Genomic DNA, 565,983 nt, shown 5'->3' with positions numbered 1-565,983 from the left:
TTTCCTTATTACAAAAGATTTACAGTTATTTATTAACGCACTAGAAATAGCACTAACAATCTCATATATAAAGCATTTCAGTAAATGTTATAATAACTTTTTTTAAAAATTCATGGAGTTTATATAGGTAATATAGCGAATATAATAAAAATCAAACGTTAATTTGAATATAAATAAAACAAAGAAATTTGCGGATTTGATTTCTTAAAAATTATGTCATCTACTCTAACTACGCCTCATTATTTCGCAAATGACATTTTCTTTAAACGCTGAGATTATCACTGGGTTCGATTCATACACTTCAGATACTCCCAAAAACATACACAGCTGGGACTGGACATCTGTCGAGTGACTATTGATTATTAAAATAAGATGTTCCTGTGTTTTATGCTACAAAGCAATAAAGTTACCTATGTTTACAAACAAAAGAAATTTTACACGGAACGCTCGGTACTTCGGTTTTTTTTAACACTAATAAAATTAATAAGCATAAGCTTTCGTGTCACGTGACAGACTAGCAATACAAAACCAGATTTTTATTAAAAATTGCTTCATGGTTATGACACTAGTGTGCCAATAATGAAATCTCATGTAAAGATGCATTAGTTCTCCTGCGGAAGATTTGGTATCACAAAAATCTGTAAAGTAAACTGATATACAGATTGTATCACTTTCTGCAATGTATGTGTGATGACTTGTTAGCCACTAAGTATCAAAATTTTTTTGTTGTTCAACAATGACAATACTAATTCATTTTAAATATGCTAACGCTCTTAATCTGCTGTTCTTTTAATCGGTCTTATCTTAAACAGAACGGAAAAAAACGGGGCCATTGTCTGAAACATGGACTTAGATGTTTTATCGCAAAAGTAAACCCGTGCGCCTCTGATAGTGTGTCGTTCAACCTCTTAAAAATTCTGACAGCTTCCGTCGCTTCGTGTCGCAACAAAAATGTTTCTTGTGAAATTACGAATAAAGTTGCGATTTCTCCCAGACTTAACACACTCACAATTAACTTTTCTCATGAGCACCTCGTTTTTATCTGTTTATTTATATATTTTTTTATTTACACTTTATTCTATACAATAGATAATAACCAAAAAAAACAATTTATGAAGAGGTCCAAGAGGCATTCTCTACCAGACAACCTTTGGATGAAGATGAGAGACATGAAGGAGAAGGCGGTTTAGGGGGTGCTTACATACAAATACATACACAAAAAGCTACTACATAAACACGAATAAATAACAAATTCTACACAAAATGCTATTTTAGAGACCAGGGAAGTGCCTATGGATAGCTACAATAGTGAAAGATTTCTCTAGCACTATAGTAGAATGAACAGGTATAGTGAGTTTCAAGTTCTCCGATGATCTAATCAACTTATCATATAATTCACATAAGAAAAGAATTCTAGATTTAAGGTAAGAGAAAGTAAGAGAGTTAAACAAAATACTATAGATAAGGGAAAGGATGCGGGCATTCCGGCGACATCGAATCTGCAACAAGCAACTCTATTACGGAATTCCAAAACATGGTTACATTTGCACAGACCTGATATGAACACAAAACAAAAATTCTGGAAGCGCAAGAGCCTATTAAGTTGTTCTTCAGTAATATTGTCATAGCAGTGAAATCTTGGTAACCATGGGTATGTATCTGTTATTGAATAATTATAAGCAAAATCTATTAAATCACCGCACTGTGTATCACTTGATTCAAAGCGATCTTACGTTACTAATATTAACACGAAAGCAGAGACTTGAATGGGAAATTCATGTCTCTTTCTCTGAATAAAATATAATGGCATATTAAGAAAATATTTTTTACTCTTTTCAGCCGATAGACGCCCACTGCGAGACGTAAGCCTCCTCCCAATATTGTCACGATAACAGGTCTTGATGTGCCTGCATCCAGCTACTTCTTAACTAAGTCGTCGGTCCATCAAGTGGGGGCCAACCAACCTGCGCTGCCGGTCCATTCAAGAATCCGGTTACTCGAGCAATGTACCCAAATTCGCCCACTGCCACTTTAGACGGGCAATTCTTGGAGCTACGTCAGTTATTTTGTTTTTTTTTTGTGGATCTCCTCGTTTTTGGTGACATATAGACAAGACGAAGTTGATGTGTAATATCCATGTCGTACCTACATAAGAAGTTGTGGGAGATGCTACAATCAAAAGTGTAGACGATCATTTATACCAGAGGCAAACCGTTCCACCGTCACGTTCCACAGTCCAAATACGAGAGAGATTATTTTCGCCGAATCCAACTCGGATGGGCAGCTATCGGTATACTCGGTAAGCTTACTAATCCACCTTCTCACCAAAAAAACCTCAATGTATGAAGGCGAATGTCTTTGACCATTGCGGATTGCCAGTGATGTCATACGGATTCAAGAAGTGGTTACTTACGATAGTCCTTTTAAAAAGGCGCAAGTTCACCCAGATAGCAATGTAGAGGGCTGTACTCTGAGTTTCGCTATGCGATCACTTTTGGGGGAAGAACCGCAGAGTACAAAACTTTTGTAAAGATCAGCTCAAGAATATTAAACAGATCATATTATTTGCTGTAATAATTAATAATATAAGCTATTTAATTATAGTGCTACTGCAAACCGCAGTACCGCCCTAAGAAATGCGCGGGGCGAGACGGGGGGTAATATCGGCCGCTCTTTTCCTAAGTCGCGGTACAGCGGTTTCGGTAACACTATGACCACAAATATGTAACAGACGTCATTGATTGGTAGATTTAGTACCTGTCCTAATGGTTACCATTATTTTTGGATTGAGAGGTATTCGTTACATGTTTTCAAAGCTCTATCACCCAGAAGCTGGTAAAATAAACTTTTAGAGTAATGCGGATGATTTCGTATAATTTTCGCAAAAGAATGCTACCCAAAATTGCTGGAATCAGTAACATGAGAACTAAAGACTTGGAGTAAAATTTTTTAAAATAAAAATCATGATAATAAACGATTATATATGTAATAGCAATAACTATAAGAAATAGCTGTGTATATAATATTAGGAGTAAAAATAAAGCAAGATTATCTCCGGAGAGGGCAGCGTAGTACGTCCACCATTATAAAATACAATCTAATGAAACAAACAAGAATTTAGAATAGCTTTTCTTAAATAATAGATAGCGCTGTTTCAACTTTGAGAAAGAGGTTAATCGACAAACCCAACTCGAAACTACGAAACATCTTTTCGTTGAATATGAGAGATGTTACAAATGACGACTTATAGCAGTGAAACGTTACCTCTCACTTCGGAACTCATGTGTAAACGAATAGTCGCACAACGACTCAATGCAATGTTCGGGATTTCTCTATTAAATCGATTCTGAAATTAGAAGATCCGTAGAGCAATGATATTAAGCGTTGTAGCTCAGAGGATTTCACAAATTCGAATGCCAGGGCAGAGGGTTATCCATAGCAAGTCTATTTAAGCGTGACTTTCGGTTTAACAGCGGTTCATTGGTATGTTACTCTGTTATTCTTCGCAGTGCACTAAATATTTTTAATACCTTGTAATATAAGATAATCGGAATCCACGCGCGCTTCGAAAGGTTATCGCTCCAACGGGGCAACTTAACGCAATACTTGTAGGACCTTGATTTTAGTAGTCCAATGTACTCAATATATAAAACTATGTGACTATGTTATGTTACTCTTATATTTATAATCACAGATTATCATTGTCATTGTGGCGATGTTTTGGGAGGGCCTATATCTAGCATTTGGCGTCTATAGGCTTATCATGATTCACAAATCATATTGCTGCCAAGATTTTAAGGTTCTGAAGTGAAGACCATGGATTCTAAAACGCACAAGGTAGGCAGACGACATCAACAATGTCGTCAGAAGGCGTTAGAAGCAGGCAGTTTCCAATCGGTTTTATTGTAAATCTATGGGGAGGCCTATATCCAGTAGTGAATGTCTTAAGAATAAAAAATGATGATGATGAATCAGACCAATCTGAAATACCTAAACATCACTTTATAATACTCACCTTCTTTAGTCAGAAAAACATCTGCAAAATAGAAATACGTATTGTACATTTCGAGCCACAGACGTTTGTAGTATTATATATACTCTTCTATAATAAGCAAATTAGACCAAGAGCCGTTATGACCTTTTAAACAATGCGAACATATTTCGTCAGTCACTTTCAAACTGCACGACATAAAGTATGAATAAAATGTTCTAAGATACCGATCAAACCATTTCAGAATTTACAGTCATTTGTCTGTTATAGCATAGAACACTTACGAAAGATTTAAACTTAATCTTAGAATTCAGTTTTTGAAGAGTTTAATTGTCTTCACAGAATTTCATTAACCATTACTAGAATCTCAGTTTAATGTAATTATTAATTATGTACGTACATACGGTCGACTAGTTCTGCGTTATAGGAAAACGCATTGTAGGGATATTCACATAACGTGCTCAAATGTTCCTTGAAAACGCATTACATACAGCTGACTATGTGTAGTCCGCTTGCACACATACCGTGGGTATACAAAACCACGCGTAAACGGGCACTATTCCGTTTGAAACAATTAGGGGATATTAATTAAAAAAATACCTTTAAAAATAGTGTGTATATTATAAGTGTAGTTTGTCTTTTATTAATTAAATAATAGTAACTGTACTGTGTGCATAAACATTCAAAATATTATTATTTACGTTTACTTCACTCTTTTAGAAATATTTAAATCGAATATATTTCATTTTATAAGGATACTATTGATAAAATGTGTACACGTACGCAAAATTAATTAAAAAAAAAACATTACAAGTCTAGAGTAGTATTAAGATACAAAGTAGGAAATCCTCGCGTTACTTGAAGAGCATTCAAATAATTATTATTCTCACTGTACAGAAAAATAAAGTGGGAAATACTCTAAAAAATAAAAGTAATGACTAATAGAGATATCACTGTATTAATAGAATGAGATTATGCTTGATTATAAGGTTTTAAAAGCGCTATTCCGAACCAATAATTAAGAAGCAAAAACAATAAAACACATATTAAGTATTTTACACTTCTATGTTATTACAAATGGAATTTAAACTGAATCGTTGTATAATCATATGTAATTAAAAAAAAATCGTAATAGCTTCTTCATAACCGAGAATGACATTTAGATCAAATTTAAATATTCTGCAATTTGGTTACCACTGACTTTGTGTAAAGAAATATCTATATATCTAGGCCGAAGTGGCTTACGCGGAAGTTTTTAAATGCTGACTTAATTCAACTTTCAACACAATGTTACCGTGACGTAATATTACATTCATGGCAGAGCTAGAATGGACACGAATTTAGTCTTTCGTCTAATAAATGTGACTGTTTAATTATAATAACTAATAAAAATAATAATAATAATAAGATTCAATCAATATCTTCGATTGAATTGAACAGTCAAAATTTCCTATCTTTGAATGCGTTATTGTAACATGTTACATACTTTTAATAATTTATAACAAATAAAATTAGGATAGACGTATAACCTATTTTAATAGCAATTTTCTGTGATCCTACGATTTCACCTATTTATATTTATTCATGTTTTTATCTAAATAAAATAATTTGCAGTTACCATATGAAAAGAGGAAAGAGCCCAATTTAATAGAAACTAGAACCAGGTTGAGCTATAATGAAAAAATACAACTTATTACAATGAGGGCTCCAAACGCGCCCTGATCTATGAAGAACTCACAAGTTCAATCGGTGTTTTTTTTACTACTTCCACAGTATCCTATATTAAAAATAAATTCCCAGGCTTTATTATAACTTAAAATGCTTCACACTATTAAAGTATTACTTATAAGTATTTGTTGAATAAATGTTTTAAATTAATTACGTGATAATTCTTTGATATTACATTGAAGTATATTGTAAATCCATACACAGTTGCTGGAAGGCGCTAGATATAGGCAGAGTAAGATCGGCAATCGATTTTTGAGTGAGGCCTATGCCATGCAGTGGGCGTCGATCAGCACACATGTTAATACACAGTTGTTCACAAAAAAGCTAAAAATTTAATTCAAACGAATGAAATACATATGTTTAACGACCAGCATATTTCTTTACGATTATTGTCGGTTTTTTATGACAAATGCCAAAAGACAGTTAAATCTTTCACCGTCAGCATAAACAAAACCGAACGCTAAACGTTGTAGTTACCAGCGTGCGCGACTAAACTAATCTCTCAGGTCAAGTTCATTTTGTGTTTACTCCGTGTTAACATTAGCAAAATGTGAAAAAAGCCAGTTGATATGCCGCCTTCGTGCGGCGAGCTTTATTAAAACATGAATAATTAGTTCGATATGTCTTTTCGGGTGTGCGTTTTGATTTTCCTGTGCAGTGGGTTGTGTCAGAGCGAAGAGACTGACTTGGGATACGGCTTGAACATCGGTAACGCTATCGATGTATTCGCTAAGTGAGTAAAAACCTTTTTATATTTGAAACAATTGCCACACGTACTATATTATTATTTATTATTGCCTTGATTCCGTGTTTGTAATAACAAAAATAACTAATAACCGGATAAAATAATTATTTTATTTACATTAAGTTATTGTAAATGAAAACTTGGGTATTGTATCATAAAATTACTTTTATTTTAAATTTTTAATTTAAAATATCTTCGCTTTTTAGTGTCACGAAATGAATTAAATCGACGATAACCTTAACAGTCTAAACGATATAATATTAGTGTGGGTTTAAATCCCAGTGATGTTTTAAGTACAAATTATTATTAATACAGATAGAGTCGACGAACAGATTTCTAGTGAATGCTTTGTTTTATAAAAACGACTTCATTTATCTTGGTGTAGTCTATGTATTGTGACTTTTGGCTTGACCTAAATTTTTTACGTTTATACAGTATATATAAAAATCAGAATTTGTATTACCTCAAAAGGGTTTTTACAGATGACAGGAATCGCTTCATTCATTGCCAAAATCCTACAAAAGTAGGTTACCACTTAAATTTAAATATCATTTTGGGATAAAGCGTAGCGGTTTTGAAAAAAAAAACTGCAATTTATGAATTAAAAAATTTATCGAACACAATATTGAACTGATAATAAGTGCTCCAGTCTATCTATGGCAATGTTATGTTTTCAAAAATATGAAATCACTAAAACATACTAAATAGTTTAAAAAAATAAGTTATCTCTTTGGAACGGACTCTCACTGCTTCCCAGATTCTGCGGGTTTGAGACGACGTGTCTGCCAAAAAGAGGCTTGGCGCCGTCGCGCCAAACCTAAGGAAGCGAGAATCAAATGCTCCCGAAATAGGTTCGATTAGAGCCGCTACATACTACCGCTACATTTACATTTACCGGGTTGGAAGACCACTAAGCTGTTAAATCGCTTCAGCTGACGATCCAAGCTAAATGTCGCTCATGGAAATAAAATAAGTTATCACCTCTTAGAAGCTCACTGTTTGATGTGCCACTATTAAATATAACGATCAAATTCGAATAGCTTATCTCTCGGCTTTTACAGTTTTAATTTAGAAAAATATGCTTTAACAAGGAAAAGTGTTCACAATGAAAACCAACTAAAGTGACGGACTCGGTTACTCTCATATTAAAATGCATTTGGAGGCGGCATATCTATATTTTATATTGAGAAACGTAACACTAATTTCTATAACATTGACCCATTCTTTTGGTATACCTCTCTAGATGTACAAAACACTAATATATATATGTGTATATAAGTATACATATATATATATATATATATATATATATATTTGTATCAATGTGTAAAGGAACAAAAATTGAAATAACCACTTTTTTTCCTATAACCAGACGGACCATTAATCCATTTATTATCGTACCCGAACGAAGCATTATTTCGCCTGTATCAGTTTTAGCATCGAAATGTTACATTCTCTCCTAAAATCCGTTAAAGATCTCTAACCCTTTCATTGAAGATCTGTATATACCTTCTAGCATTACCATAAGTTACTACATTACTAAAAAAAAATCGGCTATATGGCCTTGTTATGTGAACGTGTTAGGTTCGTTAAAAAATCCCTTAATTTAAATAAGTGTGTCTGTTTTATGAACACCTATAAGACAGTTGGAGCAACGCTATGCAAGTATGATCGCTATTCTATGTACGCTCTTTTCACCAAATGTATGACATATTGTCGAGATACATATATCAATAAGATCGAAACTGGAGTATGGCGATTCGTTGACGATCGAAGGTAACTTGGCAATTGGCGCGCTGGGGCCTTTAAATTCTTCGTAATTACAGCGTAGAACGTCCCCATCTCAAGGTGGGCTGACGACTTTGGTGAGACCATCAGAAAACTACAAGATTTTCATGCAGGCTGTTATTAGTCGGTCTAATAGGAAATCTTTGAGAGAGGCTATTTCCAACAGTGGACTACGTACCTGAAATAATGATAATGATAATGTGGATCAACTGGAGGCAATTAAAAAAATGATTCGATCTGTCAAATATGATCTCCAATGCTCTTGGTCTTCATATCATAACCTAGATAAATTCTCTTTGACTAATTAGACTTTTATCATTTCCTAAGGGTTTTTTAAACGGTTTCAATAGAACTTTAATCAGCACAATTGCTTAAACCGACTTTAAAAAAATAATTTATGGACATTGTACTAAAATATAAAATAAGAGTAATACCAATAATGTTTTAACAGAGAATTGAAATAAAAAGAATAGTAGCTAAAATTTCTTTTGCAGCTATGGAGATCTATCTCAAGTCACACAAGTGGTGTCTGCCGATTACGATGATGACATTCCCATGCACATCGAGCCTTTCCGGGAGAAGAATATCCGACTGTTTCTGAACGTTAGCAGCAGACAAATCAGTGGAGATACCATGATCGACATAAACATCCTGCTCTGCGAGACTTTCGATGATTTATTGGCGACGTACTTCGAGAATTTTAGAATAGAAGGGTAAGTAATGCTTTTTATGTTATTAACGGCCGTCTATGACAAGAGCAAGAAATAGTAAATTAATATACTATAAGGTACTAAAACATCGTTATGTACAATAACTGTGCCTTTAACCGAAGTTCTACAATCAATGTGGGCAAATTCTGATGATTTGTACAGAAACGTCGTCTCTCACTTTCATGTAAGCTTAGAGTCACTCAACGCCATGGATGTTTGGGTGATGAGATGTTTGGGGTTTCTCTACGAAATCGAATCAGGAATGATAGGATCCGTAGATGAACAAATGTAATCCACATAACCATGTGGATTGGCAAGTTTAAATAGCAGTGAACAGGTCATATAGCGAGCAGAAATAATGGCTGCATGAGCCTTATGATTGTGGAATAGATTTCATGGATCATCAAGCGCAGCATAACAGGTCCATCCACAATGTGGACGAGACCCGCAACGAGACGATGTTACAATGGTGATAATGATGAAAGTATTTAGACCTTTAAAATATCTTTGAACAAAATTTTTTACAGTTAAGAAACGTTTAAATTAATAAATAAATAAATGAATATTATAACGTGTTTGTCATATGTTTTAATGATAATTTGCTATACTAAGCGACAGGTTTTCCGAAAAAAGTTTTTACATAAGTCACGCAAGTTAGTTAAAATTTATTTTGAAATTAGTTAAAATACATTAGTGCGAAATTTACATCTCCCTTTATATAGATTCTAGTGAAGAGTTTTTTTACTAGGTTTAATATTATAAATACAACGCGTAATAAAGTAAAGAAAAATGTAGTTTTTATCTTTATTTTTTAAGTTTTCATAAAAAATTGTTTAAAACCTTACACAATAAATAACTTGCGTGCTGGAATTGATTGAAATACGGTTATATAATGAACTATCCGATTATTATTTCCAGAACAGACAAACCTTGGAAGGCGTTCTTAGGTGATTGGATACCAGACGAAATAATGCGCGCATTTGGCATCGAGTACGATCCAAAACCGGATAACTGTTGCTACGTACTTGTAAAGTTAAAGAAGGTGCATAGGTCGGTGCAGCTGGATAGTTTAAAAAACGCCTCCGTCAGAAATTACGTGAAGCGTGCGGTCGACAAGCTAAACATTAGCGACACAAGCGAAGTGAGAAAGTTCATGAAAAGCTACGGAACACATTACATCGACTCGTACGTTACGGGCAACTTTATTTACCAAGTGAGTTACATTTTATTTAAATGTTACGCAGTAATTACACGAACAAAAGTATTTGTTATATCTAAAACATAGTTATAACATCATCATCTTCGTATTAGCCGATGAAAGATCACTGCAAACCATGGGTCCCTCCTAAAAATCGCCACGATGACCGGTCTTACATTGCCTCATTCAGCGACTTGCCGCAACTACGGCTATGCCTTCGGTCTTTTATTGTAATAATTTTTGTTCACTTAACAAATACAGAAACTAAAATATTAGAAATTAACATGTATAGACTATTAAATTCCAACTTCATTGACAAGTTCACAAGTCACGAGGAGGGCGATGCTCGGTATTTTCAAGTTCGAGTCTGAAATCTGGAGATCCGTAGACAAACGGAAATAGCTGACTTAGCCTAGCAGATATGAAGGTGAAGTAGCAGCAAGTCACACAGCTGACAGAAATGAAAGCCGCTGGGTCCTACGGTGGATAGACAACTTTGTTAAGATTGTCGCCAGATGCTGCACGCAGGCTGCTTCCAAACGGTCCTTTTGGAAATCTATAGGGGAGGTCCGTGTGCAGTAGTGGACATCCTACCATTGAAACATCAGACAATTTGAAAATAGACTAGTTACTTTGACCATGTCGCGAATAACCATTCTTAAACGCGTCTAAACCCTTGATAAAGCAGTAAGTAGCGGCACGAGCCGAAGCTCTTCACGCAGCTCTCGGTAATAAAATAAGGTTTAAGCTCGAAGGCCTTATATTTTCAATCTCGCGGATTCTGTAAAAGCAAACAGTGACCATTCGTCACCAAAAAGTATACACCTCTAATTTATTACAAACTTTAATAACACGGTAAAACCGCCATAAAATGTTCACTCTGCTACCAGCTTCCATATATACTTTACGAAAGTTCATAGCCCTTTTTTAATTGTTAGACAAACAACGCCACCTAGAGCCAAATAAAATAACTACCTCTGGTACGTATTTTTGGATCTACAGACGTCCCTTAAAGTTTACTAATTTGTCGCTAATTCGTTTTAAAATATTGAAAAGACGTAACTAGATAAAGGACCTTACTACTATATAAGGATACTAGATAGGAGTTTCGCTGATTGAAACAGAAATTGTTATCTAAAGTGGCAGTAGGCGGGGCAGGTTGCTCTTTTAACCGATGGCCGTTGGGGCCGAAAGGTTTCCGAAATTACAGATGGCGACCACGTGCCGGTAGACGCGTGAAGTCGATGGCGGCGCTAGACCGGTCATCGTCAGGGCCTTACAGTGCCCGTCTATCGGCTGGTACAATAGTGATGGTGATGATCTTTAAATAAATTATTAATTTTGTGCTATCTGTTGTACACCACAATTGCTAAGCCATTCTTAATGCAGGTAATTTTTATGGTATTCACAATGTAACGATACACGTTAATACAATAAAAATAAGTTGTTAATATTGTATTTAACAGGTCTTCAAATACAAAAGAACCGGCTACAACATACTACGGGCTTACATACGACACCGTGACACTCGGCACGCGAGCTCCGACAACTTACGCTTCTACTTCTCGTCATATTTCCTTAAACAAGTTGGAGAAATTCGGGTCAGTTTTTAACAAATTATAATAATCTAATTACGTATCTTCTACTAGATTCTCTTTGCTCGATAATATAAAAGAAATTATAACAATGTAATGAAGGATCGTAATTATTCAAGAGGCATTTTTGTCAAAACTACTTTTCCAACTAATGAATATTAAAAAGAAATATCACTCATCATTTGTAAAAAGGTTTAGACTAAGTGCCTTCAGCGTTCTACCACACCATACCCGGTGCAGTAAATATCAACGGACAAACAATCTTAACGTATTATCGACGTGTGACAGTCCAAGCCGAGGTGTCCTCGAGGAAACCATTCAGCTTGCGCAATAAGTAGAAATAGGTAGTTAAATAAGTAAAAGTCTCTAAAGCTCTGATAAGAAAGCATTTTATATCTATGATAAATTTGGAATGAAATTAAATTTAAAGATATTTACAAGTAAAAGAAATAAAATAGGAAAAAAGAGACACGAGTAGTCAATCAAAAACTAAGTATGTACCTGTACTGTATATATATACATATATTTATATATATACAAATATATATATATATACATATATTTATATATATGTATATATATATATATATAATATATAGGATTAAACATTAAAAACAACATTAAAAAGCTAAAAGCTGAAAGTCCCTATCCCTATCCCGCATGTAGGGGAGAACGAGAGGCCCCAATAAAAGGACCATGTATACAAAAATTCCTTTAGCCTAGTCACTCCATGAATCATCTGCCGAAGGGAACTAATAGCTCGGCAGTCTCCCAACTCGGTAATGTATAAATAGTTGCATGCAGCGAACCGAGTCGAGTCTCAAACAGCTCTTGATATGCGCTACCTTAAAGAAAGTCTTTGGTCTCGAAAGAACATCGAACCCGAGGTATCTGAAAACATCACTACAGCACTGGAATTCTGGTATTAATAAAAAACATCCGCATGAAAAATATATCTTTTAGGAGTACCCTCCTAAAATACCTCGTAGAAGATCCCTAGTTAGTCTACTGCAGTTTTAACCAGAGTTTATTACTTTTTTAAATTTAAATTACAGATAGCCAGCGGTAACAAAACAGTCGAGACTTGGGCCAAGTTGAACCTCAGAGATAGCCAATACTTGTACTCAAGACCAAGTTTATTGCGACTCCACTACAACCCCATACTGGCATTTAAGCTTAACGACCTACTGGACAACGGCGCTTTATTGGGTCTCGGTTTAAAAACCCTGAGGCCATTGTTCGAAGACCCTGACAAGGCAGAGACGTTTGCGGAAATCGTCGACAACGATCTAAAATTATGGGAAGTAAATGCCTAAAATTGAGATATATTGTTTTTGTGGCAAAAAATTAAATACGGGTACCAAAACTATGACTATTTTAAAGCGTTTAGATGTAAAAATAAACAGAATTATATTGGTAATATTCGGTAGGGTAGTTTAAAAATACTGTAAAGGAGAAAAATTAAAAGTGTCAACTGTTTAAAAGTAATTATTTGAAGGAATAATAAATCACGTAAGAGCTTATGCCTTTTCTCAGAAAGTTAATATACTTTTATTCATGTATAATGTCAAAAATATTTGACTGTCAGATACTTAATCAAAATGATATTTTGGTGATGGACGAACTGGCAATTGATATGTAATAATTAATTGCATTATCAAATATTGAAATACGTAGCATGCTGTATTCGTGGAAGAAACGTAATTTATTATTTATAAAAATCTCCCTTCGATCGCGTGTCTGTTTACCCAATGACCGTTGACATAATGATAATGCTATGAAGATACGTGCGTTTAAAGTTAAAGAAAAATTATTTAAAGTAATATAGATGTATTGATGTGACTCTAAGCGTTACCTAAAATTTATCTACGAGCAATCTATAGATTTGGATTCAATATATTAGGGGGACTGGGAAGTAATGTCGTGAATGAAATTTTTTTATACTAGATGGCAAAAGTTTGTTGATAACGAAGGTTTAAGGAATATATTGTTGATTAGAAATAAAATTTATTAAAAATCAAGTCGTGTGAATTTAACTTAAGAAAGCGACATTACTTTTCGGTCCCCCTAGTATTTAATAAATTAAAATAATTATTGTCTTGATATTATAATAAGCTAATGTAACCGTCATTTTCTACAGACCAATTGTAATATGTCCCATACAATATTAGATGTTTTTCGTCAGTATTTTATAAATAAATAGTTAAACTGGTGTGTTTATTTATTATATCAAAATAACAAACATTATCAAATGAGATACAATTAAAACTATAAAAATACAGATTTCTTTACATCCTTATCATCACCATCATTATAGGCGTAGAATATCCACAGTTGGACATAAGTCTCCCTTAGAGATTTCCAATAAGACCGGTATGAAGCGGCTTCCAGCGTTTTTTCACGTTATACGCTGTGCTTCTCGACCCGTGATCTTAAGACACCATCGGCAGTCTGTTTTACTCGCTTTGTGACCTACTGCCATTTTCAACTTCATTTCTATATTCCAAACAAAACTTTAAACATATCAAAAAAAATATGTGTATATAAAGTTCACAGACACAGGATTATTGTGTGGTAAAACTACGAATCACCTAATAGTCTGAAGTATATGAGCGGTAATACTGGTAAGGCACACACGATATATGAACAGAGTGCTTAACGATTCTCTACGTCTCTAGTCCTCTCGCTCACACACCAAGAGGTGACAAGAACTTACCAACAGACACGCTGCAGAGTCGATCCTTAATTATAGTCACAAGTTTAATTACTTATAATACTGAAACTAAGTTTTTATCAAATGTTTAATTTTTTTATTTAAAATGTCGGCCTACACTGACACATTCCTATAGTTTATTCGGCCATTCATCGATCACTAGATGCACCATATTCATTTCTATATCGATCACTGCTTTACTCTAGGGTGACTTCTGGCTCTAGATTTTTATGACGTCTAGCACACGCTTAAGCCATCAATCAAAACCTATCATTCTTTGTAATCCAAAGGATTAATATTTGGACTGAAAGAGGACCAGTCTTCATGGTAAACAAAGCCTAGCCGGTGCAGTCGTCTAAGAATACCCACGGCCGCTCTCGAAAGAGGTAGTGAGACAAGCCTTTCGCAATACCTTTCAAAATCGTCTTTGATAAGCGTTGGCAAGGATTTTTTTTACTCTTCTTACGTGTTAAGCAGTGAGCAGTGGTATCCCAATGTAATAACTGAGACTTGCGATTACAGGCCACGGGATTCCGGGGACACAGTCTTGTATAATTCAAACAAATCACCAGAAGATGGATAATGGAGTCCTCTGCGTACTATAATACCACACCGCGATCGCCAACCCGCCTACCAAGCGTGGCGATAATGGTATATCCCCCCATAGATATCCTTGCAGAGAGCTTCTATGGGATTTCATCATCGACGACATGTGAAGCAATTGCTGCTACTGTACTGTCCTCTTTAAATGTCCACTCCATGGTAGAGAAAATTTTAAAATCAAATTTTAAGTTCTAAAAATAATTCCAAATAATTTTTATATTGTTTATGCCAGTGGCAATATTTACAGATCAACTAGATATATATTAGCTTATTTAGATATTAAGGAGCGTCTGCCTAAACAATCTAAGACCTCGACAGTATCTCAACTAAAACTAGTTTAAAATTCATAAAAAATTTTTAAATTAATCGCGTCAGACAATAAAACAATTTTTTTTAGTATTTTTAAATTTATTTTAATACATTAATTGGTATAGAAAGAGAGATTACTAACTATCAAATCATTACCTAAATATATTCAGGTTAACATGTTTTACAATTAATATACTTAAATACGATCTTGTTATATAAATTAGTTCAAGAGACAGTATAGTTAATATCAAACTGTATTTAATAATACTTGAAGTTTTATTCCATACGGTATTACTAAAGATACTCGTTGACCTCAAGAAGTCAAATTATGTCTGAAAAATATTGTTTTACGTAACATTGAGATACATTAAATCTTTAATTTCAAATATTTGCAATACCACAATGGCACAAGAGTCTTAAAATTACGTAATATTGTGACTTAGACGGCACCCACAAGTAACAATTTTCGTGACTAAGCAGGTCGAATATCATTAACGAAAATATTATTAACCTTTACATAATCAGATTTTTTAATTTATACGAGGTTTCAATATTAGAAAAAAAAAAACAATGTTTATGAAATGCCGTAAAAATTCGATCTAGTCAAAATATCCCCAAAATTATCCCTTTCACAAAACTGCGAAATTGTATACACGTGAAGTATTAAATTACAATTAATGTTTTAAAAAAATACTAAAATCTGTGATTACAAATAAAAACTATTATAACATCTTTCATTGACTTCTTTTGGAACCGATTGCGCACCGTAAACAAATATTAGTTATCTCAAAACTATAACATTTACGGAGAAATCCTTCATTACACATATACGACATTTTAATTTTAAAAGTTTTCCTTTGGAATTACTTAATTAATCATCAGAGATCTGATATTTGGATGCATAATTTAGTGTTGGCTTATTATGGAAAACACTTATGAAACGGAAAATCCCGAGTGCCTTCAGTGGGACTTTTTTCTGACGTCACGCAAGAAGGATTGCGAAAATATTGGAAATTTGCTATAAAATGATAAAAGTGATTGAAAATTATATTTTCCCAAGGCATATTTTTACAAAAAAAAATGGATTTTTTCTTCAAAACAAAGTGGTGGGAATAGGATAAAAAAATTGACTTTACTTTCGAGGAGACTAACTTGCATCCAAAAAAAAAGAGATGGTTAAAAAAACCTGCAGGTAACTACACCTGTTTGTGCAAGCGAGACAACAATTTACACCTAGTCGTAAGAAGGTATCTAATCAGTAACTTATTGAAGCCATAATTTCTAATCAAATAATAACTTTGTAGGTTGATAGCTCCAATAGCTAGTTTATAATTCTAAGATATATGTATATATTAATATAACTACACTAATACAATACAATAATCATTACTAACAATTAATATAATAGAGATCATATCAATAAGCAAAATATGTGCCTTCACTATGTTACTAGGCCAATCGCATTCAGTCATTCATTTTATAGTTTATTTAACCATAATATTCTAATGGTTAAAAAACTACCCTGTCACCGTTATGCCACAAATACATATATTCTTTCATTTATTCATATTATCATCAATATGGGATCATATAGCAACCACATGAGAACACCAGAGGAGCCTAATTTAATAATCTAGAATCAAATTAGGCTCCCCTATGCATATCTAAAACTACGAGGGTTCCAAACACACCCCGATCTGAGAAGAACCCACAACAAACTCAGACGGGTTTTTTTCATCACTTTCATAATATCATAAATACAGTAGTCGAGCAATTTATTACCAAGCTTATCACTTAAAAAATCCTTCATACTATTACAGGATTTTTTAAAATTTAAATTTATTATTTTAGGTAGGAGAAAGTATTGAGAAACAGATCAATCCAAAGAAGTACCAAAATTGAAACCATATTTCTGTATCTGTGCAAAACCTGCAAACTAATATCTTTTACAAGACAAAAGATAGACTTGTTCTCGACGTAGTCAATAATACTACGACTATTCATTTATGAGGAAGCGAGTCATTAGTATAATGTAACTCGATACTCAGTTAACCAAAAAACTTACTAATTATATAAAGCCAAAAAAATGTTTCTCTAAAATATCACACTGTATAGAAATTTAACATGTTTTAATTATAATTAATCAAAAGTTAGAAATCCATTCTTACAAAAGTTTCAATATCAACATTCAGAAAGTGTATTAAAGATTTAAAGTACTGAATAGTTGAAATATTCTTACAACACTAACATTTATTACAACAAATCGTATATTCGGATGTAAATTAACCAAAAAATGAATATTCGGCTAATAATAGAAAGAATTTTTGTGTAAATAAAATTCTGCAATTTCTAATTCCTAATTTCGAAATTAAAATTAATCTAATTACATAAATGAAAGCATGTTTAATTACGTTACAGTTCACTCTAGATCCCTTGCTTCTAAGTATATATTAGGTTAGGCCCCTTTAGTGAGATGTTCATGTTTCAGGCGGCCGAGCTGAATCGGCAGAAGAGGATTCACTCGGAGACGACATCATCAGCAGACGGACGCGCCTCGTGACTGCCTTTAATAGTGTCCCCCACCAGAAACGAAGCTTTTGGAGTCGCGGGATTTTGTGTGGGAGCCCTAAACTCTCACTAGCTTCAAGAACTCTGAGGCGGACGGATCGACGAAGACTCGAACCATCGTGAGAGCACCACAAGGGTTTCAGGGGTAGCGTGAACAACTCATACTCCGGGACAAGCGATCCACCAGCGCCGCGCTAGGAACTGTGGGAATAATAACTCTCACAATGAGCAGAGGGAGACCATCTTCTAGTGGGTAGGAATCCCACATAGCCCCTGTCCTCCTCCCCTGAAGTAGAAAAAAGTTTCTTCTAATCATATATATAGGTACCTAACCAATTGCAAACAGGATCAAATTTTATATCCTGATATATTAATTAAACATATATCTTTGTGACGGAATAATAATACTCAAAATAGCTACAATCAGGGCCGGTTTAAGAATTTTGATCGTTCCAGGCGAAATAAAATTTGGCGCCCTTTCATATAAGGATATACAAATTAACTACAAATAAAACAAAATGTAAAATCATATAAAAATTTTAAATTACGCAATAACTGTGTAAAAAAATATTTATGTAAAAATTAATATATCAGTTATTATAGTTAAACAAAAAATAACGAGCGGAATTAGACTTTGAAAAGTAAACCATACTAATACTGTTGCATATATGTAATATATAACATTTAAATGACAATATTAATTAAAACGTAAAATAAAATATTTTTATATCGGCACCCTTAAAAATTTGTCACCCTGGAATGTCGCCCTGCTTATCGGCTTTTTATTCGGCGTTTATATTCGTGAGAGATAGGATATGTCTTTATGCTACGCTTCTTCTACATATTTGGATCACATTTATCAATATCTGTATCTCAGAAAACGAACTGCCCCAAGTATTACTCTGCTCAGAATCACTTAAAATGGTCTGGCTTTACAGCTATCATAAAAAAAATTAAAAATAACCTAATGGAACAAAACAATCTACATTTAACAAACAAACCCTATTCCAATATGGCGTCTAGTTATTCGACAAAATATAAAAACAGTTATCGACCCGAATTTATCTGGATTCTATCGTGTTACTTAATTTTGCCACATAATATGTACCGTTTGATTTTCCTAAAACTTTGTGATAATAGGCAATTTAAATTGTTTTTTTTAAGTACCTAAACTTAAGTTAAAAAATATGATTAATAACTAAGATACTATCCTTCATATTATACTTCATAGTCACGGTTGGTATTTTATAAATAAATATTATCGATAGTTTTTAAAGTGTTTTCAAACTTTTTATATGCCTGTAAATGTCTACATGTCTTTCTCTATTTCTATACTTCTGAAAAAAAAACTGCATTCAGTGATAAGACTTCTCGATGTCTGCAACACAGAGTATCAAATAAAATCTTATGCATTTCTTAAATATCAAGATTAAAAAGCCGACTCCACATTTTTAGATTAATTTACATCCGATTACCCGTTCACGGCTTTTTATTGACAAAACACTAAACTAGTAATTTTACTAAAAAATACAACGAACACAATAACTTATGCATTTGAAGTAATATTTAATAAAAATAAATACAAATACAATTAACTGTATAGAGTACAGAATTTTTAATGCAGAATGTGCGCTAATTTTTGGTTAAAAATATAATAATAATCACAATATGTTAACCAAATAATTATATATTTTTTTAAAAAAGCTAGGAGTGCGGTAAACAGCTGACAATATTTGGATCTGGTTCCAAGAATTAAACAAACAGACCAGAAAATATTTACGAAATTGTTAAAATCTTTAAGAAAATTATTAATTTTATTTATGGTTAAAATATCATGAAACTTCATTATATTAACAAATAACTAAAAATTACAAATTATATTCAGTCCTCATCAAACATTTTTATATCTCTAGTATAAAAACTTTGATAAAAGCAAACAAGCGAAACAACACCAATAACATAAATTATTATGGTTAATGCCATATTTACATGCTCGATATTTCTAAAGCAACAATTTGAAACCACAACTTAAGAATAACACAATCGTTATATCTAATATTCAGATGCATATTCCAAAATTTAACCATTGGCTTATTATGGAAAGTACTTTTGTATTAAAGAAATTCATACCGCTGCTTGTGTAAGTAAGACAAATTACATCAGATAAAGGCCTCGAAAATAATAGCTCTGTCTGCTTGTATTACCACGTATAATTCACTGAAGCCGTCTCCGTATTGTATTAGCCATCGCTAATTTTAGGTTAATATTCATCTGAGTACCCGATATGTAATTAAAAAATACCAAGTTATTATATAATAATGATAATTATAGTTTAAAAATTAGTTGTCTTAGGCTGCGATTTAAAGCAAAATTGATTTAAAAACAAGCCCCAATAATTGAATTATGAAAATTGTTTTGTCATCAAAACAAATGTTATCACATCATTGTCTTTCAAATTGAGGGCACTACTTAATGTAGCAGTAAATCCCTCAATATATACGCTAGTCAGTGTATCTCGTATGTGCTGGTCACACAGGTGCAGGCGACTTGGTTTCTGCCAACCCTTTTTCCATTTACCAGCAACACCATAGGGTTGTTCAACCTCACGGATTTGAAGTCATAAGTCTGAAATTAAAAAAAAAATAATTAAAACAGGAATAAGGATTTCCTATAGAAATGAGAAATATTTTTTTTCTTTAAATTTAAACCTTTTTTCCTTTTTAATTAAAAGTATTAACAGTCTGGTATTCGCGTCGAAAATTAAAAATAAAACACTAATGAAATTATTTAAAAAAATACATTAAATTTAGTCTTTTATAAAAATATAACATAATCTATTTTCAGAAAACTTGCTTAAAGTTGGATATAGATATAGTAATAATTTTTAAATATTGTTTAAAAATTAATGTTTTTTTTTTCAACTTTAGACTACTATAATATTAACTATTGTCTGTCCAATAAATAAGGTTAACTTACAGTACTACCAAGTAAAAAAAATGAAAAGGAAAGATTTATGGTAATAAATAGAACATTACGGATTGCTTAAAATTATTTATATTTTCGAATGGCAAAATTTAAGAACACTTCAAAATATAAATAACAAATTTATTGTAACACAATTTTTTTAAATATTTAAATTTATTGCGTCTTTGTCAAAGCTAATTAGAAAGTAATAAAATACTATTTCATGTATTACAATAATAACTTTTTACACTAAAATATCTTAATGAGACTTTTGATGTTTAAGACAAATTTATCTAAAACAAACGAGAAGTTTTCCTACCATGATGAACTTACTTGATGAAAAAGTTTTCACTTCAAAAACTATTAACTGTAATGATTTAAGAGTTTGACCCTTTTTCTTGGTAGATAACTTGGTGTTAAAAATGTATTCGTTCATTCGTAAAAATTTATTTATTCGTCTGAAGTGGCAGTGGGTGAGAAATGAGGAGATCCGCAAAAGAACCAAGATCACTGACGTAGCACAAAAAAGTGCTCGTCTGAAGTGGCAGTGGGTGAGAAACGAGGAGATCTGCAAAAGAACCAAGATCACTGACGTAGCACAAAAAAGAGCTCGTCCGAAGTGGCAGTGGGTGGGAAATGAGGAGATCTGCAAAAGAACCAAGATCACTGACGTAGCACAAAAAAGAGCTCGTCCGAAGTGGCAGTGGGTGAGAAATGAGGAGATCCGCAAAAGAACTAAGATCACTGACGTAGCACAAAAAAGAGCTCGTCTGAAGTGGCAGTGGGTGAGAAATGAGGAGATCCGCAAAAGAACCAAGATCACTGACGTAGCACAAAAAAGAGCTCGTCCGAAGTGGCAGTGGGTGGGAAATGAGGAGATCTGCAAAAGAACCAAGATCACTGACGTAGCACAAAAAAGAGCTCGTCCGAAGTGGCAGTGGGTGAGAAATGAGGAGATCCGCAAAAGAACTAAGATCACTGACGTAGCACAAAAAAGAGCTCGTCTGAAGTGGCAGTGGGTGAGAAATGAGGAGATCCGCAAAAGAACTAAGATCACTGACGTAGCACAAAAAAGTGCTCGTCTGAAGTGGCAGTGGGTGAGAAACGAGGAGATCTGCAAAAGAACCAAGATCACTGACGTAGCACAAAAAAGAGCTCGTCCGAAGTGGCAGTGGGTGGGAAATGAGGAGATCCGCAAAAGAACCAAGATCACTGACGTAGCACAAAAAAGAGCTCGTCCGAAGTGTCAGTGGGTGGGAAATGAGGAGATCTGCAAAAGAACCAAGATCTCTGACGTAGCACAAAAAAGAGCTCGTCCGAAGTGGCAGTGGGTGGGAAATGAGGAGATCTGCAAAAGAACCAAGATCTCTGACGTAGCACAAAAAAGAGCTCGTCCGAAGTGGCAGTGGGTGAGAAATGAGGAGATCCGCAAAAGAACTAAGATCACTGACGTAGCACAAAAAAGTGCTCGTCTGAAGTGGCAGTGGGTGAGAAACGAGGAGATCCGCAAAAGAACCAAGATCACTGACGTAGCACAAAAAAGAGCTCGTCCGAAGTGTCAGTGGGTGGGAAATGAGGAGATCTGCAAAAGAACCAAGATCTCTGACGTAGCACAAAAAAGAGCTCGTCCGAAGTGGCAGTGGGTGAGAAATGAGGAGATCCGCAAAAGAACTAAGATCACTGACGTAGCACAAAAAAGTGCTCGTCTGAAGTGGCAGTGGGTGAGAAATGAGGAGATCTGCAAAAGAACCAAGATCACTGACGTAGCACAAAAAAGAGCTCGTCCGAAGTGGCAGTGGGTGGGAAATGAGGAGATCTGCAAAAGAACCAAGATCACTGACGTAGCACAAAAAAGAGCTCGTCCGAAGTGGCAGTGGGTGAGAAATGAGGAGATCCGCAAAAGAACTAAGATCACTGACGTAGCACAAAAAAGTGCTCGTCTGAAGTGGCAGTGGGTGAGAAACGAGGAGATCTGCAAAAGAACCAAGATCACTGACGTAGCACAAAAAAGCGCTCGTCTGAAGTGGCAGTGGGTGGGAAATGAGGAGATCTGCAAAAGAACCAAGATCACTGACGTAGCACAAAAAAGAGCTCGTCCGAAGTGGCAGTGGGTGGGAAATGAGGAGATCCGCAAAAGAACCAAGATCACTGACGTAGCACAAAAAAGAGCTCGTCCGAAGTGTCAGTGGGTGGGAAATGAGGAGATCTGCAAAAGAACCAAGATCACTGACGTAGCACAAAAAAGAGCTCGTCCGAAGTGGCAGTGGGTGAGAAATGAGGAGATCCGCAAAAGAACTAAGATCACTGACGTAGCACAAAAAAGTGCTCGTCTGAAGTGGCAGTGGGTGAGAAACGAGGAGATCTGCAAAAGAACCAAGATCACTGACGTAGCACAAAAAAGCGCTCGTCTGAAGTGGCAGTGGGTGGGAAATGAGGAGATCTGCAAAAGAACCAAGATCACTGACGTAGCACAAAAAAGAGCTCGTCCGAAGTGGCAGTGGGTGGGCAATGAGGAGATCTGCAAAAGAACCAAGGTCACTGACGTAGCACAAAAAGTGCTCGTGTAAAATGGCAGTGGGTGGGAAGCAAAGCTCGTGCAACTGATAGCTGTTAGGTCTGTTTCTAAATGTTCTCGTGTGGCGACCACGAGCCGGTAGACACGGCGTAGGTAAATCTAGTTGGACCGACTACATAATTAAGTCGCAGGAAGTCGCTGAAAGCGGGCACCGCGGGAACGGTGGTCATCTTGGCCGTGTTTTAGGGAAGCCTATGCCTAAAAGTGGGCGTCTATCGGCTGAAAAAATAGAAAGTAATAAAATAGAATCAAAGAAATTTTCAATTTTAGTTATAGTAGTAAACAAAACCTCCGTAATGCGTCTTAAGAATGCGCGTGACGAGACGAAGAGGGTGGAGTATCGACCGCTCCGTTCCAGTCCTACTACAGGAAATTTATTATTAAATTAGTTCTTTTTGATAAAGGAAAAGTTTAACATACAGCCAATTTGGATTCCAACTTGAGTGTCTTCAAGTGTGGCTCTGGTATTGCGACGCAGTCACCAATGATAGCACCTCGCCCGTCCGCCCAGTTGTACACGGTCACACTAATGCACATCATACTCTCATCTACTATGGCAAATGTACTGGAAAAAAAAAAACATTTTAAAAATTTAGTTTGATGTTACATTACTTATTATTAAAGGTCATATGCACTTGTATGCAATTGTAGCACAATTAGTAGCAATGGTTCAAAAACCTATATGTTATATATCTAATGCTGTTCCATAAACAGGGCGATTGGTTTATATCGACTTTATTAGCTATCAATTAATGATACACCCTATCCAAAAATCAACGATTTCGGATATAATAAATAAAAGAAGAAAATGAGTTTTCAAAAATAGGGTAAGTACTCAATGAAATGAATTGTTGTCAATAAAGGCTTTGTATTGCCAGAACTTATTCGCCTTTCACATTTCAATGGAGTTTCAGAGTAATTACTTCGTACAGGGTAATTATAAGAAAGAAAATGTACTAACAAAGGTACAGCATTCTCATTATGTATGGAGCCAACAACCCTGCCCAGCACGACTTTGCCTTCATTAACGCCTTCCACTAATTCATCCAGCCGACAAAGCTCCAATGTAACATCTCGACGAGCTCCGACATTGTGAAATGTGCCCGGGGTGTACACGCCCAGCATTTTCTTATCTATAGTCTGGAAATTATTTGTAATAAAGATACAAAGGACAAGTGATATTATTAAACATTTACATTTAAAACATATGTTTTTGATGTAGTATAATGTAGACAAAATATGTGTGAATGTATAGCTCTTCATCTTCTTTTCTAAAGATCGCACGATGCCCATGTCTTGCGCTGCCCGCATCCAGCGACGCCGCAGCCTTAAATAAGTCATAGACCAACCTCGTGGTCGCCACTTGAGAACCTTTCGGTTCAATGCCAGTTCAGACGAGCAACTCTTGGACCTACGTCGGTGACCTTGTTTCTTTTGAGGATACCCTCATTTGATTATATCCCCCAGCAAAACTCCGAACATAGCTCTCTCCATTACTCTCTGGGTGATGTAGTACCTTCTTAACTGTAGGTGACTGCGTTTATGATCCGTTAGTTATCACCAGCAACACACACTAGTCAAGCCATTTAAAGATTTTACTACTCACTTCCAATCATCCTGTATACACGCAATATAGCTTTGTTGAATAGTCTACCCACGATTATAGAATGCAGACTATTAAACAATCTCCACCGTGAATTGAATTTGACTTGTGTGATACTAATGTTTCTCACCTAAAGATTTTTTTTCTTCTAGTCGGACGCTAATTATTAGATATGACTATGGTTTAATTTATAAATAGATTAAAAACTTTTACGTATAAACTACATTTATTTTATTATTCGAAAATCTGTTTTCTCTTTTTTTCTATTGAAGAAAACTTATATCAAGTCTCACTGACTTGATATAAGTTTTGACAGATAGATAGAATTGTATAATAATGTAACGATGTCAGGATTAATGTTAGTTAAACTCTAAGGATCTTTTAAAGTCATATACACTTACGAGCCTAATAAAAAAATTAACTAAATACTTTTAAATCAATTTTAAAATCCGAATATCTGCTTATTCATTGACTGTTAGACGAAATGAATTCTTTGGGTCAGCCAATTGTTAATATAAGTACCTGCACAAGTTGTGTTAGACGTTTCGTTTTCAATTTTCCGCGTGTGCGCACTAAATCATTGGTTGTTTTTAGATATTGCACAAGCTTTGCTCGTTCAGTGTGAGGCGTCTGCCATGTGGGATCAAGACGGCACGAAAAATCAAAGCTTTCCAAAGCCTCTTCATAGTTCTCTTCATATTTGAATGCCTGGAATTTAAAATAGCTTTAATCTTAAAAAATATGAAAAGTATACAAAAGAGCATAAATGCCGTAAACAAATTATTATTTATCTTTAGATATATAAGAAAATTTCTCGCTACTATGTAGGTGTATGCTTCAAATGAAAAATATTGAGTTGTTCTGAAAATAGAGAACCGACATTTTAAGTTATTATTTAAATTGTTTATTCCTTTTAAAAGTTTATTATGCAATATTATAAATTATCACTTTAACATCTCAAATAGCAACTGCTTTACCGACCGAAATGGACGCCATTACAATCAGCGCCATCTCTGAAGTGTCAAGGTTAAACAGCCACTGCTTTACCGACATTAAATTTTTAGAGTCCAGTTTAAGATAATAAGAGATTTCTACCTATGTAATGACTCATTACAAAATCTCTTCAATCACAATGCTTTAAGACATGAAATTTGGAAGGAATATTCCTTTCGTCAAGTAGAGGTTATCTAATAATGTAATTTACGACATTCAACCATTCAATTCCAAAGAAGGAATTGAGGCGTTAATTTAAAAGAAATACATTTTCAAACTTTATTTTCAAACTCCTGTAGGAATAGAATTTGGCCTAAATATTTTTGGGCATGTTAAAAATGACCAAAAATAGAATTTATGAAATTGCAACCAAAAAAGATTTTTTGGGGGATTCTTCCTAGCGCCGGAAGGTCGTGAGGCAGTAACATTAGAGCATTTATACCGACATAAATAATTTTTTTTTTCAATGGAATTCCCCTTTTCGGTGCGCCGCTGACGATGGCGTAAAATAATGCTTGCCTTATCATCTATGATATACACAGTAACTGTCATATCTGGCTGTCTGAATGACGGTGTTTTCTGAGTATTAACATGGTTTTGTATTGAAACATATATTTTTAACTAAAATAAAAATATGCAAACATTCATAGCAATTTAACAAAGTACCACAATTGCTTTATTGATCAATTTTAATTTTATATACACACATAAATGGTCTCTTTATTTTCTAAAATAAAGTAATGTGTCATAGTTAACTACTTCTGCTAAAAATAATCATTATCATCATCATCATCATGCCGGCCTATTGGCGCCCACAGCAAAACATAGGCCTTCCCCAAAGATGGCTACTTTGACCGGTTTTGGGCCGTCTGCATCCAGCGGCTCGTGATCAACACTCCCCAACCCAACTCCGTAACCAACACTCGGTTGTACGACCGATATCCCCCACCAACCTCCTAATTTTAATTATACAAATATTTTATTTTTATACTCACAATTCCTATATTATAATATAAATCTGGCTGTCCTTTAGCTTTCGGATCCAACCATGCTTGCTTATAAGCAGACATGCATGATTTTAACGTAGCCGGATCTTGGGCTACAGAAAAAAATTGGCACAGATATGCATTGCCCAAGACTGACCAGGAAACTCCATCTTTAATATCCTGTGCAACAGCTTCCTTTGCCAATTCTACACTTTTTAGTATAAGAGAAACTGCTTCTTTTCGCTTTTTGCCGCTGCTTTCTTGCCGTAAGATAATTGAGAGGCAACGGAGAGAAACACGATTGCGCTCCTGGTACATTAAAATTAATTTTAATCATTTTTATTAACAAATATCATTAAAAATCCCTTATTAGTTATTATAACTACATTTTCTTTAGACCAAAATAATAAAGACTGCAATGCTTCACTGATGATAAATAATTTATCTCACAAAATTCTATAGTACATTGTTTTGTCTATTAAAAATATAAAAACCGTACAACATTGAATTGTAATGTCATAGAACAATCAATAAATGATTTTTTTTAAGTATGTTTTTAATTTTAAACGTAAAAATTTCATCATCATCATGTCAGGCAATAGGCGCCATTTGCAAAACATAGGCCTCCCCTAAAGATCGACACAATAACCGGACTCTTCCGGACTCATGGAACTTTGACCATATCATTGATTTTAATGGAGGGCCATCCCACCCTGCGTCAACTGTCTCGTAAATATTTATTAATCATTAATTATAAGGTTTGTGAAAGTCACAGCTAAACATTAATATTAATTTAAAGCCAAATCACTGAGGTTGTAAAGATTTGTAACTTACATGCTTCAAAGCACCTTCAAAGCTAGCTTTTGCATCTTTAACATTCATGTTTTTCCAATAGCACTCTCCCAATTCATTCCAAGCTGCTACAAGGTGAGGATTTAATTTTACTGCTTTACTAAGATATTGTGATGCTCTTGAATCATAAGTTGGAATAATATTATAACATCTGCCTTTCAAGTAGAGAAACTGAGCACGAAGAGAGAATGGAACTTGTGTGTCAACTAAAACAAATTTTTTTATGTAATGACAAATAAATATAATTATGATAATTGTACTACCATATTCTGAAACATATTATCAGTGCAACTTCATTTTAACATTGAGTGATACAAAAATTTTATATTTTTACTTTATATTTGTTTAGTACAACAGTATTTACAAATAATATGCAATCAAATTTTAACAATATGTGATGTTAACTTATCCTTTAAATTATTCTACATAGTACACACTTCTGTAGACGCAAATAAAAAAACATAATACAGAACAAAGAAGTCTAATAAATATAGTTAAATGTTTAAACACAACTACAATACATAGAAAATAAGAGTGTATGGAATACCTTTGTAATAAATATATTCAATCACACTCATATTTAATCTAAATAAGTTTTTCGATCATGACCAACTGTACCAAAAAATTGAAAGGATGACAATCAAATGCAGTTATCTAATTTGATCATATGGAAATAATATGAGTTTTTTTATCATAATTTCACAGGATTTTTATCTTTAAAACATATCAAAATCAATTTGTTAAAATATGGAAATAAAAAACTGGAATTTTTTTACTAGAAATCCACACCAGATATAAATAAAATTTTTACACTTGTATACATTTTGCAGAAAAGTTCAATTGCCACCCAAGCATATATCTGAACCTTCTTAAGTGTGCATTCATCTGTTAACATGAAAATCGGAGGTGACTCTACCACACATGCATATATTGTTCCTTGAAATCAACCCAAATGCCATTGCAGCAGCCACATTGCTAACAAAATGTCTAAATTCAAAGTAGTGTTCAAATTTTAACTTGAATGCATGAGAATGAAAAGTATTGTGGCTGTAATGGTCAGCAATACAGAGTGTTCTTGTGTGATCATTACACACCTATAAATAATCAATCAATAAGTGTTTTTTTTATGTTGTTATTGTGACTTTTCACTATATTTTTGTAAATAAATCATTTACATATGAATCTTAGGTTGCATTTACATATGTCTTTTTAACAGATATGCCATTAAACTATTCAACATAGATAATTGAAAAAAAATTATCATCAACATCTGATTCACTGTCAGCTTCTAGGTTTTTAAATTAATAACAAAAGTTTTCAGTCATTGCTTCCAGATTATGGTCAATAGCATTCATTTTAAGTTCAAAATTTTTTAGAGCTGAAGAAATTTTTATATCTCACTCAAGTGTTACAATAAATTAAAAATGCAGTACAGTTCTCACAAAAGATTTATTTTCCAAAAAGAAGTCACCTCAGACTACTACAGCCAAATTACTATTTTATCATTCATTCATTCATGTCAGCCAATAGATGCTTACTGCAAAGCATAGACCTCCCCCAAAGATCACAACAATAATTAGTCTTCCACTCGAAACCGTTGCTGGTTTCGAGTGGCATTATTTATACAAAAGATGCTATTTTCTTAAAATAAAATAATGGTAGAAACTAAAATATTTATCACATTTTGTAAAATATCTTGAAAATTTCATATAAGACAATATAATAATTAAAGAGAGTTGATTTTTGGAACTTGTCAGCTCCCAAAAACAATCATTGATAGTTAACCATTTAGGAAATGCCTGTAAAATGATTACTTTTTTATTATTTTCTCTCTGGTGCAGATTACTTATTACCTAAAAAGAATTGGTGAACCTTTTCCCACAAAGCATTTTTGCAAAACATGTTGGTAGAGGTACAGTCATAGATAGAATTACATTTTTGGGTGAAGAAACAATAGTAGTTTTATTTTTTCCACAGCATATATGAACCAATATATTGCCTCCAACATACGATACATTTTCTAATTGTTAATTCTTTCAGGTAAAAACAGCTTTCTTATATGTTAGCTATATTTATAAATTAATATACATCAGGAATGAAAGTGAAAGTACATTATCCTATATACTTTCAGGTAAGTAGCGTTTTGTTTGATTGCTTAATAGGATAATAAATAAAACAAAACTTACCATCAATGGATTCAAATTTTTCAATGAGTAAATTCTTTTTCTCTTCAACACATCTGTTTTTATCTGTAGCTCGCTCCAGAGGATGGTTTTCAAAAAATAAATCTCTAAATGAATACAATTCCTCAAGTTCTTTCTGCACCAAAGAAAAAAAAAGAAATAATATTTTAAGTATTTAAAGAGATAATAAAAATAGAATTAATTAATACTTTGAAATTAACAATTAGAATCGTCAGTTTTTATATTATTTTCACTATATCACAGAAACTTACTGAAAGCCCATCCATAACATCTGTAATATTATCCAATATTTCAACTTTCTCCTCCGAGTCGATAGACATGGTTACTACATAAATTTAATTTTAGAATTTTAAAGAATAATAGTTATTTTATTTCATCAATAATAAATATTGTGCACCAATCACAATAGCAATTAAAACTCCACTTCAATTTTACAAAGCCACAGATAACTATAGCGAATGAATGAAAGAATCAATAATTGCGTAAAGAACTTGATAAGGTCAAAGGGTATATGTTAAATCTTTGTCCCGGTTTATGAAACATATGCTAGAAATATATATTACAAATATTTGTAATTTATACTAATAATTATGTGGTTTTAATAAATAATGTATTTAATTATATTAATTTATTTCTATGAATACTTTAAAATGTAGTGAAAAAAATATTAAACACCCGGAACAAATTCAAGGAAATTTTTTTATAAACAGTGACGTCATTGCAATTGAATCAAGTTTTTGAGACACATCAGTTAATTAAAATTACGTGAGGTATGAAATCTAAAAGCTTAGATTATTATTTACAGAAGGTACTGAATTTTAGTCAGTTTAATGAATTTTCTATTTTTAATTTATATTATTCCTTAACGCGATATTGATAATTTTTATTATGCTTATAAAGACTTGTATATGAAAATGGAATTTACGCAAGACTAATGTTACTATCATAGATATTATAACAACAATTCCATAGCTCCGAAAAGCCTGTAATTTTAGGCAATTATTTGAGAACTATCGACACAAGTGTTTTACTGAGAATAGATGCTACATCGTGTCTACAAGTATTGTCTTTGGATAAAAGATAGCTTGGAGACATCAAAAGAAAAATCTGGGCCGACGACTATTTTTTGATACTAAAGAAAAAAAATTGGAAAACTAAAGACAAAATTGGCACGTGGGCTTTCTTAAACGACACCCTTAATGTCTATCCGGAAATTATTACACTAGACTTACAGTTAAACAACAATGCCCGGCGATGATCTGAAAGATTCTTTTGAAACACAAGCTATATATTTAGAAAAAAAAGTAACGGAGATATTTTCTACGACAATTTTTAACTAAGACAAAATAAATATTGTAAAAGTTTGCTTTTTATCAGAAATAGTATTATTAGCTAAAGGTTATTCTGCATATAAGGTGAAAGACTCTGATAAAGAAGGATTTACTGTCTCATTTATGTATAGTGATAAATATAGATAAAGAATAAATATAGATAAAGATAATTAACCCATATCGGCTAGCAAAAAGTAGTAAAAAAGTGTTAAAATTTATATTAATATTTGAGATATATTTCAATTGTCAGTTCAGTCGCTCTTTAAAGGCTTCCCAATTAGGCTCAGAGGGACCACGCTTTGGTGCCACAAATCATCACTGGTAATACAAATTGATCGTAGACCAGTATTAAGCCACTAAGAGGTATTTGACTTATAATTAAATACAAGCAAAAAACCCTCAGTGCCTTATATATTAATATATTATAATAACGAAATTAAGTTATATGTTATACTATGCATAAATATATCAATAACTGAAAAATTGTTCAATATAATTATTTACGTCTATTTTTTGTCTCGTAATTAGTTGCTTCATACTGTTCCATAATTACAGTCATAATGTCCGAGTTAAATTTAATAATACTTTCTACTAAAACTCCCTTTATAGCCATTGTTAGTAGATATTAGGTAAACAATTACATGGAAAAAAAAATTACTGTCCTTTTTTAATCAATTTAACATATAAAACTCCTGTTAAACAAGTGTAAAATATGCTTCTCACATTCACATATTACCTTTCTTACCAATTAATTTTGTTGATACCTTACTGTTAACGTAAGTTTTTTTTATTTTACCTTTTATACAAAAAAAAATTACTTATCTAGACAAATATTCATTGATATGTAGTAAGAAAAATTACTATATAATTACAGTAGCATTAGAGGTGTCAAGTTAAATACACATTATATATACATAAAAATAATCCATCAATGGTTACGTATTTAAAAAATTGTTCCGAGATGTAATTAATAAATGTTCAAGCTTTTGAAAAAAATATTATTATTAAATAATAACTAGTTTCTATTCTCTCTGCTGCGAAAATAACAAGTTTAGAGTAATATGTCAAATTAAAACTACTTTGTATACAATGCTGCACAACACAATTGAATGGTATTATAAAATATTTCAATTTGACTAAAAAGTCTGTTTTTATAAAAATTCAAATATCATGGAATATCATGAAGATATTGTTTACGGCCCAAATGGTGAGACGAAATGCATATTATGTAATAACAATGTACATAATAGTAATAATTTTATCAGTTCACATATAAATGAAAAAAATCACAAAAATCTTTATGAGAAAAGATTAATGATACAAAACAATATTGTTAGTGATGGGAATCGAAAACGTTGTGATATTTGTAAAGAATTTCTTTTAAATTTAGAGGATCATATAAAAAGCTTGAATCATCAAAATGCATTGAAAAAAATCAAGATTTTAATAGAGAAAGACGGAAATTTCCTAGAATTACCCGAAAACATTGACAGTGGACCACATATTTATTGTATTATTTGTAATAAGTATTCAACCTTTACCTCTTTTGAAATTAAAGACCATTTGAACACTTCCCAACATAAAAGAGCCCGTTCAATAATATTACAATATTATAATGGAATTTTTACAGTCGAAGGTGTCAATGACGTTTTATGGTGTAAGATTTGCCAAATTTATTTAGAAAATTACATGGAAGTGATTTTTAAACATGTGGAAGATGACCTACAACATATTAAGTGCCTCAAGAAGATAAGGGGATTGATTGAAGGACATGATATAGATATTGAGAGGTTTTTAACTTTTGCTACAGAAGATAAAGCTTATTGTAATAAATGTCAAACTGGAGTTTCCTGCAATGTGGACAATCTTGAAAGGCATATTAAAGGAAAAATACACTCACCAAAGAAAAGATAATGGTTAGCAATTTTGTGCTGACAAATTATACCTAGTTATTTTTATTCCATCAGAATAACAAACAGTTGTAAGAGCAAGTAAAGTATTTTGTAAATGTAGATGAAGATACAACTTTGATAATGTTAAACTAACTAAAAATAACCTGATTGAACCCAATGTAAAATGACTGCAGTACTTCTTAGTTGCAGAAACATTTGCTGCAACAGGGCGGTATAACATTCTGGAACCAAAGTACAGATAAGCTGAATTTGGTAATCCAAAACAGGCTTTTACTTGTTAATATGGACTTATTGGAGGCACAATTTTTCTGCATTTGATATCAAATCTGAAGACTGTTTTGGAACTGACACACTATTTTCTGAAAGGCATTTTTTACACATCTCTGAGATGGGAATGTCTTAAAAGTTTTCTGTTAAGATGTTTTCTTTTAGATCATGACAGTCACATACTCAAATTACTGTCCTTCATGCTCATGACCTGCCAAGTATCATTGTGATGTCTGCAGGTGGCAGAGGAATCTGGTTTTATTATATAATCAGAATCTACGACTATGGACAGCATCTTAGGCTACCTGCTGATATACACCAATGCAACCATATCCTGCGATTATCTTTGACAGTCTGTAGGTGAAGTCAAGTGCAAGTTTGAAATAATGTAATCTATATTCTATTAAGTTGTTAGGAAAAACTTGTCCTACTTGTCTAACATCACAAAAAAACACTGATTCTTCGTGACCATATGTTATGAAGAATGGGTGATTTCTTTAATTTGTTCTTATTTTTGGAGACCTTTTGTTCTCCAATACCATGGCAAGTGAAAAATAAAGCAGGGTCTATTTATATCATTAATAATTTTTCACTGAATATTATTATTGACATGACTATCTTATGCTTCTTAATACCTCACATTCATTCATCCTTTTTTCCTTCACAATAACTTGCATTACTTTTATTACCTTTCCTTTCAAACATTACCTGAACAATGTAGGATCTTAAGGTTACATTTTATTTTTGATTTTTGCATTTATTTAAATAATATTATCATCATTTTATTTACCTATTATTTATGTGCAGTTTATTTTTAGAATACTTTAAAATTATAACAGTTTATTATCACTTTTATTTCCTATTTTGATTTATTTAAATATTTTATCTGTCCCTTTATCTGTTGGCTCTTATCATAGGTCTCTTGACCTTCTTACAGAAGTCTAGGAGAGTTTGGCGACTTTCCTTATGAGCAATAAGGAAAATCGCCAACTAGTGGTGCGATGGTCCCTTCTTCGGCCCTTTCTTGCAGATGAAACTGGTCATCGCTCTTTCCGTGCAACGTACCGGACAGCCAGTGATAAGGTGCACTCCCGGGTCATAGATGCATGAGGAACATAAAACTATGAAGATACTCGGGGAAACACTCGTCTCATGAACATCTGGTCAAAAACCATGTCCAGCTCAACCTGACGAAGCACGCAGTAGGACAAGACGGCGTGTGGTAACTTCCGTGTTACAGAAGCCGTCGCCGCTTCCATATCTCTTATATTCCATTCGCCAAGCGTATCCAGACCAAGCTTCCACTTGATAAAATGGATTATTGCTTATACTCTGGTCTTCATTTACTCTTCACGCGCGTACTCTTCGCGTGTTTGGTCAAAAGCTTAATTGGACAGATCTGTGATAATGTCAGTATTAACTCTTATGGTTTCAAAGGTTAGAACTCCAATTGAAAATGGAAGTTATTGGAAATCTTACATGAAACTAATTTACAATTACAACGCCTAAACTATACAGTTAAGTCTGCGTAATTTCACAATGTTACGCAATACTTGCACCACACTTGAAGGCGACAAAAGAGACTAGAGAGCATGATAGATTTATAGTAAGATGAAAACCTCTTATTGATTCTTTCATGATATAAAAGTTTACATGATACTCGCCACGCGTAGAAGAGTTAGAATATGTATTATTTACAGACAACTTATAGATATAAAGATAACTTGTATGTTAACGTACATGTAATGTAGGTGAATATATAATTTATCTATGGGGCACTACTATTGTGGGCCTTGGAGCCTATGGAAGCGGTTACGAGTTCAATGGGTCTTCAATGACATGCTTCATTTTCGGGAAAAACATTCTATTTACCTAAAATGTACGTATGTAATGTGAATACGGTAGTCTACATAAAGGTTAAAAATCTATCGATTACAATAATATTCAATATATTATGTTAATTCATTTTTTCAACTCCTTACAATTGAGCTAGCTGCTTTTATTAATATAGTTGTTAATACTACTATTGTAAGTAAATTTATTTCATATAAATTGGGATTTCCCTAAAAATGGCTATGAACAAATAAATACAAGTGATGTAATTTTTATTTGTTTTGTGTAATAGACATGGAAATTACTATCATATGTATATACATTACTATTATATGTTTTTTTAAATTATTAAATGGTGTATCATTAGTGACGTTGTACAAATAACTTTTTTGAAAATAAATGTTTATAATACGGTTAAAGCTTCAGTTTTATTTTAGTGAACAGGTTTTAATTTATTATCAAATTTAAGTACTTTACGTAACTTTTTCAAATTCTTCTCGTTGTTGCCATACTTGAAAAATGTGTATGCTATATACAATTCTAAGAAAAATTTGAGCATTAATTATTAATAGTATAGACATGAAATTTGGGTAAATTTGAAAAAAAAAACAAAGTAAAAACGAGTATATCGTTCGTAACTAAAATCTTATTTTTTATTAATGAAAAAAAATTGTGTTGGATTGCTGCGGTTTTTAACTTTTCTATTTCATTATTGTTAATAATATACACAAAGAAATATCATAATTGAGAAGTAAAATGCAATAATAAATTATTTTTACTCAATTTACAGAATGTATTATAACTATAGTGTAATGACCAAAAAATGAACAATTTGTCATTGATTAGTAATAAGGTGACAAGAATGCATCTTGATGAATCTTTTGTTTGTTGTAGAATATTATTTTTTAAGTTAATCGACTTATTAGATTAGTGTTCCGGGATTAATTTCTATTTAACATGTTGATCGAAGGCCATAGGGGTCAAAACATTGCCATGGACAACAATATGGAAACTATGACTAAAATTTAATTATTAATTTAAGTCAAATAACTGTCTGCAGATATATTTTTTTATAAATTGTTACTTGATTATAACGTAAGAATTGTTTGTGTAAAGAAGCAAAAGTAAATTTGATATAATTCATGATTAATAAAATTTGGGAAAAATTTCGAATACTGAAAAACTAAATATATTAGGTTTGTTTACATCAGCTTTAGACATAATATACATAATAATAGCAATAAGAGAAATATGTATATGATAGCTATAACGGAGAGTATTGATTTTTGTATTCTTAATGTCATCTGTTGCACTAAAGTGACACTTAATTCGTCCAACTTCAAACAGAAATGTATTTGCTAGATAATACGAAATTTCAAGTAGGTACTTCGATAATTTAACGACTGTGACGCAACATTATTATAACGGAAAACTTCTCGCTTAGTTGCAAAAATGAAAACAAGTCTGCTATTTGGGATAATCGCAAACTCAAAAACGCGGGTTCGTTGTGTATTTTGTGGGGTGTATATACCGAAGGCAAATAAATGTATCGAACAGCATTTAAATGGTTCAAAGCATAAGGACAACATTGAGTTAATGACCGAGAATGGAATATCATTTAACTCTGATATCTTGTACTGTAAACCTTGTGAAGCGTACTTGCCTGATACAGAATCTGTCACGAAACACATCGAGACCGATTGTCATGCTAATTGGGTAGCGGCTATGGATGATTTGGTAGACGGTGAATTTATTCGCCTAAACTCGTATTTATCGTCGGAGAGCGACAATGTATTTTGTGAGGTGTGTCAAACTAACTTACATTGCACACTTCAAAACATCGAAGAACATGTGAATGGCCTAAGTCACCGTGGCAATATAGCAGAAAGGCTCAAACCGCTAAATGGAATATTCAATGTCGACAACAATGATGAGCTTTGGTGTAAAGTATGTGATGGATATATTGATAATAATGTGCCTGACATCCTAGAGCATATTGATGAGGATACAGAGCATATGGAATGGTTTATAGAGATTGAAGACCTAATAGAAGAGCAAGAAATATCAATAGTTAATTATTTAGCCAATGAATTTGAAAAGTTTGCTTATTGTAACAAGTGTAATGTTGAAGTACTTTGCAACGCTCAGAGCATTGAACAGCATGTTAATAGCGAGGCACACTTAAACCAGTTTAGTTAAACACTTGGTCATTTAAAAATTTTTGCCTGTAATTTATTCACATATATTAGGTTATTAAATGTTTATAATTCCAATATTTGATATATCTTACAGATCTACTATGTAATATAATAGGAAAATTATTCATAAAAAGCTTTATTGGACTTATTTTTTTTCGTGTTCTTAATATCAACATTTGCCATTTGAGAAAAAACATTTGGAATAGTAATTCTTTGTGTTAGTTAACATTCCTCTTATACCCAATTTTGCCAGTTTGTGTTCAGTAAATTTATTATTATGATTTATTGCTAGCTTTAAAATTTCTACTAGCTTGAGATAAGCAATTGATACGTTCAAAAACTTCATTTAAATTTAAAATAGAAGTTTACATACCCTTGATATTAAAGATATGAGAAATAACTTTTATGCAAACATTAAATCAATTGGCTTAATGCCCCATGCATAGGAATTGTAATCACCAATACTGCTATAACTTGAATTTATTGCTACACTATTTAAGTTAAGATTTTTTTAATTGTAATATTAAAGTTATTTGAAGATTCTAGAGGTATTCTTTTTTTTTTAATTGTTAAATCTTATTTTATGGTAACTAAATAAATCTGAAAAAAGACATCATTTATTAAATATTGCATTATTTTTGTTTTCACCTAAAATCTTTGCTTAGTTTCTTTAATACAGTCTTTATAATCAAAATACAGATGATAAAGCACTATTTTAGCCATGGATATAATAAAGGAAAATAAAATTAAAATGAGTTACAAACCTTTTAAAAACAAATTTAATGAAAAAAATTTTGTCTACAGATTCTTTATTTGTAGTAAATTATAATAGCTAATTTACAAATGACTATAGTAAAAAATTAATTTAAATCACCAGTAAGTTTCAGTTCTACATTTACTATCAGTAAACCTTAGTTTTAATGATATATTATGATCTTATTAGAAGATGTAGGTCTATTTTATAAGGTTTCACGTAATCAATACACTCATAAATGAATAAAGCCTTTATTTTTATCTTTCTGTTTGGGTAATATAATGACAGATTGGAGGAATTATAGAAAATTTTCATCTTCTTCTTTAATAACCTCCAAAGGTAAGTCCACAATGTGCGGTGATTCATGGATGGGGGATTGTTGGGAGTTGTTTCTTGTAATATTTCCTGCTACTTCGTCTCCAGTCCGTGCTTGCAGTCTCTGTCTATCTAATTGTACTACTTTCATTATATCTTCGGCGCAACAATCTATTTGGGTTATAGCATCACATAGACTGTTCTGTAAAGATCTACAATATTATTCGGATTTAAAAATGTAAAAAGGATTTATGTAGCAACTAGCTCGTGAATTTGCACATCGAGGAGAAGAATAACGACAAATATCGGCTGGGTTGGGTTTTATTTTGGTTTTTGTGGCTTAACATTTCGACATCGTTATTGTGAGGGTTGTCCAATCAAATGTCAGACGCTAAATCTTTTAAGATCGAAGTGCAATAACTTTTATCTTATTTTAACGACTTGTTTGCATTTAAAACTTCAATGGGTTTAAGGTGGCAAGGCGTAGAGTCTGTCTCCTGTCTGTCTCCTGGTCTTTTAGTCTGAACCTCTTATCTAAGTTGGTGGGTTCGTTGGGGTGAATCATCACGGGCTGTTAACGGAAAAGAAAGTCACCAAGCTGCTGTGTTATATTATATATTAACCATCTTCGTTGAACACGTTACATCAGCAAAAACTTTGAGTACGTAAACAACATGAAAAATACAATGATGCATCAAATGGAGTAATATTTTACAGAAAACCCTAGGATAGAAACAGTAGAACAAGGGTAGTCGACTTGTATATTGTACAAGATAGTTTCATTGTAAAGACGTCCACCTACAAGATGGACAGGCGACTTTATTAAGGTCGTTGAAAGATCCTGGATACAGGTAACTTCTTTAAGATTAGAGAACATTGGGAGAGGGCTTCACTATTCTAATTGAAATAAAACACTTGGGTCAAGTGTACCTCCCATGGCTGTTCCATATGGAATGCTTTTACGGATTGTCTGTATTGACAAAATAACATTGCTATTTTTAAATATTAGAGAAAAATAACATGAAGGGTTTCGTTAAACATAGAAAGATGGTTCGTGGCGACGTTTGTCTACGCGTGGGACGGTTTGACGGGAGCTACCCGAAGTACGTCGTCTGCCGACAAGACTATTATTTTTTCTTCGCCCAAGAGTGTCGTCGGACAGGTCTAGTAGGATAGCGATAGCTCAATTGCTATCCTACGTATATGTTAGCAGTTTTTTTTATCCTATATAAGCGAAGCATTTGACCTTTGTCTCGCCTGATCGTAAGCAAAACCTGGTTAGGTTAACAATGATAAATGCTTAGAAGAAACCTATTCATTCTTGTTTTGAGTACTTCCTAAGTTATAATTGTCTGAAAACAATAACGCCGGTAGATTGTTCCACTCTGGCTGTTCGCACTATAAAATTAAAAAAAAAAGTTTAGTACGGGTGGAAGGAATTTCATCGGTGTACGGATGTCGAGAAACTGTACGTCTTGTTCTCCGATGGAAGAAAGGAGATGGGGGAATTATTTGGAGTAATTCCGCCGGACACTCTCTAAAACGCTGTATGTAGAATACCGTTAAACTGGCAACTTATTACCGTAATTTCAAAACGGTATTATTGGATTTTTATTGAGAGAGCCTATATGCAGCAGTGAAAGTTCTACGGCTGAAATTTTGATGAATTAAAATGTTTAATACTTACGTAATCCTGTCTAAATTATTCCTTAAGTTATTGGTAAACTTTCTTAGTTTCCCTAGCTCCATGCGCAGCTGGTAGCTCACTAGATCAGCGGTATGCTCTTTGTGTGGACGTAGAGTTCTATCAGCTAATCTACTTTCAACAATTCTCTGTCTCTCCATAGTATCAAGTACACTTTTTTCAGTCGCAATTTGCTCATTGTCTAATGATTTTAAATCACGGATAGCCTGTTTACGAGAGCAAAACATTAATATTTAGTTAAGTTTAATGATCACATGCCATACGATAAACGTTTAAATATAACACACCTCTTCCCTTTGCCAATCAAGATCTTGTAATTTGATGACATTCGTGTGCAAACGTCTTCTCAATACTGCATCAACTCTGGAACCATACGCCTGTGCGGCAATTGAAAGCTGTACTCTAGCCTCCCTGGTCTGATTCAATAAGAAAGTGTAGGTAAAAATGTCTATAACAATGTATAACTATTCAGTCAAAATACAAAATAGCACATCTGTAAATGTGGTGATCTCTATTAATATTGGTCAGTTCGGTTAACTAGTAATCAGGGGTTTCTCTACAGTCACTTTATAGAAAGTCCGTCGAAGCAAAAGATCATAGCATCGTATCTATCCAAATGTATATATAGATTTCCACTTATGTACTAACACATCACGATATCTCTGAAATCATAAAACTTAGACACAAAATTTGATAGTAATAAAGATAGTAACATGAACGAATTTCAAAAAATTACACAGGATTAATAAAAAAACACATTTATAGGTATAAAATTTGGCCAGAATATAGAGAAAGTTAGTATGCACGCTGATTTGAAATAGGTGAAAAAGCTTTATTTTATATAAATAGGAGGAAAAGCTTTATATTAACTAATTTGCTGTTAATTAATGCACCCGATCGAGCAGTGTTATTAGTGCATACTCAAAACATACCTTAAAAAATGAATTGTATACATAAGCATTTCAGGAAAACTTGCATACTGTTGTTTTAATAAAATAAAAAGAAAAAACGCATATCTTAAAGAATCTAATAAGTGACTAATAATTTTTTTAAGTAAGAAAAGGACCAATATTTAGCCACTTCCGCACATGCAGTGGTAGTCGTGCAACAAAATGCACCGCCCGCCCGCCCGCTGATAAATGCGCATGCGGCAAACAATGCGAATTACACAACTACCACCGCTAAATCACTCAACACGTGTTTCAACCCTGCACGGGGCATCTTCAGGAGTTATGTTACACCGATTAGTGCCAAACACAGAGGAATATAGGAATAATGTGCGGAGGTGGCTAAATATTGGTCCTTTTCTTACTTAGGATGGACTTCCGCAAAATAACGCCCGATTTCATTAAATAATAATTGTTTTTGATAAACCTTTTGTCGTGTCATGATCGCTTGTCTCAATGCATTAATTCCAGTATCCTTCAAAGTAGAACATCGCTTCTCCCATCGTGTTAATGACAAACACCTGGATTAGATATTAAAAAAATAAATATAAAACCTTATTCGCGACTACACATAATTTTTTAATCTACCCAAAAAAGCTTGTCGAGCTAATGGCGATTATCGATGGACCGAAATTTAAATTATAAATACATACCATCTTTTATAAATTAACATTTTTATCTACGCTACCTTTTCTTTTTTCTTATTCCTTTTTCAAAGTTAACAACAGAGTTATTTTCACAGCATGCTTCGTCAACGGACATCGCTTGACATTTTTTAATTGTGTCATTCTCTATTCTTTTTTTAATTTTTTCTAATTCAATTCTTTGCCTCTCTATTTGAGGAATTATACTTTGAAACTTTTTCTTTTCTTCTTGGAGGAACACCAACTCCTTATGGAAATATAAATTCACATATTTGTAAATATAAACTTTAATAATTAAATTTAAATTCAAATTAAAATTATTTTTATTCACGTAGGCATTTGAGGAAGAGATTCAACCCGGAGATTTCTGAGGGCCTAGTGTCTCGAGGTAAATAAGTTTAGTTAAGCTGATTTGAAATAAGGGAGTTGGCTACCAGTTACAATAATGAGAATTTAATCATAAATTTCGCCACCATTAATTAAAGCATCATCAGAGAAAGAATCATTAAGTTGAGTTGATGTTAAACACGTTAGTTTAAATGAGCCATTCCTTTAATTACAACCAATATAGGAACCAGAAGACTGCCCCATGAAAGTGTCATTAGATTAATATGTTCTCAAATATCTCGCGTGCGTCTTGTCAATTGCGTACTCCCCCGTCTCACTATTCACATAATTCAGACGGTGACCAGCACTTCCGAGATCAAACTAACAGATCGCCCAGACACCCAAGAAGTTTATTTGGTGTTACTCGTAGTTAATAGCTATATTAATCTGCCATTGAAACATAATTCTGTGCGCTTCAGGCACCATTGAATATGCAATTGGTTTATGGAATTGCGTACACTATGGTGATGGCCTGTATAAGTTATATTATGATTAATGAAACTTTAAATTAATTTTATAATCATAATTATCCTAACCGAAGTACGTAGGCCTCCCCTATAGGTTTTCAATAAGATCGAATTGAGGCAGACACAGACGTACATCAGCAACGCAGTGCTTGCTGGTCTGTGGTTTACACTCGAAAACCTTAAGGCCGGCTATTTATTCTGACGCTATGTGACCTGTCTACTCCCACTTAAACTTTATTCACTTTAGCCTAATGCAGTTTATCGATTGAATTTTTCAGCATCTTCATTACAATTCCAATAAATGCAAAGAAAGGTACCTGCATTATTGCCACTTCAACTAAATCAACCATTGGACACAAAGCTCCAGGTCTTGTGCATGCATTGGCAGCTCTAATTTCGTCATCTATTCTTTGGACTACGACGTTCAGAGCTTTATACTCGTGATCCAGGGCTTCAATAGATTCATCAATTCGTTTTTCTAGATCATTAAGAATCCAACGCCAGGAGGCAACGTCGGAGATTCTGTTTCGAAAATTTTAACAAGTCTGTATTAATTTTTTTTTTCTCTAGACTTATCATTTATCTTAATAAGATTAAGGACTTAAAATGCTATTTTTAATAAATATTTAGAAACGGTTAGTCGAAACCTTGACACGAACCGGTAATGATATATTGGCCATAAAAAATTTAAGCTTCATTATACGGGAGAATAGTTATCAGAGTAAAAACTGTAAAGGCGTGAATATATATAATATTTACTGTCAATTAAATCCTATTCAAAAATCACTAGTTTAAGTAATGAAATCGAAGATCAGAGTTCAAGTAGTGAGATATAGTAAGAAAAAACGTTTTCAAAATACTGACTACCAGATATTAAAATTAATTCCTATTTACTATCTGCCATGATAAGGGTGTAAAAGTTTTAAAGCTTTTTGCTGATCTGTAAGCAATCTCTGCGTATATAAGCAGAAGAAATAACCTCCGAGGTTTTTTATTTTATAAGACAGTGATGTGAGCTTGTCGACTTTTATATAATTATGACCATTAATACAATTTTATTGATTACAATATTTCTTGTAACATTACTGCCAAGAAAAGATAGATTTGGAAATCTTTCATTTGACGTACCTAACAACAACTTACAAATATTCGTCTTACGTTCAACAATTAATTTTTAACAATCAAGTGATTTTACAATGGCACACGCCGACGTATTAATAATAATACACAATATTGAAGCCTTAAATTATTAAGGTTGTAATAATGTATAATAAAGGATGTATTAATGATTTCTTTTACCTCTCTTGCAAGCATTTCTTTAGAAGATATTCATTGGATTCTTTCATAAAATTGTTAATCATTACCAGCTCCTGGGTCTCATTTACTTGTGCTACTACTTTAGCGTTTAACTTATCACTTAAATTCCTAACTTTGTTCAATGCCTCCGTAGGGCCGTACAAGGCGTCTTGGCAAAACATTTCAAACTATGAATAAAAATAAATAAAGAGTAAAACTGTAATAGAATAAAATAAAACAGCAATAATGTCAGGTTGTAAATTTTGACATTCTTGTGCCAATGACATTTTTTAAAAATGTTTGCTAGTAAAATAGGTTTCTTATTAAGTGAGAGAGAGAGATTATCTTATAATTTGAGCAGTAAAGCGTCGAAAAGGGTCCCAAAAGTTAAGAAAGAAATAAAAAGATTTTAAAATATTGACTTATGCTTCTCAATACGTGTATGAAAATGTATTTTATACACACAAAAGCATCAACTTTCCCAAGATGTGTGATATACGTAATATAAATATCAAAAGAACAAATTTTGTTGACATAAGATTTGTCTTCAACAAATCGATATATCTATAATGGACAATGTATACATTTCTACAATAGGATTCCAGGTAATGTTCAGAAAGCTTGCATTGCTAGATTAGAAAAAGTCAAACAACGCGTGTGTGCAACACTGTTAATAACTTCATAGATGGTTGCTTGGGAATGGTTTGTTAGACAGAATATTTACTGTTATTAAATACGTAATTTTATATTCTTTTAAAAATATTGGCCTGCTTAGTTCCTCACTTGTTCATATTGAAATTCTGAGACATTTATAAACCGGAAAGGTGGTAGAATCGTCATGACGTCAATAAGACATGAACAAAGTTTAGTTACTGAACCTACCATCAAATATTATGATATTAGTGAGTTGATCTTCTCTTTTCTTTCTTCTTCTTTTTAGCCGATGGACGCTCTCTGCAAGGCGTAGGCCTCCCCCATAATATTAACACGATGACAGGTTTTGCGCTGCCTCCATCGAGCGACTTCACGCGACCATAACTATGTCATCGATCTACTTCGTAAGGGGACTACTCCCATCGCGTCTACCCTCTCGTAGTCGTTACTAGATAACCTTACGGTCCCAACGGCCATCGGTTGCAAGAGCGATGTGCCCCACCCAATGCCACTTCGAACGAGCAATTCTTTGAACTTCGTCGGTGATCTTGATTCTTTTGTGGATTTCCTCATTAATGATTCGATCTTGCAGCGATTAATTACAATGTTATTTATCCTTAACAATATTTAATCAATAATTTTATGCGAGTGATTATTGATCGTGCTTATTGACTTTAAAAAGGTTAATTGCTTTGATGCTCTGCTAAGTTTGTTATAACAGTGCTTCAAGGTTGCTTATCCCATGCAAGTGGAAATGACGGCAACTTGATTTAATGACAAATAATAATAATAATATCATAGATGATCACTTTATTTATTTCATAAACTTCTAGAGAAAGCGAAATTATATAAAGCAAATTATTCTACAGATTTAAAGGTTTTTTTAAAAGCTAAGTGAACTGGCTTCATAAGCACAAAGTAGATGAGTTCAGCTACGCTGATTATACTGAATCCGAGGAAAAGGCTCAGAAGCCCTCCGATTGCACCTGAAAAAATAATACGTCTGTTTATCGTCGACTGTTATTTGTTTGTTTCTTATAAGTAAATACAGCTTTGGATTTTTCCTCATCATCATCATCTTCATGACAGCCGGTAGATGCCCACTGTAAGACAAAGCCTCTTTCAAAGTTCGCCACGACAACCTGTCGTACTCTGCCAGAATGCAGCGACTTCCTGCGACCTTCACAATGTCATCGTTCATCGAGTGGGGCCATTGGCTAACATTTAGAATCATTTTTTAAGATAGTTAAATCTTTTCTTTGTGCAGAATTATCTTGACATATCTACCCTCTCGGAGAAACGACGGGTTATATTAGATACAACGGAGGGCCGGGAACGCTTCGTCAGAAACGGCCCCTAGCACAGCATCTAATTCTTTCATCTCTTTGGATAAAGTTCAGAAGAAGACGGCTTGATGAGCCTACTCAAAGTGTACTCGAATCAACCCTCTATGTTGCGTGGCCATATAGATTTCTCATGGTTTCGATCAGAGAAAGTCTCACATGAGGGTACTTAAAGCCCTGGGACATTCTCTCGTGCTTTATATACCAGCTTTTTACGCTAAATTATGCCGAAGGCTTTGCCTATAAGAAGATAGCTTTGGCGTGAGTTCTATGGATTTAACATTGACAAATGTCATACCTGCAAAGTAATAGTCGTCGTATTGCGTATGTCGGTGCTGACCCAAGAAAATGTCGTCATAAAAGTGCACGTTTATACGCGTAACTTCCCCACTGCAACGAAACAAATGATATAAAAAAAACGTAATATTATGTAATGTATTGGTGGTTTTAGATCCGAGATGTCCAAAAATCACCGTTGCAGTAGGTCTATGCATACAGAGTGATTGGTAGCAGGTGTAAAAGCTTTAAAGTAGTGAACATGTAGCTCATTAGTCAACAATTTTTTTTAAATCTTTTTCACCTGCTTCCTATAACCCTATATGAAGATTGATCAATCTGAAACTTTATTGGAAAGAGATAGGTCAGTAACTTCTGACAGGAAAGTCTACAAGAACAGACAGTAAACCATAATTAATTTTAATAGCTAGCGATTTGGATTTTGATAACGCTTTTTTTAATTACATTATTTCTAAAACTTACAATATGATTTAACAGCAAATAAATTGCATAAAACTACGTATACATGATTTTTGTTATTTTTTAGGTGATACTTTGTCCATAACGTTTAAAACTAAATATTATTCTATAGGAATTGCTTATTTTTCTTTTTTTTTTTGATAGTTATTGCTTATGGTGTACAAAAAAAATAAGATATCAAAGAATAAAAATGTTACGTTTTAATTCCCCAATCCTGAATTTTCCGTTCGGGTATGCTGACAAGATCCGAGTAGAAAACTTGACTGGAATACAATAAATCGTTGCAGGCTGGATGACATGACGTGGTTTCCTGGTTCGGCTTCCTTTCTTCCTGACTATCCTCATAGTACGCGTATGTCATTTGTTTTTCTAGTTTCGCTGAAATAACAGAAAATGTTATTAATTACAACAATTTAATTACAACTTTTGAATGATACACGTCTTCGTTCAAGTTCGATTCATTTGTCAAAGTAATGGATCTATAAAGAAAAACAAACAACCTTTATGCGAACAGTAATTAATTTTGACCTATGCCTAATACTTGATATCTATCTGTTGATGATAATAATAGCGTAAATTAGAATTTAATCTTACCTCGCACATCTACGATGCAACGGAAATCTGACTTGGTTGAACATATCGACTCCCAAATATAAAGACCTGTAAATAATTTTATTATCATTATAAAACGTTAATACGTATATAATAACGATATATGTGAATATAGTATCGTTTTTTTTTATGATAGGTATTGTATGTAATAGTTTAGGAAGGGCATACGGAAGAATCAACTACGATTAATATGTTTTACGCTCTTAATATGTGCAGATTATTTTTATGGATAATTATGGGATAGTATACACTGCCGGTATCAATGAGGTATAAATACTTTATTCACTTAGTTATTACTTAATGAACTTTATTTTCTATGTCGAAAAGAATCTTCTTAATTAAATATTACAAATGCCTATTATTATGTTGGTGAGTGTTTTTGCTATTGAATAGTAATTTGTTAGTATTCTGTGTCTAAGATTGAATTCAATGTATCTACACAACAGGGCTAACATGATATAATACGTAATGGAAAATGAATGTCATGCAGATGCTGTTCTATTTATTTTTTTCTTTTATATTTATAATAGAATAAGGACCTTTTTTGTGTGTCGATATCTTATAAAGGAAACCTATCCGTTGTGGGTACAATGGAAGAATCATGGCGTATTCCTAATAGTTAGCAGTCAAAACTGTAAAATCAGGCCATTTTTGACGTCTTTTGATATAAATACGGAAACGTCTTCGAGTGCTAGTGTAGTTTCAACGGTAGTAACCTAGTGTCTCTACGTTTTAGGCTGCAGACCTTCGTCGGTTATGATAAAGATGCGAGCAGAGTGCATTCAGCGCGCTCCACCACGGGTCCACGGGATATACGTGAGGTGCAGTACTCTGAATCTGTCGCTAAGACTTTGGTGTGGAGATAAGAGGTCTTCGGCTACGGATGAAGAGCTCTGGTGAGCACTGTTAAGACCTGACCTGATCACTTACTAATTGATATTATACGTATTGTCACTTTATTGTCAATAAATTGCAAAAACATTGGTACGTGTTTTATTTTATTAGTATTTAGAGAGCCCTTAAGGTCATTTATCTAGTTTATTAATTTATAAGTGTTTAAATATAGAATAGAATGGTTCTGGTCAGAACGGTGTATGGCTATTATAGTCAAACAAATTTAAATTTGCCCAATGTTATGTAAAACTAATGTAAACTTACATATATAATGTTTTGCTGTTAACATGAATATTTAAAATAAATAACAATGTTTTTAATTTTACTTATAACAAAAGAATATTAAATCATGAAAATAAGTTTTAAAATTATTCGGACGCAGAAATCGACCATAATGGTCGGAATAAAATAAAACTGTAAATTACATTTGTTCATCCGTAATCTGTTTTAATAAAAAATACTTACGTGGCCAATTATAAACGACACAGTTACATTGCTTTCTTACTTCGCGCATCCACAGGTCATGTTTGCAATTGCTGTCGGAATAGAATTCAAAGTAATCTAGTTTCCTTTCATCTTGGAAGAAACATTGTCGTTGGTACGGGGGTAGCGCTCTAAGAACCGTGTCTGTTTTGTATGTAATTGGTGACACTTCGATAGTGGTCATCTTGTTCATTGGTAAGCGTAGTACTGTGCTGGTGTATACGTGGTCAGTAGGCGAACTAATAAGGACCTAAAAAAGAACTGTAGTTATATGTGATGTACAATATGTGAATTACTATGTTATGAATGGAGCAGTGGTAACCCAGCGGTCGAGAATAGGGACTTGCGGTCGTACGTCGTGGGTTCCATTCCCTGAATATTATATAACCGGAATCTTTGTGCATTAATTATATGGGATTGCCACTGGTCACAAAAAAGTTTTCAGAGGATGGGCAGCAACGTCCTTTGCGTTTCATAACAATACAGTGAGATCACCAATCCGCCCGAAAAGCGTGGCGATTGAGGTATATTCCTCCCTAGATATCTCTGGGGCAGGCTTATGCCCTGCAGTGGGCATCTATGGGCTGAAACGACGAATAATATCAAATATATTATAATGTTATATTTTATGTCTTACGACTTCTCTTATTTGACTATATAAATAAATAATGTTTCAGTTGACAAAATAAAACATTGTGCGATAGGATTTTAATTGAATTCAAGTAAAATGTTATAATACATTTATAATGTTTTTTGTTATTACAATTACGGAATCGTAGATGTTTTGTAAAAAATTAAAAGTATTGTTCACAGAACAGATTGTCTTTTTTCACCAGAAGACAATTAGTAAAGATTAACAGGACATATATGCGATTGTAAGTGGTTTTATCTAGTGATATCAATACGATTTGGAGGAAACAGTGATGAACTCTTTTTGTGTCCTTTTGAACTCTGTTTTCCTCAGGGGAGTACAGGGGAGTACAGAGTACAGGGAGTCCAGTTACTGACTTGACCAGATCAGAGGGTAAGTAATCGTCCACGTGGTCTTTTACAGTCTACTTTCCCTACAACGAGTAGTTTGTAGCAGTTATTTGTTTATCTGTGGCCGATGTGACAAAAATATTTTGTTAAATAATAATAATATCAAAATATTAATTTAATTATTGTATTTCATTAAATTACATATTTAGCGAGGTCCAAAAACGTAAAACTTACGTTAAATCCCACGTTATTTCCATCGCATGAGAATTGATGCTCGCTATTGTTCAGGTATAATTCAATACCCAAACCGTGTACTTCACCCGACGCCATAACTCGCAGTGGTATCATGGTAGGATCTGGTGGAAAAACCTTTGGGTAACCATTGTCCAAACTCCATTCCATTGGTAATTGTGTGGCGTTTTTATTAAAGGTTCTTTGCCAATACACTGTTTCGTTAGTCCTAAAATTAAAATTAATTGTTACTGATTGTTTACTACACTATATAATACGTGAAGAGTGATAAAACAAAACATGATAATTTTTTCCAATACAAAAAGCGTTTTGTAAAAAAAGTTAGCAATACCATTCCACACAATACCATAAAATTACGTCGACCGCAATGTTCGTGTGTTTTAAATTTTGCTTATTCCTGTAGTAAATAACCTCTGAAGTTGAAAGCTTGATACAGCTATGATACATTTCATCCATTTCTGGTACACAGAATGATATTTAATTCAAAATTGACACTATATTTCCAAACAGTTTGCGACAACTCCTTCTTGTTGTTCTTTTCAACCGACAGACGTCTCCTCCAAAGATCCACTTGAAGACTGGTCTGGCGCTGCTCGCAACCAGCGAATTCTTGCGACCCTATCTACATCTTCGGTTCACCTAGTGGAAGGACTACAAAAGTTCTTTACGTCATAGTGTTAATTTTGTACTATATTTGAGTTAAAGGATTATATAAATTTATTGGAAAGTGTTCACGATAGCCTGATGCAATATTTGTTTTACCGAACCAACAGAAAGGTATACATAACAAGCTTACTTTTATTTCTAATGTAAACCTTGTATTATCAGCAATTTGTTACACATATATAAACATGAACAAAGTTTTATATACATATGTATATGAACTCATTTGGACTATATAAGTATAGAAAACAAAAGAAGCTTCCATTATCACTTAATATTGAATAAGATCAATCAAAGCTGGTGTATCATGATGACGAAATTATAGCAGAAGTTGTTGTAGAGCAAATAATGAGAAAGGTAAAGTTGTTTGTTGTGATTCAACAAGAATGTTATGAAATCTAGTCTAATTAAGGGGCACACCTAGTGTGAAATTTTCAAAAAATCGATTTTTTTTTATTTTCATATTTCGATAGGTTATACCTTTAAAAATAACATACTAAAATTTTGAATCGATATCTTAAATAGTTTTTGAGTTACAGCCATTTAAAAGAGTAGCCGCTCGGCAGTTAGGTAGTTGCATTGGCTACGGGAAATGCCTGAGCTACTGTTCGGAGTCTACCGTCTTTTCCAACCTTTGCAAATAGGATTCAGGTTTCTATTGTGAGCCTCCAGGTATCAGCAATTTAGTGATGTGCAAAACTTGTCACAAGGAAATTACTTTTAATCAAGCAAGTCCAAGAGGCCTGGGGTTTAAAATTGCTATCATTTGTGAATGTGGTAATTCGTACATTAATTCTGGACCAAAGGTCGATAATGCATTTGAAATAAATAGACGTCTTGTTGCTGTGATGCGTCTTTTGGACGTCGGAATAAATGGGATCAATCTTTTTTGCGGACTAATGGATCTAGCAAGCAAATTTTACCATCAAACTTTTGATGGATGTTTTAAAAATTTGTGGACAGCTTCTTTAGCTCAACAAGCCCTTTTTGAGGAAGAGGAAGGTGAAACATATGGACCTGGAATAGCAGATTAGCTGTAAGTATGACTTTAATCCATTTATAACAGTGAAAACGATCATTTTATCTTAAAACGCGTTTTTCTCGAAACAGCATTTTTCGAATTTGCTGGAGTGATTACTCGGAGACAAATTATCCGATCGCTATCAAATTTTTTTCACATCTTCTCTATATAGTTCTCCATACGATGACCCTCCAGTTTTTTGATCTGATCAAAAATCGGATTTTGGTAGGCCAAAAACCACCAAAATTTTGGGTAAAATTTAACTTTTTTTTTCAACATGCCGCCATTTTGTCAATTTTTGATTTTTTGATTCGTCCGAGGGTCATCGTACAGACAATATGTTTTTGTTTAACGAAGATCCGCCGGAGATCGCGTGTTATTTCAAAAATATTTAATATATTGTTCCAAAAATTATACTGTGTATTCTCAAAACATGTATAAATATACTCTCAAAATTTTAAAACGATTGATCCACTAGTTTTTTTTTATTAATTCCTAAAAATCGCCTTTTTTTCTGGCTGTCACACTAGGTGTGCCCCTTAAATATATCTAGCTAAATACATGTATACACTTACATCCCATTCAATGGTAGACTGTTAAATGCATAACAAAGTCCGTAGTCAGTAAAAATAGGCTTGAACATCTTTTCGCAACACTCTTTATCGAACCACTCCGAATCTTTGGTCGGACGCCAGTAGCAAGATTTCACCACATCTGTACATTTCGGTGAGCCCTGTTCATGAAAAACATTTAAGATAGAAAAATAATTGCAGATTCCGACGGTCCCATTAATCAAAGTCAAGGCTACCTAATAAACAAAATAAAGAATACTTAAATAAAAATTCAAATAAATAAAATAATTAATTATTAAAACGATAAGTAAATAATATAATAAACAAATGCAATAAATAATTTTATTAAAATATGTAAATTAAACGAATTCACGAATAAAATGAACTAAAATAATTTAATGAATTAATAGAATAAGATTAATTAAACTAATTAAATTAATAAAATTAATTAAATTGACTATAATAAATTATGTGAACGAAAATTACGAAATGAATTAAACGAATAAATTAATCAATAAACGAACCTAATAAAACAATTTAATTAAATAAAAAAAAATACTAGCTATCTCGTGGTGACATTTGCTTTCCTGGTAAATTTTTTTAAGCTTTGACTAAGGAATAATTTTAAGTACATTCGAATTCAATATGTTTAAATTTCTAAAGTCTTTTAAAATTATGTCAACGCAATTTACATTTAAAGAGTTAGTGTTACATGAAAGTAAAAAAAATGTAAAGTAAACATTTTAAGACCAAAAAATTTCAAGATGCGTAAATTTAATATACTTTTTAAAATGTGAATGACTACTAAAATACGTGGTAACTTTTTTAAAATATTTGGGTTAATCAATTAAATTATCATTATACGATTTACGTGACACCTGTGACTACATATGACATATAATATATTTTAAAATTTGTCGCGCAGGTAAGTTTAAGTTATATAAATAACACAGACCGAATCTGAGAGTCGTTATTAAACAATGAATATTTTTACCTTAATAATAAATTCTTGCATCAATATATTTTCTTCGGGATTTAAGCGGTGTGGTAGAGCACGTTTTTCTCGATTAATTTGTGGGCATACGAGAGATGCGAAGAACTGATCCAGCCTAGAATAGCAATTTAAAATCAAAACATCAAAATAAACTTAAAAAAGCGCATTTAAAGTACATCAAAATAGTTTTATCGGAGAATATTTAGTATTTTCTTTAATATAGTTGCAATTATAAAGACGATCAATAGCATACCAGTTTCTATCGAACTGGATTCTTCTTTGCTGAGGTGTTCTTTTGAACTACAGAAATGAACACTATAATTTAAATATTATTATATGGAGCAAATTATGTTTAACTCTTTGTGCACTTAAACACAGGCATTAACAAACTTCAAACTTACACAAAAGTACATTAATGAATAAGGAAATATGGGTTGCGTATGTGATAATGCAATTTTTAAGTACAGTTTAATATTTTTGTTGTTTATGTAATACATTCGTTTGTATCATTTAATCTTTTCGCAATTTAAAGTGAAGAACCTTAACGACTGTAACACATTTTCTAACTAGTACAACTGCTAACAACGTATTAGAATTATACATCGTCATATTAAATAAATAACATTTATTAGCCTATAAAGGTATTTAAAGTATAAATTAAAATTAATAAATCAATTAATATATTTTAGGTTTTAATTACGTAAGAAAGGAAGCTTAAATTAAATTAATTTTTTAAAAGAAATTATTACGTGAAAGTAACCCAGCGGTAAGCACAGAGATTTTCGGGATAAATTCCTTTTTGTTATACAAATTTGTGCATTTATTATACAGGATTGCTCACTGCTCACAAATAAGTTTCCAGAGGATTGGCAGCAGCGTCCTCTGCCTACCATAATAATACGTATCGCCAATTTATCAAGCTTGGCGATTATGGTATTTCCCGCCCATAGATATTATTAGGGGAGAATTGAAATTACAAAGACAAAGACGACGCAGTGAAGTTAAAATAATATTATAACATACTAACTCATTAAGCTCAGAGACATTCGCGTAAGATAGTTGCACGTGTAAATGAGGACAGACGACAACAGTGGGGAACGGTACAGCCCAAATGGGCGTGGGCAAAGAGTCAATAACGTTCACAAACGGAGTGGAGTGCCATTTGCCGAAGAGCTGGATAATATGCACGGCACATAACGCAATGCTGATGACCACGATGATGATCCAGATAACTCTTTCTTTGTAGCTTAGGGTTGGCTCGAAGATGTACCTACAAATTGAATAAAAGGGTATATAGTAGACAGACATTCATACTATTCGGTACGATGACATAGTCAGGTACACGCACAGTTGTTGAATGCGTGTAGTAATAGTAATAGTGATATAAGGGTAGGATTATGTCCTGTAGCGGATGTCTATCGGCTGATATGATGATGATGTTGACAGTATTGTGCAGTATTGTGACAAACAGAAGATTTACAACAAGAAAAAAATGTAAAATTACTGTTAAAGGAGTAACTATCGAGTTTTATTATTAGGTTCTTCTGGATGGAATCGACATCAAGCAGTGGAATGTGGCGAAAATTGGGACCAATAACGCTATATGTAAAGACGCAATTTAAAATAAATTATTTCAAAGTATTGACATTTGAAAAAAAAAATAGCAAAGATAAACAATAGATTCGAAATAATAAATATAAGTTTTAATGTTTTTCCATTAAGGTTTGCAACAGTATTTTCATTTGCTTCTTTCTTGGCACCCGTCTAAGCGATCACAGATATCGGTTACATTCCGTTCTAATAATATTGCATGAGATGCTATGCACGAGCCGGTTCAAATGCTCCCTACGGATTCATCCCTAGGGAACATTTGAAATAAGTTACGTAAACGAGGTTTAGGCTAAGCGCTTAATGCACTTTGCTCTCTCATACCCACGGAATCTGTAGATGCCAATAAACAGTGGAAATCCAGACAGAAAAAAAGAAACTTTCATACTGACCTTCTTTAAGAGAACATTAAAATCTCTTTGATGTTATATTGGATTGGATACATTGGATTAAATTGACGTTATTATATAGTTAATTTTACGCATATAACTTTGATTTTTTACTATTAAATCCAATAAGTATATTATGCTTGTTTTATTAAAATTAGTTAATATAGTTTATGACTTAAATTAAAAAAATATCCGTAATATACTTTAGGTGGTTATTAACGACGTATTTCGTGAAGATCTTACTCCAGAAATCTTTAAAAATCGCTGAAATATTTGTTATTAAATAACTACTATTTAGTTAATTTAGATTAACTGTGTGTGATGTCATTTGTTGTATGCACAGAATGGTTACAAGTGTAGTATTGCATTTTGTATTTGCAAGCATTTGATTCCAAAAGTTTAAAGATTATACACCTATTTCCTTTCACTCTGTTATTAATATTCCTATTTTGTCGGAACACGACAGCCCACTAACTTTTGGCAGTACAAAGTCTGCAGGGATAAATCGTAAACAGTAATTAATTAAAACATTAGAATCTGAACTAAGAAAATACGCTATCTTACTATGTTACAATAATTTTCTTTTGAAAACATTAATTGTTGATAAAGTGTATCATATAATAACAGATAGAAAATGAGCTATATAATTACCTCTCTAAAACATTTACGTCTATAATATTTCACGACGTATAGATAATTTTGTCAATCATAACTTTTCTTTGTAATTTAAGAATAGAAGCTGTGTGGAATCTATTGAAAAATTTCCTTGACAATAATATAACGTACATAAGTTTCTAAAAAGTTATTTGTTAGAAACTTTCGGTATCCCGAAACTAGACTCACTTAACTCCGTGTAGGGATCCCTCGTACAGAAATTGTTTCAATCCCTTCATCACCTCCTTCAGCCACAGCCGCGCGAATAATCTGCAACTTCCCACCTTGTTCCCTTCCATCGAAGCGACAATATTGTTCGTGTCCTTGCCCCGTTGTAAAACTTTTGGACTCAAATATTCGTAATCTTTCACGTAATAATTTCCCATATATTCAAAACTTGACAACGATTCGATGTCGCTTTGACTCGCAGAATTCGCTCGACTTGTTCCAATATTGGGTAGGGTTCTCTGCATTGTTATTTTTTTATTCTTTGGGTATCGGAGAGTAGAGAAGTTAGCTTGAAAGTGACAAGGCGTAACAGCGCATGATGTTAGGTGAACACAATTCCGATAATTGTTTGATGTAATCAACTTTATTAATTAATATTGTTCGAAAGTACATCTGTTCATAATTTGTGAAAAACTGAAAGGTTTAATAAGGATTATGCCTTGAAGATTTTGAAATATATTGTGACTTTACTGTTCAAAATAAATTACATTTTTTTTTCTAGTTTAGACTTTAAAAACGTAGTATATAAAATGTGTTTGTAAAAATATTTAAACCCGGTTGTTGAATTAGGTTTAGAATATCATACATCAAGAATATAAAATACATTGTTAAGGATAGTTTCAATGATTTGACTGACTAAATATATCTAACCCTTTCGCGAGCATCGCCAGGCTCAAACATTAGTTAATTAAAAGGTTAAGCTAACGACATGTCGGTCGGCCGAATGCACTTAAGCTTATTACTGTTATTTAATGATAACGTCAGTTTAAGTTTAAATAAACTTTATTTTTACATGGAAAATATATTTTTTTAAATGAATTTTTCTTCTAATTTTGTAAACTAAAACAAGCAAAAGCTCGATTCTTTTATTACTTATTTAATACTATCTATTGTACACGTCAGAAGAGATACTTAAGAGCAAATAAAATAGTATAATGGGCGGTCTTATGGCTAAAGTCAATTTCTTACAGACGGCTAAAGTATGGACATACAAGGACGAGGGGGGATAGTCAACGTGTATATACATTTATTTATCGATATTATAATTATAAATACTTCATAATACATAATTATACATACTTTTATTTACCTGAGGTCAAATTCTTGTAAAATATTTTCATAAAACATAATCATCGAAAGAGTATTTTTTTTATTTCTTTCAATCGAAGAACAAATCAAACAATTTTCGAAGAAACATATCGCTCCTGGCTGGGTGTTGCTATCAAAGTTTATAATAACTAAAATAGAGAAAGGTCGATGTATATTGTCGATAGACTATGATTCAACTTATTTCTTTTCATTACTTTATGAATAAGACAACAGTAAATAGTGTAATTGTGATATAAGAAAAAAAGCATTTTTTCAGATTGTGAAATATATACACAAAATAGAGAAAAAACCAAGACATCACTTTTTAATCAGAAGTAAAATATTTAGAAACATCTTAGAATTATTAAAAGACAAAAATACAAAAAAAAATTTTTTTAACAAAAAATCAATACCATGTTAAAGTATGGAGATATGTAACCCCTTGATAAATCAACTTTGAACGTGTTAGATGTCTTGTGAAGGATATTCCTAAATTCGGCGAAGACGTTAGAAAAAGCTAAGACTCATGTCGGTACTGCGCCATTGAAACATACGTTATTCAATATACTATATGGTGACGAATATTTAGAGGATAAACAATCCAAGGTTAAGAAATATAATCTGTAAAAAACATTTATAGTAAAAACCAATTGATTGCAAGTCTTTGTCTAGCATTGGATGTCCCACGGCTGAAATAATGATGCTGATCAGTCGAGACTACAATAAAATGAAGACCTTTTTTCCGTATAAAAAAAAAAGCAAATATCGACGTTCTAATAAAGTATCAAAGTATCCGGGCGTTCTAAATCCTGAAACCATATAAATTAAAAGGAGCAAATAACTGGTTTAAAGGATTGTACGCACACGTTGCTTTGTAGTTTCTATTTGTTATATAACATTTTACGTATTTTTATCTTTATCGAAATTCTCTGCTTCGAGTACGTGATACCGATTATCTCCGCATAAACGAAATGTTATTTGTTCATGTTTATATATTAAGAATTATTATTCTTAATAAACAAATATGAACGAATCTTTATTAGAAGTGAATATTATAAGAAACAGTCATGTTGATAACCATACGAGGTGATTTGAAATAAGTCTAAAAGTTTAAAAGGTGTGAATGTATAGTTCATTTACTGTTAATTAATATATGGTACATTAAATCCATTGACCAGTAACCCAGCGGTAGAGGATTGAGGCGATAGGTAGCGGATTTGATTCTCGGAATACAATCTTACATTGTCTTATATTTTGTCCATTAATTATATAGGATTGCCACTGCTCACATACAAGTCTTAAGAGGATAGACGGCAGCATCCTTTGCGTGCCATATCACTACAATGCGATGACCAACCCGCCAGCCAAGCGTGGCGATTATGATATATCCTCCTATAGATATTTTCGAGAAAGGCCTATGTATTGCAGTGGGCTTCAAAATATTTTCCTACATTTATTCAGAAAGTGAATGAGATATATTTCAATGTAAATACTAACAATAAACGCTACATTTTTATAAATGTTAGAAAAAAGAGACTGCCTAAAATTTGATACCAGAGACAATCGTATGATGTCACACTACTTGCCATTGATTGTTCGAATCTCATGTAAAATAACTTGCTTCATACTCGCTACACTATGGTCTTATCGGAACACAATAATTTACGTCTTGTAAACTTACAATTAGGGAATCAAAGGCGGGACACTAAGGGTCAATGTGTATTGATAAACAATTTGTATATAAATTTTAACGCATTTAGATACTTTTGTTAATAATTATAAAATTTTGAATACAATATTAGAGTGAATATTATTATATATAATAAAAGTTTTTCGATTGGAAAATGTCTTTCATGATCGAAGGAGGTCACATCGCTAAATATATATGAATAAATACATATTGGGAACATAGTTGGTGTTGTTAATAGCCATAAAATCAAGCGGTGGTAGCCTAGTGGTAGAAGGCTGAGACTTGAGATCGTAGGTCGCAGGTTCGATCCTCTAGATACAATGTTATGTAATTTACGCTTTGTGCATTATTTATATAAAATTGCCATTGTTCACCTGCTAAGCGTGGCGATTACGGTATGTCTTCGGGAGAGACCTATGCTTTGCAGTGAGCATCTGAAACGACGACAACGATGTTAATAGTAGCTTAACGGTTTCTTTAGTTTTTAATTTAGATTAATTGTATTTTTAAGATTTAACTAAATATGTAAAGTTAGTTGAATTAATAAAACACTCAGCGCGCTTAGAAAAAGTCCATTCTACGTCGCGTTTGCTGTGTGGTCTCCACTTTAGAAACTAAAGGTCCCCCTGACCATCTGTTTTGCGTGCTTTGTGACCTCAATGCTATTTGAACTTGCTCACCCGCTAGTCTATTTCGGTTACTAGCGTTCGTCTATAGATATTATACACAAATTAACAATTCTCCATTAAATACTTTATCGTCACAATAAAACAATAAATTGTTGGACGGATTTAGTGTCGATCGAGAACACTTTATTATTTATAACCCTCTCCGTAATTAAATAGAAAAACAAGTCTCTGATATCAACATAGTTGAGTGGAGTTTAAATTGAGTTAGTGCTTTCAGGATCACAGGTTCGTTTATAAATATATTACGGTGCAATCGTTTTAATTAGTAAAAGAGCAAAACACTGTGTTTTTTTCTATTTAATTGATTACTGAAGTCAATGTTACGAATAAAAGTTACAGTTTAAATCACCATTGATTATTACCTAATCGTATTCAAACGGTGGTATTTTTTGTTTGTCAGAATCAAACAATATTTCTTAGCTGGGTTAATATGGATTATTGTTAGAAGGTAGTAAGTAAAGCTATTAAAGACAAAAGAACTAGAAACTATACACTTAGCTAAAACAATAAAAATAAGAAATTCGAATGTAACGAAATGACAAATCAATAAGTGAATACATAAATTGAAAACTGTTACATAGCAATCCAGGAGGAACGGTTAAGGATAAGAAATAAGCAGTGAAAGATAAAGGAATGGAAGATATTGTGACGAATAAACGAAGATTGTGTAGGAGAAACTAATAAGGATATAAAAAGAGTGAGATAATAAAAAATGAACGTGAATAAATGATTAAGTAAAAACTGACCATGTGAGTTCAAGACAGGGGCTGTAAGAATAAAAAAAACATGTTAACATAATTAAATGTATTCTGATAAAAATCCTTTAAGTAAGCAAAAACGTTTAGGCGTAATGTTAAAACCAAATATACAAGCTGTTTGAAGTAAATGTTTATATACCATGATCAGTGCTTTTTGAATGTTCAAATGTAACAAAGACATTAAAAGATTTTTAATGACAAGTGGATTATAATAATAAGTAACGGTAATTATATTATTGAAATATAAGAATAATTGAGTACGGCTTTTCACTAATAAAATATATATAGCTATAAACCTATCTACATGATGATTGGCTTAAAACGTAGAAGCCAAAGAGGTTAAAATAGACCAACCATAAGTAACTAAAAAGTTTTAACGCTGTTATGCCTTTAAAACAACCTGTATAAAGTAATCATTCTGAAACTCTATAGGAATTTTGACAAGCCAATAACTTCGAACGAACTGTGCATAATAATTAATAATTAAATTTAATACATTTAATCTTTTAAGCTTTTATACCTTTAATCCATCAACCTGTATAGCGCTATTTAGTGTAAAAATGCCAAATTTATTTCCGAAATATCTATTATAACATTTTTATTACTTTTTAAGTATCAAGATCTCGCAAACACTGTATACAACTTAGCTACTCATCTTTTGCCAGCGGCAGTTATCGCGTTATTCTAGTTAAGTCGCTTTAGTTACTACTCTTTACCACAGACGAACGTACGGATGTTACAACGTATTACAAGTTATCTTTTTGTTCTTGAGTGAGTGAATTTGAGTAAATAATTACGTTATGTAGATAAATTCATTTTAAAAATGTTTTAATTGTATAAGTTTACCAAATCCTCAATACCATATTCATATTAAGATATTCCATGCTCAGTAATAGAGGTCTGCTGCACGAAATAAAGACGAAGTTAATTATTAATAAACAATAAGCTCTAATAAGTATTATTTCTGTTTATCGAACTAAATATTTGTTAATGAGTATATTTGCTCTTGTCTTCAATCTTAAGGTGCGATAGGTAAAGATGTAACCATGGTAAATGGTTTTAAAGATAACCTATGTATTTTTATTATGAAGACAATTACGTATACAGATAGAGTAATTGGTTAGAAGTGTAAAAGCTATAAGGGGTGACGTATACCTGATTTGTTATTGATTAATATAAGGTACATCCTGTGCAAAAATCAATGGTTTCAGAAGTTATAAGTAACGTAGTGATAATATAGTAATAAAGGGTATTCAAAATTCAGATACTGCATATTAGTATTATTTAACATTTTACTGTGTTCCTTCATACTTTATATTTGCTGGAATTTATTGACCAATACTTTATGCTAGGTGTTTGTAAATAGGTGTAAAAGGTTTGAAGATTTTTGTTGACAAATAAGCTATATATTCACTCCTTTATAGATTTTACTCCTATTACTAATGTTTTTATATGTTAAAACGGAAACACCGGCACCGGAAAACGTTATTTAAATCTTTTGTCAAATAGGACAAGGCGTATACACCAGACCTCTTTTTATTTTTTTATATAAAACAGTGTGATATTAAAAGAATTTATATGAGGCCAAAGAATAAACGTATTGTTTAATTTACCGTACTTTTGATTTTGTTTAATAAATGTTAACGTAAAAGATGATATTTAATGATATGATGTCTGGTCCATTCTTTATATTAAGCTGTAAAATGAGCGGTTTATCCTCTTTTAGTAAAATTTCTATATGTACCAATAATTTAATATAGTTTTCATACTGCAAATATATAAACCATTTCTTTTTATTACAGCAATGACGCGATACATGTATTTGGGTTTCTTGTTTGTTCTATTCCTGACGTTTGTAACACAAGGTAAGTGTAGTCTTTTCAGTTAGATAATACTGTCAAATCTTGTTAACAATATCATCATTATTTCAGCAATAAGACGTCTACTGCTAGACAGAGACATTCATTTTAGATTTTCAATAGAACCGGGACGAAGCGGCCTAAACCCAACGTCTTCCAACGACCTTAAAAAATTGACACCTTGCGGACACGACCATTTTATCTTTTTTTAACCAGTATCCTTAATTAAAATGTTATTAATACATATGATTTTCCATATGCATATTACATACACTGTTAGTGTGAGGTCGTCGAATTATGGTCTAAAGTGTCATATTGTGGTGGTTACTATGATTTTAAAATACAAATAGTATCTTTAACTACGGCGCCTTTCAAACAGGAACACAGCAACACTTACGGTATTTTATCTAGAAACTTCGATCGTTATTGACGAATTACGCAGAGAGAGCAGATACAGACTGGATTTTAACTAAATTTTACATGCAACGATTACATACAACCGCGACAGAGCTAACCGCAAATTAAAATTGTCCTTTTAAATACAAACTCTTATTTATTAGTATACGTGTTTATAACCAGCTTATACGAAAGCTGTGCTTCTACACACAATCGTAACTAAACATATTTAAGATAACAAATGTTTGTTAAGGATATTATCACGAAACTTGTCAAATTTTGAAGTAACTCGGTGCGGCTAGTACGTATACGTAGAGTTCTAGTTAAAATACTTCAAGTGAGTCTTGAGGAGTCAGCGTGAACCAGCGTACCTTGGCGGCCATCTACCAGTGCTGTCAGCAAATTAAGTCTGTTCAAATATAACCGTAAGTCTCTAATTATATATTTATATGTTCAATAAAACATTTCAGCTTGGGGCATTCGTTGTTATTACTGCAATAGTGAAAACAATACAGCATGCCTCGACGTGAACGCGTACAGTGAAGATATCCGCTCTCGGATCGTTCCGATAGTCGAATGCGAGTCTGCCATACCCAACCCTGGCGGGTACAACTTCTTCTGCAGGAAGATCTCACAGACTAGTAAGAATATTTCACTATCTTTGCTTTAAAATATTACAAATTTTAGTAGAAATATTAAGTTATCTGCATTTATTAAGTACTTTTGTTAACAACTGTCCCGATCCATATCCGAAATGTAAGAAAGTTTCTTGATGGATCTGGATGTCTACCTTGATGCTATCAACAAATTACTATTATATTTGCTTATAAGCAATGGTAGTCCACCAGGACTGGGACATGCGATCATGGTTTGCGTCATTTATTTTTGGCAACAAAGTAGTCAAACGTTTTAAATTTAGTATAAAGATGATTTTTTTGTGTTAGTTTTGGGCTTGTAAGATAAAAGAGAGATATTTATTTACAAAAAAACATGGGTCTTCGTTAATTAGATAGATAACTTATCTATAGTTAATAATATTGAAATGATGTTTCAATAATAGTAAAATGACTATTTAAATTATTACTAACACAAAACTTATGTTCTCAATTTTCAATTATACACAAAAACAGTGTAGTGCGAATACTACACAAATTTTCTAATATAAAATCCGGTGTAACTCCACCCCTGCACTCGTTTTTTTCACTTTTTAGAGTACGATTCAGTAGCCCAGTAAATGCGTTAACGATGGTGGGTAATTTAGTGCAACTGAAACTGATATACCGCGCCTTAAATATGCGCGCGGTGAGACGGAAGGAAGTGCGAATGCACCCACCTCGCCACGCTTTTCTCGGAAGCATTACAGCGGTTTTTGTAGTATTATAATTACCATTTCGAATCGGGACATTAACAAACTTAAGAGGTTGAAAGTTCGTCTTGAAACCAAATCTAAAATATTATGGGGACCGCAAAGTAATGTCGCTTTCTTAGGTTAAATTTACATGATTACATTTTTAACAAGTATTTATTTCTTATCAACAATATACGCAGGAGAACCTGCGTTATCAACAACCTTTTGCCATCTAAAATACAAATTTTCAATGCCGTAGCGGTAAAAATCTATCGATTTTCTGTAAAACATGTCGATCGAAACGACATTACTTTCCAGACCCTTTAATATTTATATCAGTTACAATTACTGTCTGTTTAAATGACATTATTTTTTTTTAGTTTTCCACTCGCATCGAGAGTCCGACATTCGTGTGACTCGTGGCTGTGGCTGGATACGACACCCGAAGCCGTGCTATCGCGATGACAATGCAGACCATCTCGGCATCTCGTGTCAATGCTTCGATGACTTCTGCAACTCATCCGACCGACCGGATTCTATGTCAATGGTCGGCTTGTTCTTTTTCTTCGCCGGTGTTTTATACTTTTGGCGTTAACAAATTGACTTAATGCAGTCATGCATGCATATCAGTTAATTATTTTACTAAAACTAATCAATAAACAAACGAAACTTGAACTTTAGTATCAAAGTATATATGTGGCAACGACAACCAAAGATTTATAATATACATATGTTTTATGTATTTACATATTATTTACTTGTGTATATTTATATATTATTTACAACTGTAAACAGTAGTTCATTTACATAAAATAATTTTATTTTTATTTAGTTATTGTCCTACCGAAACCGCTGTACCACAAAATAGGAAAGAATTATGATGGGGGGGTCGAGAAAAATGAGAACGGGCAGCGACTCCGTAAGCGTTAAAAGCTGCTGAACGGAAGCACTGATACTCCCTCTCGTCTTGCTGTGCGTTTATCTCAGGCGTGGTACAGTGGTTTCGGTAGCATCGTGAGCATTAAATTATATTCCTAGACAGAAAATTGTAAGAAGTTCTTCAATGAGAGCTTTTTACAACTCCTAATGAAACTAAAATTGTAATTAACATCATAAAAATATTGTATTAGTAAGAGTAAAGTTTGGAAATTAGGAAAAATAATTCAAAACATGTCTTTCACGAGCACGAATACCGACAAATCATTAATCAATTAACTATGAAATGCTATGTTAGTTATATTAATCAAGTGGTACACTAGATAAATTAAGTGTTTATCGAAAAACAATGTCATTAACTAAGAACTTTATATAAAAAAATCTGTACTTTAATGCACTAATCTACCTGTTTTAATAAATTTATGACTATACAAACGCAGAGGAGTAGAAAAACATAATAAGACCATGTTAAATGAATGAAGTGCATAAAGAAATAAACCTAAAAATATTCATCGTTAACGGTCACGTTCGAAAGGAAAAGAGAAATTAGAAAATGAACAATTGAAATATGAATTCTAAAATCAATATTATTGATCAGCTACTTATGCAAATAGAACGAACATTCACGGTAATCCTGGCGAGGACAGAGATAACAACGACAGGGCGGGCGGGGGCGAAGCTCCCGCGGTGTCCGACGCACACGGGCTGATGTTTGCTCGCTTATTTAATAAAGCTCGTGTTGGGCCATTAAAACACCATGTTAAACTTAAATAAATATTACATTTGTGATCATATTTATTTAATTTCGATTTCCGGAAGCTCATCAAACCAAAATAAATATATAACAGATATATTCCTTCTATTTTTTTCACTAACCGTTTTGATCTCGTACTTGTGACGAATCTTTAAGACTTCAATGAACACAAAACTTGTTATTTTCCTATCGCTGATAGACAATCCGTCTCTCCAAAAAAGAGTTAGGTTAATCAATCAACTACCAAATCAATCCACCCCGTTAATCCAGTGCAGATTTAGTTTTAAAACAAACTAGTTTTCGTACTATGATTTAATTTATTGCCTGCGCATTGAGCAATTAAAATTGACACAGTGTGCACTTGTCTATTTACTATCATCATCTTCGTTATTTCAACCCTTAGACGTCCACCACTGGACATAGGCCTCTACTAGGTTTTCAATGAAGCCAGGAAACGACCAGAGTCTTCAGACGACCACGACAAGGTCGTCTATCCTTTTTGTAGGATGAAGTGCTACGACGTAATTGTGTGTACCTGGTCTCTACTTTACAACCTGAAGGCCCCAGAGGTCATCTGTTCTGAGTGTTATGCGCCCTGTTCACTGCCACTTTAACCATCTATTATACGACTATAGCTACTTGTTATTATCTAGCCTGTAATCTGCAATTTAAATCCACAATCATTACTCTATCTGTTCATTACTCTAACAAACTTTACTGTATCCCATGCGTGTGTGCGCATGCTTGTGCGTGCGTGTGCAATGTATACTGAATTATTAGTATTATGTTTGCATTCAAAAAGACACTTATAAGAATTTTATTCAATAACATTTTTAAGTAAACTGTGTTGTCCCCGTTATGTATCTTAATATAAACTTTTGAATTTAAAATTATATACAAATTACTTATTGCTAACATTTATTTTATAATAGACACGAAGATTTAATAAATATTTTTATATGATTTTTTAATTTTAATTTTTAATTTAACTATTACACTGGGTATCAAACTTTAGTGTAAAATTAAATATTTCGTACATGGTCTACATTAATATTACATGAACAAACATCAAAAACAAAGTCTTCTTATAAATTCGGTCAAGAAATCAGTATGGATTTATGAATAATTACTGATAATGTAAATAAATACCGGAATAACAGGAAAAAGATTTGTGTATATTTTGGCGCATGTCGCTACGACCGACGACGGGCCAAATGCAAAAGCCTTTGCGGTGGCGTTCGTACACGTTTGTCACCCATTACTGTTCTATATTTTATGTCCTGGATTGCTTGCGCGACACGTGTATATTTTTGAGTCAATTTAAAGCCAATATCCATTCGTTTGCATGATAATAATTGCTTCTCTATGAGTCTTAAGTCGAGTCTTAACCATATATTTTGACATTATTTTTTTTTTCAAAATATTGTAGTTTTCATAAATAAAAGTCAACTCCTCATTAGCAACTAATTACAAAATGTGAACGTTATGTTCATTATATATCGTTCACGTCGGAGAAATTGAGTCTTATAAAGTAAGAAAGAAGAAAGAAAGAAACCAGACGTGATCTAATGTTGGTTAGAAGTGATATTTTTTATTGTTATTCTCTTAGGCTTAGAGTCATCATTTTCATTATCTGCCGCCACTTTTCTCTTATCGAAGTGTTTCTTTTTAACTATCTTCACATCTGTTTACCGATTGGCAAGTTAGAGTGGAAGAAGGCAGGCCTCCTAGCGCGCTGAACACTTGACTGATGGTTACTGGCACCTATTTATCTGCTGGGGTCTCTAGATTCTGGAGAAGAGACATCTGACCAACAAGCGTCCACTCGAGATGGATGAATGACTTTGTACAGAACGTTGAAATTCGCTGTGTTTAGATGACTTCTAATCTGTGTTATTGGAAATATTTGGGACAACAATATGAATATGTGTATTATTCGGAAAAGTGTGTCAAAAGCTTAAAGAAATATCTAATTTAAAAAAATCTGTTTTAAAATAAAAAAGAGTGGCATTTCTTTGATAGTTAAATCGTTATAAGGCTAATATATGAGCAGTGGTAGCCCAGCGGTAGATGACTGGCCATCGCAGGTCGCAGGCTCGATTTCCAACATACAATTTTAAATAGATGAAATTTCAGACAAAACGACAAAAATTCAGACTTTATGCATTAATTATATGGGACCCAACAAACAAACAAGTTTCAAAAGGTGGGCATCGATGTCTTCTGGGCACCAAAATACCACACTGCGATCGACAACCCGCCTGCTAAATGTGGCGATTATGGTATATCCCCCCATCGTTTTTAAGGTCGTTAGATGATGTGGGATGCAGGCCGTTTTTAACGGCCTAATTCGAAATCTATAGAGTAAGCATATATTTAACAGCGGTGGTAGTCCTACGGGTGAAATTATAAGGAATATACAGTTTAAAGAATTCCATGTCAGGGACCAAAAATTTACATTTCTTTAAGCAAGTAAGGAGTACGTTGTTATTTAATTTCTACTTTATTAAATTCATTAAATTTTATTATCAGCCAAGATCGGTTAATAATAGTTTAGTTTAATAGTATAAAAGTTTGTGCAGTAGAAGTACGTATCTGCGGGTTTGTTAATTTCCAAGAGGTAAAAATTTTGTTTCGCCCGTTACTTTGAATATGTAAAAATATAGAGCTACAATGTGGCACTTTGTATAATTTTATTAATAAATTGTAGAAGTTAGTTATTATACTCATTTTGAAAGACAAATCCTCACACAGATTATATCAATGTAAAATGTAAATGGAAACTTATCTAGAATATTCTTTAGGGATTTTAAAAATAATCAAGAAATGAATTTTATGAAATTACATCTACATGAGACAGTTCAGGCTACGGGAAGGTACATCTATTTATAACTAGGGCTTAATTAAAGAAATAAAACGTCTTATTTAATTAAAGTTGCATAACAATTTTTATTCAATAAATTGTGCACATTAAACGACGTAATACTAAATTTTATTTTATTTATTTTGCCAAAATCATTTCCTGAATAGTCATTATACTAATTCCCCCAGCCTTCGAAATTATTTTGGCAAAATGTTATCTACTGATCAATTTTTATTAGTTAGAAAATGGTGGCAAAGTTTTTTTCTTATCGCAGTACAAAACAGTTATTAGTTGATATAAAAATTGACAGCCTATTAGTTTATGAAGTCAAAATAGTTATTGGTTATTAGCAGGTTTTTCGATGCATCACAATACAAAGCAGTTTCTGTTTGACATGTTTACTAGTATAACACCGGTTTATTTTACGCATTATCATTAATTGTTTAAATATATGTTTAATTGTTACATTATTCATAGTTGTTAAAAGAATCAAGCTATTAAAATCTAGTACGAAAGACATGTCCTATAAGTTTAGAGTTTTGTTCAGTATGTAAATTTAAAATAGAATTACTTATTTTATGGTTTTGTTTTAAGCCAATGTGTTATTACAAAAAAATTAAACAACTCTCATGTAAGTAATACTGGAGTATAAGTATTGTAGCATTATGAAGAGAGGTAATTAAACATGTTTCGTTTGCCTCTTTTTCCTTTCGATGTGTTCTTCTTCTGTCACTTCGGGTTCACTGCGCTCGGTATCGTCATTCCAGCTGTTCATATCTGTAAAAAATATATTTTTAAGCTTTCTTACAACCTGTATTATTAATAATCTATAGGAAAGATCTATGTCTGGATGTCGAACAGCTGAATTCTGATGATGAAAAAGCAAGTCATCACGGTATATCGTAGTATGATGTTGGTAAGATCGCCAAATTTCCAGAATAAAAATAAAACGAGCCGTGGGTCGCCTGTTCTAGTTAGTAAAAGCGTGTCAAATGACAACCCAGGCCGAGGTCCGTCATCGAGGTTTTAGTGTATTTTTACACTCAAGAGCTTTCACCAAGTGACATACCACCGGGAAATAAACAACGTAAGAACTCAAGCCTAGGTTCCTGAGGTATCCGTAGAGGTTAGGTATTACAAAGAGATTAGCTTGAGGCTAAGTTAACGGTGCTAACACTTAGGCTCAGGCACATTAAAACCGGTTAAACTGAAAACCGTTAGTGGCCAGCAGTGAATTCATAATATAGTTCTTAGCTATTATCAATGAAATGGAATCGTGAAAATGGAGATTATAATTGTTTTTTGTTTTAAAATATGAAACGATATCACATTCTCTTCCATAAGTAAGGCTCGAAAACAAGGTCCTCATTTCGACTCACAGTCGCTCAATGAGTTATGTAGAAATCAACGCTCGGGATTTTTCTACGAAATGGATTTATATAACATGAGATCCGTGAACAATATAGCCCAGCTGATGGGCCTGTTGAAATTACAGTAGGCATGCTTCATACAGTACACAATTAGTAGCCACTGAGGCTTTAAACCTTTTAAGGTCGTCGGAGAGCATTGAATGCTGGCCGCTTACAGGTCTTATTATAAATCTGGGAGAGACGAATCTCCAGCTCTGGATATCCTACGGTTGCAATGATGATGACATTGAAACATTTTTAAACACGAGTAAGTTCTCATTTCTTTTTAAATAGAAATACATAAGTTTATACTTGTTAAAAATGGCCATGAGCAGTTCAATGACGTGCAGATTCACGTGAATATGCTAAAAAACTAAACCATGGTGTTTGTACCTCTACTTTTACTTACCATCATAACTAAACGATCTGCCAACGCGAGGTCCAAACCACATGCCAGTGTTCCCGATGTTGCTTTCTCTCTTCACATACTCGTGACTCCGTTGCTGTCCTAGAAGGATCTCGGCCAAGCGAAAATCGGCATGGCTCAAGTTAGGCTCCGCGTAGCCGAAGTTGCTACGACCTACGCGCGGGAAGGCGTACAGTTGACGTTTCGCTGCCAACTCTGAATCTGTGTATTTTTAAACTTGTATTGAATTTTTTTACAATCGACTAACTTCATACTGTCACAAAATTATAGTTATAAAATAGTTTTAAAGTGATTATTTTATTTAGGTTTATGGTTCTGGAGTACCACAGACCGACAACAGCAGTGTAGAAACTTAGAAATTAAATGCCGTCTGCTTCCAACCGGTCCTAATGGAAATCTATGAGTCGACCTATGCCTAGTAATGGACGTTCCACGGCTGGAATGATGGTGATGTTGATTTTATTTATTCGATTTAATGTCTCGACAATAACAAACTATTATATACAAATCAGTACTTTTTTATTGGATTTGATGTTAACACGCCTTTTTAGGCTATGAATGTTGTCAAATATTTGATACTCTGATTCTCTTTAAAAAAAACGCTTTTCGCGACTTAGCAAAGATGAAAGGAAGGTAAGGCAGAGTCGTTATCGAGTTTCACCCGCAGCAACACCCGAGGCGATTATTTTTTATTTATTTAGGTAAATATAGCAAAAATCCATAGAATATTGTTTACTGTATTCTATTGAGAAAACGATTTGCTTTTTGTATTAAGGCGAAGAAACCAAAATTGGTGAATGGTAAAAAAGAATTTGTGCAGTGGATTTATAACATTAATAATTAACATATTATAACAAGGATTCATAATTCGGTAAATATATTTTGTAATAAAAGTAATAATTTATTTCAAAAAATTGTTTCATTAAATGTTTAAGTTGAAAAGCAAAACTGTTTTAAAACGGCAGTAAGGAACACCAACAGATCTATTTCACAGATATTCATTGCGTAAGTGCTTTTCGATAAAACATAAAAAATTTCTACCCTTATAAAAAAATTTAAATAAAATTTTTGTGGAAAAAAAATATTTTAAGAATTAATAATTTTAAGTAGATGTATTTTTTATGAAATGCAATTTGAAGATTACAATTAAATAAGAAATATAAATTCAAACATGTTTATTGTAAACAATTTTTTTTTCGAACAACTGTTTTTGGCCTTTCGAACAATTGTTTTCCCCACATTTTTCATTTCCGTGTTACTGTTCAGAATGAAATTTTGTCGTATTGGTTAAGATGTTAGGGTAAGGAAATTGTTTGCAAATTTATATGGTCTAGTTCGGATATTGCGTCATTTCTGTTACATTTGTTTAAAGTTTATTTGCGAGATCGAAACGTTATTGTTGTTGGTGTTATTGCCCACACACAAAAATAAATATTCTTCATACATATACGCAAATTAATCAATGAAAGAAAAGATATCTATAACTTTTGTATGTGGTAAAAACTGCCAACGAACTAGAATTTTATATCGTAATTTTAAATAAATAAATTACCACCTTTTATTTGAGATTTGGAGGAGAAGAAACTGATTTTTAAACAGTAATTATTGAGAGTTATTGAGAGAGAATATAAGTAAGCGGTGATAGAAATGGACATACACTTTTGTTAGAGATATTTCTTTGGAGAAGGTGTATACCTTGATATCCTTCGTTAATTGGCACTTGCCAAGTGTTGTGAGCTCGTCCTACCCTCGGAAACGGGTACAGGTTCAAAACACCATCGCGACGAAGTTTCACGCTGCTGCCTGTAACATAGTATTATCGGCATAACAGTACTATCGATAATATACAATGTATAATCTTTTAAGTGGTGGATGCATTACTTACATACATTTGCTGTCAATTAATGTAATGTACAGAGTATACAAAAATCAAATGTTTCAGAAATAAAAAATAACGTAATTATATTGTAGCAAGGAAATATGTTTACGTAAATTAAGAATGCGCTTAAAATTTTATAATCCACAATGTTTATTTATACAAACTAATTATTTTTTTTACTTCATTGAGAACAAAAGAAATATAAAGTATAAAAATAAAACTGTACATTTTTAAAAATATCAGTAGGCTTATTTTTAAATTGTGATAAAGCGGTTGAGTTAAAATTAATCTGTAAAGAATCTTCTAAATGCCGTTTTCTTGTAGAAGAAATTTCTACACACAGTGCTTTAAACTGCGGGCGAAAAGCGCTTCATATAAATAATGGTAATCCCCAACCATTCATATCAATGAGACGCTAAGCGCGTACAATATGTTCGTTATTAGTATAACCTAAGTGTAATATATAAAATTGTAAAAATCTATATAATTTATGATGTTTTTGCATTGACAGTAGTTTTCAATTAACTCGGTATTTACGTATTGTAGCATCTGCGTAGCATAGCTACGATTTTAAGAGTTTTATTTTATTTAGAAAATAGACTAGCATTAACGTCTAAATGAAATTGAAACTAATGATAAAAATAACTTTTGTATCTAATGACAAAATGCCATACAGTGTGCATAGTCATGATCTTATGAATTTCAGTTCAATAATTTCAGCGACAACGTCGCTCTACAAAAGGAAATAGGATGTAAATAAAATGTGTTGACAGTCATTGTCGTCATCTTTTCAGCCCATAGACGTCCACTGTAAGGCATTGGCTTCCTCATAAGATATCTATGAGGGTTTAAACCATAATCGCCACGCATGGCAGACGAGTTTTCGATTGTAGTGTGGTATTACGGTACGCAGAGACCGCTGCTGCCTAACCCCTGAAAACTTGTTTGTGAATGGTGGCAATCATATATAATTAATGCAGAAAGTGTGAATTACAAAAGAATGTAACTCACAATTTTAATCACAGGGTAGCCGAGTTCTGTTAAAAGTATGTATTGTAAAAGTCAGATGTGACGTGCATTAAGAGTGTCTTATAACCAACGTCTAGTCGAAATTTGGTAACCGAACGTATTTTTAAAATATTTGCTATTTAAAAAGTAAATGAATATTATGCAACTTGTGATGTTTTATGTATTACTGTGACCACAAATCTTTATTTTTCTTATTTATTAACTTTCTTGTGACGGCTATATATAATCATCAACTCCCTCTCTTCTGTAAATGACAGACAAAAACTCTACTGTTGTAGGTTCCATTTTTAACGTTAACAACATTTTTCGTCAATCCGTGTTCTAAGTCACTCGTAACTACAATTACATTTAACCGAACGTGTTAAAAATTGTAACATGCAATATTGACAAATAATCTTAAAAGAGAGCGCGTAGTTTTTGCAAATACATTTTTTAAAATTTTATTAGATTGGCCACTACCGACTTTGTTACCAAGATTTCGGCTTGATATTGAATTACGGGAAAACCAGCACATCTCCGAAAACATATTTCGTATTATGTTTTAATAAAATTCCTATGATCATGAAATTTTATATATTCATATAATAAGGCAATACTATTTACAAAATCAATCGATTGAAAGCCTGTTATAATGAACAAACTTTTCGGAATAGGCGTTAAGACTTGGACCGTCATTTCACCGCAAATAGTTCGACTCCAATTCCCAACGCCATGTCTTGTGAACTTTATTCATTACATTAAAATATTCAAGCGTCATCGATCATAGATAAGTTAACTAATTACTATAAATTTCGGATAAATCATGCTTTTAACACAATTAAATCTAAAATTATTCACATTAATTTTAGAAAATTGAAGGGAGACGTATAATATTTATTTAATTGCAATTAATATTTAGAATTTACCAGTAACATACATTCCATACTTTTATAAGCAGTGGAGTTGGAGTTTAGAGGTAAAGGTGTTGGCTTATTTGTATTTGTATAGTAAAAAGCTTAAAACTGTTACTAAATCTTTACACGTATTATAAACAGCCTGTATAAAGTAACCTATCTGGAATCGAAATCATAAAATATTTTTCTTTTAAAATAACTTTATGACTGTAATAAGTCTACAGGGACAGATAGTAAACAATCAATAATTTTAAAATTTTTATGTATTTTAATTTTTTTTATTTTTATAATCGGATTATGAAAACGATTTTTTTAAATATTATCTTTACCTTAATTACTATTTATTAACAATGTTTACTTTGGATAGGATATACCATATATTAATGGACAATAAATGATCTAAACATCTAACTCTTTAAATTTTTAACACCTTTGATCAATCCCCAATAAATGAAGTAGATCTTTTTCAAGTGAATGTAAAATTCTGCATATAAGGCTCTTGATTATTTAGCTAAATTTTAACTGGCCTTCTTAATTTTCGCCCCGAGCCTGGGACTACGTGGCCCATTCCTAAATCCGGCCCTGCGGTAGGTTCGAGATCACTATTTTGATGCACGAAAAATACCGACTCATTAGCCCCATAACTGTCATTACTATACTATACTATGTCATTGCGTACAGCCGTTCTGGCGCCGCCGTGGTGCCTACGTAAAAACTTACAAAAGAGATCATTACGACCAGTCATCTTGTACCATTATTTGACTCGAATCAATTTTGTTATTGTAAACAATCAGCATGATATGTTTATATATCCAAATTCCAAAATTTGAATTTAAATAGATCATCGTAGAATTAAGTAAAAGATAATATTTTAATTTTTATGTAATAATAGAAGTTTTAAACGTACGTTCGTTTAAAGGTACGAACGTAATTTTCTTATTATATTATATTATATATAAAAAAGTAAGTATTTATTTTAAAAATTGGCTCGTTCATAAATCCATGCCCTATAAATAAATGCAAGGAAATGGTAGAATTTTTCAAACTATAATTTAAAAACTGTCATCAAAATAAAATGCCTGTATCTCTTGATACGATACTAGCCAATGTACTATTGTGAAATAAAAAGAATAAATACATAGAAAGTACTTACAAGAAACTGTTGCTAACGCTGAAATAAGGATGCAGACCGACACGGCGACTCTGGTGAACGACTGCATGGCGCCTGCTGAACAATACGTTTATAATTGAAAAAAAAAAGCCACACTAAGAAAGAAAAACATAGTTTTAACTAATTTAATTAAATTGTCGAAAAAAGGATGTACTGAAGAGATTGAATTAGATATGTTACCTGATTGAATAACCTTACACAAATATTAAACCTTAAATTTTGAAAAGTGAAAAGAACGTTTAAATGAGTCATCAAAAGTTACGTGAATATGTTTTGAGACATTACAATTAGAACCTTTTCATATGCCGTGATTTGCTGATTTTAAGGGTGATAGACATTTAGTAAGACTTATTTTGAGGCTACGACCTAAGCAGATTCCATTAATCAAATTTACTTTTTGAAGCAAAAATCAGACTGTTCTAATTGCAGTTTATAGTTTGGATGAAAATTTGCATCGTGTGTTAATGGAATGTGTCAAGAATCTAAGTAAGAAAATATTACTGGCGAGGGAATTGATGTTTATTCTGTGCGACACCGCCCTTTTTTTTGTCGGAACCTAAGTCGGTTAAACGATTTTGCAGATTGACGTCTATGTTATTATAATCAAGCTTTTTTAATAATAATTCAGTTTCCAAAAAATAATAATTATATCTATTTGAATTCTACAGATTCCGTTCAGATTAATGTTTTGATAAAACATCAATGTACATGTATTTTTCGTAAAATAATTTCAACCGCGATGTATTCCAGGCACGAAATTAAATTTTGAAAAACAGAAGAATTTTTTTTAAGTATCGTAATTAATTTAATAGCTTGGAGATTAATAATATTTTTGATTTTTTAAAAATGGTAGCAGTTCTATATGGATTTGCCGACGTAGTCCTTTTTAATATATTTAAAATCTATTTATATATCGACGTTAAATATCATCAGTACATCCATCGGTTGATATGTTCAATATTTTTGAGGATATTTAACGAGTTCAAACATTTACTTTGTGTTAAGCGATTTTGTTTCGATCTTTTGTTTATCGCAAAGGTTTAAGGTAATTTAAGTTCATATGGACTTTACGAACAACAACGATCAAGTATTAAGGAGTTTTGAGATTGAAATCTCCGTAAGTTACACAATTACGTATTTTCCGTTTGAGCTGTTATTAAAACACATATACACATACGGACAACACGAATAAGATCTACACTAGAGGCTGAACTTTAGTTTCGATAATTAATATAAATAATCAAGATAATTGCTTGAGTAATACAAACTGTTAGGCAATCTATACTTCCAAGTTTTGCAATAAACTAATTACTTCATTTAGTTGTTTTGTAAATTTCTGGTCAAGAGCCAATAAATCAATAAAAATTTCACATATACGAAATATGAATATATAATTTTTATAAATAAGTTTAAATAAAGAAACCACTTTTATTATAATCGCTATTAGTTTCTTTCCTTTTTCCTTGACTAAATCTTTCAGTTACGTTAGTCCTGCTTCACAACTTGTCAATGTAGTATTTTGTATTATATAATGTAACATCGTATTTTAACAGTTTATTTAATTTTTGAGTTTGTTATGGGTTCTTCTCGGATTAGGATATGGGGGATATAGCATATTTGCCACGCTTGGCAAGCGGGTTAGCGATTGTAGTGGTATTATGGTATACAAAGGATGTTGCTGTCCACTCTTTGGAAACTTGTTTGTCAGCAGTGGTGATCTTATGTAACTCAGCACATAGTGAAAATTATATAATATTGTATCCTGGGAATCAAACCCGCGACCCAGGATAGTAAGATTTTGATTTTTGACCAACGGCCCTTTTTTGGCGATTTTTTTTTTGATTTCCTATAAACATAAAAATAATTTCGAATAAATATGATGTACAGCGAGAGAACTCTAGGGCTGATTTTGATGGTAAATTTTCCTATCTTTAAAAGTTATCATAAAACATAATGTTTCTAGATAAGTTACGAACATTAAACGGATTATTGATCTTGTTGGTGTAACAAGAATTTTTATCGAAAAATCACTTAATTAGGGGAGCTTATCTACCTATCATGTTAAAAGCGATAAATCTGCTATGCCTACAGATAGAACTAAATTATACGTCACGGCTTGTGATTACATAAGATAAAGAAACATTTTTTGACAATGTATTAAAGCCGCTAGTATATAAAATTATATGACTAAATAAAAATACCTGGTAAATAGCTTCTCTACCGTTATACAAGATGATTGGTAAAAGGTTTAAAGCTTTAAAGGAATGAATGTATGTATATTATCATATAGTCATTTGTCGGAAAAAAAGGCTTTAAAAGGTTGTACACCTATTACTAAACATTCTGTACTTCTTACTCAGAAATATTTTACATTAATTTATTTTTTCTATTAAAATTCGGTAGAATAATAACTTTTGTCAGTAACGTCTGCAGAGATAAATAGTTAACAATAATTAATATTAATATTTAGTATTCACAATTTTGAAAACCCTTTTTCGAATCTTATTATTATTATGTTAGTTATTTCAGAAATTGTTGATTTTTGTATGGGGTATACCATATATTAATTGATAAGAAATGATAATGATACCTCTTTTAACCTTTTAGACCTTTTCCAATCACCTATATACAGTTATGTGTTATAGTTAGTTTAGGTTAGGTTCTCGTGAGGCGAAACAATAACCCTCCGCAGTTAATTTGGGATTACAAAAAAGATACGTGGAATGCATAAATTCCTTAGAAAACAGAAATAGTAATACCAGGATTAGCAGATGTTAAGAGACTGAAATTAAGCATCGAAGAAAATGAAGAGTACATTTATTGTCATAAAGGAAGAAGGACATAAGATGGACTGTAGAAACGATATGGAAAGGCCGGAGTAAACGAAAAAGTAATTTGTCGATGATACAGGTAGAGCGACTAAATAGTATAAAAAGAAGAAAAGGAATAGAGAAAAAAGGCGAATAATAGGAAAATTTGTAATCGACTAATATATAAAATATATATAAAACAAACTTTTATCATTTAGAGTTATGTTTATTAAAAATTAATAATATCCAGTTTTTACTGAAAACTTAGTTAGCTGCAAAATACACTATAATTATATTTCATATTAAGGCGATTGCGATTACTGTATTCATATTATGTATGTATACTTAGGTAAATCATGAATATACGTTTCATTTTAAACACTCAACATCTGGTGGGATAGCATTCGGCTGTTATCATAATTAAAAAGTACATCTGCAAAGTCTATTGGGAGTTTTAACAAAATTAGCCGTCGATTGTAAATGAATTAAAAATTAGAAAGACAGAAAAAGACTCTTTCGTTTCGATCGCTGCAGGCGTACTCGTCCCACCTGGGGAATCCCCATTGTTAAACAACATTAATTCGGGTTTCATTTCTGTAATTTGTGTTCTTCGTGTTTAACTACTAATGTAGCTTTTATTTAGTCATTATTTAATCGTGTATTTTTATTTTACACTAGTTTACTTTTAAATAGATACACTCTTTTGTTTCTGTTTGATGACGACACTGTTAGCTTTGTGGGTACAGATACAGCTTCTGATACAGAGCTCAGATTATAGGTCCGTGAACTAAATTATATATATAATTTTAGTATAGTTTACGTATTATGAAAATATTGCAACCAGATTCTAGTAAACATTGTTGTTTTGATGAATTTATTATTTGATAATTGTGCTCTTAAACACAGTCAGTAAAGGAGGCATAATTTAATAGGAATACAAAGACGAATTGCTATTTTTAAAAAGCCTAGGATAATACAACTTACTAATATTATTATTTACTGTTAATGAACAGTGACAATGTCATAAAATTTTCATAAGTATACGAACCTTTGAAAAATTGTAGCAAACCTGCACATTTTATGTTTATTAAATGATTTATTTATAGCCATTTTATAGTATAAAGGCGAACATATGCCGATGACATTCTCTACCAGTTAACCGTTAGGCGATGAAGAGATAAATTAATAAAGGTAGGTGAAAAAAGTTAAAACTATAAAAGACAAAAAATAAAATAAAACTTAGAGGGAAAATAATCACGTAAAACGCCTTATATATATATATACTAATGGCTACAACTTGTACTGTTTGCTAATTAATTAATAATTTGTTGTAGACGTAATATTACATAGATATTCACTTCATAATATACGTAACTAGCTGCTAATTTGCCTTAAGTAATATATGATTTTTAAAAATTATTTATTTTAAATAAGATTATTTTCAATAAAAAAACATTAAGTTTCCAGAAAGTTGAACTAAACCCTGAAAAAAGTCTAAAACATCTCGTATGGAAGAAATATAAAGGAAAAAAAAGTGCCACTTTTAAAGTATTTAATATTTTTATAGATATGTAGGCACATAAGTACTTTGTTAATAAAGCTTATTTGCAAAAGAAGAATTAATTCGCATAAGTTGTAAATAGACTTTATTAACATTACCAGTTTTTTTCTGTTTAAATCATATATGTATGACAAAATATTTAAAGGAAAATGCTTATTTAACGGATTGGTACAATCCCCAATTTATAGAGTTTTCTATCCCAAAGATGAAACAAATAAAAATGATATTACTTTTCAATAAATATAACTTAACTTTACGATTATTGTTATATCTAATTTTTGACAATAATTTTAATTTACGATATTGATTATTATTTTTAAATTGATAATTATTAAAAATCAATGCTCAGTGGAAAACAAATCTGATGAATAATTATGACAGTCGAAACAATGAAGTCAATAACTAAATATCCTATTCTAACTACGCAATATTTAAAAAAAATATTATAAAATGGCACCGTAAAATACGTTGTGCAATAATATGTGAAAATATTGGACTTACCTCCTCGTGTACCACCTGTTGCGTGGAGAATACTTACTCTCTGCCTGTAGTCCGGCTTATATAGCCGCAGCCGCCCGCGCGCCAGTGGATGTCAAACTTTCATAAATTATTTGAATCTTAATAAAGCATAGCTTAAGTTTGAATTGTGGACAATTTTCAAGTAAGAAGTTATTTTTTGCATTGAGATGTAACTTCTTACTATTGATTTTCTGTACAGCTACTGCGTCCATGGTTGTAAAAAAGAGGGGCCAGATACCGTGCTCGGATGCGTCTCATCCGACTAACTCACATAGCGTAGGTTTTAGAAGGTCTACTTGCAATGAATTGAGGTTCATCTCCACCGACCAGACTCTTTCGTTTCCTCCTTTACGTATCGTAATCCTTCTTGTTGAGGGCCGTCTCTGTCTACGAATGCTTCCATGAGAAGGGTCTTCTTAAGAAATTGATAAATGGTGGGTTCCCGCGTCCTGCCAATCCTCTCCTTGCATAATCAAATTTTAAATGAGCTAATTTTCGCTCTTGAGAAGTTTCAATCCTCCAGCAGATTATATAGAGATTTTGATGTTATACTTTTCGCTCTTACTCAACTGTTAACAAATTCACCGATAATTGAATTCTAGTTATTTCTTTGAGTAAGAAATACATACATATTATGTTTACCCTAGTCTCAAAGAGGTCCTATCCTCTGGGATTCTATAATATTTATCATACGAGTCCTCCATAAATGTTCGATTAGAAGTTGTTTTAAGATAGTTAAGTTCTTTGTTGTAGTTTTATTTTTGAGATCAGATTTTCACAAATTATTTGTAACTATTTACACGAATCTCGCATTGTTTGAAAAATTATTTAAATAATAAAAACCAATTACTTTATTTTGAATCATATAATTATCCAAAATTTTTATTATATTACATAGAAACTATTCTAGAGCAAAGTGTAATTGCTTTTCTCTTACATTTTTCAGTTTTTTTTTTAAGTTCTCAGATAAATTATACAGTTGATGTAATGATTGGAAAGTATTTGTTATTTATTTATATCATTTTATTTCAAATACTTCTTATACTATTTATGTATAGCAGCGACCTTAAATTCGAAGTAATTCTCTACCAGTTAACCGTTTAGGCGGTGAAAAGATAAATTAATGAAGTTAGGTGAAACAAGTATTTTATTCGCTACTACTTACTATAATTATATGTCAATATACTGTAACATACATATTTATGTATATAAATTTACTATTTGTATAAACATAATAAATAACGAAATCTAATTATAGTGATGATTTCGACAGCTTGTCAAGTAAGAACTTTCAAACTTTTTCTTTTAATGCACAAATTTTTCTGATCATCCTAATATCGAGAAGGAGCGCGTTCAAGAAAAAATATATTGTATTGTGAAGGAGGATATTACATAGTTTACACATGAATAAATACATTAAGAATATAATAAATGTTGTAGTATGTTTTGTTTTCCTTCTTATAACAATTTGTTTATTTTGGCAACACTTTGAGATACTGTGTTTCATTTGTAGTTCATAGTATTAGGGGCTTATGATTTCGGAATTTTTTAAAATTGACTGATGCTATAGTTCTTTTATAATGTTGTCACCGTAAAAGAAATTATCAATAGAAAAGCGGCATAACATACGTTTTAATCCAAAAGATATGCGGCGTTTTTAGTACCTTTTTGGAGGCAAAATTGTAGTAGACTGCCTTTTTTTTATATCAGAAAGTTATTGATATTAGACTGTCTTGGACGATGTTCAAAACTTTCAAAGTTTAACTTATTATACTTTTAAAGTATGTTTACTATATATGTTTAGCTATTTTTTCAATTTAATTTTGTCACAGCCTTTGTTTTTAATATTGTATTATAACTAAAGCATTTTTGAAAGTTATCATATATTTTAATAAATTTTAGTAAAATAACATTGTGAACAGTTTGAGTGACAGTGTAGGCACATGAAAGGCCGTCACGTCCGAAGCGCTTAAAGCTAATATGTTTACATTTCATTCATCTAACTATCCTGTAATACTAATTTTAAACTGACCACAAACAGGTGTCGTAGACCTTAGTTATTTAAACAATTCAAAGAACACGATAAGGGTAAAAAATATGCGATATTTTTATTAAGGGGTGAAAAATATATAATGAGAGTATTTTCGGGTGCCGCGACGGTGCTTACGGGCTTATTTTGTAAATATCGTGAAAACTGACAAAGGAGTTAAAAGTCGCGATATTGTAATACTTTTTGGAATCAATAGGTACACGTATTTTTAGAAGTTTTCTTAGAGACGGTTAAACATTTTACATCTGCATTCGGTAATTTTGAATTACGAAGACGCCAAGATACAAGCCAATTTCAAGCGGTCATTTTGGAAATCTATGGGCATATGTCCTGTGGCTAAGATGTATTTATTTTATTTTATGAAGACTAACTCCCTTTATATTTAATAGCTTTTTCTATAAACATTTAGATAGTAAGGCTAATAAAAGATATCCAGTGTATCTAGCGGGTGCGTCAGTATGTGCAAATATAGGAGTAAGTTGTGAGTATGTGTATGAAATGATTATTAATCAAAGCGTATTCTACAGGGTGATTGGTTATATATGTAAAACTTTTAAAAAGTATAGCACGTGTGTCAGCGAAAAACTTAAAGCCTACCTACGCCTCGTCTACCGGCTCGTGGTCGCCTCTAGAGAAACCTCTGCCTCCATTGGCCATCTGTTGAATGATATTACCATTTACCCAATTAAAGTTTTTACATCTATAACGAAACGCTGTATATGTTATAGTGTGTATATATACCTTAAAATATAAATCCATGGAAACGCACGCAAACCTAGTTACGCGATATTACCGTAGCTTTTAGTGAAGTTCAGGGCGCGGGGGACTAGAGGAACGGAGGACGGGAAAGCTCGCTCGCGGGGGCGCATTGTAATGACAGTCTTCCGGCGCTTTGTAGTCCTCTAATAATTAGCTTACATTAATTACCTGCGGTCCCATACAAACTTTATCTGTTTTTATATGGAAGCATTACTGTTCCTTTGATACTCGTAGATTTGAATTTCGAATAACAGGTTTGGGAAAATGTTCTATCACATTTTATATGAAAATTCAAGACATATTTTTTCAACTTTATTTATTTATAAACTATAGCGCATGCTATCTTGTTTGATGATATTTTGCCATCTTATATGTAGTGACATGATGCCGTTGCTGTAGAAAAAACGACAGGTAATTTAAGCAGTCCTCGCTTAACACCGTAACAAAAAGACTGAAGAAGAGACCGAAACAAATAGAAATCTGAAGAAGTCGGGTCGGGGCTATAAGGAGGATACATTATCGTCTCTCAGCCAAACTCTCTTCAATTTTTCGATTTGGCTAAAACGTTTTTTCTAACGTAACCATGATAGAAATTTACAACACTCAAAAAGATTTATATATAAGTTTATACATTATTTGCTAATAGACTTTTTCTCCGACGTAATGTTTTAGTTATTTTTCTAGCATGAATTTATGTAGCAAATAGACCATTCATATAATTTATTAACTGACTTTATTTTTAGGTACATTAATGACAATCCGTTGGTTATCTATTCTTATATTCGCTTATCAGTAAGGGTCTAGGCGCTGCCTGTTACGAATTGAACTTTATGCGCATCACATAGTAAGCATAAACGGTGATGAAAATTTTTAAGATAACAAATATTGGTACCAAAAATACAAAAGACAAATCACGCAAGGTCATGATAATAGACCGACAATGTTGGTAAAGATGTCGAATAAATATCAGATTTACGAACATAGTAACAAAGTCCGATTAGAGCACAAAAACGATGGATTTCCAATCCACTAAATTTGTGTCGGAAAATACGATTATTAAAAAAATAGTGGTTTTGTAATTGTGTTTGTCATTACTATTATTTCAACCGTTAGCTGCTTAAAACAGGCCACACCATAGCTTTCTAATAGGACCCGGAGGAAGGCCTCATCCTCATCCGATGTTAACAATGACTTCCATCTGTGTGGTGGACGTCATGCACGTGGACGCACGTGACGTGCTTCGCTTGCCATGATCCCCTCTCCAGAACACTATTTGTTAATTTCCTATAGCGCGGAATTAATCTACCATGTTATAGAAGATTACTGTATTTTCATTTTACAAAGTGAAAAAGACACGTGAATATGATAATTCCATGATGAATTTTGATAAATCATAAAAAATAATTGATCGTTGCGTTCTCTTTATTTGATAATGATGTGGGTGTAGTTTGATTATAAATTAATCATGATTTTGTTATAATACATCAACATGTTAGGTGTTTCTAAAATCAATGAAATATTTACATCGGTTAAAACACGTAGCATGCAAATTGAGAGTGAGTGCTGGATGCTCTACGTGATCATATTAAGATGCGACGGTGGATGGTACAAGTTACGAGATATTGCGAGAATCAAAAGTAAGGTATTTCTATGCTAGATTCCCCGAAAAAGTGAATACGGTGCTTTTTATACAGCAAGTTTGTAAGCTAGTGAAACATATAGATGATTGAGTTAGACATCAGAAAATTTAAATAAATTTGCATAGGGAAATGTCTCATGACCATTTTTCTGAAAGGTGCGCAAGTATAAAATATTTTATCAACATAATTTCAGTTGTAGGAGGCCTACTGGACATAGGCGTCTCTTGAAGATTTTCAATAATATTGATTGTAAGCTGTCTGTATCTTCTGTCGACCCATATGGTCTATTTCCTGAAGTTTAAGATCTCAGCGGCCATCGGTTCTGCGGCTTGTGCGGCTTGCTTGCTGCCAGTTTTGTTTCGTTTTCTTTTATTTTTTGAGGTCACTTTCACAATTTTCTTAATGCACTAATTAGAACAATTTATTCTCAAGACTTGTTGTCACCTAAAAACCTTTTACTCTGTTACAGGATTTTTACGTTTTTACTTATTAAACTTTTTCAATTTCGTTTTCGTCGTCATTTTAGCCCATAGAAGTTCACTTCAAAGCATAGGCCTTCACCAAAGATATGAGTGGATACAGTGTGATATTATGGTACACAGAACACTGCTACCCATTCTCCGGAAACTTGCTTGTGAGTAATGGCAATCCTTTTTAATAACTAACCTTAATAACTAACCTAACCACTAAGTATGAGTCACAAAAACTGTATCCCAGGAATTAAACCTGCAACCTATGACCGCAAGTCACAGTCGTTACCATTGGGCTACCACTGCTCTTGTTAAATTTATTACGTGATAATTCAGAGAAGTTTCATGATAGAGAGTAAAACTGTACATAGTTTCCTATCAAAGAGTTACTAATTTTACGTAATTAATTATTATTAACTTAGGAAAAGCAAAAAAAAGATTATTCTAGTAGCAAAAGATTACATCCACGTCGTGCGAACCACAAATGTAGAATGACATTGTGCCCATGCAAAAAGCAACCTTAGCTCACTATTACTACTCTACGAGGTAGATCTCTTTCATGGGGCATTTTAATTATAAAATGCAATTATTTTTGTGTAAGTATATGTCATAATCATTATTGTTGTGTTGCATTTTTAAAGCATAGTTCCTTGTGAAAGTATTGCATTGATATCATCAGATTTTAAATTTCCTGGCGACCATTTTATAGTACACAGGATTTTGTACTGAAAAACTTGAGAAAGCTATCGTTGTCTTGGATGCGCCATACCACGTATCATCAGGTCACTACTGTGTTAGATAGATACTGGTATTACAAAGAAATTAGAACTTATAGATACTAATTTTTAATTTTTCTTCTATTCTTTTTTCGTTACAATTGAAAAACACAAGAACAGTTTTCGAGTATAATCAAAGAAACAAATTTGTATTTATTAACAAAGTATTATTTTATTAATAAAGATACATAGTCGTAACCCATGGTATTTTGAGTTCTTATTGTTATCGATCGTCTTCCTTGTATAATTCCATAGATGCTCACTGCGAAGCCTACCCGAAAGATATCCATGGGGGGATATACCATAATCTTGGCTGGTGGGTTGGCGATCGCAGATTGGTATTATGGTAAGCAGAGGACGCTGCTGTCCATTCTCTGTAAACTTGTTCTTGCCCAGATGCAATCCTATATAATTAATATACATAGTGTGAATACATAAAATTGTATGTCACGAACTGAATTCGCGAACTACGGTCGCAAGACCTCTAACACTAGGCTACCGCTCCTCAATACTCAAATACTCAATCGCCAATTCTTACACAAACAGTGATCAAAAATAAATAATTATTACCATTAAAAAAAAATTGAAAAATTTACGAAATTGTCCTATAAATCAATAAATTGTGCATTGAAAAGAACGGTGAAAAATGTCCAGTCAATCTGACATGTTGATTTTCTTTGGCACATAGAGAAATATCTATACATTTTTTAAGTTACACAAATCCTTTACGATATGCATATAAAGCAGTTTTTTATTGAGTCAATTCTCATCCATAAGACGTAGCATGAGTTTATCAGTCGAAAAAGATAAATATATGATAAAGGACAAAAATAATACACGAAGCCTTTTTTTCATAATACAATCATATATAACGTTATTTAAAAACGTGTCGCCATCGCTTTTACAATAGTACTGATAATTTTTTTTTCATACCAGTTCCAAATACTGAAAGAAAGCCGCTTGGCATTTCATAAGTGATATAAATAACAAATCGCAGCAAGAGATAAATGCGGAATATCGTTGGCGGGTATTTAGTTTTGCGTAGTTCGAATAAAGAACGTGGGCTTATTCGTTAGCGCCGCTCACGAGCCGTAAGCTCAATTTATTATAATGTACAGCGCTTTGAACGTTGAATATAAAGTTCCCGAAGTGTAAATAATGTTACTTATGTCTTTGATATTTGAATTTTGTAACTTTTACTGATAATGTTAATGTGTGTTTCAATGTTAATACAATGTTACAAAAGTATATATAAACACATATATATATACAGTATATATATACAAACGCATATATACACACGCATACAGACATATACAGACATAAACAGATTAAAAAAAACATGTTAATATTTTACTCCGAAAGATGCAGTTTTGGATCTTATTAAATTAAAAATCTTTGGAGAGTTAACTTGCGAAGTAGTTCCTTTACATGGAAGATAGCTTTACTAATAATTTGAATGACGTCATATGTTTGGCATCTAATTAAAACATAGTTTATTTTTATTCTGTGGTGGCTGAAAAGAAGTTTTCTCTTTTTAATGTTTTGAATGCAATGTTTCCTTCTTTTCTATAAAAACCTTCCCCGCATGGCTTAACCTAAATATCAAAAATAATACGAATTGTTATTGTCGTTCCCGAGTCTTGAGCTTAGAAAAATATATAGAGATCCATTGTTGTATAAATATACAAGTTGGTTGACGATATTTGTAAAAGATTTATAGGGGTTGCTGACAATTAAAGTTTGATATAACCTATCCAAAAACAATGGTTTCAAAATTACTCGTATTAAATTACTTAAAGATAAAGTGTTTTTAAATTTTAGATTAATAAACCAAAATAATTATAGTGTCTATCACTGCAAACGCTATACTGCCAGAAGATATTGGCCTGTCGCATTTTAATAGAGTTTTAGAGTGATCTCTTTTATACAGGTTGATTAGAAATAGGTGTAAATAGTATGAGGCTTCAGAATAATGAGCTGTACTTCCACACTTTTAGGTAAATGTAGATAAAACCCTTATATGTAATTGAAGGTAAAATTATATACAATATAAGGATAAATCTGAACATACTCTCTTGTTGGAAAACAAAATATTTACTTACTAGATATCACGTAGAAAAACTAAAAAAAATTAGTTGAACTTTGATAATAATTAGAAATCAATTGCATGATTACGATCGATCTTTCTGTCAGACACATTTTACCCTTTTAAATTAAAAACTAAAAAATCTTTGATTTTTTATTAGCTTCACTTTGGTTTTTTCTTCATCACTAATGAACCGAATGTTAATATATTTTATACGAAAATCATTAATATTATTACATAAATAATTTTTATCTTAACCACTAGTCTTGAGTTACATAAATGTTAAATCTAATAAATGGCCACCTATTACAGTTTTTTTAACTATTATGACTTCATAATAATTATACATATGTATGCTATTGGTTTGACTAGAAATAAATAAAGAAAATATAATAAAATCATGAAAAGTTATGATTTGTTAATTACATTATTTTAATCTGTTTAATTTAATCTCTATACATTCAACAGTTATCAACATATTCGATTCTGTATATTAATTAATTAAATACGGATTTACAAATCTGCGTTCCAGGACAGTATTCTATCTAATAAATGGTACAAAATTGTTCTTTATTTAACATAAGCCGTTGGGACGTGGTGTATTCATGTAATTTGCATTTAACGACATTGAACTTGCATTCCGAGTCAATTTACTTAAAATAGCATTAATTAAGTATGCAAAATTGCACCATGTTTAAACCATTTTTTACGAAATTGCTGGCTGATAAATTTACCATAATCTCTGTTCAATATACAAAATATAAATCCATATGTTATTAAAAGAACTATATGTTTATCAAAAATTTATAAAATAAAGTTAATATATATAATAATTTATTTATTCACTTTATTTTTCATATTGGAGTTAGCACATATAACAGTACATTAGCCATGGTTTTCCACCGGTAGATGACTGAAATTTGCAATCATAGGTCGCGGGTTCGATTTCGGAAATACAATCTTATATAATTAACATTCAAAATGTTTTGGAAAGAGCTCTAACACACAGGTACATCAAGACACGCAGTTCAGTAAACTCCCAATTTGATAGAAACTTCCAGGAACTTATAATAAAGTTACGAAAGCTTTATAACTAGTTGAATCTTCAACAAATAGTTTTTAACCTTCTCTTTTAAGGCAGCGTATTTTTACTGTTCAGAATTATTTATTATAATACATAAAATAATGAACTTTGAATAACAGATGTGTGATTGTAAGTGATACGACCAGCCTCTTACAGTACTACCTAAACTTCTGATCCTAGAGTACCGATAGATAGAACCTTATGTTGACTTATAAAAACATAGGGCTACGTTGGAATGATGTTTTCCACAAAAAATCGTTGGACTATATTCCGATTGTTGTACTTGTTGTTAGCCTTGTGGGGCTCTTACAACTTCGTCGACCTCAGGGCAGGCAGAAAAATCGTTGGTATGACAGAATCGATGCCTATATTTTGATTATCACTTTATCGTATCAGCTTAAAAAACAGGTTATATTATTACAAGCTTTAGACTAAAAAAAGAAGAGATTTCAAGCTAAATGCTAACAACGCCTTGTCTGATAATTTTTATTACTGTAAATTCTTATGAGGTAACGAAGTTTTGTTCACTTAACTTTCTTTTAATTATTAATTATACCGCCATCTGTAAATAATAATGACAACAACATAACTTTTGTGCATCGAGCTATTATCCTGCCATCTATATTTAATACATGACACTATTTATGTGTTCAGCTCCATCTAGGGAGACATAAAGGAATGAAGTATAAAATATACGAGAAGAGATGGCTCTTAAAGTCAATTTAAAGCCAGTAATACTTTGCTCGGAGTCTCCGCAAATGATATAATTTTAACAGCCGTGAATTTCTCGCTTTAGACTTATCTTATATCTTTTGTCTAATATTTGCTACCAGCCTATTTTAATTAAAAAAACTTAAATCCAGGATCTATGATATCTTGAATTTTATAATGATTTCACACAGTAACGATTTAAATACTAATAATATTAATTATATGTATGAAAAGAATGCCAGCGTTAATGAATATTATTCTTCGTCCCTTCCTCATGACTGTCCGTCGTGATCAAACATTTTAGTCTCCGCTACCATTTTTTCTCTTGGCTGTTCTATTTTGTGAAAGCTTTAATGTGCCGTATACAGTTATTTGCACGCTTTTGTAACTGCGTCAGTCCAACGAGTGGGTGACTGTTGTAGCCCTTTTACTATATTGACGACAATTACTAGCTACTCCTGATTTTCCGATTATCTCCGTACAAGTAATTGAGCACTGTAGATAGACAGTTGATAGTCTGGTCATCATTGTGAGCTCTTTGAGAATACACGAATTAGTATATAGTGCTGTCCACGGGATTCTTTACATTCGGCACCAATAACAATAAAAATAACTATAACCATCGCGAATGCTTCCATCCTTTGCCTTATTTATACGAGACATAACCGACTAGCTTTCATACGCTAACATATATATGGAGAAGACGGAGGTGCGATTTAGTTTCATCTTAATGCTTCTGTGGATTGTTTTCTTTCTCCTGAAACCTGTGTAGCATTTCAACAGTTATAAATCGTTATTAATAAGTTGTCAGTATATATTTCCCACTGTATTCAACATTATGAAACATTAAGATAGACACGTAGATAACATTTACATCGGCTAGTACATTGTTTGTATTTAGAACAACGTGTTTTAATTATCGGATGGTTTCTAATTACGTAAAGAATTACTGAACTGAAAGTTGTTGCACCATTGTCAATTATAATCTTACACATTAAATTCAACTAAATATCTTATGAAGGCTTTTAACAAATTATTTAAAAATAAAAACTTGTGCGTTCATGTCAAAATTATAAATCGAAGAATAATATAATCAAAATTATAATCGAAACGTCATCGAAGACGAACAGAAACGTGTTCGGGTGGTAGCGCACATCATCACGCGTTTAAAGGGTTGAAAGTATAGCTGATCTACCAACAAAAACGTTAAAAATTTTACACCGATTTTCAATCAACCTGTATAAAATGATCACTTGGAATGTGTTACCTTAATTTATTATTTCTATTGAAATACGACAGACGAATATCTTCTATTAGTACAAAGTCTGTCCCTGGGACAGGTTACAAACAATATTTTATTTTTATATTGATCCGATTTTTGAAAACACTTTTTCATGGTATACTATCATATGAATATTTATTATTTCTGAAACAATTAATTTTTTGGCTAGGGTATACCATATATACCGCTATAAATCTTTCACACCTTATAACCAATCACCTGTATTAACATGCTTAATATATGCCGTCAAACTAATAATTCATGACGCATCTCTACGTCCTGAATGGCGCCATAGTGTAATTAATGTGTTAATGAGACGGTAGAAATCCTTAAGTTTTAAGAAGGAAAAAGAAAACCTTGCCATTATCTCATATTTAATAACTTTGGGATGTATAGAAAAAGTTTATCACACATTTTTCATTTAACGTTATTAAAAACGTAAAAGGATGTTGGAAATAAATGTTTTTTTTAACTATTTCCTTCATTAAATGTCAGTAATTTATATGTTTATAGAAGCAAGATAAGACATTACTTGAAATGTAAATCATGTATTCAATAAACAAGGATTCATTCTCCATTTCATTCACATTGAAACAATATTTTAATTCTAAATTAAAAAAAAACTTCGCTTAAATTCGTTACTTTTGTCACCAATAATGCTTCTCTTAGTAACTTAGATTAAAAAGATTTTACATTTTTTGTGGCTTTGTTTGTTGTCAAATTAAAAATATTAAACTGAGTAAGTTGACAGACTTTACGAAGGAAAAAGAAGTTCGACTTGCTTAACAATGCTCCCCTTTGTGTTAAATAACTGAAACAAGATCTACTCTTTTTAATGTGGTAATATATTGTTAATTTAAATTAGGTGTCGATCTATTTAAAGTTGGAATCATAAGCCTCTTTAAGATAAAATTTATCTAAATTTCAAAGTGAATATTAACGAAGGCAATATATTACGTTATTTTGTCATAATTTTTTATATTTCTTACGGAATAAATCGTATTATGCCAGAGCTCGTGAACCACCAAAGCAACTTATGTGACCGGGTTGCTATAATGTACCTTGTAAATTTATTATTTTTTAATTTTAAAGAAACCTTTTTTATAACTGACCATTAATAATTAAGACCGTTATTTCGACTATTTTTAACCACACTACAACGTTTCATTAATTTTTTTAAAATATAATGCATGTAAAAATATTACGTTTCTAAGTATATGTATACATATAAATATGCTACTACATATTCATATGTATACATTATTTGCATGCACATTAGGGTACATTGTAAAAAGGATACATAAAAGGTGTATAATAACTTTAATTCGCACGCACTGCAGTCGGTTAGTTTTGCGTCAATGTTTCCGCGAGGGCGCATCTGTTGCGACCCAAAAGGAAGTGCACCCAGCGATTGCATTAGCTGCACATTTTCCACGAGACATAGTGTGAGCACTGGCGCGATTCGCCATTGTTTTACAAGGCTATTTGCATTGGCTATGTCATAATTATCTTTGTAACGATCCTTTGCGATTTTATTTTAGATTTATGTTTAGGCATGGGCAAACGCTTTTTATATTCCGGCATTTATAGCTTTAATAGGTGGACTGTCTGATTGGAAAGAAGGTTGAAGAACGTTCTTCCCTTTTTTTATTAAAATTGGCGAAAACAAATCTAATCAACCAGTTTTTTTTTAAATTGTCACCTTTTGAACGTTGTCAAAATATGCCAAATACAAATGTTGAAGCCAAAGCTACTTTGTTGTTTCAGTGTATTCATTCTATTTTCCAAAAAAATCCTCAACTTAATATACTTAGTACTTTACTGTAAAGACATTTATATTACGTAATTACATCATCTCACACCGGGTGATGCTTTATTTACCTATGAGCTAACAGCATCAGTTAATGATAAAAAAGGTTATGTATATATATACTATATATACTGCTTTCCAGATTAATCATATTGCTATATATAATTTTATACACTAAAACCTTTTCAGTAATATTCAGTAATGGCAAAGGTTCAAATATGTCTTATCGAATACACCATTTCTTAGCGGATTTGTTTTACGTTGTAACGATTGCCTTTATATTTTGAGGTCATTCTAATATTCATGAAAGACTTGAGCTTACCTGTTAACACCCTCAATAGGTGGATGGCTTCGTTTTATTATTGATTATCGGGTCTAGTATGCAATAGTTTTAGATGAAATTTCAAAATTAAAACAAAAAGTTATTCGAACTTATCAAAGACGAATTTTTAGGTTCGAAATATAAGGTGTCGATCTAAAATAGAAAACAAGTAACAGTGCAGAGTTACACAGTAGAGTTAAATTTTTCGTACAAAATTTTGCGTCACATTATTACCTTTAAAATAAGGCAGGAAGTCTCATCAATAATATTTTTTTTATAATAAATTTTCTTGTTTCCTCAAATAAAATTACTATGACTCTTACTGATTTAAAAAAATATTGTAAGTACTTTCTTAACCCCCTCCCTCCACTCCTTTTATACAGAAAGGTAGTTAACATCTTGCGGTAATGTATAATATATTGATTATTGTTAGACGGAAAACTGTACCGGAAGGTGAAGATAGCTACCGAGAATTGTCAATATTCAGCGATGAATTATATTATTCACAAGGTAGTAAAATTAGTAAGAACGTATTATTAGCGATATATAAAGCAAAAAATAATATTTATTATAAAAAAATATAAGTAATAAGTAAAAAAACAATATATTTAAATTTCCATCCCTCTCTAATATGTTTTTAATAGTTTTGGGGTAATAATAGTAAGTATTGAAGTTAAATAAAAAAGCCAAACTTTGATTCGCGGATTTTTCTCAATGATTCGCTCATTGCAAGAAATGTCAACTGTCATTCTGAATAGGTAATCTTATGAATTTTACATATGTTCATCATAATCATCATCATCCATCTATTAGCCGCATTTTATTTCCAATCCTAGTTAACATCAAGCGTTTTCCAAAGTCTTTAACCAGATCATCTGTTTACCTGATGGGAGTACGTCCTACGCTGTTACTGTTTCTTGATCTCCACTCCAAACCGTTAACCCTAATGGAAATCTATTCTACGCGCTATGTGATCTGCCCACTGCTACTCGAACTTGATGATCCACTATATCTCATGAGTCATATCGATTTAAACATTATTTAACAGTTATAAATAAAAAGTTATTTAAAAACCTTGTATTTATTTTAACGTGTTTTGGTTCACAATAGCTAGTTATGTTTTTGCGTGCATTCATAAATAACTTTGATTGTTTTTCCAACACGGGCACAGGCGACATACAATTGGCCAAGTGTAAAGCATTAAGGTACAACATAAACGCCCTTGTGATTTATTTATCAACATTTCGCACACCGGATTTTGCTCTGTGGATGAACCTTCTGCAATATAAGAAGAATTATAAAATAAGGTAAATGTAATAGATAAAGTTTTGTTAAGTTATGGCGTAACTTAGAGAAAGTAATTTATATATATATATATATATATATATATATATACATATATATATATATATATGTATGTGTGTATATATATATGTATACGAGTATATAAAGTACGGTTAATTATCGGGATGATACAACTCATCGTATGACGCTTGTTGTAACCTGCCCACTAGCATTTTACTGCAGGGATTTAAGCCGTTTCTCTTGTAGAGAATTTACAAGTCTCATTCCACTTTTCAAGCCCTGTGAGGAGAAGTGGATGTCACATTTCTTTAAGATTCTTTATCCAAGAACACGCCGGTTTTCCATCGATGCTTTACTTCGCTTTCTGAGATTAGCGACGATGAAATAATTCACACAGAATGTTTACGCCTGCTAAGGATCGAATCTATGATCTAGGATCGTTAATCATGGTTCCCAACCACTATGCTACCGCTTTTACATAAATCTTATTAATAGTATTTTATTGTTATAACTGATGAACAAACGTCTTAGTTAAGATAGATCGGAAGGGTCGGAATATACGCCGCTTCCAACCGCTCCTATTGGAAACTTACGAGAGTGTGTCCAGTAGTGAACGTCTTACGGCTGAAATAATGTTGATAATAAATCGTTTCATACTGGCCTTATCTCTGTTAAAGTATATGTGATCAACTGCCTTTAGTTACAATTGGTTCTTATGACACTTCAGTTTTCTCTCGATACCTTGCTATACTGTTAATAATTCACCACTGTTAAAAATTGATCCCGCAACATACTAATGTAAATTACAGTGTATTATCACAAAACTGCCATATCTTTTTATAGTTCCTCCTTTTGTTGTTACGCGACGGTAAAATAAAAAGGTATCTTTAAGTTATAGTTTTGTTTCAGTGTAACCGCAAGCTCTGATTTAACAACAAAAACAAAATTACAGACATTAGTTTAACCATGTCAACAACTTCTACCATTTGAAGCTACGAATGAGAATACAAAAAAAGAAGTTAAAACGTAACGCGGACAATTAATGAAATGGAAGTGTGAAATTACATAGCACGATTAAATATAGGCAATACTAAAGCCTATGAACTAAATTAAATGAGGTAGACAAGGTAATATTGGTAAAGGTTGACTAGGATAGCTTTAATTTGGTTGTTATAATGTGACAGGGTAGGTATCGTTTAAGGGCGCCGTTTCTAGTGAAATTACTAGGAGATTACCACGTCATGTCTCAACATGATGACGTTAGATGCAGTGTTTCGTAAGTTTTATTAGATTGCATTTATTAGGTCGCCCGCTCTTCCTTATCTTATTTATGGGACAGGCCATTACAATCATATTTCTAATATATAATATTTTTAATTACTATACTTAGTTAATATCACATTTTATCACAATTAAACAACTTTGGCGTATATGACGTATATGTTTTAATTTTCTCCTATTCCTTTAATTTTTTACCTTATCTGTACTATTTTTAACCTTATTCTTATTAATATCCTCGTCAATTATCTCTCTGTAACATTTTAGGAACGCAGGCCTGTCTTCGTCAGTGAGTCAAGGCTGTCCTCGGTTATCTTCTTACCTGTAAGGAGTTTGGAATCGCATTGCAATCCTCCGAATGTTGGAAATTTGGCCACCAGGTGCACCATATTGGATTGTATTAAATTATTATTATTTTGTTGCCATATCTACCATATTGGATTGTATTATATTATTATTTATTTTGTTGGGAGACCATCAAGCACGTAATTCACATAGGCGGACGCTCCATGAAGTAACCTGGTGCTAGGTCTTCCAAGAGCCTAAGCATTCTGCTTCAAGGATGCCCGAAAGGGCCAAACCTAGACTTGATCGGTTGCCTCTGACGAATCACTGCTGATTGTTTAAATCAGTTCAGTAGTAAGAACTTAGAAATTTCTTTTACAATGGTAATTTAGTGATTTCTATAGTTTTGTCAAACATAGAGCTCGCGAATATCTTATTTATTTTCTCTTATCTCTTATATTGTGGTAGTATCTATTGTTAGTAGTTCACGTTTATGTCTATTACTACCAACTAAGATTTCAGGAATTCGTATTTTTTCTGTAAGAACCTGTTACAAGGTATTACTTACAAAATTAGAGATGAATCAAATCAAACTAAGAAAAATATCGTCGTTGATTCAGCTCATAGACTTCCACTACGAGGTATAGGACTCCAAAGATATTTATGGGAGATATACCATAATCGCCATGCTTGACAGGCGGTTTGGTGATTTCAGTGTGGTATGACAACCAGAGAACGCTGCTGCCGATCATTTGGAAAATTGTTCATGAGCAGTAACAATCCGTGTCCAAGTCCGAATTATATAAGATTGTATCCCGGTAATCGCATCTGCGACTTACGATCACAAGTCAGACCTCTACCACTGGACTAACACTGCTCATGACCAAGGGAAATAGTGACTATTTGTTATATAAATAGAAACTACAGTTTTAATCTTTCATTGTACGATAGTTTTACCTTCGTCTTTTTTCAAATTAGGTATAATTAGTATTATTCAAATTAAAATATCTTTATTCAAATAGGCATTTATTTGCGCTTGTGAATCGATCGATCGTTTTATCACTATAAGTAGTAAACTATCACCGGCTTAAAAGTCTGATCAGTTGAAAAGAGCCAGCCAGAAATTCAACAGTCCCTCTTTTAAATGAAATATAACAATTTTTTATTATGTGTAAATTATAATTTCATTTCCACAAGTCAACAAAATAAGCTCCACACATTTTGAATTACTAAAAAACCTTGAATGCTATAACACAATTTATATAGTAATATACTTTTAATTTTAAATTTAAAAATAAGACACGGAAGCTTTTAGATATCTTGTGGAACTTTATTATTTTTGCGTATACATTAATAAATATTGATTTTGACAATTTTGTTTTTATGATAAGTTTTGTAAAGGAGATTTTAGTAAGCAAGAACTATTAAATACGTTCTTATATTGAAGATCTATAACAATTCCTATTGTATGTCAACAAGCAAACAACATGAGATAACGACAAAGAAATTTTATGTTAAGGTAATTTATCCTTTCTTTTTTATGCATTTATATGATACGTTTGACACAAAATATTTTAATTAAACAGTACCTACAAATATATACAGGATGAGTTGCTATGGATGTAAAAGCTTATAAAAGGACAATGTATATTTTATTTCTCAACAATATGATTTTACACCTATTTCCAACAATCGTATAACTAGTGACCATTCTGAAATATGTTACGAGTATTTTAATTTATTTTTTATTGGAATGTGACAAGCCAAGAACTTCTGCGAGTACAAAGACTGCAGGGGTGAACATTAAACAAACAATAATTAAAACATGAAATTTTTTACAAAGATTTTTACGTATTACTTCATTTTGGTAAGTTCTGTTCAAAAACCAATGGAAGGCACTGTGTTAAATATTACAATATAGCATGCTATAATTGTTAGCAAATGAGCTATACATTCACTTTTGTGTTTTACCGATTGTTCTTTAAAATACTATTTAATTAAACCGCCCGTTTGGTTACTTTAAGTAATTATTAAAATTAGTTTGTTTTAATATTTCCGTATGATATTTCAAAGAAAGGCAACCTGTACTATTTGACTTATCTCACTATATTCCATCCACAAGTTTTCAGATAAATGTGTAAATTTAAAAATATATATAGAATAATACATCCGAGGCGTTAGCCCCATTTAAAGAATAAAAAGTCTGAGACAAAACCTCCGGTCGCATTATGGGAAGGAGCGTTGCATGTTCAAGCAAAAACAAAAGAGATTTCACATTCGAAATTATACGAAAATGAAGTACCGAATCTGAGTACTCGATTGGTTGAAAACGACCCGTGCGTACGTGCTATTGGTCAAAAATAATTTTTGTGCCAACTAACAGTTTTATGCGGGGGAGATAAACCAAAACTCGACCGCAAATGTTGACGGAACGTTTTTATCTAATCGCAGTGCAAACTATGTCTTATGTTTAAAGCTGTAAAGAATAAAATTGCTTAATAAATAAACCGAATAATATGCTGTGTTATTAGATGATATCATATTATTTATACGTGGCGAGGACGAAGCGGATAAAACAAAAATGGGCTACGTATTTAAATAAGCATTATAATAACGTTATAAATTTAAAAAATAAAATATTGAATTTAGTAATTATATTATTACTAAGTTCTAAAAATATTTTCCAGATATATTTTTTGAGATATAATATTTAAAAAGTATTATTGTAAAGTAAATAAATTTAAGCAGTGTAAATATATTTAACTAAGTTAAAATTTTATTTCTACTTCATTAATAGGTAAGAATTTGATAGCGTAAAACGCATATGTATTACATGTATTTAAATACATTTAAGGTAGGCCATATTTCAGCTTTACCACAAATAGTACCAAAATAATATCGCCGATTCACTTAAACAAATAGACACAAATGAAACGCATCATTATCAAAACCAACCCCTTATTTCGCAAAATAATTTTATTATAATAGATAATTTAAAACTGTCCAACTTCACCCCACCACTGAAGGATAAGAGAGAAGTGGGTGGAGTTTGAACCAAAAGAGAGATCCGGATGAAAATACATACGTCCCTCTTGCTCAAATAGGCTTGTTCCAAAGGCAGTAAAGAGCTTACAAGGGGAGGCTGAGGATTGGCAGTGATGCGGTCTCTTTCTTTCTCGGCGACAGCGAATGGAGCTATCGTAATAACAGCCCTTTGGAGTCGTAAATTCGCTGTAGAGTCATAGTTCCACGTGAGATTGTGTTTTGTAATCAGTGGAGTCGCGTCTTTATTCTGGAGCAGAGGTACAATGTTCGCGCGGTTGACAGTTTGACGTTTTGTTTGGCGGGAACGAAATTTACGTGGTTTTTATTCGAGTAAAAAAATCTGTAATTCCTATATATCAAACAAGAACATCCGAAACGTAAAAAAATGTTAAAGTGATGTTGTACAAGGGCTGTTAAGAAATTATTGCTATAAGTAAATTCCAGGATTTTTTTTAAATTAGTAACATAAGGTAAGTCATAGCTACATATCTCGTTTAATGACATTCTTTATAATAATTTGTAATTGATAATAAACAGTTAAAAAGTAACAAATAAAGAAAATAAAACTTACAAACACGAATATATTACTCACTGACTATGTATATATAAATATTCCATTGCAAAATTAAAAAAAAAACTTTTGATTTAATTATTCATTTATTTATTGCTTCCCATGAAAACTAGAGGCCTCTGAAATGAAAAATAAAAAAGTAAATTTAATATTTTAAACAGACGAACAAAAATCACCAAAATTTTTTACAAAAAAAAAGAACTCTAGTATCATATCTAAGTCAATGCAATTTGATTTTCAAATATTCTTTGTAATGAATCTAATAAGAAACAGACTGCAATATAAACACATCAAAAATAACGTTATTACAATTATACATGTTTACTTTTATGTTATTTTATTAAACATTATGTCCATCTGAATGTATCTTTACGGACATACAGCTATTCTGTTTGTGCCTAATATAGGGTTTTATTAGTATTAATGGAATTTTAAATTAATATTATTAGTATCATTTTACGTTATTCTTTCGCCCTTTACCTAGAAATAAAGGTATCGTCATCATCATTTCAGCCGAAGGTTGTCCACTGCGGAACATATGCCTCGAAGATATCCAATAAGATCTGTAAAAAACAAAGTGTATCCAGCTTATACCGTCGCCTATTCTAAATATTACTGTCTATTTTTTTCTGATTATTATTATCCAGTGAATTTTTAAAATATTACTGCAAATCATATTAATTATAAATTTTATTAGTTTTAACGGATAAAACGATTGAAAATAGAATAAGAGACTTAAGACAACTTACCCCCAATGTTCTTCTCGTTTTCCTAGTTGCTTCTGTGACAACTGTTGTTGTTGAAATTTCAGTACGCGCTTCTTCTATTTCTTCTACGACATTTTCTGTCGTAGATTGATGCGTTGTTATACTTTCTGTTCTTAACTCTAGAACACTTACATCTGCAGATGCTGATGTTTCAGGATTGTTTGTTCTTAAATTTTCTTTGTAAGTTACAGTGGATTCTGTAGCTTTTTCAACATAATTCTTACTTGATTCCGCCGTATTGACTACGCTTGCTTTTGAAATGTTTCTTATGATTTTAGAAGTAATAATGGATGAAATTATCGATGGGTTACTTGATGTAGATATTTTTGTTTGAGTTATAATATTTCGACTGGTTTTAGTATTTAATGTAGATAAATAGATAGGTTTTGAAGTTGACAAATGAAACAGTTTCGGAGTTAATTTTGTATATCTCGTAACCTGTTTAGATGTTGTACTTATTAGATTCTTCTTCAATACTAATTTTGTAGGTGCTCCCCTTACTTTTGGCGTACGGAGTATTAATTCTAATCGAGTTGATAATGCTTGTCTTTGCTTCAACACTCGATTCGTAAGGATTTCTTTAAACTCTTCCAGAGTAAGGTAGGCATTTGGAACCTTTGACTCCACGGGATTGTCAATGTAAATTAACGGATTCTTTTCATTTCTTGATTCTTCTTTTATCATTAAGTTATGATACTTTAGACCGTTTACCTCTTTTAACTTTTTAATGTGTATATTATAGTAACGGTTTTGTGAGAAAACCCGCCGCGTTGAGTCAACCGAATCTGTAAAATAAAATATTTATTTCTTTTACTAAGATGATTTGAAACTATTTTTTTTGTTTTATATAATAGATATTTCATATATATTGAAAGATAGTTTCACTGGATTGTTGAAATATTCACCAGTTTGTGTATTACAAACATCTCGTTCATACAATTTTTTTAAATAGCATTTTAATGCAATAACTAATACTCAATTCAGAATATTAACATATATCAGATGTATTTATTATTTGTAGATTATCCAGAATCTCTTAAGAAGTTGCGGGAAATCATATTCTACTACAGTCACTTGATATTTGTTTATGGTTTTATGATTGATAAACTAAAATATAAACAATAAAAATAATTATCATAAACCAACAGAAAAACTTTAATAAGTAATTTATTTATAATCACCAAAATTTATTTCAAATAGGACCGGTTATTGGCAGTATGTATCGAGCGTATCCGTATAACTTTAATAATATTATCTGTTCTTATATATTTACTAGCCTATCCCCTTTGTCTGCCCTTATTATTATCAAACATAACTAAACTTGTTACAGCATTATTAGTAAGCAAAAAACGAGTTATGATAAATACAATATTAGTCAGTTGGATTCGCAACCATTAATCACTACCTGATGCAGCTCAAAAAGACGCTGGAGCGATTAAACGTAAATTCATATGAGCTTTATTTAAATAAGTCAACACAAAATAACACCTACTAAAATATTTAACAGGTACGGTTTATTCTTCAGATACACATGTACCAGAACAATTGTTGTCAGGGTTGCCTTTGCACGGCCTTTTTTAAAGTCTCCGCCATCTTGAGATTGATTCCGTGACGGCTTTTCATTCACTGTTGTTGGAAAGTCTTTTGGATCTTTAGCAAGACAAGCTTGTTTTACAAGTCTCTATATACTATTGTCTCCCTTTCGTGTGACATAGAATTTAATTTTTTGAGATAGATACATTTTTGAAACTTAATCTCAAACTCCTGGAGATGTTCGTCCGTCGTAGAGAACATGCTATCCGGAACATTCTTCACCAAAACTTTATTTTCAATATCAATGACTTTCGTATTTTTCTCTCTTATCGTCGGAGTTTCTGCGATGTAAAGTCAGTCGGAAGCTTAAGATCTTTCAAGGCGATTCATTTTTGCTTTCGTAATATTATGATCTTTCCAGATTGAAAAAAATCTTCTATTGTAGGCTTAGTTACACCTCTGGCATCTTAGACTAGTGATCCCATCTGTGTATAACCCGACGTCATAGTATTTAACAGTTGTTGGAATATAGTTTTTAGAACCCACACCGACCATCTTGGTGTTCAATCTATCTTTTGGGTGGCGGTGTATACCCTATACATATACAAATTAATATGGCTCTAATATATTCTTATGACTCTAGCTCGTTTCAGGAGCTTATGTTATGGCTGTTACGTTATTTATTTCATTAAAGTGGGATGCCACAAAGACTTAACAAACTTTTACTTATACATGGAGTACCTGAGCACAAGGTACTTCAGCGTGTATAGTCACGTAATAGCTATTTTTCTAGCAAAAATAATCGCGGAATTAGTAAGATTTGTGTATTGCGCTAACTTACTGGATCATTGAGAATATTTTCGATTAGATCACAACCGCAAATACGGTGCTACGAAGGATTTTATATCCAAATTATCTCTATTGGAGATATAGATACATCGAGACTGTTTGTTATTTATACGGTATCTAGGTATTCTAAGGAATTTTGAACATGCTGAGATTTTTATGGAACCCGATATTCATTTGGCTTGAATTATTATTGTAAACCACACGTGACGTGCGTGGTTATAAAAATATCGAGTTGAAGAGACTTCTAAACTTATAATTTATTTTCTTAACTGCAACGAGTGATAATCCAACAAATAATTACTAACACGGCTGTAGTGGTCATTTTCGAAACTAAAGAATAATGTTTCCGTAAATATAAGTACAACAAAGAGATGTTATAACTTAATGTGACTAAGTCATGGTCGATCAGTTCTCGGCAGATGCAATTGTGTAATATCTACACTATGCGAATCGGCATATTATTAAACCTTGACTTTCACCAAAAGTTTGGGTGGTGATTAACAGCGCTTACCCACTTTTAGACAGAAGCCTAAGTTTCAAGACCGAGAACACCTCACTGATGATCAACTTAAATGTAAAAGATTACTCTCAGTGTATAAATTTATGAATCTCTTTAAATATGAACATTCTTATTTACTTGGTGTTTAGAACTACTAAAGTACATCTTTCGTAACATGACTAATGTTTGTAACATTATTTAGACTGTCTAGAGCTCACATCAGCCTATTTTTGAGACGGGCTTCAAAATAAGCATTAATAAAATCATTTAAAATCAGGTTAGGTAGAGAGAGGAGTGTCTTCTTCCTTCTGCTTCCTTAAACTGGCTACGCTGGTTGTCAGCCAAGAACACTCTTCAACGCATTGTACTCGGTACCCAAAGTTACGTAAAAAAATTGGAACTTTTAACAGGAATCTTATTGATCGTCAGCTTATTTTTTTAAAATCTATTTATTATTTATTTTAATTTATTCCGGAGAAGAAGCAGTGAGAAACTCCACAATAACACATTTATCTATTTAGAAAAATATGTCCAAGAAGAACGTGAGGTTGTAACAGTAAGAATTTTGTTAATCTATTTACCATCTTCCACGGCCTCCTTGTACTTTGAGTATAATTCGGACAATAGATCCTCAGGCACATTGGATATCACCGTTTGATAAGAAATACTCAAAATTCCGATAAGTACCGTTATTAGAAACAAAACTCGACACTGATGGTGGCGATAGAAATGACTCATTTTACAATTCTACATTTTCCACAAAACGACACCTAGCAACGGCTGCATCTGATTAAATAGCTTGCTTGAATGCGTGGTTGACTTTTAATTTTCAATAAATCATATTTACCATTGCATAATTACAATTTCACGTAACATATTTACTAACAATGATTATACTGTACTAAGTACACACTAACAATATATTTTTTCTCTCTTTCTGTATTAAATATATTTCTTTATAAATCCTTTATTTATGTTTTATTAACATTACTCACTAAGAATTAATCCAGTTGTATAAGTTGCACTTAATAAACTTCTTCGTAAAACCATTTTTTAAATCAATGAGTGCTAATTGCTTATCAACACTAATAAATTGACACAATATACGCGTTGACTAGCCGTGGAAAGCACTTTTGTATCGGAAAAAATGTTTGGATATTTTTTTATTCTGTGGTACTAACTGATAACAGGTTTTAATGTACTTCGTTTTAGTTAATCAAGTTTACGGTCATACAACACAAATACATTTTTGTATCAATCCGAATTTAACTGGGTATTTCTGAATCAGTATCTTTTTTTAATTTGCTTGATTGCAATAGAGAGATGCAATTTATTTTACGCTTGCGCGAGTGGGAGAACAGACTATTCATGACAATTTCTTAGCCTAATTATCGGATCACAGGTAATATGTCAATAAAACTCCGGAAATATATTAAAGCCTTTCGATAACTGACCAACACGTTTTTCGAAGAGAACAGAATATTCATTGTTATATCAATAACCAATCATTCCTATTTTTAATAGAGACTTTTTCCAGATAACGTGTACATGGTACTGTGTGCAACCTGTGTCATCACTTATTGATCCCAAGAGTTTTTTTTTATTTTATTGTTTTTTATTCCATCCGTACAAATAAGTTGAATTTATGCTTTGAAATCATAATCTTTATATTGAGATACTCTGAGGTTATAAAGACTTTTCTATTAAGAATTCAAATTAAAAAAAAAAACAAAATATAAATAATTAAATATGAAATATAAGCAGCTAAGAGCAAATGTTATCATTCTGCAGTTCTGGGAGTGCCTCAAACAATCGATTTGGAATTTTATCAAACTGGTACGCTTTCTGAAATACATAATTTTTTTGTTTTTGTATATTACATAAAAGATAAAAAAAAACTTTTTTTATAATTTTAGATAATAAATTTTAAATTTTTTTTTTATAATATAATTAATTTGGTAAAGCATGTGAAATATTTTATTACGAAACACGATATGTATTTTTAATAGTCTTGCAATTTTTTCCGGCTAAATACACTAACCATGATTTATGGTTTTAAAATATATAAAGTTTTCCTCAAAAAGTGCTCTTACCGTAGAGTTTCATCGAAAACGCCTCTCGTAGACTCTCCGTGTTTGACAAACACTAGAGAAAAGTGTTTAAAATCTCAATCAAGGCACAGTTCAAGTCGGCATATTTAAAAAATTTGGAAAAAATAAAACATTCCGGTTAAAATTAGTTTGCATGTCATTCTTTAAAAATATGACTTTTTATGATTAGAAATGATTTAACATTATTGAACATCGCATACGCAATTATAGAGAAAATAAATCCATATTTTCGATACCTACAATCAGTTTAATACAAAACGAAGAAAGATATATAAATAGAAAAATGTTCATGAACCTGTAACCTCTATAATTATTTTTAAAATAGGTATACTCGTCGTTTTAGCCAGTAGACGTTCACTGCAAGACACGGGCCTCCTCTAAACATATATTATAGTATAATCGAGGATATATTATATGATAGGAGGATATAGTACAGTATAATCACCACACTAGGTAGGCGGATTAGCGATCGTAGTGTGGTACGGTTCGCAAAGAACGTTGCTGCTAATCCTTTGGAAAATTATTTGTGAATTCCATATAATTAATGCACAAAGTGTGAATTGTGTAAGATTATATCGCCGGAATCAAATCCGCGACTGACGATCGCAAGTCTGTCATCTATCGCTGGACTAACACTGCTTATGACCAAGATTTAAAAAAACATATGTTACAAAACTAAACTTGTCCAATAAGACAGGCAAATGGTAACAGAAAAAAAGTCTTGGTTTTATTTAAGCTAATTTTTTTTCATTCATTATATACAAATTTTCTTACAAAGATTTTTGTTTGCCCATCTGTGATCATAAGGTATATGGTCCAACCAAAACCAGGCGCCGACGATCTAGACGCTGAATCTACCACCGCTAGAATACAAACCCTGATTAAGAGAATTTCATTATTCCATTTAACTTTTATGAAAGCTTAAAACGATTAGCGGGCGGAGATGAGTTATCGCATAAGCAGGTTGGCAGGGAGGATGATAAGAGAGATCGAAGAAGGTATACGCAATACAAAGATTATTTACATCTAACACGACCCTAACACATCGGCAGCGACCACACTACAGATGGCGTCCGAATTCAAATTGGCGTTCGAATTTGGATTCGCAAGAATGGTTTAAAAATAAGTATTGTAGCCGTACTGGCTAGCAATACTGTGCGGGAATACAGTAGTAATTATGAATATAATAATATATAGAAAAATGTATGAATGATTTTTTTTCTTTAATTAGACACAAATATTTAAAGCCAAATAAATATATGCATACGTGAAATTGAAATTAGAATCATTTTATTTTAGGAATACTTATCTATTAAAATAAATATAAATGAAGTTATACCGAGGTATAAAATTGCTTAGTTATTTCGAAAATATAACACTTTGATATACCTTAATATAAAGTTAAAAGTATTTTACAATAGTAAAATGTTGAATTAGTCAGCAAGTTACATATTGCATTAATAGTAAAGAGGATTCTTAAATTAAGTAAATAGGTAATAATAAATTAACCTAATATCTTTCATTTGTAATACAAGTCAATATAACATAAATTTATTAAGTTTATTATTATTAAGGAGTTAACAAATGTTATTTGAAATGTATTTTGTCATTGTACATAATATATTACAAGTTATTTGTACTTAAGTAGTTTACCTGATAACAAATAATATATCCTCCTTTTGATGTGGTAATAAATAAAAAAACCGACTAAGTACAGGATTTGCTATTTTCGCTTTTTGGCAGCTATATTAGTAATTTTAACATATTTTAATTTTTAATCTATACTTATGAAAAGTAAAATATTTTCGGTTTCGGTGGAATTTCTCTCTCTTACCGCCACTAAGCCGATGGTCACTGAAATCTTCCATTTTAGCGTTTATAAGCGATTTCTATAACTGAGATTGCGCCACCGTTCTTTTATAAGGATCTTAGGATTGTATATAATATATTTTGCAAAAGCCATTCAAGTTTCCACCTGTTTTGGTATCTTAAGAATTTTTTTAGATAAGTTTCAGGTTAATATCAATAGAAGAATGTCAAAAGTAATTGTCGCATTTATTTTCCTAAAATTTCGATAGCAAAAGAGACGTCAACAATGGCACCTCTATACTACAGTTAAATAACTTTGGAAAAATAGGTATCGAATTTTCATATAAATAGCAAGGGAACTTAAAATGCTGTTTATAGTGTTATTTCTCGTTGTCGTGATATTTTTTTTATTAAACTGAAATGCTTTCTAGTTTAGATGTGCTATTCAAAAAATTCTTTGCAAGATTAACGAGAAATCAAAATAAAAGACCATATAACAAGGTAAAGATTATAATATTAGTTTCTGCCGCGAGGATCAAAAAATATTTACGGATAACCGTGAATAAACTTGTCCACCACGTGTGAGACCGCGGACCGGAAGGATGTCCTTTTACAAGGTGGACAGTCGACCTTGTTTAAGTCGTTGGTAGACGTTAGATGCAGGCTGCTTTCAACTGTCCTTATTGAAGATCTATAGGAGAGGCACACGTTCAGCAGTTGACATCCTACGGATGAAAAGATAATGGTATCACCAGGACAGTTTAAATTTATTTGTTCAGCCATGAGATTAATTTAAGGGTGGTTTTCACTGACAGCTTACCAAAATAGAAGAATACGGGGTGTACACGATGCTGCCGGCGCAGCAGCTGACCCCCATCAGTCCTTGGCCTCCCGACGCCAACCTCCTTGACCGCATGGACGACCTGGCGCACAAAGGTAAAGGTAATGGTGACCACCATTTCTTCTACAATTTTCAAAATGCTTGGTGTGTTCAAAAGATTTACAACAACTATATACATATTTCTGTTCATATATACATATTTTATATTTCACTAGAGTAGATGTTGACGCTTATGTAACAAAATTTATAAGATATTCAATAATGACTTCAGTACTAATAAATGTTGGCATTGCATAGTTATTATCAAAAAGATAGCTAAACTATAATTTTAGCTTCACCCTCGTACGATTGATATTAACATATTAAATTTAAAATGAAATATAAATCAATTTAAACTTAATTCAAAGTGAAATCAATTATTTAAATTTTATGTTTAACCTCTAATCCTGAAACTTGTTCACTGATTGAATTTGTAAAGTTTTTACATAGCTATTCAATTTTGATGTATAATCTCAATCTTTTAAAGTAATTCTGACGAAGCCGTTTTTTTATTCTAATCATATCTTATATAGTCCTAGTGAAAGTCATCGCAAAAAAATAACTGTCTGATTTTTTTGTGAAGGACTTTGAAGGATGCTATCTATCTAATTGGAATTTTTGTCATTTTCATGGTGTACACAAGTGTTCATTGCTTGTTATGAATAATGAACACTCTATAACAACTCCTAATCAGAAGACTTAGCAGGCCAAGTCTAGTAACGATTTTTTTTTAAATATCACTTGCAATTCCGAATATTAAACTTCGTTCATCATTATTTTAGAAATTGCAATAAATTTCAGTCTTTTATGACATGTACACCCTCATATCATATTAACCCCTTTACCATGATTGATAATATTAGAATTGAGCGCCTTTCTTACCTTTCTATAAACTTTTCTCCACCAAAAGAGGTTAATTTTGATGTCATCCCTCCATAATATTCTATACAAATAATTTCTATATCCTTCTACCTTATATCTTTATTCTTTGATAATAACGATACCTTTCTTGATAAATAGAATAAAAAATTGGACTTTCTGTTATGTTAGTAGTTTTTATAATTCTTGTGGCTTTTATTTTAAAGGCCCTTTCTATTTTGTTCACTATATGTGGCGGTGACGTAATGATATTATATCTATTTAACCTAAAACGACTTGTTAACTCTATTGTTAATCGGTATTACTTCTAGTTAAGGGTATCTATCTGGTATGTAATAGTATCAACAATTTCAAAATATTTACCGAAAGGATTGATATTTCTACGTTTATTATATAAGTTAATATTTTCTTAAAATTATTTCATAAAAAAATATTAGTGGAAACTAGTTACACATTTCTTTAAATATTATTTATATGCAACACAATCATAACTGAAGATACTAAAATGTGTTGACAATCGACTATGTATACACATATTCATTTATAATTCTTTTGATGAATGATTTCAATTTTAGAAGTTAAAGATTACAATTTTATATTTTAATGTTTAAAACAGTTTTAAAACTTTGTAATACATCTGAACACACTATGCAATTTTAGTGTTAAGTGACACTATATTTGTTACATTTTAATATGATTTTACTAATAAATAGACTAACATTGGTTAAAACGAAATCAATATCATTATTACATATGTAATAAAAGACATTGAGTTCCTTTGTATATATTATTGATTGATTGAGACTGTTATGAGTTAATGTTTTTTTTATTCATGTTCCAAATTCGAATTTCGAAATTGAATTAGAAACATTAATTTAATACTAAAATCTAACACTATAAATGGTGAGACCTGTGAAACAAAACCTGTTGCATTTACAGTCCATTCAATGTGAACATATGAAACGCGTGATTAATTGGAGTAAGCAGGATTGTGGTGCGACAGGTCACAGCGGTGTTAACCAGCTCGGCGGGGTGTTTGTAGGGGGCCGACCGCTGCCGGATTCCACGAGGCAGAAGATAGTAGAGCTGGCGCACTCGGGCGCTCGACCCTGCGACATCAGCCGCATCCTGCAGGTCTCCAACGGCTGCGTCTCCAAGATACTTGGCAGGTTAGTGCACCTGTGAATTAATGTTCAAATTATAACATTATTATCACCATCATCATCACCATTTCAACCCCTACGGCTTATAAATAATTAATAATTGTAACAATTTTATAATAAATCACAACAAAGTATTTTTATAGCTTACGACAGTAATTATAAATACGTAATAAAAAAGATTAATATCGTTAAGACAAATTCCGAATGTAATAAATTATAATCATTATCATATCAGCCGCAGGATACCTACAGCTGTACACAGGCCTTTTTCATAAATTTTCAATAAGAATAGTTCGATGTGACCTGCGTCTACCATTTACCGACAACCTGAACAATGTCATTTGTCCATCTTGTAGTTGAACGTTCTATGCTAATAAAGAAATATCGAATATTTTTTTAAAAAAAGTTAATTCGCCTTTAACAAGATTACGTGTATGAAAAAATATTTTAAACGATTGTATAAAAGTACGTATTTTTTTGGGAGAAATTCTTATAACGTCTATTATTCGTCTAGCGCAGTTCCATTTAATTTATTACAGAGTAATAGATCACCGTGTACATATAGTGAAAAACCGTATTAAATAGATAAACGCCTATTAAAGATATGAAAGGATATTTTGGCAAAAAAATATTTTTTCATGATTTTTCATTATATTTATTCTACGAGCAATCACTTTGTACATCCGTATTATTAACCTTTGCGATACGGTACTCGTCGCATAATTACATAGACTACCGAATCACTGGTAAAATTTAATTAACACGTGGGGTTTCATCTTTATCATTATTACAGCCGCAGGTCGTTCACTGCAGAACATAGGCGTCTCCTATAGAATTCCAAAAAGACTAGATGAAAGCGGTCTGTCTTTTGCGTCGTATGTCCACCATATAAAAGGACAATCTATAATACGCGTTTAGTTCCGTGATCGCTGCTCCAGTACTATAAGGCCCCAGCAGGCTATCTGCGCACGATTTAGGACCAAGCGGACTCTATTGTTGTTATTGTTTTTTCTTAGATTGAAAAATTAAATTAATAATGTCAATTTACCAGTCATAAACTAATAAACTTGTTGTAATTTTTTTTCTCAATATTCTTTAATATTAACTATGTCATTAAAATATTTTGTTATATGCGCAAGGATATTAAATATCTATAACACTAATAACCTATAAATAACTCCCTTACTTGTCCCTCGGGTGTTAGTATTAGAGTGATTAATTGATTTCGATATTTCTAAAAATACCAACCGCAAAATAATTCCACCACTCGCTATCCTAGCAACATTATACTTTAAATATCTAAAAAATGCAGTTGGAATAGTACACCGGTCTCTAACTGGTTGTAACCGCAGAATCATAGTAACTGACCGCACGCTGTAGGAAAACACTACAGAACGCCCCTGCAACTGTCCAGCTTAGTCAGACCCCTTGGCACTGTCGTTAACCATGTTCACCAGGATCTATTTAATTTAGCAGACCTTGACTATGAAGGCTGGTTTTAGATGACAGGCATGATATTCGAGCTCGTCTATTTTCGTAGTGACGTATGGGTTGTCGATTGATTTTTGTTTGGTACGTCTGTGGTTTGAATGTATCACATTATTTGCTATTTTCGTAATTAGATACGTTTTAGAGTATTAAGTAGTTAAATCGTATTATATTTTAGAACGGGTGTCAATTTAACCAACTTTTTCGCGTGGATAAACTTTCATAACAATTAACAATAGGGAGGGGTTTTCTCTTCGTAAATAATACACATATTTGTTTTTAGAAAGTCCTGCAAAAATGAAGATGATGTACGATACCATGAGTCAATAATCTAGTAAACTATACATATATGTTATTATTAATAATTAAAAGTGCTTGTCATTTAGTACATGTTTTTTTAAACAAGAGCTACTGCGCAATCGAGCATGCCAATACTACAGGTACAGCTGTACTACTATCGTTCTTTTTTATGGCATACAACACTGTCTATTCTATAATTATTTATAAAATTTGCCACTTGCGTTTCTATTGCACAGGAGTGACCTAAGCTTAAAGATAGCTTTCCGAGCATAGAATAGAAGAAGAAGTTTAACAGAACATAATTGTTAAAATTATAGACAGCATTTTTTAATTACAATCACATCATATGCGAAAAAACGTTAGGGTAAACAACAACAGAAATATTAAAATTAATATACTAATACATTAATATAGTTTACTCGATCGCAATGTTTTATGAAAAGTGTATAATGAGTACTGTTAACGTATTTTAGATCCATATACGAATTAAGATCTCCTCTGTTCACTTTAGACTAATGATTATTTAATAATCTTAAATAGAGTTGAATGAAAATTCAATGATGAATTTATTTTTAAATTTCAAACACATTCTAATTTTACTTATAACAATTTCCGCAATGGATAACGTTAAAAATCGTTTCGGTGACAGCTGGCCGATAAAGCGAGTAACACACTCGGACCCGGTATCGAACTCGATACCTTGCGAGGCAACCCGACACCGGCACTCCGCTACCCCTTGCCCCGGCGTTACTTGTTGTACCTGCGCTAGTCCGATCAATTTCCATCCAATCGCACACATCACACACTCCTATATTAACAAATATTTTATATTTTTTTATCAAATCGTTCTCTACATGCTCACAACTGAAATGTATTCCTAAAATATATCATTTAAATAATTTTATTTCACCCAAAAATATTTTTCGGAAGTTTAAATACATTCACGTCAAACGAATAACTAATTCCCTCTTTAATCTAATTTCCTTTTAGACTCTTTTACCCTTAGATTAAAGTTATATTTAAAAGCCAGATTCCTTTTGTCCTTAAAAACATACGTGTTTAATTTTAGCTCGAGTATTTGTACACAAATATCAAACCATCATTTAACTAGGGAAAGAAGTGTAATAAATAATAATTATATTTTCAGTTTTACGATAAGACGAGTATAGTTCAGCTCTGCTTTTATGTTTTGTAAAGTTCTTATAGCCTCGTATTATTGCCTAGTTCTGAATAATGCGAATTTAACTAAATATGAACATAAAGCCAAATTAACTTACAATCACACTTATGCATCACGAGTAATACTTTGGAGTATTGAGCTAAGCTTATTGTTATAAACTTCTAGATTCGTCTAGATTTCTAATGTAGGAATTTTTGTTTTGAAGTTGTGCCTTAACGACCTAAAGTAGAGCTAGGGCTCCCCACTCGTTATCACATAAAGAGATTTAACTAGCATTCCTTTGCCTTGACTATTTAAACTGAATCACAAGATGATATGTGAACTTATATGATGTTCTCCAGATGCGAATTAGTAGGTCTGATGTAATTAAGCTGAATTATACCGAAACACTCGTTCTTTTATACCATTTACTCTACGTATACATGTGCAAAATTTTTAAGAATGAATTACACATAAATTTAATACTAATTATATATGCAATGTAATGTTTCGAATAAACCTGTGTTTGTTTTAAAAGGTACTATGAGACGGGATCCATCAGGCCGCGAGCAATAGGCGGCTCCAAGCCCCGGGTGGCGACGGCGGAGGTGGTGAGCAAGATTGCGCAGTACAAACGCGAGTGCCCCTCGATCTTCGCGTGGGAGATCAGGGATCGTCTACTCAGCGAAGGTGTCTGTACTTCAGACAATATACCCAGTGTAAGTAAAATTTTATTAGTATACGTCATATTCTTTAGTATTTTCTGTTATTGCATATTTTAATTATGTTCCGAGAAAAAAAAATATGCATATAGTTCAGATTGTCCTATATATATATATATATATATATATATATATATATAAGTATCGTCATCATATCTTCCTCACTCGGCATAAAAATGGTATCGATGTCAGCAGTATTACCCAAGTAACCCGTAAGAGAATGCTGTGAAAATAATTAAAATAGAATGGAAGGAATAGTACAATACATTCTACTCTTCAAATAATGATTATAAAAACTACTTAAATAATCGGTTTATATTATGTTACAAAAATTTTAAAAGGTCCTATGAACCAAAATGTTGAATTATTATAATGTTAAAGACAATTATTAAAAATTAAAAGTCTTTGCAAATAATTTATGTCTTTAAAAAAATATTTTAGTAGATATCTAAGAATTAATATTCGCAAATTGTTCGGTTAAAACAGTCCTTTCACTTTATTTTTTTATAATTTAAAGAGGCATTCCAGGGCAAGGTATATGATGCCAGTGAGACGTAAGGTTAAAGTGGTGAGTAAAATTATGAAATCTTATTTAACTCGTATTTCAGAGTAGTTATTTATGATTTTCATGATAAATATTTAAAGAAAAATTTTGAATTCCTAAAACCTACACTACGTTGAGGAAATCCGATAAAATATGTACCGACGTTTTACCAAGACGCCATTCTAAAGTATGAAAAATACGAAAGGGCGACTCATAAAGTACAATGGTGCAGGCGTACCTACAGTGCGGCTATATACAGGATGCTATAACGCCTTATCTTTCCCCGGCACTATACAGGACTCCCCTTTTTTGTTTCCCTCTCTCCACCTCCTTCGCTTCGTGGCAAAACAATATGACGTTATAACTTTTTTCTTCATCTTTTTCCCTTTTTGAATACGAAGCCGCTCCCTACTGGGATATCCTTTAGACGGATTCGATAACGTAGCGTAGAAGGATATAAAAGCTGATGCGATAATAGGAACGTCTGTACTTCTTATTGTTCTAAACGCTTTTCATGTGAATATACTTTGTAAATGAGATCATTTGTAGATTAATTCATTGTTCGTAAATTATAAATAATTCATGTTTTGCTATGGTTTACGACTCTCTTAACATTTACTAACTCTTTCCTGCTACGTATACAGGCTGTTAGCATAATGGCACGTAAAAAAACACTAAATATTAAGAAGTAAGTCGCACGTGTAACGCTCATTATGCGCCTCGAATCGCGAAAGAATTCTTGAACACCCTTTCGGATGTCGCCCCTCACGAAGTACTTAACATAAATTAATTAAGAAATTCGCGCAATCACCCTGTTGCTGACGGTTTGTCGAAAAAAAACGGCGTTAAGTACTCTCCACCAAGAATATCGAGAAAAACATAAAACCGAAATAGAGGGTAAAGAGCGGGACGGCGATATCTAATTTTATATAAGAGCGAAGGAGTTGAAAGGCTATCTCTTTTTCCAACGTCTGAAGGGTGGAGGGGAAAAGAGACGATTTTGACACGGTATGAATAAAGAAAATATGAACGCTTTTGTTGCCGTAAAAATTCCTTTACAGGGGATAAAGTCTTTAAGCTATCAGAGGGAGCCTTTAAGGGAGGTTTAAGGTAGGCGCATATAGGCAGGTGCTTATAGGGCGGTCGCGTCTCGTATTTATTGAGTATCGGTAAATATATAGAACGTTCTCGTACATGTGGATATTGTTTATGAGGGTTCTTAAGCGTTGAATATATTAACGTCGCTGTCGGTCGATTCATACCTCTCCAATGTCTGATTTCGTTAGGCTGGATGAGAGAATTAATATTTATGGAGATCGCGAACGCATGTGATTAATGTCTGGCTTATTTTTACGTGAAAATAGGACGTGACAAATGTGTCAAAATGTTTACTCTCATTAACATAATATTTGATTATAGCAAACATGTATTTTATCAGAACCTTTTATTTTATTAAATATGCTTCAATATTTTTATTTTGTCTTCTCTGCGCAAAATTATTGGTATAGGAACTTTTAGGGGGTGAATATATAGCTCATTTGCAGTCAATTAATCTATGGTAAACCCTAACTAACAATCAGTGTTTTCAGAAATAAAATATAGTAAGCAAAGACGTTTTTAAAATTCGTGTTACTTTGTATTAAAATTAAATATTTTAATATCTGTTATCGCAGAGTTTGTACGGCTATACATTATTGGTCTGTCTGAGTTTAGTGGAAAAAATAAATTTAAACACATTAAACACATTTCTGGGTAATATGATTTTTATATATATTACGTGGAAATATATATACATATCTCCGTTTTAAATGTTTTTACTAACAGTTTAGCTATACATTTGCCTCGTTAAAACTTTTACACCTATGACCAATAATCTTGTGTAGTCTATCATAAACTAGACATCAGTAAGTTACATACATACATTAGCAGGCGATTATAATAACTAGTATGATAGGTTAAAGTTTCGAATGCCTGAAAAAAGTTTAATAAATCTATTGAAATTAAATGTTGGTACGTAAAAATAAGTCAAACTGTTTAGCCACCGGTCGGTTATATTGACTATCAAATTCATAGTTCATAGTTGAATAATTTAAAAATTGTTAAGGCACGCGATGCTAGTAGATGCCTTGATGATTCTATCGTTTAGTAACATTAATACAAGATTACGGTATTATCATCAATATTATGGGCGTTATTTACTTCTTTACAATAAAATCTCAGACTATATTTCTTAGATTAAATAAAAAATCAAAGAACGTTTGTCTGCTAAGGGTTACTACACTGTAAATGACTTCATAGAAGATATTACTTGAAAATGATGTATTCGGCTCCAAGCTATTTCAATTAAATGCGTATTTTTAAATTCTTTTTCAAAATATATGGTTCCGCCAAGTTTTTTTATGCTTGTTTTTTTCACGTCTGAGACATTTACTATCCGAACAGGTGAACAGGTCTTTACGTCAATAAGAGATGATGACTATTCTAGTTTTAATAATGTATTGTTTCAATTTGTGGAAAGATAATTTTCGTTTAAATCGTAAAGTTCGGTCAGTAAATTTCGGTCCAGAAATATTATTTTTAATTCGATTTTATTAGCAAGAGAAGTTTATAAATAAATTAATTTCTTTTTGTTTCGTTACAAGTAGAGGCCTAATGAATAACAAGGACATCGAAAGCTGATAAGCTTTTACTGTAACAACCCTTGACTAAAGCGGCACTAACAAAGCTAAACCCCGTTAAGTCACCCTCAACGATTGCCTTTGTCGTTGAATTTTTGTCTTTATCTCATAAAAATACAGTTTAGTTTTAATTAACTTGAAAAATGTGAGGTAAGGGGGTCAATTGTCGGCAGATAGCAGGGTCATATCGGAGCGGAGCATGCGTTCCCGTAGCAAATCACTTCCGGGCCACTAAATCCAGGCCAAATTAATGCATTTAGCACGCTCCCTTCGGCACTTTAACTGGGGATGACAACTTTATTTTATTATATAGCGATATGTTCTCGTCATGACAGTTGTTGATTTTTTTGTGCGGAACGACTATCGCGGTGCGGAAATATTGAATTTAGCAATTTCTACCACAATTCAATTTACTATTCACTCATATTACAAACTGATTAGACTATTTTAAGCCAAAATAAGTTAATCCACCACGTCCATAAGGCAGATAGACGACTTTGTTAAGGGCTTCAAAAAAAGCTGGAGACATACCGCTTCCGAAGGATCTTATTGTAAATCTACCAAGGAAGCCTTTGTTCAGCAGTGGATTTCAACGGCTAGAATAATAATGATGATTGATTAAATCATCATTAAAACAATGCAGTTCTTCTAAATATTAATAATAACAGTGCTTAACATATTTTCATTTGCGGTCATTACTTTCTAAACATAATGATTACATTAACACAGAACTTGGCGGGACCCTTCAAACTAAATCACAATAATTTAGGCAATACAAGCAATATTAGTGATAGTATATAAGAGAACACTTTTGTTCTTTTGTAAAGAAACCAAACACAATTTTACTAAAAAATAATTAAACAAAGTTTAGCGCCTTCTGCATTCTGTACCCTTGAGCTCGAGGAATCTGTAAATGTCACTAAGATAGCAGTATAGATCCAGAGGTAAATCAGCTGAGACTTGCACTCAAAGGTCGCGGGTTTGATTCCCGGGATATAATGTTACATAATTCAAACTTTTTGCAAGAATTATATAGGATTGCCACTGTTCACAAATAGTTTTCCAGAAGATGAGCAGCACATCGCCAACCCACGTGCCAAGCGTGGTGATTATATAACCCCATAGATATCTTTGAGGTGGCCTATGTCTTGAAGTGGGTGATAATAGCCTGAAATGACGACGATAGATTCCGTCTGAAGATATGTATTTATTAACTGTAAATACGATATAGCTCGAGTAATTAAGTAAGGTTATAAATCCTATTATATTGTAATTCACTGATAAATCTTTCAGCTTGAGTATGAATTGCTCTACTACTGTAAACTGTTCTTAAAATGGAAAAATGACGACAAAAAGTCCTTCTTAGGTTGTTATGGGCTCTTTGCAGATCAGGGCGCGTTGCTACCCTCGTGGCTTCAACATTTTATGATTTGAATTTTTTTATTTATCATTAACAAGATTAACAATTTTGGTAAGATAGCACAAAAACCACCCGGGTTTGTATTTGTACTAACAAAGTTGATACTAAATAAAAAATATAATACACTTTGATTAAAAATTAAACTAAGCTATGGCAATGAGTGGCTAAGTGAATTTAGTCCCAAGTTCACTGTTAATGATTCTCAGAATATGATACAGTAATAGGAATAAATAAAAAATAAAATTGATACATAGTTTATTGTCCGTAGAAGTCTAGATATATGGGGCCAAAAATGTTGGCGAATGTGTGGTCTGTATAAACGGGTTAAATAGATAACAATGACGGTGGTAATTTAATTATAATTTGACTAAACTAGGTAACAGTAAAATAATACGTAACAATAAACTGACGGAACAAACGAACAGACAAAACTGCGAAGCGACATGAACTGTCAATATAAAAAGTATATAAACAAATAAAAATATAAAGAGGTTTTCAATAACGACTAACTGGTCGTCAACATTAGCTTGTAGTATAAAGTAGAAAAATTATTAATTTATTTCTTGTGTGTCATATGAAAGTTTACGAATGTGTGTGTAATTAAAGCTCGCGGAAAAGAAAACTGCGAACGAAATATCACAGTGAATAGGCTGTTCGTAGAACTGATTTAAAATATCATTAAGCATCATATCAGTATCGACGATCTCACGGGGCCCGGGATATATCGCAGCAACAAATTGTAACAAAGGAGTCAGGGAAAGAAGATTATCGGAGATGACGCGTGGCGAACACGTGGCGTGCATGTGGTCATATATAGTAACATTTACCCCAACTTACTACTTACACGCGAAATAGCATTTTATCACAAAGGCACAACGTTCACTTTCAATTGTTAAATATTTAAGTAAAATCTCTATATAATTGTTAATAAAAATGGACTTTATCTGATAGAAATACGGTACATTTTAGTATAAACAGATATTTTTAAAAGTTACTTAAAAAGTAAGAAGTGTTGGAGGGAAATGAATACCACAATTCGTTGGATTTAAGGCTTACATTGATGTTGAGTGCAATGGCGAGCAAATAAATAGATACAATTGTTACCGATTGTCTTGTCTGTCATTACTGTTTGTTTATGTCACTTGCAATGAAATACCTCGTGGGCGAATGGACAGAGAGTCGCGTGTTTGAAAAAAATTAACTTTTGCTTACATGACCAAAGTTAAAAATGCGTAACATAAGCAGATAACATATATATATATAGAGATACAACGGTATCTAGTTTCCTTTCTAACTACAAATTTAAGAGTGAGGATGTTTTCTTTTTTCTTTCGATGATCATTTTGATAAACATTTGATTTTCTTATTAAGACATTTATAACGTTTGTATCCTACAGTATATTTTTAATTAATTTATAAGAAATCTTCGCAAATGATGTATTCAATTATTCATAAAATTACATTACACTTAAAATTGTACATTATTTGAATTTCTCTTAACAGATTCTTATGTACTCTAAAGCACAAAGTAAATCAATAAATAATTTACATTATTTTCGAAATAATATTGGATACTTCAACTGTTAATATATATTAATTCAGTACCTCTATTAGTTTATAATTCAATAATTGTAGTGTCATAGTACTTTCCCATAACTGTGGGTCGTGGTTACCAATTTTTTCCAGACCTATCTGTTTTCAAAAAATTTTATTAACTGCGTCAGTCTACCGATTTGACTATCCTCTAGCGCATATACTTTTTACCTCCTCAGTTTTCTTAGCTCCTCCGTGCAATATGGCTGTGCTTGATTTTTTCTTGATTGACGGGACGGTGTGGATTCTTAACAAGCAAACTTTGGAAAGTCGGGTCGGAAAGACATTAAGTCTTCATAAATTAATTCGCAAATATTACATGTCGATTACGTCTATCCTTTGCCTTGTACAAGACTTTAATCGTTTAGGTTTCGCACACATTAATATGGAAAAGATGAGGGCACGCATTGATTTCACGTTGTTGTTTTTTTTGTTTTTGTTTATTATTTCTGTGGATCTGCCTGCTACTCCTCGCAATTCAAGTATAATGTATTTATTATTCATTTATTTTGACATAATAACTATTGTTTAAAAATTATAAAAAACAATATAAATAAAATTTGAGTATTTTATAATTATTCATAATAATGCAGTAAAAGTTAATAAAACAGACAAATCATAAAAATCTTCATAATACTAAACTGACGTTACATCTAAAGCGACTTAATTACAAGGTTCGAATCCAATAAACATCCCTCTCACCACTCGGCCCGTGTGCGGCACGCGAGCCCACAATACCCTAATGAAAGATTATCTTCAGCTTATATGTTGAGCAATATTGTGCTGAATATATTATTACATATTTCCCCATACGAAAAGTTTTAATATTTAAAAATTATATTAAAATTTTACTTAATAAATTACGTTAAGTTTTCTCATGTACTGTTTTAATGTAATTCATATTAAAACATCTTTTGGATTAATTTAGGTAACGCGATATCATGCTCGTGCATATTTGCAAGGTGTTATAATAAAATAATTTGAGGAAGTTGTCAAAAGACACTGGATGCAGGCTGCTTTCAAGCGGTACTATTGGAAATCTCTGAAAGAGGTCCATGTTCAGAAGTGGAAACCTTACGGCTGAAATGATGATGATTGACTATTGTTCTACTCGAAGAGTTAAATATTGTGATTCGACATTCGACAGTGTGTTTTGGTTATCAATCGTACACAATCAGACACTTTATAAATTTGTTTTCTTTGAAATACCATTTATATAAAGATAATAAAAATAAAAGAAAATTAGCGTACGAAAAGTCTGGTATATTCGTAAAAGATACAATCTATTTATCAAACCAACTTCGATTTTCTTTTTAAAATCCTGTATCAAATATATTTAGTGCGAAGTACAAGCGAAAATAAAGCGGGCGAAGCATCGGCAAGGGTGACAAGCGAAGCGAGATAAGCATCGCCGCGACACGTGCGTCCCCATTCGGGACATGCAATTTTTATATTATGCTGCTATTATTATTAATTTTGCTTTAAATATTTTACGCCGACGTCTATTGTACGCTAAATATTTTATCACATATATACAGCAAAGTTAAAAAAAATAACCAATATAGCACCACCGATTGTTAGTTAAAGAGGCAATGGTAGGTCACATTGCGAGCAAAACAGATGACTACCAGAGCCTTAAGGTTCTGGAGTGAAAACCACGGATCGGCAAGTGAAGCGTAGAACATCTGCCCATGAAATAGATAAAAGACTTTGTTAAGATCGTTAGTACATTAGTAACACTGTTCTAAAGTTTTATTAACACGAAAATCTAATTACAACTGCACGTATAAATATCATCGCCATCGTCATTGCAACCATAGGGCATCCACAGCTGGGCGTAGACCTTCTCTAAAAATTATCCAATAAGACTGGTTGAAAGTGGCCTGCGTTTAAATATAAGGTAAAAATATAGAGTAAACATACAAAATTATATCCTATCTATAACCTCACATATGTAATAAATACAGTATTTAAATAACCTCTAAATTCAAATATATAATTATGGTATTGATATTTCAATGAAATTTAAAATTATTTTTTAAAATTTTAAACACATGACTCTATGTGTTATTAGATATATAGAATTCTTAGAAACAAATTGCTTATATTAAGGCGAGATTTCGTTGCGTCCATCTATAAATGTTGAGCCGCTCTTCATGGTACAGTCAACAACATAGTATAAGCACTATGGTACAAAATCGAATCGAACAAATTATATTAAAACTGTTTACTTTTAACAGCCATAAGTTATTGGCAAATCTCATTCTAAAAAAAAAAATTAGTGTAACTTATTACAGAACGATGACTTTATACGATTGGAAACAGATGTAAAATCGTTAAAGATTTTTAATGACAAATTAGTTATATTATATTAATACATTTACCTCTTTAAACTTTTAACAGTATATAAATATATAAAATATATATCCTATAAATACCGCTAACTTTCCATCCAGACACAAGAGGTTGATCGTCTTTTAATATTGTCGTGTACATATTTGTTATGAATTTATTCTACTTAAATATAATTTTGAATAAAATGTTTGTCTCAATTGTCACTTCAAAGAAAATAATACTATCTGATTAATTAAAAATAATATAAAAAAATATAAATTTAAAAGAAATTCGGACATATTTAATGATATTATTTTTTTTTTTAGCCATAACTTTGTGTTGAACTTAATCTAAGGATTATGTTGTAACATTTGTTAACATTTGTTTTGGTCACTGTACTCGCATCCCTCCGATGCAAACCTATTCAACATCAACAGATACTTGATAAGATAAAACATCCGATTAGTATTTACTTATACTAACATATTGGGGTACTTTGGTGAATTTAACTTTCTAGTAGCTTGCATGGGGGTTACATTGTTGTTTAATTATAATAAGTATGCATATTTTTTACGAAAATCGTATTAAAGCATTTGCGTTGAACTCTTTTATATGTTAAACAAATAGCCTATGTTTAACAGCTTTTTTTACTCTCATATTAAACAATACCGATTAAAATAAAAAATAAAACTAATAATATGTGAACCCATTTGATCGTGCTTACGTTGTTTAATTATATCAACAAATATAATAAATTTTACACAAAATGATTGGTTATAGATATATAAGTTTTAAGGGGTGAATATATAGCTAATTTGCTGTAAGTAAACATTTACATTTACAATAATTCTTTATGTAATATAAAGTAAAATTTTATTTAAAAATGTAATACAAAATTAAACAAAAAATATTATAATTAAAGTGCAATATTTAAGTATATTGACGAAGTTTTACATACTTTCGAGATCAACGCAACACCACGGGAGCATTCTAGGGTACTTATTTGTTTATATTACGAGCATAAGACAGCTAAACCCGGGCTCCACAAGGCATTCTTAGGCCGTAACGGTTGGTTGCACATCAAACGGCCGAAACTCCTTGCACTATATAACATCATAATCAGCCGTTTAGACATTCTTTGATAAACAACATAAACGTCTTAGGGGGGAATTTAATTTGCCTGTCGCGTCGCTTTGTTTGCTTTATCCCTAAGCTTGATATTTCGATATAATTTGCATTCATTTTTACCACATTACAGTTTAATAATTTAAGAAATTCTATTACAATCTCTAATATCATTCAAGATGAGATTAAAGATTAAGTTTTGAATATATATATATATATATATATATATATATATATATATATATATATATATATATATATATATATATATATGTATTCATACGTACACAAAAGATCCACAAAGGAAACTACATAGTCTAAACTTTTTATCATATTTACTAAAATTATTTTAATATTTTTTAATAATTGTAAATAGTTTATTTTGTTTTCAATTACATTAACAGGACTGATAAAGGTAATAACAAATAATAATTATTATTATATATATTATTGTAGGCGGACTGATGACATACTATAGTCTATGTCGCAGGTAGTCGCTGGTTGCGGGCAACCCAAGACCGGTCATCGTGTCAGTGTTTGCAGGAGGCTTGTGCTTATAGTGATGATGATATATGTTATATTAGCTGTCCGCCGCCCGCTTCGCAAAATGAACGAACGCCATCTCAACCCAACTTGTGGGTAAAATTTTATAACATTCATTCTTGTCTGTCCTTTGCATGACAAATAAAAATATTGTAACTAAATTTCAAGTCTGTAAATCATATGCTTCTAAAGATATCGTGATGAGTAAGTACATATAGAGAAATCTCTTATACATGTCGATTATTCTGGTGATAGAACCATTAAAAGTAGTTTTTTTAACTGGCTTCTTTACTGTTAGATCTTTTCTGCTTTATAACATCTAGGTAGTAGATAGTAGATATCACCGCAGTGTTTATTTATGTGTTTTTCATTTCAACCTATAAACGATAATTGCAAAGCTGCCCTAAAGATATCTATGGTGTATATATAGATATATATCTATATACCAAAATAGCCACGCTCGGGAGGTGAATTGACGATCGCTGTTTGTTATTATGTTGCGTAGAAGACGCTGATACCCATCTAGACTCTTGTTAGGAAAATGTGACAATTATACATAATTAATGCATAAAGTTTGAATTATATAAGACTGTATCCTGCGACCCACGATCGCAAGCCACAGTCCTTTTTTATACTCGTGATATATTTAGTATTTGTAGAAAATATTCCATTTAAGAAGTGTATGATAGGAAATTTAGAGAATTAAAATTCACGAGCCCCTTATTTTAATTTTATTTGTTTTTAAACTGCTGCCTGGCAAAAACAGCGTTTGAATAAAATCACATTCAGGCAGTGGGGTGCGTCCCTCGGCGCGGCGCATTCAAAATATCGACATATGTTGTGCGTTTTACGCAGTTTTAATTTTAATCCACTCTCAGCACTTTACATATGAGATACGCTTGTTCATATTACGCTATCGATGTGATACACCGCTACTTTATATGAATATTGACATCTTTTCGTCATAAAAACTATATTAAATATTTGTAGGTGAAGAATTCTATGTCTAAAAAGGCAATAATGATAAAAAAAAATTTTTTACTTTGTGACTTTTTAGTTTGAGATTTTTTTAGTACGTAAAATTATGACGATCATGAATACACAGTATTTTGTCTTACAAATTTCTTTCTCACACAGTGCGAATTGTTGACTTCAGTCTGGGTTACTTTTGCTATTAAATATCACTTCCATTCGAGTGTTTTTCATAATTTACGATTTTTAAACAAACAAATTTTTATATATATTCGTGAGAAAATTAGTTGACAATGCAATGTTTTTATTTGCAAATTAAATAGATAAAAATTAAAAAAAATGTTAACAGTTTGTATTTTACTGGTGTACCTTTATTATTCTTTCTAGAGATGTTGTAGATAAGTAGACCGTGACGTCTACATATACTGACAAGAAACTGTATGGTGTGTTTTTTTTCTTATGGTGTGTCTATGTGTGCCTTTAAAGGCATTTCGGCGCTTACTATTTTAAGTTTCAAAATAACGAGTACAAACATCGTGCTACAATTATAGAATACAAACTTCTGTGTATCGTCGCACCTTTATATTATAGATAAGAAGTATAAATGATCTTTATTGAAAAACCAGTTTGTTTTTAATGTTTATTTACTTTCATATGCAAATATTTGAAATATATCTTATGAAAATCTGTTAGATGACGTTAATTAAACCACTATAACAGAGTTTTAGTGGAACGTGTTTGGATCTCTCTAATCTCATTTGACGGTACAAAGCGTTCACCAATATTGGCTTATTATGAGGCTGCGACTGATACGCGCTTCGGAACCATTTGCGGCACGCAGACGGACACACAAACGCCGTAATTCATTAGACAATTTGGATTAGCATTCCCCGTGCTCTGTGATTGCAGTTAACGTTTGTGTGGTTAAACCGATAAAGCTTTCTCATACATAACTTAATGTTTGAAAATTAAAAAGTAAAATTTGTTAGGATTTTTTTCATATGTTGCTAGTAAACAATTAAAAATTTCAGACTATTCTTATTACTTATCCCGTAGATTTGCTACGCCGTAGACATTTGCTACGCACAATAAAAAATGTATGTTTATTTTTTTAAACATATTTTTATCATTAATAAAAACACTTTGTTAACATCTAAGCATCTATGAAACATAGGCCTCTCTTGAAGTACACCGCGATGACCGTTCTTGCAATGCCCACATCCAGTGACTTCATACGATCTTGACTATGTTGTTGGTCCAGTATGTGAAGGGCCTACTCACACCGAGTCTATGGGTTTATAACTTCTAATATTCCATTATAATATTACAATGAAGTAACATATTCCACCAATATTATAATAGCGAATTATTTTAACTATACTTTATAAAATATTTATATGCATATAGGATATATAATATGAAGGAACTTTCATATTACAAATAACAAAAACTATTAAATAATCATAGTAAAATGTATGCGTAATGTATGTATAACAAACAATCCACGATAAGCGTTCGGTTCCAAATCTGAATTCGTAATTATTATCGGAGTACCCTCCTCGAGTTAACACATGAGTTATGACTTATTACTACCCCAAACAGTTCTCGACATGTAATAGCCCCTGCGCGAATCAAATGACATGTCAATGCATTGTCACCTATGCGATTTACGTCTGTGGTAACGCTGCACAGACTAAATAGGGATGACCTAGGGTGACCATACTTTATGAAAGAAATTTATACCAGCCAATTATTAATATTCGTGAGATACATTTGAATTTGTATTTTATTGAATTATATTACTTTTATTAAAAACATATAATTTACTTTTTAAAATAGGTATTAACTATGAAAAACACACAAAATTTACATAGCTTTAATTTTTTTTTTGGGGCGAAAATATTTTGATAATTATTTATTATTTGTTTAAGATATCCTACCCTCTGGACAGGGTTATGTTGGGTTTCTACTCACAAATGCTTATGCTATTTCAAATGGCCCATCCCAGTACTTATGTTATTCACGATACCCTTATAATAGTCGTTGTGTCATCATGATGGTTCAAAATGGTTCAATCCATCGTCCTCAGAGTCGCTTCAGCGAGTGGATTGAAGTTTAGGTTTCCCTATGCGTCCGCTACCGAATAGTGAATAAATTATTTCGTAATGATTTATATAAAAAAATCCCCAAAAAAATGAACATGTTGGTGACCCTAAAATGACCACTTCTCTCTTTCAGTCGCGCTAACCATAGCGAAGTGTCTCTCTTCAGATATTTATTATAATTTTATGCGGCGTCCACACTCTCTCGTCTCTTTTGTGTATTTAAACGATGTCCTTGTCGGGGTTTTGTTGTTAGAGGGTGAGTATAATATGTAATAACAGCACTATCGAGATCTCTTCGCTTTTGAATATTTATGGCTTTTTTTTGACGAATTGGATGCTAGATTTAATTCAACGATTATACAGTGTCAGTTGTCGGTAATTACATTAGTAATGGTGTCGTTATTGTGTTGATAAATTAATATCTTTATCGGAATGTTTAATCTAAAAATATATACGAAAAATGAAAATTCTAAAACAAATTAAGCATATATCATAACTAGTATGTCAATTGATGAACATAAGCCTTCGCCGCAGATTTCTAATAGGTGCGGTTGAAGGCATGCATCGAGCGTCTTTCAACAAACTTATAACAATAATCAGAGTTTTACGAAAACAAAGTACCAAAGCGGTCGAGTTAAAACTAACGAAAAACTTAAGTAAAAATTTAATTGAAGACAGAATTAATTTGTTTAATACAGATGAACTCTGAGCTACGTTCATGATATGAAAATACTTTATTTTTATATGTTTTTTTACAATAACTTTGTTAATTAATAATAATAATGTTTACAAATTTGTTATCTCGTGTACAACTTTATACGAAACAATGTAACGAAAATAGTTTTCCTGACTTAAATGACATTAAATACACAGTTATAGTTACACAGTTATAGGTGGCAGGACGCTTACGCTATGCTAAATTTACAATTCGCCATTCTGCATCGACATGATTAAATAAATATTTTTTCAATTAAATTTTCATCACATTTTTATATTATTAATAACTTATGACTTTATCTTTCTGTAACACTGAGCTATATTCCATCATGTATTACTTAAATTTAAACTCTTTAAATAAAGATATTATCAGATGAAATAATCACGTACCGTACACGAAAAAAAATATCTAATCTTTATTGCACATTTTCCAATCTCACCGTCGCACGAATAGGCTTGTTCTTGATATTGGATTCTTTTGCCGAATAAGGTTAGAAATTAATATAACAAACATGTTATTGTATTCTAACACATGTACTAATGAATACTGATATAATATATACATACTATGATCTTAAATAGGTACTAAAACCTTTAAATGGATATATATCATTTAGTCATAGCTCATTTACTGAATGTGTTATCGTTTTTATTCATTATTCCTGGAACCACTGTTTTTGGATAGGGTTTACCATCATTAATTCAAAGTAAATAAGCTATACATTCATTCACCCCTTTAAGACCTTTTTTCAATCACCAATAAAAAAAGATATTAAAGAAAACCTAAGCTACTGATTCCTCTGTGAAGATCCAATAGGCCTGATGTTGGAGAATATTTTAATCTTAAATAAGTGTATAATAAACAGTTATTAATTTTATAATAAGATGTACTAACTAAACCAAGGTTGCGGAAGACGCAAAATCAGTTCCGCTTGGTTGTGGAAACTCACTCGCAGTGACAAAAGACTAGGTCGCGTAAAGTTACTGAATGCGCAAAACTGGTCATTGGACCAATCTTTGGGAGAGACCTTATAGTGGGTATCTATCGGCTGACATGACGATGAAAAACTAACATATATAATAATTAATATGACTTAGTTCTTTCAGACATTTTCCTAAACGATCTCATAACATTGTTTTTCGAACGCACGCTTCTAATGTTCTCAAAAAAAAAAAACGTAAGAATTATAAAAAAATGTAACATAAAAACCGTTATAAAGTTGTCATTCTGATTCATTCGAGCGTTCATCCCCGTGCCGGATGCAATAATACACTATTATATTATTTTAAGTAATAATAATGGCAACGATTATTGTCATTAAAATAGAATTATTATTAATGTAGACCGAGAGAGCGGTTCACGTACTAAACACAATTGACTTTTGCCATTTGGTTGCCTCTCAAAGATGTTGGTATTTAATTGTATTGACCCTTCGCCTGTTTGCACCTCATTATTGTTGAATATTTTGTTAAAAATAGTTTCTATTGACTTTTATATTCCCATAGAAGTAAACCCATACAGCTTACCTTATCAATAATTTATCACTTTTGAATTAAACTAATACTATACATGACATATAAATTGTATTCGTTTAATCAGCACAGGGACAGCTAGTATAATACATATCATCATCGTCGTTGTCGTAATCATATTAGCTGATAGATGCCCACTGGAAGACATGGACATCCAGTCGCTGGGTGCATTCAGCGCAAGACTGGTATGTCATTGTAGAGATTTTTGGGGGACGCCTGAACCTTGCAGTGGTGAGGTTTTACAGGCTGACATGCACATAAGGTAAACTTCAATTTAACAGATTTTTGTGCGGATATAACTAAGGAAAGAATACACTATGAAAATTGTATAACAGACGATCGAAATCATTAAGTTTTTATAGCTCTAAATAACCATCTAATAACTTATCACTTCGGTCGGTATCGGTAACGTTTTACGTTTTAATTTGAGTGTTATATAACGTTCCTGGACTTTAGGGGATAGCTCTCTTTATAACTAATTAAAATTATTAATAAAACATTTGTAATTTAAATAGCTTTATTAACCTTCATCTGGTTTTGAAAATGTTTCATTTCATAATTTAGACATTAAAAATAAAATTATAATTATAAAGTTTTTTCCGTTATATTCAGAACAGATCAGAGGTTTTATTAAACAAAGAATTTGTTTTTTTTCTCATCTTTGTCTCGAAACAATTAGTAGTCGCTGTATTTTTAAAGCATTATAAGACATCTTAATAAAATTATATTTACGACATTTATCGAAAGGAAGTGATGCGGAGAGCCATCGAGTTTTCGCAATTTTATAACCGTGACAATTACTTCGTCGCACTTCAGGCCCTATTATCTGTCGCCAACGACGCGTACTACGCAGAAATCCATCCTCCTTCCCTAAAATATAACGTCGGATATAAAAATAAATCAATAATCAATTTTACGCCAGCCCGTTCGAAGTATTTTAGGATTTTTTACGGTGGCAACACTTCTAGCAAAAAATCAACCTATATAACATTTTAAATGCTATATTTTTTAATAAAAGTTAACAGTAAAATAAACATAAATACGCGTGTTTTTTATTATTAAGTATATATGCGGTGATTGAAATTTAATCTTCCAATTTGTGCCTCATTGGTAAGCTCTCGATCGCTGAATGAGCCAAGAAGAAAGTTATTCTCAGGATTACTCTACGAGATCAAATTAAGAATGAGGACATCTGTAGACGAACGGAAGTAGCTGACATAGCCCAGCGGTTTTGCAAGTTGAAGTGGTGGTAGGCGGGCCACATAACGTTCTAGAGTTGAGACTACGGACCGGCCAGCACAACGTAGGATGTCCACCTCCATATAGACAGACAACCTTGTTAAGGTCGTCGGGAGATTCTGGATACAGGCTGTTTCCAATTGGTCCTTTTGGAAATCTATAAGAGAGGCCTATGTCCCGCGGTCAAAAATAATATCTTAGAACAAATATAAATAAGTAGTTTTGAATGTATAAACTAAAGCTATGTGTGAGCACATATTTTAATACATATCTATTTGCAAGTAACCAGCGAAACAGCGTGTCGATCGCAAACTGAAATCTTGGCTGAGGAACATCAGAGAGTAGACAAGAATTACTAGTAACGTGCATGAATGTACTCGTATAAGAAAACGATATATTGATAGCTCTATACCCAGAGGGTCGAAAACTGTATCTTTAATGGAAATACCATTACATCGTCGACGGCTGTTATGGCCGAAAGATTCACTAGTGGCGACCACATGCCGGTGGAAGCGGTATAGGTGAGCCCCCGGCTAGATGAACCAACGACGAAGTTATGGTAAAGATAGGTCGCTGGGTGCAGGCAACGCAAAACCGGTCATCGTAGCGATCTTATGGGAAAGTTAATACCTTGCAGTAGGCGTCTCTCAGCTGATGATGATTGCCATAGTTTTGACTCTTTAACTTAACATAAAGATTTGCATATAAAAACGCAAAAAACTTATAAAAAAACTTAATAAAATCAAAAACTTATTTTTAATTTAACGTTTTTTTTTAAAACACTGAACGTCAATCCACGTGGCCCGCTGTTTTGAATACAAAATAAATTACATCGCGACTCGACTAGCATCGTACCTACCGTCAAACGGTACCGTAAAAAGTATGAAAGGTGCCCCCTAAATACCGTGTGAGGTGAAGCGGGAAAATTATCTTATATTTGCTCAGACGCCGTGAACGTAGGGCGAGAATACTTTTCAATAAGCTTAGAGAGCGTTTTTTTTTATTTTGCAAGACCCATCTTGTAGCGCAAAACATTTTGCAAAACGGAACGCGCAAATAAAGGGTCTTTATTGATCTATTCGATTTGCAAGGACTGCATTCATCTCAAATTTAATTACAAGAAATTAAACTGTAGACTTTAAAATTTCACAAATAAAGTCTCAATGTTTATATAAAATTATAAATCGAGGTCCGTGTATCTTGGAGTAAATCTAGTCTGGCCAAGCAATTCTAAATTTGTCACCGTCCTCACTGCATATACTTCAAATGATACTCTAAACACATAAGTCTGATTTGGGGTGATTTAAAGCTAAATTACTAGATTTAATTTCTTCCATATCGACTACAAGGAATTGTCTCTAAATAGACTCATAGACAAGTCAAGACTAAGTTCATTCGGTTAATTAATGATTAATTAAAAGTTTTTCCGTAAAAATCTTATGGTTATTTAGTTTGAACTTTAATTAAATAAAGGATTTTGTAATTACAAGAATATTAAAAATTGAAGCTTTTTAAAGTCAAAAGCCAAACTATCAAATACAACGCTCGCTTACTTCTTTCGTGATTTTAATGTGCACCGAATAAAAAAGCAGTGCATTACTCCAAGCATTGTTAGGTACAGAAGGGTCACGAACAAAAGGCAACCTGCTGGGTCTATTGTGCGCCAAGTCGGCACTTTGCGAGTCAATATTTTGGGTGACTTTTACTCTTCTCAGATGTTTTTCAAGCTTTTGCAACGTAAGCGAACAACTGCGCACCTTCCCTTATGCTGTGTTGCTGCATTTCATCAATTTCTCTATTGTTTTAGTTATGATTCAGATCGCGAAATTGGAGTGCATGATTGTTCCTTTGAACAGACCCTTTGTGTTTAAACTTTTGTGTATTGTTACTATATTAAAGTTCGAACAGTAAGTGGCTGTTGTAAAATTATCAAAGAAATAGATAGCGCATCTGTCATATAATTTTTTTTAAATTTATTTAAATAGTCTTCAAAACTTACATTTTCTTCATTTTTACTTTCGTCGTTGTTTCAGCGCTTAGACGTCCAGTGCAAGGCATATGCCTCCCCCAAATATGTATAGGTTATACTATAATCGCCACACTTGGCCGCCCGGGTGGCGATCACAATGTGGTATTAGGTGCACACAGTATACTGCTGCTTTAGAGACTTATTTGTGAGTAGTGGCAATCCTATATAATCAATTCACAAACTGTAAATTATATATGATTACACCTCGAGAATCGAACCTGCGACCTACGATCCCATGATTCGATCCTCTATTACTGGGCTACTGTTTCTTTACTTTACTATACTATAATCTTGCAAGTTTTAACTTAAAATACCAAATCATGTGGCCTATAAAAATTAATGTCGCGGGAAGTCGCTTGATACGGGCAGCGCAAAACGTGTCATCGAGGCGATCTTTCCTGACCTCTGCTTTGCAGTGGTTCTCTATGAGCTGGAAAGCAGAAGTAGAGAAAGAAGTGTATATAATGATTTTAATCGTACGTTTATTATTGTTTATTATTACGAGAAAAAGTAGAAAAATTAAAGTATTGTTCTTGTGTATTTTTTAATGTACCAAGAAACAATTACTTTCAATAGTTTTATATTTACTAGCTAAAAAAATTGCATTAATTACTCATTAATTACCGTTAAGTGGAACGATGAATAGAAAATATTTATATTTCACATAACTCTTTATTAATTAGCACTACTATTTTTTGTTTTCATTACAAAAGCCAAATTAAGAATGATCAGCAATAATTTAAAAAAAAAGTTGGATGAAAGTTAATTTCAAACAATTAAAACAAAGGCGACCGCAACGCCCTGTCCGGAAAGAAAGGCCGTATGGTATATCTTGACACACCCATCGTTTAAAAAAAAATAACCGCTCAAACGAAAGATGACAGCGCCAGCCTACTTACTTAATTCGCGCGATTCCCACGATGTGAATTTAAAATTTAATTGTTGATTCAAGTATTGTTGTGTGCAATCAAAGAAATGGGTCAATAGATTTATACAGAAATTCCATTGTTTGATTGAGACTTATAGGCAGTTTGTCAATAAATGTGTATTATTGTGAGGCGTCACAGGGGGCGTTCTGTTGGGGCACTGTAATACTCGAAAGTCTAAGGTGCTCGGCCCTACTCAATTGTGTATTCGGAATCATTTGAGAGTGAAATGATATGCGGCGATTTATTAGGTGCGTTCTCATGAATGAATCCACGGCGGGGTTTTCAATGGGACTAGTTTAATTTAATGAAGAACGGCCCGACTTCGACATCAATACTAACAGCAATGACACGAACGATTTAAAAAAATTAATATCGCTAAACATAATTCAACATGTTTTTTTTTCATAATATCAATTTCATTAAGATATATGGACATAAGATTAGACACCAGTATTTTGACATTTAATTCAAACATTTTATAGTAAAATTAAATTACCTTGAAATTATATAGCAGGAATAATCTTCGAACACAAGCCTCTCATCAGAGCCTACGGTGAATGCTTCTTACGGAACCTGCGTAAATTGCCCACTGCAAGACATAGACCTTTCCCAAAGATATCTGTGGGGGATATACCACAATCGCCATGCATGACAGGCAGGTTAGCGATCGCAGTGTGATATTATGAGGTAGAAGACACTGCTGCCTATCAGCTGAAAACTTGTTTCTAAACAGTGATAATTTTATATAATTAATGCAGTGTAAATTTACGATCACAAGCATCAGTCCTCTATCGCTGAGCTAACAAACATTATCATTTTACCCATAGGTCTTCTACTGCAGCACCTCGCTCATTGGTTTTTAAAAAAGACTGGTTAGAAACAACCTCGTATCCACCGTCTTCCGACGACCTTAACAATGTCACCTGTCCAACTAGTGGGCTTGTTTTACGTTGCGCTTGCCGGCCCGTGGTTCCCACTCCATAACTTTAAGCTTCAGTGGCTATTTGTTACTTATCGATCTAAGATGCGTTTCTGTCTCATTTTGAGCTAAAAGTATTTTATTTTATAATTTTCAACTATTCACAACATCTAAACGGTTGCAGTGTTTGGTATTGGTATAAACATTTGAATAAACCACAACGAAAAAGATTCAGTGGTTTCCATGCGTGATAAATAAACATATACTCTAATTATAAATCTACTGCTATCGTTTGCTACCTTATACGGTGAATAACTACTGAACGTATTATGATTTCTGTGATAGATTTCCCGTTTTATGTACGAATTAATTTGCATAACATTGTTTCTGATATGCAGAAAAAAAATAGAAACCTTTGTAATGACGTATATATAAAATAATCTAACATGGTGCTTAAACATATTTTATTAAATTTAAATTGTTACATAAAATGCGTATTTAGATACGACAAATATCCAAAAATAATATTATTTATGGGTATTTATTCTTATTCTAATATCATACAGAGATAAAGACTGCTTCCAACCGGTCCTATTGTAAATCTATTTGTGAGCCCATGTCCAGTGGAGAACGTCTTACAAAAGAAATGATGTCGATGGTGATGACATACATATTCCTTTTAACGCTGATAAACTTTAAGGGCATTGTAGTATTTCTCTCAAATTACATCCATGTATCCAAGATTGACCAATGGCATATTATATATGCTGTATAAAGATACGTGTGTATAAAGAGTGATTGTTTATAGGTGTAAAAAGCTTTAATTATATAGCTAATTTGTTGGTAAAAAGTTCTTAAGTTTATACGCCTATTTTCAATCATTATGTATATAGTGATAACTCTGAAATGTGGAACATGGATTTATTTTTTCTATTCGAATATGACTGACCAAAAACTTCTTGCTGTACAAAGTCACCCGGGATATCTAATATATAATATTTTCATGTCACAATGTTAGTTACCGTACTCCTCCGAAACGGCTTGACCGATTTTTACCAAATTTTATATGCGTATTCAGTAGGTCTGAGAATCGGCTACTATCTATTTTCCATACCCCCAAATTTTTTAAGAGTTGTTCACTCTTAAAAAATTTGTTTTTAATTTTTTGACAAAAATTTTTGTTTTTATTTTTTTTATGATACAGCATAAAAAAACACATACAACCCTAAATTTTCACCCCTCTACGATCAACCCTTATTTTTTATTTGTAAATTAAAAACATTATTTTTTATATATATAGATTTAAGACTCGTTAATTTTACTACGTAATAGTAATCGAAAACGATTATTTTTACTATTGTCAATACATACATATTACATACACAATATATGTTATTGCACAAATCATTTTTAATTAGGGTATACCATACATTAATTGTATGGTATACCCTAATTGATTGCAAATCAGTTACACATTTACCCCTTTAAAGCTTTATCACACATGTATATTGTACAATCACGATGTATAGGAAGAGGTCGAATGAACCGCCCAGCTAAGCTATCGTAATAAAAGTTAACATCTTTCAAATAAGTTTTTAAAAAATAAATACATTTTAATCTACGGAGGCAGTTATTAAAATAAAAGTCGAAAGCACTTGCCATTGAAATATATATTAAATAGCCAATTCCAACGGAATGTTACATTCTTGGTACAAGCATTTACAGTTAATTTGCGTAGCTTGATTATTCGTGGCATGACAGACCACCCAAACCCAGGAGGTAAAGGAAAACCAAAAATGTCCCAGCGATCTACCAACTGTCATACGGGCATGTTACAGCGCGCCAAACGGACGTAGCGCGTAACTTAGACGTAGGGCAGGAAGGCCGTAAGACGATAGACGGTAACACGAGACGCGGCCGCGGTGGTCCACTCCGCGCCGTGACAGGCGGCTGACGCGATGCCCGATGGACCGAGAAAGCGCGCCACGATCGAATGTGGATTTTAAAAAACGAACACTTTTTTTACTCTATGATCGCCTTGACAGTTGACAGTATCGATTAAACGGACTTTTATTTTATTTATATCATTAACAAAACTTCGTAAGATGCATATGAAATACTTTTGAATATCTTTACAACATGATTAGCTATTGGTATAAAAGTTTTAGAGGTGTTAATGTTCCTATTTAACAGCGAAAAACTCTAAAAATTCTACACCTATTTCCAATAACAAATAAATTCTTATCTATACGCTTTTATTTATTCGAAGCTTTTATGTCTATAGTCAATCATCCTGTATACAACAAATAAACATAGTATAAAGATATAGAAAAACCAAATTGATTTTATAACAAAAACATATTATTTACCGTTATCCATAGTTAAGTTACTTCAATTAGAAAGTTATAACAAGGTGTCATTTAAAGTCGACATCTTTGCTTTAAGCGTTCGACTAGAAGAGTAAATGTTTCTTTAAAAGGCTTATTATTTATTATGATTTCTTTAACAAAATGAAGCGGAAATTTTTAACAAGCTACTGGACGAATTAGCAAAGAGTTAAAGCCAATGAGTCGTGTTAATTAAATGTTGTGTTTGCTATTATTTTAGTCTGCTTAACAGACCATAAACAATCAATTTTGACGCGCAATTGTGTTATTATATTTACAAATTAATTTATGTTCAAAAGTGTTTATCAACAGTAAAATGCTAATGAGAAGTGTATAATTTCTTTTCTTATTATAATAATATAAAAACTGAACTTGGCACATAATCAGTACTGGCCACAGGTACTTTTTAAACATTGTTAGCGCACGAACTAACTTTCTTTATAATGTTCAGTTTTTCTACCTATATAATAACTAAAAAAATGTCAAGTCAATTGAAGGTCTGTCATCATCATTATGTAAATGGAAGACGCCCACTGCAAGGTATAGGCCGCCCATAAAGGTTGCTACGATGACCGCACGTGCGCTGCCCGTATTCAGCGAATTTGACTACGTTGTCAGTTCACCTAGCCTCCCAAGCTTACCTCCAACGCATCTACTGGTTCGTGGTCATCACTGGAAATCCTTTCGGCTCTAACCTCCGTCGGTTGTACTAACGGAGCCGCCCCCCACCCCCCATAGACACTAGATCTCCTCATTTGTGGATCGATCTCGCAGCGAAACTCTCAATTGTTCTCTCTTAGCAGTTATTATTAAATCGTTAATATTTACCTCACCTAACATATAGACAGGGTCTCCTAAAAGTTTTAGTAAATCGTTTATTATTCAAATTTAAAAAAAAAATCAGAAAAAAAAATTTAAATCGAGATAACATTTTTGTAAACAAAAATTAAACTTTTGTATGAAAATTATCAGTAAACATAAACAACGAACTCGGGCATAAATTTGGTCATGTGTGAATACATCTGTCGCCTGAACATTTAATAAAAAAAAGAACTAAAATCTCTTTGCAAGAAACGGACCTGTAAACAGTCCCTTTAATTCGAATTACACACATCCATTGACTGGTTTCCGCGATTGTGCTCGCTTAATGCACCAATTAGTAAATAACCCTTTTAAATAAAATTTTGTTTGTATATGTTTACAGGTAATAAATCCTATAGAGTTTTGCACATAGACAATGTAAATTCACAATGATCGCATTTCTCATTCCATTGGATTTAAATAAGTTTTTATGGTTTTTAGAATGTTCACGGCGCATTAAATTTAATAGCGGTTTTAATTCGATTTTAATACCGGTGGCTGACAGTTGCCAAGTGCCTTTGCCTGGTTTATCGCAACAAAAGGATTAGAATGGTTCTTCAAATAGTTATTTATAAAAAGAATACCGTGGGAATCGCTCGATACTGTTTTCAGTATTTCAATAAACAGAAATTCAAAGGACTAATTATATCAATTGTAGAACAATGCAATTAGTAAATACTAGGTTAAGCAATGGTTTAGGTACATAGTATCTTTTCAAGTAAAGTTTTCACAATGGAGACAATTCTAATGATATACTTATATTCCCGATAACTGATTTTTTTTTCAATGAAAATGCAATTTTCAACAAAGTTCGTTTTTATGCAACATAAATAAAATCTTGCTTTAACAAAAATTTTCTTTTGCTAGAAATAAATAGGTAAAATTTTTTTTTATACAAAAACGTTATTGTCAACAGGTATCCTCGATAAACCGCGTCCTTCGCAATCTTGCGGCGCAAAAAGAGAAATCTAGCAACCAGCAGACTGGCTCAGATTGCTCTACACCCGTATACGAGCGGCTGCGGCTTCTCGGGGCCCCGGCCTCCGCCCCTGCGTGGCCGCGAGCGCCTTGGCCTGCGCAGATCGACACTAGGACTCCGCCTTACCAACTGCATAGTCTCAGCCCCGGGCCTCAGGCCATTGGATGTAGTGCTGATATGCCAGTTATGAAGAAAGGTAAGTTTCAAACATTGTATATTTCCTAACAACACAAATTATAACAACACGTTTCTTCTTATCGTTATTCGTGAAATGTTAAAAATAATATAAAAAATATTTACTAGAATTAATATAATCTACATATGAATAACGATCATTTATTAAATTTTTGTATTATCTATATTTCCCCGTTAAAAGATAAAGACTTAAAACGCTAGTATAATTGGACGCTATTTGAACTTTGGTTGCAGTGAAAACCAAAGAGTTTATTTTTGAAACAGTCAACAGTGAATTTCTGAACGAAAATCAATAGCTTGAAGCACAACCGCATCTCCGCTGCTGTCAGACGAGAATAATTAAAAAAAAAAACACAGCAAACTGCCGCCAAAAAGGACAGAAAGCTCACAACAGCCGGTCGCACTGTCTGCGTGGAAACATAACTTTTTTCACCAGCATTTTGATAGTCGATTTGCGGCATCCTCCCCCACCGACGGAGGGAGGGAGGGATGGAATCCCGCCTCAGTACCGTCAAAAACATTACTCTGCCCATCCGCGTGGAAGATTTAATTTTCATTTTTATCTCAAACATCCCCCTTTGTAGTGGTCTGTACTCTGTATCCAATTAGGTGGCTTTGGGCATTTTTCTCGAAGTACTGTATAACTACACAGGAGTTATGGAATTTTTAATTTCGATCGCAACGGTCTCTAATAGATGATTATAATTATATCTTCCGGCAATTTCTGGGATTATTATACCAACATTATTTTAATAGTGACCTTTTATTTCAGAAGAAAATTACACAATAAATAAAATCTTAACGTTTTATAGTTTTGATATACATTCGTTTTCCTGTAAAGAAATACTATTTTAAAATTCGTATTTTTTATGATCGATAACTTTAAAGCCTGATATCATGGTCAACTTTTACACTTACGGTTATAGATTGATTTTTTTTTTATTTATTTTGAAGCAGATATGCTACAAAACTTAGCCTCAGTTGAATAGTTTACTTTCTAATAATATTACGAGTTAAATTATTTTTTTTATTAAAAAAACATACTTACTTTACGAATTAATATTCTCAAGGAGCATATACATATCCATTATGGCAAAAACTTCTATAATTTTCGGTATTATAGTTTTGTCCAAAAAGTCTTTGAATACATTTTCCCGGCTCTTTGTTTTAATTTTGTATACTAAAATAATTTACCAACAATATATACGGTTAAAAATTTTTCATTTTACAAGCAATCATGAAACTATGCATACTATTTTACTACAAATGTTTAAACATACGCAAACTATCTCGGGTATATTTTTGCAAGATATAACTTGAAAAAAAATTCTGTAAAGAAAGGTAATGTTTAGAGAATACTAATACACTATTGCTTTGTTAACCATATATCCAACAGCACAGCGTACGACCTTACTTTCTATCGAAAACGACATTTTAGGTATTATATAAGTAAATATAATCATGCTTGCGATCATAAATATCGCTCCGGAAAAATAAAAGGCATCGTTTGATATACGATTCAAGGATTTCTATTAATCATTTTTCCTATAAAGTTCTCGTCGATATAATATTTAAATTACTGTATCTATTCGTATAGTACTCGTGTTAGTGAAAATACAGTTCTTAGATTTATCACTAATTTTTAAGACGACTATCTCAGATGATATGTTGTAATTTTATTTTACAAAATCTAGATATTACCGCGTTCCTACGGTGTAGTAGTCACTTTAAGTGAAAAGAAAATTATAGCGATTAAAAATAACGTCGGAGAACAAAGCACAAAGTTGAGTTTTTATTATCTACAATGATATCGTTTTCCCGCCAAATTTTAAGTAGAAAAAACCTGTCATCACCAGCAGGTATCATCGCCGACGCGGGCAGGGCCGCGGAGCGTGAAAGTGCCGGCAAATCGGTAAGGCGATCGGTGCCACACGCTCCAATGACTATTTTACTCGTTTATTCGATAGACATACAATACGACTTCGTGCGTGACGTCGATGTTACAAATAATATATAAAAACAAATTCTAAAACTATAATTTAATTCCAAATACGAGTTATATTATGATAAATTTACAAATAGTTGTTTTAGACATACTTTATTTAAAAAAAAAATATTCTTGATGTCAATCCCATTTGAATTTAAGTTTCTAATTTAATTTTAAAAAAGAACTATAAATGACGTTATTAATAAAATTATTCGTAATTATTATAAACATCGTAATTACCATAAAGTACACAAACTAAATGAGACTTGTATCTTGAAAAACCAATTAGAGATATATTACCTAAAAAGTTTCTGTCCTGATAATTAATATGTAGAAAAACGCTATAGTAATTGATAACAAAAAAGTTAAGAAAATGTAATAAATAAATTAAATAAGACCTTATAAAATAACAAAATGTGAAATAAAGCATTTACTTAATAAATAAATGAATTGAAATTGTAGCAGTACCAATCCATAAGGAACGATGAAAGATAAAAGGAAACGGGTGAAAGGTAAAGAAGTGGATAGGAATGGAAAATAATGTGATGGTGATAAAAGAAAAAATAGTGAGAGATATTAAGAAGGAAGTAATAAGAGCGAGAAAATAAATGTTAATAAATGATTAAACAAAATGTCCCTGTCTAGCCAAGACAGAGATTGTAAGAGAGATTCCCAATAGCAGGGCCCATAAAAAATTAACATGCAGGAAAAAATTATAAATACAATAAAACATTTAGCACTATTATTTGTTGATAGAAGCGCTTATTATACTTCCATTGGCATCGTTGTCAATATACATTGCAACCAACTCGTCATCGTCGAGTTTCTTTGTGCAATCGAGACAACCTTATTTTTAAATTATTTCACAACCTTATTGAATATTGAACAATATGCATAATAATGAAATATTAATACAAAATTAGATTTATAAAACAAAATTATTAATCAGTTTAAGTATTGGTAGCTCAGGACTGAGACTTGTAGTCGCATTTTCGATTTACCCGGGATACATTCTTATATAACATATTTTTACTTGATGCACTAATTATATACGATTACCACTTTTCACAAACAAGTTTCTAGAGGATGGGCAACAGAGTCCTCTGCGTACTATAATACCACTTTGCAATCGCCAACCCGCCTGCAAAGCGTGGAGATTATAGTATATCCCTACATAGATATCTTCGGTGAAGACCTAAGTATTACAGGGGGCGTCTGTGTGCTGAAATAACTATTAAATCAATATAACAGAGTTGCGGTAAAACTAAATTAAAAACTAGCGTGTACAGTTGACCGCTAAAACTGTGAACTAAATATTATTTCATAACGTTAGATACAAGTTTATATTATTATTACATCAGGCTTTCTCTAGTATTAAAACTATACTTAACCTGTGTCTTAGATACCTGGGAATTTAAATGAAGGCAGTGTCTCTCACCATGTTTGTAGACAACTATTTTAAGTTAATAGTGCCTAGACTTAATTATAGATCAATTTATTGAAGAATAAACTTTATATACAACCAGCCCCCCTCCAACGGCTTCACGTAGAGAGGAATCCGTAAATGGAAACAAAATATTCTGGCTAAGTTTTAAACCTATATAGCTAAAAAATATGCATTTATTATGGTCGCCCCCTCAAGCTAGTGGATAAAATTTCATAAAACCCGCCCACAAACTGTTTTTCCTATTCTTAGCTAACCTCTACGGGTCGAAAGAATTATTTCTATCCAATTCCAAGTCCCTAAGTCATATAGTACCAGATATCGTCATGAATCACTCACTATATAAGTGGAATCTCTCATACATAATTATAAAAGCTTTAGAGGGGTGAATGTAAGATAATTTAACAAGGTAATCCGCTTTTATAAAGTGATCACTATGGAATAAGTCACAATAATTTATTTCTTTTCTATTGGAATGCGACAGGCCAATAACTTCTGGCAATACAAAAACGCTTTTCTTGTTGTATTATCATTACATTATTTATAATTTCAGAAACCAATGATTTTTGGATAGAGCGTACGATACATCGATAGCTATATGAGGAGGACCGGAAAGTAATGTCTTTTCTGTCGACATATTTTACGGAAAAACCGGTTGATTTTTACTGCATTGAGAATTTGTATACTAGACAGCAAAAGGTTGTTGATAACGAAGGTGAATATATGTTGATTAGAAAAAAAACTCGCTAAAAATGTAGTCGTGTGAATTTAACTTAAGAAAGTGACATTTAATTCCGGTCCCCCATAAAGACGGCATAAAATATACGTTCACCTTTTAAACTTTTACATCTATTTAACTATTTATTCAATAGCCCTGTATATAATATAAAGATAGATTGATGAACTGTTTAAAAATTGATTCTGTATATAAACATATATATAGTATTTCCTGCAGTTTCGTATGGTTAAATTATCTTTAATTTAAAAAATAAGTAAATCTATTATCTCGGCTGCGATTTCAGACTACATTTCGCAACACTATATTTTAGATAATTGACTCGCACCGCAAAACAAAGCAAGTGAATCTGACCAGTAATTGTTTGAATAACAAAGCGTACCCGCGGGCGTCCGTTCGTACCAAAGAGCAGGCTTTGTGGTACTTTGTTTCTGATAATGCTGGATACGGCTTACAAATTATTTCTGTATCCACAGACCTTTTAATTTACATAGCTTAAGCAAATTTATACATTATTAATTATTGTATGTTTTAAGTGTTTTAAATAGTCATCTGTGCACATAAATATGAAATACAGGGTGATTGCTTATAGGTGGAAAATTAAAAAGATATAAAAATTTAGCTCATGTACTTTCAATTAATGTATATACATAAACCTTATCCAAAAAGCAATGATTTCAGAGAGAATAAAAACGTAACGATAATAGAGTACAAAAAGCGTTTTCAAAATTTAAAATACCACATAATTAAATTAATTATTGTTAACCATTAGTTTATTATATTTCAATAGAAAAAATAAACTGGTAAAACATATTTCAGAATGATCACTTCACACGTGATGATTGGAAATATGCGCAAAAGCCTCAAAGTTTCTTGCTGAAGAATGAGCTATACATTGACATAATCAAAATCAACCACTCTTTCTACATATATAAATGAATTCTTATTTCCATTGGTCACGTAATAACCACCAGCCTTAGCTCACAAATAAGTTTCTTAAGCTGGGCAGCAGCTTTCTCTGTATACCATAATACCATACTAAAATCATAACCCGTCTGCCAAGTGTGGCGATTTTGGTACATATCTTTGTGGGAGGCCTATGCCCACGAAACATCGCGAAACAGTCATTGACAACATTAACCTCGAAAATCTATCGTCTGTTCGTGTGATGGAATATCAACATCAACATTATTTATTTAAGCACCATAAAATATAGTTCCCAATATTTTGTATCAGAAATCTTTAGAATAAACACTTTATTGTTGACATTAATTTTTTGATATTAATTATGGTTCGAATTGATTATTTATATCTATGATTGGACAAAGTCTGTTGGCATAGGTAGATAAATAATCACATATCTGTAACAGCTCTGTTCGCGTGTATGAAGGGTTACAGAACTGGTTTGTGGTCGTTATTCTGAAAAAGAATACTAGATAAAGGGGTTTTAGTACTGAGTGTTTAAGAAAAGGATCTAAGTATACCCTGTCCATCTTTCATTGTTCAACGGAGCATCAGGCACGCAATCGTTAAAAAGCGGAGCCTTTATCTTTCCAGGCTAGGATATTTATGAAAGACAGCAAGACGAGGCTATGTCGTAGCACGCATGGGTGTCAGTGTTTCAGCCTCTCCCTGGAACTTTCCAAGTTATATAAGAGGACAGTCGATGAAATAAGAGTCATTCTTTATGAGTGCTTAATATATATTTAGAACAGATATTTTTACCCAAAAAAAGTATCACAAATCCGAATGTGACAGCAATATACTAACTGACTAATTACGACGCTCTTAAAACTGTTTTTCACTAATATTTAAAATACAATACTGTTTTATTTTTATTGTACCCATAATTTTTTATTTATTATTATTGTTAGATAGATCCATCCAAAATTGAAAGCTCTTAAAGTTAAGTATGACCAAAATTTCTTGTGTTATCTACTGCCTTAAAAGTTGTAATTCTCTTCCGATTTCGTATTAAGTACATACATATAAAAAGTATATATTTCGCGTTGAATTGTTGTAAACGCAGTGTACTCCTCTCCATAATGATTTTCCCTGTTTAAGTTAAGTATCACTTTAACTAATCAACCATTTATGTTAAGCTATTTATTGTATTGAATTAGGCACATTAACCTCTAAACAAAAATTTACAAAGAAATTAATCCATGAAAGACTACAATGCTGTTACTCGATTGAATCTTATTCTAAGGTCAAATCCGTAAAGGCCTTAAAGGACTTAGCAACGGAAAGACGAACAGACAAGGTCAAAGCACGTAAGATAAATCCATTAAGGGGCGAAAACTAAATAAAACGCACTGAATAAAAGGAGGCGGAAAGTCGCGCCTTGATAGATGCCGGCGAAAAGAGACGGGTCAATGTAAAAATTCGTGTGTTGGAATGAAATAGATAAGTATACCGATAAGTGACCAAGATTTTGGGTTTAAATAGTGTTTCAATTTGGGAAAAATAATGGAAAATCTGATTATCGATACATTTTAGAGCTGATGTTTTGCTTTTACCTAAACTGTCATAGTCATAATACAATATTAAATAAAATACTACACATTTGTAAATAAAACCGTTAAACTACAATTTTCTTATAACTTTTAAAATAATTATAATAACTTCTAAAAAGCTTTAATAATTGAAGCATAAATTGCTTTATTTAATTAAATGGGATAATGAGAAAAATTGTAATGATAATATTATAATTAAATTCTGTTTGTTTCATGTTATTTATTGCATAATTAAACCAATACCAAAAATATATAATAGAAAATCATTGTGCAAAGGCATCGCCCATTCTTATATAAGACCTGTTGCCAAAAAATTAAAAATATATTAATGAATTCATAATTAATCGTAATATCCTTTATGTAAAGTATCCTTTATGTAAAAAAAAAATTGTAAATACTAGTTGGAAAGAAAAAAGTAGTAAAAACTTTTTATAATTTAAATTTATCAATTCTTTAAAAAATTGGCAGTATAGCCAAAAACGCAGACAGATTGACAGAAAGTCAATAAAAATATTCCTATAAAATCCACAAAGCGTGGTTTTCGCAGCGTCTGGTCTCTCTAGATAAGGCGAAGAAAAATGTCGCAGGATATTTTATTCGCAGGGTCCCGGGATAGATGGTTGTTATGGGGTCCTGTAGTGTTAAATTAGTGAGATGTATGGCGCGTTGTTGAATATTTATTTACTGGTCACGAGAGTTATCACCGCAAAGATCATTTCGTTGCGTCGAGGGTGGGACCACGTGATGAATTTTTGTCATCACGACTGTTTAGTGAAAGCATTAAGAATTGGTAATATTTTTCGCTCGTCTTACTAACTTTGTCCTAATAGTTCTAATAATCCACGCAATACTTACCATTTAGTTCGGTTGAATAAAAGAAAATTTTGTTATTGATATAATTAATTTAATTATTAAAAATATTGCACTCAATACACACAAAATACACATAATTGGGATATCATGCTCTCTTTGAAAAAGTATAACTAATCAATTAATGATAAATTCTACTTAGTTTGTATTACATTTGATCTTATAGTTTTATATATACAAATTGTATCTCTGAATCGTACCTTTGTAATATTAATACTAATTATTATTTTTTATCAGATAAGGCTGTGTGACAAACGGCCACATTGTTAAAGGGTGATTACTGCTATGTGATCAACACTTGGTCTCCGTAAACTCCTGACATTCTTTTGTATCTTTCGTCTAAGGACCTTGAACCTTAGTAAGGCCTTCTGCATATATTTCTACCAATCTTTCCTCTTTCTTCATTGTGTAGAATATTACGAAATTGTGTTTCGAATTCCTTCCGTCTTTAGCTAGTCCATCCAGTGGCGTCGAACATGGAACTTCTTTTCGTGACTTTGGCAGTAATCAAAAGCTTATCCATAGTATGTATTGATATTTGCATGCAATTTATAGCAGAAAAAATAAATAAAATATGTTATATTATTTTTAAAAGATAATATGTTTTAATGTAGAAACACACAATTTGACGCATTGTGACTTCGAATGCTGTTCTTTTAGCATCTTAAGTACGACTGACGTTTAGACACTGGTCAAAAAATTTAACAGCCACGCCACTACCTATCTTGTCCAGTTCACACGACGCGACACCGTACCGAGAGCGCCCGGGTGGTCCTTCGTATGTACATGACGTAACTAGAACAAATGACGTTTGACATCAAAACCGATAACAGGTTATTAAAATGCAATCCGATTCTTTTTTTCTTAAATTTTTCGATGATGACCGTTACAACATGCAGCCATTATATTTATGGTTTAGGTAATATAAAATTCTCAGAGCCAAAATTTGGTTTTAGTTATACCTTTTAATTTATTAGGTCATTTTTGGACGCAACCCTTATTTACAAACTGTACCAACTCAAAATCAAGACTAGGGTTACCACAATAAGTTACGACCGAGTCTTAAGTTATTTAACCACATTGCAGAAAAGTAGACAAGTATTCAAGTAGGTAAGTAGTCAAGTCAATAACGCGACTGTTAGTTAACATTGGCATTATAAGCACGAGATAAGATGTCATAGAAAGATTTGCACAAAAGCTGAAAAAGAAAGTAAAGTGAAAATAATTCAGGATCCACAGGTTAGTCCACCTATGTATGTGTTGTACGAGTCAAATAACTTAAGAAGGTTCTTGAAGAGATTAAATGGTAGGGGACTATGAGAATGGCCGTACATCGTATCCTTTTAATTACGAATGGAGTACATATCGAGAAACTAGCCTGCAACCTGTGATCATAAGTCGCAGTCGTTTACCACTGAGGTACGAGTACCTCCGAAGTTTTAATTAAAAAATAATCCGTGCTTGCAAAAACATTTCAATATTATACAAAGGTTAACACTAATGAGATTATAAACGAGCGGTTTAACTCTAATAAACAGTAAATATCTCATCACAGCGCTCGTTTGAGTACATGCTCACACGGTAGAGCTGATCTGTCTCCTAATATCCAAAGGAATAAAACACGAGTGAAACTCGCATATGAACATAATTTAAACGAAACAACCCCAAGACAGTCCACCGAAATAGAAGGGCTTTCAGCTTTAGGTTCAGATTATACCTAAAGCGTATGAGCGGCAGATCAAAGGGTTAGTGCCGCGCCCGTCGCCGCGCTTTGAAGGTGCCGCCGCACAGCGTGTGCGGGAAACGTATACATTATGTGCTCGACTTACATAGCCCGACTTTGTCTCCTTTGGTAATTATATAATTCAATACTAAATACAGGTTCCTCTGCTACAGGTGTAAAGCTGATCAAAATTATATATAACTCTGAAACATTATCATTAATATTTACAATAATGTCTGGCAATACATAGTCTGTAAGGACAGATTATAAACAATTATTAATTTTAATATGTATCGAATTTTAAAAACGCTTTTTCTTACTATATCATCATTATGTTACATATTATTTCCTAGGGTATACAATAAGTGACAACAAAAGCGCCTATAACAAATCAACCTGTATTTTCCATTTCGCTAATGTTGGATCAACATAAAACAGATTACATTAAGGAAAAATAAAAAACATTTTTATAGTATTACACTGAAAAAACAGCTATTTATTTATACATGTATAATGTCAATACACAGTAACAATAAAAAAGCACAATTTTTATGTTACTGTCGGAATTAATGGCTTGTAGACATTATGTTCTACAACTTATAATGGTGTAGAGATAACAGGTAAGCAAAGTAGTGAGTGCGAAAGAATAATAATATAAAAAATAAAATACTACGTTGTCCTTTATCCGCTTCGCGAGGCAATGGCTTTCAAAAAATCATTGTTGGTAATTTTTAATAAGCGAAAAAAATACAATAGGAAAGTTTATTGCTTATAAGTTATAAATTGAATCTAGGCATTATTTTTATGAAAGTCTGCTCAATCCCTTTGCGTCTACTTTACTGAAGGTGCCTACCAAATTTCAAATATCCTTAAACTTATAGTTTTACATATAGTGAAGTGTAAGTAAAAGATTTTTTAAGAGATTTTTTTATAAAGGATACAGATAATGAATGTTTATTGTATGTTGTTATCTCTTTTTTATTGTTAACATACTTATAGGTGTCTGGATCATTACTGAATCGTGTCAGTGATTGATTCTTGTTGGTTCATTTGTTATTTTCTTCTTCTTTGTTTGTTCTGCAGATTCTCTTAAAACAAGTAAAACATCCAAATTATACTTTACAAAACAGAAAAATAACTAATCGGCAAATTTTATGTACGAACAATGGTAGCCTAGCGGTAAAAAAGAAAAGACTTGTTTGTAGGTCGCGGGTTCGATTCTCGGAATAAAATCTTGTATAATTCATACTTTATATATTAATTATACAGGAATTTTACGGCTCATAAAGAAATTTCCAGAGGAAAGGCAGCAGTGTTCTCTGCGTACATTAATACGACATTGCAATTGCGAATTTGGCTGCCAAGCGTGGTGATTATGGTTTATCCCCCCACAGATTACTTAGGGGGAGACCTATCCCTTGCAGTAGGCACTATGAGCTGAAACTAATACCATTTTACCGTTTAATAAATTTTTCTCTCCGAATATTTAGCATCAGAGCAAACCAAAACCTTGTCTTTACATCTACCAATGTCTTATTTTGCTGCTTTTGGAAAAATGTTAAACAAATTCAAGGTATTTCTTTATTCTTTACTGCTATATGCCGAAACTATTGTTTTGCCTTTAATTTAGGGATTACAAAGTATCACATATATTACGGGAAACTGGTTCTAATTCTATTCCATGTTTAACGTATATTACTACGGTGGTCGTAATACGCTGGGCTTACGCCGCTTTCAACCAGTAATACAATTTGAAAATCTGACGGAAAGGCCTAAGTCAAGCTATAGACGTCCTAAAACTGAAATGATCATTATGAATTACATTCTGCATTAGTTTTCTTATACTAAGCATTGTTAACTTAGTTAATTTATTCTTTCTATAAATCTGCAATTAGTAGAAAATATTAAAGAATAGTCTGCCAAATAATTTATACTATATTTGCTATAACGATTACAAAGATAGGGCGGCGTGTGAATAGGCTCACCACTAGATGTACCAGCGTCATAGTCAAGGTTTCGGGCAAAACAAGCCTGATCGTGGTGAACTTTGGAAGAGACACATGTCTTGCAATGGGCTTCTATCGGCTGACATGTCGATGATTATTATTATTAGAACGATCGTTGCGATAAAAAGATTAATTACATCACTCTCCTTTCACCTGTGCCATATAATACGTTAATATGTACACCAGTGCTCATAAATAAGATCTAATTTCACAAATGAAATAAACATCGCAGCCTCACGGATCCGCCGCGGATGCTCCAAACCCCGGTGAAACGGGATAAAAGAGCCGGGACCCTCAGCGGGACGGAGGCATACACGCGCGCAAAATAGCAATTAAATGCGCCTTCATTACGTATCACCCTTTCAGAGGTATTCTATGTTCAACTGATAGGGGTGCACCCAACAAGGCTTGCTTAAGAAAATCACTATTATTTTGCTTTTAAATTTTCGCATTTTTTCCGAGTGTCTTTGGTAAATAGCTGTTGAAATTTTATCAGTTTCTACACAGTGTATAATTTTTCTTAAATATTGATTGCTTTTACTATAAAACTTATTTGCCACTTTTGAAACAACAAAAAGTCTTATCGAAAAAAATGATAAAAAAAGAAGCACGGGATGGATATACCAATATTCAAAATTAATTAAATGCACAAATAAATGTTAGGTTAGGACTTATTTCCAAACAATTAAACTATATTAAATTAACATATGTTTGTCGGGTTATCTGAAAGAGTTTACAATCGTCACCGCTAGTCCTAGTCCTTGACATTCTGTTGTAATTTCTTTTTTTTCTAAGAACTTTCTAGCGACTTTAAGAAAAAAATATTTTGACCATTTAGTTTTATTTATATAAAATTATCAAAACCATGAGTACTGGTCATATATGTAATACATAAATAAAAATAAAAGACCGAAAAATGTACGCAATCGAATGAAATTGAATGACATTTACAACGCGTACGTACGCTTCTCATTCATTCCGATTGCGGATCGGTCGCAGTTAACCAAAGACCGCAGCGTGTCCGGGCGAACGGGCCGCACAAAGGGTTTACCGAGGCCAATAACGCATGAAACAGGATTATAAAACATGAAAACGCTCGCTAAAGGGCGGTTTCGGTGCGTCCCCTTGCCGTTCGTACGTTTTACATGTAATTATAGCTGTTAATTTGCTTGCGGAACGACTACCTACTTGTATTTAATCTGCACTCGAATGGGAGCTTAACAGTCGTGGATTTCGCAACGTCCACTCTCGTGTTTATATAAATTATGTCTTGTCTATCCCTAATTTTTTAAAGAACTTCAAACACTTATTTTAATATTAAAATAATGCTTTTTTTTCTTAGAAATTATGTCAATAAATGAGTGAGTCTTATCAACATTTTTTTCCTTCTTTATTTTTTTCCTTTGAGAAATTTGTAACATAACTACATAGTTTAGTGTTAATACTGACTTGAAGTTATTAAGGACTAAAATAAAATTTTTCGTATGTTTATTTATAGCATTATAGAAAATTACTAAATTATAAATATGAAATTTTCTATATAGTAATAAAATAAAGTTGAAGTTAGTAATGGATGAAAGAGTTATGAATACAACCTTTTTTAATTTAATATAAAATTATACACTTCTTACGTTTTCTGGCAGAAATAGGCTATCACTATTGATTTTTGACGGTGCTGCTATTGTTTCTGAAGATTTTACCACTTCATCGGTACTAAAGTGCTGCTATGAACATCACTCGTCATGAACCACGTCCTGAACTATTTTAGCTATGTATATCTTTTCTATGTGGCCTTGTGTTATATACTATGTTATTATCTGTTGTCAGTCCATATTTCAAGAACGTATTCCAGGTGGAATTTAATTAAAGTATTGTATATAATAATATATACAATACTTTAAATTAAATACGATTCTATGGTTTTCATTATTTACAAACAAGTTGTTAATATGTAGAAATGTATAGTTACGAAAGGTTTTAACACTTATAAGTTGTAAACGCTTATAACGAGGCATAATGAAGATGTATTTTGTTTTTTAAATAACTTCTTGCATCGAAAGCTTCACATGCTCAATGAGCACTACTAAATGAGCACTACTCAATGATTTGGGTTCTGCAGAACGGGGCCACTTGTCACATATCAAATACCTAATTGTAGGTCTTACAAGAAATGTTCACAGGAAAAATTATTTCGAATATTACTGTTATGGAGTGACAACTACGAAGTATTGATTTATAGCCTTGTGACTTTTATTTACGGTGACATCTCAAGAGCAGACTTCTGTTACTTTCCAAAAACATTTGCTGAATTAAATTAAAATATTAGAGAAAAAATCAACGGTTTTTGTTTCAATAGGTAGTCGTATTTTTGAGATCCTTCAGTGTAGTTCGGAAAAATTTCTTGAAGGTCTGGAGGTCACATTAACGATATAATTATCAAAATATAAATTACATTTCTCCTTTGTATAATAAAAAGTTATCAAAGGGCAACATGTATTTAATATATTATGACCAAAAGTGGACTTTATTATGGCATATCCTAAACTGACTGACAGGTTTTAGGTGTAAAAACTTTAAAGAACCGAATGTAGAGCTAATTTCAGCAAAAATACATTTGGTATATTAAAAAAATTCTATTGGAATGCGACAGGCTCATTACTCCTGATAATTAAAATCTGCAATGACATATCTGTAATTTGTAAAAAATAAATAATTTTAAATCGTAATAATACGAACTGTTTATTAAATATATTATCATTATATTATTCATTATTTCTAAAAAACATTTAATTTGGATAGGGTGTACCATACATTAATTGACAGTAAATGAGTTACATATTCAACCTTTTAAAGCTTTTATACTTATAACTAATCACCTGTATAATGATAGAAGGCTTAGAGACAAAGCGTGTAAATGTTAATATTTTTATATAATTTAATAGTTACAATGTTTATCGTATTCTAAAACTTCTTATGTATAAACATATTTTTCGTTGACGCCACCCATTAGTTCTGCTATCGGCATAATTCGTACACGGCAAACAAGAGAAGTAAAAAAGACCGGGAGGAGCGTAGGCGGTCCCCTCCGTCGAGTTAGTGCCGCCCCACTGCACCGCCCGCGTGTAAACAACACACATATAATTACACTATGACATATGCGGATATTCCCGACGGCTATGTGCGCATCGCCCCATATACATACGCCTGTACGATCGTCGATCCGATACACGTTCAGACTACGTCGGCCCTATTCAATGACAATCCTATTGAACTCCACAACTAATATATTAAATCTTTTTTTTTATCTATGAATAAATAAATCTTTAGATATTCATAATGTTAATATACTTTAATATTGTAAAAATTATTTCACAAGCATAGACAGGGTGATTGATAATAGGTATAAAGGGTTGTTTACTAGCAAAAACCTTTAAAGTTTTTATTTCCTTTCGCCCTATATAAAGTGATCGTTCTCAAATATGTAACACTCATTTGTTTTTATATTCGAATCTGACAGGCCTACAACTATAGGCAGTACAAGGTCTACAAGGATATATAGTAAACAATGTTAGTACCAAGTATCACTACATTATTTATTATTCTTGAAAACATTAATTTTTGGATAAAGTATTCTATACAATAGTTGACAACAAATAAGTTATACGTTCAAACTGTTAAAGCTTATATACCTATAACCAATCATCCTGTAGATAGGTAGTAGTTCAGGTTATTTAATGACTATATTTTGGTTCCATTTTAAATATACGGAATTGACTTATCTCCAGCAGTGGACATCCTATGACGATAAGACAGTCTCTATTGGATTATAGCTACTGTATATTCGCCGGGCAGAGTTAATGTAACACCCAATCTACTGCATTTTTGTAATAAAATAAAAGGGATGGATTGCTGGAATATAGTTAAAATCAATTATAACGAAATTTAAAAAGGCGCAGACGTGGCTTATATATTTTAAAAGGTGAGTAATTGACATCTTTTCATGTAGTATAAAATTCGTTATTACCTGCTTTTTCTTATATTAATAATACAATTTTAAATAAGTTATGTTTTTTTTTGAGACAATATAACAAGATGCGTTCAATTTTTTTATTTGTAAACGTATTGTTGCCTTGACATTAACCTAACAACACCACCTTATGTTGTTAATAACCGAACCAATGAGATAAGTTACGTATTTTCTAGTGTTATCTCTCTCCGGCGAATATAGTAAAGTATCTCAAATGGCAATGCAACGTGCAAATGGTTTATCGTGAATTTTCCCTTAATTTTTTCTACATAAAACAGCTGTGTTATTAAGGTTGCCAAATTAGGTAATATAAGGTTGTTATTTAACAAACTCTTTATGCAATTTGCTAACTGTTATTTATACACGGCAAAGAATATATATTCTATTTTGATTTAAAAGTAACCAAGTCTCAAGAAATGTAGCTTATTACGTCTACAAAATATTACTATCCATGTCTTACAGGTACCACTATATGTTATGTAATATTAGATTAAAAACTTGAAAAACATGGCAGTTTAAGGAAGAAGTTCAAAGTAAGTTTAAAAAAATCTTTTCTCTATTTTAAATTAGTATGCAGGTCTGACTGCGCTCGTATCACTTACTAAATACCTGTACGCGTTCAAGCGTCGCTCCGGCCCTTTTCCCGCCGTTTTCAGACAAAATGGTCGACACGTGACACGAATCTGTATTAAATACAATTTATTTATATGTCTGTAAAACATTTATGATGTCTGTAAAATAATACAAATATATAAATGCATCAAAAAGTATTTATCTCTTTATTTTAGCAGCAATTGTTTTATATTGTATAATAATAATTCTATAAATTACCCAAAGAATGTCGTTGTTTAAAAAATATAAACTTTGGACATATGTTATTAGTGAACGATGAGTTTGACGTTTGGTATGTTCAAAAAGGCCGTGAAGGCCCACCACGTGGACCGTCGACACAGTCAAGGTTCTGGGAAGTCGCAGGTTGCGGGCAGCGTAAGGCTGTTAATCGGAGGAGGCCTATGCTTGTAGTGGACGTCTATCGGCTGACAATATAATGATGATGGTTTACAAAAAATAATAATTTAAAATTTAGACCAAAAAAAACAATAGTATTGGACTACCTTTTAGATGCTTAACTAACATGTCCCAGCAACGTCAATTTTCTGTAATCCTACAAATTAATTACGATATTATTTTATAATAAACTGAAGTTATTTTGAGTAATTTCTTAGCTGTAATAATCTCAATATACTTAAAACTGTGATTGACATTTTACTGATAAATATTTCGAATTTAAATTATCTTTATTCAAATAGGTATTAACACGCGCTTTTTAATCATCAATTATTTTAACATTTTAAGTAGTATGCTACCACCGGCTGAAAATGCTGATCTGCTGAGAAAATCCAACCAGAAACTTAACAGTTGCTCTTTTTAAATTGTATATGAAATCGGATTAACGCATATTTTTAAATTTTTGTTTGAAAGCGTAACCTATATAATCGCAGATAGCTCATTGACATTGTATTCTATTTTGTAAATACTTTTTTTTAAAGTACATAGTAAAAGATATTTTTCTGGGTTTAAACCAACGTTCACTCCCTTCGCGCGGGGAAAGCGCTAGGGAATCGCAGCGAATGAAATATACGTCATAGCGATGACATTTTTGCGATAAGGCAACACCGCAAGCCTTGTTTATGGTCGGTCCGCCATCTTTTCTTTTATACTGGGGAACGGAGACACTAATATTACGTACACTTCTTTATAAAATAATAAGCTTTTAATTATTAGTTTCGCTTATTTCTTAATTTTAAAAACCATTTACAAATTTCATTATTTATTACATCGATATTGCAAATAACTATATTATTTTTTATGAGAACTTTAAGATATACATGGCCCTTAGGCGTAAGTTTGTGATGCTTGTCATTGTATTTATTGTGACAATATGTGTATTAAGTTTGCCAGTATCAAACTTTATAATGAAAATTTAATTATTAAAAAATTTATTGTAATTTTACACATCATAAAACTTATAATCTGTTAGCATGTTTCTATAACATTACGGTTACAGTAGTTATATAATACTGTTCCATATAAACTTAAATCCGTTTAGACAACTTTGCAAGACAAGCAAAATTTTCAATAAATCACTTTTCTAAAGTTTTATTCAATAATTAAAAAAGGCAATACATCCTAGTACGACTAGATCAACATATTTTACTTTCATAATCCTTATACAGCTGTAAGACGTCCCGACTGCTCGACATAGGCCTTTCCCATAGATTTCGCAAGAACAGTTATTATGTCAGCCAGAAACTAATACCTAGCAATATGTGTCGATCGGATGACATAATGATGATGATAGATATCCAGTAAAACAGGTTGGAAAAAGCCCGCATCCAGCGTTGTCTGATGAACTTACCTTATAGGTGAACGTACTGCGTTCGCTTTCTAGTCCGTGGTTTCTAATCCAGAACCTAAAGGCCCCAATTGCCATTTCTTCTGTGCGCTATGTTGTCGCCTATTGCCACTTCAACTTGCCAATCCGCTTTGCCTGTCGCTTATTATCTTTCGTCTATTGACGCCTTTTAATAATTAATTAGCAAATTATCTTCTCGTCCCACTCTTTTCAGTTTTGCTACAATAGCGATTTATTTAAAAAAATTGTAAATCATGAACTGGTACTACATTTTATTTTTTTGCATCAGAACTTTCGGAGAGTAATTTTTTAAGCAAAATTTTGCCACATCCTACTTTTTTCAGCCACTTAAATTAATAATGAATACTAAATAATATTATCTGTACCTGTCTATCGGATAGCTATAAATATTTATTAACTATGCCCGATACGCGCGCCCCGCTACCGCACCCTATCCTGTATTTGAGTGACATTAAATAGAGACACGTCCATTATGTGATAGCGATCTCTATACACATTATTACGCTGCGAGCCTTCATGAAACATTAATGTTTTCGCGCTCCTCCACTGACAGATGGGCTCCGAATACATCGGATGACATCTAGCTGTCGACGTAACAAATTGCCAAGGGAATTCTTACCAACGCCTGGCTGCGAAGTGAATAAACTTATAAGTACATTAAACCGTCTTCTTGGATTTGATATAGCTTTTAATATTTACCGATTTCACGGAGAATTATGAGCGAAAATATATTTTAGATCTTGTATAATCATTATCATTTCAGCCATAGCACGTCCACAACTGGACAGACATTATATTATATTTTTATATATTATTATATTTAGTAATAGTCGTTAAAATATTTATATCAGTTTATTTAGTCTTACTTATTTTTTCTCCTTTTTCATTTTATTTCTCTTTTATGATAAATAGTTATTTAAATAAATGAAATCAGCTTACGTTATAAATTTATCTTAAATGGTTAATTGGCAAAAAATGTCTTAGTACAAATTGTAATTAATTCAGCAGTTTAGTTTAATTAATTTAGCAGAAGATTACATAATCACTTGAAGTGTTTCGTCGATTTCTATGTTTCAGTTCATTCAAAGCAATGCGGTGTTGTCCAAGCATTTTTATTCATTAAAAACGCATTTAAATACATAGGAAGATAAGGGGATTAGGTTTCCACAGCTTAATAACTTCAACAATTATACAGTAAGGTTTACGTACTTTTGTTTAACGGGGTAATATAACAACCTACCTACTTAATACGCATCCAGTTTCTTTTATGCACACTTACATTAACTGTGGGTTGGTTCATATTGTTAGAGGTAATATAGGAAGGGAATTACAGTTTGAGGTCGCGAATCTAGAGAAATGACTTCGCGGATAAACAGACATTCACAAGTTCGAAGAAACTTACAAGAGTTACGATGTTAGGAATATGTGTTTTTTATGTAAAACTTTTAGTACACTACGATCCGTTATCGAATTAAAATACCGTCATAGCCCAGTAGAATGGCAAATTAAAGTGGCAGCGAGCAGACCACATAGCTATGGCCTTAAGGTTTTGGAGTCGAAATTTCAGACCGGCAAGTACAGCGTAGAACGTCCAAGCAGCAAAGTGCACAGACGACCCTATTTATTCCAAAACTAACTGAGCTTTTATTTTCAAACACTTTTAGTTTATATCTAAAAGTTTACTTTTAAGAGTTACATAAAATAAAATCCGTGCTTAATTGTAATAATGTTACAATTATATTTCCCTTTCGTGGATTGTAAAAACACTAAAATGTTTATACTTACTTCCAAATATATATGAATTTAAAACTCATTACAAATAGCAAAATGAAGGAGATAATTTAAAATCCATAAAAATTTTCGATTTTTCGATTGATCTTCTTGCTTACTATCAGGTTTTCAAAAAGGTCTTAGTTAATTATTAAACTATTAAAAAGTATTCCATATTATTTACTTTAGACTAATTAAAAATATTATACCTATAAAAACTAGAATTATCCCTTAAAGAGATATATGTAATCAATTCAGTCACGAAAATTTAAATTAACCGCCCTTATCTGACGTACGTACAACACTCGAACGCCGGCTAAATTGCACCTTGTCAAAACGCGACACCATTATTGGCCATACATTTTTAAGCGCGCGATAACGCTATCGCACTCGGCAGGGTTACGTGGTAGGCCGGGCCGCGTTATCGTCAGTTTCTGCATGAACGCGCGCGTTACGGCTCCCCGCCACCCCTCCCCCCTCGCTTTCTGGAAGCCCCTGCCACCCCCGTAGCGTGGTGTCGCGAACGCCGTGCACTCTTGACACTTGAACTTAATTTATTCAGTTTAGTTTACGTAGGTATCGCATTATACGGAAAATGTAGACCGCGTAAACACTTGAACAAGATACTACTTTTAATGATTTACAACCTAAGTTCATGTAATTAATTTTACAAGTTATGGTTCTATTTTAAAATACACATCTTTGGCATACAAATCTGGAAATTATATCACATTAAAATTAATTAAATTAAAATATCAATTTGACTTTATTACGATAAATTTACTTGGCGTCCTTATGCTACATTACAGTAAGGCTATCTTGCAAATCTTATAATATTCTCGCTTTATTAGAAATCACTTTCTTTACAATCAATATTAATACAATCAATTAATTATAAGAAAGTTCTTCGTCATTATATAAAACATAGGACAGTTGATATAAATACTTAATAAACAAAGTTAACATTCAACAAAAAATATGTATAAAATTAACTATCATCATCATTTCAGCCGTAGGATATCCACTGCTAGACATAGGCCTCACCCTATAGATTTCTAATAGAACCCAGGCCCTGTATCTTCCAATGATTTTAAGAAATTGATTTGTCCACGGAAGAGGTGGAAGTCCGACGCTGTGTTTACCGATTCGTCTCAATTTCGATTTGGTCTCAAATCCAGAACTTTAACGCTCCAGCGAACATAAATTCTACCTACTGTCACTTAAAATATATATTTATTGTAGATATGTACCCTACAATGTATATATTTTTTGTAGATATGTACCCTATATTATACTTATTAGAAAACCTTATGTTGCATGTATACTGCCCTATGCATTTACTGTTAAGTGTAGTGCTCGTTTTACATTTAAATGGTATGTTGCAGTTTGTCATCATTACGCATTTTAAGGTTAAACAGTAAATAAATTGTACGCGTTTAAAAATAGAAATTATATGTATGCAAAAAATTAACAAATATCAAGTAAGGTAGCGCACGGTACGTGTCCCCTGACAGTGGGTGGCGCGAGACAGCACGGCCCGCGAATTCTCCTTAGCGGATTACTAAAGCGGACACGCCGCAGAATAACCTAGCTCTTAAAATCTCCTCCATTCATAACCTCGCGCTTGCGTTCTCAAAACGGTGAGGTTCCCTCTAAAAATATTATGCTATATTTTTAGTTGAAATCTGCATCGTTACTCGCGAATGACGTCACACCCGACCTTACGTTGAAATTTCCTTGAAATGTGTTTATATGTTAATGGTATTTAAAAAACATCATTTTAATAATTGTTCATAATTTTTAATTAATGTTTTACTCATTATATAAATGATTATTAAACACTGGAACGTATATAAACATACTATTGTTCTGAGTATTTGTACTAGTGTAATAAATAAGTTATTTTCTTAAGCGATCTTTTAGTTCTGTTTATTGCTGTATATGAACAAGAAATAAATTACACTATATAGTACAGTAGTGCCATGGTAATAACGTAATTCATATTTTTTTAAAGATGCTTGCCTGAATAGACATGAGTTTTACAATACACCGCCATCTTGTGACGAATAGCGTAAACGGAATGAAAATAATTAAGTTATCTTTTTTACATTTATATTTAACAAAAAAAGGTAATCACCATGTTATTATTACGTATTAATAAAATTTTCCAACGTATAAAATATCGTTTTTTAATATCACAATATTACGCAGGTACATTGGGCTCGAAATATTAATAAGCAATGATTATATTACAAATGGTACTATAATTTCCAAGCCTAAAACTTGCAGAATTACATAAAAGATAAAATCGAAACAAGTCGAATAAATCCTACCTCTATCGGCCGATTATTTTGAAAATTAATTATCTGCGGTACTTCCTACGCTTTAAGTTTCAGGGGGAAGTCCCACCACTGTCTACGTTCGCCAAACTCGGTATCTTGTTTAATGGAAATATTAATATATTAATTTATGACATTTAATTATCGTGTAATATGCAATCTCCTGGTATGTTAATGAGAGTAATAATTAAACAGTACCTTGTCTCTTTTTTCACTTATCGTTGTCATTTTTAACATTATTTACCACCTACTGTGTCAACTCCGAAAGCATAAATATAAACCAAGAGGTTTTGCTTTTCATATCTACTGTCCAATATACTTTTTCTAAATCACTTATAGGTCTTTTATGTATTAATCTCTCTAGTCACCATCAAATATATCATACAACATTATTTCTTAAGTAGTACTATTTCAAATTGGTAAATTGGTGATAAAATATATAAATATTTATATTTTTTATTTTCTTCTAGTTTTTTTATGATATTAATTTTAATCATTGATTTTTGTCATTAACAACAACTTCAATTTTAATTTGTACTATTTACGTCGCATGCTAATACGTGCAACTGGAAAACAGTGGAGATCAAAGTAAGATGCCTTTTTGAGAAAATTATAAAATTACCAAATCTGATTTCTAGGTACGGATTGTTAAATATTGGTGTGACTAGAGAAATTTTATTTTCATTAATCATGGAGTATTCAAAGATTTAGCCAAAAATGTCACTTCAATCTCTTCAGGACAAATAATATCTTCATGACCGTTAATTGCCCCATAATGTTGCTATTGGCACACAAACCTAAAGTGTATGAAACCGTTAATATCGTTGTCACGTGTTTGAGCCGTGGATTAATGATTGTCACATGTCTTTACGGTCTTTTATCTTACATGTTGATTTTCTCTGTCAGCGCTGTTACATTAATTACACAAATTACGCGCTTGTCAGAAATCAACAAATACAGCAATTCTATGACTAATAAAATTACAGCTCTGATAATTTCTTCATCACGCACACAAGCGGAAGTGAAGGATTCTACATTTTACGTAATTTTTATCAGATCAGAAGTTTACGATAATCGCGAAGTTGTAAATCAAGGGAGGCCATTCCGAAAGTTATTCGTTAAATAGTCAATAAATTATAAGTGGCCGACTCAACAAAGAACAGACACTCGAGTGTCTGCGGACAGGGGAGAGCGGGGGCCTGATAACACAGCGGTTTCCATCAAAGTGGCCGGCTAATAAATTTACCTAATTTAGCTTCACGCGATAGCCTTTTAACATTGTAAAACCTCTTGGATAAATCACAGTAAAATTTTCAAGAGCTGTCTTAACTGTATTAAATAATATACTTAATGGCTGTTAATAAAGTCACCGTTATATAAGTCTATTAGACCATGTAATTATTATGCAAGAGGCTTCTCTTCGTTGATCCCTCATTCTTTAGCCAAAGAGCATAATGTTGGTTCGTGCAGAGTAGCACTAATACTGTCTATTCTAAATTAGCAGACCGGTTTTTTTTTCTTTTCCATTTGTGTTAAATAACAAAAATAATAAAATCCATCTTTGGAAATGATCATTGTTTTGTTTTGTTAAGAAATCGTTGGCTTTCGCATGTGGATTTGCAAACACATTAAAACCACCTCGATGGTTGATCTCTGCGCTGCTGAGGTACTCAGGATCTCTGAGAGGAATGCAATAACGCATTCACTTATGTAATTTAGTTTAAAATATTTAAATAACCTTAAGGACTAATGTTTATTTAAATAATACTAATGTATATAAAGTACTCATATAAAAGCATCAACATTTCTCTCTGAGCTGTCCAATCTATGGTCTTATGCGAAAGCATTTCTATTTGAGAACAGACGTCAAAAGAACGTATGACTTCGACCAATCGCCTCCGCACTAGAATACTATACCATGTAGAATTTTAAAACGAGAAAGAAAAATCATTTTTAAAACTCTTGTTGGTTTTTATCTAGGCGAAGAGACACTTGAAGGGCTTGAAGGGCTGCATTCAGACGAGACGGGGTCCGGGGACAATTCGAATGCCGGCTCCAGCGGCGCGGACGACGACGCCGCACGACTGCGGTTGAAACGAAAACTGCAGCGCAACCGCACCAGCTTCACCAACGACCAGATCGATAGCTTAGAACGAGGTTAGCAAAGCTGTTTTATCATAGGCTTACATTTATCTATTATTGGACAAAAGGCTTTCAACCAAAACCTTCCTGTGGGAAAAGCCCTAAGTTAACCCTTTACGATCCTTGAAGATCATCACCAGTCACTCCCAATTCACAGCAAAGTTAGACTGTGGAACAACAAGCGCACCATAGAACAACTACATTCAAGATGGACTAACAACATTGTTAAGATCGTGTGATGAAACTAGATGGAGGCTTTTTTCAACCGATTGGGAGCTTTATGTCCAGCGATGAACGTCATACGGCTGAAATGACGACGATGATACAAAATAATTAAAAAACGAAATCGCATTACGCATTATTTAAGAAATATTTTGTTCAATATATTTAAAGTACTCGCTTTATCTAATTAACACAAGCGAATACTTTTTTATTTTTATTGCAAAAAGGCGCATAGCCTTTTTATAGTGAAGATCGAAGGATCTTTTCGTGACTCGGTTTGGGTGTTTATATTATTTATTTCACCTGTTTAGGAAGCCGTCGAGCGGTTTTAGTTCGCTTCGTCTGACGCTCTATAGATATCTCGGCACAAGCATCCTTAAGATCTTGGGCCAAGAATTGATATCTCGATTTGGTAATTGCCGACAAGCCCGAATTCTCTACATCTTTTTATATTTTGGCTTCTATTATCTCTGGATTTTATATGAAAATACTAAAGGAAGTTATCCTAAAATATTTATGTATAATTCACAAAAAAAACCTTGACTGTTTCTGTTAAGAGTAAAGGTCCCTTAGATGCCTTTTATAAAAACTGCATGCCCTTCTTTCATTCATGTCAGCAGAGCGACGCCCACTGCTAAGCATAGTCTTCTTCCAAAGATCGCTACAAAGGCCGGTCTTTATGCCAGTTTCCATCGCGCTAAAATATATAGCTAAGAATGTCCTCAAAATATTGTAATTTTTGGTAAACTTTTTTCAGAATTCGAACGAACGCACTACCCGGATGTATTCGCGCGGGAGCGGCTCGCCGCGAAGATTGGCTTACCCGAAGCCAGGATACAGGTGAGCTCAAATAATTTTTTTTTTAACATATTACTAATAACTGCCACAAATTTTACATGGTTATAATTCTTCAATTACCGATTTTTACTTTACACGATAGTATAAACAATTACCTACTACACAATCTTTTGACTAGCACGGAAGATAAATAATTTTATCGCTATACAATAATTTAAAGCAAATTTTATTTGTTTAAAAAAACATAAATAAACCTCTACGTATATCATGGATATATAACAGTCGGCTTTAAGCAACGAAGGGTTAAGCGACACAACTGCAGCTATTTAGCATTTAATATATCAATCGTATTGTATTACTGCAAAAATAAATTAATTTTAAACTGTAAAAAAAACTAAAAAACTAAACTAGTTTAATGTATTTATCGGTGATCGAAATTAATTAACTAAATTATGGAATATAATATAAAACTTACACATATGTGGAAGTTGTACAACAGTGGCTTTCGGAATTTTAAACAGGAATTCTGAAAGCTCGCAATTTCTAAAGTGACGATTTTTCTTACCTGTGTATCGCTATGAAATATGTAATAGAATTTTCAACTATTTTAAGTCTGTTTGAAAGGCTGCAAAATAAAAAAAAATCGTGACATATATGATTTCAAAACTCTCGGATGCCAATAATTATAATTATATAAATATAACACAGAAAATATTTAATTTAATTCAAAATTATGTTCATAAAAAAATCTTTTTCAGAATATCATTCGCAATATAATTAATATAAATAATAAAAAACGTATTAATTTTGGTACTTTAATACATGATGCTAGGGTCAAAGACGCTCTGTGTACCAACGGTTATCATTGAACAATGGAATCAATAAATTAATTATGAATACATATGGGTTTATAATTTTTAGAAATCATTTTTAAAAAATGTGTACGTACAAACTTGCCAAACTGTACTATTAGTTTGCGAAATAAACGCTTTTAATAATGCTCACTATTTAATAATATTATTTTCAAGCTAGGGTGCATTTATATTTAATTAACTAATAGCCGTGTAGATATATTAAAAATAAAAATATCTTCACATTTGTAGAGATTATTAACAGCCATATTTTGTACATATAAAGATGTCTTTCAAATCTGTTCTTCAGAGTTCTAATGTTCAGGTGTTTGGTCAAATTTCTAGTTCAAGTTTTAAATTTCAAAACTAATTATGGTTAAATACGAGAGCTGTTTGATAACTCCGTGACTATTACTATAAAAAATATCGGTAAATAAGCGTTTTATTTTTTACAGCGTCCAACGTTTTTCAATTTTTTTTTATTCCTCCCGAATAATAAGTTTTCCTGAAGCCCTCAGTGTATTAAGGCGTGGCGTTTGTTTCGATAATGATTTCTTCTACCCAAATCTTATATTATCCATCTATTTCTTTAGGTTTGGAATAATAAAATAGTCGCATGAGCCCAAATCTGTAGAAAACGCTGGATGGGGTAGAAATTAAATTTTTTAAATCCATATCATGTCTGTCATCACATAATCATCAAAAAACTGTAACCATAACCTTGTGGGCAACCAATCTCATATTGGTCTTTTGTGTTGCAATTTTAACTTGTAAAAATCCATTGTACCTTGTCTCGGGGGTATTGTAATGGGTCCATGTTTCATTTACTGTTATATCATTATATTTTGTTTACGCCATTGCGTAAAAACTCGCCCAGATTCCGGCTGAAAAACGCTGATTGTTCCTTCAAAGTGGTCACACAGTTGCGCTTATGATCGAGTGTGAGCAATCACGGCAGCCATCTCGAGAGAATCGAGTAATCAAATAGTTGAGTACTTAGAAAACAATACGCATAAAATAATGATTAAGCAACATAAACACATTTTTTTCCATTTTCGTTAAAATTCACGAGATTAATGGCTGAAAAATTCAAGCTAGATGACGCAGCTGAGTCAAAATTTATGAGTCTACTAAAAGACGGCGGTTGACGGCAGGAGTGTTACATTAAAAGCTACTGCGAGGGAAATTAAAAAAATCACGGAGTTATCAAACAGCCCTGGTATTCCTAGAGTCAAAATTTTCGAATAGTATCTTACGAATTCCTCAAAAAAGGTTCTATAATTTGACGAAATCAAAGTTATAACGTCGTATAAAAGTTTGAAGCTATGATTCAAATAAGATAATGTATAACTCCGTACCACCAAACTAGCGCGTAATCATCGCGCTTCTTGTTAACCTTCGCCGACCTCAAGGTGTGGTTCTCGAATCGGCGCGCGAAGTGGCGGCGCGAGGAGAAGATCCGGTCGCAGCGACGCAGCCCCGAGTGTGCGTTCGCTGCGCAGACGCACGCGCCGACGCATCCGACGCATCCCACGCACCCGACGCACCCAACGCACCCGACGCATCCAACGCACCCGTCTCATCCAACGCAACCGCCGCATCCGACCTACCAGCCTACGCTTAACGTTGACACCTACAGGTTGACTATATTCTTATACATCATTTTAGAATTAATTTTTATGTCAATTATCATTTCAGCCGATATACGCCCACAATAAGCCATAAGCCTTCCCCGAAGATAAGTACGATGACCAGTATTGCGCTGCCCGCATTCATCGACTTCCCGCGATCTTAACTATGTCAGCGGTCCAACTAGTCTACAACTCCGCGTCTACTGGCTCGTGGTCGCCACTCGAGAATCTTTAGGCCTCAACTGCCGTACTTCGTTCGACAACTGTTCCTTCAAACGAGCAATTCTTAGACCTACATCGGTAATCATGGTTCTTCTGCGGATCTGCTCATTTCTGATTACGTCTCGCAGCGAAACTCCAAGCATAGACCTCTCCGTTACCCTTTGTGTGATCTTAAACCTTCACATAAGGCCCATCGTAAGCGACGTCGTCTTTGGATTCATTGTTCATCTTATTCCTTTAACAAGTGCTATGACCGTCTCGTTACGACTCGATTTTATCGAGTTAGTAAATGTTTCTATGAGCAAGGTACTAAATATGCTTTAAAAAAAAGTCAAAGAACGTTTGTGTCCACTTATGTTACCACACTGTAAATTACTTCATAGACGATATCACACCTTGGGAATGATGTGTTCGCCTCTATTAAATTATGTATATATATATATATATATATATACACACATACATATATTTAACAAATACATAGTTCCGACAAGTTTCTTTCGCCTGTTCATCTAAGATATGAGGAATTTCATCCGAACAGGTGGTACACTCAACTTGACATCAATAAGAGACGCTATCCATCGTGTGTTAATTTCTGTATAATAAAATGTGTAAAATCCTTTAAAATTAATTTATCCGTATACGATCTTATCCTATTACGGAATTGATTGTTATATTTTTTATTCATTTATTAATATTAATATCTTCAAAAAAAAAGCCAGCCCAAAATTAACTCTTGATTCTCTACGTAACAGTGCACAATATATATATAAAAATAACTTGTAACTCATTGGTACTAACCAATGAGTTACAAGTTATTTTGACCATATTGCCGACAACCAGGTAACTTCGAAAAACTAATGGTAGTAACCAAAATAGGTAGGTAGTAGAGAGGTAGAGGTAAAAGACCACCATCATCTATCCGCTGGTCTGAACAAGTTAAATCAATAACTGGACTTCATAACTACTGCCTAAAGAAAACAGAACATATCATGGAAAAGGGCAGGTGTAATCGATTCCATCAAAGCGTTTCAAGACGACTAAGAAGAAAAGTATCATTTACAGTTACCAATTGTGAACATTATAAGAAGAATGCCAGAATAGCCCATTTTTAGAAAAATTAGAATCAGATTAAGCTTTTCTATAATGGCAATATTTAACTTAAAGCGACTAAGGTTTCAAACGTGCACTGATCTAAGGAGAGCTCACTACAAACTCAGACGGATTTTTTCTTACAACATTAGTAGAACAAATCATTCCCAAGCGTATCACTTAAAAATCCTTTCATCAAAGAAAGATTTGACATTAATTGTATGCCGTGACTTTAAGACGAATCTTGGACTTTATAAAACCGCTATTTTGTTATTTTTTTACAATATACGTTTTTAATTTTTAGTCCCCTTACTCCAATGGGATATGGCGGTGGAATATCAGAAGCGCCGCTCTGCGAAGGTGGGGAAGCGGAGTTGTGCAAGGGGGGGTTTGCAGGCTACCCGCGGTATGAGCTGGGCTACCGCGCGCCACACGCCTACGTCAACCACAACTACCAGCATGAGCCGGCCTCACCAGCCCCAGGTATTCTAAACTACATCAATGACGTAGCTTAATAGTAAAAATATATCACTTTATAACGTCATAGTTCTTAGCATCACCGAACGACATTATTATGATTTGTTTAAACGACTTTTATCAATATGTGTTACCGGTGACAGTAAGTCATCACTGATACGTGGCGTCCCACTCTAGGCCTCAGTCGCTCAACGAGCCATAGAGATGGCTAGGCTCGATATTTCTTTATGAGATCGTATTAGCTATGATGAGATCGGTTGATGAACGAAAATAACCTACATGGTCCAGCGAATTGGCAAGTTGTAGTAGCGGCAAGTAGGCCCAGTTTTATATGAATTAGTTACAGTTAAGAAGTGACCAAAGCGTCTCTTACTGACTGCATGTCCTGAGTCATCTTTTAAAATACGCAACATGGTTCTAGGTTCATCCCTCGAGATTTATTTTTTGCTCTCAGACAGAATTTCTTCGAATTCTTTGCCTTACTGCTCAGATCATATGGTTGTGCCGTTTTGGCTGTAGACGGTAGGTGAAAGAAAACAGCAACTCAGGAACAGAAGTAAAATGTATTTAAATCACAGGGGTAGTGGGCTGAAGGCATAGTCTGATTTTACACCGCAGCTCGATACTCCCTTGATGGTGGTGGTAGCCAGCCGTATGATCTCCCAAGATTGGTCAGGCGGTAGCAAATCGAGAGCAGAGAGTGCCGGAAGTTCACAAGATGTGTTCGTTCCGGTGCAAGGTGATATAAATTCAACCTCAGAGATTGTAGGTTAGTTTTAGTATAAAACTCGCACCTGTGAATAAATGTCAGTTATAATATACATACATAAATACATGTACAATTTGCTCTGCTGACAGTAAACAGATGGCTTGCGACGAAGGAAAGTAAGTAGCCGAAAGCAATTGATGTGATTGTTTACTGTCAGAACGGAGTTACAAAATGTAAAGCACGTAAAACAAAAATAGAAGAGATAAACAAATAAACAAATTGAAAATTAATAATGAATACATAATGATGGAACTATGGAGACAGATAAAATGTTGATCTCTAACTTATAGCTAAATGCTACTTAATATTAACTTCTTTGTAATATTTGTTCAACACTTACCCCTTTGGGTTGCGAGGCGATATAAAGGTTGTGGCGTGATTTTCAAAGTTGCTCCGAAATTCCCGGGCAATGAATGTTTATTACATATGTTTATTATATATTAGTATTAGTAAAATAATTATGTTATACGCTTAGGCGTATTGAAAATATTAACTACAACGATTTGGTTCTCTTTATTACCCCACCCCATTTGAACGATACAATTTCTTTACAATATATCGGCGCTTAAATAAGAAAACACATTGAACAATCATAAAAATGACAGAATCAAAATTTAAAGGTAATAGTTTGTTTGTTTTTTATATATTTTAATATTTCATTTCACTAACAAAATATCTCGTAATATTACTATTATAAGTTTCAGAAAAGTTCTCTTACAATATCTTCCATAAAATCCATCTACACTAGTGGTAATAATTATTGTCAAGGAATAGGAAACCTTAAATGCCTGAAATTGTATACCTCAGTGGAAGATGCAGATTTTAAGAAAAAAATATTTAATTTTATAACCTTTATTCCATTGATTATTTCACAGAATTGGGTGGACTACTTGGTGCGGGCGTATCCGTTCCACTGGCAGTACCCGGCCACGACGCCCAGTATTGGTCACGGCTGCAGTGACCTTGGTGGCATTAAGCGATGAACTTGCTTCCGACGCAACTCGCGAACCACTGAGTCAATCTCAAGTCACATCCAGAAATGTTATACCATTTGAGCTATCTATCTGGCTATGTCTTATCGCTAAACGTAATGTTATAAGCTTCATACTATTAGATAAATATTTATTATCACACAAATAAGAACAAGAAATTGAAGTTGACGTCTTTATTAACCAAAAAAACATGATATTCGATGTATATTTTACCAAAAAACAACATACAAATTTTGTTTGAAAATTTGCCTAAATAAGAACGAAATGTGTCATGTAAAAATTTGCACTTCCTAATGTATTCTAAATCTAATTTAATTACGCTGTTAAGTGTTAAGAAATAACATATCCACACAAATGTGTAACGGAGCACAAAGAACAGGCTCAAATTCTATTTAATGGAAATCAAATTATTTCTTTCAACAACCTCATTAGTTAATAACTTTCGACGATTATGTATACATAAATTAACGAGAAATTGAAATGAAGTAATTTGATCACTAGCCTAAGTGTTAATTTGAATTTATTGAAAATAAATAGCTATTAGAACTAGTGTAGTAACTATAAACTAAACAATTCACTCTGTAAATGTTGTTAATGTAAATAAAATAAGATTTAGATAAAACATGAGGTCTAAATTTAATTATTAATGTGTCTATAAACATTTAACATATTTTAATAGACACGTATTAACTAAACTGTAAAATATGCTACAAATAAGTGAAAAGTCACGTGCACCAAAAACCTTTTTATCTACCTATTTAAATTGACGAAATTTAAGAAAAAACTGACGACATCTGTATTTTTGTAAAAAAGAAAACAATTTTTTGTTCAGTATTTGTTCAGTGGCTTTCACCTTGACAGAGTCCCTGGCTTATAGTCATGACTTATGACGTGATACATATGTCTAAGATTACTCGGTCAAATGTGAGAGGATATTGTCAAAAATTAAAAAAACTCTAAATTACTTAAAGTTTCAAATAATAATAAAAAAAGGTTTTAAATTTTATTGTACCTCTGATTATTCGATTTTTTCAAAATGATCCTCTTCGAAAAATACTAAAAGTAAATAAATGCGAAATAACAATGCGTTTGCACTTTTAAAGGAAATGCTATTATCGATATATTTCAAATATTTTTGTTTGGCCATTACTTTACCGCGTAATCTATAAAATTATCAACTATTACATATTCTTGTCAAAATTATAAGTATAATTTGTATAAAAATGTACGAAACTCGGTCATCATTGTCCATTCCATAGGGTACATTTTCAAATGTCATTCTGAATGTGATTAAAAACATTCTTATTATTACGTTATTTTTACATGAATAATTATAAAATAACATTAAATTGTATTTTAAATATTTCGAATCACATTCATTAATTAGACAATTTTATGTCGGCTTATGGTTTTGAATTTATGATTATATTAATATTTCCCGCAAAATTTCTATTAATCGAACTTTAATCTTTGTCAGCAGAATTAAAGTACCTAATCATTGAATTCCTCTTTAAAATGTAACGTTTGTCTATTCTAATGTTTATTCTATTCATACACTTAAATGTCTTTTATTTTAAAGCACAAAAAGTAAATGCATGTTATACTTAATGTAAAAATCATCACCGTCACATATGTTTCAATTACATAGGATATTAATTTCGAATTTATTAAATTTAGATGTAAACTGTATAGGTAGATCGTAATGTCATATAAATATCAGAATAACTGTGTGATGTCAAGAAAATGTTTTAATAAATTGCATTATATAACATGACACAATTTTGAATCATTTGTGTGTTTTATTTTTACATTGTGTGTATGAAGGTATATTCTTTTTAACCTGTGAGTTGCCAGAATAATCTGTTCCCCACCGTCGTTACAGTGGTGTCATCGAACTGTGAAACAATTTGTGCCCAGGTACCGAAATGCATTTATAATATATATATTTGCTCGACCGATGATAGTTTTTATAATAATAATAAACATATAATTTAAAAAAATATGTAAGTTACATTAATATTAGAAAAAGTTGACCATTACCTATTTGTTAAGTTTGAGAAAATTTCACATCTGTCATCTGACTGCCCGCCAACTTAAATGTGACATAATAATAAAAATACGAAATATTAACGACTGTCCTAAAATTTTTTTAAATTACCGAAACAGCAGTATTACATAGATTTAAAACATGGCTAGTGATTTATTATACAATTGTAATGTACCAACTATAATAACCAAAATTTACTTTATCTATTACAAAATATTAAATTAATTCACATGTACCCAACAATATATAAAAAAATTGATAATTCTCACACGAAAGACTTACTTTGCTTACTTTTCCCGTTGTCACGGACGCTACTAAAAGTGAATATCCCTAATCTGACGTTTTTAATGTGGAACGCCTCATCTCATTATTATTAACTAAAAACATTAATAAATAAAATATTTCAAGTGAAGTCGTTTTTCACTTTTGACACAGCGTGAGTCGTAGTAAGTCAATCTACCTACTCGGACCAAAGAAGCCTCGGACTCATACTAGGATAAGTTTCCTAGATTTTATTTATTCTATTTCATGGAGAACCAGTCGATAATACAAATTTCATTCTGTGAGTATCTGTAAAAAATAAGAATATTCTGTAATAATTATGTTCCTCGATAACATGAAAATAATTTTAACTCAATTTACATTGCCGCTATTTTAAACACCTAACGCATTGCTAATTTAAAGTAACGCATTAGACGTGCAAATACTATACTTATGTCGTAAACTTGGAATTTTAATTAAAAAGGCGTTATTAATTCTTAACATTACATTAACTTACTGAATTTAAGTTAGGGGCCACAAAAAGAGTTAAGAAATTTAAAGAGGTATTTATAAATAGCAATTTGTGTCAGTGAGCGAGTCGCTTTTTAATTATTGTTAACAAAATAATTATTTTCTATCATAACTAAATTTTTAGTCATTGTTTCCATGTAAATACTTATTTGTTAATTTTACTTTTACGACCCGAATAGCAAGTTTCAATCACAAGTTAAACGAAAACCAATGTAAAATGAATCATCGTATAACAGAAAATGTTATTCTTTTCATAATAGACAATATTTAAATACTCTTTCTGTATGTTTAACAGAATAGTAACCATTTTACGGAATTTCCAATGATAAATTAAAAAAAAAACTACTTCTTTCTCGAAATCATTTATTAACGTTTATTTGATACTATTAAAAAAAGCATTAATTAATGATGTCTTCAAAATTCAGAGGATTTATTTGGTTTGTAGTCTGTATGTAACTTGGCATAGACAATAAAATACAAGATGAGTTTGGCGATGAAATGAAATGAAAGTCCGCCTTCCGCCACATGTCCGCCATATCTACTACATTTTCTTTCCAACAGTGACGTCCGTGTTATTTTTTATTATATAGAACAGTTGTATAGAACTTTGTTGTTAATTTAATTATTATAGATTTTATTATTAACACGGTGAGTAGGTAGTGAGAAAAGAAGTTGCAGGATTTTTTAATTTATTTCGAATATTTAATGCCGCTACGTACTCGTTATATTGTCATTTTGAAAAATCTAGTTTGTTATAGTTAAAAAATATATATTCAGTGATATACTGGTGTTATTTTGATAGTAGTATAGTGTTTCAGTAGAGAAAGGTGATTATAGTGGCCAGAGGTATTTGAAATACACAATCGTCGTGTTTTATTCCTCAGGCCCTGGTCGGCTGATAACACCATGGAATCGCCCAGAAAATTTAATGATTGTTATTTTTACTATTATTCCACGTGTATTAAGGTGCGTATTTAGTTTTGTAAATTCTATTCGTTATCTAATCTGGTTTTTAAAATAGTATCTGAAAAAAATTGCTCAAATTCATGCTGTCATTGGATGTCCTTGTACAAAATTACATTATTAATTTGAATACGACAAACTTAACTTTCGCCTTCCATCATCCAGAAAAAAGGAATTATTTGCCGGTAGTAAAAGCACTTTGTATATGATTTTTAAAACTTTGTTTCCAGGGTGACAATTGTATATTCCGCCACGAACCGTCTGCTCTTGGCTGCGAAACAATGTGTACCGCATGGCAGCAGGGCAAGTGCATGGACAAACGTTGTAAACTGCGCCACATGGAACTGAGGGTATGTACAGGAATATATGACATTTATTGTAGGAGGACAGAGTTATAAAGACCTCAAATATTTTTGTCTAATTTCTGGTTGGTCTTTCTAAATTGAGACCTGAATATTTCTAATGTTAGTAAAGTTATCACTGTGTCTTCTCCACAACAGTAAACTGGAATGTAAATAAAGGAATTATGACTTTTAGGTAATTATTTTTAAAATTGTTTAAAAAGCTTATGGGCTGTAAATTTAATATTTGTTTAGAAAAATTACTATGGAAACCAAAAAGTAAATCAGTATTTTGTTATGAAACTATGATAACTAGTATTGATGTTAGTTATGCTCAGGTATACAAGTCAAACATATTCTATATCATATAAGACGTTATTTTTTATAGCTGTATTCTCTACTCTATCCATTGGCTATGTTTCTTGTAAGATTGATAATATAGACTAAATTGCTTTCAATTATGGGTGTCTTAATACTCTAGCGGCTAATTTTTATGTAGTACCATAAAACACTGAAAATTTTAACTCCTAGCCAATAAATGTACATACATAAAACAAGTGTGCTGGAAAACATGCTCACAGTGACTATTTTTTTTAAGGTTTTTACTATTATGATTATGTTTTAAGCAGTTTCTTATGAAATAACTGTGTTGTAACTAAATATGATACAGTTAACTGTTATTGTTATAAAACTAGTTCCTAATTACTGAAATTATTGTAATATTAAGTGTATTAGAAATATTTAAATTATGAGAAAACCTTTTTTTTAATATCTCTTCAGTTTTTCATTTTTTTTTTATTTTCCCAATTTTAAATATTTAATGGAATCAGGCGTTATTTTGTGGAAGTCCATCCTAAGTAAGAAAAGGACCAATATTTAGACACTTCCGCACCTGCAGTGGTAGTTGTGCAACATGTCGGACTGGCAGGCAGTGCACTTTGTTGCATGACTACCACAGCATGTGCGGAAGTGGCTAAATATTGGTTTATTTTCTTACTCAATATTATATGTCTGAAATGCTTTGTGTTACCTTATGATCTGATTATTACACAATTTGTAAATCTTCAAGGTTATCAAATCATTTGAACAATAACTATATTAATTAAACCCACACACAAATAGCATTGACTTTGATTGAATGGCATTGAAAGCTTCGAAGTTTAAAGTCGAATTTATTAATTTAATACTAAGAAATTTAATCTCAAAAAGCAATTAGTTACCTCATTTTGTAAATTATTAATTTATTAATTGTAAACAAATCTTAAACAATTAATATTTTTTCATGACAATGATCATTTGAAATTTAAATATTTCTATAAATAATTTGCTTCACTATTAACATTATATAATATGAAATGTTACCTTCCAAACCCACTTTTGTTGTTTTGACAGGATATAATTTAGGTGGAAATAAAAATTGTTTGCACCATTAATAACAACATAGAATTTATTAAGTTATGTATTAATTTATATAAATGCATTAGTTACAGTTTTAATATCATATCAGTTACAACAATAACTGTAATTGTGTTACAATAAAGTGAATAAATTATAAGTATTGATTAATAAACAATAAATAGAAGTCTTAAAATTGTCAGCATTTGCACATATTAAGTTGCGAGAAGTTTAACCAGCTGAAGATTGATCTGCAAGGCAAACTTTTGGAGGGAAGGTTTTGCTCTGCAGTAGGCATTTATTGGCTATTGATATCATGACATTGAAATAAATTATTTATAATTTTATTTGATAAACTTTTTATAAAATAAGAATATTGTCTTATAATAAAAGAGTATTTTTGTGATAATTTTAGAAAAATCGTAAGCAAATCCCATGCTACTGGGAAAACCAACCTGGAGGTTGCCGCAAGAAGCATTGCCCTTTCATGCACAAGAACCCTGATGCCCGCACTGATGGCATTGCTCCCAGCCAGCCTGCACCTGTCGTTATTGTATGTATCATTTGCCTAGCCAACTAATTAATTTCTTCTACTATGTCTTATTAAAAATCTTAACCAAGACAAGAATTGCCAGCAACTAAAGTAAAAAGTGTTGAGATATATTTCAAATAACTAAGCTTAGCATAGGCAGGCCTTCTAGTAGGTGGCCCGACAGCATAGTAAATGTTGTGGGAAATAGTTGGTTGCCAGCAGGGCAAGACAAATCTGCACACTATGCAGTGTGGATATTTTTCGACAGACATAATGATGATAAACCAGGTTTTAATCAGTAGTTATTTGGATCTCTTAATAACTAAGTTCTAAAATATCTGTTTCTTGCAATATTTTTAATAAAAAGAAAACAGTTTTACAATAATATGCCTAAACCCAACTCATCTTCTATCCTCTGGCTGATTTCTGCTTTTTAGTAGCACTTTTCTCATTTAGGGTGAGTTGAGTTAGCTTTACTCAAGCCAACCCAAATCCTTGGGATATCCCAGCAGACCCTTGATGTCAACTTCACTTTTCGTATATTCCGGTACAAGAGATATTGCTACAGTATTTGGTAGTGGGATGATGTACTCTGAGCTGTAATCAACCATGCTGGAGTGTTTCCAGGTCAGTTCATCTGGAGCATTGGTTCTTCTAAAGACTGACCTTTCAATAGTAGTGTTACAAAGTTGTTCAGACTTACCTCCATTAAATTGTCGAAAAGAAATCAAATGGTGGTGCCTTTTACCTTCTTAGTAGTTAAGGCGACCGTCGCGTTTATAATACTCACACATTCAGCTTGGAACACTGTGCTATGATTACCTAGTTGCATTGCTGTATTGGTGTTGAGTTCTTCAAAAACGTGTAGGAACCGGACACCATCTGTGAAAAGTCTTTCAGAGTTCCTTTGGCTTGACCTTTAAAGTAATTAACCACTAAAACCATATGAGTATTTGAAATTAATAAAAGTGTGCTTTAACAGGCAACCCCAGCTGTACCAGAAGCCCCTGTTGAAGCACCAATAAACCCAGGAGTACCTCCTGTTGCGGCTCCAGCCCCAGTACCATTATTATGGCAACAACAAAGACAAGGTACTTATCAATGTGAGGCAAATATCTGTTATTCATATATTTTTTTATGTTTTCTGTTGTGTAGAAGGTTGTCTACATTAAGTTACCGGTAATGCTATGGTATATTTTATTTTTGGCAATTCTATTTGTGTAAACAAATAAATAATACAATGAGATCAGGTAGATGAACAAAATTAACTGATGGCCTAATGGGTTGCCAAATTGAAGTGGCAGCAAGCAGGTCATATAGTGCACAGAATTGATGGCATTTAAGACCCTGAGGTTCTTGACTGATGAACATAGACACTCAAGTGCAGCATAGGATGTTTAACAATATTTCATTAAGGCCATTAAGGATGCTGGATGCAGGCCTTTTTGAGCTGATTCTATTTTTTCTATTAAATCTATGGGGGAGGCCTATGTCCAGCAGTGGATGTTCTATGACGAGAGTTATGATGATGAAAAATACAAATATTAATTTTTATGTGATTATCCAATGGTTTATTATTAGGGTTTTTACGTCATGCCAATAATTTTTCATTTATTTAATTATATGTTATACAATAGAAGATGTAATTCTTTTTTTCTTTGTCAGTATGTTAAAACTTTATTAGATCAATACTTAATTATTCTGTACCCAATTTTTTTTTACATGGTAGTAGTTCCTGAAATACATATGACATATGGTTCACTTGAGATGTTCTACAACTTTAAAAAATTGTGTAAGATGGAAGAAACTCTAAACATATTCCCAAAAATTAGTGCAAAAGAAGTAATAATCCATATTACATTAGTAATAATAAAACAAAAACTGAATCTTTAAGTACAAAAAATAAAAATAAAAATTGAAATTATGAATAAAAATCATTTACAACTTCATTGTTACTTAATAACAAGCATGCATGCACATATGTCATCAACTAGACCAAAAATGAAAACATCAGTAGAAATGTCCTAGCACAAATGCTGGGCTTAAAAAATTTCATTTCTTATTAATAACTTCTTTGGTTTGTTGTTGTTATAAAATCTCTTGATTTGAAGGTGCAGCTTTTTTTGATTTCTCAAATAGCTTTTATAATTCTGGATATTCCACATGCTATACAAAACTTAGATAATGTTGAAACTTTAATGTATGTTCCATGTAGAATTTAAATGTATTTTTAGGGATTCAAGGTAGAACAAAAACTATAAGTAAAAAAGGTTTAGGTTATTTATGTGTTAACTGCGTTAATTCAAAAAATTAAAAAGGAGTTTGGTATGGGTTGATATTTGTCAAAATGAAAAATGTGTTTCAAATTAATTACAGTGGTGCTAGACTCGGCGATACTTGGGGTGTTGCCTGCTTCGACTGAGCTGCTGGGAGCTCGGCGCCTGCTGCAGCCGCATGCACATGCACATCCGCACCCACATGATGCTCCAAACCCATACGCCCCTCTGCCCGTCGACCCACTCGTCGTCAACTTTGAGGAAGGTATGCGTCTCTACTGAAACTATATGTACTAAGCCCCAACACAGCAGTTTAAAAACTCCTATTACCACAGCTGACGTCACTGAGGTAATCATGTGAAGTAGATTTTGAATCCCCCATTAAAAATGTCAGGACTGGTAAACATGCAATTTATTGTTTTACATATTCATTTAGACAAGATCAGTGCATAAATGCAGGTGAAAAAAAACAGTGTATACAATACAATTATTTTACTTTGTGCAAATAAAGTTAGACATATGTATTTGTTTCTTAAAAAAGTAAAATACAATTTAGCTTTTTATAATTGATTATTAACTTCAAAATGCAACTGTCAAAATAAAATTGAATGTTTCTGCAGTGTGCAAGAGGAAGACATACATTTGTTTCTTAAAAAATGTAAATTTTTGGTTTTTATTACATTATTAATTTTAAATGCAATTGTTAAAACAAAATTGTCTGCTTGGTTCTGTGTTGTGCAAATAGAGTTAAACAAACATTCTTATTTCTTAACGAAATTTTTTTAATATTGATTATTACCTTTTAAACACAGTTCTTATAGTAAAATTTATTATCAGTTCACTGATGATTTTGTAAAAAGGTGAAAACGGGTCTTCTTGTTTCTTAAAAAGATAAGTGTCATTTTTTTCATTAACATTTAGATGATATTTGATTATTAATAATATAAAGTAAAATATTTCTAAAGTTACTATTTATTACTTTTTTTTACAACATCCTTGCATTTTTGATGGACTTCAAAAAATATATTGGATAAGGTTCACATGAGTTTTTAAACTTGCTTGGGTGCTTATAGTACATATTGAAAAATAATGATTATTTATCGAAACACCGAAATGTATTTGCTGTGAAGAGTGTATGAAGTATTTAGGACCGGTTAAAATAATCGGCACATTTATATGAAATAATGGAGTTGTAACCAAGCTTCCACTGTTCCAAAAATATATATTGAAAGAAAAGAGCAAAACAATACAACTTTGTGATTGCTAATGTTATTACTAAATGGCATTTACATGTAAACTGATTTGAAGGCAAATTTGGCTAGTTGACAACACACTTGCGGGCGAATTGCGTAGGGTTAAGAATTAACGATGTTTAACTTTTCGAACGCTCACTTACTATTATAACTCATCACGTCGCTTAAGGGAGAACGAATATGAAGGGGCACTAATGGCGCATTAGGTCTTGTCTTCGATGTTGCAAGCGGTATAATATATTTGTTGATACAAGACGTATCAACAAGTGTTACAATGCCTAATTTTCAATTATGTGCCAATAAGAATGCCCTGTAACTTTGAAATTATTAAAGGGGATATGTTAGTTTATAAAGCAATATTTATTTTTGTTTAGTTTTAGCTAAGATTGGTTTAGTATTTACAAGCCGGGAAGTGTATACTGAGGTTGGCAGATTAATATTTTACTTTATATTGAATGTGTGTATAGTTTTGTTTTCTTCCTGGTTTCGTCCACACCTCTAGATGATACTTTACAATTATTTCGGTTTTAGCATTTTTATTGAAAGGTAGTCACTATTTATTAACATTTCACTTGGGCTCAGTTCCAAATTCTTTAAGATTATGGGAATGTGCGTTGTTGTATTTTGCGCTGAGTTTAATTATTTAGGGACTGGGTCCACAGAAACGTTGAAGTATAATTTATTTAATTTATTTTGCTATAACTTCGGTTGCCAGAGGAGGCAGCATTTTCTTTTATTGTGACATAGACAATGTTTGCCTTTCTTGATGTAATATTCAGAGAGTGTTATTTAGACTCTCAACCTTTTGATTAAAGGGAAGGATTTAGAAAAAACCAAGTCGTTATTTTTGTATGTGCAATAAATAAATTATAGAGTATAACCTTTTTCATATCTTAGCTAATTAGATTCATAAATATCTCGCTTTTTCATTTAAGATATATAGCGGTAACGATAGTGTGATGCAGTCCTATTTTTAATCAGAGTTATGTGACTGCCGAAGTTGTGTGGCGGCAATACGACTGCGCTAGATCTTTGTTTTTATAGATGTTGATATAATCCTTGTCTATGATAGAGAAGTACATAATAAATAGGTTAAATAATTTATGAAAATACAAATAAAAATATATATACACGAATATTGTAACTCATTAATTGTAAGAGGAAAAAAAGGAAAAAAAAAAAGCTTTACGCCTTCAAATTGTTTGTATGTTAGAGAGTAGGAAGTTGAAGGGGCTCAGCGGTGTGTGTAAAGTTAACCGTTGTTAAGAGGCCCCGTTTACTTAGTATTCCGCACCATGAGGTAGTTAGACATAATAAAGTGAATATTGTTAGGTATAAAGCACAGCACTTGGTGACCCAACGACTGAATTTTTACTGCGGCAGCGACACTAATGTATATTACTGTGCTCTCTATGGAACATAGAAAATTATTGTGCTTTGTATAGGTTCACCTATTTGACGAAATAAAAAAAAAGAAAAAAAAAGCAATCATTGCTTAGCAGTTGGTAGTTGTCCAACGCTTTTAACAGGCATTACTCGTAGCACTTCGATATAGGTCGTGATTAGATTATAATGGTCTTTCAGTTTGATTCCGGTACTAAATTGATTTTTATATTTTTGCACTGAGAGAAAAGTTCCTATATTACTATGACTACAGAAAGAACAGCATAAAAGGAAACTTAAATATTTAAATTTATTTAGGGTCCATTGTACGCCTAGTCATTATTTATGTACGAAGGTAATTATCAATATTTTAAAGTGAAAAGGAAACAAAAACTGAAAGATATGGGATGGAGGTGGGAGTAGATAAAACAAAAATATTTTTCATCTGATTTAACTTTATTGCTTTCAACTCACATTTAAAAATAAATTTTATATATATGTAGAGTGGATATAGGAGTGATATCTATATTTGAGAAAGCAATACATTTTGTTAAATTAATATGTAATAGGTAAAATATATACGTTGTTTATTTTTATTGGTTGCGCTCATACCTGGACTGGTTTTACTCTGGCGCAGGTGTATTTAGTTTTAAGTAGTTGCTCGACCGGCTTGTATTGGCTAATGTCAACGGTCGCAGTTATACTAATCTACATATGTTAACGGTTTTATTTAACAAACGATGAATTATAGATATAACTCATTGGACAATGATAGAGGGGATGAGTATTGAGTTTTATATGTATTTGCTAAATTTGTGATCTACATTTATGAAGTATGTAACACTAAAATGCAATGTTTGTTTTAAATTTTCTCATTAAAGTATAGAAGATTTTGGAGTTATGCACTCGTTTGAAATCCTGTTCACATCTCGCGGGGTTATTTTTGTACTAAATATTAGCAGTACTGATATTAAGATGTTTGGATCCACAGTACGCGGTCGGCCATTGCGTCTAAGTTAGAGTAAACTTACTGATATAGGAACTGGTACTGAGGAAAACACATGTACTTTGGCTTTGTTTTAAATTCATTTTGTGTTTTTTAATTTATCGAACCACTAAATAAAAATGATTCGTAAAATGGTTTTTGTAATTATTTTTGACCGCCCCATCCCGCGTCGCTTTCAGAACGGCTCCGGCAAGAACGCACCGCTTGGTTAACGCGACGGGTCGTTTCAAAATTAATTACGAAAATCATAGTCGCGCCGCGGCGTTCACTGAGCGGTCGCTTCATGTTCTTGCAGAGTCGGATAACGAAAGCGCTCCCTCCTCTACGCCCACCAAACCGACACGCGCGCAGGCGCCCGGCGACGACGCGAGGTCCAAGTCACACGAGCTGCTCTTACTCGAGAAGATACAGGCGGAGGCCGCCGCCTTCTACAGTTACGACGCGGCCACCCAACCCCTTGTAGAACAATCCAATGAACGCAAAATCGTACGCACCAACTTAAACTCTAAGTACGATCGTTTATCCCTAGACGAGCTTGCAGGTAAGAAACAGAACGCAGAGTGCCGAAGCTCTCTAGACTTTAAAATACTTTCATTAGATGAAATTAGGGCTAGAAAAAAAGGCATCGAAGCTGTTCATACTCCTCCCATAACATTAAATTTGAGTCGAAAAAGAAAATTGTCAACTCAAGAAATCAACACGACGACCGGTAACAAAATTATCAAAGTAGTTCGTAGCAACTCCATAGTTTATAAGAAGGTCGACAAAAATACTCCAGCGCAGACTAACCAACACAAAACAAGTGTGAAACGCATCGAAACCGTAAACAGAAAGCGAACTCTCTCTGAGCAAAGTGATATTTATGATATTCAGGAAAATGAATTAGTAGACAACTGTTACGAGTTTAAAAGGATTAAAATAGGAGAGCAGACCTCGAAGCCCAGGCTGATTAGAAATAGGCACACCAGCACCTGCACTTCGAACAGTGAGAACAAAGACGACGACATAGAGTGCAGCAACAAAACTGATAACGATTCCGATACGGAGGTGCAGTTTGTAGGCGTCGAGAGCGGCTCACGCACAGAAGTGATAGACGTGGACTCCGCCAAAATGGGCGACCCAATCGACATCGTTGATCTATGCGAGGACGTGGAGGAATCTGACGTCACTGTATCGGACCATGACCTGGGTCTAGTGAAGAATGTACCCGATGTAGTGGCCAGTTGCCACAAGAATTTGAGCAAAAACGAGGCCAACGAAAAAGATTTGCTCGATGACATCGATGCTCTGTTAGACGATGACTTATGATTTCTGTTAATTAAACCGAAGTAGTTCGTGATTGTACAAATTTTCTTATAGCACGGAACTGTAACACTTGTGACGGTTTATTTATTCTTGCTATATCAAAATATTAACGGAGGTTGCGGAATGCCGCTAGATGCGCGCAGCGCTTGACCGATTGCGGCAGCGCATTAGCGATCTTTGGGCTTAAGGATGATAATCATTGAAGGCCGATTCCTCAGGATGTATGACGATTTTAATTTACTTGTTTTTCTTTAAAGCAGCGCCTTGCTAACTTTTGTAGTAGTTGTTTACACGAGTAAAACGTTTTTTTTTAGTTTTAATGTGATTGAAACGTGTATTACTAATAATGAAGCAATAAAAGGCGATTTCTTTAAAGTTTTTATACGTAAGTATAATGTTTCTATTTTACATGAAATTAGTACCGTTTCTATCACGATTTACTATCATTCAAGAAACCCGAAAAAATCAGGTACAAGCTTTTAGGAATTCAATTTTATTTATTATATAGAAATTTTACTAAAAGGCTGGCTACAACCGATTGATCATAAACCCGTCGCAAAACATATTGACGTTGGGTAAGAAAATTGTATACCTGCTTAATATTTTTTTGTGGATTCTGTGTTAGATTCGGTGAAGAAAAGTTGATTTTGTAAGAATTATTTTACTTCGTAAGTACCCAGACATAAAGCACATAATTGTAGATTGTTGAGAGCTTTAATTATAATAGTTTTTATTTTATACTTGTGGTTTCATTATCTTTAAATGTTGTTAACTACAACTAATATATAAGATAACACCAAATAGACTTTCTTTCATTAAATATTCAAAACGCTCATATTAGTGTCGTTTTTATGTTTAGTAATGTTACGACCTTAACGATACTCACGATAGCAGTCGATTGACCTATTTTATCTACATTTTTATAAAGTGAAGTTATCTTTACAATTTTCTCGACATTTCAATTCTTTGGGAAAACACTGATTACTCTGTATAAAAATAGTGTCCAATTATATTATAGTAATTAAACATGTTTAATTGCATCAAATTTATTTACCAATATTACAATGATTATTTTACATAGAATAAATAAATGCTCATAATGATTAATCAATAAGTAAATTAGAAAAGCAAACATACATAAACTAGAGAGAACCAAATATTTTATTCAACTATCATTATTACCAATATTTCAAAGTCCACAAATCAATCATTATTATAAACTAATAAAGTTCACATTTAGTGTTATTTTGTTGTAAAAACAAAATAACATTTCTCAGTGAACACTTAATCGTAACATCAATGATAACAGTATCAATTTTAAAATGTGAATAATCAATCATAGACACGTCGAATTCAACAATTAAATAGACCAGCCATAAACATTGTTACAGTTTCAAATAACGTTAAATATACATAAGGAATTCATTGATGACACTAAAAGATCTGTGTGACCTTTGACATAGAATTCGAACTAAAAAGGCGATCGCTGACAGATAAAAGTTCATATATATGTTAAAACAAGGGTCACCTATGAAACACTACCGGCATTAACCATGCATGCAGTCTATAAAAGACGCTCCGGTTATTACTAAACTGATTACATAAAAAAGTGATGTAGCAGCTTAATATATTTTATGTTATTATGGTTAACTTTACTAAAATAAAAGTTTTATGTAATAGATAAGAAACGGATATTTTTCTTTGTAACAAAATTTATGGTGGTGGTAGTGTAACAATGTGCAGTCACACCCATTAACAGTCAACAGAGAAACAAATGATCAACATGAAATACACTGAAAAGAATGCACAAGTCATGCAAATATTTAAAACAAATAAAAATGTGTCAATTCTAAAAAAGATGAAATAATTTACAAAACTAAGAATTAGAATACACAAAAATCAGTCAATGTTAAAAATAAAAGTAAAATGAAGTCTCCATACAGTTTAAAAAAGGAAATATCATAAGTGAAAAATAATTAATACATATACAACACAAAGGTTACTTATAATGACGAGAATGAAAAATAATATGAAGTATGTGTAAGAAATCAAATAAAAATTTGTACATTGAAAACCAATACTTAGGGAATGTTTGGGTTACATTAGTTCGGTTCAAGTATGTGACAAAGTTAAAATTAAAAAAAAAAAATTTTGGCCTCATCACAGCTTAGCAAGATTTTCTAAAAACCTACCGGATGACAACAGCCCGCCACGTTACGTAAGTCACAAAAATAAAAGTCGAGTCTCTGGTCTTTATCTAATTATCTACACAAGTAAAATAACTATGGAAACAGAAATTTTATAAAAAATGTCATTGTCTTATCAATTGTAGTTTTCTATTATGAAGGCTACATTGACGGCTCTAAATTCTAGATTAGACCAAAAATAGTATTTTTTAATGAATATAATTAGGTTGTTATTTCATAGTATCATTTGTCATATAATTTAAAACTACTATAGCGTTAACGTTGATTCTATCTAATTATTTATACTGTATTCGCCGAACGGAATTGATACAATAAACAGAAAAAATTATATCATTAGGTATACTGTCATAAAGATGCTTTTACATTGATAACAAACATTCATTTATTGTCTAAAAATTAAAACCAATCCATCCATAACTGTATTCCGCACAACAGACGGTTTTTCCGAAACAAGGGGAATGTTTACTTATTCTTCTTGAATAACAGGTGTATAAAATAAAACAACTTGTTTAAAAAGCTGCAATGCTAGAGATTAAGAAAGATGGATAAACTCAAAAACCAGTTTGTGGGTTTCTGTAACTTATCGTAAGACGATTTTTGAATAACGTTAAAATAATGATTGCGCATCTTATTTAAAAGTTCTTCATTCTTAATTCAATGTAAACTCATCTTTGTTTTACAGTTGTTAACGACCACTACAATCTTTTCACTTACGAAGGTGTAGTTGTATAAGATTGCTATATTAATTCCGTTTGGCGTATATAATAATAAATATAATTGGGAATCATCACAGCAACATAACTATTAGACATGAAGAAATTTTCTCATTGGGGCATATATTTTAGAGGCTAAGGTGATTCACAATGTGCATGAGTGCAAATTTGTAGTGTACATAATACTTTGAAGAACTTTTTTATCTTTATTTTAGAATTTTACCGACGTAGAAATCGACAAACGGCAAGAAACTACATTATATTTTATGTCAGAATTTTATTCTCATACCATTACATTTTAATTTTAAACCCCTTACTAGCACGCATCATTAAAAGCGACCTATACCCTGCTTATTGTGATACTGTTATCTGTATTGTCATGAGAATCTGCATTCATAGTAAGGGGACACTGGACGTAAAACCGCACATTCAAATAGGCCTCCGCATTAGCGAATGTGATTTCTAACTCTAAAATTGCTGTAGGAACTAACTTAATGGTAAAGCGGACCGGAATTATGTAAGTAATGTTTGAGATTGCTTTAGTCTTCCGAAATCAGAGCACAAGAAGTGCTCGTGCGATTGTAACACCTATTTACTACAGCATTAGGATTATAATAGCTTTTACCGCAATTTTACTATGATCAAATTGGTAGAACGATCCACCTTGTAAGGTTAGAACGAGTGGGCCTATCTCTTGGAGGAACTCTTGATCTGTTGAAGTTTCAGTCGAAGTGCATCCACTGCAGCTTCGTTCTTTTGCGATACTGTTTGTGTTGTATGCAGCTGAAAAATATAAAATATTATTGTAAATAAAATTGTAATGTAAATACTTCTGCTTGTTTTTTGTAAATATTTCGATTACTATTATATACTACAACAAAACAATATTTTGTGTCAATTATCCAAAAAATATCAAAAAATGCAAGCACCCATTTTTTGTGTCCACTGACCTCTAGTTGCGGATCAATGCTGTGTGTGCGTGGCGATGTGTTTTCATTAATGGATTCTGCGAGTGCGCGATTATCGCCTACGGGCGTACCCGGCTGGGACGACGGATTCTCATCAATCTTCATGCCAGCTTTAGCCTGAAATATTTATATTTAAATGAATGTTTTTCTATTTTTTGAACATAAGGTCTACAACGCTTTACTGTACCTGTAATGCTCTCAGTCGCTTCAGAAAAATAACATGTGGCTTCTCGTCGTTTTCGTTGCTTATGTCTACAAAAAAGAATATCAAGTTATTATTTTTTAATGTCAAACAAAATTTATCTACTCTAAAACTGTAATCAATGAGTGTAGTATGAATTAATAGGCTTAATCAAAGATGAATCGACCTTAAAGTAACAGCAGGTATTGTATAATCAAGATGCATATTTTAAGCACACACATTATATATAAGACGAATTTTCAACAGAACAGTAGGAGAGGACATACGAAAACATTTTCTTATTTACTGAGTATCATCCTCAGTCTAGCTATATATGTCCAAGAAATAGGATAGATTACCAATATGTCATAGTTAGCGCGCTTCGTGGCCTATCCACTGCCACTTTGACTTAGAAATCAGTTGGGCTAGAGAAATTCCGAGTATATTACCCCTAATAACTAAACATTGCCTAAAGGAAAATTCTGTTCAAGTCATTTGAACTCAACTTCAACTTTTTGAGTTTATATTTAAGCATTAAGAGACTTCGCAATACAATAAGTATCTTGAAAAAATAATTCATGGGTCTGAGTGTATCCATATATAATAAAATTCTATCAGATATTTTAGACCATCCCTTTTAAATCTAAAATAAAAATTAGATTATTAAATAAACCAAGTTATAGTATTCTAGATTTTTTTTTTTACTCCATTCTATAAAACAAATATTTAAAATTGTAATATTTCATTTAAAAAGGGCTACTATTGAATTTCTGTCCAGCTCTTCTCAGCAGAATAGCCTTGCAAGCCAGTATTATTGCTCTTAAAATATTCGATGGTTCAAAAGTGGCTACTTGAATAAAAATACTTTGAATTTAAATTATATAAACAAACTGTCTACAGAATGGTTAAAAGCGACTGACTCTAATGATGTAAAATCCTTAGAAATGTGTTTATCAATTAGTGGATACACCTTTCTTCCTTTTCTCACTACTGTTTGCAGTACAATTTGTTAAAAGCGTACAAGTAAATTGTACTACTATCATAAAATATGGCCTCCTAACACCAGAAGACAGTAATAGTTGGGTTTTATTAGTTGACAATAGAATATAATTAATTCAAACAGCATTTTGCATTAACTATGTGACGATCGCCTGTCTCACTAATATTATGCTATTAGTAAAAAAAAATTGCACATGCACTAGACATAATCCTCCTTGCGTCGTTTCCACATTATATGGAGTCATAACCTCAATCATGCCGTTATTTTGTCTTTAAAGATGATGATTTTCATGTGTTCCAGTTCTCGGCGACATATACCGCATCAGGTTCATAATAATGATATATATATATTTATCAACTTTCTTACCGATATTTTCGCTCTTGTAGTCGTGTTTGTAAAGAGGCACTGTTGCCATCTTGCGTTGCTCTGCTACTTCTCTCAGGCCTCGTTCCACATAGTTACGGAAGTAGAATGAGGAACCTTGCATAAACGTCCAAATGTCCACTTCTGGATGACGCTCCTGTAATAAAAGTACAAATCAATTTACTATAGTCATTAATTGGTAAAACAACTACACCATATACATATAGAGTTTAGAGAATACAAAAGAATACTTTTAGTGTAGTAGTCAATATAAAAGCACGGATGAGAAATTTTTAATGTTCATTTGTTGCAAAATGGGAAATTGGCCACATTTAAGAATTAACTTGGAATGTCCGCCTTTAATAGTCACTGTATAGACGCAAAATTGCGATTTTAGCCAAATTTTTAACATCTCTTTAGACATTATGGTTTGCCCTTCCAAAGTACAAAAGCCAACCAAGGAAGGTTTTCTTGGGTAGGAAGAAGTGGTTGCATAGAAATTTTCCTTATACAATTTGAATTGAGATAAGGTCACTGGCATAGATCAAAGAATTGCTTGTCCGAAGTGGCAGTGTGCGGGGGAAATAGTTCGTGCGACCCCTGACTAGGTGGATAGACGATATAGTCATGGTGGCGGGAAGTCGATAAATGCGGGGCAACGCAGGACTGGTCATTGTCAATGGCGATCTTTAGGGGAGACCTTGCAGGGGCCGTCTATCGGCTGGCATGAACGAATCCGAACAGAAATCTGGAATAACTTACCCTAAGGTCGTAGAGTTGGGAGAGGGCATCTCGGTTGTGATCCTTGGAACCGATCCTCTTGAGGATAAGTGCCAGTTCCTCGTGAAGCGCGCGCGGCAACCTGCCAGCGTGTAGCGCCGAATTGGCTGTGACTGGGCCCACGCTGCCCATTCCCATCGGAACGCCACCGCCGTTAAGGGACTCTGGTACATTTTCTTTTTTATCGTCGAGTTTTAATTGCTGAAGAAAAAGTATTAAGTAACATAATTTATGAATATTGAAACAACTAAATATCTGGTATAAAAATTTTAGTAAAAAGATTTTACAGACTTTAAAAATATAATATGCAGTGGTATCTCTATTAGTTAATGAAATGTGACTTTAAATTTTGGGATGTGGGTTTGAATTCCCATAGACTGTATACTATGTGAATTGTATAGTAATGTCATCGCCCATAGTTAAAGAATGAAAAAAAAAACTATAATGACACATACATACAAATTCACACATGAAACAAGATAAAACTTAAGACAAAAACTTACTTCAAAAGCAGAATATGATAAAATTAAACATTTATTTATAATAAGAACATTATAGCAGATGCAATTAGTTTGTGTCATAGTAGTGTAAAATCAATCATGATCCAACAAAAAGAACCCAGTCGTCGCAACATCCTGGTTTTCAATCATAACGAGGCTAGCTGATTGGTGGAAATAGCAACGTGTATGTGTGCGTATTCCTGTGTGGTGTAATGAAGCAAATGTATCGGGTGATTCGTGTAAACAATTGTACATTAAATATTAATGATAGATTTTGGCCCAATACATTATTACTCTTGTGCCAGCAGTAAAACATTGCGAATACTAAATGACACTAATCTATTAATTTTATAAGCTTCATTACATTTAGAGCGGTATTCTTACCTTTAACACCTTATGCAGATAAGGATGGAGGTCGGATTCATTAACATCTGGTATTTGTGTCAAATGATTGGTTATCAGAGCCCCTTTCATCTTTACCAATGTATGTACAAGTGTCTTCACAGTTCTAAAATGAAAAGAAATATTTTTTTACTTTTAAAATCACAGATTTTGGTATTATAACAATATTTGTTTTGTTTACTTTTCGTGTACAGAATATAACCGTGTTTTAATTGCCATTGGTCAAAAGTCAAAAAACCATACAGAAATTCACCTATAAGGCGTGTCGCTAATATCAGTATTCTTCTTCCAGTAGCTATTGGGGTATGCTTTATAGAAGAGATGAATTTTATACAGCACCGCGTCATAGTCTATAGAGTCTACATTCCATGAGCCGATCATCTTCAGAGTCTTCCAAAAACATTTCAACAATAGGTCTTGGTAGCGAGGATATGCTGGGTCCGAGACACCGATAGAATCGTGGAGCAAGGATACAATTGCACTGTAAAAGAAAAAAAATAATGTCATTTATTATCATATCAGACAGAGTTATTTTCGAATTATCTGAATCAAAATCAAAATCATTGACAGCATAAGTATTTTTAAAAAATTAGTCTATAAAATCAATAGATCTACCTATCCTTTAAGGAAGTATAGAGCTGCATAGGTTGCCAAAGGAGATTTGCTTTTTTTACTATCCCTAGTGGATGTTGCAAGAGTGGTAGTGAGTCCAAAGATACATAGAGAGTCATCAGAGTTCAAGAAACACATTTTTATGAGAAAACTTTACATATTGGTTTGGTTTCTCTCAATTAAATGTTCTTATCACAATAAATTTGAAACATAATTCTCTACGACGTCCACTAAAAGCACAATTAGAGAGAGAGAAAGAATTAATTTTAAATTATTATAATTGTGTGATAGTTATACATGCAATGTGTATAATATGTATAGTAGTAAAAATCCAAAGGGCTTTGATTTTTCTTTGTGGATAGCCCTTAAAACTACTTACAACATATTTTTTTTATTAAAATACTTTATTTATATATTCGTTAAATTATTGGTTTTTCAAAAATATTAGTGTGAGAGGTGGTATGACTTAATGTTTATAAACATAAATATCAGTTTACTCAGAGAAATTAAATTTTAAAGATCACTGCAAAAGCAAGGGTTTAAACATTATTGTTAAAAGCATTACAACCTACCAAAGCAAAGGTGTTCGCGCCGAATGTTCCAGAACACTAACACAGACGTTGTTCAGGACGCGAATGAGACGCTCGGCATCTCCTCCCGCCCATCCGCCAAGGACACGCAGCAACTCTTCCAGGAGGCTGCATAATGCAGCTTCGTTTACGTTACTACCACATCCCGCCGCGTCGTAGAACTAATGAAAAAATACATGTTAAATAAATTTATTTTAAAAAATTTATATTCATAGCAGCTAGATTATTTTACTGATTGATGTCGGAAAATAACAACACATCTTTTCCTATAAAAATGTTACGGGATCTTATCTTATTATAGATGCAAAAAATAATAGAAATTAAATAAAAATATTGAAAATGCCAACACTTTATAATTTTGGTGTGAAAATTCAAAATATTTTTCCATGAAACCAATATAGTTAGTATTCGTTTCATAGAAAAATAATTATAAACATGCATAATCAGTAATGATACAGTTTAAGCAAAGGTTTAACTGAGATTAAGTAATAAAAAAGATTATACTAGACTATTGCCTAACAGTATTATTATGCAGCGAGCACATAAGTCATCCAATCCTAATGAACTAATGGAATCAATTATGCAATCCTTTATTGGCTGTATGCTGTTACGTAAAGTTAATTATCTTTTATGGTAAACTCTATGATTTGAATGCATATAATATAAATTAAAGGAAATAAATCTAGAACTTTTGTTAAAACTGTATTCAACAGAGAGTATTGATATAAAAATTGGACAACATATCTCATTAGTTACATTAAGTTAAGGATGGTTTTACATACAATGGACGTTTGTAAAGTAAAGAGGCTATGACTTCGGGTGTTTTAAAACTAATATATATTTAACCTGTAATTGTTTTCGCAGAACAACAGAAATCAAACTGTTTAATTTGTAATTTAATGTTTTTCGAACTACCATAACATAGGAAAACATGGCATGTTTTGTCAACCGACAAGATGACAAATAAAAAAAATAATACAGAAATAAAACATACCTTTAAGCACAAACAGGCAATGTGCACCCATTTTTACAAATTTAAATATGAATACAATTTGGCCAGCGATACTCACCCTATAATTTTTACATAGTACTAACGTGAAGCCACTACCATTCACCCAATAGTTTCAGGATGGCATTGTAGTGAAGCCACTGGATATATGTTGTATTGGTTTATAAAAAGAAATAAGTTTGTGTACAAACTGTGTTAAGAGTGCTGGTGATGCACTTGTAAGCTGCCAACGTATGTTGCGGATCAGAGGAGCCGGTTCTGAGCCGTCGCAACTGCGTCGCGATAGCAGTCAGAAGGCGGGACTCGTAGGCGGCGAGCGCTAGTCCGCGACTCGACACCAGTGCGCCCGAGATTACAGACAACGCTCGGATCGCCGCCTGTTTGCAGAAAAAGATAATTGACTTCTATTTACTTCCCGATATTCGTCATTATTGCAGCCGTAGGACATCCATGGCTGGACATATGCTTGTCCCTTAGATTTTCAGCAAAACCGTTTTGTAGTGGCCTGCATTCAGCGTCGTGCGGCGACTATAAGAAGGTAGTCTGTCCTTGTGAATAGATATCTTAATCTGCGCTCTTCTGTGTGGTCTCCACTCCAGATCCTTAAGACCTCTGCAACCTTCGTGCTGCTACTTCAACATCCAAATCCTGTGGGATATATGGGATACGATAGTATCGTCCATTCGCAGACGTCATCGTACTTTGTAAATAATTAACTAGCAATTTTGTTTCCATCATTTCAAGGAGCTGTTTAAAATCAAAGCTGCCTCTGATGTAGTTCAATTAGAGGCTAGTGTAATTGTTCTTACAAGTCACTTTAATTCTATTTTCCGAAGTGTATTAATAGATAATGAACAAATGTAGCATTGCGTGTATATTCTGCCCGTATATATAGTTTTATATCATTGATTTATGCTCTTTAGCAGCATTTGTAGCTACACGAGGTTTGAGGTGTGCTAAAGGTTTTTAACTAAGATCTCTTCAATGCCGAGGTTCCCGAATCTATCTATCGGCTATCGAGTGTATATTCATATGTGAACACCTAATTCGTATAATAAACGTAACATATAGGCATTGAAAGTAACTATCGAGTTTATTGTTAGGTTCGTATCGCCGTAATCAACATTACGAATTTGTCATCATCACAATATGTGTAAAGACATATTTTAATGAATGTTGTATCAATTTCTATTATACTTTTCGAAAGTGCTTTGAAAATCATATTTTTAAGAACAATTTTTTTTCTGTGAATTCTATCGACATAAGCTGGTGAGTGTACCTGTTGTAGTTTAAATGGTAAAATAAATGTAGTTACATTGAGATCGGGACTAGCGATGGAGTGTATGGTATCTGCGAACTGGGAGTCGTCGACTGGGGTATGCTGCGCGGACTGTGTGGGCTGTGCTGACACCAACGTGTGGGGCGCCATATGACGCGCCGGCAACATCGTCACCATGCTGTGAAAGTATATAACAACTATCAATTTACAAACTCTATCCAAAAACTCAATTAAAGCAGTAGTCATATTTCCTATGTAAACTACAAAATTTATTAGTTAGAATATTATAATATCATAATTACTTTCGTTAAAGAATCCTATTACACCGTGAAAATTTTTAAGTGATAATAGAGCTTATGAATAAATTGCTCTAACTACTGTACCAAGAATATTATAAAAGTGACCACAAAAAATCCATCAGTCTACTGTGGGCTCTTCTCAGATGAAGGCACATTTGAAATTCTTAACCGCTTTAAATTATAGGATGCTTTATAAGGGGAGTACGATCAGTTTCATGGTGTACACAAGTGGTCGTCACTTCAAATGATCCGATATTTATATGAATAAATTAATAAACAAAGTGAATATCAACTTATTTTTCTCAATGAAAAAGAAGATTATTTCGAGAAAAATAATATTCAATGATAAACCAGCTAAATTCACCTATTAGCTAATCCAAACTTTGCAACGCCTTTAATCAAGCCTATTTTGGGAAACTCGTGTTTTTGTGATTAAAAGCACATTGCTTATACACTAAAAATTTACTACAGAAATAGGGGGCGCAACAGTGATCACAAACATTAACGATATTATTCATATGTATGACAATATTATGGGGAAACTGGAAGAAATGGTATAAAACTGGTTTGGAAGGAAGACGAAAGTTGCCAAAGGTGGTCACCAGACCGGGATTGCAGGAATTGAAATTACCAATCAGTGCAGCATCTCTCACAATATTGCTTTGGCGGTGTCGCAATGACCTGAGATACATTTTATAAAAGCCCGTTATTTCTCATCAGGTGGATTACTAAGAACATACTTGGCACGTTGAGTGGCTGCAGGGGCAGGTACAGGCTCATCGAGGAACTTGAGGTCAGGTTTGGTCAGCTGAGGAGGCCGCAGCAACTGCACGGCAGAGTCCAACTTGGCTATCAGTTCAGGGTCAAGGCCAAACGGTCCCGTTATCACGCGAGGTGTTGGTGCCACACTGTAAACGATTAAATTAGTTGAAATTCAATTATTGTCTATTTCCAATAGCATCCAGTTTCTAATTTTAATGGTTGATTGCACAGCATGTCTCGAAACTTTTACTAATCTGCTGCATGTAAAAGGAAAAAAAAGGAAATTCAAGTATTTTCTTTGCTCATTTGGTATTTTTATGGTAGTTTTTTAACTAAGCTGTCGTTCACTCATCATTTTGTATCACAAACTGTCTTCACTTCAAAATAAACAACACTCGACAGCTTCACGGCAGTTAAAACTACATATTACATTAATTTTCCAAATACATTGTTTTTCTTAATTTATTATAATATGGGTTATTTTCGTTTATTTTGTAGGCCATGATTGTTTTTGCTATTTATATGTTTAAATTTATTATGTGAGATTTATTTATAATATAAATTTTGTTTTAAGCCTTGTTTTACACCTGTAATTGGTGGATAAACTAGTTTCCTAATAAAAAAAGTAAATAAAAAATATGGGTAGTGAGTATGAGGTAAGTAAAGTTGCAGCTTTAAGTACACTTTAACTAATGACTTATATATTTACGAACATTACAAATGTGAAACAAAACCCAAATTATGACAATTGTATTAAAATTATGTTGTATTAGCCTGATGCGAATCCATTCCAAAAACCTCTTGATCTGCGTTGATTTTCGCAACGAAATGAGAGACGAAGTTTTATAAAACACAGAAATATTTATTTTATGATGATAAAAATTTTATTCTTTTAAAATATTACCTATTCGTAATAAATATTGATACATACGGTTGTGTAACGGGAGGTGGAGGAGTTTCATCAATCTCTTCTTCTTCGTATTCAGCTGCTGGGACAGTGTCAACTGATATCACACGACTTGGTGGTTCATCCTAGAAAATAACAAAATTTCTTCTATACTATATTCCAGGGGTAGCCAACCTGCGGCTCGCGGGCCACGTGCGGCTCTTTAAAGTATTATTTGTAGCTCGCGATAAATGTAACCGAGTACACTTTTAATTATATGTAATTATATATTAAAATATCGTTACTACATTTCGAAACTTATATTGTATTTTTCATAAAAAAACAAACCCTTTTTATTATAACGTAATTATTAGCAACTTATGAAAAATTTTTAAATTGGTGTCCCTGCTATTTGCAGTACAAATTTATGTAGATTAAATGAAAGGCCAAATATTTGCTTAAGCGAAATCCTCGAGAACTTTTCATGCAGTATTTTTTAAAAGCACAAAGTTCTAAAAAATAGAAAAAATTACCTGAAAAATTATTAATAAAACATTAAAATAAACAATATCAAAAAGGCGCGTTAAGATCTAACCAAACAAAATATTATATGCCATATAGCATTAAAATTATGAAAATGAATATTTATGTCAATAAACATAGTTCATTATCAAGATATTAAACCACACTGAAAATTATTTTACTACTTTATTTTTTCTAATAGACTGATTCGGGTCAACTATTACTAATTAATCAACCAATATAGGAACATACATCATGTTCAATTTTGTAAAGAAATAAGTAAGGACCAATAAAAATGGTAGTTTACAAAGTAGCAATGTAAAGCTGGAGCTTCGTAGCGGGATCGAAACAGAAATGTGAAGATCCCTAGAAACTAAGAAAGAGACGAGCAATTCGTCTTAAGTGGCACTGGGAACATCACTCGTACAGCCGACGGCCAAAAAGGTGAGGTTGAAGTTCAAGAGAACACGAACATTCCGTGGGTGGGCCCCCCAATATGTCGAGGTATATGGTCGCGATCTCATTTATCATTTGTTTGTATTACCCATAAATATATTAAATAATAACATGCACAAACCTCGACCACGGGCTGTATCGGACGCCCAGAAGCTGATAGTGGTACCACCATGGATCTCCTCGATTCAGCACTTCGACTTTTGCTCGCTCGTTTAATCCTTTCCTCCAACAGTGAGAGATCTTTGTCCGAGATCTGTAAAGCAATGCGTATTGGTATTTTTGACATAGCAATTACAATATCCTCTTCCTCCTTTTTTTTAAAAATAACTCTTGTTATATGATCCCACTAATTAAGTGAACAAACAAAATGTATAAGTCATATTTATTTACATTAATTTTCTATCTATGTTCATTTCAATGCTAATATGAAATACGACGTTACTCTACACATGATAACAATATCTTAGATAACAAATATCTAATTATGTTTAAATCGCTAGGGATCAATATGTTGATAAAACACAAGTACATAAATTTATCACATAATATACTATCAAACACAACAGTTCTGGTTTTCTTTCTTGTGTGTATGTGTTATTTCAACAATTAAAAATTATTGCTATAACTTAAGCGATATAAACTAATATGAGTTAAATGTAAATTTTTATATACAAATACATATATGAAGATATATATACATACATACACACATACAAGCCTGAAATACTCAATCACTCTCAGAGTCGTTTCTCTTACAATAGGCTTTATTGGAATACTTACAGTCACTCAAGGAGCCGCAACAAGAGCTATGCTTGTGTTCTCTTACAAAGATATAATCAGGAATTAGGAGAATCATAGAAGATCGAAAGTAACCGATATAGTCCAGCAGGTTGGCAAATTGAAGTAGCAGTGGGCAAACCACAGAACAAGTGGCCGCTGGGGGCTTAAGGTATTAGACATAGACCTTGTTAAGTGTGCTCGCAAAGGCTGGATGAGGGCTTTTAAGTGATCTTATTGGAAATATATTAGGGAGGCCTATGTCCTATGGCAGAAATGATGAGGAATCTCTTGTTTTCAAAGTATGTATTATTTTACTTTACATTAATTTTAACAAAATTATTTTATTTATTACATTATTGATTATTATAAACCATAAGTATAAATTGTGTATGCCTTTACATGGTGTATTATACATACAAGTAAAAAAAAAAACTATTTACTAAATAGTCGTGACTAGAAAAGAGTGTCCTGGTAGGGGCTTGTAAAATTTAGAAACGTAAAGTTTAAAAAATTTTGTTTGGCGGCACCAGAATCGTAAATAATTGATACTATCCTTGACTGAAGAATACGCGTCAGTGTCTAATAATAAGCATTTCCAAGGCTTCGTGTTAAAGCTACTTTTTTAGAATAAGAACATTAGTAATACTATTAAGATTATTTATAATCTAATTATCAGTTGAGCCGTTGCTAGATCTCGATTAATGACTGTAATTGAATATATTCAGGTAACGTGACATAAATCTCACGTGCTGTTTAGGACTTTGTTACAGTAGTGAAGTTGCAGCCTTAAACAAAAGTATAGGAACCTTCATAATCACATGCACCCCAGAACTTTATCATATGTTGTTTTGACTCCAATAGCTGGAGAAGAGTTTTGAGTCTGGTTCTCATGTAAAGGCTATACTTAATTTGAAGTTTTCCCATTTACAATTGCGTGAAACCACGTGTTTATTGATAATAATTTTTTACGCAATGATATACTGATAATCCACAATCTTTGTCTTTTAACACTACCGATCGGTAGTGGTTCGAACAAACTAAGCCTTTTTCATCGCCCACTCAGCCGCAGATCTTCCGAGATACCGGCTCGGTTTTGACTTAGACTGACGTAAGGGAATATATGCGCTTTTTTTAAGCTCCAGTAAAATTTTCGATTCGTGTTATTGAAAAGTAACCATATTTAATAAAATCTTTTACTTTAATCATGTTAGTGTATAAAATATTTATTTTATCTATTACATTCGTTTTCCGATGTCATAGTAAAGATCGTGGGAAGTGGCTTGATACGGGCAGCGCAAAACCGGTAATTATGACTGATGCAAGTAAATATTACACTATATATACTCTACAGTGCAGCCACAACTACAGATATAGTGAACCATGAAGAAATGTGTGAGAATATCATAGACGTAAGAAAATTAAACACAATAAATTCACAAATGCCAAAACTTGCGCAACATTATAATATTTCGCAACAGACTACCATTTTATTGACCAGAGACAACAAAAAGAAATAATTCCTTGTTAGCTATATACAAAACCAACCTGTCCAATCATCTTGTACACCTTCTCTCCTTCAAGGAAGTAGGCGTTAGCGACGCAGTTCAGGGCAGCGGACCTCACAGCGTTATCGCGGTCACCAATGTGCCGGGCCAACTCGCGCAGCGCAGCGGTACCACCAGGCGCCATCACCGTCGACCCATATGTTTCCAGCAGATGACCGATGCATTCCAGACATTCTGAAATTCATTGCTTGTTTTAAACAGGCACACATGATAATGAAGTTATACATGTATAAATAAATTGATCGAAAATATCGCCCAGTTCAGCAATAACGACCGGATCAAAACACTAAAAAAAATCATTGATCAAACACTCTTTCCTTGTGACTTTCTGTGATCTCAGGAATGCATGTGGACAAGAAATATAAGTTTGATAAAATTGTCTTACCCGCACGCTGTCTTGCGTTTTTAGATTTAAGTCCCTCCATGAGATACCCAAATAACTTAGTCACCGAGTACACAACGCAAATCTGCTTGAAGAGGGCTTTCACGCCGTTGCGTACGGTATCTTTGGGATCACCAACCTGACAATAATTAAATATTATTAATGCAGAAAATTTTAAAATAACAGTATAAAAAAATCAAATTTTATTTAAAATTTTTGTATCAATTCGAGAAAAGTTTTATGTAAAATGTATTGCATGTGAGACTTGAGAGTGTTTTTGCAAATATATTAAAAACGTAGCAAGCATGATTGGGCTCATTTCTCGTTAGCCAAGTTTAAAATTAACAATAAAAAGGTGAATATATGAATTATTACTTGCATTTAAAGAATGTAGTGTAAACACATTTTTATATTTTATTATAATTATTGCCGCACACTCAAAGTCAAGCATATGTGCTTTAGACTTTGTAATAAAAGTGCTATTTTGATTTCTTCTGGCTAGGACAATAATTTATTTGTAATAATTACCTTGAGCACAAGATAAGGTATGAAGCAATTCGCCTCATATTCAGCCATAGTGTAGTCATTGTCCATGAGGTACTGGAAGACCAGCGAGAGATACTCGAGGCCTTTTAATATGACAGACGGATTTGTGTCGAAGAAGCGTAATGTCAGCCATTTGAGTACCAAATCCAAGTTGGCAATCAAGGCAGAGCCATTCTCTTGAAGGTCATCGGATAGGGCTTCGATTGCCTTTAGATGATACCTAACAAAATTAAAAGTTAATCAGATTTACACAGTAATAACTAAAGAAAAAGTACAGCGTTTACTATATAGACAAACAGTGTTGCACAGAAATGTGCATAACATCATTTTAGATAACTTTGCATAGTTATGAGTAGCGCATATGAATTAACATTAAGACATGCTTCACCCAGTGCCATTTTGCACTGAGTGAAGCATATCTTCAAGCAACCGACAGTCTTTGGGGTCAAAAAGTTTTATATTGGCGACGACGAACCGTTAACTGCAGCTTGGGTAGGTGCTAGCCAAGTTTTATTATGAAAATATGCATTTTTTAATGAACGCCCATTCAACGCTCCTCGCCGGAGCAATTTAACAAAATCTCAGCTGGCCTCTAGTAGGCGAAAGGAATATTCCTACGAAATTTTTAGTATCTAAGCCTTATGATTACAGAGATATTTTGTAGAATCATTATGTGGTGGAAATCTCATATATATAGATATGTATTTACCTGAAGTCACTGTGGAACATGTTGGCAACAAGCTGCTTGTTAAGACCAGCGCTCGCCATTTGCTCTTTTAATAAGTCGAAGAATTCCTCGCGCGGTGTAGTAAAGTTCCATTTTAAAACTAAAGATTATAATGGTACATGTTATTTTTTGTGTAAAAAGCAAATAACACATTAAAAGATAACCTGGCAACTAAAAAACTATACTTTATTTGCCAGACAGTTACTAGCAGTATACTTAGCCACATTTAAAATCAGCTTTCAAATATTGGTAAGTTATCCAGTTTCTTATGTTATCAATATAAAAAAATAGCTATGAAATCACTCCAGCTATATTTTTTATATAAAAAGTTGGTTAACGCATCTTTACAAAATTTTAACAGATTGTAATTTGCTGGTATTAACTTTGTCAAGCAAATACAGTGTAGCGATAAATGGATTATTTAAGAAAATAAGATACTATTATTTATTAAATACAAACCTTTTAATTTCTGGTCATCTATTATTCTCTGATTTTTAGAATTGTTGTTAGGCAACAATGGAGTGCAATCCTCATCTTCTTTTTTACCCCGACTTGATGCTGAAGAAGGTTTAATTGGTCCCTGTGAGCAAACAATCATCAATAAGATAGCTCAGATCAACAATTATAATTTTCCCTCGCTATACACAGTTATACCAAGTTATAATTTATAGGCTAATATTCATTATTATAAGAATAATATAACATATACAAAACACTGAGATAGTTGTCGTTATCAGTTATCTTTATCAAGCAAGAGGTCATTTAAGTGAAATATCTTAAACTGTAAGTCTCATAGCAAAGAGCGAAAAATCGTGGTACTGCAAATCAAAATTTAACCCTTAAAGCAAGCACTAGTTGCTTTTCAACAGCAGATATTTATATTTTATTTCAATATGTGCGAAAATTAAGTTTTAATTTTAAATATAGTTTTTTGAAGAAAAAAAATATTCATAGTATTTTAACAATTTCATTCAGAATATAATCATACTTATATTATTTTAAACCATAATAAGACTATGTTAACCAGATGAATGAATAAATAAATAAATAATGTGAAAAAAATTTTTAACACAATACTGTACAGACAAAAGTTAAAATTAGCAGTACTGAAAATTGCAGGTTTAATAATTTAAGTTAGTAATGCTTGGTATGGTTAAATAAATGCAATTTTGTAGTAATTATTAATTATATTAACCGATACCTTTCCTTTGATGGGCTGCGAAGCTTTCTTTTCAGCATCTTTCTTTTGTGCGCCTGCAGATTTGACTCCGCGCGGTTCATCTTTTTTGATTTTCGATGGCAGAGGCTGTACTGGTAAGCTTGGCCTGGCTTTGTCCAACGCCGCTAGGACTACGGTCTTGGATCCCGGCTAAATTTTTTTAAAAGTAATTACTTGTTTTCGAAAAAAAAAAAACAATTATTCCCTAATATCATCGTCATCAAATCATTAAGCTATTTACAGTTAAGTTTTAAAAAATATATTTTTTTACCAAAAAAACAGAACAGAATACATAACAATTATGTATACATAACCAATTTATTGAGGAACAATGTTTAAAATTAAAATATGTAAACAAAAAAAATAATAACATAATTGCAAGTAAGCATATATTATGAACTGTGTTTTAATTTTAATTTCAAGGAGTATTTTTTGTTTACTATTTTATTAATATTTTTTTACGTATCTTTACATATGACAGTACTATTTTATCGTCATTCCAAAATATCCGTTAAACACAACGACGCGAATAGTTTGATTAACAATAACTAAGTTCGAGGTAATACATTAGTTTGATAAGAGGCAAGATCATTTTTTAACGTTTAAAATTACCTTGAGCTTATCAAGTTGTTTGTGCATGTGTTCATAGCCAAGGTGCAGCATGAGAGGCAACACGCAGTCAGCGGCTGCCTTGCGTACATCAGCTGCGCGGTCCTCAACGCACGCGAACAACAACGGCACGCATAATGACAGCTCTTCACGGGGAAATGACTTCTGTGGCACTAAAAAGGCAACATATTATGTAAAAAATACTGTATTATTATTACACAGTCGCTGAATGAGCCTTGGAGGCGTCTATATTTTCAGGATTTCTCTAAGAGATCGAATTAGATATAAGAATCGCACACAAAGGAAAATAACATAGTCAGGGGATAGACAACTTAAATTGGCAGTAGGCACTAGCAATATATGACCACTGGAGTGGACACAGCAGCACCATATGCAAGAGCACCATAGGACATCCACCTTGAAGGTGGTCAGACACCCTTATTAAAGTTGTCAGGTGATGCTGGATGCCTTTAGATCAGAAACTTTTTTCAACCGGATGTAACAAAGATTAACACATATAAAAATATGAATACCATTGGGAAGATGGTCAGCCAACCACTGAAGTAATGTTGCTCTAAGAACCGGTGATCCAGATTTTAGCGCGTCGAACACCATCTCACCCTCAAAGGGTGACTGAGGTCCTGCCTCTTTGCACCATGTCTCTACACAGGATACTGCTGAAGTACGGATCCATTGCTTGCTGTCACCAAATGCTATAAAAAAAGAGACATTAATTTTTATTTGGGTAGACAAACAATTTCAAGACAAGGCATTTCCTTAAGGATAAATGTTGACATTTCTTTTTTAGTAAATGGATGTAATTCCATTTACTAGTCAAAACTACTAAACCTACTGCGTACCGTCAGTAAAGCGACGTATTTTAAGTTACTTTACGTTACTGGTTTTTTTAGATAGTATAATTAAGAAAATTTACGAGCATAGAGAATGTATATAATATATATATATTAAAAATATTTCAATATTTTTATATATATATATATCGAAAAATATTGTGAATACATAATAGAAAAGGTATTTCTTTTTTCAAACTTTATATAGATTTATGCACGTGTGGAAATGGTCAACTGTATATAATGACAATGTTTAAATTAAAACCCCTAAATCATTAGAACTATGTAGCTAATTAAACTGACAAAGTAATTAGCAAAACTTTTTTTTTAAACAAAGAACTTGTACAGGAACCTAATTATTTTTTTCTTCAATTTTTTATATGGAAAATCAAGAGTCAAGGTACTAACCTTGAAGGAAAGACGGAAAGAAAGTGCGCACATGTTGTTTCGACTTAGATCCCATGGCTGTGGCTAGAGATTCGCATATATGCAACGCGTTCTGTGCAAGTTTCGAGTTGGAATCTATTAACCTTGCAACCAAAGCAGGGGGCAATTCTCCCAGAGATGGTTTGATTGGCGAAGAGGTCGTTATAATGGCTTTTAGTTTGTCGAGAGCTTCATTTCGTACCTGTAAAGAGTGTTTAATAAGGTTAGTAACAATTCTAATTAATAATTTAAATTATTAAATAAATTAAACAGGAGATTTTTTGTTTTAAATAAAAAAATACAGAATATATTACAATTTACCTAATTTCTATTTGAAGCATAATTATAATACATTATAATAAGTTAGATTTTACTTAAATAAAACACAAATCATGCATTGAATAATAATTTTTGCAAATAACAATTATTAAATAGATAAATTTAATTGGTTATTAAAGTGCTATTGAAACCGGTGTACCGCGTTTTACGAACGCGCAGCGAGACGGGTTGAAAAAAAGCAACAGTGTCAGAAGTGTTGACCAACTGGAACCCGCATCACGCCGATCGTTTGCCTTCGACGCGGAACAACGGTTTCGGAAGCACTAGTGTACCTTGCATATCTATATAAAAATAACAGCTTGAGTGACTTTTGAGAGATTTCCGTCAGAACTCACACTAAGCTCAAAGCTCTACAACATACCTTCCAATTCTTATCATTAAGCTCGCCTATTAGAGAGTCGGTTATTAGCGGCGCAATATCTGTACGTGGTCTGTTATCATCTACCACAGCTGGTTCTTCCTCTACTGCATCCTCAAATCCTTCTTCTATTTCGTCTCCCACTGAGCCTTTGCTGGCGGACTAAAATATTGTTAAGAATATGATTAACAATAATAAAATTTGACCATATAATAAAAAAAAAATTGACAAATGTAAAAAAAAAATTTTAAGCAGTCACTCTACATATAAAGTTTACAAATAAAGCTTTACTATGAAATAAAGTCAAAACAATCTAAAAGTAATTATCAAGTGTTTAGTTTTCATTATTACTCAGATCAGATACTTGAATGCATATGTAAGTTTTGGATTATAATTGAAAGAACTTTTGGACCAATTATTGACATGTGGATTAGCTGATGACATAATAAATATTTTTAATAACTAATTAAAACCGCTTTTATAATTTCTTAATATAAAAGTTAAAAATAATATTCATTCAAATATCCCAATTCTTCCCGATTCTTGGCGATTAACAAAAGATATTACATTTAAAACAAACTATAAGGATGTGTTACCTTACTAACTCTTCCCCCCATGTTTCGTGTAGGCGTAGGAGGCGTACTGTTGGCATATTTGTCGAGTTCGTGACTTATTAGCTGCTTAGTAGCCGCTTTTTCACTATCGAAATGATTTATGAGAGACGGACCAACATAAAGTGACAGCACTCCAAGGAAATTAATTGTAGAAGTTCGAACATTGGGATTTGTAGCTGTGAGCGCTTTCTTTGAATGTGCTATTATGGATTTTACATTCATCCTATAAAAAAGATAGAATATATTATTAATAATATACTAATATATAATTATATATTATAAAGTGTTACAGAAATCAGTACAACGCGTTTTTAAAATGCACGAGGTGGAGGCTAAGAAAATAAGGAGCTTGAGCGTTGCCTGTACATAGTGGCTAATATCCTCCCCCTCCCCTCCATGTCCCACCGCGTACATACCAAAGGCATGGTACAGCGGTTCCGGTAAGAAAAAACAACATGAGAATAAACTAAATTTCATAACATTTGCCACAAAAACACAAACAATATGACCTAATAAATATTTAATAATGTTTATATAGTTTTAGTTATCTATCGATTAGAAATATTTAATAACAAACAAAAAAAAACTTACGAAAATCCAAATTCTTTTATAGCACCAGACATCCAGTTAAACATTTCGGACTGAACCTTAGGGTTTTTCTGTGAATCCATGGCATACGTCAAACCTTCATTGAGAATATGCTCTAATCCACAACCTTCAGCAAGGGATGTGAGACATTCAGCAGATATAGACGAGCAAGAACTTTCGCCAAGTTTTGCTATAACATCTTGAAGAACGAAGTCTACTGCTGTACTGAAAAGTAAATATATTTCATATAGCAAGTTTAACAAAATCTCTGAGTAAACAAAAATATATCTCGCAGACATATGGGTGTTGAATGGAGTTTAATTTATGGTTGAATTCTTAGAAACCAAACATTATCAAGTATATTTAACTTAATTTATAGATTGCAAGAAATTATAGAGGAAGCATCATTATGTTACTAATATTTAAGTGACAGGAACTATTTATGAGTGCCATGTGTGTACAAAAGCAAGTGTTGTTTAACTTGCACGAAAAACAATATTCATCAAAAAATTTTACCACACTAAACTGCTTTCAAGAACAAACCTAAACTTCAACCTAATCCATTTGCATCATCTGAAAATCATATTGGATAATAATTGAAGTTTGGCTATATTTGAAATGTAGAAACATATAGCCACTTTACTATTTTCAAATAGGTAAAAATTTTCCTTCTTTTTCTTTAAGGCTACTAATAAGTACAGCTACCAACAAAAAGAGGCAAAATAACAAAACATGATTGCAAACAAGCAATATAACAGTTAATATTATACATGCTTTTCACGTTTGTTGCTTTTTGTTTTTATCTTATACTGTTAATGTGTTATTATCACTTAAATATTAGGTTTCAATTCGTACATATATGCTTTGTTGATAATGATCAGACAAATTAATATATGAATGACAAAATAATATATGAATGTATTTGTATATATAATATCGTCAGTAAAAATACTTACGTTGAAATTGGGAAGTTCTCAGTTATGTATTTACATGTCTCCAGGCGAGCTTTTAAAACTTGAACATTTGTATCTTTGAGACCAGGTTTCTTATTAAGCACCCTATACAAGACCTGTGCCGAAGTATCATCTGAAGTTAGTCCTTGAATAGTTGCAAGCATGTTTTGCACAGCTGTGAGTCGGTTTTTCCAATTACTGTCGCCTAAGCCTGAGAAACATTTATTTTTATAAGAAACATGATCTCAACTAATCTCGAATGTAACAGATATTTTTTTTAAACTTTATTTCACTGAAACATCTTTATAACTCTTATATTCAAGTAACATAGAATAAAGTATGGACACTGCTATACATGTAAAAATGTATGTACTAAAATCCCACACAGCAAAGGTGAAGAAGTACTATGAACTAGCCAATGAAATAAGTAGGAATAAATTTATAGTGAATTTGTATGACTGCCAAGAATTGAGAGGATTTCAGTTGGTGAAAGTGAACATTGCAAGGAGGGCATTTTAACCTGCTACACGAGTCGTCAACCCAGTGACTCGTATTCTATGCTTCTGTAAGTTTTGTCTCTGAACTCTTATATTCATAAGTTTTTATTACACACAGGCCCAATAAAAATTATACCAAAATTATTTAATAACAACTTTAAGTCCAACAGCAAGCTTCTTATCAATTACCTGTAAGGACATCCCCTGCAAACAACCTTTCAGCCCTAGCATCAATTTCTTCTTGTGAGAGTTCTTGTTCTCTTGGTGGACTGGATTGAGCTCGAGCTGAGGATTTCTTAGCACCAGCCACTGGTTTTTTAGTGCCTGTAGTAGGACGTTTAACAGGTTTTGGCTGAGTTGAGCCTGCAGAAGGCTTTGCATCTCCTTTACTGGCTGTAGGTGTCGTTTTTGCCTTTACTTCTTTCTTAGGTGCAGCAACTTTGACTTGAATAACAGCCTGAAATTTAAAATCGGTTAAAATAATATTTAAGTTTAAACTTTCTTTATTCAAGATATGATGGATAGGTTACATGTTTTATTGACTTCAAGATGAATCTACCACCTGTTTGGATCATAAATGCCACAGACCTGAGAACGGCGAAATAAACTCGGATCAACATAAAAAAGTAACATAATTTTAAATAAACATTGAAAAGGGCTGCAGGTGAGAACATCATTTCCAAAGTATGTTATCCAAACCTTTAACACACAGACATTCTTTGACTGTTATTTTTAAATCTATAATAAAAATAGATGCTTTCTGAACATTATCTGAAATGTTGCTGAAAAAGTATATACAATGGCAATAGAAACCCAGTGGAGTTTTAGATACTAGGTTGAGTCTTAGGTTAATAGATAATTTACTGCTTACAATGACACACACTTTAGTATTGAAGGAAATACCTTTTCAGCAAATTCCTTAATTTTTTGTTCTTTCAAGTTATCCAGCTTTCCAATATGCGGAGCAATGTTCTTTTCTCCAACCAGCTTAGTTGCGGTCCCGAGCGCCTCTGCAGCTGCATCTCGAACCACAGGGTCTTTACAACATATTAATTCATATATTAACCATCGTTTTGAAAATTAAAAGTACTATTTTCAATTACATTTTAAATTAGAACAAGACAATTTACGATAAGTCAAAACCAGTAAAAACTTTCATTAGTATGGTTATTAATCAATGGCTGAAAACATTAATTTATCGATAATCATATAAATAAGTAATCGTCACGCGGAAGGCAATGTTGTTAATCTATGAAACACTTTCATTTCGAGTTATTCGAACAATGACCCGCAAAGCCAAATTGCTTGGCGTGACTGTCCAGTCACGGATCGATAGACGTAAACGTTTCGGGTATTAAGAAGTATATAAAAAAATATTAATGAACATATCAGTTATTTTAGATCTAATAAAATTTATTTTTTTGTTAGAAGTCCTATGTTGTAAAAACGAGCATACAATGTACCTTCATTATTTTAAAATACAGGTTATTTTAAAAGTATCTAAGCTAATGTCGGTTATAAGAACCTCAGGGTAATTGTAGCACTCTAAAATATTATTAAACGGAATCTATGCATATAACATTTTAAAAACACGGAACTGTACTAGACAAATTCAAAAGATTGATCAGTTTATTTGACTTTTCTAAATCTTATTTTATAAACAATTTAAATTGTTACTAGTAACAAAAATATAATTTTATAATATTATTAAATAAATATTATTTTTACAACTATCAGATAACTATTCATAGTACATACTTTGTAACATATTGAAATAACATAGATTAAAGATTTTTTTCTAAAAAAAAAAGGGTATGCAAAATTACCTGCACTTTCTAGCAATTTAAGCAATCCAGCGACATATGCTTTTATAAGTTTTTTGTTAAATGCTGCCGGCTGTGTGTGACATAGCCCACGCGCTAAGAACAAAGCACTTTCTGCTTTAATTGATGGATTTTTATTATCGAACGCAGCTAACATGTCTTCCATTATAGCTTCCAAATTTGTCTGTTAAAATAAAATAGGATGATAATGAATCTCTCATTCTCTCTCTCTCTCTCTCTTTATGAAAACAGGAAATGCGGCACTTGGCCACAGGAGTTAATATTTCGGTAGTGTTAGAAGGCGTCCCCGTAGTTTTGATAAAAAGCGTCACATCGCAGGGCCTTAGCCTACAGAAGTCCGGCATAAAATTTTTGACATACCTACAATGGAAGGGATATAAACCTATAAACCGGTTTAGGTCTATTTAACAAACATCTGTTTACTTTAGGTGTTTACAGAAAGTATTCAGCCACTCAGATCATCGAGATGACTTCCCAAGACCTCCTGCAACATCAAGGATCTGCTAGGATTTGTCGAGTAGCTCGGCAAAAAATGAGGAGAGTTCCGTATTGTTACGTAAACCAGCCCGCTGAGACAAGACAAGGGCCATGTCATGATGGATTTTTCGATGAAAAGGTGGTAATATATAAAAACAAGTTTTAGAAATTAATTCCACAGGTTTTGTTGCAAGACAATAATCCACTTTACAAGTTATAATTAAATATAAAATCAGAGAATAAAACTCACACATGGATAAATTGCATCAATAGCCTCTCTCAAAGCAGCAACAACATTAGTTTTCTTCTCCTTGAATTTCTCTAAAATTGCTTGAACACAAGCTGTAGCATAAGGCTGGAATTTGCCTCGGAGACCACTCGCGACCATGCCCAGTAATCGTCCCCCGAGAGCAACTAACATAACATTGGTGTCTTTTGATATAACCTACAAAAAAAGGCGGTAAATTAATGTTACACAGTAAATCAATTGAATTATTTTAAGCATATTACATCCATGTACAATTTGTTTCAGTGTCAATTTTTCTATTTTGTCATATTATCAATGGTAGATGGTATTTTTTATTCATTAAGTACACCAGTTTATAAGATGGTTGGTCAACTTATTTAAAACCAAAAATAGAATTGATAAGACTGTTTTGCAAATTGGCATCTTGCCTCTCTAATGATTGTTAAATAGGGTATAATTTAAGGGTTGTACATATATGATGAGAACAATGGAGTTCACATATTTTAACAAGGATAAATCCCCAAAATAAAAATAAGTATATAAAATAATTATTAGGAGTTGATTAATTTTGTAAATGTTAGTTTTGATGTTGGGTAACTGTTTTTTTAAAAAAAGAACTAACCTTTTTTAATGCTCTGACCAAATCCGCATAATCTCCAGGTTCCAGTTTAGGCGCACTCTTTAAAAGTACCTCCAATGCGTCGAGAGCTTCTTTGCGTTCTTGCCACTTTTTGGCGTCGAGCTTGTCGTAAAAATCTTTCGGTAATTTTGACAGAATTTCCACTGGTTCTAGAAAGTCATATGGATCCATATCTACGGATTCACCACGCCCTGCGTCCGCGTCTTCGTCATCAGCTCCACCTATTAAATATATAAAAATCTATATTAAGCCCAGTGACCAATATTGCTTAATAGTTAAACTAGTCAGAAAATGTCAGAAAATATACAAAAAATCGTTTAAAAATGAGTATATAAGTTTGACGTAAAATATTTAATATAACCGATGAAAAATTATATTTATTACCATCTATAGCATCAGCAGTTGGCGCATCTCGCACTTTATTTTGTTGTGAACGCAGATATCTTGTAGGCTGGGCACCTCCACTACCAAATGATTCCCTTAATTCTTGCTGAACCACTGCTTGGAGACTTGCAATATGAGGTTCTATGGCTGCCCCAATCCATCTGAGTAAGATAATATAGTTGACTTAAGTAATACAATCAAAAAGAATTCAGGTTTGGAAGATTTTAAAACATACTTAACTTTTTGTACATATGTTTTAACTTTACTATGATCCTTATATAAAGCTATCTTTCATGATTAACTACTAGTTAGAAATTAAATGAACTTATCTTGGAATTGTATCATGGATTAGGTCACTATAATTAGTTCACTATGGGAAATTTTGTTGACCTGCTAATACATGGTAGTGTAATATAGTGTGTTAGTGTAAATAATATAATACTCAGATAAGATTTAGCTAAGGTACTCTTAATAAAAGGCTATTTAATTAAAAGGTGGCTTCAAAGAGTTAAATAACCGATGAAAATATTTTGGTAGTTTTGTGCATAACCAGTTGCAATCTATAATCTCTCTTTAACAAGCAGATGTAGTTATTCATTTTACTTGCCTATTTGCAAAATACTATTCAAAAGTTCTTTTGGTAATAAGCTAAGTAAATAGGCCTCCCCTATAAAGTCTCTGATCATTATTTTACTCCAGACATGTTAAAAAAACATTTAATGATACTTTCTAATGGTAAGTAATATACCATGAAACTGAGTCAGCTGTATTGTTAAATTTTGTCTAATTATTTACAAAAATTGTCTAATTAGTTTACCTGTGCATTTCAATGACAAGAGCTTTCATTTCATCTCTTACAGTTTTATCCCTGTCAGCAAGTAAGATGGGTATCTTCTTCACCATTGGTTTAATAGCAATCACTTTATTACCAAACTGTTTAAGGGCTGTAGTAAGTGCAACTACACAGGCAGCTACAATTTTGGGATTCTTGTGTTCCATTCCTTTCAAAAGTTCTTCTTCTACTATTTCATGTTTCTCTATTTCAACATACATCAAAGTTATCTGGAAGAATCCGTAACATAGTAAATAAAATTTTACCCAAAATTAAATAAAGCTTGTACTTATAATCCATTTTATTTTAGAATTAATTTAGCACTTTAAAAATTTTATTCTTTCTTATATTTATAAAAAAATTGTATTTTATAAAACAATATATGTAAATTGGTATGTAGAGTAGTCAAAACAGACTTTTTAAAAGATCAATATTTCCAATGTGTCATATCAAATAGTGGGACATGTGTCCTTACACAAATTTTCATGCTAAAACATGATAACCATAAATCATTTTATACACTTTTCTGCTTATGTAATCCATGAAAAATCAGGCCTTTTCCTGTACCACGAAATTTGAGTCTTTACAACAATCAAATTTATATTATTGTTATTAACAGATATTACAGGTCTGTAGTGCAAAAGATACAATTGATTGGTTCAAATGTTTAGTATTATGCGTGTTTTAGAATTATGTAAGTGTGTATGTATCTCACGCCAATTAAATCTCTTGGTAAAATGTGTAAATACAGTTGTGATCAATTAATTTCTCCTATTAAACATTCAATTACATAACTACTCATCACATTTTAAATGATTTTAAGCTGTACAACAACAATACCTGCAGGGCTAAATCCTTTGTCTTAGTTCTGGGTGCAGCAATGCATTTTGCAACTATCCCGGACATTACTTCCCCTGTCGTTTTTCCTGCATGTCCACAATTTTCAACAAAAACCAAAGCTGCCTCTAGGCCTGCAATTTAACTTTTCATGAATATACATTAAGAATAATTTCTGATATAGTTTCTTCTTTACCACTGCAATAATTTATCATGATATCTCTGGAACCATAAGTTGTTCATCATCATTATCAAGTCAGCTAACTAATGCCCACTGCAAGGAATCATCACAATGACGTCTTGCACTGCCTGGACTCATGACTTCCGCAACATTGACTATGTCGTCGGTCCACTTAGAGGAAGGGCAACTCATTTTTTTCCAATTACAAATCATTAATATATGTAGGAAAATTTTATTTATTTATTGATTTTAAACCAGTTAGAACTAGATTTTTTTTAATATATAATTAAAGCAAAACAAAAAGTCTTTATGATATAGGTTATATAACATGCAAAATTATGAAATTATACAACATAAATAATATGAGTGTTTTATTAGTAATTATTTCTCAAGCAGAACAATTATATTTTTTATTGACTTTAATTATGTAAAAGCAAATGCATTTAATAAGACAACATATAGTTACACTAAATTTGTAATAGGAGAATATCCATAATAAATCACAAACTTTACTCAATGGTCTTTACTAGTAATTAAGACTTTCAGTCATTATAAGCATCTAGATCTTGACAAACAAAAATTATTTAAAATCTGTCAAATTATTTTAAAATTATAGCCAATACAGGAAATGATTCAATGTTAACTCTGTCATGTTCTTAAATTAGAATTGTCTTGTCTCATCTCTGCAGGCTGTTTTCTCCAACCAAGAGGCACTGCACTCAATTCAAGTGAGAGAATTTGAACTATTTAATTATACTACGACCACAAATCCCTATTTTTCTATATTTTTTTTCTTTATCTTACCATGACTAACCCTCAACAATTGAAAAAATTTTGAACTGCAGTAACCTGATTTTTATTAATAATAATACAATCAATAAATAAATCATTCAAATAATAAAATCAATCTTTTTACTAAACCATGTGATTCCAAAAATTACCAAACATCCAACATAAACCAAGATTTTACAAAAATCTTCATATTATTTTCTGGTGTTTTAGCCACTAGCTACAGTATCATTACCCTAATTTCTGCTTGACATTGATTTATCAGACATTCTGTATATTACACATTATGTATACATTTATTCATATTGGATCATGTCTCAAAATTGCTAATATTAGATGTGAAAAATGTGATTTTTATTGAAAAGCATCTAACAAACAAGGAATGTAATTGGAAATTCAAATTAATGACTCTTAAACAGCCGTCAAGCATAGTTGAAGATGGAATCTTAATTTATGTAAAATTACAATTTTCATTTGGAGACAACATGAAATTTATACACATATTCAAGTCTCAAATTTCCTTTATTTGTAAGATTAATGATAAGATTTTAAAGGTGATTAATTCTAGTTTCTGTTAAATTGGTCTTACACGAAATTTTAATGTACATTTAAAATAGTTTGATTTGTTATAGTAGCAATATTATAATATAAATAATCTTTTACAAAACGCAAACTAAATCCAAATGATTTTTATTTTTTGCTCAATGTAGCAAATCAAATACTATACATTATTTTTAAATTTTCATATTTTTATTGATATTACTATTATTGACCAACACCTGTCATTAGTTAGAGGATTCCTCATTTTAGTATTCACTGTAATGTTAAAATGTATGATTGAATGATACATAAAATGTAAATGACGACCCACCTTTTTCTTGTGCTACAGCATTACTGTCTGTGACAAATTTTTTTATCAGCCCTAAAAATTTATTCCAGTCTGGTGACTTTTCATCATCTATTTGATTAAAGAGTTTAATTGCCTCCTCATACCCTGCAACTCGAGCTTTCCATAATTTGTGGACACACTTCTCCTCTGTCGGTAGCTTCTTATATTCATTTTCATCTTCCATAGCTAGTGTTCAGTCTTTATACTTTTAACAAAAAATTTATAGAATTATAATCATTACATATAATACTTTGACAAATTTATAAATATAGCATAGCAAATGACAAGCTGTATTTAAGGTGGTAGCCGGATATTGCAAAGTTAGTATTAAAAAAAGACTACAATTATTATCAAATTTAAATGCCAAAGGTGATTACATTTGTATCAAAATATATTTAGTAGTTATACATAAAATTGCAATTATTAATCAAAACGTAATATTAACAGGAGTGCACAATTATTCCTTGCCTGTTAACCCACAATTCTTTGTGCACATGGCGATGGGTATAGCAAAAAAGTAGAAAATTGAACATGAAGCCCATAGGTACTTGTATATTTTACTATGAAATTATAATTTTAGCCTCAATGAGTGACTAGAAGAAAAATGTCTTTTTGAAAACTACCTTCTATGAGCTACCATAAGATGAATTTTGATATCTTAGCATAAGGGGGTATATTTTGGGGAATTCTCCAACACCAAGTATTTTCAAATATTCATATCAAAAGATGGATTATTTCAAGGTACTATCTAAATAATTTACATATTCATACTCATATAATTGCTAGCCAATATTTGTATTAAGATTATTTGTATTAAGAAGTAACTGATAATGGTCCTTTAAAATGGCTTATACAGAACACAAGGGCTACCATAAATAATAGTTACTAATTTCATTTTTATTAATCCAGATTAATCATCATCAAATTATAAAATATGTAAATTAGCAATAAGATAAAGTAAAACAATACAAATTTTGCTAATTTAAACATAAAGAAAGTTCAATGCAGGTCATTCACAAGGATTCTTTAAAGAAATAAACTATTGTAACCTTTTAAGGTAATGCTGCAATCAGGATGTATTACATAGACAGACTTCCATATAAATTTTCATAAAAGGAATCTGGACAACCCTGAGTACAATTTGTGCAATACATATGTACTGCATGCAGTTGACCTTAAGGAAGTTTCTTTAGTAAGGTCATTATTGCAGTCTTGTTGAAAATATTTTATTAATTAACAAATACACTATATATTTTCATTAAATAATGGATTAATATTTTTTTTTAAAATTGTGCCCGGTTTAAATTGTTACAATAGTAACTTTTAAAAATGACGAAAAATTAAATAATTCATATTTCCGGAGTACAACAAACGTTACTTCTATAATAATGTGAGCAGTTCACAAAGAACGACCACTTATATGTCTTATATATGAGATTGCCAATAGACTACCGAAAGACGTAAATTATCATAAGAATGATGATTCAACGATCTCTTCCTCTAAAATCACTAATGGCGACATAGCCAATATACCGAAACGAATTTTAATAGCGAGCTGGTTCATTTATAGCCATACCCAGTACGTTCAGATGTGAAACTGGAGCATGTATACATTGAGCGAACATCCGACAACGGTTACTTTCTAGCTGCAATACAAACAAAATGAATCAAATGTCGATAAACTTACCGTTATTTTGCAGTTTTTTCTGATATCACTGGTTAAAGCTGCAAATAATATATTTAAACTATACAAAACGTGAACCACTCACATGATCTAACGACAAGGATTAAATATTTTAACCGACAAAAGTATTTTCTTTCACCGTCGTTTTTTTTGAGTTTGCAAAATGATAGAAAATGGACGTAAGATTAAGGTTACCAGTAATTAAAATTATACACACAGAAAGAGCATTATACTAATGCCAACATTTTAATTTTATTCCGGATAATTTAATTTTGCAAGGGAAAAATTATAACTTAGATATTGTTAAATTTAATAAGACATAAAAACATAGATATTTAGATTGATAAGTATGAAATATATAAAATAGGTAAAGTACAGTTTAATACGATTCAATATGCACACTTCAGTGTTCATTGAATGTAATTTGTCCAATTCGTATAATTACACTTAACTTTGAAAAAATAGATGATTATACTTTACCGAATATGACATAAAAAATTATTATGTACCAAAATTGTGATCATTTTCATTGAAGGTAATACTGATTAATGTCAAATGCAATCATTCGATCCCAGTCTTCACGTCTCTGCATCGGTTTGTTTTGTTTTGTTTCTAAAAGTTCATTCTTTAGTTCAGTTTAACTCATTCATTTTTGTCTTACACTATTAGAGTGTATTGAAATTGCTAGCGAGTGAGACGTGCGTCGCGTTGCTATCGCGGTCGCTGTGCGTTCGCTACTCTTGCAGCCAACAAGTCTTAAAAATACAATACCAACTATTACTTTTGTATTATGTGGGTATCGATGTTTATTTTATTTAAATTTCAATATTTTTAATAGTGAAATGTACAAAACATAGACAGTATAAACAAACGAGTGTTGTGTTTTTGTTCGGTGTTGGGGCAAGAAGATTGTTTTATATCAAACCGAGTAGAGAAATTTTAACAGCTGTTCGTGCATAGTATGCTTCATATTGTAAGTACAACTTAAAATTATAACTAGAAACGGAGATAAAGCTAAAGCTGTAAAATATGTTCATATATTTGTAATTTTTCTTTGTGTGTATAAATAGTTATGCCAATATTTAGATTACTAAAACGTTTTCTGTATGGTTCAATATCAATTGACATAATGTCTTCATTTAATTAATTATATAAACTATTACGCTGCAACCCCCTCCTTAGCGTCAACTGTTTGCTACTAATAATTAACACGGGTTCTCTGTTTTACGAGTCAAACGGAACTGTATCATATTGTTTTAGTGCTATACCTAAATATTTGAATCTAATGTTTATTATAGATAAGAGAATTGAATGTAATTTCTGGCGCTAAAATAATTTATTATTTATCGTATTAACTAGCTAAAATTAACTGAGGTCTGGAACGTTCCTTACAGTTATTTTTATTTTAATCGATTAGTGTAAATAGATTCAACGTCTAGAGAAGTTTAATGAGTTTTATTCATTAAGTATTGTTGACACTAGAAATTTGAATAATAATGCTTTACGTAATCAACACTTTGCATTGATTCAATAACCGGTTATTATAGCAACTAATTTTTATGCATGTTTTACTATGTATGATTTATTTAATAGATACTGGCCCTTCTTAAATGATATTAAGAATTTTTGGTAGTGATTGTTTGAAATTTCGCTTTATTTTGTTGCTGCATCGAATAACAACAGGTACTATATAACTAAGAAAAAACATGTTTTTATGCAGTGTCTAAATAACTTTTTAGTAAAAAGTGATGTTTTTTATTGTTATTTAAAGATATACTAATGAAAAAGTAACGTTGACAAACACTTAATCGTATATAAACTTTCGTTTGGCATTTTAAAAACATTTCTGATTACTTTGTATGTTAATATTATAAATTGTCGTATTCGCCTGTATTATTTATAATTTTTATCATCCTTTTGGGTAATATACAATAAGGTAATAACATGTCATGACACCGCATGTTGGCCAGTTGTAAAAATAATTGTACTACGACGTATAACTGTAATAAATGAGTATAAATGTGTTTATAAGAGAGAATGGGTTTATAATATGAGAAATATCCACGTCATGTATCCTTCGCTGATATCTGAAAAAATGGTCCCCAAGATCCGAAGTCTTCAATGCTAATTTTGCGCTACGTGTTTTTTTTTATTTTCCTACATCCTATAAGGAACAACATTAAGTAAGACAAAAGGATATACGTGAAACGTATGTAAATTTCACAACATTAAAGTAATTTTTTTATTTGATAAATGCAAGATTATTAAAAAATTAAATTAATTCGATTAACAGTAGCATAGTTTTGATAATCTTTTAATAAGCTTGGGTGACCAAATTTACTGTCATCGGTTATTATCGATACTGTCTTTAAAACACTTGCTTAAATGTTGAAATTATATTATCAATAATCATTAACGACCTATTTAATATGGAATATATGTACATGTTTCCAATACTTCGACAAATGGATTTGATTATATTTTTGAAGCCTGTTAATTTATGTCATGGTTGAATTGTAGTACGTTTCCTTGTAACAGTAAATATACTAATTTGGTAATATCGATCATAGATTAAAACTAACATAAAATATATTTGTTTGTATTTGTGTTTAATTTCCTTTATTACTTATTTATGTAGTTCTCCAAAGCAATTTTATAACTTAAGTACTAGAGATTGCTTGAGAGATATTTCTAAAGAAATTTGTATTTTAATATATGAAATATTATTTATACGCCATAATTACAATTTTGACAGACACATGATAAATACAAGAAATAAAAATACTCTCGTAACGCCTAAATTTAGTGTTCAAAAAGTTTACAAATTCTTCATGCGTTGAGTGTACGCATTTATAATTTTCGCAAGATATTCTATCCTTTCTTTTCTTAGTTTTAAATCTAAAATTAAAAGTAAATTGTTAACCAAATCTTGTAGCATTTAAGATTTTTTAGTTGATCGAAATTTGTGGAACTCGGTATTTTCACTAATTACTGATCCGAGCCGCGAGCTTACTATTTATTATGTTAGAGTAAGTGACGATTTAAAATTTTAATTAAATTTGAAAGAATTTCAAGCCGATTCAGATGTTTTAAATTCGTATTTAATATCTCGTATACATATTACTTCTAATTTTTAATTATATCTTAGACTAATACTACTGTTAGACAAACAACATTATACAGTCGACGTTTTTTTCATTCCAGATAAAAATTGCAAAATTATCCGAACTTACATAGCTAAAATCTAATGAATCTGAATTCCATCAGTGTTTTTCAATTGATTTTACATATATATCACGAATTTTGCGAATTTTATTTATTATTTTACACCATAGACTAAAAATGATATTTACTGAGCAACTGTGTAAACTCGTAGTTAATTTAAAATGACTAAAGTTTTTTTACGACGTTTGAAACAGTGTTTTTTTTGGTTTACATTCGCTATGGTAATACATTTAAAGTGATATTTTTTTAAGGTATCTTGAAACAATTATGTAAAATTATACTCATTTTTATATAGCATAGAAAGTTTACACATATATTATCTGTATTTGTGAACGTTTGTAGTGTTGCCAACGGTAAATATTCGAGAATTAACCAATTAATGAATGGTAATTGTTGCTTTAACTTGATTATGTCATCGGAAGACGGTTCTACGTTACTTCCGCGATTCCATGTTTCGTTTCTTTGTTACGGTGTAGCGAAATCAATTTAGTTTTTGTCATTCGAACCGTTCCGAGTGTCAATCGATTAATTCGACTTAAGGCCGACAAGAACTATTAAAGTCATTTAGACTAAATTAATACAGTAAATGTTTTGTATTACATAAGGTTCGGTTTATCTCTTTTCTTATTATAAATTCTTAACCATAGACCGCATACATATTACAAAATATGTTCACCGTGTCTAACATATTTATTTTATTACAAAGCCTATGTTTATATTGCTCGTTTTTAAGATTTAATATAATAATTTTCTATTTTTATTCAAATTTTTGGTTGTTAAAGTTTTTTCTTTCAGAAGTTTGTGGCTCAGTAATTATAGGGACATACTTTGTAAAAAAGACGTACAATTTCGTGTCCCAGTGATATAATTTTTAGGAAAATTTATAGGTATTTTAATCAAAAATACGATATTTTAAAACCTGTTTCAACTTGTTCGTACTCTTAATTAAAACAGAAATTGATCGTAACGATAAAGTAAATTAACGTTATATATATAATAAAGATAAAACGCACATTTGAGAACGCTGTATTTTTTTTAATAAACTTGATAATTTTTTTTATTTCTCCCGATTTTAAATCCCGCTATTTCCACTGAAGATTGGTTGCCGATAAAACCTGAACTAAATAAGACGCCTGATTTTGCTGACTAAATGAAAAACTGAAAAAAAAAAAATAGCTTTGCGCATATCGTGAAAAAGCGCGTGGAGTTTCATCAGTATTGCATCGAGTCTTTTAAGTAAAATAATTATAAAATGACGTACATTTTTATTGATTTCTCACAATCATTTATTTATAAAACCTTTAAAAGCGAAAGCATGTAAAACAGGTACCGTGGAATAAGGATAAGTATTATATCATTTAATGCATTTTGAATAAAGAACACTTTTATTTTATATTCATTAATTGTTTAAGATTCTAATTTTATTTATATAAAGACTTCTGATGTTTTTATAATTAAAGAGTTGTTTAACATTGTTTTACTGTTTTATTAATTTATTAACGTTTAGATAAGCTAGTAGCGTAATTGTGGCCAGGGCTGTGTTCGTCTATGATAGGCAAACATATAATATCGAACTGTATTATACGAAATCAATATAAAGTTATGTTTTGCTGCTGGTGTGCCTATTTAAAGTAAATAATTAAGACTAAAAATTTATTATAATACCGTATTCCCCTTCATTGAGATAGTACAATCTGTTTAAAATTTTTTAATTGTACATGACACAATAATGTTTTTAATAACATAGGGTTTCTTTAACTAACTGCAAAGTGCATATTATCTAAGGGTTCTTTGAAAGATAAAGGTTTAAATTTTAAACTTTTAATCCTCCACCCTTCATACATATATTTGTGAATAATATGATAAACCTGAAGTTAATATAAGTTTTCAAATGAACTGAAATATTTTAATTGACACATTTTGAAACTAACACTCGATTAATTACGCTTAAATGACATTTGTGATTTGTATTTAAATGTATCAGATTTGATTATTTGGGGGAAGCATTTTAATTACAATAACATTAAGTATTTTTTAATTTTTTTTTGAGTGGGGGCAAATGTTTTCCTGTGTAAAATAAAACTTGTTTATAGAGAAACCGAAATGTTTTTTTACGATGATGAATTTCCATTCTCTTCACGTAATAGAGTGTACCGGAACTTTCAGCGCACTTACTCGACCGCTATTTTTGTGCTTTTCTTTAAATATTATATATATTCTGGAAGTTTCAGGTGTACGAGAAAGACCATTTATGGCTAATTATTGTAACTCGTACAATTGTGATCCCTTGTACTTTGAAAAAGCCATGAATTCCTGTACGAAACGCATCGGTACTATGAACGTCTCATACGAAATATTCTACATTTCATCTTTCGACATCTACATTACCTATTTCATATTTTTACTGTCAAAGCAAGTGCTCCGAAAGACTGGTATCTTCGCCTACTATAAGCTATGCGTAATATTTTTGCAATGTTTCTCCATCACGACAATGTCTAGCGACTTAAGTTTAAATACCACTTTGTAATGACGTTAGCGTAGTATCACGAATTTTAGAATTACTACAAAACGTCCGAATTGACATTGTTTGTCGCATCGTCTAGCCGGAGCGATATAATCGGTAATTCAAATTAGTTATCACGTGTTTAAAGTATATCAGTTAAAAAATGTCGAAACGGTTTACGGAGATCGTTATCGTCACACGTCGACGACCGGAAAGGGCAATACTCGCCACCGCCCTTTAAGAATATGACTGCGTCGAGGTTGTTTGCATGACAAGCCCTTGAACTCCAAATGCGTCCGTCATCTGTGCGATAAAAAAATGTCGAGACTTTGCAATTCCATGTTTACAATTTACTCAATCGCGTGTTGTTTTCTACATCGTACAACAACTTTACGATAATAATTTTTACTGAGTTTCTGGCCGGTTCTTAGCAGGTCTGCATTCTTAGCTGGTGGTAGATTATTATTCTTTTCTTGTCTTGTCTTATCTCAGCGGGCTGATTTCCGGGCAATGCGTTCATTTTGTGTCGTGGTTGGTCTTAATCAAGCCAACCCAACTCCTCGAGACATCTCAACAGACCCTTGATGTTGCCGGCAATCTCGGAGAGGCGCCTCGATGATCCGAGATGGGTACCTCTGTAGAGTGTTACACCAGTACATCGAAGTAGTACGTGAGCAGCAGTCTCGTCTTCTTCCAGGCACGCTCTGCACAAAGGAATGTCCGTAACGCCTAATGTAAATAGATGTTCGTTAAAAACACCATGACCTGTGAAGGTACCTGCCACCAAAACGCATTCGGGGTCTCATTACTCATAACGTTAGAATAATTGACGATTCAAAAGCACGTGTAAATTCCTAGAAATTACTTCGTTTTATTGTTTTAATTAGTAAAGTGATTAAAATGTTACTTATTAATGAAAATTGAGCCTTAAGACAACATGTGAGACGTCCATGTTTGATAAAGCTGGATGCCGCATCCAATTGTTTCTATTAGATATCTATGAGAAAAGCCTCCAGTCACCATCCAGCAGTTTAGGTCATACTGTTGAAATGATGATAATGAATGAAATTGTTTTAAAGTTGGTATAATCGATTTTTAAATCAACTTTTGAATCATTTTAGGTTTAATTATACACATGTTTACATTGTACGGTTGTAAAATTTTAAAAAGTACATTGGTGACGTAGATGTCATTCGTCTGGTCTTCGTATATATTTATAGAAGTGATTATTAACCATTAATCTCTACTTATTCCTTCTCGGTCATTCAATGGCTTGATAGAAGTTTTTCATCTGCTATTAACCCACGACTCATATGGGATAGTCATAATAGTGTCGTTTTTAATAATATCCGTGTTTTTAAATTAAAATATAACAAAAATTTATACGAAAATCATTCAATGTTATTGTGTGGCAATTACAGTTATATCGAACTGATCTCCGTTCCATAATTAAGGCTCAATCACATTTTGGTGTGATTCCGGCGCTATTTTGTTAATCGCTTTAATGATGATAACCTATTATTCTGCAATTCGGCAGGATTTGTACAGACTTTATATTTACGGGGCCTGACAAAGTATAATCCAGACGTGTTAAGGCGATCGGCTAATTGTATTGCAATCTTTTTTTTTTGGTAACTAGTTGCGTCATTTTTTAAAAACATGTTCACTTATATCTATAGAAAAGGCAATTATTTTAAAAACCCTTGGCACTTATACGACGTCTAATAAAAATCTAACAGTATTAGGGTCACTTTGCCAATAACTATTCAAACAGGTTATATAGTCGCTTGCCCAATGTATGTCGGTTAACATTGATAAATTTATGAGTTCTGTAGATAATGTTTAGTTGTTTCAAAAATAGTAAATCTCTGCAGAAATATCTGTGGTACATATGTTTTTCTTATTGGCATTTGGGTTTATAGTAATTATTCGTATGTAGTATGGTTATGTAAGGTTGTCTTTCACTTCGGGCCTCTTTGTCAAGTCCACAGTCGCTTAGCGAGTCATGGATCTCCTTTGCTATCTTCGGGGTTTCTCATCAAAATTGATTTAATAATGATAATCGACATTTACTAGCAGATGGACAAGTTGAAGTAGCAGTGGTTAGGCTATATAGGCTATATAGTGCGCAGAATAGATGTCCGCTTAGACCTTCAGGTTCTGGAGTGGAGGCTACGAACCAGCAATCATAGCATAGGACGTCCTTCTACAAGTTGAACATCCGAACTTGTTTAAATCGTTTGAAGTCGCTGGATGCAGGCAGCTTTTAACCGGAAATCTAAGGGGAAGATTTACTTCCACCAGAAGATGTAATACGACTAAAATGACTATATTTACTAATATTTTTTTGTATTAGTACGCACGAGCGAATGTAACATAGACCATAACATTTACCCGTTTTGTTCTCTTAGAATTGTTTCTCGTTATTTAGTATTTAAACAATTAAAAGCAATCAGTGGAGTGACGATACCTTTATAACCTTAACAACTGTTTATAGTCGACGACGGTTTCAAATGTTTATTACTTTTATTTTCGTTAAACTATATAAGAATTGTTTTTGCACCTTAATTCTTCTGCATATGACATTCACATTTAACATTATGTAGTAAACTGATTTAATGTTCACTTTTTTATTTTTGTGTAATTTTTAATAACTGTAAAATATTACGTTATTATTACTATAATATTAATTCAATCATCATCATTATGTCAGCCGTATCTATATACCCACTTCAAGGCATAGACCTCCGATCAAAGATCGCCGCCAATAACTAGTCTTGCGTTGTTAACATCCAGAGACATTTTGACTATGTCTTCGATTCAAGTAATGGGGGTCTACCGAAGCCGTGTATACCAGATTTCGATTCAAGTAATGGGGGCCTAATGAAAGCTAGCTAGCTCATGGTTGAGAACCTTACGGCTTCAATGGCCATCGGTTCCACGACCATGTACCTCATCCACTGCCACTTCAGACGGCCAATTTTTCGCGCAACATAATCTAATACAAGTACTTACATATAAATTTATGCACAAAGAGCAGGTGAAACGAATATCGTTTATAAAATATTAATATTTACCGACGTGGTAAACCAAATGCTTGGTGTGCAATTTTATATTCAGTAATAACATTTTTTATAAAATAATCTATAGGATGAATAAGAAAAACACAATGATGAAATATCGATACTTATTTCACACATAACTTTTAGTTTAATAGCTTAAATGATCTACATTAATATTAATATACTACTGTTTAATGTCCATACTATTATGACATAATATTGTGTCAAAGGCCTTTTGAAACGATTCGATGGAGCATAAAAACTAGCGGATACAAGGATAACGGGTACGAACAAACGCAAAGGATTAAATCATTATAGTCATTACTTTAATAATTATTATGCAGCTGGCATTTTGAACTGGGGGATAATTTTATGATACAGTTATTATGCACCCAGTAAATAAGGAGCAAATAGAATTGATTGTCCTTGTAATTTTATAATTGCTTGCATATTTACTTACGGTAGTAAATCATGGTTCCTCGAGCTGCCATTAATGCTTTCGCCAGTGGCGCTTATACCCTTCTATCCCCGCTCTCCTACCCGCCGCGCATAAGGCGCGGTACAGCAGTTTAGGTAGCAATATAATTTGTAGCATCAAAAAATGTAATAGACTAATTATTTGTAATAAGTCATTAATTTTAAATATATGTAATATTCACACAATCACCAGTAAGAATATTTGTAAACTGAGCGGTAGTTATCGAATGTACGCAAGCGGCGAATTCATACAAATGTCCTGATGGGGTCGTGGTGATATCTCCTCAAATGTCATAGCGGTTCGAGAGAAACTGTAGATAATTCACGAGTGTCGCGAAAATAAACGTGCGGTCTGTCACGTAGCACGGGGATGTAATGTGGCCAGTTGCAATCTTCGACGCCATGTTGGAAAGAGCCATCTTTAGAAGTGAATCATTCAATCGCGGATCACTGGACTCTTTATGTTATAGCGGTTGTATGCGTCGCATGCCGCTAAGCGCGGAATAATAAAAAGTAATAATTGTTTACTGTTAAAATTAAATTGTTTCCGTTTAAAGAGTTCTTTCGAATCGTATGTGTGTAATTGACAGGCGTCTGCAGTAAAAAAAAACTGAAACATCAAATTCAATTACAACATTTTCATTATTTATCGTTTATTCCTGGTATAATCGTTGATCATTGCATCGTTTCGTCATTGTAGAAAGTTACTTATAGATATATTCAACAACTTATAACGCAAATACGTTGTTGATCTACGAGTATGAACAGAACTTTGAGTTTTTACTATTTATTCTGGACATCTTAGAATCCAATTTGTTTTGATTGGTTAAGTTTAATTACAAAATCTAGAATACCTCATTCATGCTAGTAATCTATTTTAAATATTAAAATAGTTCGATGATACCTTACGTAAAACAATTTGAGCTATAAATAATAGAATCAACTAAAGGAAGTGTTTCTGATATGTATAATATTCCATATACAGATAATATTCCATGTACAGATAACCATTATACACAAATGCTTTTATGACTACGATTTAACTCTTTCTCTCTCTCTCTCTCTCTCGGTATGGATTATTTCTTTCCAAATAAATATTTGGTACATATAATATTGTTGAGCAGGGGCAAATGTCTGAGACTTGCCATCATAAGTTGCGGGTTCAATTCCCGGGATTCAATCGTATATAATTCACATTTTATCCATTAATAATACAGGATTGCCACTGCTCACAAACAAGTTTCCAAAGGATGGACAGCGTTCTCCCTGTACCGTAATACCACATTGCGATCGCCAAGCCGTCTGCCAAGTGTGGCGATTATGGTATATCCACTACAGATATCTTTAGTGGAGGCCAATGCCTTGCAGTGGGTGTCTATGGGATAAATCGACGATGTATTATAATATCTATGTCTAAATTACATCGCTATAACATTTTCGTAAAGAATTGTAATTTGGCTATACTATTGTTGGCACCATGCCTACCAACGAAAAAAAAAAATAGATGGATCTCTTCATTTCATCCGTGTATTCTCATGCCAGGGCAGAATTGGTAATAGGGTACGGCTGTTTTTACATTCCTCTCATTTCAGGTCACTGGAAATCAAAAAGAAATTATTACACCAGCTTAAAACTCGTCTACCTCACGAAAGACATTTTCGTATTACACCTATAAGAGTCTATAAAACTCTTAGACCGTATGCAATCGTAACCCAGATAAATTTGTTATGCATTTAATTTTAGATTATTCGATGTTCGGCGCATGTGCGTTTAAGTGAAGTGCAGTGCATATATTGCTTTACTGTAAAACTCTAATACGATTTTTAGACATAATATGAAAATAAATTTGCTGACAAACATTTAAACTTTAATTTTAGCGACGAATAATAGGTTGAAAAGCATTTCTAACCTAATTTAAACAAATTTTCAAATTTATAACCTTAGTCGTTTTGGTTTTGTGTCACTCGGCCTATTGTCGTAACGTAAGGCCTTACGATTTTTTTGATACTATTGGCTACTGCAGTGGTAAATGAGAATATAAGTTATATACCTGTTGTGTTTAAAATAAAATATACTACTATGAACTCATTTACATTCTATATCTATATGTCACAACGTAAAATCTTATATACCTATATTCCTCACATAAAAAAAGAAAATATTCGGAAATATAATTCGTCTCAAATTAACTTAAAGCTTCGTATTGAGCATATCATTTATTTTTATTTCTTCTTGTCATACATACATCTTTGTATTTTACTTAAAGATGTTGGTATTTGATTGAAGGAAGCTTTTTTTGCAATTTCTCTGTCGCCTGAATGGTCTAGAACAGCTGATAATTAGATTTAGGTGTCGGCACTGACATGTGATGGCTGCACTGCAGGGGATTCCGCGTGACTCTGATTCGATTACCCACTGCCCACGCGTGCTGTGCACGCAACTACTGTCGTGTACTCACTTGTCATACTAGCTATAGCGTATATGTACGCCGCCTAATGAGGGAAGGACATGGGTATTTAAAATTGACCTCTAAATGACATACATTATCATTGTTTTATCAAATAAATCGCATGAAATTGAAAGTTTTTCATATTACAATTTAATTACACGGTGGATGTTATAATTTACACATCTAAAATTATTATTTTTCAATTTAAAAGAGCAATTGTTCAGTTACTAGACCGAAAAGATTCAGCAAATTAGTGTTTGAAATGATCGACTATTCAAAATTGAATGTAAATATCTACAAGGATAAAGATATTATAAATTAAAATTTGCATTCACTTGTCAAGTGAAAAGGAATACCAGTAATAATATATACCAGAATAGGTATGTTGAAGTTGCAGTAGGCTACCCAGCGTGCTGAACCGATGGTCGCTGGGATCTTAAGGTTCTGAAGTGAAGAAAACGGATGATCGATCTCGTGTAGGCCGCTGAAAAAATCTGCATGACATAGACCACTACCCGCCGGTCTCATTGGAAATTTATGAGGAAAGCACGAAGAGGTTTTAAGTTTGAAATGATAAGGACGATAAAGGATCAACGAAAGTAGTGAGATTAATGTCGTCTCAATGTTTTTATTGGTAGTTACTAGAAAAATCCACAATTCTATATAATTAAACTCGCTATATCTGTATGTATATAATTGTATAAATATACATATGTACATACATTTATGTATATTTTGCACTGCGTGTTAGAAGCCACTTGCTACAGCCCGTATGTACACACTACTGCCGTAAATAGCAACGTGTAATCCTCGTTACTTGAGTTAATGTTAACTGCTTTTATTGAAAACCTTACGAGCCGTGACAAAATATAAGAATAAATTGAATTCTGCGGTTAACCTTGTTAAAGATTATCTCTTTATCTTTTAATACTCTATCTAGTGTTCAGAAGTAGTCGAGACGATATATAAATCGATAAACATGTAACCTGCATGTGGTTTCCGTCTCCGAAAACATCGCTACTGGTTTATTTACGATACGCATCCGATGCATTTGTAATTTGGGTTACGCATGCGTTTTATATTCAACCCATTTATAGGCGCCGTTAAAATGATTAATGACGAGTTGGACTTTTAATTCCTGTTGGAGAAGTTTTCAATTAAACCTGTCCTATTAAAAATAATTTAAGTGCCAGAGTTATTGTTGGATACCAGTGTTTTAATTACTATTTCAGTTCTCATTTATAAAATGAACGTTCTTTTTGATACCTGCTTTTTGTGGCCTTAATTTTAAAAGATACGTTTTTGATAAATTTTATCATATTACGGCAATGTTTTATACCAATAAGTTCAATACAATTTGAAAATGTGCCTCCTTAGCGCACCACCAACCCTCTTGCTGGTGAAGTTTCGTAAAATACATAAATTGTTGATGAAAGGAACGAATTAACTCGGCGAAAGGAATATTCCCACGAAATTTCAAGTGTCTGAGCATAAGACTACGTATTAGTTATATAATATAGTTGGAAGAATTGCTTGTCGGAAGTGCCTGTAGGCGGAGAACATGGCTCGTGCAACCAACGGTGGTGAACCGAAAAATTCTCGAGTGACGACCATAAGCTGATAAACGCGGTGTGGGTAGATCCTCCTCCTACCTGGTTGGACCAACGACATAGTCAAGGTTGCGGGAAGTAATTTTATGCAGCGGGATCAGTGATCATGGCAATCTTTGGGAGACGCTTATGCCTTACAGTTGGCATCTATCGGCAGACACGATAATGATCGCACTATGCCTTATGATTACAGAGATATACGATGATCAGTTCATACGCGAAAATCTCTTATAAATTTAGATTATTTGTATATTAACAATATCGCAGTTGTAATAAAAGCATTAATTGCTTTAAATTTTCACCTCGATTATTATTTATTGAAGATATAATTTTTTTGATTGATTGACAGTAATTTAATAACGCCCAGACTTCTTTCTGTTACATGGAATGCAATTGTATGATAATCACACATATTCCTGCAAAAGTCAATTCGTAAACAAAGTAATTATATTGTCTTTTATCACACGTGTATAGCGTTTTCTTAAATATTGTCACATCTGTGAACTTATTATTGTAACAAACACAAGATGGTGCAGCACGTGTTTATATTCACGCCCGTTCGTTGATAATTGTTTTAATTATATTTCATCATTATTACATATATATAGAAGCCCACTACAAGGCATAGGTCTCCCCCTAAGACTGTCACAAGTTTTACGATGTCCGTATCCAGCGCTTTCTCGCGAAGCCAACCTATCCACGCTCGGTGTACCGATTCGTGTTCGCCACTAGAAAACCCCAACAATAATGATATTTAGATGAAAGTAATTTTTGTAAGTGTACTTTGAAAATGTTTTAAATATCTTGTACAGTAAAGTAAAACAAATCTAGATGACCTGAGTACTTCTAAGCAAACTTGGTAGGCCAAAAGCCTGTGAGCGACGGACCTTCGTTATATTAAAGATGATTTTCTCAACACATGTTCCTTACACAATTTGATCTTTATGTTTTTGTCTACATGTTACGTATTTTAATTTTAGATGATTTTTTGTTCTTTTTTTTAAATACAGATTTAATTATAATTTCGCAATTTCGGCAGTCGGCATTGTAAACTCGAAATGTTGTTTTTAATAATTACCAGTAATTTTTTGTCATTAGCGCATGTATTGCTTATGTATAGTTTTAAATTCATTATATTTTAGTCATTCATTTAATTTGCGTTGAAGTTAATAAAATGGTTGTTAACAAGTGACACTAAGAAAAAATATTCAGGCTCGGGTGATTTTAGACGTAAATTAACAATTAATTATTTTTTATATTAATTCAACTCAATTGTTAAAATAATCTATAACGGCGGTTATTGTTAGGTCAATGATAAAGAAAAACTAAATAAGGATAAGTTAGGCTAGTTTACATGGCCATTTTCGGCCGCTTAATGGAAAACTATCGATTTTTTATATATGTATGTATGCTTTATAAGATGGCTTAGGGTAACCTAAAAAATAATGAAGATGGCATGGTTAAAAAGAGGTGAAAAACCATAGTCAAGCTCGAAGAATTGATCGTCCGAAGTGACAATAGAACATAGCGTTCGTGCAACCGACAGCTGTTATGGCCGAAAGGTTCTTTAGTGACGACCAAGAGCCGGTAGATGCGGCGTGTGTAGACCCTCTGGGTGAATTCACTGGATGCGGGCAGCATTGTGGCGTCTTACGACTTACATGATGATACTACCGTATTCTGGCACTAATTTTAATTATAGTTATTTATTAAAAAAATGTTTTGGTACCCAAATAAAGAGTTTAGAGGCTGGATAAATAAAGTATAAGCTTTGCCAACGTTCTAAAAATATATAGCCTTGATGACGGCATGAAAGTTGGTGCGAAATACTAACCAATTGGTATGCGCACACGCCTTTGGAGGTACCTACTCTGTGCAGGACAATTGTTTTAAAAATACAGAACTGTCCACACGTCTTTGCTTGCTCAAATTTTCATTTGTAAATTACATATGGATGTTTTTGAAAAATATATTAACTACAATTTTATTACTGTACACTATGAGCGAACTTTATTCATGTATGTCTTAATCTTAACATAAATATTTAAATTGACAAAATACTTTTAATTGATCCATTTGTAACACTTGCATCTCCTGATTGACGATAGGGAACCTCTTTCTACGTCTTCCTCTTTCTACTAAGAAACCTGTTTGCGGCAAGGTTTCTATAATTATTGTATTAAGATAGATATTATATAAAAATATATTTAGGATAGCTGGGATATCACGCTGAGATTCACGTGACAAAAAAACCTTTTGTAAAATTGGTGTTAAAAGAGTAAGTGTCGAATTTCTTGCCCCTAGTTCTTCTCGATACAATCAACATTTCGTCGAACCTGGTTGTAGTTTATGTATAAATACATACTTAAATGTACGTTATGTTGTTTTTATTTTTACATACGTTGTTTTGATTTTTCGAAAGTGTTGCTAAGCACTTTCGAAAAGAGCTTATTCTGAAAAATCAATAATGTTTCCTTTTTTATTGATCATTGCTACAAAATTTAAAGTCTTATGGTTCCAGATATAAGTAATGATATCGTTTATTATTTATAAAATAAATCGTGTAATCTCATTAATTATAATAATATACAATGATTGGCATTCGCTGTGAAAAATGTAATAATAACGAAGAGATACGTGTAAACTATTGTGTTTTTAAGCACAAAGTTCGATGAACAAAGGAAGTACCGGTACAGGAAAGGTTCCACGCGGTCGCGCTTAGCATAAGATTATGCATTTCATTCGCACTTCCTGTGATGGCCTATAAATAAACTAATATGGCGCACCGGAAGTCGTGCGGCCTCGATGGCGAGCCATCTCGTCATTGACCATTTTTAAGGACATGACTTTACTACTTCCGGTTAAGTATTTATTTACTACTTTAATAAATTTCACAAATATGTAAGGCAACGAATGGAGGAAACACTGGTATTATAAATATTTCTTTACTTTATAGGCCAGACAGTGTTAATAGTTACTTTTTCAACAGCAATTTTATAAGCAAGTAAAAGGATCACAGAATAAGTGTACGTTAACAATTGAATATAAATAAAAGAAAAGTTGACAGAGGAATGATAGTATCAATTTACGCTTTATCTTCACCATTATCGATATTTCAGCGATAGAACACGTGGACGGTTGGAAATGGCTTACATATAGTGTATTCAGAACTTAACAAGGCTGTCCGTTCGCCTTATAGATGGACGTCTTATGCAGCACTTATTAGTCATTAGTTCTGCGTGCTATGAGGTCTTCCCACTGATATTCTAAATAAATTTATTGGGCGAAGTCAGGTACTTTTGCTCGTCTACGAATTTACATCTATTCTAAATATAGTTTATCAATTGCCAGGTCCCACAATTGTATTTAAAAGGTACATTTATAAGGCGTATATAAAGCATTGACGGATATAGCACATCATAATTAGATAAGCACATTTAAAATAACTACGCGATAAGTAAAAAATATTCCAAAATTATGCTTAAAATATAAGAATTTATTTGAAGTTTTAATTTTATTATTAGAATATCAAAAATAGCTCCACTAACATACTTTTATTAGTATATTTTATTTATAAAACTTTGCTAACGAGCAAAGTTATAAAAAAAAACATTTTTAACAACATCTCAAAGTTTACGATCCGCGAAGTTAATTAAAGAAAGAACTTTTATTTCTTTTAACGTGAATCTATTATTATAAATAAATTAGTCAGATATAGAAGTCTAGATAATTTTAAAGTACCGTCGTTTTAATTTGTATCAAAATGCTTTTGTTCTTTGAACAAAGCTTAAAGTGTACCAAATTATGAGTTAATAATTTATTAGTAATAAATCTTCATTTATTGATATTTACAATAGCGATTGGGTAGTACAGTAAACCCCCTATTACGCAGTATTCTTAAAATGAGATGTATAGCGCGATTTCAAGTTTCTCATATGAAGTACACTTATTGTTATCATCATGATTTCAGACGTTGGACATTTACTGATACAGGCCTCCTCTATAGATTTATAAAAGCGGCCTTCTAGCCACTTTCGACAACTTCAACAAGGTGGTCTGTTTGTCATGTCGCTGGCTGCCATACATTACGTTTACCGGTCCGTGGTTTCCACTCAAGGATTTTAAGGCCCCGTGGCCCGGACGGATTCACCGCACTATGGTGCTTGTATACTGCCACTATATCTTGCTCATCGACTGGGCTACATATAACACGAACATAGCAAAAAAATATTACGCGGGGAAATCCCCGCTATGCATTGTTGTATTCTGATACTTATAATGATTTCTACAGTTGCACATAAATGGTGATAGATCCGCGCATTATGTCAACTGTGTTGTAATATATAACAAACGTTCAAATGGTAAGTCTTTGTATATTCCATAAAAAAGACGATGGTATGTATACATGAGCAAATAAGTAGTAGTATTTTTTATTCTTTCTAACTTATTACATATTTTTCATGTTCCTTGTTTGTTATTAATGAAGAATACGCATTTAGTTTATCACGTAGTTTTAAAAAAGTCCCCTATAACAAGAATAGATAAAACATGAGTAATTCACACACAAGGGTTACGGAATATTATCTGTACACTTTATGAGAATACTCATACAATGACTGTTGTTTCATGCGAAACAAATCTACTGATAGCTGATAGCCATTGGGCCATAAGGGTTTGAAGTGGAGACCACGTATTGGCAAGCGCAGCGTAGAACGTCCAACTATAAGGTGGAGAGACTCTTGGAACCAACCCTCCCTATTTAAAATCCAAGGGAAGATCTATGTACAGCTGTGAATTTTTGACGGCTGCAGTGGTGATGACAATGAATCTACCGTCTTTTGAAGGATTACTTTAGTCGTTGAAATGTTGCTAATTGTATTTTTATATACTTAAAAGTATTTAGATAGGCATATTATCTAGCTAGCCTATATATATATATATATATATATATATATATATATATATATATATATATATATATATATGTATAGGCTACATTTACACGTGATTTTTTTCCAATCCGGTGAACTTGTAATAAGTAGCGGCCCGGACCGAGGCTCTTCATGGAGTTTCGCTCTTCGTCTTCGTCTCACATCTAGTTTCGCTTAAAAGAGGTTTTAGGTAAAGCGCCCTCATCCTCCCCCCTCGCACCCGCGCGATCTCCAAATGCCACCTGGATAGCACAGTAAGCCAAATCAAATAGAAAAAGGTCGCGTAATAGTAAATTTTGCTCTTATATTCTTAAGACCTGAGTTGGTTTGGCATATATAGCTTATTAATTTCTCTATTTACAAAGTCCTCAAAACGAAACGATGGTGAAATTAAACATTTTTCTTTCAGCGAGTTAGACACTTAAATGTTATTCCACAAACATTACTTCTTAGAAAAAAAATGATGTTGTTTAAAATTTAGTTTAATGACCTACCAATTTATCTAAGGAGTAACATTTTTCAAGGAAAAACGTTTTGTGCTTATCTTTTTAGGTGTTAATCACTTATTGTGTACCTAAATGAATGGCTATAATATTAAAAACATACAAAGATATATGTTTATAACATATACGAAATATTTGACTGGCAGTAGAGTAAAAAGAAAAGCTTTTTAGAACGTGGTTCAAATTTTGATTTATGCTAACTTTTTAAAACTTTTTACGAATCCAAGTTCTAAAAACGCCTCAAGCCTATAACGAGCTCAAGCACGGTCTGTTTGGTAAAAAAACATTATTTCAATCCTCAGAAAGGACAGTTCATATTGCCGCTTTGCCTTTAATTGGATCGTAGATACTTTTCTTTGCACCACAAAAACATGTTAACGGTAATCTCTTGTAGTTATTTTCTTTTATAAAGTCATCTGGCCAGGTACTATCACAGTTGCATATACCTGTCGTGCAGCAAAAAGAGCTGCCGACCTGCCGAGCCGCTGTCTACGTGGAAATATTGTTAGTATAACCTGTTTCGTTTCTAATGGCTCCAGTTTCTAACGGTTGCTTTAAGATATCGACGTGTTAGAATTGGCTTTTGAAATGCTGAAAACAAATGAGAGTTTAATGTCTTAAATCTGTTATGTAAGGTTTGCCGGTTCGAATATCTGAATGTCGTGATGCTTAGTGAAAGTTAGGTCGAAGGGTTAACAATGATACTGTTAGGCCGCTAGTTATTTTATTAAATGGTAGCTAATGTATGATACTTCCAAGTCTCACCTTCTGTTTGATCTGGTCGATAGCAAAATGCATATTTATGATTTTCACGCTTAAAAGCGTTAGTTCTCTATGTGGTTGTTTCACGGGGATTCCCTGGGTCCATGGGAGACATGACGGGAATCTAGGTTGGTGTGTCAAAAATATATGAGGGTTCACAATTCGTAAGCAGAGGTTTAGAAAAATTCATTTACTTTCTTACTTTTATGTAGAAGTAAACTTAATTTCATCTATCAATGTGAATAATTAACGTGAAATTAAAATTATTAACTCTTGGATGTCAGGTGCAACTTAAATAACCATAGTTACATCTAATCTTCATATTTTTTTGTAAAATTTTCGGCATAGGGATAGAGAAGATACATAATCTTTTGAAAGCGGTCTTCGGTTAAAAAAGTCTCATTGAGAACAACGTATTGAAGCGAATGGATCATATTTTGATTGAACAAAATTCTTTTGAATAATGATATGCAGTTTTATGAGCTTAAAAATCCAACATTTCAAAAACACCAACATATTTCACATGTATGTTGCACATATTATTTTACACTAATTGCTCCAAACTTCTTTACGAAACATAACTTTATATCGTCGGCTAGATATAGCGCTCTCTCGTCTACACTTGTGAAAGAATGAAAGAGATAGATGACTGTAGCGGGTGTCAACATTGCCTGGAAATGGGGTTACATGCAGTGGAAAGGTGCGCAAGTAACAATTTATGCTCTTCTCGGTTGATCTTAAATGCCGTCAGTTGACAATATTTGTTGCTGAGTTTTCTAGAAATTGGAGCCATAGTTGTCCGAAAAACAGTCGCTAAACGGGAATCAATGAAAAAACATGCTCAATCACAATAGATATGAGGCTAAAAACTGGCCAATTCGGTTTAAGAAGAAAATTAAAATAAAAAGCAAGAACATCTGAATTTGCATGTAAACGCATTTTTAGTTCGATATGACAACCAATTAAATAATTTTTTTTTTGTATTCTGTCTGTGTTACGAATACAATTATGATGTTAGAAAAAGAAACATTAATTTTAGTACCACTCCAGTTATCCATATCGTAATGTAATATTTATTCATAAGAAAAAATATCGCTAAAAATAATTATAATTATTAAAGAAAATTTTAATTTGTTTAGTTAGTTTAAACCTATGTCAGTCGGGCTATTCCACCGTAATTAATTGTCGTAAAGAAATAAATCAACCTAAAAGCCAACATAAAGAGCACTCTTTCCTAGCTAGCTACGGAATACGTATACAATAAAATACACCGTAAAGGCCTTTTAATTAAAATGGTTTAAAGACTACATAGAAATTAATGTATAACAACCATTTTTTTTAGATTGCCTCGAAAAAGCGGACCGGTTGAAGTTTACCAGTTTTCAAAATAAACCGTAAGAAGTTGCCGCAGTTAACTACCGCTAAAAGCGCCTCATTATAACGTGCAAACTGTATTTACGCCACTGCAGTTAGTTCTAAACGGCAGTTCACGACTCTGTACTATCATACATAAATAGTATCTATACTGTATGAACGTTTTATATTTTAAACCAACCACTTATCTTCTAACTGCTCCGACTTCGCACTGTCAAATGTTATGGACTTGTAGCGGTTCAACGGAAAATATGTAACATCATTATTTCAGCACTAGAATGTCTATTGCAGGACGACTTTAACAAGATCCTATGTCCAATTAGTGGAAATTCTACGCTGTGCTTGTCGGTCTGTGGTCTACACTTCAGAAACTTAAGTCCCCTGCGGCCATGTATTCTGCTATGTGACGTGCCCGCTGCCATTTCAACTTGTCAATTCTAGCTATATCGATCACATTCGGTCGTCTACGGGTCTCATAGAAATAAGGTACCACGAATTCGATCTCGAAGAGGAATCCCAAACTCTTATTGGCTCATTGGACGACTGTGAGCTCTCCAATAAAAGCAAAAGTAACATACAAGGTGTCACTGGCGTGAGCCATCACTGATTGCAGACATTGGTCGAAAATATTTTATATAAGGTACTCATATAGGACGAGATGTTTTATAGTTTCCCAAACGTTGCCCAACCGATATAGATTTGTCGATTGACATCTAAGTTGGACATATCTTATTTAATTACTTGTCTCCGTTACATTATCCAAGTCAACAAATTCTAAAATTGAGCTTGCAACTGATATAGGGGTGGGCAATTGGGATTTTGTTATAGTTTCCTTCTTATACATTACCTCATTCATTGCCACAAATCGAGTCCCTGTCGGGCACGATGCACCGAACACACATCACACCTATACTCGCGATACCGGCGTTCGCGTCCGCCTAGCCCACGTTTAAGAGTGGGCGGTCAGGAGAGGCTTGTGTCACTTCCGACCGCCGAGTAGTCCTCGCATTGCAAAACTTACACTACACTTCAATCACAACACCTACACGGGTAAAGTCCTTCATGCGTATGTCTCCGTTATAACGGAGATACGATCACCCAGCGTAAATTAAAAGCCCGAGGAGCCCCTGTTTTCGCGAACTCATTATTGATAAAGCTGCACAAAGCTTAAGCCGGCTAGCAGCATAACTGCAATCAAATCAAATGCAATAAATGTTCATTGAGAGGTTGCGAAACTCATTGAAGTCTTCGATAATACTTTTTCATTGTCGACTACGTCGCCGGTAAACAATAGTAAACGTATTTCGGAGTTGATGCGCGATTTATTGATTTAATGTCTAACAGCGTTTATTTATAAAAATAAGTTTTCTAGTTTTACACAGCAATACTTTATAATATTGTTATTATATTTTCACTGTAACTGTGTTGTTTCGTCGACCTGATATGTGAACAAGCTGGACAGGTGTTTTCGTTTACTATGTTACTTGTATGAGAAAGGAGAAATGTCATTTATAACTATTGTCTTAACAATTTTTAAAAAAAATTCTCTTCCAATTAATTTTCTCGTGTCTTAATGAAAGTTTAAAATAATTGCCGAATAAGTTAAGCCGTTCTCATGTTTTGTGCTTACCAACACATATGGCGTTAATTTTTATTTAGATAGCTATACACTTAATCTAATAGTTCTATAAAATTTTATTATACACTATGTAGCATGTGTCACGTTAATGAGTAAATAATAAAACGTAAACAAAGAGGTATATGTGTAGAAATAGCTGTGTAATGAGACAAAACCAATAAATGCTTATATGGCAGTCAAGTAAACAGCGATGTTAACTATTAGTTTTTGCTTTATAAATATTTTAAACAATATGCCATTTAAAATACTGACTACTAATGAGACTTATTATTGTTAACACGAATTTGCTGCTAGGCATAAATTTGGATTTTAAAATCTTTGGTTATATCTAATTTAGAAGGACGAAGAAAAATACTAAAAATCTTTATGCTACTTAGGATTATATCTCTTATGTCAAAATAAGTCATATCACTTAAAATAACATTAAAATAGCCAGGAGGTGAACGCATCATTACTGAGATGTGGATCTTCTATGAAGGCATTCACAGAGTAGTGTCCACAAGGTAGACAGATGAGTTTATTACGAACATCGAAAAATGTTGAGTATAGATCGCTTTCAACCTGTCTTATTGGAACTCCTTGAGGGAGACCTATTTTGAATAGTGACCGTCTTTCGACTGAAATGTTAGTGATGAATCCTTAGCACAAAACTTTGACAGTTTTAAATCATTCAATAGAACTCCTATTTCTTCTGAATATTATCTTTGATTCTATGTATATTAATATTTTACATTGTATATTGGTTTATGTGTTAATATATGCAAAACGATATGTAAAACTTTGTAATGAAGCTAAACGAATGGAGACGTATGTAGCAATGAAGTGAATAACCGTTCGTCTAGTAGCCCGTAAATTAAATAGAATCTTATTTCATTTAAACCTGTTTAAATTTAGAACAAATTGAACGGAATATCTCAGTCTAGCGCGCCGCATATGGCGGTTTTTCTTTTTTTAATCACTGTGGGGACCTGTCATAATACACACGTGTAAGTTTCAAGCCATATGGTCACCAACCGCATATTAATACAAGTGCCCCCATAGCGGTTTAAATGATGAACATTGCTTTGAAAGTTTTTATTTATAAAATATTCTATTATTAAAACATTTTTTATAATTGCTGCAGTAATATAAATTACCCCTTCTCCGAATATGTATTCCAAATGTTTCGCGAGAGACATGAGTCTGATTCAGGATACGTTTATGTAAAATTTTAAAGATATTATTTTTCCATTAACAAAGAAATGACAATAAGAGAAGACGACTTAATAATATTTGTCTAAAAACTAAGATTGGTTTAATTAGAAATATACTATCATTTCTCTACATATTACTACTCTAAACATTTTTATTGAGTGTAAATACCCTAGGAAAACAAGTGTAACAGTTTTTTTTTTACACTAAGCGCCGGAAGTGGATTTTAAGTCAATGAGATAATAAAATATACTGGTTTTACAATTTAGCAAATTGGAATCGTTATCTGCAGCATTAAAATAATGATTTTTTTTCACATTATTAAGTGGTGACTGCTTGTCAATTGTTTGAATATATTAACTTAAATTACGGAACTACCAAGCCGTATATCCGTTTACTATAAGAATTGTAATATTAAGTTTAATATTTTTGGCCGAGTGGTGAACTTTTAAGTGCCGGTGTATATTAGTGCTTCCGCTACGACTTTTATATTTTTATTTCTCTGTTCTTATCCACGATCAGTCTGGTAACACTACGTGCGTATGTTTTGGGAAGAATATTTTCAGGATAGATGTGGTTTCGAGCAGGCCACTCCTTTTTCACAGAGCTACATCCGTTCATGCAGCTTTAGAGTGTCATGTCTCTTCTGGCGTTTGGCATAATTTGCCGATATAAGAATTTGGGAAGCATGTTTGCTGCATTCTTACATAAAACAGATGTCTGATGTGTCCCTACGGTTCTGCAGCGGGGAACACGGAACATTACGGGCATAACTTCCTTTATATATATTTGGAAGACTGTGAAATTGTCTATTCAGCCAGTAGGTTTCTACAGTAATTATTGTGTAATTATGATATTTATTTGTGCCATGGCTTATGTATAGAACGGTAGAAGGCTCCTTAGTAACTCGTTATTTCAACTGTATCAATAAGACTAACAGGTTACGGTTAACTAAATAATATATTTATCTTTTTACAATAAGAATAAGGACAATTGTATGTAAAGCGGCAAAATAAATTCCGTTTCATGATATTGTAGTTTTTTATATTTGTTGTTTTGAGCACGTCATTGTAATTCTTGCAGAGAATTAGTTATAATTGTTGTATTAAGATTGTTCGCAACTGTACGTTGCATTTTACCGACAAGAAACATAATGAAAGAACGCCAAGGCCCATCAGTTTCAATGTCGGCCAATAGAATGGAGACTGGTTACTAAGTAAATACGGTTATAAGAGACAATAACATTTGTTGCTGACGTCACGAAATATACGGCTCTCCGTTGGTGGTTACTCTGGTATGTACCCGTTGGATTTTTGTTGATTTTGTTCGCTCAGTGATGACAGAAATGAAGACTCATATAGTACCGGGATAAAATCAAAATTTAATATATTCTCTGGTTCTCTGGCTTTAATCAAACTTGTTAAAAAATTTCAAGATTTAACAGTTTTTTTTTCTTATGTAATTTAGTAACTATGTGAGATGGGTGTATATTCCGAGTTGTGGATCAAAAAGTAAATAAAAGACACACGCATGACGCATACTGCGGTTCAATTAAAATTTTCATTGAAAATCATTAAGTCATTAATCCAAAATAATCATAACGGGACAATCTAATAGAGCACGTATAATTTATTCAACTAGTATTTATTTTTTACGACATAAGGTATAGATTTTTGTTTACGGATTTCAACATTGCAGTGCGTGTTTTACGTAGACTTGTAGAGAACCGGCTTTTAAGAAATTGTTGTTCTTTAAATACACCCATTGCTGTGCTCATTTATATTTATGAACGAATTGTTTTGTAAAAAGTGCCTATATATTTTATCGGAATTGTGTGATTCATGTTTAAATATATTTACATTTCAAATCAATAGAATCGAAGTCAGTTAACAGCACGTAAAAATAGACAGGAATAGGAAACGTTAATCTTTATTGTTGACCTTAAGATTGCAACGAAGCAGTATTTGGTATTTTATTTATATAAAAACATTTTGGTCGTCACTAATTTATCCATGCACCAAACAAACACATCAAAGGAAATATCTATCTATTAAAGGCACCAATTAAAATATTGCAATGGACTCTTAAACGATATATTCACATTTGGCTTCTCTAACGTTCTGTAATCAATTACAAATAATTTCGTGGAAATCGTTTAAAAGCTCTTGATACATTTACCGTAACCTGAATTACATGGATATACTAAAAAGTGGTTTATGCTATAATAAATTAAGGTTGGCAATCGCTTGCGGAGCTTCTGGATATAAGGCTTTACGGATGATATCAATGCGAGAATTATTTTAAAATTATTACTATGGGACAAATTAAAGAGTATATTTTTATTTAGACATTAAATAAATCTAGTTTAAATGTCACCAACGTATATGTATACGTTACTATGTAAATTCGTGTGTGGTAGGAAGTGCCAACTATAAATGTGTTACCCTATGCATTTTTTTAAATTTTCATGAACAGTCTTTTTAAAGTTAATCGACGATATAAGATTTTAGTTAAATTTTATAATCGAGTAAACTTAAACATTCAGATACAGTTCTACAATAATCAAAGAATATGTCTTTTTCGATTTTAAATAATTTAATCTGTTATAATGATTCATGAACTGAATATCCGAAAGAGTGCACAGACTAAATAACTGACAAAATTAATTGAAGTATTTTTAAAATAAAAACAAAAGACGAAAATACTCACTACGAAAACTTTTACGTGTTTGCTTTACGACCTTATTAGGAATGGTTTGTATTCTTTTTACTTTTACTTTCTCCAACCACGAAGGAGCTTTAAAGGTCAAATGTCACACGCCATGCCCTTGATATGCAAATCGGTATAACCTTCAATAAATTGTTTTTATTTTAACCCATTCTGAAACTTTTCCTAATTCCCTTTGGTTATTGTAACATCATATGAGCGAACTTAGTATTGCATTAAGCTTTTTTAGTACATTCTAAATATGGTGAAATTTATTTTCACTTTAAATATTTTTAAAAAGTTTTTTAAGTAATGGTTATATTTTTTTAAAATGGGTCAGTTTTGTATCCCACGAAAACTAAAAAAAACGGATATTTTGGGGCTTAATATTCAGTCAAGATATTCAAGGGCTGACCGCGTAACGCTGTTTAACAACAAAGCATATCGACCCCGCTTGAAATCATTCCTTCGAAATCGTGACATTGCACGTACTACTACGTGACGTGATTCGCGCGTTTCCCTTACGTAATTTCCTGTCGTATAACTACTTCTATTATATAAGAACAGAGCTGTATTTTATCCGAACTAAATACAATGATTCCAAGTTATTATCATCATATCAGCCGGTAGACACCTAATGTTAGGAATAGGTCTCCACCAAAGATCGCCACAATAAACGGTCTAGGGGTCATCCAGGTGATCCAGGTGATCCAGGGACTTCCCGCGTTAAGGAGTAGTTAAGTATTCAAAGTGGTGGTTACACTACTATGTTAAACGTTGCACATGTCGTCGTTGTCGATCCTTACAAATAGAGACCTGGATGCAAATATAAATTATGTATATGAGAGAAATAACCTCAGTAGCGTTTTAAATAGGACGATGTCAGCGAATTTTATGTCCCTATCATCATTTTGGTAATTACACAGTTTAAAAGCGAAGCAACGTCTTCATATATCGACAAGACAACTCAACTCTTCACGTGTGTCAAATCGTCGTTAATTATCTTCAAAAATGCTATAATAAATTTTTGATAACTACGCGTTTTTACAACGTGGACATGCCGAAATATATGTATAATCATGGTTTTATACTCTATCCATTATAATATTTACTACCATTACAATCATTTCATTTCAGTTGCAGGACTTCCATATGCCTCACTTTCTCCATTGATTCTCCAGTTGGAAGTGGCCTGCATCCGGCTCTTTTCACCTAGTCGGTGTACGTCTCACGATACGCTTGCCTATTAATATTAGTTCACACCAATACTCGTACCAATATCCTAAACTACCCTTTCCTTCATGTCTCTCATCTTCATCCAAAGGTTGTCTAGTAGAGATCGCCTCGAGCGATAAGACCGCCTCTTCCACAATATAAATTGTTTCTTTTTTATAATTGTTGTCTATGATGTACAAAAAAGTATAAATAAATAAATACTCGTAATGCAATTATTTAATTGCATAAAAATAAAAACGAATGTATCAACCCTGTCAGTCTTACAGTTTACCTCGACCTCGCAACACCTCGTGTTCGGCCTCTGAACTTAGTAATCGTCATACATTTAATAAGACACAATACGTTGTATCCGGTTAACAGAACACAATACGGTAACCTTAAAGTCTCTGTTATTTACTCGAGATAATTCTGACTTCCAAGGCAATTACTTTAGTGCTATCGATTATTTTCGACTTAATTTAAACACAATGAAAAAATAGAACTAAATATTGTCTTAAAAATATTTTACAGACATTACTTAGGAGTTTTATGGTGAAATTTTCTAAGTAATCAGTCAATATTCCAAGTAGGTTTCGTCGTATTATTTATTATCTCAATAGAGTTTTCAGTGTCCATTTGCCAGAAAAGCCAAATTTAATAGAGACTAGAATCGGAATAAGCTCACCTGTAATTACATCTTTGAACTTAAAGCTGCGAAGGTATCTAAACGCATCTTGGTCTAGGGAAAGCTCCATAACAAACTTCGATCATTTTTTTCTAGTCACTTTTAGCCATTCATTCCTAAGTTTTATTATCACTTTTAGAGATAATATACACTTATGTAGTTTAAAATAATCGTTTCCTTTTAATATTTTTCTAAGGTAAAATGATTTTATTTACTAATCTTATTTAATTAACAAATCTCGTCGTGGCGTTGACTGAATATGTTTAATCAAATCTTTTTCGTAAAAATGTTAAAAGATTGTCGGAATATGGTAAGGGGAACTAAATATCAACTATGCTATTCCAAAAACAGTTCATGTTAACGTAAATCGATATCGGTATCCCTGTGGTAAACAATGAGGTAATGTTTTGTCAATTGAATACATTTTACTTGGATCGCATTTAATTACAAGGTAAAATAAAATTTCATTATTCACTGAACACGTTGTTATCAGCAAGTGCTTTAATTAATGCCTTAGTTAGCACTCTTTACCGTACATTTTCCACTGTAGAATCGTCTAGAAATAATTGTATTTTATTATTTTGGTTATATTTTTCTTTTACTTTCGTGTTTTCAATTTTCAAATTGACATCACTGCCAATTATTAATTTAATTATATTATTAAACATTTATCCATGAAACAGGAAATATACGGCCGGTTGCTTCCTATTCCTAGCACTGCGCGTTTATGGCCTGACATGTATTTAATCTATATTCATGTTTTAATTTTTACCTGTTAAAATTGTGTTCACTGAGCATTCGTCAACAGTGATATTGTAGACATAATTCTTCTTTTGTCACTATTTCTTGAGCGCATTTTTTTCAAGTCATTAATAACATTACATTTGCATCAAACTTTACAACTGCAGTGAGTGTATACATAATTGCCTTGCATTTTAAGGCATAAAGCAATTGTACATAGAAGGCAATCAACAAATTAATTGATGAAATTAAATATAATTAATGCTTAATTAATTCGGCTTTACTAAACGATCGTTTGTTTAAATCATGTAGTTATATGAATAGATATTTAAAGAACTACAGAATTATTATCATCTGGTGAGTTATGTGAAAACGATAGAAAATAAATAATCGTAATAAAACTCGCTATTCAAGGCCATCACAATTACGTAACTATCGTGGCGGGTGTGAGGTAGCAACCGCTGCTCGTCTCCACGTGACTCAAAGTAGTTTTTCTGTTTATTTATTCCGCTTGCAGACGCTTGGCCGTAATCGGAAGTTTTTGAAAAATTAAAAGAGCCGCAGAAGGAACATTGACACCGACGCAGCTCGTCTGAAGTGGCTTCGTGCGGGGCAAATGATTTGTGCTACCGACGACCATTGGTTTCCCGAGTGGCAACCACGAGCTAGCTACACGCGGTAGGGATAGGCCCTCTACTAAGTTGTCCAACGACGTAGTTTAGGACCTAGAAGGTAGAGTTCCTAAAGACAGGCAGTATTGTGGTGAGAGTTATGCATTGCAGGTTGCGTCTATTAGCTGACACTTAGCGGGTAGATCACTCCTTTTTCTTACTCTCAGTTAAATATCTCTAACTAAAGACAATTAATCTTTTAAAGAGTAAATGAGGCTTTTAAAATGTTTTTGATAATCATATTTAGGGAGAGATACTATGACTGAAATTTGATAATGTGATAATTAGAAAATATATAACATAGGTGATTTTGACAGCTTCACGTTGTCATTGTTAAACTTTTTTACTGTATGACTATGATTAGTTTTATGTAGACCAAAACCGCTGTAGCGTTGCAAGATGAGAACCTTTCGACCCAAACAACCTACAGTAATATCCATATTCCGAATTAATATTAATAATAATTGAAAACACAATTCACTCTATCTAGTCTAGTACCCAAGGCTAATAAGTAGGAAGTAAGTCACCCGAAATACTCGGCTGTGTGCAGTCAGAATTGGTAACGTAAGAACGTATTGACAATGCACGTATACGATAACGTAAGGCACGCGCTCACGTGTTACGTGCTGTACGGGACCCGTCGAGCACGGAAGTCTGCTGATAACTCATTGCGTCATATATATTGTTTAATCACACTTAGTGCTTTGTTAAACACGTTTTTTTTATATATATATGTATATATATATATATATATATATAAATATATATATATATATATATATATACATATATAGCGTTTTGAACTTCCCGACAGCATCGGAGTTTTCCGGTGAGAGATGAAAATGATACTTCGAAGAGGTCAAATACAAGGTGTATTTGACCTCTTCAAATTTCAAAAAAAGTAGCTTTTGAGAATGAGAGGTAAACCTTCCTATAACACAGCGTCGTCGGTCACGTGACGCTCCAGCACCGCCCGACGCATCGACCCACACAGGAACAGGGGGGCCGTAACCACACGGGCAAGACACGTCCATAGAAGAAGGCCGCCAGGAAAAAGAAGAAGACTTCATCACCACCGGCGACACTAGCAGCGCAACGTAGTGAAGACAATTACGTCAGAAACATAATAAGGACTAGTCTCTCCAACAACAATCGGTGGCACGAACAGACTGCAAACAAGAAGAAATAATAACAGTGGAAGTTAAAAATTTTATCATTAGCATGCGGATCTCCGATCTGCCTTGTGGTCGACGAAGCTGTAAAAGCCCTACCAGGCTATCAGCGTTAACACCTGACATAAACCAGAGAAAACGTATAAATAAGCGTATAGGTTTATGTGTAAACACATTTATATGGTTCTATACGTAAACAATAATATAAGTATACGGTTCTATGAGCAATCACTTATATAAGTACCTCGTCCTTAGCTTAGTCAACTATAGTTTCAAGTTAGCATAAAAGATCTAGAATTTTTATTTACCTTGCGTTATGTTGTATGCTAATATAGCACTGGATGCAGGCGGCTTTCAAAATCGAAACTTATTGGAAAAGAACTATGTCCTACAGTGTACGACCTAAAGCTGAAATTACGTTGATTATAATAAGTTTGGTATTAAAATTAACGAGAATTTTTCGCATTTTGCGAAACGGTCGGCACCTTGACACTCACCTAAAGTAGATCCTTTTGATTGTTTATATGGTAAGTTACAAAAGCCGCCTTCATATTTTCTAAAGTTGAATTATTTTAAATTATTATGCATCCGATTTGCATATATAATTAAAAGTGGTAATATAATAAATACAATAGAATAAATATACATAAAAGAAAGTCATTATTTAAATAAATACATATTTACAGGTAAACAGTTTTTGCGACGAATGTTGTTTCATTAGACGTTTGTCTGGTCAGATATACAAGATACTTATCTACTTACATGATACTACTATTTTTTTTTGTTGATAATACTTCAATTATGTTTCCAATTGAATAAACTTTTCATATACCGGACAAAAAGCTGCACAGAAACAGGTTTGTGTGTGTATACAAATTTCAGTTTATTTTTTTACTCATTAGTTTCTTCTGTAAGGAACTTTCACACAAAAAGTTTTGAGTTTTTATAAGTCAGCGCTTTAACGCGATCTTGTCTTATATTAAATGGGGTTCGCCGGCTATAACGGTAAGGCGCCTAATTAACAGCCTATTCAATTTATACTTGAAGAGGCCAACTTTATCTTCGGACAAATAACCGTTCACGGAAATCTTTTTAAAAACATAAATTACGGAGCGTGTTTGCTTATCTGAATGTGGAGAGCATTTTTTAAAAAAACGATGACGCCATAACTTCCGATATAAATTTTGTATAAATATTTATGATCTTTAGGTATCTCGTATACCGTTAATCATCTTTTATTTGATAGTAGAAGGATTAATATACTTGTTTTTGATCATATCAGACTTATAATACAATAAGTATAAAACACGTTTTCAAGACAAATTTCCTGTTCCTTTGAACGCGGAGAATGTAAAATTTCCGTACATATTTTATTATTAAGCTATCACTAATCGTGTCGCACGCGTTGAGTCTAGGTTTTTTTGATTTATCACGCTTGTCGGAAGCCTTAACAAATAGAATGTACGTCCGACAAACTACCGGCAGAGGTAACACTAAAACTGACTTCCTCGTGCATTTCGAAACGCGATCTAAACTATTAAACCTTTAAAACTTAATTACAAGGCTAAGCACCTGTTAGAGTTTTTATATATTCATTTCTCTTATATATTTTATTAGCTGAATGTTTTTTAGAATCATTTCAATATGAACTTAGACACTTACAAAAAGTCTTTACTGATAAAACAATGTAATAGGCATAGAGAGAAGTGGTTGTCTTTTGAACAATGATACACAATTACGCTATGTTCTAAATTATATAGATATAAAAACCGACATAACCCAGCCATAGATTGGCTAGTTGAATTAGCAGTGGCCACGCCAAACAGCGCCCAGAACAAACGTCTGCTGGGGCCTCAAGGATCTCGGGGGGAGACTACAGACCAGCAAACGCAACGCAAGTCGTGTGTCCATTTTTCCCCCCGAAAAATGGACACACGACTTTATTTCTATCATCAAAAGATACTGGATGCAAGCCGCCTCCAAATATTCATACTGGAAATCAAACAATAGAAATCCTTAGGCTGTAGTGATAATTATAATGATTAAAAAGGTATATTGTAATTACTGAACGTGGTTGATTTTTAAGATAACCGATATAAGTGATAGTAAATATCCCTGCCATACATACGTTAGTTATGAGCTTATGGTTGATTAGCTAAAAAATTATGGAGTCAACTTCTGTAGCCATTTCCATTTTTGTAGCTACTACTAGCGCTATACTGCTATAGTAATCCATCTAGCAACTCCATTCGTATAATGCTTTTGAAAAGTGGTTTCCATGATAAGCCAACACATTACCGTTAGAAAATATGCATTAGAATATCCAATATCCGGTTTTTATATAAGAACAGAAAGTTAATGTACTGGTAATGAAAACTATTATTTAAAGCAACGACGTTCTATTTTGATTCTCTGCCGAAAATAAACTGCATAGCTATAAGTCGTAATGACCTTCAGTTTTATTGGGCGGAACGCAAGAATTATAATGGTTGTACCTAATATTTAAGACATTTTCGGGTTAATAACTGTTCGTATATATATTATTAGTCTGGTATATTCCACTACGGTTGTATCAACATGTAGATCAGTAGAGCAAGGGAAATTTGTTAACCGCGCACGTGAAAAACATTACTTATGTTTTACCACTTCCTCATACGATCTTCAAGCCAAGGATCTTCCTACGCCAACTGTATGCGAAGTATTAAAACCATAAAACAAATTGTTATTCAATTCAATTTATATTCAAATTAGTATTATTCCACTTCAATTCAATATTATTTAAATTGAATGGATTTTTAAGTTCTCGAATAACGTCATACATTAAAGGGATATATAGATATATGTATATATACACCTTATATGTATGTATATATATACATATACACACATATATATATATATATATATATAATGTAGTCGATATATGTATGGTACAACCCATTCCAAAAAAAATCAATGATTAAAGAGATATTAAATATTTTAGTAATAACATTCACGTTGTAAAAAAAGCGTTTTCAAAATTCGGATTATTGCATATTAAAATTATGTATTATGTACTATCTGTTCCTTTCGACTTTTTGCTGTTAGATATTATTTACATGTCCCATTCCAATAGAAAAAATATATTGAAATATTTTTAAGCGTGATCACTCTATATAGGATCATTGGAAAGAAGTATAAAAGATTTAAAGCTTTTTGCTAAAAAATCCTACATGTGAATTTTTATAGGTAATATCAATAAAAATTCATCCTGTATAGATAATTTAAACTGTCAAATTTTAGCTGTTCCAGTGTCGCTGGCTAATGTACAATAAATAGAACATTAACAGAGTCACTAAAATGAATTGCTATATAGTCAAATTATTTCTATTTAAAAAAGTTTACGTTTTGTCTACTTCGTCTAAAAAGTCAGAGACAAAATGTTCTGTCGCTTTATCCTGAATGCTATAATCTATACACAAAAATAAATTAATCGACTTGTTCACATTTGTTTTTAGTTTTGTCTTTTCTTTACTCATACTTTTTAATTATATTTTCGTCCTCATTTATTTCGTCCCCATCTGTACTAACATAGCCACATTTTTCAATATAAAGCATATTTCACACAAATGTTATACATATTTCATTGAAGTAATATATAAGAATGGTTAATTAATTTAAGTCAATAATTTTTAAAAATATATCATTCTTAGAACAGCGAAGTAAGTGGACAGTTCAGTGTAATTAAAACCTAACAGAAGATGAGATGTCATATTTTCTTTAAACATTAGTTAAAGGCTTTAGGGTGGTAGTGGACAGCTTAGCGCGCAGAACAGACGGAAACCTCGGCCCAGCAAGTGCACTATAGGACATCTGCCCACAAGGTGGACAAACAACTATATGATATAATTCCATCAGAAGATGCTGGTTGAAGGCTGCTTTTAACAAGGCCTATTGAAAATCTACGGGGATGGACCTATGTCCCATTGTGGACGGTCTATGTCTAAAATAATAATTAAGACGAGGAAGCTACAAGTATGTTCATTGTAATAAAGTTTTCAATCTATTTGTTTTATAAGAAATTACATAATAGAATATTATGCAATACGAAAAATCAAATACGCAATGCATCTTATTGTGAATGTATGTGAATTCTCGTTTCCACGTTGGCGAGTGGCCAGTCGAATTTGTGATCGTGAAGCCCTCCGACCTAAAAATGCTCGGCCAAGACAACATCTGAACTCGACAATTTGACATACACACGAAAATAGGGAGTATTTTTGTGTGTATGTGTGAGTGAAGGATACAATTAAAATTAGTACAAAATATCTATATATATGTACTAGAGAGTAAATGAATTCGTTCCTTTAAATGTTAAAATTAAGCCAAAACAAATATTCTTGAGGTCTGAAACGACGATCACGACGAAGACGATTACTTTTTCCTTTACTCTTTTGAGGATTATGTAAATGATGGCAATCCCACAGTGAGGACATTAGATACAATATTATAAAAATGATTAAATATTTAGATCAACTTCAATACTTCACAAATATATATCAAAAGTAAACTAACATGTTGTTGTTTATTTATTATATTCATGGAGAATGTAAGCACAAAACTGTGAAGAATCAATTCTTTATTGAAAATTAATAAAATGAAACGCACAGCGGTTGTCAATTTTATATTTAGATTATAAATTATGTAAACATTAAACATATATATTCATGGAGAGGTGTTATGTTCTCCTGTATAAAATAATCTATTATTCTGTCAATATAATAAACAACCAATTGGTAACAAAATAAAGAATACGAGTGATGTAACTTCTCAGCATTCCATGAATTTACCATGTTGGTGATGTGTGCACAGGGCTGAACACCCGTTTAGCACGGTAGCTCCTTGTAAAGAATTGGCGTTCACCTTTACCGGCCAGACTCGTCTTCATACCAAACCAAAAGTTAAATGAATCTACCAATGCTACTTTGGAAGCTCTTTCCAGAAATGAGTTGATCAATTCTCTTCAAAGGTCATTCACCAGGTTATAGAGATTTCGCTGCTTATTCTACCGCATACTAATTCATTATGAATTTATTCCTTGTTATTTCGTTGATTAGGTCACGATACTTGTTCATCTTAGTTGTATAGTATATTTATTTCCTAGTATACATATACGTTCTTTTACAACACGGTTTTATGTTATACTAAACAGGAATAAGCCCCTCCTAGAAGACGTCACTACTATATTCTCAAAGATTCTATGTTGTTTTTCATTAAATATTGTTAGCAAAAAAGCAGTGATTTAATATTGGATTGGAAGACATAGAATCTCTTCTACGTCTAGTGAAGGACTTAGCCTTGTTAGCAGCCGTACAACGTCCAATGCATAAATATGATGGCATAGCGTTGTTATTACGCCTACAGTACGACAATGTTCCGAATCATCTATGCGAAAGCGTCGTGTGCCCGTAGCCTTATTTCCTTGTACGTAAAACTTCACGATGTCGGTCTCCAGCAGGGAGACTTGTCGACCCCATTTGTTAAGGACAGGAATATTTCAAAATTTGTATTTTTTCAAACGTTTCTCGTTGATTACCTAGGCTTTACAATATCAATGTTAATTTTAACAAGACTTTGTTAATTTTAACGGTTACTTAATTAATTGTAATGGTTTATATTAAATTTAAAAATAAAGATTAAATGTGGTGGCAGGGTATAAAAACTCTTGAAGTGAATCTTTGTTCGCAAAAGGACGATGATGACCACGAGGCTGCAGTCCTATGTCGATCAGTCCAGGTCCGAACCAAGCTCGATACCACAGAAGCCTAAGTAATACACACCATTGAAGACCGGCACAGATAGCGTAACATACATAATGTGCGACAATTATTCCAAGAATGTTTACGATCCTTAGTAGTGAGGGATACGGTGCTAGCACATCTTCTAAAAAAAGGGAATACATAAATTAGAAATAACGAAGGTTGGGTACGTATATAGTACGTGGTCTAACGACTCAAATGTTTATGTAAACTGCCTCATCAGGAGAAACAAACGTAAAACTAGATTTCTTAAATGAAGGTATGCAACGATTTATTAGGAAAAGTAAGAATATAGTTGACCACTTTGTCGATGGAATGGTAGTGCCACTGCACTGCAGGTGTATTAAGAATTAGAAGTGTTCAAAATAGTGCCATAGTGATGTAGAAAATGTCTATGTTGTTATCCTAAACATTAACAAATGTCTCATTAATCTGTTTTTCAATGTTTTATATTTATGTAATTTAGACTACAATATATGTTGTAGATTATTTTTACTCCTTAACCCAACACATAGCATTTACTTTTGAAAGTACTTGTTTTAAATATGTTATGATACTCCGACTTACTTGATGAAATGACAAAAGTAAAACTTAATACGATACTAATCCCTAGCAATAAATTCACGTAGGTGCTTAGTGTGTGTTATCGCAAGCTTCATAATAATTTTACGTAACAAAGTTTTCACTTTTGGTTATGACTTACGGCACTGAAACTCGTTCTTTCACTTCGGGCGTCATTAGCAAGCTCGCAAGACACGGAGAAGGCTATGCTTCAGATTACGTTACGAGATCGAATCAAAAATTATGGGATACGTAGATTAAAGAAAGTAGCCGACATAGCCCAGCGGGAGGGGAGTTGAAGTGGCAGTGGCCAGGCTACATAGCGCTGTACTGATGGTCGTTGAGATCTTCAGGTTCAAGAGTGGAACCCACCAGTTCGGCAACGGCAGCATGGGACATATATCTTGTGGGTAGAAGTTCTATGCGCTCGTTAAAGTTGTCGAAAGACGTTGGATGCAGGCCTCGTACAGCTGCTTTTGAAAATCTTTGAGAGAGGCCTGTACCCAGCAGTTGACGTCCTTCGGTTGAAATGAGGATCCGAGGAATCTCGTACCTTCTTTCACATTTTCCTTAGAGAAAATTTAAAAAAAAGTTGACTTAATTGGTTGAGCTGATTCCAAGTTATGCGCACACCAACACATTTGGCAGTTAACATTATTTGTACCAGATAGTTTATTGTTTAAGTTATGAAGTCCAAAGAATAAGCGCGGTGTTTAGAGATGTTCGTTCTCAATCCGGTAATATCGGTGGTAACTGCATGTACCGGGCACGGAGCTATGAACGAGATTCGCCCGACCCGCCTGACCGGTAATAACTTGACATTTTAAGACAATTACGTTCCGTGTAATATTGAGTTCCTGAAGCACAACTAAATATTACGTAAATACTGTATGAACGTTTACGTATGTTTTAGCTTATACATAACATTATTTGTTCTTTGAATATAACCTGAGCTTCGGTTTGGTTGGCATGTTTAATTTTATTATTTGATACTTAAATATATTAAGTTTTCAGTGTATATGAGGTAAAATAAACCGAGGTAGTATTGTTTAAAGTAGAACGAGCGATGTCAGCATTGCCGACATCCCAAGTGTAACTTTGTTGATTACAAGATACCTTCATTATAACACAATTTCAAGTAATCTATATTAGGGCGACCGGAAAGTAATGTCGCTTAAGTTAAAATCGCACAACTACATTATTAGCAAGTTTTTATTTCTAATCAACAATATATTCACCTTCGTTATCAACAACATTTTGCCGTCTAGTTTACAACGTCTTTCAAGTACGTAATGAGCTATCAAATGACAGTCAAATGTTCACATGCGCAGAAACGACATTACTTTGCGGTCCCCCTAATACGAGTATAATCGACTGACAGCTTAACAAGGTCTTGAGACAATTCACGACTAGGCGCATCGTCTCTGATACTCATTACTTTTTATTCGTCTACCCTGCAAATATTAATGAGTCAATACAATTACTTTTTTTTTAAAAAATTCATAAATGTCTTTTAAAATTATTTAATATTAATTATTCAAAATCAGTTTCTCTTACGTGTATAGAAGGGTAACTTTTTGCTGAAATACTCGTATTTTTAATTATCAAATTTAATTTGCTATATTTTGTATATGCGGAAATGTTACTGAATATTTATTTATTTATACACAAGTAGTGAAAATATATAGTTGTTATTAAAATTTTCTTGCAATACTTTTTTTGTTTAATTTATTCTTTGCACAGTAAAGTTTCAAACTAAGTCTGGGGTGACTTGCAGAAAATGTTTGTTAGTTCTAAAACTGCCTTAATATTGATAGAAAATAAGAAAAAAAAATCGACCTAGATCATCGTTACTATATATTCTTAATATATATTTAAGTTCCAAATTTATATTTGGAACTTTGTCGTCTTCAAGATAAATATTGTCTACACCTTGTGTATATTATCATGATATACGATAAGTTATATTATGCGTTGTTAGATGACTCCAAATATTTGAAAGAAGAAAAAATTACTACTTTACTTAGGTTTTTTTTTGGTTCTGGGGGGGAAATTTTCCGGGCGTTCATGATGCTCCGCCTTTGAGAGGAGGACAGAGGTAAGTGGGATTCCGGGGGACCGCGGCATCTCCCGGTCAGGGATCGCCACGCAGTCTTTCCTTGCGCCGTGCTATTTTAGGTAACTCGTCCCGAGGTATGCGTATATGGTTCACGCTACCCCCGAAACCGTGGTGCTATCACAATGGTTCGGGACGACGTCGAACCATTGTGGTAGCATCGTCTGCCTCAGAGTCGCCAAAGCTAGTGGGAGTTTAGGGCCCCCACCCTAAACTCCGACTCAGACTCAGAAGGCCCCGTTTATAGCAGTGACGTTAGTATACCTACCCTATCTTGTCACATACCTTAGTAAGTGACTTGCTATTCACAATTTTCGCGCACATTTATTGCATATTATTTTAAACTGGCATCTTGTTTTATGTGGTCCTCGAAGTGTTTCGCTGCTATCGTTATTTTAACCGTAAGACATCCAGTGCTGGACGCAGCACGTATAGATTTCCAATGAAACCGGTTAGTAGCGGCTTTTGTCCAGAGTTTTCCTTTACCTTAAGTGACTAACCAATAATTTCTTAGTGTTTTCCCACCCGAGATTAATATTTTGGAGTACACCTATATTAATATTGTTATGATGTATTATATCGCAGTCCTTGTTAAATGTTTATTATAGACCTTGGCTGTACAGGTTATCAATAAGTTTTCTTGACTCGGCAAATGTCAATAACCGTAGTTATTGCTTCCTGTTTGTTTTTAATTGCGTTTAGTATTTTGCTTTTATCTTTTAATTTATTGGTTAAACATTGTAACAGTTGTTAATGTTTAAACAACATTTACAAAGTTTAAATTTAGTAACAACGGTACCGTTGTATTTAGGACAACGAACTTTATATTAAGTCTAATGTGAACTTGGTTTAATTGAAAGGTATGGAGGACTATTATTCCTTAAAAATACTAATATATCTTTTATTATAACCGTCAATTTTAAATCACTTATAGTGAAATGTACGTCAAAATACTCGCATTTTATCCACTTTTTTTTTTCTCTAAAAGAAATTTCTTTATGTTTTAACGAAAACATGAAAATAAAAATAGTCACATTGGTCAAGGGGTTCCCGGAATTTAGCGTACACATAGTAACACGATTTATTTACAAAGATGACGTAAACATATGAACTAGATAAAATTATATAACATCAGATAAACTATCTTCAAGTTATTAAATATTAACTATGTTTAGCTCCTCTCTATCCTACACGCGTTTTATTGCCTGGGGAAGATGAAAAATAATTGAAATTAATCAATAAATGTATGTATGTATATAACTAGTATACTTTCTGCTGTACAAATATATTTTCACACAATGTGCCCTTAATTATTATTCTGGTTTCTGAGTGTTCGCAAATACGATAGTCTTCTCCAGCATGTCTTAAATATTCTTTTATTAGTTTTTAATATAACGTTAAAAGTGTACTATTAAATAAATCTTATACATTCAAGAGTTTTAAAAGGAACAAAATGGGTTGGTCCTGATTTTTGAACTCATACATGGTTAATATTATATATTTATATACTCGTATATCAAATATTGTTAAATTTAATTTTAAAATAGCAACTGTTGAGTTTACGGCTGGCTCTTAGCAGACCAGTATTTGTAGCCGGGGTAGCTTACTTCTTAGTCATAAAATATTTAAAGATTCAAAAGTGTGTGTAAATACCCACTTGTACAAAGATATTTTGAATTTGAATAACAATAGCGGGTGTTTATCACTTTTCTTGTATCGTATTACAGAAAGTATGTAGCTCAAAGAAAGATGTTTCAGCTGGAAAGCAGAATACCACAGTGTAATGTTACACACGGTGTTGGTACAATGGAAAGCCATTAAAGCGTTATCCCGAGCTCGTACACCCTTTCGTGCCCGCATATATCGCGCGAGTCACTACAGCGGAATACAATAGCATATTGAATGACAGGAGTGAGTCAACCGATATTTAGCATAGACTGTTTTGAATATAATGCTGTTGATTTATTCGACTACTGTTTGCGACATCTGATTACTTACGTAAATGATACTTTGATAAAGTTTTTTTATGCGTGTAGTAGGAAAATGGCAGTGGGCGAGTCCCATCGCTTGTGCAACCTACAGCCGTTGGAGCCATAAGGTTTCCGTAAGCCAGTAGAGGCTGTGTGAGCCAGCCTCCCATTCGGTAGACCGACGACGAAGTCGAGGTAGCGTAAAATCGCTGGATGCGGGAAAAGCAATACCGGTCGTGGTGGCGACCTTTGGAGGAGGCCTATGTCTTTCAGTAGACATGTGTCGACTTATATGATGATAAAAGAATAGTTTATAAATTGGATCGAGCCGTGGTAGTCCATAGGTAAAGGATTCAGACATGAGATCGTAGGTTTAAAGAGAGATACAATCTTACATAACACTTTGTGCATTATTTAAATAGGATTGTAACTGCACACTAACAAGGGTTCACTTCAAGTTTCAGTATTTAGACGGTAAATAGACTGGGCACCCTGGAGTGGGCCTGGATTCCTGAATATACATGTGTTTCTAAATCGTGGCAGAGGACGGCTTAAGTTTTTGTCATCAGAATATCTCGCTTCCAAATCGTCATGAAAAATACTTAGGAACAGAAAAAGCTGGTGGATGCCTATTCTGACACGCGGGCCCGCAGAAAACATAATAGCACAAATATTAGAATTCCTAAAAAGGTACTAATAAAAGACTATATAATATAAACTGTTATATCGGCAGTTAGTAGTGTTAACAACGATTTAATAAAAAAACCTGCGCAACATTCGCTTGTGTAAAGTATTAGACCAAAGAGCATTCGCATTTTTTTTCCTGTAATCTTAGCAGGGGCATGAGCGAATTACGATATGGTGGGTATCCACCACTATGCAATATATTTATTTTCTCAAAGTATGTATATTTTATATCGCGTTAAATACTATTTATTAAACTTTACTGTTTTTCGATGATGGCAACATTATTAATTTTGCTCTGTGTAAGAACTTCGTTCTTTACTATTACACTACTACAGACCGTTTAGCGCAGGGGAGGCAGTAGACGTCTACTCATAAGGTACAGACGACTTTGTTAGGGTCTTCGAAAGACGCTGAATATAGACCACTTACATCCGGTTTTATTGGAGAGACCTATGTAGAAGAAGATTTCCATTGGCTGAAATGATGATCATTATGTTAACACTAAGTTATGTGTATAAGTATATAGTACTATATTTATATAGTAATTGTTGTATCTTTCTTCAAATAGCTAAGTAAAATACAATTACTTTTAAAATAAAACTCTACTACGATACAGCACTCTCGCATAACAGCGTACAAAAAATATCCCTGATTTACACCCGCGCTACGGGTGTGGCTTGGGTACCTGCGTCCCGGGGTTCGTATCGGGCCGAGGATCCTTTTCAGGAGCAGGTAATCAAAGCGCATGTCTCTACCTGACTACCGAGTACAGAAACTATAACTATAAAAATGTTTTAAGAGCGCTCAAATTACCTAGTTAACGGCATTACACTTGCCAAACGAATAATTAAAAATTAAATAAATACTTATGAAGGCAATGAGAAAAAGGATTTCATTAATTTAAGTATATTTTTAGTTGTCATGACTGAATTAAAAAACAAAATATTTCTTAATGTTTTATATTTTATATACCCGCGATAGCCACATGTTTCGCCGCGTGTATACCTAAGGGTGGTACAGCCGTTTCGGTAGCTTCTAGTGAACGACGAAGCTATAACAGCCCCACAGGTATAGGAGAAAAAGCAAAACACTAATGTAAAATAAAGCGAAAATAAAGAAAACAGAAACCTATGTAAATAGGCAAAAATTGTTTAATTGTGAAATGAAATAAGTATTTTTATTAAGGATATTATATATTACAAAAAAGATTGTAATGCCTTGTCCCATAAATACGATAGGAGAGAGCGACAGGACCCCCAATAGGTGGGGCAATAAAAAAATAGCCCCACAAGGCTAACAGGGCCGATGTCTATAAGAAACTAGAGAGAGGTTTCGGTAGCACTATAGCGCGCTTAGGTTGTACGTAAACATGTTATTATAGAACAAATACCAGTTAAAGATATGTTTGTACTTTTCTGTCCAACACACAATATTTCTTATACAGAAAGTACATCATGTCGACCGATATACACAAAATTCGTCATAGGCCTTTCCCAAATATCGCCATATTATCGATCCACAAAGTAGGGGACAACATAATAAACCGTCGACAAAATACATCAGAGGTTTGAACTTACTTTTGGTTTGTTTAAAAAAAAGCTGATGAAACCGAGCTCATATGACTATATTGTCATTTAACCTTGAATTATAAAATTGCATTTTAGTACTGTTTTTATTGTAAAGTTTTAATCATTGTACACAGCGATGTTGTTGAATGTACGTCACAAATGAAACTGTATGAGCATTTAAATGGCGCACGCGTCTTTTTAACTGACCTGATAAAACTTCCTGTTTGTGGTAATAGTAATTAAGATGTGATTAATGGATGTTGTGTTTATTGGTCTTAAACGTAACTTTAGGCACCAGTAGCTAATCATGATATTTGCGTAATCGTCAGGTTAAGCGTATGGGGAACATGACGTAACATGAGGTCGCAAGTTTGATTAATGTCCTTATTATGACAGTGCTTATTAGAATCTATAATTATGTTACCGGCAGTGTTAGTTATATCGATACTATTGCCTTTTAAACATGGGTAATTTCAAAAATGAAATGCCGATTTTTCTTTATTTATTTAAAACTATATTTAGTAATTATGTTTTTAAATTAGCGTTAATCATTTAAAAGTTTATGTGCTGGCAAAATTTTTAAAAACTCTCATTTATTACCTTTTTTAGTAAATGTTTTTTGTTGGTTTCGAAATAATATTTTCGTAAAAATTTTAATTTATCTCTCACAAAATACGGCATAATTACAAATACTAATGTTCGGAAGTTAACTTTTAATACCAAAATTTATTGTTAAATAGTGTCAAATGAAAAAGTGCCTTACAAAATTTAATTTAATAGAAGACTACCTTTGGACTGTTTGGACCTAATTGTAAAAAAATATTATGTACAATTTATGACGCTGAATAACTTTCCTAAATCTATGCTATGACCATATTTTTATGTCGCAGTCAATGTTTTTCTATCTAACGAAAAGATTCAAAATTTTTACCGAATATTTTTTGTTTGATTTTATTTTTAGACTACTCAAAGAATAATTAAAAAAAAAACTAATATATGAAAACGGACACAAAACATTTTGACAAAAACGTGTTTTTGTACGTATTGTTTCCCACAAATCGCAGTGTTTTTTTCAGAGTGCACATTTGGTTATTAATATCAAATTTTTCCATTGTAATGCTTAAAGGTGGCAGGTAATGTATTGTAATGTTTTACTGCAAATAACGTATTATGCATTGGTAAGTTCATGTAGCAGAGGGCAGGCTACATAGCGCGCTGAACTGATGGCCGCTGGGGGCATTAAGGTGACTCTAGACCACGAAACGGCAAGCTCAGTGCAGGACCTTCAATCAAAAAAACGCCGTACTGTTTACCTATCAATCTTATTGGAAATCTATGAAGAAGGCTTATGAACGCACTCTATCGATATCAATGACACACTGCTTTTTAGTAGTAAATCGGTTTTGTTGTTACTCAGACCATCTCCAGGAAAGTAATGGGCTAGTTAATTAATTTTGATTATCCTATAAACAGCAGTGTACAAGCATTAATGTGTGTATGTAAATGAAATGCGACGCAGACGACGTGCTATATATGTAATTTGTACAGCTTTACCGTAGGTTTGCGTGCTTAGAATAATTATAATCGACACTATTAGTTTTTTGTAACGTTCTTCTGGTTTCCTAGACTTGTACAAACAACACGTTGCAAAACGCCCTTGACTTCTTCATTATTTCCGTCAACGATTTACTTACGTACACTATATTTTTCTTTAGTGTATTTCTGCACGAGGTAAACTTTTCGCTGCTGTTTATACATATGTGTGTGCGGTGACGGGCATCACAATAAGCAAGCATTTCGAAAAGCAGGTCATAGAAACCTGTGGAGACAACTCGTCGAATCTTCGACCAATGCTTTCTAGAATCTAGAAGGGCGCGACCTTCGGCAAAGAAAATAAACAACCAAGAAGGAACTGTAAATGTACGAATCTCTGTCATTTTTAAAAGTCGTCTTGATTTATTAACGCTTAAGAATATTTTAGTTTGTAATACATTTAAAACCTCCCGACATAAATACATAAATCATCACCATCAACATCATTTCTGCCGTAGGACGTCTATCGCTTTACGAAGGCCTCCCTCTCGTAGTGAAATCCCGAACATTGCCTCTCCATGGCTCGTTGAGAGATTGTGAGCTTGCTAATGAGGCACGAAGTACTTGAGTAATTAATTTTAATTTGAACCGAACCGATTTGAGGAACTTCTAATTAATTATAAGACTTATTATGTTTAGATACACATTTTACGTGATATAAAATTATAATTAACATAACAGATAGATAATTTTTTTATTTATTTTTGAAGTATGTTATTACTTCAAAAATTTTTAATAATGCAACTTAATAGAGTTCGAATTCTTGATGGTCAACTTAAATGTATTTCAAAAGAACTACTTGAAGTTAGATGAACCAGGTCACTTCATATTTATTGATATCACAGTAATGAAAAAGTTAATGAACCAGAGACGGTTCATTGCCTTTCGTGCTTAATGCATCGTATCAAGTTTCTTCTAAGAAATATGAGTGATATTCAGGAAGATTCCGTTTATAGTGTACACGTATGACTAATTGGCCCTTTGTAATAAATGTTACGAATTCGTCATTGACCCAAGAATTACGTTGCGAAATTCAATCTCGGTTGTCGGTTTGTTCGCTTGATTTTCTCGTGCCTTCAGATGTGTTAAGGCCGTCGACAAATATTGTAACATCCATGTTGACATTTTGCCCTCTGCTCTTACGCCGTTACTGGTTTGATATAACATGATAGGTGGTTCAATTTGTTACACGATGGAAAATTGACCGTTATAAATCTTTAATTAAGCGCTGTAAAGTGTTTTTGATGATTTCGAGTAGTGTAGTATACTCGAGGTTTTCTTACAGTGCTCATTACTATACGACCGATAACCTTAAATGACTGTGTTTTTTTTTTTCGACGGAATGTCAGTGTTTGTAGGTATTTATAGATTCTGCGGACTGAAAGAAACGGGACGCCTGTGTTCGTATAGTCTAATAAATGCCCATTTTAATAGTAAATACTTGGACTCTTTCAAGGTACCTCGCTACTTGCATTTCTTAACTAGACGTCGAGAGTTTTTTATCTGACTTGAACTGCTGCTCAAGTGGCGTTTGCTGATTTCTCTTTAATGGTAGAGTCGCTCGAGAGTTCCCCGAGAGGCTCTGCTCGGGCCGTTATTTACTACTATTTCATCACTTTGGGAAGCCGCCAAACTTTTTGAAGACTTCGGGAAGCGCTCCATAAAGTAACTAGGTTAAAGGAACCTCCACGTGGAACCCTCAGCTTGAGCTATCACTAGTCAAGTATACCCACTTAGTATTCCTGCTCAAAGACGACTATCCATACTTTGGAGCATGACATTAATAATTCTCTAGGAACAATAATCGAATAGCTTAAAAGAATTAATAATCTATTAATTCATTTAAAGAAAACAGTTTTTATGAACTTTCGACACCTAAAGGTAAATGATAAATGTAACGACGAAGTTATAACTGAAACCAAAATGACTACGTTTTTAGGCCTCCACCTTGATTTTGATATGACTTAGAAGACACAGAATATAACTGTAACAAATTGCCAATTCTCATACGCGATACATGTTACGAAAATCAGCAAACATCTCAACACAACGGCCTATCACGGGCTCGCAACGTCTAAATAGCGATATTGCATAATGATTTGGGACAATTGCACGTATAAAACTAACATATTGATGGCTCAAAAAGGTGTAACAGAGCAATTTGTAATTTGAAACCAACGGACAATTGTAATTCCAATTGTTATACATCTACGAGACCTCTGTGTTCACAAGAACTAATATTCACTTGCACCACAACGCAATAACACTTAGTGGTTTAAAATCCAAAAAGCACGTTTTTTTTTCTTCCTTTTGTCCTTTTGGTCAATGTCTGTGCGGGTATATAAGAAACAAGTGTATTTTGCACACACTTTTAATTGGTAAAGCATTTTATACTGTTGTTGATTTTTAAATGATAAATTATTATTTTAGATCGTGTATTGTGTGTTCCTATTAACAACACATTTAATTAATTCGATTTTAACATTTTAAATTTTATTATAATGACTATTGTAAATGTAATCTAAAATTTGACGCCGCTAGGCAGAACACTTTTGGATTATTTTCTTTTATTGTCAACATATTTCACATGTCTTGAAAGTTTTGAAGAACTCGAAGGTCATCCAACTCTGATCGCTGGGACAGACGCTGCATGGTGTAACCAGGTGTAAAGGTGCTTCAGATATCATTTAATCACGTTGCTTAGTCTTGATCCGTTGCTGTTGTATGGCCACTTCGACCACTTCGGAAAGCAAAGCCGACCTGGGAGAAGTAGTAAAAGAAACTCCAGTGTCCAAACGTTTGTATCTACGGTATTTTGCCTACCCATGAATTGTACCGAATCGTCAACACGTCCTTTGTATCCACGGCACGTAAGTTTAAATTAAACGGTTATCTAACCTACAGGAAGACAATGACAATGTGATATTTGTACAAAAACACTATTGTTATCGAATTTGTTTCCGACCAGTCGCCTGTTGCTCACCTTCGAGCTGCATTTTGTTTACCTGCAATGTCAAAATACTTAACTATTGTCTAGTATCGATTGTTTCATCTGAATTTTGTCTTCGAACTAAAACTGATCTAGTGTGCGTGTGTTGCCTGTGTAACTAAAATCATTATTTACCTCTTCGATTTTATAAATCCTTAGTACATTTTTTTTAACAAATCGTGATGTTTAATGCCGAATGAACTCTGTTAAATTATATATAGTAATTAATAGCCTCTTAACTGTTAAGATAGTTGTGGCTGTGAAGTTATGGGTAAAAATAATAAACGAAATCGTCGTGAGCAAATTGGATTGTTCTATTTAGAAAAAACAAAAATTATGCCGCCCATACTCTGACAGTGTAAGTCCATAACATGTGTCCAATATTCCTATACATTTCAAGGCTGTCAATTATAAATTTCGTGAAGCTAGTTCTGTATGTTTTTCGAACTATACAATGTAATTAGAATAATATGCTTTATTGATAACTTTTTTAAAAAAAAATTGCGATCAATAAAGCATACCTATTGATTAATCTTGCCTTAACATAATAAGCTTTTAATTTTTTGATCGATGAATATAATTTTTTTCAGGGGTTTTAGTACAGGAGCGTAAATATGTACATGCGAATGTAACGCGCTGCTATATCTTAAAATCTCTTAGAATTGTTAAAAACGTATGTTTATAACATTGTGCAAAATCCCACGTGGCTCAGGCGAGAGGACTGAAGTACACGAGGCCGGCCGCTCACGTGTGATATTTTAATTGCAAATGCGTCTCCGCGTGAACTCGTATTAACAGAATTGCTCACACAAGACTGCGTACGCTATAATTGCAGTTTTTCAGTTCATCACGTGAAGTTAATTAATATACAGCATGTATACAGGCGTAAGATCTTCAAAAGGGTGAATGCATAGCTCATTAGTCAGCTAAAAGCTTTAACGCTTTCACATCCATTTCTAATCAACCTGTATAAAGATCACTCTGAAACTATTTAAATGCAACAGGTCAATAACTTCTGACAGTAAATAGTCTGCAAGGACAAGTGGAGAACGTTAATTAATTTTAATATGTTGTAGCTCAAATTATGAATACTTAAACTTACCGTATTGCAATTACGTTATTCTTTATTTCTGAAACCATTGACAGCAAATAAATTATATATTCACCCCTTTAAAGATATTATAAATTGCCAATCAACATGTGTATCATGTATCAATCAACATATAACGCATAATTTTATTTAAATTTTCTTAATTATAGTAATTACGACAATGGTTTTTTTAATATCAAAGTAAAAACAACATTCATACCTTCGAACGTACAAAAAATCTTGTTTGTTCCAAAAAATTAAATAGTGTTCATACGTTTTAAAAAGCCCAACATTACTGTCGAGTGTAAGTGACTGTAATAGGCGTAGGATTATTTAAAAAATAAATTTTTTAAAAGTTCCTTTTTCAACACAAGATCAAAGAACACATTCCATGATTAGATTTTGTCGGACAAATAAGTCCATTTATTAATTTTTTCCCATGCTTGTAGTAATTACATAACGAATTTCTTACTGACGTTGGCATATTTTCAAGTGATGTTTGATAACATATAAGCGGAAAGTTCGAGAGTTGTTTTTTTTAAACATGTACCTCTAGAGTGATCAAGTTTAAATTCATAAAGGTAATTCAAAAGGATTTCCTAAAAGACCGCGTCTGGAAGCAGTCTTCATTCAATGTCTTTCGACGTCTTTAACAATGTCGTCTATGCTACATGTAGATGGACGCTCTTGCATAAGAAAAAAATGTTCAAAATCAAGGTTAAAACATTTTAACTAACCTTAGAAGCAGCCATGTAATGTTAAAACTCATAAGTCCTAGTAAAAGTTAGATATCTGCTAATCTCAAATTTCCTCTACGTTGCCCTTGACCCATTGAGTCAGTTCTAGTAGTGATGCGAGCTAATCTCTTATTCAGAAGGTTTATCACGTAAGCTAACAGAATTATAAATATTTAATGTAAACAATCACGATAAGATTAGCGGTGTTTTAATCAGGTAGAATTTGAGTTAAACTGTAACTAAAACAAAATACCTACAAAATCCTGTAAATAAAAAAGTGCTACGAGCGTTACTTTTTTGTCATTCACAAGTCCAATTCTCATTCGCACATCAGAGTTTTTTTTTTAAATACAAAAGAGTATTCCGTAATAAGCCAATCCGTTAATGTTAGGTCCAAAAATATGGTCTTCGATCATTATAAAGATTTTAATCGTGAAAAGCTTAATTAATTTGACATTTTTATCGTCTATTTGTAAGACAAAATAAGATAAAGTTACTTTCATATAAACATAAAAAGATGAATTCATGTTCCAAAATCAAAAAGATTATCATATGCATATGTATTACCTGTAGTTTCATTTGATAATTATCACCCTAACGATATTATTTTTATCCATGTACGTATTGTCAATGAGCTTTCTTCGTTATACTTTATTTAAACTCCATAAAATAAAATGATTCTTTATCCCTGCATCGACTTTTATGTAAAATATTTATAATTTACAATATTTTACCGTATGTATTAACGAAACAAGTGTAAAACTTATATTTACCGATCCGCACAGTGTATGCAATGACATTTCCTTGGCAGGGCGAGGTCTTATGTGTTGGAGCTGTATAACATACTAACACTGGAGATCGAAGGTCGGTTACTCTTATCGCGCTAAAGGAAATGAATAGAATTCAATTACGAGCACTAAGTACATACACTCAACTAATTGATTTTAACATTAATATACAAGTATACTAAACAGTAGTATGTCTTATATAATGAACACTTATCTAATATGTGAATAAAAATCTGGGCTTACGTGTAATAAGTATTTTGTTGTTAACCAACGACATAGTTAAGGTTGCTGGAAGTCATTGGATGCCGTTTGCAAGATCAGCCATTGTGGTGGTCTTTGGGAGAGGTCTATGCATATGATGATTATGATATAAAATATAAAGGATGTTTTTGTTACAGTTGTAAAAGTTTAAAAGGAATGTATGTACATCATATCCAAAAATCATTGTTTTCTGATATATTACAAAACGTAATAATAACATAGTAAGAAAAGACGTTTTCAATATTCAGACCACCACGTATTAAAATTAAATATTGTTTACTACCTATCTTTGCAGACTTGTATTGCCAGTTAAAGGGTGACCAATTTAAAGCTTTTACAACTATTTTAAGTAATTCTGTGGACGTGTAATTTTCAAGCATATTCATATAGATATTTTTTAATATTTAAATTATAATATTACTTCGAATCAGTTGTTAAGCTTTTCGAGCTATTGATGAAATTGTTGAAGGCAATATCAACAATGGCCGTTTCTCCGGCGAGCTAAATCTTGCATAACGTTTACACAATCCATTGTTACTTGTTTGTAATCATACCGCTGTGCACAAACGCATACACTTTGCCAAACGTAACAATTACGCAAAATCAACTTAATTGCAAATTATATTCATTCATCTATTATTACGATAGACCTTATAAGTAGACTCAAGGTCATAGAGAGATGGGGACTGCTATACTCGAAGTTTCGCTGTGAGATCGAATCAGAAAATAGGAGATAGCTGATAGGAGAAGCTGGATGCGGGCAAAGCAAGACCGGTCATTGGCCTTTCGGGGAGGGATACATTTCCAGATTTATTTTTATTTTCAAAAACTTTGGAAACAGACACAAAGACCATGTGACTAATGTGAATAAATACTACGACCTAGAAAATGAAACAACTGGGAACAGCGTATGTTACGCAGTGAATTTGTACGCGATGTTCTTGTGAGAGGTATTTTAGCGAAGTATCTCCAATACTTGCTAAAGGATTTAGTTTAGGTAGGTTTAGGTTTTATTTTTATTTATTTCTGCATCATCTCATTTCATCATTCGAGAGCAAAATTGGCGGTATTATTTAAAATTTTGTTGGAATGGAGTCTGAATAGTGAATGTAAATGCCAATGCATTGCAAGAAAATAGGAAATCTGTAAGAAGGCACTTTTATTTAAAAATTATACATATGAGTTTGTAATTAAATATTACTACGACCTGTCGTTGGTTTTTACGCAGACTATAGCAAATTAAGGCGATTAATGGGTGTTATACGCGTTCGATTGAAGTTCAATCCAAAATACATGACTGTTGATGTATATAAGGTGATTGCTTATATGTATGAGAATTTTAAAGCGTTGAATGTATAGTTAATTTGTTAGTAAAAAGGTTTGAAAATTTTACATCTGTTTCGGAAAACCTGATTAAAATGATTACTCCGAAGTCTGCATAGATAAATATTAAGTAATTATTAATTTTAATATGAACGAGTCCGAATTTTAATTACCATTACGTCATTTATTATTTCATCACATGTTTCGAGCACATTTTTTGCTTCCAATTTTTACTATTATTACTATTGTTAAAACACGCTGTATTTTTGTAAGAAAATTACTAATAAGTATGTTACTATTAATTTTTTCTTTTACATCATAGCAAAGGTTCAAATGCCACTAGTTTTTGCATCCGGAAAGATCGAAGCGATGTTTCTAGAGAACAAAAAGGTCAATTACGATCTCTCCGCTCCGTTTCCCGGTTTGATCGCTCGCCGCAAAAACCGCAGTCTGAGGAAGCAGCTGTCTATTTCGTTGATTTTGAAAATTATGCAAAATATTGTGAAATTACTACAGATAAGTCACCGAGTTATGACGGGCGCTCATTTTGTCAAGTGGCATTTGCAAAATCCGCGTGTGCGGGAGAGAAGAGTGATGAAGGCGTTTAGCCTTTCAAACATTTTAAAGACACAATACTCTTGCTACACGGCTAGAGTTTCGTGTTAGTCTGTAACGAATGAATGCCTCTAATGATCACATTTTAATCATAAAATATCATCCACTTCGATAAGAAACACTGGCTCTAATATCAGAACTCCTTAGCTGTACGCGTGGCCTCACGGTGACTTTCGTAAAAATAAGCGTGGCACTCAACGCGTTAATTTGGTTAAAAAACATCAGTCAATGAAAGAGAAGGTATAAGAATCGTTTACAGATTACAACTTCCTATTACGTGACGGAATTCTTTTAATAATTTACCTAAAAACAAACTACAAAAGGCAATAAAGAACACAAAAGAAAGCAATGTCAATGCCGCCATCATTAGGGTCCAAGTTCGTGGCCTCGGGACGGCCTCTTTAAGCTCACGATAAAGTTGACACGCGAAAGGGTAGACGTCGACTCCTTTCCGGGCCTTGCGTTCTTTATATCGATAATAATTTTTTTAACAAAAGTTTAAAATAAAAAAAAGCATATATTCTTTTTACATCTTTTTATGTGCTGACAGTATTTAATTGTTGAACGTTAGGGCTTTTTAAATTGTTAATTTATATGGGAGACAATTTATTAATAAACCTATAGTATAAGCACGGTCATCGCAATCTTTGAGGGAGGCCCGTGCCTTGCAGTGTGCATCTAACAGCTGACATGATGATAATGATGATTTTTTAGAGGTCAGTAGCCGAAAGTAAGTAACCGATAAGGTGATTAGCAAGTTGAAGAAGCAATGGGCAGCCACCACATAGTCCGAGGAAAGTAGATAGACAGTGGGGTATTGTGCTGAGGCGTAGCATAAGACGTCCTACAAAATGGACAGATGAACTTGTTAAGATCATTGGGAAACGCTGATTGCAACCCTCTTCCAACCGGTCTTATTAGAATTCTGAGGGAGTTGTACAGCGGTGGAAATCTTTTGGCTGAAATGATGATTATAGGAGCATTATTTATTTGATTACAATTGACAGTGTGAAATTAACGTTGCAACATGTTTCTTCGGCAACGAGGTAATTGATTTCAAAATAAACGAAAGCTGGCCAAATCATGCAAGTATTAAAATAACTTTACTCGATAATAAAACGATGCAAAATTTTATTATCGTGTACATAAATCAAAGAAACTCATTACAACTAAAATTGATTGAAAAATTAAACCCGCGAGCACACATCAAAGTGACGTAATTATGTAACATAAAATGTAAACGGCTTGGTAATTTCCATCAATACCGGTCTGCAATGATGCAAAAATAAAACTAATTGTAGCCTAGGTTGAATTATTGAATTAAATTATTTTGTGTATATATTGCTATCAAGCTCTACAGGCATTATCTAAGACAAATATCACAATACATTTATTAATTTATGTATACTCATGAATTATAATAATACTATGAAAATACATACAAAGCATAGAGTATTTAGCAAATATGTAATTATATCATGCAAAATAATAAAAATTTTGCAGCAAATTGCGCCACTTTACAGACTATATCATATTTAATAGCATATATTTTAATAAAAATTTCATTGTACTTTAAATTAATCATATATGCGGGGTGATTACTGATAGTGTAAAATATTTAAAGGGGTAAATACATAGCTCATTTGCTGTCAATTATTGTATGGTACACCTTATCCAAATTAAATATTTACAGTAATAATGTGTGTAATAAGCGTTTAATAAATTCATATACATATTAATATTAATTATTGTTTACTATTTGCCACTACACACTGCACTTCCAGAAGTTATGGCCTGTCGCATGTCAGTAGGGTTTGACACTTTATACAGGATGAATGGAAATAGATGTAAAAGTTTTAAAGCTTTTTCCTGATAAATGAGCAATACATTCATCAATTTAAAACTTTTACACCTATAACTAATATGTACAAATGTATACGAAATTGTATAAAAGAAGACAGGTTAATTTATTGTGTTGTATATTTGAATTTTCTTTATCAGTGTCTAAAAATGTCTTCGAGCTACCTTGAAATTATCGACAAAGTGACTTGTAAAGGTACTTCACTACGATCGGAACAGACGAGTCACCACCTCATGGTCGCCGTTGAAGGACAAACCCTGCTCAGTCATGGTCGCCATAACCTCGCACCTTAATGGCCACATTATATTACAATTTACAACTTCCGACTTGCTTTCTTTACTACGGCATTTTATTCCAAAGCTCATACTATTTTAGGTTAATTAACCAAGAATGTATTATTATACTTTTTTTATTAATTTGTTCTAGTGTGTGTGTAATGTTATTATTTTAATAACGTAACTATTCATGTAATACATTGTTAGTAAAGTAGTAATTCCATATAGCTAATATAAAACTTAAAAAGCAAGGTTTGTGATTTGTGATCGAAATCATCATCATAATTTAAGCTGTAGGACGTCAACTGATTTTCAATAAGACCGGTCATCTGTCTTCCTTCTGGATGGTATTAAGCTGCATTTGTTGGTGTATTGTTTCTTCTTCAGATCCTTAAGGTCCCTACAGCCATCTATTTTGTGCGCTATTGGGTCTGCGCACTTCCACCGGTGATCAAAATACGTGGACCTATTACGTAATTCTGTAATTTCTGAATTGAATTTATAATATTCCAAAAATTAATATTACGATTACTATATTCATTGTTTAAATCTAGTATGTTTTGTCTTTTTAGTTATTACCTAACTAATTTAATAATAATTGATGGGTAATATAAAAATCATTTGATCTATTTCGATTAATGTTTATGCTTGCAAGTAATAAAATAACTTTAACGTATTAACGTAAAATACGTTTTGCCAAATGTTTCTCTTACAGTGTTAATAACAGTGCTAATAATTAAAAATATTTACATTTCAGTAATATTGTATGTATGATTGTTAAGTAGCAATTGAATGGAAGGTTCGGAATACTTTTCGTATGACAATTAATAATAAAAGTTCTTTCTTTATTTAATTTTGGGGGCACATGGACTGTTACATGTTTATATTCTTTCTTTGTAAACCGACATTCATGTTTATCGCGGCAGCCATCATATCACATACCTTATGTGCATTGTGTTTACAGCTGCCAGTTCAGATTTTTCATTTTGTAACCGTGATAACGGTCACTGACCCCAGATCGTAACCCCAGCTTGCAACGGGATCGGAAATCTATATAATAAGTACACTTAATGATGTGTTTATTTTAAACGAGGAAAATAGAGAATGCTTAATGTTTATGTTTTACAATATTAATATGTACTTATGTTGCAAGAATTTAAGATATTGGCTGTTGCTTACTAATACGTTTACCAAAACGTAAGGATGTGTCTCAAACTGAGAGTGTCAACACTAATTTAATGATCAATAGCAATCGTCTGAGAAGAGATGGGTACTCTTAAATCGGAATGTTTAACGCCTGTTAATTGACATTCCAAGCCCAGGTTCCCTCTGAAAAGAACTGAAATTCTGATCACTCCATTGAAACCCCACCCAAGCGACCAATGATTAATCACTATTGCAAAATCCAGGGTCAAGGTTCCCTGGGAAACCCTAGATCTCAGTTGCTAATTAAAAGATTTAGGTTGAGAGCCTAACAATTGTGATTTATAACGACATTGTCCTGTCCACCGCCTCCCAAAAGCAAGAAAATCAAAACAGTCACTACACAGACTAGATACCGCCATGCACAAAGGATTTCAGAAAGAAGAAACCAAAGCATGATGGACAATTGTTAAAAAAAGATCTAAAATGACGATAGCTTCGGAACAAGGACTGCTTCTTCCAACACCAATACAGACGCACCACATAACATACAAGTGGACAGCACTAGCAGAAGGGAAATTTTTAGTTTTAGGACGATTTATCTCCAATCCGCGAGCCCCGTGACCGACAAAGCAGTAACACCTAGGCTAGCAGCGCCTATATCTAACAATAAATGTCGAAAATAAAATATAATAAAGCATAACCTTATCGTACCATCAGTCTAACTTTTAAGGTTAATATAAATAATTGTTATTAATCAATTTCTGTACATAATTAAATAATTTTAATGTATTACTTTAATCTAAATGCCTGTCTACTCAAGTGGAACTAAGGTTATTGACCTGTTTGGCTAATTAAAAAAAAACTTACAAATTAGGTTTATTAGTAGTTTAGTGTTTGTGTTATAAGAAATAAACTGGGAGATAGTATATTTTCACCATATCTATAATTTATTTTTCGTTCAGTTTAGACCGGTTTTACATACTTTTATTTTAATCAAACATATGTAGTATAAATTATTTTTTGTATGAATAAGTAGCAAGGGGAGAACTTTCGCCTGATAATGATGATATAACAGTGCTGTAATACATATTGTTTTGTAACATAATAGTCTGCATAACCGTATATATGAGATGGTAATTATGGCCAGGTAATTATTAGCTATAAGTCTCATAAACACAGGTCACAGACACAGCGGGCCGTGGACAGGGCTATGTTCGGGATTTCACAACGAAATTAAATAAGAAATGAAGAGCAAATCCAGGCAAATTGACAAGTGATAGTGCGGCGAACAGGTCGCAAAGTGCGCAGAAAAAATGGCCTAGTTTTGGAGTTTTTTTTTTTTTAATAATGCCCCTTCTATGGGACCCTTCGTACCCCCCTATCTGTTGTAGGACACGGACTTTGTTTTTTTAATGTTTTCCGTGCTCTTCTGCTGTCTCTCCTATGATCTTTCATTCCTTTATTTTCTTTTTTTCTGCAATTCTTTCTTTTCATTTCATATCCATTTTGCCTTTTATTCGATACTATTCTTTCTTCTCCTAATACCTTTACTGTTACAATTTCTTTGTTTTTATTCTATATCACATTTTTGATCTATTCTAGGGGTACATTTTTATATGTATTATTTTATTTACTTATTTATTTATCGGCCTAATTTTACAATTTTTTAATTTTATAATAGCTCAACTCTTGTTTCTTTTTGTCTTGCTTCCTTGTTTTTGATTAGACAGGCCAAAGAGTCCTTACTAACCTTACTGCCTAACCGGCATTCGGTGTCGACCCGGAGTCCTCCGAATGCGTGACAGTGAGTTACCAGGTGGACGACGGTCTGGTCCTCGCCCGGTTCACAGAAGCACGAGGGGTCCTCCTTGAGTTTAAACCGGTGGAGGTACTCAGAGAACCCCCCGTGTCCCGTGAAGAGCTGGACCAAAACCGCACTTCTGGAGTGAAGACCACAGACAGGCAACCGTAGGACTACCACACATTACACCTTATGACATATTAATCCGATGCTACGAGATCAGGTTTATACGGTGGTAACATATATAATACGAAAATAATAACATTTACGGACTTCATAAAAATGGAAGCTAGAGGCGTATATAACGGAATTCATTGTCAACCCAATTTATTCATATGCTTTGTAAAATAAATAAATATTTTTGCAAATTACACTTTCTTTATTGGAATATAAACTTTAATTTTCAACAAAATATATGTTTTCACATAGTAATCCTTTTCCTCATAGCAATATTTCTTATCACAGGTAAAAGAAGAAAATAAGTCAAGAAAGATATTTTTTCATCATTACACTTTTTTATTTTTTCGTTATTCTGTCTTCTAGTAAACAGTATTCGTGAGCGTTTTAAATCCAGCGCAAACAAGGAATATAGATAAACTGTAGAGATTGCGTAATGTTCATCTAATTCCCGGGCTGCATGCGGAAGAGTTGTCGGCGCGTGACATTGCCGGCGAATTAATTTGGTAATCGAGGTATTAGCTGCTCGCGAATGGCTAATGTCTCCGCGTATTTGATTGCCTGTTATCTAGGAAGTCGTGATATAATGTTATGTAGCTATTTATATAACCGTCGCCCTATATATGCATACGACACGTGGGAGTATAAATCGTCTGCTAACATAATTATACAATTTTACGACCATCTGAAATTAATTAGAACAACCGTGTTGAATTAACTTCTCTTCCTATTTGAACTACACAGTTTTAATAATAATTTATATAAATAAGACTGTTTATTTTTCGTGTAAACGTGAATAATTCATTATGTTTCCCCGGTAAAGTAAATATTTGAAATTTTCAACCCATTGCTCTATAACTTTTTTTTTAGTCTTGAGAGCGACGATCGATGCAAGTGTAGAGTCCTGTGTGAACAAAAGGTATTTGACCCGATAGCCGTGCCAACGGGGACAATAGTTATGTACTAGAATGAACCTTTGCTTTATGCACCTCTGGCAACTATCGTCCAGTTAAATAGACCTTAGTTATCTTTTTTAATGACCAGCGAAGACTTTCAGGTTTTTTTTTATTTATATTCTATATTAGTCTTTAATTTTGTTCAAACAAAGAGACACCGACAATAACGTATACAAAAAAAATATATTTTATCGATAGAATCAAAACGGCTACGTAAGAGCAACTTATTATTTTTAATTTTCATTCATCATTTCAGCCGTAAGACTTTCACAACCGGATATAGTCTACTCCATAGATTTCTTATATGACCATAAAGAGCGGGGTTAGCATCCTGCGACTTTGACAACCTTAACCGAATCGTCTATTAGTTTTGTAGTGGGACGTCCTATACTGTGCTTGTACGTCCGTAGTTCCCACTCAGAAACTTGAGTTCCAGCGGACATCTCTTCTGCGCGCTGTGTCCTGCGCATTGCCAAATCAACATACCAATCCTTTGTGGGTATTTTCATTCATTTACGGATCACCTTATTCCTGATTCATTGATAGGGAAATCCTGAGCATAGCTCCCTCCCTGACTCGTTGAGCGACTGCGAGCGTTGTAACAGAACAACGTGTAAATGTTTTTCAACATGTCATCCATTTCTATAAATCTTGTGTTTAAAAGTCGTCATTATACATCATCAATATTATTATCGATTAAGTCATTATATCATACAATAAGATAACGTGAACATCTTACTATGAATATGATTCTACTCACTTTGTATTGTACTATAATTCAGTTATCGTTATAATGGTGTTTAGCGTTAGTGTCAAACACAATGAACGTTGAATCTCACGTCAATGTATCGAAGACCTGCAGCAAAAGTGACGTCGCGGTCTTTGTTTCTTGACTAGTTAATTGTACATGGACGCCGGCGTAAAAGTTGACAGAACAACGGCGTTTTCCTTTTATGATGTGGTTTTTACTGCGTCCCAATTTCCGCTTGGTAAGCGTTTATGGCTAGTGTTACCATGTTCTTTAAAAACAGATGACAGCTGTGGTGTCACTGTCCTATTGTTGACCAAATCATGATGATTGAAATGCTAAATGCGCAGTGTTTTTAATCAAGCATTACGCACATAAACTGTTTAAATATTTCAAGTGCGTTTAGGAAATTAATAATCTATCTCTTCGATCTAGTTCCTAGATGATATTAAATTAGCAAGCCAAATACCTACAAAAATAGTCGTAAATTTAAATATTAATCTCAGATACCCACGATGCATGATATTGAAGAATATAAAAATTGTTTATTTAGTCAGGGATAAGATATCATAAACAAATATTTTATAACAAATCTCTGTGCATTTACTGGGCTACAAAACAGCCTTTTTGTGATAGAGCTGTGTGTAATTCAATGTAAATAATGTGGGTAGAATGTGAGGTATTTTAATTTTTTTAAATGTAACATAAACGAAAACGCATTGTTAAAGTGAAAAACGCTAGACTGGTCATTGTGGAGATCTTTGGGGAAGTCCCGTCTTTAAGTGGACGGGTTGCATCATATTGGTTGATATAATGTTGATTACACCGCAGGATCAGGAGGTAAATTGTAAATTGATCATGCTAATCGTGGCGAGAATTGGCACAAATTATCTGAGTAAAATCTTTTAGGGAGGCTTTTGACCAGTAGTAAACGTTCTACGGCAAAAACTATGTTATTAGATCAGAATATCAAGAAAAAAATAATGGAGTTTTTCAGTTGGGAACAGCGCGCAGTCCAATGCAACCCGGCTGTGGCAGAAGACCGCTCTAAGTTTCAGCCATTTCAATATGACGCCTTCAGGTCGTTATTTATGGGTGAATGATGATTTAATGAAATAAAATTGACACTATGTTGTAAAATCGCATAATTTTTATAAATTGATTATTGTAAGGTAGACACATGTTTTAAAAAGACGCAATTGTTAAAAAGTAATACACAAATATAAATAGATGATTATAAACAATAAGTCACCGATAGTACAGACGGTCGGAGATGTCGTGTTGATCTTTCAAGACATTATAACACTTTTATGTTGTTTGTCGAATATAAGAAGTTTCTCCGAAACTGTGTTGCGATTACCGAAATTATATTAGTTATAACGGGAAAACTGAGATAGCATTCTCTTTAAAAAAATTCTGCTATAGTTATTATTCCATATATAAAATTAATCTTATATAATGTTGTTTCTTTTCTTAGACAAATTTATTGTCACCCGAAACATTGTATGAGTACTTGAACTTTATGATGGTTTACGACCGATTTCCTTACCCCACACTGTTTTATGCGTTCCGTTTTTATTTAAAGGCCGCGCAAAAGATAAAAACTAAGTACACAAGTTTTAAAAGTTATTTCAAAAACTTATTCAGTGTTGCCATTTTGTATTTCTTAAGTACCGTAGACTGTACAACAAATACTATATCTTTTCACGCTTTAGTTGAACTTTCTTTTTAGTCCGTATATATTATTTTTTTAAAGATTTAAGACATATTTAAAAAAAATTTTAGTCTCCAAAAGTTTACATTCATCATAAGAGCATATCGGACGTACTCGTATACTAATATTTTTGCTTCATGTAAACACACCTTTATTACAAAGTAATAAGATTAATGATTTTTTAGGTCTCAACTGCTCGGTGAATTCAATATAGTAGATTCTAGATTCTATTAGGGGGACCGGGAAGTAATGTTGTTCCTGTCGGCATATTTTTGTACAGTAGATGGCAAAAGGTTGTTAATAACGAAGATGAATGTATTGTTGATTAGAAATAAAAACTTGTTAAAAATGTAGCCGTGTGAATTTAACTTAAGAAAGCGACATTACTTTCCGGTCCGAAATATATATTTCGTTTAGATTATATTAGGGGGTAATTATATGTGGAACAACAACAAACAACAGTGGAAAAGTATATTAACACTGTTGGTTGTGAAGATGGTAATTTTCGAAATAAAGTAAATTCTAATGGGTCAACTTAAATGATCACGTGAGTCGACTGCAGAAAATGTGTTACCTAACATATAGTACGTTGTCTACGTGCTACAATAATGCACATACTTCAAGCCAGCGATAAGAACGCGAACAAGCATTATAAAATCATAATAAACAATAAGTATTGTACAAATTTCATTGTTTTCCGGCGTAAAAGGCGCCTTGGGTAATGAAATTATTCTATTTAGTGATGTCTCACTTCAAGATATCCATTTTTTTACTTATAATAATATTTTGTTCATTATTTTTGTATGCTCCGACTTAGCCCAAAACTTACGGGTAGTCTGAAATTCTAACACCTGTAATCACATTGTTAACACTACTATCTATTCAGCAGATAGAAGCCCACTGCAAGGCATTTGCCTCCAAAAATATCTATGGGGGATTTACCATATTATTATCGCATGTCTCACTGTTATCTCCAAAGAATATTTTTTTTCCATCTTTAACTATTCAGCCAGTAAAACTGTATTTGCTAGACATATACATATACGATGCCTTCAATACTCTAAGACGTGACTTTGATTAATTAATTCCTAAGTAAAAATCTATGTTATGGGCGAATTATATTATTTAATATAAAATAATCATATTGTTTGTCCAATTTTAGGTTTATTATAACTTTCACTTTTACATTTTTCTTATATACATTAAACTAAATTAAAAAATTAATTGCGTGATACGAATGTCTTGAATTTTATTCGCAAAAGCACGATTCCGTTGTTATTGAACACTTTGATAGTGCGGTTGCAGGTCGATGCCCTCTCCATCTATTTTCAGTTTTCATGCTATTTCAGCACGACATTGCTAACATTACTAATGATATGTTATTTTAGACAAAATCAATCCGTTTTTAATTATTTAAAAACGTTAATGAAGGTGTTAATAAAAACTAGTAATTATAATATATGACATATACTTTATGCTATACATCTGAGAATCATTAATCAAACACAAATCTCACAGATACTTCATATACACTATCCTCAATCAATATAATATACTGTCCTCTGTTTAGTTTTTATCTTCTTCTTTTGTGTCTCCTTTAATTTTAAGATGTGTACGTCGTAATTAGGGTAGTTTATCTATTAATTTACACACATATTATGTATAGACCTGTCAGCTGTTAAGGACCTTAGAATAAATAAATAAATAACTGTCCCCGCCCACTTGGCGTGGCCTATACAGAATTTTAAGAGTTTTGGTTTTATAAAATACATCCTTGGTAATTTTTAACAAACATCAGAACCCTCGTTTGAAAATATACACTTTTTTAAATAAAGAATGCCTTTACAACCTCTTTGCGTGTGCAATATCTTAAAGTCCGTTTTAACCTGATCACCACACGAAGGAAAAAATGTTTTTACTACAGTTTAATACTCATATAATAATATATATAAATATAGAAAACAGAAAGATTATTGGGCCACTACCCGTTTTTGATTATTACCGTTTAGTGTTAGGCACGGATATCTAGTGAACAGATTAACAATAGTATTAATAATCTTAGGACTTTGCAAAAGAATTTAGTAATTCGGTTTATGTAATCTTATAATATTTTTTTTATATTTATCTGTTAACATGAAAAAATATTATTTATGTACGCAATTGTACTAAATATTTGCAATCTCTATCTATCCTTCCACAAGTAATGATATAGATAATTAGATATTTCGTTTTATCTTTTTTACATTCGTTGATAAGTGTAAAGTATCGATAAAAAACTTTATGCCCCCTACCCTTCTATTTGATTTTTTCTCTTGTGGTCCCGCTGCTTTAACTTGCCAATCCGCTATGTCGGTTATTTTTTGTTTCCATTCCTGATTTTATCTCGTATAAAAATTCCGAACATAGCTTTTCCCGTGGAGCGTTTGTGAGCTTGATAATAAAGTCCAGAGTGCGAGACGTGTCATAAACAGCTGGGATCGAATCTTAACTACGCAATAATAAATAAATTGTAGCGAAACCAATGCATTCGTTATAGTTGTTAATTGTAGTAACATTACATCTGTATTGTTTCAGTTGCCTGCTGCATCAAAGTTTCTCACCGGTTATGGAGCAGCTGTCGACTATTAAACAAGCGATTTGAGTGCTCGTAGGATATAAACATGCGAGGAGAGGCTGCGTCGATGTCCTGACGAAAACTCTCCCGTAAAGATCAATTTTATCACAATATTAATAAAAGATTAGGAGAAAACAAAGAAATTCGCAAATGAAAAATTTGAATAAGGAAGCCAGTGCTGCGACGGCGACGTTTCGCGAACGATAGCGATAGCGCTCTTAACATAATCCGTTGGAACTGTTTTCTTAACCGATAGCGCTGATAGTGTCGTGTCGTCGATATTTTTAAATTGTCACATAGTGAAAACCCGCGACGGCGTCCAGACGTCCAGACGTGTGAAGTGCAACAACAGTGAACTGTGTAGTGCTGTGCTGTTAGCGAATGTTTCCTGTTTTCTAAGATGCGCACTGAGGAGCTATGGTCGAAGCTGGCAACCTTGGGTTGGGTTGTCGTTATGGTGGGATGTCATTCTCCCGGAAATGAATTGGAATCCGTTCAATACGGGCCGTCTGACGAGAGGCTCGTCAGCGATACCTACACCGTGGCAAACATAAACATCACTTACGAGGATGAACACGGCAAGCCTTTCACAGAGACCTCGGAGGTAAGCGGATTTGCTTTTTTTCCATCAGGTTGACTCGTGTCAGTCGGTTAGTGGGTCGATTGGCTCGATTGGACATTCCATAACTTGAAAATCAAAGAATTTGTGAGGAAAGGTTAATTAAAACAATAAACCAGTCATCAACTCAGATGCTCCTACGATATTCAAATGGCGCTTTTTAATCTGAGTGCGATTTTTTTTTAAATCTCTATGTAACATAAAACAAGCCTGTGTTAAATATCACATTTACTTTTTATGCAAATTATAAATTTGAATAAGAAACTTTCTTACTTTTATAAACAAATCAGACCGTTGACCTCAAAATGAATTATCATAATCAAACTATTTCACTTTGATAAAGATAAATCTAGTTTATTCTACATATTTATACTACGTTTTTTTTGACGCTTTGAAACAGCTAAAGTACACCGGACTAACGGTCAAACCCTGGCCTACATAAAAATGGCGAACGCATTCACTTGAAATGATTTATATTGATTATCACATGATTATCATTTCAGCCAATAAATGCTCGCAAGGCAAGGTAAAGGCCTCCCCCAGAGATCGGCGCGGTGAATAATCTTGCGCGACGTATGGTATATAAGATATTTATGTGTCACTAATTACACTCGGCATTAAACGTAAAAATTCGCAGCGTTTAGTCATCATTTATTTGTACCAACGACCGTGTTCTGTTAAGTCACTAAATATAACCACTGAGATATGTATTATATTTCCTTTAACTCGGCAAACGTAAGATAATCTATCCGGTCTAACCGAAGACAGTTTACACCGATAGAATAACCAAGTTAGATTCAAGAACCTTGAATCTTACTGCTAGGAGTTTAGATTCACTAATTAACTCGAAATAATCTAGAACATTCTCGTCATTACGAGAAATGTGCCGTTTCATAACAGTATTTACCATACAATTAGTATGATAGTTTGTCTTATTACTTTTAACGTAACGGTCATTAAAATAAATTTTCCTTACTCGGATTAAGTTAATTAGACAAGGTCTTAGTCAAATCAAAGTTGTTCATCTGCAGTTGACGACCTTGTTAGAGAAATTTACGCCACGCTCTATTTTAACGCGCGAGAAATAACTTCGCATATCCATCCTTGTGCAACGTCGGATCTATTCCGAATGAAACCCTGTCGAAGTTCCTTCATCATCGTTTTGTAGCGGGACATCGAGAACATTTGCATTTTCACACACGCTGCCCCGTCTCGAGTGAGAAAAAAAAGATTCGTTTTTCCTCCTAAGTAAAGACGTTTCAAAGCTTATTTTATTTGCCGGCCTTTCAACCTAACGGTACTGAGTTAGTCAACACGCTCCACCACGCTCTTCTCATCCTCTTGCGGTATATCTGGTCTTTAGTTTCGCTGCCAACCATAATTTGGCCGTAGAGGATGACTGTATCCCACACCCACAATCTCGCTATAGTGCGCTATAGCGACCACATTTAATAAAGGAGCGTAGGGAGCAGTGCATCGTAATACCGATACCTATCTTCTTCCTCGACTCCGACCGCTCCTTGCTTCTGTTTGTCCACTCAGAGCGACCGTTTCCCTTGGGCCTGGCCTTGTAGGTTTCTCTCAGCTTCAATGTAGGAGACCAGGTCACGGCTACTGAGCTCCGCTACAACAACCAGTTAAGGTGGATTATGCCACGCACTTATCTGACTCAAATATCTTTAATATTTAATGGAATCAGGGTTTACCTCGCGAAAGTCCATCCTAAGTAAGAAAAGGACCAATATTTAGCCACTTCCGCACATGCAGTGGTAGTCGTGCAATAAAATGTACCGCCCGCCAGCCCGCTGATAAATGCGTATGCGACAAACAATGCGAATCACACAACCGCCACTGCCAAATCACTCAACACGTGTTTCACCCCTCCACGGGGCATCTTCAGGAGTTGTGTTACACCGATTAGTGCCAAACACAGAGTCAAGATGAAAAATATCTTTGTCATTTAATTTTGAGTGATCTGCAGTCACTTTCGATTACATTATATTATAACGGTTATGGAGATTCATCTTTATTCTTGGTTACAATCGACAAAACTACGGTAGTTTAAGAAAGCGTTCTCGTTGTTTAAACAACAGGCGTGTTTGAAAACCACAAGGGTAAAACACTTTTGTCACCTTTGCAGCAAAAGGGTATCCACGTCTTACGTTATAAGAAAAATAAGTAGATATCAAGGCCTCTGTCGAATATTATTAAAAACATATTGAAGCTGCATCTTGAATTATTATTGATAAAAATAGTAAATGATTAATGTACAAGTTATTTTAAACATCATACGAAGTGGTCATTAAAATCAATAAAGCTTATCTGTCTGTCTTCCTGTAAACAATATTAGTATGAATTAATTAATTACGTCAGTTGATGATTTGCCTTAAAATACAAGTTATCGTGTACATACACAAGCTGTCCTACATGTTAATCCAATAATTTGCTTACGAAGCTCCTTTCATACAATAATATGTTTACATATTATTAGATATTAACGAACTGATGTGCATTCCTGGCTAATTATGTACACGGCCATCTTTGACGTTATTAATAAGGAATACGTACATGGTTGAAGATTAAGTTTGTTGAAAGAAGTTACTTATAAAGTTTTCTATACAATTATTTCTATCACACTAATGAAGTTTCCGAAAGGCCCACCAATTGAATGTCAAGATTAACTAACGCCTTGTTAATATTTGTTTAACATTATTTTCGTTGCTGTAATTCATAAAACACAACGTTCATTTTGATTTACAGTTGATGACCAAATAACAGACTATCAACGTAATACAGAGTTTCCTGAAACGTTTTTCATGGCTAACGAATTTACTTACTTTTTAATGATATATTTCAACTAATAAGTCGCAGGTATTTTTAATAAAGATAATTTAAAAGTTTACATAATTATAGTGTATTGTCTTATCACTTAGCAACGATAAAACTTAACTTTGTATTTATTTACTTTAGTTGAAGATAATAATATTTTTTCGTCGACTCGGACATACAATGGCATTATTAAAATTTTTTTTAACTTTAAACAAGGGTAAAAATATTCGTTGACGTTAATTGAGATAAAATGTATAATCGTATGTTAAACAGCGATTAGTTAAAAAAAAAATTACACGATTTTCGCACTTTATTCTACACGATCATGATGACGATGTACTAGGCAGATTTATCAAAAAGGCGATGTCCGTTTCTCCAGAGTGCAATTGAATACATTTATAAATATCGACATAACAGAAACACGGAAGTCATGATGGCTTTATAAGAAATGTTAAAGTCTGCTTTAGATTACTACAAATAAAAAATAATTAGTATAAAAAAGGGACAGAACAAACGTCTTTAGCTTAGAAAAAAGAGCTCGTTGAGCACCATTTGATGTGACATCAATGCTATAAAAGCTATATTCAATTACATATAATGGTGCTAATAAAATACCAGCAGTGTACGTGAATATAAAAAACTCAAATGTTGTAGTTACACTTTTAATATAATGTTAAATAATCACATTGATATACCTATCTATAATAGCTGTGAATTGAAAGAAACATTAATATTTTTCATCTTGGTAATAAAAAAAAAAACTTTTACGTTTACGTAACGTACTTTACGTATTGTTTTGTTTTGATTGCTAATTATACGTACAATGTTTGTGAACGTCTATTTTTAATTCAAGTGCGTGAATACTTGTTTTAGTTTCTATCAAAATTAACTCTCTGGCATTCTTCTCTTGACGTATATAAGTGGTCATTTTAAATGATCTAACATAGATAATAATATTAATGCAATTTAATCCTATACATTTAATTTCTTCGCGAAAAGTCGTTCCTTTTGAAGTGTTCATTTAATAACGTTTAATGTATTTCGTACTATGCCGTATTAGATGTAAGGAACAGTATTTATGTCAATTTTTTACGTTATTCTTAAACAATCATCAACATAACGGCGTTATATAAGACATATCTGTGTTATCTCACACCGGGCAACTATAGTTATCGCTTTGTTTACTTAAACTCAGTTATGTTTATTAATTACTTAAGAAGTATATAACAAAACAGGTAATATAATAATTAGGAAAAAGAATTTTGTAATATAAGAACACGTCTATTTAACCCTAGTATCATAAATTATTAAATTTATAGTGTCACAAATATTCTTTTAAAAAAAATCTTTATATAGTGATAGAACAAAGCCAGTCAAAGATTAAATGGAAATCAGTTCAAAAAACTAAGTTGTAAAAAACTGGAACCTAAGGTCAAGTAAACGCATCTTTAGTTATGCTTAAGCCATAAATTGTCAATCTGCAAAAACTCAGACGACTCGATCGTTGGAATACCTCCCGACTATATTCCATATTTTTGTAAATATATTATAGATTTAGAACATAATTTATTTATAGTGATTATTTGTGTGCGTCAACAGAAGAATAGAGAAAAGAAACCTAATTTTTTTATAAAGAAATTTAGAAAAATTCCGAACGCAACCTGAGAACGGCCTACAAAAAACTTCGAAAAACGACCTTAATACAGTCTTAAAAACTTTATAAGGCTTCTTAAAAAGGGCAATATTCTGACTGTCGCTATGCAAAATATTTAACAGTAATGCTTTATAAGACCGGAATCGTTGGTCTATTTGTTCTTTGATAAGCTGTATCTAAGCTCGTAGTTTGCATGAAATATACAGTTGTGACCTATTTTCTCTCGTTTTTTTTTTAAATATTACAAGCTTCGTACACGATGTATTATTGTTAACTTATTATCGGCTATCGGAATAAGTGGAACGTATTTTCGTAGTAACACCGTGAAGTCATAACATATATATGTGTTATTATTATTTCTCTTAATTGTAACAATAATCGGAATGCGTGAATTTAAATACGAAAAGCCGAGCGTTATTATTTTATTTTTAACTACTTGCCCCGACTGAATTTGACTACCTAAAGTTATAGGCCCGTCGTAATTTAAAAGACAAAAAATATATATAAATAAAGCGAATTTCAGAGTGGTCACTTTGTATATTAAATAACTGTTTTAATATGAAAGAAAAAACGTTTTGCGATAAAACCGCCCTATGCCTTCATGTGATTTTTGTTTCCTGTTGGTGTACAAACTTGGTTTACAATAGATATATAATCATAAGTAATGACGTTATTATATTTCGTTTTAACCGTAGTATATTCTCTGTTGCAAATAAGCCTTCCCTATATATTTGTAATAGCATTGGAAGCGGCCTATATCCAGTTTCCTCCACCGACCCTAATTAGGGTGTCTGTTCACATTGTAATGTATTCATCATAATTTCAGCCGTAAGACGTCCACTAGACGCATTCTTTTCCCATAGATTTTCACTAGGTCCGGATGGAAACGGTCTGCATCCTGCGTTTTCAAACGACATTAACAAGGTTCTATATCCATCTTGTAATGTAATAATTAATTTTGTGTACTTTTTAATTATCCCAAGATATGCCTTGAAATTTTATTTTACAAAAAGAAATCGAATACACTTTTAATATGAAAATATTAAGAACATCATTCATTTGCTGTTTACTACCAAGTGTCACCCGTAGACGTCATTGGAGAAATGCCAAAACTGTAATAATGATTGGATTTTTGCGCAAGTAAACAATGCTCTTAGTCTGCGCATCAATCAAGTTATGAATGACAACGTCATACAATGCGAAATAAACATTACACGCAACAAAACTGAGGTATAATGTTTGTGGACTTAACGTGTGAAAGTTCCGTATTATTTATTTATTTAAACACTTTTTACACATTTTATGTATAACGGCGAACTTAATGCCGAAAACATTCTTAACAAGTTAACAGTTTGGGGGGTGCAGAGATAAATTAATAAAGGTAGATCAAACTAGTAAACATTATAAAACACGAAAAAAAAAGTAAAGTCCAATTGGAAAGGAAAATAATCATATATAAACACTTTATATAGATATACTAGTGGCTACTACTTAATATGATTATATATACTATTACTGGCCATTAAGCCCAGTTACTTTGTGTATGTTCAATTATTATTACAGCGATTTAAATTCAGACGCCATCCATAGTCGCTGCTAACGATATTGTAAATATTTCTTGAATGTGTTATATACACCACCTCGATCATAACTTGATTTCATTTTCCTCGCCGTCTTTATATTAATAAAATTTAATGTGCAATGGTATAAAGAAATATGTTGCAATCATTGATAAAAGTATTAGCTCTTTGTATCAGATACAGTCTGATGAGCTATATAACTTTTAGTAATAAGTAAAACGATAAGGTTAAATTGCATCTGATATGCATATAAAAACGAAGTATCTAAAATATTTTATCCAAATATATATTTTCATACATCCAATGTTATTTGAAGTATTTTTATATCATAATTTTGAAGAAAAATAATTCTTAATTTGTATTGTTAATCTTTGTATTACTTTGATAATTGATTATTTGAAAGTTTACTTTTAATATGTTTACTTATCGGTCACAAAACACTGTGTTTTTTTAATTTTTAACACTAATCATACCAACACTTATCAAGTACTTATTCCTACCATAATAGATCAAATGACCCGACTTTGATGTATGAAATAAGTTACTTAGGAAGGAAATAAAAATTAAATTTAATAAGTGTAAATAGCTGTAGATTGATTAGTAACAAAAAGTCATGATATAAAAATTTGCAAAATCAATAAGATGAACCCGAATGAGTCATTTTGACCCCTTACGGTATATTTAGTGTTAAATGTAATTAATATATTCGAATTTGCACAGCATAACCACATCTCATTATCTTTTCATTCGCAAGACGTCCATAGTTGGACATAGGCTTTCTACGTTAATTTCCAATAACCGGAGAGACCGCTTAAAAGCGGCTTACGACGACCTGAACTAAGTCATCTGTCGATCTTATGGATGGGCGGACGGCTTACGCTTGCCGGTCCGTAGTCTCCGCTTCAGAACCTTGTGGGCCTAACTGCCAACAGTTAACGTCAGTCATAACCACGTCTAGACTGTGTTATTAATACGCACCCATAGAACTTATGATAATCAATAAAATAAATTCATTTACGTAATATATTTAATTTGCTATAAACTTATTGATATCTAATAAAATCCTTTACAAAAAAGAATATATTTTATTTTTTGGTTTTTATGTACATGATCATAAAATGTATGATTTATTCGGTATTTTGTTGTATTTCTTTAAATTCGCTACATATTAAATCCTGTATTTTTGATCTCAGTTGAAGTTTCCGATCTACAGGTATTTCTCTCATATATGGCAATAAACTTTCAAAAAACAATAAATCGTCGTTCGACCCCCTCGCTAGATCATTCTCTAATATTTTAAGTTTCTTTCTTTCAAGTTCTAATAACGTTTCGTTGTAAGTGGACGACTCGTTGGTGCTAGCCAATGCTTTTAATTTTCTTTTCCTGGTCGAGGGTGTCGTGTATGAGGTCTCTGAAGAAGATTGTCCCGGGGACCATGTCTCTGGGTAAGCCATCGTGCCGTCATAATTTGTTATGAATATTTCGTCTCCATTGTATTCCCCATCTGGCGTATAGTTTATAAGTCTGTTGGAACCCGGTAATGTACTCCTTAGAAATTGCAGCTGGTCGAAGTACTGCCAGGAGCTGGTCGCCTCGCCCCCTTCCACACTTCTTGACTTTACTTTCGTACATTCTTTCACAAAATACGCTCTAAGATTTTTCCATCTAGTTTTAGACGATTTAGCTGTAACAGAATATATCATTTAAATTTATTGTACATATACTTATATATCTTGATCTATATTTCATAAACAATAATTATATTAATTTTCATATGCGAAAAACCAATTTTGACAACCCGTTGTGCTATGTTATCATTTATTATTTCTGATGTCATTGGATAAATTGTGCCATACAATAATTGACAGCAAATAAGCTATACATTCAACCCTTTGAACACATATTAATAATCTTACTCTAAAGAATGTTATAAATCTCGTACTGCAATTATTTGCGTACTTTATCGTGAAATTGCTGCAGAGGGATAGCTTTTAATTGTTAAAACAAAAGTTTACCTAGAACTAGTTTAAAATACCCAAACATAATATTTTGTTGACATACATTAATTATATTGTGTCAGTGACCCGCATGCATGCACGCAAACATGAATTTCTAATATTATATTACCTTATACTCTGTAACAGAAAAACTTCTGAACTATAATTGTGAAATATAGTTCTAGAAAAACTTCAAACTGATAAGTTCCTTCGTACGCGTTAATAGGTTCTCAAACTTCGGTAGAATTTTATAGTATAATATTATAGCTCGATATTTGCAATCGATCGAGCTAAGCTTCGTCTTTCTCGGCCACCCTTGAATCGGAATGCTAAACTCGTACTGAGACTGCCCGAGGGCCCCTCTGTCCCAGTCACTCCAAGGAGCATTCACCTGGGCGGCCGATAAGCTTGGCGGACACCCAATCCGGTAAAATAAAAGAATTGTACAACAGTAAACACTTGTCCAAGTTATACTCCGCCTGTATAAAGCGGGTATTTTCACTAAATGGACCAGTGAGAAATAACCAATTTATTACATAGCTCTGAATAAATTTCATATTAAAAGTTGATGATAGTATTTGATTTTTAAGGTTGTAATGAATACTACAACGTAAAACAGTTAATTTTATACAACATTATACCAAGAGGAAAAGACTGTATATATCTCTAGCGACTATGTCATCTTAATTCTTGAGCACCATAGAGCGTTCCCGGGTTCGAATTCTGTAACAAATTTCATATTGATTTTTGTTGACAACGAAGATCAACAGTTTCAATATATGTATAAATACTTAATTTGTTTATATATAATACTGTCTTTCAGCGAAAATACACAAATACTGAAATACTGTAAGGACTTATATACACTTCCGTATTCACTTATATTAACATCACATGTATACTGTTCATATCGTACAGAACATTTACAACTTCTAATTGTAAAGTATAAACAATAATCGCCTTCGTTTGCCACGTTGGTAATATCAACGCAATAACATTACCTTACACAATACCGACCTCAAGGTTTCTCCACAGATGTATAAATTACTACCGCCAGTAAATAATCTAAATACGAACCGTCTTTATTCACTTCATCCGCCACTTCCTGCCACAGTTTCTTCAAAACATTCGAATTCTTATGTAAATCGTTGTCCGGGTTCCATATCGGTTCTCTTCTGTACACGGCGTCTATTAAAATATTGTCCATTTTCGTGCAATAGCGCGACGGCAAGAAAAACACGTCTGTACGGGTAGAGGACGCCTGGGTACTATCGAGCGAGGGCCGATAGGTGGGGCGGGGTATATGGCCGCCTATCCCCGGGGGCTTTGTTGAATCATCGTGCCGCCAGACGAGCCACTCGCGGAGCTGGCGTGTCACTCGGTGACTGTGTTAACCAGTTTCTATTCCATCTCCATCTCCACCTCATATTATTTTACAACTAATTGCCTAGGGTATCTAGACAACACGTGTCTTAAGGTTAAATCGATTTAATCTTGTCTCATAATCTTTAAAGTAAAACGATATGTCTGTCAGTAATAATTAACTAAATTAATTATTCGTAAAGTTTGACAGTCGCTGTTTTTGGAATTTTCGACAGGTCAACGTCGATATTGACGCAAATGTTATACATTTACAGTTTAGAACATATATGTTAAAAGCATGTAAAAATTGTTCCAAAACGTAATAGAGGTTTTCTTAATTTTAATTGTTAAAACTGTAATGTAAATTATACAATATACGTTAGATACACTACAAAACATCACAGCGTCTGTCTGATGCCCATGCGTCGTTCGCTGTGCTCCTAACACCGTAGATAATATACAAGTTGGACGGTTATAAGAGTAAAAGTTTTGAAGTGTTTACGCATTTAGCATATCTTGTTTGCTGTCAATGGATGTTACACCCATTCCAAATAATCAATTGTTTCAGAAAACATAATAATATAATATGGAAACGAATAAACGTAATATGGAAAAGCGTTTCAAAATTCGGATTAATAATTATTAAAATTAATTATTGTTTACTACCTGTTCCTGCAGACTTACAACCAGAAATTTTAGTCCGTTGCATTCCAACAGAACAGATAAATTTACCACTATATGCAGGGTCATTGAAAATAGGTGTAATAACTTTAAAACTTCTTGTTGTCATGAGCTCTGCATTACAAGCATTTACACCTATAACCAATTATCATGTATTATTTCTATCAGGCAAATATTTATTTCGCTGATGGATATTAATATAGTTTTAGGAGTACTTGTCGTTAATATTACCCACAGAATTTCCTGCGATACAGGTTTAAATTGCGACTATACTATGACCTACATCGCAAACGTTTTCGTATAGTTCAATTTTATCTCACTACGATAACATAATGACTTTTTTTGTATCTCTTTTTGGACATAAGCGGTATCTAAGTGCGCATATCTGGAAATAAATCGCTTAAATATTTAGACAGTGACCTACCGACCAAAATATATCTAAACTTCGCAATATGGATATGGAACAAGGTTCATGTGAATTTCTGCATCCAATATTTCTCTAGTACAATTAAGATTAATTTGATACCTTAAAAATGTTGTTCTTTAAATTTGTTTTTGTCTCACAGTTCACATGCTGTTTATATATACAATTGTGTAAATACGTTGGCTGAAAGTTAAAGAAATAATGTGCGCGCAGTTGTTCTAAAAGCATTATTTCGATTCATTACATACTTAATTTTCGCGAAATTTAATTACATTAATTATAATGGGCACGAAAATAATTATAACACGAGAGGCTTAATGTTATGACATGTCTATTATAAGATCTGAATATAAATGTTACTACAGTTTTAGAAGTGAATATAACTATTGGAGTTGTAGGCTATTACTTTTATAAACTATTAAATTGTTATCGTAAACATTTTATAGTACATTATGCTCCTGATAAGAGATTGTATGTAGTGTAAAAAATGTGGCGGGACCATATTTTCAGCACCGTAAATTAAATGTATTAATTCGATACGTTGACTTATATAAATCATTACAATCAATAAATACACTCATTATTACATTTATAAGGAATCAACATCATTTCAGCCGTATGATGTCCAATGCTTGGACATACGTTACTCCATAGATTTCTAGTAGATCTGGTAGGAAGCTGTCAAATGTCCAGCTCGTGGGTTGACGATTCTACTCTGCGCTTGTCGGTCTGATGTCTCCACTTCAGACCCTTAAGGGTCCAAGTGGCCAAATGTTCTGTCCACTCTCAAATCGTTTTGTCAAAACCCCGGACAATGTCTATCACTTTCATTAATTTTGTAATGGACCAATAAAATTGTATGTTTATATAAATATACTTTTTATAAATACGTAAGCCTATTAAAATTTCAGCTAAGTGAATGGCGTTTAGCCAGCGGGTCGGTATCGATTTAATGGGATCAATGCACTCCCGTTTATAAATATTTTTTTAGAAAATAAAACACAAAATTGTGAGAAAATAATCCAGCATTATATAGATTTTATTGTCACGAGAATATTTGTTTGCAAGTTTATGCTAGATTAAAACTTTTACGTATTTGCTGATTAAACATAAATAGTTTTTGTTAAAAAAAATAAACGGGTTTTGTTGTCTATCGAAATAAAAATCAAAAAAATTATTAAAATTCAATCATGTTTGATCAATCATTATTTAAATTCAATCATGTGAAATTTTACATTTTTGTACTAACTTCTAAATAGAACAGTCCGCGTTTACTCGACAATCTTTAACTAAATACTTTGTTAGTTATAAACTGTTGTTATATCATATAAACAAAATGCATAACAGATTTCCTCGTAAAATATAAGGAAAATTGCAATTCAATCAACAGATATATAGGTTTGTATGCCAATTATAGCAAAGTAGTACAATAATTTATCGTAAAATTGTTTTAAAATGAAAATTACGTCGCTGTAATGTATTATGCGCGATTGAACGCGTGCAGCGCGGGCATGTATTGTACTGTGGCTTTCTATTCGCTGGTGAACTACAAACGCTTTATCATTGTTTTCAAGTGCCACCTACAGCGCGTACTCCACAATTAAATTAAATTCAAATTATATTTATACTGTCCTATTTATTCTACACGCTGTTTTCAATTATTCGAATACTACTCAGTTCACGAAATTTCTAGAAACGTTGACGCCACCTGTTTACTTTCGTTAAGGGTACTACGCATCATTACAGATATCTCAATGCATGACTCAATTGACTTATTATCTATAAATTAAAGTTTGTAATTGGTTCTTTGTTTCAATGACATTTTCACATAAATTTTTAAATATTATTCTTTCCTTTAATTCTAAGAATTAATCTAGTCTCACCATCAGAGAGTCGCAAACCATTAATCTTGTTTATTTATTTTTATTTATTTACCATTGATAATAGAATATGTAGGCTCTTTATCCGATTTAATTTTCTATACTCTATCTATTCCCACGGGCACAATGACGCTAACATTATTAATAATTATTATTTTGGTTTTATTTTAAATAAATTGGCAATCGCTGCCTGAAAACCACCCCTCTGCTAGGTCTCCAGACTGCCTTAATACAGCTTGACGTTCGTCGAAATATTTATGAATTTCTCTAAGAACCTTATATTATTTTTCCCGAAATTTTTTTTCCCGAAGAACCTAGAGTAAGTTTTAATTACTGGTAATTGCACTAACTTAGCAGGGCAGAGGTCGGAGTGACTGCGATTGAATAATTTCAATTTCTATTCATATATTTAGAGGTCATTCTGAGGAAATGTTTTTAAAAGTATGAATAATGATTTTAAAAAACAATTGCAGCATTTGACAAATTTATGCAGCATGTTCGCTTCTTTGTGTGTATATGTGATGCGATAAAAAAAAACTAGTCGTCCTTAAAGTAACTTGACATAAACATGCTCACGAATTATATTATCTATATATAAAGTTAAATTGTGATAGAGACTAAAAACTACATCAACTCGTGCGCATATTTAGACTTTGAAAAGTGTTCTCTTTGCTAATATATCTATTAGAGACTCTATGAACGAACCTTCATTATTTCTTAGCCAAAAATAATTTCATCATTATCATATCAGCCGTTATACTCCTATTTTAAGCCTTTGCTTTTCCCCCAAAAATCGTCACCATGTCTTGCGCCGCACTCTGCGACTACCTGCGACATTGATTATGTCGTTGGTCCACCTCAATGACTGAGTGGACTCGATCTTACTTTTACCTTGCCGGTCCGCAGTTTCCACTTCTAAACCTATAGACCCCCAGCGCTATATCTAATCTGCTCTGCGCACTATGTGGTATGTCCACCGTCACTTCAACTTATTAGTAATCTGTTGGCCAATGTCGGTAATATAATGAGAAACACTATACCATAAGTTTTTATAGGTGTTGACAAAGATTCGTTAAAACCAACCTTTTAATAAAAAAATTAATTAGACCGTTTATTAGGCATAAAGATTTTTTATGGAAAAAAGGCAAAGGGAATATTTTCTTAGTTTATGAACAAGCAAATCTCGTTAAGTTTAATTAAAAATCTGCTCCATTATCTAAAATAAATTGCACAAAATGTGACCTATTTTAGTAACCTTCCAAAAAATGTTCGGTGAAAATTATTTAGACAACAGTAACTAAAATGTTAAAAATATACAGTTAAGATGTAATTCTAAACGTTAATAAACAATGTTTTCGGTTCAATTAGTTTACTTCGGTTCGTTAGCAATTCTCTAGAATTGTGCGACTGTTTAATCACGAATTCTAATGCGTCGAACAGTCAACCGAAATTGGTCGGATAATATTGCATATTGAGTCATATACAGCTGATATAACATACAAAGAGTTAATCAGGACGGAAAACAATTCCTTGTTAATACTATACAATTTTATGCCTTATAAACCGGTAAGAAGTTTTTAATTAGAACGTACTCGTGTTTGTATGGTTAATAAATTATGCGTTACAATGTTAAACGGTGCACAATTTTAGTTCTTATGTTAATAATAATAAAATAGAACTAATAATAGATGAATATTGTTTCATGTTTTAATTAACTACACGGTTGGACGCAAAGTGACAGACGAGTTTGTTATTGTGACGGCAAACAATTGAAATAGTGGCGAACGATAACTCGAGACAATGTCGGTAGTCGGATATATTTATATTAAGTGCCCAGACACAGCAGGGGTTTGTCACTATATTAATGAGTCATACGTTGTACTCCTATATTCGCCGGACTTAGTTAATAAAGCCCTCTTTCAACTGCACCATAAGAAAGTGAAAGGGACAGATTATTACAATTAAGTAAAACTTAAAAAAATATTTTATAATTACAAAAAACCACAAAACGCCTCTACAGTCCCGTTTTAGTTCTTCAATACAGGGTGGTTGGTTATAAGTGCATCAGCTTTATAGCGGTGTCAGGATAGTGTTCTTCCGTAATCAGGTATATGTAGAAAATGTATACTTCTTAACAAAAGCAAAAAACAGTTTTAACGATATTATTACATATCCGTTGCCTTATTAACGAATTAAATAAATCTAAAGATATTTTCCACGCGGTTTCTTTGTAAAAGGTACATATGTTACACAGACTGTATTCGCATAGGAAATTTATATAGTGAAAGCCTGTAACCAATAGTAGACATCTTGAGTTGACATGACTTTCTTTCATAAATATTTATGTAACAGACTCTCATATAAATCATGAAGGAATGAAATAGAACAATTAATCTAGTAAATAAGTAATCGATCTTATTGGAAATTTATGAGGAAGGTCCAGCAGTGGACTTTTCACAGCTGAAATGATGACAGTGATGAAAAGAAGAATTCTTATGATTCTTTTGTTTTCAAAACCGGAAAATATTATTCTTTTGAGCATAATGTGTCGTTTTGTTTAGTAATCATTGTATCAATAATAAAATGCGTGACCCTAGTCCACAGTTTTTGAAGAAATATTTAAGTGAAAATCTTATATTATATAAGTAATGCAATGGTATTCTAATATATCTTGTAAGTGGTATAAAATCATAATTTTTTACAATATACCGTTCGAGAAAAGACCCCGTTGAATATAATAGAAATGAAATCTAATCTAACCAACTACGTGTTAGATAAAAACATATCACACTTGCTTGTACAGAATAAATCCGCCATGTTTTTCCTTTATAACGTATCATAAAAAAGTATGTTTTACTTGTATTATTATCTATGGAGGCGAGTACGACCGGGTTAATTCGATTGTTTTATTTTGTGCTATTAAAGATAGTATTATAGGGCTGGTTATCATTTTATTGGTATGCCTTCTTTCAATATCATATATCATATGTATCATAGTATACATTTGATTAAAAGACGGGCAGGCCGTTCATATTGTCATCTATGACAGTTATGTGTGGAACGTTTGCACTTGCAACCAGGGAGATTGGTTGTAGTTGTAAAAGCTCTTTTACTGTAAATTAACATATGGTACCCTAACCTCCATTATCCTATTGCTGTAGCCCAGCGGTAGAGGATAAACACTTGTGAACGTAGGTCGCGGATTCGATTTCCGGGATACAGTCTTTTATAATTCACACTTTGTGAAATTCTTACATAAGATTACCACTGCTAATAAACAAGTTTCCATGGGCATAAGCCTCCTCTACGTATCATACCATACTGTGATCGCCAGCCCGGCTGCCATTTTGTGTTATCCCCCTTAGAAAGCTTAAGGAAAAGTATGCTTTGCAATGACCGTGCTTAAGCCGAAACGACAACGACAACATCTTATCCAAAAATCAATGGTGTCAGAAATTACGCAGGAAAAGCGTTTTCATAATTCGGATCATTACATTTTCAAAGTAATTATTGTATGTATACGATCTGTCCCCGCAGACTTTAGAGTGCATAAAGTTATTTGCCTGCCTTCGAACAGAAAAGATAAATCAGTCAATATTTTTGTGATTACTTCATACAGATCGATTGAAGATAGGTGTAAAGGATTTAAACCTTTTTGCTGACAAATGTGCACATATACCTTCCATTCACCTTCCGCTAGCTTTTACCAATCATTCTGTGTATAAGATCTTACTTAACATTCTGTATATTAGATTTTACCTAATATATTTGAACTCCCTTCGTTATCTTACTAGCTTTGAAATGGTTACAATTATTTATGTACTTGGCCCCTTCCATAGTACCTTTAGCAAAAGCATACACAAATTGGCGATTACCAAAGTACAAATTATTAAGAGTTAATGAACACATAATTAAAAAAAACTTACTCGTCTGATATAAATTGAAACGTGGCTATGTATGTAGTGATCGACGCTCAATAAGGAAAGTCGCTGTTGCACTTATATCCTTGAGAGCTAAGGTGTAAGACCTTGTTGATAATATAAATATAGGATGATTGGAAATAAGTGTAATAGCTTTACATTTTATACTTCTTTCACCATCACACTGTATATAATGATAAGTTAGAAATATGTTACATTGATTTATTCTATCTATTGAAATGCGTCAGGGCAATAACTTCCTGCAGTAACGAGTCTGAAACAGATAGTAAACAATAGTTATAATATGTAGTTATACGGATTTTAAAAACGCTTTTTATTTCTTCATTATCATTACGTTATTTTCTTTTTAATTCAGTTTGACATCCACTCCTTCAAAGCTTATACATCTATAACCAATCATCAAATATATTACAGATAAGTCGAATATAGTAGAAACTATTACAAAGAAACAATATTATTGGCTTGATTCTTGTAACTACTTTATAAAAGCGTATACAATTTAACGCATCCAGATGGCGCTGTACACGTAGATTTCCTTACGAGAATTACATCGGACCGAATAAGGAAGCGGAAGTCAAGGCGAGTCGCTCATTGTGATTGCGAACACGGTGCCTGTAGCGTCCGTCATACTAAACTGCCCGCCGGTTTGTTTACGAAGCTTTTTTATGGCATTGGTGCAGGGTTTACATTATTCGAAATATTTACAGGTTATCTTTATATAAAATGAGACAGTGTGCGAAAATGCTTATATCATTATATTATTTAGCTTCGAATATAAGCTTATCTCTCGTCTCAAAATTAAGGTACGATTGTAACTATTTCATCGAAAGTTTAGATAAGTATGTTAATATGGTAAGCCCAGCTTAGGACGTCCATCTACAAGATGGACAAATGATTTTGGTAGTCGGAAGATGTTGGATAGCAAGCGGCTTCAAACCGGTACTGCTTAAAGTTTATTGGGGAGTATCGGTGGAGTGCAAATATAGTGATGATGTTAACCCTAATATTTAGGAAGATTCTGATAATTAATTCCAATTATAATTTATACAAAGATATCGTTGTAATGATTTAGTTCATAATTTTATAAAATTGGATGCAGTTTTTATGTATATGTATAATAAAGGGGTTGGAACCACGAACTAACCCAAAGAAGCGATAAAGCACTTGGTATAGTCATTCTAGAAAAGTCTCATACCAGATCAACATATTAATATAATGACAGCACCATAAAACATGGTTAAAGTCCGAATCCAACCTAGAAACGATTATTCAAACTGCGATCAAGCCTCTGCAATGCTGCATTGTAAAGAGAGAAGTCATCAGCGATTGTGACATTAAACAAAGTTAATACGTTAGATGTTACTCATGATACTGCTAAGGATTTGCAAACATAATTTGCGTATAAAAGATTACGTATAAAAAAGATAATATACAAACATTTGCGTTAGTGGTTTATATTATAATTTTTAATAACAATTTTATCCAAAAGAATGATAAATAATATTTTTTTATCATTTATATGTGTGGACAACCCCACGCCGATTTATATATATTATAAAACTAACTTTAACATCTATCTTGGGCACATAATTGTTAACAAAATTTTAATTTTTGTTAAATTAGGGTCGGTGCAATCTTCATTTACGTTCGAATATATCTACTGTTGCATTGTACACAATTAACAACGTTTTTACAGGGCAATGGTGCAACTGGTAATGACAATACGAGCATGGTATTTTTTTTCAAGAGGAATATTTATTATTCTACGCTATCTATATCTATATACGATTTTTATTGGGCGCTGTTAGCCTTTCTGCCTTTTATAGCTTCGTTGGACGATTCCTCCTACGATAGGACTACGATTTAGTCGACACTTACACCACTTCTCTTCGAGTAAACGCTTTCCCAAGCACAAACTAAATCTTTATAAAACTTATACTGGACTAATCACGTTATACATGTGTGTAGCGTTTACACATCCAACCAAGTTTCGGTTTATTTAACAAACCGTTATTTTAAATATAGATGGTATCCTTTTGTATGTGCATCATTATATTAATAAAAAAAATAATTAAAATGTTTTTTTTTGTTTTAGAATTTATAAAGTATATATTGTATATGTAAAAACGTACATAATATGCTGCAATATGTTATATGACTGGCATGTCGGTCACGCGTTTTAATCGTGAGTTTATAGAGAACAGGTTTTCTGTAACCAATCCTCTTCCGCATCGCACGCCGCGTAAAATTGTTATAGACACATGTTCCCTTACATTTCTTCCATTCGGTTTACTGTTACACTGTTTTTATACAAAGGATATAAACTCTTATAACGGTAACGTACCTACTAGTTTGTACTCGTATATTATATTAATTCGTTTATTACCTGTTTGTGTCTAATACGTAAATGCTCATTCATTTCAATAGTAAGACGTCCGCTGGCGTATAAAAGCCTTCCCAGTAGATTTCAAAAAGGTTTAGATGGACCAGTTAGAACCGGCCGGCGCTTGGTGGTATGGACCAGCAAGACAAGAGATGATGTGGTCTTCATTCCAGAACCTTAACGTTCCTGTGACAATCCGTTCCGTGTACTATGAAACCTACCCACTGCCATTTCAACTTGCCATTCAGTTAGGCTTTGCCGGTTGGTTTTGTTAGTATACGGATCGCGTCATTCCGACCATCTCCATGGCTCGTTGAGCAACTGTGAGCTTAATAAAGTCTGAAGAAACTAACAATAACTTAAGTAAATATAATTTTTCGTACAGTTCATAATACAATAGAAGTATATATTAAATAACCGCATGTTTTTTTTTATATACTTAGATATCTTACGTTAAATTTAGAAATGTAAAAGTGATTTTAATGAAACATACGTTAGTATAAATGTGAAAAAAATTGGCGCTCAGTGCGTAACCGTATGACCTATATTGAAAGAAATTAATTTGAGTGACGCACAAACAAGAGTACTTCAAACATGTCCATTTGAACTGCACCGAGCCCGACATGTTAATGCATCCCTTCCGAGAACTGGCATTGCATTTCTCGCTAATGTTCCACGCAGTACTGGAATCGCCTTTGGTTTTATCCACTTCAAAGAGTACGATTCGTCCTGGATCCATTGGCAAATTTATTTATTTACTTTAAATATACATTTCCTTTGACGTATTAGAGCATTTACGTTAATCACAGTTCTTTTAAATGATTGATGAATGAATTTACCAAAGGAAACGTTAATTATGTGACGTAACATTAATTTTACTTCAAACACCTTTGTTCGTACATAGCTGTTTCTCTGTCTATCTCTATATATCTAATCTACATGAAATTAGTTATTAGCATAAATTTTGATATCAGTATAAATGATATAAACACAGATATAATAGGAATATGTTTTTTTTTCCTTTTCTGAAGTCATTAATAATTCATAAAAAAGTCATCAAGGATTGCTTGCTTTTTGCTTAGAAGAAAACAATACTTTATTAATAAAACAAACACAGATGTCGAACAAATGGTGTCACTTCGTGTTAGATAAACATCAGCGGAGCAAGGACTTGCGTAAATTTTATACAGTGTGTACTTTCGAAAATCGTTCGCAATTACAAAGTGAAGTGGTAAATGTAATTAACTACTCCGAAAGCGTTTAAATTATGTCGTTATATTTATTATTAATTTAGTTGAAGCAAATAAGAACTGGGTGATCTCTCCATCTGGGGCAATCTAGTATATAGCTGTTTGAGCCCAGGCTCCTCAGAAAGCCCTCAAGCTTCGCTATCCCAAAAGAGGCTTTAGGCTAAGCACCCTGCCGTATTGCACCCGTGGAATCTGCAAATGCCACTAAGGCAGCAGTACAACTCAGGAACTATAATATAATTTTATAATAATTTATTAATTTTGTTTGAACTAAAGTTTCGGAATTAAGATTTAATATAAAAGCGAAGTAATAACTAACGGGAACTATAGTTTTATTTGGAAAAGTTTAGAATATTAATTAACCTCTAGAACTTACATTTAATAACCGCCGGAAACACGTGCAAGGCAATTAATTTAAATCCTTAGCTGCATATTAAACGACACAGGATATTCACTTTGATGCGTTAATTATCCTCTAAATAGAAACTTGAGTTTATCGCTGGATTGAAAATACCGGTTTGAATAAACTAGTGTAATCTTATTCTTTACTTCTATAAAGTAAAAACATTGTGTTGTCTGGAAAGTCATAACAACGCAAGGATTTGTTTACGTTGCTATCAAAATGTCAGTATATGTGTGTTAAAAAAATAGAATATAACACGTATTGTTTCATCGTCCGAAAAGAAAAACCCCTTCATTTAAAATTTTATACTTAATGTTTTTGGATTACATACAGGACATTACATATGGATGTGAAATTATACTTATACATTTACTCTGCACGAAAAAAAATTCAAGTAAAAGTAGGCAATTGTAAGAAAACCTTTAAGATTTCGTTACAATTGTTGACGCCCAATTGATACATTTTTTTCCTTTTGCTTGCTTTAAAAGAGCAATTGAAAGATCACTAAATTAATTCTGTTATTCAATTTTTATATGAAACAAACAGTGTATCCGTATTTAGGTTTTTTATTTTGATTTTCACAGACTGGCAAGTATGGCGAGGGTTACGTGGGATCTTCTCGTGGTGTGGCAGTCCACGTTAGAGCAATTGGCGATGAGGGCGAGCGGGACCACAGCGGATGCAAATGGCCTCTGCTCTCTGCCGCTGCACCTTCGGAGCCACTGCCGTCTGAACCCTGGATCGCGGTTATAAGAAGGGGCAAATGTAACTTCGAGATCAAGGTATGTCAAAGTTATAACCGCAACAAGAGCTACTATACTCTGATATCAAAAATAACCATATCATCCCGGTAGAAAGCCTTGCTGCTTGTGCTTTTATGGATTCATCATCATCACCATCATTTTCATTATATCTGCCGTAAGACGGTCGATTCTGTATATAGGACTCTTCTATAGATTATCAAAAGGACCGGTTAGAAGTAGCATGTATTCAGTATCTTGTAGATAAATGACATTTGCTGCGATTGCGGATCATGGTTTCTAGCTACGTATTTTCGTTCATCTACAAATCTTCTCATTCTTCATTCGATCTACTAGATAAAACAAAAGCATATTCCTCTCCTTGGCTCATTGAAAGACTGTTAGCTTGTTTATAAGTCATCAGTTTAGTGGTTGTCTAAGTAAAACCTTGCAAAGTTAAGTTCTGCCCCTTTCATATTTTTTCTTCAAGCATAAAATACATGTTTCTTCGGCAAAACAAATCTTGTATTCGCCGGACAGTGTTAATGATAGAAAATGAACTATCTATCACTTTGGTTAGTAATAATGAGCAAAGGATGACTTACACACGGCAAAGATGTGCACTTTCGTCTGTACGTTATGGCGGAGGAGCATTTTCTTGCTCTCACATTTCATGTTTACACAAGACTTGGTGTGTTATTTGGCTGATTTTTATTTAAACGGTAATTGAGATACGCTGTGGAGGTTTTAAACCCAAATTTTTTTCAAAATTAAAAATTTTTTTTGTGATATGAAGTGAAAACAATTATTGAAACTCCCTGTGATAATGACTAATTTTGGGAATTCTTAATAAGATATTATCTGCACACCTCTTAAAAAAGTCATATATAAAAGCATGTTTACATTCTTTTGCAATCGTTGACGGCTATTGCTATTATCTTTTTCATTAAAAAAAAAACTGCGGTATATACCGCACTTTATATTGTATAATTTTTATTATATATCATTATATAATGATTTTCTGAATTAACCGCAATATCGTGAATCTCACCATCGAAACTTATTGGTGTTTCAATTTTTATTTGAATACCGACTTAATTATTGACATTATTTTAGTTTTTATTTAGATTGTTCTCCTCCCATATAATATATTATGTTGCGTATGTAATTCTAGCAACAAACGCTGAAGATTTTTTAATATAAAATCATTGTGTATTAATTTTACAAAGACAACGAAACCCATCCAGTCGAACCATAGTATATCTTTTTTAACATGGATATATAAATATATAATCGTGGACGTTTCGATTAATTGGGAAACAGTTATACTCGAATATTGTTACTTTAACTGCTAGTTTTATCTATTAATGATTTGAACCGTAGCCTGTTAATAGCTGTTACGTAGAGCACAGGCTAGAGTACATTGATTGCTCATTACTTTGTCATAGAGCTGTACAATATCTATCTAATCGTGCGGTTAACTTTTATCTAGTCATATTATAAGCGCTGCGGATTGTCTGGTGAAGTACGATAACCTATTTATTGGCTGATCAACACGTGACTCTGAAACTTTTCTTATATGCTCAGTAGCGTACCTAGAACTTTTGCCGCCCGGAGCGATCTCCAGTTTGCCGCCCTTTCTATTATATGTCAATCAAATAGTAGTTTATGATTTAAAAAAATATTGATATATCACTTCAAAGTAATCATATAAATTGTTCAAAAGAAATGACATTTATAAACTGACATCAAAAAATTTTAATTAGGAAAAATTGCCGAACAAAGTCGTAAAGATCCTTTTACGAATTCAACGAATTTTAATGAATGCAATAAAATAAAATTATTATCTTGTTCTTGAATTAGAATCCAAAATTTACACTAAAATGCATTTATATACATCGAGGAATAATATTCGAAATCATAAAGTTAATCATAATTTATATAAATCAAATATTAAACTTATAATAATCATTTATTATTCAAGAAAGAAAATAAATTTGAAAAAAATGCCGCCCCAAGGTAAGTGCCGCCCGGTGCGGACCGCACCCACCGCCCCCCCCTAGGTACGCCACTGTATATGCTTGATGTTGTTATTATGATTGTAAATTATTATTAAAGTTTATAGGAGGTTTATATGTTTTAATATTTGCCCGATCAGTCGTGAAGTGAACTACATTACCTTGTCCCACTTTTCCTATCGTTTATGATGGACCTTATAAAAAGGTCACCCAAAGAGGATAGAGAGCGCTAAGCTCGGAGTTGCGAGTTCGAATCAAAGATCACCGAGACCGCAGATGAACGGAGGTCACCGACGTAGCTCGAAGAATTGCCCGTAAGAAGTGGGGGCACATCGCTCAAACAACTGACGGTCATTGAGGCTTAAAGGTTCTTGAGTGGCGACGGGAAGCCCGTATGTGGCATAGGTAGGCCGCCCACTGGTTGGACCGACGACATAGTCCAGTGGAAAGTAGCCGGACGCAGCACCGTAAGACCTGTCATCGTGGCGTACTTTGGGGAACGACTATGCCTTGCACTGGGTGTCGATCAGCAGACATTATGATGACGATAATGACCCACCTAATCACTAGTCCGGGCTGGCCTGCAAACCGCTAACTTTATTAATCAAAACTAGCACGGCATCAAAATCAAATCGTCCGATCTAGTTTGTGGTTATTAAAACAGTTATGACAATGTAAACGAGATACTTTCCCATGGCCGCCCTGTGTTACAATTTTGTGTCTCTGATTTCGGTGTGCTTTTGAACAGCCTCCTTCAACGATCTTAGAGATTTTGGAAACCAGGCAATGTGAAATAGTTTTCATGTCTATTTTCCTTTAGGAGATCGATTTCAAATGCTTTATTTCTAAAATTACGGGCATATTCTACAATTAAATGACGAAAGGTGTGTATCGTCGGTGGACTCTTACCTTCTCACACAAAGGATTTTCATCCCTAGTAGAACATGAATAGGTAAATTACAAGAATATTTTCAGTTTTTTGCCGGAGATTGGCAATCACACTATTCTCAAATCGGCACTATTTCGTTGCCAGATGCGAGATCGCAGTAATATTTTGATGAGTTTTTAAAAAGAATTCTTGAAAAGATAGGTTTTATTCATAGATAGGTCATATATGGCATTTACAGATATTTTCGGTAAACAAACTTCGTCGACAAAATTTCATTTCGCTGTCTAGTCTGTCGACCAAAATGTCAATCAGCCGAATATCTTCAGACAAGATATTCTTAGTATATACCGCCGCTATCAATTTTTAAAAGAAAACTTGTAGTAAGCATTTCTGTTCGTTCTAATTTGATGACGCCGTAGTTAGTGTAATTACCATGCTTATGATATGTACCATCTTAAATCTCAACGTTACTGGCGCAAATGTTATCTGGTGAAATATGATACTTTTAAGATATTCGTATCACCTGCGAAAATAAAGATTAATTTGAAGATTTCTTAAAATACTGAAGCTTTATCCTGATGAGGTAAATGACGACGACATTACAATTTTATAAAAGAAAATAGTATGACTTTTTCTACAGTGAACACCCGGGAGAGGTTTAAGAGCCTCTAGTTTTCACAAATCAAACTTTTAGAGATCTTATTAGCTTAAGAAACTACGCAGTAGCTGCGCAAGCGTTATTTATTAATTGACTAAAAACACTAATTAAAAACGTCGCGCGACCATGTACAATCTAAAAGTACGCGATTGAAGTGCGCTCTGCGTCGCCTCCGATATCTCCGATATAAATAATATTAGTTCCGACGCCCGATACCGAAGATTGATGAGACGATAGGATATTATTAAAGGGATACCAACACAAGTTTCGTGAACGTTCCTTAATGACGCGTGAAGATAATTTTGATAATGACGTTGTGGTTTTGTCCACGACGGCGCCATGAACCTTTACAGACTTACTTAAAGGATCATTATGTACTTACTAAAATTCCTCGCTTTCATGCTGTTACAATATGGCGTTTCTAAAATTTATTTATGATGAAGGAATATTAAATATTGTTTGAAGACCAAGATCTTTGACCAGTAGATCTCAGAAATAATCGATAACGATGGGCCTTTTAAAAAGGTACAAGATCACTAAGAGAGCAATGGAAAGAGGTTCATATAGTGAGTTTGTAGGGCCTAAAGTTTCTAGAGTGGCATACACGAATCATAAAAACACGTGTAAAATAATTTATTTAGTATATAATGCAAAAGTTATTTATTTGCAAATGATGCAACACGTAAAGGATCGATTATTAAAAAAGTGAAAATATTTATGTAATGCTATTTGTGAAAAATTAAAAATAAATTGTAAATATTTTTTAAAAGGCGCTCCTTAAAATTTGGCGCCCGAGATAGTCTCCCGCACCTATATCCAGTGCTGGCCTCTAACAAATTTTATTTTTAATTATTTCTTGTGAAAATTTACAAATATGTATAAATATTGTATGTCCTAGGTGCAAAATGCGTGGCGCGCGAATGCGACGGCCGTGCTCATTTATAACGACCGCGACACCACCACGCTGGAGAAGATGAAGCTGTCTACTGACAACGGACGTGAGTACTGTTTATAACCAGTTAATAACCAGTTTTTAATTTTCCGAACGCATTAAATATCATATAACTTCCTGCTTTTACGAAACCTTTATTGAGAGTTCTTAATGTGTACAACCTCGACTTACTTTTCATTTATTTATTTATTAACAGTCAGTGAATAACTTCCAGTTAGTTACAATTTTGCACAGAATAAATCGATTTATAGTAAAAACCAAAATATCTTTCTATATATATAATATCCAATAAGTAAACGAATTAAGGGACATAAAGGTCCTGGAGTAAAGATCACGGACCTGTAGGCGCAGCGTAGGTCAAAAGACCTTGTCATGGTCACCGGAAGACGCTGGATGCTTGTCGCTTCTAACCTGAACTAATGGAAATCTAATGTCTATGTCCAGCTAGGATTTGCAGAACGTCACCTGTTCTGCAAATCCAAAAATAAGTCTAGGTTATCTATAAAATAAGTCCTTTCAGCTCATAGATACCCACTGCAAGGCATAGGCCCCTCCCGAAGATATCTATCGGGGGTATATAACATAATCGCCAAGCTTGGCATGTGAGTTGGCGATCATAGCGTGGTATTATGGTACGCAAGCCGCTGCTACCCATCCTCTGGAAACTTATTTGTTAGTAGTGGAAATCCTATATATTTAATGCACAAAGTGTGAATTATATTCAACGTATCCCGGGAATCGAACCTGCGGCTTACAGATTTTTACCGCTGCGTACTTGGTCTGATTAAAAAAAATCATCATAAAAATACTAGTCAAAAATCCTAGTATAGTATAGAGTAAAGGATTTACGTGATGATAAAACTTAGGTGTTAATTGCTCTGTTGAAGACGTTTGTGAAAATGATCACGTATGGAACCTTCATTGCTTTATGTTTAAAAAATACTTTATAGAGAAATTTAATTTGATATTAATTTCAATCTAAGTAAACACTTCTGGCACTCTTGTTGTGGAAAATAAAGTGAATTAACGAATATTTAACGAACTAATGTTGATTCATCCATAAAACGTAATTTTAGATCCGCCTACGTCATGTTAATTTCAATATTTTCATCTTATATTGTACTCTCAAGGTCTTATACATAAATTAATTTGTAAAAACCAAGTTTTTTGGTTTTATCTGCTTATATAGCGGTATTTTATATATTGAGATATGTAATAAATAGTTTATATGTATTTAATTAATTTATATTTACAGCCAGTTTCTTTACGATGAACGCCTGTTTCAATAATGACAACAAATTGAGAACGTTATTGTATACGATTTTAACATGTTAACTTATTCCAATTAGTCCTATGAACGTTTGGAAATTCTCGACTATTTCATGTTACTTTATTGTAATGCGTTGTACAAATATAACAAATTATTCTTTTAAAACACAAAATGGTTTATTAATTCATTAATGTTATGAATAATTGAAATACAATAAATTAGAAACATGGTTTAACATATAAAATTGATATTTATTATTTGCTTCCACTAGAAAAGTGAATGCATGCCTCTCGAAGCTCCTAAACTTTTACATTCGACATCATCGAACCGGTTATGCCCATCGAGTCGCTCAAGGAAGATCTCTCTAATAATTTATCTAACATTTTGTCTTATCTATCAATTTTTTTTTATGAACTATTGCTTTTAAATATGTCATCTTAACGAACTGTTTACTTTAAGATAAAGTATTTATTTAAAAACATTTATTAATCATTATCATTTAATATTTTCGTAAGTATAAATTGGTCGATAGACAAAAGCAAAGAACGGAGAAGGAAATAACATAATGTATTCGCAATAAACACAATAAAAAAACAAATTAAATAGAAATGAAGCACTTAAATCTGTTACAAAATGTTTCCGGCTCAGCAATGTGCCAGCTTTTTTATAAACAGCGATTTACCGATGTGCCGTTTGATGATACATATTTAATTAATTACCTTTTTTTAATTAATTGAGTATTATTATGAAACCCATGATGTAACAAATAAAACTGGATATATCTACCGTCTATAGTTATCGGGGTTAGTGTTCAGTTGTGAATTACGCTAAATAGTAGTCAGAACACTTTCGCTTACGTCTATAATTCAAGACAAGAATTGGATGAATGGTGTCCCTAGTCAGACAAAAAAACTATAAACTTTAAATGGAATAAAGAAAGGTATTTTTGAGTTATAATAAATCTTACGTTAAAGGTGTTATAAAAGTAAGCACAAAACCAAAAACTTAAGTTGTTATGCGGATTTCTTAGATCAAGGCGCCTTGGGAATTATCGTCGTTTTAAGTTAAATGAATGGTATTATAGGTGAGCGCATGATTCTAATTTCTATTAAATTGGGTTCTGTTGGCATTCTTCTCATGACGTACACAAGGGTCACTAAATCAGTAATAATGAAGGCTATGTAGATAATAATATGAATAAATTTATTTGGTATTTTAAATTTTGCACAAGTAATTTAAATTGACTTAGTTCCTTCTGTCATAGGATAAAAAAATAAAATAAAATCAAGTGTTTATAAGTGATACAAAATGTAGTTATAAATGAAGCCACTCAACCTAATAAACCATATTATTAAACCGGGATAAAAATATTTTACTTTTTGTTGATTGTTTTACCAGAATCTAACATTAAATAAGATTACTACAAACTTAAAACTTCCAAAAACATTAAACAAACACTTAAAATAGTTTCTATTTTGAAAAAAGTAGGGTTAAAGTAGAAAATATTTCTGTAAAGATATACCTACATTTTTGCAAACAAACAGAAGATAAAGCTTAAAGATGCTGTATAGTGCTACATTTGTATTCTTAATATTTGTGCTGAACGATGCCCCGATCAACATGCGAGCTTCTAACCGGAAATAATTTTAATTCTCTACCGCTGGGCTACGAGGTGAAATTAATTGTGGATACGAGGTAACATTTTAATAATTTTGGGCTTAATACTATGTTCTTCATATATGGAACTATTACCTTGTTCTGTTAGAAAGACAGATGACAGATGACGATTATAGATATACAGTAAAAACTTTATTATTTATTTGTGGTACATCTCCGTATACAAGTTAGTAAATTTTATTTTGCTAGTTGCAATAAAAATACTTTATTAATCAAAATAGGCTTACTGTTATCGATATCATTTTGCTGCCTAGTAAATAGTTTAGTTTGCGAAATATTGAATTATTTGTTATGCCTACCTATCCAATTTTATCTTTGGATTTATTAAGTCTTATCGCATTGATATACGGTGTTGTTTGTGACATATTGTTTCATTGATTTCTTATGTTATATTTCTGTCCGTCAAATTTCTTTTTAATTAATCAGCTGTATTTCGAACAATTCAACTTTATTGAGACACCCGAGAAATTAATAATGTTATTTTTTTACTTTAGTGAAAAAAAAATCATCAAAACACATACTTAATTTAGAAAGACTATGAAAAAAAATAGTTATGCTGGATTCACGCCGTTTCCTATCAGTCCCTTTAGAAATCTAGGAGGCAGATCTATATCTTGTAGTGGATATCACAAGGATAAAATGTATTTATTCAACATATACAAATTAAATTTAAAGAAAGACATCGTTGCAATTATAGTATTGAATCAATAAACACGGATTTGATCAGCATTCTATTGAAAATCTAGAGGAGACGCTTATGTCCAGCAGTCAACGTCCTATAGTTGAAATGATAATGATGAACTAAGAAGTAGAACTATACACCCTATTTAATAACATTTTGATTCTTTCATGATTTTGAAAACAGCAAAACCACGTAAGGACTTGTCTTCATTGTCAGACATTGTTTCTCAGACGTTTCGTTATCCCAGTAATTGCATACGTTATGTTCTCAAAACTAGAACATATCAACGCTTGCGAACTGACTATTGTTTAGTGCGCGATGTAGTGTCACGATAATATATCTTTTTGGTCTACGTGCCGTTTTAGTTGTCAATTTAGAAGCTTATCATATCATTTCAGCCATTAAATATTCGATATTCGACATAAATAATCTCATAGATTTGCAATAGAATACCGATGTAATGCTTGTTCATTAGTTAAGTTCTATGATCAATATGTTGTTTTTCTATACACTTTATTTAATTTTTTGTTAATAAATACATATCGGTGTTTAATTTTTCTCTGGATTAATTTTTCGATTATTTCGTCTCGATAAAAACGAGATTGCAAAAATCCGTCATTGTATTGAAGTTTTGAGATGACGGTTGTGTCATTTCACATTTATAAAATCGAGTTCTTTGTTCTTATACGCCTGTGTTTTCTTTGTGTAACCGAGGTCAGCCGGTCCGCCAACGCCGTTACTTGAACCTACCTTGTGCTTCATTGTAAATACCATAATCTATTGAATTTTCTCAACGTAAATGTTTGTGCATATGGTTGTTTTATTTTAGTTCATTATATTTTAAAAGTGGAATTGTTCCAATTCTTCAAGAGATATTTATTTTAATAAGCAATTGTTGCGGTGCCCGGTTCGTAAAACCTGTACCTTAGAATTTTTGAACGTATTTAAGCGCATTGAGAGTAAACACAACTTGGAACTTTTTAAAAACTACCTTCATTCTTTGTCTTTTAGTAAGCAGGTATACAGTGCCACTGATCCCAATGTGGCGTGCAACTGTTTCTATGAATTATTTGGTTGTCTGTGTGATGTTTTCCAGTTAAAAAAATTAAAGTTACGTATGTAAAAAAACCTAAATAGGTTTTTTTATATCCATTGGATTTGCTTAATCCTTTGATTACTCTGCTTGGATTACCAAAATGCAATTACTAAAATTTTTAAAAAATAACTTTGACTAACAAAGCGCAGAGCAATAAATTTATACAGAATTCAGGCAATTGATACGCGTTGCCCAAGCCATTGCTTTTTAAACTTTTTCATTGATCAGATTAATTTGTTGAGTAGTACAACGCATAGTATCGATAATAATTTTACAGCCAATGAAGACATACTTATGACTCTTTAATACCAATTTATGACTCTAACCTCACCCAATGATATTCATCGCATTATTCTCAAACTAAGAAACAAATAGAATAGGCTACAATAGCTTTAGTACCAAGGTTGTTAAGCATAGTAGTCTATGTCTAGCTCTTATACTATGCCACATCATTAACCTATATACAGAAAAAGGCTTCATTCCTGACAAATAAAAATTTTCGGTTACTCCTTTGTCTCAAAAGGGTTAAATAGACGATATGGACTCTTATAGGCCTATAGCACTTATTTCTATTTTCCTTAAAATATTTGAGAAAGTAATTAACGAACAACTTTATAGTTTTTTTTATAAAAAAGAATAATATTCTTGCAGTGGAGCAAAAGTGTTTCAGCAATAACAAAAACTTTTATATAGCCGTCTACAAATTAATAAAAGAAATATTTAATATTATAGATAAAAGGGCGCATATTACGGCCTTGTTCATAGATATAACGAAAGCTTTCTATTTAATTGACCTCAGCGTATTATTAAAAAAACTTGAAGAATATGGAGTACGAGGAAATAACCTAAATTTAATTGAATCGTACCTAAGAGGTAGGACACTAATATAAAATATCAACACTAAATGTGAAACTACCCTTGGCCAAAACAATCAAATATATATAATATAGTTTTTTTATGTACATCAATGATATGCCGCAAGTCATAAATCATTCAGTGACTTTATTTGGTGACGATAGTAGTGCAATATTTAAAAATAATAACATCCGCACTTTGGAACATAACATTAATGAATCTCCAGGAACAATAATCGAATGGCTCAAATATCTATAAATTAATTTAAATAAAACAGTTTTTATGAACTTTCGACATCAATCGTTATTATTTATAATGATTTATATGAATATTTATGACAAGCTAAATATTAAATATAATGATGAGCTTGTAATTGAAATTTCGATATGACTTGGAAGACACAGAAAATATCTGTAACAAATTGAGCCAATTCTCATACGCGCTATACATGTTACGATAATCAGTAAACATCTCAACATTTTTTACGGCCTATCGCGGGCTCGTATTATCTACATTGCGATATTGTATAATATTTTGAGGAAATTTCAAATATAAAACTGAAATATTAAAAGCTCAAAAAACGTGTGTCAGTGTAACTTGCGTACACTTTTATTTCGTAAAGCATATTATACTGTTGACGAAATTTTAAATAGTAAATTATTAGTTTTAGATCGTGTATTGTGTGTTATTATTATAACCATTTAATTAATCATATCATTACATATAAATTTCATTATAATGACTATTGTGAATGTAAATTTAAATTTGAAGAAACAATTGACAGAATCCGCTGTTTTCTTTTTTTTACACATACCTACATAAAAATTATTCGTCACATTCTGTTTTGTTATCACAATATTTGACGTGGGTTCTACGAAATCAATGATTTCATTTGATTTGACTCCTGAGTGAACGAGTATTATTAGAATAAAAGGTTATTTTTAAAGAGACATTTTCTTCCCAGTTTTGCATATTTTCTCGATATTCGATTCTCGCTGCGTCTATATATACGCAATCTATACGCTATCTATACTCAAAATAAGTGTAATTATTAGTGTTCTAGAAGAACGACGCGGGTGTAGTAAACGTGACTACGTATAATATCTGTAGGGTCAGGCGTCTGACATATGTTTGAAACGCAGTTCAATATTTTCAGTTACACCGTATTATTTTAGATGGTGATGGTATTTATCAGACACGATCTATTATTCTCGTCACTAATTGTGTTTTAAAACAAAATTATTTGAAAATTTATATAAGAGATAAAACAAAAACGATAAATTACATCTTGAAAGTAAAATCAGAGTTTCTTGAAGTAGAAACTAAAACTTTGGTGTTAGATCAGAACGTCTTTGGTACGTACTTATAATTTTATGTTCGTGTCCTTACACGGATCACTATTTGTTTTCAGTTTCTTTGTAATAAAAGGTTTTAAACACTATAGGATCCAAAGTGGAAGGTAAGATTAAATTAATAATGAAAAAATGTTTTCACTATCGTCAAATGTGACATTGATTTAAATGGTTGTTAATCTCTGTCACGGTTGGTTTTTCTTTCTACTCATTGTTTTATTCCTCATCTTATATTTATTATTCATCTTTTTATATAATTACCTAAATAAAAACAAACTTATCAGCTTCGAATGAATGTAGTAATCTGATTAAACAGTCGAGTTCTATAGATAACTAAATTCTATAGGTAAGATTCTTATATATTTTGCATTATAATACAAATAAGTATTATAATGGATACAGGTCGCTCCGAATAGTCATAAAAATTTACATTATTATTTTTTATCAATTTTTTATCAAGAATTCAACTGAACATGGAAAAGGTTACTACCATTTTAAGTTCTAAGTTTTGAAAGAAATTATGTCCTTTAATAAATATATAACATTAAATTAACGTTTAATTAATTTAAATATGTCGCAAAAAGATAATTTTGCTATAAATTATCTTTTAAAAAAATATATTAAGTACGTATACAAAGATTACTTTAGTTATCAGTAAATTATTAATCTTTTAGATTTTTTAATCAGTTACTAAAAAGATTTATAAGATAATACTATTTATTCATTCAATATTATGTTATCGTCGTGGGGATTCAAATAAATACATTGTAATGTTTTTGCTGTAAAAAAACAAGATGGCGGCACGTTTTTCGTTGTTTCAGCTCATAGTCCTACCCAAACGATATCTATCGGGGTATATACCATAATCACCACGCTTGCCAGGCAGGTTGGAGTAGGCAGTGTAATTTTATAGTACGCAGACGACACTGCTGCCCATCCTCCGAAAACTTGTTTATGAACAGTAGCAATCTTGTATAATAAATGCACGAAGTGTGAATTTTTTTTTTTCATTTATTTGCATTTGTTGGTAGTCACTAAAATTACTTTCCTATGTTACATAAAAGTGCAAATGAGCGTATATTTACTGGGCGAATATAACCATATATCACAGAAAAAATATATATAAATATAAATCAGTGACATTTAAAACTCGGTTGTCATTATGTCGACATAAACTTTCATTGTTTGAACAGAAAACCGTATGATAGATACATTGTGCAATTTTAAAGAACGTTAATCATTTTAAAACGGCTCCTTTAAATTTTATAACGTCATCTTTCGTTTTTAAGTATCCTATATGATTCGACGATGCGCTATCATTTCTTTTTACACCTTTTTCCTGCTACACGATGTATGATATACTTTAGTGAAACAAAGATACGACGCTATTAAATGATTAATTTGCTCACGATTACGAAAGAATTTTTTATTTATAATTTTTATGACTGTATAGATGTTTCTAGAACACTGAGATTAATGTAAATTTGTTTAAATCCATTAAACCTTGGTCTCGTAATATGGAACAAATCTCTCACGCACTGAACCTGTACTAATAAGATCGTACATATTGGATTTCACTGTCAAGGTGACACAGGGCCGTCGTTACATAGCCTATCAGTTACATTAAGAGCTGCACGTAAACTAATTATATTGTATAAATAGTAATGATGACGCTGGAAGCCTTTTTGCACCAACTTTATCACAGCATTTTATATAACTGTTTGAAAGATTAGCGTTAATATAATTCAATAATAGCAAACAGGTTATGTCTGTCGAGCAGTAGTAGCCCAGCGGTAGAGAACTGAGACTTTGGATCATAGGTTGCGGGTTCGATTCCCGCGATACAATACTACATAAGTCACACTTTGTGCATGATTGCTTACAAACAAGTTTCCAGAGGATGGGCAGCAGCGTCCTCTGCTTACCATAATACCAAGCTGCGTTTGCCAACCTACCTGCCAAGCGATTATAATATATCTCCCATAGACATCTTTAGGGGAGGCCTTTGACTTACAAGGGACGTCTATGAGCTGAAACGACGACGACCCAGAAGTAGTAAAGAAAAACATGGAGAAACCGACATATTCTAGAACTAACAATCCAAAAGATATGCGACGTCGAACAATCGCACTAAGCCCTTGTGAATAATGTACTCTCTGTGCAGGTAACTCATAAACATTATAAGCGACCACAAAAAAAACACGTCTGAATGTGTTATGGTTTTTTCTTATATCTGGGTGCGTTCGGAACCTTTGAAGCTCTACGTTAAAGTATGGTCTTATAGGGAATGGTCAATCTGGCTATAATTTCTATCACACTGAGCAACTCTGGCTTCTTCTCATGAAGAACACAAGGTCATTCTTGTTCGTATAATTAAATGGATATTTAATTATACGAACAAGTTAGGTTGTCGTTAATTCAGCCGTCGGTAAACATGCGGGGAGTCCCAGTAATGAAAAACATAGTTGTCGTAAAGCGAGTGAGTTGCGGGGATTTACTTTTCGAGTGTAATTAGATGTGAACTGACGGGATCATAATTAAAAAATAATCTGTAAGCAGATCCTATCGTCTGATGAAAACGGTTATGGGTGGTATGGACGACATTAGAATTTTCCCGTATCCCTTATGCAGGCTGTGTTTGCAACAGTAAAATCGTTACAAGGCTACCAACATTGAAATGAGATGGTGAATCATGATTAATTATTAACTCGTATCATTCTTAGTATTATGTTAACATGTCACGGATCACGTAACGCATATTTATCCTTTACATTCACCTCAATAGATCTGGATAATTATATACCTCTATACGTTTATGAGAGCACGTACAGATAAAATCTTGGCAAACTTCAACATTATTTCAGTCTTATGTTATTTACTGCTAACCATCGGTCTTCCCTAGATTTCGAATAGAACCGTTTAGAGGCGTCTAGCGACGACAGGAACGTTGTTAATTTAAATTAATAAGAAATAATTATTGACATACATGTTATATTGCTCTGGTATTAAAGAAATTATAACAGGTAGCTTTTGTAGTGCGTTTGACGATGCTTGGTATGCAGTCTAGCACCTTAAGACCCCAGCGGCAATCAGTTCTATTTACTTTGTGCGGCAAACTGTGATATGTAAAATAAAAATAATTGCATGCATGACACATGATATAGAAAAGTTTTACGATTAGAATACTATTAGGTGGACTGAAAAGTAATGTCGTTTCCGTCGACATATTTTACAGAAAAACCGATTGATGATACCGCTTGGACATTGAAAATTTGTATACTAGATGGCAAAAGGTTGTTGATAACGAATTTGAATATATTGTTGATTAGAAATTAAAACTTGTTAATAATGTAGTCATGTGATCTTAACTTAAGAAAGCTACATTACTCTCCGATCCCCCTAAAAATGAATTCTATATCAGAAATGATTTACCTGGTTCTAGTATCGATGTATGATACGACATCGTAGAAATAAATAACATATCTATAGTCTTAAAATTGTGTTTAAATATTTGAGCATTAATTAATGCACAACCCACAGTACAACACTATAGTTAAATGAACGAGATTGATCTAGAAGTGATCTAAGAGACGTTTGAGAGACATAGTGTTAATATAGTATTATTGTTTTATAAAACCAATGGTTCGTATAGTGCAGGTAATCCCGATCCAGGTTTATTGATTACCCACGTAGCCGGTCGCACGACTGAATGTTCGATGAAATAATGATGATGTTATTACTTCATCATTGTTGGGTTATTATCAAGACCAGATCGTGACTTATTGCTCGACAGATTTGAATAATTGTCTATCGCTTTTTAATTATTCGTTTCGAACATTACAATTAACGAGACTTTTATTTTTTACTACATGATTAACATGGCCAGTTTGCTTACATCCTAAAAATAAAATTTAAATAAACACGACATTTAAATAGAACTCTAATTAAAACAGAACCCTGCATTAAATTCTTGTTGAAGTGACATAGCAAAGAGACAAAGTTTTAACAATAAAATATTATATTTTTGTGATTAACAAATTGCCAAATGTTTTTTGTGAGCGCGTTATTTGAAAACGGCTATTTCAATTCTGGTATTTTGCTGTAGTTTGGTTTATGGTTTCTTACGAAGAAAAAATAGGGAAATAGTTCAGAGAAAAAAGTAAAAAAAATTCTTTTTTACTATATGAACTACAATGTAAATTAATTTGCATCTCTAGATGTTAAAATATGACGTCAATTAAAAAGCATTTTAGAATGTGATTTAAAAAATATCATATACCACAAACCATCACAAAGAAAATATAGTTACACTACATGATAGTCTATATTTGTAAAAACTCGTTTGTAGTTAAGACATTAAATAAATAAAGCTATCGTTGTATCGTTTCAAACCATATACGGCCACGGCATGGCGTAGGCCTCCTACAAAAATGTCTATGGTTGATATACAATAATCGCCGCGCTTGTCATGCGGGTTTGCGATTGCAGTGTGGTATTATAGAACTTGTGGACTCTGCTGCCCAGTCTCTGGAAACTTGATTGTGAGCAGTACCAATCCAATGCCAATCACTGGGCTACTAATGCTAAATAAAATGGTCACTGTTTTTCATTTACTTATTTCTTCTATTGGTTATAATTTTAGACAGTGTGAAATTTATCTAGATAAATAAATACATGCTGTGATGTCATTATATACTTTTACGTTATAAACTTTTTAAAACTATAAACGAGGTGTACTTAAAAATTGATATTCAGTGCAGTTTTTATAATATAGTATATACCACGCCTTTTTAGTCCGAAGATAAAATCTGCAAATCCTGGAACTAAAAATATAATGGTACATATTATACATATACGAGCAATATTATATGTATTCCTTTGCCGTTTGTCATCAGTAACTGTGTTATATAAACTACATAAAGTGCGCCTGCCAGTAATAAAATCGTCTCGAGTACCTAACATTTCAATAATGAGGGCTTTTGTTTGTTATGGGTATTACCTGTTTTACCTCTCTTATATCTTATCAATTTGGCCATTGAAAAAATGTTTATTCCACATGGAAAATTCTGACTTTCCTTATATTTTTCAAGTATCAAGGAAAATTAAGATGCAAATGATGCAATTTGTTTTTATAACTTCATCATCGTTTAAATCGCCATGGAATAGTAAATGAGGACTGTGTTAGGACTTAACATGTTCAATGGATTCGTAAAGCTCACGTGTCTGCCACGTGAAGAAAATCTTCATTCATTTTTGCAAAAATAAGCAGCGAACGCTTAAACGAAAATAATTTCAAAGGCTGTTTATTACATAAATTTAACATAAATTATGTTCATCGCTTGTAAAAAAAATATTGTATGCATTTAAGCATCATTCCAGAAGCATTTCATTACGCGTAATTCTATAGGCGTTGCAAATTATCAATAAGCGAGTTATTTTTCCTCAATATTTAGATGTACTTAGCGCTTCTACATTGTAAATACCAGAAATAAATACAGAGTTTGTATATCTTAACAAGACTTCATAAGGTCAGTGAATCTTTCTACAAGCGATACATACTTTTTTACAATAAGATTCCAAAATAATGCTCGCATAGTTCTATTGCTAGATTAAAAAAAGTCAAAGAATGTTTATTTGTTAAAGTTCACTACACTGTAAATGACTTCATTGAATTGAAAGCACAGATCGGGAATAACGTGTTTGTCTCGTGGCTATTTCTATTTATTTTAAATGTCGTTTATTATTCGAACAGACTGTAGAAACCTCTTGATGTCAATAAGAGATTTAATCCATGCTATGTTAAAGAATTTTGAAATTCGACTTAGTCAATTAAGAAAACAAAAAATATATTGACATAAAATGATTGATATGCATATAAGGTATATTCGTAATAAAGTTTTTAGTTACACATTTTGCCAATTTCCATAATACATGAAATATTGTATCTTTGTGTTGTTAACATTGTTTTACAACATAGCCTCTTGCATAATTTACGATGTGTCCATTGAAGGTTTCTATATATCGACGCAATAGTGCAATAAGAAGGTCTAGCACTCTGTTGAAATAATGACATATTAGCACATATGTCTTCAACATTTATACCTATGCCTTTTTTTCACCGCGGGAATACAGATGAATAGTTGTATGGGTAAAAGCCTTAAAGGGGTGAATGTATATCTAATTTGCTGTCAATATTATATATAAATGTGTACCAAATATATACATAATATTTGGTACACCCTGTGCAAAAATTGATGACAAAAATAATATAAACCTAATGATAATACAGAAAGGTAAAACGTTTTCATAATTACGGTTACTATTAAAATTAAATAATAATATTAATTAATATTTACTATCTGTACCTGCAGGCTCTGTACTGCCAGTAGTTATTGGCCAGTCGTATTCCGATAGAAAAAAAAATTGATGTTATATCTTTAAAAATCATCACTATACGGATTGATTGAGAATTGGTGCAAAATATTTAAAGCTTATTGCTGACAAATGTACAGTATATTCACTCGTTTTAAGTTTTTACACATATATCTAATCACACTGTTTATTTCCATGCTCGCAGTCTACGGTTCAAGCCCTTTGAGAAACGGTTTAGGAAATGAAAAATTATTTAATATCTTTGTCCTAACTAGATCGACAGATATTGGTTTAGCAACGGTTTTGAATTATAAATCGCATTGGCACGTCCCGTTGCAGACCCCAGGCCTCTCCAAATTACTGGAGTGAACCATCTGTCTAGTTGCGAAAAAAATATAGAAAATAATTATCACCGAGTCCACTTTGGCCTTGTTTTTGGATATGAGTGTCTCGAAGTAACGTCTGTCCAACCAAGCTGATCAAAGTTGGCCATTCACAACGACATAATGTAGTCATAAGTTACATTGTTATTACTTAAAGCGCATTAAGTTATGTTGATATTTAATAAGTTGTCTTAATTGAGCCGATTAGTAGAACCACTAGCAATACCGGAAGAGGAATACTGCTTCAATCTGATTGTGATACTAGAGAGCTTTTTGTGAGATTTTGATATAATCTTATCTTCTTCTCATTCTCTAGCCAGAGGATTCTTTGTACAGATTTAACCATAAAACAAAGAAATGAAATGTAAATCTGTTGTAGCATAACGTAAATAATAATTTATGTGAATAGTAATATATTACTGGCTAACGCTAAAGGAAAACGTCATTAGGAAATCGGCAATAAAAATTGTAAACATACGTGACACCAACAAACCGACATAAAAGGCCTTTGTGATGTATTTCGATTTGTATCCTATTTGAAAGGAAATGTTATCAAAATGACAAAGAAATTACAGGATGATTAAAAATAGGTGTCAAAGCTTTTAAACAGTGAATTTATTAATTCTATCAAGTCTGGTGTTATTTCTTTGTTAGAAATGAGCACAATTAATACATTCATCCTTGTGAAATTTAACGAATATCCAATCACTTGAAATATAACTCACTTCTACTGGATCATATTCAAATGCTTTGCAGCATCCGTATATACAAGTAGAACGGTAAACGAAAGAGGGCGAAAAGGAGAGAAAATAATATTTATGTAAACTGCGAATTCATCATTATTATTTCAGCAGATATACCCCCACTGCAACGCATAGGTCTCCTCGAAAGATCGCCACGATTACTGGTCTTACGCTGCCGCATCCAGTTACTTTCCTCAACCTGGACTATGTCATCGGTCCAACTAGTGGGCGGCCTACCCATGCCACGTACCGGCTCCTCGTTGCCACTCGAGAACCTTTCAGCCCCAATAATCGTCATATATATTATGTTCTTGTTCCAGGCAACATAAGCGCAGTGTTCACGTACAAGTGGAAGGGCGAGGAGATCACGCGGTTGGCAGACAACGGCACGCGCGTCATGATTGCCATCATCAAGGGCCGCACCTTCACACACATTAATAACAGCATCAACAAGTAAGGCTAATTCATTATTATTTTATATATTTATGGAGATATTCGAAGAAGAATCAAAGTCAACAACATAGCTCAAAGAATAGCTCGTCTGAAATGGCATCGGGCGGTAAACCAACATCCATTGGGAACAAAAAGTTCTCGAATGTCGACCGCGACTTATAAATACATCTAGGGTAAGGCCTTGGTGAACTGACGACATAGTCAAAGTCAAAGATAGAGAAAAGCAAAAGTTAAAATCAAGCAAATGAATTTGGATTGGCCACACGCTAAGAAAGGCTTCGGACCATATAACCAAGCAAGCCTTGAATGCCGGCCTAACATGAAGAGAGTTGGATCGTAAAGCAGGAGACTGATCGATCATATTGGAAACATTGTAGACACCTTCTGCCACTACTTTGTAGAATGTATTAATATAAACATATGTACAAATATTAAAAAATAAAATTAATGTCAGACAATAAATTTATATATATAAAGTGCTTATTGCCGTGATAATGATTACAAAGTTAAAGTGCTTTAGTTGAATAAAAATCAATGATTATATTGTTAAAACTGTTTGTATGGATCGCGATAACTAAAAAGATTTTATGGAAAATTCTGTAGTTTTGTCATTTAAGATAAAAGTGTCTGTCCATTATCGTAGATTAGAAGTTAGATATGTAACACATGTCTCGCAAGTATTAAAGTATTCTGTTTAAGTTTCTTCCCATTTTTTGTTGTTAAGCACACGTGTTAACGTAATTTTTATACAAGTGCACTCCGTTGCAGGACGTCGGTGCTGTTCGTGTCGATATCGTTCATCGTGCTAATGGTGATCTCGCTCGCCTGGCTGGTCTTCTACTACATACAACGCTTCCGGTACATCCACGCCAAGGATCGCCTCTCCGTGAGTTACTCTTAAGCGTTGAAACTGATCACAGATGCCTTTGCTCTAAAGGGTTTTGCCGTGATTGTACAGTAAATTTCTTCCGCTTATTCAACATGATATTTGTCTGAAATTTTTTTAATATGTATTTATATTGTTAAAATTCATTCATAAAGATAAAAACATAAACTTGAAGGAATAATATCTATTAAACAAATACGGAAAACGCAAGTTAAGATGCTCGTTCAGCTACAAGGTGGACAGACTACATTGTTAAAGTCATCCGAAGACTGGAAGCAGGCTTCGTGCCAGTCCAATTAGAAATCAATGGGAGAGGCATATATCCAGCAGTACGAAAGGCATATATCCAGTATGATGAGACATTGTTTAAGTAATAATTTTTTTAAATCGTTAATAGAATTTGTGTTTGAGAACTTACTGCATATTACGTGAGTCCTAAAACTATTGTACAATTAAATTTATTATTTGTAAAATAATTCGAAATATTTTTTTTTGCAGAAACGCTTGTGCTGTGCGGCCAAGAAGGCGCTATCGAAAATTCCAACAAAGAGTTTAAAGACTGACGATCGCGTAAGTTGCTACATGCCTTCGTGATAATAACTCATAAAATTAAATAAAAAACTAACTCGCTTCTGTCCATTGCAGGAAGTACAAGGAGATGGCGAGTGCTGTGCTATCTGCATTGAGCCTTATAAAGTATCCGAGACGTTAAGATCTCTTCCTTGTAGGTAAGCGTAGCGTAGATTATCATTTATAACGACTGATACAATAGATTTCCGTCAAGACAGGTTGGAAGACGCTGCTGATAAAGTTCCATCACGTTCAAGAAATTTCAAATTTAATCTTTTCGACATATTATCAGAAAAGCAATGAAAGGGAATTTGTGGGTAAGATAATTTTAATTTAAGCATTTAATTAACCGTGTGCTATAATTTTGATTTCAGACACGACTTCCACAAGAACTGCATCGATCCGTGGTTGTTAGAGCACCGCACCTGCCCCATGTGCAAGATGGACATACTAAAGTATTACGGCTTCGTGGTGAGTTTTATCTTATTTTAAAACAATTTGACATATAAGACGAAATTATTTATTACCCACTTATGAGATTTTCATATCTATTTTAATAATTATACAGGTAGGTTCATGTTATATATTACGAACTTGTCCATGTTTATTGATTTATAAAACGGGGTACTGACCAAAGGTGGTGTTACAGTTCACTGGTAGCCAGGAGAGCATCCTGCAGCTGGAGGTGGAAGAGGCCCGCAGCCGCGCGCTCAGCCCCGCGAGGAACCGCCACCCGCTCACACTAGTCAGTACACATTCTTTTATATTAATACTTTACTTCTGAAACGCAGCGTTGAACGTCCCCATTGAAAATCTATGTAGTTATTACTTGCAATTAATTTTTATTTTACATTGCGCATGCGCGCAGAACTTATGGCCGCCGGGGCCTTAAGGTTCTGGTGTAGAAGCCACGAACTGATTAGCGCTGTGTAGGACTCCTTTAAAGTGGACAGATGACCTTCTTAAAGTCGTCATATTACAAATATATTTGTGAGCTCTATGTCCAGAAATGGAATAATGACGATGATGAATATGATGGAGTTTGTGATGTAAAGACCTGAGGCAAGACTCTTAACGGAGCCGCCAAGCTTAATTCCTGAGTAGATTTTTAGGCTGGCTTCCTTAAATATTCAGCCACCTCTATCCCGGTTAAGCTGTAAATGCTAACGGGTTACGGGTGAACGCATATGTGCAGCAATGGACGTACTATTACTGATATGATGAAGATTAGTATATCATTAGTAATTAATTGTTACTGATTGGTCGCGACGATTTTATAGTTGACGAGCGACAACTCGTATTCGGCGGGCAGCGAACGCAGCAGCCGCGCCTCCTCGCCCGACGAGCTGGTGCCGTCGCTGCGCTGCGACGACGCGCACCGCGGCGCCGATCAGCACGGGTAATGTACCACCAGTATTAACCCCATTCTGTACCACTGTACAACACCCCTGTCTCTACTGTTCAATACCTCAGTCCTACTGCACAATATCTCTCTCATAGCATACTACACTTTTCTCTTGCTGTACCAAATTTTGTCCTACTGTACCACACGCCTGTCCTCTACCCCTCTTCTGCTCTAATGCATCTACTTCCTCCATTCTATATCTCCTTCGTAATAATATGACAATCCTCTTTAACTCTGCCCAATTGTGCACATCCGTCGATTTATTTTCAAACACAGAGTAACAAAAGCTACGCTGTATTATTAGCAAATACATTGCTATGAATATAAAACGTTTGTGTGTTCATTTATGTAAGTCAGATATGTCATATAATAGTTTTCCAACGTGTATATTGTAATGAGTGACATATCCAACAAACTGTCCGAAAATCGAAAAACTTGTAGTTTTTATATATTTGCTTGCATTTAATGCTGTTACTTATACCAATCTTGCGGTCCACAAAACATGAATGCGATATCCTTCGTTTTAATTTTTTTTTAAGCATAATAAAATTATTTTTGCCACATTTCCTTAAATGTTAAACTGCGTTATACGTCTGTCAAAAAGTTTATTGTAAGCCATGAAAAAGATAATGATAATTGATTTATAGTTCGTTGGCGTTAAGAAAGCAATGAGTCGTATTAATGAGTCACCGTCAGGATATCAAAATATTTTCATCACTGCTAGACAAATAAATGCCACCACAAACGTATGCCTTCAACTGGTAAATTTGTCATTTGACTTTCAAATCAGGAACACGTGTTAATTGGGAACATCGTTTAAATTAGGACAGGTCAGCCGAGAACGAGGGTTCACTGTATTTTTACCGATATATAATTGTTTTAAAGGCTTCAGTGAATATTTAATAATTTGACGCTCATATAATTTTCAGTTCCTGCACGTCGTCGCCGTCGAACGGGCCGAGAGCGGAGTGTTCACGAGATGATACGGCGTCCGTCAGCTCGAGTGACGCGCGCGACTGAGCCGAGCCACGCGCCGGCTCGCGCGCCTTCCACCCCCCATCGTGACGTCCGCTTAGCTCTTCGCCAGTGATCTGCACTTGCCCCGAATGGATGCTCTCACTGACGTCGGCCCAACTGTGAACACTTGATTCATCATACACGTAAACTCCGCTGGTCTTTGGAGAACGTGAGTCGAATGTTTGTTATTGTGATCATTGCCAAATTATGTGTTATATCCAGTGACGTGATTGACATTGTATACATTAAAACGCTAGTTATATATATTTGACGGACCATCTTCTGTGACTGCTGTAAATCATTGCCCTCGGTGATGGCCCTAGGGTTAAGATCGACGGAAAATTTGATGAAAGATATTTGCGGCGACGTTATCAAAGAGGCATAAGATGGTAATCCTTTGAAGCAATTGATAGGTTGTTTCGAGAATAATCAACCAGAGGAAGAGAACAAATCAGCAGTCAAAGTGAGTGTCTGGAACAGTGAGACGTTATGTGTTCATTTACAAAGTAATCACGACATAGTTTAAACTTTAACAAATTAAAAAATACTCAAAAAAAAAAAGTTTAAATATATCCCCTTGTACTACTCGTGGACTCCAGTGACTGTGGCCGTAGAGTGAACGACAAGTGATATTTTTTGTATGTGTAAATGATATAAATATTTTTTAAGCTGTATTATAGTTCGTGCGTGTTAAAAATGCAGTGGAGGCATCATTGTCCGGCGGCTTATCCGCGCCCTTTGACTAATCAGATCACCCTCCATCACCTGTTGCTATTGCATTCAAAGGATGCTGTCTACAAGTCACTGAAACTTTTACAAATAAAGAAGATTTGACTGCTTACGAAACTTAGCTAAACCAGCAGACAATGATGAGTCATTGTGTTCTTAACACGAGTGGACTATATGTTTAACATTAGATAGGCAACACCGCGAATCCGCCTAGTCAACGAAACAGTGTCCCTGTGACAATTGCGTCTATACCGTTTGATGTCCTGTTGTAGTTAAATGCTAAATTCGTCTGATTGATCTCATGAGTTGTACGGTAAATCCTGTTTAATGTGGTTCATTGTTGTACGCGACACTCGACGCGCTTCATTGCCCAGCGTATAGCAAATACTATCGGACTATTTGAAGGGAAATATATCCCTAACGAAACGAACATACTATCGTTTCAAATTTTAATCCAAATAAGTACATAAGGCGTTAAATTAACTTAAACTTTGGAGGATTCCATTATTTATGTTTTATTTAATTCGTTTAAAAGCGTCTTCCGTTCATCATTTGGATCAAGTATGAGCTTCAGTAGTATTTGCTGTAAAATTTAATCATTGCTAATCGTCTAGGTCTAAGTGCAAATCCCGATCTGACCATTAAAAAGATTATCTGACGTTTACCATTCAGCATCCAAGAAAATTAAAAAAAAATCATTCAAAAAACGACTTTGTTTATGAATTTCTTTAAAAATTAATCGTAATAAAAATCATAATAAAAGGTATAGTGGCAGATTTGCACATAGATCTACTATAGATATGTTGTTTCCTCTCTAAAGTTGATATCAAATAAGGCGTTATTTCAAATGTTAGAAATAATCATAAGTATGTATATGTTGCGAACATTTTGAGCATTTATGTTCTAAGAGCGAATGGGTTGCGGTGGCCCGGCGTGACGTTTGTCTTTGGAGTAAGGCTGTCCGTCCATAGATATATCGTTATTACTAATCGACATTAAATGTTTGCACCCATATCCCTGCCTTAACAACGCTAATATTAAATTAAAACATTCTTAGATCGCGAAGGCGCTGATTTCGCTTGTTTATTTAATACGAAGAAATATGAACTAAATCAAATATATCGTTTATCTTATTAAAAATGTTAAAACAAAGGTTTTGCTTCAATATTCTATTTAGAAAATATATTTTATCTTTACTGCTAGACTATTATTGTAGTTTTTTTTTTGGATACAGATATAATCATATACTTTATGGAGTTTACACATTTATATGCGTTAATAAATAGTTTTGGTGCAATGATCTAAGAATATTAAACAATTCATGTAACTTTAAATGGTTTATAGTTAAATGCGTGATATCAATAAACATCACTAAGTTGAACTAGGTAATAGCGGTAAATGGACTGTAAACATATATTAATTTTGTGGCTCTAAGAAAACGGTAGATAAAAAAAATCTAGTCTCAACTAACTACGAGTTATGTCGCTTTTTGTTTTGCTTAAAATGTATTTTTTCGTTTCACACCGCTCCCACTATATTTCAACCAAAGTTTTAATCGATTCTAATAAAATGGTTTACTAAAAAGCGATGTCATTCGTTCTATTATATTTTAAGGGTTAAGTGAATTCTTGTTTAAGCGTATTTGTAAGTAAGCATTTAAGTTACCGCTGTACGACTAAGGTACTTATTTCGAAATCCATCGGATTTTATAATAACAAGGAGACTGGTATGTACTTTATATTAACGACAGCTTACGGTGTAAAGATATATTTACATTCCCTAATTGAAAATGTTCTAATGCGTACTCCCGAGTGTGTACAACAAATGTTGAAATAAAAACCAATACAGTATTGAAATTGCGTTTCATTGTCGTACTTCGACTTACCCACTGTGATTATATATATATATATATATAATAAGTACTCGATGCACCCCATGTAATGCAATAAGCAACCAATTATAGATAACGTATATAATTTTCTACAACAATCTCATTTTTTATTAAATATATCGGAATATTTGGTTTATATGCAATGGTCGATTATTTAAACAAGGAATTATTTAAATCGCATATTGAATCAGATACCTGATTCTTATTAAGGTATTTTCGAAGTAAACGCCTTCATAAATACTAAGAACTGCGTCCGTTACTGCAGGAAATATCACTACTATTCTTGAACTTACCATTGCAACCTTTGCAGGGCTACGTAATATAAGAAATAACATTTTTAGTATCGTAGGGGTTCGTTTAAAAAAGTTTCTTTGTGTAGTAATTTTATTTGAAATCTCAGCCAGAGAAATCGTTCATGTGGTAAAGAATTATAAGGAAGTAATTCAAAGTCAATTTATTTAAAAAACACATTTTTTATTTATATTATGGCAATAATAACATTAAGTCACAAATATACAGAGATTATTATATGTACACATTTATCAACTACAAAATCTGCTACTTATTTAAAAAAAAGTGGCTACTTAAACTTCTATAAAGATATTCATTGTTATAGGAACAAAGTGAACCGACATGCAAAATTATTTTACTACAGACAGCAAGAGAATGTGATTGGATTACATTTGTTTTGTAACAGTATTATAATTAGTATGAAATATGTATTAAAATGTTATCCTCCCATCGACAAACACCAATCCTAATTATAATAATTCTAATAATTCTTTACGACAAAGTTTCGAAACAAAAGGAGTGTTTTTTTTATAATGACAGATCTACCCCTTAAAACATAGTTCCACTGCATATGTAGTGGATTTTAAAATTAAAAACCATTCGTAACACCACATTTGTGTTTATCTCAGGCGATATCCTAATACTTTACGATGTCCTATTAACAACAAAACAATAACATTTTCACCTTCTATGGCATCGGCAGAAATAGATGCTGCGATGATACCCAACTAGTAGTACTATTTATGGAAAGTATATCCTAACAAAGCGCTCCCGACTCTACGACAGTGCTACCGAAACCGCTGTACCGCGCATTAGGTATGTGCGCAGCGAGAACGAGTATATATATTCTGGGTACGGCCGTCAGTCCGAGGTGACGCTCACCCCACTTACCCACACAACTTACCGATTTTCCTAGGCGCGGTATAGCGAATACGGACACCTTAAATAAAAAATAATATAACCAATCCTTATGTTTACTGCCTTAAGATAATTTATATATTTTATCTCATAACTCAATGTCAAGGTAAAATCTTAAAATTAATTAACAAAATCCGTTTTACATATTTCTAAGCTATTCCCGATAAAAACATAAAAAAAAATTATTCATCCCATGATGTCGTTTCTATTCCTACGACTATAAATCTATTTTTATAATTTTTGTCCACTTTCATGACATCGTGAGTAAACGACAAAAAAAAACTTAACGGTGTAAATTTAAAAGAAAATACACTTTCTGTATTCACATTTAAAATATATAGATTTTTAAAATATTTAGCTAATTTCTGCCCATGTTAGCTTGATGTTGATGTATGGGGAAAATCTGTATAAACCAACTAAATTTATAAAAGTGCAAATCTTCCAATTATAATTACCATACTATTTAAAAATCTGCAAATGCACTATACACATAAGCCACCCATGTAGAAAAGGAGTAGCTTATATATGTAAAATAAAAATTTAATCACAGAAAATAATGACCCCGGTGGGTTAAGGGCTGAGAAAATCCCATTAATTAATAAAATGTGAGAATACTCGTGTTAAAACATTAACACAAGTATTCCACAGTGCACCTTGATTTTTATTACTATCAGCTGTATAAGGAACAAATTTGGTAAGTATAAAGTAAAACTTCTCCTGGACGCTTCCCCCTTCACCTGGGCGTCCTATACTGAGCTTAAGCTGGATGTCGAGGAGTTGCATTCCCAGATAGCTCTCGCACGAAGAACGCGTCGAAATTGAACTCCAATCATTTGTCCCACAATCCCGCCTCCTTCATCTTCGTGTGGAAGTATTTCTCCAGAAGGTTCGCACACCTACGAACATTAACGACATAAATCTAATACATGACTTAAAGGCAGCTGATATTTCAATTAGCCTAGCCGGCAGCAAATATTGGGAGACAGACGCTAACGGGAAAGATTGCCATGAACAAAAAGTCACAATTATGGTAAGACCAAACCAACAACCGCGAATTATGGTTAATTAGGGTAGCAAACTAAAAAAGGTCTAGGTTTACGTGACAAATTTCACATTTCAAAGTCGTATCTAAATGAAGACTAAAAGAAAGTTTTCCTCAGTACACTGACAACGAATCTTAAATGTAGCATATCACATAATAACCATATAAATTCTACAATATATTGGTCTTGAGCAAGTAGACAGTAAAAGACCATACAGACATGCACTGCTAGATATAGCCCGCAACTATACATTGTTAACACGACCGGTTGGGAGCGACCTGGATCCAGCGTCTTCCAACGAACTTAACAAGGTCGTTCGTCTACTTTAAAAAGAGGATTGAAAGGAATAGAACATTTACTTGATAAGTGTTTTGTTCTGGACATAACAGTGTGGTGTCAAGAAATGTCTCATGTATTAAATAAACGCTACTATATTTCACCTGACGTCAGTGGCGTACCTAGGGGGGGGCGGTGGGTGCGGTCCGCACCGGGCGGCACTTACCTTGGGGCGGCATTTTTTAAATTTACTTATAGTTGTTAAAAGCAACATATTCATTTCATATTTATTTTCTTTCTTGAATAATAAATTAAAATTCTGTTCCCAACATTGTAATTTTGTTAAGAATTTTTTTAACAATTTCAATCAGTGTCGGTAGTTGCGAAAAAAGCTTCTCAAAATTGAAGTTGATAAAAAATTATCTTCGTTCTACAATGAGTCAATTAAGACCAAAAACTCTTGCAATATTGGTAATAGAACAAGAAATTACAAATAATTTTAATTTTGAGAGCATTATACACGATTTTTCTAGTATGAAAGCTAGAAAGAAGAGTAGATATTATATAAATATGTTTACGAGTGCATACACATATGTCTAAAAAAATTTACTCTGTGTATTAATTAATATTGATTAAATAACTTAATAATTTATTTATGTGTATTAATTTATAAAAAACCACTATTTGATTGACTTATAATAGAAGGGGCGGCAAACTGGAGATCGCCCCGGGCGGCAAAAGTTCTTGGTACACCACTGCCTGACGTTATGTAAGTATGTTTACCTGTAGTAATCGGTTTCGGGCGAGTTGTAGAGACGGCAATTGGTGAATATGCGGGTCATGTCTGCGATGAACAGCCTCTTCGACACGTAGTACCGGGATTTGAGCCGCTCGCCCATCGTGCGCAGGTCTGGGAAACATCTTTACTATTAATATCTTGGTAACATACCATACTGCCTGATAACGGGGGCCTTTGACTAATACGTGATGCCGGTAATGTCTTGTATCCGACACGTGGTCGCTTACTATGGGCCTTACCAGATGGCTCGAGGTCATCTAGAAGACTATTCTCAGTGCTTTGCTGTAAGATCGAATCAGCTGTTACCCAGAACAACTAAGGTAATTGACGTAGCTTGAAGAATTGCTCCTCTGAAGTGGTAGTGGGCAGGGCAAGGTTCTCTAGCGGCGACCATGACCGGTCATCATGATCCTAGGGGAAGGCTTATGCCTAGTAGTGGGCGTCTATCGGCTGATATAATGATGATGATTCATACAGTCACATGTTCCCTGCGGGGGCAACACCGCCCCTTAGTTTTTTATTGTAGAGGCAGTAGTCTATAGATAGTTTACCACCAATGGTTTAGATCAGTGATTCCCAAAGTGGTCTTTATCGACCCCTAGGGATGACAACCTGCAAGGGGTCTACGTCAGCGAAAAAAAGTTTAGGGGTTCATGAAATGAAAATGGGGGTCCACGATAGTGGATCTCAACACATACACTGATAGTACCTATTTACTTACATCATACTATCTTATAATATCAAAACATTTACATTTTTTATAAAAGTACCTATGAACTAAATTATTTATTATATATGTTTATAAAATTGTGTAAATTATAGGATGTTGGTATTCGCTTTGTGGTCGTTACATTTATCATGTCATACATTTTGAACATACACTAAACTTCACTACAGTTAGAAATTTACAGGAAATCAATATCAGGTAAGAAGGGGGTCTACCCAACACGAAAAACATGACAAGGAGTCTACGACACAAAAAAGTTTGGCGAACTCTGGTTTAGATCGATGATTTACTTTCTGTTGCGTTATTTTAATAAATTAAATATTTAAAAGCTAATAAAGAATATCTTAAGAAATAGCAGTTTTTATTATATACTTGGAGGTCAAATTAATGGAATAAGTTACCCATCGGATATTTGATGTGGTCGTAGTAGTCCGGCACTTCGGTCTTGTCTACAGGCTTCAGGAACGGCCATGCAGCCGCGTGGTTTTTCACCTGTGATTTGAATATTGTTATTAATACTGTATGATTTTATAAGCTAGCAGATATCAATTAACTGTTGTGTAACACTTAATTGGCAGTACAACTCTGAAAAGAAGGACACCGCCGATAATTCAACATAACCATCACAACAATATTTAATTACTATCAAAAGTAAACCATAAAACAACTGCAACTATACTTTAAGTGCAGCTTTCTATAAATTATGTTAATGTAAACAAGTGAATTTTAGGGACTATGTCTTACCGCATGCAATACAACGCGCAGCGTCCCAGGCTCCGCGTCGGGCTCGGGCTCCGCCCCCGCGCCCCTACCGCCGCGCCACCCACTCTCACGCAGCCCCGGGATGCACTCCACCGGAATGCTGCGTACCTAATATGAAACGAATCAAAATTAACGTCAAACCTTATGAAATATCCTTTAAATCGTATAAAATGTGATAATTAAAAAAAACGAACACTTTAATTTCAATTAAATTACATGTATATCCAAAATCAAACTAAAAATACTTTTAATGCTTATTATGGTGTAATCTGCAATTCTATCGCGAATGACTGGCATAGATGACGGAACATAATTCGCCACAAACTTTCCAAAAAGAGTCATGATCCAGTAATAAGGGTTATGAGCAGGGAGAAGGAAAGCATTATTTACGGCATTTGATTTTGCACGCGACGTTGGGCATTTTGATATGCCGACAATCGCATCTAAATTATCGGAAGGTATAGACGCTTTAATTTAATAATATAAATATATATAGAGTTGTAAAAACCAATATGTCATTGTCTTACATTTCTCTAGCAACATAATAGATCGTGTAATAAATGAAACTGTGTAGTGTTGTTCAAATTATATAAAAATTACATAAGTCTGGTTGAATCTCTTACAAACAAGATCGGTTTTAATTACTCTATAAACATCATCAGAAGTTGAGACACTGCGATAAAGACAACGCTCTACAAAATCAAACTCGAACAATCCCCGTCTTACTTCTTTCTTACTGTAACAATTCATAATATACTCACGCCTTCTTTAAAACAAGTGAGACCAGGATGGATTTTTCTAATCTCCTTTTGCCGCATGTCAATCAGTTTCTTCACAATCTACAATTACAAGGAATGGATTAGTCATGCAAAATGTAAAATTTAACTTTCCACGTCGCTATAACATCAAGCACGTAATATTAAATGATATATTAATTTGTACAGACTTGATTGTACCGCCTACAAAGCACCCGGCAGATTCAGATGCTGCGCGTCCTGAGACTGAGTTTCCGGACGACACGACAACCTTAGTACAGGCATCGTACAAAACATTTCACAGCTGTTCTAAAAGCATTCGAAATTGTTGTAGTCGAGGTTAGCTTAAGTATCATAGCGGTCGCCAACCTCCGATCATACTAGATATAGTCATTGCTGGGATCCTTCGCTACTTCTCCCAGCGCTAACGCTATCCGAAGTGGTTAGTAGTAGCATAGTACAAGGTGCACAGACGTCCTTATTAAGGTGGTTAGAAGACTCTGGATACAGGCCGTTTGCAGCCGGCCTTATTAGAAATCTATGGACGAGGTCTATGCCTAGCAGTGGACGTCCTACGGCTAAACTGGTGATTTATATCTGATGGAGTTTGTAATATAAGACTACCTAAAACTTTCAATGGAGTCCGCAAATTTAGGTCTTGAGAATATGATTAAGATAAATGCCTTCAGCGTCCAGCCATCTAAATACCACTTAAGCTGTAAATGCCAACGGGTTTCATTAATCAATTTGGGTTTTAAAATTGATTTACCAATTCAATTAGTTCGAATAATTACGCTTCCTTGTGTCACTATGTTTTTAAATATAATGAACGACCTTGGTAATGTCGTGGGAAGATATTGGATGAAGGCCTACTTCCAACCGGTCTTGGAAATCTACGGGGTAGGCCTATGTCCAACAATCCAACGAAATCATTTATCATTTCACATAAGCGCCATCTACCCAAAAGTTGTTGAATCTTTTTGCACATTATTTACACGATGTTAATACAAAAGTATGAGATGAAAAAAAAAGTCATTACATTTCAAAATTTTACTTCCTATTTCCCAGAATCTAAATATATCCTGTGTAATGTACACTATAAAATTAAACGTACGGTAAAAAAAAAAACGTACGGTACCTCTTTCTGCCTGCGTATGACGGACGTGAAGCGCGTGTAGACGATGCGCGGGTTGAGCTCACAGTGCATGAGCGTGGCGCCTTCGTAGTCTTTAATGTAGCCCTGGTACATAGCGCGTGGCAACTTGATGTCTTTGCTGAATCCCTGCTTCTTGAAGTATCCTGCGACATTATTATTCTTTGAAAAAATAGTAAAACTCATGATTGTCCACTGCAACAACGACGCTTGAGTAGTGAGTGTTCGTACCTCTGAGTTTTGTATGAAATATTACTGCTGCCATCTAACAGTGTTGCTTGACATTAATATTGAATGATGTATGTGTGTACGATTAGTTCAATAACGACATCATTTTCTGTTTATTTTTCGAGAAGCGCATGTCGTTTCATTATAGTAAACTTGAAATTACAGATGACGGAGTTTAAGAAAACGAGATCCAAACTCTTCTAGGAACTAATTACGTCGCAGAAACAGAGAAGAGCGAAAGAGAGAGCAGAATAATATCTATGAATTGGAAGTCACATGTATTAGCGGTAAATTTCGAATAACCAATGAAATAAAATAGAGAATTTCTTTTGCACTTACAGGAGACTACTCAATCTATGTTACATTAATAATACATAATATCGTACATCGCTGTATTATATCGTAGTTTTATATTTATGATTATTTAATATTTTTTTTTATTTTTAAAATTCTTTTTTTCCTTATACACGATTAATTTTAGAATTGCATTGTCACATTTTTTTATTTTATTTTGAAAAACCCCTGCTGAGTTACTTTTAAAAGAAAAACCCATGTGTAACACTACAGTCCACTAAATTTTAAAGTCAAAGCGCCCCTTTGGAAAACGGTTAGAGGCACACTTCTTATTATGTACACAAGCGGTCATTTCAAATGAAACTATACAAATAATTAAATAAAAAAATGAACATACCGATAGCAAACTCATCGGCAAAGGTTAGGAAATGCAGGATGTTGTTTCTAATGTGGTAGTCCTTAAGGTGATTCATCAGGTGCGTGCCGTAGCCTTTTACTTGTTCGTTCGATGTCACCGCGCAGAACACGATCTCGCTGAAACCCTGAGTCAAAATAAAAACTTTTATTTGACTTAAACTTATCTAGGGATGGTTGGTTAAAAGTGTAAAAGCCTCAAAGGTTTTTGCTGACAAACAGTGTATACATTAAACACGTTAAAGCTTTTATAATTAAAATTAATCATACCGTATAAAAAAGACGATGAAAATAATGTTAATAAATGGCGCCGGAAAGATAATGCAAAATTAAATGAGATATAGACAATGACTACATGGTGATCAAACTTATATCTTCGTTTAATAACTTGGAGTGCTTTTGGATTGATTCATATTTATACGCAACTTTATTCGCTTCTTCGACAGTTATGACAAGGAAATCCGAAAAACAAGCAACAACGAGATTTGGACATTTTTCATCAGCCAAACGGTGAAAATAATACATAAATCGTTATTTGCACCTGGCTTATCGTTGTTGAGCTATATTTATATCAAAATAATTATACATTGTTATAAAGCATTTGCAATATTGGTGTCATAGACCATAATTTAGTACGTTACCTGCGAATGGAACGTCCGGAAGCATATACCACCAATGGGCCTTCCTTCCTTAATAAGAGCCAATGTCTTGTGTTTACTAAAAAAAAAAGAAAAAATAACTTGTAATTAATATATTTAAAAATATTTACAATGCCAACAGAATTCCTTATAATAATTATACGTTTTAGAGGACTAGAGATAAATAAACTATGTAATTAAACAAATTATATTAAACAAATCAAAGAAAAAATATTACACTCTTAAAGAGTACGTAAAATTTATTATTATTATAATGACATGTTAAAATAATTGAAGTATTTTTTAGCTTTATATATAAAAATAAAGTATAAAGTTATCAAGTTACCATATAAACAATAAATAAGATTTATTTTATATACTGGTAATACAACATGAAAGAGCCTGACAGAGAAATAAAACTCATTACTTACGGATCGAAAACTAGTTGTGAGATATACTCTTTGGTCATTTCGGGCAGCTGGTGCGAGAATACGTTGTGAAGACCTGAAATACAGATTATATTATCACTGTCCGATTAGGAAACCAGACTACACTACGATCTTGAGCTACAATATGAAAACCTTAGTTCAATATTGTATTTTTAAGTGCAACTTATTAAAGTGCTACAGAAATCGCTGTACCGCATATGGGAAAAAGCAAGGCGAGATGAGTCCAAGGAGAAGTGCCTCAGGATACAGATGATACGGAGCGGCCAATACTCTCTTAGTTTAGCCGCATACATACTTAAGGCGCGTTAAAGCAGTTAGTCGCTATTAAAATAAATAGTAAATGTAAAAAATCGTAACTTACCTATAAGCCACAACATGGTCTGCTTGTTGACCGGACCGGTGAGCGAGTTGCCGATGACGTGGAACTCGATCATCTTCCGCTGTTCCTCCAGTTTGGCTGCTTCATCTCGAGGTGCTTGCATTTGAAACAGTGCCTGTGATTAAACTAATGTTAACGAGGTATTTCTCTGCCAATTGTTATAACCCTATTTAGTAAGCATATTTTACATTCTTTTCCCGTCCATTCGAACCTCCTGCATCAGTACTTTTACTGTTTATATGCCTCTATTAATAAGGTATTTTAATCTTTTACAAATACACGTTGGTCTATCACCAATACCGCTCCATCATCATCATATCAGTCTATAAGCGCCCTCTGCAAGAAATAGGCCTCTTTCTGCGACCTGAATTATGTCGTCGGTTTACCTAATGGGGGCCCTGCACTCTACCGGCTTGTGGACGGCACTAGATAACCTTTCAGACCTTTTCCAATATCAGTAAGTCTAACATATATATCTAAATAACTCTATAAGTAACTTAAATTCAGTAATTATCACTGTACCACCAATATTACAGTAAATTAAGCCTTATAAGTTAACTTTGTAAGCAAATGAGTTATAAATTCACAAAGTTTTTATTACCTGTTTTTAACCATCCTATGTAGGGCGCGGATCCTCTCTGTCTCATGTCCAAACGGTGGAAAGATTATAAGTTAATTAGATTAAAATTAAAGAATAACCGGTAATCGGTAACCTTATTGACGTAGCTCGAAGGGGCAGTAGGCGGAACACATCGCTCGTACAACCAATGCCTATTGGGGCCGAAAGGTTCTCGTGGGGCGACCAAGAGCCGGTAGACACGACAAGGGTAGGCTTTCATAAAGAAGGACCGACGACACAGTTAAGGTCGCACGATGCGGGCGGTGCAAGACCGGTTATCGTGATCTTTAAAGGAGATCCATGCCTTGCAGTATGCGTTTATCGGCCGAAAAGAAGAAGAAATAAGTGTGACTGCGTAAACTCACGTCAGGGCCGCACATGTAGTTGGGGTCGGTGATAGTGGCGACGATCTCTGCGACCGTCCGCTCGCTGACGTCATCGCAGTCGTCCGCGAGCCGCCGTCGCTTTGCCCCGCCGACAGGCGTCTCGCCAGAACGCGATTCGGAACCTCGTTTCAAGCCCTCCTGCTTTACACTGCCTATATAGACAAATTAAATGAAAATATTATCCAAACGTTACTTAATTTTAATCTTTGTATATAAAACAATTACGTCCATCGGCAATAAAAAAACAGCTTTATTTACCAAAATCTCGTCGCTTTAACTATTTAGCAAAACATTTTTTTATATGTTAACGTCAAAATCAAAATAGCTTTATTGTAGGAGATCATTAATATTCATTTATAATCGTCAGCTCAAAATCAAGTTTCCGTTTGTTTGTAACACGCTATCTACTGAGAAAAACTAACAACAAACTCAGCGGGTGTGTAATTTTTTTTTCTTTTTCTATAAAATTGTATAAACTTATTTTCAAACATATTCATTGTTGACACAGTCTGAAACAGAGTAATGATTCCTTTGGCAAAGTATGTGCTTAATAAATATCTTGAATACACTAACAAATACATTTACTGCGTTGTTGGGTAGTTTGTTATTAAATTGTGTACATTGACCTTTGAATGAGTGGAACACTGTATGAAGCCTGCTAGCAGTCACAACAATTTTATATTTATTCCATGAATAACATTGATGAAAATCACTTTATTTTATTTCTACCAAGGACATTAATGTACATACATTAGATTGTCGTAAATATGAGTGCAGTGTGTAATACGATGATCATTTTCATCATAAAACTTGCAGCTTGAATAAATAATAATAGGAGTACTACACTATTTACTATATATAAGATCATTTAAAAAAGGAAAAAAATTATGCTGTTGGTACCATAAATAGAAAATTCTGTTATCTTCATATAAAATTCAATTTAAAAAATTCCATCAAATCTGACTTGCCAAACATCACAAAGCAAAAGTAGCTTTTACTTTAAAAATAAACATCAAAAGTAAAAGTTATTATATTTATTTTAGTATATATTTGTAATATTACTATATTTTATATATATATATATATATATATATATATATATATATAGTATATAGTCTATACATTATAGTATTATATTAAATGATTTTTAAAAAAAGTATAATATTAATTTTTTTATTGGAATAATTTTTCACATCAGCCTCTAATAGATTTTGTTTTTGTAATTTTTCAAAAGTGGCACAGTGTTTTTTATTCAACAGTCATATTATTCGCTTAGATTTATTAAGATTTATACAAATGGAGATTTTTTACTTGCATCCGTCTAATGCAAAGCGGAGCTGAAGATTTCCACTCACTTAATAGTTAGACATCCCCTTCCAACTAGTTCGATTGTCGCATGGTTCACTATATTTTTTTTTATTATTGAACCTACATCCCACAGATATTTGCGTCCATTTCTTTGTTTTTAAGAATTAATATTATCCGTTTTTTTAGTCATGTTCTTTGTGCTTATTGTATTAAATCTAAGTAATCCAAGTATCTTCTTAAAGGTTTTAGGAACTATTTCCTAACTTAAATCTTAAAACATTCTGAACTTAATTCATATGGACTAATTCATAATTATTTTTTAAGTGGTTTTTTTATTTTTTATTATAACGCTTCAATTTTTAACATCACAGTTTATGCGGCCATTTGCGCGACCCTTCTACATATTTATTTAATATTCAATTTACCAGTATACTATCTGTTACGTACATAAATTGATAGAAATGTATGCAATTGCCAGAAAATGGAGGGCAGTCAAGCTTTAAATGATTCGATGAGAGAGCGAGACACACACCTGATGAAAGCGTGACCGTTGTGAATCCGTCTTTACTGTCACCGGAAGCAGTCACTCGTTCGAACTCGCCGGCACGACGACCGGCTATGAAAAAAATGAAAAACATCTTCTTTTTATGTAGGATTAATCAAAGAGCGGAATAGTAGACAGTCAATAATATGAACATAGTTGTATATTATTGAAGAATTGAAGACCCAAAAATAAGAGGAGGATCTGAATTTTAAGAGCTAATGTACAGAAAATTTGGTTGAATCCATAGAAGGAAGAGAAAAATAGGGTAATAGAAACCCCAATATAAATGAAGTTTTTAACAATGCTGCCAACACCAACTTAAATTGCTCAGCCCTGATTGCATTTTTAATCTGTGACCTTTATTGTAAGTATGTGATCTGATTCAATTATCTACATTATAGTTTCCAATGAAAGCGGTAACGAGTTAAAAAACAGATGAGGGTGTAATAAACGTTAAATGCCCAGAAATTTATGGTAGCTCCTTGCCTTCTATATATGAAGATTGAAAAGGAATATCAAAAAAGAATTGAATAAGAAAGATAACCGAATCACTCACTGTTCTTGTTGTCAAGTATTGCTTGGAGGTGGTTAGGAGGTACTTGTTTGTAGTCAGGATCCCAAATGGGAGAGTTGGCGCTAAAGATCTCCTCTTCAAGCAATCCCAGGAAGCGGGGGAAGTGTGTTAGAACTAATACCTGTATAACATAATGTACATGAATATTTTTATAATTTATGCTCAATTTATTTATTGTTAAATTCAGCTTTGCCAGGAAAGATGAATATAAAAAGGGATAGCATCTAATGATGTTACAGATATTCCAGTTGACTAACAGTAATTAGTGTATTTGTGTTTGTGAATAGTGTAATTTAGAATTTTGCCGAAGTACTGTGCTAATCTTATGATATATTTGAACTTTAATATGAAAATATCTGATACATCGGTAATTAGTGCCAAATATGCTTAATTATTTATAGGTTCTTACACTTTTTGTTTATTGTTAGCTATGTCTTGAGAATAGACTAACAAATGTATACCAAAAAATAAATAATTAACAGTTTTTCAGTATTAACCATTTATCACTACAACACAAGTGATAAGTTACATTACAATAATGATATGAATAGAATTATTCAAAACTGACCCTTTTTTCCGGCGGCATACGGTCGCGTTCCGAATGGCATTTGTCCATGAGCTGCCGACATACTGATTTAAATACAGCTCGTAATAAAGTCCTTCCAAACACCAGTGAAGTCTCAAAATGGGGCAAAGAATCACAGAATGCGGGCACGTGGCAGAAGACTAGCCATCTATTAACAAATGATACAAATTTTAAAATTTGCCTTAAATAATCTGAAAGAATTTGAGAAACAGCACAGTAAACACAAAATGACCATGTCTTTTTAGAAAATTATAAATGATTTAAATTTACCTGGTGTAATTTATTTGATATGCTGAAATGTCCTCTGGGTTTGATACTTGCTGGAAAAAAATTGTTCAAAAAGTGAAAACCTGACTCCATAACTTAATAAAAAATATATTTATGTTTGACAAGTTTCACATTTTATTGTAATATTTCTTTAAAAGAAAAAACTAACGAAAACCTTGTGTTTCATTTTTATAATCTTGATATCTACCAATAATTTCATATATTGACATTACGGCCACTGATGGATTATAATGTACATAAATTATAATCTGTCCCTATACCATTTACATATATAATATGATCCACGAAAAAACTGGAATTACATGATGTAAATTTCTATACATATATATTATCACCATCATATCACCTGATATAAGCCCTCTGAAAGGCATAGGCCACACCCAAAGATCGCCACGATTACTGGTCTTGCCCTACCGACTCATGTCCGCCACTCGAGAACCTTTCAACCCCCATAACTATCGGGTGCACGAGTTATGTGGGCGTGCCCATCGCCAATTAGACAAATAATTCTTCAAGCCGCCTTAGTTCTTATAAATAAATATATTTATCTTATAATTATTCATTGATATGAATATGGTTATCAAGTACATATTGTAATAAAAAAGGTAATTAATAGACTTACCAATTTCCGAACGCTCGGCGTCTCGAAATTCCAATGATTAAAACAATGCAGGAACATTTTGGCCAAATCATACATAGTTTGCCAATCTCTTTGTGCCAATGTGTTGAACTTGTACAAAACAAAGTTAGTAATGGCTTTTGCAATGGACGGCCTTTCGAATGGCGGCTGGCCCAGTGGACCTTCAATGCGAGGATGAGTTCTTGTAAGGATGCACTTTCGTAACAACTGAAATAAAAAGAATATTTTTTAAACAAATATTTAATGAAAAAAAAAAGCTATATACTAGATATTCAGTTTATTCGTCTGTGTATTACTTGGCTTGTTAAAAGTATTATAAACTAAGCATGCTTGACAATATTTAGTTGAGAGCTTCTTTTTTCTTCACTGTTTTCAGTTACAGTACTAATTGTTTAATTAATGTTATTTATATAGGTTATAAAAATTATCCCATTCACATTATTTTTTTGTTTTTCAGTGGGTATTTCTACTGAGGTAATTTTAATCTATATAGATACCATATTGTATATTACATGATTTTGTATGACAAGAAAAAGTATGTTATTTGCAAATTTCTTAATTACCTCCATAAGTAAATAGTAACTTCTTATTTATCACCGAAATACAAGATGATTGGTTATAATAATAGTGATTGATTAAAGCTTTATATGGGTGACTGTTTAGGTCATTTGCTGTCAAACTGTATGGTCTATCCATCTCAAAAATTAATGGTTTCAGAAACAATGACATAATGAATTTTTAATTTACTAAAATACTACAAAAATAAAACTATAAAATAATTGTTTACTGTCTTTCCCTGCAAACTTTCTACAACGAAAATTTATTGGCTAATCTCATTACAATGTAGAGAAAGATATTAAAGAGAGATATTTTATACAGGTTGATTGAAAATAGATGTAAAAGCCTTAAACTTGTTGCTGACACATGAGCTATATATTCACCCTTTTAAGTTATTTCACCTATAACCAATCACTCAATATGAAGTTTCCCAACAAGCTGTAAATGAATTTCTTTTTTTATCCTAATGATCATTAAAACCCCATATATACTATGAATTAATGTAACATCCCAATCAAATAGAACAATTATTGCCAAAAGAAATAAAAAAAAAAAACATTACATACCTTAAACAGATAGTAATATACACGCTTTGTATCATGATCATCCTCTCTGTGCATGGACATAAAAATGTTTTCTACATCCACTACTGCGCCCAATAAACGGTTTACTTCGGAAACTGCTAATCCTTGTAGCTGTGTTACATGTTTTTCTGTAAATAAATATTTTAATAATGGAAAAAGTTTCTTCGCATTTTAAGTTTTTGTGTGAACCATTTTGTTTGATCACTCATATGTAATGTACCATCTTGTAGGGATAAAGTGATCAAACGCCTATATTGATACTGTTGCTATAGAAGCCAAGCCAAATAGTTTTAGCAGTCCTCTCTTAATGATAACTTGGCACAACATTGTAAAGAATTCTGAACAGACATAATCAGATGGAAATCTGATGGTGCAAGGCCAGAGTTACACGGTGAATGCATTATCACCTTGCAGCCAAACTCTTCTAAAATTAAAATCACTCAAATCTTTCGCCACTCAGATGAATAGTTTAGCATTATCATGATGAAATACCACACCCCTCCTATTTATTAATTGTAGCTATTTTCTACTAAAATTCAACATCATCAGTTGTTGGCAGTGGAGACACAAATAGATGGTTTTGGCCAGTGGTAAAGTAACTATAAAAAAAACAATTTGTATTTGTGGCTTGCATTTTTCCTTTTTTCTTTTTATGAAGTAAAATTGGCTTGTATAGCCTGATATGAAGATGGTGATGCATATTATCACCGTTTATTTGTTAATAACAATACAAGGCATTGAATAATTGAACCTAAGAAAGTGTTAGATCATCACATAATGTGTGTTTGGAATTTTAATATTGTCTTCATATTAATTATTTGACATTGGATTTACAGGATTGTATTTCTACAGGGAAGTCTATTATATGTAAAGAGGTAGGAATGGATATGCAATGGGTTTTCTATTGACATTGTATGTTCGTATTGTTTCAGTATATATTAATAACTGTTAGAGATAGATAATAAACAGGAAACAGTGAAACTAACCTAAAATATGGTTACAGTTGCGGCATGGATCTGTAAAGTTGGCCAATGGTTGGTCACCCCGTGCATTTGCTTTAGCAGCAGGCTGGGGAACAGGAGTTTTCCATCCATTGCATGTGCAATCAGGAGTCTAAAAATAAGAAATACAATAAAAATAGCTGTGTTTATATCGTAGTGAGAAATTATAGGTGTCTCATACTTCAATGTTAAGTTGAAATAAATGTGATATGGCAAGTAGAAACTAAACCCAAAAAAGCAAATGAATTGAATATGTACAAGTCATGTTTTGTTATCATGTAAGTTCTAGAATATATTTTGTTTGGTTTATATAATATACTTAGTTTGGTGTGGACATGCTATTCATGGTGTAAACTATTTATGTTTCCTCATGAGGCAATTGATATTTTGATTATGTATGTGATATCGTTTTTAGAAGTTGGGTTGGAAGCCCTTTTTATATAATCGTAATGTCCCCCTCAAAACACGTAATATTTTTTTACCTGTGATTAGTGTGGTACTATGAAGAGGACTATATTTTCGGCATCAGTTCAAACTTGATAGCCATGGCAGAACAAATAGAAAAATTTTAATTTACCATGGAATGCAGTGGTGAAATAAGTTTGAGTGAAGATGAGTTTCATTTAGAGTTACTAAACGAGAAAATTCCATGTATAGCTAGAGAGACTGGCGATAGCGCCAGTAGTGACGAAAGTGAAGAAGAGGTGTAAGAGCACAAAAGATTAGAATAATTAACAGTGAAAGCAACAGTGATAGTGATACTACAGAAGACCAACAATCTGTCAATTCTGTATGGATAGTTGTACAGAATCCGAAGAGATATCCTCAAGAACGGAAATGCTCCTGGAGGACCACACATACCCACACAGATGAAAGAGCCATTGGTTTTTTAAAACTTTTTTTTACTGACGAACTCATAATTGAAATAGTTAAGGAAACAAATAATTACACTAGAACAAAGCTACAAGACAGGACGCTTTTGCCATATTCAATATGACAAACTTAACTCTTTAATTTGGCAAAAGACTTATTCATTTTAAGTTAGAGGTAAGAAATTCACCCAAAGCGCCATGTTCAAGGTGCTGGTCAGTTCAGGCAAAAGCGGTCTTGATTGCAAAGAGTTAACAAATTCCGATGAATTGCCCATGCGAGCCTTAGTTCCAGAGATGTTATAAGTACTGACTTTAATTTCTACATTTTCTATTTAAGAATAACATGAATATCCATTATTATTCTCTGAATGCATGTTAAAAACAGAATGTATGACAATGTGCCACCATTTAAAAGCATAATCATTTTACCTAGCCTAAGATTTTTCATCCCAAAAACTATTTTGTAAAAGATGTTATAGATATTTTGCCTGTAATAGGGTTTCATAAAGGGATTAAAAAATCTTTTGTAGAGGTTAATAGCACCAAACATCAACTAATATAAATTAATTGCTATTCAATAGCCACTCACTTGACATGCAGAGTAAATTGCCAATTTAAGAAGCTTCTTGTTATGTGGCCAGTTGTACACTTGCTGCTTCCTTTGTTGAATACGCTGAAGATTAGACTGTCTAGAAGCTCCTTCACTGCCTGAAGGCGTCGCAGCATTGCTTGTTGTAGCATCATCTGGTGTAGCACTTGAAGTTGCTTGAAATTTATAAAGTTAATTTTTTTTGTAAATATTTTGCTGTATGTACTAAGTTTTGGTAGAAAACCAATATTTGCGTAAGTTAATTAGGACGAAAAAAATTTTCAAAGGAAACATTTCAGTGGTTTAATATATTTAAATGCGTATCATTTTGGTATGGATCCTAAACCATGTGGTATTATTTTCAAAATAGTTTGACGGATCTAAGTCTTATTAAAGCATAAAATTTTATTTTGGAGTAAAATTTAATTCAGTTGTAGACGGTTTTGCATTTTTTTTAATGGTAAATATAAAATTAATAAAAGGTGCTGGTGCCAAATAAAACCACTACTTCAAGCATTAAACTTTAGATATACAGCGCGAAATTTTGTTTATTTACCTTCATGCGCGTGTACTTGTGAGGAGTCCGCCTCTGTATTTGTCAGTCCTATGTCACCAATGTCGTTTGTCATTTGAGAAGTCATGATGGTTCGTAAAAAAATAATAAAACACTATTCGTCCGTTAAATTGTTTATATTGTCCCCATTACACAGAGAACTTAGGTCTGAAACATAAACAGGAAACCATAACAAACGACGAACTGAATTTTGCTTTTGACAAAAATATAAGACCTGTCAAAGTCAAACAAAATGGAGGATGAGTGTATTAGTGTTGTAACAAACCATCGACACTAAAACTGGAGTGCTATCATCATCAGAAATATTTTGTAATTTTTGTAATTATTGTGCTAAATAATAATATTTTCATTATAACAATTATTTATTTCGAACCATGATCCATAGTACCAAATAAAATTATAAAAAATTTAACAAAAAAACGTGTGATAGTCGTGTGGTCATCTCCACCTAGGGTCGATACAATACAAATATTTTAGAAGCTCTGCAAAGGTGATTGAATCTCATAAGATTCCTGAAAAAATTGTTATGGCCTAGTACTATATTATTCTTCAAGACTATTTCCGCATAAATTAGTCCAGAACTGAATAATTGGCAAAACGATTTAAATGGTGTTATGTGTATGTAATTTCATATCGCTTTAAATCCGTTTTAACATATTATTATTTTTGTTCTTCATATTTTTACTATCCGCTTCTCGAACCAACACAATGTAGGAATGTCCCGCGAAAGAGCGACAGATACCGCAAATGCGTCCGTGATCCATTAATATTTAACGGAGAAACCAAAGCCTATATCCGTCGCTTTTAAATCTCTTGACTTAATCCGTTTTAATCACGTGGTTTAAGTGGATATGTGAAAAAAGCTTTTTTTCCGCAAATTCTTTGACTTATTAAATGTGGTTATGAAATTCCTTTCTAAAATTTTTAAACTTTTGAGAACTGAAGAGTAAATTTAAACTAAAACTAAAAAGAAACATTCATGGCTTATTTTAAGTTTCAGCTCATAATAAAATTTATAAACTACATCAAATTTTATAAACTATATCAATTAATTCTAAGAGGAATTTTCAAACTGTATATTAATTGAGTAACTTTGAGAAGAAATCGGAGTCTCATTTTAAACATCTTTTATGACCGATATATGTTAATTGTGGTATTGTGCTTAGCTCTGTTATTCATTTCGTCAATACGAATTAATAGTGAAATCCATTTCCCTCCATAACCCTTTTCTATGAACACACCAAACTACATCTTTCCATATTTCGGTTAATCGGTTATGTCAATAAGTATATTTCTTGGCATATCGAGTATTTCATTCTATACACTTATATTACTTCATAGTGAGAACAGTATTAACGTCAAGATGGCGGCTGGGTTCACTTTTTGACATAATATAAGTGAGAGCACTTTTGAAGATAAAAAACGGTTTCGTCAATATTAAAAATATTTTTTTGCAAACACGAGATATCAAAATAAAACGCATTGAAACAATTTTAGGTAACACTAAAGAAATAGATATTTAAATCCTTTGGATACATTATTATAACGTCTTTTATATTCAAGTAATTATGACGTTACGTTTAAGTATATACAATGAGTTTAAAGTATACATATTGCTGCATTATTTAATAATACGCTAATGTTATTAATTAAATCCATAGTGATTTATCAATTAATAAGTATTTCTTTGACTATCAGAGATGATGATATTCTAAAGATAACTTTCAAAGCGTCTATGACGGTGATACAGAAATGAATTGCAGTTTACTTTATAAGTTATAATAAATTGAAGTTTGTTGAGATTACGACCTTAAAATTATTTTTTTATCATCCTCATAAGATGATTAAATGATTGGAAAGTGTTGTTTACTATTATTGTTTCCATACGTGTACATAGGTAGCTATTGTTTTAGAATGATTTCGAAATAATACCTTATTTTTTACATCATTTTCATTATCATCGTTCGGTTATCAAACCACCCTCACACCCTCTATATGAGTAATAATACTTAGAATGAATGAATTATCTTACCACGGCTGGCCTGTAGTTTGGTGAGCGCAGATTGATTATTTTCAATGTGTTTGATAGATGCTGCTGCCTAGCATCCGTGAATATTTTTCCCTTATAAAGCTAATCAGGCCCTGGGTGCCCCAAGAAATAAGAGGTAGGGGACTATTCAATGCGCTGGTACCATTACGACAAATGCATTCTTTTTTTTTGTATTAAATGTAGTCTTTATTGCATGGAAATTAACAATGTAAGTTAGAGTATAAAGTCTGCATAATTAAAGTTGGGCCTTTGTGAATCTCAAATACCCGACGATAAATGAAGCTGAAAACAAAACGCTGTACCCGACGGTTTAATTAGAACTTTGCTGAAACTAAGTTTTCTAATCGTTAATTATACTTGTGTAACTTTTATTGCCAAGTTAATTATTAACTAACCAGTTAATTTGATTATTTAAGATACGATTCGATAGTGAAATTAGTTAATTATGAATGAAAAACAGTGTTTACTGAGAGATTATTTGACGGCTTAAAAAAAATTACTTCTATTTCCAATCAACCTGTTTAAAGTGATCACTTTGGAACATACTACATTAATCTGATTATTTTATATTGGAATGCGATAAACTGATAATTTCAGAAATTACAAAGTCTGCAGGGACAGATCCTTAACAATAATTAATTTTAGTATGTTGTAATTTGTTATTTATTGTTGATACTATCATGAACTTATTTATTAATTTTCAAACAATTTATTTTTTGATAGGGTGTACTAAACATTCATCGACAACAAATGAGCTTTACATTTATCCCTTTACGCTTTTATAAATATAATCAATCACTCCGTATAGATAGTTGCATTAAAGCTCCCGGTTGCAAGCTTCCGATAACTTCATATTAAAACGGTTTTATAACACATTGGCGCAGTGCCAAGTTATTTGCAAAGTTTCATGACTATTAGCTAAAATAGTGTTTTGTAAAATCACTATCTAAAATTCTTGTCTGATTGGTATCTTACTCTTAGAGATTGGAGACCTAGTATTACATTATTACTTCTAGCGGTGATTGGTGATTTTTGTTCACCCTTCGCGAGTAATAGTGATTTTATCATCCAAAACACGATATGTATGTATGCATCGGTTATAAAACCAACGCAAGTTGTGCTTATATTGTAATTAAAGATGTTAATGTTATATTAGAAACGGCTATAGCATTAAGGTATGATTTATATTATTTCAAGGTAATATTGTATGTAATGTACAATGCACCTCAGAGGATTCTTTCAACGTCAAATACTGGATGAACAGATTGGTTTCGTCCAGGGACACCCGGGAGCAAATACAAAGGCAGGTTATAGAAGAGAGCCGAGAGGTCAATGTGATAGTGCTCCTAGGTTTCATGAACTACCCGAAGGCGTTCTATTGCGTACGATGGAATTACTTATGGTGTATTCTCCGGGAAATGGGGGTATCAACGCATTTAATATAACCCGTAAAGTACCCTGTACGAAGGTAGCGAATATAAGTCCATAGTGAATATGTGATGTTCTCTCGGAGTACTTTTAATCAGAAAGGGTAAACCAAGGGTGTATCTTGTCCTCTCGCTTGTTAAAATGTACGTGAGGTAGGTGAGGAGATCCTTAAATGACCGGAGTGGAGGTATCACATCTCAGATACGCTGATGACAACAATGTGGTGTCAACAGGTAGCAAACTTGCGAAGTTACTCCAGAGGGTGGAACGTGGAAGAGACAAAATTAATAAATATTTATTAAAATGTTCATTCTGAAATGTTGATTCGATTGCGGTGACCCTTCGGGCAGTACAGCCTGTCAGGACAGCTAATTTTAAATATAGACTACGATTTATTTTTAATCAATATTTATAATGATCAGGTAGTAAATATTGTAAACTGGAAATGTGTAATTAAAAATTATATATTACAGAATTATTGGTATAGATGTAAAATGTTTAATAGGGGGTGAATGTATAGCTTATTTAGCATCATTCATTAATATCAGATTGTAGTTTACGGACCAGTGTTTCCGCGAGCTCAATTTAGATAAAGCTGCACAAGCTTTACAATCGGCTAGCAGTATAACTATAATCACATCAAATGCAATACTATCAGGTATAGGTCCAGAAGTCAATCCTTTGAGAAATGATAAATAACGTAATAAAATATAAATAATACTAAAAAAAGCGTTACCTACATACAGATTACTCTCTGGACCCTGCGGACTTTGTTCTGCAAGAAGTTTTTGACCTGTCGAATACCTACACAAAATCATATTAATGTAAAATATTTCCGAGTGATCATTTTACATACGTTGATTTGTAAAAAGGTTTTAAGCTTCTTACTGACAAATGAACCTTTGACCCTTTAAAATTCATCTTACTTTAATGATATGCATATGGTTAAGAAGGTAGATATTATAAAGATTTACATTTAGTGTTTTTTACATATTTGTTTGCACTGTACATGTAGATAAAAATATATATAAAATTGTTAATTTTCAAATTGGCCTACGTAATCAATCGTTAGCATCGTTTCGGATATTACCTGAGAATTTCAGGTTAAAGCCGAATTAATAATAAGTTTAATGAACACAGAAAACTTAATTAATTACTACTCTATACAAAATTTATTCATTATAGGAGAGTTTACTTAATTAGAGAATTTTATGAATTATTTTCTCACATCGTAATCAGGTTTGTAGTAGTTAGTTGGCAGAAGTGATCGGTGATTTATCATCGGAATACAGTTCGTGCAATGTTCGTATCAGACATTTACGTAATCAATCTTAAGTTTATTGCTAACGCTTGTATTTGACGTGAATCAATTAGAGATCTGTAACTAAACTATACCATGCTAGCAACATCACTTTTATTGTCACAAGCAAATGTTTGAACTCTGATAACGGAAAAGATAGTATTCATTTACTCATAGTTGACGTGATACTGTTCGGAACTGTTGTCCAAGGTAAACTTTAGAATTCCTTTAGCAAGAACACGTTCTAGATCTCTCTTTTTTTATCAACGGCTAAGACAAATATCAGTAAACGTGCACCCTTATACAGAATGTGTGGCCTCCACAATTCATATGTTAGTGATGTTGATATATTTTCGTGCTCTCTCGTATCTTTTAAAAAACAATTTCGTTCGAAATTATTGAGTACATACAATACAATTTAAACCATAATATAAATATATAAACATAAACACAAACATAATAAAAATATATAAACCATAATCTTTGATCCCTGTTTAGTAATGTTTTTATTTGTTTTTTCATTGTTTGACTATAAAATATTTTATATTTCTAAGCTTCTATGTTTGTACTTTCTTGCTGCCTTTTGTTACTGTTTATCTTTAATAAAGTAAATAAATAAATAAATAGATACGAAGTAATCTATTTGCTTTTTAAATAAATCCCAAATAAATCTGATTCTTCTTTTTCTTAGATACTGAGATAGCTTGTTACAGTATCGATAAAGTATAGATCAGTGTTTAAGAATTGTTGGGGTCATTTGAATATGAATTTATTTTAGTGGGCAGACGTATCGATGGGTGTAAACCAATGCCAATAGACTGGTCAGAACAGTAGAAGACATTTCTTTTTTAACTTTAATGTATTTGTACTACGGATATTTCATCAATACTGTAATTTTAAAGGTAATCGATGTTCTGACTTATCACGACATTTCTGAACCCAAAAGATTCAAGGACTTACATTTTGGAAGATATATATATTTTTTGCCTATTAGAGATTATTTATTAGTCAGTTATTTTACAAAATTTCATCTGAAAGGGAGCTGAGATGTTCGCGAAGTAGGTGGGTCACAGTTACTTTTAATATATGTATTTGCAAAAGCCTCAAACTAGTGACCTATAAATTCGGCATGTTTATCGTTTAAAGGCTTAAGTGTCGGTCACGTAAGAGTGATTTTCAATGTACACGGGTCTATTAGTGTGAAATTCTATAGCCTCTTACTAATACAAGGTCTAAAGGTATGAATCGATTTTAATATTAAATGAGTTAGCGTATTAGGAGCACCCTCAGCTGAGCTTAGTCGTTATTAACCGATTAGTTGAACGTTGTTTTGTTAGGCCTGTGTTTAAGCAGCTGATCATTAGTGTCTATTTACTTTAAGTCAAAACTTACATTTACATCGTAATGTAGGTTCGACTTCTTAATTATTTTTAGATAGACTAACCCAGATTTTTCTGGGCGGACAGATAACCTTGTTAAAATCGTCGGAAGACGCTAAATGCAGTCCGTTTCCTTACCTATGTTTTAATAAATCTATAGGATAGTTTAATATCTAACTGTGAACATGCTACGGTTTAAATTAGGATGTTGCAGTAATGTCTGTATTCTTTCAAGTAATGATTATCTTCTTTATTCAATAAGAAACAAAACTATGTAAGACAAAGTAAGAAATCTGTTATAAGTGATTAATATTATTAATTTTTAGATTCAGAATTATTTTAGAATATTTTATGCAAGCGCAGGACGTTCATCCTCACTGTCGACAAACGACTTTATGAGATACATAGAAGATGGCAAGCTGTTTATAATCTGTGCTATTGGAAATCTACACGTTATTCAAAATAAGACATCATACATCAGCAATCACGATGAAGAATATGATTTTTTGTATAATCTTACGTTTCTTGGCTGTGTAGTACATTTAAACTTAAATGGATCATTAATTACTTCTTTATTTCTTGTTACGGCTCGAAGTCTAACTCTAAATAGATTAATTAATAAAAGTTATAAGGAAATAAAGAACATGTTGTTAATAACCCGCTCAGAGTATTTTAATAATCTTAAAGTCTTCGGGGTTTCAGGGATCCTAAAGTCAGATTGTTTTACTTCGATCTATTCATAGAGTTTGGCTCTACGAAACTTTTCAATTAGTAATTACGGGTCGATTGCTTCGGCCTCTTGAGAGCAAGTCAAGATCTAAGACGGCGAAGAAATTAACATTTTACATGAATCGTCGTTTAGAGATATATGTTCTTATACTGAGTGGGTTTAAAGCGGTGGTGGATGTATCTTTAAATCGCAGGAAATTTTTATCTGATACTTAAATTTTATGAACTTTCAATGTTAGAAGTTGATAACGGCTTATCGGAATGAAAAAAAAAACGGAAAAGTAAGACCAACACACTTTTGACATGTGTTGTGAATTATGCACTTTATATATGAGAGTGCACAGTGTCATATGAGGAGACTAAAAAAAATATATTGGTATATATTCCACTTGTCTATGGACAATTTACTTTTTTTTAAATTTAATGTCGTACCGCTGCAAAAGGTTACAGCCTGGTAACCTAGCGATGGTCGGATGAGTCGAGGCCGTATATAGCGAAGATCACCTAACGAAGTCAACCATCGCACAAATACAATCTGAATATTTGAATATGGAGTAGTAGTAGTAAGTGGTCTCACAAGCCGTATTGCTAACGTCCGAACTAACTGGATATTGTTAGGGCATTGTTTTCGTAATTTCAGCAAAACTTTTTAAAAAAAAAAACTAAAAAAATAAAGAGAGTTGTAAAGTAATAAAAAATGAAATAAAAAATATCACTTTGGTTTAAAATTTAAAAAAAATATAGCAATGGTAATCTAGAAAAGTAACATTATCCTTAGTAAATAGTTTAAGTAGGGACTAAGCCAACTTAAGCACTAAAAAGTATATTCAAGCAATCCCTGTTACATACAGGAATAAAAGAAAAAAAAAAGGACGCAGTAATTGTCATTTAAACAAATAAAAACGCGCTAATTTTTGTAGGATAAAGATTCAAAAACAATTAGAGAAGATGGCAGAAAGAACTGATATAAAAGCTTAGTACTCTTTGGCAGTGACTGGCAGAAAATTAGGAACAGTAGAAGTCGTTGCGAAGAATTTTACTGAAAGGCATAGAGACGTTTTATGAACAAATTGTTAATTGGTATTGAAATTTTGCGCTTGGAATAAAAGGTTATATTAAAATATTTATTATCACTGCTTTAATCAAACTATGAAGTACATTCATTTAGCAATATACGTTTCTTTATTGTCACTTGGTAGGGTTTTGGAAAAAACTTGAGGTCCGTATGGAGCAAAGAAGTGTAATGAGCTCTTCTTTCATGTATATTTGCGACTACGAAACAGCGGGAATACGAAATATGAGAAAAGAAGAGAAGACGTGAGGTTGAAGATATTGAGGAAATCCTATGCCCACCAAAATAAAAAAAAATCAAGGAAATCCAAAATTGTGGACACAATGTCCAGTACTAGTACACCTTCTGTATTTCTGGGTTGCGGAGAAGGAAGAAAATAATATAAACGTAGGTGCAAATAAACATATTTTTTTTAAATATTTCATTTTTGTTTACACTTACTTATAACCTCAATTTATAGTCAGTGTATTAGGAATAATGAAGAAATGTATATCGGAATAAGTGATCGAATCGCAAATGCACAGATTCGTGCAATAACCACGTTTACCGATTTAGCTCGAATAATTCCTCGAATGCAGTAGGCTCACATCGCTCGAGTAAGCGACGGACGAGCCGGAAGACGCGGGTGGGTAGGCCCCCCTCTAGGCTGACCGAAGATATAGTTAAGTTCGCGGGACGTCGCTAGATGCGGGCAGAGCTAGACCTGTGACCGCAGCGGTCTTTGGGGGAAGGCTATACTTTGCAGTAAACGGATTATATGATGATAATGAACGTCACTTAGACACGATACAATACTCCAATTGGGCGAGAATCAAGTACGTTATACTAATCGTATTCCTTTCCTACTGATATTAAGAAACAAATAAGAAATAGATACATATAGATATACATATTGAAAAATGCGCATGCGGCAAACAATGCGAATTACACAGCTACCATTGTTAAATCACTCAACAAAAAGAGTAGAGTCTACTCTGTCTCTGAGTTTGGCACTAATCGGTGTTACATAACTCCTGAAGATGCCCCTTGGAGAGGTGAAACACGTGTTGAGTTGCGCATTTATAAGCGGGCTAGCGGGCGGTGCACTTTGTTGCACGACTACCACTGCATGTGCGGAAGTGGCTAAATATTGGTCCTTTTCTTACTTAGGATGGACTTCCGCAAAATAACGCCTGATTCCATTAAATATAACGACAGTAATTTTGAAAAAAAAATTAACCGGCATCTGACGTGTAAGTATATATGTAAAAGTCCTGATTTTGATTTTAATTAATACTTAAATATTAAACGTTAAATAAAACACTTATTACCACGGTAACCTTAATTGGCATTATGCATAAGTTATACTCTAAAATAATTTTTGCCTAAATATTGTGACTATTTAAGAACTTTAGATAATTGAAATCTGTCCGAGATGATGGTTTATATTTCTATATTTTATATACTATTAAATACTTATAACTTAATTTTTTTGCGAGTTCACAGACCCTTCCTCTTCGTGAACTCAATTCAGACGAAGCTGTAAAAGCCTCCGAGCTTACAGAATTAAAATCAATACAAACAATAGGTGAGAAATCTAAAACTAAAATGAACAATTACTTTTGTCTAGAAACTTTATTATCCGTCACAAGTTGCCAAGGCTACGATAGAGTAATAACAATAATTGTTATTTCTTTTGTCTAAAAAAATGCTATTTCGACTCTAGTCCCGACTATTTTGGAATAGAATGTAAATCGTTTTTTTTTTTTGATGCTCGACTATTCGTTTAAAACGACTGACGACTTAAATTACTTGCAAATAATAGTTTATATTTGCTACGCAAAATAAATGATCATGTCAGATGTATATTTGCCGATGAATAGTGGTTATCAAAAGTTGTTTTTCTATTAAAAGAATCGTTTAAACTTGTGCACGGAATTTTGCTGAAGATCACTAATGTCAGACTGAGTGTTTTGCTAGTGCTTCGCAGAGTATTGGGCCTCCAATAGTTTTTATTTAAATTATGGGACATTATAAATAAGCTCAATTTTGATATTAATTTTAATAAGATCGGACTTTTCTAATTACTATAAGTTATATAAAGTCAAGTAAATAAATGTAGTAGTAGGCCAGCGGTAGAAAACTGAGACTTGCGATCGTAGGTAGCGGATTCGATTCCCAGCATCCTATATATCTTTTATAATTCACACTTTGTACATATGTGATTGCCGCTGCTCAAGAACAAGTTTCCACAAGAAGGGCAGCTGCGATCGCTAACCCACTTGCCAAGCGTGACAATTATGGTATATCCCCCCATAGATATTTTCGGAGGAGGCCTCCTCCTTGCAGAGAGCGTCTAAATGGGGATAAAACGACGAAATCAATGCATAAATGAAGTGTCATCACCATCATCATCTTCAGTTCAGTTCATCGTTTCAGTCGTAGGACGTTTATTATCTATTAGGAAAGCCAATTTCCAGGCTCAGATTATAGGTAGCCTATCTACCTATATCGATAGCGATCGGTAGCGACCGATAACTTTAAGACTCCAGTGGCAATATACAAGGAGAAAATTTTTACAAGTTGTAGTACACATAATTTTATTTTCAAACATTTTATAAAGTGAATCCTTTACCACGTAAAAAATATCGGTTTTTTTATTAAAGTAGTACCACCAGCGATTTGTAATTAAAGAAAAAAATAATTCATATGTTTTTGTTAGTCCTATTGAAATGTTAATATTGATTAAAATAAACTTTTATTAAACGATATTCTTAGTAACAGGATACTACGAAATGAAAAACCAGGAAAGTTTAATACCAATTACGGTTAATTTTAAAACTTTCCCAATTATCTAACTTCAAGGTCCAATGAAAAGTTAGCGGGTTATGACAAATGTTGTCGAAACATCATTAAGGAAGAATTTAAATGATTTTTCATTAAACTAATAATATGCGATTATATCGACGTCCACGACACCAACACATAGCTCAAAACGTTAATTATTAATTTTGTACATCACAAATTAGAATAATAATATTCTTTTATAAAAAAATATTATAAATATAACTCGAAAGAAGTAATGTCATTAAAAACCAATGATGCTTTGAAATTCTCTTCAGCCGAGTGAGCACGCGATAATATAATTTTTAAATGAATTTAACAGCCCGAAAGGCTTCCGCATCGCAATGAAAATAGGAAGCCCGTTTTTCCAATAAAGCCCCATAACAATGTTTGTTTATGCTGATGGGAAAATTTTCCACTCATTGATTATTAACATATTTTAATAATAAATGTGTAATTGAATAATTAAACTTTAATTGTAGAAGAAGTTGACCTCAATTTTGGGTTTGCGATGGCTTCAGAACGATCATGTTTCATTTAACATTTTAGTCAAACTTCAGCGTTAATTTTATGTACTGTTTTCTCCGTATTTATCCGTAATTTACATAAATTTATTGTCACAGTGTAATTGGTTTCATAAAGGCTGTGGATCAGGGGATTTAGAAGGTAAATTCTAATCTAACCTTACAATATTGATAATTTGAAATATGGGTACGAATAATAATCCACTTTTTGTTTTAGATGATATTTAGTTTCCAGTTTGTTTCAATAATTTATTCATAAATCCTCTTTCCATTCAGTTTCACATTTGTTGTCGTCATTGTGTTGTTTTAGGTTAGAGAAATCACTTCGCATAAAAGCCCTGCGGGAACAAAGACGGGATATAATGGACTTATACCAAACTTACACGGTGTTCTAATTTTGTCGCCTAATGGCAGGGTACACTCTCACAAACTTTTCTTTACCGGTAGCGGCCTTTTCCCGCTCCGTGCGTAACACCTAATAAAAAAAAAGAAATTCCTGTTATATGATTTTCGGGGCCCGCTACCCGTCATAAGAACAAACAATGCGAGGAGAAAGCGAAGCCTTTGCGGTTCACCGTGAATAAACAAGTCATCGTTATTAAGCTTCGTCGGTTCATGGCAGGAAATAGATCGAAGAAGGTGATATATCCCCAATCCACAAAATTAATTATTTTTTATTTCATTTGTGTAATTCGCCTATTAATTATATATAGTACATCTAGTACCATAAATGAACGCCAGGCCGATTACGAATGAAAGGGCTAGTAGTGGCTTACTCCGAAAAGTTTATTAAAATACTTTTCTCCGTATTTGATATTAATTTAAGGCAAATCTTGTATAAAATTTCTGTTTTAATGACAATTAAATGAAATAAAAAGCTATAATGTAGTTTTTTTGAGTAAAGACCTATTCATGCCCCAAATTGAAAATACTTTACATACAGTTTAAGAATATAGGATTAAATAATAAAAAAAACCATCGGAGTAAAATTTTCTTCCACTGTAATGTCTTTTTTATAACTTCTATAGAAATTTTAGCAATCTAAAATGGGTTTCCCGTAGCTTGAAAATTACGGCGGTATTGAATTCATCGTTCAATAAGTTAGCCGGTTACATGTTTGCCCATCTACTTTAGCGTTATCATGGAAAGTCTAATATATTACGGGAACAAGAACGATATTAGTTGCCGAGATCAGTTCTTGAACTTTTAGTGAATTGTAAAACTCGTGTTATCACAGTATCGATATGTATTCACTTACCAACCTAGACGCAATAAAGTAAGTAATTTGCGTATGTTTTTATCTTAAATATGAACGGAGGACTGGAATATTAATGGATAAAGAATAGTAAAAAAAAAAAATAAACGTATAATTTAAGTAATGATATTCATGCTACAAAGTAAAAATTTCATGTACAAAAATTAAAAATTAATTTGACGTTACGCGGTTGTTCGAAATTTAAACTTTTTTAATGTCATTAAAATCGTAAAAACTTGGCTAATGTAATAATTTTATAATTCTTTTAGAATCATGGTAATTATTCTTGTTGCTATCTATAGCGAATATTAAATCATAAGGAGACACCTCAACTTGTTATTTGGTAAATAAATATTTTTGTACATATCATCATCGTCGTCATTTCAGCCATAGCCTTACTTTGGATGTCTAAAAGTATCGGTAGAAAGCGAAATATATTCAGCCTATACCGACGATTTTAACACTATTACATTTGTCGATCCCTGGTCTCCAATACAGAACCTTAAGACTTCAGCGACCATGAAGTCTGCGCGCTATGTAGCCTGCCAACTGCCAATTCAATTAGTTAATCGTTGGGGCTAGGTCAGTAACATTCGTCCGCCTACAGGTCTTCTCATTCCTGATTCGATATCGTAGAAATTTCGACAATAGTTTTCTCTCCATGGCTCCAAGAGAGAGTAATATAATAGACTAATATAATATAATATATTATATTATATTATATTATATTATATTATATTATATTATATTATATTATATTATATTATATTATATTATATTATATTATATTATATTATATTATATTATATTATATTATATTATATTATATTATATTATATTATATTATATTATATTATATTATATTATATTATATTATATTATATTAATATATTATACTAATATAATATAATAGACTAATGACACCAATGAGGCGAAGAGTGGGGAATCACGTTTTGTAGACCTTCGTCTTATTCTACTATGATTATATTGAACGAGAGGATATTTCGTAGTTTCTTGCTTATTTATCATCTATTACGAATTGAGGTTCCATTTCCCTCAAAGTTGAAGCCAAATTTGAAAAAAAAAATCAAAAGAAAAGTGGAACGTAATTCTCGTCGTAAGTATCCTAGTTAAGGTTTTTTTAATAAAAAAATATTGCTATCGTTTGCACCTCTATCTTAAAAATTTATACAATACTGTATATAATGTAATAACAAAATTTTGTTTTGAGAAAATGATGTACTTATCACGATGATATATTTCTATCCATTTATTTACAAGTTGAAGAACTCCTACAATGTTACCACAAACTATTTACGAAAATCCTTACAGTGAATCGTAATACAAGTGAGTGCTTCACATTAATAAAGCATATTCATAAAATTTTTGAATTTATTAGCTATGTAACAGTAAAAGAAAAAACATATAAACATTAATAAAGACTAGAGCTAAAGCAAATAAACAGAGGTCGATACAAAGACAGGAGTTTTATATGAATGAAGTGGTCATAAAAAAATTTAAGTTCAAGCAGACTGTGCCAACTTTTATAAATGGAAGTTAACCTCGCCAATGGAAAATTGCGTAGTAGATTTGTGCGATACATTAGATACTTTAACAGACTTACATTTTAGTGCTGCATTAATTCTAGGTGAACAGAGTTTAATGGATTCCATAATATTTGACAATTAAAGTGTAGAGATTAAAATAAAGAATAAAATAAAAAATACTTTATATTTTTTTTATTTCTCTAATTTTTTTGCAAACAGCCTTGCGATTATAGCTCGCGAATTCGATTCCCGATTTCCCGGATACAATCATAAATAATTCACATTTTATCCATTAATTACAGACGATTTCTACTGCTCATAGTTTCTAGAGGATGGGCAGCAACGTCCTCTGCGTACCATAATACCACACTGTGATCGCCAACCCGTCTGCCAAGCTTGGCGATTATCATATATCCTCCCATAGATATCTTTGCAGTGGGCGTCTGGGATCTGTAAAAAATATTTATTTATCAAACCAATGGAAGACGGGCGGTTGGTACCATGTGAATCAACAAGGTTTTTTCAACAAAAATGTTTTATTATTCATTTGAAAAATACTAAGCCTCTACTCGTATGAACGCCCCACGCTAGTATTAAATAAAACAATTTAAGAGTCAAGGCCTCTTTTGTGTAAATTATTTTATAATACGCTTATCGTGTAATTTTAGTCGAAATATGAGCTGCAGCCTAATAAAATACGAAGATAATAAACATTATTAACGAAGGATATTTAATCATGATTGATAAAGTGTTTGACAGTATCGACTTGTATTGCAAATGCGAAGAGAACGCCAAAACGACGACTCTAAAGAAGTACAGATCACAAAATTTTAAGCTTTAGTAAAAATAGATTTTTTTTTAACTATAAATTACGCTGTCATTCAGAACGTTTATTTAATGGTATTTAATATGTCCTACATATTAAACTTCTGAGCACTGTGTCTATATAATGCGACCCACTCTCACAACCCTGGGTTAAAATGCTGCAAGGCTTTAACACTCTCTGAATTTAGATCGTTCCGTGAAATATCCTCTTAAGCGATTTAAGATGTTTTGCTGTTTCAGCCCATAGACGCCCACTGTAAGGCATAGTCTCCTCCCAAAAATATCTGTGGGGGAATATACTATCATCGGTACGCATAATAGGCAGTTTGCAATCGCAATATGGTATTATAACACGTAGAAGGCGCTACTGTCCATCCTCTGGAGGCTTGTTTGAGAGCAGTTGAAATTCTATATAATTAATGCAAAATGTGTGAATCATATATACGATTGTATCTCGGGTATCAAACCAGTGACCTCCGACCGCAAGTCGGATATCCTCGAGATTTCTCTACGAAATCGCAACAGGTATGAGACAATTTGTAGACGAATGAAATTAGCAGAGATAGCTCTGGGTATGGGCAAGTTGAAATACCACTGCAGTACATAGTGCGCAGAAAAGATAGCCACTAAGACATTATAATTCTGAAGTAGAGACTACGGACAAGTACAGCGTATAACGTCCACCGACAAGATGGACAGACACCTTAATTAAAGTCGGAGAACGCTGGATTCAGGTCGCTTCCAACTGGTCCTATTGTTAAGGTCCTGACAAAAGATTTAACTTAAATGCCTTCAAAGTTCAACCACCTCAATACCACTTAAGCTGTAAATACTAGCTTTAATTAATCAACATGAGTTGTTAAAAAGATTTATAAGTACAATTATCTCGAATAATTACGCTTTATCTTTTCACTCTATTATAAATAACCTTTTCACGTGCATAAAATATGGGTTGTTGATTGTTACGAAATTCCGTGTTAATTAATTTTGCTTAAAACAAAACACCATTGTTCTGTTTAAAATGTTATGTTGTTGTATGTACATTCCTTTGATCTAAGCAGTACGTCGTTATTATATCTTCAATAACAATAAATTTCCAATGTAAGCTGTCGCCACAAAATAGATTAAAATAATATGGTACGATTTTGATTATGAATTATAGCTCACTGATCAATCTCTTTATTATGTGAAAACTATGTGGGAGAACTTTTCTTTGCATGTATACCCACCGCCATACCTCTGAATCTGGACAGTTGGTACTCTAGCAACGAGAGGACACGGATTTTTTTCATGTCTCTCTTTTTATACGTTCATATTTTCGTATTATAATAATTTGAGAAGAGTATGGTATTCAGTTTTGATGTAAAAATGGATATATCCCTTTTATATATTCGCAATCCGTATTTAATAGTTATTTTTTACATCCTGCATCATATAATAAAAAATGTGCTACGTTTATGTTTCCTCGTGTTTCATAAACTCTTTTATTAATTTATTTTATTAAATTTAGATTTTATTATTAACATTGATTTCTAAAACTGTGTTTCCTTAATACAATGTGAACTAAATACTGGAATTTCTCTCCTTATTGAGAACTTAATTTATAATAGCTTTCGGATATTAAAGAATAATTAAAGTTGAAATTCCACCTTTTCTGCAAAATTTTTAAAAATATCCAAGGATCGTATTTGAGGTATTCAGTACATATATATACATTTTATGGTATTTAATTTTAAGTTCGATTATGTTATTATGTAATTTATTGAATATTCGACCTTAAAATACTGTTTAATTTATGTAAGAAAATGAAAAACTGTAAGCACATCCATTGCGGTTAAACAGACCTACGATGAAATTGAATTGAGATAGCTATGCTCCCTGTTTTCTTGCAAAATCAAAATATAAATGAGAAGATCCGTAGATGAACCAAGGTCACCGATGTTGCTCGAAGAATTATTCGTCTGAAGTGGCAGTGGGCGGAGCATATCGCTCGAGCAATCGATGGCCCTTGAAACCGAAAAGTTCTCAAGTGCCGACTCGGTGAAACGACGATATAGTTAAGATCGCGCGAAATCGCTAGATGCGGCATTGTAAGACCGGTTCTCGTTGTGAACTTTGGAGAGGCATATACCCTATAGTTGGCGGCTGTATGATAATAATGATCAATACGGTGATCTAAAAAAAGTGCTAAATAATGAATGAAAAAAGTAGATATTTAAAAAAAAATCATAATCATTTCTTTTTATGAAGCTTCGTACCCACTTTCTGTCAAAAAGTTAAGACTAGGGATCTGAAATCATCTAAGGTAGTATGTGAGACGAAAATACAGAGAATACATTTTTTAACGCAAACAATATTTTAACGTCCATCAAAACAACAAGCCACGTAAAGGTTGGGAAATGTTAATTCCTGAAACAAAAAAATTCGTAGGAGTGTCGTGGGAATTCAGTGTCGGAATTATTTATCATTAATGAGTATAATCAGAGTTTCATATTCGGATTACAATTGAGTTTTAATCCGTGAAAAAGGTACGATTCGAGTAATTGCCAATGAAGTATTTGAATACAATAATACTTGCTTGTATACTTTTTATACGGTGATTAGTTGTGGATGTAAAAAAAGTTGGTGAAAGTATAGCTCAGTGAACTATATTACTTCTTTACATTATTGTGTTACGAAAAATACTGTCCGTATTTTACCTAGTGTTTACTCCAGTCATCAACTGCTCATCATCATCATCATCATCCTACGCTACACTTACCGGTTCGTGGTTTCCATTCCAGAACCTTAAGGAACATCTGTTCTCCGCTGTATAGACTTCGCATTGTCACTTCAACTTGACTTCAAGCTGACATATGTTCACTTACTATTTTATAAAAATAGATTATTATTATAAAAATAATAACTCTTAAAATATATGAAATAATAATGTTTATATAAAGAATATTATGTTATTATTATATATATTTATGATTTTATTTGGTCATGTCGTGTCCATCTATAATTGGAGATACGATGAATATGTTACAATTGTAGTCTGATCTTATATGGATATTTAATTTATCTGTCCCTTGTTCTATATAAATCAATAAGCTCTATTTAAAATCTAAAACGATGTTTTTTTTTCACTGATAAGCGTTTATGACTACAGTAGCTGCATTTTTGTTTGATATTGTACATTCAAAACTGTCAATTTGTGTTATTTCGTTTTATTTACAAATAATTCCTGGTTAGTCTTTGGTTTATATGATTTGGGTTAATGAAAGGTCTGATACGCTGATTTGCAATTGATCGTTAATTAACAGGCGATCAGCAGAAAGTTTTGATTAAGACTTTTTCCTTGAACTACAAGTTGTCGAAACCTTAATAAATTTGGCCAATCAAATCGTTTCACTATTGTTTTACAAATATAAACATATTTCTGCTAACTAGTTGATTGATGTACTTGTCATAAGTTTTTGTATGGCTGTATTAATGTATTAAAATCAAAATACTACTTTAAAAATTATAGTTTATTTTTCCCAATTACCTACTTTACAACTTTACTCATTTGACAATAACTCATTTTTTTACGTTCTGTGAAATTTGTTTACGGTCATTTTGAATAATAATTATAAGTTATAATAGGTAAAGTAAAAATGTGATAAGCGATTGGCTAATTTTCTTCAAACGACACATTTCAAATAAATTTTAAATAATGTTTAGTGATAACTATTTCAATTTTCCGTCTATTTGCTAACGTATCCTGAAGTTTATCATTTGGAGTTGTTATTATTCAACAACCTGTATGCCATATTAACATAGTTTCTGACAAAGTAAAGTACAGTATTCCATATTAATAAATTTAGTTTCAAAACCCCTTTTTTGTAATTAAAGCGATTTAGTTATAAATGTAAAATTTGAAAAATGAATATTTTTTACAGCCCATAGACGCCCGAAGGCTTAGACCTCACACAAAATTATCTAGGGTCTCCCGTATCTCTATACCATAACCGCTATGCTTCGTAGCCGGGTTGGCGATCGCAGTGTGTTATAATGGTAAGCAGAGGACGGTACTGCCCATACTTTGCAACTTCATTAGCAATAGCAAACCTTTATAATTAATGGTAAAAGTGTGAATTGTATTTAACATTGTATCTCGTTCATCGAAAATCTCATTCCTTATCGCTGGGCTACCACTGCTCTATAAAAATTTATTTTCTACAGCTTTTTAATACTTTTTAGAATGATGGAAATAAGGTAAGAATAAAATAAATTGAGAAGTATGACAGTGAGTGAAGAATAAAGATGAAAAATCTGAAAAACTTTTTTGTAAACAAAGACCCTGATCCCAACTAATTAGGGGTACGGGAGGCCTCCAGTAGCGGGGGCCATAAAAAATACTTTTTAGCTTTGGTATGTTATGTTACTATATACGATGATAAAGAATCTCTGTATGGTATGGTAACCTTTCCTCCCTGTGACATCAACTCGAATGCTAACAAGCATACTCGAACTTTTGACCTCGCTCTGGACATATCATACCGTGCATTCTTTTTTTAATGTTTGAAGCAAACAATGTTAATATTTTGCTCAGACGCCTTTTTAATAATGTTGGATGGGCTTGGTTAATGTTGTACATTTATATCATTATAACTATGAATACTTTTTATAAAATAATAATGAAACAATTTTTACTCCTAAAAACGACTAAATTATAATAGAGAAAAAAAACTTGCGTAATACTTAACCTATATTTTCTCTGGAGATTAGTTGATCCAAGACGAAGACAACGACTGAAATGTTTATTTAAACAAATATAAGTTTGATCAACAAATATGGTTCCATCCATAACTTTTTAACAGATTACTTAACAGGTAAAGTAAAATTTAAGTAAAACGATTTGCATTACTAGTTTTGTTGTATCATTAAAATATAATAATAATTTGTTTTATAATAATTTTTACCCAAAGCAATAAATAAAAATAATAATAATAATAAAATAAAAATTAAAAACAAAATCCCAAAGAATACATATTAGTTATTAACCCTTTCCACTCCAAGGCTGTTATGTAGCATCGATAAAATTTAATTGAATTATAGTATCTTGCGATTCTAGAATATCTTTCATTCATTCGTGATTCAAACATTTTAGTAACAAAAATCTTTCCTGTTTTAAAATTTTCCGCAAAAAGAAGTATCATTCGACAGTGGAGCTTGTGGAACAAAATCAGTGCCGAGTGACACGCGATATTGGAGTGGAAAGGGTTAAATGGTTATTACACATTTATTAGTCCATGCAGGGGCGAAAGGCAATAATGAGATAAATTAGATTTACTTTTAATCCTTCTTATCTTAATATCGTGTGTAACGTGGCATCGGTAGCCATTGTACCTCGCCTCGCTACACTTAGACAATTTCAGCCAGGGCGGTTTGGGGCATCGAATAGCTATAATGGTTAAATACATTTTTTATTCAGAGCTTGTTTTTACTTTATTTAGTTTATATTTTATAATTGGACATACTAAATCTACTTTCAGTCATTTATTTTAATTTTTACTTGTATTTTTTATGTTGTTTTTGTTGTGTGTATCGTTTGAAAAATGTATGCAAATAATATCTCATTTTTTATTCTAAATATTGTTAAAGAACTACCTCTTTACTTTAATATTATCTTTTTAATAAAATTAAGTACTTAATTAAGTTAAACCATCCTCTAATTATGACTAAACCCGAAAGCATAGAAATTAAAGACTCGATTTGCGGAGAGCGTCGTTAATTAACTCGTGTTACAAATTTACAGATTTTGTGGCGAAATTTGAGTAAAAAATACTTCAGGATTAAATCTGTATAGTTTTAAAGGAATAAAAAAACTGTCTTAAAATTTTTTTAGTCAAGAAAAAAATATTTTGTTTTGAAATGACCGCTCTGTCACCGACTAACACCGTCACGTACCGTGTATGGGTCTGCAGCAATACGTCGACAGAAATATCTAATTGAAGTGTATTTTGCAACACAAAAAAAGGCTTTCGATCAGTCTTAGTGAAAATGTTATCCTCGATTTAATACAAAATTTTCGAAGTATAGACAGATGAAACAGTTCTAAGTTAAATGTTATTTTATAATTATTTAAAATATTTAAAGTGGCCATGGAAACGTAATAAATCTGTGCAAAACTTTTCTCTTCTTGACCTTTATACTCTCTAAATATTCTTATCATTAAATACAATAAGAAGTATAAAGTAGGCTTAAATTAACTTTATTCTTTGTAACGGTACAAAAATGAATTAAATTTTGTCCAAATTCTTAAATTCCGTTAATTTAGAAGGCTTAATTTAACTGAGGAAGAAGAGTGACCAAGAGCAATGTTATTTAGAAAGTATAACAGTTATAAATAAAGGCTGATTATTTATAAATGTAAAAGCTTTTAAGGAGTGAATGTGTAACTCCTTTGTCGCAAAAAGCTATTTCCCATCTTTTATATTGGAATGCTACAGGTCAATAACATCTAGCAACACAGACTGCAGAGACAGTAAATAATAATGAATTTTATTATTTACTAATCCGAATTATTGAACGCTTTCTGTTAGTGTATTATTATAACACTGTTTAGTATTTCTGAAAGTATACATTTGGTGTAGGGTGTTCCAAACATTAATAGACAGCAAATGATTTACATATTCGCTGTTTAAACCTTTAGTTTTACACCTATAAATAATCATCCTGTATAATAGATAAAAGAAGATGAGAAAATAAGTTATGTTAAGTTAAATATTATTTATGACGCGTGAGCTTATTCAAGGAAGCTCGTATAACTTCATGCTCCATAATTACACATTGTTGCTTCACTTTAATATTTATTAAGCGAAATATATTTTATGCATATAATTTATTCTCTAAGTTTCCCACAAATTATTTCTATTATAAATCATGTACATAACTTAAACAATATTTGCGTTTTGAATTTTTATTAATTGCTTACCAACCTGACGTCATCCTGTTTTAGCTGTGAACAATTAATAGGAATTTTATGTAATAAAAACTTACAATTTTTTTTGGTTAACAGAGCCTTTATTATATTATAGTACTTGGCGACATAGCATACACATACGGTACTAAGATGTATATTTTTCTCCAAAAACCTTCGACACGATATTAATTAATGAAATTGGTAAAGTCGTTCCCAAGTTATAATGTACCATTTTATAAAAAAAAATTTATATACTAGTTACTGGAGACAAAGATTTAACTATTACAGTATTTATTAACTGTGTTGTTACGTTTTTGATACATCCAGAATGGTTATTTATATGTGTGTGTCTATAATATAAATAAGAATATAATATAAAAATAGTAATAAAATATGTGTGTGTGTCTTTAGAATAAGCTAAGCAAAAATCTTTAACCCTTTTGCACCTTTTTTCATCAACCATTATAAAGTGCTCACTCTGAAATATGTGGCATTAATTTGTTTTTGTCTATTGAAATATGACTGGTCAATAACATCTGGCAGCACAAAAACCGACGAATGCTAAATAATAATTATTTTTAATATTTAATTATGAGAATTTTTAGATAATCTTTGTAATGAAAGAATCCGAATTTTGTTAACGCTTTTACTTACTATATTATCATTATATAATTATTATTATTTCTGAAACCTTTGATTTTTGCATAAGGTGAACTGTACAAACACATTCACTTCTTTAACACTTTTACGCTTATAACTAGTCAAGATATATTAAATAAATCTAATATCAATATTTCGTGCAATGAACTCGTTTAATTTAATTTGGGCGTTTTAATCTGTTTTATAGACAACCTCAAATACCACATGCTAATATTTGTTTCAACATATTCAGTAAATTAAATATAAAGGGTAAGGATGCATACTTTCGCTATCAATTTTTTTTTTCAAATTTATGAAAGATGACAAAGTGCAGTCTTCCTTAGCGAATGATATTGTAGTCATTATATGTAAGTTTTCGTGTCATATATATCAAACTTTACATAGATCCGTCTCTTACTCTTTTTACAATTACTAAAATGACCACACCTGGTCGTAATAGTTTATGTTCTATTATTATAAAAAGACATAACAAACTTCTTCAACTTCAACAACTTCTTAGCTCACAATTAACATGCTGGTGCAGGGTAAACCGCGTTATAGACAGAGGTCATTATAAGCAAAAATAATGTTTATTTAAAACGAATTATTTTTTCTTTTTTTTTTTCTCAAGTTTTTGTCAAGATTCTTACTGATATTTTTTTCTTTGTTTAGACACATCATATAAGAGGTGCTGGATGCAGAGCGCAAAACCGCTCATCGCGGCGATCTTGGGGGAGGCCTTTGTCTTACAGTGGGTGTCTATCGGCTAATATGATAAGGTATATCAATATGTCTAATATTATTCATGTTCAACCCTTTTCACCATAAATATCTATTTTATTATCATTACACTCATTGTGTTTCAACGTAAAAGAAGAAGCAAACATGTTTCATAGCCGACTTCGATAGTAAAACTACCGCCGCCTCTATAAAATGCTATAAGGTGTGGCACTGAAGTGTTTGTGGCTTGCGTCACGTGAAAGAACACAATCCGTTGTGTTCTGCCTTTTAAGGAAAAAACTTAGTAAATGCGTAATTTTAACCTGATCATAATTATTTCAATTGTAAAACGTCCATTGCTTGACGTAGACCTCCGCAATAGATCCGTAATAATTCCGGTTAAAAGCAACAGGCATTCAGCGCCTTAAAACGACTTTACCAAGGTTGTCTGTCCGCCGTAAATAGTCGTCCTACTCTATCTATGTTGATCTGTGGTCTCTAAGTCCAAGACCTCAAGGCCAAACCGGCCAAAATTCACAGTTATTTCAAAAAGGAGTCAACATCTCAAATTACCTAATAATAATAATTTGCTTAAAAACTTCCCCAGATAGACACAATTTTTTTACATAGATTTTAAGTAGTGTCTATTTCTGTTTAATAATTATAAATACATGGTTATTATATCCTAAATCGACCTTTTGATGTAAACCAAGTATATATATATATATATATATATATATATATATATATATGCATATATATATATATATATATATATGCATATATATATATATATATATGTATATAGTTATATATATATATATATATATATATATATATAACTATATACATATAACTTAATTATAATACTTTAACAAGACAACGTTAATAGTAGATGATGACATTAGTTGTAAATAATAAATTACTATCGTACCAACTTAATTGAATAATTAATTAATGTAATAACCCTTAATTCAAGTATTTAATTTGAAGTAACACAAACTGTATAAAACGAATTAGATAGTAGATAAAACATAGTGTAATGCAATATTCTTATTAAAAGGTGTTTTATGACGAAAAAACTAACATTTTCATTAATTTCCTTCTGGGCACATTTAAATCAGACACGTGGTTAAGCTAACATCGTTGTTGACAGCATACTACATTAGTATAATGAGTAAATATTGAAATTATTATTTATCGATTTGAAACTAAAAACTTAAAACTTTATTTTCCCAGTCGGTTATCGAAAAAGATTGAAAGTGATTTCTTTGCGGCAGTTATCGAGCTATTTAAATGCAAATTGACAGTTTCCGTTCAGAAACTGCAATTACGCCCGATAATACGTTTAAGATAAAATAAAATGCAATAATTTCAAATTTCACTTTTATTTATGGCTAGGGAATTTATTGACTGATATGACTTTCAATAATAATAAATAATCTAATGATAACATCGTAAGAAAACGCGTTTTCGAAATTAGGATAACTATATATTATAAGTTATAATTGTTTTCTTTCTTTTCCCTGCAGAATTTATAATGCCATAAGTTATTGGCCCGTCTTATTCTAGTAGAAAAAATAAATTTTTATCACATATTTCAGAGTGATCACTTTGAAATCTTTTGCAGACAAATGAGCTATATATTCATCCGTTTCAAGCATTTTCATCTATAAACACTCTGGGTGTATCAACAGACATAAAACACAAACATAGTTAAATCTTAGAAACAATTTTGAATGATATGATTGAAAATAAACTTTGAGTCAGCTACGTACGTACATTATTGCTTTCATCATTTCGATATGCTACCCAATGAACCTATTTAACTCGTGGCACAAATATAAAAGACAATATATTAGACAAAGTCAATCATGTCATGTCAGCTCTAGATATTTCCATCTAAGAGGAGTGATGAGATACAAAATCAAGCTTTGGTCTTGATTGACGACATGTGTAAACTTATGTGCAGTAATTTATTGGTCAAGTTGGCAATGTAGCGCCAAATCATGGAATAAATCATCCATTTATTAAAGAACTGAAACGGAAATTTGAATATGTACACCATGAATCGAACTAAGCAGTTCAAATGAATGCCCTCCCTGTTGAATCACGGGACGGTTAAGAGTTGAGTCTACACTACATCAATGTTAAATTGTGTGAGTAATATATTTTTCGAAATATATAATTCCAATGTAACACTGCATCTATTTCTTTTATTCCTATAAACTTGGGTGCTCGTCCAGGATGGAAATGTGATATAGCAAAGTGAGAAAGATCTGAGAAATATTTCTTCTCATCAGCGACCAATACTTGGACTAGCGGTGGTCCGAAATTTTTTGACGCATGATGTAAAAGATAGACAAAAGGAAAATCTAAGGGGTAAGGTGAAATCTTATGCGTTCAAACAGTGATGAAGACAGGAATTTAAAAGGTGCAAAAAAAGATTAAAAGGGTGAAATAACCATGCCATGAAACCACGAGCAAAAAGGTGAAATGGGCTGAAACTTCATGCAACTTTAATACGACAGATACTTTGCCTATGTATAATACGACAACTCAATCAGTTAATTCGAGGATACAGAAAAACCTTCAGCTCCTAACAAAGTCCCCGTATTTACGAATATCGGAAACTTTTTCGAAAGGTTTTATGTAAAGTTTTGCTAGTGATTTTAAATTTGAAATATATATAAATGCAATGTGGCATATCGCCTATTATTTCTATCCCCAAATTAATGTTGAAAAAAGAAATTGATGATCGAAATGATGTTTTCTTTTTAAATAAAATAAATAGTGTATTTCGTAGACTTAAAAGAAATTTATAGCCACAGTGTAAACAGACTAATTTTCCTTATTACCTAGGCGTCTCCACTCATTACTATTTACGAGGAAAGCCAAATAGATAATTTCATCGTAAAACAAGCTTGTAAATTTTATTTTGGGCAGGGACACCTGCTAATGCTTATTGAAATTTTCTTTTAAATTTGTAGGTTAAAAGTCAATCTCAAATAGCTCCTAGTATATCAAAGTTTTACAAAGATGGGTGATATTTTTAACATTTAAATTTTTAGTAAAATTAAGTTTCACTACGAGGCTTTCAAGAAGGAATGACTGCGGTCCCTATTTGTGTCGCTAACAAAGCGGGCACACTACAGTTATTGTTTTCCGATACGAAGAGCGCCGTTTCAAGTGCAATTATTGAAATAACTATTACTTCGTTACTCCTTCAGTTTCAAGAATATGTTAAAATAGATGTTGCACGGAATTTTCTATTTTAAATTGTCCATATGGCAAACGCCAAAAAAGTGTCTAGTAGAGCTTTACGCCAATCCATCATCGTTATATCAGCTGCAGGACGTTCACTGTTGAACTCACCCACATTTGGCCGGATGAAAGCAGTTTTCATCTAGCGTTTTCAAAAGACATTAACAAGATCTGTATAGACGCGGACATTCTACACGGCACTTGCCGGTCTGTGGTCTCCCCACTAGCACTTCAACTTTCCAATCCGCTGGGCTATTCCAGTTACTTGCGCTAGTCTACGTATACCCTCCTTCCTGATTTGATCTCGTAGAGAAATCCCGATCACAACATTCTCCGTGGCTTAATGAGTTACTGTGAGCTTTCCAGTGTGGCCTTAAGTTAAAGACCACGTTTCAGTGTTGTAAATAACAACTGGTAATACTCATTACATAATAATGTAAAAAGTGGTCTCATATATTTAAACAGCAATCCGTATGTTGTAAACGTAAAATAAGTGACTTGAACTTTTATACTGATGCCTAGCTCTCAATTAATTTAAGAAGGTCTTAAGAATATAAAGTTATTTTATAAAGCAAAAACGTGTCCCGTAGACCTTTATCTCCGTCTAGAGTTATTCTTTATAGATTATTCTTTATAGGCGCCCACTGTAAGACATAGACCTATTCCAAACATCGCTATGACGGCCGATCTCACGCTACCCGCATTCAGAGACTTCCAACGAACTTAACTATATGTATCTAATCATCATTACATAGTTTTTTTTTTAAGAATAAAAATATATTGTAGATCTTTACTAATCATAATTGCCTTTTCAGCACCACAAACGCTCACTACAAGGCACTTACCCAAAGACATCTATGGAGGGATATACCGTAATACCCATGCTTGAAAATTCTGTATTATGTTACGCAGAGAACTCTATTACCCATCCTTTGGTAACTTGTTTGTTAGTAGCGACAGTCCTATGTAATTAATGTGCAAAGTCTTTCACTGAGACCTTTACTGATACTGTTTTTTTTTTAATATGACGTATATTATGATATCAAGATACCAAACCAATTGCAATAATATATTGCAATTACTTTAATGTTGTTCAATGTAAATCAGATTTACTCTGGTCTTTTTGACTCATTTCTTCTATTTATTTGAAGCTTATTTTTGCTCTCATACTTGTAGGCATACATTGTTTATATTAATAAAGATAAGACATAAATAAGAGGCAACTAATTTATTAAATTCATTTACTATTTCTTGAATAACAAACAACAACATTCATCAATAACATTTAATACTAAGAATTTAGAATGAGAAATAATAAACTGGTTTGTTCCGCTTAATAAGATTTTATCGCAGGAAAGCTGTTCAAATAGTCGTAAAGCGTTTTAATACTGGGTTTACGTAGATTTTTATTAAATTTAAATGGAGGATTTGTTTTGAAAAAAAATTAATATTATTTCTGTCGGCGAAGGAACGATCAAGGTACAGTAAATATGTATAATGCAGATTCAGGGGAGAATATATTTTTTTCACATAAGTAATAATAAATAGTAATACTAATTGCTACGCCAACTCCACGGTTACAGCTATATAATAATGATTCAGCACAATGGGTGCAAATCGATTTTCTCTTAAATTTTTTATGATCAACTATATTCATTCTTAGTATCAAAATTTTTAATAAATTTAAAATTGCGTAGCAAATATTGCTTCAATGTGTTTTTTTATTTATAAGTAAACTTTGCCTACGGTGCACAATCTCTTATTTTAAAATAATTCAGACTAAGGATTAAAAAATCATCACTTGAATACCACGGTTTTGTTTTAAATTTGAAAAATTGTTCATATTTATATCAGTCGCAGCTAAAAGAAATATTCTAGATTAATTTTTGCAGATTTTTACATTTGATTTCTTGCATCATTCAAAGTAATGAATCATTTTAGACGGGAAATACGTTGTTTGAAAATTATATTTTGTCTTGGAATAAAGCGAAACGAAATCAATCAAGCTTAGGATAGAAGAGCTCCATTCGTTTAAACGACTCGGTGACGTTAAGCCAGTGCCAAGTTTTTATCATCAGAGAACAGACAAAAGCAATAATTGATATCAGACTCATAGTGATATTGGTGAACATATAAAACGATATTTGATCAAGAGTTTTTATGATTCTTCAACTAATTCTCTGATTCGTAGTAACTACACCTATCCCCCGATTTACACGGTACTTGTTTACACGTTTTCGCTTATACACGGTTTCACAAAAAAATCGAAGCAATTGTTAACAACCGATTTTATTACCATCTCTCATAATGTAAATATTTCTGCTTCAAACATCGAATCGGCATAAATAACTTCGAGTGATGCAAGTGAATTCGAACCTTTGATCCCGAAAAAAAGAATGAGAGTAATTTCTGACAGTGATAAAGGGTAATAAAACACCTTTGGTTTTATTTTTGTTCTTCTGTTTATTGTATTGTAATTAAATAAAAAACAGTTTTGCCATAATATATTAAATATTTAAAGTTGTCAATGCATTTTATTGTTATTTCTGTATACACCTTAAAATTTTGAAAAAAAATCACAACTGTTAAATAGCTAAATTAAGCATTTTCTGCAAGCTTTTCGACTTACACGTTTTTCTCAGGAACGTATCTAGCGTGTAAATCGGGGGATAGGTGTACTAAACATTTCGCATGAACTCGAGTCCGCTATTACGATCTCACGTATACGGAGAGTTGGATATCTACTGCTATTCTTTTACGTTTGGTGTTATAACTTGATATTCTGTAAAATATGCTGAGATTAGTGCAGAGAATACTTGTTATCTGCCAAGTTAGTGTTGTCCTGTGGCGTTTTTGTTGGAAATTGAAGATTGTATGTACAATAACAAATAAATGTAGAGAGTGAACAAATACGAAATAAAAGTATAGTGTTGTTGGCGGGAACAAATAACGACGTACCGATCGGACGTCAAAAGCATTGCCGTCGCTTGTACCGCCGGCGCCCGCCAGACTTTACTTTGTTTCGTAGTCAATCAAAATAAGAAGATTCTTTGTTTAGGTATGTGTGTACAAAAGTGTTGTTTATGTGTAAGTCTAACAGTTCACAAGTTTACACTTCTTTACTGATCGATAGATATAATAAATTACTATAAAACTTATTACTATTTAACTTATTTTACTATAAAAATGTTAATCAAACCTGATTTACAACAAACTGAGCCTTTTCATAGAGTAAATATTTGATAATAAAACGTTTTACCATATTTTTTTCCAGCGTTTTTCAATTAATAAGATAACCAAGCGATCGGAAAAAGCAATTTTCCATTTCAGCACCAGAATAAGATACTTAACACGCCGTGATAAACATAGACGATACCATGGATTTTAGCAAGGTTTTGGTACTTGGGAAATTTTAACACTCATATGCCTAGAGCTAAAATATGAATAGAGCTGTGTATATTTTTTTATTACTTTTGAAAGTCGTTCGGAAAATTTATAAATATGACATCAAATGACAAGCTGTGTTGGTTGTAATCTCGAAAGCCGATGGCGGTATTGCTTTTGCTGTCACAAACGCTTCCGTAAAAATTGAAAAGTTAATATTTAAAATAATTATAACAGTAATATTTAAGGTTAAATATAAGTTAATATACAAATTTGTAGTTCAGTTTAGTGATTATATGTTACAATGGTTATACTATAATTAATAATAAAAATGTTTTATTGACTGTAATGTATAATTTTTCCCCACCAGTTATTAACCCATGTATAGTTTGTACACATTAAGATGAGTACAGTGTATTCTAGTGAAAGAAAAAAAAAAATTAATTCATTTTAGGAGAATTAATTTTTGTGTAAATAAATTACGTTAATGACAATAGTATTAATATCAATAATTACACAATTGTCACCATTATCTACTAAATAATAATAAAAAAGAGAGTATTTCAACAGTTAATAAAATATATTTAAAGACGAAACTTCTTAATCCGAGTATGATATATGTAACAACTTTTTAAATTTAAAGGCATATGTGATATCGTCCTCCGCTTTGATATAATGAAACAATTGAACTTGACTTGTACAAAATAATATAATACGCAGCATAGTTTACATTGATACACAAGGAAATGGAACTCTCATTCGTCAAGCGGCAGCTTAGACTCGAAACGCTCGACGAATGGAATAGGAGGTATGTGGAAGGAGAGACGGCTTCGGTAAGTCCTATCGCGTGCTCCGCAAAGTCGGGGTGGACGCGGTCTTGGCCGAGCTCTTCACGGGGCACGTGGGGTTCTCTGAGTACCTTCATAGGTTCGAACTCAAGGAGGACCCCTCGTGCTACTGCGAACCGGGCGTGGACCAGACCGTGGCCCACCTTGTGGCCTATTGTCCCGCACATACAGGGATGCGCAGTGCCCTGGAAACGTTGACTAAAATGAAAATAGATACGGAAAGCATCGCCTTAATGATGGGCGACGACAACCTTCGCCCATCATTTCTGTCGTTTGCTCGCAGGGTGGTAAGCAATGCAATAAAAAATAACAAAACCAAATAGGAAAACTTCAACCAAAATGAATAATACACATGTAAAATAACTTTTTAAATAATAATAGAATGAGAGACAAGACTCTAATGTATTAAAAAGCCTAATCTAAACAAACCTGTGATATTAAAAGATAAAGATAGAAAATTTAAGTAAAAAATAAAAAATAATAAAAGATTAGAAATAAAATTGTACCTAGCCACCTAAGAGTAAAAAAGATGAGGAAAGGAAGGCGATGAAAACAAGAAGGAATGAAAGAACAAAAAAAAATTGCAAGATATTGTGAAGGATAAAAGGAAAGAATAAATGAAATTAAGAAGAATGAAAGTGAGTGTAGAATAAAGATAAAACCCTGAAAAAATTATTTGTGAATAAAGTCCCTGTCCTAAACAAAATAGGGGTACGAGAGGCTCCCAATAGCGGGGGCCATAAAAAAAAAGAAAATGGAACTCATCGATATTTTCTAGGCGAATCATGTGTCTTCAAGTAGCGCGCGTGAAAGAGTTACGTCGAGTATTGAGCGTATATTAACACGTTAATCACCATGTCAGTCACATGTGTCTGACGCTAGGAAGTCCTATATGAGCCATGTCAGACATATGTCTGACGTACGCGACTTTGTACAAGGCCACGTCAATCACAGATGTCTGACGCCAACGATACATTTGCGTTGTTTCCAAAGCTTGGCCTATCAGGACCAAAACCTGAAAATTTCTTGGCTTACTATAAACAATAAAATGAAATAAACATAGTTATGTAATGGTATATTGTTTCAGTTGAAAAAATACATTTTAATCATTTTTATTTTCATTTAATTAATAATATTTATTTATTTCTTTATTTAATATTCTTTATTGTACACGTTAGGATACATTTAAAAAGTTTCACAATAATATACGAAAAAGTACAGTGGGCGATCTTATCACACAAGAGTCTTGCTCCATAGTGTGGAAAAGGTAAAAGTACTAATAATGGGTAGTTTACGTAACGTAACAAAAAATACATATTTACAAACAAACATACTTATAACATACTTATACATACAAATGTATATAACATATATATTTATAATAAATAAGGTATAATACATATTATAAATATAATACAATAATTAATAAACACATCTAACTGATTTCGATCGCACTTGCCTCAGAAAGAAACAGAAGACGAAAAAAAATGAATTAACAGATAGATAATTATAGGTCTAATAAATAGTTCTTAACCATTTTCTTAAAAATAGGTAGAGAGTTAGCACGTCTTATATTCAGCGGTAAATCATTCCACAGTCGAACGACCTGCTTGGTGAAAGATTTGGCCATAAACGAGGAAGAATGCACCGGTAATTTTAATTTCAGATTCTCTGATGATCTCAAAGACCTCTCATGTGTATCCTGAAGAAATTGAAACTTCTTCTTGATTTAAGATAAGAGGGAGTGAGTGGATTGAAAAGAATGTTATAGAGTAGATAAAGTATGTGAGCATATCGGCGAAGCCTTATAGGTAACTAATAGAGCTCAGCGCGAAATTCCGAAACATGATCATATTTTCAGAGGCCAAATATGAAACGAATACAAAAGTTTTGAGGGCGCTCAAGTTTATTTAGTTGGTTTTCAGCGAAGTCTATATAGCTGACATCTGCGTAATCGAGGATGGGGAGAAGGAGTGACTGTGCAAGAGAAATTTTAGTAGTAGTAGGTAAAAAGTAGTTAAGACGTCGCAAATAATTTACGGCTTATTTCCCGAACCTGTCGACCCCATGAAAGCAGTTTATCGAAATGAATGCTAAGGTTTTTAACTGTCTCACTGAAAGGAATCACTGTGCCGTTACAAGCTACGGATGGCAGTAACGCCCAGTTTAGTTTGGATAGCATCCTACTGTTGCCGATCACAACGGCCTGCGTTTTAGATGGATTGAAGGCTAATCCATAGGCCTTGCTCCACTTGCAAATGTTGTCCATATCACAGTTTAGTAATAGCTTCTTTAGATAAAATTCAATTACAATTTAATACAAAAGAAATAATAAAAAGAAACAACATAGCAGGAGGAAAAATTTATTAATTTTAAATTAAAACTCTTACGGAGTTAGAGGAAAATTTTGTTAAAAAACTAGAAGAAAATTCTTAAGACATAATGGATTAATATAAAATCTATATGGTCACTTAATAACACATATAACGCGGTTTACAGGTCCTTAGACACAAATGTAAGTTGTACCTAGTCGTAAAAAAAGCAGTCTTGACGAAATTTCGTGGCAAAGTTGTTGACAACCTTATGACGATCTGTCGAAGCAGGAGAATCGAAAGACTTGACAGCCTCACAAAAGGGTTCCCCATAAACAAGCTCGGTGAGTTTTTCGATTAAAAAAATAGGTTTGTATAAGAGAGGTGATTATTCATAAAAACGGCGCATGAATATTTATTCTGCAATGCGAGTGAACGTTTGGTGTGAGTGCACATAACGAATGCGTTTCGAACTACTTGGAACTACTATGAATTGGCTTTCAGTATTGTTTGCACGTTTTTACAATCTAAACGTACTTTACAATTTTTTTCTTATTTGTCAAACATAAGTAGAAGTGTTTTATTTTATAACATTTTTAAAGAGTCATATTTATATTTTATTTTTTGGTTGTCTCGTGTTATTGTTATTTCTTGCGATTTAATCACTCCTTAAGTTTTTTACCGCTACATTTTAATCCGTAAACCACTAGCTTTGTATCTGTGTGTCACTTAGTTCATTACTGAAAATCCACCATTCATCAACGCTGTATGGGTTAGCAATACTGCAATACGAAGCTGAGAAAAGCTTCCAATTGTTATATATAATAAAATAATTTTTGTATTAACCTTATAAATTTTGAACTTATTCCAATAATAAATCTTCTTCAACGTTGTCGTATGCTTGTAAATACAGAATTTACGATATATGTCCATCGCTCTTTTCTACAGACCCTGAGTAATATAATAATCAGACGTCGACGTCCGAAAAAGTACTCAATAAGTATTTAAAAAGTTTCTTTTAGGCAGTTTTATTGATTTCTTATCATTAGGATAAGCTTCTTGTTTACATAACTCACGGCAAACTTTCAAAGTTGGCAGTCCCGTATACCTAGATGTTTACAAAATTTGTAGACCTTTGATTATATTTGGAACTAAAGTTATTACAGAGAGAAGATGTTTCTTCTTCGAGTACTGGGCTCAAGATTTCTAATATAACTTTTTAATTTGCTGAAATCATTAATATACAATATTAAGTACATTTATAACGTGTTTGAAAGATATTAAAAGATAATTTTAACTTATAACTTTTATTACCTTACTTAATTTCTTTCTAGAGGATAATTAATTATTATTATTAATTGAATTATGAACGCAACTACGAAGCGGGCATTAAAAGTTAAATTATTATATTCTCGCTATAGCTAAAGGTATGATATGCGAATTTACGGTCTAAAAATAACGGCCACCCGTGTGTAGTTCTTATCACAAGCGCACGGAGTTCGACAAATCTGCCATTAATTCACAGGGTAAAGTAACCTGTGTAGATTTCTTTTCTCATTTATTAGACTTTACTGTGCCTTGATTTCTCTTGTTATTATCCACATAGGATTATTTACAGGGACCAAAAAAACCTTACTAACATTTATACGGGCTCTTTTAATATTTTTTTTTTTTTATATTAATATAAATTTATCATTAGCATATTATACGGAGGACAAAAATGTAAAATATCATAACCAATTAGACAAATGTGATAATTCTATGATCTTTCAGGAACGTAGCGAAGAAAGTGAAGCGATGAATGGACGGAAATTAGTATGGAAAAGAATGAAAAAAATTGTAGAATGAAAGAACAGGAATGTTAGATCTTAAGAGGAATGACAGAAGAGTATAAAAATTAAAAAAAGGATGTTAAAAAAATAATAAAAGAGGAATAAAAACCCTGTTCCAAAACGAGGTAGGTGTACGAGCAGTCCCCAATAGCTGGGCTATAAAAAATATTAGGTCCTGCATGTAAGGGCGTATTTACAGTTGAAGCATAGTTGGGTAGGTTAATTTGGTTCTACTTTCTGTCAATTTGGGCTCTCCTGGAATTCTGCGTCTTCTGGAAATTGCGTACACAAGTATTTACTATTAATAATCCGAAGTGAACAATAATATAAGTAAAGGAATAATATACGCAATACGACATTTTTACGTATCATTGCCAGCTTTAATTGAAAAGTCAAGTGTTACATAAAGTTCAACACGGAAACAACAGGCGTTGCGAAACTAACAACGTAAATTGCCTATTGGGGGACCGGCGAACCATTTTGCATGTCAACGAACCATTTCAGTAGCCTTGTAACATTTAGCTACAGTTTATAATAGAACTACAAATACTTTATAGATTGCCTTTCTCTACTAGGAGAAATTATTAAAATTATGTTTATTTAAACGGTAGACGTATAGTTATCTTCACACTATACTTTTGTAAATTATTTATTTTAAAATTTTCGTTATTCTCATAGCATTTTGTTCCACGCTATTTCATTAAGGATTATTGCTGCCAAAATTAATTATATATTTATTTTACAAATCTGCTGTATGGACGGTTTATAACTAGAGATTTCCTGAAAGGTCTTATTAAAAAAATTGCTAGCTTACAGTAGCCTCTCACTACTTACTTTGTAAGATATAAAAAATAGTGACAGTCGCGTGATAAACACAAGAAAGAAAATAAAGACATAACGCTTGAGTTTCGTTTTATAAAATAAAATAACAAAAACAATAAGTTCCACAAGATATCTAAGACCTTCCTTTTATTAGTTTTAAATCTAAAATTCAAAGTACATTATTAAATAAATCATATCATTCAAGAGTTTTAGTTGACCGAAACGTAGAACTTGTTTGTTGACTCATTTACATTTCTTTTAAAAACAGTTGGGATTTATATATTAACTATCGGCTTTTCTTATCAGGTCAGTATTCAAAGCCGGTGGTAGATATAATAATGTCAAAATATTTGACGATCAAAACTGCGTGTAAATGCTTATTTGAATAAATAAAATTTATGTTTGAAAAAGCTGAAATCTTTTTTCAGACACTAAATGCCACACGTAATAAATTTCGTACCTTCATTTACCTAAATTTGAGAAGGACTTTATTGGTTTTATTCATTTGGCAGTTTACGAGCTGCTATTTTACATTGTGGTTTAATACCTGAAAATTAACTTATTCACTCGATCTGACTTAATATACATTATTTTATTTTTTGGCCAGAAACAAAATAAAATATTCCGCGATTAAGTAAACTGAGACATGAGAATGAGTAAATGTAATTTTTTTATATTAACTAATAACTACATTGATATGCAAGTATTTGTCCGTAGATATGTAGAGCTTTAACAAGTCTGAACTAGCAGAGAATTGTAGTACAGTAACTAGGCTCTGTTTTCCATTTATTACTTACTTTTATTTCCTCTTTTTTTTGGTGAGTATATGATTTTTTATGTAATTTATTTATGGTATCTAATAATTAAATATTTTTAGGAATTCTTCGTCATTATTTTTTCAGCCGTAGAATGGACACTTCATCAAAGAAACACATTACTTAGTTACATACACATTTCATAATTTAAAGTAATAACAGTTAAGAACCCAATTTTTTGAATAACTGTGTACAAGGAAACTAACACCTCCCACAAAGTGGACAGATGACCTTGTTAATTTCTTCAGAAGATGTTGAAAGTAGGTCTGTTTTAACCAATCCTTTTACAAGTCTACGGGGAAAGCATGTATAAAGTATAGCTCAACAGTGAAGTCCTAAGGTTGAAATAATAACGACAATGACTCGGCAATCTTAAACTAGTGAAGCTATTAATGCCGCGGGTCAACCAGCATTTGTCAATGACAAAAATAAAACGTCGACGGACCTTATTCGTAATACGTAACCGATATGATTAAATACTTCGCCGCTAAAGTCCGCTTTGAAAGTTGATTGATTGATGGGACTATTGTCACTGGACTCTTGTCACGCCGTTATTGACAAACATTTAATCATTCTGTTTTTATAAGTACTGTTCCTTGTAGTCAAAAAATATTGTTATAATAGTCTATTCGCGTTATAGAGCTATCAAATCCACTATACTGCGCCTTTGGAAAGCGCAGCGAAGTAAGGGCCGAGGAAAAAAATCATTGTCTGATGGAACGTTGCGGTTGATACTCCTCTCCGTCTCGCCCCGCGCATGCCTAAGGCGCGGTACAGCAGTTTCGAATTATGATTTATTGTCTTTTTCAGCTTAGCCATGCTTCTTTGCCAATGGGTGAGATTCCATCATGCAAGACGAAGGGGAGAGAGAATGCTTCCTCAGCTACTGCAGGAAAGTGGTAATAAATGCAATAGGTAAAAATAAAACAAACACTAAAATATAGAAATAGAAGGAATATAGTAGTACCAAAAATAGTGCAATAAATAGTATAATATAAGATGATAATTACAAAGAAAATACGTGTTAAATATTTGAACAATAAATGTAATATTGCAAAATAAAATAGTAAGGAAACCTAGAATGTAGTGGTTGAGGATGGATGTATGGCTAATGGAATGAAAGAGAAAGACTGGGAAAATTGTAGATTGAAAGAAACAGTACGACAGATAAGATGATACAAGAAAGAGAAGAATGATAATAATAAAAATATGAATAAATTACTAGAAATAAAAAGTCCCTGTCCCACACGAGATAGGGGAACGAGAAGTCCCCAACAGCGGGGACCATAAAAAAAATGGGTGAGATTTATATGAGATTCATATATCTGACAAAAGTCTATTACTCGAACTGGTCAAAGTGAATATAGATTTCCAATTTATTATGATCTAATTGGACATGGGGAGTGACTGAGTGACAAAGACAGTCATAAACTAGGTATCAAATCAGCCGATAGACGTTCACAGCATGGCATAGGCCTCTTATCATTTATTGTTTCTAAAAGCAATAATTTTTGGATATGGTTAACATACACTATTAATATCAAAGGACTTATAAATATACCCCATTAAAGTTTTACACGAATAAACAATCACTCGTATAATCTCTTAATTACTTTTATGTATGTCTCGTAACTTTATGTTATTCAAGGCCAGTCTGCATTTTAAACTTGTTATATTTATCCAATACTTTCATCTTAAGGAAGGCACAGAGTAAATTAGTTTGCCTTGACATGTTTTATGCAGACTTTTAAAAGCACGATACTAAAACATTTTCTCAAGGCTCAAGCCACATATGCTTGACTTCAATATTTTTTTCTTGTAATACAATGCTATACATCTTTTGAATTATATATTATAGCAAAAAATGTTTTTATATTTATTGCTTGAATCCTTATTTTTTTAACATTCTGTTTAAAGACATTTATGTGTTCACGTACTAAATTAGGAAAGCCTACGGGCTTATAAATAAATAATAAATATTTGAACTTAAGAAGGCACAAAATTACTTATAAGCTTTCTATCTATAGATGCAGGGTGATTGGTTATCTGTATCTTAATTTCTTTTTGCCATCCATTGACTATTTATTCGTCTCTTTTAAACTTTTACACTTATAACCAATCATTCTGTATATAAGCATATATTCACAAAATCAATAAAAAATAATGATTTTAAAATTCTAGGGATATCCTTCGACATTATAAAGGGGCGCCCTTTTAGGGCGTTAATTCACAAGAGAATTTACTTTATAGTTCATATTTCTATCGCTAGTTTAATATAACGTCTTTGTCAAACCAACACCTCTTAGTGCAAAAACTTTGAGGATAATAATTTATCCATATTTTTCAGGGGACAATGTGTAACTAATAGTTTATGTTAACTTAGACCTCCTCGCTTTTTTTTATACTCGTGGAGAAATTCTGCATGGGATACCCCTCCGCTGCAGGGACAACGAAAGTGTTAAGCCGGACTCCTTCCAGGTATCCTGACGGAGGACATCACTAGCCACTGAACCTCCTATCAGCCATACATCCCTTCACGGCCAGCCAACGCTTGGGATTCGGGTGTTTTTTTTTTAAAGTGAGTGTAGTTTTAATAGAGGGTAACATCCTAATGGTCCGGGAGGTAAAGCCATGACCCTCGTTTTCGGAGAAGCCGCGAGACATGATCACGACACGTCTACAGGTTTAGGATCTGTGACAGTGGCAGACTAGTTCTACCCTGCCTGCGCGGCGACCGTGTTAGGTAACACTAAGCCCGCCCTTGCCTTTCCAGTAAGCTATGTTCCTATGCTCACCATAGGGACTCCCAGAAAAACGCCTTCATGGCAGATTATTTGTCACCGGCCAGCACGCAGCCACAGCGACCTTCGGCCAGTTTCCAGAGTGCACCACGAGGAGGTTATCTGCCATAGCACCCCAGTCTCCTCGCCTACGGCAACTTTTTGTAACGATGCTGTCGCACGTTTAGTAAGCGTAACTTAGTAAAAACATCGCTACCAATGCCTGGCAGGGAGACAACTGAAGTTATTGAGTCCCTTTTTTGGGACTTCTCGGTCCCCCCTACTATGTGTGGGGCAAGAACGTTACAACTCAGATATGCCATTTTTTTGTTTTATACTTTTATTACACTTTCTCCTATCATCCTTCTCAATCTCCCATGTATCAACTTAAGGACGTTGATGCATGAGTGACTACATGGAGGATGGACCTTTCCTCATCATCGTTCCTAGACCATAATTTGCAACATTATAACAGTTGAGACTTTATTTTTCTATTTATTTACATTTTAAATTTCTATGTCTATTTTTTATGTTTTTTACAATTATAACTATTTCATTACAATTTCGTATTTACTAACTTACTTCGTATTGCTTTATTCATGACTATCTTAGGATTTTGCCCGATCCTTTTTTGACTTAGTTAACAGTCTTATTTTTTTCTTTTGTAAATTTTACTAGTTTTTTGGGAGAATTCTAGGAATATTGAGCGTCCTTTGCCATCGCCTATAAAGAAGGCCATGCTGCCTTCTTCGATCCTCTTGCCTTTTTGCTTCGCGACTATATTCATGCGGACGGGTCAAATCATCGCTACTGCGTTACCACAAAAAGTGGTCGTGGTTTTAATTGCAATAATTAAATTGCTGTATTCTACGTTTTTCAATATCTCAGATTTCCTCTTAATTCAATTTATTTATTAATAAATAAGCAAATTTCGAATCCGAAAAAAAAAAGTAAAAAAGTGGGATAAAAGAATCGTATATTCGTCCCTCTATCTCACTAATGCCAATGATTATATCGGACACAAAAGAATACTCGTAATAGGATTCTTTATGAATGTTAGCACGAAAAAACTGCCATCTTGCGAATACGTAGTCCTCAATGAACATCTGTGCCTTAATCTTAAAGCAATTGTGGAAATAATGTGCTAACATTTTATTTATTTATCAGAACGCTGTATATTTTTATGATGATTGTCTCTCTAATTTAGAGATAAGTTTCATATTAGAGATCAGGGATTACATTTGGTTTTGTATTTATTTGTTTTTGAAAATACAGTTTTCCCGTGAGCAACTACTGCTTTGTTTAAAGTGGCAGAAAGCTACAAGCAGCTAGTATCTTCGTATAATATTCATCAAGATGTGGATGGATTTTGCCTGAAAAATAGTAAAGTGGTTAATGGGCAATTATTAAAACTGAAGAAAACTGGGATCTTAGCAACTATAGGCCTGTCAAATCTATTCTCAATTATCTAATCACTTTACTGATAACAAATCTTTTCATAATGCACATTATATGTATTTAGACGAGGCGGGTCTGCAACAAATGCAGGAGTTGCGCTCCTTATGTACATATATAATGCAATCGTAGTATTTTGAGATTTGTCTAAGGTATTTGACTGCGTAAACTTAATCACCATGGAATCCACGGCAACGCTCGTAATCTCATTGCCTCATATATTAGTAATAGGATTCAGCATGTTGCTGAAAATAATGTAAAATCGTCCGGTTACTATTTACGCATGTGTTTGCCACGAGGATCGATTTTAGGACCTTTCGTATTTTTATTATACATAAAGGATCTTCCTTCTTACATTAACACATTATGTTATATCGTATTGTTTGCTGATGATACTTCTTTAATTTTTAAAGTATATGTTATAAGTTTAGTTATGACGAAATAAATGGTACAATATTGTGCTTAAATGCTTAAATGCTTCTTTGGTTCATTGTTAATAACATACTACTAAACGCAAATGTATTTATTTTACATTGCCAAATGTGAAGAGACAGAAGCCTAACTTAAGTCTCAAATATTAAACTATTAAGTTTACTGACTCCATAGTTTTTTTTTAGGAATAACCCTAGATTCGAAACTTCAGCGAGGCGCCCATCTGTCTTCTCTTGCTAGTAAACAGAGCTCCGTTGCTTACGCTGTTCGAAAAATCACACAGCTTACTGACGCTGATAAAGCCAGACTTGTTTATTTTAGTTACTTTCATAGTGTATTATTCTATGGCATATTACTCTGGGGCAATGCGTCAAATATTGAGTCAATATTTGTAATCCAAAAATGACTTATGCGGGGCATTTATTACACGAGAGCTCTGGATTCTTTGCTAGAAGTTTTTAATAAAGCTGTTATTCTTACGGTTACGTCAATATACATCTATAATAATGTTTTGTTTGTCCGCACATCCAAAATAATTTAAAAAAATAGTGATAAGCACAGTGTTAACACAATGAATAAATATAAGCTGTATACTCTAAGTTTTCTCTAGTATAAAAGATTATTAAAAATAATGTATTATTCAACACAAGAACACTATGTTAATATGTAGAATTAAATGTTGTTGAACCTCACTCATGAAAACAATTATTTTCAAGCACTCTTCATAAAACTATATTTGTAAAGAGCAACTGTTAAGTTTTTTTGCCGGCACTTATCTGCAGAATTGCCGAGCCGTAGCTTCCTGTAGGGACAACAATGACGACATTTTTTGTTGATTGACGATTCGAAAGTGCTTGTAATAGCCTATTTGAATAAAGAATATTTTGGATTTGATTTTATTATCATAATAACCAGCCAGATATAATTACAGCCAAAGACGTTTTATTACGAATTAGACATAGACTTTCACCCGGCCTAATTAGTTAACTTAATTTGTTTGTCTTAATCATCCGTTTGTATTAAAATAGCCATTTTACGTCATAGGTTATGGAGAAAGATTTATTAAATGTAAAATCTTCGCCTCATCGATATCTTCTTTCTTGAAGCTTAAGAAAAATGGAATCACGTACAAAAGACGTAATTTTCAAGAATGAATTTCCATGAAAGAGACGCGTCTTAAAATAAATATAATATCGAGCTCCATCTTTTAAAAAACTAATCTCGATTTCTGTTCTTTAATTTTTAATATCTTTCTAAGCCTATAAATTATTAAATCATTACAAGTGTTTTGTCTTTTTATAGGTAAACTTATAGGCAATAAAAATAATATTATATTAACGCGTGCTCTTCTATATACTTCTTCGCATGATTTACTTTAGTTCAATACCTATATTTTTAGTATTACCGTTGCTCAATGGGCTGACATATTGTGAAGGTAATGGGCAGGCCCATACATCGCGCAGAACAGATGACCGCTGTGACCCCAAGGTCCTAGAGTTCCGACCACAGATTGGCAAGTGCAGCGTAGAACGTCAACCAATAAGGTAGACTGACGAGTTTCTTAAGATCGTTGAAAGACGGATACAGGCTACTTCCAAATGGGCTTTTTCAAAATCTAGAAGGTCTATGTCCAGCAGAAGATGTTCTATGACTGAAATTGTATTTATTTTTTCAAATATGTGTTTACTCTTATGATTTAAAATTGATGTAGATGGCAAACATTTGTTGACTTTTATGTTTTCCTAAAATTTGTCAAAATAATGTATTAATTTTATACAAATCTTCATGGTGTTGTGATAATAAACAAGTTTATTTCCTGTCTTAATTTTAATAGACCGTATATAAGGGTTTAGCGTTTCAATGTCAAAACTCCGTATTGCTGGTTACTACGGCTACAATAATTTTTAGAACACCGATTTGAATTCGGATATCATTAGTGAGATAGCCGCTGCCATTGCGCTCAGATCGAAATTGTAAATAGTACACGATTGTAATGCAGATTCTATATGTATGTAATATGCATCATCTCCATTTCCTGGGTTTAATTTTCCTCGTCATTTTAGAAGAAACAAATACACTCACGGGTTGTTTCAAACTGCAACCCGCTGAATGCATTTATGGGTTCATTATGATGAACAAGAATAATTGATGTTGGTAATAATTTTTAAGGAATAATAAAACAGAGCACGTCACAACGAACTTATTTATTGTTTCATTACATTTATAATTTGTCTTAATTTAGTTACATAATCGTCACTTAATATAATGCATGAACAACTATTTAATTTAAAATTGAATATAATCACATTTATAATCCATCTTATAACACATGTACTACATACTTTCAAGACTCGACTTAAAATCTTTTTGCACATTAATATAGTAATATCACTTAACTATCAAAAACTTAATATTACAAACATTCTTATGATATGGCCCTAAACTTTGAGATCAATAGTTGCTGTTTAATAACACAAATACTCTTTTTTATTCGAAAAAAAAAAACAATTTTATTCAAGCCGTAAATTGAACATGAATATTTTGTAGTAAAATTGAAACGGAAGTAATATTATTAGCCTTATTTTCCGTTATAATTCAATTCATCAACTCCTTTAGCCAAATTGACTTGTTTTTCTTCTTCGCTAAAAAAATACTTCGTCTCGGTTGCTTTTACAGCGTCGCCCACACAAAATGGCGGCGGTACTTTGATAAAGTCGACTTTATTGGCAGCAAAACTACTGCGCGAGTCGCGATTCCTGTATTTGGACCTTCTATACGTTGAGAACTCGATCGTGTCTCGAGAGGTGTTTTCCAAGTTGATGGTACGAGAGTCGTGCCGTTTTGCTTTGCTGCATAATAGAGTTTCTTGAAATGCCATACGATACCTTAAAAATTAACCGAAACAAAGTATGTAGTATAAAGTATTTGTTAGAAGAGTGGTAACAAAGTTCAATACACTTTTAAATGTTACATATTTGACTATTAATATGAAATAAACCCATCATAAAGCGCAAAACAGATGGCTACTAGGACCTTAAAGTTATAGAACACAGACCAAAAATAAAAGAGGCATTCAGTCAGACTCAACAAGCCATAGACAATGTGAATGTTTGAGATTTCGTTAAGAGTTCGAATCAAGACAGATGGCAGCTGGGGACTTAAGTTTTTAGACTGGAGACCACTGTCCGGCAAGAGCAGCGGAGTACGTCAACCCACAACGTCGACAGACGACCCCGTTAAACAAGTCAGAAAACGCTAGTGATGATGAATTTATTTTAATCATCATCATAATTCCAGCCATAGACTTTTAAACATTTATACTAACATGCATAAGTATAGTAGTCCATGTATTAAATAATTCAATTGTAAGTCAATATGGATGTACTGCCTATGCCGGAGTAATAACTATGAATTGTGAAAAGTTATAAAAGACTAATCTATAAAGACTAAGTATATAAATATGTAAAAAATTATTATGACGTCATATCGATAGTCGTTATCAAAGAAACCAACTAAATTATAAAGTGAATAGTAATAATTCTAGTTAATACCTTGCGCTCATGACGTTGTACAGGATGGGATTCACGGTCGCGGACACGTAGTAAAGAGCTCCCGCCACGTTGAATAAATGTTCGTTTATGACATGAAACTGGGGCAAATCGTAGCCGTAGATGTAGAACAGCCGTTGTACATGAAATGGTGCCCAGCACACGAAGAACGCGACCACCACCGCAACTAGAATTGTTAATAACTTTAGCACTGAACGCTTTGTGAAAAATTAGTATTTCTATATATGCCATGTGTTTCACCGGTAATCCGTCTCTCACTGAACCATTTAAGCCATGTTAGTCATCTGTGAAAAGTAAATATAAGGCTTATCGGAGACATTTCCCACAAGTAGAGCACTTTTCACACTTTTCTCCGAAAACCTTGTAATTATAAAATAGTCAATACAATACGTCTGGCGACCCATCTGAGTGATAGTTTTTTTAATTTATTATCTCGTAGATTTTGGTTTCACGAGCCCTGAATCCGAAGAAACTATAAAAGCCAGAAAGGCCCACGATCCAGATATTGCAACTATCAAATAAAACACACATAGCCGCGAGGCCCTGTCACCAAACTGGAGAGCTTGCCATATCGGTAAAACTAATTTTTATTTAGTTTACAATTTACCGTATTTTATATACTTCAGAATGTACGTCTAAATTAGTTAAAAACTTCTATTTTCTGGTTTTCGCAGAATCCGAATGTAGGCCGGGCTCACTGGGTGGTCGTAAAGCATACAACGTGTTAAACAATAATTACATTCATATATCTTACATTAAAATTAGTCCACACAATTAATTAATAATAAGGCAACGTTATATTATTTACCAATAGGTTACTGAAGACGAATTTAATACTGACTTTATAATTTCAAACGTATGTAATCATATTATTATTGAATTGTTACCACAGAAATTTAAAAAAAAAAAACATCTATTTGTGAACACCAATCTACAGTCAAGCCAGTTGTAAAAAGTCTGTATAACTAACTTCATATTCTTTTAATAACACTCGTGAAATAAATAACTTAAAATGAAAGTTTAATTATGTAAAATATTGATGTTGTGTCGTATGTAGGAATAATTGATCGTCAACATTAATCGCAAAGTTTGTTTATAGCTTTAAACAGAAACTTCGATGACAGCACTTAAGTTCTTTACATGATAAGTTTCACTTTCACTTTCCACGGAATGAATTGAAGCGACAGTTTATCATTAATAACGATAACATGTTCACGACGTGTTTAAGGGAGATCAGATTGTATAAACATTATTAAATTAATTCGTAGATATATCTATATTATTATAATAATACTTTTATTCAATATATACTATTATTAACGATACTCTTTTTAAATGTTTACCCAACATCCTTATAATAGCTTTTCTTGATTTAGCTTGTTTTGTTTCACCGTGCACGTGACCATTCAGGAGTCCCAATTTTGTCCTTTTTGTGACTTTTGTTGATCTGTAAAAATGTATGAATATGATCAAAGCGACATTTTATACGAGTACAAATCTGTTTTGATATTTTAATTGCAAATCATTACACGCAAAAAAGTAAAATCTTATTTAAATAAACAAAAAAAAAATTATTGGACTTTAATTGACGAGTAACTTGTCACAGGGATTAATCGAATATTGGTTTTGGGCTTTATATAACTGGAGATTATTCGTACCATATTGGAACCAAAAACTAGTACACAGAATACTTTGGATTGGAATGGAAATGTGATGGAATTCCGGAATATGCAAATGAATACAGTAGAAAGAACAACTATTTTCAAAACCGCTTTCAATTTCTATGCATATTATTCTCTCGTTTTGTTTATTGAGTCTCTCAAACGAAAGGATTTGTTATTCTAGGTAACGAAATCCCAAAACTAAACTGTATAGACATAAATTTTTCATACATCTGTACATACATTAATACATAATTATTTACACTCATATTTATGTATCTTTCTACTCAGTTGTTTCTTCAAACGCTTTAACGGGATCTATGACTAACTCCTTCCGTATCATTCTATCCTCTAGGTTCCTCGGGGCAGTATTAATAGAGAATTTTTGGACTGAACTGGATCAGATCAAAGGATAGTTAGTCTACATAGTCTATCACCGTCTTCTTTCCCTACAACCAGCAGTTTGTCGAACATACATATTCGACAAACTGCTAGCAATGTGACCGAAATAACTTAATACACGGTAACACATAGTATAGATCCTGATAATATTCTTAAGTTTGTGTATATATACATATTTACTTATATAAGAGTATACCATGTGATACATACTTTGAAATAAAGATGTTACCTTATGTGAAGAGCTATTGTGACGTAGAGACACAGTATAAGAACAGCAGGCACGAAGAAAAAGAAGATACTGCTTAGCTCTAGCAGAGGAGACGGTGCCATTAGTGCACAGAAGGCTGAATCCAATGACATGTTGCCTGAATCTGAGTAAGAGATCAATGTTATTAATAATTAAAATTATTATTTTAAACTAAAACATTTTCCTATCCCTCTTAATCCTTAAGTTATAAACAGAATCATTTTTGTAATGTTTACGTACGTTCTTATTTAATGTTGACACAAAAGTTTTTTCTCTTTTATGTTTTATGTACACTAACGGTGTACTTACAAAACGTTACAGCATTTATTTTATCGTTTAATTTATTTTAAATAACAGTATATACTATTCTAGTATGCCGTAGGCAGCTTTACTGTTTATAAAAAAATGTTATAGCCATCAGTGTCCTTTTTCTTTAAATAATAAAATGATTCATTAACAACTACATTCAAAACTAAATACATAAACAAACAAAGAAATTTGAACTCTAGTTAAAAATTGTTTCATAACTTACACGTCAAATATATCATTAGTTCGTTAATGTGTTTGTGTATATATGAAGTTTGTTTGAGTGTATAAAGAGTTGCATGCAATTTGTTCAGTGCCAACTTATTTTCTTAAATAATTTAGTAATTGAAGTAAAAGTTTATTTTTGACTTCAGTTCATCTCACTCGGTTTATTAGGAATTAATTTTTAGCATGTTTTTAATATTAAAAAATTAACAGAACCGAAGTATATTGCCCCTAGTTAAATCATGGCCTTCTTTGAATATTAACTGGATAAATATATAACTTCAATTTAAACTTTTTAGATCTCAAAAGGACGAAAAGTTGGGTAAAATGTCGCAAAACTAAATATACTTCAAAGAAAAATTGTTGTGGTTTCGTTGTGTAAATATTAGATATTTTACTTTGCATTTACTTGGCGGATAGTCTCTGTAACTGATGTCGCTATAGACGGCAAACGGGGAAGCGCAGAGAAACGATATGATCCACAAGATGAATATTATTCTAGAAGCTCGGGTGAGGCCCGCCATGGCGTACAGGTACAGTGGGTGGCATATCGCCAGATATCGCTCCAAAGAAAACGCAGAAATTGTTAACACCGATACGTAAGTTGCCCTGAAAAAAAGTAGAATTAATATCTAAAATAAAAGGTAAATAAAATAAAATTCGTTTTGAAATAAATAAGGCTGTTTCCCTGTTACTCTTAATTGTTTATAAGGTAATTTAAATACATTTTTTTTATTTAACATTAGATGGATTACTTCTCTTATTGTCATCAAGTTGAATCTACCATCTATTCGGTTGAAGTACCTTAAACCTAAGAAGAACACGCGAAAGAAACTCAGCAGGATTACATATTTATTAATAATTAAATAAATATTGAAATAGCCTGGAGGTGAATACTTTATACTTAAAGTGTGCCATTTTATTTGAAAAAATTACAGCGTGAAAACTCTTAGCACAAAAACGTCCTTTGGATTTTTTAAAAATATAATTGTTAACACGAAGTCTGTACACGTCAACGACCAAACTCATGCACGAAGAAACTACTAAGCTATTCAACTTAACTTCAATAAGAATTTATTAGACATTTATTCTAGGAAATTCTTTTATTCTTTTTAACTCAGATAGAAGCTAATAAATAACGCCCTCCCAATCTGCGACATCGAACAATTCATCAAGTTATAATAAAACATAGAATACAATTGTTTAATCAATTGGTCTTGAACAGTTTTGACGCAAGATTTACAAAAGAAACCATTCATATTAGAAAATGATGTATTTTATTTAGAAACCACTTACGCTTCGGATATCAATGCCCTCAGTTTGCAGAAGACGATGCCCAAACTGTATGGGTATTGATGCCAGTACACCGAGAGATCATTGGGGAGGCCTGGAACAATACATTTAAAACAAAAATATAGATTATTTTGAAAAAAGAACATGACATTTATAAAAACTAAAAATTCAGAAGACGTGTGTAATGAAAGTTGGGAGTAAGCATTAATTGTTCAAATTTCAGAATACTGCAGCTAATAAAATTATAAAGGTGACGCTAAACCGATCAAGATAGAATTTGCCCAGAATTTTAAATCGCATAATCTTTATCACCAGTACGAGTTGGCTAAATTACTTGGTATCAAAAAAACAGACCACATAATACACAGAACCGCTGGAAACTTATGGTTGTTAAGTGGTAACCACGGATCGGCAAGTGCAACAAAGGACATCCGCCCACTAGTGAATAGACAACCTTACTAGAGGAGGTTATACAGCTGAAGTGATGATGTTCAAGTAAACGCTCCGCAAAGTGTTTGATTTTATTATAACTTTAACTTTAGGTTATTATTAAATAAATAGTATAAAACAATTTGTATACAATGTGTGTTGAGTCTAATGCAAGCTACAAAGTAGATAAGGGGATAATAAATTATTACTAAGCATAAATACTTTCAGTACATTTTACAATATTATTAACTTAGATATATTTTTTTTTAAAAGGAAGAGGTAAAAAATGAGACGGATTATTGCATTTAATAAGAATTTACAAATTTTACTCATCTGACACTCATCTCTGGTATTTAAGTGAGAACTATAATTAATTCCAAAAGGAAAACTATATAAATCAATAAGAAGATAAAATGAATATGTCTGTTTAAGAGACAAACTACTGGTTGTAACTACTGATGCTGAATCTCTACCTGCATGATAAAGATTCAGCATACCTTTTATTCATTTATCTAATAAAAAATTGCTACTCCAGACAGATGGAGCTAGTAGTCAATTGCCTCACGCTATAGTTTGACACGGATAGTCGCGTATACAAGCACCGCATGGATTAATTAATAGAAATCAAGGAGACACTATAAGTATCTCAATAAAGCCATTTCCCTAATATCTTTTCTATAATTACTACGTAAAAATGCATATTTATACATACGTACAAACCGTGTGAAAAATCTCCTTATGTAATATTTTTCATCTTACATTTAATCCAGTCGATTATAATTAGTATACTTTCGAACTGATATAAAAACTTTCGGAAAAAAAAAACATTATATACCTTTGCGTCCTGACCTCAATTCAAGTCACATATCTAGGCGGCTATTTGTATAGAGACTGTTTAATATCCTATACCCAAGATCCATCGCCTAGAACTAAAAAATAAGACCCAAATTCTGTAGGCAAGCGTTTATAATTCTTTGTGTTTAATAACGAAGACATGACGCCACATTTATTATTATTTTGTTTTGCTTTTAATAATTTTTATAAAGTATTCTTAGACATTTGTAACTCTTCTTTTATCCAGAGGCGACTGCTATTTAAGCTATTTTGCAGTAAAACGAAAACTTCTATTTTATATTTAATTAATAACTATTACTTAACTGCTACATTTTCTTATCAAGCTTTATCCTTCATCCTTTATCGTACGTCAAAACGTTCTAGTACTGAATGGCAGATTTGTTAATGCCGCGGAAATTTGAGTTGAAATCATAAAGAATTAGACAACAATAATTTTATACCATAAGTGTTTTCTTACATATAACGGAATATTTCAAATTATAGCAATGTATCATAATAAATTAATCATTCTGTTATTAATTAAGAAAAGGACTAATATGTAGCTACGTCCGCTATGCAGCAGCAGTCGTGCAATAAAATGCAATGAGGGTGTTTGGCACTAATCGGTGTAACATAACTCCTGGGGATGCCCCGTGGAGGGGTGAAACACGTGTTGATTGGGCGTGTGATTTGGCGGTGGTATTTGTGTAATTCGCATTGTTTGCCGCATGCGCATTAATCAGCGGGCTGGCGGGCGGTGCACTTTATTGCACAACTGCTGCTGCATAGCGGAAGTAGCAATATATTAGTCCTTTTCTTACTTTTCAAGTTTGTTGGAACATGTCACAAAGCGCCATCTATTTAACTAACTTATTTGATCGGTAAATCCTTATACTGGGACCGATTGATTATAAAATTATTCGTACGTACATTTACATAAAAAAGTAATTGTTTCTAATAATAAAAATGAAATGTTATTAAATATTAAATTTAAACTTAAATTATGTAAATGGCATCGTTTGCACTGATGAAAATACTTATTTTAGTCTAGGAGAAAATGAGGATTTTTGAAAGTTAATTTCTCGTTTACGTTACGGATACCGTTTTTCCAAAGGAAAGTTTTATTTAATAGTTTGATTACTTTATTGTCCTTTCAAATTCTGTTGAAAAATAGTATTACACGTACGTACGTTCAAACTCGAATATCTCGGCGGCCATCTTGTTTTTTATATTAATCGTAATGCTTTTCTATTAATTAGCCGAAAACAATTTTGAAGAAAATAGAAAAAATACCCGAGTTGTGAAGCCCGGCCGCCATCTCGAATTAACCAGAAGTAATATTTTTCTAGAATACACTGGAGTACTAAAAAAAATTGTGTCATACATTGCGAACCTATATCTCCAACCTTGTGAGAGTGAAACTCGGGTGAGGCTCCTTATAGCAAAAAAATTCTATGGCTAGTGTTGCCACTAAAAGGCAACGAAAATATTCAAATATCATTACCACAACCGCGACAAGTTACAAAGTGTAATTTTTTTTCAATAAAAATGTTGTTACCCTTTTTTTGCATTATTTTTAAGTTGGAAAATTTTTATGTGCGAGGGGTAAAGAAAACTTAACCTCGCAAAACTTCAATGATAGTCTTGCAATCGCGTGTTTGGAAGCTGTAAGTTCTGACGTCACGATTGCGAGATATTGGAATTCGAAAAAGTGCACATTTTTGTAGGTTTTACTCGGGGGCTCCGGAAGGATGCTTTCGGGGAAACGAAAAAAAGTTCATCCAGACTGGTAAAATTGAGGATATTTCCGAAAAGGAAATAATGCACGATCGCGAAGCGAGCGCTCGAACACGGATATGCGAGATCTCGGGGGCCATTTTGTTTTTATGACTCTCCATACTTTTATCGTATAGAGCGGCCCCCTGTTACCCGAAAACAATACCAATATCATGGAAAAACGTTATATGGCAAAAGTCGATACTTCCGGTGAGGCCACCATCTTGAATTTTGCAAATGTCAAATATGTTTCACGGTTACGTGAGAATATGCGGAAACTACGCGCGAACCTCTATCTCGACTCAATCCGGGAGAATGGTCGCGTCGATGGGAAGGGGGAAGTTGCAAGATTATAGATAATGATAAGATCTATATGATATATGATAAGATTATAGATGTTTAGGTACAAAGTTACAAGAAAAAAATCTTTATTAAAAAATCTTTTCAAGTAATATCAGCAACACAAAATCTATGGCGATTTCCAACAATCATTATCTAAAGTAAGTATAACTGAGGATAGGAAAAAATTGATCGTTCACAACAATTCAATATTACGATGCTCGGGTGAGTGATATATGGGAGTCGAAAGATTAAAATGGCCCGAGTTCCATTTAGTAAAGTCAGGAAATCCTGTGTTCTCGGCAAATAGATATTGAGCATCGGATTAGAACTCTCATACAATATGTTTGGTTCATAGAGCTTTATAGAGCCAATTAAAAAAAAAAACTTAATGGAGCAATGAAGCGTTTATACACAGTATCCGGTATTATTAATAAAAATTAGTCCAACTCACTATCACAGACAAGTATGTAAATCAACTTTGTAACTAACTGTTTCACCTCGCCAAAGACAGAGAGAAGTTTTGAAACAACCAAGCTTCTGAAGAGACATTCATAGAATGTGAATGTGAATTTATTATGAATGCTATTCAATAAAAATTTATAAATAAGAATTTTTTTAATGGAATCAGGCGTTAGTGAGTCTGTATTTGGCACTAATCGGTGTAACAAAACTCCTGAAGATACCCCGTGGAGGGGTGAAACACGTGTTGAGTGATTTGGCGGTGGCAGTTGTGTAAATCGCATTGTTTACCGCATACACATTTATCAGCGGGCTGGCGGGCGGTGCACTTTGTTGGACGACTACTACTGCATGTGCAGAAGTGGCTAAATATTGGTCCTTTTCTTAAATAAGAATTTGTCAAAATACATTAATTTTTATAATACCTATAATCAAAAAACAAAATTAACGAGATGAGATTGAAATAAAAGTATCATTATCATGACAGGCGATCAATGTCTACTGCAAGGCAGAGACTTCCCCTATAGATCGCCACGATGACTGCTCTTGCGCTGCCCATTCAAATTTAGTTTTAAAGGTTTTAAATAGTGCTCAATTATTTAAAACGTACCTTTTAATGTCTTTTAATTTTGAAGCTTTGAAGAAAAACATTATATTTCATTCAATGCATATCGTAATAAATTTTAATACCGTTTTGAAATTCAAAGCAGAAACCGTTAACAGACAAAGAAAATTCTGTTTTTAAAATCTTCCTTGACTTGAACACTAACGCGCCTGCCGTTGAGTGTCGACGCAGACTTTGCCATTAAAGCGGTTTAGCTTCTATAGAAATAAATAGTCAGACTTTTTATTGAGTACTCCCACGCTGCAAAAAAAGGAACAAACTGACGCAAGTTGAAAATGCTTCTCGATTTTATTCCGTCGTTTGAATGCTTTTGTATGTAAAATGATAAACGAAATTACAATGCTCAAAATGAAGAATAAGGTACATTAATATTCCTAGAAGGTGTCTGAACTTTATTGCAGTTTACTTTTATTTTTATGTATATACAATGGGTAGAGTAACACGTAACTAGCCCGACCTCTCCTCTAAATGCCGTAAAGATATGGTATTCACTTGGCCTTCAAGTTGAATAAGTGAGAAAGTATAATAAATATAAAGATATTTCCAAAAACAAGCTGAGCGCGTGGGTGCGCTTTATAGTAGGAACCCTGCTAACTGTGGTAAAATGGACTAACAATCTGTATGTCTAAAGCTAAAATATTACCGGTTTTAAAGAAAAAAAAAAACAAGTGGGATGAGAAAAACAACCTTTTGGTGCGAACATAAACGCACGATGACGAGGTCGAGGTCAGTAGAGTTCGCTTGGCCATTAAGTACAAAAGATATTAAAGCGTGTGTGTTAGATATTTCAGAAACAAGATGTAAGGAATTCGGGGATCAAGTCGAAGTCATTGGCTTTGCCTTACTCCGGACATACGAAGAGAATCATGAACAAAGTGTGCCCGTAAGTGCCTACTTGAGTGTATACCAGTATCAGTTTGGATTATCTAAACGCCATTCAAATCGATAATTTAAATTCGGTTAAGTGCTATGTACCCACAAAATCCGCGGAGGTGGTCAGGGGTTTTACAATCAACGTTCATCATTGACGCCAAATTTTTCAAAAGGAAACATTTGTTATTTGTATGAGCGGCCAAAACGTTAAGATCGGTAATCGATCGTGGCTTGAACACGGTTGTAGTAAATGAGTCGAAAATGGCAATATGCTTATATACTTCTACTGTGTGCACGATATAGTTATTAGATGTGTATCTGCCCTTCACAAAACTGTGATCAGGTGTCAAAGTCTCCTGATAGACGCATGGAGGATCAAATTGATCTCATCATGACAAGTAGGAAGTAGAGATACACTTCACTAGGCTCTAACAAGAGAGCAGCCTTCATGAACAGTGGTCATAACCTGATTTTAGCTTAAGTCAGCTTGAAGATAGGTAGTGTTCTTAAAAAAATATCACATTATCTAGACATTACGATGTCTTGAAATTATATTTAAAGATGAACGAAATAAATTTAGCATTGAATTGAAAAGCATAAAAAAGAAAATTAAAAATAAACTATAGCATGGTTGTGAAAATCTCTAAAGGAATAAGAACAATGGCAGGAATGATAACACAAAAACTTGGCACGAAGTATAAAGTCGGAAGTCTATAGAAGAAATACCGCTGTACAAAATAAATTCTATCTACCGAATATTTCACGAGCGGAACTGTCATCAGAGTTAGTGAAAGGCGAGATAAACGAATTCCGGCGACTTTCATTGCGGTCAACTGGCCAAAAACCAACAGTCACAGATATATGTGTCAGAAAAAGGTTTTGAATGAAGCTAATGTTCTGGAAGACCTATACACACACCTGACGAAACAAGGCCAAAACCAACAGAAAGCCGCCTCGAAGAGATCAATAAAGAAGAAGGCTACTGCAAGTAGTCTCGGCTGAGAAGAGCGGGCAAATGCCGAAGTAGTTTTTACTTCACTTTGCATTGTCATTGCTTTCCAATATTATCAGACATGGCTGCGGATTAAATAAAACTTTAGGGAACATTTAAAGAATTTTGATATAGTCTTCGAAATTATTCAGTACTAACCGGAGTCTTAAATGAGACTATAAATATTTACAACTGTTCCCGTATATCTATAATGAGAAACTTTAATAAGATTGAAAAGAATGCCTCAACACTGAGAGCAAAATGATTTTAATTTTCAAAATATACTAAAAGAAGCTTTAAAAAGTTGCAGATAGAAACTTTTTTCTCAATAGATTATTTATAACTCTTTCTTGCTTCTAGTATATATTCAACAAAGGTTTAGCCTAGAAGATTTGATCCTTTAAAAATAACATTCGCATCGCACCGACCAATAAATGACGTGATCAAAAAATTCTTTTAAACGCACGAGTTGAAATATTGAGTGCAAATGAACTTTATCTGGGAAATAAAATAGCAGTTATATCTGCCTAACCCAGGGCAAAAATGTAAGAGTAATACAAAACGTACTGTATGAGTTCTAGCTTCTAAATTACAATACAGTACGTTCGTAGGTACAAACATCCGATCATTTGCAAGTAAGCCTTTATTTAATCAATCCACTGTACAAGTGCAGTCTATCGCTAACAACTTTAGAACTATGAACTCGCTTAATGAATCAAGTTCGTGTGAGATGCGGTAGCGGACCAAGCGCTAAGAGGAAATTGATTTAATAATAATCGAACCATTTCAACTGCCGCCCATTAAGTGCACAAGAACTAAATACATTAAACCATCGAGTATGATGCATTAAAAAGTTAAAAACTGTAACAAAACACAAAAAAAAAACAAAGTTTTTTAAAGATCGATCATTATGATATCTAAACGACTTGAAATAATTTATCCCACAGTACGAGATAAATCAGCATGGTGTGAAAATCCTTTTTCCGTCACTTTGAGTTAAGGCTTTAGCTTTAAGACCAATATTGTCAGTATTAGACGAAATTAAATAAAAAGAAATTGTTGCCAATTTATCAAACAAATGTGTCAAGGCTGATGTACTTTACTTCTAGATGCTTTGCTGTGATGGTATTTTCGAACTGTCAGAGCGAAATTCATTATTAGGGTAAAACTTGAAATAAAATTTTACTGCTAAGGGGAAATGTAATGTTTCAACTTTATAAATGAATGTGTATCCCGATAGTCGTGCGACCCAAATATTTTATACTTGGTGTGATCAAAGTATTGCGCTTAAAGCAAGACTGAGAACACAAACGATTGAAAATTTAAGAAATGGATAAATTTAAGCTCTTTACTTTTTTGTCTACCCACTTGAAATCAACAAAAAAGTTAACTTTTAAAACATCATTATGAACTAATAAACATGTGTGCTAGAAGTGGTGGTGCTTCATTTTGTCAATGATTAGTATATGAGTTATTTATAAACACGATTAGAGACAAAGTTGCGGTGCGCCCTATTTTGTTTAGAGTAGTTTATTACTATACACAGATAACATTAAAAGAAAACAATGAATGATTTTATAATTGTATGAAAGCAATACATATGGTTTAAAATCTTTATAAAATTCGTTGTTATAAGTTTTAGTTACAAGGTAATATTTTTCCTTTCTTCAAATATGTTTAGCCTTGCTAGTAAACATTTATAGCTGGACAATGTACAAATAGTTCATTTCATAAAACCTTTCCAAAAGCTATTGGGATTAGGCGATAAATGTTTTCTTGGATATACTGAATGGAGAAAAATAAATTGTGAAAAATTTAACTCAGATTAGGAGGTTTATAGGTATATAAGTACAAGTTTATAAGTACAGGTCTTTAGCGCTGACGTATCCGTAGACTTGTGAAAAACGAAATTCGTTTTATTTCTTAGAAGGTAAGTTATATAAATAATTCAAACGTAGCAACGCCCGCTCAGCGTGTCTAACACTGATAAAATTCTTAGTAATTTATTTAAGAATATTCTATTATTCCTATAAGGTCTGCAGTTAGAAAAAAAAAATAGTAAACATTTATGTTTATATTAAATTGCAGTTTAAAAATACACTATGTATTGTTAGTTGTATTATTGTAACACTAGTTACAAAACCGAAGTGAATTTCTAACAAACCGTCTCTCTAATAAGAGATCTAACATGGAGTAATTATGTAGTGACGTCAATAGCACGTCCCAAATACAATTGTTCGGTTGGAATGTTTCGGTTTTTACGAACATCACATATCAGTGCGAACCAAGTCTGCAAATAAGCGCTTAAGAGAATAACTACAATAAACTATTCTGTGTTCTATAACACCAATGTGATTCATTTATTTATTTATTGACATTTTATTGTAAGCCATAGACAATAAATAGAGGAAAAAAAACAAACAATTCATATGAGAGAGAGGCGGTCTTATCGCTCGTGGCGATCTTTACCAGACAACCTTTGGATGGAGATGAGAGATATGAAGGATTGGGCAGTTTAGGTTGTACGTACATACAAATTCATACATTACTATACACACATACATACAAGAATACTGATATATACATACATACACATATACAAAGCTATATACATATATTATTTACGTGAGAAAGGAACTATATAAATACAAAAATTAAAGGAGGAGGATGAAAGAGAAAATAACAAAAAATCCATATTCTTTTCCCCATTACTTATTTATTTAAATTATTTAATTTATAATTAAAATTATTTAATTATTTTATTTATTTTAATAATTACTATTTTTTTATATAATAGTGTGAATTGCATAAAAATACTAGCCGGTGTAAATAACATGCGGAGTGTAGATGTAAAATTTTTAAAATGGTATACCTAGGCTTTATTAATGGGTCTTAAAAAGGTTAACGCAAACTGTTATCGATAATACTTGAAATCTACGTAATAATCAATAACTCACTTAACCTTTATAGAGATCCAATTTTCGAACAGAGGTCATTCGTCGAATCAAACTCGGCTGAGCAACATTTAACTACGAAACATCTTGTTGTCTAATATCCCGTACACCACCAATGTCTGTTACCAGTGATGAATTACGTCATAAAAACAGATCCTTGGATTGGTGAATCATTAGCTTACAGTAGCTTAACAAGCCATTCGGATGGCAATGCTCGATATTTCTCTATGAGATCAAACCAGGAATTAAGACATCCGTAGATCAAAGAAAATGACCGACGCTGCTCAGTGGATTGTAAGTTGAAGTGGGTAGGCCACATATATTCTACATATAATATATTTATTACAGGGTGTTTGGTGGTAGATTTAAGTTTTTAAATACGATTATTCCAAAAAGTAATAAACGTTGGGATGAGAAGGTGGTGCCATTGAAATTACTGACCGTGCGAATTTTTCAATCATGCCGTTTTAGTGGTCGAGTGAGCGCAGCGCTGTTCACCGTCGAAGCATTTATTAAATGTAATGATTCTCACGTAATTTTTCGTCGACAATTTCTATCATACTTCGGTATTCGAAATATAAGTAATGGACTAAAAGTAAATTTAATTAGCTTCTGGGTGCTGAGATTCTGAACAAATTCACATACAATCATTCTTCCAGAACTAACATTGAAATTCACGAAAGCAATTTACGTGAAAATCCACAACTTTCAATACGGAAAAGAGCAGCATCACTGGAACTTTCAAGAGCGATTATTTAGAAAATTTTTAAAAAAGGATCTAAAGTTTCATCCTTTTAAATACAAGTTGTTAAAGAACCGCAAAGAAAATTACTTTGTCTCACGCAAAATTTGTCAAACGCTATCGGAGCGTTTTTGCATTGTAAATCCCATTTTTGGAGCGACGAGGATAAATTTCACTTACACAAGCACGTTTGTTGACTGTCATTACTGCTCCTGATGTACCCGTAACCCTCGACTGAAACATTAAAAATCGTTGCTTTGCCCTAGGTTAACTGTTTTTAAATTGAACCATTTTTTTTTAGAAATACGTCGAGGCAAGGTGAACAATTTCCATATTAAGAATTGTTGATACTTTATCACGAATTATATTTCAGCAGAAATGTGAACCTCCGTGTATATCCATTGTACTCTTTACACACGTGGTTCCAACGGGATGATGCAAATGCGCATACAGCCAGAGCTTCGATGAATTTGCCTCAGGAAGCATCCCCCAAAAAGCGAACTGTCGCTTTGGGGCTCTCGTGGCTACCGGGATCACCTGACTTAACTCCACTGGACTTTTTTGTGGGGCTAACTTAAAGGGAGAGTTTACGGTAAGAATCCCTAAACTCTTGTGAATTAAAAAAAATATTTGTCGAAAATCAGATAATTGAACAAAGTTTACTGCGTGAGGCACAGAAGGCGAAGCTACATTTTGAACAGAATATTCAACACGAATATATTTGGGTGACATACTCTATAAAAAATTAAATCGTATTTTTATTTTATCGTAAATGCTTTGTTAAGAATTATGTGCCAAATATTACATTTAAATTGAAGTTGGAAAACATAAATCTGATCCTTTATAAGCACTTTCTTTAAACAGTTTGATATTTATTTTTTAAAATAGAGATTAGTTATAAAGAATAAAGAAAGCATCAAAAAAAATAAATCGTTGCTTTCTTCTTTTTAATAATCTACTTTTACTTATAATTTGACCTTGTTTGCTTATTAAACTTTCTTGACCTGCAAATATTTCTTTCGCTCATTTGTTCTTTTTATGAACTATTACAGAACACAAGCTTTCTTTGTTCGGTTTTGTTTAAATATCAGAAATAATTTAAAATTGTGTTGTACATGATACAAGCCAACCCGATACAAAACCAGTAAAGGAATGCGTCATGGGTTATCATAGATCAATACGTGCATCGTGTTTAAGTTTTGTGACGCAATGACTTAGCGGTGTCGTGAAAATTCCGGAAATAAATCTTTTAGCACACGTTCTAAATACGATTTAATTTCGCACGATCGTTCGATAAAAATTGAAAATAAAACGAAGCAATTTCAAAATAGTTATAATGATAAGATGTGTTAAATTTATTGTCTCCGTAACGTAAGCTTCGTATTAATTTCATTTACACTGAATACGTAGCAGTGTAATTTATAGCCTCATATAAGGAAATTACTATTACAATATTCACATACGCGCAATTTTTTGATGCTCTTGCCTTTGCGATTTCAGCATTTTTGCCACCATTTTTATGGACTATATCTTTGTCTCCGACAGTGATTTGTGTACATATTCGGTATCTGGACCTAATTATAACAGACTACGAAAAATTCCAAATTATAATTACATATTAAAATTACATAAATAGTGACATTGTCTCATTGGATGAAAATTGCCTCATGAGACATCGTAATTTTTTTTTAAATTAGATTTTAATGATCAAAGTTCCTTTTAAGCGATGTTTTTAATACTCAATTGACGCAAATTTTATAATATTCCTATAACATCATTACTATTCACAAACACTGAAGGAAAATTTAATCATATCTTGTGGAAAGCTACAAGTACGGGAATTTAAAAGCTGAAGTTTATGTAATAATGTCACATAAAGTTATGATAGTCCTAGTCTGTTTGATAAAAAACCTCAGGCCCGATGGACAAAATAACACAACCTAACAATCTATTCCTTTCAGTTAAAATGTCTCTATGAAATTTAAAAAATAAATTCACCCGCATTTCTTCTAGAACATTGATAAATTGTCTATGTAAATATTCACATGTTGGTTCACTTCTTTGTACGCTATAGTCTATTTATCTTATGCTTTTTGTTCCAAAACATTTTATATTCTCTGTATGGCGGAGTGTAAAATCGTATCTTGCATTTTAATTAAATTAATTAAATCTTTAGTCGTCGTCGTCGTTTCAGTCCAGAAACGCCCACTGCAAGGAATCAGACGCTTGACGGGTTGGTTAGCGACGGCAATGTGTTCTTATGTTACGCAGTGGATGCTCCTGTTCATCCTTTGGAAACTTGTTTGTGAGCAGTGACAATCTTATATAATTAATGCCCAAAATTATAAGATTATATCCCGATAATCGAACCCGCGACTTTCGACCACAAGTCTCAGTCGTCTACCACTAGGATACTACTACTGAATTCTTTAGTACCATATTAATAGTTATTGTGAATATAACGTGGACCGTAGTGTGATCGGTTATACGCAACGTTTTACATAGCTCATTTGCTGTCCATTGATGTATAGTGCATACAAGAAGCTACAGAATTTAATAATATAATACAATTACCATTTTTTAAAATAAGTAAAGCTTAAATAAAATAAAGCTTCTTCTTAACTAAAAAAAACTTTTGCAAATTACCCCCTCCGTCACAGTGTTAGAGTAAAAATAGAAAAAAAACGTTTATTTACTAGGAACATAACTTACAATTGTCGTACTTTGATTACACAAACATGTCTCATGTAGTAACATAAAATAATAATAAGACGTTCAATTTACTTACAGTATTATTTATCATCGACGTCCACGGCTGGACATAGACCTCGCTACATAGACTTTTAATGGGACTGGTTAGAATATAGTTTCTTTTGAGTCCATTAACAAATTCGAATACCCACCTTGTGATTAGTTTACATAGTACTAATTGATATTCGCCTGTTTCGGATGATTGCGTACTTAATCAATGCATCCTTAATGCCAGTGGAAATTTGTAAAGTCCTTTTTTATCCGTGTATTTTATATCCGTATTTTAGCTGACTACAACTCAGAGCATTATTTCTACCATATTTCAAGTCATCATTGCTGAAAATCTTACATATGTATTTAAATAGATAGAGACGTAATTTAATATATTTCTTCAAATGTGATATAAAGCAATTATCGACAAATGTGTAATAGATAGTTCTCCAAATAAAAATATAACATAAGTGAAATAATGAAGTAAATGTGAATAATGAACGTCTACTACAGTACGACATAAATAAACTTTATAGCAGTGGCTTGGATTAGGATTATATAACTTCAATCCTATCGGCGGGGATGACACTTTTTACGCTGTCCTCACTTGACAGGGCGGGATTAATGGCGCTTTGTGAGTTGCGTTGCCGCATCAAAACTATATTTCATTGAAACATACAATCATTAATGATTTTCACATTCCTTATTTATATAACTATCATGTACACTATGACACTATCATTAGTACAATTGTAAAATTCGTAGAAAAAAGTATTTATATAAAGTAATTGGTTATAGGTAAACTTTAAAGGGGTGAATATACAGCTTATTTGGATAGTAAACAAATATTAATTTAAATATATAGAAATTCAAATTTTGTTAACGTTTCTTGCCATATTATCAAACCTCTGGTTATTACTTTTTGAAACTATTGGTTTTTGGATAGAGAGTAGTCTTTTCAGCCTGGTTTCAGTCGGACGGCAAGGCATATGCCTTCCCCAAATATATCTGTGGTAGGATATACTATAATCGCCACGCTTCGCAGTCTGATTGATTATACCACACTGCGCTATTATAGTACGCAGAGGACGTTCGTAAACAGTGATAATTGAATATAAGTAATGCAAGTATTCATTATAAAAGATTATCTTCCGGGCGATCTACGATCCTCAATCTCAATCCTCTACCGCTGGGCCAGTGATTAATATTTACCATACATTAGTTGGCAGCAAATGAGTTATAAAATCAGCCTGTATAAACACGGCGTAACTATCTGTTGTAAATTAACTTTTTATAGTCTGTATTGATACAATATAAATTACTTAGTAAGATGTTTACCGCTTGGATTCTAGGATAATAAATCTTAGAGACACAATAAAGTTATACACTAAAGTTACATAAAAAAGATTAACCTGATATCTACACATGAATAACATCTTAATTTGTGAAGCGTTCCGCATATTTCAAAAATAGTTAATTTCTAAGAGATTAAAAAAAAGTGACTTCATATTTTTTCTTACAAGAACTTCGTAACCTTTGCTATAATACCTAATGTAATGGCCCGAACCGAGGCACCTGAGATACACCTCGACCTTACTGGAAAGAATTTTAAGTAAAATGCTTTTAGCCTTCCACGACCTCAAACCCACAGAGCACACAGAGCTGCAGATGCCATTTAAATGCCAAAGAGCAAATAGCAGAAAACATGCTCTCACACAAACCTTCTCAACTGAAAAGCTACCTACGCTATTAAATTGTCAATATATTTAACATCTACGCAGTACCAAAGAAACCCTCGTATTGGGAATGATATAATAAAATAAACATGAATGAACAGTTGGCGAATTATTGCCGGTCTATCGAGCATTGTAAATCGATTTCCGCTCGCTATAAATATTTTTAATAGAACCTTACACTACAGTTACGATTTTTTGTGTACCTTGTGTATACTTGATAGCTTTGATTTTCGATCGATCTGAGGATATGCCGCCATCTTTGTATAGTAAACGGTAAGGCTATCTATAGCAATTTATTTAAAAGTAAACAAAAACGTAAATTATACCTAATAAATGCCGCAATACCTAAAGACGAAGGTCTTTGACCAATGTATTGCCAGTGATAACTTATGAATCCGAGATGTAATTGTTTACAACGTAATTCGATTAAGTTAAGTGAATTGTCCTTCTGTCAACGATTGTAGACTGATGATGATGTTAACTTTATAGTTAGTTTATACTAATAAGAGTAGGGTTGTTTTGAAAGTGTCTTTGCTGCAGGTAAACCGATGACGTAGTCAAGGTCGCGGGAAGTTGCTGTATACGGGCAACGTAAAACCGATTATCGTAGCAATCTTTCGGGTAGAGCTATGGAAGGCTTGCAGTGGGAATATATCAGCTGATAGATGACTACAAAAAATTCTATTAGTAGAAAATTTTTAATTCTGTCAATAGAATATTTCTATAACAGACAGAAACAAACATTTGATTAATAAGCAAATATTGGACTATTGCTTTTGTTCTTTTATTCATGAACCGTATTCAAGTAAAGTTTTTAGAGATAAATTCTAATCACATTAATGCGTTGAACGTTGCAGTTACTTTGTACATGATTTACGAGGAATATTCAGCTTAAAATCTGCCCTCGTATATGACATTCGCTTGTACTTTTTAATGTTAATTTATTCAGAAATAAAAAGAGATTTTGCTAAAGCCGTTAATTTTTTAAATATGGACTTTTCAACACGAGTTCCTATTAAAACGTGTGTTGAATTAAATAAATATTATCTGAACGTGAAAAGATGTTTAATATTTTTATCATCAATGTTCGCGGTACCCAAATACATAGTCCTTATTTTCCTTCGGTAAGATATCAAATTATCCACTTGAAGGCTTTATAAAGGGCGAAGTAATAACAAATGTCTTAAGATTTTTTGTTCCGGATACGTCCTGATATGTAATAACGACGTATTGCGTTCTTTTTATTAAATTTAAATTACGATTTTTCTTTTATCTTTGATGTCCCGAGTTGATACATCGAGTTAATTTAGATGAAACGAAAATATTTATCAATACACTTAATAATGCCCGGCGTTCGATTTGGCACAAATATGTAAATAAAAACAAGTAAATATACAAAGAATTAATAAAAATGAAAGATTAAGTTAATAAGAAAATGAAACATTGGTTTATAGATTGTTATGTAAATAAAATTCCAAGGCTTATTTGATGATATTGAAAATATGTTAATAGAAATAAAGTAACTGATTACCCAAAGACCTATATATAATTCTGTTACTATCTTTACTTATTAATCTTTTTCAGTTAGTATCTGCCGCGAGTAATATGTTTTATAGCATAGTATCTAGTAAAAATCTGTAGGTAGAATTTTGACAAGTGACTACTGGCCTACTAAACTAACTATGGTGACAAGCAATTTGGTCTAGGTATCGCATTGTTTTGATCCATATCGTCAGCATCGTTTCAAGATGTCCATTGCTATATATATATATATATATATATATATATATATATATATATATATATATATATATTTATATATATATATATATATATATATATATATATATATATATATATAAATATAGACCACCTGCAGACACTTACAATAGGACTGGATGGAAGCGGTCTGCATCCAGCGTCTTAATTAGGTCATCTGCCTATCCGTGGTTTCCACTTAAGAACCTTGAGAAACTAGTGGCCATCAGTTCTGCGCGCCTAGGCCTTCCTATGACTCAGAATGAGAGACCACGTTTCGCCTCAATCATCACTAGTAACACACATTGGTCGTAGGCTTTCGTATTTAAGTCGTCATTTCACCAATTAGACGCCCACAACAAGATACATGATGGGGCGATTTATCATAAACGCAATGCTTGGCAAGCGGCTTGACTTCACATTGCGGTATTATGGTACGCAGAGGACGCTGTTGCCTATCCTACTAAATCTAATAGTGAATTATATAGGATTTTGTCCCGGAAACCAAACCTATGTATTCATTTGTAAAAACTATGTATTCGTACGGTATCAATAGCAAAAGTTAAGTACTATTTGGCTGAGTTCGTAGAAACATTGTGGACTGAGCCCGAAAATATCTTTGACAAACAAAAAAAAAAACAAAATGTGTTTACACACGCAACGTGATGCCACGCTTTTAGTATTATTATTATTATAACTACTTCATTCTCTCAACGATCTAAACATTTAAAATATGTTTTCATATTTTATAACTCTTTCGAGAGAATAAAGAAAATATTTTGAGTATGGGGTAAATATATGTAAATACTATAATAAAAAGTCTGAGCTCGATTTATTATTTGCGCTAGTAAAAATATAGAAAAAAAAAGACTATATTCAATATATAAAGTAACGTATACAGTGCTTTGAACTCTGTTAACAAATACGAATACGAAATCCGAAATGTAGATATTTATTTCTGCCGTTGACGGGTCCGCTTCAATCTATTTGGTCCGAGCACTTCAACCTTTTTAGTGAGAAGTGATCAGTGGATCCTTTTCACAAGACGAGTTTAATTAAAACCGTGAAGAAATAATTGAGTTTGAAAAATTGAGTAAAATTTAGGACGGAATAAAGTGGGCGAGATGTTTTATTACATAACTTTTATTGTTTTACAAGATGCTGGCACGCCATCAGCATATCTAAAATGCCCAATGCCAACGATACACACGTCATTTTTCTTTACTTAACATTCATAACACACTATCAATACGAAGTTTCATGCTCCGAAACATTCATACGAAGTACGCACACCAAGTTGCTTTTTGCTACAGTTTTTATTCATTTACTCAAATTCACCTCAAAGCCTAAACTTTACCAAAAGCTTCGCGAAATACCTTTTAATTAAAATATAAATACTAATACTTTATATACAAATTAAAATTTAAGGTAAACTGTTTTATAATTTTTTTTGTTAAAGTCTCAACGTTTGAATTCGGATTGTTTACAAAATAATTATTTGTACATTCATTTAATTTTTTTTATTATTTCTTATTGAATAAAGTATTGGCGAGTATTGCTTCCGTTTAGTTATTTTTTTAGTCATAAGAGGTTAACAAAGAATCAACAATATTTTTATTTCTGTGATATATAAATTACATATTAATCGCATGAATGTTCTCTAAATAGAATTCGTAGGCGTGCTAATCAAACATTCGACACGCTGAAGTGCCGTGAGTCAATAAAGAATGGCAACATAGGCGCTAATTAATGTTTACACGTAAGTTTACACGAAAAGTCCATTTGAACTGCGTGATTAGTTCAAATTAAAATCATTCCAAGTTTTACCTTTTACATACCTCTTTTTCTAGGATGGCAGAATGGCAGTTGATACACACAACAACAATGAGACAAATGATTTATAACAAAAAAATAAGTTATCAACCTTACCTATACGTTTAAATTGAAAGTATTTCAAATTTTAAATAGTAAGGAAAATCTGTCGCGTTTGATTTTTTTGTTTGGTTTGATTGGAAAGATTATAAAAAAGCTTTGCGGTACAAACGGATATTTCAATTTGCCCGCCTTCGCTTTATGAAAACACTTTAATGCATTTTTATATAAAAATATTTTTCATTACTAAATAAATTTATAAAACTGATATCATAAATGAAGTTTAGTAGCATATGACTTGCAAAAGCCTTCTCCAGCTTTTCAAATACATTTTCAGTGTATTTGTTGCTTATTGTGTTTAGGTTTCAAGTGTAATTGATCCACTATTCATACTTCTTATGGATTTTTTTGTTTCATAAACAATTTGAAGCATTTGAAACACTCTGTTTCCTTTTTTCCTTTCTTCTGCTAGCTATGATAGAAGTTACTTTTTCATTAATAAAATTTCTTTAGAATATTCGTGGTTGTAAATGATATAATCCGGCGGATGGGCAACTTAAATGGGTGAAAAAAGCGCAAAGCAAATAACCCCTGGGGCCTTTAAGTTCTGCAGTGGGGACCAAGAATCGGCAAGCTTAACGTAAGTCGACCACCCACAATATGAACAAATGACCCTGATAAGGTCGTCAGACAAAACTGTGTGCAGGACGCTCCTAACCAGTTTTGGAAATATATATATATATATATCCATCACATCCACTGCTGGACATAGCGGCAGCATGCTCTGCAGCTAAAAGATGATGATTATGATTCATGGTTGATGTACAAGTTTCTAGTTATATTCTTCTATGTTCTTTAAATCATTGTTTCATTCAACAATAAGTCGGACTAGAACTGGGCGCTCTTTGTTCCCTTTCGTCGAAGCCACTCAAAGCAGTAGCTATTTCTTCGCAGTCTATATTTACCCTCGCGTCGTCTTAAAGTCAAAAGTATTACAGAATATTAACTAGGTTTCTTAGATATTTAACATTTTTTATAACAATTTATTAACAATGTTTTTTGTAAGCTTGTTTCGATGTTTTAATTCTTCATTATTTCACAACAAAACAACTAATAATGTAAAAACGTGGTTTACAATCATTATAAATTAGACCTGGCCGCTTTTTTCGTAATTATGGCATCTCGGCTCGATCGGTTCTAATTATCGGATCATAAGTATTAAAATAATTGCATAAAGTTATTTTAATGAAATTTTTAATTAAAAATGTTTTTAGTACATTTGCGAAGAAATGTTTGAAAAATTCTAGGTTTTTGCATACGATTTGTTCAAAAATAGTTAGTGACAAGGTCTACACGTTAATAAGCGGTAATGCCCCAGTTTTTAAAATACAAAATTCCGTACAACTCTATTGTTACTTACAATCAGTATAGCACGTCTGAATAAAGAACGAATATAATGACGTTTTTCTCTTATTTTTGAAACGAAATAATAAAATCATGTTTCCTTTCGAGTTACACGAGCATATACATTATTCATAACACATACCGAATATGACGGCTAATGTTATAAGGATAATGATTGTGATATTACATGTAATATTACTACTGTAATAAAGTTAATAATGGAATACTTGGGTTATATAGAACCAGCCCTTGCATGCACTAAACGATTCAGGGCAATAAAATTGAAATTTTCCCTGAAGCAAGATTCGCAGTTTTAAAGACAAACTACAAGTTTTCCAATAGCATAAAATATTAGCGATTGAGCGTTTTCTAAATGATGTCATCTTATTCTATATTTCCCGGATAAAGTTGAATAAATGCACAACAATTAAAGCCTGTAATTGGAGACAATTACATTCGCTTACCCTTTATAATAAATAATTATATTATATTTAGTTTATACTAACACCTACGTAAAATACTTTTATTAATAATTACTTTATGTATTAAATAATCAACTGTAACTATATTTGTCTGCCTGACGGGTTTAGAATATAACTCCTTAAGATTAAGTGTAAGCATCATCTCTTTAATTTCTTGTTTCGTCATAACCTCACTTTTGTCGCAGGAAGTCGGTGAATGTAGCAGTGCATGGCCGGTCATTGTGGCGATCTTTAATGAAGGCCTTGAAGTAAGCATCTGTCGGCTGATATCAATTAATGAATGAACGTAGCTTTTACAGAAAAATGGACTCTGTAATACCGGCCACTATTGTGGAAAAGAAAACAGATTTGAAACTCAAAATAGTCTTATTTGAACGCGATCAGCAAACAAATAATTCCTTATGAATTAATTTGAGACAGTTCAAGTGTTTTAAATACTTTATTTTTATGCAAAATTGCTGGCACAAAACTTAAATATCTTTAATAAAAAGTATAATATTCTTAAATTTATAATACATTTCGAAAGACAACGACGCCATTGGCTAATTCACATAGCGTTGCAGAGAAAATGCATTTCACATTTTTAATTACTGTAGTGGTAATTTCCTTCTCAAATAGAACCGTTAACTATCCCTCTCAGAGCTCAATCCTTTAATTAAAACACGAGACACTAGCTGCTGCTTAATATATATGTTACTACTATGTAAGCTATTATTAATTACTCAAGCAGTTACGTTACTTTAATTAATAACCTAATATATATATATATAAGACTCGCAGACTGAGAAATGAAGGAGAAATGAGGTTTTGCATTTAAAAGTTAGGAGTGCACACACGTTCATATAACACCTTATTTAACGTAAGTATATGAGAATAGAAAATATAGTACAGTAGAACAGACAATATACAGACAATGTAATATTATATACACTCTTAGGTGCAGGAATATCTAACAGTATATTTGAAGATGAGTATTTACGCTTAATTTGAAGACTTGGACTTCGGAGAGTGGTCCGTACCGTTCTCTAACCCTTTTAACATGGTCTTGGCGAGGGATTTAGTGTGATCCGCCGCAAGCAGATCCTGGCACTGCGATGGTACGCGAACTAAATCTCGCGTTTTTATGATAGGTGGGAGACTGCAGCTCTAGTATAAGGAGTTAAGGCAATAGGCCACCACTGTTGAAACTACGGTAGTATGCGAAAGCGTTCCCGTAGTTTTAACAAAAGGCGTTCAAGAAGGCGGTGGAGTTTTAGGCAGTAGGAGTCCGACATAACCCTTTCGTTGCCCCCGTAGTGTAAGGGTATTCCCTTCCAGGATTTTGAAAAAAAAGGATGGATGGAGCAAATTTCTATATAAACCAAGTATACTCATGAATCCAAAAAAAATATGATTATATTTGGTGGAAATGTAACGTAACATAAAATAAGATCAAATGGAAACCAAAAGAATCAGTTACATTGTTCATAGTGCGTTTGCTGACCATGTTTTATGAGAAAAAATGAAAAGAATAAACGAAAAGAGGGAGCTCCGGAATACTAAAAGGCATAAGAGGGTTACATAAGGAAAGAAAGAAATATCAACATTATTAAAGAAACGGATAATATTATTTTGTGACAGGATATAAGAGCAAACGAATTATCGAATGTTTTTATTAGAGACCAAACCCATACGTATAATATGTATATTCAATATCGCAATATTCCTGCAGTTTTTTTATATAATAAAACGAAACCTTCTTCCACTTCTTTATATTGTAACTACACGCTTGGGCAGGGTCGAATAAACTATTCGTATTTCTGTGCTCACGAAATACGCGAGAAATAAAATATAACTATAAATGTAGAGCGCCAAAAAATGAAATTTTTGTAGAAAAGAATATTTTATTTTCGGTCACAAAAATGCGGGTCAACATTATATTTATTAGTTGTTGAATTACGCTATTCGGGTGGTTTCTAATGATGCGTATCTGTACATATCATGTGTCATGTGAAAGATTTTAAAACTAAATTACCTATAATAGCTGTACCCTGCCTGCTGAAACTAAACCTTTAGCGAAAAATATAATTTTTTTTATCTAGCAGCCTTATTTATCAAAAATAAATTCCGGCCATTTATTGACATTTTTATTAGCCATAATAAGAAAATATGTTTTTTTTCTTATAAAACCGTCCTCTACCTTACAACACAGAAAAACAGATGAATTTAGTAACATATGTTTGTAAAATTTTTAGCTGGACTTTACTTTGTAAAAAGAATGTTCCTACAATTTTTTTAAGTCTCTAATCCTTATGGTTCCAGAGATATCATGATGAGTAGATATAGTAGTAAATATTTTTTTAAAGTATGAAAATTTGCCTTTTTAATGAACGTCTCTTCAACGCCTTTGTAGATGGAATTTAGTTAAAAGTGTTAGTAAAATTCTTAACTTACCTTTACTATATAAAAGAAATATTCCTACTAAATTTAAATTATCTAACCCTTGTAGTTCCAAAAATATAGTGATTAGTCAGTACATACGTGGAAAACATTTTTTTATATATATTAAAATAATATGTTTTATTACATCGTTAAATTTACTTAAAAAATCCCATTACTAATTCAAAGGAATATAGTAAGTATAGTTATTATTAAAAATACGGATTAGACTTTTGATATTATTAAGTGACTACGTAGTAGCTTCCCTATGTAATAAAATACAAAATCTAGAGTAACATCATTTTATCATGAAATTCTTAGTTTATTAACCCAGTAAATTTACTACCGTCTTTTATACTACTTGCGGACAGGAAGAAAACACAACAGTGCCTAGATAACTTGTATCAATCGACAAGTGTGATTTACACAAAATATTTCCGAATTCGATAACCATAAGCGGTAAGCGAAAATGTATGCTATCTATATATATATATAGTTCATCATCATTTTACCGACGTTTACCAACATTTACCGAAGATCTTAACTGTTCACTTTGTGTCTAGTTCATGGTAGCTATTTTTATCCCGTGTTGTAATATTTTATATGATTGAGTATATATATACTTAACGGTTTATTTAATGAAACAATATTTACCAACCCTTATCAATCTTATGATGAGAAAAAATACAAGTTATTTTTACTTCGTCCCGACTTCGCTCCAATAACACTTCTCCGGAAATAAGGCAATAGATTGATTTAATTCTGTATTTTCCTATTTCTCTAAATGTACTTTAATTAAATAACGCTGACAATTTGAGGTTAAAATTCTGTGGTTGAGACCACGGACCTGCGAGCGCAACGTAGGACACCCACTCAGAAGTCAATACTTCGTAAAACGCTAGATGCACAACTTTTCTAACCGGTTCTAATAAAAATCTGTGGGGATGAAAAGTCAGTAGTAAATATCCTACGGCTGAAATGAAGATGATGATGACAAACTAACATTTTTACGTATAATATAACTGATTAGCCTCATTATTTCCCCACGTTAGGCAAAACCGTGTCTAAAAAATGAATATAGACTTGAATTTTCGGATTGTTTACATAATTTTTTCACTGTCTTTTCTTTAACAAAATTGTTCGTTAATTAAAAATAAAATATTATTTTAAGAACTAAATTCGCAATAAACAGCCGCGATAAGGCACTGGCACAGCTATACCAGTTTGATAATTTTGAAGCTTTCTGCAAAGTACACTATTCTGATAGAGTCAAAGGTTTTATCAGTATCGTTTACTTGGCAAACCTATCTTTGCACCAATTAAGACCAAAGATCGAACTGTCTTTTAAGATCTGTACACAGTGCATTCTATTCTTTAATAGAATGTATGTACACTGAAGATGTAAATAAATTAGAGAGTAACTTTCACAAAACGTATGATTTAAATGTAAGATAAAATAAATATTAGAGCATAAAAAATGTAAATAATTCTAAAATTAAAAGGCCGAATGTTAAAAAATATAATATATAAAATGCAAATAAAAGTAAAAAACTCTGAAAAGAATAGTAGACGCTAGCTAGTAGTAATAGTAGTCGCTGGTTACTAAGAAAAAAAAGATCAAACTGCCTATAGATTAAACCTTAATTGCAACCATGCACAGTTTAAGAACATTTGTAAAAAAAGACTTATTTATATTTGCGTACATAATAGTGTACATGGGATCATTTAGAGTGATGAAAAGAATACCAAAAGAACTCATTTTGATGAAAACTTGATTTGGCTTCTGAATAATGACGTTCTTTAACTCCTAACTATGAAAGCTCGAAACCCTCTATGATCTGAGAAAGGCCTGCAAAAAGCTCGGATCATATTAATCTTATCAATGCAAAATACAGAAGAGAAAGTCATTTCCAAGCTATATTATCACTTATCATGCTGGAAAAATCATAGTATGAAACATAATAGGAAACAATAATTCAGATATATAACATGGCAATATATATTAATACCGTACACAGCTGCCCACAAAATAGTTACTAATTAAATATATGGAGCCTAGAGTAAAGTATTTCATACGTATCTTTAGTTATTATGATAACTTTATGTATATTACTATTTTTCTTTTATTTGTATATATTCATCGCCTACGTACCGTCGTAACATTTTCTTCTCGAAACTTCGCTCTACGAGAGTTTTTAGACCTCTTATTTTAGACTATTTATAAAATTTGTTAATATGAATTACAACTTTTTATATTTTCGTATTTTCACACTGCTTCTGGTTTTATGACACATTATCAGGGTTGATATAATATATACAATAAACATTACTAAATTGCTTTTTAAAAGAGCAACTATTGATTTTTTGGACGGCTCTTCTCAGCAGACCATTTTGAACCGGTGGTAGCTTATTGACGGAATGACGAAACTGACCGTTTTAATATGTTGAAATAATAAACGGTTCTAAAGTGCATGTGTATATTGTGCTGACCGATATATAATGTCTATATTATAACAGCAATGTGTTTAAGTAAAAATTTAAAAAAATATAAAATTAAGAAAATACGATGCTATATAAATATAATAATATTATATATATAATAGTAAATATATATATATATATATTTACTATTATATATACTAATATTATATAAATAAATAAATTGCTAGTCAGTTTAATTTTCCAACCATTTATTTATCGCTGACATATTAAAGCACATTTCGCTTTTTAATAGTTTTTTTTTAAGGAATAAATAGAAAAATCAAGTTCAAAATAATTGACTTACCAAATAGCAGTAACAATAAATCACTAACTGCTAAACTGAATAAATAGTAGTTTGTTGCGGTGTGCAGGCCGGGGTTCCTCACTATTACCACACACACGCAAACGTTACCGATAACACCGGTTAGGAATATCACCACCAGGACAACGCTAATCGGCACAATCTCGCTCAACGGCAGTCTACGAGATCCCATCATCCACCAAAGCATCTCCTCCTCGCTGCAGTCGAAATGAGACAAATTATTGCAACGATTGTAAAAGTCATCGTACGTCTCATTTTCGCGGAGAAAAACTTGCAACTCCATCCTTAATTTGTTATCCGTTATTGAAAATTAAAACCCGAACATTATTTTACATGCATTAATAAATTATTGAAATATATGTCGTTTGCTAGTAACTTTTGACGAGAAGGCGATTCTCGTAGGAATGAAATCGAGGAATAACTGCAAACATGTCCACACAGGACGGTTTCCCGCGCGCACTGAAAAGCAAATTGGCTTCACGTCGGGGTAGATCTCGAGTTAGCTTAGCAACCGAAGCAGACACTTTAATAAGATTTACAACCTACAACTTATGTTCTTCTGAAAAACAACAAATGAATTTGGAAAAAGTACACTATTTTAAAAAAAAGTTAATTTAAGCAGTATTTATTTAAATTGATTGTTTGAATGATAGGGCACGGAGGTAACACATTCACATTTTTTAAACATATTTAAAAGCGAATTAAATATTCGTTTAGTATTTTCATCACTACAGTCTCTCACCCTTTAATAATCTCATCAATTATCAAAGTCCCGCGACAGAGATACACAATGACTGCATTATTAATCTGTTGGACTGTATAATCATGTACATATCAACCCATTATTAATTTGCTACTGAAAACTAAGTTACTACGAAGACTTTTAATATTTTTTAATATTTTTTTAACTTTTCTGATTCGTTATAGATGTCAAACTTTAAAGAGGTGAACCTTTATATTAATTGTCAGTCAAAAGCTCTGAAATATTTTAAATTAACTATCTTTTTTTTGTTCAAACGTGACAGAACAATTACTTCTGGCTATACAAAGTCTACAGCGACAGATAGTAAAAATAATTAATTTTATACTGTAGTAATCCGATTAAGAACCATGGTATAGGACTGCGACTTGCGATCGTAGGGTCGCGGGTTCGATTCTCGACATCGTCTTAAATATTCTTTACACTTTTTCATTTAAGACACTGCCACTTCTCAAAAATAAATTTGCAGAGGATGGGCAGCAGCAGCCTCTGCGTACCATAATACCACACCACAATCGCCAACACTCCTGCCAAGTGTTGATGATAATGGTACATCCCCCCATGCAATGGGCTTCTATTGGTTGAAACGACGAATCAAAATTTTAAAAACGCTTTTTCTTATTTTATTATCATTGCGTTGTTATTTATTATTTTAAAACCGGTTAATATTTTGCTAGGATATACATTAATTTACAGCCAATTAACCCTTCACACCTATCTAGTCTTCCTGTACTTAGAATAAATGCCCTTGGAAAACGCGGTTCATTTCTTATTAACACTATTTATTTACACAGATATAAGTATTATTTTTCTATCGTAATTATAATAATACTGTGATAAACATTATGCCTGATACTTTATTACATTTGTACAATTATAGGAACCTTGCAGACTAATTATACATATTTATATAATAGATTCTAAGAATCTTACAATAGGTATAAAAAAAGAATGGCAAAAATTAAAGCATACAAAACAAAATTTTATGAATAAGAGTACACTTTAAGCTCTATATGGTGTCGTTATTTGTTCCGTGTCGATCCAAAATTTACACATTTTACGCGTCACCTCCAAGCATTAGTCCAGACTAAATCAAGATCTAAATGATATGAAACTTTATTGCATCTACTTGCATTACGTAACATGAAAGTATAATTTGCAATCATGATATTAACCTAAAAACGAGTACGTGGACATAAATAATTAATTACTGAAAATACTAGAAAATGATCGCTAAAATCTTTTTTATTAGCATCCCAAAATAAAGTAAACATAAAAATAAACCAGGTTTACGACTTTTTGGAATGGAACACTTCATGATGAAGAAAATGTAAAATTAAGAATGAGTTACACTCTGGATAACAATCAAACATTATATATATATTATTATTCTTAGCTATCTTACATATGTAAATCGTCAAATGATCTCAATTTCTGATATGTCGAATAAAAGAATAAGTAAAGAATACGGTATCCAAACCTTGCACAAACAAGGGCAAATAACCAATAAAAATATGATAATCTATTTATTATTGGACATCGAAGGCAAACTTTTTTCATTAATCAATTTTGTACGTAATCCTAAAATAAATCGAAAAGTGGATGAACATTGTCAAAGAATTTTTAATTGAGCTGCCAACGCAAAGGATTGAGTTATTCGTGTAATGGGTTTTATTTTATATTGGATAAGATGAAAATGTTGCTTTTTAAATAATAAATTGTATCTTTTAAATTATGGGTTAAATACGTAAGTTATTTTTATTATATAGCTGCACCAGCGACGGTTACAAAAATATTGTGACCAAACAAATTATATAACTTAAAACCAAGAGCTATGAAAACCTGATGTAAATAGACACAGATGTACAATATTTTCGTTAAAAACAATAATAATATAGTAATTAGCTGTAGTGTGTAGTTGTAGCCCAGGAGTAAAGCTAGCAAAGTTAAGTTCATTTCATTAAAAAAGTATCTATGTTCAGTTATACATTCATTTGTGGCTTAAATAAGAGGAGAGGGGGGAATCCCAATGACTGTATACTATATTGACTATATGAAGCTATTAAAACTATGTTATCCGAAAAAAATAAAGAGGACAAGGATACAGTAACCCTATAATCCATGAGTCTACTTTACCTCTGTGACCAACTGCCCCAAGATGGTGTTGAGTTTCTCATGCACAAGTCCCATGTTAACAACATTATTAATTTGTTAGGGTCAGCTGAAGACGCTGGATGCGGTAATCGACTTTAGCCATTGAATTAGGAAGTTGAAGTTAAAGGTAAGCATAGCGCGCAGTACAAATGGCCGTTGGGACCTTAAGGTCTGCGAAACGAAGAACGTTCACCCACAGGCGAACTGATAACGATAGGGTCGTCCAAAAACTAGATACAGGTCGCTTCTGAATTCTATACAAAGGGGTCTATGTAGTGGAGAGCTTTCAGTTGAAATGACGATGATGATAATGAAATAATATTAATATAAAGTTATTGACGTCATCGTGTGAAATGGAAAAAAAAATGTCCGTGATACGTTCCTTTTCACTAGGGCTACTCGGTAGATTTAACTAAGAAAACTAAACAGGCAGGTATGATTTTTGGAACGCAAAAGCTGATGTTACGGTATAATTCAAAAATGCAAGCTACGTAGCCACAGATCGAACCTTGGTTAAGCCTTCTCGTTCACTAGCCTGAGTTCTCTCTCGGGGATCTCTGTCCTTGCCAATCCAATGTAGTTACTTTAAAAGGCGTCATATCTATCAAAGGCAATTGAAGTCGATTTAACGATTCGTCAGATTTCAAACTCAACTAGTATAAAGCCATTCCACGAAAATTTTTAACTTTTCTCAGACAAAAGATAGTTTCATAAAAGTAATAAGAGATTTAGAATAAAATTTATATTTGGAACATTTGCATCATTAATTTTCTTATTATAAATTCTCCAGCATTTCTCAAATATATACGTTTTTTTTTCAAATTTTTCTGAGTGACCAGGTACATGACCTGTCAATTTTCAATCTTCGTTACAGGTCTGTCACCTGTAGGACGATGAAATAAAATTGAATTTTAGCAACCATTTTGGTGGGTAAATTTCATTAACAAAGACAAAGAAAAACTTTTCAAGCTTCAAATGGGCTTTGAATATAGAAAAACGTCTTATTCTAAATAAAATTTATAAAATGTTATCGCTTCATTCTATCAGATTACGGTAATAATCTTTTCTATATATTTTAAGATTTCAAAGTATATACATTGAAATCTTAAAATATCGTATCGATTCTAGATTTGAATATACTAATTTTTTACTTTGTGAAATATCAATGTCTATAAGGAGTTACGTATAACATTTACATTCTTTTCACAAGAAATCACGTGTTGTTGCAATGGAACAGATAAAAATATATAAATTCAAATTATTAATAGGTTGTACATAACAAAAAAGATTTACCCTTTTCACTTTTATAAGGACATCAGAAAACGATGGATACAGGCCGCTTCTAATCGGTCTGATTTGAAATCAGTCGGGGAGGCCTGTGACCTGCTGTAGACGTCTTACGGGCTTTATGATGATCATCATAATACTTTAATAATAGGGAAGATATATCAGTTCTGCTAGTTGCTAAGTAACACTTCTCAACTCGCTATTTCAATTCATTGTAATGACGATTCCAATGATAAATACTTCAAATAAAAATTACTTAAAAGAGTAACTTAATTTGATTTGATTGATTAATTTATATTAGCTTGTTATTTTTCTAGATTGTTATTATATTAGCTCAAATTAAACATTATTTTATATATGGTGTTATCATGTTCCGTCCATCTGTAATAAGATTTTTTGACCGGAGACTTACTGCTGCCCAATTGACGTTTTCAGATTCCGCGGGTTCGAGGCGGTAGCGCGCATAAGGCGCTTAGCTTTTTTGAGATAGGCGTTAACATAGGGTCGGATAAGCAATTTAAACAAGAATAAAAACAATAAAAGCAATAGAAGAATAAGGTCAAAAATGAAGATTAAAACAAATATTGAAAGAAGAAAAATCTAAGAACTATAAAATGTGATAAATATACATCTGTAAATAAAAACCTTAAGCTTTAATAAAATAATTTACATTGTTACAGTTAGACCTAGACTATGATAATTGAGGAAAGGATGAATGGTAATGCACAGAAGGAAATTTAGAATGAAATAGAATGATAGATTATGTGATATATGTAAGAGGAGTGAATGAACGATTGAACGAAGACTGGAAGACGAGAGTGAAAATAAAAGACACGTGAAAAATTGATTTAAAATGTAGAGTTCCTTTCCCACAATAAGCTAGGGTGTACGACTGGCCCCCAAAAACGGGGACATAAAAAAACGGGTATTGGCTTGCTCCCTTTTCCGATGAGACCAATAGGTTATTAAATGGCGACGATGACAATGTACAGTGTCCGTGGCTTGTATTATTGTAGTAATGTCTTGCGGAAACCAGAGTATGTGCTTTGGTCTCAGATCGGTGCGGCATTTGAATGTACCAGGTTTGATTATAATGTAGGCGGAAAATTGCATATCTGGTGAAAATGTTACCTGTCATGATTCCAAATAAATACAAAAATAAATAAAAATCACATGATTAAAATTTAATTAATATCACTATTTAACTCCGTTCTGTTATCACTAAACAAAAGTTAAAAATGTAAAAGCTAAGAAAATGAACAATTGGAAGTACAATAAAAACGCCCCGTACTTTAACAAAGAGCATTAACATCTAGACAATATGATCCCGTGAATAATGTCTCGTGTCTGATTTTTTATCTAATCTTTTACGTTTGTAAAGAGTGACTTTAAAGAAACATCTTTAAATTATTTTTTAAAAACATTGTAGTTTCATATGTTACTTAATAAAATTTTATAATTGATGTTAGTGACATAAATTTTGGACATTTTTAACGGAATAATATTTATATACAATGTCTCATTAACATAATCTATCTATATATATAACACTTTTCCATATTTTTTTCCTGTCATAGGACATACGGGTGGACATGGACACTATTTTCTTAATGTTTTATCAACATATTATTTTTATGTCCACGTTTTTCTTATATCTATATCATTATCTTACCTTTCGTACATTGCCTCTCTTCTCTTGTTATTTTTCGAGGATACTGCAATTATTACAATATTTATTTTCATTTTCCGTACTTATTAAACATTTCATATCACACTTTAATTTCTTAATCTATACTTTTGATAAATATATCAACATCACATTCTTTTTATCACTAAAACAGTTTTAATACCTCCTTTGTTTTTTACTCGTCTACTATATTTTATTACTTTTTATCATCTTTTCTTCCTTCCTTCAATACTCTAGAAAGATATGGTGAAGCCCCTCTTGGCTTATCAGTGAGGTGATGTTGTCTTCTTTAGTCTTTGTCGTTATCCGAAACTCTGATGTGATCTGTCGATCACATTGGTGGAGGTACTCTTCATCACGATGTCTCCGGAACCATAAAGTTTTAAGACTTAAAAATTCAGTGAAAATATTACTACTAACATTACTACTTAATAACGGATTTATTGAAACTCCACCTGTATAGGGAGCGTTCATAATAAAAACACATGTTTTAAACTATAGCTATTATAGGTATAATACTTGGTCACAATATTTTTTTACTATGTTATAAATTACCATGAATGATATGAATTTACACCCACAAAAGGGCAACAAGATGTGGGCGGCGATAGCTAGTTTATTATATAAGAGTACACTCCTATCATTGACGAATGAAGAATTTTTAACTAATACAAAATAATTTTGATTCATTTGTATTTTATTTTTTCAAGTAGTCATCAAAACAGTACCTTGCTACAAATTTTTCAAGCCCAATTTGATCACATTACATGTTAATTCCATCACCATTATTGTTAATAGTAGTTTTATGTACAGTTTTATAGTTTCTGCGGCGTATGAGGTCACTGTATAAAAAATCTACAAACCGAGATATAAAAATAAATGTCTTAATTAAATGTCCATTCGAACTAAGCTATCTATTTGAGCTCATTCAAAAAAGAACCCAGTGCAGGTAACCTTAAAGTATATTTTAAACTATTAACGACCTCGATGTTTTATTTAAAAAAATTTTGTGAATTGCGCAAAACATTATTTGTCCACCATTTTCAAAATTAAAGACGCATATTGATAATAAATTGGCGGAAAAAAATTATTATTCGATAAACAATTATGTAAATGATAAGAATCCTTGGCAGTGATGTCGCCTGATTATTTTGATTTCATTTAGGCTATATCTGATAAAGAGTGTGCATAAATATCTTTATTAAAATAAGTGTTGTTGTGTAGTTTCTTCCTGTTTCTTCTCTAAAACCAAAACACCTTGCGAAGCAGAGTAGAGACAAAAATAAAATATTTAAATAAAATAATAAGTTGACAATTTATAATAGTTCTATTAAAAGTCCCAGAGTTGAATAAAAAAATTAATCTTTAATGTTTTATTAATTAAATTCGATTAACGAATCGTCGGAAGGCACTTGATGAAGATCGCTCTTAATAGGTCCTGTAGTAAATCTATGGGTTCATATCCAGTCAAGGACGTCCTACAGATGAAATGATGATGAATAACTGACTAATTACAATGAAATATAAAACAAAATACGGAAGTCAGGTCAATAGAGAGTCTAGCTATCTATTAATACTGCCTTGAGAAAAGCAGGAAGGCATCTAAGGAGCTCGTCATTGATTACGTCAAAGTGTATCAAAATGGACACAAGCTTCATAAAGTAAAAAAACGCTCGAGAAGACGGGACAGACGCTCACGAAGGGCGATCTCACTTTTAAAGAGATGTAAATGATGCTGTCAAATAGCTACTTCTTCAAAATATGTACATATAGTAATTAAATTATTAAAATTTTATTTATAAGAAAGTGGAACAAGGCAAAATTGTTAATATTAAATTAATTTAAATACAATTCAAGTTAAAAACAAGTTTATATGATATATAATATATAATTTAATGGGAAATTTCATCATTGTTTGACTTAGAGTTAACCACAACAATCAAACCAAGAACGCGCCAATATAAATCAATCCTAAAGACACTTCGTTGGAGGATAAACAGGAAAAATCAACAAAAGAGAAAAAAAGTGCGCCTTCACCGTGACGTGTAATAATGTACACACATCCTTACCTCATCATGGATAATCAATGAGATAAGTTATTAATTTTCTGGTATTGTCTGGAAAGTACATTGTAGTGATCATTAAATATACAATATTTTGAGCTAAGGAAAATCAGTAAAAAAATAATAGTTTTGGAATGCTTAACTATCTATTTTTCGACGTACGAGTATGAGATACAAGCACATGTTATATACAGACAGATAAATAAATCATATCAATAAAACTTGATTTATCAATGGCCGAAGTCAAAATTCACCGATCGTATAAAATACGTAGAAAGTTATTGCTGTGAAGGTTATTTCATAGCAACTCGGCTTCTTGTAATTTATTATTTTTATTGTTTATCTTCATATAAATAAATAAATATTTATGGTTTTGTGTAGTTTATATTATACCTAAAATTAAAGGATATCAATCTGTTGTTCTCGGAGAAATAATCATTAATTTTTGTAAAATATTGTTTAAGTATTTAATCCTGAATTTGAATCTAGCCTGACCTTTTATATAAACATCATTAATATTAAAAGTAATAATATTCAAAGTCAAAAGAGAAGTGTCAAACCCATTGTCAACTTTTTAGAGCTTTTACTTTGTAGTACTACTTTTGACTATCTGTATTTTATATTTATGGTAACAATACTGTCTATATAACTCTTGACCTATACTACGAGAAAAGCAATACAATTTACTTAATGTCATATTTTTCATCGACATCGCCGCCGTAATACCGCTGGACGTAGGGCACCCCTTAGGTTTCGTTAGAGCCAGTTGGTAGACGCCTGCATCCAGCACATTAGCTTTAAGGCTATATAGCTCTTTCCATGGCTTGTTGGCTGACTGTAAACTATCCAATAAAACCCTCATAACAAACACAACACACGCACAACAATATATTTCGATTATGATTTACTTTTTGACATTGTATATTAATGTGAAGTATTTATTTGCGTACTTTAACATTAGATTTAAATTATTATTTCAAAGCTTTGACCCATTCTGATCGATAAATAATTATATGAATATATTGTACATTCCTACAAAAGTGTATCACTTTTTATAACCGTTTTTCTGAAGACTAGAACTTACAGATATTACAAAGAAAAACATTGATTCGAACTGTATATCAATTTAGGATTATTATGAGAAATTACTTATTTATGTTGAGAGAATATTACCAGAATAATCTAATTTGTTAGAAATGACGTCCTTTAGCTTAAAACGACGCTATGACAGTTTCAAACGCGGTCTGTTCTGAGAAGAGAGTGATTCAAGAAAACACTACAAACTCTGAAGGGTTTTTGTTTAATCTCTCTCGGATATAATCAATCTAGTAAATATAGCAATTTATTTATAATCATTATCACTTAAATATGTTTATTTACGCTGTGGATTTTTCGCTACTTGAGGATAAACTTGTTCAAACCCTGTGTAGTTAAGAGTTAAGTTCTTTGACCCAACGCTATTCAAGCCACAGAAAAACTATGTTTACCCAGCAATAGAGTGGCGGGCGCATGTTTATATCATACATTGACCCTGCGCATATTGGATTAAGTCAAACATTTACATCCGCGGCAGTCCGGCATAATTCCCAAAGGGCAAGAACTTTTTGCACGTTATTATTATATAAGAACGTGAGTTTAGCATAGTATTCAATGGAGGGTAAGTAATGAACTTTGATCATCATTATAATATTTTCAGATATATCTCATCATTTATACAAATTAATATAAATAATAACATTTTTTACTGAAGCTGTAATTCCGTCGTCTTTCAATCGAAACTAAATAAATTCGTTATGTAGTAAAAAACATAAGACGAAAAGCGGTACCAATGAACAGCCTGTTAAATTTTACTTTACTAGAATTTAAAACATTGCCGTAATATAAAAGTTAATGTTTTCCTTATAGACCACCTCCACCGGCATTGCTCTTTTTCCGTTTAAAGGTATCGTAGCGAGTTTAATTACTAAAACAATAAACTCATAAACTGATTGATACTGACTGATCAATCCATCTCAGACACCTTCGTAACAAAATACTAACATTTGATTTACTTTGCAAGCCGAGATCGAGATGCATACTTTGGAAACTGTTCTCCAGAAAAATCGTTTATAGAAGCGTCTTATATATATATGCGATAATCCAATTAAATAACAAGCGGTGAAATTGACTAATCGCCGCACGCACCTTTATGTTTTAAAAGTTAGCGAATCGATCGCTATAACCAGTTTTTCGATTATATATTTTTGTTTTGTTGCCTTATGCGTTGTTATTTTACAACTTATTAATTTTTTAATCATACAAATCTTCGTAGCCCCTTTAATGTATAAATCGTTCTATTCAGTATTTACAGTCATTTAAGAATTAAAAAGTCAAAGCATCTTTCATCTTGTCATACTATTGTATATGTTATAATATTATGTTGTGGTTGTCTAAAAGAAATTGCCTTGAGTGATAAGACAGCCATTTATATATTTTTAGTTATTATGCCTCTAGGTTTATATGATTAGTGGGTGGAGATGAGCAACCACCCGAGCACATATCTGTTCCTTCATCACGTCGTGGTCACCAGTACACTATACGCGAGTTTCGCGTTTGGAGGTAATTCACCACCCGAGCATATATCTGAACCTCCTTAAAAGCAAGGTAACATAAAAAGATAAAAAATGGTGACAGAATTTTTATCTAGGTTGTGTATATTAACAAGGAACGCGCAAGGATGATATTTTAACACAAAACTATTGCAACCCTAATGGCGAGTAATGCGGAGCGTGAACGCTACATATGTATTTCTTTTCAAACGTATCCAATAAAAAGTATTAAATAAATAAATATAATTTACCAGTTGTGTTTACCAGTTTTGTGATAGAAATTTATTCAATTAACTATCGAACTAGACGAGACACTTTTCACCTCAGGTAAATCTAATTGTACTAAAAGGGTGCAACGGACCAGGTTTTATGCGATTATAGAAGCGTTTGCTTTGAATATGTGTAGTTCGATTTGAGTTTTAGTAAAATGCAGCTGCATGTATTGCAGCTGAATGTATTTTTAACTTGCCATTATTTAAATTAATAATATTTGTTTCTTTAACATTTACCAACACTAAAATAAAACTAATTAGCTTATAATAAATAACGAGTTTACTAAGAACAATAAGAAAATAGACATCATTTTCAAAATAAATGTGTCTATGTTTTTACTCATTACAAAACGCATGGAGCCTTTCTTCTCAATTTTTTTTTCATTCCAGTTCCTATTACTTGTATTACATATTACTTTAAATTTATGAGTCTTCATTAAATATTCTACGTCTAAAAATTGCCTTACTCTTTTTTTGAAAAATTGCCTTACACTTGGTACTATCTATGCAAGCTTGTGATCTACGGAGCTTTACACTGTGTATTTCTTTACGTAGTTAACAACTTTAAACAATTTTTGAGTTGTTTTTTTATTCTTAACAAGAATTTTCTTGTTGAGGCACAGGTAACAGAAATTGGAACAGGAATAAAATATTACATTTCTGATCTTGTACATTATAACAATCAGCATAAATTTTAAACTATTTAACCGCATTCGGCGGTTTGACTAGCTACCCTAGAGATATCGAAATTCATTGCAGCTTTACCGAATATGATTAAACTTTTGCCGTTAGGGAAATACGCAAAGAAAATAACATTTTTAACAAAAACAATTTCCTATGCAAATTTCCTTGTTTAAAAACTTAAAGTTTATGCATATGTATTCATACACAAAGATAAATTTTAACTCCTCTTACACTCGAAAATCGAAAGGACACTCTGTTTCTTACTTTTCTATGCGATTAACGGGTGGAGGTGAGGCACTGCTTGAGCACGTATCCTATCCTATTTCCTTAAAGGCTACGCATTGGTCGTATTTGATGGAGGCGGTTTATTTACAGATATACAAAGTCTATTTTCATTTTGCAAATTACACGGTCCTAACACAATGGCAGCCGCTATATCACTGATGGCGTACAAATTCAAATCGGCTTTCGATTCTAAATTCAAACACGCAAGAATGATTTGACATAAAAGTATTGTGACCGTAGTGGCCAGTAATACGAAGTGTAAACGCAACAGACCAATAAAACTATAGTCCTGCTGTACAGACTCATGACATTTTCAGTTTCGCAAATATTATATGACAAAACATAACAAATGATCATTTACCATTCACCATTTTAAAGTTTTTACACCTCTTTTGTAAATAATCTACGATTTGATTATTACAGCACGTGCTAATTTTTTAGATTTATATACTATAAGTATCAATTATTTTAATATTTATTTGCGTCGTTATATCCAACTCCTTATTTCTTACTTCTCTATTCAACACTTACTTTCAAAGATTATCGGGAAGATATCCCCGTTTGCGATAAGACCGCCATTGTACTATAATAGCTTTCCTTTATATAATTTGTTTTCTTTTTTGTCTCTTGAAATACATTTAACAGTTTAATAAATAATAAATAAATAACTTCCGAATACTCATACTAATATCTTATTTTTTGGTTTTGCGTTCCTTATTTATTCTGACTCTTGTGTACAACCCTACTTTGATATGCAATTATAAGTTATAAATAAAAAGAATATTTCGCGTATAACTAAAGATCCTCGACACCCGAAGTTTAATGAAGAAATATATTTAAAAAAAAGAAATATAAATGTTAACCGCGAAATTATTTTTTTAACGAGCTTCTGAGACCCGTAACTTTCTCAAAAGTAATATCTTATAGGATATACACTACGCGTTATCCGAATAAGGTTCTTCGATCTAATGTAACCAAGATTCGAATATGTTGCAATTATGTGTGTATGTAGCAATTACAACAGTACTATGAATGTGCACTTTAGTATTTCGTGGTGAGCATTTTTACCGAGAGGATCCCAAAATGCTGACCCGAAAATACTTAAAAAAGGTTTTTGATACTATAATAATATAGTAAGGAGTATATTGAGTTTATATAAGTTGACATGTGACGAGGGATTCAATACAGTTCTAATAATATAGGTTAAAAAAATCGTTTCCAAATTCCCAATTCGAATTAAATTTCATAAAAGTTTCTTCCAAAAAAGGTACCCGGATATCTTCCGCACAAAAACTTCGGAGCTAGGATATCGCCGCTTCTATTTTGTACGAGTGTTTGTCTTTTTAATAAATATATAGTATATTTTAATGTGAAGGAAATATATAATAAAGGAAATATATAATATATTTAAATGTATGGTACATTTGTATAATATAATCAAATCTTACAAATTTGCTTCGTATAACGTTAACATAAGATTGAGGTATAAATAATTACGTGACTACATAGTTCAGTTCTCCGTGACTACAGAGAAAATTTTTGTTCACCATCATCTCACATAGACATAGACCTACCCCATAATCTTCAATGAGTAAAACCAGTCGAAAGAGGTCAGTATCCAGTATCTTGCGACGATCATAACAATGTCTTCTGCCCTCCTTGTGGTTTGACGTCTTACGCTGTGCTCGCTGGTCCGCGGTCTGGCTCCAGAAACTTTGGCCCAGAATTCATTTATTTACTTTGACAAAAAAAAATCATAATATTGGCTATATTCACCCTTTATCTATAATTAATTAATGTATTCATTGACCTCTCTGCCGCTAATTTATTTTGATTTAGTCGATTCTCCTTTTACTTCGATGCCGGGTAATAAATAATCTCGTTTATACGGCTTTCATTGAAAGGGCTTCCGTATAATTTTAAGCTCTTTTCTAATTAATCAATTTATCTTTCTTATTTTGCTTGTAACAGGAATAACCTTCGGAAAATCAATTTGATTTGGAATCTTATGAAAATAATTAGGGTATGATATCAAAAATATATTATAAAACGTTTATGAAACGTCATAAATCTTTGAAAATAATAATTTTTATTTTATGTTTACAAATGTTTATATGTTCATATTTCAAACGTACCCTTTTGTTTTCAATAATAGGGTTACAGAAGAGCACAAAGCTTACAACATCTCAAGTAATAAATTAAGTAAATTGTAGACAAAATATTACCTGAAATTTGCGCACTTGTTACGACTTATTATATATTCCTTATTCTTCAAAAACAAACAGTTTATTGTAATTGTAACGTGAAATAAGAATCTTATTAATAATTGTACAAAGAACTCTTCAAGGATTTATAGGCAGATCGAACACAATACCTTACGCATTGCGATTTATTTTTTTAATACATTAAATCCTGATTTCAAAAAAAATGAAATATTAGCTGTAATAAATCATGATAAAATTCTTAATTAAAGAAATTTATTAGTGTCTTAATTAAAATGTGTAAGCTTCCTAAATATGAAAATGTTTAAAAAATACTGTTCCCGTGAATTGCGCACGACAAGAACCGAAGAGAGAACAATCGTCTTATCGATAGACGATGCAAATACAACATTACATAGCAAGAACAAATGTAGTCATATCATCAACACCATACTAATATTGTGTGCAACTTTGGGAACCTTCTATGATAATATTCCCGCAAGTGTTTAAATAACATATTTAAATTTGTCAATACAAGCATTCTGTAATAGCGTTCCTTATAGAACAGTACAACATTGTTTGTTTCATTTCAGACAGGATTTCAGTTAGGACAAAGAGCTCTCTAAGTTGTCTATTTCTAAAATACTTAAGTTTATTAATTATGTCGCACCAAGAGGTATATTTCATAAATATTTTAATTTAAATCAAATCAGATACAGGAAAAGACGTTGTATATCTAACATAGACATTTTCAAATTTCCTTTACCATTTCTTTTTAGTCATCTACAAGTCCTACGATCATTAATCACACGAGAGAGACGAGGGCGTAACATAACAGCTTTGAATTATTATTTTTTTCCTATCTTCCTTTTCAGACCCAACTCGTTTCTGACCGAATACATTATATTTATTTTTTTAAACGCATGAAGACATAGAAATATAAAGACATAGAAAGGGATGGATAGATTCCATTAAACTCTGTTAACAATATCGGAATGTTTAAATTAAGTTCGAATTACGGAAATCCGCAAGGACATTGTGTCAATCCTTACAAAGTGCTTTCGAGGTAATCGAGAGAAATACGAAAAGAATTCGGATATCTCCACCTCTTAAAAATGTTAAGAAATTCTAAGATATTGATAAGGCTTTTATGCACTCATGTAAACAAAAAATTTTGGCAAAGAGAAAGCTTTCCTGTTTAGTAGTGATTAGTATACGAACAAAAGTAACGGACATAGACCAGCGGGTCAGAAGGTGAAGTGGCAGTGGACAGACTACATAACATTTAAAGAGCAGGCAGTTAGGGCTTTAAGATTCTTGAGTGGAGACCACAGACCGGCAAGCACGGCATAAAACGTCCACCTACAAAGTAGACACTAGATGTAAACCACTTCCAACAGCGGACATCTTACAGCAGAAACGTATTACTTGTTAAGGTCCTCGAAAAACACTAAACATAAGTCGCTTCCAACCGGTCTTGTTTCAATCATCATCAATCGGATTTTGTTCTCCCTATTTGATCATCTCGTTTCTGCTCCATAAAATTACTAGACGCAGAAGCTCAAAAAGGAAGGCTATTCACAGTCAAAGGTAGCCGATAGCACTGATATTTGCTATTATTTCATAAAATGCGTTGATGCTATTAACATTAAATAATAATGATTCGACGGAAAATTATTAGCCCTTTTGTTATTAACTTTTAATTGATGGCAAGTAATATAGTTTAGCTATTTGACTTCGTTGATGAACAATTTTTATTACGTAATTCATATTCTAATTCAATCTATCCTAATTTTATGTATCTTATATATTTTAATAATTTTGTACATCTACTATTATATATATTTTAAATAATTATCATTTAAAACACTAAAAGAGTGAGAATCTTCATTTAGCGTTTATATTTTTGTTTTAAAAATTATATCTTTCATTGGGTTTAAGTCAGCTTTTTAATCAGACATGTGTGAAATCAATTTGCAATCATAAATTAATAAAAAAAACCGTCATAAATTCCCAAAGAAACCGTTATAGTTGTTACCATTAGTATTTTCCAATATCTGGCAGGTTTGCATTGGCTTATATATATCGTGGTTTCAGGCCATAGACGCTCACTGCAAGATATAGCCCTGCCCCAAAGACACCTTTGGGAGGATGTACAAAAATAGCCATGCGTGGCAGGCGCGTTGACAATTGCAGTGTGGTATTATGGTACGTAAGGGACGCCGCTGCATAGCCTTTGGAAACTTGTGGCAATTCTGTATTACTAATGCACAAAGTGAATTATATAAGAATGACTCTCAGAAATCGAACCCGCGATCTACGTTCGCAAGTGTCAGTCCTCTAGTTTTACCATAAATATTGTTACAAAGAAAAACAACATGACTATTGTACATAACATTTATTACATCTACGTTCGCAAGTGTCAGTCCTCTAGTTTTACCATAAATATTGTTACAAAGAAAAACAACATGACTATTGTACATAACATTTATTACTATTAGTGTGTCAGTTTAATACATTAATCTAAAACGATAAAAAATATGTATAAAGCTTATTCGAAGTGATCTACATTGGCAGCAATAAGGTTCTTTAAACGTTGAAGCCAGTTATCAATAGCAACACGCGCTATTTCTATGAGAAAATTCATCACTGACAATCATAATACAAAAATAATCCATATTTTAGAGACTCAAAATTATCGTGGCCTTTTGAGCAAGTCTTTATACTCTAAAACTGAACTTAAACCATAATCTAATGGATTAAGATCAGGGTTAGATAACGGCCAGTCTTCAGCTCTATCGAAGTCCGGAACTTTCGTTTCTGACCTGACAGGACCTATTTTGGTTATTGAACATGGTATTGTTAAGGGGCTTAACAACCTTCCTACGAATGGTGTCTTGAAACACTTGCGCCGATGTTTTGAGACCTTTTTCACAAAAATATGGCTCAGCCACTCCTCCATAGCTAACATCTCACCAACCTTCACAGAAGTCTGTTGTATTCTGTTGGCTAACTGGGAAGTTTGTTTACAGCTTTCAATATAAATACATTATTTTGTCAAAATATTGCATAAATTTTCTAATCCGTAGTCATTTTTTTTCTGTGACCTTACTTTGCGTATTGCTTAAGTAATTTAATAAATATGTATTAATAATATTTTGATTTTACCTATTCTTTTTTAAATTACCCGTTAAGAAATTATCAACGCATTTCTTATACGCTGCAAGTCCTTAGTCATCCTTTAAAATACGAAAGATTGTTCTAGATGCTATCTTCATCTCTTTCTTTCGGACAGGATTACTTCTAATTCTTTCACTTCCTACTTTGATTACTTCTTTCGTACGAACACTACGTGGAAGGCCAGGTCTTTTTCTCTCACAAACAGAGGAGATTTCATTGTACGAATCAATAACTCGGTACCCAAACATTCGACTAATACCAAGCGTTTGAAGGATTTTAAAAATTATATTTGGTATCACACCCACATTAGGTAATACAATCACAGCGATTCAGTTCTCTCAATAAAACAACCCAATCCATTTTAATATGACGAAATTTTATACATTTCAATTAACAAGATTCAAATCTTTTATTTTTAAATATAAGAGTATTTATGACCAAACTCAAAATATGCTGATATAGAAAATGACGATATTCAGTTATTTATTTTAAAAATGTCACGTTCAGAGAGATTCGGTATTTGTTTCACAAGTAAAGTGATTGGCTACTAACCGGAGACATGCTATAACTGTGACCGAACATTATCTAATGGCTTAACTTTGCAGACACCGCTTGCGTTTTACATTCAACAATGAAACTGAATTATTGTATCCGACATTTAATATTGAACTCTATGTATATATTGTATAAATTTATGTCTTCGTTTCAGCAAATAGACGCCAACAGAAAAGTGTAGGCTTCCCGCAAAGATTGTCGCGAAATACGCGATTTTTTGGTTAGTGCAATTAAATGTATTAAACCTCTTTTGTAACCGTGACAATGTGTTGTCACTATGCTATTTTACTTTTTTATGACAGGTCATGTCAAGATGGAAAAAGGATGAAAGCCGATTTTTTTCGAAAGACAGAATTTTATTCGGGAAGTTCGAGAAATTTTCAGGATAAAAACGATATGCGTTAATAAGAGTTCTGTTGAAAGTTTCCATACTGAATTAATGAATTCTGTATCTGTCTTACGTTTCGTTGTACATAGAGTATTTCTCATGTCCAAGCCTTTTGTATACGTACCAGCTACCATTATACGTTTAAGTTCTTGATAATAATTATCATTATTTTTAGTGGTGGTATTATGATATTGATCCCGATTTAAAAGCAAGCAGTCTTTTTCCACCAGATTTTTTAAACATTACAACTACGCTATAGCTATAGCATTAGAACTAACGAAACTATATGACTTTCAAGAAAGAAAAACTATATTTGGTAAAAAGTAAAATTGAATTTAAATTACACTGATAACATTATATAAACATGGACAGATGTAATAATTCTGAGGTTCTTTATATAAATATATTTAATTATTAAAAATTGGTTATTTATTTAAGTATGTAAGCGTTAAAATACATTTTTCGAAATATTGTAGGATTTACACACGCGCAACATCAGCGAATGGTGACCGTAATTTGTTCGTGGCTTCTTATCCAGTCAAATTTAGACCCCCGCAGCTTTATCTTATGGATATCATTATAGAGGATCTAAATTTGATAATAATTTGAATTATTAGACTACTTTAGCGATCTCCTCTTGTGTAAGTACACGTGGTCGTCATGACCGACAGAAAATTAAAAGAAATAGTGTATAATTGAATAAATAAATTGCATTGAACGAAAGTTTTTCAGAAAGAAGTATACAACCGTAAACAAACAGGTGGACTCGTTACATTAGGTATAATATACTAATATATTATTCCCGCCAAGTTTGGTTAATGGGCGGCCGCCATTTTGGTGACGTCAGAGGTTTTGAACAATCAATTCCATTTGCACCATTAGCGGGCGGGAAATTGCGCATATGATTTATGAAATTATGTTAGCGCAGCTGAACGCTTCGGATAACCATCATTTAATTTATGAGTTCTGTCAAAACTGTACGTATAGAACATTAAAAAATTAAAGTTTTTTTTGTGCCTAAAATTAATACTCTGTATTAATAACATTTTAAATTCACTTAAGAATATTAAATTATACACGGAACGGTGATTTTTGCCTTATAGTTTTGATGAAGACAAGTGAACTTTAAAGCTACATCATTTCGAAAAAGTTACGAATTCATAATGATTAATATACCTTCAATTATTTAATTGTAGATGTCAACATCTACGAACATTCCCTCCGGAGACATTCAAAACTCGTGCCGTACGTCACCGACATTAGCCCTCGATCATCTAGATAACATGATGACAAAAAGAGAGAAAGCTTAGAAAGCAACTCCGATACAAATCGACATAGCTTAAAACTGCATAGGAAGAACGAGCACCCGATCATCCTAAATAGATGCGTTGCTGAAATTTTTTCATTGTAGTTATGTTAGCAATAGCAACCAATCATGTCGAGGTTGGACCATCTCGGAAGCCATTCAGTCACAATTCTTAATGCGTATTGATAGCCCAAGTCGAGGTATCTTTCCGGGAGCTCTTGTAGCGCCATTAAAAAGCCTCCGCCAATGCGATATAAAAGCTCAGCAGCTTCTCCATCTAGTAATTCATGATATAGAAGAAGCCCCCGTAAGTTACTTAAGGTTTAGGGTAAGCGTTTTCTATTCACTAACCTTTAAGACCTCGAATTATGTAAAATTAAACAGATAACAAGGCACCTAGACCAGACTAAAATTAATTCATTAATTCTTGTTTTGTTTTATAAGTTTGTATTTTTATACTTTTTTTGTTCAAATACGGTGTTAGTGGCATATTAACCTATATTACACTGTTTTTAAACTCACGACTGGATATTTGGCATGTCTATGGCGCTTTAGGTGATCAGACGAATAAAACAAAATAAATATTTACACATTTATTAAACCAAAGATGTCGGATACATATTTTAAGATACATAGGTAAGAAAACAATAAAAACTATGGCACTTATGTTCTAACATCGATTGTTACACTAGCAGATAAATGTATTTGATTAATAATAATTAAAAGTTATTTGAAAATTTAACTTACACGATGCAACTTATAACTAACATTTATACGGATTCTAACATTGTTAAATTCTCGTCTCTGACGTCCACGGAAAATGTACAGAATGTTTAAACGGAACGTGGCTAAAATTAAAAAAAAGCGACACAAAAACGTAATAATCACAATTTTCAAATGTTTCTTCTTTCTCTTTTCTTCATTACATTGACACTATCTAACTTGCGAGTTCTACCAACGAAAAACGACCGCCAAAATTAAATGAAATATTCCAAAAATATATATTTGAAAAGAAATATAATCACTTTAACAAAACAAAATATTTTTTAACTTTTTTTTTATTTAATTTACATGAATTAAAATACACAAGTGTTTCACAGATAATTTAAAAAAGATAAAATATATACAATAAAATTCCTTATTTGAATTCTTTGCAACAGATACGAACTCTACTCGTGATGTCTCCTGATATTTTACTATAGTTGTTTACAAAAGTTTCATTTCCTTAATTTACGTTATAATTTTTTTCCCCCCAAATATTTCGTCTCTTAAGTAATGTTATGTATCATCAAGTTCGAAGCCTCAATTCTTCACAAAGGAAGTTAAAAAGAAATTACATACTAGTTTATACTTTTACAAAATTACAATGAAATAATAACCTTTTTAATTTAGTTGTGAATAGATCAGCCACGTACCTTCTAAACTCTTAAACGATATAACTACGTAAATAACAATAAACGTAAAATGATAACACAATCTAAGCATACATGTTATAACTAACAATTGTATTTTAATTCTGAATTTAAGCCTATAGTATAAGAGAATATATATGAATACCCACGGAGTTTGAAAGTGCGACGCATGACGGAAGTCGAAACTTACAACATAAAGGTATATATTAAACAGATAATAAAGGCATATATTATCGCGGTATACCAGCTTTAATCACCAATGTATCAGAATGTCCGTGTTACTAAAAATTTTAGTGTGATAATATATAACCAACAGGCACTAGTGGTCATCACTATTGAAATGGAATATCTTATATCTCGGTAATTAACGCCATCATGCCGCGATAACAGGTGCTTTATATCTTACCCACAAAACTTACATAATAAAAGTAGATGAAGATATATTGCAAGCATATCAGACTTCAGTACAAACTAAAAAGATAGAGAATAATAAGCATTAAAAATTACAAGTACCAAATAAAATTAAGTTGGTTTTATAAACGGGAAAATGTACTCCTAACTGATGCGACACGCTTCTATATGCAGAATGCTTGTGTTAGGAATTTAAGCTCATTTGATATCAGAACATCTGTTGCTAACCTTACAATAATACAATAATAACTTTAAATTAACAAGCAATAGACCACTTTAAATATTATCGTCAAATGAAACAAATTCGAAAAACAGTATTTAAATGTAGAATGAATTATTGTCGTTTCATATGTGCTTTTTAATAATTAATACCGCAATGATTTGTAATAAAAAATTAAAATTCGTCACCAAAATATTACAATATTAAAATAATAAAGTAACCTAAACTGAATCGCTTAAAAAATGTTTTATTAAATAAATTTAATACAGTTAAGAAAGATATATAATATGTTTTAAAACAGAAACGTAATGACGTTTTATAGTCTTCGTTTTTCAAAATTTCGAATAGTTTACATATTAGTGGCGTCACTTCAATTCTAACTGTATCAAATTCTGATAATTTTAAAATAAAAACGTTTTAAGCTAAATACGATTATATTAAATATTTACGTGCATTACAAGGCTGCGTCATCTTTAATAAATCGAGCTTATTTATTATAGTAATGATGTAATAGAGAAATATACATAAAATATCTAAAAATATTTTAAATCTTGACGCAAAGGGACTGAAATTTAAAAAAAAAACATAAAAACGCAAATTGTATATTACATATGCTCTTTGCATATCTTAACTGCCTTTCTGGCCTTTACGACTTCGTCGGAATCAGGTGTCCGTTCCAAAATTCGCGAACTAATAAACTAAATAAAAGAAATTCAGATGCCTTACGTATCGTATTGACTAATTGAAACAAAGAAAATCCCATCCTGATAATATTAAACAACGTACTGTTTATTTTCAGTTTCGTTTTAACTTCTCTTTGATGTTATAACTTCTGTCGATTTATTATTAAAACGTATAAGAATGACGGTACAAATAGTGAAATATAAAACAAAATTCTTAATTCGAAACCTAAGCAAAGATTACATGTAGTTCACTATATTCCATAAATATACTGTTATATCTAATCATAAACAATGTTTTAATCTATGTTAATATTATAAAATTTATTAAAATATATTTCTTTATTATTATTTACCTTAAAAACTATATTAAAACTATTTTAGAATATGCTACTTTCGTATATAACTAAAATACTTATTTAGAATATAATATATAATCCATTATAACTATTTTATAACCTAACATTAAATTATCTTTACACTACTATTTTTTGTGCGTCATATGCGAATATATATAATATTTACTTTAATTGCAGATATTACTCTGATATATATATATATATATATATATATATATATATATATATATATATATATATATATATATATATATATATACAATTAATTTTATTTATATTAAAATAAGTAACTGTCATAAATAAATTTAAGTTAATTAAATTGAAGATTTGGTATGAATGAGAAAGTGAAACTAACTGAAATATACTAAGAATATATGTTTCTAAGAATACCTACTATATTTTGTTATTTAACAATATCTTATTATTTAATTTTACGTTTTCGCAACTATTGACGTCTTGTTTATATATGTACAATAACTATAACCTACATGTTAATTTTAAAAGGCGAAAGTTTATGTTATTTTGATCGTTGTTTCAGTCAAATGTTTATTGAGAAAGAATATAATCATAATTCACATCATTAGTTAAACCACTACTAAGGCAAGTTGGTTAAATAAACCGAAAGATTACGCAATGTACAATTAAATCAGTTAAGTAGTGAAAAAAAATTACAATTGATTTTTCGAATAATTATCTAGTTTTTAAATATCTCTTTCTCTGCGTAAAACGAAACTGTTACTCATATACACCCAACTCTTTTTTAAACGGTAGATATTTTTATTTGAAAAGCCTGCACTAAATACATGTAACATATGGTAAATTGTAAAATACGTTCACCAACTTTAAAAAAATGTCGAAGATGAAAAAACTAAATATTCTCAAAAATCAGAAAAATTAGTAAAGAAATCCATATCAGAAAAGTATTTATAAATTGGAAACAATTTTATTAATTCCAAAAAAATAATTAGCACAAAACATTTATAAATACAAATCGAAATTAGTAATACAAATCAATTATTCAGCACTAATTGATAACAAGCGTGCACTTTTATTACGGCTTGGATCTAAAATGCCATCAGTGTTATACCAGATATGTCTAGTAAAACTATTGGGTTTAAAAAAAAAGTTTCGTAACGCCATCTGTTGTTTTTTGTTAAGTCTGTTATTGGCGACTGTTTTTTTTTGGTTTCTCAAGTTGTTTATATAACTTATGATATCGTCGTACACGAAACTAAAGAAAACGTTTTAATTTAAATGAACTACGATAACGAATTAGAATAAAAAATATTCTTAGTGAATTATGTTAGACCAAAAAAACCGTGATAATTCTTTTTATTTTTTGATGAACCAAGTAATTTCAAAATCGCGTAAAAAAAGAGTTGTGTGGATATATTCTTAAAACCATAAGAAAATTAAAAATATCAAAAACTTACTAAATACATTTTGATTGATTTATCAACCTGGTTTATTTAAAGTGTTATTTAATAATAAAGCCTAAAGCGCACGTTAAAATAACTAGTAGTTAAGTTAAAAAATAACATCACAAAGCTTTACATTTTACTGAAAAACTTAAAATATCTTCGGCAACATAAGCGGCTTAAGTCTATTTATAAAACTATTTAAAAGTGATCATAATAAAACCTTTGTTAAATAGGGCACTGTTTATTTTCTCAGATCATATTAGGGTCCAGCTATGTTGGTTAGAATTGGCCATTGGAATAATTCAAAATTTATTTGAAACTATGTATGAAATGTCACATTTAATAAATATTTCTGTATGAAATGTTTATGATAAAACTTTGTATGAAACGTCTTATACAATATATGTGATACAACTATCAGTGCCCTGAGAATTTAATTTTATATGTATATGAAGCAAAAATGTTTTTGAAATATAGACAGACAAATCGATATAGTAAAATGTAAATTTTTAAAATCAAGTGAAAGATATAAAACTATGTATATTATGCACAGATAATATAAATCAATATTTGTAACCACAGATGCAATAAAACAATAAAATCCGAGTTTGAACTTGTAGTGTCATGATTCTTAAGGAGATACTTAAACGTTTACCTTACATAAGTATTTACATACTACTCGTATTAGCATTAATTTTTTAAATCGCGTAATCGTGACCGTTTTGTATATGTACAACACTTAGCATTATTATAAATAAACGCAGGTCTTATTGCACTTTTATGTACAAGATTAAGTTTATATATTTCTATGCGAAATGAAATTGTAAAAAATATATTTGAATGGTAAATTAAATGTAAATTATATAAAAGAAGTTTTTTTAAGAATAAATAAGATTATATAATTATATTTTTACAGAAAATCTTATAATATTATATACAACATCCTGGACTTTTTATCCAATGAGGTATTTCGAGATAATAACGATTCAATCCAGGGTCTGTACACGAGCTGTACATGTCACAGCTAATTCGTTTAATAAGCCATTATATTAAATGTCTAAGATATTAATAATTAAAAGTTAATTGTACGCCATGCTTATCTTCTTGGTACATTAACTTTTGCAAACCAGGGTCAGCTATATAAGCTGCATCAATATCAAACACTCACACGTACACCATTCACACTCTCATATAACCGAAATTATGCATTAAACATTGAGAAAAACATATTTTTAAAAATAATTACGAATATGATAAAAAATTTAATTAATGTAAATATTTTAAATATTTCAGTAAAAATTGTGAATTAATAGATAAATCTAAAACATTAGAATGTAGATTTGTATTAGAATGTACTCTTTAATTGCAGAAAAGTTATTTAAAAAATCGCAAGTTTATAGTAATAAATACATCAATCCTAAAGCCTATTTAAAACAATATATTCAAGTTATCAATCTATTCACGCCTGGGAAGGATTTTAAATTTATATTAGGTACACAGAGGAGGACAATGTCCCTTAAATGGATAATTAATATTAAGTAAAATAAATGGCTAACAAAATTGAAATTTGCTGTATTACTCTCATACATTTATCGCTATGAAAATATTTGTCGTACAGAAGTTTGTAACTTTTAATATATACACCGTATGTGCCACTATGATCAACAAATAAACAATAATTCGTTTTTTTTTTTATAACGTCTTACTTAACTAATGCCGCGCGCGGTGACCGATGTTATTGCGTCTATTTTTTTTAAGCTTTAAGTGATAACTTACTAAACTACTTAGCCATGACATATACAGATGACGTTGCTTGAGAAATTAACTATGTGCACTCGATCGATCAGTATTACGCTTATTTTTTCCAAAATGTTGAAATATACAAATACCATGTCCAAAAATTAAACACTTTTTAATAACATTGCCAAAAATCCAAAAATATTTTTATTTTGTTTTTCTATCAGTGTTTAATCGTTACGTACATCAGCAAATAAAATACATAGCGTAAATTTTACAGGAAAATATAAATATATGTGTATATATATAAATACTACATGTTAAAAAAAATTAAATGAATTATGTCAATTTTCTGCATTATACATGTATTAATAGAAGAAAAGACGAAGAAGGGAAAAAAATATGACGAGTCAAAAGATATGTAAAAACAATTATTTAAAAGTCAAAATAGTTTCAAAGATACAATACGTCTAAATTTAAATGTTTCTGTGCGTTTTTCAATATATAAATATTAATATTATGCTTTAACATCGAAAATTCTACAAGTACAAATGGTTAAATTAGTATTTAATACTAGATATAAATTACAGTTAATCCTAAACTAGGGTAGCAGTCAAAAAATATTATACCAAATACGATTCAAGCTGACAGAAATAAATATAAAATGTCTTAGATGGTAAGTAAAAAATTATTTGAAAGTAATGTAAAAAACGGATACAGTAAAATATGTTAATAGTCGAAAGAATAAATTGGACCCAAAACATAAAACTATCACAAAAACTAGTTGTTACATACCAAAATAGCGTGACACTGTAACTAAAAATAAAATGTTGAAAAAAAAATGTAAAAATTTTACTTTAATATTATCTTAAACATATTTGCTTTTTGCTTTCTTTAGATCTACAATTTTACGAAACGCACTTTTTTTCATTTTCATGTACATTTAATTCTAAACGCTTTGCAATACATGTGTCGCAGTCAATTCGTCAAAAAGGCCGTTTTTTTGGTTACTTGCAATGAATATTAACGTATTTAATTATATTTAAAAATAAAAAAAATTCCACGTACGGATTTGAAAATTGGTACGAATCAGCTACGATCAGATTTAGAAAAATTTTACCAGCAAGAATACTTGATAGAGTTTTAATGAGCAAAAGCATTTTTTTAAATTGCCGCTCTTACATGTATGACACTTAACTAGAAATTTTTTTTTGGCATGTTAAAAATTGTCAACAACGGATTTTATAAGAATCCACCCACAAAATGAAGCGGCCGGGAGACAGATAGTAAAATAATTAAACGTTATTATTTAAAACAAACAATTTTAAATGTAAAAGATAAAATGAAAAAAAGCCCGAATGTTTCCGAGAACCGCCGTAGGTGCATGGCCGGAAATAGCATCGCTCCAACGGTTTAGCCAGCTCAGTTTAGCTATCGTATCGAAGAAGCGTTCAATGAAGCTATTAATTCAAATTAATAAAACTAATTAATAATAGATCTATAGATTTATATAGACGTTTGAGTCTACCGGCAGTTTGAATAAAAAGTACCCCGGACTTTAAAGGAACAGGCAAAAGAAACTCGGAGGAACTATTTTTTAATATACATTATAATTGCCTAGTGTTAGCACACATGTTCTTTGGCATTTTATTAAAATCTTGCAATAGGAGTTTTTTGAACATCATCTGGAATCCTGTTATAAAAAATGTGTATATTAGATTTATGAATATCATATTTAAATAAATAACCAATTGAACATTTTGGCTGAGACACATGTACACAACTAAAAGCGTGTTTACACTAATATAAAACCTGCCTACGTAGCCTAAATATCGCAAACCTAACACTACAGTCGCTAAACTAAGCAAAATTCATCTTTTGGACATTTAAAAAAATTTATGTACATCATATTACTATAACGTTAATCAAAAAATTTAACATTACTTAAAAATAACTATTTATTATCAGCTTTTTTTCGTAGCATAAATCTTAAATGTATTATTAATTAATTGCAAAAAAAAACATATAAAATTTATAATGAAAATATTCAAATCAATAATGTCCAGTGAACTGTTTGCTGGTTGACGACGTATATGTCGACTGGATATATGTAAACCAATTTAAATAATTCGAAAAGAATAAAAACTATATCATATAAATAAACTTCAAACTGAAATCGTAGTTAAAACAGGAATCTTACTGACATTATAAAAGTAAATAATTCAAAGCACACTTTGTTGTTTTTTTCTATAAAAATTTTTTACCATGTTATAAAAGTAAACGTTCTTTAAATGACAAATTGCAAAACATTTGCTCTTAGAAAAAGAATTAACTCTCCCAATTTTTTTATCTTTATATATGTCGGTTTGAAATGTAAACTAAACGTACTATTTTTTATGCTTTTGACCAAAATGTGTAATGTTACTGTTGGTCAAATTTGAATTTGGCAATAACTTTGAGTGGCTGTTTATTTTGTTTTGTTTAAAAACCAAAACGAAGCATCAGCTTGACGTTGATTTATGGGTCACTAAAAGTATAACCAAAACTTATGTTATTCGCAAATGTTACTACGGAATGTATATTAAATTTTAAATCTCCTATAAAAATATGTTATACGTGTAATATATTCAAACAATTACTCGACAGGCTAAAGATTAATTTAGATTAAGTTTACGCTAAATTTATAGATTTTATTTCTTCCATATCAACAACAAAGAACTGACAGTAACTAGACAACAAGAGAAGTCAAGACTGAGCTAATCACTTAAGCAGACAGACAGAGAATATTATAATATTACATAGTTAAAACACAGGGCCGGACTGAACATACATTTTAATAAGACGCGATATGATGTTTAACAATAAAACCGAACATAAGACAATAATAAAAATACATAAGACGAAGAAAATTATAGTTTAAAAAACATGTTATGATATTGTCTGATGGAATAAATATAGTAGTCATACATTAAGTTATAAAAAATCAAAAAGAACGCTTAACACCATTCTAAATAAAAATTAAAACACTTAAGAGAAGAGACAGAATCGCGTCATAAATCAGTACATAAGTGTTATATACTCATAAATAAATACATGTATATATATATATATATATGTATGTATATATATATATATATATATATATATATATACATATTTATGTAAAGTATATAAATACGTATGGGGTGTTCGATTAAACTGAATTAAAACATAGTTATTAGCCATATATTTATCTTTGTTATTTTGATAAGACTAGTAAGCTTAAAAGCAAAAACATTGTTCAATCCGGCCCCTTTTAAAACACTTTCCACACTTTCCTTATCTATATATAGAAGATTTCCACATATGTCTCATTACAATATCACCAAAACCATAAGGGTTGGAGATTTACTATTTGGTAGGTACATTCTTTTCTCGTAACCAAAATTCCACCCGCATAGATTGCGGAGGCGTTTAAGTTTTCAAAGGCTATATATACGCGATAGTTAAAACTAGATGTAATTCCAAAAGATTGATTAAAACGTAAGTTCAAATTAAGTTATATAAAAATATATATTGCACTGCACCTTATTATATTTTCCTTAATTATCACTGGGTTTTTATAGTTGCTTGTCATCATTTACGAACTAATTTACTTATAATTAATTAATATATGCTTAAACTATTATATACAGCTACTCATTTACTCGGTTTCATTAGCAGTTGACTTGAAATTTACATCCTTACGTACTAACCATATTAACATATAACGCTATTGCTACTTTATATTGTATATTATGGTAACACGATAGTTTAAATACAGTTTTATTAAAAATTTGTACATAGATAAACGTTATTTCTACAAGATCTATTTAGAACTGTAAAATCTTGTGGCAAAGAGCATATATTTCTGTTCCTGGTTAAAATATTACCAACTGGTTTATTTACTCTAACATTTTGTTTAGATAATTCATTGTAGGTTATTTATATACATGTATACATATACATGAACACGTACATATGTATATATATATACAGAAATTTAGAAGATGTTAACTGATGTCAATTTTTATTTCAGTCACCCATATTTCGTTCAAATGCATCTAATACATCAACTAAGTTAGTTTTTCAGCTAGATCGTATACCGCTATGACTGTACCTTTGTAGTTGCTATATGTATGCAAAGGAATGAGTATGATCTTCCTGCTTTTATGTTTTTATAACAATTTCTAGAAAGTTTATGATTAAATCTGATATTTATTGTCTTTTCAATTGGTTTACTTAAACTAATAAGTATGTGAAGAAAATGTAGTAAAAAGTTAGTGCAAAAAATGTATGGTGTATCGCTAATTCATTGAAGTTAGAATTATACAACAGAGTATACATGTATATTTTTATATATATGTATATGTGTATATATATTTATATATATATATATGTATATACATATATATATATATATATATATATATATATATATAATTTTATCCTACACTCCTAAAATAAAACTATTTTGAACCAAATTATACATAAATTGACAATTTCATAAAATTACAAATCGATAAAACAATGTCAGCATCAAAAAAAATTAAACACTCTTTGCCACTTTTCTCGCAGGTCATGATGTTACGATTAACGGTATTGTCTTATTTAATAGGGTATTGAAAAGTTATCATATATGTATATATATTTATCTTCAGTATATATATTTTAATGTACGGGAAAAAATTAAGTGTTACAGTAAATAAAAGAAATATTTAACTTATAAACATAAAATTATAATGGCAATATAACATAAAAAAATAATCTAATGAGAAATCTACGCTATTTAACGTTTTAATAAGGGCGGAAAAACCTGTTAATAAAAATATATTAAAGCTGTCAAACATAAACTGTAGTTGCGCAAAAAAAAACTATCGAGAACTGAACGAAACTGAATTCTACGGTATTCGACGTTTAAAACAAATAGGGGAAAACTTTAATGTTAAAGCAGGCAAACATATACCGTAGTTGTATAAAAAAAAAAGTATTTATCTATATCGAGAACTGAAATCTGTGCTAAATATTAAAAAATGGCAGGAAAATCATAGTAGTACAAATTCAAACAAGCCTTAATTGTCGATATTCTAACTTACGGCTACTTATAAGAGCTAAACATTCACTGAATGATTATCTAAAATCGATAAATTTAATTTTAGTCCCCGGCGTTTCTTTTCACGTTATGTACAACTTACTTGTAACTTATATCTAGAATGAAAAAATAATCTAGCTGAGGTGGATTTTCGTTTGGTTGTATGAAGTATTTTTGATCACCATACATTGTAAATAATGTAACAAACAGTAAATACAATATACGGTTTAATGTAAGGAATTAATTACACATGGCAATATGGCGAACACGTAGCGATGACAGTTATTTCACTTGTATAATCTGTGAAATTATGAACTTTATTTTAATCAATATTTATTATCTGTACACATACATCTTTCATTATATATAGGAGAAAAACATATTTTTTAATTTACAAATAATTTTTGGCGACTACCGTTAAATAACTAATAGTTTTATTTCGATTTTTAAAAGATGGATAATGCTTTTTGGATGAAACTAAATTTAAAGTCAAACATCTCACATATATACATACATATTACATAAATATTAGAACCATATATTATAAATTAAATATGAATTTTAGGTTTGAATATTTTTTCAATTATAATCAATTTTGAAACCACTTATACACATATACATTATCAACTATTTTTTGTCAGAGTAAATTGGGTTGTTAATAAGGAAAATTTAAAAGTAATTACATTTTTTATGATTAATGAACATACGATATAGATAATAAATATATTAATAAATCAAAGACGTTGCTGATTGAGTACCGTCAAAATGTCTTGTGTAATTATCCATACTGTTACTGTACAATGCCTGTGTGTAGTGCATTGAGTTCAGTTGATGTTAGTGTTAATATGTAAAATAACTTTTAATAATGATAAATAAAAGATGATTCTTGGTTTTAGATAACTTAAAATTAAAACAAACATTAGACCCTTTTAATTACACTTATTTTTAATTATTAGAGTAACTAGTCATATAAAGCCTTATCCTATATTAAAAATTAATACTTTATTACTTATATTTTAAATACTAATATATTTACAATTACTTTGTTGTAGTCGTTCCCACCTAGGATTTTTTTGACTTATAATTAAGTATATATTTATTTAATTTATAGATTATATATTTATCGTAACTTATTTGATTATTATACTGACACCTAAATGTAATTATATATCACTGAAATCAATAATCAGTAAGGCGGATTGCCGACAAAGGTGGTTAAATGAAACCGATATTAATTCAACTTAATATAACAAAGCTGTACGATAATCGACTATTATCCACGTAAATACACACAAAAATAATTAAAACTAATAATTGAACGTAGGAAGTACGACGCAAATCAAACAAAATATAACCTTATTCAACAAGCCGTAAGCTCTATTTTCGTTAAAACGGAAACGTAAATCTGAAAGTCTTAAAGATATATATCGACGCCTTCGTGCTTTATAATATATATGTACATTTTAAGACAAGAATTTCTCGTCGTTCACTTTAACTATGAGGACCTTTCCTAATATAGACCTTTTTTTATTTAATGCCTATTTTAAAAACACACAAAGCTTAATCCTTGTTTATGTTACCACAATTAACTGATTTTAACTCATTTATTTAAATATAACGATTTTTGATGTCGTATATGACAAATAAATTAACTTTCCTTCCTTGCCCATTTATACTGTTCATATAAGTGACATAGATATAAATATTTAAAAATCTAAAATCTATTATTTCGTTTGTAGGAGAAGCAATAAATCGGAGCCATTATATCTCTATTTCCATCTAAAATAATTTTTATCTGTTTAAAATGTCATCCTATTATAATGGCTTAAATAAACAAAAACTAGAGACATTTTTTTTGTTTTTTACGGGCTGTAAGTCTATAAACAACTAGTTTATAGCCTTATTATTATGGGATGGCTAAAATATACTTTATTTCCATAATCTTTTTTTACAGCTGTCGTGAAGTAAATTCCGAGGATAAAAATCATAATAATGTCATATATAATACATAAATCCATGAAAATATTGGCAAGACTAGGTAAATATAACTCTAAAATGAAGGGCTTGGAACGATTATGAAATAAATAGACATTCGCTGAGATTTTAAACGCCGCCTAACCTCCGTCAGTTTGAAACCAACTCATCTGTTTAAAACACACTTCTATAACGATGCGTAGTTTCACATTCTTGTCTTTTGTAACAAATCCTTGTCATGAGATCTAAACCCTTACACCTACTACTTTGAAGCTTAAAAAATTATATACAATACCCGGCGATAAATATTGCACATCGACCTTTAGAAAGAGACAATCGGCTAACTTTGACTTCGTATAGAGTTATCTCTGTCGCACGACTGACAAAACGTCACATATGTAGTGTTTTGTCTCTTTCAAAAGGTCGATGTGCAATATTTATAGCCACCCGGTACCATAAATTATCATTATGCAAAATAAAAAGTATAAAATGTAGATTAGACCTAATTACAACACCATAATGTATTACGGTTTGACAAAAGCCGCTGTACCGAACGGCGAAGTGGAGCCAGAGACTGAAGAGACCTGAGATTAATACCGTCGAACAGACCTTACTATATCGGTTTATAAAATTTTAAAGGTACGCGTGGCATATAAACTCCGAATTTATTTAAATTTCCAATATTACAGTTTCAGGCTTCATACGCCGTTCTTTTCAAATATTAATGCAAATCCCAAGATCCGAGAACGATTGTCAACATGTTTTTTAAGGTAGTGAATTTCGTGGGGTTCCGGGAGAGTTGCGGCTCGGACCACTACATACTACTATATCTCCGGATTGGGAGGCCGTCAACCTCCGAGATCGCTACGGAGGACGCTATATGGAGGTGACACGATATCTACTTTAATCTGTGCATCATTAAGGGTCGCGGTTCTGCATTCTATAATTCCTGATTTTTGACAAGCATTTTTCCATCACAGTGTAATAATAAGCTGCTCTATAAGGAGACGTCTCTTCAATTTGAACTTTTGAAAACGGTAGGCCATTGCGATCATCGTTTAGTTTAATATGCCAACTTCAGTTTAAACCAGTTTAATACGACATGGACAATCCTGTACATACAAAAAGCGCGGTTCAGAGGTTTCGGTCAAACTGTACCGAATATGTATCCGAATAATGTTCTAAATTTAAAATATTTAAGTGAAATATAGTGTAGGCTAAATAGAGTATAAAAAAGAATAATAAGTGCGTCGCATCTTTCAAACAATCCGTAAGCGTTAAGGCCTTACATGTTAACTTGATAAAATTAGCATAAATGCAAAACAACAAAGTGAATCTTGACTATACAGCTACATGTTTTTTTTTTAAAGTAATTAATATTCTTAATTTACGTATAAAGAAGCAAATATGGGTTGCAACATGAAAAGTAATTTATTTTTCATAAAATCAAATCGAAAATTCCATGTCGCAACCAAGCGAGTCTAAGAAACTATGATTTTATCACTCTCTTGACGAGTAAGCCATCTTAGATGGCTTTAAAAGATATGCATACATAAAATTATATTTAATAAGTTTGACTTAACTAAAATAGCTAGGTAATCATATCTCAATATACTTATTTCATGAAGTGTAATCAATAACGCACGCGAAAACTTTTATTTTACAACAACAACGAATACTGAAAATTATATTTCAAGATAACAAAACAATTATAACTTTGGAACAAATCAGGAATTTAACTATTGAAGCAAATATTAAACGTAGTTTGATTAATTTTAACTAAAGAAAATATTTTTGACGATAGAAAATTAAATATATATAAATGTCAAAATATGTATTTAAGAGATCCCGATAAAGACTATAATAGTATATAAAAAAATAAATATTTCAGGTTACTATACCAAAAAAATAAGAATTTCATGGTACATTATATTTTTTTTCTTAAACATTAAATTTCTGACGAGGGTGAAAAATAGTTTTTTTTTTCAACATAAAATGAAAATACAAATACGATTTTTGAATTTCAAATGAATTTCTCTCCTCAGTCTAACTACTATTTTTTTGGCTTCAGCTCCCAAACTTGATATTTACAGATATTCCCAAAATAATTAAAGATATCTTAAACTAAGAAAAATTAAATCCAGCGCAAACTTCCTCATTCTTGACCGAGAAATTCTTTAGAACCCTGCTAAAATTTCAGATGTTAAATTAGACGTTACTCTTTTACCTCCATCACTTCCGAACTTAGAGAACTTAAAACTGCTTAATTTCCTCCTGTTTGATCACCCCCAACTCCTTTATCATCGCCTCGAGGCCTTCGGGCATACGGCCCTGGTCCAGCTCGAGGTTCCATTTGTAGTACTGAAATTATAATAACAACTTATTTAAATTTAGAACCTTAACAGACATCATTCAACCGTATCTTCTGATTTGGAATAGAGATCTGAATATTTCTAGTGTCAGCTTTCCAGGTTTACCTGAGACTAATCGGATAGAGTTAATACCAGTAAATAAATATTAATAACACTATAGCCTTAATTCATTTATGATAAATAAATGATATTAATTATAAATGAAAAAATGTAAATAGAGCTACGTTAGGGGCAACTTACTATTTGATGAAAAACTTCTTACTCCCATTCTTTTCAGTTATGGATATAAAAACGTGTGACTCACCTTATCCAGTTCCTTCCTGAGCGCGAGGACGGCTCGCTCCCGGTCTGCCACCAGCTCCTCGAGGTACTGATAACGGAGTTTCTTGCGGGCACGGCATTCGCGCGCTGACTGCCTGCTGCGCTCTGAAAATGGTAAAGTAACAACTTTGTACTCCGTGAACAATGTTGACAGATGGTCATAGGGATACAAAGACAAAAACACACCACAATAAAATAATACATAAGAATCTACGTATTACAAGTTTAATTACGTAATAAATTACTTATATCTAACGTCTTGTCGCTTCTGCGATTGAAGTTTCAAAGGCCTGAAACCAAGTTCGATGAGTGCATGTAAAGACTTGTGTTACAACAAATTTTACATAAAAAAATTCTTTTAATTTTCTTAGAATTTAAGAATCGGTGTTGTTGCAACGAGTGGTAAGCAGCACATTCTTTACATGACATACATGAAAATATGTATCATCGATTGTTATTGACTGCAGTAGTTAGAATAACTGTGAAAATGCAGCCATATTTGCTTATAATATAAAATAAAAACGAGTTTACTACTCACTTTTAATTGATATTATATTTTATGTGTACACTTTCCCAAATAAATAATATTTTACCACTTTTGTTTTAAACACGTTAAGGAAATAACAACTTATTGTTGTCAACTAGATCATAATAAAATACGCGACTTACTTCAAATGGTCAATATGAACACAGCTTTCTAATTAAATTGGTCTAAGGGCGTGGCTTAGCTTAGCGTGAACGAGTCGCTAATGTTAACGCGACTATTGATCGACTATTGATTCATTTAACTAGATCGAGCAAAGTCAACAACAATAAAATATATTTAATAACAACAGTTAATCTCGACACCAACATGATAATGATATCGCAATTCAAGTTTCAATAAAAAAATTGCCTTTTCTTTGAGAACAGTATATTTTCATCAAACGAAAGTTCTTGAATTTTAATGAGGATTTATTTTAAAAAAATAAAAGCGTCTTTAAGAACAAAAGGTTCCAAAGACAATTAAAAAAACTGAACAATGCAATTTTAAAGTCTCTAAGAAAGCATGACACAAACATATAAAACTTTATACTAAACAATACATTTGTTTATGCAATAAATTTTCAATGGCATGGTTTATGTATGTTAAGAGAAATATAAGAGGATAAATCCAGAAAACCACGCCGATATTTTAAAATTAAAAACAAATTTGGATCGAATAAACCATGGCTTCATACATATACATTTATGACCCGATTCCTATAAATATATTCGGAGCCACCTTCCAGAATGTTCCAGTATCGATCTGTCATACGCCTGCGCAAAGGTAACAACCAACGCCATGGATATACGCAGGTAGCAGAAACTGCGTAGGACGATTTTCACCTTTGTATATTTTGCTATATTTTATAATTAAAAAATATATATAAAACTATTATATATATACTATTAAAACAAACTGTTACTATTAAATATTTAAATTTAAATACAAAAATTAAACGTAAAAATAAATTCCCGAAGACAATGAGAAAAATGAATTTAATTACTATTGTGAATAAAAAACATACATAATAAGTGATTTAAATTTGATATACAAATTTATAATACAAAAATACAATTTCAATAATATGAAAAAAACTTGCCTGCTCTTTGTTCCATTCCTTCTGCAGTTAACACATATTGCCTCAAATTATAAAATATAAAAACTATTTGAATAAATAATAAAACTTAAAATAAGATTAAAATTAAAAGCTAACACTAGCCCGGGGCTTGCATTTTAATATTGGGAGCCACAGCAACAGCTGAAGCTCCCATCACGGCGGGTGATGTGCCTCGAACTAACGCTCCATTATAGATTTCTCCTTCAAGGCAAAAGCGTCTGGACATGCGTAGTACTTAGCGCCATCGGACATGCGCAGTACACAACAATTCCGACGCGACCTGACACATCAGGACAGTTACAGGACGGCTCTACGGATTTGAGCCCGGGCAAAACAAAATTCGTATATTCTTTCATGAAAAGGTGGCGCCGTATCATAAAAGAAATATAAAAAATTACTGCAAATGGCAAAAAATTAAACAATAAAGAATTGTGTAAAGAATATAATTACAAAAATTTTAGTTATTTACTCACAAGTGATGCAACATATAGAATAGCATAACGAGCGCTTTTTTGTTCGAGCGACGAAGGATCGAGAACTTTGAAAAGTAAGTGATGCTATTCCTGTTGCATACGTGTGACACAAAATTGTTTAATGCTTTTTGTCGAAAATTAATATAAAATTAATTTATATCCGCGCCCTTTAAAATTTGGCGCTTCCTGCAGACGCCCCGCTTACTTACCTCAATATCCGGCACTGGGTAGTTGTCATTTGAACTAAGCACAATTTGGCCCTCTAATAACGTCACATGATTATATAAAAATCAAAATGAACATAAATGCATATTCTAACACCTTTTTATATGCGACTAGACAGTCAAAGCCTCTGTCTAAATAATACGCAATATTCAATACTACGTGTTGTTACCTGGAGTTACGAAATACAAAATTCTGCGCAATATCGAGATAGAGCGTCACCTTGAGACATGCTATGCGTCTTATTAACCCACTAATAATGTTATTTAAATAACAAAAATGTATAAGTCATAAAAACAATATTCCCTATTATAGTTTTAAACCATTGGTTTCATTTATTTTCCATAACTACAGTTAGTCTTTGTAAAACACCTGTAAATATCTTCAGTATTGTCATTCGACATGAAACAGAGCGCTAATATCGACACTGCAATACCCGTGAAATGCGAGTTCATACTATCAACTTATCGTATTACAACTTCAAAACATATTTTTATTGAATAAAATATTGTTACTTGAATGTAATCAATTCTTAATTGTTTGATGACGTCTTATTTTTAAATAATCTACATGAATTAAAAAGAAAATTAAATCTTGTTCTTTAAAAAGTATATAAAATGATATACGGATCCGAGACGTGACCTACGATACGTGACTTACGATAGGCCTTATATGAAGACTCAAGGTCACCCAGAGAACAATGGAAAGAGTTATGCTCGAAGTTTCGCTGAGAGATCCAATCAGAAACGAGGAAATTCGTAGAAGAAGCAAAGTCACCGAAGTATCTCGAAGAGTTGCTCGAAGCGGTAGTGGGAGGCACATCGCTAGTACAGCCGATGGCCGTTGGGAACGAAAAGTTCTCCAGCGACAAGCACGAGTCTTACTGGATGAACCGACGAGATAATCAAGGTCGCGGGTAGTCGCAGGAATCGGGCGTGATTGAGGCGACGTTTGGGGTAGACACCTATGCCTTGCAGTAGGCGTCTAGCGACCGACACGTATAAATGAATGAATATAAAGATAGACTAAAATAATACTTTGATTTTATATATGTAAATCGAACACATGTTTTGTTATATAACTATATACAAGATACCTCTTGACTGGTTTGCTAACTAACAAACGCTCGCTAAACCCTCTTTGTGGGCAGAAATTCGTAAAATCCGTCGACCTTTACAACGTCGACAAAAAGTATATTTCTACATATAGATTGAGCAGTGGCAGCTCAGCGGTAGAGGCCGTGACTTGCAATCTTTGGTCGCGGATTTGATTTCAATGATACTATCTCATATAATTCACGCAGTAAATAAGTTTCCAGAGAATAGGCAGCAGCGTCTTCTGTTTACCATAATGTCACACTGCGATCGGCAACCCGCCTGCCAAAAGCGTGACGATTATAGTTTTACCCAATTAAAGTCTTTGGCCTTGCAGTAAGCGTCTATAGGCTGAAACGATTTTTTTCTGATTTTTTTTTTCTGTTTTTATTAATTTTCAACATGTTCAATGGGAGAAAAGGTCTAAAAGACCCCTCGATATTTTTTTACGTAACGAACGAAATCGTGTCACGCTTTAGAGCAGAAGCCATGTTTAAAGTTCCTTATGTGTGATTGAATATAATTAGATAGGCCTTATCAGGTCTCATAGGCAATACAGGAAATTATAGTTATGAGGTATACTTTTGGAATCAACAACCTCAGTCCTTTAAAAATGACGCAGCAAGCAAGTTAACTTTAATATTTCATAGTAAATTTCCTCTAAAATTTTTTTACGTAATAACATACTGTGTCTCGATGTATTTTAACTTTTAATTATTCCTTTTGCAATCACTATATGAACTTAAAAATAAAATAAATCTTTTCTATTTAGCTGGAAAGATCTTATAAAAGTTGTCAAATACATTACATCTTCACAGTATACAAATATGACCATGTAATCATAAGATCGATCCGATCAACCATACTTCGTATCAAAATGCATTATGCGCATGCTGATGTTTTCGCGCATGCCTAAAACATCTTGCTGCAGTCTAGAATATTCCACGATCGAATCGCAGGACGTGATACGAGGACATTACAACGTAGAAACCCAAATGCATACTGAGAAGCTTGTAGACATGCGCAGAGCGGTGCATTTTAAAATTAATTTTAACTCAGGATTACCACCAATTTGTGTACACCTATTTATTAGGTATACTCCTATCTATGAAAAGAGTCTCAAGAAACGCAACAGTCAAACGAAAAAATAATATAGGCAACTTAATAGTTCAATATTATTCTAAAATGCTTTCCGTCACAGTTTAAAACATAGAATCATACCGCGCCCGACAAGTGGTCGCCAAGTGCAGAGCGTTGACCTATACAACAGCTATCAATCAAGATAAAGTTATGAATAAGTACACAACATAGTAGGGAAATGTCCGCAAACATATAAATAAGGGGTAAGACATAACTAATTATTCACTTACCCAGTTTAGCCTTCATGTCCTGTTTATCGAGTTGCGCTTTTCTGCCAGGTCTTCGCCCGCGCTTTCCTCCCTCGCGTCGCTCCCCTCCTTCCGCCCCCAACGCTCCCGCCGAACCGTAAACCCCGCCGCCGAGGGATTCCTGCAGAGCAAAGTGAACCGTACAGCGCAGGTAACAAGATCGAAATGAAACGGTTGTCGCAAGTATGCAACATGCAACAAGCTGAAGTGCGTCAGTGACGACGTGAAAACCATTGCGCTGCACACCGCTGCCTCACTTCAGGCAGGGCCGGGCGTCCCGAGCTGCCTTTATTGATTTCACCGTTATCTAGGTCTCGCTCCGGGAGTTCGATATAATGCAGTGGCCACGCCCTTTTACGACTAATTTTTTTTTATCTTAACTACTAACATTAACTGTGCTAACATAAAAAATAACACAAAATTGTAGCCACTTGAATTTAACTTGAAAATGTATTAAAAACCGTAAATAAAATTTAACGTATTTTAGATAAAGTCAAGATAAGATTTCTTAGTATAACGTATCAATTAAAAATTTCTTAAGAAACCCAAATCTATTTCAATTAATTTTCTTTGGTTCACAATTGGAATTACATAAGCAATTTTTATATACATGTAAAAAGGGAAATGTCGTTGATATAAAAAGTACATCATATACTCGTACATGCTGGTCGAAACTTTCATATTAACTATCACACTGTACAACTGTATCGCAGTGAACAGGTACAGAGAATGAAACAAGATCTGTACTAAAGACGTAAGTTCTCTAAAATACGCATTCGTTCTATGGTCAATTATATGTTAATTTAAATGATATAGACCATTTAGCTTTACGTCAAAAGCGTTCGCTTGATGCAAGTAATAGCCCTTGCGAGTATAAATAAATATGTCACAGATAAATCCAACTTTTTCGTTATAACGCGTTTTCCCCAATAAGAACTAGTTGTTACTGCATACTTTTGTTAAAATAAAAATTTACCACCGATATAATTAAGTTTTAGGTAAAACTAGTTTTCACTACACACCTTATTTAAAATAAGCAACAGAGAAACTTGGAATTGAGAAGATGAGGACTTGGAATCATGTACTTAATAAAAATAGTAATTTTACACTAAATGAACATTACTAAGCAACATTTGTTAATAGACAATAAAAATATGCAAACAGCCCTAAAATGGAGGCCTATGACTTCCAGTGGATCAATCGACTGACATGATGATTATGATGGTGATGATCTACTTGTCTAATAAGAGACGTCTCGCGTCCATTCAGAATTAGGTACGATGAAATATAACCCTAGTCGAAACAGTTTTATCTGACTCAGTTCGGATGAACACATTTTGTCTAATAAAACCGATTTCAAGTGATGTTTAATAATTATTGTTTGTTAATTCTAGTTTCAACATAGGCGTTTAGTAAAAATTATTTTTAACTAGGAAAGATGCGTTGTAACCAAAAACTAGTTTTAGCTGTAACATATCCCTGCGTCACGTTTGTGCTTGTTAATTTGGCATAGCGCTAAATGTGTTTAGCCTAGACCTCTATTAACTAAACTCGATGGTCCCTTAAAAATTAGGGCCCTGACAAACATTACCTTTGTACCATTGGAATGTTCCATAGACTAACTGCGCAAAAAAAGCGAAACACGATTAGCATTATACAATCTCGATTTTTGTAGGTGCCGCCACATACAAAACTATTACATCCAGCACATTCAGATGCTATGCCGTCTAGAAACCGAGACACGTGCTCGAGTCTCTCGACGATCTGAGGAAACAAGGACTGGCGTCATATAAAACATTTTACAGTCGTTTGAAAACCAAACGGCCTGGTCTCAAGTATCACAGGGGTCGCCAACCACTGATCATTCTAGAAAGAAACATTGTTGGAGTTTCTTCTGCCACATCTCCCAGCGCAATGATGTGGTATTAGCAAGATAATAACATCCAACTAAGTAGAGGTTAAGCCCGGGGTACTATCGACGTGTGATATCCCAAGCTAAAGTCCCTTTATATGGGCCGTTGAACCCAGTCTCTCTGGAGCATCCGCCAAGTGATTTAAGCTAGACGACATCCCAATCCGATGAAATTATAATATTTAGCATACCGAGGCTCCCCAGGGAAAACAAGGTGACAAACCTTGGCCCGATCGCTCGCTATGTAATGGATATATTTTTGCAATAGGATCCCAGTAAAATATTTAGAAAGCACGTATAGCTAAACTTAAGGTTCATAAACTAAGGGTTACAACCCAGGAAAGCTCACTTTAAGATCATCATCATGTGTTCGCCCCTAGGCTACTTCAATGTGAATTAAACATGAACTTATGTTTTTAAATAACATTATATTTTTAAAATATATATATAGTCTTACTGAGTTTCGTTAACTTGTTATCGGGTCTGAAATTTTTTGCTATCTGACTCATCTATCTTGATGTCATTTTTAACGAACCTCTTATGAGATTTAATCTATCGTGAGCAGCATAAACAATTTATGAATTTAAATTTACAATTTGAATATAAGATTGTAGTTTCCAAGGCTCAGTTATATTACTAATTATAACGCCCTTCGAACACAGCAACTAGAACACACGAACGCATACTATTTCTCAGCTTCAGATATTTAGGTCGAGATACCTTACACCGAGACGGCCTATTGCAACAGGCTGTTATACCGATTACACGCTGTTATAAATAAGTTCGTTTGTTATTTCAAACGAGAGATTAGAAACTTACGTATAAGTCATAAGACGTACATATTAATATGAGTCATTTCCGCTAAATATAAGACTAAAATCACAGAATTCACGTATGTGCAAATTAACGAACGAAATCAGTTGTAATACTGTCTATAAATTGACCACCTGAATGAATTGCATCTAAATTCCTTATATCCTAGGCCACGCATTTAAATTGTCTACATCTATCTTTTACTTTTATTTTCTATTTAATTCCTTTGTTTGATTTCACAATTGTCATTAAAACAGTGTGTAAACTTTATATTCTAACAAATTGTAATAACTGTTGGTGGATCTAATTTAAGAAGATAAATAAATGTCTAAATAGGAACCGATCGAGCTATGGTTCGGCTTTTACGTTTATACTTAAATCGGACGGCTCAGGCAGAGGTGACCTTCCGTAGGGTTTTACCATCGGCCACTCCATGGATCGTCCGCCAAAGACCAGATCTTTGGTTACTCAATCTGATTTAACTAATGTTGATATATTTAAATTCTCTCAGTATTATCGCCGGCAGACAACCTGGATAAGCGTGGTCTAAAAATTTAGTTTATATATAAATATATATGTGGATTAAAAACAAAATCATTTTTTAAGTATTTATTTACTTATTACTTAACAAACGTACTTTATTTTTTACCTTTGTTTTCTTTAAGTTTTACCAGGGAGTCGTTGTAATGTCAAGAAAAATAAGAGTGAAAAGATAGTTTGACTCCTAAGAATAAAATAAAGAATTGCGTTCGAGACGACTGTATTTTTGTATGCATGTATATATATATATATATATATATATATATATATATATATATATATATACAAAGCACGCCTTTATCACTAAACTACCTCAGGTACTGTAAATATATTTACGGTTAAACAATAACCTTGTGAAGTAAGTGCCATAATTCCTGTAATGTATTGTAACCTACAACGGAGGTAATTAGGCAATTCTATATTTAGTAGACTGCACGCTAATGGCCACTGCCAAATTGTCAGAGAGTACGCATCGTCCGGCCGGTAAATGACGTATGTAACATCGCAAATTGTGTAATTTATCATATCTGTTTAATAAGTCGAATTAATTTTTCCTATCGTTAAAACTAAATTATTTTTGTAACGAATACAAAATAATTTTAGGTAGAAATAACACGCTGTAATTATTCAATTACTTCGATTTGAATAAACCAAGTAACTATTCTATTCGCTTGCATTTACCCGGGAGTTAATACCAGAAAACGCACAACCTATTATCTCTATAATCATTGATAACTAGTTAACAATTCGTTTACATTCGTCTTATTATTTAGACAACGCGGGCGTGTTCTTTTTAACATAGCACACGCGTTTACTCTTCAACAGTTAACTTTTATCTAATTTAACCATTAGGATATTTATTGTTGTCATTGGGCATTGGAATGTTTTTGTATTATGTTTAAATTATTCGTATGTCTTTCCATTAAACGATGAGAAGTACACATGAGTAAAATTAACCAAAGAAAAATAGTAAACAAATTTAGAAATATGTTTACATATCGCTACATTTTCATGTAGATGCTTGTAAAAATATTACATGTCTTTTATTTTTATCTTCCTCCTTTATTTGCTTTTAAAAGTGCGCTATATTAACACTGCGAGACGAATATATAAGAGCTCATAAGTTAGCGCTTGATATTGCTCCACTGACGACTCGCACTTATGCGCGCAATTAATCAAGTTTAATGCGTCTACAAAACGGCAAAACATATCTCCAATAACAAGTCAGGGTTCGTTGACATTAACACAATGAAGTCCTTTGAATAAGTAAGAGACGGCATCAGCAAAATATAATTAATCAAGCTTCATCATATTTTATTCTCGTTTAATAACAATTATATAAGTCACGTAAAGTTTTAACATTACATTAGTAAAGAACTATAGAAGTAAACTATAGTAGTTTGTCTGTATTTTTCTTTACTGTCGATCATACAAATATTATATATATAGTATTTTCATAGCATTAGGTAGAATTGGTTGTAGGACATAGCTTAAAGATGTATCTTGAAATATAAAATATTAGCAACCGATTAAGATGTATCGATCATAGATGCAACAACCAGTGCTGGTTGCATCTAACTTTCCGAAGTCAGAGTAACGATAGCCATGTAATAGAAACCGTCTAAGTCAAGGTTCAGTCCTCTCGAGACCCTTGCCCCAGGCAACTTCATTGAGGGCTCGCCTATGCGAGAAGCTTCCAATCCATTGAAGCGTGTAATGTAATGACCTGAACCGAGGCTCTCTATAAACCCCTGTGCCTTTGTTTAAAACGTACACATAAAGCGTCTTCGGCACTCTAGCACCTCACAGGAAAAGATATAAATTATAGGCAAACAGCATTATCAGTAACCTAAGAGCATCTTAAGGAGTATATCATCATCAACATATTAATCGATAGGCGCCCACTACAAGGCTTAGGCCTCCCGCAAAGATCGCCACGATGAACGGTCTTCCGTTACTAGCCTTCAGCAACTATCTACAACCCTCAGTACTCTCTCTCAGTTGCACGAGAGATGTGCTCCGCACACTGCCATTTCAGACTAATAATTCTTCGTGTCACGTCGGAACATAGATAGACACTTTAAAAACCTTTATAAGTTTATAATTAAGATCATTATCAGTCTACATTCATTCACCGCTGGACAATTTACCTTATGCAATTCATCTTAATCCTTCGAGCTACGTCGGCGACTTAGGTTTAACAAGTCACGTTCTATATATATTCTACTGTTAAAATTTCTGACACGTAAAATGTTGAAACTAATATATTCGTATAATGCATGGAGTGACATTGCAGTTTTAAACGATAATATGATTATAGTCCCACCGAAAACGCCGTACTGCGTCATCGACAATGAGGAAAAGATCATGAGAGAATTTTTTATAAAAAGAGGAAAAGAGTTAAACTCATATCGACTCCACTTTCAAGTTGCCTCCCCGTGGAGTACAGGCCCCACGTTGGAAAGCACTAATCCAGTGTGTTTCTAAGCACATAACTGTACATCTCGACGAACTTAACTTTTTTATATTTTTGTTACGGTATGACAAGGGTTCTCATAAAAAAAATTGTCCAAACCGTAGCATAAATAAAAACACCAGACCCTCGCTGTCAAACCTTTGACTTTGATCAAAAACCACGTATTAGATGTTATAAAAACATATTAGTACGCGTGGTATTTTTGAAAACAGATTTGAAACAGACTCCGCTATATTCACGGGCTCTGTGTTCGGGACACTGCGATTCCGTGAACATAATTTTTCAAGAGTAATTCTTTAAAGTCACACATGATAAGTCTGTGAAAGGTGCAGGTGTTTTATTGAGGTACCTTTGAGCTTCGTCCAAGTGTGTGGGCACCAGTTTTGGTCATAAAGGGGAGTGTGCATGACTCGTGCTATTTTCAATCAAAGAAATGTGGTATTCTTCTAAAATATACACGCAATTTCGTGAATATACTTTGTGTAGGATACTTTTGTTAGTCAATCGTGAGAAATCAACAATATATTAGAATAAGCACACTAAAATATGCTTTATTTGTATTTCTTCTATTAAGCTGCGACAGGCCAGTAACTAGGACAGTAATTCTTTTAAATAAAAAGTGATCTGTTAGTCATATAATACGCTTTCGTGAGTGTACTTAAATTATTTAATGAATATTATTCATAATTAATAGTTTACTTAATAGTGTTGTTAATAAGAACAAATTTACCGATGACCAATTCTCTACTAAATAGGATTAATATAATTTTAAAAAAGCAATAATCCTAAGTCTCTTGGGGAGGCCTACTTCCAGCAGTGGATATCTCAGGGTTAAAATGATGATGAATAATTAAAAAAGACGAGAACAAAGAGACCATATTTCTATAGCCAAAAATGGTTAGAAGTAAACCTCTCATTGCAATTACTGTATTTATAGTAAACATGTCTTCAATCGAGCTGCGTGAAAGTCGACAGAACGTACTGGCACGTATGAATGTCGAATGAACTGCGTAGGCGCAGCGATACGTTCTGCATGGGTCGCTCTGCAACGGGTTTTAAGGTCACTTTGCCCTCTTTTTTAATCAATATATATTTCTATAGATTACTGTTATATTTATTCGTTAAAAAAGATATTTCTTCAGTTTTTTTTTATTTAAATTATTCATTAAAAGACTACTGCTACTGAAGAATACGCACACTAGCAAATGAACTCACACGACAAGATGCTACTTTACTTTAGAAAGTACGTATTACGCAGTTGCGATTTAAGTATTGCGAAAAACAATACCTGTCAGTCGATTACAAAGGATTAAGATAAAGTAAAAAAAAATAATATACATATTAGTAAAACAACATAAATATTTTCGTAATTAATGTATATTAATATAATTCACAATATTGAAATACAATTGTATATTGTCATTTATGTTAAAAAGTTACATCTGTTTATAATATATATGAAAAGATGTTTTGTCAATAATTACATTTATACCTCTTCGAATTCTTACGACGCAAAACAATACAAACAGAAGCCCAATACATTCAAATCAATGTCATAATGAAACATGCATAAAAATATTAAAAAAATTAATAAATTTCAGTTGGTAACGAGTCTATAAATAAAAATAAACAAGAAATCAAGATAAAGAAATTAAGGTACTCATTCCATATATAGCCATAAAAAGCTACGATGCGAGCTAGAAACAACGTAAAACAGTACAACAATGTTATTGAGTTCTTGCAAGTCAAACAACAAAATACGCAATTGTTTCTCAGTTAGCAACAAATGACCGGCGATACGGATCGACCGTACTGCGCGTCAAATGATGCTCATTTTGTGCGGCGTAATAACTGTCATGTTATAACCTAAAAACAAAACTCCATTTGATCGTATTTATCTCGGTAAATACGATATTTTTACATACCGGCTTTACGTTCGCAGCGTAATAAAACACATTTGACACATGTTTTAATAATGAGTTTGCTACTCACGATCTGACAGGATTATCGCGACGCGTCCGCTTCAGCGACTGCCTCAACACAAACTGACAGACGGCGGCTCGAACGCAGCGGAGAAACCGCGCTTCTTGTGTCGATTTTTTTTTAAAAACAAAACTTTTTAATGGCGAAGGGAAACAAACATTTATTGTTCGAGCACACGCTCACTACAAAACCACAAACACGCCGTACGCGATGCGTGTCGCAACAGCTTATTGTACTCCTCCCCACCTTGGATAAGTGACCTTATCGTTTGGCTGCACTCGGCAACAGAATGCAATACATAGCTACGTTTATAAACAACCAACGTCGCCGCTGAATACTAAATGTGACTGTTTCTCTTAATCTATGCAATTAAGTTTTCTACAGAGATAATAATTTTTTACATAACATAAAATAGTGCAAAAAAAATCGAGACTTACTATTTGAATGTACATATGGGAGAACCGATGACATAGCCAAGGTTGTGAAGTCGTTGGACGTGGGAGCGCAAGACCGTTCATCGTGACGATCATTCGGAGAATAGCCTCTCTTATGATGATGATGTATATAAGATGTATATCTTACTTTAAAAAAACAAGTTACAGATATCAATAAGTTTTCACTGTTTTTATCCCTCCTAAAATACATGCAAAAGAAAACTCAAGATGTTCGATAAATCCGACATTACTGATGAAATACTTAGCATCCTGTGAACGGCGTGAGACAATGTTTAAAAGATAAGACTACCTTTAAAAGTTATTGTTATCTTCAAAAAAATTTCTCAAGCGGAACGTAAACGAAAAATGATATTCAGTCACATGCTCTGAGTTCTCATACAAGTCAAAATATTATCACGTTATATACACGTATTACCAAAGACTGAATTATATATTACATTTAGTTTATGTCATTTTCTTTACAGTTAAACTTATTTATAAAAAATGTTTTGTCAGTCTAGGTATACACTAGTAATATTCATTAGCAGATTCCGTGGACTTCAGGACAAAGAGCTTAGAAGGCGCTCGGGAATCCCGGTTCGGCAGTCACATCACATACATTATCACAGATTATCGGATTGGGAATCCGCCAAGCTCAAGGAACCCGAGACGATACCTGGTTAGTTAGGGCTATCACTCAACATGTGAAACATTATAACCCAAAGACGTCAAAGTGTGGCGAACCTCGACTTGGTCTGTTGCTGTTGTTATCTGGCTAACATAACTGGAAAGCAACAGCGCTGGCATTGATTTGGCGGAATAAAATCCAACGCTTTTATCTAAGATGATAAAGATTCAACAGTAGTATTAAAATGTTTGCAATATTATATTGTTTTTTTTTTAATTTATAGTACGCAGTATGTAGCATGGGACAGTCCTACGCTCGTCGTATATGGCACTGTCTTTTATGGGAATAACTTTATAAAAACCATTCGTAGTAATTTTTAAAGTCAAAATTAATTGGAAGGCCGCTAAGTGCTTAAGCCGAATAAGCAGACGCTAGTGGAGTGAATGGTCGCAAGGGTCCCGGGGGCAGTTATACTTAGAGGAATTTGAATCTTGGTCGTTCATAAAATATATTTGCTCTGATGGGGTGAGAGAGGTAACACTGCAGTGGAGGAAGGTTCTTAGAAAATTGGACAATCACTATTAAGATACTTAGAATCCGATTATAGATATCTCAGAATATATAAGAAACCATTAAGAATTTTAACAATAAAGAAATTATTAATTTGTTTTTATGAAAAACATTTATTAATTTATTTAAACATCGTAATAATTTTGTCATTGAAAATCAATAATTTGTACAATTATCCTAGCAATCTTTGAGGGAGGCTTCTGCCTTGCAAGGATCATCTTTCGGTTGATATGATAATCCATTGTTTTTAAGGCATAACTCATTGGCTACCAATTAATTTCGGTACACCGAAAATGTACCAAACCGGTAACCAAAATTGAACGGTTTCAGAAATAATAAATAACTGATCATTCTCCGCAAGTTTTTACTCCTAGAAGTTATTGGCTTGTCACTGTTATCCAATATTTTATAAATTCCAGTATATTCCAACACAAAAAATAAATTAATATTAAATATTTCAAAGTGATCTCTTTATACAGGCTATGATTGCATATTAAAAAACGTTAAAGGTTTTTACTTACTAAATTAGCTATATACATTTAAAGCTTTTACATCTATAAATAACCTCCGTAATAGCTGTGGTAAGAAATAAATAATTGCCTTATTTAATCTGGTTAAATGTAATTTTTAAAAAGGGCTACTGTATGTAACATAGATACAGACTACATAGGCCATGATACAGTAAAACTAGTATAACAGAACGATCAATATTTACATTATGAGACTACTACACCATCATGCTACGTACAAGTGGAAGTAGGTGTGTTGTATTTTACTGTATTTCAAAATCAACGGTTATTTATTATGTCGTGAACCTTAATAAAACTTATATAGCGAGATAATCATTGCTATTTTTTTACTGTACACTAAAATTCAAAATCAAATTAAAATTAACTCATCACTAATAATCAATGAACGCAATGATTGTATATGCGTTTAGCATGTGGTGGTGAATTACCGCTCCAAGAAGTATTTGTACCTTTTTAAAGGCATGATCGCTAGTATACAAGATAAACGGGCGGAGGTGAGGCGGCACATGCATTTGTTTCTTAAAATCAATCCAAATGCTATGACAGCGGTCAAATTACTGACGACGTCCGAATTTAAACTGGCGCTCAAATTTGAATACAAACGATCAGGAATAATTTAAAACAAAAAATATTGTAACCATAGTGGTCAGCAATACGAAGCATTCTTACGTGAACGCTACATTTGTATGAAAGGTATATTTAACGCAATAATTTTGCAAGCTACGTCGCCCAAGAAGTCGAAACACTCAAATGCTTACACACTACTTCTAACCTACAGAAATAGACGCTGCGGTGGTACGGGGGAAATGACATCTCGTAAATAAAGAAACACAAGCCCTTATTACATACACTGATGAAGACATTTTGATTTAAATGTAATATTATAAATCTCACCAACAGTTCAACGTAATCATTTAATATTACACAGATAAATATGTTTCCTTGCCCTAAGTCTAGTCATATTTATGCTTTTGACCGCCATATATTACCTAATAGAATCAGGCGTTACTTTGCGGAAGTCCATTCTAAGTAAGAAAAGGACTAATATATAGCTACTTCCGCTATGTAGTAGCGGAAGTAGCTATATATTAGTCCTCTTGCTTGTAAGTGCCAACATACAAATGTTGGTGACTCATGTTGGAGGCTTCTCTGTTCTTTAGAAGCGGCGCTTGATTCCTTAGGGATCGATGCATGGGATAAGGGTAAGGCGTGGCGTGGCCGACATTAATTGTAGGAGGGTTAACCGGTAGTGTGTAATTGACTTCTACAATAACTAATCTATGGATGGTCTTCAGCGTCTTCGAAGTATTTTTGACGCCTTTCTGAAAATCTCCGATAGTGTCAGGAGGTTAAAATTCAGGGCTTTGGATATTGATACATCTCTGGTATGGCTCCTTGCTTCCCGGCCGAAACGATTTTGGATAACTTGCAGGCGATTCAATATTTCCTTGTTGTCGAGGACGAGCATTTAGCATTAGGACCTTTCTAAACATTATCTGCGATCCTATTGAATAAGCGTAAGTTATTAAAAATATAAAAAGACAATAACGAAACAGCTACGTCAGAATATAAACTTCAGAAAATAGTTGTGTATAAAATACTTTAATACACAACGAAACAACACATCTCAACAAAAATAAACAAACAAGCAGTTTTATAAAGACAAAAACTGCTTGACGATATCAATTTACTCTTCTTATATAACTTTAATAGCAAGGATCCGGAGTTCTTGCTAATGACCTGTATGAAAAACAATTTAAAAAGATAATAATGGTGACGCTTCTTCACGACGAAATGACACAACTACTACCAAATTATAATAGCAAAAGAAGGTCCGACCCCAAAAGAAATTCGACGTAGTACTACGATAAAAAGAAAAATAACAAGATTTGATCTTCGAAATGTACAATCTGTCATCAAAGAACAAAAACTGACTTAAGTAAATTAATAGGAAAAGGATTGAAGTGGTGGAGTTAGCGTTTTGATTATTGAGTCGGGAGCTCGGTCACTCGTTCGATAACCATCGAGGTGATAAGTTGTCTAGTGGAACCTGTTCTAGTTGACCGATAAGAGTATTAAAAGTGTAATAAAATTATTTACTGTGCTGTGAATTGGAGTTTTTTTTCATACATTTTAATATTTAATACAAAACTTTTAATCTCTCTTTCTCTTGCTTCCTCCAACTTTTCTCTAATCTGAAGCATTTCATGTAGACATATTTCAATAGATTTAGTTGTAATATTAGGTATTTGCTCAAAATTAATTTATCTCCGTAAACATGATACATCCAATAGTTAAATTTGACCTCACTCGAGTATTATGAATACATTGTTTTATTTTAAAGTCAAACGTACATCTCCCACGACGAGATAATCCACAAAAGAGGACGTGGCTAAAATTAATGCTTAACCATTACTCATTTCCTTGGTGAAATTTACAGGAATTGAGACTTACGAACATATGTTGCGGGTTCGATAATCAGGTAATTCAGTCTTTGTGCATTAATTATATAAGATTTCCACTGCTCACAAATAAGTTTCAAGGACAGTCAGCAGTGTCAGCTGCGTACCATAATACACTTAAACCCTCCTGCCAAGTGTGGCGATTATGATGAATTGGGGTAGACCTATACCTTGCAGTGCGTGTCTATGGGTTGAAACGACAAGGAGTTGGGCAAATATTATCAAAAGGTTCTCCAGCAGCAGCCACCAGTCGGTAAACGCAGCGTGGGTGGGCCTTTCACTAGGTGGACCGACGACATAGTTCAGGTCGAGGAATATCGCTGGATGCGGGCAGAGGAAGATCGGTCATCGAGGCGATCTTTGGGGCAAGCCTATGCTTTGCAGTTGGCGTCTACCCGATGAAAAGAAGAAGAAAGTCGAATATGAAGTTAATCTTAGATTTAGATTGTAGAAAGTAGGCTTTTTTGTAATATATGTAAAAATATATAATATAGGTAAAAGTTACATTAATTTCGGGCCGACACAAGGCAACTGTGATTAATGTTTATGCTGTTAGGAATTGCACAATTAATATGGTGGTTAAAAACTTGCACATTTGCTGGATTTCATACATTTTTACTTTTATTAACAATTTTACTTTTAAATCAACAAAGGTGGGATATATGACTACATAGAGTCAAAAGTTTTTGATTTTTATGAAAACAACTTTTTATTAAAAATCACGAAAAATGAATAGGCGAGTGAGATGCGACAATACCTGCTTGTGTAAGTGAGGCGACAAACACATACACTGAATACTTTTTAAATGTGAGTGTCAAGAAAAAACTTTATTATACCTTCTACTTATATTCATTTTTATTGAAACATATAACAAACAAAAGGTTCCCAATTAAACGTAAACTGCCGTCAACCCGAAAGCCATGAATTAGCGCGAAGAAGCCTTTTTTGAATGAAACAATCAAAGAATAATTTATAAAATTACATATATAAAGTTTCGGTAGGTTTGTCGTGGTTTCATATCCAAAGGTTAAAATCAGACAAGCTTGGCGCAGTTAAAACCAAAGAGTAGGATCATTTCTAAGAATAGCTGACACAGTTACATTTACAAAGTTTCAGTGGTTTTGATGTAGTTTCACGTCTTAAGCACAGAAGATTCTAGAAAAGGTATACATAATCACTACAATGTTACTTCCGACAATGACTTAAAACACAACGTTACCGTAACGTAAATAAATTGAACGTTCTCGAATACACATTTTGATGGCGTTGCGTAGTTAAATGCAATACGCCTAACTGCGCAGCAGCTGTCCTAGGTCGGCACGGAGTTTGCGACGTAAAAAGAAACACCCAAGGTTAAAACGTCTCTCGCCATCGTCGCGCAGTTTAATACCGAATAACAAAAAACACATTTTGGTCCTTGAATTATACGCAGTTATAATGCACTAGTAATAAACAACTTTATTTACCAGTTGCTTCCTTCCTTGGAGATAGGAAGTTCACAGTAAAATGTAAAACATAACCTGAGCCACCTCCATTAAGACCATCAGAGCCTATAATTAAAAAAGAAGTCGATGACTTGTAGGCTGTGAATAAATATATACATATATATCAGAAGATGAATAATCAAAAGTTAGACTCTAAAATTAACATTACCTACCTATACTAATGTCCCATAAATCAACGTAAAACCGAAATCTCTGAGCAAAAATTTATAACTTTGTTTTCAACACGGTCGCTTAGTTATTAATAATTTTGAGTACTTATTTTGACTTGATTTTGACTTTTGATTAGAGAAGAAATTTTCTGTAGATTGTAATAGAAATAGTATTTTTTTTAAATAATTTTCCAAGTTCCGCAACTACTTTATTCTATCATCTGCTTTCACTTTGGCCTTTATTTAAAGGACACCGGTATACACACATATCCTTGAAGCTATTTATAAAGCACGTTACAAGTAAAACAGTCACAATCACAATCACAATGTTTTCTCACCTTTTTTGTACCATACCCCCCTTTGTAACGTTTACATTTTTTATATAAAAGCGAAAAGGTTCTACTCTTATCGAGTCTATTTTTAAATTGCCCTCCTGTAGTGTGTAGCTTGGGAAACACTGGTTTATTGCTTAGAATGACTATATTTTGGAAAATATTAAAACAGTTGATACCTCAGTTTAGACCTATGAGACATTAAGTAAGAAAAAGACTAGTATTTAGCCACTTCCGCACATGCAGTGGTAGTCGTGCAACAAAGTGCACCGCCCGCCAGCCCGCTGATAAATGCGCACGCGGCAAACAATGCGAATTACACAACTACCACCGTTAAATCACTCAACACGTGTTTCACCCCTCCACGGGGCATCTTCAGGAGTTATGTTACACCGATTAGTGCCAAACACAGAGTGTTACTTATCTGTGTTACTTAGGATGGACTTCCGCAAAATAACGCCTGATTCCGTTAAAAATCTATGAGACATTCACTATTCAAATAAATACAATAAGTGAAATATCAGTCTTTCTAAAGGTGCCAGCCAGTTACTTTGTGTTTATTTTCATGCTTTGATATTTTATAATCAGTTCGTAATTACCGCCTTTATGTCAGCTTAAACCATAATAATTTATGCATCATTCGTTCAATTCCGGTTCTATGATATTACAAAGTAATACATCAAGAATTTGCAGTCCATTTGCATGCCTTGTACAAATCTTTTAAAAATCAAGTGTATATAAAATGTCTTCATATATACGGTATATACAATTTACAATTTCACATAAATTTGGATGGATAAGCTTGATAGTGTTAGGCGCATCCAATTTACCTTACCGAGCTGAAAAATATGTTTATAACAAAATTCCTACATCGGTTTCAGTGCCAGGATATTTTCAGTTCTCACAACAAACAAGATAATTTGTATTGAAATAATTCCCTCGCCAACAGTTTGCATCGAAATTAAAAAAAGGGATTCTCTTAATTACGCGTAAAAAATAAAATTCGTGACGTACAAACTATATCTGTTGTAAAATTTTGTTTTCACTCTAACTAAACCGATAAAGACAAGGTGCGCCAATGAGTCACCCAGCCCTCCAATGGTTAGAGTATTTTACAAAATAGCATATGACAAACAAACTTCGACAACCATATAGGCCGTTCGTGATACGATGGATATCTTATCATAAAAGTGTATGCATTGAAATATAAACAAAGGCTGAACCAACAATAAATTTCATAAAGCTTGAAAAATAAAATTTCTTTAAAAGAATTTGAGATACATAATTCGAAAAAAAATTTCAACGAGTACACGTTTTAATTGAAATAACATTTGATCTAAACGTTAACTCACAGACTTTGATATAGCGCCATCTATATATGATAAACGAATACATAATCTAACATAATTAATAATTTTCGTAATCTCACATAGATGGCTCTGCAATACGCATTTTACGTAATTAATAATAATCGTAATATCCAGTAAAATAAGTATAACCTCTTAAAAATTTAAGTGTTCATTCGTCGTTGTCGTTGTTTCCACCCATAGACGCACGCAAGATATCTATGGGGGGATATACCATAATCGCTTCGCTTGGCAATATAATATAGGCAGTGGTTGGCAATCAGTGTCCATTACATACGATAAATTATGAAAAAATATAAATCAAAACTCTATACACTACACATATCGTTCAAAAACAAATGTTTCTACTTTTGTTTATTTTAATGAATAGGTAACTTATTTAAATCACAAACATGAGACAAGGCAATAAATACAAATTAACATAATGGATATTATTTTAAAAATTAAGCTTGGTATCAAAACTTTTGTTTATGTTAAGTAATAAAATTATTACAACTAAAAATACAACTGAAAACTTGCAAAATTTAGTCTATTTTTTTTAAGTATTCAAACCAATGTAGATATATAATATTTTATGAATTGAGTTCCTTAAGCTGAAATTTTTAGTTATATGCAGCATAAGTAAGAGTAATGCTTCAAAACCCAAATAAATTTTGATAACAGGTACAGCATATAAAATATATTAAATTATCTGCAGAAAGTTAACCAAGTACTCTTTCAACTGCATTTTTGGAAGCAATGGTTTGTTGACAGCTGTAAGGATTTTAGATATGTGTTTATGAATAGCTTTTTTTATGAGATACCTAAATGACAATTTAATTATTTTTTTGTGTAATTAAAAAATTGGCTATTTTACAAGTTTCTTGTTCTGTTTACATATATATATATAAATTTTTTTTTTTGTTTTATGTACCACACCAATAATTTTTAGTTCCACCTCTGTAAAATGCTTGGTATAATTTATACATACTTACCACTTATAATTTGTTAAACATCCTTATTCAGTTATTGTCTAATTTTAATTAACTAAGTGTTTTACCTGTGCGCATATTAGTTTTACGGAATTTAACACAGTGTAGTTATTCAAAATTATGTAATCTATTTTTGTTAATTGCTTGTAATATTTTATTGAACATAAGTATTTTATTTGCTAAAAAGAAATAGTGAACAATATTTTAAAGCATATTTTGAACAGTCAGTTCAACTAGATATAAACACAGGTGGTATTACTTTTTAGGCCAGGAAATTAAACTAATAATAATTTTTGTGTAATAAATTTGTCTAATCTATTGCCACTAATGTAACATGTAACCATATCCTTACACTGTTATGCCTAACCAGTGAAATAGTATTTTATGTTAATTCCCTCTCTTATAGTATTGTGCGGAATATTGGATAGGTGGATAGATAATAAGACTATAGTAGAGGACACAGTGTTCATATTATTATGGGATAGTTTGTGTGAATAGTGTAAATGAGGTTCTTATGGTAAAAGTCTTAATAAAATTAACAAACTCATATCATACAGGCTAAGGAACAATATAAAAATATATATTGATAGTGAATACATGCATACATAGACATATAAAATTTAATGTGTACAAAATTCATTAGCTAATTTCATTAAATTCTCAGAAATTTGGATAACTTCTTTAAAATTGAAAGTCATTAATCGGCCATGATGAAAGTTTTCATTTTGTTGTGCAATACTATTGGAGCACGAATATTGCTATCAATAAGGAAATCATGTCACGATTTAAATAGACAAGGAAGTAAATTTTGATAAAAATATTTATACTTTTTTCGATTAGATATCAACTTTGGGATATAAGTAAACGTATATTGAAACTAAATTTCATTTTGAAACGTAAACAAATCATTTTTATTCTTAATAAACAAATGACAAAGAAATTAATTCCACTTACACTTTGAGATTCTTCCTCCAAAACCGCCATAGTCTCAAAATCGATGTTCATTTTATGCTTATTTCGAGCCACCGCAAAGTTTTAATAAGATGTAACTCTTTTTAAGAATAAAATAGCTAAAAAACCGAGAAATTACTTCAAAGTCAAGTCTTCACTGAGGTATTGTTTACAAACTAGCAAGGTCATTTGACATATTTTGGTAACATACTATAGCCCGTTGTACGACGTCACAATTCTATTGATCAATTAGGTAACGGATAAAACATTAAATACCAAAAAAAAATTTCTGTATTAATAACATTTTAAATCATACAATAAAGCAAAAACTTTGTTTTATTTTGTTTAATAAAATCCTTTACTATGCGAAAAAAGAACATTTTGTACGTTGGCAACAAACACTTTTAACGTAAAAATTGTGACAGGTACATGCCTTATCTTGTAAAATTTACACTAAACTTATCAAAATTAAATTCAAATAAAACTGTAATCATTTCGATGTGATCAAACCTATAATTATTGTCAACGATAAAATCCTTAACGAGGAGTTAATTAGTCTGTATGCCCAACATTATAAACAAACGACATACATTTTTTACCTACGATTATTGAAATATTTATTGTTTAATACTTAGCTTTATTCTTTTCATCCATGATTCAATTATAGCAATAAGATCATAAGTGAAATTGCCTGCACATACATTTAGACGTATGGGAATTTAAATCTCATTAGTAATTTTGCTAACAATAACATTCTCATAGTAGATATAAGCTTACGTCAAATTATATTTAGTTATTCTTTCATCAGGTGTTTTAAAATAGCAGAGCGTTAAGGGTTTTTAGTTCAGACATCTCTACAATAATATACAAAAAAGCAATAATCTCAGAGATTTCAAGTAAGATTGTCAGATGCAGGGCGCAGAGGGCGCCTAGCATATTGTAAAAAAAATGATTGTTGTTCAATATTTTTTGTTTAATTACATCCTATTACTTCTTTTTTCGTTTCAATTGATGGCATGTTTGTTTATAAAAACCCTCTTTTAACGTAGCAAAGCTATGACTTGTTTATGAGTACCTATAAGGTATATACAGAAACCTTTAGTTTTTTTAACATTTATTATTGATTAACAAATAATTATTCGCATTATATATATTTGTAGTTCATTTTATTACAAACTTTACGAACCTGTGATTTTTTAATGTTGCCATGTTATATAAAATAGTCCCACGTCAAATTTTTTCTTTCTGTTGTAAACGTTTAAACTGTAGTGTTGCGGTTTCCTTGCGTACGATGTGGTTTTACTAAGTAAAAAATTATTTGCTCAGCGTAGAATTTTATAATGTGAATATTGTTTAGTGTAGCGGTAGTGCTTTTAAATTATTTTGTGTGATTGTTTCATTAGTGAATTAGAGATCAAGATGCGTATCGGTTTTGTGTTATATTGGTGCGTACTTGCATTTCAATTGTGTAAAGCGGATGATGCCGAGAGGACAGACTCTAGAGAAAATGGTCGTAGGCCTCAATGGGGTCCAGGGAGTCGCAGCAGTTCGTTCGTAAGCGATCCATCGACTTCAGCGTCTAACGAACTGAGTAAGTATGATAATAACTAGGACATTAATAATTGACCATTATTTGGCGATCCAATATCGATAATGTTAATGAAAACTTGTCTTGCGGTCTTGTAAGGTTATACCCGCGACCTTTAGAACATCTGTTCACCTTTAACGTATATATAGTTGCAATTTGTCCTAAAATAAAATTTCATTTCTTATTAAGTAATCAAGATTGAATGAATTTTTGTTTTGGCAATTATTTTCTAGAAATTGCAATTCACAACAGTTGCTAATCAAAATAAACACTTGTGTGATATATGCTTAATATTATTTTCAACAGTCATAGCAATTCTTGAAAATAAAATTATGTGTCTAGGTAAAATTTGCTGTTTCAACAAATTTGTTTTTATTTCTAAATTTGGTTTGCATATGATATTTAAAAAACAAAATAACTCGACTTCAATACCAAGTAGTTGCCACGAGAAAGACTAAATTAACAGAACATATTTTGTTCTTATTTAAGTTTAAAATCAATTTTGCAATGAAATTATAAATATAACTACTATTAGAAGTTACACATACAATAAAAACCTTATTTTATTTATCCCGAAAAACAAGATGTATTGCATGATTTTGAGAATGTTTAAATATTATTGACCAAGTTAATACTTAATTTAGTTTCCAAATTTTATATCAAAATATAAACTTCTTGCTATATTTTACATTAAAAATGTAAAAATGTATATGTATATATGTACACCCCAAACTGCCCTCTCCTTGTCTATCATCTCTTTCCAAAGGTTGTCTGGTAGAGATTGTATTGAGTGTCAAGACTGCCACTTGTATCTCTTTATATATTGTTTCTTTTTTATTATCCATGTAGTACAAAAAGTGTAAATAAATAATTAAAAAATGAATAAAATGATAATGAAAATTTTGCCTATTTATGATCAGTACACACACATACATATATATATATATGTGTGTGTGTGTGTGTGTGTGTATATATATATTATGGAACAAGATACACTACATAACTATATTGATTCTTTCAATATATTGTTTAGCAAAACTAAAATTTCTTTAATTATCTCTTTCATTTTAATATTACAAAACATAATTTGGCAGTCTGTTTAAAGCCGTTATTAAATCTTGTTTAAGTCATAAATTAATTATATTTATTGCAAAAAAGGAAAGTTTCTATCTATAGGCCAAAACTGATAATGGTTACCACTAGATTAATAAACTTATTCTTAATTCATAACTTTTTTGTTGTAAGTAACACTGGGTCATACATATATTGTCACAGGTAAACTGTAAACTTAATATTTAATAATAATTGTGATTTTCCATTTTATTATAATAAAAGACATGGTCGAAAATGCAGTGAAGGTGAAGGCAATATAATAAAGAGGAATATGGAGCTGAATAACCTTGTCAAAGCTGTCAAAAGACACTGCACACAGGTAGCCTCGAACTAGTCAAATTTATGGAGAAAGCATAAGTCTAGCACTGTCTGTCCTATGGCTGAAATGATGATGGAACTTAATGGCTTTAAACTTAGTTACTATAAACAGTTCTTTGTCAATAGCCCTTGGAACTTTTAGCACACTCTATTTGCAGTTATTTATGAAACTGGTGAACAATGCTAATCTGAGACTAAAAAGCTATTGAATTCTAATTATATGGTTAGATATATGACATTGGTGATCATTATGTGATTTTTTTTTCTTAGTACTTGTGTTTACTTCAATTGTATGGCCTTTTCATAGTCTTCTGCACAAAGGCATGTTCTATACACATTCATTGTGATTCTATGAAAACTTTTACAAGATTTGTTTGTATCAAAGAAGTATGTTTTCTGTATTTTGAGTCATTTATGCTACATATGAGAACAAGTCTCTAAACAATGTGGCTTTCTGATCACATAACATGACCAAAGTCAATTGTCAAGATTTCATAGTTGATGATCTATGATTTTTGCATTTGTTCTTGAACTCCTGGCAATGTAAATATTAATGTGGACACTGAGAGCAAGATTAGTCAAGTTCATTGGTGGTAACCTTGTATTACATAGTAAAAAGAAGTCTGAATAAATATCTTTAAGTCACTGTGACTTTATTTCTGTTTTGCTAATGTATTTTCATGTTGAAATTTGAAAGAGCTATAATTATTGAACTGTTAGACTTATGAGGAAGTATCACCTATATCAGTGTAAATAGTGAAAATGTGTGTAAAACCAAATTGTAATGGTATAATAAATACAAATATGCTGCTTTATCAGCAAGAAACATCTTATTACAAAGTAAACATACTTTGATGCAAAAAAGTCATACTAATGAGCAAATAGTGAACTTTGGTCACAAATAAAATTATAAATTAATCTGTTTAAATGATGTAGATTGGTATAAATTCTTTTTTTTTCTGAAAAAGATGATGTCCATAGACTTATGTGCTGAACTTTAGATGGAGTATTAAATGAATTCTTGTAGTTCCTTAATCTTCATGAATATTTTGCATACATTCACAATTAAAGAGTTTTTGTTTGTAAATTTGCAACAGCTTGAATCTGTATGCATGTATTAATAACCTTATATTCCATAGTCCACAGAAAAGATGATGCCTTTCTGAAACAATGAAGTAGACACCAAAGACAGATCTATCATTATTTTAAAAAATTATAGATTCTTTACAGTAGAGAGGTGCCAATTCGATGAACAACAATTGGATATTAAAAATATGAATGATTCAAACTTTACCAATACATATAAACATAATGGATCATGTAAAGCTACTTATGCAGTGGCATTGAACTTTGACAAGTATTATTATAAATTGTTATATATATATATAATATATATATAATATATATATATATAATAAAGTCCTGTTCTATGAGCTATGTGGCCCACTGCTACTGGCCAATCTATTGGGCTATGTTGGCCACCTTTGTTTGTCCAAGGATCTTCTAATAAATGATGACTGCATATACTTAACTGGTGATTTCAGCAGTGATATCATTTCAATTAATTTGATATTACACTGTCATTTCAGACAAATAATGTAGGCATTCTATTTGTTATTAATGTTTATTAAGAAAAGAATTTTAGTTTATAATTGTACCAGGTTATTCTTAGTGTAAATTTGTTATTAAGTACCAGGAGATCAGACGCGCACAGCAGTTACATCATATGCAGACATTTGAGCGGTAGACGCCGCTGTGAGTCACTGGCTCATCGCGCCATCAATGACAGACGAACGCGGCCGGGACCGCTTCCCATTCGAACTATTTTAGATCGCGCAAGGTGTGCAATGGTCACATGCGACGCTGTTGATAATTGTTCAATATTTACTAATGCCTGCTCCGTTAATAACTTACGTTTACATGTTCACAACATTATTTTAAACCAGAAGTCGACAAACGTGTAATTCAAGGGATCAATATTAAAAGAAAATTGATAAGTTTAATGCCTTTGCTAAGACATTTAAAAAAATAATAATTTGAGTAAATATATCGAATCTTTAATAATATATCATAAAGATATATTATAAGAATACTATATATTTTAAAATATCCATAGGACTCTCGATATTATAATTTAAATTCTCTAATACATAAGTACCCTAGTTAAAATTTCGCCTCTGTTTATTTTAAATTATAAAGTAATTTTTGAATTGTCAAGGACGTTTTGCGAGAGAGCATTGGCTCGCGTGCGCAGTTTGCCGACCTCTCCTGTTTGCAAAAATGTTTGCGATAGTTGTTTAAAGCATTTTAATACAATAAATTTACGAATAACCACTATACGTAAATGACATCTGACCATATAACTACGGCCTTTTCGTGTTTTTAAAAATATCTCTGGCAGCGTTACGTTTGTGTTCTTCAATTTGATACCATATATATCTTATATATCTAGCAATAATGCAAGTTTACCTCTGAAACGAAACATATTTAAAATTCTAGCGAGCCAAAATTTGACAACATATATGTACACTTATAAATATTTATTAGACAGTCTTTCGTGTTAAAGATTTACTACAGCCAGTTAGTAAAGGTTGCTTACTTGTAAAAAGAAACAAGAAGAACTCCGTCTTTCAAAACTAGAACCTGCCAATTTGAACTCAGCCATAAGCGTAAGTAACTTCAGAGATATTTTTAGATTGTGAAGATAATTAAATAGTAATCGGTCTGACCCCGCGTTGCAGTGTAAAAAGTGCCAGCTTGTTTCAGTGACAAACGCAAGCGCATTGTCGCGTAGGAGTTAGAAGTTATTGCTGGCGCCACCTGTTACGCTTAGATTATTTACCGCCAAATAAACGTCTTGTACGTTAACATAAAATTAACAGAACGTCTTAAAGCAATGTGTGCGTTTAGTCTTTGTTTAGATTAATTGTGATAATTATCCATATTTAGCCTGATTTTAATTTGTAGTTTATTTTTTTTTTGTTTTGTTAACCTGCACATATTACACATTATTTGTACTTCAAAATACAGTCGACATCAATGCTTCTAAAAGTGCTATACCGATACAATTGCGGGGGCCATAAAAAAGTGTTAACTTTAGAAGTTCTCATGTTAATCCGATCGAGCCGAGGTTTGTCCTTCTAGGGAAGCTTCGAATTGAAATGCTTAACGCATTTGAAGTGACAGCCCTTGCTCTATTGCGCTCAGTTATTCCACGATACCTTTAGTCTTGCGGCTTCCTAACCCAGAGAAATATACGATTTACTGGCACGAGCCAATTAGTCGATTTCAGTTTCTGTAAAGAGGTTCAGTTCATTCGCCTGCGATCGCTTTGCCACTTCAAACCGGGTGCAGATATGAACGTCGAGAGGATAACATTTTTCAATGATTATTTTAGATTGTATTGTTTGGGAGAATTATAACTAAAATATCTAGCCATTGTATAGGTCATCGGGTTTTTTTTTGATATCTAAAAAACTCCAGAAAGATAACAGTGAATGTATTTTAAATATATGCCACGCTCAAATGCTTTGTAGTTTTAGCGGCACGTTGGTATGTAAAGTTTTTGCGTCGTTTTATGGCAGTGTCCACGCTGACGTTTTGAAATGGAAATTATTATTTCTCGTGCACGCCATAAAAATGTTTCATTCGATTTTTTGCACACATTTCTCAATATTTTTTTCACCATTTATTACAGAATTTTTTTTTGAAAATTTCCCTACATGTTATATGTAGCATTTACATTAAGCGATAATGGTAATCAGTTAAAATAAACGTCTTCTTTGTCTGTTGGACATTCGTGTGTTTTTTGATCGTTGTTATAATATACTACAAGAATTAATAAGGGACAATCAGATACAAATCAATTTAAACTGGTCTTAATTTAACCAAAAAATCTAAGGCAGCATTTTCGCTGAGGTTTTATGCATCTTTTCTTGTTCTTGAAATAAAGCACTTAATTTCTTAAAAAACCGTCGACCAATTGGTCATCGTTGTAGAAAAATGCGCTCGTTCTTTACAAGTTAAAGTAGAATTTATGAGCACATCACGGTATTTGTTTAAATCGTTTTTATACGTATCATATCCATTCTATATCCGAACACTAATGAGTGATATTAAAAAATAATTAACGCTAAAAGTGCAAAGAGAGTTATCGTTAAAAAAAATAAAGTTATCAGCGTATTGATTTCTATTATTATGCCTATAAAGTTGTAAGCGACATAGCTAAGCGGATTGGCTAGTTGTTGCCGGTCCCGTAAGGTTCTGGAGTGCAGACCATTAATCAGCAAACGCAGCGAAGGACATCCAACCACAAGGCCGATAGACTACCGATGTAGCGAGCGAGTCGTGAGCTAAAATATTAATATTTATCTTTTGATAGCGCTGTATTAGATGTCCACAATAAGGAGGACAGACGACCTTGTTAAGGTCATTGGAAGACGCTGGATGCAGGCCGCTTGCAACCGGTCTTATTGGAAATTTATAGAGGAGGCTTATGATAAACAGTGGACGTCTTACGGCTGAAATGACGGCGATTATATCAATAAAGAGTGAACTCTAATAATTGACACATTTTTAATTTTATTGTTATTAATATTTTTATGACACCTGTAATCAACTAGATCTACAGACATCTAACCAGATAAGTTAACTTGTGTAGCTAAAGCCTTTTACGGTAGGTGGCAGAAACGTTTGTAAGCCACGGACGTAAACATTTCGCCTTGGCAAGTGCCCGGCGCGGCGACGGCCGATTGTTCACAATTCTATATATGTAAGTACGTTGCGATTAATTGCACTATTATTATATTTAACACGAACAGCTGGTGACCTAACGAATATTGAAGTGGGATTAGCGAGCCATTGTAATGAAAATATGTTGTTTCCTTCTAGTCATAGGATTCGTTATTCGCTTAATTTAACCAATGATTTACAATGTTTGGAATGTGAAAATGTTGCAAAATCTTAGTCGAAAATGACATAGTTTGTAGTGGATATTATATACCAGGGGTGGCCAAGCTCCTTGATAATTCGAGCCATTATTCAAAATTAAAAATTTTTTCGCGAGCTGCAATTTAATGCGCATTTAAAACACGCAAATGTATTTTTTTAACAAAAATTATATTTGTTGAAATAATGTGACAAAAGTTCAAAATAAGTGTATTGAAGTTAAACATAATGGCACACGTATATGGCAGCACTTCTAATAATACTTAAGATGCTGGTTAGTTAATTACGATCGGTATTAGGATTTCGCCAATTTTATGGTCAAGTAAAAATAATGATTATTCACACCAGTAATTTGTTTAGATTTCCCAAGAGCTAACATAGGTTATATAAATTTAAATATTTTAATAATTCGACAATCAATCGGAGCTAAAAATAACCGTTCAAAGAGCCGCAGTTTGGCCACCCCTGCTACATACATAATATATTGAACTAGAAAGTTGCTTTTGTTATAGTACTACTGAAACTACTCTACCGCGTCTTAGGAAATTGCAGCGAAATGTGGCCAAAAAATATGAGCGCTGCCACTACGAGTCTCACCGTGCGCATACCTAAGCCGCGGTACAGCAGTTTCGGTAGCACTATATTCACACCAACCTCATGGTAATACAGTCTACTTTACAGTCGAGCAAAGTTTGCCGAAGTCTTTACTTCACTTTACCCAGTGCCTGCCGCTATCCGAAATGGTAGTAGTGTTCACTTCAGAAGTTCACTAGATAATAGTATCCGATCGAGCCGAGGTTTGGCAGTGTTTTTGCACCACCGAAACAGAATGTTAAACGCCATTCGATTGAGATCCTTAGCAGAACGACCCTCTCGGGGGCTTTGCACCCAGTCACTCCATGGAGTGTCTGTCTAAGCTTTCTAAAAGATGCAGCCGAGGTTTAAGGAGATCCCAATCATAACTGTGCGATAGCATCTGCATCAATTTGAGATTGGATGGTACTTCTCAGTATTGCTTTCGCACTGTTGTGTAGCGGCAGATATGGGCGCTGCTGTTTAGACCAGTAGGGTGAACCTATGACAGGCTTGTTATTTTTTTGCGATACGCTGTATAATAAATTATAGAAATCATAAATAAAATTTTACATACATAGCCAGAGAACGAGAGTTGTTTATTAATAATAATATTCAACGTAATTTTAAGACAAACAAACCGGTTAACAGATGTAGTTAGTGGCGCTTGCTCCGCTTTGAAATGTATTATACGAAGTATAATTCCGAAATAGAGACAACAAACAAACTACGAAACCAAAAACTAAATATATTTTTTTAATCTTTGTATAGTTTTTCTATTTTTTTTTATTATCTAACTATATAGAAATTACTTTATTTTCTGTATTGTCAATATAATTTATAAATGTTAATAATTTTTTAATTTTTGTTTTTATATATAAACAAATAATTCCTCATTCACCAGCACTGGTCTCGATATTCTCTAACAAAATACATAGAGACCGTTTTTGCTATGAGCAAATAAAGCTGTTTTACAAAATATGTAAATAAAAAAAAATTGGAGAGTTGTAAAAAACGAGTCAATTTATTATTTTACTTAATTTCGTTTATGATAATACAAAAACAAATACCTTTCAAATAATTAAAAATATTTTTTATCTTTAGGCGCAATTTTAAATTACTCGTTTTGGCATGGTAAAACGTTTCTTAGCTTTAGATTAATAATAATCAACTGGCCGATAAAAAAAATCTAATTAATCAATCATGAGGACAAAAAAAATCTTTTATTTCGTATTCACAGTAACTTCGAAAGAAATTTTATTTGTGTAAACAAAACGTGGGTCTTTTATTGCTTTAATTGTAATGCGTTCGTTGTGTTTATGTAGCCTTTAATTTATCTGATTATATATAGGTTTATAGGTTACAGTTTCCGCAGTAACAGATTAACAATTCATGTAATGGAAATGTCTCTTTGTGTCATGCTGATAATATCATGTAGTAATTTGACAAAGGTAAACCGAACTCTGGTCATAATTAAGTGTTTTTTTTAACAACTGTGAAATATTAATATTTTTCAGACATCAATTTTGCTCCTAACATTAGCTAATACAAAACATTTTAAAGTAAACAGTCCTTACTTAAATAACGGGCTATTGAGAGGGCTATTTTTCTAAGAGATCAAATCGTTATCAGATTGGCAAGTTGAGGTCGCAATAGGCAGGCCACATAACACGTGGGTCAGATAATCGCTGTGGCCTTTATGTTCTAGAGAGATGACCAAGGAAGGGCGACGCAAGACTCTGCCTGCTAGGTGGACAGACAACTAGCTTGTTGTAAATCAAACAGGAAGGCCTATGTCCTGCAGCGGATGAGTTTTGATTAAAATTAAGCTGTTGATTATCTTCATTGCGGTGACATACGTTCGTGCTTATAAAGATCGCGATGTTAAAGTTCGCGAACTTAGCTCGACGTTAACTACACCTACTACTTTATTTCATTATATTACGAATTACAATACAATGAGCCTTTATTTACAAACAAATGTTACAGTAAATTATTAATTTAATGCTAAACATCTGTATTCGGATATTCGCTTTGTTCTCCAGCATAGGCCTCCCCCAGATCTCTTCATAGCTCACGATCATGCGCTTGTTTCATTCAAGTCCAATCTGCTGTTATATTCGATTGGTTACTACATACAACATCGTTTTTTTCCTTAGCTAAAAACATTATTAGTTATTGAAAGTGACTTTATAGATCCAAATTTTCGTTCTTTGTTAGTTCTTAGGCATTACGACTATAAAAAAAAACAATTGTGCAGAATATTTTATATATGTCATAGAATTTTAATAATACGCATAGAATTTTCTATTAATACTATTCTACATTTTTATCTTATATTCTTAGTTTACTGTACACAGGACTACTGTGAATGTAACAACAAATAAATTTAGTAGTGGATTATTTTTACTATAAATAGAATTATTAATGTTAAAGTCACCACAAATACTTAGTGACGCTTCTAAACTAGGAATGTATGAGTCTAAATACATGTACACATGTTATGAGAACACGGATGTTTATCCTAAAGATCTAATTAACACATGACTACACGAGACACGTGACGGTGGTATGATCCAAAGTATATCGATTTAAGGACTTCTTTTTTATTTATCCTGTTCCATGAATAAATTTTTCCTTATCGATTTTGTGTGGTTTCCTTTCCGTGGACTTACGTCATTGTTAGCCTCAAACAATGTTCTTTAACGGTGTTCTCTGTTGGTCTTTGTTATTTATTCTACGCTCAGATTTAAGGATAAAGCTTATTTTAGGCAAATTTTTCCTAGAATTCGTCCGTGGCACAAATTATTGTTTTCCTCTAAGATTATTGCTTATACTTGACGAGATATTTTTGTTATATGGCATTTACAGACTTGAAATGATGAAGTGTCTAAACTGTTGATGTTTGTCTTAAAATTTTTATAATCATTCACAAACTGTTTTGACTATTCACCTAATGGCATTTACAACGTCACTGGATTTAAAGTAAGTGTTCAAGGCACTTAACCACTTTAGTAGTAACTAAGCGCAAAGATTTCCTAAGTTGTAACTTGGGCAAATTGTTTACGTCACCAGATTAAGAGCGTCAAGCATTTTAGTCTTTTAGAAGGTTGGAAGAGTGATTGAGTGAAAGGAAATTCCGGCTTGGGTTATCATTCGAATCGCGTTTAGCATTCCGCGAGCGCCTGAGAGGGCTGAACCTCGGCTCGATCGGTTGCTAATATAGGATGATAACCAAGGTCTTTGGAACCTGTTTCACAGTAGGACAATGTAACGTGATCGATTCGACATCCGAAAAAAAAAATAGTCATTTGTTGCTCAAATGCATTATCATTGTATCAAAATTGTTACACCTTTTATAATCCTATATAACTGCGAGACAAATTTTTTGGATTTTCGTGTTTTTTGATTTTGTTTCGTCAGGAAAAGGATAATAAATAATGAAATACGGTATACATAAAAAAAAAAACAATGTAAATTATCAGTCTAGCTGTGAACTTTATAATTTTGTGTAAATTTGAAAATCCAAAAATTTCTTTATTTGTGATGTGGAAACACGTTTATTTACTTATTAAAACAATTTGTGCGCGGAAAATGAATAATTCGCCTACGCGCGGTTGCGCATCGAACCATGGCTCAAATCCGACTCCCTGAACTCCAACGGCCGCAGGCGCACGTGCTGCGCGTCTTGGCTACCTGCCAAGAGCAAGCAAGAGCGCGTATCGTGCACGCCGTGCGAGTGAGCGAGACGAGTGGGCGAGACAAACAAAAGGTTGAGCGTTGTGACGACGTCCGCGGGAACTTTCACATCTGGCGGCTTTTTTATATAGCAATATTATTACATACTCCCCCTTTTGACCAGGACCAGTGACCTCACAACTGGTCAAACCGACACAAGCTTTCGCGGTCGGCCGCGAGGACGTTTTGGAGCCACAGGCTCAGGAATCTCAGTGCATTCACCCTCTCGCGAATGATAGCGTCTTAAGTCAGAGACATGATACTTCCCAATGGTAATGTCGGACTTATCAGGAAACGCTAACAGGTACGTAGTTGGGCTAACTTTCTTCTGAACGACGTAAGGCCCGTCTCGTTTAGGTACGAACTTAGCGCTGACTCCTTTTGCAGAGTTGCTGAGAACGTGCGTTTTCATCAATACGAGGTCGCCGACGTCGAGACTGTCACTTTTACGAATTTTATCTTTAACAGCTTTGCGGAGGTCTTGTTGGTGTTCAATACTTTCTTTGCTGGACTGGAGAGTATCTGCGAGTCTTAGCAGATAAGGTGTGATTTGCGGCACGTAGTTCTCCGCTTCGACAACTGCACGCAAGTCCGTCTGAGCTGCAATTGGTGAGCGAAGTTCGCGAGCAAAAGTCAGGCATGCAGGAGTCTGTTGGGTTGCTTTTGTCAACGATGTGTTTAAAGCGAAACGAATAAATGGCAGAGCTTTAGGCCATTTTTGATGGTGATTTTCCACGAGGATAGCCATTTGCACCTTAAGATCCCTGTTCTTCCTCTCCACAGGATTCGCTTCTGGATGATACAGGGGCACCAGATTCTGCTTAACACCCAAAACAAACATAGCTTTCTGCATAACATCGGCAACGACTTGGACACCATTGTCAGAAATTAATCGCCTAGGAACACCAAAACGAAGGAAAACCTCCTCTATCAAGATCTTAGCACAAGCTTCAGCAGTAGCTTCAGTAAGCGCAAACAGCTCTACCCACTTACTGGCGGTGTCTTCGACAATAAGGACCCAACGTTCACCCTTGGGACCCTTAGGAAGTGGACCGAACAAATCTACTGCTACAACTTCGAAGCGCTGTGCGGGTACTGGAGTCTGCAACAAGCCTGAAGGCTTCTCATTCGAAGGCTTGTAACGCTGACATTCAGTACAAGAATTGAGATACTCCGCTACAAAACGACGCATTCCAGGAAAATAGAACCGCTGGGAAATACGATGCAAAGTCCTATCAACACCACCGTGACCAGCTGTTGCAGCGTCGTGACATTCAACCATAACTTGCTTCCGACGGTTGACTGGTACAACAAGCTGCGGTTCTTCCGTTTCTGCTTCCGTATATCGGTAAAGTATCCCCTTTGACATATGATAACCTCTATCTGTCCACCTTCAAATCTCCACTTCTTCCTTTCCCTCCAGGCCCAGGATAATCTTCGCGATTTCAGGATCTGCGAGCTGATCTTCACGAAGAGCGGTTGCCTCCCATCGTGGCGTTTCAACCACCACCGTACAGACGCCACAAGCATCTCGAGCCTCCTCAACGCATGGCGGTCGACTGAGCGAATCTGCGATGACGTTTGCCTTTCCTGGGGTGTAGTCCACTTGGAGATCGAAAGACTGCAACTTCATAGCCCAACGGATCAATCTACCTGCAGGAGACTTCAAGGTTAGTAACCACTTCAGGGGCTGGTGGTCGCTAGCGACGCGCACGGGATGACCATCGATGTAGCCGCGAAACTTCTCGACTGCCCACACAACTGCAACAGCTTCACGCTCGGTGGTTGAGTAGTTTCGTTCCGCCGAAGTCAGAAGGCGGCTGGCGTACGCGATCGGACGCTCCTCGCGCGGCGACTCCCCCTGCAAGAGAGCTGCACCTAAAGCATAGCTGCTCGAGTCAGTCCTAAGCACAAAAGGAAGACTATAATCTGGCTGGATGAGGATTGGAGGAGAGGTAAGTGATTTCTTAAGTTCCAAGAACGCGGTGACTTGAGCTTCGCCCCACAACCAAGACTGATCTTTCTTCGTCAGCATAGTCAACGGTTGCGCAACCTTTGCGAAGTTCGGCACGAACTTGCGGAACCACGAGCACGTCTGTAAGAAGGATTTCAAGTGCTTCACATTCGTCGGCTCGTTCATATCGACAATGGCGCTGATTTTGTCAGGGTCCGGCGATAGCCCTTGAGACGAAATCACGTGACCTAGATACTTAACACTTTCTCTAGCAAACACGCATTTAGCTCGATTGGCGCACAGGCTGAAGACACGAAGGCGATCGAAAACAGCTCGAAGATCCTGTAGATGCTGAGCAAAGTTTTCAGAGATCACGATGAGGTCGTCTATGTAACCTAAAATGGTCACGCCTTTTAAAGCAGACCCTGAACGAAACCTGTCAATCAGACGCTGGAACGTCGCTGGAGCGTTGCGCAAGCCAAAAGGCATACGCTTGAATCTGAAAACGCCAAATGGTGACACGAAGGCGGTTTTGTCGCGATCCTCTTCCTTGACAGCAACCTGCCAGTAACCTGCCTTGAGGTCGATGGTGCTCATGAAACAACTTTTGCCAGTATACTGCAGTAGATCGTCGATCACCGGAAGCGGATAGGAGTCAACCTTCGTGACGGAATTCAATTTGCGATAATCCACACAAAATCTGTAGGACCCATCCTTTTTAGGTACCAACAGCGCTGGTGCTGCCCACGGAGACTCACACTCTTCGATGACGCCCTCCGACAGCATCTTATTAATTTCAGCCTCCATAACTTCTTTTTTCGCAGGCGTCAGGCGGTACGGCGGGACGGCGATCGGCGGGTGGGTGCCGGTGTCAATGCGGTGTTCAGCGAACGACGTCGATCCTCCCCCTTCTCGGAAAATGTCCTCGTACTCCTGCAATGTCTGCGCAAGGCTTGCTCTTTCAGGTGGTGACAGCATCATACCCTCGTCCGAACGCAACATGTCGGCAGAGGCGCATTCGATGAAGTTACGTGATTTCTCACAACGCAAGGGGTGAATGACCTGAGGTTGATCAGCTGTGAACCACGTTTCATTAAAAATATCAATAACCAAACCAGCTTTACGTATAAAATCAATGCCTAGCAATGTTTCATTGTTAACTGCATCTGGAAAAATAATAAATGTGATAGGTATTGATGCGCCCGCGAGCATCACCACAACGTCCACCAGTCTGACTGTCACGTCACGCACTACACCGTCAGCAAGTTTCACAGTCATGACGCTACTACGCATCGGCTGCCCTAACTTAAGCAACAAGGAGTACAGCGTGGATCCGGCAACGCTACGTTTAGCCGCCGTGTCTAATAGACCGGTACCGCGATAGCCAAAAATCTCTATGTCCAAAATTGGACGGCCTTTGGTACAAACATCCGGACGCAAGCGCTCGGTACGCGAGTTATCCACTGACCGCGCATCAGGTACATCATATACATTACAAACAGAATTTAAAAAAACAGTATTACAATCAAAAGAAACATGGGCTTGACATTGCGATGCCTCGGTTTTGGAATATAAATGCCTATTTGTTGACATAAAATCGCATGCAAAGAACGAATCCTTAGTGTCCGTATTTTTTGTATTACAGTTAACACAATTAGCACGAATAACACCTTTCATACCACAACCGTAACACGAAACTGTATGCGGATCACTTTTAGATCTAAGCCTTGAGCACTCATCGCGATTATGTCCACTCTTCTTGCAATAAACACAAAACCGTTTACCTCGATTCGGCGCATTCGCTGCGCTTACCATAGCAGGTACAGCGGCGGCGGCGGCGGCGGCGCGTGCGTTGCACGTAGCACGCGCGCGCGAGCCCGCACTCCCTACTCGCTGATCGCTTTGTACACTTTCTCGTGTTAATTTGAAACGAGCCGTGCAACCGGCGAAGTTTCCCGACGGAGACGGATGAGCCGAAGACGACGATGACGATGGTGATGGCGAGGGCGCTCCTGTGGTGAAGGCCGGCGATCGCAGCAAAAGACTCTCGATTAGCTGGCGGTTTGACTCCGCTTGAGCCTTGGCGAACGCCGCCATGAACGACGATAGCTGCCCCTCGGTCATGAACCTGTCCGAGTCCTCATTCTCGACGTTGTTACGGACGCCTGTAGCCTTGCAACGCGGCATCGCAAACAACAGATGCAAACCACTTACGAAATTCACTCCGATAACGCACAATTGTTAAATTTTCGATAGGATTCTTCTACGACGCTAAGATGGCGAACGGTTGAATACGCGATTTCGTCGATAATTAGCGCGTAGGCCCCACGTTGGGCGCCAGTGTGATGTGGAAACACGTTTATTTACTTATTAAAACAATTTGTGCGCGGAAAATGAATAATTCGCCTACGCGCGGTTGCGCATCGAACCATGGCTCAAATCCGACTCCCTGAACTCCAACGGCCGCAGGCGCACGTGCTGCGCGTCTTGGCTACCTGCCAAGAGCAAGCAAGAGCGCGTATCGTGCACGCCGTGCGAGTGAGCGAGACGAGTGGGCGAGACAAACAAAAGTTGAGCGTTGTGACGACGTCCGCGGGAACTTTCACATCTGGCGGCTTTTTTATATAGCAATATTATTACATATTCAATATTGTTAGGCGGACCGAAATGTGAAGTCTGCTAGCTATAAATTAAATTTACATATTTTCTAATGAAATATCAATTAATTTACTATGTTATTTTTTTGCCGATATAATATTATTAACGAATTTGAATTATTCTATATGTAGTAGCCATCCGCCTAAGAAAGCGACAGTAATAAATACGTTGTTGGGCTTGATTCAATTGTTTTTTGGCGATAAACTATCGTGCATGCAATTTAAAAATTTCTTTTTTCCGAAGCAAAAGAGGACAAGGTACAACGTGCTGTGATAACGCGATGGTTTTTTAAAATTGAATACGGACGTCTTATGCATCATGTTTTATTCATAACTTAAAAATTTTAAAAATCTTTATTTTAACTTACACATAGGTAAGGTTGTCATAAGTTAATTTAAAAAAAGGAAAGTAGATGTTTGTATATACTTTCATTATCATCATTTCAGCCGTAGGACGTCCACTGCTGAACCTCTCCTTAGATTACTAATGACCGGTTATATGCAGCCTGGACCCACCGTCTTCCTATCAATGACTTCCTCACAAGATCCGCATTATCAGTAGAAGTCTTACGCTGCGCTTACAAGTCCATGGTTTCCACTTCAGAACTTAGACAATAGCCATCTGTTCTGCGCTCTATGTAGCCTGCCCACTGTCACTTCAACTTGCCAATCCGAGGGGCCATGTCGGGGGGTTGCATTTTATCAATATAAATATTAATTATTTTTAAATATTATTTATTACTTTTCAAATAAAGAATAGATGTGCGTGCTCTCATAAATTCTATTTTGAATTATGACCAGTTTAAATTGATTTGTATCGGATTATCTTTATTCAATTGTCGTAGTGAATATAGCAATGATAAAAAAATACGCAAAACGGCAGACAGACAAAGAAGACTTTTATCTTAGCTGATTACGATTATCGCTTTATGTAAACCGCAATGTACGCAAATTTACTTGGTAAGCTTGTTGGAAGACGCCGAGTACAAATCTTTTATAACAGGTCCTATTTTTTTTATGGCCCCCGCTATTGGGGACCTCTCCTTCCACCCCCTATTTAATTGGGAACAGGGTTTTGTATTTCTTAATAATTTTTTCACTTGAATTTTTATTTTCGTTCTCGTCTTCCATAGTACACAATATCTTTTTTATCCATTATAATCGAGGCAAGTGTTGCCTGTAAGTGCTGCATTCGGTCTCATATCGGAGCTAACAAGTCCTATTGGAAATCTGTGAGATAGGCCTATAACCCGCAATGGACGTCATATGTTTTAGCTGTACTATTATAAAAATGCTAGTGCGAAGGATTCTGTATTTCAACATCCTCTATAGCACTTTGATTGTGTTTAGTCCATATCTCTTGCCAACAGGTGAATGTCTCACTTATCACGTCTTTATTAAAAAAAATTGTGCATGTGGTATCACTATACGAGTTCCATTACACACATGTCAGCGAGAGTAAGCGCGCAAACGGCTTGCATCGTACCAAAGTAATTGATCTCAATGAGTGGAGTTAAATGGCCGGTTAGGGAGCCCCAAGTTCTTTGTACCGAGTTGCGTTGATTGTTGCTGTTGTGATGATTTATTGCGTAGGAGATTTTTCCCGTGATCTCACATATGAGCTAACATGGAAGTTTTTTTTTGTGGCATGACGACATTTTAATATTTATGTAAACGATGCATAACATACTAACGGTCAACTTTATTTTTGCTGGATTTATAACAATTTTTTCACACGTTTTAGTTTTATTATAATACATTATATTTGGATATGGATAGATAAGGTTCTTGAGTATTTTTCTGTTAGCCGGGGACAAATGTTGTAAACGAAAATGCTTACGTTTGTATAATGAGTTTTATATTAAGGTCAAACTGTTTTGTTTAAAATTCATTGATAATTGTTTAAAACCTAATGATTCTTATATGCGATAGTATATTAGTAATTACCTAGTAGTTACCTACTTTTGTATATTTATAAAAAAGGATTTAAAAGAAGATAAATGTATTTAGTCGTTTTAAATAGACCACTTGACCCCTATCAAATATTCGCTTTATGATTTGTAAGCAATCTTGAGGATTAACATGTTACCTGAAGAGGCCGAAAGATTCTCGAGTGACGACCACAAGCCGGTAGACTCGGCGTGGATAAGTTTCCACTAGGTAAACCGACGACATAATCAAGGTCACGGGAAGTTTCAGCGAGTAGCACAAGAACAGTCATCGTATTGATCTTTTAGGTCAGTTACTAAGAAGTTAAGCGCCCTCATCGCTCTGTCACAAAGGTAATACAAATAAAAACGTTAAAGAGCTACGCTCGCTCTAGGGCCTTTTGCGACATGATACCTCAAACAGGCGGAATCTGCAAATGTCATTTGAGCAGCAGTGACAACCCGGTCCAAAGAAAAAAGAAAAAAAAAGATTACTTTTAAATCTATGGTCAGTTACATCTATGTCAATGAAATTAAAGTAATTAAATGCAACTTAGACATGAAAGACGAAGCAACTGGACGCGAAACAATATACCGTGACAAGAAACTTTGGCACGTAGCAAGTTGTCGGCCTAATCGATCCACGTGATTTGAGCGTTGCTTGGCGGTGCGTAATCCGCGTTTTACTTGACATTGTACCATTACCAAGTGCAACGGCGGCTGTGGAGAGCTCATTAATATTACAACAAACGTTGCGCAACCGGATACTGTGAATTAGTTGCTATTCTTAACGGAATAGAGTTTAATTTGTATATATTTATCGATTTGGCACACAATAATAAGATGAATTGAGTATTGTTTTTAGAAATGCTTTGATATCCAGCAACTGAGATCGGTATTTCACCAGTTTATTTTGAATATTTTTTTTCAATGTAGTCTGATGGCAGTGCCACGTGTCGATTGAATTCTTCAATATTTTAATTTAGAACTCATTGAATTGAAAAAAATTTAAACTAAACATTAGATTTTCGCAGTACATTCCGTAGCGCAATCTGCTATTCTAATTGAAGTAAAATAGTATTTAGACTGGATCCATCTATTTTTATATACAAAAATGTGTTCCGACTTCGATCCAGTTTATATTGCTTCATTGATACAAGAGAAATTCTGAGGATATCAGTGGTAAAAGTTGATTGGAATAAATATATAAATTTCCCAAAACTTCCTTGGATTATTGGAGAATACTATTTATATTTAATTATAATAAATTGAGTAGTCTTAGTTAGGCCAAGATTTAATATTTAAGTTGTCGAACTGCCAAACACAAACACTATAAAGTTTCGGTCGGACTACAATAAAATAGTCAATACTAAGAACATCGAAAAATGAAGTCATTAATATAACAAATGTTTAAATACTAGAAAGTACCTCCCCATGTCTGGACCACCGAAAGTCGTACGCTGTTATAAAGAACCCTTCTGTATATTGAACAGACGTTAGAAACTAAGCACTGGATGCAGTTTTACTTCAGGGGAAGATGCTCCATCAAGAGGGACCCATTGGGGGTCCAAGTCAAACAGGCAATCGACTACAGAGCCGCTTTCACTATGCCCTCCACGACACTTACGTCTGTTAAATGTTAAAACACCACGCGTCCTGCGATATGTATTTATACATTGCTGTCAAGTTCAGAATGTAGATTTTATAGAGAAAAATCTGGCAAGGAACTCGACAGTTACTCTTTTAAGGCAAATTTTACAAGTTTTTATCTATTATAAAATATTTGTGTGCCACGTGAAAATCAGCATGATACTCATCCCAAGCATGTATAACTCTGAAATAATCTTAAACGCATTATAATGCGTGCTTGATCAATTACATTGTTTTATACAATACAATTATATTTAATTAGAAATTGCTTCAAGTGTTCTATTATAGAAGCGTAAACTTTGATCTGCAAAAATGGCGTTACGAACTTATTTTTCCGTCTCGTATTAAACGAATGAGGGTCGCTGTGTTTTGTAATTATAGCATTGTAATATTATATAAACAATTATATCATAACTATTGTGATGCGACCGTCGGTATATCTATTTTTATTACATACGTCCCTTAGGGAATTCCAGACTGAGATTGTTAATTGGTCGAATAGAAATAAATATATAGCAAGCATACATCCAAGCAAATTATCAGTCATAGTCTGGATCGTCATGAAAGTAGACACATAATTTACTACATTGGTTTAATTAAATCTTGTTTCTTATTAATTAAAGTTTTTATTCAAGCACTGCGTAGTTTAACGCTTTGCAAAATGAACTCTGGATATAACGTTGTACGTATCGACTATTATTGTTTTATACTTAAATACATACCAACGACAATTTTAAATAGAAAAAGATGAATTTTTGTTCGTAAAATAAGTTTACTATAAATATAAGAGATTCGTAGATAAATAGGTCACTCTTCTAACGCACGTGTTGACAGTTCCGTTAATAGGTTTTTTTTAATTACAACGAAAACATGAATTTAATATTTTATTATGTTAACCGAATTCTGTAGTCGCCTGCAGAGATTTATAAGTAATATTGAGATATAAATCGCTGTGAATAGTTCCACCACATTTTTAAGTCGAAACGTTACTGTTTTAATTACGGGCACTCATAATATTTTACGTATTAGACATGGCAAGCCGTTTAATGGGTTAAGTCTAAAAATCTTACTATCTAAGTCCTCGGAACTCTTGGCAAAGATTCCTAGATTGTTATTTTTCACAAGATTGAGAGGCCTCTGATCTCTCATAGCGGAAGCCCAGAACAGGATGTTCCATCAATGTAATCTGAAAAATAAAAATTATTTTGCTGCTCCCACTATTATTATTCATTCGTAGGTTGATGTGTACATTTTATAACAAATTACCAAACGACGCGACAAATGTCTCTTAGTCGCAAGTTCAAGAGATTTATTAAGCACTGGCTCTAACAAAAGGCACATTATTCTATTGCAGAGTATGCTAAAAAACCCACCACTGAGTTTCTTGGCAGTTCTTCTCAGCAGGTGGCGCTTTACAAACTAGCGTAAACTTAATTTAAGCTGACGATTACAAATGATTGTAATGATCTCATATAATAAATCTATTTTGACTGCTGAATCTAAGCTAAATAGATTGCTATATTCGGACCAGTGGATTTCAATATAAGCCGGAAAAATTAAATGTCTTTTCGCAACGTTCCGCTAGATTTATATATAAATTCAAATGACCTTAACAATGACTTGGTAAAACTTAAGACGTAAGTAAAAAACGTACTGGAACAGTCGAAATTAAAAACTCAACGTTAAAGTTTTTCGGCTTTAAACGTTGTATTATATGCAGATATAATGGCACGCGTATATGACAGCACTCTTAATAATACTTAAGATGCCGGTTAGTTAATTATGACCGGTATTTGGATTTCACGAATTTTATAGTGGAATATTTATTATTGTTATTATTATTCACACCAGTAATTTGTTTCGATTTCCCAGAAGCTGACATAGGTTATGTAAATTTAAATATTAAAAAATAGACCAACAGAATCCAAAAATAATAGTTCAAAGAGCGGCACATGGCTCGCAAGCCGCAGTTTGACCACCCCAGGTCTATAATATGCTTTAGGCCATATAGTGATTAGAACAGACGGCCGCTAAGTAATGGTTTTTGAGTGGAGAACATTACCGAAAAACGCAGCGTAAGACGTTCGTTCATAACGTGGACAGAAAACATTGTTAAGATCGTTGAAAGAAACGCTGGTCGCTTTCATCCGTCATGACTATTGAAATTCTTGGGGAACGTCTATTTTCATCTGCGGACTTCATATAACTGAAATATGATAATAAATATGCTTCAGCGAACGAAATAAACTCGTTAGTTCTATGATAAGCATTTGTTTGCTTTTAATTTGTTAACCCGACTAACACACATGCCACTGTAAAATAAAAAGTCCGCTATGTCATCGCTGAGTGTCAATGACCTCGTGTAAATGTAGAGTTTATATAGTTTACTTGACACAAATGATATGTCGTTTGCATTAAATTTGCATATTAGATATAAAATTCAAAGATACTTTAAGTAATAAAATCACTAGCATCTGTGCGTTTGTCTGTTAATATTTCTTTTAATATGCTAAAACATTTTGAGAAAATCTTCGAAAACGAATCGTACCATTGGCCCACCAATTATTATCAATAGCGACCAAAGAAGCAAAACCCAGAATAATGTTATCGTAAAAGGATATAGAGCTAATTGTTATCAAGATGATTTTTTGTTGTCTTATGAGTAAATACTATGTAGGATAAACTACAATTTCGAGGGCAATGAAAGGGCAATGGCTGGGGAGAGTTGGGATAAAGTCTTTGCCGTTACTCTTGTGCTTCTCTTACAACTTTATCTGACATGTCCTTACGCAATCGGAGTCCGCAAGCTAGCTATACTTACAAGACATATGTACTAACCACATACATAACCGATGAGTGAAGGCGTGTATTAAACCCGTGTAACTGTTTAGTGCGATGGCTATGTGTAAGGTTAGGGATGTTAATGATATGATGTTTAGGATCTCTCCTCTGTCTACCCCGTAGAGAGCGGATGCAAGCGGATGCGGAAGCGAACTTCTATTGGCTGTTATCCCACGGTCTGATATTTTTTAACTGCGGTACCGTCTTCGGACAATACCGTAATTGTAATAATGTTAGCCTAGTGCCTCAAGTATTAGGGTAGAGTTGGAAACTCCATTAGTCATAATAATTTTACACGATAGATACCCAATGCAAAGCTTAGGCCGCCCTCGAAGATCACCATGGTGTCCGTTCTCGCGCTTTCAGCATACAGTAACGCAACTTCCCACGACCTTGACTAGATCTGCCTGGCTGTGTGATGAATCCATCAGATGCGTGCCCTGATGGAATCACTCCTGAAACCAGCGTGCGATGTGCTTCTTTGAAAGGGAAAGGTATCTGAAGAACGTATTACCACCATAGTCATATTCATTGTTCTACTAAGAAAATACGACTAAATAATAGATGATAATTGTTGTTACAAATCATCAAAATTAGTCGATGAAGTACGTACGACCATATAAAAAAACTTCAAGGTACGATTCATATTCTCGCCAATTAACAGTAGTAATTAACAACTTCAAATCAATGTATCAAGTTTTAATGTTCCGAGAACTAGGGCATTGATCTAGAAAATCGTCAGAGGCCACTAATGAGCGTAAGGAACTGCGGATATATTTTATATTCGTATGTCGTACCTGAAACAACCAGAAATGAACGATAGTACATATAACTTCCTTATGCCGTTTTATATTTTCCTTCGTCAAACACTAAATAATCGTAGATATGGAAATGGGTAAGTAATTTATAATGTTTATATTATTCATTTAATTCATACATGTTATTCGACCCCAATGAGTCACGACAGTCTTATTAAATTAAACTTAATAAATAAATGTATTTGAAATACTTATAAATCGCATTTATCTTTTTTATTTTTAATACCAAACCTACGATTTTTTATAAAAAGAAATCTTAAAATCAGATTAACATAAATGAGTTCATTTTGTTAACATAGATTAATAATACGAGCATAGATTCCACTTGAATCTAATCGCCATAGGGTAATCTAAGAGATGCATATTTTATAACATAGATAATTTGTTTTTGTAATAAATGCCTAACACCGCGTTAGTACGAGACTTTTTGTATGGAAATGTTTCCGAGAGGAAACCTCGGTTTTATTTGTCACTCTGTATGCGCTTACCCTTTGAACCCGAATAATTCAAAAAGAGGGCTAACTCTCGACTTGTTTATTATGGCCTGGCTAACACTGGAAGTCGCGTTAGGTTAGTCATAACGCGGCGTAAACTAAACACGCTAAACAGTAGTACCTAAACATTACTTTATCTCGATTTCAGGGAGCCGTAGCTAGTGACACTATCTGGCTAATAAATCCTAGTAGGCATGAGATATGCTTCAATACTGTTATTGGTGGACCAAGTTCTTTTATCATCCGGATAAACGCCATTCTGTTCTCATTTTATAGTAAAAATTCTAAATGGCTTCATGTAAAAATTTACCAAATGTATAATTACAATATAAACAATTTCCGAGCGTTAAATTCAAGAAATTATCAACAAATTCAGGATTTTTTGTGTGGGTTAATGCGCTAATCAGTTGTTTACAGAGAACACGAAAAAAAATTTAAACTGAAATGGTAAAAACCACAATTTTCTTTGTTCTTAGAAACTACGGGGTAATTGAAAACGTACCAACAAATCGGTTTTATGAACTCTAGACAGCAATATTAAAAATAATAAATAAATCATATAATACCGCGATTTTGACCTGTCTGTGTGTAATTGGTCAATGATATTTGACATTCAAATGGCGGATAAGTAAATATGACCTTCATTTGATGATTTATGCGCATACATTTAATCTCAGTTCGTCTGTGTTCATAGTTTGTAATTTAAAATGAAGCTACTCTTATTAAACCAGACGATGAGATTTACGACGTTCCCTTGAATTGTTAAGGGGACTTTTTTAATTTTTTTTTAGACAAATAATAGAATATTTTACTACCTACTAAAATTTTTAACCTTTTATGCTAAAGATTCTTTCTAAAATATAGAAAGGTATATCATTGGTTATCATTTTTAGCCCTAAGACGTCCAATAGATACGATTGTTCGCGTGCAGCGTCTCCCGACGAACTAAAACAAGGTCGTCTATCCTATGCTGCGCTTGCGGGTCCGTACCGTCTTGCTGTCCATATGTGGTTGAACTCATATCGTTAATTGTTACTAATTTGTATATCAATTACGAAATTAATCAGATTTAATTTATACGATCAACATACTTCCAATGTCAAATCAATCAGTAAAGCAGTTAAACGGAATTTAATTGCTATAATGTCCCAAATCACTTTTTTGTTTTCATTGCAGTCATTATGGAATATCGAATGAAGAAGTAAACATGACTTCTTTTCGTGTATCATACCAATGTTGTTTACTCCGTTGTAATAGGGTTCAGTATCTGTTTACTTAGTTTTGTTTTTTTTATTATTTCCTTTGTAGTATCACGGAAATTATATCGCGATAATATATCCTCCATCCTTTTTAAATAATAATATTTAAATAATAGCGTTTTATTTTATATAAATGTACTTAATTGTTTTGAATCCTATGATCACTTTGTACAAATAAAGTAAACTGAAAAAATGCTTCAGTAGTTTCTAGAATTCAAAATATTAACACATTCCATGTCATGTGGGGCGTATACGACTCCCGCTGCACTTTCCGTTCAGGCCATTTAGAGTTCTGATTGAAAAACAAAGGATTCCTAAAAAATGGATTGTAGGGTCGAATATATGTAACTTCACATCACGTATGCGCGTACATAATTTATAACCTTTCCCTTCGCGCTAACTATAGCTTTGCTGTACTGAAAAAGTGTAAAGCATACGTCTTAAACGACTCTTTTAATTTTTAAAGTATGGGTAGTTTACGCCCCACACTGCCTGAATGGAAAATATTCAAAAATTGCCGAGGCACGGATCGTGTTAATCTAACTTTTAACAATATATGTTGTGTCATACGTTCGTTACAAACAAGTATTCGTATATCTCTTCGTACCTTTATGGAGCCGTGTACTTTATACTAGGTCAAGGGCCAATTCGTAAACTTGTTTTCTAGAACTTTCCACAGTACACAGTAGAAGGTTTTCTTAAAATATACTTGGTGAGAAACGAGTCACAATATATAGTGGTATTATTTCATATGGGATTTATTATTTATGATTTAAAATTGGTCTTTTTCATGTTAAGTGTAATCTTTACAAAAGAAGTCAGCAAATTAAAAAATAAAACACGATGTTTATTAATTATTTAGTCTTAGTAAGATTAAATAATTATGTAATTCGTTAAAGAAATTAAATTAATTAGAACACAATTGTCTTATTTGCTTGTAAGAAATAAGTGAAACTTAATGGTAATGTCTGGTGTTTCAGTACTACTGGAGGCTTGTAATAACGACCCTGCGTGCCTTCAAGACCGCGCTGGTTTAGAAGCTATCACTCAACTGCACCGACAGCTGGACGACGACGCGAACGGCAACGTTGATCTAAGCGAGAGTGATGACGTGAGTAAATTATATTCGAGTACAACATAAATAGTATTCCTGAAGGTTGGATTTGTGATATATACATAAGTTTCTTCGTCCACTTAGATGTTTTGATGACACTAAAACTCTTTTGAGGACAACCATGTACAGTATTACAATACGTTACAATTATCATTATTTCAGCCATAAGATGTCCAATGCTGGACATAGATCTTCTTTATAGATACAGAATGTTGTCTCTAAATTGTCAAGTTAAAAATTAAGGAGGTTTGTTAAACTAATAAAAATATTATTACAGTGTAAAGGATCTTTTAAATGAATATAAAGCATACGAATGAAATGCTTGTATAAGGGAAAGTGTGAATGTGACCAATAAAAAATCTCTTTTGTTGTGCTGCTCTATTTTAAATAGGCATGGGGGTCAGAGCACGTTTGGAAACTATAAGTCGAGCTATGCCATTATAAGAGAGCTCAATCTGATTCTATTGTCTACCAAATTGTACTCTTCTGGCAGTCTCTTCACGATGTATACAAGTAGTCGTTATAAATGTTTCTATGTCAATAATATGAATAAAAGTGAAAGGTTTTTGTGGATGTACAATGCGTCTGGCCACCGGTGTCGAAACCCTAAATGTAAATCTTAGCAATAAATCGCACCCTACTATATTTTTTCCTTACGCCAAATTAAATTGATAGCCATTTCGTAAATAAAATTGCAAGTTATTGCCTGTATTTTAAGTTAACAATTATAATATTTTATATGTTTAAAAGGCCATTAAATTGGTAGATATCAACTAAATTCATATAAGTACCTCGTATTATAAGTAGTATAGTCTAAAAGTAGTATTGTCTAAAAAAAATTAAAATGTCTCCAATTTTATTTTGAAAGAGAAATTTCTAGATACTATTTACAAGTCTCTCTTAGCCAAATCTATACCGTATTAGACGTATAGTTTAAATTTATACTAAATCAACCGGCCAGGTGCGATTTGATTCATTGTGTTGAAATATAATATTAATTTGCAACATCGTAGCTTATATAATTATGCGGCGATAACATTGGCCTTATTCCAACTATTTCCTTCAGGCGTAAGAAAATTATATATCAGTGGATATTGTTGTCGCAAAGGTATGCCGCGTGGTATTGTTGTCTATATGAAAGTAAATCTATAAAGGATTTTTTATGTACATTGTAATAATTAACTGGCTATTATAATGATACAGCATAATACAGCAAACGTTTATAAAAACGATTAAGATGCAAAATTTATGTTATTTATAACTGCCTCGCATTGTTTCTTTTTATAGCAGCACGTTTTTTTATGAACTTATGTTCAATTGTTTTCATAGACAAACGCAACTAACAGTCGCTATAGTTAAAATATGACGTAAACAAAATATAGAGATTAAGATATGATATAATGATTGGGCACATCGCTCTTGACGGCAGTTTCGAACGATAGTTTCTCGAGTGGTGACTCCGAGGCGGCAGAACGGCATTGCAAGGCCTCCCTCTTGGTGAACCAACGACATGGTTAAGATAGCAGGAAGTTGCTGAATACATGCAACGCAAGACCTGTCATCGTGGTTATCTTTGTAGGAGACATATGCCTTGCAGTGGGCGTCTATAGGTTGATAAGATAATGATGAGGAGCATGGAGGAATTCTGAGAAACGCTGAGAGAATTATGTGTATTTGACACACAGTTCAAGAAAAACAAGATCCTATTTATATATAGAGTACATAGTACATGCGTAAACAAATTAATTAGTTTTTTTACAATGTCATTATATTTAAGTCTATATATTGAATTAACATTTTTTTTGCATATTAAAATTCAAATTAAAAAAATTTACATTGAAAATAGGATTACATCTCCTATTCACGGCAAAATTAGTCAACCAGTTCGAAAAATATTTTATTTACTTGTCATACACTTCTGCCCAAGTGGCAATTGAAGATTTCGAGAGGGCAGCGCTTTAAAGGTAGCGAAACTCGGGGGCTTCTTGCAAACTCGATTAGGGTCGCTAAATACTTCTATTTATCAAGTTGATTTAATATGGCCTCAGATCTGAAAAGAACAGGCGAAAGAAACTCACCAGGACTATGCACTTTTAAAAGGATATAATGTTACTTGTTCAATTGTTATTGAAATACCATTGAGGCAAACATTATTTCAAAGGTGGGGTTCTTTAAAATCGGTTACAGCATAGTAACGCTTAGGAGAAGCGTTCTTTGTGTGTGTATGTTTACCGTAAAAATGTTAACTAACTTACCGAAGAACTTATTCTGAATATCACCACTCAATGGAACTCAAAGTAATATGTTTTTAGACAAAAAAAATAAATTTATAATTTATATTTCTTGTAGCTTCATCAGATAATATTACCACGAATAAAGATAAAAAATTTAAATTTTAAATTACAAGTTGCATGAACTCTAGAATGTTATCCTAACATTGATTTAATGCCGCACGTTCAGGAACTTATTCAAACAAAACAAGTAAAACGTGTATTACCGTCATACTAATTATTAACCCATTATGGTGTATTAGAGACGTTTTCTTTCATTGTTCGTGAAACGACATTGAAATTGTGAAGGAAACCGGCTGTGATGTAAATGAAAATTAAATAGTAATAATGATTTCTTTACTTATAATAAATATGTAATAATTATAGTTTAGTATACGAGAATACCTATTTTTTATTTGCACTTACAAATCAATAAATACAGGACTACCTAATCAGCCTGTGTAAAACGATTTTTTTTTTGTAATGCGACAGGCCAATAACTTTAGGCAGTATAATGTCTGCTAGGACAGATAGTAAACAATAAATAATTTTAATATGTAGTAACATGAATTTTGAAAACGCTTTTTCTTATTATATTATCATTACCTTATTTATTATTTTTGAAACCATTGTTTTTTGGATAATACAATACATTAATTGACATTAAATCTGTTATATATTCATCCCTTTAAAACTTTTACATCTATAAACCGTACAATTTTAAATAATACAAAATGCATTACTTTAGAACGACATAGTTTAAAGACAGGTGTTGCATTCCTAATATAAAATAGGTTTAATAAGCAGGAAAAAATTAAAAACTAAATGGTCAAATCAAGGCGTAAATGATTTCGTGCTTATGATCGTGTGTGCGTATGTGTATGAGTGTGTGCAGTCTATCATTATTTAATCGACTGTATATATTTTATCTATTTGTTCTTGTTTTGTTATAATTAGTAATGTTTTCCATTACAGTTCCTCCGAGAGGAGTTGCAGTACGACAGCGGCTATGAGAAGAGACAACGCGCTTTTCACCACAACGATGATATGCACATTTCTGTTAAGGAACTATGGGAGGCGTGGCTCCGCTCAGAGGTACATTTCTTATTAAATTATTTTAATTTAGACACCATTCGTAATTACATCATAACGACAGGTTATATTGTTGTCAAAGCAATATCTGCTTAGCTTTCTAAAAGTTTCTACCCTTCAAATATTATGATTAGTTTTACTTTGATCATATTAACAATGTGGGTCGATTGAATAAACTGTGGCATTTACAGCTTAAGTGGGATTAAGTTGGCGTAGCTTTGAAGGCATTTAGCCCAAACCTCTTCTCAAGGTATAAACTCGATGGTTCCATTGAAATCCATGCCTTGGGCCGATGCATTACAAACTCCATCAGATTGCCCAAACATCCTTCTGGGTTACTCTGTACTATGCCTATTATTATCGTTCGTAATATTAAAATATCATAGTTCATAAAAATACCTCATTATGTTCTTCAGTCTGACAATAGCTAGACTGGGATGTAGGATGGATGGTCTTTACAATGCTCGTCTTCTTTGAATTCATTAAAAAAAAAACTTTAAAATGTTCTTCTTAAATCTATGTTCTACATTAATATTTAAACAGGCTGTAAATTTAAAAAAAATAATTAATGAATAAACTGTTTGTACAACCATATAACTAAATAACGTGAAGTAACCCCACATACTTCAATAAAACCAGAAGTAGGCCTTTGTAGCATAATATAACAGCTTTCTTTCAGGCAAGGTATTTCATAATAGTTTTGACTTAATATTTTTAATCGTCAGTAAAATGAGACGACTAATTGTGGCGTAAAGAATGGCGCAGTATATATTATAACCATTGGGTACTTGAGAGTATTGATAGCTTAAGCTTACTACTTAATTCTTCTTTAGATTATTAGTACGACACTTAAAATTAAGTCTATGTTAGTTTGTAACACGCCACCTACTGAGAAGAACTAACAACAAACTCTTTTCAATCAAATTCTCAATTTGAATATAACTTCGTAAATTGTTTAAGATCTATTTAAAACTTCTGTATGATTTTCGTTTTAACGGAAGTTTGTCTTTTTTAGGTTCACAATTGGACGACGGAGCAAACAGTGGAATGGTTGTCACAGTCCGTCGATCTACCTCAGTACAGAACATTGTTTCTGCAACACAGGGTTACTGGAGCTACTTTGCCGAGGTAAATTTAATAGTTAATTATTAATCAGCTTAGTCTGTAGTGTTAGCTTAGTGTGTAGTATAGGCCTATCAGGATGATAAATGTCGCACATCTGTGAAGAACCACCGGAAGAAATTCAGCCATATATATATATATATATATATATATATATATATAAACATGTAGATGTAAAGAGAATTAGGTACAAATTGATATATGTCACAAATCGTTTTGGCGATGAGAACCCATGATCTATGATTATACATCAGTTCGTAAATTCTGGGCTGCTTTAAAAAAGCCGAGTCGATCACAACTGAGAGAGCTACTACTAGTGGGCGTTCGCTCGGTCGGTTCTCTTGGCCGCTGACAGGCTCGGGAGTCTATCTGAATTAGGCCGAGAAGTTATGTGCCCTAGATTCAAGCGCGTTTTCTGGGGACAAATGGAGATTTTTCTCCACTGAGTCGGAGTTGCGTAGGTGGCCGTAGCTGGTAGGGCTGCGGATGCGTGAAAGCATTTTCAGAGTACAGCTATATAATGAAGGAACATCTATGTCGTTTTAGTCAGTGTAATTCTGGCGCCTGTCCTTATTCCCCACAAGGGTGGGTATACGAATGCCTGTATGTAGTTAAAAAAAGGTATTATTTGTGCATGACTAGTACTGTTGTTAACATATTATAAATTAGAAAATGAAGAGTAGACGTAAATTTTGAATTTCTCTGTTATGCATAGGCTTGCAGTGAACAACATGCAGTACCTGAGCAATGTGCTTGGCATTAAAGATCCGATACACAAACAGAAACTCGCCTTGAAGGCGATGGACGTAGTACTCTTCGGACCCCCTAAAGGTACGACCTTTTTTGTTTTATATTTAGTTCTAAAATCTTTATCTTCATATTATTAGTTTTATCAAATAAAGCAACAAACATATTTTACTCATTAATATTATGTAATAATATGAATAAAAATGATTTTTTAAAGAAACCATATACTTATACCGTTGCTGTCCTTGGTATATTTCAGTCCACAATGTTATTAATAATAATGTATTAGTTAAAGTTAAGTTTAAGGCATAATTTTTTTGTGTATCCTGGATAACTACTGCACAGATCATTTTTATTGATATTTGTATAGTTCTCTATTTAGAATCACTTATAGCAAGCACTTGTGTTCATCATGAGAAGAAAACCAAAAGAGACAAAACCTGGATTAATATTGAACTCCCACTATAGTGGCAAGCTTAAAGATAACTAAACTACAAAACATACTGAAGCAGCTTTAAAGATGAACTGAATCTTCAGGAATTATCTTTTCTAAAATACTATTTTACAAATATTTCATAGTTTTCTATGATCATTGTTATATTTAGTTTGTCATTACATATAAGATCAAATTTAACGTTGTTAAGCAAAGTGATACAGCAAATTCTTATATAAACTGAACAGCTGATTGTTTTTCATAACTCCCATTGAGTGTTGTACTTAATGATGTCATTATAATAGTAAAGACCAGAGGAAGCATAAAAATAATAAAACATGTTTTTGCTAACAACATGACTTGGCGTCAAGAACGCCAAAACGATAAAAAATAACGGCTTTAAAATTACATCAGGGACGGGTTATCATTTGGTTTATCTTAACATCTACTCCTTAGATGTATAAATGTTCCTTGGACAGTTTTTACTAAAACTATAATACTTTGTTCCTTTTTTCTATGTGAAAATATTTAGCACTAAAATAAATACGAGTTTCGTTTAAATAACGTTATTAAAAACATGTTTTATTTACCATTGTACAGAGTGGGCCACTAATATGAAAGAATAAAAAAATACTGCAGAACTTGGGAAAGTAAACTTATTTTTCTAATAATAAAGTATATATAGGGGATAAACATTTTAGTTTATAAAAATAACATAATTAACATTTCTTATCGAATGTTGTTTTCTAGCATGGCAATCGTCATCGGTTTATTGAGGTAAACTAGGCTCTTGAGGTACTTCAAAAAATAATATTCCCTTTAGAGCTCCGGGGAGGCCTTGGAATGTTTCCTTCCATGCGATTATTACTATTGCTGTTCTTCTCTTCAACCTATAGACATCTCATGCCAGGCCTAAGACTCGCCCGATGATCGCCTCGGTGATCGGTCTTGACCTGCCCGCATTCAGCAACTTCCTGCGACTTAACTATATCGCCTGTTCACCTAGAGGGCGGCCTTTCAATGCTTATGGCTGTTATTTGATTATAGTTGTTTATTTACTGTGATAAATATAGTAAAAATATAGTAGTATATTTACGAACTGAATAGCAATTTTAATCATCTCTACTGGCAAATAATAAAATATTTTGGCAATTGTTTTAGACTTTGCAATTTGTTTTTTTTGCTTGTATCTACTATATTTGAAATGTAAACAGAAGACTAGCCGTAGTATATATGGTCTTCTAGTATGTAATTCAAAAGTTATATACTTGGTGTAGTTTATATTCTTGTTGTATTTTTATACAAAATTATGCCAGTTTCCATCAAAATTTGGTGACACTGTTTTATAATTATTACCACGTATAGCCGCTTTTTGTGTACCAAATCTGCAATAAAAGATTATAAGGAGCATTTGTTAACCTCTTGACTACCTTTTCTATGTATTTTAATATTTAATTATTTAAATATAATTAATAGGCGATTTTTCTTACACAGTACATGCTTTGTGAGTCCTCAGTATGATATTAATATATTAATACTAGCTGATCCCGCAAACATTGTTTTGCCATGTATGTTATTTTTAGGAAACATTAAAAAACAAATAAAAAATAAGGGTTGATCATAGAGGGATGAAAATTTAGGGTTGTATATATTTTTGTATGCTGTATCATATAAAAATAAAAACAAAAAATTTTGTCTAAGAAATAAGTTAAAAATTCAGGGGTGAAAAATAGATGTTGTCCGATTCACGAAAATCGGTCTAGCCGTTTTGGAGGAGGTAAATCACGCACACCGTGATACGGGAATTTTATTTATTAGATAATTTATTGTTGATTTTTGATTGATCATTGATTTGCTTTTAACCCATAAAAGGTATGAGTTTTTAGAAAAAAAAAATTAGGGTATTCTTGCAAGTGATAGAAGTGATGTGTGATAATTCTGGAAAGTGATTTATATGTTTGAAAGTAATGGACGTTTGTGTAAAAGACGAGATTATAACCGATTACTTAAAGTCGTACTAAGGCGCGCATTGCTATAGAGTGCTATTGATACAGGATGTCCGGAAGGAGGTTTCGTATTTTAAATTCAAATAAAAAACCAACTATAGTTAAAAATTTATATCATTTCAAATTAAAAAGAATAATTTAAGCGGATTCAATTTGTTAAAAATTATGTCGTCTTAATGCTGATCACGTAGGCGACACTCTTGGAATCTAGCCTAGGTATTTCATGTCAATCGGTGCAGAAGTGATTGTGAGATAGCACTAACCTCTCGTACTATATTTTCTTTAAGCGCTGAGATGGTTACTGGGTTCGTTTTGTAGGCTTAACCCTTCAGATACTCTAAATTACCTCTACAACAAAATTCAGGGTGGTAAGATCCGATTACCTACTTGGTTAAAGGATGTCACCATGCACACGTACAAATGCTTTGTCGAGTATTTCTTCCACGAAAATTATGAATTATGTTCATAAAATTTGAAAATTTACTGCTTACAGTATACTCATAGTACTCCTCTCAAATGAAGTACAAACGTTACGATAAAAACGATTACAACACAATGTGATCAGTAATACATTTAGTTCTACATCATTTACGATTAATACACGCGAGCGTTACTGTTTGAAACAACTCTTTAACACTGAATGGCGACTATATGTACATGAGTACGAAATCGTAGATAAATATAAAACAGTTATAATTATGAAAAAAAAGTTGCGACTTGTACATTGTACTTATTTACATAATTTTTTAAACGTGTTTTTACATTATCATTTTATTCAAACAATAATAAAAGTTTAATTATATACGTGCGCGGAATCAACACAGACGACGAGTACATAACTAACTTTCGGTTTGCTGATGATGTTGTATTAGTTGAGACCATGGAAGACCTGGATATAATGCACGATGATCTTAGTAGAGCCTCTGAACATAAGGCCTTAAAATAAACATGGAAAAATTTAACTAATGACGAATGTCCATATGCCTTCAAAAGTAGTTGTCAGAAGTGCCCTCGAAGCTTAGTAAATCTAACTTCGAAAAAGATCTCACTTGCCCCATCCAACTCTCATTCTTGTTCAAAAAGCTTCGAAGCACCTTCTTGTCCAATATACAGCAATGCCTGAAGACGAAGGTCCTTTACTAGTGTGTGTTGCCGGTGATGATTTATGGAATCGAGACATGCTTGCTTACGATGGATCTTACAAGGCTCAATGTCACCCAGAGACCAATGGAGAGAGCTATGTTCGGACGTTCCATCAGATATGAGGAGATCTGGAGAAGAACAACGGTCATCGATGTAGCTCGAAGACTTGCTCGTCTGAAGTGACGGTAGGCGGAGCATATCGTTCGTGCACGACGGCGGTTAGATTCAGAAGTTTCTTGAGCAGCGACCATGACCCGGTAGATGCGGCGTGGGTAGGTCATACACAACGTAGCGATATTTGGAGGAGGCCTATGCCTAGCGCTTATCGACTAATACAATGACGATAAATCATATACGACCTACGTAGCCGACAACTCAGTGGATTAACATTTGAATTGAAGTATCTAATAGATTCAGGCGTGACCTTGCGGAAATCCATCCTAAGTAAGAAAGGGACTAATATAAAGCTACTTCCGCTATGCGGCAGTAGTCCTGCAATAAACTGCACCACCCGCACCGAGTTGGTTTAGAGTGAATTAACGGTACCACCGTTAATTCACTCTAAACTAACATCTCCTGAGGATGCCCCGTGGAGGAGTGAAACACGTGTAGAGTAGATTAACGGTGGTAGTTGTGTAATTCGCAATGTTTGCCGCACGCGCATTTATCAGCGGGCTTGGCGGGCGGTGCACTTCATTGCATGACTACTGCTGCGGAGCGGAAGTAGCTATATATTAGTCCCTTTCTTACTTAACATTTGAAGTGGCAGAGGGTAGGCTACATAGCGCGCACAATGATAGCCGCAAGGGGCGTAAAGTTTCTGGAGTAGAGACCATGTACAGACATACAACCTTTTGAAGGTCATCAGAGGGCGCTGACCGGTCCTATAGAAATTCTATGGGGAAGGCTTATATCCAGCCGTTGACGTCTTACCGCTGCAGTAATGATAATGATAATCGATAAAACATCTTTTCGTAGGTAAAACAATGCAAATGACGTAAAAGCGAAGAGATTGTGTTCTACAACCTATTGTAATTGTATTACGTAATTCGTTTTACAATGTCAATATAACATATATATACGGAAATTTCGTTGTATCTTAAAAAGATATCCTCAGTCTACCAACCAAAGTAGAAAGGGGATTACATTTAACATAACAATTTACATTAGATTCGTATAATATAAAATTATATGTTTGCCTGGTTTAGGCGTATACAGCCCTACCTTAACGTAATTAAATGAATAAATGAGAAAACAATATTAAACGACTCTCTAAATTATAATAAAAAACGACACGAATAACTTATGTTAAATTGATTATAAACAAGATTTCACGCTTTCGTCACATTGATGTTATAAAAAAAATTAAGATAAAGTTAAAAAGGAGTATACAAATATAAATTAATTATTAACAGCCTATCCAGCCATATTATTATCCTTTCGACAATCTTACATGCTATCAATTCTACTCCAAAATTTTGTTGTAAATCTAGTACTATACTTTGGCGCCAATATCAACGCTTTTACGTGTTGAAACTTCATAGCAATTATTGTACTAATTGCGCTCGATTATGTAAATGAATTATGATCGAGACATTGTTTTCCGAACAAACCGTTCACACGTGAATAAATTTTGTTTTATGATTACTTGACTCGAAGCCTTGTTCATTTCGACAAACAATATAAAATGTAGATCTTTTAACCACTGTTTAGACTTATAACATATTAATGTATGATACTTATTTCTTTTTTTATTTTTAGCTGATTAACGTTTACTGCAAGGCATAAACCTCCCCCAAATATCGCCGCAAGAACTAGATTTGCGCTTTCCGCTGTTAGCGACTTCCCGCGACTCGTAACTATGTCGTACACTATCCAAAAACAATAGTTTCAGAAATTATATTTTCTATTCAATTAATTTTTAACCGTCTCTTCAAAATTTGTCCTTCGAGCAGTTATAAGCGTGTCGCGTTACTATAGACAAGCTGTTGTTGAGCAGTGGCAGCTCCGCGGCAGTGAACAGATACTAGCGAGCGTAGGTCGCGGGTTCGAATCCCTGGATACATTCTTATATAATTCACACTTTGGGTTTTATTTACATAGGATTACCACACTTCACACAAATTTCAGACAATCTTCCATGTAATTCCTGTGTCCTTCCACAATTTACTTTTTTTGGCTCGGTCTGTCACTGGTGGAAGGGTCTAGGGGGCGCCTAGTTTAAGGCCTGTTTTAAAGTAGCGAAACTCAATAGCTGCTCGTGGGGCCTTGGCTCGGTCGTAAACACTCCATGGAGTGACTAGGCTCAAGGAACCCACCAGGGGTGAACCTTGGCTTGGCCTCATTCGTCCATAATACCCTTTTAGTATTCCTACACAAGGAAAACTGAGAGGCCCGAACCATGCACAACACATCTCGTTACTATTTATTTACTTTCCTAATGAATGTTGTTAGCTTTAAGCTAAGTAAATGTAGACAAAATATTCTTTATCCATAAATAACGCATTCGCGTCGCAACACCTTTAGTGTTAATATGTCTAATTACTAGTTTTTTTTGCATTTCGTGAACATGAGAGGATGTGGGCGACCCGTGTCTCGCGGCGAGCTATAGACATTTGAACACGTTATTAATCATACATGATATGTTCACCATGCATTTTGTCCGGGACCGGACTTTCGATTCATTTTTATGACATAAATACTATATAATATATATGCGAGTAATCAACATTTCAGTCATAGAATGTCCACTAGTAGATATAGGTCCCCCACAGATTTCCAAAAAGATCGGTTGTAAGCGGTTGGCATCCAGGGTCTTTCGGCGACCTTAACAAGGTATGTGTTCCCATTGTGAGGGCATATACGAGTAATGTCATGCATACGAAGAAGAAATCAAACCTAGTTATCTTGTAAATATAACCATATAGCCTGACCGATGTCGCCAAACACCAAAAATAACGCTTTATTACTTTCTTAGTTTCTTTTTGTTTTGTTTTCTTACATGCCATGTAGTTTTTTTAACATTGAAAGACATACTAATTATTTTGAACCATAGCGAAGAGCAATTGTTAGAATTGTGGTAATTTATGGCATTAATTATATATTGCCATTGCTCACAAACCAGTCCCTAGGGGATGTGAAGTAGCGTCCTCTGCCTATCATAATACCACACTACGATCGCAAACGCCTATCGTGATATCTTTTGAAGAGTCTTATGCCTTGCAGTAGGCGTCTATGAGCTCAAATGACGAAGGTAGTGCTATCGAAAGATATTGGATACACGGACCGCTTTCTGCTGGTACTATTAGAAATTTTTGTAGATATAATATAATTTTGCCTTACGAGACTTTTCTCTAGAAGACATGTATGTAAAATAGAATTTTGATTGTTTAATTTCCAAATAATTAGATTTTCAATAAAAAAATGCCTATAAATATAATCTAAACGTGGTTACAGTATTATTACGTCACAGCGTAAAGAATGATTTAGCATCATTCAGTAACCAGTATTGTCTGTACATCGATGGTTGTGCTCGTTTTATGTTTTTTAAAGGCTTTATGATAATTTACCTTTGGCGCGTCAAAAAAAAATGCTCTTGTCCTTGGACAAGATTTGTGATGGGAATCATACTGGCCGATTAATGGAACGGTGAATATGAAATAGTGTCGTTTGGATATTTTAAGTTATGAAAATATTATGGTTTTTGAGACTTGGCTCGTACTGGCAGTTTTTTATTTAATTTTTTTGCTGATCAGTGAACGGTTTATGGATTTAGATGATGACGGTAATGATGTGTAACGGTTTTATTTATCCTTTTTATGTAGTGAATATTGGGTACAAGTTGTGAGTATTAAAATATAAGGCTTAAACAATCAGTGTATATCTGTATATATAGGTGTAATATTTATCAAAACAAATTTGAGAGGGACACCTATTTAAAAAATTTTTTAAAGATACTAGTATGGTATACGAGTAGTTAAAATCATATATCGTCCACATTATGCCTAAAAAAGAATTCCGGCATGTTTCTTGATTAATTATTAATTTAATCGACCAGCACCGGGTTTAACGATACAATTTTACTACCTTTTGGGAAATATCAATGTACTTCATACTTCGACCAAAACGTAACTGGAAATTCAATGAACTCTTTGAACAGTTTCTACAGAGTTAGTTCCTCAAAAATAAATAGATATCTAATTTAGAAACAAAATTGTGTCTTCTTTAATTATTATCAATAATTTTTCAATAAATATGAATTGTCAATCGAACTAGCAGCTTTGGAACTAAAATTCTGAGTCCCAAAAGTATTAGTATTTATAATTATAATTGATAGGCAAATGTGTAATAATTATGTGATATTACCACATAAAAAGTGATTTTGGGAAAGTTTGTAAGAAAATAGTTGTAGCAAATTTATAAATAAAATAACCAATTACATAATATATAAAACGCCGATCGTGATTCCCCTTATCAGTGCATCGTGATTTTATGTTTTTTATGTTTAAATACATATTTACAAGTATTTGAATTATAATTCTAGAACAATTTAACATTTTATTTATATGCTTGGCTAACCCAAATGTTGTTTTAAAAAATTACTATGAATATTGGTTTGTAATTCGTATATCTATAGTTGAACATAACTTATGTATAACCACTTAAGTGGCAAGTGAATTAGGTAGAAAATCTGTTGTTTTGCTTTAAGATCTCCAAATGATATAGTGTTGTTAATATTTCTAATGGATTTTTTATTTCTTATGTAAAAAGTTTATATAAATGTGATTTACCGATAAGCAGTTTCTTGACTTTTAATAAAGTTTACAGACGTAGCTATAACATACAGGGTGATTGGTTATACTGGTAAAAAATTTTAACGTGTGAAAAGCTATATTCACATGATAAAAATTAATGTAGGGTACACTCTCCAAAAATCAATGGTATAAGAAATATTAAATAAGATAATGATAAAATAATAACATAATTTGTTTTCAAAATTCGAATAATAATACATAATAATATTATTTTTTGTTTTGTACAAACTTTGTAATTCTACAGTTTATTGGTATGTTTCATTCCAATAGAATAAAAATTTAATATTTTTTAGAATGATGACTCTATACGGGACCAATAGATATAAAAAGTCCCTAGAGAAATGAGTTTTACATCTACACATTTAAAGCTTTAATACTTAATATCAATAAACTCGTATAAAGCTATTAATATTAAAAATAGATAGACCAGTGTATAAAAAAAGTTTTCCAATCCTATTTTTAAATAAATATATTTCATAACCTTATTAAAAATCATGTTCCATTTAATTAAATTATACTTTCATTTTTCTACGTATGTTATCGTCTTATTTTCGAAAAAATTATAAAGCGACATCACAATGTAGTAACTAACATGCTATTGTGTTAATTCTGTCTTGTTTTGGCGAGCTCCACATCACACAATGCTCTTACTAACATAGCGTGACACTATTTAACTTTGATAATAGTGGTGTGTAACGGCCTCAAGTGCTTCAATGTCCCTCGCTGGCAGTCATTAAGTTAACGCGTTTCGAAACTATCGTATCCGGAAAATGAAAATTAATATAAACGGTGCATCAGCACTTGGTCTTTTTAATGTTCAATTGAAACGTCTATTCTAAACATGACTGATCATTTCATCATGTCATCTCAGCCGTTGGATGTTCACTGCTGAACATAGGTCTCCCGCATCCCCTTCCAAACACAGCTGTTCGAAAACCTCGATTACGTCGGCATCGAGGTCGAGTTTTTTTTTAATGGCCTCTTCTATTTGGGTTCTCTATTGCTCCTGTATCGTATTTATGAGGCAGGGAATTATATTCTTATTATTTTTTTACGAAATATTTTGTTTCTTTGCACATTTTTCATTCGTCGTATAATCTTTTTTTCATTCTTACGTTTTACTGCAAGTACTCTCATATCTACTTGCAACCGACCAAGTCGAGGATTGGATAATCTTGAGTCTGAATACTATACGGATATTATTGACGAGAGACAGCCCTAGCCAAGTAAATCCCCTCGTGAGGGCCTTTGAAACTAGCGATCTGAAAACTCGCCGGTCTTCAAATCCGTTTATCTTAGTTCCTATAAGACCGGTTGATAGCGGGTTATAACCAGCGCCTTTCCAAGACTTAAAAGGTGGTCTGTCCGCTGATTATTTACAATAATTTATGTAATAAAAACAAAGCAGCTGTGTCTTCAAAAATGAAAGTGCCGATTACTTAATTCCTTCTACACCATTTTTGATTAATAATTGATGTGAGATCTGTTGCGATCTCTTAAAATGTCTACCTTGCAACTAATGTTAACTTTTCATAAAATTAAAGGTATGTATAAAGACATATCGCGGTGTTATCGTTAAAAATTCATATAACATGTCATCAAATTATACCTGGATTTAACAACAATAAAGTTCAGGACATCTACATTAACAAAGCAAAAATGCTCTCTCTGGAGCCTAACCCCCTAACTGTTACATTTTTACGGATTGGGAAACGGTCAAACTCTTAGATCGCTTAGGCGGATTTCCATCTTAGTAGCATATCTACTTATCGGCGTAGTAGTAAATAAAACAAAATTACGATACATTTGATGCCGAAAAAGATTGGAGATCGATAAAATAAATATATGAAAATAACAGTCTTTATTATATATTTATTTCAGGTTCTCCTTAGGTAATTTACTTTTATTTATATATATTTATATATATATTTATATGTATGCTTTTATGAGTACCTTTAAATTAATCATGTGTACCTTTACTCATGATTAATTGAAATATATGATAATTAAACCATAATAATTAATATATAATGCTAATTGCTGCAGACATCATTTTAATTGCTGCAAGCAAACTGTAGCAGTTTTTCTATTATTGTATTTAATCACAACTCTGATTTTATACAAGCGTTTTTCAATGATATCTGCTGTTTTATGATATCTATTTATATAACAGACCATGTTCGAATGTATTTACAGTTTTTTTTTTGTCGAGCCAAAAAAAAATTTTTTTTTTCTTTTTATTCTGCTTACTTTTTGAACAGTATATTAAAAAAACAAAATTAAGGTTTTCGTTATTGTAAGCAAATAATTACTCTTAAGATCTTTTATATCTTAATCTTCTCTAAGTAGTTGTTGTCATAGTGTGTGTTTGTTAATTAAGAGTGGAAACTTCCTAGGCGAAGAATTTAATGAATCGCCTCTCAAGCCGGCTTCATGAGACACGTGATACTGGGATTATTGTCATTAATTAATTGAATTTATTATTTTCAATGCTGTATACGCGTGGTTTTTGAATCTTAGTCCAAACAAGAGTTTATTTTACTACTTTACTACTTTGTCCTCCTCGCTTCTCTTCGTTTACTCTTTTTTTCATATGCAAAGCGTTTTATATTAAAATAAACTCCCCCTCGAAATTAGAGAATCAGCAAACCGTTATGTTTAAAAATAGGGTTCCGGTACCTATTGGCAATAGAATCGTTGAACTGCTGTCTAATTATTATTATTTTATTTAAGAACGTTCATTAGTAACTAGATAAAAAATCTATATGTTTTGTATTATTTATTAAAAATCTATATGTTTAGTATTTACTATCGCATTTACACGCCTGCCTACTATCTCTGCTCCAGGTAGAATCTCTTGGTAGAATGGTTGAGAATGACTACAAGGCTTTAAGTCTGCCATTGCACCTAGTATAAAAGAGTAAATAAATAAATGTATTTTTACAGCTGTTTTCAAATTTGTTTTAAAATTGAAACGTACGTACATTGAGATCGACTTTGTTTGGACAACATCATCATCATGTCAGTCGATTGACGCCCACTGTAAGGCACAGGCCTCCTCCAGAGATCGCCTCGAATACCGGTTTCACGCTGCTCGCATCCAGCGTCTTCCCGTGACCTTAACAAATAAAATATAGTTGGGGTAGGGTAAGGGATTTTAATTTTTGTGGGAATATTTAATTTTGCCGAATAGAGGTCATCCGCTTAGAATGGATCTCAGGAAATTCCACCTAGAAGTGGGGATTGAGAAGTCGTTCATTAAATTCGCTAAACGGATAGAGCCAAAAAGTCACTAACATAATACTGAAAGGATCTTGGTTAAAAGTCATAGTTGCGATTAAATACATTAACGAAAACTGGTCGCCACTCACTGGTGGGATATTTGTCGTTAAATAGAAAAAAATAAAATCTTTCTCAGAAGGCAGTAGATGGAAAGATTGGTTACTCGCGTCGCTACTTCTTGGAGCGGTCATCGGGGGCTGGGCGGCACTGCGTGCTGGTCGTGCCAGCCGTACTCAGGTGCAAAGGATGCTGCGTGATATGGAGCAACTCAGAAAGGCTGAGATGGCCTTGGATGATATGCAGAAGGAGCTGGAGAAAGCTCGTTTGGAACAAGTAAGTTTGCTAGTTTACTCCTTAGTAATATACTTTGCTAAGCAAAATCATTTTCTGTTCAGACTATACGTTTGTGGATTATAAAGCTAGCAAAGCTTTATATTTCCTCCGTTACGACACAGGCCCGCTTCCGGAGAGTGCCACGTACTGTGGACGTCATGTCTTATATGGCTCATAGAAGGCGAATTAAATTTGCCCCGCCTATAATGACATCTTACAGTTTAACATATAGCTACGAGAGTTCCAGTAATACACAGCAACGTTGTCATTGATTTATAATGTTTAAGTGTAACCATTGTAACGTCTATTTCAATATTAAGATAATGGTTTGTAATTTTTTGATGTAAAAATTTGGAAATTAAACGTAAGGCAATAACCACTACTTGACGCCTCGGTCGTATTAGTGAATACATGTAAATTGTACAAATACAAAAGGAGCCAATTACGTTCAAAATTTCCGAGAAGAGAAGTTAAGTATGCACGAACTCGTCATTAGTACCGCTTTGCATCGTTGGAGTTCATAATTTTTTTTATGTATGTGTAATCCGATAATATAATCAGAACAAGACTTGAATATCGGTGCTACATTTAAAGCACATTATTAAAATCTAAACGCTTGCGCAACACTGTTAGTTTTGGCTCCATTGAACTCGGTGACATTCATTTTGTTCTACAATAGAACAGTTGCGATCATCTTCGACATGAGATTGTACGTCAATATTTAAAATATTAGTTTTAAAAGTCATAATTCATGATTAGTATAATTCTGCAGGGACAAAAGTCTCTCGTAACAAAAACAAAGGCGAAGGAAACCATTGCGACTATATGATCCACTCTGTTGCGAACTTAATTTTCGAGATTGGAGGAATGTTCTGGTGTTATTCAAACAAAAGTACAGGGAAAAGGCTGTTGAGCTACACTGGTTCACGCTAATCCCACGACGCTCACTCGACGAGTATCTGGACGCCGTCTTCTTCCGTTTGTCCGCTTGCCGCACGGAATTACCTAACGATTCTTCTAATTGTCTATTACCATTTCATTGTATTGATTTTGTCTTCCGTTCGGGGTCGCTTTCTTCACCGATTGCCGGCTCTGGTCCGATGTTCTGACAATACAGTAAAAATAATTCATTTTAATAGGAAGTTGTTCTAATTTTGAAGACGACTCTTCTTATTGTTATGTCATAATTCATTTATTTTTTATTTCTGAAACCAATAATAATGTGATAGGATGCACTATATATTGATTGGCAAATGTGGCATATAAACATTGACTTGTCTGAAGTTTTTGTTACAAGCTAAACACCTACGTGTATAGTTATGTGAAACACGTATACCGAAGAAATAATAATTTACAACAATATTTTGTTACAGGAGAGCGTCACAACTGAGAAGCGCAACCTGGAGAAGAAGTTAAAGGAAGCGGGAGATACGCCGTTATTGAACTCGACCTCTTCCGACTTGGAGGTATCTCAGCTGAAAGCAGAAATTGAGGTATGCATAAACACGGAAAATATAAATATAAATGAACATATATGATACGAAAAGTATAACAAGCAGGATTTAGGTTCATGGCACATGCTGTATCACCGATTAGGTGTTTGAACGGCTTCATTTCCATACATATCTTTTAGATCAAAGTAGACCAAAAGCACCCCTAGAGATCCAATGGAGACTTAACGTAGAACTACCCCACTACCTACCTATTGGCGAGACAAAAAACAAGGGGTTCACAATTCATAAGCGCGAGATCCACGAGAATTTACCTTGTATCTGAAAAACACAAATGTGGACTCGACTTCATGTATCGATACAGACAGATAATTTTTAAGCTCAGCTATTGTTACTTGTAAAAACTTACATATTCCATATTCTCTACGTGTCGTGTCAAAGCGCTGTAGCCGTAAATAACGTTCGCCAAAGTGCAAAGGACAAATTACGACTTGTACGTGTGTTTGCTTCCAAACTATTAATTCGTGGTCTGTTTGTGATCTAACTTTCAACTTTTTTTGTCGAGTTTTGGAATTATGGTGGAAAAAAAGCTGCAAGGGGTTTTTCAAAATCAAATAAGTTTTGAAAATGGTCTACGAGAAAAAAAAATCCTGGCGATCTCTGATTTGGGTAATCGTTTATAATACGCACAGGAAACAAGTTACAATACACATGATTTTCACGCCTATTATGACGTAAGGTCTTTAAAATTATACGATCTAGCCAAGGCTTCAAAGTCACTTAAAATCATGTTTGATTACAAATAAACCGTAGTTGGTCATAGTAAAAATAACACGTTGTAGCTGAGAAGTAGTGTTTTATAATTAACTGTCGAATTAACAGCGGTCTGTATAGTAATATTATTAAATCCTAGGAAAAAAAATCTCTTGTGTAACAATGTATAAGATAAGCGCGTGCTTTACACTAATTGTATCACCTACCATGCTTATCTACCCTGCAATGATAGTGGGGTGTACATTCCGTGTTTGTGATTTTTAATTAAAATAAAACACTCTTAAGGGGCCAGTAAATTCACTTGATACTATATGTCCAGCGGTCCTATTGTTAAAATGATCATGACGGTGATAATTGCGTCATTTAAATCTATACAAAGTCAAACTTATAATATTCTGTTTGACGGTAGAAACAAACTATATAAAGTGCTAATGAAATCGCTCTACTGCGTCTTAGGAAAGCGCAGCGGATTGACGGTACAGAGCGGCCTATATTTCTCACCATTCGCCTCGCAGATACCAAAGCACGGTACAGCGGTTCCAGGACCACTACTTTTTCGACTAGATTACCAGTCGCAAAACAACTATACCATCTCGATGTCAACACATTACGCCGATGACTTCACTTGAAGGTGGTATTAATTGAGAGGGTTGCTAATTGTTCATGGCATATAACTAGACGTATTTCCAATTTTTTATTGCAGTTAAATCGATTTTATAATGTATGCGTTCATATTACTTGTTACACAATTTTGATATTTATATTGTAGATGTTAAGAGCTGAATTACGACGCGCTGAAGGCGAACTAGAGGACAGATGTTGGGCCCCACCGCCGGGTTTACAGCAATGGTTGCAACTCACGCACGAGGTTGAAAATCGCTCCTACTTGCGGAAGAAGCAACAAGCCGAAATGCAACTACAGCAAGCGAGAGAAGCCGTAAGTCAGTTTTATTGGCTTCATTCAATTTGTAACTTTGATGGGCAACTTTGTACGGAATTTATGTAAGAAATTTAGTAAGGTTTTCAGAGCGCTGCCGAGGTTTATGCAAGTGTCTTGAATTGAATATCATAAAAGAAAACATTTGTAAAGAAAATGTTAAAACGGTAAATAGTCGGTATATATATAATATTCTGGTATATGTGCATAAAAATGTTTATCGATGTAATTTATAAGAAAAATACCGATATACATAAGGCTATCTCTAGAACTAAAAAAGAGATATACATTTCTCTAGGCTTCATAAACTTAGTAGCTCTTTTGTGTATGGTTCAACGTCTCTGAATTTGAGGAGTTTATTAAACAAAAACAAACAAGACAAAAAAATCTTATTACATTATGAAGGGTTTTAAGTGATAACAAAGCTTGGGAATTAATTGCTCTACTACTGTATCAAGGTTTTGTAAGTGAGAAGAAAAAACCTGCCAAGTTCCTTGTGGGTTCTCGGATCGGGACGCTTTAAATAGCCTTGTAGCTTTAAATTTATTTTTATACGAAGTGTGAAGTATGTGTAACATTTATTTCTACCGCCAAGCGATTATTTTTTATTAGAAATTTTGTCTTTTTCGTGTAACAAGACATGAATAGGTAAATCTAACGATAGGGTAATTTTTTTTTAGTATAGCATACTTTAAGCCGAAATACAATAGTACGGATGTACTATTAAATTATGCTTACTTGTGCTTAATGAAAAAGAAAGTTACAGTGGAAATATAATTAAAAATGGACTTATTATTAAATATATAATTTGCAATTTCAGTGTGAAAAACTACGAAAAAAGCGTTCAAGCCTCGTGGGCGCGTTTGTGTCAACCCACGGCAAGTCTATAGACGAAGTGGACCGATCCATTGTCGAAGCCCGCACTGCGCTCAATGAAGTCACTCAAGAATTACAGGTTTTTTTCTCTTTAGTACACTTAGCAATTTCTAGGTCTTCTCCATATTCAGCTGTGGGTTAATAACGTGGTCATTGAAGAAGGTCGATCGAGTGTGTCTGGACGCCTTCGAGGTGTTGATGACGAGAGTTGCTTAATATTAAAACCAGGCTTTCTACTAATTCAAGTGTATGACGTAGGCATATCTGCCTACGTCATACACTTGCATTTTTCGGCCATGTAGCCAGGAGGGACGGAATAAAAAGAAATTTCTTCAAGAAATATTTAAACCGACCTTATTAATTTTGTTTCATTAAAATATTTCTCTTTATAATTTACATCATTTTGATTTGATATTTGCAAGCTTTTAACGGCCTATTATAGATTTTGGTCGTACTTCCTGGCCACGGTAAAGATGGCCCTAACAACTAATGGAAACTGATATAGTCGAGGGCAAATGTCGATTGTTGGTAATCCCATCAGTTGGTGAGACGAAAATGGCTCGTCTGTTGACACCAATACCGAAGATTACTTTGTGTGTCATCACGACCTTTAGCAATTAGGCCAAAGATGCAAGGAGGGAGGAATCTGGTTTTCGATTTTATAGATAATTGGATTAACAAAAATATTTCAACTAATTTAAAATTATCATATCAACCTTGTTGGAAATTGGGGGGAGGCCTATATTCAGTAGTGGAAGTCCTACGGCTAATATGATGACGAATAATCATATGAGAGATTAAACTGTTATTTGAATAGGGAATAATCGAGTTTTATTCTTGAAATAGGTACATGTGTAAATTGTATTTATATATCACAAATATGTAAATATCCCTAAAATACAGTATATCGTAACTATAAACAGTATAAAATATATTCAGGTTTATATTGACATTTAGCAATAAACACTGGCGCTGTTGACAGCTTGTAAGTTTTCTCTGAACGAGCTGTGACCGTCGAGTTGAAATACTTATCAGCCTTACTAAAAATATTCCCTAAGAAAATGTATATTAATTCAAATACTACTAAATGTACAATAGGTTATGAATTTGAGTCTTACTTGTTTCTAGGAGAGAATGCACCGGTGGAAGCAACTCGAGCGCCTGTGCGGCTTTAATATCATAAACAACAACGGGCTGCAGTTCCTGGAGAGCACTTTGTATAGAAACGTTAATGGACGACAACCAGGCAGAGGTATGACCAATCTATAAATATAAGAAATTTCTACCTATCTCTGCAACCTTAAGGCCTTGAAACTGTAGAAATTTGGTAGGAATATTACTTAGAGTAAATTTTAGCAAAGAACGAATTTTAAAATATTCCTCCTACAAGAGGCGTCCACAAAAAATGCATATGTCAAACTAGAGTTATAGATAATATTTTAGTAAGAAAAGGATCTATATATAGTTACTTCCGCACATGCAGTCGTAGTCGTGCAATAAAGTGCACAGCCCGCTGATAAATGCGAATGCGACAAACAATGCGAATTACACAATTACCACCGCTCAATCACTCAACACATGTTTTACCCCTTCACGGGGCATCTTCAGGATTATGTTACACCGATTAGTGCCAAACACAGAGTCTTCGAGAATTGTTATTTATCATTTTCAGTACGAATGAGCAGCTCTCAAGACGACTTGAGCGTGGGTGATGATGTCTCTGTATGCGGTTCCGGTAAGTTCGAAGACGCACCATTTTTCCACGACCACGTTGACTAAACCGCTATTTATTACGCAGGGAATAATGTCTACCAAGTATGCACTCTGTATTTTTCAAAAATTTATGTCTGGGTCTTATTTTACATTAACATTCCTCGAAAAAATATTTAATGGCCGATTTTTTGTTGTTATAATTATTTCATATTTAAATTTCTTATTTTGTCAACAATATTCAAAATATTATCAAATAACATGGTTAATTTTATTTTTGTCAATTTTGATTTTAAGGATATCACTATATTTTAAAAATTTTCATGTACCCATAGTAAAAAAAATCATCTCTTTTCATAAATATTTGACAAAGATTTTAATATTATTTAAGAGTATTTATTACAGTTGTGTAATTAGTTTAACATGTGATTACATTAATTTGTAAACATAATGTATCAATATTTATTTTTAAATATTATGTTACTATTGGTTAACCATTTCAAAATTGCATAGAATATATGAAAGTGATAAAATATGTGATGTAATAAAAGACACTATCATTGAATATAAAAAGACATATTAAATAATGTTTGTAAAGATCAAATCTTTTAATAACAATAATGTTACCTAAAATTTCATTACCAAAAATAATACAATTTTTATTTTCTTAAATTATTCAAATTGTAAATATGTTTTAAAAGTACACCTGTTTCAAGTATGTTATTTCGTTAAAATAATGAATAATTTATATGTTATATGTATCGAACATGGACACAGAAAATTTTGCGTGTCAATAATATGCTTTTCCATTTCATTTTACTTAATGTTTGACTTAACACTACATTTTATACTTAAACTTCATACAGGAAATTTTAACATAAATGTTAACATAAAAAGTAGTAAGATTAACAATTCTATACACTAGGATTCCAGTTAACTTGATTCAGTTTAACATGCACAGTAGAAGTTTACCTGTCTATTTTAAATGATCATAACATTATTAATATTTATGTAATTAAAAAAAAAAACACTTTTTAAAACCTACCATAATTTTTTTTTAATAATTTAGTTGCAGTAAGCTACATCAGCGGGACATAATTTCAACAACTCTTTTTATTTAAACGCTTTTTGTAGTTGTGTAGTGCTCAAATTGATTACAAATTAGAATTACAATTTAAGGTACTTAAGTTTTTAAAACAATTTATTTTAGTACAAATGGAATACACTATTTTTTGTTGTAACAACACCGCATCTATTTTAACTGGTAATAAAATAATGATGATATATTTACCTGTATCAGGCTGCTACTTATAATTTCAAAATGTTTACGTTAGAAAATCATAAAGATAATAAAAACGACTTTGTTTAGTTATAATGTTCAATTACTGCTAATACATATTTACATGAAAAAATGTTCCTGATATAGATCTGTAATGTTTTTCTTGTTAAAGTTTATATTTATTGAATGTCAAATGTGATACAAAAATGTTATGCCAGTTTTGATTTCTTTTAATCTGGAAGTATCTTCGATATGTGTTATTTTTAGTATTAAAAATTTCTAATGTTATTACATGACATTGGCTGTCTCCTGTCAAAAGTATTCGCGCCAAAACTTAAATTTTATTATAACTAGAAAATGTGGATTTTTTTAATTTAAATTGTTATAAGATGAAATGTTATGTATCACATTTATAAAATAAATATTTTTCTATCGCAAACGATGTTATCACAATCGGTACGAAGCTTTCAGGCTCTTTGTGCGATTTTATTTTTGTCATACTTCATGTATGCGAATAAAATTGCACACATCCTAGTGAAACTTATACCATGTTTCACTTAAACATACCACTCGACAAGTTGCCAAAAGCATGTATGAATTGTTAAAATAAATGTCTGCTTTTTAATGTGGGTACAGGCTATGTTTTCATTTGCATGTTCTATGACAAATTAGAGCAGTTCATTGACTTTACTTTTAAAAGCAGAATGTTTGCCATGTACATTGCCATCTTGTATTGTATTTCACACACTTCATCGTAGATAACCATTATCATTTTAAAGCCATTATGATTTGATTAATTTATTTGTGTATATCCCATACTCACCTTATTTTTACTTATTCCAATATTTTTTTTATTTTATAGTATTTACGATTTAGCCAGTTCTCTTTTGCACGTTTGAAAGCTTTTGACGATTGTGATATTGTTTTATTTCTCCTGCCTATAGCTTCCCAGTGTTGCAAATATTAATAGACTAGAGCTGCTTTATAATGGCAACATTCCTACTGTACAGGTAAGATATTATAAAGTATTAAAAACATTGCTTGTTACCTACGATTATTAATAGTGATAATAATTTATCTAGTAATGCAAAAAGGAAATAACTCATACATGCTTTTGGTTCAAGATAACAAAACTAAAAATGATGTAAAATGTGCAACAAGGGTATATAGTTTATTGAATGTGTATATTTCATTATTTTATAACATTAAATTAACCTTATAAGTGGATTTTTGTATAAGATACGTATGTATTTTTTATTTATTAATTAAGATATAAGTCGGTGTCCCTTAAATCAACGTCATATTGAAAGCCGGTGATGTATGTAGTGGGTAACCTCAAAAAATAATTTAAAATGTATGTTTGTATTAATATCTACATACATTTTAAAATAATTAATGTTAAGCACCCGTGATATTTTTTCAATTAATATGGCTACAAATCTTCACTTTTTAGTTGTTTTATTACCATGTTTCTTGAAACTTGAAAGGAAGTATAATATTTTTATCTAACTTTACTCAAAAATATTCTTACATTTATCTGTAACTAATCTTGTTGTAATAAAATGTAGTATTATAATATTGGCAAGCGATATCAAAAATAAAATATGTTTTCTGCTTGACGTTGATTTATAGGATAGCTTGTATAAATTTTGTATGAATTGACACATGAGTTATCTGTACTTTACAGTGGCTGATAATTTAGCATGGCGTGAAGACTCCTCAGGAAGCGAGGAACATGAAGCACCCCATTATCCTTTAGACCTGAGGCTTGCTGAAGCCAGGTGAGACTTGTTAAATTAAATACTTCTGTTTTTGTAGTATGGGGTGCTTATTGAAGAGTTTTTCATCAGAGAATTGCACGTTTAAATGAAAATGAGAGTGGTAATGTAACTCCATTTCTTAATGAAAAATGTTAATTTCTTCTAAAATGTTTTAGTTAATAGTTTTGTAAAAAGGTATCATAGGAATTTCTTTTTCTTGTAGTCCATTAAAGATTGGTATAGTTGCAACCAATTCAGTTTAAGTTCGCTATGCTAAATGCGTATAGAGAGTTATTGATGAAATTCAATATCAGGGACCCTTGCTTGGGGTCTGTTCGCCTAAAAGACCTAAGAGTTTGAAGTACCTAATCAGTGGGTCTTCTGAGGCCCTAGTGAGAATGGATGTAAATATGTACCTCCAGAGCCATACAGTAACATTTGTTCAGACCAAAAATTCATTGAAAATATGTATAGCTTGCGTCAAATTTACGATCCAGTCTGAAGTTCTTCCGCGCTCTGTTACTCTAATTGCATGTAATTTGCTCTTGCGACTTATTATTGTTATATAAGTTATCTGTATGTTTTAAAAGTATTAAAATTTAGTGGGAGTACAACTAAACAAATATTAACATCTTTTATTATTTTTTTTAACTATAATTATTACTATTCTATGTACTATGTACTTCTTAAGACTGGCAACCAAGCAGTTTAGTTTTATTTACCGAACCCTGGTTTTTGTATTGTAATAAATAGGTTGCAACTTGAAGAACGTCTAGCACAAGAAGCACGTGAGAGGCGGTCAGAGGACAAACGGGAGGAGGACAGGAAGGTAGTCTACGAGAGGCCGCGGGGTTCGTACGGAGACGTGCGGAAAAGTCCGTTGGACGATAAGCGGAGGGAGCCAGTGCACTTTGTGCTTGGAGGTGACAAGTAAGTTGGCACAAATTTCTCATCATCATCTCAACGGTAGGTCGCCCACTACTTGATTTAGGCCTCTCTCATAGCTTTGCAATAGGATCACATATTGTTAGTGTTGGAATGTTATTTTTTTATATGACAGATCACTGTTGTTTTGTTTGCATTCACAGAATTCGCTTAATTAGCCTAAACATCATTTTAGGTAATTCAGCTTCGGAGTCTGGACTAGAACCGTTACAATATTCCACCACATAGGTGTTAAGTGTTCAAACATAGCACATATTTTTTTATTATTATCTCTTTCATTTATAATGATTCCAAGTGTATATGTGTTTGGTGTAAGCCACTGTGGACGTTGGCTGCAGATGAGTTTACACGGGTCATTTCCTCCTGGATTAAAGGCGCATATATTTTTAGATTGTTTAGATCAATATGAAGTCTCTCTTTTAAAATTAAAACAGGGACTACTGATTTGCCTTCCAATTGCAAAGTTTATTATAAAAAAAACTTAATACTGAAAAAAAAAACACTGTTAAATATTTAAACCTGTTCAAAAAGATTACTATAACTCATTAATGTTTGGGCCTTAAATATGATTTCGGTCGCGAGTATTTAAAACCTAAAAGGTTAAAAAATATGTTCCGAAATTTAATGAAATTACTAATGCAGTGTCAACTGGACGGGCGAAGATCTTACTCGGGCGATTCATTCGCAATCGCAACCACAGCTCCGCGCGTCCATGCGCAGCGTGGCCGGCGTCCCCCTCCCGCCTCCGCGCCGCCCGCTTTCCTCGGGTCAGATCGTCCGCTCTCGTAGCACTGACGTGGTGGCCGGCAACCTGGATGATCCACGACCTCCCCCAAGGAACCCATTCACTCGGCAGAAGCCTTTACCCGAGAACAGCCAGAGCTACGACGGCGCCACTCCCTCCAGCAACACTCCTCCTGAAGAAGAATCCACCGACTCTTCATTAATGGACGACGAGGGAATCCCGAAACCCAGGAAACGACGAATTCACCTTCCTTTCGGTAAAAAAGCCAAAACACCCGCGTGACACGAGTCGAATGTTCGAGAATTGATGCCCAGCCTATACCGCAAGCGGCTTTAGGGACATTGTTAGTGCAGCGAATGTCGGGTCAGATTCTAGCCCTTCCACGGTTTACCTGTCTGCTATTTATTGACTGAGTGTAACTTGTAAGTAGCTCAAAATAATCCCCCTCGTTGCTGATATTTTTCCCTACGCACGTTTGATTCTGCACATCCTGTATAATATTTAATTTTGAAAATTTAGTACTTAAACTTGAATTTTAATTCATGAATTGCCACCAAATGTTTGACAATTTTGGTAAAAATATTATTAATTAATATGAAATGCAGTTAAGTCGATTGAGAAAATTTATAATTTTTTTCTAAATATTTTTGCGTGGATTTTATATATATATAAAATAGTTTCCGAATTCTTGTTCAATGTCTCTTTAAACAATTGTTGTGAAAAAAACATTAAAATCTACTATTTTATACAAATATACTATTTATTACAATATTTTTATTGAATGTATATATTTGAATGCAATAATTATACAGTTGTTATATTCTTTTTATGGCGATCTTATCTTCCAACTCACATTTAATAATGGAGATGTGTAATTATTATTAGCAAATAACAAAAAGCAATTTTTAGCAATAAGAAAAAATATGTCATAATTAAGTCTCTCAAAAAACGTTTTTATGAAACGCAACTTAGCAAAATTTAGATAAGTAAAAGAGATTACATGTAAGCACTACACTCAAACCTGTTCGTGTGCTATTTTATTTTATGTGCATGAAAATTTTAAACTGGAACATAATTAACTAAGTTATCAATAAGTACTTATTCTCTTTTGATGTTGTTGCTGTTAGCCTTTTACAATTTCATCGGAGTTGTGTTTCCGGAACGAAAGGATCCGTGAACTTAAAAATATCAATAAGTTAAATAGGCAGGATCTTATATATCTTGGCTATGGAGACATAAAAGCGTCTAGTGAAAAAGTAGAAAAGATTACCGGGTAACTGAAAAAATATTAAACATATTAAAAAATAGTAAAATAGTATAAAAAAAGTTTACTGTAGAAGAAAATGGTTATGCTATTTAAGCAATTCTTAGTAATTTCGTAAGGTTCAAAACCTTTTAACGCGGTCCCTATTCACCGCATGGAAAACACTTTTTGATTTTGTTACGAAATCTATTTGTTAACGTTACTCGTGAAGTTTTGTTCATTTTTTATGCGGTCTATATCCACTGCACATAAACAGGTTCCAGTGCAGATGCTATGTAAGTACCTAATAAAATTGATTTGATTACCAATTAAATAAACGTGTCAAAAAGCCGTCAAAATCTATGAAGAGTTATGACACTTTTATTTATTGTGATCATAACTTGGTATTTACAACTATACTTCCGTTGGCTCAAATAAAAAAAAAAGAAATCTAAATCGCCAGGTTTTTAATACATTTAAAGAATATTTCATCAATCATCGTTATACCCATTTGTATAAAATGTTCATCGTAATAAAAACTTATGAAACATATACTTAAATTTAGTGCAATACACATTGTGTAACAATAATTATTGTGTAATGTATGAAATGGTCTGACAAACGAATTAGTTGCTTAAATTAAATATATTGATAACAATAGAAATGATCAGATATCGTGAATTCGATTGCACACTACCTAAAGTGGTTTTTGATAATGTATGGAGATGTCTTCCATGTATTATGTACTGATATATATATTGATAGATCCATGGGATGTTTTAGATTCAAAAATAGGTTTCATAACAACCCAACACCTGATCTTTATTATTTAAACCGTAGGACAGGCACTGCTTAGGCCTCCCCATAGATTTCCAATAGGACTGGTTGAACCTGCATCCAGTGTCTTCCGATGACTTAATCAAGGTCTGGTCAACCTTGTAGGTGGAAACCCTTTGCTTCGCTTTCAGGTCTACTGTCTTTACACCAGAAACTCAGGGCCCTGCCACCTCAGCATTAAGTAAATAAGTATCAGAATGTCCAATCTCTGATCATTAATTATCACTGGAGTGTTGTAATATTTTTGGGTAATCGCCGAATGAGTTAAATATTCCCGTATCATATCGCGTCATTCCCTTTTTCGTATATTTATGATAGCGATATAGATTGCCCGTTAGCTGATGTATGTATTAGATTAATTTTAAGGGATTTTGGTGCTAAATGAACGTATTTAGACTGAAAAACAACGCCGTGAAAATAGTTTCTCAATAACTTATTTAAAGTTCCCGCAATGTTTTGTATTGATTGTAATACTTCCAATTCTCTTTTTACACAGTTGATAAGTTCTTTAGCACGCAATAGGCGTATAAAAATACATGTGACAAATGGTAAAATTTGAAATGTGTTCCACAAAAAAAATCGTGTAATATGTAAAAATTAAATAATTTTACAGAAAACCTTGCAAAAAAATAACGATGAAATCAATGTTGTATAAAGCGAAAACAGCTAAATATTATAACAAAAACTTTTTTTGAAGAAGTAGGGACGTGAAAATTCAATACATAAGTGCAAATTAAAATTTAGAATTAAATTTTAGAATAAAAATCGATTTTGCAAATATTCATCGCTAATTTCGATACATCAAATATGCAGATATCTCACATTGCAGAACTTCTTATTTCTCCAATTGTATTTTATAGCTTAGATAAGTTTCTGTAAATTGTAGGGATACGTATTAAAAAACAATTCTGTAAAAAAGTGTATTCTTTGCTACCCGTAAACAGCGTCATTTCAATACGTGTAAAAAAGGATTGGACTGTATTATACTAGAAAATATGTTAAACAATAATATTGCAATCTGTCCAAACACAATTCCTATCACACATTGTTTATTTTATTGTACTTAAAACAATTTTTCGATAAAAAAAAATTTCTCGGGTAAAGTACAAAGTTTATAAATGAACGGTGTATTTGCTTAAAGGCGTTAAAACCTTAGCGGTTGTTAATTTGAAATAATAATCAGTTACAAAATTATTTTTAGTATCGAAGGGTATTTTTCACGATATATTTTGTAGAGCTTAGATCTGACCGTTGTGTAATGAAAAGACAAATCGTGATAAAATATTGTTATTTTGAAAGTCAATAAATTGGTTCTGAATACATTTTAGTATTTTTATTTACATTATAACGATAAGTTATTTTTAAAGAGAGCATGCGACCGGCATTCGTGCGGAAAGGATTTGCAGCAAACATCGGCTGAATTGTGTAATCTTTAAGTGTTCTGACAGCTTGGTATATATTATCATTTCAGCCGCAATTCATCCATTGATGGACATAGCCCTATTCGATTTCCAATAGGGCCTGTTGTACCCGTATGGCACTTCCGACGACAGTTATCTGTTCATTCTGAAGACGTCCATCGCTGCGCTTGCCGCTCTGTGGTCTCCATTATCCTAATTTAACCACTTGCGCTAAAAGACATGCGTGGCATGTGGAGATATTTTTGTCTCAAAATAGCAAACAATGTGTACAACACCTCGAGCATTTTTTTGCAAAAATGAGAAATAACTCGGTGCATACGTCGCCTAACAACGAGATTGTTTATTTCTCGAGATAGAGCTCGTGCACGACGTCGCAAATTTAAAACTTTATAATATTTTGTGCATAGCAATTAACACTTCGCCGTCCGCACGATTCGTAAAAATGGATTCGCTTAGCGCCAGTAGCGCTAATTCGGATCACTTGATTTGTCGCCGGCCGATATTGACATTATCGGGAGAGTATTGTTTAATTTAATAGTCTCAACATTAGTTCTCAGTCCTGTTTTCTTTCATGAAATATCGAAGACTAATAAGAAAATGTAAATAAATACAAAATGTGTCTTCTATGTATTTGTATTTTCTTTAGTGCTTAGTATTTCTTTTGTATGGTATGCAGCAGTCTCCAAGATGTAAGGCAACCCCACAAGATTTGCACATTATTTCTCTTTTTGGAAAATACATGACAGTTTCTTCGTTTCGGAAATAAGGACTATTTTGGTGCTGCTTTATGTCACCGGAAAGTGTGCCGATCGGATTATGATGAGACGCACGCGATGTAGTGGCAACTTCCTAGTTTTGCTCAGAAGTAGTACATGATCTTTTATCCGCGAATCGCACTTTCCATAAAAAATCGTGAAATCACCACTGTGCTGTTGTCGCCGGACGACATAGTGGAAAGTTTATTCGAAGCGCAAGTGATTAAATCCATTTTATTGTGCTATATGATGAATATTTTATGTTAGAGATCTCTTTATCCTGGAGGGATTTATGTTACCGGTAAAACTGTTCGATCGGATGTCGTCAAACTGGTAATTTCAGTCATGTCCGATGTCCAAATATTTTACGACGTATGTCCGTACATGAAAATATTTATTATATATGCATAATTCTAGCTAAGAATAGAATAAAACACCAAAATTAAGTTTTTAGATCATACTAATTACTACTGTGGCAACCGTGTTACTCTACGTCATCTAGCGAAGTTGCCGTGAACGAGGTCGGATGCAAAGCACAGAGCCGTGTGCGCAGGTGGCGAGCTTCGATGACGTAGATGCTCGCAAACATCGATCGTCCTAGTGAGAAGCTCGAGCACGGCGGCGAACGCATGTGTTTCTTACCGCGTGACCTATTAAAAATAGTCTATCATACCTCATAATCACAAAAGTGTTGATTACAAGTTCATGTCTGGCGAGTTATATTCTATAGCTATCCTACAACCAACATTCTAATTATGGTTGTGCCACTAACATGTCAGCTACGTGACTTGAAATATCATCTAAAATGTTTTTGTAATGATGAAATATAATCTAAAAATTTGTAATAAAACAGCAGAGTACGAGGGTCAAACTGAAAGTTCTTAGAAAATCAAAAACTAAGCATTCTAGCAAGTTATTAGTTTTATTATAACTTTTCAAAATAGCGTCCATTTACATCAATACATCGCTGCATTCGATGGAACCATTGAGAAAAGCACCTTGCCCACTCGGCCTTAGGGGTCTCTTCGAGGGCGTTTTGAAACGCAGCCACTGCTTCTTCGGCGTCCATAAAATGTTTTCCTCGAAGTTTTTCTTTTATTTTCGGGAATAAATAAAAATCGCAGGGTGCGAGGTCGGGGCTATACGGCGGGTGACCCAGTAATTCCACGTCTGAGGTCGCCAAATAGTCGATCGTTTGCCTGGCGGTGTGCGACGAGGCATTGTCGTGATGAAGGAGGATCCTGCTGCGAGGTCGTTTCTCTCGAACTTTTTCCAAGACAAGTGGCAAACAGTTGTTAGTGTACCACTCTGCATTAACCGTTTTCTGATCCTCTAAGACAACTGTCGCGTAATGACCTGTCTTTCCGAAGAACGAGGCCACCATCTTTTTTCCAACACTTCGACCTCTCTTCACTTTAGTTGGCAACTCTTCGGAAGGAAACACCCACTGAGCAGACTGTCTTTTGGTTTCCGGATCATAACAGTAAATCCAGCTTTCGTCACCCGTTAGTATGTCGAACACAGCATTTGAGTCACCTCCGTTAAATTTTTGGATCATTTCTCGGCACCAATCAACACGGCGGAGTTTTTGAGCCTCGGTCAAATTATGCGGTATCCAGCGGGCACAAAGCTTCCTGACCGCTAAATGTTCATGGAGGATTTTGTGCACTTGACTCATACCTATGCCTAGACTTGTCCGAATCTGCTGATAGGTGGTCACTCTTTTATCAGTCTCTATCATACGCCGCACAACACTGATATGTCTTCAGTCGTCGCTGTAGAAGGCGGTCCCTCACGCAAATCACCGGTGAGATTAGTTCGACCACGTTTGAATTCATTAAACCAGTTGTAAACTGTGGCACGAGATGGGGCTTCATCGTGAAAAGCCAATCGAAGTCTATCATAACTTTCTTGTTGACTTATATGACATCGAAAGTCATAAAAAATCATTGCACGAAAATTTTCTCGGCTTAAATTCATTCTGACGTGCACAGACAATTTTCAATTTGCCGCCAAATCGTAAAACAAATGACAAATGAATGAAATGTATACTCAATATTATTGGTAAAGAGTTCTATTTTCAAAATTTAAACTTATTTTTTTAATATAATGCTTTTAAGTTGCCAGTTCTAAAAACTTTCAGTTTGGCCCTCGTATCAAATCGAACAATTTATTGTATCAATAGTCTGGTCATGTGTCATCATGTCTCGGAGCAGCTGGTTTCCGCAATCAAGCGACACTGCGCGCATTTTGTATAGGTGCTTTGGCTTTTATTGTAGGCAACTTCTCAAAACCCAGCAGACCCTCGGCTGTCGTCGGCGATGACGGGGAAGTACCATATCTACGTGTTTGCTGTTCCAAAACCGAGGATATTGTTTGATATTCTTTTTCGCTCCATAGATTCTTTCTCAGCCTTGCGCCATTCTGACAAATCATCGCATCCCCGTGTCCTTCTAAATCTAAACAAAAAAAATAAGATCAAATTAAAAAGGTGCAATAATAAAAAAATACTTGTATAATAAGTGAATACCTCAGTTGGTGATGCATGTAAAAAATCAATCATGATTTTCAGTGAATAGGTGTGTAATGTCATCATGAACAAAACCCAATCTCTATAGTCATTTTTAGCGAGTCCCGCAAACTCAATGCATATTTTTGCAGAACTACTTTTCTGTTTTAAAATGTTAAGCCTTTTCAATGATCAGATTAAGGTTTTGTCAGTTCAACCACCCCCATTGATCGGAATAGTTTTAAGTGACAACCCATGAGAATTTGGAATAAACAATTAAAAGTCAAATTAAAAATAAACATTTAACAATGATTATCTTGCGCAACAGATCTAAACGAGGCTCTTAAAGTTCTCAACGAGCTTAGCAGCTAAGACGTTAAGTCTAAGAATCCTCAGGTGCCATCTCTGATCCAAACAACTTAGACAACATTTTGAAATATGCTTTCATTTATACTTAATAATAATGACTAATTCTTATTTCCTTAATATTTTTTATCTCCTAAAATTAATGCCTTAAGTTAACATACCTGCACATAAAAAGTTAATTCTGGAACATATTTTCTTAATCTCATAACCCGGCGAAACATTATTACATCGCAGTGTTTACCTGTAAAATAATAATAACACATTAAAATAGGAAAAATGCGAACATATGTGTAAAAAAAATTCCAATATGGCTCAGTTGGTGATGCATGTTGAACAGATCAATCATTTATTTCAGTATATTGGTGTTTAAGGTCATCATGTCAAAATTACCTTCGATTTAAAACCATGGCATAGTTTTGTTGATAAAAATATTAAAAATATGCTCGATGTGTCTACATTATTTCAATGATTCTATCATACTTGATTGACGTACCTTTATTTTTTACGTAGCGTGGGTAAGACATCGGATATAGAATTTCTTCCCGAAACTGCAGTCGCGTACTTATTCAGAATTAGATATTTTTAATTTACTCTAGTGTTCTGAAATATCTGCAAAAATTATATTTTTAAAAATTAAAATACGCATGAGATCAGAGTAATAATATTCAGTTTTAAATATACTCACCAGAATTGTTTTCTTACATGCCAGTATATATCCTTAACATGTACATATTAATGGTTCAATATTAATTTATATGAACTAGTGTTGTCCACAGAACAATTATAATTCTACCTTAGTTACAGTTTACATTCGACATCATTGGAACATATTATAAAAGGCACTACAATAATGTAAAGAATGCCAAAAAATGTCGATTTCAGTGGTCAAATTCAAGTATTAGTTTTTGTTTTCGTTCTACCGCCACTACAGTTTAGTGTCAAAAAAATTGTAGTTTATAATTTTTTAATGCAAAGCCAAATCGCGTGAAAGGATACGTGATTAACCTCAGAATATTAATTATCATAAATCTATATCAAGTTTTCAACAAGAAATTGCTAACTTGACAGTGTTCATCCAATTGATTAATTTTAAAATATTTTAGTGTTTCTGGTCATTCGATATTTATAACAAATAGTGCATTCAAGACAATATGATACTAAAAATTCAAAAAGACTTATTACAATTAACAATAAACGTAACATTAATTTTGATACAATTTTTAGTAAAAAAATAAGAAACTAAAGGTCTTGGAAACACAAATTACGCTTTCTTATAATTAATCTTACCAAAACAAGTACAATTGCTCTTGCTAATTATATTCCTATATTGTTCATGCAGGAAATTTTTCGCTATAAAAACGTAAATGTAACTAAACACGATTTCTAAATCAATAAGACAATGGCCAGAGAAACAATGAGTTTATTACATAGGTTTTATTTTAAAAATGTGTACAAATACCACGCGCAACGGGATATCTGTCGCATGAAGTTAGTTTTGCAGCGCGCAGAGAACCAACGCACCGCGTTTAATCCCCGATCGATGTTCCTGATGTTAACAATATTTTACAAATGTATCACTTTAACGCTAACTACTTATGCTTTATATATTGACACTAATTTTATTAAAATCGAAATGATTATACTTTTTAATTAACATACAGTCTTAAAGACAGTTGTGTTGTCCGCATAACAAACAAAACTAGTAAAGTTGCCTGACCGAATCTTATTTGAAAATGTACTGTAATAACATAGCACCGTAAAGCAAAAATATTTACATTTTTTTGCGATTTAAATATAAGATAGATGCATATTTCTAAATTAGGAAGTTATTTTCAGAAGGCGGATTTATTTTAATTTGTCATAAATTAGAAAAAAAAACTCCAAGGAATGTGTTAGGATATAAAATTAAACAGATTAAAATTTATTGAAATTCACGGATAGAAAAATAGACTACGTTCTCGTAAAATTTGTTTAAAACAAATGATCGTTTTGGACGGCCGGCGCGTGTGCAGCGTAAAGTGTTGTTTGGCCAGCAAAACAAAAGAAAAAGAAGTTTAAATTTATAATAAAGTCTATTTAAATGTCGGTAGGAAGTAGAACAATAATTTACACCTCTGTCTAAGCATGGATGCTCGCTGTATTGATCAGCGCTAGACTGCATCGAAAGTGGGCTCGAGCATTGCGGTCAATAAATGTTGCCGGTGCGAATGTGAACAGAGTTTGACACGGACGAGCAAAGCGAGGGTTACTGCTGCTTGCACTCGGCGGGGTTTTCCTCCGTGTCCTTGATGGCCTTCTTGCCGCCCCGCCTCCTAGGCGGCGGGTCGTCATCGTCGCTCTCTTCCGAAGAGCATTCTTCCTCCTCCTGGTCATTAAGCCACAATTAAAACAACAGAAACCAATCGGCGCGGTCTGTAATGTTTACCTTCCGAAATTATTTACGTGAATTCTGCAACCATCTGCGTTCCGTGGTGATACTCGCACAATTTAACTAATGCATGCAAATAAGGATCGAGTAAATAAATAAAACACACTTGGATAAAAAGCATACAATTTTAATGTCTTCAGTTGGACATCATGCCAAAAACAAAAGCCATAACCAATACGTGTGTAAAAAACTACTTCACCAGCTGTCGGCGTTAACTAACTTCAATAGAAGATTACATAGATACAAAAATATACGTCTAGCCGCCCCGACTGTCGCGTGTATTCGATATTATTATGAGACAAAAATCACAGTTTGCAGTTGTCAAAAGATACAAAATGCATTTTGGCACAAACGAGAGATTCGAAACGTCACTGGTGTTCGTAGGAGTTTCACAATCATTGGAATGACAGCAATAGAAAAGAATTAATTCCGTAGGAAACATAAATAGCCTTAGAGAACGATAATATCACATGAAATTTCAAGTACACAAACTAATACGTAAAATCCGTAAACAAAAATACACGCTATTACAATTATTAATGTATAATAAATAAAAACGATAATTGTATAACTAATCTAGAAATGCAATATAGTATCGTAACACATGTCTAACAATTAATATGCATTACATAAGGCACCGTTTGTTCTCGCTCCATATTAAACCTTGGAGCGGTTATTGCTCTTCTAAAACATATTTATCTGTTCAAAGGATAAATCATGCATAGAATTAACATACATATACACGCGAAAAATTTACATCAACATCTAGCGCCAAGATACTACAACATTAAAGACTTGACAAAACCGACATATAATCAATAAATTGGGGTAAGAAAAAAGAATTATTCGTCCTAAAACAAAATCAGAGCTCCTAATGTACTCGTAGTACTAGTCGCCACTTAACGTCCATTAATACATATTCAATTATATATATATTTTTTTGGTAAAATCGCAAATATTCAGGATATGATGTAGATATGACGTTAGCGGTTACAAGCGAAGTAATTTTGTGTGCGAGTAAATGTAGTCCTTGCAACTTGGGTCAAGCAACTTTGACAGTAAGGTTGACCTAAGTTCTGGACCGCCTAAACAGGCTTAACCGTAATGATAGGGGAGAGGAGACTTGCATCAATCAATCCTCCGCATCAGAAACCTCCTCCGTTCCTGAATCTTCGTCGGAATAAGAATCCTCCTGAAACCAAATTATACCGCTTTTGTTGGTGCAGCCAATAGGATCCAACCAGACGTATATACATAACACGAAGGGGCTACTTTTCTTTATCATAAGTAATCTTTAACAATGACATGTAATAAAAAATAACTCTGGAAACCAAATGATTAAAAATAAATATTATATGCTTCAACAAAAGCTTTTAAAACAAAAATTGTCTCCAAAACTACAAAACTTTAATAACAAATGTTATTAAAGTTTTGTATTGACAGTAAGCAAGCCAGCAATTACTGTTTTAAGTCTCTTGTTATTATGCACTACCCACATTCATAAATAACTGATTTTTCTTCACCTATTTAGCATACATATTGTAAGATATAACGACATAGTTCATAGTTAATTGTTCACGAAATTGACAAAAAGCAGTTAATTATGGTATGTATACATACAATCTAAACCGTATTTTCGTCTGATTGGATAGATAGGGGTAATTTCTTACGAAGCTGCAAACTACCATGCAAAGAACAAGCTAGTTGTGGCTTGTGAGTACGAGATGGCTGTAGAATTCACTATACTTAAGCGACGCATGCGCAAATGTTATCTTTCTTATTTTAAATTACAATATACTTTGTTATTGAATAAAATAAACAGATCATTTCTAAATTAGCATATGTACATGATGATATTTCAGAGTGGACTGAGGTTGAGCGTGCACCGTTTTTTATTTTTGAATATAGTTATTAATTCTCAGTAAAATTGTACTTGTTGCATTACTATTTAAACATATATGTAACACAATTATTTTGACCCAAGACATATCAAAGAAACTGAATAACATATTTTACTCATAAGTCTATTGGCCTTAGCCTTACCTACATACAAAAACCTTAGACTTACCTAAATACAAGCTTTTATAATAATGACATAAGTGATGCAATATTTGAACCTACTGTCAGTTCCAATTGTACTTTTAAAAGATAATTGAAAATAAAAAAGAGAAATTATGAACTAATTATTGAGATCTTGAGTTATAATAAAGACAACTTCTCTTATTATTTATCATAGCATTTGTATACTTTGTATTCTTAACTACCCATTAGTGAACCTAGAGTATTAATCTAATCATGATGAAGACCAAAATCAGAAAATGGATTAATTTTGTTTATTAATATTTATTAAAATATTTAAAAAATGTTATTTACACATTGATAAAAATATAATTTTACCTAGTTTTAGTGACATAGCAAAAGGAGTACAACCAAAGTTTTTATTATATTTGAAAACTACACCATTCAGTAGGGCAACAGGGCAATGCAGCTACTGTGCATCTTTCATATTTGCTATATGTAGCTCGTGGTAAATGTTTTTGATGAAACTAATATGTAGTTCACAGGTGGCCATCCTTACTTAAATGGTTTAGGTGAGATATAGGTCACCAGTGAGCTGCGTGACCTATTTGGAAAAACTCAATTTGTCACATGGCGTTTAATGTGTTAACACACGTGAATGGTTGTGACAAGCTCAGTCCACTCTAATGCAATGTAGAGAAAGTGCATATATAAGAGTACATACCTCTTCTTCATAGTCATCGTCGTCTTCCTCGTCCAAGCCCTCGCCAGTATAGATAAGGACTGCGCGAGCGACCACGCGTTCACGGATGTAATGTCCGATCTCGAAGTCCGCCGTCAGAAGGGCCTATATTTAATTAAGTTATAATTATATACTTATTTATAGCTAATTCTTAGATCAAGCTGTTACTTGCTTAAATTAAGCTAGTAATAATCCAAATAGACTTATATTTTCAGTAACAAATCAACAGATATTTAATAGACACTAAATAACAACTTTTGTAAAAAGTGGCTACCTTTATATTGTCAAATGAATCCTATGCAAAAAAAAAAAAAACATGAGACTGTAATTCAAAAGGATTACTCTTTTTATTACTCTGGAAATACATCACAAACTTGGTACCTAGACATTTCATAGAAGTTTAAGAAATTCACTTTAGGATAAAGAAATACTATACATATGCCTGATATGTAATACCAGCTGTTACTAATTTTAAAAAAAGCAGTTTTAAACTCTTGCACTTCTGTGAACTTACCTGAATATCAGAGTCAGTTTCCTCCGGAACAGTTGGAGGCGAAAAGAAGTTAAAGAAGGAGTCAGCCTGCACCGACTTGGTGACAATGCGCACTGAGCCACGGGACTTATGTTTCTGTTTCTTTTTTATTGTTTTCACCGTTACATTTTTACCTTTCTTCCAATTAATCTCGCAACCCTAAAATCACCAAGTAATTAGAAACAGAACCAACATAAGAATAGAGAAATCTTTTAAGAGTAGATGTGTGACAGACAGACAGTGTGACAAAGAAGAATCTGTGACATTTTCAAGAATTTTTTTTTTTTATTTAGTGGTCATCTAATAAGAAAAGCATGAAAAAATTAATCATTTATTCAAACCTGTTCAGAATATTAAATAAAAATCTGTCAGTTCTGTAGAATCTTAATTTACCATTTTAGCATCAAGCATTAGTTTTAGCATTGCAAGTTTCTCAAAAATATGCATAAATGTTGCATAAATTAGAACTATTGTTTAAAATTCTACATTACCTTGCAAGAATAAATCTCGGGTCCTTCAAACTCCAAGGGATTCTCCTCATCAGGTTTGCATTTCATGGAATATTCCTTGGTGAGAACAGTATTAGTGAAGTATTCATTGGGAGCAAAGTAGAACTCCAGGATGAAGCCAAACGGATCCTCTAGCATTTGCACTGTTGATGATTGAACATGGTTAAAAAGTGTTTTGAACTATTTATGGTTTTATTTGGTTTAACAGTTATGTTTAGATACTAACCTTTAATATCCTGAAGACACTTGATAATTGGTTCATCATGCTCTTGCATCATTTCATTCAACATTGATACATTTCTGAATATAGTGTACCAGAAGTCTGGGATACCTTTGACATTAGGATCCATTGCCGGCCTGAAATTACATGTAATTATTAACAATATTTATATTTACGAAGTAATGTATATTTGATGTTAAAATGCTTCAGTTGGTGATGCATGTTAAAATAAATTAATCATGATTTTCAGTGATATGGTGTATTGGGTCATCATTTTGTAACAATATATTCAAGTAATGTTCCCTGTCCTGTTTAAAAAAATAAAATAAAAAAGGTATAACAGAAAACTCACTCGGCTGGTTTAGTTTCATCACCCTCCTTGCCTGTTTTGTCCTCGCCTTCTGTTATGGCTGCATTCTGAACAGCTCGTGCCAGCTCTTCTTCCTCGGAATCATCGCGCCATGGGTTCAGGCACTCGTCATCGGTCGGCTCATAGAGACCGTTAACAATTTGTGCTCGCTGTTAAAAATACGAAAACAATTTATCAAGTAATTTCTCACATTTTTGTTTGTTATCATGACAAACAACAGGCTGTTACATTTGCCACATGTCATACCAATTATCTAAAAAAATCTGGCCAAAATGCAACTTTATTTTACACATTCACAATATCTGTTAGGTGAGAAATAACTTGGCAATTTTTAATTAACATCACATCTTTAAATTCTTCAGCATAAATTGAATACATTTTATAGTTAATTTTTACTTCTGCCAGAAAATCATAAACCTTTTAAAAAATAACAATTAATTATTTAATGTAGAATAAAAAACTGCATGTGTTTAGTAAATACAATTATAGAAATAATAAGAATATAAGTAAATAGGCTTGGCATGTAAGAAAATAAAGATTTTGTACCAAAAAATGAAGGTAACCATTTTATATTATTGATAGGGTTTTGTATAAATTTTTGGTGAGTGTACTAAAGTGTTGCAATAAAATACCCTGACTTTGCAATTTTCTATTAGTTCTCTTAGGTGCGATAAAAATCAGTCTTACCATGACGGAATATATTATTTCTTAAAATAAAAAAGCACTATTATTGGTGACTTGTTCATTATATTGTGGTGGAAGACAAATATTTTGAAAAAAAAAATTTTACTGGAAAATTAGTATTAGTTTATTTTAGAAATATATTTGAGTTATTATGTTTTTGCTTAGTCTGAATAGACCGCAGTTTTAAAGTAATAATAACAACTAACATAAAGGCATTACTTTAACATAATCTATAAATAGTACAAGATAGGTTTTACGAAGTCAAAAATTATGTTACATTACACTTTGATTGAAAAGAGAACAAATTATACCTTTTCAAAAATCGGCTTGTAGAGTTTTTCGTACTTGCACTCCAGGACATGCACCTCACTGTAAAATTTGGCTTCCACTTCCACAAATTCTTTTTGCAAGGCGCGTAGAGCACGGATGCGACGACGTACATTGGGGGGCAGAGAAGCCAACGTCTCTGCATGTATGCGATTTGTGATAGCTGCTATCATCTCATTATGTGTGATGCCACTGCAAACAAAGTATAATTGTTATTAAAACTTTATTCTACTTGCTAGTGTTTCAGGATAATTCGATCAGTACCTTAAACCAGCTGAGACTGATTCTATAGGCAAACAGCGCTAACAGAAGATGTCTTTCAGTATTACCCGTGAGGTAATGACCGCATGTGCCTATTCGCTTGAAAACTAGTATCGGACCGCATTATCACTGCGCGATTCAAATCGAGGGTTGGAATAATACAGTTTTATGCACTTATTGCAGAGGAGTTTTACAACCAGCATACATCGACGATGCGAGGAACTACAACGCTCAGATCGGAAGTAGCAATCGAGGCTTGATAGCTTGAGGAGGGAAGCAAGCGTCATAGTCAAAGCGAACGGGAGAACTACAGAGACTTACGAGCAAAATTTGGTGATCAGTGGGTCTCTCTCTTCTTTCCCTAAGAAATGTCACAAAGAATCACGGATCTCTAAAAGACATCTCTTGGACACACAAATGATTAAAATTAATCACGTTATACATATAAATCGGTTTAATGTTTGCGACGCATACGGAGAATTCCTAGCTAAGGACCAAGACTGAGTTGAGTGACAATTGACAAAAAATCATGGTCCAAAACTGACAATGAATATGGAATATGCTGCAGGTGGCCGATACACACTTGTGGAAATAAGGAGTAAAATGACAAACAGTCTGCAACTTCTGGAAGTGATCAGTCAAGAAGGAAACAGTCTCACTGGATAAAGTTGGAGAGTGCGGCACAAGATTGCTAAATGTAAAAATCTTGGAACCATTTCCCTGATAAGAGATTATAGAATTTTATTATCATATTACTATTTACTCAAATAGAGGCTTTAATCAAAGCTTGTGACATATGAAGAACTTTTAATATGTTAGTAAATAGCTGTAATCATAGAAAATGACTGATGGTAAGACATGATCTAAATTAAAATCGTAAAAGATAATGCTTCTTATAATGTGATAATCACAACCGTCCAGACAGGAAAACAATATATTACACATTTAATTAACTAAAATTATATAGAATAATACACTTAGTTTTGTTCTTTACTTGCATTAGGTTTAACTGATTAAATTGGATATGTAGAACCATCACTACTATTCAATAATTATGTTCTACTCAAAACTTACGACGAAGTATAAGACACAAAAATCTTTGTTTTTGTCATGTTTTTAAACCATAAAAAACTTTTTAAGCACAATGTCTAACAGTGAATACAGCTAATTTACAATTTTCATACTAATTAGTACCACTCACATTTCTAGGTGTACATCTTAGTTAAAAATATTAACAATCAACAGAGCTTTGAAACCATGGACATACTTTATATTTATATATACACACACACACACATATATATATATATATATATATATATATATATATATTTATACATATATGGTATGTAAAATTTCTGAGTAATCTCTTTAAAGTTTAATTATTATTTAGCCCCTGCAAACTGTTTATCAAATCTCATGAACTGTGGTCCTATAGCATCATCACCTGTTATTCTTTTTCAAATCAATATATTCCATTTTATATGCAATTAAAAAAAAAACATTTTTACATTTTTCATGGTAGACCAAATGGCTTAAAAGAATTAAAATATGATTCAAGTCTTTTTGTTTAACCTTAAACACATGCCAGAAATCCAGTGATGAATATCTCAATAACATTTTTCTTCTGTAATGTACAGTGGGCTTAAGAAAATTGTACCACTGTCATTAGTACATAAAACTAAGTTAGTCTAACAGATTGACAACATTTAAACAAATACTTATTTTTATCATTGATGTATTTTTAACTATTATTATTTTTATGCCTATCTTCAACACACCCATTGCATTAATCTCCTAAAACTAATTCTATATCACACTTCCTTAAAAGTTTATCATTACACTTTATGGAAAAGCCTTGCTGATTTTCAAATATATCTATAATTCATTATAAATGATACCAATACCACAATTAATATTATAAAATATGATGAAGTATATTTAGATTACTTCATTTTCTAGTATATTTAATCTAATAGCACCCCATCGTCTATTTACAACAGTAGAATAACATAACATTTTGTCTATACATCAGTCATATTTACATTTATTCCATTTAAATCACATTTTGTACTTAAGTTAAGTAGCATACTTTTTATGATAATTTTATTAGAACTTCTATTGATGAAATTTGATGACGGATTGACGGAAGAATCAAGAAGAGTAACAGTTGTAATTTTTTGCCTGATAAATAACTTACCCAAATTTGGTTGCTCTATTGATTTGTCGAAAATAATTTTAGCATTTATTTTACAAATGGCAAAAAAACATCCGCTTGCGCCCGGATACGAGAAAAGTAACTTTATGTGACACATTTCTTATGAAAAAACTATTCAATTATATTTTTTCGTTTTAAAAAATTTTATTTCTCTTGACCAAGTTTTTTTTGTTTCACTCAATGAATTGACATTACGTCGGTAATTTTTTTATTGAATGATTCAAATTTGGACAACGGCTCGTTAACGTCTATTATAACATTTATCCTTCGAGTCATCGTTTCCCGCTCTATTAACGCGGATGGAAATTCGAGGCCTCGAGGCAATAGTATGACTATTGTTACTCCAAGTGGAACATAATGTGACTCATTGGTCCAATGACCCGTATATTCCGTGCAGACAGCAATCAGGTTCTTACGACGAAACCAGATAGGGTAACCACGTGGCGAATTTTTGTAAAACTGATTTTAATCATTAAATAAAACCGATACTATGTACAGATGGATCAACGAAAGCTCACTTCTTCGGCAAACAAACCACGTGTTTAAATTTTTTATTGTATATTCTAATATTTTTCGTGTGAACATGTTCATATGGTTATACACGAAAGAAACAAGTTTGTAATTTTCCCATTAAAGAATTAGGTTCACCTTTTTTTTGTTTACGGTTTGTATTTTTACATTAAAGCAGTGTTTAAATACATTTCAATTTTACGTTATTATACCAAAAGACGAAACGAGGATGTCAGTAATAAATATAAAAATAAGATCTACCAGTAACAATATTGTTATAGAGGGTTAAGAAATAATTTGTTGAAAAATTAAAAAAACGCGTAATTGCACACATGGCTCATAAAGCTATTAAAGCTTACTGTTGTCTTAAATAGACCAATGACTTCATGTAAGCTCAACATCGACGGATAAATTTATCTATGTAATAAAAAATCTCTGCAACATCCAGTATAAAGTATGTGGCAACAATAACAAAAAAACTGGAGCGAATCGGATGAGTCAGTTATTGTATCCATAAGAAATTCTTGAACGAGATACAGCATTGCAAATCATGAAATCCATTATGAATTCAACAATTTTTTCTAAGAATCTGTATACCTAATGATTAACTTGTAAAAATGTAATCAAAATAGCTTTAAATCGGGAGTATAATTTAGTTAGCGGACATCTTTACAGTCAACAAGTGATATAATTATCAATATGTAATTGACGGCTTAATATCAAATTCAAAAATAGTTATACATACACAAATTAGAAATGTCTTAAGATGAAATAATATTCAAATAATTGCATAAAAAAAAAAACATTCAAGAAGCTATTTGAAACAACAAATAGTCCGTAGAAAACGTACGGCTTGCAGTTCAACAAGTATACACTACTTGGCCTCAATTAGCACCGGCGTTTCTGTATAAAACACGTGTTTCTTGTTAGGAGAATTAATACAATGAAATTATAGAAAATTAGTCGTAGAAACTATTGTAATAGGGCAATAAAATTGTAAAATTATTGCGATGAAGTAATATTGTAAGACCAAACAAAAAAGTCGCTATGGTAACAGAGAGGAGTTTAACCTTACCTTTTCATAAGGCGTTGAGCGAGTTCACCTCCGCTAACGACCTCGTCTTCACCGGACTCCATCTCCGAGGTACAGACGTCACCAGCGCGTTCCACTGAACCCATTCTGAATCTTTAAAGAAATATCTGCGATTTACACCTTCGCGCCACGTTGGTCGAAGTAGCACATACCGGGTTTTAATAAAGCTGTCAGTTACATTTAGTCGAATATATTGAAAAAAGACGTCCTATTTACAATAGATGTTACAGTAGCCGGCATGAAGAGTTACTTAACGTTATTTTTATGAAAACATATTATGCGCAATACTTGTAAAAATCTTTTCCGAAGTTACCACATGGTCCTGTAATTTTCTATTGATGTCGAAAATGTTTAACAATTTCCAGTAGAGTTTTTAATATCTAACAAGTTAACAAAAAATATAGATCATTTATAATTGTTAAATTATTTTAATTTACAAAATATGCAGCAATTGAAACGTACCTCTTAGCCGACAATAGTAAGAAAAGAAAGATGGCGGCGCAATACAATAAGCGAATAAAATTGAACCAATAAACGAACTAGAAGACAGCGTTTCCGGAGCTATCGTATTGCCATATGACAAAAAAATTCAATATCGATTATTTTTCGTTACAATAGTTACAAAATTTTGTTGCATAAATTTTAAAGCAATTAGTTAAAGTTTCATTGCCAATGCTTTTTCATAACTGTCCATTATGTTTTGCCTACGATTATTTTAATAATAGTTTGTTTTCTAATAGCATACCAAACAGCTGTTTAACTAATAATACTAACTAACTAATAGTGTTAAAAACACCGAATTATAGAATTAATAGTTGAACGGTAATGATTTAATTTATGTTTTCAACCTATTATATTAAATATATGCTAACACGAAGCTAGTTTTAAAATCTGATGAAATGATATTTTGAAACTTCTATTTAAAATAATGGGACAAATAATTTTTATATTCGTTTAATGTAAATTTTCTACATCGTATTTCTGTTGCATTAGATTCTGATTGAAAAACCACCGAGCTCTTAGATCCTTAAGCCATGTATAATAAGGATGCTGGCAGCTTCTTTTTGTATACGGCTTTACAGCGGATGCTCCAAGGAGCGCGAAGAATAAATTTAAGGACACCCACGAAGGGGAGTAGGCTTGGGTTATCACTCATCAGCGATCCCCGCTTAGCATTCTAGCTCAAGGGCATCTAAGAGAGCTGAACCTTGACTTGGTAGGTTGCTATTTACTGGTTAATATCAATACTACCACTTCGGAAAGCTTCAGTAGTAGGAGAAGAAGTGGCGGAAGAAACTCATCAATGCTTCTATCTAGTATGATCTGGTTTTGGCGTCATTTACGATATATAATCCGACTGAGTTTTCGACGAGTCCATTTGGCTATTGAATGACGACATCGACGTTGTGAAATGTACGTGGCTTGACATACTGTTAGCGGGTCGTTAAGAAACTCTAGTACAAGTGTCGATATCAGGGTTAGCGGCGTTTGAATGTACCGAGTGTGATTGTGTTGTACTTGGCGCCATATACAATTAGTAAAGTCTTGTGATGAGTGGCAGAGTCGAAGTAATGAAACGATGCCTATTGTAAGAACTGGGCGATCGTTAACAGTTTCAGGTCGACATACAAATCGACATGCAAGTCTTTATTGCGTACGTACAACGGCGCGACTTTACGCATGGACCTGATTTGGACGTTCTGGAGCCTGTGAATGACGTATGCATGATTACAGATTTATAGAGTGTCACTTTATTTGACGGTGACTGTTTAGCATAGCGCTAGATAGAGGCGGTCGAACTTGAAAGTCGCCTCTTTACGTGCGTTTTCGATGTAGGCATTGAAAGGAGTTTGTCATCCAGGATATCAGTGCTGATAGAGAAGAGAGATTACAAACCAAATTCTAAGGAGACCGTAGTATAATAGATGAAAAGCCACGGTCGCAAGTACAGAGCCATATGATGAATTATTATGATTTCCCTGTTAAGTTTTCCAAACGGGACAATTTTAAGTTAAGTCCATAACAGTTGCAATTTAGTCTGGATTTGTATACCTTTTTACTGAAGTGTTTGCGAATGTGCTCGTAACGAGGATAGGACGCGATGGCAATTAAACAATAGCACTACTGACATTTATCTAACTCTTCCGTCTTGCTGCTCACAGGATGTTGGGTTTTTGAACTTTTAGTAAGATTTGAATTAATTAAGGATAAAAAAGAAATATCATTAAGAGAATTGTTTTAAGTTCTGGGATATTTTTGTCATAGCAGTTATTGGTTTTGAATGGAATTTTACTTTCTACTGTTTTAAACTTCAGTGTAAGATTCCGGGATGTTTATTACATTCATTTTCACTTCTTTTCAAAATTAGTGTTTAGAAATCTAAAATCTACCCCGAATTAGATAATGGTACATCATTCAGATAATGTTAAAAAAATAATCGGGAAAAAACGATTTCATATATGGATCTTTTAGTAAAGTATCCATATACTTATATCCTTTTATCATTTTTTCATAGATCCGTAACCTTGTATATATGGATACTTTAATATTGACGCGGAACTCATTTGTTATAAATTTGCGGTGAAAGAGTGTTTTTTGCGGAGAGCGTAATGAATTAATGTTTTATATAAATAAAATGTAATACTTGATCTGGCTCCATGCACTTGATCTTTTGCCATTTCTATTAATAAAGTATAGAAAAATGATGTAAACGTCAAACATGTTGTTAGGATGTGTTGAACTAAAATTTGTTAAAGATTGGACGTTGGCAGAGAAAAATATTTGCTAATTTTAAAAATTTAGATTCATTGAAATGTTCTAGTTATTGTATAACAGTAAAATGCCACCAACAGTTCAAACAAACGAGCCTGAGCGGGAGAAACGTCCGCAGAGAACTGGCGAAAGAAGGTTAGCAATTGTAAAAGTAGTAAGTATTTAATGATGAAAAAGGTTCTTTTTGTAATATTTGTTTAATATATTTTCAGATCAGAATTAGTAACCAGAGTTAAGTACTGCAATACACTGCCTGATATACCGTTCGATTTAAAATTTATTACATACCCATTTTCTTCTATGAGATTTATCCAATATAATCCAACATCTTTGGAAAAAAACTATCGGTATGAGGTTTTAACTGAGCATGATTTAGGAGTTCATATAGATTTAATCAACCGCGACATATATCAAGGAGATGGCAATGCATCGTTGGACGTAGCTGACGAAAAGCTTTTGGAAGATGATGTTCTTACTCCCCAAGACTCAAAAAGGTCTCGGCATCATGCTAAAAATGTGTCTTGGTTACGTCGGTCCGAATATATATCTACTGAACAGACAAGATTTCAACCTCAGTCAATGGAGAAGGTAGGCTGTTTTTATGAATCAAATGTAGACACTATTCAATTAATTTAATAGCTTGTCCCCTTTATGTAATATTTGTAAGAGTAATTTATTTTTTTAGATAATTAATAGTAGATATTATTTCTGTGTACTTTACCAACCTGGTTAAAAAAATATAAACAAACTGCTAAACATACATACTCATGATAACCTTGACAACTTCAGCTTTTTGGCCAGCTTTTTGCTCCTGCTTTCTCATTTCACTTTTGCTTCAAAAAGCTAGCTCATGTCAGCCTTGTAGACATTCACTGCAAGCCATATTCCCCTAAAGATTGTAAAAATGACCAGTCTTGCACTGGCTGTATTTAGTAACTTCTCATGATCCTCTGTCATTGATTTATAGTGTGGAACAATGTGGAATTTAAGTTTTAATGTAGATTTTATTTTATCCCTCCGATTTAAACTTAACTATCATACATTGTGTCACTCTTAATTAGTTTTTGAGAGAGGCAAAATAAGTGTCAGGTTCTAGTATTTTGTATTTTATTACTACAAAAAGACTAATAAGGATTTTTTTAATACTGTTTATTGAATGTGATATCAGCTATAGGATATCCACTGATGACATAACCCTTAAAACAGTTTCAATAGGATCAATTGGAAGTGGCTTGCATTGTGCATTTTCTAATGACCTTATCAAGGTTATCTGTCTTCATTGTGGTTGGACATCCTAGACTATATTTGGTAATGGTCTCTATTCCAGAAATGTAAGACTAATGTTCATCTGTTCTGTGTTCTATGTATCAATTATTTATGATCCATAATATTTTGAAACTAATCAATGTTTACAATAATTTTTTTCCGTAAAATGCTAAAATGTAGGTGTTCTATTTTTTGTATTATAAAATTTCATATCTAAAAAAATTAAGAAAGTTATGCTTGACATGAAATACCAATGCAAGGAACCTGCGCATAACACACCATATCTTCTAGCACATACCCTCCTTGCTATTGTGTAAATAAATTTGTAATTCAAACCACTAATTGGCAAAAGAAAGGTTTAACTAACTACAGAATATTGTTTTTTTTTTTTAGAAAACTCACTTTATTATTTGTAGGGTTTATTTGTACCACTTTGCCAATAACATGTTTTTAAATTATTGGTCTATCTATATTGTATCTTTGCAATAGATAACGAGAATAGTGTCATTGTCTTATTTCATTATGGTATTAAACAGTTTTTTCTGACAACTATTTTACACAATAACAGATTTTATTAAAAGTATTTTAAAATTTAGACATGATTTGATAGTTTAATAACTGTCATAGTATTGCTATATCTAAAGATTTTTGTAAGCATTATGGGTACAACCTTACCATAAGTGTATTACTGTCAATGTACTTTTTACTGAAATTACTGTGCTCGATGTTTTAAAGGTTGAAGCCAAGGTGGGTTATAATGTTAAAAAAATATTCAGTGAGGAAACACTGTACATGGATAGAGACAGTCAAATTAAGGCAATTGAGAAGACCTTTGAAGATAACAAGAAACCATTGGAGAAACATTATAGCAAGCCTGGTGTAACACCATTAGAAGTCATGCCTGTGTTCCCCGATTTTGAGATGTGGAAGTACCCTTGCGCCCAAGTTATTTTTGATACTGACCCTGCACCTGCAGATAAGAATACTGCAGGACAAATGGAGGCAATGTCACAGGCTATGATTCGGTAAGTAAAATATTAATAAACTTTTTACTTAAGAAGAAAGTATTGTTATAAAGGGTGGGCCATAATAAATTTCTCTGAAAATAATATAAATAGAGCACATTTTGTGCTTTGTGAAGAATATTTTTTATCAAGGAAAGCAAAGGTTTTCAAAAACACACCTTCAAATTTAAGCTATAGGAACTGTCACTAGTGTTTCTCAAATTATTTGCTTTAATTCAGCAAGTGTTTTTTGGAGATTTCAAATTAATTTCAATAAACATATTTCAAGAAGACAAACTCGACTATTTGGTGGTTATTCAATATCACCACTGTTCAATATGATTTGCTGGGCAACATTTGTCAAAGAACCTCCACGCTGGTATTAGATGTGTGACAAATTACCCTGTCCTGCTGGGACCATGTCATGAAGTAATTGGGCTCTTGAAGTTTTATTTGAAAGAAGGTATCTCAAAAATATGAGTAAACTTTATTATGAACCACCTTTATTATACATTTATATTATATATTTCTATATCTTGGTTATTTTATATCTTGTTTATTATATATTTATATATCTTGGTTATTGTGTAGTCTCAGTCAAATGTTTTGTAAGAAGGCAGTCAACTTTTGAAAAATACATAAAGATGTTTGTCAGCAATGAAAGTAAAAGAACATAGCATGTTGAAATGTATAATATGTTGTAACCTTCTTTACAGAGGTGTGATGGACGAAAGTGGTGAACAGTTTGTGGCATACTGTCTTCCAACGGAAGATACCATTCTGAAGCGGCGCCGTGATGTAACTGAGGGTATACCATATATGGATGGTGATACATATGAATACAAAATGGCTAGGGAGTACAATTGGAATGTTAAAAGCAAAGCCTCTAAGGGCTATGAAGAAAATTACTTTTTGGTAAGTTTGATTGTAAATTTAATTGTTTTCTCATATTCATTATTTCAGCTGAAGCACACTCACTGCTTGATATGTACTTCTTTCATAGATTTACAATCTAGCATAGATGGGTGTCCTTCACTAGGCTTGTTTATCTATGGTTTCCATTCCAGAACTTCATGGCCCAAGTTGGCATATGTTCTGTGCTCTATGTGACCAGCTCACTGCACTTGCGATTCCGCTGGGCTATTTCAATTACTTTTGTTTGTGTATATATCTCCTTATTCCTGTTTAAATCCCATAGGCAAATCATGAGTATAGCCCTGACCGACTGTCAACTTGATTTTAAGTTAAACAACAGATTTGAAAAAAACAGCAAATTTGTTAAAAGAATATTTAATTTTGATTGTAGGTTGTCCGTAAAAACTGTGTATACTACAATGAGTTGGAGACTCGGGTCCGTCTGTCGAAACGTCGTGCAAGAGCTGGAGTGGCTGCTCAAGCCTTAACTCGCCTGGTGGTCACTCACCGACCCCTCAGCGCTGCAGAGCATCGTATGCTTAGACTTAGGGAAAAACAATTGGAACCTCCACAGGTAAATATTTTATTGACCATTGATTAAAATAATGGCTAGTGCAATTGAAGTTAATTTGATGTTTTTATTTTATGTTGTATTTATTGTTAGTATATATAAATAAATGTATGTATACAAGTAATTACATGTGTTAGTATGTGTATATTGACCACTGGAAATTTTTTTTGTATTTCCTTTTGATGAGATTTTTTTGTTTTTACAAATATACGCCACTTAATACTCATGCAATCAGAAACTTTTAACAGAACTCTTATTGACCGTCAACTTATTTTTTTTGTCAATATCATTTTGGACTCATCTCTGCTTCATAAGGTATTATCGTTGTGGAGAAGAAGCAGCAACAAACTTCACAACAACAAATCTCTTAATAAAAAGTTTAACAATACAGATTTATACATATACATTTTATCAGACAAAGCCTACATAAAATTAAAATATACAAGCGACGTCATTGCCAAGGATTCCAGTCATTTAATTCGTGTATTGAATGTTAATGTTAATGTAATTAGAAGTAAATTGACGAAAAAGTTTCCTTCAATTTACTTTTAATATGCGTTTTGATTTTGATGAACAGTAGTTCAATAATGTTATGCAGAATTTTATGAAAAAATCTGATTAAGTTACAAATAAATAAGTGACTTTTAGCAGTCGAAAATTTGGTACAGCTAGTTTTTTACCATGCTTTTTAAATACACTATTTATTCGCCTATTCTTGAAATTTATTGACTATTGATAACATTCAAAAAAAGTATTACAAATATATTGTGTAATTGCAATAATTTGATATCTTATTTATAAAATTCTAGTAAAAAGGAGCAAGATTTACAAGCCAACACTTTAATTATGGGGCTAATACACATCAGAATATTCAATATGATTTATCAGACACTAATATTTAGAGCAAATATCAAATTATTTATAACATTATGATAATGCTTATTTACAGGATGAAGATGAAGAAGAAGATGAGGAGGAAGATGATGAAGAAGAGGAAAAGCAAGAGCAGAATGAAGAGAAAGAGAGGTAAGATTTAAATAGTAAGAAATTTTTGTACTATTTTTAATTTTGGTAGTGCTTAGAAATGTCATGGTGTAATGTATCGAACTTTATTATCAAGAAAGTAAATAAAACTAAGTGAATAAGTAGTAACATTAATTTGGGTATTAAATTTTTATATTCTGAGAATGTTGGATGCTCGAATTCTAGTGTGACTTATAATAATATAAAACTCAAGAACTATTGGTTATAACTTTTAAGGAATATGTGTGTTCCTTTTTAATTGATAATGTGTGGATGTTTTATTTGAACTTAAAACTACAAATACAGGCTTTGAAGTAAAAAATATTCATTAAAAATGTTTCAGTGTAAAGGTAATGTGTATTTTTAATGTTAGTTTTTATTATTGAGTGTTTTGTTCTCAGGTCGCGTTCCCGTTCCAAATCAGGATCAAAATCTCCGCAAGGATCGGAACGATCAAAAGGTTCCAACAGATCGAGGTCTGGATCAAGAGAGAAATCTAGGTCCAGATCCAAATCTAAATCGAAATCTAGAAGTCGATCGCGTTCCGCTTCCGGGTCTAGAAAATCTAGGTCTAGATCCGGCTCAGCGCAGTCTGGATCTGCTAGGTGAGTTATTGCTCATTATTAATTACTAAAATTGTACTAGCTACGAAAATATGACTTTGTTCGGCATTAGAATAAAGTTGTGTACAACACTTTTTCTTTCAATGTTGTTTTGTATACAAATGTATTTCAATCTGTGTGAAGAGTTTTTTTTTTAAATGTGTATGAAGAAGCCGAAGTAACATAGCGAAAGATAAATGAACGGCTTATATTTAAATTTTATTTAGAAATAGTAAATTTCTGCTTCTAAACATAATAAGCATTTACTTAAATTTTGAATTTTGTTTATGGCCTTCTAGTTTATATAATATATCCTTATAACGTTTTGCCACTTAATGTCAGGAATTTTTTTTCTTAAATGCTTTTTTTTTCTTAATAGCATCTTTCATGTTTTTTTTCCACTCGAATGATCTATTAGATCTGGATCAGGCAGATCTCGATCGGGATCTAGAGCTTCGTCCAGGGCTTCGTCGAGGGCAAGCTCCAAAAGCGGCAAGGGATCACGGGCCAGTTCAGCCAGTGGAAGAGGTTCTCGGGCCAGTTCCAAAGCTAGCGATAAGGTACATTTTATACATATAATCTATATATATGGTTATTTGAAATGTCTAGTAAAAGCTTTAAAATGGACGTAAAAAAGTATACATATATATATATATATATATATATATATATATACATATATATATATATATATATATATATATATATATATATATATATATATGTATGTATGCGTCAGTTTTGTTATGGGCCTATGAGTCAAGTCTCAATAATAAAACTTTGTTGAAACATTTTTTTTAAATAATGTTGTTAGTCAGTATGAAATGTATTGGCCAAAATAGAATATTTTTCAAAATAATATTCCAATCCATTTTCGAAATATAATAACACAACTAAGCTATAACTGGTAGCCGGTCATGGTGGTGATGGGCGCCGGCGGCTAGGAAGCTGCTGGTCCGCAGGCAGTTGGGCGCGGTCCAGCGGGGCTTCGCGCAGAAGATCGCGAGGACCCACAGGACCGCGTCCCTGCACTCGGCCCTTATACTTGCCGGGTTGCTTCCCCTGGACCTTCGGGTCCAAGAAGCAGCCCGCTTATTTGAAATAAGAAAGGGTCATTCCCGGCAGGTGGTAAAGGACCGAGACCTGGAGGTACCGGTCAGCTACCTGAGACTACCACACCCGTCTGGTCAAGTTGGTGTGGAGTTCTCCTGTCTGGGGGAAAGTGCGGAGGAAGTCCGACTTGCCACCGCGGCTGCCGATCTGGTAATTTATACCGACGGCAGCCGCATAGAGGATAAGGTGGGTGCGGCGTTCTGCGTCAAGCGGGGCGCCGTAGAGTCATACACAAAGAAACTCAAGTTGGGCAACTTCTGCACCGTATACCAGGCAGAGCTGCTGGCTCTAGCTGAGGCAACAGGGTACGCGGCCGGCGAGTCGGCGCAAGTCTGCGCCGTACTGAGCGACTCGCGGTCCGCTCTCGAAACTGTCGCAAGATCGGACACCCTCCATCCCTTAGCGTTAAGAGTGAAGGAGAATGTGATGAAAGTGAGAGAAAAAGGGAAGGATGTAAGGTTGTATTGGGTGAAAGCGCACGCGGGGATGGAGGGGAACGAGAGGGCGGACCAGCTTGCCAAGGAAGCGGCCCTGAAGAGTAAAAGACGACCAGAATATGAGAGATGCCCTGTTTCATTCGTCAAGCGGCAACTGAGACAGGAGTCGCTCGACGAATGGAACAGGAGGTATGTAGAAGGAACGACGGCTTCGGTAACGAGGATGTTTTTCCCGGACGCCGCCTCAGCTTACCGCGTGCTCCGCAGCATCGAGGTGGACGCGGTCTCGGCCCAGCTCTTCACGGGGCACGGGGGGTTCTCTGAGTACCTTTATAGGTTTAAGCTCAAGGAGGACCCCTCGTGCTTCTGTGAACCGGGCGTGGGCCAGACCGTGATCCACCTTGTGGCCCGGTGTCCCGCATTCGGGGGACTCCGGTACGACTTCGAGTGCCGGTCTGGCGTGCAAATCAGGGAGGACTCGATTGCCTCCCTGATAGGCGGGGAATTCAAAAGTTCATTCTTAACCCTCTGTAAAGAAATAGTCAAAAAAGCTACAAGCATTAACAAAACGCAAACATAATAAACAAATAGAAAATAGAAAATAAAGTGACAAAATGAAACATAAACCTGTGATAAATGAAAAATAATTATAGAGTAAGAAATTTATTGTAAAATATTAATAAATTGTTATTATTGTAAAATAAAAAAGGTAACATAAAAACATAAAATGGAATTAGTAATAAGAAAAGAGGAAAGAATGAAAGTTGAATAGAGCAAATGAGAAAGAAAGATGAATTGTTGAATGAAAGATAGAAAACAGACTGAAAGAAATGATAATGTAAAGAAAGAAAGACGAGTAAGAAAATAAAAACGTATGTGAAAAATATTGCTGAAAAGGTCCCTGTCCCAAAAATCAGATAGGGGTACGAGAGGAAAAAAAAAAAAAAAAAAAAAAAAAAGCTATAACTGGTCTACATACTACTTTAAGACTAGTGTTCATTATTTTGAAACTTAGTATGAGTATGTCCTTTAAGCCAAGTACATCTATTTCATTGAAGATGAACCCAATCCTGCAAAAGAGATCTGTCACTAGTTAGCGGTCTAACTGACACAATATAAATACTATATTTTACGTATAAGTGAAATATGTATAGAAGGGCTGTCTATACTTTATATGAAAATGATTTAATAAAGGGTTCGAGAGCCAGTTCAAGAGCTAGTTCCCGTGCTTCCTCTCGCGCTAGTCGGAGATCATCTAGAGCGTCATCTCGCGCGTCTTCCAAAGCATCAGGTTCGAAGGCATCTTCTAGAGCAAGCTCCAGAAGGAATTCTGGATCTGGTAGTGGTTCGGAAAGGTCTAGAAGTCGTTCAGCAAGTGGATCAAGACAGGTAATAGAGTTTGTTTTATTTTATGATATAAAACTTACAACTAGCAGATATTTTCAGATTAAAAATAGTATCAGAGAATTAAACAAGTTATTTATTATCTATATCTATTTGCTATGTTTACTTTCATCATGTCAGCCGATGACGCAAACCACAACACATATACCAAAACCACTAGATCGCCAAGTTGACCGGTATTGCGCTGCTCGTATCAAGCGACCTTTGCATTTACTTTATAATATTAATTAATAATTATTTATAATATAATATAAGGATAGCCGCCTGTGAGTCAGAGAAAAGGCAAACTACGCATAAAACCTGTCATGTCTACAGTAAACAAGAATTTGTCTTAATTACATATAACAGGGGTGGCCAAGCTTTTCAATAGTGCGAACAATTTTTCGAAATTTGAAACTGCGAGTCGCAATTGAATATGCATTTAAAACACGCAAAAAAAGTTTTTTTTTTACAAATATCATGTGTCTATTAAAGTTAGATATAATGGCACACGTATATGACAGAACTCCTAATAATACTTAAGACGCCGGTTAGATAATTTGATCGGTGTTTGGACTTCGCTAATTTTGTTGTGGAATAATAATAATAAATATTTATACCAGTAAAGTTTCGATTTCTCAGGAGTTGACATACGTAATATTAATTAAAACAATGAAATAATTGGACGATCAATCGGAGTCAAAAATAATTGTTTAAAGAACCAAAGTTTGGCCACCCCTGACATATAATTTATATACGATTTATTATTCTTGTTAACGTTAATGATGATCAATTTGATTTTTTTCTGTTGTACATATTATTATCTTCTTATTTTTTATCTTTATATTCCACATGCGTTCTCATTAGGCTGACATTATTGGTTTTTATTCCTCACTATTTTTGTTGTTTAAATTTTTGTAATATATTACATTCTGTGTTATTTTGATTTTTTTAATATTTACTTAGAAAATTTATTGCTCAACCAGATAATAAATTATTACAAATAAATAGTTTTCATCCCTAGGATAATGCAATATTATCAGAAGGGTTCAAGTTCATAAAAGTGAGTGTAATTGTTGTAAATTATACTTGTTTATAAAATGTAAATTCTTAATTTATTCTTCTAAATCCTATTCTTAATCCCCGTCCGATAAAACGCACTTTTGCCAACGCTTTTTCCAGTTCCAGAAACGGTCGGAATAGTCCTTTTATGAAGTACTTTTATAGCCTTCAAGATTTTCTTCGATTCGGTTTTTATATCCTCAATCGGCGGCAATCAAAACAGTGTCCCCGCCTTGGTCTTTTAGGTTTGCTAAATAGACAGAAGTCGTATGGAGCCAAATCAGGTGAATACGGCAGTTGCGGAAAGATGAGTCGTCAAAAAGTTGAATCATTTTGGCACCAATCGAGTTTTGATGCGTTCGATGCATAAAACAAACAGACCTACCGACCTAGGAAAAAAATTATATGTATACATATATACACATACACCACATATATATATATAATCGACCAAAATGGTGGTATGAAATGATAATTTAAAAAAAAAATTAAAGAGCACTGGCTTCTCTGTTGGAATGATCGATATGTTTATATAGAATTTAAACTATAGAGGCAACATCACGTCATCGTCAGCAGTGCATTTAAAAGAGAAATTCCACAGAAATATATTTCTTTATTTACATCGGTATAAGTACGAGTGAAGCTATAATGAAATATACTTTCACGGACCCTTTCGTTCTGTGATCTCAGTTCGGATGAAGCTGTTAAAGTCCTCGGCCTAACAGCCTCAATTTCAACCGAGAAAACACATTTAATACACACTTCTACTTTGGACATCGTGTCGTAATAACACTACAAGACCTGCCAGTCCTAGGAAGAATCCCACAAAACAATCTCAGCAACCCGTGAAATTTTTAGTTTTACAAAATTTATATTTTTGTTGTGTTTACAGGGATCTCGAAGTGGGTCTGCATCAAGTGCTTCTTCTAAACGCAGTGGATCTGATTAGCAGTATTCAGAAGATATTGACAAACTCAGCACTTTATTATGTATTGACAATTTTATTAATATAAATGAAATGATTATACCATACTCTGATATTGTTTTTTTTATTTATTAAACTCCTTTTTTTATATATAAAAGCTCCTTATTCGCACTTCTTTCATTCGCGTTTTCACTATTCCCGGATAAAAAAAACGACCCATTTAGTATATTCGCGGCTAAATATTTAATTATTCGCGGATCTTATATGTACATATATAATAATAAAAGGATTCCAATAGGTTTCCAACCCATACCCTTTGTAAATGGACTAATAAAAAAGTAAAATCTTATTACAACTTTTCTTAAACTGTTGTTATTGCTTGATATATGTTGATATCGCCAAAGACTGACATAGGCAACTTTAATAAATGCGCGTTGAGGTTTATGAATATTGACATCGTCTATTGAAAGAATTTTTAAGAGGCAAATTCTTAACGCGACTGCTGCGTGTCAGTCGGAATCGTAGCTTTTAAAAACTGCCAAGCAAGAGAAAAATACAAAATTTTTAATTTCATTATTTTAGCCTAAAGATAAATATTCAAAATGTTCTAAAATTTCAACTTAATTGATTTTTTTTTATTTTGTCACTTAGGAACGTATCGCTCATAATCTCATATATACTTTCTGTTTTCACGATTTTTATATTCGCACCACATTTATGGAACATATA

General features: G+C 32.8%; 19 protein-coding genes across 26 annotated transcripts; 8 read left to right on the top strand and 11 right to left on the bottom strand.

The window, feature by feature from the left end:
- The first annotated feature begins 6,333 nt into the window (after window positions 1-6,333).
- Window positions 6,334-13,611, top strand: LOC137923798 (torso-like protein). Its single transcript, XM_068767071.1, has 5 exons — window positions 6,334-6,452; window positions 8,747-8,965; window positions 9,881-10,175; window positions 11,627-11,761; window positions 12,811-13,611. Exons 1-5 carry the CDS (start codon window positions 6,340-6,342, stop codon window positions 13,069-13,071), a joined length of 1,023 nt encoding a protein of 340 aa, XP_068623172.1. The 5' UTR covers window positions 6,334-6,339; the 3' UTR covers window positions 13,072-13,611.
- A 4,858-nt stretch (window positions 13,612-18,469) lies between these two features.
- Window positions 18,470-30,547, bottom strand: LOC137923683 (tetratricopeptide repeat protein 5-like). Its single transcript, XM_068766919.1, has 8 exons — window positions 30,377-30,547; window positions 30,108-30,240; window positions 27,904-28,127; window positions 27,079-27,378; window positions 25,613-25,798; window positions 24,449-24,627; window positions 23,908-24,052; window positions 18,470-20,573 (listed from the first exon to the last, which is right to left on the bottom strand). The coding sequence occupies exons 1-8, from the start codon at window positions 30,443-30,445 to the stop codon at window positions 20,454-20,456; spliced, it is 1,356 nt and encodes a 451-aa protein (XP_068623020.1). The 5' UTR covers window positions 30,446-30,547; the 3' UTR covers window positions 18,470-20,453.
- A 6,255-nt stretch (window positions 30,548-36,802) lies between these two features.
- On the top strand, window positions 36,803-38,246 carry LOC137923778 (uncharacterized). Its single transcript, XM_068767051.1, has one exon. It carries the CDS (start codon window positions 36,922-36,924, stop codon window positions 37,666-37,668), a length of 747 nt encoding a protein of 248 aa, XP_068623152.1. The 5' UTR covers window positions 36,803-36,921; the 3' UTR covers window positions 37,669-38,246.
- A 402-nt stretch (window positions 38,247-38,648) lies between these two features.
- LOC137923595 (tektin-B1-like) lies at window positions 38,649-44,364 on the bottom strand. Its single transcript, XM_068766814.1, has 7 exons — window positions 44,186-44,364; window positions 43,204-43,408; window positions 42,077-42,279; window positions 41,816-41,909; window positions 40,729-40,857; window positions 40,424-40,647; window positions 38,649-38,948 (listed from the first exon to the last, which is right to left on the bottom strand). Exons 1-7 carry the CDS (start codon window positions 44,362-44,364, stop codon window positions 38,720-38,722), a joined length of 1,263 nt encoding a protein of 420 aa, XP_068622915.1. The 3' UTR covers window positions 38,649-38,719.
- A 1,330-nt stretch (window positions 44,365-45,694) lies between these two features.
- On the bottom strand, window positions 45,695-56,531 carry LOC137923594 (pickpocket protein 28-like). The gene is made up of 10 exons (XM_068766813.1): window positions 56,248-56,531; window positions 54,435-54,677; window positions 53,408-53,522; window positions 52,417-52,574; window positions 50,140-50,365; window positions 48,907-49,174; window positions 47,530-47,595; window positions 47,133-47,313; window positions 46,478-46,569; window positions 45,695-45,822 (listed from the first exon to the last, which is right to left on the bottom strand). The coding sequence occupies exons 1-10, from the start codon at window positions 56,529-56,531 to the stop codon at window positions 45,695-45,697; spliced, it is 1,761 nt and encodes a 586-aa protein (XP_068622914.1).
- Window positions 56,532-62,318: 5,787 nt separating this feature from the next.
- On the top strand, window positions 62,319-64,878 carry LOC137923811 (uncharacterized). Its single transcript, XM_068767081.1, has 3 exons — window positions 62,319-62,377; window positions 63,238-63,408; window positions 64,496-64,878. The coding sequence occupies exons 1-3, from the start codon at window positions 62,329-62,331 to the stop codon at window positions 64,708-64,710; spliced, it is 435 nt and encodes a 144-aa protein (XP_068623182.1). The 5' UTR covers window positions 62,319-62,328; the 3' UTR covers window positions 64,711-64,878.
- A 4,469-nt stretch (window positions 64,879-69,347) lies between these two features.
- Capa (Capability) lies at window positions 69,348-75,525 on the bottom strand. Its single transcript, XM_068766811.1, has 4 exons — window positions 75,459-75,525; window positions 72,200-72,307; window positions 70,487-70,705; window positions 69,348-69,445 (listed from the first exon to the last, which is right to left on the bottom strand). The coding sequence occupies exons 1-4, from the start codon at window positions 75,523-75,525 to the stop codon at window positions 69,348-69,350; spliced, it is 492 nt and encodes a 163-aa protein (XP_068622912.1).
- A 24,379-nt stretch (window positions 75,526-99,904) lies between these two features.
- Window positions 99,905-104,283, bottom strand: LOC137923803 (uncharacterized). The gene is made up of 3 exons (XM_068767075.1): window positions 104,073-104,283; window positions 100,593-101,395; window positions 99,905-99,962 (listed from the first exon to the last, which is right to left on the bottom strand). The coding sequence occupies exons 1-3, from the start codon at window positions 104,227-104,229 to the stop codon at window positions 99,930-99,932; spliced, it is 993 nt and encodes a 330-aa protein (XP_068623176.1). The 5' UTR covers window positions 104,230-104,283; the 3' UTR covers window positions 99,905-99,929.
- Window positions 104,284-108,259: 3,976 nt separating this feature from the next.
- On the top strand, window positions 108,260-170,653 carry LOC137923671 (paired box protein Pax-6-like). The gene is made up of 9 exons (XM_068766903.1): window positions 108,260-108,347; window positions 110,213-110,339; window positions 113,819-113,999; window positions 138,847-139,105; window positions 162,940-163,116; window positions 164,081-164,163; window positions 166,385-166,611; window positions 168,222-168,400; window positions 170,039-170,653. Exons 1-9 carry the CDS (start codon window positions 108,260-108,262, stop codon window positions 170,122-170,124), a joined length of 1,407 nt encoding a protein of 468 aa, XP_068623004.1. The 3' UTR covers window positions 170,125-170,653.
- Window positions 170,654-172,010: 1,357 nt separating this feature from the next.
- LOC137923652 (uncharacterized) lies at window positions 172,011-184,186 on the top strand. 3 transcript variants are annotated; one of them, XM_068766877.1, is made up of 8 exons: window positions 172,095-172,158; window positions 172,638-172,764; window positions 173,879-173,960; window positions 174,188-174,307; window positions 176,109-176,246; window positions 177,208-177,316; window positions 178,602-178,766; window positions 182,439-184,186. In XM_068766877.1, exons 3-8 carry the CDS (start codon window positions 173,901-173,903, stop codon window positions 183,449-183,451), a joined length of 1,605 nt encoding a protein of 534 aa, XP_068622978.1. In that variant the 5' UTR covers window positions 172,095-172,158; window positions 172,638-172,764; window positions 173,879-173,900; the 3' UTR covers window positions 183,452-184,186. The 3 variants fall into 3 exon arrangements, with proteins under 3 accessions (XP_068622977.1, XP_068622978.1, XP_068622976.1); XM_068766876.1 differs by lacking the exons at window positions 172,095-172,158; window positions 172,638-172,764 and adding an exon at window positions 172,011-172,072; XM_068766875.1 differs by lacking the exons at window positions 172,095-172,158; window positions 172,638-172,764 and adding an exon at window positions 173,498-173,642.
- Window positions 184,187-184,590: 404 nt separating this feature from the next.
- Window positions 184,591-216,373, bottom strand: msps (msps cytoskeleton-associated protein 5). Its single transcript, XM_068767136.1, has 36 exons — window positions 216,239-216,373; window positions 214,534-214,756; window positions 212,696-212,826; window positions 211,841-212,085; window positions 211,024-211,184; window positions 210,622-210,860; window positions 210,003-210,197; window positions 209,258-209,438; window positions 208,335-208,468; window positions 207,621-207,888; window positions 206,938-207,145; window positions 205,985-206,206; window positions 205,376-205,616; window positions 204,783-204,941; window positions 204,065-204,284; window positions 203,339-203,518; window positions 202,809-202,978; window positions 202,179-202,346; window positions 201,437-201,557; window positions 200,960-201,077; window positions 200,233-200,470; window positions 199,708-199,843; window positions 199,303-199,496; window positions 197,099-197,230; window positions 196,045-196,145; window positions 195,092-195,259; window positions 194,089-194,230; window positions 192,965-193,150; window positions 191,747-191,925; window positions 190,816-191,043; window positions 190,545-190,668; window positions 189,643-189,861; window positions 188,884-189,037; window positions 187,524-187,588; window positions 187,319-187,453; window positions 184,591-187,151 (listed from the first exon to the last, which is right to left on the bottom strand). The coding sequence occupies exons 2-36, from the start codon at window positions 214,733-214,735 to the stop codon at window positions 187,056-187,058; spliced, it is 6,060 nt and encodes a 2,019-aa protein (XP_068623237.1). The 5' UTR covers window positions 214,736-214,756; window positions 216,239-216,373; the 3' UTR covers window positions 184,591-187,055.
- Window positions 216,374-216,918: 545 nt separating this feature from the next.
- LOC137923627 (E3 ubiquitin-protein ligase goliath-like) lies at window positions 216,919-328,127 on the top strand. Its single transcript, XM_068766848.1, has 12 exons — window positions 216,919-217,208; window positions 280,500-281,143; window positions 302,127-302,324; window positions 306,746-306,845; window positions 321,550-321,682; window positions 322,451-322,568; window positions 323,067-323,138; window positions 323,214-323,296; window positions 323,513-323,609; window positions 323,788-323,883; window positions 324,419-324,537; window positions 325,473-328,127. Exons 2-12 carry the CDS (start codon window positions 280,940-280,942, stop codon window positions 325,561-325,563), a joined length of 1,311 nt encoding a protein of 436 aa, XP_068622949.1. The 5' UTR covers window positions 216,919-217,208; window positions 280,500-280,939; the 3' UTR covers window positions 325,564-328,127.
- On the bottom strand, window positions 288,334-290,469 carry LOC137923804 (uncharacterized). The gene is made up of 2 exons (XM_068767076.1): window positions 290,296-290,469; window positions 288,334-288,905 (listed from the first exon to the last, which is right to left on the bottom strand). The coding sequence occupies exons 1-2, from the start codon at window positions 290,423-290,425 to the stop codon at window positions 288,349-288,351; spliced, it is 687 nt and encodes a 228-aa protein (XP_068623177.1). The 5' UTR covers window positions 290,426-290,469; the 3' UTR covers window positions 288,334-288,348.
- Window positions 328,128-328,672: 545 nt separating the features above from the next.
- On the bottom strand, window positions 328,673-346,652 carry Gcn5 (Gcn5 acetyltransferase). 2 transcript variants are annotated; one of them, XM_068766841.1, is made up of 20 exons: window positions 346,412-346,652; window positions 345,856-346,031; window positions 344,380-344,506; window positions 343,376-343,521; window positions 342,234-342,458; window positions 341,594-341,643; window positions 341,306-341,471; window positions 340,720-340,858; window positions 340,152-340,235; window positions 338,291-338,463; window positions 337,289-337,421; window positions 336,910-336,982; window positions 336,482-336,557; window positions 335,824-335,968; window positions 334,890-335,050; window positions 333,758-333,835; window positions 332,979-333,104; window positions 332,636-332,726; window positions 331,492-331,618; window positions 328,673-330,285 (listed from the first exon to the last, which is right to left on the bottom strand). In XM_068766841.1, exons 1-20 carry the CDS (start codon window positions 346,494-346,496, stop codon window positions 330,219-330,221), a joined length of 2,448 nt encoding a protein of 815 aa, XP_068622942.1. In that variant the 5' UTR covers window positions 346,497-346,652; the 3' UTR covers window positions 328,673-330,218. The 2 variants fall into 2 exon arrangements, with proteins under 2 accessions (XP_068622942.1, XP_068622943.1); XM_068766842.1 differs by lacking the exon at window positions 340,152-340,235.
- A 39,131-nt stretch (window positions 346,653-385,783) lies between these two features.
- LOC137923592 (neuropeptides capa receptor-like) lies at window positions 385,784-420,839 on the bottom strand. The gene is made up of 9 exons (XM_068766810.1): window positions 420,539-420,839; window positions 395,320-395,410; window positions 394,433-394,632; window positions 393,475-393,616; window positions 392,526-392,629; window positions 391,165-391,348; window positions 390,291-390,498; window positions 387,456-387,528; window positions 385,784-385,899 (listed from the first exon to the last, which is right to left on the bottom strand). The coding sequence occupies exons 1-9, from the start codon at window positions 420,837-420,839 to the stop codon at window positions 385,784-385,786; spliced, it is 1,419 nt and encodes a 472-aa protein (XP_068622911.1).
- Window positions 420,840-455,144: 34,305 nt separating this feature from the next.
- Window positions 455,145-478,577, bottom strand: REPTOR-BP (REPTOR-binding partner). Its single transcript, XM_068767029.1, has 4 exons — window positions 478,430-478,577; window positions 460,786-460,924; window positions 455,967-456,088; window positions 455,145-455,651 (listed from the first exon to the last, which is right to left on the bottom strand). The coding sequence occupies exons 1-4, from the start codon at window positions 478,478-478,480 to the stop codon at window positions 455,544-455,546; spliced, it is 420 nt and encodes a 139-aa protein (XP_068623130.1). The 5' UTR covers window positions 478,481-478,577; the 3' UTR covers window positions 455,145-455,543.
- A 1,111-nt stretch (window positions 478,578-479,688) lies between these two features.
- Stim (stromal interaction molecule) lies at window positions 479,689-535,839 on the top strand. 3 transcript variants are annotated; one of them, XM_068766888.1, is made up of 14 exons: window positions 479,689-480,017; window positions 505,285-505,415; window positions 508,664-508,783; window positions 509,796-509,908; window positions 510,618-510,733; window positions 522,467-522,660; window positions 524,034-524,153; window positions 525,655-525,822; window positions 526,643-526,777; window positions 527,827-527,950; window positions 528,371-528,433; window positions 531,375-531,468; window positions 532,201-532,377; window positions 533,035-535,839. In XM_068766888.1, the coding sequence occupies exons 1-14, from the start codon at window positions 479,846-479,848 to the stop codon at window positions 533,417-533,419; spliced, it is 2,112 nt and encodes a 703-aa protein (XP_068622989.1). In that variant the 5' UTR covers window positions 479,689-479,845; the 3' UTR covers window positions 533,420-535,839. The 3 variants fall into 3 exon arrangements, with proteins under 3 accessions (XP_068622989.1, XP_068622988.1, XP_068622990.1); XM_068766887.1 differs by having other exon boundaries at window positions 522,464-522,660; XM_068766889.1 differs by lacking the exon at window positions 533,035-535,839 and having other exon boundaries at window positions 532,201-532,381.
- A 5,831-nt stretch (window positions 535,840-541,670) lies between these two features.
- Window positions 541,671-552,733, bottom strand: LOC137923625 (nucleosome assembly protein 1-like 1-B). 3 transcript variants are annotated; one of them, XM_068766847.1, is made up of 10 exons: window positions 552,644-552,733; window positions 552,164-552,274; window positions 548,084-548,291; window positions 547,071-547,237; window positions 546,725-546,855; window positions 546,481-546,641; window positions 545,972-546,148; window positions 545,440-545,562; window positions 543,824-543,888; window positions 542,544-542,633 (listed from the first exon to the last, which is right to left on the bottom strand). In XM_068766847.1, exons 2-9 carry the CDS (start codon window positions 552,265-552,267, stop codon window positions 543,829-543,831), a joined length of 1,131 nt encoding a protein of 376 aa, XP_068622948.1. In that variant the 5' UTR covers window positions 552,268-552,274; window positions 552,644-552,733; the 3' UTR covers window positions 542,544-542,633; window positions 543,824-543,828. The 3 variants fall into 3 exon arrangements, with proteins under 3 accessions (XP_068622946.1, XP_068622948.1, XP_068622947.1); XM_068766845.1 differs by lacking the exon at window positions 543,824-543,888 and having other exon boundaries at window positions 541,671-542,633; XM_068766846.1 differs by lacking the exon at window positions 542,544-542,633 and having other exon boundaries at window positions 542,808-543,888.
- Window positions 552,734-554,892: 2,159 nt separating this feature from the next.
- atms (RNA polymerase II-associated factor 1-like protein antimeros) lies at window positions 554,893-565,368 on the top strand. The gene is made up of 10 exons (XM_068766878.1): window positions 554,893-555,088; window positions 555,166-555,541; window positions 556,955-557,244; window positions 557,940-558,138; window positions 558,530-558,712; window positions 559,659-559,735; window positions 560,134-560,337; window positions 560,753-560,894; window positions 563,079-563,273; window positions 565,222-565,368. The coding sequence occupies exons 1-10, from the start codon at window positions 555,021-555,023 to the stop codon at window positions 565,276-565,278; spliced, it is 1,791 nt and encodes a 596-aa protein (XP_068622979.1). The 5' UTR covers window positions 554,893-555,020; the 3' UTR covers window positions 565,279-565,368.
- Window positions 565,369-565,983: the final 615 nt, after the last annotated feature.

Source organism: Battus philenor, unplaced genomic scaffold (assembly GCF_028537555.1).
Source record: "Battus philenor isolate CCGP_79_NKW_IND1 unplaced genomic scaffold, ilBatPhil1.0.hap1 SCAF_22, whole genome shotgun sequence".
Classification (NCBI taxonomy): domain Eukaryota; kingdom Metazoa; phylum Arthropoda; class Insecta; order Lepidoptera; family Papilionidae; genus Battus; species Battus philenor.
The sequence above is the reverse complement of the archived record's forward strand: the minus strand, read 5'-3'. Positions and strand labels throughout refer to the sequence as shown.

Bases quoted from the DNA above. Each gene is read 5' to 3' on its own strand.
- LOC137923625 (XM_068766845.1), bottom strand. From the start codon at position 552,267: ATGGGTTCAGTGGAACGCGCTGGTGACGTCTGTACCTCGGAGATGGAG. The intron at 548,292-552,163 runs GTAAGGTTAAAC...CTTTGTTTGCAG, and splicing joins GCTCAACGCCTTATGAAAAG to TGGCATCACACATAATGAGA. The intron at 542,634-545,439 runs GTATGTACTCTT...CTTAATGACCAG, and splicing joins ACGATGACTATGAAGAAGAG to GAGGAGGAAGAATGCTCTTC.
- LOC137923683 (XM_068766919.1), bottom strand. From the start codon at position 30,445: ATGTCTATCGACTCGGAGGAGAAAGTTGAAATATTGGATAATATTACA. The intron at 28,128-30,107 runs GTAAGTTTTGTT...AATTTGTTTTAG, and splicing joins AAAATTTGAATCCATTGATG to TTGACACACAAGTTCCATTC. The intron at 27,379-27,903 runs GTAAGTTACAAA...TTAATGTACCAG, and splicing joins TTGAAGGTGCTTTGAAGCAT to GAGCGCAATCGTGTTTCTCT.
- Stim (XM_068766887.1), top strand. From the start codon at position 479,846: ATGCGTATCGGTTTTGTGTTATATTGGTGCGTACTTGCATTTCAATTG. The intron at 510,734-522,463 runs GTACGACCTTTT...AATCTTTCTCAG, and splicing joins ACTCTTCGGACCCCCTAAAG to AAGGCAGTAGATGGAAAGAT. The intron at 528,434-531,374 runs GTAAGTTCGAAG...TGTACTTTACAG, and splicing joins TGTCTCTGTATGCGGTTCCG to TGGCTGATAATTTAGCATGG.
- LOC137923671 (XM_068766903.1), top strand. From the start codon at position 108,260: ATGCTGCCGGCGCAGCAGCTGACCCCCATCAGTCCTTGGCCTCCCGAC. The intron at 108,348-110,212 runs GTAAAGGTAATG...GGGTGTTTGTAG, and splicing joins GGACGACCTGGCGCACAAAG to GGGGCCGACCGCTGCCGGAT. The intron at 164,164-166,384 runs GTGAGCTCAAAT...GCCGACCTCAAG, and splicing joins TACCCGAAGCCAGGATACAG to GTGTGGTTCTCGAATCGGCG.
- LOC137923592 (XM_068766810.1), bottom strand. From the start codon at position 420,839: ATGGAGTTGCAAGTTTTTCTCCGCGAAAATGAGACGTACGATGACTTT. The intron at 393,617-394,432 runs GTAAATGCAAAG...TCTCTTACTCAG, and splicing joins TTACAGAGACTATCCGCCAA to ATTCAGGCAACATGTCATTG. The intron at 387,529-390,290 runs GCTGTAAAAGCA...TAATGTAAGAAG, and splicing joins CGCCATTTTGTGTGGGCGAC to GAAGATCCTTTATGTATAAT.
- LOC137923803 (XM_068767075.1), bottom strand. From the start codon at position 104,229: ATGAGTCATTTCTATCGCCACCATCAGTGTCGAGTTTTGTTTCTAATA. The intron at 101,396-104,072 runs GTAAATAGATTA...TTTATTTTACAG, and splicing joins CAAGGAGGCCGTGGAAGATG to ATTCGGTTGACTCAACGCGG. The intron at 99,963-100,592 runs GTAAGTTGTCTT...TTTTCATTTCAG, and splicing joins AAACGAGAAGAACATTGGGG to AGGCCTCTAGTTTTCATGGG.
- LOC137923804 (XM_068767076.1), bottom strand. From the start codon at position 290,425: ATGGACAATATTTTAATAGACGCCGTGTACAGAAGAGAACCGATATGG. The intron at 288,906-290,295 runs GTTCGTATTTAG...ATTCTGTTACAG, and splicing joins GGATGAAGTGAATAAAGACG to CTAAATCGTCTAAAACTAGA.
- LOC137923594 (XM_068766813.1), bottom strand. From the start codon at position 56,531: ATGCAGAGAACCCTACCCAATATTGGAACAAGTCGAGCGAATTCTGCG. The intron at 53,523-54,434 runs GTTAGTATGTTA...TTGCTATTCTAG, and splicing joins AATGTCTCTGAGCTTAATGA to GCTGGATCAGTTCTTCGCAT. The intron at 49,175-50,139 runs GTAAGTTTTACG...GTTCTTTTTTAG, and splicing joins GAAATAACGTGGGATTTAAC to GTCCTTATTAGTTCGCCTAC.
- Capa (XM_068766811.1), bottom strand. From the start codon at position 75,525: ATGCAGTCGTTCACCAGAGTCGCCGTGTCGGTCTGCATCCTTATTTCA. The intron at 70,706-72,199 runs GTATACACCTTC...AAAAATACACAG, and splicing joins AATTAACGAAGGATATCAAG to ATTCAGAGTTGGCAGCGAAA. The intron at 69,446-70,486 runs GTAAGTAAAAGT...TATTTTTTACAG, and splicing joins CAGATCGTTTAGTTATGATG to ATATGAACAGCTGGAATGAC.
- LOC137923652 (XM_068766876.1), top strand. From the start codon at position 173,901: ATGGAATCGCCCAGAAAATTTAATGATTGTTATTTTTACTATTATTCC. The intron at 173,961-174,187 runs GTGCGTATTTAG...CTTTGTTTCCAG, and splicing joins ATTATTCCACGTGTATTAAG to GGTGACAATTGTATATTCCG. The intron at 174,308-176,108 runs GTATGTACAGGA...TGATAATTTTAG, and splicing joins TGCGCCACATGGAACTGAGG to AAAAATCGTAAGCAAATCCC.
- atms (XM_068766878.1), top strand. From the start codon at position 555,021: ATGCCACCAACAGTTCAAACAAACGAGCCTGAGCGGGAGAAACGTCCG. The intron at 558,713-559,658 runs GTAAATATTTTA...GCTTATTTACAG, and splicing joins AACAATTGGAACCTCCACAG to GATGAAGATGAAGAAGAAGA. The intron at 560,895-563,078 runs GTACATTTTATA...GATTTAATAAAG, and splicing joins GTTCCAAAGCTAGCGATAAG to GGTTCGAGAGCCAGTTCAAG.
- LOC137923811 (XM_068767081.1), top strand. From the start codon at position 62,329: ATGTATTTGGGTTTCTTGTTTGTTCTATTCCTGACGTTTGTAACACAA. The intron at 62,378-63,237 runs GTAAGTGTAGTC...AAAACATTTCAG, and splicing joins CCTGACGTTTGTAACACAAG to CTTGGGGCATTCGTTGTTAT. The intron at 63,409-64,495 runs GTAAGAATATTT...ATTTTTTTTTAG, and splicing joins CAGGAAGATCTCACAGACTA to TTTTCCACTCGCATCGAGAG.
- REPTOR-BP (XM_068767029.1), bottom strand. From the start codon at position 478,480: ATGAACATCGATTTTGAGACTATGGCGGTTTTGGAGGAAGAATCTCAA. The intron at 460,925-478,429 runs GTAAGTGGAATT...TTTGCTCTGCAG, and splicing joins TGGAGGAAGAATCTCAAAGT to GAATCCCTCGGCGGCGGGGT. The intron at 455,652-455,966 runs GTGAGTCACACG...TTATAATTTCAG, and splicing joins TCAGGAAGGAACTGGATAAG to TACTACAAATGGAACCTCGA.
- LOC137923627 (XM_068766848.1), top strand. From the start codon at position 280,940: ATGCGCACTGAGGAGCTATGGTCGAAGCTGGCAACCTTGGGTTGGGTT. The intron at 321,683-322,450 runs GTAAGGCTAATT...ACTCCGTTGCAG, and splicing joins ATTAATAACAGCATCAACAA to GACGTCGGTGCTGTTCGTGT. The intron at 323,297-323,512 runs GTAAGCGTAGCG...TTTTGATTTCAG, and splicing joins TTAAGATCTCTTCCTTGTAG to ACACGACTTCCACAAGAACT.
- LOC137923798 (XM_068767071.1), top strand. From the start codon at position 6,340: ATGTCTTTTCGGGTGTGCGTTTTGATTTTCCTGTGCAGTGGGTTGTGT. The intron at 6,453-8,746 runs GTGAGTAAAAAC...TTTCTTTTGCAG, and splicing joins GCTATCGATGTATTCGCTAA to CTATGGAGATCTATCTCAAG. The intron at 11,762-12,810 runs GTCAGTTTTTAA...TTTAAATTACAG, and splicing joins AACAAGTTGGAGAAATTCGG to ATAGCCAGCGGTAACAAAAC.
- msps (XM_068767136.1), bottom strand. From the start codon at position 214,735: ATGGAAGATGAAAATGAATATAAGAAGCTACCGACAGAGGAGAAGTGT. The intron at 193,151-194,088 runs GTAACTACATTT...TTCTGCAAACAG, and splicing joins TCGCTAGTCCCGATCTCAAT to GCGGCGATCCGAGCGTTGTC. The intron at 187,152-187,318 runs GTCAGTGGACAC...TATATTTTTCAG, and splicing joins GCATTGATCCGCAACTAGAG to CTGCATACAACACAAACAGT.
- LOC137923595 (XM_068766814.1), bottom strand. From the start codon at position 44,364: ATGTTTTGCCAAGACGCCTTGTACGGCCCTACGGAGGCATTGAACAAA. The intron at 41,910-42,076 runs GTAGCGTAGATA...TATCTAATCCAG, and splicing joins GGAATAAGAAAAAAGAAAAG to GTGTTTGTCATTAACACGAT. The intron at 40,648-40,728 runs GTGTGTTATATT...TCTCGTAAACAG, and splicing joins TTGATTGGCAAAGGGAAGAG to GCTATCCGTGATTTAAAATC.
- LOC137923778 (XM_068767051.1), top strand. From the start codon at position 36,922: ATGAAAACAAGTCTGCTATTTGGGATAATCGCAAACTCAAAAACGCGG.
- Gcn5 (XM_068766841.1), bottom strand. From the start codon at position 346,496: ATGACTTCTCAAATGACAAACGACATTGGTGACATAGGACTGACAAAT. The intron at 346,032-346,411 runs GTAAATAAACAA...ATAAATTTCAAG, and splicing joins ACAAGTACACGCGCATGAAG to CAACTTCAAGTGCTACACCA. The intron at 341,644-342,233 runs GTAAGTCTATTA...ATTTTTTTCCAG, and splicing joins CGCCGAGCGTTCGGAAATTG to CAAGTATCAAACCCAGAGGA.